At 44.8% G+C, this 576,716-nt stretch overlaps 2 protein-coding genes, 1 long non-coding RNA gene and 1 other non-coding gene across 14 annotated transcripts; 2 read left to right on the top strand and 2 right to left on the bottom strand.

Annotated features, from left to right (window-relative positions):
- The first annotated feature begins 30,199 nt into the window (after positions 1 to 30,199).
- Positions 30,200 to 31,097, top strand: TAS2R1 (taste 2 receptor member 1). The gene is given in 2 exon segments (XM_047728988.1): positions 30,200 to 30,643; positions 30,645 to 31,097. Coding segments are annotated over 2 exon segments (897 nt in total).
- A 70,032-nt stretch (positions 31,098 to 101,129) lies between these two features.
- Positions 101,130 to 104,267, bottom strand: LOC125101082 (uncharacterized). The gene is made up of 2 exons (XR_007127762.1): positions 103,892 to 104,267; positions 101,130 to 101,508 (listed from the first exon to the last, which is right to left on the bottom strand). It is a non-coding gene; the product is annotated as an uncharacterized LOC125101082 (long non-coding RNA).
- On the bottom strand, positions 101,607 to 101,676 carry LOC125101474 (small nucleolar RNA SNORD123). The gene has a single exon (XR_007127871.1). It is a non-coding gene; the product is annotated as a small nucleolar RNA SNORD123 (small nucleolar RNA).
- A 446-nt stretch (positions 104,268 to 104,713) lies between the features above and the next one.
- SEMA5A (semaphorin 5A) lies at positions 104,714 to 574,194 on the top strand. Of its 11 annotated transcripts, none has more exons than XR_007127428.1 (25): positions 104,714 to 104,885; positions 163,811 to 163,893; positions 207,851 to 207,919; positions 263,373 to 263,570; positions 307,885 to 307,984; positions 324,597 to 324,642; positions 395,494 to 395,556; positions 406,252 to 406,350; positions 407,954 to 408,167; positions 423,397 to 423,682; positions 426,959 to 427,094; positions 433,516 to 433,720; positions 463,847 to 464,054; positions 485,822 to 485,939; positions 495,338 to 495,519; positions 501,715 to 501,858; positions 511,429 to 511,576; positions 549,347 to 549,572; positions 552,836 to 553,054; positions 560,944 to 561,114; positions 563,002 to 563,157; positions 564,581 to 564,628; positions 569,085 to 569,296; positions 571,613 to 571,701; positions 572,536 to 572,564. XR_007127428.1 is itself a non-coding variant. In XM_047729869.1 (25 exons), the coding sequence occupies exons 4-25, from the start codon at positions 263,450 to 263,452 to the stop codon at positions 572,541 to 572,543; spliced, it is 3,144 nt and encodes a 1,047-aa protein (XP_047585825.1). In that variant the 5' UTR covers positions 104,714 to 104,885; positions 163,811 to 163,893; positions 207,851 to 207,919; positions 263,373 to 263,449; the 3' UTR covers positions 572,544 to 572,564. The 11 variants fall into 11 exon arrangements, 10 of the variants coding, with proteins under 10 accessions (XP_047585825.1, XP_047585816.1, XP_047585824.1 ...); XM_047729869.1 differs by having other exon boundaries at positions 571,668 to 571,701; XM_047729860.1 differs by lacking the exon at positions 571,613 to 571,701 and having other exon boundaries at positions 572,536 to 574,194.
- The last annotated feature ends 2,522 nt before the right edge of the window (positions 574,195 to 576,716 follow it).

Below are 576,716 nucleotides of genomic sequence, written 5' to 3'. Positions count from 1 at the left end.
GTATATTTAGAGAATATAATTTTCAGAAGTAGTGGCAAATATTTGAGGTGTCAGGGTCTCTCTACAGACCGATAGGGTGTGTGTGTGTGTGTATGTGTGTGTGTGTGTGAGTGTACATGTGTGGGGGGATACATATATGTTGTGCTATTTGTTATCAAATATATTTGCTCATATTTGAGGTCCCCTCTCCCTGGGCAAATAATAAGACTTCGCCTCCTACTGCCCCGAAGGCTGGTGTGGTCATCTAGCTTACTTTGGACAGTGAGCTAGTTGGAAGTAGCGTACGTCACTCTGGACAGAAGCATTTAATCATCTAGAAGACACTGCACTGATACCTTTCACTCAGTTATGGTAGCCAACAAGGCATGCTCTAGAGGGGGAATAAATCCATCAAAGGCCATCCTGCCTTTCCGAATGAAGAATGACATGCAGCTGAGACCTCGCAGACCATGATGGACATGCAGCCTGGGTCAAAATAAACCTTTGAGATTTGGGGTTTTGCTACATTATGAACATAGCATCCATCCCTCCATCACCTTCGCAATGCTTGCGGCTCTCCCCCAGCAAGGGGCCCATTTTTCTCTTCTGCCCTCCTGAAATGGGCTTAATGGGTGGTTTGCTTTGATCAGTCCCCTGAGGGGGGCAAACTGAGAATGAGGAAGGCCTCCTGCTCTCCCCTCACACCGCCCTCAGCCTGCCTTGGAAGCCAGCATCCGTGGGGAGGGACCACATGTGCAAAGACTGGCTGAGGGCCAGTGTCTATCTCCAGGCATGACCCACGGGCCCGCCTTGGACCCCTCGGCCCCAGATGATAGCACCCCACAAGTGACCCCAGGTGAAACCCAAGGAAGAACTGCTAACTCAGTCCCATCCAAAAACTGTTGGACTCTTAAGTGAAGAAATTTGCTGTTTGGGGCCACACGGTTTGTGTGGTTTGTACATAGCAATGGATAACAGATGAGCGTAAACTGTGTTTATCCTGATTAATGAGTATCTGTGTGTGTGCCCATGGGTGTGCACAGTTGTGTGTATGCGGGTGATAAGAGATCTGTGTATATATTACATACATCTACACACACACACGGATATGTCAGACTGATTTTGATCAGCGGGCGGGGGCAAGAATGTGACCCCGTTTTTCTTTTATAAACAGAGAAATTCATATGTTCCCTAGAATTTTCCTTATTTCTGTCAACCTGATTTCAGCAGATGGCTGGATTAAAGTGATCTTACAAAATGGACTTGAGGAAGTCATTCTCTAATAGCTGATTCTTCTGGAGACAAATGGTATTAAAACCAGATTGTGGGGTTAGAAGATCAGTATTTCTGTTTTTTCCTCTTTGTCCTGATACATTCCAGAATATTCTATGCGGTCCATTGCCAGACATGATTGAGGCCACCTTCGGGGTCAGGAAAGATAGCATTCATGCGCCTTTTAGAGGTTAGGATTACATCACTCCTAACTGACACTGTTGTGATTAGTCAAGCTGGAATCATCTGGGCTAAAATTGAGCATGGAAATCCACTGATGGTTTTAATAGAGAAAGTCTTGTATAAAAAGTTATAAAGACTTTTCTAAATTATTTCATCTGAGGAAGAGGGTTGCTTTACAAGAAGGGACCAGAATTCAGGCTGATTAAATCTGCAGCTAGAAAGAATAGGTTTGGCTGAAGAGGAAAATTTTTAATATTTGCTTGAAAACTAGATATTCTATTGCTGCCATACCAATGACCATTAGCTAAGGTGATAAAAACCACACAAATTCATTACCTTCCAGTTCTCCCCACTCTCCGTCCAGTTTGGTTTTTAGTGGACTGCAATGCGGGTGTCAAAGGATGAGTTCATTTCTGGAGGCCCAAGGACAACCTCATTCAGACACTGATGTAATTCAGGTCATCGTGGTTGTAGAACTGGGACCCCCATTGCCTTGCTGGCCATCCCCTGGGAGTCATTCTTTCCTCCCAGAATCCTCTCTCCAATGCTCGGATCTTGCCCTTACCTCTTGACACTTCTCTTCCTGCCATCTGATTCGTCACCCTATCGTCTTCTTCCAACTTCACGAACTCATGAAATTAGTTTGGATCCATTCAGATAATCCGGGTGATTTTCTCATCCTGGATGTGTTACTTTAATCACGGCTGGAAAGCCCTTTTACCATGGAAGGTGACATCTTCACGAGTTCTGGGGATTGGAATGTGGACATCTCAAAGAGCCGTCATTCTGTGCCCCCTCTCCCCCGCCACACACAACCTACAGAGAGGCAAAGGGTCATTAGAGGTACATGTTTTGAGTATCTCGAGACCACCGGGTCTCACTGTCCGGGTTGGGCGGTTTGGGGCTTGAGCTCAGGGAAGGAGCATGTTAGAGATTCTGTGTACCTTGGTGACCAGTGGGGTGTGCTCTGTGTGAGGACAAATGAGGTTCCTGTTCAGGCTTTATAGTTTGTCCATTTATTTAGAAACACTTCAGACTTTTCCATCATACCTTTTATTTATTCTTAAAAAGTATTTTTATCTACTTCTGACTATTTAGGGACTCCTTTATAGATGAAAACTGACTGTTCATGTCCCAGTCTTGAGAAACTCACTGGTGAATCCGGGGCTCAGGGAATATGTGCAGTTTGGGTGTCCCCCTGCAGAGTGGGACAACCCAAAGGATGTCACCACCCCTTTTTCTGACTCTGTGGGGAAATGGTCCCAAACCGGAGACATTGTCTTCTTTCATGGGGAATGTAGAGGATGAGAGGATGCTCCCAGGAAGGGAACTCATTTGGGGCAGTCATATGCATCTCAGTCAGAAGCAAGGTAATATCAAAGGGAACCCAGTGATAAAATGAAGATCTTCTATTGGGTCTACTGGGCCTGACCCATTATGTCCTAACAAAAATGTTCACATCATGTGTTTTCCCCTCTAATAGCTTTGAATGTGGCCCTTGCTAGGAATGTGCCCATCCCCCAATTTCTCATGCATCAGATAGACCTGGTGGGGAATCAGGTCATGTCCTGTGTGGCGTTCATACAGATGGAAGGAAACAACTCCTAAGCTACAGCTCCAAGCTGGTTGTTCCAAGTAGAGGAAGGTTCAGCCCGAGATCTATTATTAAATGTGGTACTGTCACCCTTCCCAGAGGGCAGCCAGTCTAGGTCTGGAGGGGAGTCACAATTAGGGATGTCAAAGTGGCCTTTCGGAAACCAACCTCTGTTGCTGCTGTCCCCATGTCTTCAGGGAGGGATACTCTCCATTTCTCGGGGCAGGAGTTCTGGGGTTCCCGTGCTCCCAGTGGTTGCCCCCAAGTCTGGTCTCAGCTATCCCCTTTGAGAGTCCAAGAACTGGTTTGATCAGTTTTCACAAAGGTTATCAAGCCTTGGGGGTCTGATCCATGCAGGAAAATTAATAACAGACAGATTTATTAACTCTGAATGCCGATTTGCTAATTTGCCACAGGGGATAGACTTTGCAGGCATAAGGATACTTGTATCCAAGGCAACCTCTCCTGGAAAAGCAGATGTAGAGTGAGAGCAAGGGGAGGGCGAGGTTTTGTGGGGTGCTATATTCATATCGTGTCTTTCGTTACTTCTGAAAACGAGTTTTAGTGATTAGAAACCCATGTTGTGTTGTTATGGTGGTTTTAGAGTAAATGATACTCCTCGGTTTTCCATTGCCCTGGACTCCCAGCAGGCTTGTCACGGGAACACGTTGCCTCATCCTTGCTGCAATATAGCTGAATAAGTAACAATTTTTAAATAGGATTATCAGCCAACTTTGCTACCAATTACTTCTATATCAATAGCAAGTCATTTGGGGTAAATTAATTTGATCCGCGAGTAACTCATGCATTATTGATTGTTTACTAGATTTAATTCCAGGAACTGGTGCATTTTATTGCAACACTTGGAGAGCGTCTGCCGCGCAACTCACCGTGGGGGCCCCAGCACAGAGCGCTCGGCGCCGCGGGGAGCTTGGCAGACATGCGCAGTAAAGATTACTGAATTAGACTCCCCGAGGACATGGTTTTGAGAAAGGTTTCAGGTGATTTTTCCGTCCGTAGCAATATGAGAGCCATGGCTGTAATAGTTAAGCATGGATTCTCAGACCAGATGGCCTGCATTTGGAGTTTGACTAGTCCACTGCAGGCTGGACACCCTCGGGAAAATCTCTTCACCTCTCTGAAACTCAGGCTTCCCATCTGCAAAATGGACCTAATTATGATGCTTGCTTCTCAGGGCTGTTGTGAGGGTTAGCTGACTCAGCACGTGTACAGTGTGTTCTGAGTGGCCCCTGGCCTTAGGAGGCACATTCTAAGTGGTCGCTGTTCCTTTGGCCGTCATTCGAGGGGTGGTAGAGAGTGAGGAAGGGTCTGCTCTCTGGGCTCTAATTTCCTGAGTGTTTGGCATCTGAATGGTGGTGGGATGACAGCCCCGGGGAAGAGGGGCCCCTTATCTGTTCCAAGATGAGTGAATTCATCTGACTCTGGCTTCTTCACTACCACAGGCCTGTCGGTTTTTAAGATCACTCTTGCCTTTGAAACTCTGTGCCTAAACATTAGCCCAGTCTCTTGTCCTACTAGGGCCCCATCAGGAGAAGTGTAAGTCAGTCGGGGCTGAGCCCCATCAGAGCAGGAATATTTGTAGTAGAAGCCAATGGACCCTTTTAAGAAAAGAGTGGGTTTCAGCAAACCGCCTTTGATTGCGATCCAGGATACACTGGAATGTGAAGGTGAGGCCCAGCCAGGGATTCCAAAGCACATAGTGAATGTTTTCTGTCTTTAAAATTACACAAATGTGTCATGTTAACTGACATAAAAACTAGGAAACACCAGATTAGCAAAAGAAAAAAAAAAACACCCATTATTCTGTTGCCCTGAGAAAATAGCAATTAATTTTTTAGATGCATGTTCCTCCGGCTTTTTCTATGTATATATTTTAAATTAAAATTGGATTGTACTATAATTCTCTCCTTTACTGGCTTTTAAAACCTAACATGTTGTGAATGAGTTTTTAATATCAATAATTGTAGGCTATTTAGATCACTGTTAATGATTGAATTATATTTCATTGTGACTTATGGTTTATTTAATAATTCTTTTAAGTATTTAAAAATACCTTTCCATCTTATACCCAGTATGCAATGAGAGCTCATGTACGAATATCCAATACTTATCTGCTCCTTTCCATAGAGCACATTCTCAAAGTCCGAATTACTAGATCAGGAGGGTAAGGCATGTTAACGGCTTCTATTAAATGTTGCCAATCACCTTCCAAAAAAGTTTAAACCTGTTTCTGCCTCCACCAGTAGTAGATAAAAATGCCACCATTTAAAACTTTGCCAATGCTGGGTATTTTTCTTCATTTTAATCTTGCCCAATTTCAAAATGCTGTCTCACCCTATCTAAAACATTCATGAAATATTTACTGAGCCCTTGCATGGGCCAGGCACCGTGCAAGGCCCTGGGGCTTGTCCTTACAGAACTCCCATGGCGGCCGTTGGAAGAAGAATGCCTCCTCATGACAGTAGGGGGAGCGCCCTGCTAGGAATCATGGGTGGCACAGCATGACCGAGGTGGGGCTTCCTAATCAGAACCCCCGTCAGGACTAACTCCCAAAGCGGGGGCATCATGGGGCTCCCCCAGACATCAGGGTGGAAAATGGAGCTGGAGAGAGAATGGAAACGCCAGGGCTAGGAGAACGCAGGGTGAGACCACGATGTGGCATGCAGCCATTTTCATTAGTCTCTCCTTGATTTCTAGACAGGTTGAACATTTTGAGTGCTTATTGGTCTTTTTTTTTTTTTTTTTTCTTGTGAAGCTCTTCTCGACGTCCTTTCTCTGTTTAGCTATCCAAGTATTCTATTGATTCTGCTTTTCTAGTTCTAAGAATCCTTCTATAGCAGAGGTATATTAACCCATGGCCAATCGTGAGACACATTTAAAGTAGTGTTTGGGGCATATCTACTTCTTTAATAAATTGCCTATTTTATAATCTTTGTTCATTTTCCTTTTGAGATGTGTAGTGGGGTTCGTTTTGTTTTGTTTTTTGGTCTTCGGTTTTGAGATTTGTTTCTAAAATAAAGACAGTAACTCAGTCTCTTACACATGATTTCTTTCTGGTCTTTACTCATCTTTTAATTATTGTTGGGGGATTTTTGATTCTGCAGAAATTTAAATTAAGTAGTTATATTTGTCAGCCTCTCCTTTAAATATTAAACCCTTCTCTACCTAATAATTTTATGAGGATATAATTGTCATTTAAAGTTTGTAGTTGGATGGACTTTGGCAAATCCATGCACCATGTAACCACCGCTACAATCTAGACATAAAATATTCCCCTCATCCCAGAAAGTGCCCTCATGTCCTGTTCCAGTCAACTCTCTCCACACCCCAGGCCCTGACCACAGACCACCGCTGTTCTGATTTCTGTCACCACAGACTCATTTTGCTTACTCTAGAGCTTCTTAAAAATGCAATCATGCATTAGGCACTCTGTGTCTAGCTCTTTTCACTCAATGCAATGTTTTTGATATTTATTCATGTTGGTGCATGTAGCAGTATTTGTTCCTCTTAATTCTGAATAATAATTCATTGCATGACCATATTTCCATGTAGTTATCCATTCATCCAAATGTCTTTTGGTGGACATTTGGTTTCTTTTATGTTTTTGGCTACTATGAACAGAACTGCTATGCATATTCTTTGTATAAGCCTTTTCGTGGACATATGCTTTATTTCTCTTGGGGAACTGGATAGGAATGAAATCATTGGATCATGGACTACGTATATGTTTAACTTTACAATAAGCTGACAAACTAGGTCATCAGAGCCATATCATTTTCATTCCCACCAGCCAAATATGAGGGTTCTAGTTGCTCTGCATTTTGACCAACCCTTGTTCCATCTTTAATTAATTTCTCTGTAAATTCTGAGCAAGGAGGAATCTAACTTCATCTCTCCCTGAGTGGTTAGCCATTTAACATTATTCATCAAAGGGTCCATAATCTCTCCACTTCTTTAAAGACCAGAATGATTTTATAAACTTTTTTTCTTTTTATGGACTATCCCTTTATTCTCCTGGTTTTTCTGAGACCAGCATCACTCGGTTTTAGTCATTATTGTTTCCTAATCTATTTCAATATCTGATAGTGAAAGTCATTCCTCTTTACTTTTTTTGTTGCTGTTGTTTTTCCAAAAGATATCTGGCTATTCTTTTTTTTTTTTTAAAGATTTTATTTATTTCTTTGACAGAGAGAGAGATCACAAGTAGGCAGAGAGGCAGGCAGAGAGAGAGGAGGAAGCAGGCTCCCTGCTGAGTAGAGAGCCCAGTGTGGGGCTCGATCCCAGGACCCTGGGATCATGACCTGAGCCAAAGGCAGAGGCTTTAACCCACTGAGCCACCCAGGCGGCCCTATCCAGCTATTCTTATACATTTAATTTGTGCTTGAAATTCAGGATTGTTTTCCTAAAAATGTGATTTTTATAAGTCAAGAAATAATGGAGAGATAGAGAATAAAATTGCGATTATTCCATTCGTCTATAGATTTTTGCCCAAGAAAATAACAACCCAAAGTCTTATTTTTAAAAAGGCATTAAGTATTATTCTTACACAACAAATGCAAGAGGGTTTGGGGGTTTTTTTGTTTGTTTGTTTGCTTTAAATTCCATACCTAGCTGAAGTTCAAGAGTCCTTTTAATTACAGCTTCAGGCATGGAAATTCTTACGGGAAATAATTTTAAATGTTCTCAACTTCCTATGATCTATTTTTGGAGGGGAATTTATATTTCTTGCTAATCTGCTCCAGATATGGTTACAATGCTCCCAAGGCTTGCCACTGAAGTGACCTAGCCGAACTGTCAGACTAGACCAAAGTCTGATGTCCTAAAGTTACCCACTAATGGCGCAAGTTTGCTACCAGAAGATCATTTACTAACCACAAAGCCAACTGCAACCTTACCTTCATGCTCAGAAATCACTATATAACCACGAGCTGGGTTTTAGGAGAGAAAAAGATTATGGTTCCCATCAAGGAAAGAACAGTGGACTTTGAGTAGTTGGGAATTATTCTGAGTTTGGGACTAATTTTCAGAGCTATTGATTAAAATTTAAGACATTAATTGATGCAATCCCATTTGGTTTCTCTTCTTGACTCGTGCTAGGGGTTAAGATCCTGGGAAGTTCAAAGAGGAAACAATGGAGCTGAGACTATAGAGAAATTGTAACACTCATGTTGTGTTGTAGAAATGTAAAATGGTACAGCTGTTAGGACTATTCCTCATGCAATTAAAAATGGAATGATCAAATGATCCAGCAGTTGCTTCTGGATATATACCTAAAAGAACTGAAACTAGACTCTCCAAGAGTGGTCTGTAAACCCATGTCCACAGCGGCATTATTCACAATAGCCAAAAGGTGGAAGCGACCCAAGTATCCATGGACAGATAACCATATAAACAAGATGTGCTCTCCACATACGATGAAATGCCATTCAGACTCAAAAAGGAGGAAAATTCTGACACATGCCATGGCATGGATGAACCTGGAAAACAGGCCAAGTGAAAAACTTGAGAGGCCTGACCCCCAAGGGAAGACATCTTAGGTCTCTTCCTAAGTCAACATGACTGTGTAGAAACTTTGTGTACACCAACAGCCTGCTTTGTGAATGACTAGCTTAAAAGGAATCCGTCTTGTCCTTGAGATATCCATCAGTGCTCCTACTGCCGGCATTCCTTTACAATAAAACTTGTGATTCCTGCCTATAAGCTAATCTATAATCTTTTGAGCTTTTACAAGAGGTGAAATGTATATAACCCTATAAAATCCATTCATTCTCCAGAGTACTTTCTTCCCTGGGAAGAGGGTGTTCCCCAGGCAGCTGTCCTAATTTGGGCTAGAATATAAGTCTCTTTCATATTTTTAGAGATTCTTAAAGTTTTGTTGCTTTTACCTGAACACCAGTCACAAAGACTAAATACTGTATAATTCTACTTGTCCATGGTACTTAGAATGAGCAAAACCACAGAGATGGAAACTACAATGATGGTTGCCAGAGACAAGGGTGTGGTGGGGATGGGGAGCTATTGTCTAATGGGGGCAGAATTTCAGTTTTGCAAGATGAAAAAAGTTCTGGAGGTGAATGATTGCACAACACCGTTAATGTACTTACTGCCACTGAACTGTACACTTAAAAGTGGCTAAAATGGTAACTTTTGTGTTACGTATATTTTAGTACAATTACAATTCATTCTTAAAAAGTAAATGGAACAAAAAAATCCTAGGAAATTCAGGTTCTGAAAAACTACATGAAGGGTCATTATGTTCGTCAAGGTACATTAACTGAAACAAGCAATCCCCAAATTTGGCTGTTAGTGTGATACAAGTTCATTTATCACTCATATTTCAGTCCGTTGTGAGTTTGGTGAGGGTAGGTGGGTGGTGGATTTGGCTCATAATTCATTCAAGGAACCACACCCTGCAGTCTTGTGGCCGCAGTCTCCTCTAGCTCTTTGGAGTCCCATTTATTGGAGAGAAGAGGAAGAGGATGAAGATAGCGCTTGGGTAGTTTTTATGGGTCAGGCCTCAGAGTGGCACACATCAGTCCCAGTTACATTCTCCCTGGGGGAACTATGTCTCAGTGACACCCATAATGCAAGGGACACTGGGAAATGTAGTTTAGCTGTGTGTCCATGAGGAAGGAGGGTCTTAGATATTTCTGAAAACTGCAGGGCTCTATTCCAGGTGAGTCCCACTGGAACGACATATTTAATAACTGTCTTGTGAGAATAAGATCTGCAATATTCTTAGGATCTGGTAGGAAAGATATTTCTTACAGGAAGCAAAGAGATACTATGTCTACACAATTGGTCCCAAGTGCTTATGATTATATGTAGTGATGTGAATATACATATAATTATTTCAGTTAATCCACATTTTGATCTGAAGATCTATGGCTTCAACAACAGACCTCCAAATTTTCTTCTGAAATTCAGGCAAAGAGTGATTCTCATGAAGACAGTCATTACTAAGATCAAGTTCAGAGATGGGATGGTAAGGAAAGCTGATTGGCACCACAGCTCAGATGGGAATATAGAAATCCCCAGCCACTAAGGGCTCATTGCAAGGTTCTAGACGACTCTTTTCTTCTAGATGCTCTGGTACTGAAGTGAGTGGGAGTGGATGGAGGGGCTCAGGCAGGCCACAGAGCCCAGCCATAACTTCAGTGAGTCATAAGTTGTCTTCTGGCCTCTGGAGTGCTCCATCCTCAAACCTTCCCCTGGGCTCCTTCAGAAAGACCTATAGAGGCATACCTCATTTTATTGCCCTTTATTGAACTTCACAGATATTCTGTTTGGTACAAATCGAAGTTTTGTGGTACTCTGCATTCAGCAAGAATACCCATGCCAATTTTCTAACATTTGCTCACTTCATGTCTGCGTGTAACATCTTGATATTTCTTACAATATTTTTGAGGTTTTCATCATTATTGTATTTGTTAAGATGATCTTTGATCAGGGATTAGGACTCACTGTTAGCGTGTTTTAGTAATAAAGTATTTTTAAATGAAGGTAGGCACATCGTCTTTTCTAGATATGATGTCTTTGTGAATCTAACACCTGTGTCCCATGGAGCTGGGACAGCACTCACTGATATGGAGTGAGCTACAAATATTGACATTATATGTGTGTTCATAAAACTTTGGGTTTGGTTATAATCTTTTTAAAATGAGGCCTTTAAGCACCTGCATAGCTCAGGCGGTTAAGCGTTGGACTCTTGATTTTGGCTCAGGTCAAGGTCTCCAGGATTATGAGATCAACCCCTGTTTTGAGGTCCTTGCTGGATGTGGAGCCTGATTAAGATTCTCTCTCCCTCTCCCTCTGCCCTTCCTCCTTCTCTCTCCACTGAAAAAAATACTAATAATTAAAAAAAAATAAAAACCAGGACCTTAGAATTTGTTACAGATTTCTCTATTAAATGTGCCTACATTAACTTGAAAAATCTTCATGATATGTGAATCACTTCCCAGTTTATCTTGTTTGCCAGATCAGAATGTAGCATATTTGGTGATTTTTAAGTAACATGCATGCTATTAAATTATTTCACATTTTCCTGCTAGAAGTCCTTTCCTTGCCAATTTCTGGTTGGGCTATCCTTCCCCAGCCCAAGCCTTCCACACCAGCACCTAGCTGAATAGTGACTGGCTCCACTGTTTACAAGAGAAGTCTCTGCCCGGATTCATCTTAATGCAATTCAATCACTACATTGAGGATCAATTCAATGATGCATTTAGGAAACTGCTAACGTTGTCCCTCCTCAGGCTGCCCAGCTGACCTTCCTGAGAACATCAGTCTGATGGGGTCTGGTGACAGAATATATTCAGTCTTTCTGTTTGGGATTTCTCCACACCACAGCCGGACACAGACTTTGACGCTTTTCATACTGTGAGTCTGTCAGAAGCACATAGAAGTCTTGATATTTCCTAAGTGTTCCAAACAATAGCCATTACAGGAATTGTTTCTGAGCCAATCTTCAAGCTGCACTCCCTACTGGACCTTTCCACAATGTCACTGATGAACAGATGAATTTTTATTTTAGTCACTTAATTATGCAGTCACTCAATAAAGATTATCGAGCCTCTACACGTACCAAGCACCATCTAGATCCTGGGGCTACATGGATGGACGAAAATTATCTCTGTTCTAATGGAATTTCAGATGCCAGGAAGAGGAACAGGTAATAAAATTAATATGTCCAGTAGTGATGAGGTGTTAGTGAAAAGAAAAAAGGAGAGAGAGAAAAAGAGAGAGAGAGAGAAAGAGACGATGTAGGGGAAGGAGGTAGATAGTGATGCTGGTGTGGGTGGAAGACTTAGATATGGTCATACTTGATTTGAATTAGGACAGAGCATGGATCTTGGGGCCATAGGAGAGTGCTCCAAGCAGGCAAGACCTTAGGCTCCACAGAAGGTAACCTGTGCACAACACAAGGTCCATTCTGGTACTTGCACTGGTCCCAGCGAAACCCAATGTGAAACCAGGGGCATAAAGTCACATACTCACCAGTGTAACAGATTGGGAGTTCCACGGAGGATCTAGACAATGCAGTAGAGATGCGAGAAATGCCAATGTGCGGGGCATCTGGGTGGCTCAGTCAGTTAAGCGCCTGCCTTCAGATCAGGTCAGGATCCCAGGGTCCTAGGACTGAGCCTCGAATCGGGCTCCTTGCTCAGTGAGGAGTTTCCTTCTCCCTCTGCCTGCTGCTTCCCGTGCTTGTGCTCTCTCTCTCTCTGACAAATAAATAAATAAAAATTTTAAAATAAAAAAAGAAAAAGAAATGCCAGTGTGGATTCATTCACCCTATATGGCCAGAAGTGCAAAGAAAAGACATCGCACATGTGCAATTTTTATTTTGCTTTCTTTCATACCATTTTCTGCTCAGTGTTTTCCAGGGTGAACATAGAGGCTGAATTAGCAAAAACCCAACTTCTTTAACTTGGGAAAAAAGTTTTATTTGGTGCAGGCAGTCACAAATTTGTTTAGCATGTATATAATAAGATTATAATTCTTAAACTATGTTGAACAGATTTTCTTTCTATTATCTAACTTAGAAAATGCAAATTTTCCTATAGCTATGTGCTTTTTTGGTGTATCTTGGGTAAGAATTGGCTGTCTCTAAAACTCATTCTTGAAAATCACTAAATGTCTTTTATTATTCCTCTATTACTAATTTTATTTTTCATATAAAAATTTCCAGGACCAATTGCAGACTGTATAACTATTTCCATTTAGGCTGTAAACTGCTTACAATTAAGTTTGCTTTTTAATTGCATATTTATGTGGAGGTCATTATACCTGGTCCAAAATGCACATTTGGTAAGTATTCTCAGTTTTAGATAAGAAATAGATACCTAGGGACGCCTGGGTGGCTCAGTTGGTTGAGCAGCTGCCTTCGGCTCAGGTCATGATCCCAGCGTCCTGGGATCGAGTCCCGCATCCGGCTCCTTGCTCAGCAGGAGCCTGCTTCTCCCTCTGCCTCTGCCTGCCATTCTGTCTGCCTGTGCTTGCTCTCTCTCCCTCTCTCTCTCTGACAAATAAATAAATAAAATCTTTAAAAAAAAAAATAGATGCCTACTACTTTAAAAATGCAGCCTTCCTCTCCTCCCCGCCCTCCCATAACGAGGGGTATTAGCTCTACTGGTCATGAATCTAACTTTAATAAAATTTTCTTTTGCTCGAAGGTATTGACAAAAGTGGATGCAGTTTGCATATTTTGACCTCTTAAATAACAAATGCAAAACAAATGTAAATGCGGCTCCACTTTTAATACACTTTTGCATCAGGCAGAAGGACTCGTGGGAACATGGGCGTGCATATCTGCATTTCATTAAAACTCATATTGGAGATAGAGCTCGCCCTAGGACATGTTACTGCTGACTTCTGACTGAATTATAGGAAACGGAGAAAATAGAAACTGATAAAGTTACATTCCAGAGAGGTGATAGAGAAGCCATTACCTTGGAGTATTTTGGAAAGATAAGACAGAGCTAGAGTCTGAGATTGAGGTCATAAAATTAAGAGTCAGCAAATTTCTGTCCAGGGTTCTTTGCAAATACTTCCGACTCCTGCTGTTATATTCTCCATATAATATTTGCCATATAATGGCAAAAAAACAAAAACAAAAACAAAAACAAAAAACAAAAAACCACAACCGTGGAAGATAACTTGTTTCAAGTGCACTTGTGAATGGCTCCTTGAGTAGACAGAGAACTGGCTGCTTCCGAACTTCGCTAACGACGCGCAGGAGTAAGCACGGGGCGTGGCGGGTGCCCGCTCGGTGTTTGTTCAGCGGACAAATAAACAAGGGCAATGCCGAAGATCCGGGGCTGCCAACATACTCGATACATCAGTGAAATGAAGCAGTAGAACTCGAAGACTGCTTTGCATTGTAAAAAATGCTCCTGCACGGCTGCCCCGGGCAGGTGCACTGGTGATGATGAGACTCAGGACGAAGGGAGTGGTCCTAGCTCTCTCGCATCAGCTGGAAGTTGAACCTCACCTCCGACACTACCAGGAATGCAAGGCGGAGGAGTTTTAAATCACTCAGGAGTGAGCTGGCCCGAAGGGGGCTTTCGGGAGGAGAAAAGCCGGAGAGATCCTTCAGGGACAACTGGGTTCAGGTTCTCATGCTGGCTCTGCATGAGCATGTGGGCCTTGCCGGGGCTATATTTGGCTTGAGATCCAAATGTGGGCCAGATGTCCTGGGGCATAGATTGTGAGTCTAGATTCTTCCTAAATGGTGCAGGAGTGCTCTAAGAAATTGAGGTTTTCATTTTGGCAGGACCCTGTCTTGCTAACAATGGGTCATTCCTCCCTGCTGAACCCTGCCCCCAGGTAGAGCGAGTATGGGGCCAATGGAAACTTGGCTGAGGTAAGTGCTCCAGCTTGAGGTAGCCCTCTCGGATCCCACAAGGCCCAGTGCACTGGGCACTTGATCTCACCTTCCAGAGGGCGTGATTCTGGCCTCTTCCTGTCCAACTTCCGTCCAACCCAAATCATGCAAGGGCAATGCAGATCCACCGTGTTGTTGATCCAACAGACTATTGGGGAGAAAAAAAGGCATGAACATTGTTTTCATAAACCAGTTTTTAAGGTGATTGGAAGCCAAAATGAGGCCTAAATGTCTGGACCCAGCAATCTGGGTCAACAGGAGAAACTTGAGTTGTACTAATTATCAGTCCATACAATTAAGATCATGTTTTTCTCCACCGGTTGGTGGGTGGGTTCCCTCTCCTTCCCCCACTTCACACCCACATGTTTCCATGGAAATATGGACTTTCTCTGTTTTAGATCAAAGCATGATGCACCGTGAATATGTCTGATAACTACTACTTTTGGAATACATTTGATCTCGTCTTGTTTTTGTAGCCAAAATTGCTTATTTCATGAGTATGTGAATTCTAAGGAGGAAGTACATTTTGTAAATCACTGTGTTAAGTCACCACCAGAAAAATGAGAGTCCACTGAGCCCAGGGAAGACCCTTTTCCTGATTGCTTAATTGTTAACATTATCCAAATCTGTGCTGTGATAGGGTCTGTGATTATCAAATTGTGTTTCGTAGCAGGCAGAAAGAATAGATTTTTAAAATTGGTATTACCTGCTTAATCATAGCAAGACCACACTCAGATTAGTGGATAATTGAGGAAGGATATTATTTCACAAAGCAAAACTTCTATATTATCATTTAATCTGTGCAGAGGGAGCCTTAAGTGTACAGAGATAAGTATTAATGACGACAGGAAATTGGAATTTAAGGTTTCCCTTATGTTTCCTTTTCTAAATTGATTTTGGTTGCAATTTAAAATATGTTGGAGGGCAAAAAAATATACATTGGACCAATTTCACTCTATAAGAATACCTGCAAAGCCTCAGGTTCCATTGCTAGATATTCTTTCCTTTTCTCACACTTTGAGGAAGGACTACAGATTCCTGTGTGTATCCTTTGTGATCAACAGCAGTGAGATACAGATACACGGATGTGGGGTTTGCCTAGCTTCTCCCCAAAGCGTCGTCATTAAACATGTCTTGGGAGGACCCATGGTCATCATTATCCCATCAATCAACTGTATTTAATCGTTCTCCCAAGGAGGCTGCACTAGTCACACCCAGGGCAGCAAATCCAGTCTTCCTTGTTCTAGAATTTTCTAGACTACCCAACGTTTGGATATTCCCTGCAACAAGGCACAGGGAATTATGCATCTTTTCTGAAATTCTATTCTTCTTTCATCCAATAAAGAGCCGCCATAAGTAATCCCTAATATCCTTTGCAGATCTGACATGATGTGGTTCAGTATTAAATTTACTGTATTGAATTTAAAAAGTCAAGTTCATGTTTTTTTCACACATTCTGAATTAGTGAGATTCCCTTTATTTCCTGGTCACAGACCTTATTCTTCATCTTATCCGTTTATCCCACAAATGTCCACAAAAAGATATTAGTTGATGGTGGGTAAATGGAATAATATTTTCTGCTGTAGGAAAGACATTATGAAGTTTATGTAATACTCAATTCTGAATAACAATATCTTTCTAAAGATGAGAAGCTTCATTCATTTTCCTCATTGCTATTCATGCAGCAATGCTTGTAGAATATCCCCATATATATCGACACACAAATATCCATTCCTGGGTGCAGGGAATGGGGCCAATGTCCCAAAACCACATGGAGTGAGAGACCATGAAGCCTGGTCCCAGCAGCTGGGGAAACAAGGCAAAGGAAAATAATCTGCGCCTTCTAGGAATTGATAAAATTATGTCTGCAGAAAGTCAGCTCAAGGAAGAGAAAGAGAAACCAGGCGCTGGCCAGCCTTGTTTCAGGAAAGCTTGGAATGCTCAGTCTTAGCCAAAGAGATCTGGCTCCTAGGATGAGAGAGAGAAGTATTCAAAATCGGACCAGGGCGGAAATGACGCTAAGGTCTTTGTTTTTGTTTTTTAATATTTCACTTATTCATTTGCAAGAGAGAGAAAGAGAGTGAGAGCAAGAGCCCACAAGCAGGAGGAGGGACAGAGCAACAGGGAGAAGCAGACTCCCCGCAGAGCAGGGAGCCCGACACGGGGCTCGAGGATCAGGACCTGAGCCAAAGGCAGACACTTCACTGACTGAGCCACCAGGCTCGCCTGACACTGTAGGTTTCAAGACCACATATTCACCTTCTTCATTCATGTCTCTAACCCAGCAGTTGCAACCAGCATATATGCAGACGCATAGATATGGCCCAGTAGACCCATAGATCCATAGATCTCCCAGACCACACGTCCTCTGGGCGGAGGATAGCCAGTCAGCCTACCCGGGGTATTCTGTGCAGTTTGGAACGAATGAAACTTCTCATGCCGGTATGGCAGCCTGATGCTATGTAAACTCTTCTTATAGCACAATAAAACTCTGAGCTGTCAGAGTGGGTATGTGAGGGGGAAGGAATAATTAAATGTATAAGGGAGAACCCAGAAAAGTAATCCGTGTTTTTTTCTAAAAAGTTCTTCTACGAGAATGTTTAAGAAAACTGTGAGTTCAGCGAATGCAGCAATCAGCTCTAGTTTAGAGATCCCTAGTTTGGGCCCTAGGTACATCGTTCCGTGCCTGGTTTTGAGCAAATCACTCCTCGGGCTCTAGTTCCTAGATGTGAAAAGTGGAAGCACATCCCTGCCTTTCTCTGTCACCTGCAGCTGTTATACTCTAATACACCTAAAGTGACAAAACCCCGCTTCAAGCTCGCTTTCACAAAAGCTGGAAATGTATGGGTTCATTTAAATGTCAAGGCCAATGGGAAGGGAAAGCTGGCTCTGAGCCCTGGTCTGGCTGTCTCTTCTCTGAGCCCTGCTGCTCTCAAGCAGGTTCAGGTCTTCTCTCGTGGTGGCAAAAAACGGCTGCCAGCCGCACCAGGCAAACATCCCATCTCGGGCAGAAAGGGACGTTTGCCCAGCCTGCTCCAGTGAAAGTTCTGGGGTTACTTCTGACTTGCCAAATTTGGGCGTCATGCTCATTTCTGAACGGATCACCCCTGGTCAGGTGAATGGAAATGTTAGTGGTCACACCCGGGTCTCGTGTTTATTTCTGCATTTATCGACGCGGAGTCCCAAAGAAGACCCCGAAACAAAGATGGAGAAGAGGAGGCGGTTCCTCCAAAGGAAGTCAGGGTAAAGGTGGGGAGTAATGAATGCTGAGCAGGCAAAAAACAGAAGTTGTACAAGCCTCATGTTAAACCATGGAAAGGAATCTGCACTCCCACTGAGTGTTAACACGGAAGGCTGTGGTCCTGAATGGTTAAGGACACACATAGGATTCGAAGTCAGACGGCGGCCCACATCTTGGAAATGCTACTTTTTACTCGCATGACAGAGGGTAGTTTCCAATCCTCTGTGTACCTCAACTTCATTATCTCTAAAGTGGAGATAATATTGATTTTGTAGACTTGTTAAGAAGGCAAAAGAGACTATGTCTGTCAACTGTTTAGCGTTTTAAGTGCTAGACACATGGCAAAGATTCTGCCCCTTCCCAAAAGCCGCTGGCCTCAGATTCTTTCACTGTGAACTCTTTCCATTCCCTAAGAAACAGATGATCCCCATGCTATTTAAATTGTTCCGGTGCATAGAAAATAAGAAAAGCTGACAATTTCTAGATAAATCCAGCATAACATGTATAATCAAATTTATCACATAGAGCACCAGAAAAATCTACAGACCAATCTGTCTTATAAATAAAGAAGTAAAATTTCTAAATGAAATAGCAAATAGAATCAGCCACGTATAAAGAGATTAGGGTACCATGACTAGTAGGGTTGACTTCAGGGAAGCAAGCGTTAGCTCACGTATTCTGCTTCATCAGGCTTCCTTCCACAAAGAGATGGCATCAGACGCGACAGGCAGGGTGACATGAATGCACAAAATATTCTGTTTCTTATTTATAGTGCTTGGACACTCCTTTCGACAACCTCTTTCCTACATAATCTTATCCAGTCTCATGACTTTAAATATCATCTGTATGCAAGTAAATTCCAAATGTGCATTTCCAGCTTTGGTGGCTTCCCAAATTCCAAATTTCTCATTCATGGCTTCATAACACCTCAGAAAATATCCACACCAGAGCTCTTGACGTGAAACTTCCACCAACCTCCTCCTGGAAACATGGCGCTGTCACTCCGCAGTGGTCAAGGCGATGACCCAAGAGTCATTCTTATTTCTCCCTTCTCTCATCAGAGCATCTGAAATTCCTGTTGGTTCTATCTTCAAAATACCTTACAAGTCCTGATACTTCTTTCCACCCTGTACCACCAATCTAATTTAGGCCAACAGTACCCTTTGCCTGGTCTACTGCAGTAGCCTTCAGACTGGTTTTCCTGCCTCCGCGCTTGCCCTTTCCTGACCCCCAAGTCTGTCATCCAGAGTAAATGTCGTTGCTTTTGGTTTAACAACAGCCAGAGTAAATGTTTTAGACATAGATCTGATTACACACACACGTACACAGACCTTACGAGGGTTTCCTGTCACACAAAGGATGCGGTCTCGTTCTTACTGTGACCCAAAGCTCTCGGTGATCTGGCCCTTTCTGCCCTCCATTCTCCTCTCCTTGGGTTCTTTGCCTTGCTCATGCTGCTCCAGCAACCGCAAAGTGTGACCCTCTGCTGTTCTGGAGCACTTCGAGCTCTTTTTTTTGACTCAAGAGGGCATTGCCATCTGCTGCCCTTTCCGCTTGGATGTTCATCCCCTGGATGGATATGAAGAGATGATTCCTTCTCGCCTAGTTCGCTTTTCAACTACCACCTCCTCTTGGGCGAAATCTGCCTTCCTGGGCTGTGCCCTCTAGGGTAACATCCCTCTCCATATTACCTGGAAGTATTTACTTCTCCGCTTGTTTAATTCTCATCTCCCCCACCAAACTGCCAAAATGTAATTTCCCAGATGACAGAGACTCTGTCTCATTCATTACTATGTCCTCGTGCTTGAATAGTGCTTAGTCCATAAGACATACAGTCCATATGTGATGACATGTGGGTAAAAGGAGGAAGGGAGAAGGAGAAAGAGAGAAAGGTAGGGAGACGACGGGGGAAGGAGGAGGGAGGGAGGGATTCGCAGTTCCGTAGCTGGAGACCAAATCACGAGGACTAGAGATTTTTCATGGGAAGCAGGTGCAGCCTCTCTGGCTGGCCTTTCCACACTGTCACTAACAAGGGATTCTTGTTTGTAAAGCATGCTGAATTCTTCACGTGTAGGACTTGAATTCAGTGTAGTATCCCATTACACCCTGATTCTATTTGCTGCCGTGCCCATAAATTCCAGCATATCGAGAAGAGTCAGGAAAAGCCCAGGAATACGTTACCGGGTTGCAAGGAGGGAGGGAAGGGACAAGTAAATGGGGGTCACCCAAACAGCAAAGACAAAACTCGTTGTCCGAAAGAGCTATTGCACATTCGAGTGGGGAGAAACAAATGAATGGATTAAAGAATGATCAGTGCAAAAGAGTCTGCAGCGTTTTAACCAAAAGAGTCTGGAGGCAATAAATTCCTCCTAGGCTTCCCCAGGGCTGAACTCTGTTTCAGGGAAGGTTTGGCAAGGGCGTCTCCACGGGTCTGCTCGGGTTTCTCTCTTATTCGGACGATCTTATTATATATACAGTAATGTGAATACACGCACATTCTCCTTACAGCAGGAATTGTTTCCTACATAACCAAGTGGGAAGAGCCACTTGGGGAAGGTATTAAAACTATCACTCAGTGGCATGATGGCTCTAAGCTCAAAGTAAATGTCCCGGTGCCCCGGGAAAGCAGAAAGCAGAAAGATGATCATTGCGGCCTTCTACCTGGGGAAAGGCTCGCCACTGTCAATCCAATGGCTCGGGAAAACCTCGCACTTTCTTTCGAGGAGCTGAATGATTTGAATATAAATAAGCATCTCTTTCCTGCCCGTCAGTTACCTCCAGAATATTTAGTGTTGTCTCCTTTAATGATCGCTCATTACAGAGGAGTGTGAGTGAGCGGATTTAATCAGGGTAATACGGGGTAATCATCATGTGAATTTCTCCACATCGGGACTAGTTCCATCTGTTCCAAGCCATTTGTCCATGTAAAACTGTCACCATTCCGTGCCGATGACTGACAGGTGAGGCCAGACGTGCACGTTTCTCAGCTCAGACCCAGAAACTCTCTGACGTGTCCTTCTCACCGAAACAAATGGCTAAAAAGATGCAAAGGGGTTCTGTTTTGGGGACCTTTTTCTCTTTCGTTGGTCTGATGGGTGGCTCATTACAAACACTTAGCTCACCCTGGCTTAGCACAAGAGCATGGCCGAAGCCGTGGTTATCCTGATTGATGCGGTGGGATGTGGGGGGAAGGCCAGGGAGCACCACCTCGTGGTGCTCCACATCACCACCGGCTCGCAGCACCCTCTCCCCGCCCCCGGGCATAGCGGCCACACAAACGCTGTGCTCCCAGGACAGACATTTTTATTCTGACTTCCTCCCGTGTCAGAAGGGCGGCGTGGTGGCCCTTGTCAGCAGCCTCTGTGTGCACTCACAGAAGAGACTGGAGATGGAAATTATTTGATGAAAAAAGAAATGTAACTTAAACCTCATGAATTTTTGTTTTCCTCCATGGATGTCCGCGTCAGAAGACCTCCGTGAACCAAAGTTCTCTGTGAAGGGTGGCCTCTACTCCCCAGGCTAGTTCTAACAAACATGATTACAGAATGTTTGAGAACCACCCAGCCCCACAAGTTGCTCTACTCTAGAAGACAAAAAGCCGTCAATAAACACGAGGAGACATACTTATGTCCTTTAAGGCTCTGCACTCCCACGCGTTACCTCTGCTCGTTTACTGTCCATGCTGCAAGACTGGACTGTGCTTTTAGACTCAGAAAGGAAATCTTTCCACATTGCCCCTTCCGTCACCATGACTTGTTTACAATAGCAAAGTGCCCAGACCACGCTGAAGGGCTCAGTCCGTGAGGGTCGTGACGGTGTTGGGCAACAGGGAGGAGCTAGATGGTGGGCCTGAGGCCTGATGTCTCCAGGAACAGCTGGAAAATAAAAATTCCCTTTCAAGGTGACTTTGTAACAGTTATTTCTCTTTGCCTCTGTGATGGAAAGCCTTATGTAACCGGCTTTGGTTCTGCTTCACAGAAGTACCATATGCCAAACACCAAAGGAGTGAATGGGGCCGGGGATGAGGAGAAATCCGGGATAGGCCCTTGAGGAACTGTACACCAGAGGCCCCAGGGGAGGGGCGCAGGCACGGGGCTTGGATGGAGAACCCTGGCGGTAGTAGAGGAATCCCGGCTTCATCATCCTGTAGGTTGGGGTCCTTCTGCGTTGCTTTTCCAGCCTGCGGAATGCAAAACCCGAAGCACTTTTAAGTACTTTTTTCCTTTGCACCTGAGGGAGAGGAACAAGACTGACCCTGAAATCTCATGCTCGAATCTGGATCTTTTTTGAGAGAAACCGCTCAGGAGTGGCCTCCCTCGGTGTCTCTTTCATGACGGTCCAGCTCGTCCCCTTCCTCTCACTGAAGCTGAGACAAGAACAAAGTAGAGTCCCACAAAGACAGACATGACCCGTTCAGGGAAGAATGAAAAAGTAACCTAGAGATTTACGCTCACCACTGGCGTTTTCGTATGGTTTCTTTTCCAGTTTTCTAAAAGGAAGATTCATTCTACGTATCCTTCATGACACCAGTGGACAAAATGAAATGTTTCCATAAGGACCCGTCTCATTAAGACGGTGGGGTGTCTGCTGGGAACATATGGTCAGGTGCTAACCTGGAAAAGCTTCAATCCGCCCCCCCAATATGAAATAGATTGTTCCCCACTTTGTGCCCTTGTCGTGAACTGTCCAAAACCTAATGAGGTTTTAGGTCACACTGTACCAGTGGCTGGCCCTTAAGTCTCTGAGCACCTTGAGAACAAAGACCATGTTCCACTCACCGTTATCCTCCCAGGATCTAGGACCATGGTGTTCAACTGGGGCGAATTTTGCCACTCAGGGAGTTTGGCAACGTCTGGGAGCACGGCGGGTTGGCACACCGGAAGAGTGGGCTGAGCTATCCCCATCTAGTGGGTAGAGGCCAGGGAAGATGGGCATCTCACGTCACACAGGACACCCCCCCCCACAAAGAATTACCCAACCCAAAATGTCAACAGTGTGGAGACTGAGAAAACCAGGTTTAGTTTAACACACGGCACAGTCTTAATAAATTCCAATGTGGGCGCCTGGGTGGCTCAGTGGGTTAAAGGCTTTGCCTTCAGCTCGGGACATGATCTCAGGGTCCTGGGAACGAGCCCCACATCGGGCTCTCTGCTCAGCAGGAAGTCTGCTTCTCCCTTTCTCTCTCTGTCTGCCTCTCTGCCTACTGTGATCTCCGTCTGTCAAATAAATAAATAAAATCTTTAAAGAAAATAAATTCCAATGTAATTTTCCCAAAAATAGTCTATTAGACAAGTATAACAACAAACGGAATCAGGTACTTGTTCTCTTACTACTTTTCCCCTGAAACAACCAGCTCATGCCATAAAAATCTCACGTATTGAGAAAAGAATAAGAAAAAGGTTTCAAAGCCAGCGTCATCCCACAGATGGTTGCAGGTGTGTATGGTGCTAAGTGAGTCTCTCACTGGCTTTTGCTTCCTTTAGACTGTGGACTGACTGTATCCACGTAAATGTCAACCTAATTAATTCCTTTGTCTCTGTATTTTGTGACCCTTTCTGTTCATTACATATATATATATTTTTTTACAGTTGACATTTAAATTTTATTTTTTATAAACATATATTTTTATCCCCAGGGGTACAGGTCTGTGAATCGCCAGGTTTACACACTTCACAGCACTCACCATAGCACATACCCTCCCCAATATCCATAACCCCACCCCCCCTCACAACCCCCCTCCCCCCATCAACCCTCAGTTTGTTTTGTGAGATTAAGAGTCACTTATGGTTTGTCTCCCTCCCAATCCCATCTTGTTTCATTTACTCTTCTCCTACCCCCTCAACCCCCCATGTTGCATATCCTCTCCCTCATATCAGGGAGATCATATATATGATAGTTGTCTTTCTCCGATTGACTGATTTCACTAAGCATGATACCCTCTAGTTCCATCCATGTCGTCACAAATGGCAAGATTTCATTTCTTTTGATGGCTGCATAGTATTCCATTGTGTATATATACCACATCTTCTTTATCCATTCGTCTGTTGATGGACATCTAGGTTCTTTCCATAGTTTGGCTATTGTAGACATTGCTGCTATAAACATTCGGGTGCACGTGCCCCTTCGGATCACTATGTTTGTATCTTTAGGGTAAATACCCAGCAGTGCAATTGCTGGGTCATAGGGTAGTTCTATTTTCAACATTTTGAGGAACCTCCATGCTGTTTTCCAGAGTGGTGGCACCAGCTTGCATTCCCACCAACAGTGTAGGAGGGTTCCCCTTTCTCCGCATCCTCGCCAGCATCTGTCATTTCCTGACTTGTTCATTTTAGCCATTCTGACTGGTGTGAGGTGATATCTCATGGTGGTTTTGATTTGTATTTCCCTGATGCCGAGTGATATGGAGCACTTTTTCATGTGTCTGTTGGCCATCTGGATGTCTTCTTTGCAGAAATGTCTGTTCATGTCCTCTGCCCATTTCTTGATTGGATTCTTTGTTCTTTGGGTGTTGAGTTTGCTAAGTTCTTTATAGATTTTGGACGCTAGCCCTTTATCTGATATGTCATTTGCAAATATCTTCTCCCATTCTGTCAGTTGTCTTTTGGTTTTGTTCACTGTTTCCTTTGCTGTGCAAAAGCTTTTGATCTTGATAAAATCCCAAAAGTTCATTTTTGCCCTTGCTTCCCTTGCCTTTGGTGATGTTCCTAGGAAGATGTTGCTGCGGCTGAGGTCGAAGAGGTTGCTGCCTGTGTTCTCCTCGAGGATTTGATGGATTCCTTTCTCACATTGAGATCCTTCATCCATTTTGAGTCTATTTTCATGTGTGGTGTAAGGAAATGATCCAGTTTCATTTTTCTGCATGTGGCTGTCCAATTTTCCCAACACCATTTATTGAAGAGGCTGTCTTTTTTCCACTGGACATTCTTTCCTGCTTTGTCGAAGATGAGTTGACCATAGAGTTGAGCGTCCATTTCTGGGCTCTCTATTCTGTTCCATTGATCTATGTGTCTGTTTTTGTGCCAGTACCATGCTGTCTTGATGATGGCAGCTTTGTAATAGAGCTTGAAGTCCGGAATTGTGATGCCACCAACTTTGGCTTTCTTTTTCAATATTCCTTTGGCTATTCGAGGTCTTTTCTGGTTCCATATAAATTTTAGGATTCTTTGTTCTATTTCTTTGAAAAAAATGGATGGTACTTTGATAGGAATTGCATTAAATGTGTAGATTGCTTTAGGTAGCATAGACATTTTCACAATATTTATTCTTCCAATCCAGGAGCATGGAACATTTTTCCATTTCTTTGTGTCTTCCTCAATTTCTTTCATGAGTACTTTATAGTTTTCTGTGTATAGATTCTTAGTCTCTTTGGTTAGGTTTATTCCTAGGTATCTTATAGTTTTGGGTGCAATTGTAAATGGGATGGACTCCTTAATTTCTCTTTCTTCTGTCTTGTTGTTGGTGTAGAGAAATGCAACTGATTTCTGTGCATTGATTTTATATCCTGACACTTTACTGAATTCCTGTACAAGTTCTAGCAGTTTTGGAGTGGAGTCTTTTGGGTTTTCCACATAGAGTATCATATCATCTGCAAAGAGTGATAGTTTGACTTCTTCTTTGCCGATTTGGATGCCTTTAATTTCCTTTGGTTGTCTGATTGCCGAGGCTAGGACTTCTAGTACTATGTTGAATAGCAGTGGTGATAACGGACATCCCCGTTGTGTTCCTGACCTTAGCGGAAAAGCTTTCAGTTTTTCCCCATTGAGAATGATATTTGCGGTGGGTTTTTCATAGATGGCTTTGATAATATTGAGGTATGTGCCGTCTATCCCTACACTTTGAAGAGTTTTGATCAGGAAGGGATGCTGTACTTTGTCAAATGCTTTTTCAGCATCTATGGAGAGTATCATATGGTTCTTGTTCTTTCTTTTATTAATGTGTTGTATCACATTGATTGATTTGCGGATGTTGAACCAGCCTTGCAGCCCTGGAATAAATCCCACTTGGTCGTGGTGAATAATCCTTTTAACGTACTGTTGAATCCTATTGGCTATATTTCGGCGAGAATTTTTGCATCTGTGTTCATCAAGGATATTGGTCTGTAGTTCTCTTTTTTGTTGGGATCCTTGTCTGGTTTTGGGATCAAGGTGATGCTGGCCTCATAAAATGAGTTTGGAAGTTTTCCTTCTATTGCTATTTTTTGGAACAGTTTCAGGAGAATAGGAATTAGTTCTTCTTTAAATGTTTGGTAGAATTCCCCCGGGAAGCCGTCTGGCCCTGGGCTTTTGTTTGTTTGGAGATTTTTGATGACTGTTTCAATCTCCTTACGGCTTATGGGTCTGTTCAGGCTTTCCATTTCTTCCTGGTTCAGTTGTGGTAGTTTATATGTCTCTAGGAATGCATCCATTTCTTCCAGATTGTCAAATTTGTTGGCATAGAGTTGCTCATAGTATGTTCTTATAATTGTCTGTATTTCTTTGGTGTTCGTTGTGATCTGTCCTCTTTCATTCATGATTTTATTTATTTGGGTCCTCTCTCTTTTCTTTTTGATAAGTCTGGCCAGGGGTTTATCAATCTTATTAATTCTTTCAAAGAACCAGCTCCTAGTTTTGTTGATTTGTTCTATTGATTTTTGGTTTCTATTTCATTGATTTCTGCTCTGATCTTTATGATTTCTCTTCTCCTGCTGGGTTTAGGGTTTCTTTCTTGTTCTTTCTCCAGCTCCTTTAGGTGTAGGGTTAGGTTGTGTACCTGAGACCTTTCTTGTTTCTTGAGAAAGGCTTGTACCGCTATATATTTTCCTCTCAGGACTGCCTTTGTTGTGCCCCACAGATTCTGAACCGTTGTGTTTTCATTATCATTTGTTTCCATAAATTTTTTCAATCCTTCTTTAATTTCCTGGTTGACCCATTCATTCTTTAGAAGGATGCTGTTTAGTCTCCATGTATTTGGGTTCTTTCCAAATTTCCTCTTGTTATTCAGTTCTAGCTTCAGAGCATTGTGGTCTGAAAATATGCAGGGAATGATCCCAATCTTTTGATACCAGTTGAGACCTGATTTAGGACCAAGAATGTGATCTATTCTGGAGAATGTTCCATGTGCACTAGAGAAGAATGTGTATTCTGTTGCTTTGGGATGAAATGTTCTGAATATATCTGTGATGTCCATCTGGTCCAGTGTGTCATTTAAGGCCTTGATTTCCTTGTTGATCTTTTGCTTGGATGATCTGTCCATTTCAGTGAGGGGAGTGTTAAAATCCCCTACTATTATTGTATTCTTGTCGATGTGTTTCTTTGATTTTGTTATTAATTGGTTTATATAGTTGGCTGCTCCCACGTTAGGGGCATAGATATTTAAAATTGTTAGATCTTCTTGTTGGACAGTTCCTTTGAGTATGATATAGTGTCCTTCCTCATCTCTTATTATAGTCTTTGGCTTAAAGTCTAATTGATCTGATATAAGGATTGCCACTCCTGCTTTCTTCTGATGTCCATTAGCATGGTAAATTCTTTTCCACCCCCTCACTTTAAACCTGGAGGTGTCTTCGGGTTTAAGATGAGTTTCTTGTAGGCAACATATAGATGGGTTTTGTTTTTTGATCCATTCTGATACCCTGTGTCTTTTGATTGGGGCATTTAGCCCATTAACATTCAGGGTAAGTATTGAGAGATATGAATTTAGTGCCATTGTATTGCCTGTAAGGTGACTGTTATTGTATATTGTCTCTGTTTCTTTCTGATCTACTACTTTTAGGGTCTCTCTTTGCTTAGAGGATCCCTTTCAATATTTCCTGTAGAGCTGGTTTGGTATTTGCAAATTCTTTCAGTTTTTGTTTGTCCTGGAAGCTTTTAATCTCTCCTTCTATTTTCAATGATAACCTAGCTGGATATAGTATTCCTGGCTGCATGTTTTTCTCATTTAGTGCTCTGAATATATCATGCCAGCTCTTTCTGGCCTGCCAGGTCTCTGTGGATAAGTCTGCTGCCAATCTAATATTTTTACCATTGTCCGTTACACACTTCTTTTCCCGGGCTGCTTTCAGGATCTTCTCTTTGTCACTAAGACTTGTAAATTTTATTATTAGGTGACGGGGTGTGGACCTATTCTTATTGATTTTGGGGGGGATTCTCTGAACCTCCTGGATTTTGATGCTTGTTCCCTTTGCCATATTGGGGAAATTCTCTCCAATAATTCTCTCCAACATACCTTCTGCTCCCCTCTGTGTTTCCTCTTCTTCTGGAATCCCAATTATTCTAATGTTGTTTCGTCTTATGGTGTCACTTATCTCTCGAATTCTCCCCTTGTGGTCCAGTAGGTGTTTGTCCCTCTTTTGCTCAGCTTCTTTATTCTCTGTCATTTGGTCTTCTATATTGCTAATTCTTTCTTCTGCCTCATTTATCCTAGCAGTGAGAACCTCCATTTTTTGATTGCACCTCATTAATAGCTTTTTTGATTTCAACTTGGTTAGATTTTAGTTCTTTTATTTCTCCAGAAAGGGCTTTTATATCTCCTGAGAGGGTTGCTTTAATATCTTCCATGCCTTTTTCAAGCCCGACTAGAACCTTGAGAATCGTCATTCTGAACTCTATATCTGACATATTAACAATGTCTGTATTGATTAGGTCCCTGGCCTTTGGTACTGCTTCTTGTTCTTTTTTTTTTTGTTGTGAATTTTTCCTCCTTGTCATTTTGTCCAGATAAGAGTATTTGAAGGAGCAAATAAAATACTAAAAGGGTGGCAACAACCCCAGGAAAATATGCTTTAGCCAAATCAGAAGAGATCCCAAATCGTGAGGGGGGAGAAAAGGGATAAAAAGGGGTTCAGAAAGAAAAAAAAAAGAAACTATTAAAAAAAGAAAGCCGATAAAAAATATAAAAAGGAAAAATATATATATATATTAGATAAACTATTTAAAAAACGTTAAAAAAGAAAAGGTAAAAGTTAAAAAAAATTTAGCAGAAGAAGAGAAAAAAAATTGAAAAAGAAAAAAAGATTAAATTAACTGCAAGGCTAAAGAATCATGGGGAGAAAGCCATGAGTTCTGTACTTTGCTTTCTTCTCCTCTGGAATTCCGCTGCTCTCCTTGGTATTGAAACTGCACTCCTTGGTAGGTGAACTTGGTCCTGGCTGGGTTTCTCGTTGATCTTCTGGGGGAGGGGCCTGTTGTAGTGATTCTCAAGCATCTTTGTCCCAGGCGGGGTTGCACCGCCCTTACCCGGGCCGGGCTGAGTAATCCGCTGGGTTTGCTTTCGGGAGCTTTTGTTCCCTGAGCGCTTTCCGTAGAGTTCTGGAAGATGGGAATGAAGATGGTGGCCTCCCGGTGTCCGGCCCGGAGGAGCCGAGAACCCGGGGCCCCACTCCTCAGTGCACCCTCAGAGAACAGCGCCCAATGACTCCTGTCACCCTGGCCTCTGGCCGCGCTCCGAGCTGACCGAACCTGCGACCGGTTCAAGGTAACCGGAGCTGAGAGTCACTCCTCGGCTCTGTCTCTGTAGCCGGCTTCCCTGTTCTAATACTGGTAAGCTCTGCGACACTCAGACACCCCGATCCTTCTGTAACCCTGTGGGACCTGAGGCCGCGCTGACCCCGCCTGGGCTTCACCCCAGTTAAGCCTCTGGAGCAATGTCCCTCAGCGGAACAGACTTTTAAAAGTCCCGATTTTGTGCTCCGTTGCTCCGCTGCTCGCCGGGAGCCGGCCCCTCCCCCCGTGGTCTATCTTCCCGTCGCTTTGGATTCACTTCTCTGCCAGTCCTACCTTTCAGATAGTGGTTGATTTTCTGTTTCTAGAATTGCTGTTCTTCTTCTCTTCAATCTCCCATTGGATTTGTAGGTGTTTGCAATCTTTAGATAAGCTATTTAGCTGATCTCCCGCTACCTGAAGTAGTCTCAGCTGCTACTTCTCTGCCATCTTGACTCCTCCCCCCTCATTACATATATTTTATCACATAACTGCTTTAAAATTTTCGGCGGCCCTGAATCACTGAATTATTGTGGGCTGGACAACTACAACTCAGCCGTCCTGTGTTGCCAACCATTCTATGCAGTTAGAGCACAAGGGATCATTTCGCAGACATGTCTTTTCTAAGGATGCCCCACTAACATGAAGCAGAATTACACCTGTGGGCAGGGAGCTCAGTCGTCGTGGGGGAGATGAGGGATTGAGAAGCGTCCACTGGTCATGCAGTGAAGGTGCCCTTCTCCCAGCCCTGAAAGTGTCTGGTTCCACCATTTGCTTATGATGACGTTGGACACTAAGTAGACCTGGAAAATGCAAAAGCTGTCACCAAGAAGCAAGTCATCGCTGGGGTATCTCTCTCTTATTTGACTGCCTTGGAACCAAATTGACAATTCGCTGATATAAACAAACAGACATCACCTTCCAGCTTGACCGCCTTTATCGTCAGGGTCCTGCTCCCCTCAGAACTTCTAGTCTAGTTGAAGAAAAATAGAAAGCTCGAATAATCCAAACTGCCCCCAAATCTATAAATACACCCATTTTTAAAGTAACTGATAATTTTTCTTCCCAAAATGCTAGAGTATTACCTTATTATCCCTTGCCTTTTTTCGACGATACAATTTCTCATCGAGGTTTTAGCAAACGGCCTCATCCTGGTTGTGAACGGCACCGAGTTGATCAAGCAGAGAAAGATGGTTCCGTTGGCTCTCCTTCTTTCCTGCCTGGCGATTGCCCGAATTTGTCTGCAATCGGTCATCTTCGACATCAACCTGGCTCTCCTCCTCTGGATCAAAGTCCCTCTACTTACTGAGAATTTTTTAATCTTAATGTTTGTAAACGAATTGGGACTGTGGTTTGCCTCATGGCTCGGAGTTTTCTATTGTGCCAAGATCGCCCCCATAGCTCACCTACTCTTCTTCTGGTTGAAGATGAGGATATTGAAGCTGGTGCCGTGGCTGATCCTAGGGTCCCTGCTCTACGCATCCGCCCCCTCTGTCTTCTACAACAAACATACATGGTTTTTTTCCCAACAAGTTTTTTGGGGTTTTTTTCTCCCCAAACACAACAACCCAAATCAAAGAGAAGTCTGCCTTACAGATCGCCTTTCTTGTGAGGTTATCATTGCCGCTATTCATCTTCCTCATGTCTGCCCTGCTCTTGATATTTTCCCTGGGGAGACACACCTGGCAGATGAGAAACACGGCCATGGGCACCAGGGTCCCTAGCACGGGTGTCCACGTGAGATCGCTGCTGTCCGTTCTGTCCTTCCTGGTCCTCTGCATCTCCCACTACGTGACAGCTGCTTTGCTCTCTTCTCAGATTTTTAAGCTCCGGAGTCTCATGTTTTTGTTCTGTGTCTGGGTGTTTGGGTCCTTTCCCTCTGGACACTCTATGATCTTAATTTTAGGAAGTCCTAAACTGAAACAAAATGCAAAGAAGCTCCTCCTCCACGGGAAATGCCATGAGTGAGACAGAACTTGGATCCATGTGAAGAAGACGCAGTTCCCCATGGTAACGCTGCCCGCCATCCCTCCGTCACTCAAACAAAGCCACCTGCGCGTGAACACACAAAACATCACCTAAACATCACGTTTGTCCAACGTGAGGCATTTTTATAGATTCACTCCTTTTTCAAAGGGTTAAATTGATTTCCAAAGTGCGACACACACGGGTGGGTTCCGTCAGTGTTGATAACCTGGTTGTGATATTATACTCTCGCTTGGAAGCTGTTTCCTCCCTGGGAAAGAGTGGGTGAGTGGTACTGGGGTCTATCTGTGTTATTTCTCACAACTGCCTGTGAATCAACAATAATCTCAAAATAAAAAGTTTAAAGTAAAAGGAAAGGGTGTTTGAACTCGTAATGGCCAAAGGATGCAGGAATCCCATGGGGTCCCTGGGCTTCTGACACCTCATCTTAGATGATCTAACCTGAAAGGACTGGCTGCCACTTTCTTGTCTACATGCAGATTATTTTTGCTCTGTTTGTTAGAGTCACGGACAATGGAACCATTCTTCCTCATCAGATCTGAGAGGAAGCTGAGGACAAGCCGGCTTTCTCTGTCCATGTGATTTTGCTCACCGACCACACACAGCTGAGATGCCAGATGCCAGGTTGTCATGTCCCAGCAACTGCTAAAAAATTTTTTTAAATTAAAAATTTTTTAAAAGCAGATGGAAGAGGAATCCAGGGCTGGATTTTCTATTTCTCCTAACTGGACACACGGACCAGAAAATAGCTTGCAAAGATGCTTCATTTTTGCATTTGTGTGCTGGGCTTTGGGACCTTTTCAACTGACAGTAACAAATTAGGACTCCTACCACACTGCCTGTCTTCCCAGTGAAGCAACGTCTGTAGGTGGGTGGGCTGGGGGTGTTTCCATCTGCTTCAAGTCACAGATGCATTTTCTGTTTGTGTGATGATTTTAGATGCTAAGATGTGGGGTGTGTGTGTGTGTGTGTGTGTGTGTGTGTGTGTATTTCTAAAACAGCTTCAGAACCCCTAGCTTCTGGTGAAGTGAAGATGTTCATCTGTTTGGCTAGAACTTGATGGTCACGTGTAATGATGGAAAGCCTCTTTGGGTTTGGGTTTGCCAATTGCTGGCAATGTAGCTTCCAATACTAGCCCAAGACGTGCTGGCTTGGTTGCACCAAACTAACAGAGGTCTTTGCTTCAGAAGACGCAGGAAAGCGTTTATCTTCTTGGGTGTGGGGACTGAGCTCTGAGGCTCCTCTTCCTCTGTCCATGCATCTCATCCTTCATTCCCTGGAGCAAATTACCAGCCTCCATCTTCCCCCTATTTCGTTTTCCTTTGTCCCAGCAGGTGGGAAGGTGCATAACCAGTCATACCCATAGACATTTGGCTCTGGGAACAGCCATTGTGTCCTGCAGGTGATGATTGTCCCTGCTTTGAGAAGGGACAGTGAAGAGTTACTTTTGCTTTCTGTGCATCTCCGGTTCAGATGCTGGATCTTTGAATCATAGTGTGTGTACCAGCAGGAGGATAGAGAGAGAGTGGGAGTGATTTCAAACATTTGGGAAGAAATTCGTAAATATACAACTCTTGTGTGATTTTTTCCCCCTCAGATACCAAATTCTGATTCCATTTCATGCAACTTCTGCTTTAATAATGCTAGTTAATGAGATGAATATTAAGGTACAACTGTTTGTATACCTAAAATTTACCAAGCAGTTCTAAAGAAGAGAAGGCAGGCTAAAGAAAACCATTCTAGAAACATTTTTACAGTCTGCTTTCCTTGAAATATTTCTTCCAGAAATGTTGTCTAGCTATCACTTTGGTGGATATTGTGTAGGATGGTAATTACTCCATTGGAGAAGCAAAACAGACTCAGCCTTTGGTCTGTCCCTAGCAGCTCTTGTCTGGACTCCTTAGCCTGGACAGATGCCTTTTGTCCTGCCCAACTAGCCTGGGGTAGAATGGGGTTAGCCTATGGAGAGACACAGATTCTTCCTCTACACTAGGCCTGCGTCTGTAGGGATAGACTGGCCATTGTGGCCCCTGGAAGACTTGACCGGGGTTCACATACCCATGGGTTGGGCCAGAGAGCTGCAAACCACAGAACACAGTGCTATGCATGCTTTATCCCCTGTGGTCTCCCATTTGGAGGAGATCGGGCATCCCTGCTCAGTCAAGGACAAAGGAGTATGGGTCACCAGGCAGGGTCTTACTGAGAAGGGAGCCAGCATAGCACCCCATTCCATTTCAGACAAGGGGTCCATAAGCAGCCCCAGACCAGAATGTCAGGCTTGCTGCATCACGTCCCATTGCCCTTTCTGACATGGACTCCTACGGAGCCCACGCTACAGGGATTCTCTGTGGCTTCCGATGACTAAACATGGTGGCCAACTGAGAAGGCTAAATCTGGCACTTCTATTAACACATCTTTTAAAGCATAAAAGCTATAGCAATTTGAATAATCAAAAAATAAACCCAACAGTTTGGAAAGTCTCACAAACTACAAACGCCTTTTAAATCCTCAGTCACTCACTCATTCAAATGTAATAACTGCTTAAAGATAGAATAATCTGGACCTGAAAGCGCTGGGAGCATGTTAGCATTTAAAGTCTGCCGGTATCCAGGCTGATGATGATCACCCATTCCAGAAAGATCTTACACCATGTCATATGCTGGAGGGTAGTGATACTTGTCAGATGATAAATATTCTCATCCTAGGCTTGGGGACTATGGTTGCCATAACTTTTGTCCACAGGGACCTACATCTCTATGGGTAACAAGAGGGATAGGTAGTCAAAAATATCCAGGAGAAAAGGAAACCAGGAAGATCATCCAAATAGACTTTGGCAATCAGTGGACTAACAGATGTTACAAACAGATGGCACCCATACTGGAGAGAGCTCCCAATGACAGGGGCACGGAGCCCCCACATGTTTGAGAAAGTATCTAGCTAAGGTATGAGCTCAGAAATCAGAGTAGAGATGGTGTTAACACAAACTTAGAATCAACGGTATGTTCTTATTTTAAAAATCATTATCTTGCCACCCAATAATTGCAGACTGTCTTCTGAAATCTTAATGCTGGGAAAAGGGTAGGTGCTGGGGAATCTGTCTCAATGAGCTGAAAATATTAAGCTTTCGGGGAGGGCCCACATAAATTCAGATGGCTGGTGGACCCTCCCTTCACCATCTTTCCCTATTGAGCCCGCATCTCCCTCTTTCCTTGATACACTAAAGTACTTGATCTATCACTCCATACCTTCACAGGATTAAATATGGATTGTTTTTAAGATGTGATGTGAACATTTGGTTTCATATCTGTGACATCTGGATCTACTTCATCATTTTGGCTGGGGGTCAGGAGTTGGTGATTTTAGCCTATAATTTAAAACATATTCAAATCAATGAAGTGTAGGTTTCCTTTCTTTCTCTCTCTCTCTCTCTTTTTTTTTTTTTTTGGTGTTTTATTAGTTTCTGTTCTAAACAGTTCTCCACAAGATCATCAACATAACATAATATTAAATAAAATATCCCCTTAGATGTCTGAAAATATGCCCATTTTTAAAACGATGACCGAGAATTCATTTTGCATCAACCTCAACATTCTTGAGAAAAGAAATACATTGCAACTCTATTTCTGAAGCTGGAATGCAGGTTCCTAAATGAAATCTTCACCTTCTCATAACTAAACTCTCTCTTCTCAGAGATTTTGTAAGTAATGCATGTAAGTACGGGCTGATGTGTAACTGGGTAGAATTTGAATTGGAGAGTATCTGAGGTCTTGTAACTAAACTGGGCTTAGCACTTGGTGGACATGCCTTGGATGACCTAAATTCTAGAACCACTGGGGAAACCAGATTCTTTTGAAAATAGGCAGGTGGAAGAGGATTTTGAAAATAAAGAAGTGCCTAACAGTGGGACAGGCTATCACATTACTGAATATACGGATTGTCCTCTGGCTGTAAACCCAGTCATTTAGAGAGCAGATGTTGTACTTGTGATTGCAAATTAATGTTTTACTCCACTTCAAACCTAGGCGATTGGCTTCCAGAGAACACTGACCAGATATGGCCAGGAACCTCAGCTTTATGATAAACATTCGCCAGCACATTCACCGCTGCTTGTCTGTTCTAATGCATGGAACTCTTGAAATAAGGACTTGTGCCTTTGATCATGGAGCCATGATGTTCTTAATGGCACTGGTTGAAGACCCGGAAGACAGGCTCTATGGAAGGAGAGAGGAAACCTTGAGCATAATATTTAGATTCAGAAACCTAAGTGGATTTGTATAATACCATATAAAGATAGGGAATGTGTCCAGACACAAGCCAGACCATTGCATTTTGAGGCTGATAACCTGGCTTTCCCTGTTCTCACTAAAACCGCACCTGCTATTTTGGTCATTTCAGCAACTTCTGTGCAATGCAGGAAACATAGAAATGAGCTGATCCTCTCTTCCTTGACCTGTGAGATGGGGATAAAAAGGATGGATACCACATACTTAACAAAGTTCTAGGTACTTAACTGTGAGCTCTAACGATGTGACTCCCAAGCCCTTGGGGACTGAGGTCTGTACTCACACGAGGAATACCCAAGAGCACTCTGGGAGCGGAAGAGAGCACCCTGGGAAGGAACATGTTGAACAACAGAGGGTCACAAGTGAAGCTTAATGTGGAATCTAGATCCACTGCCAATGAGCTGGGGGGGGGGGGGCTTAAAAAACCTATACAGCTTGTTTTCCCATCTGTGGAGTGGGGGTGTGAGTAATTCAAGCTTTATGAGAGGAGTTGGTGAGCAAGTGGAATCAATGCCTTGTTGCTACTAGTGTTTTCAGTTGTTAAACTGTATACACCTGCTGACACGTGACCATTTTGGACCCACAGTGAGGGCAGTTTCACGTATTTCCTGCTAACCATCCATCAAACAATCAATCAGAGGGCTTGGATGGGAGCTAATTGCAGCCAAAGGAAAGAGCATGCATAGAGCTACGTGGGCAAGAAAGGACATGCTTGTTCTTGAGGCAGAGGGCAAGGAACAAAGCCTGGGGAGCCACACTGTGTTTCTAAAGTTCTGCCATATCCATTCCCATGCCCAAGGGGCCCATCCCCATAGAAAGAGGGGAGAGAGAGGACATCCCCTTAGAAAGGGCAGCAACTATCTGGGAAAAAGACCAATTCTACCCAACTTCTGGATAATTGTGACTCTTCTGTGCCAAACTGCTTGGTGTGTCCTCAGAAAGTTAAACATAGAATAATCACATGACCCAGCAATTCCGCTCCAGGGTGTAAACCCAAAAGATGGAACACAGAGACTTGAGCAGACATCTGTATAGCGATATTCAGAGCGTTATTCACAATAGCTAAAGAGTGGAAATCACCCAAATGTCAAGCAATAGAGGAACAGGTGTATGAAATGTGATATGTCCGGAAATGGCCTGTTATTCACATATAAAAAGGAATAAAGTCCTGACACATGCTACATCATGGGTGAAGCCTGAAAATATCATAAGTGAAAGATGACATACACAAAAGGATCAATACTGTAGGAGTCTGATTACATGAGGCACCTGGAGAAGGCAAGTTTATAGAGACAGAAAATAGAACAGAGGATACCAGGGGCTGGGGGTTCATAGGGATGGAATTTCTGCAGTTCTGGAAACAGATAACAGTGATGGTTATACAACATTGTGAAGGTACTTAGTGTCACTTAATTTTACACTTAAAATGGTAAAAATGGTAATGTTATGTGTATTACCATAATGAAAAGGAAAGAGACAGAGGCACCTGGGTGGCTCAGTCAGTGAAGCGTCTGCCTTTGGCTCAGGTCATGATCTCACGGTCGGAGATCAAGCCTGCAGTAGGCTCCCTGCTCTGCCTGTCCCTCTGCCCCTCCTTCCCCACTCGTGCACTCTCTTTCTTGCTCTCTCTCTCTAATGATTAAAATCTTTCTTTTTTAAAAAAGAGAAGGCTATGTCCTTTTTTTTAAAAAGGAAAGGCTATGACCTCTATGTCCTGGTACCATTCATGGGCAAATGCAGGTGCCCATCTCCACTGGGAATTCACTCACTAGTGGATCCTCAGTCAGGTTTCCCGACTAGAATCAGCTCGCACTCAGGCTCACAGATACCTTTAGAATCTAAATAGATCTTTAGAATCTAGATAGATCACTACTGTTCAAGCATGGGCTCCTCCTCCCTTCAGAGTCCCCAAGCACGTTATAGGCCACCAGACCCAGGCACTTGCAGTGGTTGTTGGGATAGAGCCTGGAGAACCCAAGACCTTTGATGTCCTCCTTACAAAGAGGTTAGTCTGTGAAATTTAAGAAACAGAACCTAGGGGAAGGGAAGGAGAGATGAAATAAGATGAAATCAGAGAAGGAGACAAACCATAAGAAACTCTTTAACACTAGGAAACAAACTGGGTTGCTGGAGGGAGGTGGGGAGAGGGGAGAGGGGATAACTAGGGGATGGGCATTAAGGAGGGCACGTGATGTGAGGAGCCCTGGGGGTTCTATGCAACTGATGAAGCACTAAACTCTGAAACTCATACTACTCTATAGGGTAATTAATTGATTTTGAATAAGTAAAAGAAGAGGTTAGTTTGATATTCATCTCAAAGTTCAAACACAAATAAACCTAAAGGGTAGATTTCACTCAGTCTTCCTTTCTCTCTTTCTTTAATGGGTGCTGACCGGGTACTTGGGGATAATCATCAGGGAATAGAAATTCTAACCCCTAGGGGCATCAAAGTTGGGCTTGATTGCCTGGAGTCAAGAATTCTGAAGACCAATCAATCATTGGTAGCTAATTCAGAGGGAGCAAACTGATTCCGAGTGGTATGCTTCTAGAATGTTAAAAATATAAACACCTCTCTGGACGGGGCCAGGTCCTATAGAGGTGAAGGCCCTCAGGGAGCAGGCTGCAGGCGCAGCTTTGGGGGACAGCCGTCCCTCCCAGGTGTGAGTGTGACCCGAGCTGAGTTCAGTGGGCTCAGCTGGGCAATTGCACTGAAAACCAGCAACTCTTTGGTTTTGTCCATGCTCTGTGTTTCCGTACGCTCCCGGGTTCCAGCCCTGCCAATCCCAGCGACTTTGTCCTGCTGCATACCCAGATCTCCCAGACGTGGTCTGAGGGCTGCTTCTCGGCGGTAGGCTGAGCGTGACACCTCCCAAAGACTTCCCAGGGGGGTCCTATTTTTCCAGGAAGACAACGAATGAGCCTCTTGTGATGTAATTCCCCAACGAGTTCTCTTTGGGGTTTCAAATCATTGCTAAAGAGAGCAAAAATTTAAAAAAGCAGAACAGAGCAGCAAAGCCAACAGGGACCTCCCGCGGAAGGAACCTCCAGCCGACAGGGCTAAGCGCTCCGAAGGCCAAGGTCAAGGGAGACCCGGGCATTTTCGGCCCCCCCAAGTGCAGAGTATTCTGATGGGAGTGTGAGCTACTGAGAAGTCCAGTGATACTCTCGCTGGATTTTTCCATTTCTAATTGGATTTCGTACTTATTGCACATGACACAGAATTGAAAAACAAATGATGAAGAAGAAAATCATCCAAAATTCTTCATCTTAATAAATCAGCAATTCTGATTTGACCATGTTCCCACTCAAATGCTGTAAATAAAAATATTTAATTTTATAAGATTATAATCATGATAAAGCTATATTGTTATAAATTTCATTTCCCTTATTATATTAAGCATTTTCTCATTGATCATTGTAATAGCTACAGACTATTTTGTTGAGCTGGTATATAGCACAGTACCCAGAAACAGAGGCATTTAGTAAATATTTGTTGAAAAGATGAATTAATGCACTTTACTTACCTATTCCCTTATTTGGGGAGCATTGGATATGATTTCAATCTACTATTATGAATAATGTTTAATGATTATTGTTTTTCCTACCTTTTGGATAATTTTGTAGGGAAAGTTCTCAGAAATAGGATTCCCAGGCCGGTAGCTACAAGACGCATGGGCAAATTCCTTTTTAAAGAGATTGTGTGAATGAATTTGCTGCATGGCCAGTTAGCAAGGCATGAGTCTGCTGGTTTTTTCACATCTTGACCAGCACTGCTATTTAAGATTTTATTTTACATTTTCTAATTTAATAGGGGCAGAAAGGCTTCAATTTGAAAATCTCTCTCTAAAAAAGAACGATGGAGTAACTTTTGCTTTTCATCTTCATTTGATAAGACTTTTCCTGTGACCTGACACAGACCCTAATCAGCTTTCAGTGTTTCTCAATAAACCTCATTTCACTGAATTAGATACCTTCCAAGGGAGCCTGTGGGGCATCCAGCAGCTGTTCTGTTCTGAAGAGGACAAGTTTAAGTCACTGGACTCTCTTGAACCATCCTGTGCACGGAGCCTGTCATTACATGCCGGGTAGGGAAGGTGCAAGGTGACAGAAACGCTCTGAGAGAGGGAGCAGAGGACAAAGGCTTGGGGCAGCTTGGGCATGGCAGGGAAGGCTCTCATGTTGGGGGGGGGGTGCACTGAGGCCTTGAGGTTGTTACTCACGACCCCCACTGGAGACCTGGTAAGTGTGGCCGTGTAACCCATCCTTCCTCTGCACCGGGCTCTCTCCTCCACATGTCCCAAAGGTTAATTTATTAAATCACCCCAGAGTGTGAAAGGCAGCCGTATTTTCATCCTAAGTTTTGAGAGAGGGGAACGGGGTCCTGGGAAACAATTTGCCCACAGTGCCTCAGCTGTCAGGACCTGGGCTCAGGAGATAAGATTCCACAGTCCCTGCTCCCAGGGGCCCCCTCCATCAGTGCTGAGGTACAGGGAGCGCAGAGGCTAAGGTGTGAGTCCTTCTAAATCTTAACTCCAATAAGGTTTGCACAGATGGAAGGTAAACATGTATTCAGTAATTTCACCCTGTCTTCCTATTTGTTTTTTAAGAAATTAAGATTAAAATGCCCATAAGGGTGATGATGACATGCACTTGCCTGGCTTGATCCTAATATATTAAAAACAGACCTAAGGCCGGTATTATTGATCCCATCACCAACTCAGAGACTGAGAGACCCACCTAGTGGCAGAGCTTCTAAGTCACGGGTCCGAGGCCCTGGACAGCAGGGCTGACTCCTGGGGTGCTGAGGGCCAAGTGCAGGGCGAGGCCAGATTCTCCGAGATGATGGAGGAGAGGCAAGCAGAACCTGCCTGTGCAAGGCCAGGGAAATGGAGGTCAGGTCCTGGGAACGTTTGCTTCACAGAAGACCAGCGAGAGGATGGCGAGGAGGAGCGGTGGTCAGGAACGGGTTAGACGAACCCCACGAGTGGTGCTGGGCCCTTCTAGAATAAGAACACAAGGAACTGAGGGTCCAGGGCCGGCTGGAGTTCACCTTGGCCAGAGAAGGAGCTGAGGAAGGAGGTGGAGAGGCACCTGCGGGGCCCGCTGTTCCAGTGGGGCAGGGAGCCGAGGGCGGAGATGGAGCCGGGACACAAGGTGGGGGTCTACGCGACAGCAGCCTGGGAGCTGCTGGGGTCCCCGGCCCTCAGACAGGCTGGAATGTCCCCTGTGGCATCAGCGTGGACAATAGAGTCACATTATGTAGGTGACAAGACCCAGGACGAGGGGCCGGGTAGGTCCTCTAAATGGAGCTGATTCCCCAGGACCCCCCGCCCTGCCACAATCAGTTCATCGATGGCCCCGCCCCCCGCACACACAGTTTTCCTTCACCACTCGGGGCTTCTCGGTTTTGGGTCAACATTTTCCGTCTTGGATTAAACTGGGAGAAAATCTGGAAGAGGATGTGGAGAAGGCCTATTCCTTACTGTGCTGGACCGGGTATCTCCACTTCGACCCTATGCACATGTGCTGGGTGACCTTGAGGGCGGTGGGGGCTGTCCTGGGTGCTGTGGGACGGAAACGGGGTCTCAGGCCTCACCCACTAGAGGCCAGCAGCGCCTCCCCTCTCCGCGGTGACAAGCAGCTAAGTCTGCAGACACGACCCAGTGTCCTGGGGGGCTAATCCCCCCGGGTGACAACTGTCCCAGAAGGGGCCTGCTCATTGCCTCTCTAAAGGGAAACGGGCACATACACATGGAGACTAACAATTTCATCACTCAAGAGTCCTCGGTGACTCCTGTGCTGCTTCTATGATTAAATGACAGAGCACCGGCTGCGTTTCTGCGACTACCACCTTCCAGATAAAACTGTCAATTGTGTCATTCAAAACAGATACAAACTCAGTCCGTTTTGGTCTTTCTCCCCCCAGATTTCCCCAGGACGCCTCCTCTCTGGCTTCCTCCTCCAAATCATCATTTGTCGTCTCTAAGCAACAGCTCCTGGACCCCCCAAAGTGAGAGCATCTCAGTGGTTCCGGGGTACATCCCTGCATCTGGGGGTGTTGTAGGGTTTAATAAATCAGTGAGTAGAGGAAATAAATAAGTAAGTGGGTACGAAACTCAGTGCTGTTGGGATGAATGGCAAGAGAAGGACAACTTGGCGCGCGGCTTAAGAAGGCCACGCATGAACAGCCTCGGCCTTTCATCTGCAGCTCCGCTGGGGGAGGACGCTGTCCTCAGACCCCAGGCCGCGCTGTCGGACGATCCGCGTGGGCTTTAGGGGCCATGGTCCAAATGGGGCCGACTGCAGAGCGGAGGAGAAGATTCCTAGCTCCTCTTCTGTGCCTGCTTGCGGGTTCACTGAGGGTGCGGTGGAGCTCCCTCCACATGTTAAGGGCCACTCCCGCCCGGTCACCCATCGTTGCTTTAGACACGTGGAGGACAATGGCAAACCAGGCGGCCGGGGCTGTTCTCCATCTCCTCGCTGAGAAGCCAGCCGCGGCCACCCAGACCTGGGGACAGCCCTGTCTCCGGAGGAGGGCGCACAGCAAAGGAGCTCAGGGACGGAGCCTCAGCTGATGGGAGCCGGGGAGCCTCACGACGCATGTTCTGGAGACTTGGACCCCATGAGGCGGGTGAGTGTGCCAGGAATGATCCTGTGATGAGGACGGCGAGCGAGGAACGGGACTACGTTTCACATATTTTTTCACAGCAGAATAGCCCTGGCACTAAGACACCCAGCTGGGTAAAATGCAAATAGATGAAAAGAGAAGTCCTTCACTGACAGAAAGATATGGCTGGACTTCGGGGTGGGGGAGGTCTTTCCCAGCAGAGCACTGAAGTCAAAAGATCCGTAGAGCCGAGGACCTGAGCATTTACCATACCTCTGCAGAGAAAACAGCTCCGTGATGATCATCCGGATATTAGGAAACTACCCCAACGTATGTAACAGAATTAATATTAACAAGCTGAGAACTCCCAAAAGCAACAAGAAAAAGTCGCGCCTGCGCAACAGAGTAGGCAAAAGGTACGGAATGGGGGACTCCAACCGAGGCAGAAACTGCACAAAAACGTCATCACCAGCCTGCGAGCTGGAGCAGCAGTGAGGCGGCGCGTGGCTTAGCTGGCAGGTGAGCCGAAGCGCAGGAGCTGGGGCGGGAGGGGGGACAGGTGCTGGCGAGCCCCGCACGGAAGGGACGGACGGGACGAGGGACCGACGGCAGCCCAGGAGCTGCTGGCCACGGCGCCTAGAGAGTTCACCACGTGGCTTCTCGGCCCCTGCAGCCCCGCAGCTCAGCACTTAGTAGCAGGAAGTAAGGAGGTCAGCACCCCAGATGAAAATCGAGAAAGCCTCATTTCCTTGACGTTCGGAGCTGGGTGGCTCACCCTTCCGGGGCGCTGGAGGCTATCCCAGTACACGCTAACCGTGCGACAGGGTTTTTAGTGAAAGTGAAAATGTGGAAAATCCTAAATCACCGGGAGGGTGTGTACATAAACCACAGCTGAACCGAGCAATGCCGTACTCCCGCGTCAATTAAAAAGATTTATGTTGGCCGACGCGAGGATGTTTGTAAAACATTAAATGCAAAAAATAGGTAGTCCAGTAATAAATGTGATGTGATTTATTTATTTATGGCTCTCTTTCTGCCTTCTGACCTTCTGCCTTACATCAAAGCCGGGCTTGGTCTGAATTCCCCTGACTCTCACGGGGCTCTCTCTCTATTTTTCTGTCGCGCACAGCCTGTGTTCACTCCGCCCAGCTGTGCCCTGCGGGATCCTGCTCCCTCAGGCTTTTGGTACAGCCCCAAAACCAGTTCCCTGAAGCCAACTTGAAAGCAGAAGAGGCCTATCACGTACCAGCGGCTGTTCTAAAATATGTAAATCTGGTTTCTTCCTCTCCTGTTCAAATCCCTCCATTGTCTTGCTTTCATATTCAGATTGAAAACACTATTTTCTGTGTAGCTCATAAGATCCCATGAAATGTGAGCCCTCTCTGAATTCTTCCTGATCTCTTTCCCTCTGTCTCTTTTCCTAACTTGATCTACATTGAGTACATCAGCCTCCATGCTGTCCCTACTTAACATACCAAGGCTATGTCTGCCCCAGGGCCTTTGCACTCGCTTCCCTTTGCTCAGAAAATGCAGCCTGGCTCTCTCCCTCGCTTGTTCAGGTCTCTGATCAAATGTCATCTCCTTGGAGAAGCCATCTGGATCATCCCATATAAAACAGAACCTTCCCCTGTCCTCTGTGTCCTCAACTCAGCCTTATTTTCCTCCAAGCACCTGATAATTACTTATGCATTCAGTTATTCTTGTGTTTATTACCTTTTCCCAGCCAAAACAAAAGCTCCATGGGGGTGGGGGGAGGCTTTGGCTTGTTTTTTTGTTTTTGTTTTTTTTTTTTTTTTTTGCTGCGAACATGATTCCTAAAAGAACATTTGGTCCATATTTATTGTCACATGAATGTGCACGCTAAAAGCTGACAAATGTTACAAACCCCGTAAAATCCGGAAAAATAACATGAAATCGTTATTTGTAGTAGTAACGGTAGTGGACGGCATGACGCCCTCTGCTATGCTCATTGCTCGGGGTTTTTTCTCAGCACACTCTTTTATTGCCTCCTCCTATAAAAATAATTTTGTAATATCATTTTCTGGTAGAGAGAATAGAAAATTAATTCCCACCTTTCCTCTAGCAGGGTTGACAGAAATTTGCTTTTTATTGTTGATAGTTTAGAAAAGCTTCTTTCGGCGACGGCTCTGATAAGGGGTGAGGCTGCAAAGGGTGACTTTCCCTATGGTTTCCTGCTCTGTGGGTCCTCCCAGAGGGACCAGGGAGGTGTGCAGAGTCAAGGGAAGCTCTCAGGCGCCCTGGGTCTTTCTGGGGACTGGGGTGGGTGCAGGGTCAGGCCAAGCCCTTGGAGCTTTTGTCCCCCAACCTCTCTGGATAGGACCCCCCATGGCCACTCTCTAGCTTGCACGTCCAGCTCCCTACCCTCAGACCTAGTTCCTCCACCAGAAGGGGTCAAGGTCACTGCTGGGCTGCAGCTCCTGAATCCTCCCTGCATCGCTGGGGCAGGACACAGCCCCACGGGAGCGTCATTCTCCTCAGGGCCAAGTCCCGAGTGGAAGCAACCTTGGAGCCGGAAGGAGCAGCTCAGGGCCTCGTGTGAGGGGCAAATGGGGCTGCCCACCGGTGCGGGCTTTACTGCCACGGTCTGCTTCGAGATGTTCTTCCAGGCGTGCCCTTCCCCAATGCTTCCTCACTGCAGCTGGAGTCCCGGTGGTGGCCCTCCGTCGTCTGCGTCAATCCCTTCTCCTGCCTTGTACCAGGGAAACGAACGTTCACTTTGTTTTTACATCTGCCATTTTCCTGTCTTTTGTCATTCCTCTGTTCCTCCACGACAGCCTTCTTTCATGTTAAGGGTACATACTCGAGGAGCCCATTACCATTCTCCTTCCATTTTATCCACATGTGTGTGTTTTATTTACTTCCATTGTGGTTGTTCCAGGATTACAATTTACATCTTAACACATAACAAGCTAGCTTGGATTAATACCGATTTTATTTCCATAGTACAGAAAGACATTGTTCTTGTGCAGTGACTTTCTCTCCCTCTCCTTTGTGGCGTTATCGTCATAAATTACATCTGTGAACAGGCACACCTCCGAGAAATCGTGGGTTTGGTTCCAGACCACCGCAATAAAACACGAATTGCAATAAAGTGAGTCAAATGAATTTTTTTGGTTTCCCAGCGCATCTAAAATTTATGTTTACATTATACTTATAGTCTATTAAGTGTCCAGTGGCATTATGTCTTTTAAAAAAGTACAGACCTTAATTAAAAACTCCTTTATTGCTAAAAAAATACTAACCATCATCCGAGCTTTCAGTGAGTTGTAATCACTGACCACAGATCAGCACAACAAAGATGACAGTAATGAAGAACTTGGAAGTGTCATGAGGATTACCAGAATGGGACAGACATGAAATGAACAAATACAATTGGAAAAATGGCATGATAGGGGCACCTGGATGGCTCAGTGGGTTAAGCCTCTGCCTTTAGCTCAGGTCATGATCTCAGAGTCCTGGGATTGAGCCCTGAGTTGGTCTATCTGCTTAGCAGGGAGCCTCCTTCCCCCTCTCTCTGTGCCTGCCTCTCTGCCTACTTGTGATCTCTCTCTCTCTGTCAAGTAAATAAATAAGATCTTAAAAAAAAAAAAAAGAAAAAGAAAAAGGGCATGATAAAATTTGCTCACCTCAGGGTTGCTGCAAACTTTCAATTTATAAAAAACAATAAGAGCTGGGAAAAGTGCAATAGAACAATGTATGCCTGTATACCTCATGTCCATCAACACACATTTGTCATGTTTTTTTTTTAAAGATTTAATTTTATTTGACAGACAGAGATCACAAGTAGGCAGAGAGGTAGGTGGTGGTGTGGGGGGGGGTGGGAAGCAGGCTCCCTCCTGGGCAGAAAGCCCGATGTGGGGCTCGATCCCAGGACCCTGGGATCATGACCTGAGCCAAAGGCAGAGGTTTAACCGACTGAGCCACCCAAGCTCCCCTCATTATTTCTTTATGTGCTGTCGTTTAAATTAGATCAGAGAAAAATTTATAAGCAAAACATACACTTACACTGTCTTATATTTATGTATGTTTTTACTTTTATTGGTGCCTTTATTTCTTTCATAGATTCACCTTGCTGCCTAGTGGCCCTACATTTTGGTCTGAAGAACTCTGTTTAGTATTTTTGGTGGGTTAGGTCTGTTAGAGACAAATTATCTTTGATTTTTAAAATATGGGTGACAGTCAGTTAAGTGTCCGACTCTTGGTTTCAGCTCAAGTCATGATCTCGGGATTGTGAGATCGAGACCTGTGTTGGGCTCTGCCCTCAGCAGGTAATCTGTTCGAGATTCTCTGTCTCCCTCTGCCCTTCCTGTTCATGCTCTCTCTCTCTGTAAGATAAAAAATCTTACAGAACTAAAATAAAATATAAGAATATATTAGTTTCTCCTTCTTTTCTGAAGGATAGTTTTGCCAGATATAGAATTCATGATTGACAGTTTTTTTCCCCTCAGGTCTTTGAATATGTCATATCATTGGCTTCTGCCATTCGTGGTTTCTGGTGAGGAATCAGCCATCAATGTGAATGAGGATCACTTGTACAAAATCAGTCACTTCTCTCTGGTTCCTGTCAAAATTCTCTATTGGTCTGTGGTTTTCGACAGTTTGATGATGTGTATGTGTGGCTCCCTTGAATTTATCCTAGTTGGAACGCACTGAGCTACTTGGGTGTATAGATTTCAGGAGTTTTGGGCCATTACTACTTCAACTGTCTTTTCTGTCCCTTCCTCTCTGTCTACTCCCTTGGAGAGTCCCATTATTCATATGTTGAGAATCTTGACTGCATTCCACAGGTGTCAGAGACTCTGTTCTTTTGTCTTCATTTTTTCCTCCTCCTTCTGTCTCTCAGACTGGATAATCTCAATTAATTCTCTTCAAGTTCATTTATTCTTTCTTCTGTTTGCTCAGATCTACCATTGAGCTCTCTAGTGAATTTTTCAGATTGGTTATTATACTTTCGAATTGCAGCATTTCTATTTGATTTTTAAAAATTATTTCTACTTCTTTATTGATATTCTTTATTTGGTGAGACATCTTACTTTCTTTTGGTTCTTAATACACCATCTTCTCTAGCTCTTTGAACTTATTTAAATAACTTAAAGTCTTTGACCATTAAGTCTGATGTCTGATCGCCCTTAGAGACAATGTCTATAGATTGGTTTTTCTCCACTGTGTATGGACAACACTTTCTTGCTTCTTTGCAGGTCCCATAATCTTTTCTGTTGAAAATCAGACATTTAGCGGCACCTGGGTGGCTCAGTGGATTAAAACTTCCACCTTCGGCTCAGGTCATGATCTCAGGGTCCTGGGATCGAGCCCCACATTGGGCTCTTTGCTTGGTGGGGAGCCTGCTTCCCCCTCTCTCTCTGCCTGCCTCTTTGCCCACTTGTGATCTCTGTCTGTCAAATAAATAAATAAAATCTTTTTTTAAAAAAGTAAATCAGACATTTAAAATAATATCATGCTTCAATTCTGAAAATCAGATCTTTCTCTGCCTTCATCCTGTTGTTTTGTCATTGCTACTGGTTGCAGTAGTTATTGTTTGTTTAATGACTTTTCTGTGCTAATTCCACCCCCAAAAACTTGTGTTCTTTTTCCTGTGTGGCTACTGAAATCTCTACTTGGCTCAGTGGTTGGCTAAGAGTTGGATGGAGATTTCCTCAAATACCTGGAACTAATAAGCCCCCAGCTTTTGCCAGAGGCTCTGCACATGTTTGGGCCCAGTCCTTCAACATGCAGTCAGACAGCTGACAATATTGCCTTTGCCTTTTGCACAAGCCTTTGCTTGTGCAAAGCTTCAGGGTCAGCTCAGGACCTACTCAGGTTTTTCCCTAGCATGCACACAACCAGGACATGCACATAGCTCTATCACACATGTGGCCTTCTAAATTCCCAGGAACACTTAAGAGCTTTTCTAAGCCCCTGTTAAATCATTTCCTGGTTTTTCCTCTCAGCTTTGGTCAGCCTGTGGTTTAGGCCCACTGTACCCACCACCTCAGGCAATTAAAAGTTAAACATGTCCCACTAATGGTTTCCAACAAATATCCCTGTGGGAGAAGGCTCTTCACGCTGGGCAAGCTCTAAGTCAGGTCAGACATGGAGAGCTTTGCAAGTACGAGCTTTCACGGAACCACGGGAGGGGCAGGTAATGATAGTTCTTTGGAACTGGGGCTTTGCAAAAGCTTCAGCTGTGTTGTCACCTCCAGTGGCTGCCAGGTTCAGTAGAACACAGCTTCGGTTTCATGTGGTTATTTTTGATCTGTAGAGCAGAGGATGAGAGTGGGCAAGTCAAATCCACGGAGCTCACTGATCTGAGATTCAGCTGGTTATTGTCCAATACACCCCTCAGATCGCTCCCCACCTATGGTTAATTTTGAGAGTTCTGAAAAAGCCGATTCTGACCATTTTAGCCATTTTTCTCATTGATTTTCTGGAGAATAGAATTTCTGGCAAAGAGAATTTTCTGCCTTTCTCGTTGATATCATTTAACTTTCTCTTGATACGTGAACAATCTTAATCATGCCATCTTTATGTAGCCTCAGCCTGACCTGATGACTCTGTTTCTGCAGGGGGTTCGCCCTGAATCTTGGTACTTATCTACTTATCTCTAGATCTAAGTCTTCACTGCTCTATAACATGAGTATGCCCCTAAAATAAGTGGGAGTACAGTGTGTGCTTATGGAGGCACCCAACCCAGGATCTAGATTAGCATCATTTTTGTTCACATATGGAAGTTTCACAGTGAAGGATTGTTCTGAGGCTGCACTGACAACATCAGCATCACTTGGGAATTTGTTAGAGACGCACATTCTCGGGCTCTAACGCATGTAGTAAACCAGAAACTAGGGGGCCTGAGTAACTGTTTTAACAAGACCTTCAGGTAACTTTTATGCTCATTAAAATTTAACAACCACTGGAAAAAAGAAAAGCGTATAATTTACACCACTTAAAGCATTCTGGTCACCTGAGTAGCACTTTATTCTCTGCCTGCATGGAATTGAGTGAAATGGGATGAATTACTTATTCTCACTTATAAGCTTTACATCCAAATTTGTAAAGTGATGGGGTTAATGTATAATCAAAGAGACCATAGGGTTGTTTTCTTTTCTTTTCTGTATGGCATCGGAATTATCAACCTTATTTGGGAGTACCTTCCCCACTCAACGGTTAAAAAAAAAAAGCATCACTCCTATGTCTTATTATGTCATTAAATGGATTTTATCTTTCATCTAAATCTCTTTTTTAAAGATTTTATTTATTTATTTGACAGACAGAGATCACAAGTAGGTAGAGAGGCAGGCAGAGAGAGAGGAGGCTCCCCACGGAGCAGAGAGCCCGATGCGGGGCTCGATACCAGGACCCTGGGATCATGACCAGAGCGGAAGGCAGAGGCTTTAACCCACTGAGCCACCTAGGCGCCCTCATCTAAATCTTTAATCCATCTTCAAATCATTTAAAATTCTTCCTAAATGCAAATATATACTTTAAAAAATAGTTTAAAATTTTTTAAAAGATTTTATTTATTTATTTGACAGAGAGAGAACACAAGTAGGCAGAGAGGCAGGCAGAGAGACAGGAGGAAGCAGGCTCCCTGCTGAGCAGAGAGCCCGATGCGGGACTCGATCCCAGGACCCTGAGATCATGACCTGAGCCGAAGGCAGCGGCTTAACCCACTGAGCCACCCAGGCGCCCCAAAAATTGTTTAAATTTTTAAGCTCTGAGTCCAAATATCATTTATCATATATCAAAAACTCAAAAATTTTTTGTTTGGTTTCTGGATTCTATGTTCTGTTTTGCTCAGTTTGTCTAGTCTCATGCCATAACGTTTTGGTTAGAGTAGCTTTAACATACATTTAAGTATCTGGAAAATAAACTCCCTACAATGCTCTTTTCCAAAACACTCTCAGAAATGATCAAGTTTATTCTTCCATATAAAACATATAATCAATTTGTCTAACTCCAAAAGCAAGGTCAGAACCATAAACAACCATTAGAATTCTGATTGGAGCTGCACAAAATTTACAAACTGATATGAGAAGCATTTACAACATTCAGTCTTCCCATTCAGGGATATGACCTGTCTTCATTTACCAAAGCCTTCTTTTATGTCTTCTGTAAAAATATTAATATTTTTCTATATACATATTCTAGTATCCTATGTATTCTAGTCTTACATATTCTAGTATTATTCCAATCTTATGACATCCTTGATAAATTTATTTTTGGTCATCTTATAGTCCTAGTAACTGTCATGAAAGGAACCTTTTGCCATTTCATTGTGAATTGGTTGTTACTAATATCTAAGAAAGTTGTTAAGTTTTTCAAATATTTATCTCATATAGTGACATCTTCACATGGTTGGGGGTTTTTTTGTTTTGTTTTGTTTGTTTGTTTGTTTTTAATTTAAAGATGTTTTCTTTTTTTTTTTTTAAAGATTTTATTTATTTATTTGACAGAGAGAAATCACAAGTAAGCAGAGAGGCAGGCAGAGAGAGAGGAGGAAGCAGGCTCCCTGCTGAGCAGAAGGCCCGATGCGGGGCTCGAACCCAGGACCTGGGATCATGACCTGAGCCGAAGGCAGCGGCTTAACCCACTGAGCCACTCAGGCGCCCCAAAGATGTTTTCTTTTTAGTTAAGTCTCCTGAGTTTTCTAGGTATAAGATCATATTGTCTGCAGAAAGTGGTACTGTTTTCACCTCTTTTCTAAAATTTAGACAAGTCACTTGATTCTGTCTTATTGCATTAGCTAAAATCTCCCAAACAAGATTGAATTTTAGGGGGAGGTCCCCCGTGCCTTGTCCTGTTTTGCACTGCTGTAAGAAAGGATTTAGGATTTTGAAATTTCCTATCGTGTTTTATAATGATCTGTGGTATCATTTAAAAATCATTTTAGGGAGTTTTTATTTTATTAGAAGTACTTAATCAGTAATTTTATTTTACTTAAAGTCTTTAACCATACAATTTCCTTCTCAATTAGATTAAAATTTTTTCAGGATCTAATAATAATTCTTTACTAAATGCTTTACTAAATACTTTACTAAAATAATTCTTTAATAATTATTTATTAATATAATGAACAATGTTGCTGGATTCCCTAATGTTGAACCATTCCAGCAAGTGTGGATTAAAACTTTTGTGTAATGGATGTCATGGGAGATATTATAAATTACATTAAATGAGAAATGAGAGGCTCAGAGAAAATATTTACAATACAATGTATACAAATTGCATACTGTGTGGCATATATGTTATATATAGATATACACACTAAAGACTATCAGGTGATCTTTACTAATTAATAAAAAGGTAAAAAATAGACAAAGGGTGTGAATATTCAAAACACAGAGAAAAAACAATGAATTCTAGGACACTGAAAAGAAATTTAAAAAATAAATAAAATTTAAGAAAAAGAAATGACCAGTAAATATGTGAAAATAGATTCAATCTCACTAATAATTTTTAAAATATAAATTAAAATGAGATGCAGTTCAGCTTTTCAAAATGCCAACACCTAAAAAGACGATTCTCATTATCATTCTTCCTTGCCCTCTGCTGCTGCCCCCGCTCACATGCTCCCGCCCTCATGCATTTTCTCTTCCTCCTTCTCTCTCTCAAATAAATAAATAAATATTTTAAAAGACCATTCACATTAAGTGCTAGAGAGAATGGGAAAAACTGGTGTCTTCGTGCATATGTAGTGGGAGTACGAGTTAGTATAACCTTTTAAAATATAATTTCGTTTCCCATATTAAAATTTTAATATGTATGTATGATAATCCAGCAATTTTCCTGCTAGTAACCTACACAAAAACCGTGATGTGAGCTCGTAAAGATAAATGGTCTGGGTTTTCACTGCTACCTGATACAAGAGTTAGAATAGGAAAATCTCTTCATGTAAGTTGTCAGGGGGGCTTGGTCAGCAAATTATGGTGGAGGATACAAAGCCATGGAAGCTTACGGAGTGGTTAATGGGAAAGTGTGGCTCTAAGCTGTCTAGTCCATTCCTTCCATTTGTTTGAGTTCCATTCTTAAACATAAAAGTACATCATTGTTTTTATGTATATAGACCCTGGGGACATGTATCATTAAGGATAGGAGAGCCAGGATCAGACCAGGCGATTAGCTGCAAGTAACAGTAGTTGATGAGATAGATTTAGCAGAAAAGAGTAGACTGAGAGACATCTGGAGAACTAAGCTCACTGCTTCTAGAAACTGTGCTGTGCACCATGCACAACCATGGATGGCCAGGCAGTGGGACCTTTGCTGTCCTCCAGCTGGGAGCATTACCATTTGCACTGATGCCAGGCTTTACCATAGCTGTTGCTGCCCCGGGTTCCCTGTCCCTTCTGTTCCCGGGACTACCTGGGCAAGTACTGCAGCTCCAGGAGCTAGATACCTCAACCGAAAGTGGATTTCCCAGCAGCCTCCTTCTTTAGGCTGCTTCTTCCCAAAGCAGAGCCTGCGTGTGTGAAGGCCAGCTTGGGGGAGCCTGGAAACATTGGGGATTCTACTGCCAAGAGCTGGGAACTCCAGTCCTCTCTGTTCTGCCTTGGGGAAGTGGGACTCACAGAAAACTCTACCTCCATCCTCCCCCTACCAATTCTCTAGCCCCTCACCTGCTCTCCTACCAGAATGTTAGCTTTACAAGGAAAGGGACTACTATAGTCTGAATGTATGTGTCTACCCAGAATCCATATGTTGGCATCCTAGTTCCCCAGAATGGTAGTATTTAGAAGTGGGGCCTTTGGATGCACTTAGATCAATCATGCTGGTGGAGCCCTTATGAAAGGGGTTAGTGCCCTTGTAAAAAGTCTCCACAGAGATCCCTCATCCCTTCCATCCCGTGAGGACCCAGAAGAACTGTTTTCAGATATTGAGTGTGTATGAACTGGGAGAATGTTCATATGCAGCTTTCAATTGGTTTTAAAAAATGAATGAATTTAGGACATTTCTCTGTGGTTGATCTGAGGACTCTCCATCTGGGAGTGGATTACACTGAAAAAGGTAGAGTAAAGAGCCGAACCCATTTAGGCATCATGCAGAGCTATTGGAAGAATGCAGGTGAATGACGTGACCCCAAGTAGGCAGATAAAGAGTTTTGAGCCACCGACGATGTTGTGCAGAGATGCCCAGAGGCATCTATGATGGGTCTGTGTGTTGGTTGTCCTAAGCAGGTTCATTAGTGGGGTGAGGCCATGGAACACTGGGAGCTCAGTGCAAGAGACAAGTTTGGAGAAAAGGGCCACAGGACCAACAATGCAATCGGCTTCCTTGCATGTACGGGTGGTAGGAGTTCAACAGGAAGTGCATCCCACGGGAAAGGAGCACGCCAAGAAATGCAGGGGAAGCAAATCTATTCCTGATTGCAATCCAGCTGGTGGTATCACAACCTAATGCCAGGGATCAGCCCTTGAATTCCCGTTTACTGAAGAGCTGCCATGTGCAATGATGGGGTTGATGCTTCCAACTGTTCATGGAAGACATGGCAATGTCATACAGCGTTCTTGCAGAGAAATTGCTTATGAGTGTGCAGACCTCTTTGTGACCACATCAAGACTCTTTACTCAAAAAACACTCTGAACTTTTCCAGCTTTGATCGAAACAAAAACTCTCAAAGCTTGTATTTCTTTGTCAGGCGTCTTAACGCAGCTGAAAACATTAAACTGCTTTAAAAACATACCCTGAGTCACTGTTGGTTTCTACCACTGTGTCAATATTAGTTCAAAAGTTGGCATTCCGTCTTGTTCCAGCCACCTCTTTGATTACTAAATCGAATGTCTTATTGTCCCTTCACCTTTTGATGCGAATTGCTACAAGCCACTACAGTTCTATCAAGCATGAAAAATAAAGGTGAACATTGTTTCCATTATTCATTCTGTGTTTGACACGGGGTGGAACATCACAGGAGAAAGGAAAAATAAGAATCTTTGCTACAAAGAATGTGTGGTCAGGGAAATCGTGAGAATGGCTGGATGACATGGTTTGTACCAGAGCACTGAAGGGAAACACGTTCATGGGACGGATCTCTAAAGGAAGAGGACACTTTCTTTGTTACCCCTACCAGGGACAGGAGCACCAGGGTGGAAAATAGAAAACTCTAGATCATAATGCATCTGGCAGGGAGTGAGGAACAGGACAGTGACTGCCACCAGGATTTGAGAGGATTAAGGTACAAAGGAAATGTGATAGTTCATAACTAGACAGCTTCTGCTCTCACAAGGGTCTAGGTAGAGGGGGAAGGAAACATGACCTATTTCTCCCTGTTGTTTTAGGAATTCCATGACTTTTCCAGGCGACACATTGGGCGGATGAAAGAATGAAAACCCAGAGACCCCAGAGGAAAGCCCGTTGTCCACCATGACAAAGCCATGCGGATGTGGGGGTTTCTCTAAGGCAAAGATATTCTGCCTACAACGATGTTTCAAGGTCGAACCTCATAAGTTCCCTGTAGCACAGCAAGTCTGTGTCCTAGTTCAGGGCAGTGACAAGCTCTCACTCTATGTGACCGTCCAGCATCCGTACTCCCCTTCTAGAACCGGAACGTGCCTTCTGTGGTAGATGTTGTTTTGGTGGCTAGTCCAGATGCCTTCCTTGGACCAGAACTTTGGGCCATGGGCAGGGTGAGCTCTGGCTGCTAATGATTCATGGCTGCTCCCACTTTCCACATCTTCTAAAGCCTGGAGCTTGCATTGGCTCCTAGAGCCACAGATCAATGACTCAAATGATGGAAGTTTATTTCCTTACAGCTCTAGAGGCCAAGATCAAGGGGTCAGCAGAGTTGGTTTCCTGAAGCCTTGGTTTTCTCCTTTCTGGCTTGCAAATATCCATCTCCCCACTGTATCTTTAAACCGTCTTCCACTGTACCTGTCTGTGACCTAATCTCCCCATCTTGTAGGAACACCAGTCATACTGAATGAGGGCCCACCTACAAAACTTCCTTTGATTTTAATCACCTCTTTAAAGGCCCAACTTCAAATACAGTCACATTTCCCAGTCCTGGGGAGTTCAGATTTTAACATGTGAAAGGAGGGAACACAATTTAGCCTATAACACATCAGAAGTGGTTTTGTTTTTAAAGGAAACTTTCTTTCTTTCTTTTTTTAAAAGATTTTTATTTATTTATTTGACAGAAAGATAGGGAGAGAACCCAAGAAAGCAGAGCAGCAGCAGAGGGAGAGAGAGAAGCAGGTTCTCTGCTGAGCAGGGAGCCTGATGCAGGGCTCGATCCCAGGACCCCAGAATCATGACTTGAGCCAAAGGCACCCACTTAGTCAACTGAGCCACCCAGACGCCCCTAAAGGAAACTTTCTAGGGCTATTTGGAGTCTGGTTACTAATATCCTCTGAGTATCTGACGCCTCCCCAGGCAATTTCCGGTCCCTAAAAATGCAACCAAAAGAACTGTACTTCTTTTTTTTTTTAAGGTTTTATTTACTTATTTGAGAGCGAGAGTACTAGAGACACCAACCACAAGTGGGGGTCAACGGGAGAGAGAATAGCAGGCTCCTGCTGAGCACGGAGCCCCATCCGGGGCTTGATCCCAGGACCCTGAGATCATGACCTGAGCTGAAGGCCGACACTTGACTGAGCCACCCAGGTGTCCCAAGAGCTGCACTTCTAAAACTATACCCACTCCCCTTCCCCAGGAGGGTCACCAAAGACATGGCCAGGGAGGACAGGACATGGACAAGGAAACCCCTCCCTAGGACCAGAACGGGAGTCAGGGAGAGAGAGGTTGACAAGGCTGACCCTCCAAGGTTGCACAACAGACTTGTCCAAGAGCTCCCTTTGCCACCAGGGGGTGGTGCTCTGGCCCAGCAGGAGGCCGTGACAGGCGCCGCCAACCCATAACCACCTGTGCCGTCTCAATCCAACCCTTTCCTGATTCTGAGTTGAAGATGAATAAGGAGAGACTAGAGGGGCCAGAACAGTCCCATTTCCTGGAGCTCCCGTGGCTTTTCAGCAATTTCTTACAGAGTTGAAGGTGGTGTCAAAGCCTCGGGCTGCTGCATGGGGGTCGGGCTGATTATGGGGCCCAAAGAAGCCCATGTCCTGCTCTCGGATACCCGTGAGTGTGTTCCTTCACAGGGTGAGAGGGATTTTGCCAATGGGACTAAGTTAAAAAATTCGAAACGGGGACATTACTCCGGGATATCCTGGTGGGTGCTATGGAACCCTAGGATCCTGAGGCGGGGGACGCAAGGGGTGGTGGAGGTGGTCAGAGTTGATGATGCTGTGACAAGAGCATCATGAGTCGAGAAAATGTTGTCCTGTTGGCTGGGAAGACGAGAAAAGGAGCCCCAAGCCAAGAAGAGTCGGCGGACTCTTGGTGAGGCTCGGACTCTGCCTCCAGAGAAACGCAGCCCCACCAGCCCACTGACCTGCGCCCCATGAGATGGATCTGGGGGCCTCCGACTGGTGAGATGAACGTTGCCTGTTGTTTTAAGACCCTGACTTTGTGGTAATTAGTGACAGCCGCCGTGGGAAACTGAAGCTGCGTGTAGCATTTCTAAATCTGTGTTCTGCAGCTTTGGTCCAAGAACCATCACACTCTCTTCCAAAACATGCACCGTCTTAGAAATGCAATATGGCATCTGGTATTTAAATGTGGAGCTAACTGGGCAGGAACCAGCCTGATGGGGAAATGGGCGATGTTGTCATTACTGTCCCTCCCTCGTGCTGGGATCCAGTCAGTACGCCGGGGCCTGAGTGATCCAGAGAATTCACACAGGCTCTCCTCGCTTCAGGCACTGCTGGGAAAGGCGACACACCCGTTGTCCAAGCCTGCAGCTAGGGGGTCGGCTGGCTTTCTTCTGCTTAACAAACTGTAGGTACTTTTCCGTTTACGTGACTGCTCAGACACTATCAGCCGATCCTTCTGTGGCCTTAAAAAGTCACAAGTTACAGAACCTCACAGATGACCATGCAGATAAACATCTAACTTGCAAGTCATGTAATCGAAAGCAACAATCTGGGTTCTCGTGGCCGGAGCTGGGAGGCGACGTGACCAGCTTTCCTTCATAATGGCCCACTAATCAGGTGCACTCCTGTGGAATGCCCCACTCATGCCGTCCTTGACCTTTTCCTGCTCCTCCATGCTCCTCCGCAGGTCGTCTGTCTGGTTTTAGGAATCCGCACAGTCGTTGGTCTGGTGAGGACGACAGTTGTAGACGTGAACAGAGCTGGGCTGAATAGGCTTATTCTGAGGAGACAAAGGGTGAGCCTGGGTGTGAGCCACCTGCCTTTCCTTAGCATCAAAACAAAACAAAAATAAGCTCTTTGGGGCTTAGAAAAATACATCTATTCTTTGGCTTGCCAGTTCATGCTAAGCTGATAGCTAATTTTTAGCATTGGGACAAATGTTTCCAATCGCTGCATATGAGGTTTCATTATAATAAAGAAAATGTTTAATGGGTTCATCTTGAACAAAATGGCGCACTTAATGACAATTTTAAGAATATTTTTGTTCAACAAAGATTTTATTCGAAGGAAATAAACTTATACCTTCAAAAGAAAATTTTTAGCAAAGGTGGTAGAAATGGCAAAGTATGCTATTTTCTTCCCCTTTTGTTCTCTTGCTATTCAACCTTCCCTCATCCACCTACACTTACTGGAGAAGAGCCCTTGCCTAACGACACGCTAGCTTACCTTCCCTGGTAAGAGCTTAGGAACCAGCAGGAGGGAAACAAAGGCATCTGGAAATCACGTGTAGGCTTATCATCCAATCATACTTCTTGAGCATCCAGAAGGGGAAAAACAGTATGCCAACGAACGTGTGAGCTGACTGAGTGGGAAAACAGCAGAGACGCACAAAGGAGGCAAATTAATCTGTTGACCAAGAAAACAAACGAACACTTGCTGCTTCTACAAATTTTAAAAAGAAAACAGTACAAATGTCTGTGATATTAGCAGAAAACATTTTTTCTCATATCTTATCTAAGATTCTGCCTCAATTAGCTTATCTGGAGAACTTGAAAACTCAAATATTTGAAAGTAGGAATGTTGGGGGAAATCGGAGGGGGAGATGAACCATGAGAGACGGTGGACTCTGAGAAACAAACCGAGGGTTTTGCGGGGGAGATGGGTGAGCCTGGTGGTGGGTATTAAGGACGGCACGTATTGCATGGAGCACTGGGTGTGGTGCATAAACAATGAATTCTGGAACACCGAAAAGAAATTAAAAATAACAAAAATTTGGGGCACCTGGGTGGCTCAGTGGGTTAAAGCCTCTGCCTTCGGCTCCGGTCATGATCCCAGGGTCCTGGGATGAAGCCCCGCATCAGGCTCTCTGCTCAGTGGGGAGCCTGCCTCCCTTCCTCTCTCTCTGCCTGCCTCTCTGCCTACTTGTGATCTCTGTCTGTCAAATAAATAAATAAAACCTTTAAAAAAATAAAAATAGGGCACCTGGGTGGCTCAGTGGTTTAAGCCGCTGCCTTCGGCTCAGGTCATGATCTCAGGGTCCTGGGATCGAGTCCCGCATCGGGCTCTCTGCTCAGCAGGGAGCCTGCTTCCCTCTCTCTCTCTCTCTGCCTGCCTCTCCATCTACTTGTGATCTCTCTCTGTCAAATAAATAAATAAAATCTTTAAAAAAAAATAAATAAAAATAAAAATAAAGATAAATTTTTTTGAATTATTAAATAAATAAATAAGAAAGTAGGAATGATGGGCAGTCTATTCTTTTCCAGTTCTCTCTCATTATTCAGTTTTTCTTTAAATGAGCTCAGAACAGGACAGTATGACAGAGCCGTGCTGACTTTGTTGATTAACTTTTGTCAGTTACTCAAATTAAGGAGGAAGATAAACATTGCTTATCCCATAGAAACACCGGGAATAAGTCTCACACTAATTTTTGTTAATTTGGGAAATAAATCCTAAGATTTCTCCTCATCTAGTAATCTGGGAATTGCACTCTGCCCAACGCCTTGGTACCCTTAGTTTAACATACGTTGTATCAACAGTAACTGCACAGACAATCAGAATGGGAACAGCAGAGCCTGGGTAATAATATTCGTTCCTCACAAGGCACCTACCTGGTGTCCTACGGAAAGTCAGGCACCACCTGGGAATCCTTTTTTCTCTTCATGCAGTAGGAGCTGCGGGCGGCAGGGCAATTTACTTCCATTACTGCGAACTGGCCAACTTTGCTGTTGCTGCTCAGGTGGCGGAGAGAGACTGCCAGGCCACTGCGGGCTGCAGAAGCAGTGGGACATCCCCGAGAGCCTGCCAGGCACTCCTTGCCTTCTCAAGAGCCACTGGTCATCACTGAGAACTTTTATCCTTTTTTTGCCCCACACACAAGTAAAAAAGAGTCTGTTCTTTGGGGCAGTGCAAACGCCTGTGTGATTTCAACGCTCCGTGAGAAAAATTAAAGACTGGGGGATTGATACTTAATAAACCGTAATACCAGAGGAGAAGAGGCAAAATGTACAGTGAGAGGAAAAGGAAGAGAAAGCTCCAAGGGGACAAGGACGAGTTAAATAGAAGGAGGAGAAGAAAAGGCCTGTCTCGGTCGGTTCAGCTGGGCGAACTGGGCGGCTGTAACTATGACATCCACTTCTCATAGTTTGGAAGCTCAAAGCCCAAGGTCAGAGTGTTGGTAGATTCCGTGTCTGGTGAGCACCCAATTCCTGGTTCACAGATGGTCGTCTTCTCGCTGTGTCCCCACTATGGCAGATGGAACAAGGGAGCTATCTGGGGTCGCTTCCATAAGGGCATGGACCTCATTCCTGAGGGCCCCACCCTCATGACCTAAATCACATCCCGGGAGGCCCCACCTGCAGACACCATTGCATTGGGGGTTCGGTTTAACAAATGAGTTCTGGAGGGACACAATCATTCGGTCTGGAGAAAGGCTCAGAGGAAGGGTGAGAGGGTGGAAGAGAGTCTAAAGGTGGAGAAGCCAGCGGTAGTGAGGGGAGGAGGGTCAGGAATAGGGGAGAGTGAGTGTAAGACAAGACAGATGTGTTGGTGAGAATTACCCTTGAGGTCCCCCTGTTCCCAATCTTCGGAGTAAGGTATACCACGTTTTCATTAACAACTACCCCACTGACTTCCGCAGAGAAGTTCTGTGAGAACTGGCTTTGGCATCCTTGTTTATTAACTATCAGTATTATTCCTCCAGCAAATACTGATGTGGTCCTAGTCTTCCCTGGGCGGTCCTGGAGGGGCCAGAGCATACCATTAAGACTCATGGGTGGGTGCGCAGCTAGAAATGCTGCTTTCCTCACTGGGTAGCACAATGTGTTTTTACCAGAAAATTCTAGAGTTTGCATTTTATTATACTTATTTTATTTTTTTATTATGTTCAGTTAGCCACCATGTGGCCAGTCATCGCTTTTTGACGCAGTGTTTAACGAGTCATCAGTGGCACGGAACACCCAGTGCTCATCACAACACGTGTCCTCCTCAACACCCATCCCCCAATGAAGTTCATATTTTAAGTATTATTAAGGATTATTTTACCCACACAGGTTTCTTTAGCTTTCATATCCATAAGGATGATGAAGGGTTCAAGGTTGTCGTTGGGAACAGTACAGAAGTCTAGCGTTCTGGTAGAGATGAAAAACTCTTCCTTTCTGCTCGAAAGCAGCCGGATGGGTTTATGATTTGATTAGGGGTTTTCTGGGAGTGGAGGGATGGGAGACTAGGACCAAATCATTTCAGGACCTTAAAGGTTACGTTTGGAAAAACTGCTCCTTCCATTGTGTTGGCCTTTTTTCTCTGCAGTCAAACCCAGATGTCTTCTGAGCCCCATCGGGTGTCAGAAAGAAGAGCTCTTGGCACTATCTGGCAGGATTTTGGGAAAGGCTTCAGGTGAAATAAAGGAGAGAAACTCAGTTCTTACCTTTCCCAACTGCTCTCACCCAAATCTTAGGCCTCTGGGCAGTGCAGGAGAGGGGACACCAGGCCATACCACTGCATCCTTGTGACAGATGGGGTGGCAGGTGGTGTCCCTGGACAGGGACCCCCCCCACACATGGCCAGTTAATGTAGGTCTGTCTTTTAGGTCTAACTCTGTGCCCCCCCAGGGGGGAGACGCTCTGGGCTGTCCCTCTGGGGCTGGCTTAGGGCCAAGGTGGCTGTTCCGTGGGAAACAGGATGTAACTATCCCAGAGATGCTCTCAATGGAGTGTGCAGTGGGAACTTGGGTGGCCGGTGGGATTTCCAAAGGAAAACCCCTATGATTTCCTGTCCCGATGCTCTGGGAGTTATTTCGAGTTAGGGGGGAAAAATAGCATTTGATAAAATCATTTGGCAACCAACATTCATTTTCCCTAGAAAGTGAGATTTCTTTGAACCATCAGAAGCATCCAATTTTAGTCAGTAAGATTCTGGAACTAAACAGCAGTGCTGGTTGGTGCATCATGGTGAATGAATGCCCTTAACACTACTGTATTGTACACTTAAAAAGGGTTAAAATGGTCAATTTTATATTATCTTTAATTTACCCCAATAAAAAAGTCGAGTTGATCAATTTTATCAGGAAACAAGTTGCAGCAATAATTAAGCATCAATATAATAATATCTGGGTTTTAAATCAATGGGGGGAATGAAGTCAAATTTCCCCAAATCTGAAACCATCTGCTCCCAAGCATGTATTTAGTGTGATTTGCTAATAAAGACAATGAGTTCACAATGGAAACTAATTCCTTGGCAGAACCAGAGCTGCCGAGTTCTTCTGATGCTAGAGTATGAAAATTGGGATGAAAACAGAGACAAAAATTACCAGGAAAAGTCCCAGAGCGAATCACGATATCAGGAACGCAGAAGCAAGCAACTGGGCTCCCACAAGATAAATTGCACCATTTGGCATATAATCACTTTGTTTAGGAAACAGTACATTCAGGGCGAATGATATCTGCTCAGGGAAAACATCCTTCTAATCTTATCGGAAACAGCGCTGCACCTGGAGTTCGGAGCCAGCGTCCTGGCCCCTCATTAGGAGCTCAGCTTCACAGTGAGGAACTCCGCTGGAAGAGAAGCAAAGCTACTTACAACCTTTTTCTCTCCCTCTGCAGACTGAGGCTGTGTGAGTATGGAGAAGCAGCCCTAGCAGATTCCCCAGGCAAAATGAGGGTTTCTCGAAAATGCAAAAACTTACTTTTATGGGAAAACAATTCACCCGATAAAATTAACAGCTTATATTGAGCCACTGTCTGTGGAGAAAAAATTCATTTTTATTTTGTTTTCTTTTAAACTTTATAGATCTGCAGAGACCAAGCCAATGCTCAGTGGACTGCTCTGAAGAGGAGGTTGCTGTTACGTAAGGAGCAAAGCCGCACTGCGTGTTCCCGAGACTGGCAGTGGTGGGCTGGGGAGAATCCCGAGATTAATCCAAAGACACTCCGTTTACCAGGATCTTAACACCTACAGCCTCCTTAGGCAATGAAAGGCGACGTCAGCCCTTTCTAACGTTTACCCGAAGGTGGCTCTGCTACTAAAGAAATGATTTCTTTTTGTCTCCTCTCCAGGAAGAACGAGGAAGACTATTTACATATTATCAACTCACCTACTTCATGGCTGTTGATGCTTCTTATCTTTAAGCTAATAAATCCACAACCCCTCACATCTCCAGAAAGAGAAGGTCCCCCAACATCTGGATTAGGTAATTCTTCTGTAGGTGTTCCTGAAGGGACCCCACTGGACAGGCAGAACAGAACGGAACTAAGTTACTGCTGATCATGCAGAACCCCTTTGAACTTGCAGAGTTCATTCAAATACAATTGTCTGGGTGGACTATTATTAGCCAGTGTGACAACAGTCACCCATGGAGGACCGGAGTTGAGGCCACTGACCTGGCTGACTGGGTGGGCCTCCTGCCCCTCATTGCTGAAGCTGGTCCTCTTCTCAGAACGACACCTGCGGAAAACAGGTATGTGATGGCTGTCACCCTCTGACGCTCCTATTCCCCCTGGAAGCCGGGGTCCCTGAGTAATGGACGTGAGCAGAGCCTGTAATGGACAGTGTGAACAAGAAATAAACTTTGTCGCTTAGCCCCGAGATTTTTCTGGTTGTTTCTGTAGCAGTACCCAATCGAGCCTGTCTGCTACCTCCCCAGTCACCATGGGAAATATTGGTGAGTTTTTCTCTTCGGATTCCCATGGAAGAGTAATGATATCAGCAACTTTCAAGTTCAACTGGTATCTGTAACTATTTGTGACCTACTGATTCCATTGAATGAGGAGTTGCAGCATCTGGGATCGGCTCAGAGGGCAGCCTTCCACAGGTCAGCAGTTTGGTAGTCCTCTTGTGTGACCGGAGAGTAAAGAAATTGCAAGTGTAAAGTAGGGTAGGGACGAGGGCATCCAAAATGGGGTCTCGTGTGGGGTAACAGTCAGATGGCTGCAAGAAGTTCTAGGGCAGGATTGCTATTCTAGAACTCATGAAAATTTAATGTGAGAACATATTAGTCAGGGTTCTCCAGAGAAGCAGAGCCAATGGTTGACAAAAATGAAATAGATAAAAATATAGATTTATTATAAGGAATTAGCTCGTGTGATTTCAGAAGTCCTGCTGTCTGCAGGCTGGTGACTTGGGAAAGCCAGTCTGAGTCTGAAGGCTGATGATTTAAGTGCCAGTCTGAGAGCAGGAGAAGACTGTGTCCCAGCCCCAAACACCAGGTTCTAGAGAGTTCTCTCTTCATTTGCCTTGTTGTTGTTCTATGTAGGCCCTCGAAGGGTTGGTTGATGCCCACTCACATCTACCAAATGAAATGCTAATCTAATGCAGAAACGCCCTCTCAGAAACATCCAGAAATAATGTTTAACCAAATAGCTGGGCACCCTGTGACCAGCCAAGTTGACATCTAAAATTAACCATCATGGGACATTAAGACTATTTCCCAAGTCTGGTATTAATGAAATCAGGTGTGTACACATGCACATATGTTTCCAGACATACTGCTGTTGGGGGGCTAAACTTTTTAACGAGGCACACCACACACCCAGAAAGGCACACACATCCTAAGGATTCCAATCAGTGAATTTTTGCAAAGTGAACACACCAGGTAAACAATACTCTGAAGAAACAGTATCAGCACCAGAGGATCCTCTCTCGTCTCCTTCCTCTGCTCAAGAGTAGCTACTTTCCTGACTTTTAAAGCAGAAACCTTTTCCTGCCGTGACTTCTTATCCAAGTTGTGTTTGTGACGCTCACATGAGCGTCACTGTCCATCAGTAGGCTCCCTGGCCTGGCATCATGTACACATATACTGCAATTCATTTCTTCTTTCCATCGTTGAGGCACTTGAGTAGTTTCTAGTCAGGGCCGTTGCAGACAGCACAGCCAGGAACATGGTTGTACATGACTCCTGATGAGCGAGCAAGCCCAGTCCTCTGGGGGGTGTGGCCTCCCGGGGCAGTTGCTGGATCTCAGGGTATATGGTAGGTCCACTTCCAATATCATTGCCACGCCGCTTTCCAAAGGAGTTATGCTCCCACTGGTGGAATTTGCAAGGGTCTCACTTGTCCCATATCCTTTCTAACCCTTGCTATTTTTGTCCTCTTGAATTTGAGGTCTGAGATCCTGACTCAGGATTTGGGTGATACCTTATTTTGAGCTTAAAGCGCATTTCCCTGTTGCTCCTTGATCATCATTTCATATATTTATTTGCCCTTGGGACTATCCTTTTAAAGTGCCTACTTAAGTCTTTTGCCCATTTGCCCTTTGGGTTGTGTGCTTGTTTTCTTGATGATTTGTAGAAGTTCTTTATTTATGCTGGATACAAGTCCTCTTTCTGACACGTGTTTATAAAATGCTCTGTCATTTCAAGGGTTTCCCCTGCAATCCATTCGTGGTGTCTGGATAGACAAACATTGTCGATCTTAACATAGTTCCAATTTATCATTTCTTTAATGATTAACATATTGCGTGTCTTTAAAAATCTAAGCCTACACCACAGTCATGACTATGTTTTCCTATAGTGTCTTCTGAAAGATTTATTATTTTATTATTCACATTTCTATCTTACTCCATCTGTAATTGATTTTTGTGTTCAGTATGATGTAAGGCTGAAGAATCATTTTTTCCAGATAGATATCCAGTTGGCTCAGTGCCAGCAATCAAAAAGGTCATCTCTCCCTCCTGTCCAGCAGTGTCACTTTTGGTCACATGCCAGTTGACTGCACAAGTGTGGGTCTTGTGTCTAGACTTTATATTCTGATGCATTGATTTATTCATCTAACCATGCACTGTGTTAACTGTCATAATTTTATAATCAGGATACATACTGCATTTTTAGATTATTTTCTTCACACAAATTCACAGGAAAGGATGCACTGGTTCAAATGACATGGAACCTAGTTTGGAAGCTGTCAGCATGTAGAGTCAAATGCTCTCAAAGGGTTACGTATCCCCTAATAACATTGCTTTTATTATTATATTAGTATAATTACTGTTTTACTTGATTTGCCCTCAATTTTGTTCACTTTCAGTTCCCATATTTAAAAACAATTGCACCAAATGCACCCTCTACCAAGGACATTGACAACCACCATTTAGGTTGTCAAACGTACCTGTCATACCAGGTACTATGATAGTGGTTCTTCCAACAGGCCTGCGAGCTTGGTTTTTTATGTTCCCCATTTTCCATATGAAGAAACCAAGGTTCGGGGCACTTCGGTGGCTCAGTGGATTAAAGCCTCTGCCTTCGGGGGGCGCCTGGGTGGCTCAGTGGGTTAAGCCTCTGCCTTCGGCTCTGGTCATGATCCCAGGGTCCTGGAATCGAGCCCCGCATCAGGCTCTCTGCTCAGCAGGGAGCCTGCTTCCCCCTCTCTCTCTCTGCCTGCCTCTCTGCCTACTTGTGGTTTCTATCGAATAAATACATAAAATCTTAAAAAAAAAAAAAAGAAAAAGAAAAGAAACCAAGGTTCTAGATAGTTCCATGACTCATCCACAGCTGCCCAGGTAGAAAACATCACAGAGGCACTATCAGCTTCTCTCCAGAGCACTTTTCCCCACTGCATTATTGTATTAATTTGCAATTTGTTAATTTGAGGTAGATGGAGCTGCTTTCTCTTATGGGTGTAAATGCTCTATTCCTTCCTATTCTTCTGTCTTGGATCCTTATACCTTTCTTGGGAGGAATGACAATTCATAGTCTTACAGACGAGGGGAGCCTTGCATATTTTATCCCCCAGCCCACCTCCAACCGGGAAAGAATAATTGTAAAGATCCCTTTTGCACGGATATGCACTCCATGGGGTCTAGTGGCCTAAGAGAACTGTGTAAGCACAGATCAAGAAAATGCATTGGCCTTCCCACGTGTCGGAGAAGAGAAAGACATGTGGGTAGCCAGTTTGCAGGGGAAGTTGAGAACACGTAGAGAGACGGCTATTCAAATAACTGGGCATGGGAGTTGCAAAGGCTTCTAGGAGAAATGGGCTTGAGGTTGGCTGTTTGACCCCAGACGGAATTCTCAACAGACAACATTCAAATAGGGAGGGCCAGCAAGGCAGCCGGCAAGTTGAGGGTCGTTGCCCACCCTGGAAACAGGCTCCAAAGGAGCACAAGTTCTCGTTCTTCATCTCACATACATATTTTCTTCCTCTCACACACATGTACCCACAAATCTCTCCCCGTCACTCCCCTACACACTGACATTTGAGATCTTTGCCAGTATTCTAAAAGGAATTTTGGCAAAAGAAGGCTCCAGCTCCTTCCACAGCCTCTGACATATGTGCCTTGTTCTGAGCTGAGCTGTGTGCGAAGGCAGGAGGATGGACGTGGGTAGAAGATCAGCAGAGGCGTGTCCCCTCTTTCCAGCTGCCTCAAGATGTAATTGCCATGCATCTGTGTATTTTCCCAAGCGAAATTAATGTCATTTTTAGAAGAAGGGTGTGCTGTGTAGCTAAAAAAATATGAAAAGCATCGTTCCTGGATTTGGGAAGAATGATATCTGGAAATCAATCCCTATTCTTGGAGCAGATGTTAAGGGGCTCTCATGTTGAAACGGGGTCGTGGAGCTCTCAGAGCCATGTTTGTTAACCTAAATCCTGGAGCTCCTCCAGCATGTCAAGCAATGGGGAAAGAAAGCAGCTAAGGGGCTCTCTCACCGTCACCAGGAGAGCTCAGCTTCTAGCCTCCTTAGATCTGACGCTGGCATCGGGGAGTGAGCAAGCACGGAAGCTGCAGATTGTTTGGGGGACAGGACGTCCAGGAACCTTCTGGGTCCTGCATGGTGTCCTGAAGCTCCTAGACCAGAGGGATCATTTTCACGATTGTATCAAGATGGCAGAACTAACCCACCAGCGCATCTGGAATCTTCTCTCCTTCTCTCACAGAGTCCTGTGTCCTCAGCACCAGCCATGGTGGTCTTACATTTTCTTTAAATGTCCACGACATAAGGACGGTCCTCCAAAGAAGCAGAAAGAGAAAATGAAGGTTAAGACCGAGTCTGGGCTCAGCCTGGGTTTGACAAGGTTTGGTGCTGATTAGAGAACTGGGGCTTTTATTTCACTTTTTATGTGTTTTACAGAAATTGGGAGGAGGGAGTCAGAGTTGTTCAGGTAAGGGCATAAAATCGTGCCACCTGCCCAGAATGTGCCTCCTGCTTCCGCCAAATCAACTTCTGAACACAAAGGAAATAACCTTTTGGAGAATTTATAATGTTCAAGCCTGGGTGCTTTTTTATTCACGAAGTCCTTAACCCTCACAACCCTGGAAAGTTGACATTACTTCCATTTTGAAGATGAGGAAACAGGCTTAGAGAGGTTTTTCTTTCTTCCTTCCTTCTCTCCTTTCCCTTTCTTTCTTCCTTTTCTTTCTTCTTCTATCTTTCTTTCATTCTTTCTTCCTTTCTTTCCCTCTCCCTTCTTCCCCCCTTTTCCTTTCCTTTCCTTTCGCTGACAATCACACAAATAGTAATGGTGAGGGTAAGACTCATTCTAGGTCTTGCTTTAAAATCCATGTACAGTGATGTCAGTTCTGGTCGCAAGTGTCCTCAGGACTTAGATCCCCATTAACCCCGGGCACAGTGTTCCACACGCAGCTGTAGGCTCTCGGCAGGTTGGTTATCATGCTGGCCTTCCATAGAGTCCCATTTTTTACAGAACTTTTAAAATATTTTAAAGGATTGGTTTTCCAATCGTGGAAATATAGACAGTCTCAAAATTTCTGGGAGAGTGAAAATGTTCTTAGCGGGCTGGTTCATTTTGGCATGAGCAGTTTTATCTCTGAACTTCATGACAATAGAGCAAGTGACAGTCCCACAGAGTGTTTAAATGTGGCAGCAGGTCCATTCTGAATGAGAAGGAGAAACTCAGGGCGCACATCTGTGTGGTGGAGGAGGATGGCCACCTGGGGCCAGCCGTGGGTAATCCCAGGTGTTCCTCCTTCATATCTCCCCCCAGATCTGAGATTTGGAATTAAACTTCCCAGAGCTCTGGCTGAACTCCCTCAGTCTTGCCTAATTCCACGCAAAGCATCCCAAGAAATCTGCCTCCCTTGGCTTTGGCTGCAAAAGGGTCAAAACGGGTCTCTTAAAATTGGGGTATATCTGAATCCAAATAATTCCTTGAAGTTCTAAGCTGCCCTGTCTGCAGTTCCTCAGGTGCCTGGACCTAGGAAGGCGTGCCAGGAAAGAACATCCCAATGTACTCGCTACATGGACTCTACCTGCTTGAGTGACGTCCAGGAATCCCCCACAGAGGAAAATGGGGATGGTCGGCATTGAGAACGTGAGGACCTCAAGGGTTTTTCCTAATGAATTCTCTGATACCTACCATCTACGAGGAGCAGATAATCACATGGAAGTAGCTGAGCTTTGTAGGAAGCAGATATAAAACCAAAGACTTTAAGTAACCAGCCTGTAGCCACACAAATCAATGCCGGAAGCTGAGAATAGAAACCAGTCTTCTGACCCCTAGACTGAGACTCTATCCATCACCACTGTCTCCCTGGGGCTAAAATACACGCTTCCCTTTAAAACAAATGGAACCTGCATGACCCAATGAAATGGAGGCCTGTTGTGACCATTGTCATAGCGACCAGATTTAGGATTCAAAATATAGACTTTTATCTTGCGTGTGCTTGGGGTGGGTGTGGGGAGCACTGGACAAAGAGTCTAGAGACCGAAGATTTCATTCTTCTATGACATGATTCTTAAAGCAATCATAAAAATTATGCTTTTGTGATTTGAGTTTTAGAACTTCTAGATCGGTAAATATAATTTTCTCTTATAGATTTTTTGCTATTTTTCTAACAAAATAAATTTCAGTAATGAGAAGTATCTCCACATAGCTTAGTGAGAATCTTATTTTAATTCTATAGTTATCTTTATAGTAGTCAAGGTTCTTTATAAGTTTGATGATTCAATATATAATTAGTACATTTTATAGGATTTCAAATACTTTCTAGCCAAGATGTAATTCTATATATCATCATAATGAATAGGCCAGTGTTCTTCATTTATTTTGTTTCTAGGGTTATATGACATGATTGCTTTCAAAAAGAAAATTGTTCTCCAAAAGCAGTCCCTAATGCAAGTATTTTATGAGGGAAGAGAATAAAATTATATGCAGCAGAAATTCTCAGTGTCCACTCCCCCATTTTTCTAGTAAGAAGAACCCTAATTTTTTTTTTATTTTTTGGTTTTTTTTTTTTAAGATTTTTATTTATTTATTTATCTGACAGAGAGAGAGAGATCACAAGTAGGCAGAGAGGCAGGCAGAGAGAGAGGGGGAAGCAGGCTCCGTGCCAAGCAGAGCACCCAATACAGGGATCTACTTTGAGACCATGACCCAAGCCGAAGGCAGAAGCCCAACCCACTGAGCCACTCAGGTGCCCCCAAAACCCCAATTTTTTCTTCATCTCTTCACCACCAAGCCAAATGACTACTTGGCCACATCCAGCAAAACTAAATGTGGCTGTGCATTTTGATGAAAGAAATGTAAGTCAGAGTGTTTGTGCAATTTTCAGAAAGTTTCTCTAAATGGAGGAAGGTAACCTTCCTTCTTGGACTGTGGCTGTGATGGTTGGAGCTCTGGCATTCAGCCAGGATGCTGAGGTTATGGGACATATTCTCAGGATAGCAAAAGTGTTGGCCAGACAAATCCTGTGTCTTAGAGACTAAGGAGAGCAGGCCCAGTTGTGCCCTCACTGCCCATCTCAGGACTCCTTTATAGGTGAGACAAGTAACATTTCTATTTTGTGTAAACCACTGCCAGTTTGGGCGTTCTGCCACATGCAGTGGGACCTAATCCTACTGGATACAACATGTAAAATGATATTCTCATTACTGATTGGATTATTCTGTTAAAAATCTAAACTCCCAGGGTTAGAAATACTCCATCTCGTCTTTTTTCCACCACACTCCTCTCCATCCACATCACAAATGGCCCCTGGAATCCACCTGATGTTCACTCAAGGTTCTCTGGGGTCATCGACTCAGGGAACAGGTAAGAGGAGTTTGCAAACCCCTCTGCAGAAAGCCAATGGCCTCTGATGACAAAGACGTGTGCCTAATTAACTAGCTGTCCACGAAGTGTGAGAGCAGCTAGAGGCTTCATCAAGGGGCCGTCTCCAGCCTGTGACACCATCTTGTCTTTTGTCCCCTGGCAGCTCCATACAATTAATGTATGATCACTGCTGGGCTCAGTTCAGAACAACCACAGAGAGGGCCACCTAATGCCAGGGGGTGGGGGGGTGGGGGTCCCATCCTGTGAGCACAGGCCCAGCGCACTTCTCGTCCGCTCAGCATGGCCACTGAGGTCCGGCCTGCATCCCCAGTGCTGGAGGAGGGCCAGGGCTGGTGAACTAGTCATGTAGACTAGTTATGGTCCCTTTCCTTTAGGAGTTGACTATTTTCAAGAAATGCATTACTTATATTTGATGAGAAGTTACAAACAGACCTGAATTTTCTGAGCAACCTTATCAGGGAGATGGTCTCACGCTTCATGTAGGAAAGCAGGTGGGAGAAAGGGAGGCCCAGCTATGACCTGACTTCTGGGCAGAGGTGGAACTGACCATCCAGAAGTGAAAGTTATTATTCGCCTCTCCAGGTGCTCTCTGAATGCAGGCCTCATACGGGCCATTGGTGGCATGGACACAGGCATGCCACCATCCGCCAGGCACAGAAATGGTGAGCCACAACGAATCAGGGGATGATTTTACCATCAACACAATTCACCTTTAAGATGAGACCATTGAGAGACAGGTAACCCTTCAGGTGTTCTTTAGTATGATAAAATTCAGCAGCAAACTGGCATATATTTTTTTTTTAATGTGAAAACTTCCAGTCTTTTAAGGCCAAAATATCTTTTATCAACAGTACTACTTAAATATATGACCTAAATATGCATTATACCCCACGCCCCCAATGTTAACTGTTTAAGTAGCAGAATGTGCTCTCATGTTGAAGCTACATCACAAATACAAGTATTAGCCTCATTTCTTCCTATGAACTTTATTCACGTACAACCATACGCTGAAAATCTCAACCTTTAACAACTTCTCTCTCAATAAGAAGGGAATGTTGTTCCAATTCAATGCTCAAGCTGCCTGGCGTTTACATCTGAGTGATTATTACTAAATCATCCAAATGCGTCACAATCATGGTTTAAGGGTTTTAGGGGAAGAGAGTAATATAGTTTCCTTGAAATCCTCAAGTGATATTTTAATTGAGCCTTCTTTCCTCTTTCACCTTGTTTTACATGATTTAGCAAGTGGAATGCAGGCTCTGTTTGAAAGTGTTTGCTCCCAAAATAAGGAGCCTGCTTGATGTTGGTACAAAATCTACTGACTTTGGAAATGTTGCTGAATTGTGCATCCTTCCTATGTGATATAGGATATCCTTCCTATGTGATATGTCATAATATCAGTGCATTGCAAATTGATTATGCTTGTTCAGATGCAACTCCTGGAAGCCCACTGGCACATCATTTTAAATGTGTTTGGTTGTTTTTGCTGGTTTACAAATACCCAGAAGAGAAAGAACCTGGATTCTGTAGCAGACTGGGATCTAAAACGGAAAGCTTCTCACCAGGAGGGAAGATTTCTGAACCGGTGAGTTTTGCAGAAGAGGAAAAGGGATGAATTACCAGTTCAGGTTGAATAGTTGATGGTGCAAACACGTGACCAGCAGAAAGTATTAAGAGGAGCAGGAGAAACCTTAGAATGAACTTGGCCTTGAAAGGGGTTTAGAACTGGGAGCAAGAGGAGCATTGAGATGGTCTGTAGTGTCCTGGAAATGAGGAAACGTAATAGCCATGGATGAAAAAATGTACTTTGGGGGACGTCAGGGTGGCTCAGTCGGTTAAGCATCTCCTTCAGCTCGCGTCATGATCCCAGAGTCCTGGGATCGAGGCCAGAAGTGCGCTCCTTGCTCAGCAGGAAGGCTGCTTCTCCCTCTGCCTGCTGCTCCCTCTGTCTGTGCTCTCAATGTGTGACAAATCGATAAATAAAATCCTTAAAAAAAAATATATATATATATATGGAAAACATCTGATAAGCATCATTTGGGCATACTTTGATTGATATTAAAGTTTGTATTTCTTTTATCTTGTGCTTTCATTGGACTGTCCTGCTTTCACAAGAGCAGGTACTTTAATGAATATGTGTTTTATTTTCTTAATAAAGGGAATTGCGAGCTCCTTAAGAGACGAGCCAGGGAATTCGAACTGGTAGTTTGTTCATTCCATAATTCAACAAAATTAGTTGAGCAATATGTATTTTTACATCTGTGTGTTTGACTTCTGAGGGATTTTCACGAATACTCAATCGTCTTTGTATCACCTTGAGTGACGAATGCAGTATTTTGCTGCTTTATAAAGATTTGTGAAATGTATCGAATTTTGTAGAGAAAAAAACAAGTTCGTATATAATCGCTTCTCCCTTGAGAAATGACTACTGGTTAGGTTAGGCATCTCCGACGATGGTTATTCAACATGCTGGCCGGGGGGGACCTGGCTGGCTCAGTTGGAAGAGCATGCGGCCCTTGATCTCAGGGTCATGAGTTTGAGCCCCACACTGGGGGTAGAGTTTACCAAATAAGTAAATAAATAAATAAATTTAAAAACTTTAAAAATGCAAATCACATTTTTAGTCCTGCGAAGCTCACCCGTCTGGGTTTAAAGCCAGGCCGTGGGATCCGTTGGTTCTGCGACTTGAGGAAACTTACACAGTCTTTCTGGGCCTCCGTTTCTTCATCTACAAGCAGAGGATAATTGTAGATGTGCATAATGTGGCAAAGATGAGACCCTGGAATCATCGGGAATGACAAGTTTCTACCTGGTAGTTGTGTTTGGGTGCAAAGCCCAATATTTGGGATTTACTGAAGATAGAGAAGAATATCTCCTTGCCTTCAGGGAGCTTCTGACCTAGTGTGGCAACAGCGGAAAGTGCAGAGGGGCACCTGGATGGCTCAGTTCGTTAAGCATCCGATGTTTGGTTTCTGTTTTTTTTTTTTAAGATTTTATTTATTTATTTGACAGAGGTCACAAGCAGGCAGAGAGGCAGGCAGAGAGAGAGAGAGAGAGAGGAGGGAGCAGGCTCCCCATTGAGCAGAGAGCCCAATTCGGGGCTCAGTCCCAGGACCCTGAGATCATGACCTGAGCCAAAGGCAGAGGCTTCACCCACTGAGCCACCCAGGCGCCCCTCGACTTTTGGTTTTGGCTTGAGTCTCTCTCTCCCTCCCCCTCTGCCCTTATCCCACTCACAAGTGTTCTTGTGCTCTCTCTCTTTCTCTCTCCCTCTCTCTCCAATAAATAAATCTTTTTTTTTTTAAAGAAAAGCTACAAAAGTTATAAGAAATGTGCCTGCGTGTGCAAGAATGAGTATGAGGCTTCAGGGAAAGTGTGAGAGGTGGTTCAGCGACAGCTTTCTGGAGAACAGAGCATGTCAGCTGGGTCTTAAACTAAGATTCATATTTAAATTTAAATTCACCATGTGAGTTGTACATATCCATAATTCTAAAGTTCAAAATTCTCCAAAAACCATTCTATTCATAACTCATGTGGCTAACAAAAAGAAGACAAAGAGGAGGAGGGGGAAGAGGAGGAGAAAGAAAGAAAGAGAGAGAGAGAGGAAGGAAGGAAAAGAAAAGAAAAAGAAATTGCATTGAGAGGCGCCTGGGTGGCTCAGTCACTTAAGTGCCTGCCTTGGGCTCAGGTCATGATCCCAGGGCCTAGAACTGAGCCTCGCCTTGGGCTCCCTGCTCAGCGGGGAGTCAGCTTCTCCCTCTGCTTGCAGCTCCCCCTGCTCATGCTCTCGCTCTCTGTCAAATAAATAAATAAAATCTTTTTTAAAAAGTGACCCAATGCACTTTTTTTTTTAAGATTTTATTTATTTATTTGACAGAGAGAAATCACAAGTAAGCAGAGAGGCAGGCAGAGAGAGAGGAGGAAGCAGGCTCCCTGCTGAGCAGAAAGCCCGATGCGGGGCTCGAACCCAGGACCTGGGATCATGACCTGAGCCGAAGGCAGCGGCTTAACCCACTGAGCCACCCAGGCGCCCCCCAATGCACTTTTAAGGGAACAGTTGACATGAACTGATGTGAGGCTATTTACCATCTCTGTGATTCCACATTGTGACTATTTCTAGATTTTTCTGCAGAAATATTCGTGTATTTGGTTACAGGGTGCTGCCCTAGACCCCACTGGGAACACAGACCAGTTAGTTCTTGCTGTGCAATGAGCGAATCCTACAGGGGCTTAAAGCAACCACCACTGTTCACGGTCTCTGTCTCCTCAGGAGATCAAGGGTTGATGGGCACAGCTGGGTGATGGGCACAGCTGGGTCGTTCTTCTGTCCCACGTGGAATCCTCTAGGAGTTGTGGGCATCTGGAGGCTCACCTGAGCTGGGTCTCCTCAGATGGCTCGCTCACATGGCTGGTGGGCAAGTCTGAGCTGGGCCCCGACTGAGACGAATCAGGTCCCCACCAGAACTTTCTCCATGTGACTCGCTGGGGCTCCTTCCGCATGACAGTGGAGTTTTGAGAGGGTGGACTCCAAGAAGATTGAAGGAAAGCTGTAGCTCAAAGTTTACAGTGTCGTTTACATTGCCTTCCAGTGGCCCAAAAAAGTCACGCGCTAGTCCAGACTGAGGAACAAGGGAAACCTACTCCCTCCCAGCTAGAGAAGTAGCAAAGAGTTGAGATGTTATGAAACGACCCCAGGATATTATGTACTATGGAGAAGGTACCATCTGATCTTGTAACTTATGATACTTCTCCAGCCTCAGGAGCTTTGAGTAAGAGCTAGAACATCTGTATGTCCTCCCACTGTGTGCTGTTCGTCCAATCTGCTGCACGTGAACTTGGAAATACACCACCACCATGGCCGGCACCTTCAAATATGTTTCCTGAAAGAATGATGAAGGTATGAATGTTTCTCTTCGCATATGTTAAAGTTAATATCCAAATGTCTTATCACAAATTTAACTAATTGCAAGGCCATAGTTTCAAAGGTCCTGTACGTTTTGGAAGCTCAAAGTAAAGCCTTAATATTTTCTCCTTTAAATAGATCCAGTGGAATCTAAACTCCAAAGTGATTTGATATCCATTGACTATTTTTAAACTAGATGAACAAAGTCTTCTCTTACAGGAAAAGTTTTACATCATTTCTTTTGCTCATTAAATTTGCATTTCCATTATACTTCTCTACAATATAAATATGGGTATGTATTTAAATTTAATTTTCTAAAATACCATGTGATATTTTAAATACCCTGCTCTACCATTTGAATAATTATTTCTGGATTTAGTTATCATTACAATAATTACTATTGCATAATGGAACAAAAATGAAAATGTCTCACAAATTTTGATAATTATAAGAAAGAACATAACATTTTATTGAAAAATGCATCTTTAGTGGGATGGGCACTCTTTTCTTCTTTTTCTTTTTCTTCCTATTTTTTTTTTTTTTTAGTTTATATGTCTCTGGATAGAAATCACTTGTTGCTAAAACATAAAAAGAATTCAGTATCAATTCCATTCCTATTTTTCAGTTTTATAAGTTCAAGTGCTTCGAGAATTCATCCACATAAATAGATGGAAATGGAAGCAAATTGCGGTAACAATGTCACTCAATTCTTTGAACTCTTCAAAGCTACCCTCCAGAAATTGTACTATCATCTATCATCTAAAATTACTTTTAATGCTCTATCAGCTGACAATTTAATTAAGTTCTTCTGCAATCTGGCTGAAAACAAAAAAGATGGAAATCTATCTGACTTATTACGAAGTCATTAGTACGGATTTCTTTCTCCATTTCTCAAAGTGTGCTCTCTGAGCTGGACACTTGCGAAGTGGAAGGAATGGGCAGAGGAAGTCTTTTGTTCACTGACATGGCTTTTCCTCCCCTCGAGGGCTGAAGAACCGAATCTGCCGTGTGAGCGGAAGTCACAAGGAGTCAGAAGGAGGGAGGTGAGGAGTGTGGTCTCTGAGTCTGTGAGTCCCTGCCCCATACCTGGAAAATCAGCTTAATGTTTACACTTTATTAAATACAGCATTTCCAGGAGAACAGCTTCCTCGTTAACCAATAAGACCTGAGCATTTGGAGGTAAAACAAAACAAAAACAAAACCAAGGGCGCCTGGGTGGCTCAGTGGGTTAAAGCCTCTGCCTTCGGCTCGGGTCATGATCTCAGGGTCCTGGGATCGAGCCTCACATCGGGCTCTCTGCTCAGCAGGGAGCCTGCTTTCTCCTCTCTCTCTGCCTGCCTCTCTGCCTACTTGTGATTTCTGTCTGTCAAATAAATAAATAAAATAAAATAAAAAAAAAATAGTTTCAGTGTACTGGAGGGAGGGCTACAGACTCAGTTCATGCAATTGGTTTCCCTTTCCCTTTCTTAACAAATTTACATCAAAAGTTGAGAGTAATGAAATTAAATATTTTACACTAGCAGAAATGTGAAATGAGTCTTCATGCCTGGCATCTAGTAGGAGAATAATAAATGTGAGTGAATGAATGAATAGTATAATTAGAAATTATCTGGATTCTTTCTGGGCAAATATGTTTCTGCAGTCATTGGATTTAATATTTGTGTGATATCTGAAAGGAGTGTGTGATTTGCATGATACTGTTTGCCTTCAACCCCAAATCATAAGTATAGACTGAAACTCTCCAGGTGGGCCCAGTGATATTAGGAGAATTTTAATTACCAAGTGTTACACAACAATGCTTTGAGGACTGTAATACAAACTCTGTGTGTAGAAAGACCGAGTCAGATTGTTGATAATTCAATGCTTTGGTAGATGTTGACCCTTGAATTTTGAAATAGAACTGACATAATAACATTGATATAAAAAGACCAATGTGTTTAAATATATGAGAAAAAAACTTCTGAAACTTATTATCCAACAAGGTGATTATAGCAGTTAAAGCTAGCTATGAACTCAAAACGGTGCTCTGTCTTCCACAATTTGGACATATTCTTTGTAGATGGTTCCCCAACTTAGACCATTTTCCGTATCAACTGTATACCTAGGTCTGGCCATAAACCAGTTCTTTCCAATGAAGTATGAGTGGAAATGATCTGTGTGACTTCTTAGCTGGGATGTTTTGAGGCAGCCGAGCCCTCTCTACTGTCCTCTAACCCTTGTGCTGGTTAGAAAAAAGAATACTTTGAGGTATCATAGCACCAGGTATGGTGGCCCCACGTGATGCAAGGTGTTAAGGTCTTTGAATCACAAGTTAGGAAAAAACTTCCTTCTGACCAGGAATCCTGCATTGGACTGTTATATGAACAAGGAAAAAAAAATTCCATGATATTAAGCAACCAAAATGTTGGGTTTATTCGTTATAGCAGCTAGCATTGCCCAATAAAACAAATGTATAGATTGACTATATATATACTTAACTGTATATCCAGTTAAGTAAATTAATGCATGGTAGATGTATATTTTCTATTTAAGAGAATATAAAGTGTTTTTATTTAAGAAAACATAAGGTATCTGTGTGCTTAAATTTTTCCTATCGACTTTCAGGAATTCAATTATGCCCATTTACTCTCAGGACTCCAAACACGCTAACTTTCCAAACGCTTGCGATTAAAAATGTTGAAACTTGCAAAAGGAAGCTATGGATTCGATCACATTATGAAGAAGTATTTGGAAAATGTCATTCCAGCATGTCTCCCGGAAAAAGTGCCAAGCAGCGGCATGTCGCATTACTAGAATGATTAAGAGTTAGCCGCGAAGTCAGAGCGATGGTGTTGAATGAGATGAGGGCCGAGCTTCCGGCTGTGGCATCTGTTAATTGCCCTGTGTGGCGTTCCCGCAGGCGAACGCATCAGCATCTACGATTGGCAGTGGAAGAGCCTGACTGGCCAGAGCCCACCGCCCATCCGTCTTCATTCAGCCTCCCTTCCCAAAGGCCAAGGTTATTGATGCTCTAACAAGCACACTGACAGGCTTTATCAAACTTCTGTTTAGAGTCCACTGATCACAGGAGGGCAGCAGCTCTCCCTGCAATTTATACAAATGACTTTGAATATGGTAGTTTTATTGCTGATTTAAAAAAAAAAAAGAAGAAGAAGGGAAGAACCTGTTGAAGTCTTCATATTTTTATTTGGGGCAAAAAGAGAAGAACAGCACAAAGAAAATCAGTCTGTCCAATTCTTTCGAAAACTAACTTGTACTGAACAGGACAGAAATCAAATAGCACTTGAATCGGTTATGCGTAGACCCTCCCTTCTAACCCGACAGATACTCAGCTAACAAAACTGCTAAGGTCGCATCACCTTTGAAGACGTCAGTTTTGATCACTCCCCGAGAAAATCACACGCAGCATACATTCGAGTTACGTGGCGTGCAAGCGAGTTCTAATGACTCAGATACCCCTGAATTCAAAGCCATTAGGAATCCTTACAACGTCTGGTTCCAGTCACACATCAGGAGGGCCGGCAACATCATCAGTTCGGCCCAAATCTTGGTCTGTAATCCAGATGTTCTGTTTACATGCCGCCAACCTTTCATCTTTCTGGTTTTTTAAACTTTAATTGGTGTAAGTCTCTGACCATGTTGACCTGATGCTTCCCAGGCTTCGCCGTCCTTGTGTGAATCATCATCTATACAAAGAGTTGGATGATCACAGAATCTCACCATCAGTTTTCACTATATGTTGCTGCAAGTTTCTGGTTTATTTCTCGCTCGTTGTCAATGGCATTAGTGGGTCAGCTTCATGTATCCTCATTCCAGGACCAAAGCCCAAGGCGTGGCACCTCCCCTTGGGACAGAATGTGTTCCAGGCCGGAGGAAAATAAGGGAGTTGAAGCAAACATCCAGTGGCCCTTAAAAGCTTAAAGCTTCTGCTCGGATGTAGCCTGAGTCCCTCAACTCGCACAGTCAGGCGGGGGAGGACTCTTGGTGCGAAGGAGCCAGTAGCTGGTAGTATCTCAGCTCTCAACTCTCTCGGTCACCTGTGTTCATTACCCCCTTGGCACCAAACAGACGTCATCCTCTTGTAGAAGAAAATACTCCCCAGGTCCCCTTCACTCTGAGTCTGGGATTTCATGTGATCTCTCCATCAGCTCTGCATCTGACTCCCCTTGATCTGGCTACCTATGAACTACAACAACAACAACAACAACAACAACAACAACAAACAATGGAAGTTCTCTTTGGGAAGTGCCTGGGTGGCTCAGTGGGTTAAGCATCTGTCTTTGGCTCAGGTCATGATCCCAGGGTCCTGGGATCGAGCCCCGCATCGGGCTCCCTGCTTAGAGGAGAGCCTGCTTCAGCCCCTCTCCCTTGCTCGCTCTCTCTCTCTTTCTCTCTCTCTGTCTCAAATAAGTAATCTTAAAAAAAAAAAAAAAGAAAGAAAGAAAGAAAGGAAAAGGGCACAGTAATCAACCTCATCTATAAAGGTAAAGTACTACTGTTAAGTACCCCGGCAAAATTTGCTCTCTGCCCACCCTGGGGTGGGCTATTGTGTTTCCTTCACACTTGACAAGAGTCACTATATTTACACTATATTGGAATTTTATTATTTCTCTTTCCAGTGCTGTCAAAATTCAGATGAGTCCTTTAGCAAGTGTTACCCCTATGATTTACAGCTCTTTGGTCTGACTTTGGGACCTTTCCCCAGTCGCTGCTGGGTAAGGTTTGCTTCTCTTCTCTTCTCTTGCCCCTGTTCAGACAATATGGAAGCCTGGCCTATCCCACAAGGCACCCCGTCTCATTATGTAACAGTAAATGTCTAAGGGGAAGATTTGTGACCATTTCCAGGCAATGATTAATGATTTTTGGGTTTCATTTTACTATGTTTCAGTCTCAAAGGTAGAAACGGTAACTCCCAGCAGGGCCCCTCTTTCCACTTTATATCAAGAATGAAATACAGCTTTGCCCCTCATCCATAGGGAAAGGAAAGGGATCCAGAGTGGAAGATGAAAGATGGAGACATTTCTCGCAGTCGAGGGAATGTCAAGGCCCAGGATCAGGATGGTCAAGTCCATGACTGACTTGTATTTGGAGCTGGACAAGTGTAGAGTTGGATCAGATGAACTTACATTATTTTCTCTTTTCCGTTTCCCAGCTACTTACTCTTTTATCTTCTCCGGACTGGCGGAGGTGGGAAGACCCTTAAGTCAGACAAAAACTTGGTGAGATTTCAAAAAATGAGGAAACATGGTGTGTTCACTTCCATGAGAGTGTTGGTGGAACCTGCTCTGGGAGATCATAAAGGTCCCAGAGACCCCAGGAGCCAGGTATCCGGAAAGGCACTCTTCATGTGCCTTTTCTCCTATTTCTGAAGCTTGATAAACATAGGCACCAGAAGAAAGACGAATAACCAGAAGACAGATTTTATCCATAAACCCTGAAGCCAGATCCGAGGTCCGTGCTTCCTGATCAGACTCTGGTGATCGGGCCAGGTGCCCAGGAGCCTGGGGGACGTGAAGAGATCTGCTCAGAGGCCTCTCTTCTATCGGAGCCCGGGGCACAGCGGGGGCAAGAGGACCTGTCTCTGGGGTCCCAAACAGACCAGGTCTGGGCACCAGCTGCCCGCAAAATCCAAAGACAGAGAAACAAACAGTGGTAAAACAAGGGAGAAATTTATTTCAGAGAGGCCAACACCTGGACGATTGGACTAGCATCTCAAAGACTGTCTCCCACGTGCTGAACATCCCTGTGGGCTTATCTGGGGCAAAGACTGGGCGGGGGGGGGGGGGGGGGGGGGGGGCGGGTACGTGCATGTCAGCAGGGAAGGTCAATTCCATCATTATCTTGGAGTCAATCATGGGTGGAATCTTGCTGGCTTTGGGCAGTCCCTGTTGCTTGAGGGATAGTCTCCTTGCCAATCAGGGATGCTGTGCCCTCGGGGTCTTCTACCTGAGCTGAGGCATCAGCTGGAAAGCAGAGCCCAACTAGGAAGTCCAAGGTCAAAATGGAGGCAGCCGAAATCCTTTTGCCTCAGCTCCTCCATTCTGGTCCCACGCATTTTCCTCCTAATGCTAGTCTTCCTTCCACCACCACCCACCCTGCAGCACTGTGGTCCCTCCAGACGGTCCATGAATCTCAGGGTCCTGGAGCAGACCCTCTTGGAGACAATCGCTCTCCTTCAACAATCAGAATGAGAACTACCTGACTTAAGAGTTCAAACGGTGGGGTCTGATGGCTTCTTTTGTGAAGTCAGCTTTCAAACTTGCCTATTCCTCGGCTGTCACCCTCTAACATCAGCTGATATTTTCACCATTGGTTGCTTCGTGGGTCTTCCCACCATATCGGGCCCAAAGCAGGAAAATGCTAACATAACTTTAGTGTTAAATAATGTTCAGCGCTTGCAATGTTTGCATTTTAAAGGGGACCTCGGAGAGAGGAAGGAGCCACATTCCCCTGGTGGAATTGAAGGCTCACACTCAAGAAGAGATGAGATATTCTGCCGTTGGGGACTTTTTCCAGGAGACTTTATATCAAAGTGGATTCATGAGGTCCTACTTTATCTGTCCCCAAAACCAAATATTACTGAGCACTAAATATGGACTAGGCACTGTTTTCAGGACCAAACAGAAACAAAAACAAAAACAAAAACTCCTGTCCTTATGGCAGCTTACTTTCTAGTGAAAGTATTATTTACTAATAAAAGTAAATATATAGTTTGTTATATGGAGATAGGTGCCTTGGGGCTGAAGGGGGTCAGATAGAGCACAGGAAGGGGAGCTAGGCGTATGTGGAGAGACTGTGAAATTTACATGACCCATCAGGCTTGAAGGAGGTGAGAACGTGGAATAAAGATTCTGGGTCCATTTTTCATGTTTGCTCACAGCTTCCAAGCCCACCACCTCAGATCCCCCCATTTTACCCCACAAGTGGGTGGGATCGTGGGGCCAGGAGGAGGTGTAGTGAGACTGGACCCCTGCTCAAATGGGCTGGGTAACCTCCATTCACAGGGGCCACCCTCAGACTGTCTCCACACTTGAGTTAATGCCCTGCTGTCAACATCTTGAAATTCTTAATCATTTTTGAACACGGGGTCCCATATTTTCATTTGCCATGGGTCCTGCCATTTATATAGTTCGCCCTTTCTCCCAGATCTGAAGTAGAGGTTGGAGGAGTTCTAATATCAAATTCAAACCTGGCCTTCTGGGTTGTTAACAAATGTATTGCCTTTTTACTTTGGAGATAATTGTAATGATAACTTTTGAGATACATTCTGAGAAAATTGCTGGTTCACATGCCTGTAGGAAAATCTTCAGAGAGATTCCCTGATACGCTTTACTTTTGTTTTTTCCGATGGTAACATCTTGCATCAAAAATATGTGTTTGTTTTTTTCCAAGATAGGAGGATGGAACATCTTTTCCTTAACAGCTTGTTAGTTGCATTTATATTTTAAATATTTAGCCAAGTGGGCCTGTTTGTACCGTTCATTTCATCTGCAAATGTTAGGATTCCAGCCATGATCATGACCTTTTGCTGGAAAACGTCAAAAAATACTCGACACTCCTCCACTTCTCTCGCCTCCTCTCAGACTCTTGCCTTTCCACTCCCAACAGCCGCTCCCAGCTACACACAAGGTCAAACCCAGCGGCCTCTCTCCTTTAGCTAACTTCTTGGCAGCATCCGTGGAGGTGATTTCTGTCCCTTCCTGAACCTGCTTCCTTCTCCAGGCTTCCAGCGCACTAAGCGATCTCAGTGGTCCTTCCTCCTGTCTGTCTGGGCACCCCTTCCTCCATTGCTGGTCCCCCCACCTGTCATCCTCCACTCCTCTCCTCGCCCCCACCTCCCCAGAATTCTGAGCTCCAGGGCTCACTCTGCCCTCTGCTCTGCCCCAACCCTGTTCTCCTCCTGTCCCCAATCATCTTTGAACTGAAGCCTCCCAACTCCCCTTGTGAATTTCCCAGCTGCTGGCAGGAGGAATACTTTGTATCATCACTTTGTGCCAGCAGAATCTCATCTCTTAAACCAAGATTAAAGGCAGTAGGACATGATAAAAAGGAGGGAGATTATATTAGGTAGTCCTTTCTTGACCCATTTGCTAATCATTGCCCAGGAACTGCCAACATGTTTTTGCTTTTGTTTCTAGACCACATTTTACTTTACTTTTCCACTTTGCAAACTCCAGGAATGATTTGAGATGCGTATTTCTTCTATGCCAACATGAAATACGTATTTTAAAATTGGATTTTCTGTTTTTATGTTATTGCCAGTCATCAGCAGCTTTTAACATTTGAATTAAAATTTGTTTCAAAATACCTTGCAAATCTGGGGCGCCTGGGTGGCTCAGTGGGGTAAAGCCTCTGCCTTCCGGCTCAGGTCATGATCAGCCCTGGGCTCCCTGCTCAGCGGGGAGTCTGCTTCCCCTTCTCTCTCTCTGCCTGCCTCTCTGCCTAATTGTGATCTCTGTCTGTCAAATAAATAAATAAAATCTTTAAAAAAACAAAAAACAAAAAAACAAAATACCTTGCAAATCTAATCAATGTATAAAATATTGTGAAAGTTTTCTTTTTTTTCATTTTTAGGTTTATTGTTCTAAATGAAAGACCAGAGGAAACTGTTCCTTTTTATGTATATAAGCCTATTTCGATGTTAATTTCAACTCCAACAGGACCTTCTAAATTGATGGTCTAGTGAGTGGGAAAGTATTATTCTAAAATATGTAAGCGGTGGCCTGCCTGGCTGATTCAGTAGGTTAAGCTTCTGACTCTTGATTTCAGCTCAGGTCATGATCTCAGAGTTGTGAGATCAGCCCCACATCCAGCTCCCTGCTGGGCATAGAGCCTGCTTAAGATTCTTGCTCTCTCCCTGCCCCTCCTTCTCCTCCTTCTCTTAAAAAAAAAAAGAAAGAAAGAAATAAAGAAAAGAAAATGAAAAAGAAAGAGAGAGAGAGAGAGAGACAGAAACCAAAAAAAACATTTACAGGGTGCCTGGCTGGCTCAGTCAAAAGAGCGTGCACCTCTTGATCTTGAAGTCATGCGTTTGAGCCCCATGTTGGGTGTGGAGATTACTAAAAAAATAAATAAATAAACTTAAAAAAATTAAATAAAGTTCAACCAATCTGTGCTCATGTGAAAGCATTCTTCGGAGCCCGTGTAGCTCTGCCCAGCACCATTGCCCTCATGCGGCAGCCAGTTAACTAGAATTTCTAATCAGTCCAGAAAAAGATTTTTTCCACTAAATGAGGAACAGATGAAACTGAGGTGGGTGAGACCAGTTGAAATCGCTTTCTATGGATGTGAAAAACTTACATATTGGCACTTTCATCTGGTTTCACCTGGTATCTACAGGAAGCTCAGCATGAGGAGGGATGGAACTGCTAACTAGCAGAACGACTCGAGAGACTCTTCCGAGCAAAGGAAAAGAAAAGCAAAACCAACAAAACAAGAATGAGAAGGACTTGGGGGATGCCCCAACCAGGAGTGGGGTTCCTCCGCCAAACCCAGAGCCAGCAGGGTCTCCAAGGACCCTCTTGGGTGATGGCTGCCCTCCCCTGGAACAACTCTCCAGATGTTCGCCTCAGGAAATGGGGGTGAAACTCTAGAGCCGCAGACACCCAGCTGATCAAGACCATATAATCGAAATGACCGCTTTCGTTGTCCCGTACAATGAACATACAGACAACCTACGTGCACTGTGGCAAATTTAAAACAGAGAGATTCACCTTGGAGAAAGTGAAATCACTCACCTATGTACGGATTTTCAGTTGTTTTAATGCAGATTGGTACAAGTATACACAATTCAGACTGTGCTACTTTATATACTGTCTTCCGCAATCTGTGTTTTTCACCCGCACCATAATTGTGTCATAAACAATTTTTGCAAGAATGTTATAAACAGTTTTCTAGGCCTTGAAAGAGGCTTTGAGAAGAAAGTGAGATCCAGGTGACTTCATCCTAGCCTTGTAACAGATGGAATAAAACTCATTTGATTATTCTTCTATTGTGAAATACTCGTTTTTCGGATATCTTTATTGTGTCGAAGAGTGCCGCAGTGGCACTCTCTGTCCCCAAATTTTATAAGTCTCTCTTATTATTTCTTTAAGTTAATTTAGAGTGAAATGATATATCCACTTTAAAAGCTCTTTTCTAGGGGCGCCTGGGTGGCTTAGCGGGTTGAGCCGCTGCCTTCGGCTCGGGTCATGATCTCAGGGTCCTGGGATCGAGCCCCGCATTGGGCTCTCTGCTAAGTGGGGAGCCTGCTTCCTCCTCTCTCTCTGCCTGCCTCTCTGCTTACTTGTGATCTCTCTCTGTCAAATGAATAAATAAAATCTTTAAAAAAAAAAAAAAGCTCTTTTCTAAGTATTTGCCTTCATAAAATTTACACAAATGTGCATTCCCATCAGTCAGACAAATAAAAGGGCAAACTCTACATTTGATCGTCTTTGTTCATTTGGTAGGATGAAAACAACATCTCATGGTTACTTTATTTTTTAATTTTGTAGCAAAATTAATTTTTATGATTGATAACTGTTTTATTGTTTCTTTTATGAATTATTTATTCATCTGTTATTTGGGATTTTCTTTTTCTTAAGGACTCTGTATCTTTAGCATCCCCCAGATCACGCATGGCTTGAAAGTATAAAGCTGCCTTAGCTCTTGGGACCCAATCCATCAATGATGGGAACTCAGTCATCCCTAGCCTGATTGCCAGGAATCAGCTCACTACAAAGAATCTGGTCCCGGTTGCTTCTGGGAGACGCACAAGCCCTCCTAAGTAGTGAGCTGCCATCACTGTCTGCTCTCTGACTTCCTCTGTTCATCTTGCTCTGGCTCCCACTTGTCCATGTCTACCATCATCAGGAGATCATATTGGAAAGTCTACCATGTTTGGGACGTCATATCGGAAAGTCACAGTCCCGCCACCAGTAGTCAGGTATGAATACTCTCGGGGGGTCACAGAGAAACTGTTTCTCGAGGGTAGGAAAACAGTAGTGCCAATCCCGTAAACTCTGTGGACGCCCATCCTTAGGGTGCAAGGCCTGGCGAGGCCTCGGAGATGGGGCGGTTAACCGGGGCTGTGGGTGTGCATGAAGCCCCTGGCTTTACCTGGGGACCTGGGATCCAGCTAAAATAAGCAAATGTCCCTGGGCGTACAAACATACTAAGTCTTTGTCCATGACACATGTTGCAAGTATTTTCTTTTTAGTCTGTTCTTTCCATTACAACGTACTAGGTTAGAATATGTGGCTTAGTTTGCTTCTACATGAATGAAATAAGGACTTGACTTCTCTTTATGTAGACTAGAATGTAGTCTACAGCTCGTTCCACTACAGAATGCCTGAAAAGGCTGGATAAAAATAAGGCTCACTCGTATGTGGAATATAAGAAACAGCACAGAAGTCATATGGGAAGGGAGGGAAAACTGAATGGGAAGAAATCAGAAAGGGAGGAAAAAAACATGGGAGACTCTTCACTCTAGGAAACAAACTGAGGTTTGCTGGAGGGATGGTGGGGGCGGTGAGGGGGTTTGGGTAACTGGGTGACGGGCATTAAGGGGGGGCATGTGTTGGGGTGAGCACCTGGTGTCACCTTCCAGAGACGCAGCTGATGAATTCTGGAACTCTACCTCTGAAACTAATGATGTACCGTATGTTGGCTGGTTGAATTTAAATAAGATAAAGTAAGATAAAATAAAATAAAATACACAACTGAGGTCTCAAGAAAGTGCGGATACTCCCAAGCACTAAAAATAAAGAGAATAGACTCTCACTTGGTTGCATTGTATGAACTGGGGGCATGCTTATCTTGGTTACCACTGATCAAGGGGCTCAGATTTTAATGGTCGCAGAAAATAAGATGTTGGGTCATGTAAGATGATGAAACAAAATTGCCCCCCCACCCAACCCCGAGAGCCAGCCCTATCGACTGGCCGCATCCTCGGTGACAGGATACGTGAACATCCACTGACCAGCGAAGAGATAACAAAGCTGTCTCCTCCTGGGTTCATGGTGGGAGAAACTCTTCCCCTCCTTAACCGTTCCAACCATGAGATTTCTTTCATGAAGATTCTTCTTGATGTCACCCTATTTGGGATCCCAAAGGAAGAACTTGACAACAACAAAGGAGTGCCAGTCTGGTATCAATCCGAGGATGCCCATCGCCCTCTCCAAGGGACATAGTTTAATCCAGGACACTCGGGATTTTCACTGATAAAGCCCCACTGAGCACAAACTCACAATCTAAACGTAAGAATCGTAAGAAGAATGTGCCATGAGCCTGAGCCAGCAAAACACACAAACGGTAGATTTAGACCCTGGAATAATAGGGTACTGATAATAAAATTAACATAGTCCAGGGACTGAAGCTGCGGAAGAAAACAGAAAACAAGCTCGATATTTTGATAAAAGACCATGTGCATTCTAACAATGAGAACCACGTTCACTAAAAACAAAAATAAGGAGGTCAACCAGATGTATCCAGAAGATGAACTTTGAACACTTACCTAAAGATTTCATCACTCCATCTCCTTTCAGGCATACAAAGAGTAGATGCCCCTCGTTTGGGAGTGAAAGGAAACTCAAATGATACTAAAGGATTTAGGTCGCCCTGAAGTTTTGGATAAGGAATTTCCCATAATCTCCTTCTTGGCAATACCAGGAATACTTTAGAGAGGGGAGATTTAGAGGAAGACAATAGAGTCACCCTGCAATTACATCTATGAACTAATTATAGGTTATTTTCTAGATGTTTATGCTTCACCTTAAACAGATTCCACGGTGTGTGGCAAAGGCTGCTTGTTTTCCACAATATTGACTTCTCCTCCTTCCATAGCAATAAAAACCCAGAGTTCTGTCTGGGCACCAAGCCATACTGAAGAGTAAATTTATTCTCAAGATTAAATTCTGAATAATGGGATTGAGTGAAATCTCCCAGTTATGCTTAACAAGCAAGGATGTGTCGTTCCCTCCTTCTGCCACCTTACTGGTGGAGATGACTGGTGGAGATGGTCTTGCCTTGGGCCATGAAGGCAAGACAATCACCAGGGCATGGCAGAGCAAGGAGAAGAAGGAGCCTGAGTGGCTGGTGACCTCAGTGGAGCAGAGATCACAGTTCAGAGATCTTGTCAGAAAGAAAGAAACTTCTGTGCTTACACCAACAACACTCGGGGTGCTCTCTCCCACACCGAAATTCATAGAGCAGAATTCAATACCTGGAGGTACAACATTGCCTTGGTTAGAACCTAAAATGGATGTCCTTGGCTTAGAGGAAACATTTTGACAGTGGGTGGCCAAGACTCAGATCTTGGCTGCGGGGAGGCTGGTGGTCCTTGCTTCATGCCAACAAAGCATTCAGGGACATGATCACCTAGAATATGTTAGGAGGCAGAACACTGAACTATCACCAACATTTAGGGAAAGGGTCAGAAAACTCAGAATATTGGTGCGTCCTGGCTGCTCCTTGACACACAAGAGGTGAGTTAAAACCGACGCCAGCCAGACGTTGAGCGAAAATGGAAGGAACACAGCTCCACCAAGAGACACGCTTTCTTGAGGAACAGACTCACTTCCAGAGAGCTGCCTGAGTTGAGTAAGTGTTCTCTTGTGACTTCGTAAGACTGATAAAGCCAGACTGGACCCCAAACTGAAATGGTGACAGGAGGCAGCAGAATGAGACTGCAGGGGGAAGGACCAAAGAACCAGGAATTATTCTCATGTTCCTCTGAGGAGAATTCTCTTGTCAGACAATGGACATCAGAAGAAGGAAATTTCCTTCCCATCAAGACTATTGTTCCGGGCACGCTCAAGATAGTCCCCATTAACTTGAAAAGAATTTTGGCCGAGCACAGAGGTAGAGACAGAAAAATGCTGAGTTTTAAGGCTTTAATGGCAGTCACTGCTAAGTTTCTGAGGAAGCTGTGTTGCCAACGAAGCCACAGGCAAGCCTGCAGAAGGGTGTGATTGGTGAGCCACGGCCACCCTGCTGAAAGCTGTGCATCCCCCAGCTGGACCCAAAGGCTGAGGGACCAGCAAGACGCTCTCAGCAGACGAACCAGGGGGCCATGGAAGACATTGGATGAGGATGTCCTTCCAGGGAGGTCTACCAGGGCTGCTGGATAGAGCAACCAAGGAACAGACTCTGTCCTTGGCAGAGGCTCTTCTGAAGGATTTATAAGCCAATTAAGAACTGGTGACTGCCATTTGTCCTCCGCTGGGAGACATTTCTTCATTGAAGGCTTCTGCCCCTGCTCCGCCATTAAATATTGGGTGGGACTGGTGGGCAGAAAACTTACTTTTTAGTTTATAGCTAGTCTGAGGGGATCAAGCCTGTGGAGAACAGACCCATGGTGAACACTGCCTTGCGGGCTGCTATCATGAACTCACGATGTGAGGCTTAGGGATTGCCGGCCTTGGGTACCAGTAGATGGACATGTTCTTTACATCCGAAGATGGCCCATGGGGCCAACTAAGGTGTCTGACCACGAGACCCAGCTCCGACTGAGGAAATCTGTGTGCCAGGTCCGAGGCATGGCCACGTGGGAAAGAATGTGCACTGCCCTACTCCTTTCTCCCCTCCTTTCCCTCCTGGCTAGAATTTCTGGGGTGATCATCAACCATGCTGGACCGTGAAGACGCGGGAAGCCCTCCAAGAATGGCAGAGCCACGGAGAGAAGGAACCAGGCCCCCAAGGTGCGTGTGGGGTGTTGTGTTGGCTTTCCCTGTCACCTGGAAGACTTCGGCATTTCAGCCCCCATGGTTTTGGGCATTTGTCATACTCAGCCCAGTCCTCATTCCCACTCCACGTGGTGAGGCTGAGGGATTCTTGATTAATGCTGTTCGGGATTTTGTTTGATGTTTTGTTCCCAGATCGAAGTAAATTATGAGATATCTCAAAATAGTGGACTAAATGCAAACGATAGCCAGGCAGCATCGCAGACGTGTGCACGCTCTCCCTCCCCCCTTCTCCCCCGCATATGTGCACACTGGAAGGTGCAGCAGCAAAGGACAAGTTAAAGCCCCTTCTCCCCCCCCCCCCTTTTTTAAAAAGATTTTCTTTATTTGATGACAGAGAGACAGAGAGAGAGGGAACACGGCAGTGGGAGTGGAAGAGGGAGAAGCAGACTCCCCACTGAGCAGGGAGCCCGACGAAAGGCTTGATCCCAGGACCCCAGGATCATGACCTGAGCGGGAGGCAGACCCTTCACCGACGGAGCCACCCAGGTCCCCCTAGAGCCCCTTTCTTGTAAAGGAATTAACAGGGAGTGTGGAACCCAGGAGCGGCAGGACCGGCTTACGGGCCAAGAGGGGCATCACTGCAGCTCTGCCCCCCGCTGGCTTTGCACGTTGGGGAGGACAATCATCACTCCGGCCTCCCTGTCTTCATCTGTGTGATGAGGTTTAAGATCAATGATCTTGAAAATCCTTCCTGGCTCTCAAATCTTATCTTGACGTTAACAAAGTAATATTAATTTTGCAGTTTCATAATCTGCAATTATACATTCTTGTCTTCAACTCCATCTGCTTGCCGACCTCGGGAGTGTGAGCCATTAAATTTAGAATAAAAATGCTTAGAAGTTCAGTTTGCCTTTTCGTTATGAAATAAAATTAAAGTGCCGAGAGTGTTTTGTCAGTTCGAATGAACGTTTGGACACAGGATAGCCCTGATGCCTGTGTAGCACATACAACAAGCAATCTTTTCACACTGTGGCTTGCGGGGAGGTGATGGCGGGGTCGGGGAAGGAAAGTCATGCTTTGAAACTAAATGGGGTTCTCTTTTTTCACAATCAAATAGTTTGGAGGACATTTTAATTTCCCACCCATTTTTCTAAAAAAGGGGACTTCGCGGCTCTGATGCCTTTGTGGTTCAGCCGGAGCCCTGAGATTCCTAAGTCGCTCGGCCCTTGTCTGACACCTGGCTAGGGGGAAATCAATCTGGGCGGGCATCCTTTGCTCAAGTTATTTCTGGACATGTCCAGTCAGCCTGATCCCAATCTTTTAACTATAAGGTCCTTTATTGCCTACGTTGGCACTGCCTTTTGTGAGACCTAGAGCCTATGTCCCTTGGTCCCCAGTGTCTAAGGAACACTATCTCATCACGCCAGGGCTTCTTCTTATGGAGAATCGTAACTCAGGGCCGGCTACATTTGACATGACTTGGAGAAAACTCAGTACTGTCTACAAAATGTAGATTTTCCCTAAATGTGTGAACTGGAAAACATGAGCTGCTTGTTCAATACAAATGATTTTCCCACCCTAGGTAATGTCATTGTCTGAGTCAGAGCCATTTACCCAAATCCTTAGTATCACATTTTAAAATTGTTGGAAATTATCTAACGCAGAAGTACAGTCATTCGTTTTATTTTCATTCTGCAAGCAAACATTCTGAGCACCTGGGAACATAAGCCACTTTGCCAGGCACTGCAAATACCAAGAGAAAAACCCGGTCCCGGTCTGGGGAGCAAACTTTCCAAAAAACCACATTCCTGAATAAAGACTGCAAGGAGAAGAAAATGACAGCAACGGAGTCATAGCAATGGCAAGATTGTATATTAATTCTGATCTGTTTTCAGAAGGTAACGGGTGGGCTGTGTGTGTTAACACTCCTCTGCATAGCGGTTCTCAGAGTGTGGTCCCCCAGCCGGCGGGATCAGCATCACCTGGAGACAGTCTGAAGCTGTCAAATCTTGGGCCTTGCCCAAGACCTACTGAATCCAAAACTCGGGAGGTTCTTGGGCCCCAGCTTGATTTGAACAAGGCCTCCCGATGATTTTCAGGCATGCTCAAATTCAACTGACCACTGGACTGCAGCAGATCCCAGCAACCGCCCCCCGGGAGGTAGGGGGCAATGTTCCTCCACTCCTGCTTTTGTAACACGATGTTATTGAAACACCATTACCTTATGAATCTTAATTACAACAGAGACCGTATATTTACACAGAGCCTAAATATTTACTACCAGGCCTCGACCGGCAGAGTTCTCAGTTCCTGGTCTGGTAGTGGAGGTGGGGGGGATCTGGCCTCTGATGCCCCCAGCGGTGCCCCCTGCGTCCCATCTGTCATGACATGAATGACAGGTTTCAAGACACTTCACTGAGGTGGCCTGAGCCGCTGAGGTTTGTGACTTCACCGATGCAGTTCCCACATTTGGATGAATCATGGGCCATGTGCCGCACAAGGCTCTAGGGAGTGAAACAGGGGCCAGCCCAGCCCGCTCAGTGTACCATTACTTCACTTGGTGGAAGTTGGAAGGCGTGGCACCGTTTTTTAGAAACAAGGTATCTACATACCATTTCCTGACTTGCCCAAGAGCCCGACATGTTTTCCTGGGGTGAGTGGGCATGACATCATCTCCTGGGGGTAGGGAAAGGTGAAACAAATATTGTGGCTCTCATAGTGGTGTAATTAAATAATCGTGTCTGTGCTGGTTGAGCTGGGAAGTTAGGGTAGAAGGGAAGTAAACAGTGGTCAGAATGGTTTTGGTGCTGCACAGCAGGGAAAATCTTTTCTTAGTTTCTTTCTCTTCCATTTATGCACAAAGCTGGGAAATCTGATCTTTGCAGAAGAGAAAAGTTGTGTGTGTGTGTGTGTGTGTGTGTGTGTGTGTGTGTGTGTGTATGAAAGAGAGACAGACAGACAGAAGAGAGATCCCAGAAGACTAGCAGTCTCTAAAGTAACAAACTTGACAACATTGTACAGAAGATATTACAGATCAGGAAAACATTTTTTAGAAATCCATTGACGAAAGTTGATATTTTAGTGAATCTTAAGGAAGGCAAGCAAATATTAAGAATATTCTAAAAAAAAAAAGGAATGTTCTGTGAGAACATAAGATTCTGAACAAGAAAGCATACTTGTTTTTTGTTTTTGTTTTTGTTTAAGATTTTATTTATTTATTTGACAGACAGAGATCACAAGTAGGCAGCGAGGCAGGCAGAGAGAGAGGGGCACAGGCCCCCCACCAAGCAGAGAGCCCGATATGGGGCTCGATCCCAGGACCCTGGGATCATGACCTATGGTTTAGTTGGAATAAGTTGCAGTGTAGTATGCTCAGAGCAAGAACCATAGAGATGGACAGAAAAACACAACTGGGCACTTAAGTCTTTGTTTTCTTAGATCCTTTCTTTCTTGGGACTATCAGGACCGTTCATGCTTTGAAGACCGGTGAGTCTTTTGTAGGGACATTAAGCTGAGGCTAATGTTTGTTAAGTACCTGGGTATCGGCCTCATCTTGGGAGTTTTTCCAAAAAACCACAGGCCTGCACACATCCCCTAGAGACTGATCACTGGGTATAGGGTCAGCTTGGGCTTGTGTATCTTAAAAAAAAAAACAACACACCAAACCACAGATATTCCTGATTAAGTCACATTGGTTAAGGGTCACGATGACCAGCTCCGTCCAGAGGAGGTCCTGGAAGATTAGCATCAAATTCCATTGCTCAATTACTCAAGTTTACTGTGTTGAAACTTGTATGGAACGATCCGTACGGGCGAGAGTACGGAGTTTAGAGTCCCATACCTCTGGATTCTCAGCTTATTATTTTGTGAGTTGCTTCATAGAGGCCCATTTTTCCTGCACCATTTCCTACACATTTTCAAACTGTAAGATTAACAAAGCAGTGAATTTTTTTTTTTTTTTTTTTTTTTTTTTAATGGCTGCTGGCTCCTCACCTTCCTGTGTCACATGGCTTCATTCACTCAAGATTCCTCTTGGGGACGTCACCATCAACACTCATCACACATCGAAGAGTCTGGCTTTCTTCCATGACCCATCTGTCTTGCCTGCCGGCTACGGCCATTAACGTCTCCAGCTCAGGACCCATTGTCATGGGCACAGCTTGGACCACTGCACCTGCTTAACCTACCCTGCCCCGTGCCAACTTGTCCTGGTTCACCTTCCCCAGGCTCCCAGCACAACGACTCCTTGGCATCACCTTGCTCTCCATTGACGCCATCTTTGCTTTTGTCCCCAAGTCCCCTTAGATAACTTACGTCGTATGACCACGCTTGAAGTCAACTGCCTTGCTAACGTCCTTCGCTTTCCTGTTCTTTCCTTTTCTGTTGCCTGGGAACCATCTCCCGGTGGGACCCAGTATCATCAGCCTTCTCTGCCCCCGGGGCCTGAGCGGCTGAACTTGGCTGGAGAAAATCCCATGTCATGTGGTGGAGTTCATTTTAAGATGAGAACCACAAGCCTCAGCTGGGCATTCGATGCAGCATGGAGATTCCTGTAAATTCATTTTCTTGATTCCCAAAATGTTGATTTCACAGCTTCTCTTCTCTTCCGTAACGTTAATGCCCTCTCCCAACTCCTCATTTCGAACCCAGCCTCATATGTTGATCGGAAAACAAAAGATGCGAGGGGCCCGGCCTTCATCTGCACCAACACAACTTCTCTTCCCACCTGGTCCTCTCACCCATGACAATGCGAAGACAACCCCTGCTCTCTCCAAACCCCAATTCTACTGCCTTGTCTCTCTCCAACGCCTGTGTGCCTGCAATTATCTTGTTTCTCTAATACGTGGTCAATTTCTCCGACCATGAAGTTATTTCTGTCAATGTATAAATATGCTCAAATGACCCACTTTAAAAAATAGCCCTCTGTGCTCTTGTCCCTCCAGCTGCTCCCAGTTTCTTTGTTCCTCTTCAGGACAAAACTGCTCTAATGAGCTGCTTTCGCCCACCGTCTGTACTGCCTTACTTCCCATCAGCCTTCTTTACTGAATTATGAAATCTCTTGAGCATATAGAAAAGGCTGATAATCTGATGGACACTCACCAAACCAGCTCTATCCAGTCTTAACAGTTCTTCATATTTGCTTCATATTTTTTATTTTTTCCATTGCCAGTGGGGCTGTATGGAATGTAGATTTTCAACTTTACAAGGGTGCCCAGGATGCCTTCCCAAGGGATGGTACCAATTTGCACCTCTACACTTTCTCTTGCCAAATATGTGATAACAGTTGGCACTGCCAGACTTTTTCACTATTGCCAATCTGATCGATATGACATGGTGCCACTTTGTTTTAATTACGTTTCTCGCAATATCTGGGAGCTGCCTTCTATTCTTCTCTTTATCGGCCACCAGGTTTCCTGTTTCATTTGGCCAGTATTCTCGTTTCCTCCTTCTCTGGTGCATGGGTAGGACTTTGAAAACCTATTCTGTCTACCATCTTTTGTCATTTGTATGCCCTGAAGTTTCTCCCAGCTATGGCTTGCTTCTTAAGTTATATTTCATCATATGGAAGGTCTAAACTTTAATGTTGCTTACTGTATTGATTTTTTTCCTTTTTCTTTATGGCTGGTCTTTGTATCTTATTTTGAGAGCTGCTTCCCTACCCAGAGGTCATAAAGATAACTTCTTATATGTTTTCTTAAATATTTTAATGTTTTGTTTCTCACTTTGGCTTTAATCTATTTTAGAGTTATTTCTATAAATGGCTTGAGGGAGGTATTTAAGTTAGTGTTTTTACATCAAGGTTCTCGACTGTCTTATTTATTGAGTTGCACCTCTCCCCAGTGAGCCCCTTTGTCACACATCAAAGATGGCATATATGTGGGTCTGTTTATGGGCCCTCTGTTACATTGTTCATTTTGTCCCTGTGCCAATATCTCAGTGTCTTAATCTCTGTAGCTTTATGAACAATAAGGATTTCAACCTACCTTACTCATTTTCTGCAGAAATTCCTTAATCGCCCTTAGACATTTCCTCTTGCTCTGTTTATCACTTTTAGGCTCTACTTCAGTTCTATTTAGTCAGCTGAGATTTTGATGGGATCTCCATTGTATTTACAGATGAATTTGGGTAGTGTGGATATTTCTGAATGGATATTTCATATTCAAAGAATTATACGCTAAATCATTCCACACACAAATGTAGGATAGCATCAATTTATTTGGACATTCCTTAGGATCTCTTGATTTAGTTTTATAAATTTTCCACAGAGGTCCAACATACCTTTTGCCAAAATTACTTAGATAACATCGATTTTTTTGTTACCATGTTATTTTTTCTAAATTATATTATCTCATATTTCCTGAGGGTTTATGGGAACAGAACTGATTTATATACTGAGATTCTATGTAGCAAACTTCCAGAACTTTCTCTGTATTTTAATTATTTATCCATAGATTTTTTTTTTTTTTGAGGGATTTTTTTTTTTAATTTTAGAGAGAGAGAGCACGTGTGTTCATGGGGGGAAGTGGAGTGGAGAGAGGGAGAGGCAAAGTCTCTCAAGCAGACTCCTTGTTGAGCACAGGACCCCCCGATCCAGACCTGAGCCCAAGCCAAGAGTTGGACGCTTGCCCAATTGTACCATACGGACACCCCTATCTGGAAATGTTCTTAAGTGGCTTTACTGGAGGCAACGAACATTTCTTGGAGTTCAGTTTGTTTCTTCCTTTTCAACCATTGTTTCAGTGTCTAATGGAAGGGTAGTTGTGTGCTTACTTGTCTTGATCTCTTTCAACTGAATGTCTCCAACTTCTTAGGCTTAAATGTCAAGTTTTTTTTGTGGATTTTGTTTTTGGAAGATAGTCTAATTCGATAAACTCCCTTCTATTATGAGTCTAATAGCCAAGAATTTTTTTAAAATGATAAACTCATGTTGAATTTTATCAAAGTATATTAAGTAGCTATTGAAATGATCATATGGTTTTTCTTTCTAATTCTGTTGATGAGGTGATTTGTAGTAGTATATTTTCTAATGATAAAACATCCTTGAGGTGTGAGGGCTGTGCCCTATAATTTTTCTATTCACTGGAATAAATTATAAAATAGGGATTAATTGTGCCTTGAAAATTTGGTAAAGACTTCCAGGAAAATGATCACTTGGTATTTACTGATTCAATTTCTTTAACGGTTATAAATGTGTTTGGATTTTCATTTCTTTATTTTCCTAGGCTAATTTTTTTTTTTTTAAAGATTTCACTTATTTAACAGAGAGAGAGATCACAATTAGGCAGAGAGGTAGGCAGAGACAGAGGGGGAAGTAGGCTCCCGTTGGGCAGAGATCCTGATGCAGGGCTCCTTCCCAGGACCCTGGGGTTATGACCTAAGCTGAAGGCAGAGGCTTAAACTCCCTGAGCCATCTAGGCGCCCCTAAGCTAAATTTTTCTAGTGAATTACGTATCTCATAAGGCATTTGTCTACTTTATCCTTTATTGTTTTTTTCAGCAGTTGATTCTATTGCAACTTTATAGATAATTTCATAATATGTGATCCTTACTACATTATGACCCTTGCTTTGCTCCCGACTTTGGAGTTGGGCATTTCGCTTGTTGATTCCAGTCCTTCTTTCCTAAGTACTCAAGGCTAAATTTCTCTGTAAATACTACTTTAGCTACATCACTTAAGTTTTAAATATTGTATTTTCACACAACATATGAATTTTCCTGGTTTCCACTACAACTTCTTTGTTCCATCTGTTACTTGGTATGTGGCTTACGATGGACAACTGTGAAGTTTTCAAAATTATTTTTTAAATTATTAATTTATAACCTAATCCCATGATGCTGATTATTCAAAATTCACTGAGGCTTGCTTTGTGGCCCCAGACTTGCTTAATTTTTGTAAATCTTGCCTGGGCATTCAATATTTCCATTAGAATAACCTTGCTAATTGCTTTTCTTAGGATACCTAAATTCTATTTTTCCCCTTAGAGATTTATCAATTAGTGACAGGAATGTGCTTCATCAAAGGTTGTGGATTTGTTAACTTTTCTAATTATCCTGTAGATTTTTACCTTTTATATTCTGAAACTATTTTGTTAGTTGCATACATGTTTGTATTTCCTAATGAACTGAATCTTTTTCTGTGGTGAATATTTTTACCAAAAAAGATTTTCATCTTAGAATATGTTTTTCTGACATTAGTGTTTGTAAACTGCCTTTATTTTGACGGATATTTGCCTCATGTATTTTTTCCCATTGTTTTACTCTGCTTCCTGCTACAATGCAATTTTATATGGTTACTAATTTCTACTAGTTCTTCTCTGTGATTTTTTTTCTTTCTGTTTGTTTTCTTTCTCTTTCAAGCCTTTTACTGGCTTGATCAAATTGTCTTTATTTCATCTTTTTTCCTCTCTACTATTTAATAAGATTGTACCTAGTGCTATTCTTTTGTAATGACTATTACTATCCTTGGCACTTTAACAAGTGTGTTTGAGTTAAATTCTAAAGTTGATATTTCCACTCTTCCTTGGATCTCACTCCCTTTCCCTGAAGGACCTGCCTTCCCATTTTCTTGTTAGTATCTTTTAAATGCCGGCTCAAACGGCACCTTTTCAATGACTCCTCTCCTACAAGGGCAGGAATCTTCTCTGCTTCTCTCCATTCTATTCTTAACGTGTAGCTGGGTGCTAGGCACGGACTGTGCAGCCAACTCAGCAGAAGGAGGAGAAGCAGAGAATGAGGAAGGGTCGAAGGGAGGTTAGCAGGGGTGGTGACCTTGAGATTTAGCTGCAGGGATGCTGGATCTGGAATAGTCTTCTATCTTTTGTCAGCCAGGAATTGCATTCTCCTGATAGATTTTGAACAGAAACAAACATGGGTAAACGAAAGGAAAAGTTCTTTCTTTCTCATCTTGTAAAGTCTGGAGATAGGCAATCCCAGGCTGAGATGGGGGCTCCGTAGGGTCACCGGGGATTTAGGCTCTATTGTTTTAGCTCTACTTTGTCTCATGGCTTGAATTATCATGGTTACCTTACCAGATGGTGTCTGGAACTTCAACCATCACAGTTGAGTTCTAGGCAGGAACCGGAAGTGACAGGAAAGGTCCAGAAAGATCACACTGTTAGTTGTTGGGCTCTTCTATGAAGCCTTTCTTGGAACTGCACCGACTTACACCGTATTTGTCACAGTGAGGTTCCATGGTCTCACCCAGCTTAAAGAATTTTTTTTTTTTTTAATCTAGGCAGATTGCAATTCAAATAGAATCAGGAGGTCTGCGTTATCAAGGACAATGGGGATTGCTGTTTGGGGATGAACACCACAGTGTATGCTATAGACTGGGAGTGGCAGGGAAACCCATGTCGGGAGCTGGGATTTGGGGTGAGAGAAATTGACATTCTGAATTAGGAATGAAAGAAGAGTCTGAAATGAGATTTGACAGTTGGGGGACAGGACCCTTGATAGCCCGTCTTCCCTCTGATTTGCTTCAGGAGACGCTTTGCCTATTGGTTTAATTTCACTTAGTAGATACTCTTTTCATAGAACTCAAGGTCATTATGAGTTAATCTCCCTGGTAAATGACGGAATAAACAAAGGCAGATGAATTTGTATTTTATTTCTAAATCTATGTTGGACTAACACTATTTTTGAAACTATATTTCCAAAGGTACTTATTTTCCCCAAAAGCTCTATTTCCAAAGACAGAGGAATACAGAGGACATTGACAAAAGTACAGCTTCGCTTATAGACATTCAAGATATATACGAGGCCCAGTGTCAGAAAATGACACTTAGGAAACTATATGGATGTTTCTTTCCATGTCACAAGACATCTACATTTCCTCTAGGTATTCCTAAAGTCTTTTCAACCCAGCATTTTTCCTCTCTCCATACTATACTTATAAAAAGATGACTTGAGATCTTTTTATATACTTTTTTCCCCCAGAAATGGGGTTGCTAGAAATTTAACCAAAAAGAAAAGGCAAAATATTTCCAAATTTCAGACTACGTAGGTCTTCTGGATACATAGCTAAAGTAAAACACAATGTTTTTTGTTAATAGGCCCTTACTGGAAGTGAGATGAATTACTGAACCTAAGTCAAAAATAGGTGAGTGAGCCCTTCTTGCTGAAGGCATGCCCTGTTGTAGCCTTCAGCTTGGGGCTTCCCTGAATGGGGCTGTGAGATATTTTTCCTTTCTTTTAAAAAAATTTTTAAAAAGATTTTATTTATTTGAGAGAGAGTGAGTGAGTGAGTGAGAGACAATGAGCCAGAGAGACAGAGAAGCAACAGGGGGAGGGGGAGGGGCAAAGGGAGAAGCAGACACCCCCCCAAGAAGTGAGTCCAATGCAGCGGTGGTGGAGACTCCATCCCAGGACCTTGAGATCATGGCCTGAGCCCAAAGCAGATGCTTAACCGGCTGAGCCACCCAGGCACTCCCATGAGGTGTTTTCCACTTGTGGATTTCATTTAAGAGAGTTCAGGGGTGAGCAGAGCTCCCCTGTCTTGTGTGTGGGCTATGTGGCTCTGTGTCAGCTTCTGGTGTACAAGGGCCATTGGCAAAGCATGTCTGTTTGACCAGACATGGGGAGCTGGAAGCAGACTCTGGATGGACCTGGGTGGAAAGTCAGACTCCGAGAAGGGGAGAGGAGGAGCGTCTAGGGCACGGCCTGGCAGAGAGCTGGAGCGCAGGTGCTCATATAATTAACCTCATGCTTGCCTTGAAGGCACCTGCTCTTTGTGCCACGCCCATTTGTGTTCATCGTCAGGCGTGCTGGTGGTGTTTTCTAGCTCTTCTGTCTTGGTTTCCAGGCTGCTGTTTTTGAATAACACTGGCCTGCTTGGGGTGGAGGGTGTTGCGGTGGGGGGAGCTACGCTAAAGTGGGTGGTGAGCCTTTCTTGGGCAAAAGGACCCAAAAGAGCTTCTGGTAAAGCTCAAGGGACTTGAGTCTGGGCCGAAGGCTCCCCGAACTGTCCTCACGTAGTGATTCTTCATCGGTCAAACCTAGGTTTGCATCATCTGTAGCCCTCTTCACGGATCTGTCCATACTTCAAATACAGGAACAAAAAGCAGCCCAGGCAGATTTCATAAAATGGCTCATCATTTTACCCATGTTTGGCCATCTACAGACAAAAACGGATGGGGTTGTTGATCTAGCAGTTTTATTAATTCTTAAAGGCCATGGATCCAAACAAAGGAAAACCTGAGAAAAAGAACACCCGTGGTTGACGATTGTGGTGTGCCCGCCCCCCTTATCTATAGGAAAATCCTGTGAAGGATTTCTTGTATTCTGTAAACGCCCAGAGGCCATGATTTCCCGGACTGAGATTTTTCATGATGTTAATACAATCTTGTCCAGTCATTAAAGATCACAAACACCCAGGGTTCCCTGGGGCACTCCTGACCCACAGCGTTGTCAGCAGCTCTTCTGGGTGGTGGTTGTGGTGGTCTTTCCAGCCCCCTCCTGGTTTTGCTCCGCAGCGCAAGCAGTGTCGCAGGCAGTGTCACGAGTGATGTGGCTGGAATTCAATTGGAAGGGAGGAAGGGAAAGATGAGACAAACTGGTTACTTATCTTGGAGACATAAGAGATCCCTCCTATCCCCAAGTAGAAATTAAGGTGAATCAGGAAATGGATGGCGTTTTTCAAGTCACATGAATCAGCGCCCCAGGGTTCATCATTTTCACCAAGTGTTTGGCTGGGTTTCTCATTTTGTTTACATTATGTGCCTGGCTCATCAGAAACCGTTCAGGAGAGCTATAATTTTATCTTGAAAAGAAGAGAACTCAACAGTTTTGTTTGGAAATTATCACCTCTAGTTTCACAATGTGATGAGAAGCAGTCCCATGCAGGAGGAAGTCCTTCAGCGAGGGACGACTTTAGAGGGAGAAAATTTTTTTTTCTTTGGGAAAAAGAAATATCTGTGGATTCTTTAAAAACACTTTTATTTGGAAAGAGCCCTCTGTGCTGGGCCCTGGCAAGGGTCTCACCTTACCTCCTATCTCCTTCATGCTAAGTGAAGACACACTTGCCAGCAGGGTTGGTTGAGCTCCAAATGAAAAGATCAGCTCAGAAAAATAAAGGCAGTTTCCCCAGATCACAAGGTGAAATCACACCCTCAGTTTGGGTCCATTATACTCTAAACTAAGGAGGCACTCTCTGTTATTTGGTTCCCTCCCCCCATCTCATTCTTGTTATTAATTTGTAATTCATTACCAGGAAATAACACATATTTTAGCAATGCTTCCTTATAGCTTGTAAGTTGCCTATAAAACTAACCCCCCCAACATAAAGTTACATATTAAACATTATGTTATGATCCTTCCTGGGTTATGGTGTAGAAGTCTATTTTCTTCCCACTGCTTAAGTCTCAACGTGCCAAGAATTTTCTTTTTTTTTTTTTTTTTAAGTGTACATGCCTTTTAACTATAATGTTGAGAGGCAATGACAAGAATTAGCTAAACACATTAGGGCCCTAATTTCTGCCTCTTTTTCCTGGTGGCTGTAGGCTCCACAGGTCCACTCACTCAAGGGCTGCAAGGTCAATTGTAAGGCAGTGTCTGGCCCTCCCCACCCCTCCCCTCCCCCCAGCAACAGAGCAGTCAGGCTAGACCTTGGCCAGCCTCCTCCTCCCAAGGAGGGATCCTAGACTGCTGTGCCACGTAGGCAGAAGAATCAATGGGAAACTCAGGAAGGAGCTAGTGTCCTGTGCACTGGGCACAGAAGCAAGAAGTTAAGCTTTTCATTAAGGCTCTAGATCGTGGCAGCTGTCCTGCACCAGGCTGAGGGCCCCTGGCACAACCCAGGCGAGAATGCTTCTACAAAGAGGCCCCGGGACACTGACATTTCCTCTGGATGTCTTACAGGAAATCCGAGTGAGGGCTAGAGTACCCACAGCAGCTCTGCCACTCGTGGGAGGGAGAAACTGGAGGCTTGGGGCTGGGCTTCCTTCCATGCAAACCTTCAGGACTGCTTTTATTTAGTTCTTATAAGACTACTTCATTTGGAAATATTCTATAAGGGCTGTAAAGACAAATCAACATCCCTTTGTATTTCTATCGTCCTCCTCTTGGATCTGTGTGGCTGCTGTGTGAGCCATGCCACCTTCCAGGCAGGAACGCGCTTTTTGTTTCATAGATGGGCTCAATGGCACAGTTTAGGCACACTGGGCCCTTCCCCGTGTGACAAATCCCAAGAACCAGACACTGGAGCGGGTTTGTCAGTGAGGGCCATAGGGGTATCCTATGTCACTGCGGTAAGAGGGGACGGCGGCGGGGTGTTCATGCGTTTCGTTATTCAAGGGAAACTTGAAAGCCACCCTCTGAGGCCGAGATGAAAAAAAAAAAAAAAAAAGGGCCCGGGATAGCGTTCCCCACCCCCATCCAGAGGGAAAGGGTCATGCGCAGCCCTTCAGGGTTCCAAAGGGAAGCTTTGCAACAAAGTATGAAATTCTAGGCGTCTTGAAAGGTACTATGCTTTCCAATCTCGTGACTTTTCACTTTAATACTTGCTCCATAAGGCCGTCAGATCCGGCGAAAGTGCAACAAGTAAAATTTAGTCCAGAATTGGACAAGTTGACTTTGTCCGTCCAAGGGTCCTTTCTCAACGCTCAGCGTGGCTACGTGGGGACCCCCTGACTTGCCTCCCTGGCTTGGTCGGATTTGTTCATTTCTCTAACTTCTTTCCACTGAAATCCGGCCGAACTAGCCGGGAGGTGCACCCTAAAGTAGCTTCTCCAAGAACCCGAAGCAACTCTCCCGGTCTTATAGAGTTTCCAGCTCAGAACACTCATGTGGATGTCACACAAAACGAACAAAATCACAAACGCGGAGTCCGGGAGGCCCCGGCGGCCCCTGCCCACCCCCACCACAAGGCCGGGTTCCGCCTGGGGACGCGCACGTACCTGGAGATGAGGCCGGCAGGGTGGGCGCGCCACGTCTCGGGTCTCAGCCCGCGCAGCCTCAGGCCCTTTATACCGCGCCCTCCCCCCACCCGCCACCGCCTCCCCGCTCCCCCCACCCCGCCAGCAGCCACGTCTGAGCGGCCGGCTTGGGGGGCGGGGGAGCCACAAAGGTCTGTGCGAGGTGGGGTACAGGGAATCCCCGAAAGTCAACGCTCGGGCGCACTCGCACTAAAGAAGGAGTGGGGGTCCTGGGGTACCGGGGCCGCCGGGGCGAGGGAGGGGGGGCCCGTCCCAGGAAGGGCAGTGTCGGGGGCGGGGCCCAGGGAGGTCAGGCGCCGGGTGGGGCGCTCGGGTTTCACCCGGGCTGGGAGGGGAATAGGAGGCGCGGCGGAGGAGGCGGGGCAGGGGCGGGAGCAGGGGCGGGAGCAGGGGCGGGAGCAGGGGCGGAGCTAAGCGGCCCCGCGCTCCCTGCCCGGCGCTCCCCGCCCGCGCTCCCTGCTCAGCTCTACTCGCCGGGAAGGCGGCGCCGGCGGCGGCTGCTCTCGCTGCGCTCGCTCCCGCGCTCCGTCCTCGCACCGCGGGTGGGCTCCGCAGCCCCCTGCCGGCCGCGGCCCGTGCCGGGTGGCGGCTCTCACCCTCCGCCTGCCCTCGGCCGGGGGCGGCCTGGCCCGTGTGGCCCTTCCCGGGGGCTCCCCTCTCCTACCCGTGGCTCCCTTTTGGAGCTGGCTGGGGCACCCAACTTTGGCTTTCCTCGTCCGTCGCCCCCGCTGGGCGCGAACCTGCTCACCCCCGGCCCGGCTGCGCGCCCGGGAACCGTGCGGCTGGCGCTTACACCGACGTCCCCAGTCCGGAGCGCGGCGAGTGGTGGGTGGTTCTGGGGAAGTGGCAGGGGGCGACGGCGGCCGCTGCCCCGACTTCCCTCGCCGGTGCACTGAAGAGGACCCTCAGAGCTGCTCCGGGGCCCCAGGCGCATGAGGAGCGCGCCTCGCACCTGGTGAGAGACCCCCCGCCCGGTCCCCGCGTGGCCGTGTCCGCAGCCGCGACCGTGCCGCGTTGCTGGCCGCGACCCGGGGGGCGGCAGTGGTCGGCGGGTGGGTCGTGTCAATCTCAGGCAGGGTCGGTCCGCAGGCGCTGGGCGGGGGACAGCCGGTGGCTGCGTGTACAGGATTAGGACTACCGTCCGTGCGGGGTACCCACAGTTGAGCTAGTGCACGGGCTGGAAGTTTGTGACCCTGTCTTTGCCGGGGTCGCAGCGTGCCGAGGTAAGGAGCGGAAGCGACGCGGTGGGCGACCTGGTAGTGGACGAGACGGGACCCCCACCCAACACCTCGGGAAGGTGCGCAGTGGGGCTTTGTGCGCGCACCCGGCGCGCGCCCAGGAGCGCACTCGGGGGCGATGCACCCGGTCCGGAGGGCTTGGGCTTCGCAGCCCCGCCGGCTGGGCAGGTTTTCCTGTTCGAGTTACAGGGGTTTGGCGGGGCGCGTGAGAAACCGGGAGGCAGTGGGACTTGGGCTCAACTCCGCCAAACGCTTTGGTTAATGAGGGAGGATGAGGCTGGAGATGCTGGGGCTCGGCGCCGCCTGATGGGTTGCAACTCGGCGAGTCGCTTTCCGCGGGCGTGTGACGCGGCTGCACGGTTTCGCATCCCCTGGATCAGGGTTTCGGGGCCGGAGGTACATTTGGGCCCCGGAGGGAAACCGGTCTTGCTGCGATGTGCGGGGAAACTGCCCCCGAGAAGTGCAGTGGACTCGCTTCCCGCGGCGCCCAGTGCCCGAGCCTCTGCAGTCGGGTCCGGATTCCTAGGGCTTTGGCGGGAAGCGCGTTCACCTCCTCGCCCTTTTCTTGCTTTGTACCTGGATGCCGCGGCTCAGAGTTGGGATTTAACTTTCCTGCGCCAGCGGCGGCCCGGGGATTGCCGGCAGGGGGCGCTGGGAGCGAGCGCTAGGAGCAGGGGAGAGGATGCTGAGAGCAGTTACTCCGTCCTGGGTGAGTGGGTGGGGGTCCCAGTCAGCAAACAGCGGGACCGGGCAAATCTTGCAATGATTTCACAGGGGGTGGAGGGGAGGGGAACTGATCCGTTAACCACGGGGAGCTTTCAGCCTTGCTAAGAGAAGGGACTGGAAAGATGGTGGCCAAACACAGGTCATCTAGATAAAGGTTCCTAACGGAGACAAACGTGTCCCTGCAAACTCTTCCTGTCTATGCCTATGTCTTCCTCCTTGTATTTACTAGAAAATAAATAACAACAACAGCAATAATAATAATAATAATAATAAAAATAATGTGAGTTAGGATTAATACTGACAAGATTTTGTTCCTTAGGAGCACGTTAGTTAAAATGCGAGGAGTTACAAATGGTTTTTGCACCTTGTTTTTAAGAAGAACAATCGTAGGTCTCAGCTTATGCAGAAGAGATCCGTCATAATGGCCAAGTTTGGAAACAGCAGATATGTTATTTATTTTACTGTTAGTCTTTCCTAAGTAGACACAGAAAGACAAGAACAGTCTTTACTTAGAGAAGATTTTTAACACCTAATTAGGATTGCTAAGTTAATTGCTGATCGTGCCAGTTTTATTAATGAAGAACGGGTGATGCACTACTTGGAGTGACCAGTTCACAATTTTAGTTCAAGAAGATAACACCTTAAATTGTGTTATCACTTAAACAACTCTTCTTGTCTATGTCTGTATTTATACCAAAGGAAAGAAGGATTTTTTTTTCCTTATTCCAACCATTTTCTAGTTTTGTTTGGGAAAAAAAAAAAGCAGTCCAAGATGTAATGGTTTGGGCCAGTTGAAATACAGATTTTGTTTTCCCTTGAGTTTCTTTCTTGTAAAAACTTTGCCACAAAATCGCCCGCTCATCTATTGTGTTGCAAGGTCACCTAGTCATTTGCACACTCTTGGACCTGAGGGATGAGGGACTGGTACCTGTTTTTACATGCTTTTAGCTTATGCATACTTGCCTTAATAGGGAGAAGATGGATGATGCTAATCGTTTTATGCCTTTTGCGAATTGCACTAACTTATTTGGTTGTTTTAATGGCGAACAGCTGCAGGAGCCCTGCTGAGAGCGAAGACTTTGGTCTCCTGGGTGGTAAAGCTTTCTCTGTCCAAAAGTTTTTGAGATGTGCAGAATCCGGTAAAAATAAACCTGCATTCTTCGCTGCCGCTTCCTTTTACAATTATTTCTTCACCATGTCTGGATGGAATGAAACAGAAACAGTGCAGTGGCTGTTAAAAGTTGTTGGCTCTGGGGCCATAAGAAATATGTGCACATTGATGTAAGCTTTTGCTTAAGCTTTAGACGGTGCACAAATGTTCTGAAGGCCGATGCGTGGCTTTGCAGTGAGAAATTTTGCTTGAGAGGCACTTAACACTCTTAATTCAGGGACAAATGTTAAAACCACAAAACTTCTCTTTGTTGCACGCCAGCTCCCTGGGACTGTTGAATGCTGCTGATGTTAGAGAGAGCTGCTTAACTGAACCACTGCCCAGTCTTTATTAACTTGATCATTATTTTGAGTGATTCCAAATGTCTTTCTTTTTGGTTACAAAATCACTGAAATGGAGGCTTTGCTTCTAATAAAAAGACAGCAAAGTGGGGGAGGGGGGAAGAGAACTTTGCTAAATGGCCAAAGGTATAAAGGCATTCCATTTTATAAACAAGTAATCGTGAACTCTAGAAATAGCTAGGATAAGAAACTAATCCCAGCAAGAAGGATTGCCTTGCAAATCATGTAGTTTGTAAGATAGAACAATTAATTAGTATATAATATGTCTGAGTCAAGGCCTCCATTTCTTTAGCAGTATAGGTACAGTGTTTGAGAAAAGTAGTCCTACATCCCGCCGCAAATCCTCCATAATTCTTGATTCTAAAATTATACCAAAGTTGTATTTAAAAATGCTCCTGAAATTGTTGCTATAGTTACTCAGACAAATTGCTTACAGTATAATTATAAAACCAAGGTGACAAATTTTTATGTTTAGTGTTAAGTAATTTTTAAAATGTTAATTACAGTGTCTAACAAATTGAGTTACACCCAAGTGCAAAGTGTGTGGCGTGCAACCTTGTACGTTTCTGTCCACCTGCATCTGTTTGCAGATTTGCACAGAGAAAGCGAACTATTTTCTTAAGTACTAAGATGAATATATGTAAGTGCTTGGAGTTGTTTGTACTGTCTCTGTGTACGGTTATTGACAACACATTTTCACATATGTTTCCGGCAACCCTTTAAAATCGAGTTGCAGAAGTTTTGTTGAGAATTACCGGTTTTTATCCCTCTGCTTGCTGCCTTGTAGAAGTGATCTGCTGTAGATAGGGGGGAACCTGCTGTCTCTGATCCCTGCACAAATGGGTAGCATCATAATGATAAATTCAACACGTGACGCGAGTAGCTCATTCAGAAGCAATTTGAAGAGGCAGCTTTTGGTACGCTTGATAAATGTATCGCTTATTTCTTTGATGTATTTGTTAGCTGGATATATAAAATCAATTTCTAACAGCAAGACAGGAGGAAAAAAGTTAGAGTGGACTGGAATATACATAGATAAACTTTTCACTCTCTATGAGCCTACCAAAATGAAAACTTGATCCAAGAGAAGATAGTGTGTAAGCCAATTATTATAATGTACTAGTAACAATACAATCTATGCCATCTAAAGGTTGCAGAACTAAGATCTACCTCTGAATTTCAGAGTATTTGGAAGCCCAGCAACTTCAAAGGCAAGTTACATTTCACCTGGGTTATGACATTTACACTACGATTAACCCAACAGTGGGCTCAAGAAACAGAAATGTTTTCAAAGGAATTGCTGTTTTTTTTTTTCTTTTTCTTCTTCTTCTTCTTCTTCTTTTTCTCTTTCTTTTCCTTCTCCTCCTCCTCCTTCTTTTTTTTTTTTTCTTGTCCAAGATGAATGGTTTTCTGACAAGAGCAAAGATGGACATAGTTTAGTTCCCTTTCCTGAGTTTTGAAATATACTGGCATAGTACTGTTGTTTTGGAAGAAAACAAAATCATTCCATTCTTTGCTCTTTTTTTCCCTACATGTGTTTGAATTGGTTTCTGATGAATATTGAAAAACACTGTATTCTGAAGAGAATACGTTCTTCTGGGGCTGAATATCTTTTATTTCTGGAAGGCCACGAGCCCACTAATCCCTTATCTTCCCATCTTTCATTCCTTATTTGTCGCTGTATCTCTGGGATTGGCCATCCTGCGGCTCATGTAAGATGATGAGGAAGTGTATGTTGGAACAGTTTTATTTTATGTTGCATTTTTATGTACATTTGTGAGTAGGTCGTATTACTGCAATAGGTAATTCAATTACAGATACGTATGATAAATAGCCAGGAGAGTGATGGTATCAGAAGCCAGCTCTACTGGAGAAATAATGCTGTATTTGCTGAAATGTGAAATTAAATAAGTTCTAGGCAAGTGACAGAACTGAGCAAGGACAAATTGTTCACAGGAAATAGAGCCTCTTTCATCAGTTCAGATTTACCCAGCGTTTGACAACGATTTATGACGGGCCTGTGCAAAGAAAAGCCGAGTCGAAAAAAGTAGTCCGAATTCTGCTAAGCGGTTTCTGTTGAGTCGTTGGCACAATCATCGCTCGGCCAGCGCTTGGCTTAACCTTCGCGGAAGAAACGCCTTCCAGCCGGCTCCAGAAAACATTCCACGCGAAGAACGTCCCTTTCTGTCGCAGAACTGGAGATGTGGCTGGCGCGGGAGAGGGCACCCGGAAGCCGTTCGCAGCGGCCTTGGTGGCCCAGCGTGCGGCCAGGGGAGGCTCCGCGGCCGGGGACACCGCCGGTTGGCCGTCCTACGACCCAGTCGATTTTAGCATCACCACTGGGGTCTAGGATTTCTGTTCCAGGACCGAGATTTCCATCTGCTGGGCAACTCTCCGGAATTTAAAGCTGACAACGTTGTAACTGGTGGCCTAAAGCAACAACGGTTACTCTGGATATTAAACTTCCTTTATTCAGCAGACACTGGAGTTAGCCTTTGTTAATATCCACGGACCTGCAGTAAGGACTAAATAAGGGCGTGTTTCTAAGACGTCTGCGGTGGAAGTTCCTGGGGGCCGTAGCTATGGACTTGACTTTAAGAAAGTTGGAGGGCGGTGCGCCTGGGTGGCTCAGTGGGTTAAAGCCTCTGCCTTGGGCTCAGGGCATGATCCCAGGGTCCTGGGATCGAGCCCCACATCGGGCTCTCTGCTCTTCGGGGAGCCTGCTTCCTCCTCTCTCTGCCTGCCTCTCTGCCTACTTGTGATGTCTGTCTGCCAAATGAATAAATAAATAAGTAAATAAAAGTTGGAGGGCGATTTGGTTTGGAATGATGGCCAGAAGTCCGTGGTTTCATAGAGCTGCTCGCCTAATCAGGATGTTGGTAGAGGTTCTGTTGAGGTCCCTGTACAAAGTCTGCAGGTGCGACGTACTGGAGAACTTGGAGATGGCTGAGCCTCGGTGCTGGGTCTGGGTATGAATCCCACGTCTGCGTCGGGTCTTTGGGTCTTTACAGGAACAGATCCTCCAGAAGATAAAGAGGAGGAGGAGACAGGAAGTGTGGTGGGCGTTCTCTGCAAGAGGGTTAAGGTGTTAGAGCCTCAGCAATGATGACACAAAACACACCTCCAGAACTGAGTTAGGGCGCAGAGGACAGGTCAAGGGGACAAGTCCTTGAATCTGCACAGAGTGATAGAACTAAGCCAGCAGGGCTAGCTGCCTACTGTGTGTGGGGTCAGGGCTTGTCCCATTGTAGCTGCCTAAGTGCAGGATGGGTCCCCAGGCCTGGGAGCTGCCCTGGGCACTGGGCAGTCCCAGGCGGGGGCAGAAGTGCACTCCGGGCTGGGCAGCTTGACTTGGAAATTAGCATAAAAACACTTTATGTATGTCTTTTTTTTTTTTCCCTTAAGATTTATTTATTTATTAGAGAGAAAGTGAGCCTGTGCATAAGCAGTGGTGGAGGGAGAGGAAGAGAAGCGGACTCTGTGTCAAGATTGGAGCGCCACCTGGGGCTTGATCTCAGAATGCTGAGATCCATGACCTGAGCCAAAACCAAGAGTCAGATGCTTAACCGACTGAGCCACCCAGGCGCCCCAAACACTTTATGTGCTTTAAGACATATATTAAAATGTAAAACATGGGAATTCAAGGATGTTGTTTACTCACTTAAAATAGCACCACAGACAAAAAAATTCCAGGAAACGTGCCGTATCCTCATGACAGAGTTTCTCCCGTTTACCGAGATTTTAGAAATTCTAGAGTATTTTAGAGACTGTGGTAGCCTTTCTTATCTTATTTCTGAGATTAGGCCAGTCAGCCTGGTCACTTAGTGGAATTTATAGATTTAATAAGCTGAAACAGATGAGGGGATGAGCAGAATGTGAGACAGTCCCACAACGGACGAGTATTCAGCAAGAAAATGAATGAATTCTTGATCTGTGCTGCAGAATGTATGCTTAGTGAAAGAAGCCGGTCACAGAAGACTACCTATCAAATGGAAAGTCTAGAAAATGCAAGCCTGTAAATACAGAATGCAGGTTAGTGGTTGCCTGGGGCTGGGGATTTGGGAGGGACTGTCAGTGGACGGGGCAGGTCTCTCTGGGATGATGGGAATGTTCTCAAACAGGATTGTGGAGAGACTCCTGCAATTCTGTACCTTTACTAAAAATCACTGGATTGTATGCTTACAAGGAGTAAATTTTATGGTATATAACTTATACCTCAATAAAGTTGTTTTAAAAAGAAAAGGAATCTGGGACATAATCTCTGCAGCGAGAGCACCGTGCATGGCCAGCGGCCCAAACAGATCCCGCCGTGAAGTGGAAATTATATTCCGGGTTTCTGTGATATTCACAAAGGCGAGTGCTGGGGCCGTAGGGTGCTCAGGTTCGCTTCCTGGGGGCTGAACTCGGAACCGTGATCTTTTATGAAAATGAGCAAAGCCAGGTTGTTTTGCAAATAAGGGCACGGAACTGAATGAAATCACTTGATTAAACTGACCAGCCAGCCTAGCTGGTCACTGTTTGGTGCACCTGCGAGACTTCCCTTCTGCCAGTTTTGTTAGGTTGCAGGCTCTGGGCGGTCGGCGGGGTGGGTGGGGGGCATTTTTCAAAACATAGAATCTCTGGGTCTCATCAGAGCTGCAGGGTCTGAACTCCCAGCGTCTTGCTCTGCTGGTCAAACAGCGCTGCTTTTCTGTGACCGGGGAAAATCTCATGACGCCTGCTTCTGTGTCCTTGTACATTTTCTTCATAGGGCATTTACTTCCGCGGGTGAGGCGGGTGACATCCAACAGCCAGATCCAGTGGCAGAACACAGGTTTTTAAATGCACAGGGAGGGCCTGAGTACTTAAAGGAGAGTGTGGGGCACCTGGGTGGCTCAGTGGGTTAAAGCCTCTGCCTTCGGTTCAGGTCATGATCCCAGAATCCTGGGATCGAGCCCCACATTGGGCTCTCTGATCAGTGGAGAGCCTGCTTCCCCCCTCTCTCTGCCGACCTCTCTGCCTGCTTGTAATCTCTGTCTGTCAAATAAATAAGTAAAATCTTTAAAAAAAAATAAAGGAGAGTGTGGTGGTGGTTGTTTTCCCCCTCTTTTAGCAGAAGAGTCATAGAATCACTTCTAGCTCTTTCTGTGCAGCTCTGACGAGTCCTGCAGCTAAAGCAGGACCTGAAATTAGGTGATGCGTAGAGATCCATGTGAATTGCCTGTAATTTCCTTGCTCTTTGAGTGTTGTCTCTGGGTAGAAGTGTGTCTTCAGCTCTCCCTTGTTCATTCCGACTTCCATCTGCCGAGTGCATCGACATCCTCTCTGCCTCCCGCCGTGGGGTGTCCTCAGCTCTTTCTCGGGCACTTTGCTCTCCCCACACCAGTTGGTGTCCACATGGTGACTTTCTGCGGGAGTGTTTAGTTTGGCACCGACTGTCCGAGGTCCAGATAGACCCAGTATGGCTTTTGGGAGCTGGCTGGGACTCAGCAGCCTCCAGAGCTCGTATGCCTCTCTCTGTGTAGTAATAAAGTATCTTTATCCAGCCCTGTGATGTTTTTGGGCAAGCATTTTCCAACAACGTCTAATTTCTTCAGTTCTTGTAGTTGTATGCTGAAGCTGAAATTGATGGAAGGTTCGGATCCTAGTGCAAGAGCTTTCTTGACCTCGTACCAATGTAATTTCTGATTGGGGTATTCTGAATCTGCCTGCTCCCAAACTGGCAGCCTAACTTAGATGCAAATTAAGAGTAATATTTATAAAATGACCATGTTTTTCTATTACCAGCTCTAATTTGTGACTCACCCTTGGTGAGTGACAAGGGATAATTTTGCATTTGCTTTAGTATTTCCTAATGCTTGTTGGAGGGCAAAGGGGTGGGTGACATTTTTATTTTTATTTTTAGACATTTTTATTTTTGATGTCACTTTTGATGGTTTTCATTGGTCCATAACATACTGTTTAGATGGGTACTTTTTAGCAGTTGTTTTCTATCATTTTCAATGAGCTAATATTCTCCGGATTTCAAGGACAACTAGTTAAGCATTCTCTTCAACAGATTGACTGTGTACATGCTTAGAGCAATTTCCATGTTGCTAGGATATTTAGTTTTGAAACATGAGGGATAAGAAACGATGTGCTGTTCTCCTGTTTTAAGACCTCCTTTAGAATAACTGTTGATTTGTGTTGGATCTGATAGCTGGGGGAGGGGGAATCATAACGAGAGTAATATGGAGTGTTACATAGAGAATGGCGTGAAGACATTGCCCTCAATGGGGAAAGTGCTTTAGACCTGCACTTTGGATGCTTTTTTACTTTTTTTCCTAAACCATTTCTTTTTCTGGATAGCATCCAAATGGTAACATCAAATATTGATTTTGGACACTAAAATCTATAGGATCCTAACTTTACTCAGGCAGCAGGGAGCACAGGGAAGAACCTGGAATGTTCACTCTACAGCCTGGGGCTCTGCCGTCCCTTCTATCTGCTGACTCCTCCTTACCTTACATCCTGTCAGTGCTCTGAGGTTTCAAACTGGGGGATCTTCGCTAACCTGTCAGCGAAGGAGAATGCCTTTAAAGTCTGATCTAGGAGGCAAAGATAGGCAGTTCCATTATTTAAGTTTGAGATTTCTGGGCTGTATGTATAAAAGAAAGGTCATGTTTTCAGAGCGGGGGTCCAGTGCCCAGATGCTCAGGGTGGGAAGGAGAGTGTTGAACTCTGGTTTCCTCCCAGTTCCAACAGAGCTGCTCCTCAAATGTCCTTCTATGGCTTTTTCAATTCTCTGCTAATCCAGCAGGCTTTTAATTATTATATTTCTCCTTCCCCAGAAAGTTTAGAGCGAAGCTGAGCTCATAACGCCCTCTGATTGACCCTATTGTTTCTAACAGGACCCAGCTCACTCTCTTTCCCTTCCCTTCCTTTTCTGTGCCCTCCCCCCACATGAAAGCACTTTGCTGGGTTTTGCCCTGGGTCTGGTGCTGTCAGGCGTCTCCACTACCTGACTCTTAGCTGAGGGGTTTCAGAATTACTGTCGATGTCAGCTGACCACGACAGACATGTTCTCTCCCCCAGAATCTTGTTCCTGTAGGGATCCGAATTGGCTCTCAGAGATCGGATCTCATCTAGGTCAGTTACGAGTGTCCCAGGAAGGTTGTTAAGTTACGTTCCATCATTTGCTCCACATTTCATGGTGCTCTCGAGCTGGGGAAAACTTGCTTCTGCTTATCAGATAACTGTAGAGAGGGAGAAGCATTTGCTCCAAGACAGTAGGAACCCCTCTCTCCCTGGGTCACAGTCAGGATAGAAGGGACCTGAAGCCTTGGAGCTCTGTTCTCAGGCCCTCCCACTCTCCACCTTTGAATCCCTCCCGCTCCCTTGGCCACTGGTCAGACCACCAAGGTGGTGCTCAGCAGGTAACTCAAACCCAGGTACTTTGAGTTAAAGTACTTCCTACACTACCCACCCCCCCCTTTTTTTTTTTTCGATGCGCATCTTAAATTTGTGTTTTCCTCCAACTTGCTATAAGTAAAAAATACTCCCCTGGGATGTAAATTGTGCAGCGGTCAGGAGGCGGGGCTGGCAGTGGAGACAGGCGGTAGGGGGAGGGGAGCCCTGTGCAGAGAGCTCTGCAGGCCCAGGCAGTGATTCTCGGCTGTCTGCGCCTTCCAAGCAGACTCCAAAGTTAGGCCTGAAGCCAAATTTACTCTCCGTCTGCCAGCAGTGATGGAATTCCTAGGTCCTATCACCAGCTTGTGAAAAGAAATCATTCAGAAAACTGCAAGCCGGCAAGGAAGAATTGCAAAGAGTCATTCACTTGAAAGCTTACGCCCGCAAATGTTATTTAACTTTGAACAATTTCTCCAGGCCCACCTGCTGGCTTTCCATCTCCTTGAGGTTTATCTTGGTGCCTAGGAAAGCCTGTGAAGGATTCACAGTGGGGATCTGATGGGACATGCCCCAGGGGTGATAGCAGCCAAAGGGCCTTCCTCAAGTCCCCTACCTCGCTCAGTCCTGACTGGAGAGTCTGTGCACTAAGTTCACTTCTCTGGAAATGCCTGGAGTCAATGTAAGTGCTTGGACTTCAGTCACTAAGGATACAAACCACAGGACAGTAGAGGGGAAGCCCAGTCTTCATAGTAGTCAGATACCCTGTCAGTTAAAATACCTTGAAGATAATTTTTAAGAGTATCCACTGATGAATTAATTGTTTATTGAGGTAGGCACAAGGAAATCAATACTTGGAACTTGGACCATGGCTAAGGAGCGGACGGACTTGACAGGAATGGGGAAGGGGCTACACAGAGTCATGTGCCATGGATTTTTAATTGGGAAGAAGTCTGTTTCCCAGTAACTACATAGTATTTAAAGGGACTTTTTTTTTTTTCCTTAGTGCAAATTATAACAAAAAAAAAATCACACCCTGCAGACTCAAACACAATTTAGGATTGTATTTTATGTATTTCTTTTGGTTGCTAGAGGGGAGTAGTGCAGGCTTTGGGGTGAGTTTGGGATAGAGAAGTTCAGATAAACATTTTTCATTTGATCTTTGTGACCTTGAGTTTCTTGATAATCTTTCAGAAAATCCCAGGTGTTTCATTTATTTATTTATTTATTTGGGCGGTCAATGACTTTTCTCTTTTCTCTCTTAAGGGACTTAAGACTTCTTAAGCCTGGGATGGTAGATTAGAGAAGCTCAGGATGGCGCCAGCTGGCTTTCATGATGCTACATAGGGTCATCTTCCTGTTTCGGAGCGCCCAGCTCTATTGGTGGGTTGGTTTGGGGGTCAACATGAAGAAGGGGCAGAGAAAGGAAACTATCACCCTGAATAATGGAGACGTCCCCCTGAGCCCCAGAGAATGTTGGTTTCATTTGGTCTTTCTTCCATTTAATAAAGTCCACACTGGCATTTTCTGTCCTCCTCCTGTGTCCAAGACAGCAATCATTTGCAAAAGCCCTGACCCTTCTGGTTGTCAGTGCACTTGTGATTCACAGAATAGCCCTGGAGCACGGTGGTACAGTTTGCATGGGACTACAATGGCTCCCACGGGCTGGAACGCTGGCCAGGCCGCCCCTTGAGGGGGCACTGATGGAGCCCCTAAGTCATGGCTATGAGTTCTCCCCCCGATGGTGTGTGATCAAGAGTGTCTTTAGTGACTTGTGGTAGTGCATGGACCTGGATGCTGGTTTGGTTTGGCCACTTCGTAGTAAGTAAGTGCTTCTCAGTGGGGTTTTAAGTTTTTGTTTTTCAATGAAAAGTATACTTTCCCCCAAAGAACTGGCCATGGAGCTCAGATTTCCAGCCTTAGGGTTGTGGGAAGGAGTGATAAGCGGGAAGAATAGGACCATGATTAGAGGCTTGGCAACATGGTTATCAAGAGGGCTGGACAAAGAGTGCAGATAGTGGATGGCTCAGGCTGGGGACAGATAAGGGGGCCCTCAGGGCCAAGTGGTCTTTAGGGGTTCTTCTTTAATTGCACTTTTGACTGAGCACCTGGTTCAGTTAAGCCTGCAGGGGTAAATTTAGGAAAACAAACCAAAAGCACCTTTGGGAAGGCTGCTGGTTTCAAAGTGTATAGGAATGCTTCTGTTTACTTCGTTCCTCTTTAGGTAATAGGGCTACTGTGTCTTTTTTTAAACCTAGCTCTTGGTGCTGATGTTGGTTTCTGCCTATTAGCCATTTTGCCAGATAATGTTATAGTTCACGGGTAGATGGATGTCACCCATGTGTGACAGCTTGTGTCAGATATTTACAAAGCCCCCGGTGAAGGGGGCCATCCGTGCCAGCCAGGTCCAAGTCGTGTGTCCTTCCTACATGTGGGAAGAAAAGATTTTGTAGGTGTATTTCTATCAAAGAGTTCGGCATTAAACTTTTAAGGATTGGGAGAAAGCTAAAGGAATTCATATAAAGACATAATTAGAGTATGCAGGGATTGTGTGAAATGTAACATGTTTGAAATGCTTTGCTTTCTGAGCAATTGGGAAGTTGTTAACTGTTTCCTTTTCTCACATTGGCTTCCAGATGATTAATTGGATTTACTTAATTAAATGCTCCACATTCAAGTGGAGTGGAGGCCCAGGGAGTATTCTGAAAATAGTATCAATTATTTTCTATCGATCTACAATATACAACATTGTTTGCTTATACTTAGAGCAAAGACATTCAGTTCTATATTAATAATCTTTCTTTTTAAATTATTTAACTGTGAGTTCTAAAGTGAAAAATCTATTTAAAATATCTTATAGATGATCTCAAAAATCTCAAATCTTGAAATTCTATTCCTTTACTGCATTCCAGGGGAGTCAGCCAGCTTTGAAACTAGAAGCACGTTTCTGTTGCTGCCACAGTATGTTGAAATGTTTGGAGGGGTAGCTGGGCTATTTTTAGCAAGTTCAAATGTATCCTGTGGTGGCCGATTTCCAATGATCCAAAATTAGTCATGGGATCTTGGACAGCATAGTGTCAAGGGCTCAGACAACCAGCCTGCTCAACATCTTTGCATTGTCAACCTGAATCTGGCAGGAGGATTGATCGCTTTGGTCCAACAATGCATCATTCTTTGGAGAAAACAAAAGGATAACCCCTCACTGTGAACAAAGGGATCAGAAGCTGGGCAAAGTGGGTGCTGAATAAAATTGGCCATAGTTCAGGCTGTTGGAAAGATGACAGATTCTTGGTGATGAGGACAGTTAAAAACTTAATGGGGGTATTTTTATTTTATTGGTAGGGGCATAAAGGTCAACAGCTGAGATGCTGCCCCCCCCCTTTCTGTTTTGTTTACATGAAAAGAAGGTCAAAGGACAACCCCTAGGGCAGGAAAAGCTTACTTATTGCAATGGTCTTTCATCTATGGAAAAAAGGAAAGCGACAGTTACCCTCCTGAAAAGATCTCCCAACTCATGTTGCCCCCAATCATGTGAGAGCCCAATGCCCAATTTGTTTTGAAAGAATTATATTTCCATTTCCCATGTCTAGAGAAACACTTCATTATTAAATATATATGCAACGTACTGTTGTCCTTGGCAGTGATCGCTGATGACTGTTTTTCATTAAGGTTTTGTTGTTTTTATTGTTGTTTTCTTGTAATCTGTAGCTTACAAGAGGATGGGCCAATTTTTAATAGTTTTATTCTGACAAAACTTTTCTGTTGTCTTTTAAGAGGGAGAGTGTGGGTGTTTGTGGGGGAGAGTGGGAGGAAGGGTGGGGGAGAGGTAGAGAGAGGGATAGAGAATCTTAAGCAGGCTCCAAGCTTAAATCAAGAGCTCCTCTTTCCTATGACCTTAATTCAAATTGACATGGGAGACGGAGGTTGGTTTGATTCGAAGGAAGGTAGTACATTTGGTTGAATTACATCCTGTCTGTTGAAGGTTGAGGGCCTCCTGATTGATGGAACCATTCCATAGAATTCTAGAATTTGGAAGATAGTGAACCTGTCCAGTGTTTGCCTCCAGGCAGGGCCTTTTCTAAACCCTCATAGAGGGATGGTGACCTATTATCTTCTTAGAGAAGGGTGTAGGCAGGGGCCCCTAATTACAATGTGGGCTATTTATTTTTACTCTAGTGCAGAGGCGCCCAAGGATGAAAGGTAGCATTTGGTCAACTAAAAAGCATTGACCAGAAATTTCCTTTGTGTCAGAGCCCAGGCCCTGCCTTGGGAATACGGTGTGTACAGGACAGAATTTCTGCCCTCTTGGTGCGCGTTTTCAAGAACTGAACAGACACCGGGGATTGTCTAGAACCCCGCCCCAGGACGACCAGAAATGGCAGGTGCAGGAGTCCAGTGCGGGCTCGGCTGGAGCAGTGCTCTTGTCCCCGTGCCCCGCTCCGCTTCCTCACTTCCCGGGACTCCGGGAGCCTGGAGGTCTGGCAGCTGCATGCCCTGGCGGCCTGGTCCCACGTAGGTCCCCTCTGCCCAGGACGCCCAGCTGCCCTGTCGGAGCATCGGCAGCGGATGCGGGGTGGGCGGTGGGGTGGGGTCTTCTGATGTCCTTCTCTATTAGCAGAAAATCGGAAGCTGTGAGCTAAGTAAGGCTCCAGGTGTTCATGGACTTGTTTTCAGGATCTTTGAGAAGTTCATGGTCACCCCCTTGGGATCGTCGGGGAGCTGGATGCCGAGACTCCCGTTTGACCAGCTCAGCCTCTCGCAGGGCCGCAAACCTGCGGTGCGTTTCCCGATGGTTTCCGGGACAAAGTCTCACGATTCACCAGCACCGCAGGACTGCCTTTCCTGGTGTTTAATGCACTTTGCAGTCAGGCAGAGAAAATCAGCCTTTCCTGAAATGGAAGAGGCTTGGGATGTGGACGGGAGAGTTGGCGCTGGAACAAGGCTGCGGCCCAGCGGCTCCTGCGGAACATCCGCGCTCCAGCCGCTCCCCGATGCGCGTGGGCACTTCCTGTCACCAGAGCGCTTGAGCAGCGCTGCCCTCCGGGCCTGGCTGTGTCCCTGACTTGGGAGGAGCTACAGCTACTGTCTCTCTAGGGTTGCAAAGGCCGCTGGCCACGTCGACACTCTACTGAGTCTGTTTGAACTTGACACCCTTTGGGTCTCATGGTGCTTGAGTTCCAAAAAACTACTCTGAAGCCCCCAGTTCCAGATGACCCAAGGGAGACCAAGAGCAGCGAGAATCTGGGGACTGAAGGAGCAGAAGGAGGTCTTAGCAATACCTCCAGCAGCCTGAAAGAACTATTTCTCCATCTACACCTCCCCTTCTTGCTGAAGAGCTTTAAACCGAGTGAATGATAATTGGAGGCTAACTTCGTAGTTGTTTTCAAATACACCCATGCCATTTGATAAAGGTTGAAATAGGCGGCGGGCAGTGTTTGAAAGCATGCTACTAGTTTATAATTAAAAAAAAAAAAGTCTGGCTCCAGTTCAATAGATGGTTTAATGATGTTGGCAGAGGCCTGCGGGTCACTGTCTGAGATTTTCCTGGCATAAAGAGCTTGCATGTTTTATTTTGTTTTAATTGAAGTTTATTAGTGGTAATTTCGGTTCAGTAGCTTAGCATGAAAGGAAGGCCACAGCCCTATACCCTGAAGCTGGTGGGAGGAGCAGGCAGGGGAGGGGAGGGGGGAGCTCTCAGCTGCCAGGCAGAGGCAGGCTGCCCCACCGGCGCCAAGTGGTATCCTGACCTCTCAGAGAGGGGATGACAGGCCCGGCTGCCAGCGAGAAGGTTGTGGGCACTTGCGTTTGAGTAACGTGGGGTGGAAGCAGTGAGAGCAGGGCTGGCACCTGGAGGCAGGCGCTCTTCTCACCCAAGGCCTGGCTGCCGTCCTTAGGTGGTTCCTTAGCTGACAGCTGGTTTGTACTTTTAGAACTGGGGGAAGACTTGGATGAGCCAGAGCCTCCTGGAGACTGTGCTCCGACAGGCTCAAAATTCAGGCTGCCCTTCTGCTTCTTTCTCGGGATTTCCGGAAGAATGAAGACGTGTAGGTACAATCATCATATGGTGGGAACTGCCTGAGCACAGAGCCCTACCTAGATCTCTAGACCTTTCGATCTGGGTCGTCCTGAAATCTGTAGGTGCCTGGCTTCCAGGTTAAATTGTTTTAGTACCTGGGAATATAATACAAATATATATTTTAGTACCTGGGAATATAATACAAATAATGTAGTTCTTATTTCTAGGGCCCGCGTACCCTTACTCTCCTCTTAAAGGTAAATATAGTAAGCCTTTGAACAAGGCTTCAGGGGTAGTGATCCCACAGCTGAAATCTGCATATCATTTCTGAGTCTCCCAAACTTGACTGGTAAGGGCCTACTGTTGACCAGAAGCTTTGCCAATAACATGGACAGTTGTCTAACACATTTTGTGTGTTGTATGCATTATATGCCATATTCTTACAAGGAAGTAAGCTAGGGGGAAGAAAATGTTGCTAAGAAAGTCGTAAGGAAGAGAAAATATATTTCTAGTCCTGTACTGTAGTTATCAACAAAAAATCTGTTCAGACCCATGCATCTGTAAATTACATGGTTGCATTTGTTTGTTTCCCTGATCTATGGCTATGCGGCATGTTATCCCATACCTTCGTGGTCAAGGACATTCATCTGTTACTCTCCTCCTCAGTCTTCCGGGGGGCTGGGCTCAGCCAGGTGGTTCTCCTTGGGGGTCGCTCGTGCGGTGGCTGTCGCATTGCTGGGGCCCTCCTCCTCAGAGGCTTCCCAGGGCTGGATGTTCAAGATGGATTCCATCACACGTCTGGCACCAGAGGGTCCCTCCGTGTGGCCTCCCTCCCTTAGTTGAAGACATGGGCTTCAAGAGGCAGGAAACACAAGCTTCCAGGCCATCTAAGGCCGTGCCCAGCACTGGCACTGTATTCTGTTGGTCACAGTGGCCCTCGGGCTTTGCCCAGATTCCTGGGTAGGAGAAATCGAGTGTGTAGGGCTGGGCCAGTGCCAAGGCATGGTGCAGAAAAACGTGTGGGAGGGGATAGTGTGTGGAGGCCATCTGTGGAAAAGTACAATCTGCCACATCATTCCTCATGTTCAGAGTCTAGGAACCGACAAAATAAATGTGTAATCACTCGCTAAGGTCAATCAGACTTGACGTCACTTCTAGAACGACAGGATTTAGAAGACATCACATGGGTGCCGCAGACTTGCAAATTACAAAATGAATGCTCTTTTTTTTCATTAAAAATGGATTTTTTTAAACGCCATGATGAAGATTAGTTGCAGGATATCCTTAAATATCAAAGTCCTGTAGATCTTTTCAATATGGTTAGGAGGCAGCATGAATGTACTGGTTACCAGAGTAGATTTGGGATTGGAGAGGCCGGATTTGGAGCTCAGTTCTGCGAGAATTTGAGGACCGTCTCAGTCTCTGTGGGCCCCTCTCCTCAAGTCGGAAGGAGCAGTTCCTGACTGGTAGGTGTCCTGACACGATGCCAGCCTGAATGCATGTGAATTTCTTGCTCCACTGTGAGCATCCTGTAGTGTTGGCAAGTATCCGTGTTGAGAATAGAAATTCTCTTGACAAGCCCAGCTGTGGGTTAACGTCTTCCTCTACCCAAAAAGCACGTTGTAGGATGCACTTGGATCATCTCCCCTGGTAGGCCACCTGCACAGGAATGCCCACAGAGCCGTGGGAGGGAGGTGGGAAGAAAAAGGAATTTGCCAAAAATAAAAACAGGGATGGGAATTATTGCTTGACTTTGCAAAAAAGCAAATCTCTCTTGATGTTAGGAAAAAGTAAAACAAACAAACAAAGAAACCCATGGTTGGTTGATTTCTTGTCTGTTTGTGCTGGGTATCTTCTGCTTTCCCTTGTAGATCCTTTCTGGAGCTTCTTCCAGGCTTGGGAGGTTCAGGTGCGTGAACGGCATCCTGGGCTTGCCGGCCTTCTGCTTCTGGATGGCTTCCTCCTATGAGAGCCTTGAAGGGGTTGAAGGAGGGCTGGTGCCCTGAGGAGTGTGCATTGCTGGCCCCACGCGTCCTTCCACCATGGCCTCCATACCTGCCAGGGGGGCCCTCTACACCGCCTCCCGCAGCTCTCAGAACTGGAAAAATGCTCCCTCCTCAGGAGCTGGAGCTGGTAGCTGAGTGGACTCAGGGCCTCTGTTTCCCTCCCCGTTATCAATCCTCTCTTTGTTCTGATACCCACGTGGAGGGCGGCCTGAGTCCTCAGAGCCCTGCCCGCCCCATCCCTGGAATGATGGCCTTGACATCCTTTTTCGGTTGGTTCTGTGACAGCTGCTCCTGCTAGCAAGGGGACGAGTGTGAGCAGTTAAGAACTCCATTATATTTTCTAATGCCGGCAGAGAGTGTTCGAGATGGATGCCTTGTCTCGTTGAACTCACGGCCTTCTCTGATCAGTTGTTGTATGTTATTTGGGGGTCACCTAAGTCATATACAGCTCAGCAGGGGTGAAGCAGACCCTGTGGCTGGAAACTTGATCTTGTGCTGAAATTGGACCAGAATCCTGGCCACCGGATTGCTGTGCGTTGCCGACCACCAGCGAGGAGGGACCGGGTGGGACTGGGTGACAACTTGCAGCTTAAAGTCGGGCTGCCCCAGGGCTTCCAGACCTTCCATCACAGATGGCTCTCTGGGAACACATTGCCTCTGGAGCTTGACCAAAGGCTGACAGTGTTTCCATTAGAAAATCAGGAGTCTCTAGGCTAGACGTTCCTGGTGCACAAGCTTACGTCTTTACTGGGTAATGGACAGCTGGTTTGCATAATTAAAGACACCTGTATATGTTAGGAATTAGTTTTGAGAAAATCAGTGAACTCTATTATCCTGGGACAGCCCTCCTAAATGGGGTCTGAGATATACTTAATCTCAGATACATAAACACGCAAAAATATCTGTTTACCTCTTGGTTTATACACCCACATCCCACTTGGCCTTCTAGCTTCACCCTGAACGTAAATGTTTATTATCCTAGTGTTTCGTGTGCTTTTAGTTAATTGATATGCGTGGGGAAGAGGAGGACTCTCCCGGCTCAGGCAAGCATTTCCCCATCCTTTCAGTATTTACATGAGCTTGGGAAGCGTTTGGTGCCAAAAACTTTGCAACTCAGCGTACAATAAAAGTTTTATAGGAGGTTGTATTTTGGATGAAATGTGTGGCTTCTAATGAGAAAAGAAATGCTACTTCTGATTACTTTCCTAGTTATTAATAACCTCAAAGGGGTTCCCAATTCTCCGGAGCTCCCCATAATTTTTAAAATTATAATTATTGCAATCTTTAAAATGATTATTTTTCCACAATGTGGCCTTATAAAGGGCCACAAGGACAGATACTCCAAACAGTACAGTTTTTGCTCCAGATTCACTTATTTCAAATCTCTAGAACTTAATCTTTGAGAAACAGTGCCTCTGTCAACTGTTGTCCCATCCCGCTATGGATTCATGCTCATGGGAAAAAGATACCGTTTCTCAGTCTGCTGTGCAAGGAATTTCAGCCTCTCTGGAAACATTCCCAAACTTTTCTCATTCTTGTTCTACTTCCCTGAGGAGTCTCAGCAGAGACAGTGCCTAGAAGCAAGGCGGGGGGGACATTTTGGGTTGTGTCAGTGACTGGGGGTGCTCCTGGCATGTGGGAACCGAGGGCCGGCACAGCCATTATTATCTGTTTTCCTTGCTTGAAGAATCCTGGTACCTTCCGGCTCAGAATCCAGCTCCTTCTCGAGTCCCAGCTCCAGCCTGAACTCCCAGGGAATGCACGGCGCTGCTCTGGCCTGCTCCTGAAATCCTGGTCCTGTGCTGTCATTGCAGGTCGCTGGATGTAAACACTCGGTTACACGGAGGGCTGACAAGGTTTTCTTAAAAAGGGTTGAATGGCAAGTGTTTAGGTTTTGAGGGCTACCTGGTCTGACTACTTGGTTGTGGTGTTGCAGTACAAAAGCAGCGACTAGAGCATGCAAAGGAGTGGGTGTGGCTATGTGCCAATAAAACTTTATTTACACAAATAGACAGGGGGCCAGATTTGGCCCACAGGCCATAGTTCTTTTTTTTTTTTTTTTTTTAAAGATTTTATTTATTTATTTGACAGAGATCACAAGTAGGCAGAGAGGCAGGCAGAGAGAGAGGGGGAAGCAGGCTCCCTGCTGAGCAGAGAGCCCGATGCGGGGCTCGATCCCAGGACCCTGGGATCATGACCTGAGCCGAAGGCAGAGGCTTTAACCCACTGAGCCACCCAGGCGCCCCCAGGCCATTTTTCTTGACCCTTGGCTTAAAGCATATGACATAGCTATTTTTGTAGTTCAAAAATAGTCAACTATTGGAAATTTCATGGGATTCAGTATAATACATACCTTGTTATGACTCTCCTTATCATCTGAGTGTGTGCCTCATTTCTACTCCAAAGACATCCATATCTCTCTTCTTCCTCTCTGTGTGTTTGGTATTAACTTGTTTTTATCCTTCTGTGGTGCCCAAGTCAAACCCTGAAATATTTTGGTCATGCAGTAAACACATGTTTAGTAAGGATTTGGAATGCAGAACCCTAAACTCAAAATCCCTTCCCTGAAAGACAACTTGGGGTCTATTAACTAATCTCGCAGTTACCCTAGAACGTGTTTGTGTCCGTATCGACAATTGCATGGATAGCAGTTGAGATATGCTGGGTCCTTATCCTGTGACCAAGGGGATGTTCATTAAAATTGTGGTGGTTGTTGCCATCTGTACCTGTTTCCTAGGGCTGCCATAACACACACTTGGGGGCTTAGAGCAGGCAAGATCTGTCCTGTCACTGTCCTGGAGGCCAGGAGTCTGAAATCAAGGTGTAGGCAATGTTGCTTCCTTCTGGAGGCCGTGGGGCAGAATCTGTTCTCTACCTCTTCCCAGTTTCTGGTGGGGGCCCGCAGTCCCTGGGATCTTGTTTGTAGATATCTTTCTGGATTTCACTAACGTCGCCCTGTGGCATTATCCCTGGGTCCCTTCTTAGAAGGACACAGTCGCTGGATTAGGGCCCACTCTGTTCTGGAATGATCTCATCTTAATTTAGCCAATGACATCTGCAAAAAATCCTTATTTCCAAATACTAGAATGTTCTGAGGTTCCTGGTAGATGTGAGTTTTGGGGGGAGGCACCATGTCATTTTGCAGCCCAGGTGTAGCATCTGTAAAGGGGTGATGCAGAGTGCCCGGCACCGGGGATGGCTCTAGCTGGCATCCAGACAGAAGCTGGCAGTCCACAGAGCCCTTTTCTGCCCTGACAGGCAGTCCCGAGTTCCTTGCTTCAGACCTAGACTGGAGAGTTCCGTTTTTGAGTGCTCTGTAAACATGCAAACTGTAAACATGCGCTGATTTCAGTCTGCCTGCCAGCCACTTCTTCCAGACCCACGAGAAAGTGCCCCAGGAGGAGGTCTGGTGTGGCCTTGATGACTGATCAGTGACTGTCCCCTTGTCTTTGGTCCCTCCTTCTAGCTTTCTCTACATTAGTGTAATAATTTAGATGCTTCACATAGATTGTGTTTAACAGTTTTGACTTATGAGGTTTTGTAAACAGTTTTATGTGGTACGGAATGCTGGCAGTTACAGCTGAGATTTGAAAAATATACCATGAAGATTTCTCACTTTATAAATGCTTACCATTCCCGCATTTTTGTGGGATTCGTGAGCATAATTACTTTGCCATTTTAGAAACGGAAACCACTTTCTTCTTCTTCTTCTTTTTTTTTTTTAAAGATTTTATTTATTTGACAGAGAGAGAGATCACAAGTAGGCAGAGAGGCAGACAGAGAGAGAGAGGGGAGGAAGCAGGCTCCCTGAGGAGCAGAGAGCCTGATGCGGGGCTCGATCCCAGGACCCTGGGATCATGACCTGAGCCGAAGGCAGAGGCTTTAACCCACTGAGCCACCCAGGCACCCCGGAAACCACCTTCTTTTAAGAGAGGTGATAGTACGGGAGCTTACATCTCTAAGGGGACTTTGATAAGATAAGGCTCTGCAGAAAGAGGCGACATTTAGACATTTAAAATAGGAAGCCCACAGCTGGTGCGTCTCATTTACTTCTTCTACTCAAATCATAATTGTCCTTTGTGGGGACTCAGTGTGGCGATTACACGGCTCCCTTATGCATGTCTCCTTTATCAATTTCATTTTCCTCTTGAGTGGGAGAGTTAATTCCTGTTTTATCTAAATAAAGAACAGAGTTTTTTTCCAGCTTATAATAGATTTTAAACAGTCTCATATTAGCTATATAAATCAAATCACCTTTATTGCTTACTAATTGCTTTATCTTGTAAAATTGTTTATATCTTTATCTTACTTAAGCTCAAAGTATGCATGTACACAGTAGTTTGGAGGAAAGAAGATTGATTACCTTCAAGAAGCTGTTTCAATAGCGTTAGGAGCTGTGTCGTCCAAACTACGCAGAAGGCTGTGCAAATTCAATTTCAGCTGAAGACCAACTCTGCCAAGAACTGGGTAGAAATTCTACAATAGAAATGTAGCAGGAAGAAGCTGAATTATATTAAGACTTGTTGTTGGGGCCAAATTTAGATTTTAGTTTTGCTGAGTAGTATTAATTTCACAGTTATGATGAACCTCACAGGCAAGGATTAAGTTTCCAGGTTAAAGCTGTTCATTTGGGAAGTCCAGGAACGAAAACCCATTTGGGAGAATGAGGCATTGTTCGCGACACACCTCCCTTTATTTGCTCCCTGTTTGGGGTCTTTGCTCCATTTTCTCTCTTGTACATGTAACCCGGCTGCTCCAAAGGCTTGAGATCATTTCTCATGGTGGCCGCCATCTTGCCTTTTTCCCCGGAAGTTGTCATCATCATTTACAGGGTAGCCAAGCATGTCGATGCTGTGTTAGACCGGGAAGGGGTGCAGAAGGGAGGAAATGAGGTCTATTGGGAAGATTCCCTCCCCCTCCCTGCAGATGGGGTCACTTAGGATGGGAGGCTGCCCGAGCCTGTGTTCTGGAGCCCCAGACAGTCTTGGCCCTCAGGGAACAAGTGGATCGCTCAGCGTGCTCTGGACCCCTAGGGAAGGCGAAGGAAGTCCTGGGACAGGTGTGGTAACAGGGACCTGAGCATCTGCTCAGATACCTGTGACCCTGCAGGGACACAAGCAGGCACTCTAACCTGTCACCTCCTCCCTGAAGGATGCCAGGTGCCCTCCTTGGAGAGGGTGATCATCATGGACCACCAGGGACACACAGACACACGCTGTGGGTGGAGGCAAGTTCAGAGCTCAGCAAAGGCAAGGAAGTACTTGAGTTGAAGATCTTTCTCACCAAAGAGTGGATGGACTGTTGACAAGGGAAGGAGGTTTTTTCTTTGTCACTTGTGGCCCCCAGGGCAGGAAACAAGGATCAGCGAGGGAAAAAAACCTTAATCAGGTAGAGTCACAAAGAAATGCAATGGGCTGGGCTTGAGGCCTCAAATGGGATTGATAAACCACTTGGCAGGAATATTCAGAAACGCATTAAATCCTGAATAACGAGCCTCCAGCATTGCTGTATGTTTACCATTATTTTTGTTTTAGTTTGTATTCCCGAGTCATTATTTCTAGACAGAGGACCTTTGTGTATTTCAAACAAAGTAAATTAAAAAAAAAAAATTTAGGGTTGTTTTTGATTTACAGAAAAGTTGCCGAGCTACTGAGGAGAGTTCCTGTATGCTGCGCTCGCAGATCCTTCCCTGGTCTTAGGTCAGCGTGGTCCGTGGGCCACAGTGAGAAGCCAGCATGGGTCTGTTGTTATGAACCCAAGTAGGGACTTCCTATGTACTTCCTCGGGGTCCCCTTCTCCGCATCCTCTCTTGGTTCCAGGATCTCCTCAGGATCCCACATGATGCCTAGTTGTCTTGCCTAGGTTCCCCGTGCTGCTGTTCACTCTGTCAGGCTCGTCCTTGTCCGGGACGACCTTGACAGTTCTGAGGAGTGCTGACCAGAGATCGTGCAGAACGTCCCTCAGCGTGGGTGTGTCTGATGTTTTCCTCACGACTCGGCTGTAGGTGGTGGGTTTGAGGAGGCCACCGGGGACGTGCCATTCCCACTGCACCTTCCTGGGTGGGTGGCGTCAGTGTCCCACTGTGGATGCTGACCCTCATTCGCCTGGCTGAGGTCCTATACATGTGGTGTGACAAGTCCTCCAAAGACAGGAGGTGCTATTGGTCCTACGTGAGCCCTGCTCTGTACCGGCCCCTCCCTGCCAGCTCCACCCTCCCCATCCCTCCCCCTCTGGCTCCCCTTCCCCCATGCTGGCTCCAGAAGCCCTTCCTTCCAGAGATCATCCCCGCTGCCTGCTTACCTCCTCCTCACCCCACTCTGGTTGCCCTTTGTCCTGCTCTGTGTTCCCCTTGGGCTCATCAACATGGGCATCCTGGGTAGGTTTGTCTGTGTGCTCGCTGTCCCCTTCCCACGAGGGCGGGGAGTGTTCTCTCTCCACTGAATGCTCAGCCCTGAGCATTCTGAACGAAAAGCAAACAAATGAGTGATTTGCAGGAAGAAGGGTCATGGCATTTAGACCATGACCCTCTACATCGGAGGTTATGGTTTTGGGGTGAAGGAATGTCAGTACCAGGCCATCGTGACGGGCCTTTCCTAGATGCCCTTCAGGGGCACCCATGGCACTTGGCTATTTTCTGCCCTCTTTTCTCACAGGATTCTGCTTGGAGAGCTGTGGGGTTTGATGATGCCCCCTTTCCCCTAGCACTTTTCTTCACAAAGGACTGTGCTTGTGTTTTCTGCATATGTTACTGTATTTGCAGTGGCACATTGTGATTAAATAATCACATTGTGATTAAATAAAAATTTATTTATTTGGTAGAGAGAGACACTGTGAGAGAGGGAACACAAGGGGGGAGTGGGAGAGGGAGAAGCAGGCTTCCCACTGAGCAGGGAGCCCGATGTGGGTCTTGATCCCAGGACACTGATGACAACCGAAGGCAGACACTGGACGACTGAGCCACTCAGGCACCCCTCAAATGGGTTTCAAGCAGGGAAATGCATCTGAGTGCATCAGAAAGGAAGGGAGACTCGCAATTAAGGTAATAAACGACGTCTTAGAATGCAACAGTGATCTGACAGAATGCTCTGAAATTCCGTTGGATTTACAGTTGGATTTATAGGCCTGAAAAACCAGCCCGTGCTTGGCCCAGCTTGGTCTGAGTGTGATCTTAGCACGGTCTCAGCTGTCCCAGCTGTCTTGGCTTGGCCTTAGTGTTAGGAGTGGGTCAGGTAGTCGGGGGCCGGGGCCTCCAACAAGAAGATAAGGAGTCAGGACGGTGAAAATAAAACAGCACGACGCCCTGCTTTGTAGCTTAGACAGAACGGCACTGATATTCTGGTTTGCAGCCTTTGCAGAAATGCAAAACGTCCTAAACTAAGAGAGTGAACCACAAAAGCATTTGTCAATGTCATGGGCAAGGGCCAGTGAAGACCGAAGGCCCCAGGCGTCAGTCACAAAGGACCATCAGCATTGGACATGAACTTAATGGGTCGACAGATAGGCGACCAAAGCCCTGATTGGCATGACTCAGCACACCCTGACTGCTTCAGAAAGTTCTGCAAAAGAGCTCATAAAAACCCCTAAACTTAGAAACTCCGGGAGCAGCCCTCTCGGGGCCCTGTCCCTCTCTAGGAGCATTATACTCTGCTCAATCAACTTTGCTTTGCTGCCCACCACTCTCCGTCTGGTCTCCTTCTTCATTCTTCCAAGAGGCGTGACCAAGAACCCCGGGCATGAAGGGGACACAAAATCCTGCAACATTAGCACGGTCTTAGCATGATCTCAGCAATCTTAGCGTGGTCTTAGTGTGGTCTTAGCTCTCTCACTATGGCCTTCGGATGGTTTCAGTACGGTCTTAGTGTGGGTCTTAACCCCTGTTTACTTCAGCACTTGATGATGCGGATTTCGTGCTGGTTCCTAGTTCGGGATTGCTAGTCCTTGGCTTTGGTACATGCCTGGCTATTGGAAACATATCTAAAGACTTTTTCCTTCTTTGACATGGAGTGCTGAGGGGTAAACCCCAAAAAGGCCTCTTTCAGCATTAATTTTGTGGCTAGAGAAGATAAAAGCAAATGAGAGAATTAGCACCAAATGCAAAAGACCCTAGTTCAGGTTGTTCCTGCAGTTCAGTGCTGGGAAGCGTTTTCTCACTTTGCAAACAGAGTCGAACAATGGAAAGTTCAGGGGCATTGTCCTTTTCCAACGCGGTGCAAAACAGGATCAAACTTAACTTTCTCTGTGGCTAACCCGTCAACAATGTGCTATGCGCAAAGTAGAACGCAAACGTTTAATTTGGAAATGTTTTGGAATTCTTTTTACACTCGAGTTGAAAGTAGGACAGTTACTTAAAAAAAAAAAAAAAGAAAAAAAAGCCATGACCAGGAAGGGCTGTGCAAACAATGTGGGCAAACAGAGCACACTCTGTCAGTGCCTAATAACACGGTGATAATTAGCAGTGACATGTTTTACAGAGACAGGAGGGAAACCCAACACAGCCGCACAAAATGAGGCAAAAACGCCCATAAATATGCTGGCAGAACGGAACTCAACTTTATATTTATGTGTTTATAATATGCCATAGTTATTAATTTAACCCTGAGAGGAGTAATTCAAGTAGCAGCTGCCCCCAAATGAGTCTCATTTATCAAGCTCAAAAAATATTTTCTACTCTCGTGTGGAATGAAAAAAAAAATAGGTGAAAGATAAACATGTCATTCTGGGCTATAAAAATATCATTGAGACTCATATTTAAAAAAACTTTTTTTACCTCCTCTGGTGATTCAGTATCTCTCTGTCTCTCTGTTGTTAGTAGACGGGTCATTTTCTCCTTTTGGGCATCCATTAAGCATTAGGCAGTGTACAAGCTGCTCTGAAAAAAGATTAAGTAATACCTGATCAGAAAGCGTCAGACAGACAGACAGCGTCCAACAGATACACAGATAAATCGACAGAAATCCACGGGGCGGGGGGAGCTGTTCACGGCCGCGAAGCTGGACGGACATCGCTAGGCAGTGGGTGGGTTCACGCTTTCCTGCCTTATTTTCTCTCTGTAAATACTGTAGAAATGTATTTTGATCGTTACATAGGAAATCTACAGAGGACCGGCTTGGTAAACATGTAATAGGCGGGGTCGTTGAGATCATTTGTCTTCCTAAGGTGTAAATTGGATATTTTAGGAGTTTACGTGAATTTCTTACGTCTTAAAAATTGGTGAGAAGCCACTCCACTGACCTTCAGGAGTTGAGGGGGAATGTGTTGTGCTCACCTAGGAATTAGCTGACTCAAGGAGGGGCCATTGTATCTTCAGAGTGCATGAAACTCTCGATTGAGTCACACGTAAATAACCCAGCTGTTTTAACGTGTAATTTAACAGTTCCACAGCAAACCACACGGTAGGTGATAGTGCTTGAATGAAACGTTTGTGCTACTGTCTTCTGCAAATTCAGCTATTTCTGGGAATTTGCCTACAGTTAATTTTTTTTGTGACTGAAATAGAGTTGCTTTGCCTGTTGTAAATTGCAAGTCATTTTTGAAGTTTTTGTCTGGTTTCCATAGTAACTGCTTATGTTTCCTTTTTATGTGATGATGCAAATCATTGCTTTTCATGACCTTTCTCACCTGTTGCTACCATAAACCACGACCAGAAGGGAAAAAACTCCTTTGTGTTAGTTTGCTTGCTTTTTCGGTGTGTGTTCTTGGTCTGCAAATTTGAGTAGCTATGGTTACAGGAAACTCGATTGGAGGGAGTCAGCTTGTTGGTAAGGTGCAGCCCCTAGATTCTTCTGTGACATTACTGTCTTCGTAATGAGCTGGGAAAGTAGACGTTGTAAACTTTATAGGTTTACCGATGCACTAAAAATGACCATTTCACAGATTCATTGTATGAAACCCCTTCCGTTAGCCGAAGGATTCCCAGTCATTGGTGGGCTGGCTTCATTAATTATAGAAATTAATTATAGTCACTAGTTTGAAAAAAGTGGAGTACAAGTGACTCTTTTACTCATGGTTGAGCTCCTGGTGTTTATTCTACTTCTCCTACCTGAAGGTGTGGACATGAAGGCCATCTGAGGATTCTGTAAAGATGCAGACCGTGATCCATGGTACCAGGGCAAGGCCCGAGAGTCTGCATTTTGGACGAGCTCCCAGATGATGCTGATGTCAGGGGTCTGGGAGCCCTGCTTGGGGTAGCCAAGTTATGCTTCCCAGAACTCCAGAGTTGTTAAAAACCTTGGAGAAGATCCTTTTTCCCTCCTGCATAGATTTGAGTAAGCAGGCTAGGCAAAATTTCACCTGAATCTCACTGTTGTTGATTTAGGGAAACACATGGCAGTCATCAACAGGTTTCACAGAATTTGTGTTTCTGTTGGTGCTTGGTTACACTGTGCGTGTATGTCCTAAGTGAATAGTGTGTATGAGTGGTTGTGTGTGTGTGTGTGTGTGGTGTATGTGTGTGTCGTGTGAGTGGTGTGTGTGGTGTGAGGGTGATGTATGTGTATGTGATGTGTATGAGTTGTGTGTGTGGTGTGAGCATGATACATGTCTGTGGTGTGTTTGTGTGATGTGTATGAGTGGTGTATATGAGGGGTGTGTGTGTAGGTGTGTGATGTGAGTGGTGTGCCTGTACTGTGTGAGTGTGGTGTGTGTATGTCAGAGGACTGTGTGTGGTGCGAGTGTGGTATGTGTAGGTGTGTATGAGGGGTGTGTGTAGTGTGAGTGTAGTATGCATGTGTTGGACAGGTGTATGGTGTGAGTGTGCTGTGAGTGTGGTATGTGTATGTTGGAGGTGAGTGTGTTGTGAGTGTGGTACATGTATATTCGAGGTGCATGTGTGGTGTGAGTGTGGTGTGCGTGTGGTATGTGTATATTGCACGGGTGTGTGGTGTGAATGTGGTATGTGTATGTTGGATAGGTGTGTGGTGTGTGTGGTATGTGTATGTTGGAAGTGTGTGTTTGGTGTGAGTATGTGATGTGAGTGTGGTATGTGTATGTTGGACGGGTGTGTGGTGTGAGTGTGGTATGTGTATATTGGATAGGTGTGTGGTGCGAGTGTGGTACATGTCTGTTGGAGGTGAGTGGTGCGAGTGTGTGATGTGAGTGTGGTATGTGTTGGAGGTGAGTGTGGTGTGAATGTGGTACATGCATATTGGACGGGTGTGTGGTGTGAGTGTGGTATGTGTATGCTGGAGGTGAGTGTGGTACTGTACGTTGGACGGTCATGTGGTCTGGGTGTGGCACACGTGTGCTGGGCGGGCGTGTGGTGTGGGTGTGGCACGCGTGCGTCGGGCGGGCGTGTGTGGGGTGAGCGGCGAGCGCGCCTGCGCACTCTGGAGGCGGGGCGAGGGCGCTCCCCCCCCCCCCCACCCCCGCGCCTGCTGTGCGGTGCCCTGCACGGCGTTTCGCCCGGGGGACACGCTGAACGGATCTGTTGGGTTAAAGCCGTGGGATGTACGAGCGTCGCGTTGACGGGACAGAAGGAGATTGTTCTGTAGCGAATTCACGGATCTCAAATAACTGTCGCTTGGAAAGGGGCAAGTGGCTGGACAAGAGAAGAGAATTCCCGTCGCAGTTCCTGCGCGGGGCCCCGGGGACCTCATCGGCGGGAGCAGGGAGCGACCCTGGCTCTCTGCACGCTCTGGACTCCTGGGTCCTTTCTGGGGCAGGGGAAGAAATGGGATTCCTGTGCCCATCTTATTTCCAGATTTTATACTGCCGGTCACGCCTGTCCTTTCCCTTCCGTCTGATCAGCTGCTGCGCAGGAAGCGGACCCGGGAAGCCGCAGCGGGTGCAACGGGACTCCTGGGCTGCTGTCTGCTTAGCGGTGCGCGCCCCGGACGGAGCAGGGCTGCGGGCGTCCGATCCGTCGGGTTTCGTGGGCGCCTAGAAGCTCGTCTGAGATGGAGGGCTAAGCGGGGACACGGCGTGCTCTCCCGACTTCTCCGCTGAGCCCCTGTTGCTGTAACCGTGGCAGGCACGCACTTTCACACTTAGGTCAGGCACCTCAAGGAAACTTGCACGCACTCATACTATCATGAAAGCTGCTCTATCAGCCTTTTCCCCCTTTTGTGTAATATTCTTCAAAATTTATTTGAGGGGCGCCTGGGTGGCTCAGTGGGTTGAAGCCTCTGCCTTCGGCTCAGGTCATGATCTCAGGGTCCTGGGATCGAGCCCCACATCAGGCTCTCTACTCAGCAGGGAGCCTGCTTCCTCCTCTCTCTCTGCCTGCCTCTCTGCCTACTTGTGATCTCTCTCTCTGTCAAATAAATAAATAAAATCTTAAAAAAATTTAAGTATTTGAGTGAGAGAGAGCGAGCCCTCTTGAGCAGGGGGAGGGGCAGGAGAGGGAGAAGAAGGAATGACCTGGGGGCTGCGGAGGGGGTCACACCAAAGTCAGTTGTTTTGTTTGATCTTTGAGGAAATAACTTAAAATCAAAATGGGAAAATTTTATTTTTGCTGACCTATTAATTAAAAATGTGTTAATCAGCCCAGCAGTACCCTGAAGATAGCCAAGGGTCTGAGCTCAAATGTCCAATTCCTTATTTTGTACCTCAAATAACCCATGATCACATTCAGATGGTTATTTTCCCTCTTATTTCCCATGACTGTAATGTCTTTGGGCAGTGGGTTAATCAGTTTGACCGCACAGGCTGATGTTAATTTAACAAACTTATAATTTTTTAAACTTGAGATACAGGACCAATTTTGAGTTAGAGTTTGGCTACTGTTAGAAAAATAGGCTTTGAGTGCGGGAGGAAGACATTTTGAGGAACCTGATTTAAAACTTTTCAACATCTTCTTTATAAGAATGAAGGGATCATGGGATCCCATCCTATCATTTTTCTCCAAGAGTTTCATAATGCACAGGGCTAATGTTTAAGTTTGAGTGGAATTTAAACTAGCCAGGGGCGCCTGGGTGGCTCAGTAGGTTAAGCAGCTGCCTTCAACTCCTGTTGTGATCTCTGGGTCCTGGGATGGAGCCCTGTGTCGGGCTCCCTGCTTAGTGGGGAGCTGGCTTCTCCCTCTCCCCCTATTCCTTCCCTATGCTTGTGCTCTTTCTCTCTCTCAAATAAAGAAATAAACCTCTTTAAAAAAAGGAAAAAAAAAAGAAAAGAAAAACTAGCCAAAGATTTCAAGACGCTGATCATTATGAGGGATTCTTAGAAAGCACATATCTGTTTGCCAAGGTGATCTGGGAATAGTTTGGAGTGATCACACGGTAAACATCCACTGCTCTGTAGGCAGAATGGTCGCCCAGATAATGGGAGGTTATCCTGGATGGTCCACGTGGGTTCTGGATGCTACCAGCAAGAGACTTTAGGAGAGGGAGATGGCAGAAGTTGCTACAGTCAGAGAGGAGAAGGAGAAGTGAAGGAGGTGCGGAGAGATGTGAAGATGCTGATCTCCTGGCCTGGAAGCAGATCCCAGCCGAGGGTTGCAAGAACACAGCTCTGGAAGCTGGAAAGGCAAGGAAAAGGATTCTCTTCTAGAACCTTCAGAGGGAGCATGGCCCTAGGGAGGTGTTGGAGTCATGGCAGAGAAACCGTTTTCAAATTTCTGACCTCCGGAAGTGCAAGGGGAGGAAATTTGAGTTGTTTTAAGCCACCGAGTTTATGGTAATTGGTTTCAGCAGTAATTGGTTTCATAGGAAACTGACATGCCACTCCACCACATTACTAAGCTTTGGGCCTAAGTGCCTTGTGTTTTTCAAAGTAAAATTAATATCCCAAGTATAAGAGACCTGTAGGAAACTGTAGTGGCTTTAGTGATTCAAAGAAAGGAAAAATTAAAATGCAAACAAAATTTAGACTTCGACTCTGGGGTATCGATTGTTTGGAAAAGCTGTGGGAATTGATGGAACTGGTGATTCTTCACTTTCTTGGCATTTTATGACACAGCTGTGGGCTGTACCGTCTGTTTCGTGTGAGGACCTGCTCCTGCCACGATGTTGTACAAAGATTGTAGATTTTGCTGAGGACATGAAGTCCTTCCCGACCTTTCCCTCCTCTGCTCCCTCTCCTCCCAGATGCAGATAGGTGTTCTCTGTGACTGAGGTTTTCTGGAAGACAACTCTGTAGGGTGTGCATATTTTTTTTATTTGATTTGATTAAGATATTCTAGAAAGAAAAGGAATTCATTTTTAAAGAAATTTGATGGAATATCAAGGATTTGACACCATCTTGGATGAAAAAGTGTTAGAATTCTCTCTGGCTTATTATTATTATTATTATTTTTTTAACAGTAAAGATAGTGTGGTTCTCCAGCTTAATAATGTTCTAAGAGTGAATCGTTCAAGTCCTTAAATTTCCTAAAACACACCTTTAACCCAGGAGACTGTGATTTTTTTTCCCCTTCCTTCCTTTTCTCCCTCCTCTTCCTTCCTTCTTTCCATCCATCCTTCCTTTCTTCCTTCCTTCCTTCCTTCCTTCCTTTTTTCTCAAGATGGGAGATTTATTTTCCTAAAAAATTTGAGTGGGAGAAGTCACATTGTCACCTTGATAACCTGGACTTACGTTAAGCCTCACTTGCGTATTTTTCTTTTGCATCTCATTTCAATGAAATAAGGCAGACCGCTTTTACTACTTGAACTTGGCTTCATTTTATTCTTTGTTTCCATTAATGCTTTTCTTGCTTTGGCACAGAACACTATTTGATTCACAACACTCTAGGAAAAAATGCTTAATTACCGAAAAACTTTGACTGAGATTCAGGAAGCACATGTAGGGGAACATATTTGTTCAGGTTTCGTTTATATGACTTTCAAAAATAGATTAAAATAATCTGCGACAAAACCAAATTGGTGCTTTCATTGAAAGGACTTGATTGTGAGTGGAACAGAAAGAGATAGTGTCTAAGGCTTCCTTTCATTTAAAATGCCTTAAATGGAGAAGCAGGATGGATCACAGTGCTCCTGCGGGCGAGGGACCAGGGTCTTCTTGAGGTTTTTCCAGGACCCTCTGCACAGTTCGACAGAACCGAACGTGAACATCGCCTTTCAAATCCATTCCATGTGCATTGACACTGCTCAGTTATTATGGACACCCATTAAAAAAAAAAAGATAAGAAAGAAAGAGAGAAGAAAGAAAGAAAAGCAACGGGATTAGGAATTGCAAGACCAGGATTTCTACCTTGTGGCTTCATCAGGATTCATCACTTCCTGCTCATGTGAGTCTAGACAAGTCCCTTCAGTGCCCTAAGTTTCCAGATCTTTATTGACACAGTAGGACTCTTTGCCTTGCTTCCACTCAGGATTCTTTGGAGGACTGAAAGATTGGGGATGTGGAAACAGTTCCTAAAGTATAATTTTATATACAAAGAAATGCTTAATTATGGAGGTGTTTTGATTCTGCTAAAGTAAACTTTTTGCATACTTGTTTATTTTTTGGGTAGCATGGAGAAGAATCAGTTCTGCTCTTAAGCTGTTAACAAGGGAGATGGAGGGAGGGGAGGCGATGTCAGGTCCTGTTTGTTCCAGGAACCATGGCTCTGACTTCCTCTAACTCTGATGCCTGGAACCTAAGATTGATGCAAACCCCTTAGTCTTCATCCATCTCTATACGATGAAGAAAGTTTCCAGATTCTTCCAGCTTAAATTCCCGTGTAAGAGAGAATATGGTGTCTGTGCAAAGAAGAACAAATGGGAAGAGAAACCATTTTTTGAAAAAATTATTTATTTATTTATTTAATTATTTAAGAGAGAGCAACAGCACGAGCAGGAGGCAGGGCCGTGGGAGAGGGAGAAGAGGGAGAATATCAAGCAGATCAGTGCTGAGCGTGGAGCTTTGCAGGTCTTGATCCCAGGACCCTGAGACCGTGAGCTGAAGCCAAGAGTTGGACACCCAACTTACTGAACCACCCAGGTGCCCTGAGAAACCACACTTTGATGGAAGATAGTATTGTTTGCATTTGTGCTGGGTACTGTGATTTGTCAGAATTGCCCCTCAAACCGTTGGATTCCTGGTTGTTAGCGGGATAATTTAGCTTTGTTTTTAGGTTATCCCTGGGGCACAGGTACTGGACGAGAATATTTTCAGGTCACAGGGTTGGGTGTTCTCATGCTCTCTCAACAGGCTCTTTGTCTCCAGTACATCAGAGAGATTTCTCCTTTGGATTCCGAATAGTGAACAATGATATTGCATAGGTCATTGAAATGTCAGAGAGTTTTCACCCTTGACATTGGCTCCTGAATCAGCCAGACAAAAAAGTTAGTTCTGTTGTCAAAAAAACGTGTCTCCTCGATTTAGTGTAAACTGAGAAAAGATCTGTTCCAATTTTGTATCATAATGAGTAACGGAAATGAGCGTAATTAATCATGGTTGCCCCATCAGAAGTGTCTTGAATGTGATACGCTTCTGTCTGCAGGAGTACGTTTCACCGTAGGAAACCCAACTGTAATGTGCATCATCAACCCAAGAGTTAAGGACTGTATTACAATGATTTACTGTACGTGAATTTTGTAAGGGTTTAGATGAGTTCATGAATGAAAGAGCCATCAATGGCAACTGAGAGAACTCAGAGTATTTCCAGCTTCTAATATTGATATGAGGAAGGACAGTATTTGATACTCATGGCCATGGAATGTGGAGTGACGTTTGAATGGGTTAAGACAACAGCAGCTTCTGACAGTGGGTCTGTTGGAATTGGCATAGTAGACTGAATGGATTATGATTCAGTTTATTTGGCAGTTTTGTGTGTTTGCGTCTGATGGTTGTCATCAAAAATATGTTTCAAAGTTGTTTAGCTGGGTTTCTTGTATTGGTACCTGAAATTATATTTTATACCATTTATCTCCTGAGGGATTGGAAAGATAGATCTAGGTTGAAATTCTAGTTGGGAACTAGGTGGAAGGGATTCTAATGTATACCAGTACACAGAAAATACTGTAAACTTTGCATTAAGTTGGAAGAAGGGTCTGAAGTATAAATTTAAGAACATGCACTTTTGTTTATTTTAATCATTAGCTATAAATGGAATAAGGCTAACAAAGATTCCTTCAGAATACCCCATAACTCAGAGATGAGACTCCTTTGCAACTGAAACTATGAGAATCTTGTAAGGCTGTGTAAATGAGCAGTTACAAAAGACTTGAAAAAGCGAGTTTCTAAAACATGTTCTTTACCTCCCAGTAGTTTGGGCTTACGAATCCACAGTGAAAACATCACGTATGAATCATATGAAATTGCCATTATGTTGGTCAAAATCTGTCCAGTGTTGGAGAATTTATGTGTTCAGATTCACATAACTCTTCCAAATCAAGCAACAACCAGTAGTTACTTTAATATCATCTGCCACAGCATGTGGCGTCCTGTAAATCCTTAGTAGCCCTTTGTTGAAGGAATCAGTGAGACAATAAGTGAAAGGAAGATTGAATGAGTGAATGAGCTGAGCTGGGCATTGTGCTGGAGGTGATGGGGATTAAAATGGTACAGCTTCTTTTTTTTAAAAATTTTATTTTATTATTTATTTATTTATTTTTAATTTTTTAATTTTTATTTTTAAATTTGTTTTAAATTTTTTTAATTTATTTTCAGCATAACAGTATTCATTGTTTTTGCACCACACCCAGTGCTCCATGCAGTCCGTGCCCTCTCCAATACCCACCACCTGGTTCTCCCAACCTCCCATCTCCCGCCCCTTCAAAGCCCTCAGGTTGTTTTTCAGAGTCCATAGTCTCTCATGGTTCACCTCCCCGTCCAATTTTTAATTCTTATTTTTTAAATTTTATTTTTAAGTAATCCCCACAATGAACGTGGGGCTTGAACTCACAACCCCAAGACCAAATGTTGCAAGCTCCACCGAATGATCCAGCCAGCTGCCCCTCTTCAGGCTCCTTCTAAATTCCTTTTAAAGTTCTTTCCAGAGTCCATGGAATTAATTTTCTTTTTAATCATCCTGGTCCCTTGGATGTTGCCTCCTCAGAGGGTCCGTTCCCGGATGTCGTATCGGAAAGACCCCATTGCTATGCCAATGAGAAATCTGCTGCTTCTCCCTCTGCCCTTAGTTTCCTCCTCCCTCTTATCATATTCGAAATAACACGCTTTCTAGTATATTTTTTGTTTGTTTCTGTCTACTCCGGTGAGGTCCGTGATGGAAGCACTTTGTCTTACTCAACAGCGTATTCATTTCTTCAGTGGATGAGTAAATGGATTGTTTGAAAAGAAGCCATCTAGTGAGATCTGCTGATTTGCCTAGAGGTGTGCCCAGAAACTATGTGTTAAGGTGAAGTTCTGACTTTTTACAAAATTGAGGGTATTAGAATGTTAGGGCCTTGGCCCCATGTAGAGTAGACTGTCCCCATAGTGCTGCAGGGATCCTGGGGCTCTAGAACCAATATTCATTCATTCGACAATCGTCTGTTGAATGCCTACTAAGTGCTAAGCCCTGGATAGTAGTGGACCACGGAAGAAATCTGAAGGTGGACTTCTCAGGTCCCATCCAATTTCTCCTGTCGCCAGTTGCCAAGGTCCCTGCTTTTGCAGCTCTGGGGAGTGGTTGTGGGGTTCTGCTTACACCTACCTGATACCCTCTGCTTGGCCAGGTTTGGTACATGGTTGCAAGATTACTTGGCTCCTCTCTTCTCGTCGAGGCATTGGTTTCATTGCCACTCCTAAACCTTGGTTCTTCATTGTAATTCACTTTCCATTTGTTACGTATCATTAAGCTCTTACTCTGTAATATGTACCAAGAACATGGTGCTGGACAGGACGGATGGGGCTGTGGAATCTCACTGCACATCCATCATGTCAACGAAGATAGGAGGTCATAAAAGTAACTGCAGTGAAGTAGGAGGAGGCTCTGGCAAGTCCAGAAGGTTGTAGAGCATATAGCTCGTGGAGGTGGTAGTTGGGGGAGTTCAGGAAAGTCTTACCAAGGAAGCTATTATGGGGACACCAGGGAAGGCGTGGTGGGCCAGCGGGAGAGGTTGGGCAGGCAGAGGGAGCTATGTGTTGGAAGGCCAGGGTGCAAGACAGGTTGGAGCAGTGAAGACCAGATGCTCTCTGTCCAGCCAGGATTGACCCCTCTGCCAGTGGTGTGCCTCCATAGGCATTTTACAAACCACCGTTTTCACAGCTCAGAGAATGGGTTGCGGGAGGGCGATATTGGAGGCAGAGAGACCAGTTTGGGAGCCTTTTAAGTAGCCCAAGCTTGATATGATGGCAGCTGTTATTAGAGGCAACAGGGAAAGGGGTCCGGTTAACGGGAATTTAGGAGGTTCGGTGTACAGGACACAGCGAGGGCTGGATGTGGTAAGTGGAGGGAGTTTCATGGTGAAGAGGGTGGAGACACTGGTTTCTTGCTTTGTCTTTAGAGGAAGCCATGCCCCAGTCTGAGGTGAGGCACTGGAGAAGGTGTGTTCCTTATTGCTGGTGTTGGGGTGGGGGCATGAATTCAAATCTTTGGATTTTAAGAGGACCCACTCATAGTGACTCCTCTTTCCCTGTTTGTTACCATGGCCTCCTAATCCTATTCCAGAAGTGCATCCCCACACTGCCTTTCTCACATTTCCCTTTGTGCTAGAAGAACAGCTTTCCATGGTGGACACTTCTGGGATGGAACCTGAGTCCTGCCTGGGTCACCCTGTGGCAGTTACAGGGCCTGTTTCCTTCCTTTGTAGGCTGACAGAGAACTTAGGACAGAGGCTTTACAGGTGTTGCATTAAATATGGAAACCAAGGAATGAGGAAAGAGCTCAGGAGTGTATCCTGGGAGAAGTGATAAGCATCTGTAACCATATTGTGTAGAAGGTGTGGAAATCATGTCTGACAGAGGATGTGTTCCTGAAGAAGGTGATGGAGGCACATTGTAGGCATGAGAACGAGATGTCATACTGCGCCAGATGGCATTGCTTTCTAAGACTGTGGATGTCTCCTCTCTTTGAGGAATTGGTTAAATCTTCACCAAGTATTCTGGGATGGTTCTGCTGTGACAGTGACTTGAAGATAATGGAGACTCTAGGGCAGTGGTGAACGCGCTGTTGCTCGCTAGTCAAACACGTGCTCTCCTACTGTAGTGTTAAAGCATACTTCGACCCAGTTGGGATGGAATGCACCCACCTAACTTGTTAAAACTATTTTATTTCTCATAAAATAACACCTATGCTACCTTACTCCTTTCAGCCCATCTCTACCAGGCGTAGACATTGATCATTCTACGGAAATTGACACCCATTTCATTATCAGTTGTAGCGAACTTAAACAATAAGATCAGCTCTTAATAAACACTCAGAAATTACTTAATTTTAAAGGTTATCTAGGCACAAGCCCATGCTTCAGAGGAGTTACGGAGAAGGGCTTTCTGTAGGAACCATGGCGATCCTGGGAGGGCACGCAGAGTTGGGGGCGTGATGTCCTCATGGCGGGACACTCATGGAGATGGAGGCTGATTGTGTTCCAGGACCTCAGAGCTGGGATGTGCTGTTTTGGAAGCTCGCCTGTAGCTTCGGCTGGAAAGACTTGGTTTTGATGGAATTTATCATCTCGACATGGCTGCTTGCCATATTTGCCCACACTTAGTAAGGCCACAACAAACACATGCAGAGATTTCCTGCCCCGGTAGCCTCCGATCCCTTATTTTGAAGCCGCAAGAGATGAAGGGCCTTTGCTTTCAACCCTGCCCGATGGGGCGCACTTTGTTGTCCGTTAGACCCGGCCTCCTGCTTAAGTGGGATGCCTGACAGTTGTTGCTCTAAAAACTGAGCTACGTAATATTGTCTGATGACAGTTGTTTGTAAGCCCAAAACAAAGTTTTCAAAAAGAGACCCTTTCTATTACTGTTTTATTAAAAAAAAAAATTTGCTAGAATTTTAAGTATGTATTAATACATTTTATAGCAGTTAAATGTAGATATGGATAAACTAGGAGTCAGGTAATTTTGGTACCTTCTAATCAGTGGTTTGAAGTTAAAACAATAGGTGTTGTCTTCTAAAAGAGTGTCCTCATTACAGCTAATATAAAATTAAACTTTCACAATGAATTAACCTTCAGCTAATGCTAATCCCATCTTCAAATGATTCTAAAAGCCTGAATTATCTGGTCCCTTCTATTTTTTCCTCTGTCTGTCGCCATCATGTAAATTATTCTGGTTAGATGGGTTAATTTAATTATACTAGAAATTTTCGCACGAGGTCGAGAACCCCTTCCCTCATCTGCGGTGCCATGTCTTTTGATAGCTACTTACACTTTTTGGTTTTATTTTTGGCATGCTTTATCTGGCTCTGTCCTTGATGAATGTGGAGACGAGCTGCTAGTGTGGCAGTTAATCTGCTGGGAGAAATTTCCAGTTGCTCATTTTGAGGACTTTCTTATTATCGATCACTGAAATCATGAACTGGGAAGTCAAAGACAATGAAGAAAACCACGCCACCCAGCCAGGAGCACCTTCTTGCAGCGATTAGAGAAGAGACCATTATCCTAGCTTAAGATCTGGTTTTCCTGTTGGGAAGATCTGCCGTCAGAGGCATTTTGGCCCATCTGCTTCCTCTCTGGGGTCCTCTGGGCTCAAGGGTTGGGGCTCTGTGTGTGTGTGGGCACTGACCCTCCTACTGCTCTGTTTTCCTGAGGAGGGCAATCAAGTAACTCTTCTCCAAGGGCTTCAGGGAAGTCGGGGGACTAGAGGAGGTTTAACAGCCTCCATGGTGTCCTCAGAAAGGGTTCTGGTCTGTGTGCTTCCCCCCAGTACGAGGCTGTGATCGACCTGGCGGACTATTTCCTCTTCCCCCAAACAGTAAGGCTGGCTTCAAGTCCTCCCGGTGGTTAGTGAAACAGATGGCGGAGTGAGGTTGTAATTTGAAAGTTTGTGTCACAGATACTTGAAAGGTAATTAAAAAAAAGTTGCGCTAAATGGATTTCTTCATTGGGTGAACCACACTCGGGGAGCTCTCTGTCGAAGGCGAGATCCTTTGGTCTTTTGGGAACTAATAAAATGAGTGTAAGATCCTGGAGAGGAGGAGGAAAGTGGGCATCACATCATTCATCCCTGCGGTGTGAAACTGCTTAATGGTTGTGGTGATATTAGATGTTTCCAGAAGATGTTTCCTCCTACAAGTTGTTGCATTTTTCTGCCTACATAGAAGATGAACAGCGAAGCCAACTCAGACTTTTAATTCTTTAGCTATGAACTTTGTTGTAGTTTTTGTTCAGGAAAATTTCGAGGTGATGAATTTTGATTGCTGTCAAAAATGCAGTTACAGGAGTGCTGAAGATGGTTGGACATCATCAGGCCGTTAAACCAAGTAGAGGGGGTTAGGAAAACAGAAAATCTAAGCCATGGGATGAGGTCATAGGTTGAAAAATGAAGATGGGATAAAAAGGAAACCCAACAAAACACCTCTCACTATTCACTGGGCACCATGACTTATTCCACTGGTGGCCTCAGTAGCAATATGGCGTCTCCACTCAGGACCCACGAATGACCAAGCTTCACATGGCCTCGCCCTCGGGCGCATTGGTCTCCATTCACCACTTTCTCCTCCAGACAGGCTCACCAACGTGCTCTTCCTTCAGCTGCTGAGCGACGCCCATGGGTTTTCCTTCCCTTCAGGAAGGAGTCTGCTCCTGCATCACCAGCTCAGGAGTGTCATTGCTCTGTCTGATGTCACTCTGTCTCCTCGCTGTCCTCTGTTCTTCTTCACGCTTATGTTCACCTGCTGTAATATTCCGTATCTGCATTCATGGGTTTATTCCTGTTCCCTCCGCTGCATCCACCCCCATGAGCACGAGGACTGTGTCCTGCTCCCACTGAGTCCCTGGGGCTGGCGGAAGTTTCTGGGAAACGACAGAGGCTCCAGCGCGTCTAAAATGAGTGCTGCGTTTGTAGAACGAACATCTTTTGTGGAAACTGAATTTGTAAGAAATAAACATTGGTGTTTCTTCGGTTTAGTCACATTAACACGGGGAAGATCGTGATTCATAATCCATGACCCCTTCATATCCCGTAAGAGTCCGCATCGGCTGCCTTTTTTTGACCATGTTCTCTGTACCCGGCAGAACTCTGGACCCTTACTGGCTTCAGTGATACCAGGTGTTGGGTTTCGAAGAAATCTGTGGCTTGAAGTTCATCTTTTTCCCACAACAGCAAGCAGTTTTATGCTAACCCCAGGTGCCTGGGCTTCCGAGTTCGCTATCCTTAGTCCAGAATGACGTCATTTTAGGAGTGGGACCGCTGTGCTGACTTTCCTCCATGACAAGACATCCAGTGTCGCAAGTGTTAGTTTATAAACGTGGAACGTACACAACTTTAGGATGTTATTTAACATCCGTGGGGCTGATGTCAAACCACTCAAGTTTAGCCCCAGGATGTGGGCGGTGAGTCTGCTCCGTGACGTTTGGTAATGGGACCAAGCATTGTGATGCCTGGCCCCCGAGTTGGCCCTGCAGTCCACTGGCGGGGGCTTTGCATGGGAGTCCCCGAGGACACCAGCTCTCCTGGGCAGCCCGGGCTTCACCCATCAGCCGGCTGTGTGTCCAAGAAATAACCTGTGTCTGGGCCCCAGGGCTGCTTTTCTGTTCCCTCCTCTGCCAGAGCCCTCCCTTCTGCCTTCTATCTCTCCCCGTGTTCCCACGGAGGAGGGTGGCTCTCCCACAGGTGGCACCAGGTGCTGTGCTGGGGAAGCCTCTTGTGGGACGGGGATGCCAGGAGTGCCCCGCTTGTGGCCACCGAGTGCCACAGATGGGCGAGAGCATTCAAAGCGCTTTGAATACTCTCACTCTTGCTCCCCTTCTTTGTTTAAATCCTGGAGAGGCCAGAGGTGCTGGTCCCTTTCATGGCCCGTGCTGCCCCAGCGACTCCCGGATCTCCCATAGTCTCCCCATCGGGGCACGTACCGTATGCAAAGCGTAGTGCGAAATGATCCAGGAAATGACTTCTCTGGAGGAAAACTCTGTATCCCTGGTTTTAGTCGGAGTTTAGTGTTCTGGTGTCCCTTTGGGAAAACATTCCAGGAATCCAAGACCCGAAGGAGATCTGCTCGTCCCTGACACTCCCCTTTCCTTCCCCCTCCCATCTCTCCTTCCTGCTCTCTGCCCCTGATGGAACCCTCCGGGAAGGTTATTCAGGACCGAATGGCCTCTGTGTCCTCAGGCAGTGTGTCTCTGGTGGATTTCCCAGACGTGCCGCGTGCCTTTCCTTGGAATTGGGGACCGCAGGCAGGGGCCTCCCACTGGGACTGTGCTGGCTGGTTTCGCTGGGACGGTGCCAAGGGACCAGCGCCGTGCCCAGGAACAAGTGTGGTGCCCATCCCCTTATCTTGGGCCACGCGGTGCCTCTGCGGGCGCCTGTTCCAAGGGGGATGATGTCTCACACGCAGGGACAGCCAGGTCTGTGTTACGGAGAGGTGACTGCTTCTGCTTCTGTGTAAATTTCCGCGTGTGCCTGGACATGGTTCCTCTCCCGCGTCTTTACTGCCACGGATCAATAAACTCTGCCCCCAGGAAATAGTATCCATGTTGGATGCAGGGAGCTGTTACTTCTCTTTTTCCCTCAGCGCAGACCCTGCACATGCTTCTACAGTATTGTCATTTGAGGTTAAAAATTAAAAAAAAAAATGGTATTTGGGGGCCGAGAGTGAGCGTTTACTCAGAATGCTCCTGATGAGATATTTGTCTCCTTTGGTTCTCTGGTGGCTTTGATCATTTTAAATCCTGTCCCTATGCCTGGAAAAAAAATGTAGGTACCTGAATTCCATGACATGTTTAAGTAGTTCCAGTGGAATGATCCAGAAATTGAACAAGTTCCATTTCCTGTAGGCAGATAAACAGGAAGTTTTAAGTCTTCCTTTTGTAAAACCGTCAGGAAAATGTTCAGTTGCCTCTACCTGAAGACTCAATTTATGGCTGAGCAGCCAAGTAAGACCTGTGTCATTGTTGTGTAGCAATCTGTGTGCTCAGGGCTGGTGGGGCACCCTGGGGACACTTGTTGGCTCCCGGGCTTCTTCTGTCCTTCCTCTGCCATCTCTGATGTGTGGCTTTTTTCTCTACGTCCTGCTTGGCACATACAGAGTACAAGAAGGCTGCCCCTCTCCCCTGCGGCTGACAGCCTGTGTCCCAGCAGGAAGAGGGAGGGGAGGGTGGTGGTGTGAGGGGTGGGCCCTCCAGTTCCTCCTCTGGAAGAAACTCCCCAACTTCCTCTGTGCCTGCTGTTTACCTCCCACTGGCCAGAAACCATCGTGGGTGACCTGAAGCAAGGGACGGGGAGATGGCCACCAGCTGCCCTAGTGCACGAGGATAGGGTGATGATTGCGTAGGGGAGGTGGGAAGGGGTCTTAGGGTCAGCCTTGGTGTTTGCTCCTGTTTACAAACTTCCAGTTCCTCATGAGGCTTCTAGATGCTTTCTTTTGCCTGCTTACTATTCCCTTTTTTAAAATTAAATTAATTTTTATTTTTCAGTGTTCCAAAATTCATTGTTTATGCAACTATTCCCGTTTTTATTCTGCACATAGAGAAGCACCCAGAGGAGCGTGTGGTTGTGTCTATATAATTTATAATAGAATTTTTTTTAAGATTTTATTTATTTATTTGACAGAGATCACAAGTAAGCAGAGAGGAAGGCAGGGAGAGGAGGAAGCAGGCTCCCTGCTGAGCAGAGCGCCCCATGCGGGACTCGATTCCAGGACCCTGAGATCATGACCTGAGCCAAAGGCAGAGGCTTAACCCACTGAGCCACCCAGGTGCCCCTATAATAGAATATTTTATACACACACTTTCTCTCTTAGACACACATACGTATGTTTTGATATCTGTCTTTAGAGTAAAAGGTAATTTATTAACAATTTAAGTTGTCTTATCTCAGCCTCCTACATTTGAAAATGTAAATAAGCATGGATTTTATTTTTCTATGGTATATTAAAATTTTAATGACAGGTTAGAGCTTAAGTTGTGTTTGTAAACCTTTCAGCACAGTTCTGTGAAACCGCTGACGTATTTTGTGAATCAAATGGATTTTAGTTGGAGAAAACCAGTTTTACTTAGAAGGTTGCTAATTAATTTTCCTCCTAGTCTTTGTATTATATCATCAGAAATATCAAGAAAATCAGTGTAAGAAATTGTAGCCACACAGTGGCCGTTACATCAGTGTCTGGGTTTTTGCATGAAGACAAAGATGGCTAACTCTTTTGCTTAGGGATTTGGTTTGATGTTTGATGAGCAGTTTAGCTTCTGAAGATATTGATGAAAGATTCTCACGGAGTAAGGATCCAGCTTAGAAGGGATGCGTGGGCTGGAGCCAAAAAGGCAGAGAGACCCATGAGGGAGCAAGTGTGCTTGATCCTCGGCTGCAAAGGTGTTTCTCTCCTGAAATGAGTAACGGCGGGGAGGGGCCAGGCACCGACCACAGCCTGAAGCAGCTCTGTGGATAGGGTTGCCGGAGAGAGTAAACACTGTAGGGTAAGTATGGCCCAGACATTGCAGGGGATACAGTTAGACTATGACATTGTTCATTGGTTATCCGATAAGCAAATTTAACTGGGGATCTTGGATTGTATGTGGCACAGGCTACCCAGGGCACCTCTGTGTGGGCCATTGTCCCTGGTCAGCCTGGACTGGCTTCGCATGGTCCCTGCTGGTGAAATGATGATGTCTGGATCAGTTGAGAGAAAAATGAACCTTCTTGGTTGTATAACAAGGCGCACACTGGTGAGAAATGTACACATCGAGACCTACCAGGCTGAAACCTTTGGCATGTTTGGTGTTCGGCCAGAGAGCTCTTCCAATGTGTCTTCTCTGCCTTATCATTTGGAAGGAATGTGGCTTCAGAGGCCTCATGGGGCCGGTCTCCGCCCCCTTGTCATGATCAGTACGCGGCAAATCTGTAAATGATGGAGATGAGCCATGTGTTGTGTTTAGTAATGTATTATAATAACACAAACGGAATTGACTATTAATCAAAACTTTATAAACCAGAGCTGAGTTGACTTCGTGATTTGCAACGGGCTCTGTGGTCGGCCTGTTGAAAGTAACTTATTACAAAACTTGTAATTTCTTCTTAATTGCCTATGGCGTGCTGTAGGGTGATACAGAAGATATTAAAATGTGAGTAACAGATGGGTGCTTGCTAAGGGAGGTTCCCATCCCATCTCTTTTCTCATTTGTGTTTTTCATTCATTTATATTCCTATCTCTGTAAAACACCACTTTCCTTCTTCCAGACACCACTAGCTTTGGGCTTTTTATGCACTTTGCTTACACTTTCTTATCTCCGTTTCTTCATGTTCCCTTACTGTGTGATGGAAGAGTTTTGCGCTCTGGAGTCCGTTTGGAGTTTGGTTTTTGTCCTGAATGGGTGGAAATTGATGGTACACAACTAGGTTGACTTTTAAGTCAAACCCTTTTAAGATAATGACAGTATTTGTTAGTGATGATTTTTTTTGTTTCTTGTTTTATGTTTTTTGTTATTGATCTGCTATGGCTACAGTTTCAAGTGTCTGTTCTGGACCAGGAGATGAGAGATCAGTTGTCAAACTTCATGTTCTGACGTGAGCTTATTTGTAGAGCCTACTGTGCACAAGGCATTGACTGATATTTAGAGATACAAGAGGTATTTCTCTGATTTCAAATAGCTTGCAGCTTAATGGGGGGGGGAGAGAACGTATCTAGACAACTAGATCAGTGAGGCATTTGTCACATTCTGTACAGAGCAATGCTGCTTCGTGCCACTATTAATAGGGCGATTTCTGTGATTTTGTAATGCATTCAATACCAGATCCATTGGTCATTTCTATCTGTTTCTTGCTTTTTCTTTTAATTTCACATTTGATGACTTTTTTTAGTAAGGGGTTGAACTCAGATGGGGACAGAAAGGATATAGAACCGACACTAAAATATTGGATGTTCTCCCTGAAAATAATTGTTCTTCCACTGCCTCATAAAGGTTGGACATTTTAAGAATAGTAACACGTTGGATTCTTGCGAAGTCTCCTGGTGGTGGTGTTGGGGGGGCGGTCCTCTATGTTTGGGGCCAGCTGGCGTCCCGTCTCCCTTGCTCCCCACCAGGTGGCACCAGCAAAACGCAAGCATCCTTCCCTCCCCAGGGAAGGGCTGGGACCTTTCTGTGCTTCTGTTCACGCCCACGGCTTTGCGTTTACTCATTTGATTGTGCCATTATCATCATGGCAGCCGGCATACATTTTCACTCCGTTCCTTTTAGCTTGCAGTCACTAATATATCTGTTGATAGAGTGAGTCTGTAATTGTTAATCATATACACGAAGCAGATACACAAAATTCAGAGCAAAACCACATGCTGATGCTGTGAACCCAACCCAGCCCAAGGCACAGTCAAAACATTGCCTTTGATGTTCACAGTTCAAGTCCAACTCCAACATCCGGTCTTGGGTCTTCATGGGCCCAGGCCTGACCTGTTTATTGGGTCAGAGTTTTTACTATGGTACTTGTAGGACACACCCAGGGGAAATGAGCTGACAGTTTTGTGATATGAGGCTCATCTACTGTTCCACGCTATTTTGCTCCCCGGTGCCATATTGTGGGCCGAGCAGTAGACCTTGTGAACCCCATATCTGCACAGTGACTGTGCCTCCGTGAGGACCCCAACCGGAGTCTGAGAGAGCTGAAGCCCAACAACTCTGTCTTTAAAAAAAAAAAAAAGCCTTAACTTTTAGAAATTTGTACAAAGGTTTCAAACATTTATTTCTGAGCTGAAATAAAATATGGCAAGGTTTGTTGTTATTTTCTTAAAAGCGATGGGTGGGTTGTGAGTGATGAAAGTCCTGTTCCTTTAGGGCGGCTTTGCAGTATTTTTGTCTTCATGTTTGTTTATGATAATGATGCTCTGAGATGTATGTGACTGTGTTGTTATTCTAGAAACTCTTCGGTGTATAGGTAACAAATACATCTTTCGAGCGTGGGCCCAGAATTTGTGCTCTGCAGGCAATAATCGCATCCAGTTTCAGGAAATGGTTTCTCGATTCTGGATGAATGGATGAGGTATTTCTTCAGGGTTAATTTTGTATTAAGCATCGTAGGCGGTGTTGGTCGAGAGCAGGAAGCTTAGGAACACTTGACTCCTGTTTCTGAGCATTTACCGTCTGCCAGGATCTGGAAGGAAATAATACAGAGGCCAAGGCCAAGGCCAGGTACAGGAACACTTTACTGGGCCTTTGCCCCATCCCAACTTAGCCTCTCTCCGCCAGGCCCCATTCCCCTCCGCTTCCCTTCCTTTCTCCCCTCCCCTTCTTCTGAAGCAAACATAGATGTGTGTTGCTGGGTCAGGGACTAGATCCCGAAGCAGGCCCAGCTTGCTGTTTTCTCCATTTCCCTGCAAACCTCTGTCTGAATCTTGTCCTGACCCCTTCGCTGTGGAGGAAAGGCCAACCCAAGGAAAAAGATCCTCCCCAGCCTACACAAAAGGAGCAAAAGGGACGTTGAGGAGGACAGGCCAGCAGCTCCCCAGGGCCCAGGACTTGCCTGGCGTAAGGGCTGACACTTGGCTTCTTGTGCTGTGTGAATCCAGGCAGGCTGCCTGGAGCTTCTCTGGGTTCCAGAGAGGGGGTGAGCGGGCCTGTGAGCCTGCCCCTTACCCAGTGGACTCTTGCCCCTGTTCCTTCTTCACCATCCTTTACTCTGACTTAATGGAAAAGACACACTTTCCTAGGGCACAGTGGGGCATCTGTTCCTGGAACATATCTCTTAGGAACACCTTTGAACTTGAGCACTCCCTGACAGATTAGGAAGGAGGGCTGGGCGGAGCTGGGATCGTCCTGAGCTACTGAGCCAGCCTCCCTCAACTTCATCCACTCTCTGCCCCTTCCTGAGAGAGGAGGTGGGCCTGAGGGACCCCTGACAGCCAGTGCATGTGTAGGGCCATCGTGAACCTCCGGGGACAGGAGAATGGTGGGAAGTGGTTCTCTCTAGCTATGCACCTTACATATTAGGTTTTTCATAATATCATTAGAAAAATGTTTGTAGGCAATAGAAACATCAAAGGCACAGGATTATTCAGTAATTTAATATTCAGCTGTTAGCTTTCCTTCAAAGTGACTAAAGGGACAGTTCTGTGAACATTCCTGATGCCTCCCATTGGAGTTGAAGGAACTTAAGTACTTCCAAGGTCAACGGGACCGTCCTAGGCATGTTGTCCCTCGGCTTCTGTGCACTTAACTTCGGATGGCCTCTTCTGTGTTCGGTCCTGTTTCCAGCTTTGCCTGCCCTAGTTATCCCCAATAATTAACATCCAGTTTATCAAGTTAGAATACAAGAGAGTGCATCTGCCTTTGAGCACTAGCCAAGAGTCAAACAAGCCATTACACGTTGAGGAAAGAGGGACAGCGTCTAACACAGACAGTTTTAGGGAGAAACTAAGGAAGGCCAAGCAGCCAGGGGTGACGAGCAGCAGCAGCTTCCAGGAGAGAAGCTCATGGCCCAGACACTGCTCATCACTGATTTGCTGTGTGATGCCGGACAAGATACTGACTTCTCTGGCTCATGCCTGTCTTCTGTAAAATAAGGACAAGAGCGGCACCTCCTTTTGGCTCTTCTGAGGATGGGTCGTCCTCACCGGTAACATGCATAGATGCCTGTATCCCAAAGCGGCTGGCTGAATGTTCGCGAACACAGCCTTTACCGGGACCCTCCTTCAGCTCTAGCAGAGTACGCCGTGGCACTCAACCCTATGTCATAGATACCGTGAGGTGTACCCAGTGACTGAGACATTTGAGCTCTGGCTTCTTCCTCCATCATTGCTGCTCCAGCCGACTCCGTCCTGGAGGGAAGTGTGTCCCAGCAGGGTGGGACCTGTCTTGGAAAATATCAGGGGAGGCAGCAAGCCTCAAGGTATGCAAGGCTTTATTTATTTATTATTATTATTATTTTATTTTAAATAAAAAGGTACTTGAGCATAATGGTTTTTGAGGCATTGCGAACAATGGTGATGATTTTCTTGAGAAACCACTGCTGTTAACTGTCTCCAGGCCGGTTACCATTAGGACCTCATCATTCTCCGTCGGGCGTGGAGGCTGATCGCGTCTCTGTATCATTTTGGCTTCACTGGCTCCAAGTGTTTCGGAGAGAAATATCGTGTCCCTGTAAGTCTCTGATACACTGAGCTAAAGGGGGAAAGAAAAATGGCTCCCTGTGATACTCTCTTTAATAAGCCAGTGCGTTTAGAAGACCACACCAGATTAACTGGTCATTTAAAAGACAAATATTGGATTCACATGCAAGGCTATTTTAAGGCCTTTTTATTCATGCATATTAAAACACAAATGAGCAGTGATTATCTCAAATAGGCTGCCCGGAATATTGTCCTTCCTGGTAGCCAGTTACAGGGTGTGTGTGGTTTTATGGGCTTGGAAAACACCCTCGTGGACTAACCTGTAAATCAGGGAAATGTATGCCCATCGATAACAAGCGAAGAATGAAAGTTCTGCAGACCCGGCCTGTCTTGGGTCACTTACCGAATAGAATACTCAGGGCAGACGATGGTTTCGGCCCGATTACCAACAGGCAGGCTGGCGTGTCGAGCGGACGGACCGTAGGCTTCAGATTCTAACGACTCTGCATTTCAAATTTGACCCTGTCACTTACTAGCTGGGCTAAATTGGACCTTTTTCCGATGTGAAAAAGGCATATAATAATATTTCTCTTGGCTGTATTCACTGCAGCTTCTCTGTTGGAGGGAGCTGCTTCGAAACAGCCATGGCCTTTTGTGGACAGTCTAGGTGGAAGTTTCTAGAGCTTCCTGATGGGATAGACCGCCATAGTTACAGCATCTTTAAGCTTCCTCCAAAATGCGTTTTATCAAAACATGCAGTTGTACATTCTTCATTAATGGACTTTACTTTTGGCTCAAAAGTTCATTGAAGAAATATTTAGTGCCCCCTATGTAAGGGCATGCTGGGGATATAACCCCTGACCTTCCTCCTGAGGCTTCCATTCCAGTGTGAGTGTGTGTGTGTGTGTGAGAGAGAGAGAGAGAGAGCCCGTCATCAATGAGTAAACAAATAAATATTCAGCATATCAAGAGGAAAGATTCTGTGAAGAACAGTTAAGGAGGAGGTAAGCCTTCTTAGTTCTCTCCTCTCCCTTTGCCCCCACCGAAGCTATCTGGGAAAATCCTCTTCCTAACTGTCCTCTCACTGAGAGGGAAAAGGCACGGATGCCTTAATTGAAGGAACTGGTGATATTTTTGGTGGAAGAAAGTATTGGCGTTGTGTAGTTCAGAGTAACCACATTCGATGTATAACCTCTGGGGGTCTTATCAGGGCAAGCATTGGGGACTGCTAAGCTAGTCTGGGGGCAAAAGTCTCTCTTTTGCCTTTAAAATTGTTGAAGGACACGACAGTGGAGCTGGTGTGATCTCCCCACATTGTTTTCTTCTAACACATGATCGATTTGTTCTCATTAGGCAAAGCTATCTTGGGAATAATCTTAGAAGTCTTATTTACATTTTTCTCCCCCAGATTTCCCTCTTCCAAATTTGGGACGGTTTATGGTTTGGGAAAATTTCAATTTTGACCAGATGTGGGTAAGAAGACACGAGCCATGGTGCCCTGAGTGGTCTGAGGGGAGCCTGTGCGGGGGCATGAACAGAGCACCTACTCTTCCCTCATCTTGCTTGTGAAGACACTCCTATAGGCGTGACTTAGAGAAACCACATGGATCAGCATGATTTTCGCTAGGAAAGGAAAGACGACTGACAAAATCCAAGGACGCCCCCTTGCAGTGCTCTCCGCTAAAACCACTTAGCCACTAGAATCTCTTAAAGACCCAGCATGGGACGCCTGGGTGGCTCAGTGGATTAAAGCCTTTGGCTCAGGTCACGATCTCAGGGCCCTGGGATCGAGTCCCGCATCCGGCTCTCTGCTCAGCGGGGGAGCCTGCTTCCCCCTCTCTCTGCCTGCCTCTCTGCCTACTTGTGATCTCTGTCTGTCAAATAAATAAATAAAATCGTAAAAAAAACAAAAGGAAGAAAGAAAGCAAGAAAGCCCCAGCTGCTCATGAAGACGTTCATAAGAAGCAAGTCTGTTAAACTGCCTTTTGGATTTTTACACGAGCTGACTTCCTCCAAACTGGACAGCTTCTTTGGGTATTAAAAAAATGATGCTTTTATAGAAAGACTATATGGCACTTGTGTAGAAAATACATTTAGGGGCGCTTGGTTGGCTCAGGCGGTAGAGCACACAACCCTTGGTCTTGGGACTGTGAGATCGATCCCGTTGTTGGCTGTGAAGATTATTTTAAAACAAAAATCTTAAAAAAAAAAAAAGAAAGAAAGAGAATACATTTAAAACTAGATTGGCAGCTCTGGCATTTTGGTGTGAAAACCAGGAATGTTTTGTGACATCCACATCGTTTCATTTTTAAGTATCAATGGGAATGTGTTGAGTTCCAAGTGAGCACTGTCCAGAGTGAAACCAGCATTTTTGCTGCCCAGCACTGTCCCATTTGGTCGGCCTTATTTTCCTCTGTAAGGTATTGCTGTGCCCAGAAGAAAGTGCTATTATTTTCATCCTCAGTTCCTTCTCTCTTTTAAATAATCTTACATCCCTTATGCCACGGTCTGAATGTTCATGGTCCCCCAGAATTCCCTGTCCCCTTAGTGTGATGACAGTAGGTGAGGGCTGTCGGGCTATGATCAGGCCATGAGGATGGAGCCCACCGCCACCCCCCCACCCCGCAATGGGATTAGTTCTTTTATAAAAGGGATCCCACAAGGCTCCCTGGCCTCTTCCACGGTGTAAGGATCCAAGGAGATGTCGGCGACCTAGAAGACGGTTCTCATCCTACTGCACCGCACCCCGATTTTGGGTTTCCAGCTTCCAGAACAGTCAGAAAAATACTCCTGTTGCTCCTAAGCCACCTGGTCTATGGCATTTTGTTACAGGAACCCCAGCAGGCAGAGACGGCATAGCGAACGCTGCGTGTCTCAAATCCATCAGAGAGTCTGGTGGGTGAACTGATTTGGGTTAGAAGCTGAAACTCTCACCAGTTGGGCCTCCCATGGGGGTATGAGCCACAGTGCTAGTCCCTGGCCTAGTTTCTGAGAACAGAAAGGTGGGTGTGGAACGCAGTTGCTGGCTTCCTGTCAAAAACCGTGAAGGGGTTTGAGCCCACTTGTAAGCTAATGGTTATCCTGCCGCATTTCCGTGGAGGCTGGCTGGAGCCAGGAGACTCGGGGTTCAGAGACAGAGGACTTCAGCCCTAGTGGCACAGCAAACAGCGTGAACCTCGTGTTGGCAGTGACTTCTGTGGCTGCCCCAGACCCCATTTTTTGTGCCCTTGTAACTGATTATTCCTAACTTTAAGGATTAACTTTTTTAATGATTTTTAAAATTTATTTATTCATTTGAGAGAGAGAGAGAGAGAGAGAGATAGCATGAGTTGGGGGGAGGGGCAGACGGAGAGGGGGAAGCAGACTGTCCACTGAGTGGGAAGCTGGATGCAGGGTCCTGCCTCCCAGGACCCTGAGATCATGGCCTGAGCTGAGGGCAGACTGCACTCTACACTTGATGTGCATTTCTTACTTTTACTCTGGGAATAAATTCTCAGCAAAAACCATAAGTAAATGGTCAGAAGGATCTTTGCAATTTGTATTTATACTGTAGCTTTTGAATTGGCCTGGTGGAAATTTGTAGTAGGAAGTTACTTTATATATATATGTACAAATATATATATATACATACACACACACACACACACACACATATATATACATACACACACACACACACACACACACACATATATATATATATATAAAAATTATTATTTGAGAGAGAGAGCACGTGAGAGAGAGCGAGAGTGAGTGAGAGAGAGAGAGAGACAAATCACGGGCAGGGGGAGGGGGAGAGGGAGAAGCAGACTCCCCGAGGAGCAGCAGGCCCGACAAGGAACTGGATCCCAGGATCCCAGGATCATGACCTGAGCCAAAGGCAGACGCTCAACCGACTGAGCCACCCAGGCATCCCAAGAAGTGTTTATTATATTTTAATGATCAAATAATATGTCACGTATCTTCTACACATTAGCCGAAGAGCAGAGATTCAGAAATACCAACTAAGAAAATTACATTCAGAGTTTATTTCCTAGTTCTTGTAAGTAGATTTTGGATAAGAAGTGCAGATTGCTAATCAATCAAATAGACTGATTTATTACTTACCTATTACTGACCATTTTTGAATGTAAAAAATATTAGTTTGCTTTGTCAACTTTACAAATGTATGACTATCCTTTGACTCTCCTGGCTTGTACTGGCCCCACTGGTTCTCTCCTCACCCTCTTGAGGACACATTCTCTTTAGTGTAGATCGTCTTGTGGAAGGAACGTGGATCACTAGTTACTCAACCATGTTAACACCCGCACTGTGAGCTCAGTCTTATTCCCAGCCTTTGCTAAAGGCCCAGACACGTAGGGAGGCAACAAATTCATATTTAATGGTGGAACACATCGATTCTGTATCTAGGCATGGTCCTTACTGCAAACGAAAGCCTGAGTCTTCTTGCTTCGGGAGAGCACTATGTTACGGGCGATTAGAGCCTCCCGTAAGAGCCAGCTTCTCTGACCCAGAACATTCCCAGTTTCGGCTCATTTATTTGCTGTCCTGCGAGAAGGCTTCCCCTGTAGCTCTTGGATTTGCTCTTTTGTGCTGTTGTTGTTAGAGATCCCTGTCCTTGACTGTGCCTACCTACTGATGCCTGGAGATGGCCATTTAATCCCCAACTCTGGGTAATTAATCATCTAGGAGGGACTCTGGTGTATTTCAGGTATAACGAAAGGTATGACAGCCCCATGGAGGAGAAGGAACACAGATCTCTGCTTTACCTAAAATACTGGCAGCCGCAAAGGGAATAAAAAGTTGAAGCACTTTGATACAACCTGCAGCTATGTTGGTTTTGAGGTGGGTCCCTGCACACATAAGAACAAATACCTTCTTTTTCTGCAGTTCCTAGTTTTGAACCAGGATGAGGATTTTCTTATATATAGTCAGTTCACCAGAATTTCCAAAGTAAAAAACGCCCAAGGGTGCATCTGTTACTTCTTATGAACGTAAACATTCTAACCAGATACTTTGAAAGGAAAACTTGTAGTATTTGCCTCGATGCCCCAATATGTGCTGATCTAAAGACAAAACCTTGGAAACGTATCTTTGCATAATGTCCAAAGTTAATAATGATATCTAGTATTTACTGGCTGCAAACAGGAACATATCCTATAACCTGCATTTTCTTATCTAAAAAGATGGCAATAATGATCACACACAAGATGAAAAGTTAGAAAGATCAAGGAAATTTTGCAGACTCAGAAGTTCTATGCAAGTATGAGGTTAGTGGGGGCATGGGAGAAGCAGGAACTGGTGGAAACAGACTCCTTGAAGACCTAATAAATGGAGTCAGGCACAGGAGACCGGGAGCCGAGTGGATCAGAGAGCCTCTCAGGGGAATCCCCGTGGCTCATCAGCCCCGGTGAGCCTCCGAGTTGGGGAACCGCCGGCTTAGCCTGTCTGAATGTCTCCTGCATAGAGTCTGTTCTCATCGAGTGTCCAGTCTTTGGAAACTCACTTGGAAAGCATAAAGATTATATTTAGAAGGAGTGGATTTTACTACTTTCATTTCCTACTGGGTCAGTTTTAGAATGAATATTGTATTGCTTTTAAGTTCTATTTCTGATCGTCTCGAGTTTGAGAATTAAAAGATGAACTTCTATGTATGCTTTTGTCTTTTCCTCTGCCCCCCGTAAGAATGCACCTTGAGATCAGGGTCTGTATCTTGAATTTCTTTTATTTATTATTATTACTATAACACCTGGCTAATTATGCAAAGGAAAGAGCTCTGTGGGTAGTTGCTCATTTAATTTGGTTCTATTAAAAGGGGATAATTAAGCTCAGTCTTCATGGGGAACATTTGGACATACAGATCCGGATGATAACATGGTCCACTCATTTTTCAAAAATGTATTTTTAAAAAAAATTTAGCTTCAATAGGCACAATATTCATCACATGCTGGCAGTAGATCGTACTCGTAAAAGGTATAATAACCCTACATCTGTGGTGTCGAACCCCGGGCACACTGAGAGAGAAAATCAAAGGGATGCTTTGTTGGCTCACTGCTAGAAAACATTCTCTCAAACATTTTCATTTCTGTAAAGCTCCATTCTGAGCTGCTCCTGGCAAGTGTGTCCCCTCACGAGGTGCTGGTGTCATGCCAACGTTGTGTCAAAGCTCCCATCCCGTTAGCACGTTGTGTACTTGCGTTTTGGGAGTCAGGGACAGCGTAGCATGGGGAAAGTTCCTCTCAAAGACTCGGCACACATTTCTAAGAGGAGAAAACACAACAATACAGACTTTGCTTATTTGTAGTGGGGAGAAATAGAACTTTAATCCCATTATCAAGAGCTGTCAGACCCTAATGAGAGTTTTCTCTCCTTGTTCCCTTGTCCCATGGCTTTGAGTTAGCTCTGTTTTATAAATAGAAAGTCTGTACTGACATTCTCCCCATAGAAATAAGGAAGTTAATAATTAATTATTAATGCTACCAGGGTCGTCATTCTTCAGGAATCGCAGCAGTCAAACGAGGCACATTTGGCTAGGAAGCCGTTTTGGAGGAAAAAAAAAAAAGATGTGTAAGATTCTATAACTTTCTGAATAGACATTCACAGTGGCCATGACGGTATGCTTTTTAATGTTTGTTTGTATATATTTCTTAGATGATAGACTTTTATTTTTTAAAAATTATTTATTTATTTGACAGAGAGTGAGAGCACAAGCAGGGGGAGTGGTGGAGGGAGAGGGAGAAGGAAGCTTCCCCCTGAGCAGGGAGCCCACTCTGGGGCTCCATCCTAGGACCCTGGGATCATGACCTGAGCCGAAGGCAGACGCTTAACCGACGGAGCCACCCACGCGCCCCCTTTTATTTTTTAGGTTCACAGCCAAATTGTGCACAAAGTATAGAGTTTTGATATGCCCTTTGGCCCCCTACTCTGTACACACAGACTCCCCTGCCATCAACATCCCACACCAGAGGGATACATTCGGTACAACCGATGAACCTCCTTTGACGTATCATTAACACCGAAAGTCCGAAAAAGTCCATGCTGTACATTACGGCTCACTGTCGGTATTGTACATTGTCTAGGTTTTGATGTGTCTTGTCATTGTAGCATCATACAGAATTGTTTCCCTGCCCGACAAAATCCTATTTGTTCTTCCCTACACCCTTATCCACAGCAAGCACTAATCTTCTTATCATCTCCATAGTTTTGTCATTTCCATTTGTCACCTACTGCAGCTAGAACCATCCAGTATGCAGCCTTTGAAGATTGGGTTCTTGCACTTAGTAACATGCGTTTAGGTTTCCTTTGAGTCTCTTTGGCTTGACAGCTTGTCTTCTCTCTGCCTGGTTGGATCACAGTTTATTTACCCATTCACCTGCTGGAGGACATCCTTGTGACCCCGATGTTTTGGATATGATGAGTGACAGTATGCCTTTAGAGGATGTCTCTCTTATGCTGTTCTCTATTCTAAATAAAGATTCCTGTAAAAACGGAAACCGAGTGGGATTAGGTTGTTGCCGACCCAAGGAGACGGTGAGAAGAGCTTGAACGCTGGGGAGGTTATGGGCGTTGGGTGATCCGGTGTCGTTTCCATAGGTTAACTTCTTCCCAGGCGTGCAGCGCGCGGAAAGCCCAGTTTCCCCATGCACGTGGTTAATGAGGTCTCCTTCAGGATCGCCCGAGAGTCCAGCAGAGTCATGATTAGACAGACACTCTCTGATGTTATGCATGTTATGATGTGCTTTTGAATCCCTATGTCAGCGTTTACTATTTGCGTGAAGTCAAGCATGTTTCTCAACCGTCCAACCAATTTTCTCTTCTAGAAAAGGTGTCCATATTGCTTTACTGGTAATGTGTACGCAAAGCTTTGCATAGAAAAAGTGGTCAGCAGGCGGTTACTTTTCTCCGTTGGACTTGTTACTTTCCAATTTATTATGGCACTTACTTATTATCTTGTTCATTTTTTTTCCTTACAAATATATGGGCTCCATGTGAGAAGATATATTTATCTGACTTGTTACTGATGGGTCTTCAGTGTCTTAAAAAGTGTGTGATACACTTAATAAAAAGCTGTTGAATGAATGGATGAACTTTCCAAATGATCTGTTCGATTTCCCAGAAGCTGTGTGTACCCTCTGTCTGTATTCCAAGAACACTGGCCACAGATTTGCTAATGAAAAGCATGAATATTAGCCAGTGATGCTTTTCCATGAGTTGAGGACCACTACTAGCAAATCAATTAATTTTACTGGGGTTCCTTCTCTCAATAAATGTATGGAATTAGGATCTCTACTCATGATTGCGGTGCTGTCAAATTTACCCATAAGAAATCAGGGCATGGTGCCCTTCTCTGATGAGTGAAATGGTGGTGGGAATAAACTTTTTTTCTCATTTTTTATTATTTTTGTGCTTATCTTTTTAGTATTTTAACATTATTTTTGTAGTGGCAATTTAAAGGTGATCTGATTAAAATAAAACATTAAAGTCGATGGTAGAAATCTGAACCTGGGGGTGCCTGGATGGCTCAGTCCTCAAGCGTCCGAATCTTGGTTTCAGCTTAGATCGTGATCTCAGGCTCATGAGCTGGAGCCCTCCACTGGGCTCCTCGCTCCGTGGGGAGTCTGCTGGAGATTCTCTCTGTCCCTCTCTTTTTGCCTCTGCCCTCCTTCCTTCCTTCTCCCTCAAAAAAAAAAAAGAAGAAAGAAACCCGAACCTGACTTCAATCAGAGAATTTGACAATGCTTATTGTCTGTTCATAAACTTTTTTTTTTTTAAATAATTACCTGCATTTGCATCTGTTCACGACTTTGAATTATATGTACAATCTAGGTAGGTAAATATAAAAGAACTAAAGAGGCCCTGTTGGAGGTAAAGTGACTGCTCATTTTGGAGCGCTGTGATGGGCTTCTCAGGAGGGGGAAACTGAGGCAAAGGGGTGCGTGATACAGGCACAGCCCCTTCTGGCCGAAGCTGAACGCGAGTGTGTTTTCGAGCCAAGTGCTGTTCACCCCTAAGGAGGACAGCCTGTCACTCATCGCTAGTTTGAGACAGAAGAGTCCCAAGTTTCTCCCTTGTTGATCTGCCCCTGGGTTTTGACAGTTCTGTGTCCAAGCTGCTCCACGGGCCTTAAAGGAGGGAATGGAGCTTCTGCTGTACTCTCTGTATTTATCTGGAAGGGGATAGAGGGATAGACAGGCAGAAAGGGCAGCGGGAGCTTCGGGGACAGACTGATGGTCGCTTCTCACCGGTTCTGAGAGAGAAGCTGGAAAACGTCCCAGTGAAGGCTTGGGTGACATGGGAGGTGATCGTCTGGCCCCCGCAGACCTGTGCAGTGTGTGCAGGTCCTCTCCGGGGAGCAGCAGGCCCTGGGGGGGGCAGTGGTGGGGTTGGGTGTCAGCATCGGTCCCCGTGGGTGGGTTATTTTGGGAGCCCCGCGTTAGGCTCTAGGCCAGCCCATGTGAGCACAGGCTGAATCAGGAATGCAGTTTCTGACGCATTAGACATCTGTCTGAGTGCATGCTTTCGAGATAAGCTACTGAGACGCAAGGCCCGATTTTATTGTAAAATTATTTTAGCGCGGTATTCCCCCCCCAATTCAGAAATTAATGATGGATTCCATGGAAGAAGAAAACGGTCTACTTTCCTATCTGACTCGTTTCTAAAAATCTGACGTATAGTGTCCAAGAGCCGCACTGTTAAGGATGGTCTCATGCCAGACAAATCCTGTTTAAGTAAGTGTCAGTTTAAGTAAGCTGTGTTCTGCTTGTCTTGTTTCTCTTCTCTGCTGTGGGGGACCTTGAAGGAATTCAAATTGGGCCTTTCTTGATGTCCTCTTTTTTAGCAAATGTACAGAAGACAGTTGACAATCCTATCTGTTAAGGGCCTTTGTTTTGAAGACATGTGCGTGGACGTTTTACATATGTTGGATTATTCTACGGACCCAGTCTCACCAAGGTGTTCAATTTATTTGGAGAGAAAATGAGAACCGTTCCCTTCTTTAATTATAAATTCCTCGTCTATCTGTTTCAGAGAGACTGTGCTGAATGGCTCCCTTGTGTAGCTCGTCCACGATCACGGAGCGAGAAGGAGAGTGCCATTGACACCCCGGGAAGGTAAGGGGGTGTCAGCTGAAGTTCAACATGACCGAGCTAAAAATTGGATGTCTGGAGTGGTGCTTGAAGGCACTGGATTTAAAGCAAATAATCACTCGGGTAGCCTATTAGATAGACATTTGTGCTTTGAATCGTAATGGGTGATAATGTTAGAAATGACGTCTCCATGCATCCGAGGGACAGGATTGGAACAGCCCTTCCCATCGGGAGCTGCTCCTGTCCTCCTCCAGGCTTTTCCTTCAAGGGCCCTTTCTGTTCTTAAGTGTTAAATACCTACTTCAGTTTTCTGTTCTGTTTGAATTACTTTCAACATGTTATCTGAAGAGTGGTTTTCCACAAAATTTCTGATACTCCCAACTGGGTGATGGAGCAGACACATTCGCAGTGTAATCTCCAGTATCCAGCACGTTCCATCCAATGCTGGCAAAATGAGTTCACCACAGCACCTGCAGCCCCTCGGTGCTCTTCCCCGTGGCGGCTTCTCTACTACGTACCATCTCACCTGACATTGGGCCTGTCTTGAGACCTACGAGGGCCAGCGCAGGCATACGTTTTGTGAAAGGCTGGGAGTTGTGTTCCTTTTTGCACAGTTTTAATTACAATTAAAGAAACTCTTGTATCCTGGGCTGAGCCTAGCACCTGCCATTTTGTAAGATCTCTGGGCAAGTTTTATGGAAAAAACTAACATTTTGGGTTTTTTCCCAGCCATATTCCTTTGAGCTACAGGAAGCCTGTTTTGTGCAGGTCCCAGCCTTTTGATGGTCATGCTGCAATGCTATCAGCTAGAAATGCCTGGGGCACCCACCTGGGCCCCCTGAACTTCCTACAGACATCTCCCCTTTCCAAACCAAGACCGGACTGGCCCTTCTGGCTCTGATCGTGGTTGCAAACTGCCTTTAGCAACAACCACCAGGAAACTTTTAGAGGTTGATTTCTCACAAGGGGAAATTACACAGCACCCCGGGACCATGTGGCAAGGTCATGGGTAGACAAGAGCATGTGGGCCTGGGGGTCCCGCTTTTACTGGGGTTGAGGGTGGATGCCTAAGGTCACAGGGGCTCCCTTTTTATTGGTGGATTTGAAGTTTAAGAGCAGGAATTAAAAATGGGGTAAGAGAAATGAGGAGTGGCCCAAATTGTGATCGAAATCCACCCAGATCTCTGAAACAAAGGACCCTCTGTGGGGGGAGGTGGCTCAAGTCTTGATTCACTAGTGTGGCCGGTAGTGTCTTTATTCGAGATCGTTCTCCTGGAGGTGGATAGCTGGGTGCTCAGATCTCACTGTCAGGGCTTACACTGCAAACCCATTGTTGTTCGCTTAATTGCGCATGCAAATCTAGTGTTTTCTAGTTGGGGCAAAGCTGCTGATGGACAGACAAGTCTTTGGATGTCATGTCTGTGTGCATCGCCTGCTCGTCTGAGCCTCAGGAAAGCCCGTAGGAAGATGGCGTGTGAGCCCTGGAGGAGATTTTAGGTTGTTCAAAGTGGGCTGATCACCATGAAAGTGTTAAGTGGTTTCTCACTGGAGCTAAATGAAAAATAAATAACAACCAGAAACACAAACCAGTGAGTATTTCTAAAGATGCTTTTTGCAAACAAGTCTGTGTTGAGTTAAAATGCAAAAGAACACAAGAGGATAGTTCATACTAAAATTTGTCTAATTGGGAAGGAATGTCACAGATTTCTAACATTATCTTTTGCACAATTTTTTAAAAAAGATTTTATTTATTCATTTGATAGACAGAGATCACAAGTAGGCAGAGAGGCAGGCAGAGAGAGAGGAGGAAGCAGGCTCCCCGCTGAGCAGAGAGCCGGATGCGGGGCTCGATCCCAGGACCCTGGGACCATGACCTGATCCAAAGGCAGAGGCTTTAACCTTCTGAGCTACCCAGGCGCCCATTCTTTTGCACATTTTTAAAAACAGATGGTGGATTTCAGATAGACCTAAATGTCTCTTTTTTTGCAGAAAAGTCCCCCAAGTGGGCAAATTTTACTCCAGGACATAACAAGTAAATATTGTACATAAACACTTGTGATCAGGAGACAACAAGCACCACGGTAGAGAGCATAAACCGGGACACTTTAGGAACTGATCTAACTTGGCATCAAACGCAGGTGTGTGCATCTGCCCTACATGGATGATGGCATTCGACAGACGCACGGTTGAGATGAGTCACTGATTTTCCTGACCTGAGGGCGGTGATGAATAATGTTGCAGACAAGGAGCAGAATACAGTCATAGTACAATACGATGGGCCAAAATGGGCTTTCACAACAAAGTCACCTGTGAAAGGCAGTGCATTTTGCATCTGAGTCACTGTATAAATGTCCTTTACATACCATGCAAGATACAAAATTACCGCCATCTGCGAGTGTGGTTGTTCCAATTTCATCTCAGTCCATGTGCAGAAGGAGACACACATTGTTACAGGACTCGTCTAAGGGAGCACGGGGGAGCAGGTGATTCAAGCCACGGTGGGGGTTAACCAGCCTCCCAGGAGAGCGTTTGGTGGAGCCTTTCCGAATTACTGCGTGAGCGAAATGTGGTAGGTAGCCCATTTCCCTGCCCTGAAGGTGGGAAAAAGACAAGGAGGCTGTCTGACCCAGTGATGTCCCAGTGATATCTGTCCCAATGATGGACTGGACGTGTTATGCCATGCAGTTGGATGAGAAAGAAGATAAAATATGAAAATACAAAATCAGGGGCACCTGGGTGGCTCAGTGGGTTAAGCCACTGCCTTCGACTTGGGTCATGATATCGGGGTCCTGGGATCGAGCCCCACGTCGGGCTCTCTGCTCAGCGGGGAGCCTGCTTCCTCCCTCTCTCTCTCTGCCTGCCTCTCTGCTTACTTGTGATCTCTCTCTCTGTCAAATAAATAAATAAAATATTAAAAAAAAAGAAAATACAAAATCTATCCATGTGTTTGGCTCCTAAACACAAGTTAATCAGTTCCAAGTATCAGAAGAAATAAGAATTTCGTCAGGTTGTCACGTTACACAATCAATATTCAAGAGTCAACAGTTCTCTGTTTACCAGCAAAAACTGGTTGATATATGCAATGTAACGATTCTATTCCTGATGGCAGCAAGAATACAAAACATCGAAGGCTTAATGTAGGCGCCATGTCGCTCTGTGGTGCCTCCTTATCTTGATGTTGGTTTACCTGAGGTTCTTGGTCCTGAGATTGCCTTAGAGAGGTTGCCCTCTCTCTCTCTCTTTTTTAAAGGTTTTATTTATGTATTTGGCAGAGAGAGAGAGAGAGAGCACAAGTAGGCAGAGAAGCAGGCAGAGGGAGAGGGAGAAGCAGACTTCCTGACAAGCAGGGAGTCCCATGAGGGAGTCGGTCCCAGGACCTTGGGATCATGACCTGAGCAGAAGGCGGACACTTAACTCACAGAGCCACCCAGGCGTCCAGGTGCCCCAGAGCTGTAGTTGCTTACCTGTGGCTGTACTCTGGCTTTTTCGTGGCTGGAGTTCAGTGACTGAAATGGGTTGGAGTGGGCACACGGCGGGTCCTCTTCTGGTGCCTCCTGGGTGTTAGCAGTCATTTAGGGCCCCCCTGGCTTTTTCTGCCCCCGTGCTTACGCTGGTGGTGCCCTCTGGGGAGAAGGTGCTCCGGCTGCTTGACCCAGGATGGGGGCAGCAGGCACCCTTGATTAGTGGTTCTGGACAGGGCTCCCCAGGTAATCCCCATGGATTTTACTTTTCTTTCTCATTGCATTGTTGCTTCTGAACTTGGAGAAGCTCTGAAGGCACCGCAGTGTTTCCCAGCAATCTTTTCGGTTTGTATTTGAAGCTGTGGTTTCTTTCCTCTGTGTAGATGAGCGGATTTCCTTCCTGTCTTTCAAGGATTTCTCAGGATTTCTGGTCCACGTGGAAGTTTCTCCATGTCTTCCAGGACTTCCCTGAACACTTTCTTTTATTTTTTTTAAGGATGTTATTTATTTATAAGCAAATAACAATAAGAGAGAGTTAGCTCAAGTGCACGTGCAGAGGGAGGGGCAGAGGGAGAGGGAGAAGCAGGGTCCCTGCCCAGTAAGGAGCCCTAGCAGGGCAGATCCCGGGGCTCCGGGATCATGACTTGAGCCCCCGAGGCAGATGCTTCACCAGCTGAGCTGTTCAGATGCCCCATCCCTTTCTTCTAAATACAACCATCCTTTGTCATGTCAGCGTCCACAGATGGGAAGAGGAGCCGGGTTCATGTGCCCAGACGGCATCTCGGCCCCACCCTGGATCAGGACCCTGGATTACACAAGGGTTCACACAGCTTCCTCAGGCTAGGGTTGCCAGATAAAATACATGGGGCCCATTTGAATTTAAACTTCAGATAAACAGTGCATAATTGTGTCAGTTTGAATCTGTCCTGTACTTACCCCGTTGCCCAGAAGTATCCACTGTTTATCTGAAATTTACATTTAACCTTAAAAGCTCTGTGCTGTTTATCTGCAATTCAAATTCAGTTGCACATCCTGTGTTTTTCTTTGCTAAATCTGGCAACCCTACCCCTGGTGTCTGGTGAGCAGAAACCACACTGCCTCTGGAGATGCATGCGTGGTGGAGGGTGAGGGGCGGAGGAGATGACCCACACTCTAGGGACCCAGCAGCATGGGCTCCCCAGAGCCCTAATACTGCCGATGCATTAGGTAATCAGCCATCTCGGGAGCTGGGTCAAATGAAATGGTAGTTGAACTGAAATCGATATTGCATGGTATCCATCAGGTGCTTTCTTCATGCCAACTTCCTAATTGTCCTCGTTCTTTCGGGCTGCTGTAACAAAACACCATACCATGCTCACTGGCTTATAAACAACAAAAATTGCTCACAGTTCTAGAGCCTGGGAAGTCCAGGATTAAGGTGCTGGCAGATTTGGTGTCCCGGAAAAGCCTAGTTATGGAACCAGACAGAACTGTGCAGTTCCCGCAAATGGCAGACAGAGGCTGAGCGATCACACAAGAACCTTTTCTATATGGGCTAATCCCACTCCTGAGGACTCCCATCCAAAGGCCCTACCTCTCAACACCATCACCCTGGAGGTTAGGCTCTAACAAATGAATTTGATGAGGAGAGGACGCAAACACTTAGACCAGAGCAATAATTAACTATATGAATGATCCAAAGAACACGTAACTGTGAGTAAATGAACTTCTAGCAAGAAGTATACCAATATATAAAAATCAGTGTGATCATTTCAAATGTGATACCATAAAGTCTACTGATGTGTTTCTAGTCCTTTGCTTGAGATAGAAAATAATTCTCCCGCAGTGTTATTAAAGCACGCCCTTTAATGACAGTTCTTCCAATGTTTTTGTTTAGTATCATTAACTTCAAAGACAGTGGATGTTGACTGTGTCAGCCAACCATTTGCTTACAACCTCCTGATGATAGGCTTAGAAGCAGAGTGTTACTAACACCGAGATCACGTAAAGAATTTTTTATATTTTCCTGACTGTGGGAGGCCAGTGAAGTGATATTAAGGGATAATTATTGTTGACATATTTGCCAAATAATTATAAAAACCACAAACATGGCTTTCTGTTTTATTGAGCAGAGGAGCACGGAGCACATGCTTTGCCTTAATCTTTGGGAGAAAGTTTCTTATAAAATTGCCTGCATTTGATGGTTTCAAGTTGCAAATCTGTTTCTTTTTCCTTCCATAAAACTGTGAATAACCACCGTTTCCCATTTTCAGTTGTTCAGTGGAACCGGTTCTTTCTCTCCTTTCCTTATGATTCTCAGGTGCCAGAATTTGGGTTCCGTCCTTCGGGGCCCCCCGACTTGCAGAGAATGATTTTGTGAATAAATGAATCGGCTCCCAGGGGCTGTCACGTGTCGAGTCCTGTTACTTCCTCTCTGTTCCTGCTCACGCTGGCAGTGCAGTCTGTGTCAACAGAAAGCCATAATTGCCCTTGACATTATCTGCATCTTGAATAGGTTCTTATTTTCTGATTCCTCCACAGCTGCTTTTTTCCTTCCCTCAAGTCTTTGAATATTTATTTTTTTTAACTGCACTCATTTTGTAACTGAAGCTTTGTAGTCATTGGGTCTGCTTTGCTTTTCTCTTCTGAACCTTTTGATACCAAAGAATGTAATTTAAGGGCTTGGTTAGTGCACACCAGGGGAAGGGGACACCAGGACGTAAAGAGAAATGACACTGCAATTCTTACTGCAGCAATTCTGGCTACCTTTATGTGAGTGGTTACTGATTTACTCACCTGTGTAAATTATCATACCCTTTTTGTCCTGGGGGACTTGTTTTTGATACATACTATTACGTCTGTAAGGATACTCTATACTTTGGCACTCAGAGCTTTGTTCAGTCTTTTGTTATGGATGGTATTTGGTGGTGATTTCATTCATTTACTTCTTCCTGTTGGCTCTGTCATCTGGCAAGTCACTCCTTTAAACATGTCTGGAAACCAGGGCCTGGGTTTCCAGGTAGTTATGAAGATAAGAGTCGGGAACTTTGCCTTCCTGAGAAGTTGAGAGAAGAGTGTGAGAGAGATGGAGTGGGGTGGTCAAGAAGCGGGGAGCCAGGAGGGAGACCAGAATTGGGGAGGAGGACAGGAGAGAGAAGGGGAGGATGGAGGGAGAGGTGGAGGGAGGCCGAGGAGTCTCGAAGGAGAAGGTGTACTGCCTTTGTCAATAAAGGCCATTATCTGAAATGCTTCTGACTCCCAATTAGTGGCATAATAATTTCATGCAATATTTAACCACAGTAGGGTCACAACAGGAAAAATGACAAATGGTCCTTTGAAGTTGCGATTTAAGTTAATATGTGCTCTTCATGAATTTTTCAATTCCTAAGAATTTTATAAAGGCAGATGGAGACAGATAAAGGAAAGAGGCTCCCTTGAATTTCCTAGAATAAATGATTATTAGAGACCACCGTGCTGAAGCCCAGATGAAGCCCCTTGCAGAGCAAAACCCCAAACAAGGGAAATGGGTCTCAGGGTCCCGCCAGTGCTGTGCACCTCTTCCCACCTCCGTTCAGGGGCATCTTCTGGTAGCACGGAATTAGGCTCTCTGGAAATCCGGTTATGAGACATTGACCAACACACACTGGACACCCCATGTGCTTCCAGTGACCCATATCCATGTCACTTGTTAATGGGTGCCCACGACGGGCCGTTTTTCCTCTCACCTCCCTCTCATCCAGAATGCCCCCCTCTGGGGATGCCCACTTCAGGTTGTGTCTTGTGCTCTTGACTGCCCTTCCTTTCCTCAATCACAGTTTACTTGCTCTGAGTTCTGTTCTTGTAAGCCGCTTGTCCGCCTTACTAGGATATTAGAAGGATATTCTTCCCAGGTGCCACATGTGAGAAGATGGCAAGATGGTCTGGACCTTCTGGAGTTTGGGGTCTGTCCATGACTGTGGTGGGGGGAATGTGAAGCCATGTTCAATCTCAGGTCACAGCCCTTGACTTCTCTACCTGCCTGTGTGTGCCGCTGGCCTTGGCGATCACAGCCATAGCACATTCAAGGACCAGAGAAAAATATGTTTGGGTTGACAAAGGTAATTTTGGGGGTCAGTGAAATTTCATGAGGAGCAGAGACTGTTTTGTTTACAGAACCATCAGTTCAATTTCGGTGAAATAGAATGGTTTGGAGATGTGATTTCTATTTTGTGCCTTCACCAGGGCCATTTGATTGACCCTCGTCGTCCCCAGGGAGGCTGAAAAATAGATGTTGTCTATGCATTAGGATCCCGATGGGGGTGTGGGGCGGTGGGGGCTGTGCAGGGCTGTGCTCTTTGTTTAGATGGGAGGATGAGTCAGTGGAAAAAGTCACCTCCTCATTGGAGCCTTGTCTGTGGCCTTTCGGTGAGCCAGCCCCTGATCTCTGTGGACATCTGGCCTTCTGGAAACTCAGAGCCTGCAGGCACCTCTGTTGTGATTCAATCTGGTCTCTAAACAAATGAGTGGAACCAAAAGAAAGGTCAGGGAGAGAGAGAAAGGGAAGAAGAAGTGAAATAGGCAGTACAAATGGAAACACTCTGGTTGTAACTGACTTTAAAAAAAAAAAAGAAAAAGTCTCTAACAGTTTAAGCAGAAATCTGTGTGCAGAGTGTATACAGGAATCATCTGGCATGTATTATACCAGATGTATATCTCATATGGCATTTTTCAGCCTCTTAGTGGTTAGAATGGTTCACCTCTACACAGTAATGAACTGTGCCTGCGCCTGGGTCGGCGGGTCTAAATTTTACCCGGTGCGATTCGTTCTGTTTTGCCTTGGATTGAGGATGGAAGGCTAGGAAGGAGCAGAGGGCTGACGCACCTGACACCCTTGCCACTGGACTCTCTGTTTCATGGGAGGGGGTCGCTACGTCATCAGTGTGCCCTGCTTGTGAGCTGGTTTGCCCTCCTCCGAAGGCTGGAGGACCACTTGAGCCTCACATCTTGCAACTCAAAGCAATAGGAATAGATTTGCGATGTACAATTTTCCTGATTAATTGAAGAATACACACGGCTTATTCATACTCACAGAAGCAGGGTTGCCACCAAAACCAAATCTAATTGGCTTAATAAATAACCCTAAGGTTTTATTGCCTGCAGCCTTTCCTTTATTGAATTATTAATGCTGGGTCCCCCTCCAGATCAGCAGCAGCTAATGACGGATTTGCCCCAGGCAGTTAATATTCTCCAATCCCTTGTAAATAGCTCTGATGACTTATTTTGCGAACTTATAGCTTATATCATTGGCTCAGCTTTCAAAAAGAGCTTTAGAATAGGGAACATAGTAAAAATTAAGCAATATTCAGCATTATATATATATTTTTTTTAAATAAGCAAATATATCTGGTTGTTTTCCCATAGTCCACACCCGGCGTTCTGAATGTGGGGGGGGGGTGACTCCTTTTGTAATGTCTGATACAGTTGTAGTTGTCACAGCTTGCTGGGACGGCGTGTGCTCGTGGTGTTCAGTGGTTAGAGGACAAAGATGCTGCCGAACTGCACGTAATGCACGGGACGGCCGCCCTGCCACAGAGAATTCTCAAACTCCAAATGTCTGTAGCGCTATGGTGGGGAACCCTTGGTTGAGACAGATTCTAAAAGACAGAAGAAAAAAAGAGCAAGTCTTGAGAGCTTCCTGGTGGCCAATTCCGTCAGGCATTCCTTTACTCAAGAGGTATTTGGGGAGACCAGCAATCCGGCGCCAAGTTAGCCCTCGGGCGGGGGGCGGGGCGGGAGTGAGGCGCATGCGCGTTGCGTTGCGAGGCAGCGGCATCTTCCCCGCCGTGGCGGTCCCCGGGGTGACGCCCCAGTGGTGCCCCTCGAGATGAATAGATTATAGTCGTGCTTCCCAGTGGGGTCAGAGAGCAGTTACTCCTTTCGTTCCGTGTTCTGGTGTGAAGTGAGAAATAAGGCTTGAAGAGGGATTTTATGGCTTCCCGTGTTATGGCTTCCTATTGCCGGTAATATGCACTCGCACCTGCGCCGCGTGGGCGCGAAGGTGCGGAGCCTCGTGCTTCGGTTCCCCCGATCCGTGCCGCATCGCTGCGGGGCTGCGCCATTACAGGTGATGCCGCTTGAGGCTCAGGAATGGGGGGCCCCCGTGTCCTGCTCTCACCGCGCCCCAGCAGCAGAGGCGTTCACTACCCCTTGAGCCTGTCCCGCTACCTCTGCTCTGTGCTCCCCCGCACGCCGCCCCCAGCACCTTGCACCGCTGGGAGGAGAAGCTGTGTTTTCTAATGATGCCGAGCATTTTTATTTGGTCTTATTAAAGGTTATGGTGAAGAACAGCGGAGGGCGATGGCCGCTGAAATGGTAAACACGCATTACAGAATAATAAAGCATATTGTGCAGCAGCCTGGGTCAAGGGTTGGGGATGAGCTGGGCTGATTCAGCCGAAGAGGCGGAGCTCTGGGTAGTTTGGGCTGTGTGTGGCCTGGACACGCACTCCACGGCGTCCTGCTCGCGGCGCCCGGCCCCTCCCAGCATCCCGCTCAGGTCCTCAGCGTCGTGCTTGGCTCGGGTGCATTCGAAAGTCTTCCTGAGAAAAACAGAAGGCAGCTAACGATATGAAAAGCCATTTAGCCTCTCTCATGATGAAGGTAATTTTTTTGAAGATTTATTGATTTATTTCAGAGAGAGAGAGAGAGCATGAGCAGGAGGGGCAGAGGGAGAGAGAATCGCAGGCAGACTCCACCCTGAGTGCAGAGCCCCACGCGGGGCTCAGTCTCACGACCCCCAGGATCAGGATCTGAGCCAAATCTATGAGTCAGACACTTAAGGACTATGGCGCCCAGGTACCCCCACCGTTAATGCAATTTAAACTGTCAACTGATTTTTACCTGTCACATTGGCAATATTTTTTTAAAAAATAGATATCCCCAGTGTGTGCAAGGGTTTATGTGAATATAACAGCCATTGGGTGGCTTAAGTTAACCTGGTGACTCTACTTCTAGGAATCGATCCTGTGTTTATGCTTACCTAATTGGGCAATGGTAGATGATGTTCATTGCTTTCTTTTTTTTTAATGGTGGAAAAAACCTAAGTGTCCACAGGAAGGAACGTGGTTAAATAAAATGTGGAGTAGCACATGGCCTTTAGAAATAAGGGAGCAGGGGTGCCTGGGTAGCTCAGTGGGTTAAGCCTCTGGTTTCAGCTCAGGTCATGATCTCAGGATCCTGGGATCGAGCCCCACATTGGGCTCTCCTCAGCCGGGAGCCTGCTTCCCCCTCTCTCTGCCTGCCTTTGTGCCTATTTGTGATCTCTCTCTGTCAAATAAATAAAATTTTCAAAAATCTTAAAAAAAAATAAGGGAGTATATCTACGTTTGCAAACATGTAAACATATCTAAAATATATTGGGTGCATAGAGTGAGTTATGAAGCAGTAGCTGTAGTCCCTTGGTGTGTGTGTTTTTGGTAAAAAATGCATAGAAAAAAATCAAAGAATATATATCAACTTGTCCTTATTGGCTACCTCTGTAAAATAAATCATATTAGGGGATGGAAGAAAAGTTTTTTTCACTTCCTATAAGCCTATACTTTTAATCATAGCTCTCATGTATTAGTTTAAAATAAAAAAAAAAAAACTTCTAATTGAAAACACTTTAAGTGAGGTCCTGTTAATTGCCAGGTGCTTTGCAGGACACCAATGACATAAATATCAATGAGACCTTTTTCTTGCTATGGAGTAGCTTCCAGACAAACAAAAAACAAAATAAAACAATCCAGTAATCGTCAGATTAACCCCATTTTCTATTTTTGGGTTCTTAGTTACTTTGTTGCTCAGGACAGGTTAGAATCTGAATAAAATCATTTGATACTGTGCAGGTGAATTATTTCTTGCATCCTTCTAAAACAATTTCTGAGTATCATGAAATAGAAAAGAAATGTGGTTTATTTTTTTCAAAGAAATGTTATTTTGAAACCTGCATTTTTCATCAAAATGCATTGTGTGTGTGTGTCATGGTCTGAGATGTTTTCCTGGAGGACGGGTTCACAGGGAGTCTGCTATGAGACAGACACCGGGGATATCTTGATGAGCGAGATGTGTGTGTCCCTTTCTTTTTTAAAGCCTAGCTGGGGAAACGGGAAACAAATAAGGAAATGAAGCTTGAATATATCATTAATCTTGAGATAAGGGCTGTGGAGCCCATGTGTGCGGGGAAGATGGTGACGGGGCTGTCCACAAGGTCCCCTCTGAGGAGGTGATGTTTCAAGTAACCATGAAGAATGAGAAAGCACGAACCACACAAGAAGGAGGGAACGTTCCAGTATGTGAGAGCCCTGAGCAGGTTAAGCCTGACCATGATTCCGAATCCAGTGGCCCGGGGAGAGCCTGCCAGAATGGAGCAGGACGGGAAGGCAGGCCCTTCCACCCTGAGGATGCAAACAGCTCTGACTTAGAAGGCTGATCCCGGTGAACTTGGAGGTAGCAGATGAGTCATTCCAAAGCGTCTTGCACATGGTGGATGTTCCTTTCCTGATTACTTAGTAAGTGGAGAATTCCTTCTTTTTTTTTTTTTTTAAAGATTTTATTTTATTTTATTTTTTGACAGACAGAGATCACAAGTAGGCAGAGTGGCAGGCAGAGAGAGAGGAGGAAGCAGGCTCCCCGCTGAGCAGAGAGCCCGATATGGGGCTCAATCCCCGGACCCTGGGACCATGACCCCAGCCGAAGGCAGAGGCTTTAACCCACTGAGCCACCCAGGCGCCCCGTGGAGAATTCTTTTAAACACAGACGCTTTCAGATGAAATACTAAAATGTCCTTAAAAAAACAAAAAAAAGTTAATGTGCTTCTCGGACTTGGCTAATACTCCCTCATCTGACTCCTGTTTCCTGGTGGGCAGGTCTGTCCTTGCCTTTGATTCGAGTCTGCCACAGCCGGTGACCCCATGGGTTTGGCTCTCGCCCCTGAACTTCTTTATGGGCGGACATTTTGGTTTAACCTTGCCCATGGGCTCAGCCCTGCTGTTGCATCACCTTCTAGCTTGGCCTCATCCTGATGGGCCGGAGTGGCCTAAATCCAGAATCTCCGACTTAGTGCAAAGTCACCTCTGTTCACAGCGCCTGATCTTCTGGGAGTCAACCTCGAGGAGCCGGAATTCTCACTGGATGGCGCTTCCTTCTCTCAACAGTCACAGCTTTTTATTCATACCTGCTTTATCTCTCATGATTTTTCCAGTATTTAAATGCTTTGGCATATTATCATTATTTCTTGGAGGGCCGTTGTCAATGGCGTATGTCGTGCGTGCTGCATACTTAACAGTCGCCGTGTCACGTGGAAGGAGGGTGATGAGTGTGCTTTCACCAGTTCCTTTGGACTCTCTGGTGTCACTGATGGACTTGTCACTGTCTTTTGATCACGGATCCCTGACTCTGCTGTTCTAGCTTCCAGCATCTGGACTCCTGCCCTCTACGTCCGACCTCCTGACCTCAGGCCATGAGAACATATTGCTTCTCTACTTCCTGGCTGTTGAGTCCCTGGGACCGGTGGGCAGATGTTCATGACCTCACCCCATGCCGCTGGCCAGGCTGGGCTTTCAGTGGGCGCCCTGAGCTGGCCTGTATGTGCCATGCACACCATCTCCCTGGCGGGCTTTGTCCGCTCTCTCATGCTTTCCCCACACCTCTCCCGCCTTCTTCTTCTCCCATCTTCTGTCTTCTTCTATGTTCTCTCTTCTCCCTAATTCATGTACTGCACCGTGGGTTTGGCCAAAATTTCAGGGTCAAATTTTGATGCCCCGCCTGCTCCCTTTCTTGGTCAATTACTTGATCTTGGGCAGTCTGGTCCACTAGAGTCTGTCCTTGGAGAGTCTGAACCCAGGACATGGCCCTCTCATGTTTTAACTGGTTCTCACTGGGTCTCCTGGTCCTTTAGTAGTCTTCATTCCGATTTCCATATTCAGCCAATAGGTTGTATTAATGAAAGCTGTGTAATTCACTGGCAAAACTGTTACATACAAATAGATTTTTTTTTTTAGGTTCTGTTTATTGTTACTTTAAATCGTTCACAACTAGGTGACCTGGTAGTTCTTTCCCTGTTGACTTTTATCTATTTGTTAATTATGGAACTAGAAACATAAAGAAGTGAACAGCAGCTCAGCAGAAAGGACACAAATGAATGATGCTGCCTAAATAACATGAGTATTATGCAGTTGTCAAAAATCTTGTGTTTCCCAGATTTCACTGTGTGTGTGGACATGTGTCTTATCCAGTAAAAATCAGTTGCATAGAAATTTGTGTATTTTATATAATATATAATATATATAAACCAGATGAAAGTGATAATGGTGATATCTCTTGGTGATCAGATTATGAATTTTTTTTTTTTATTTTTACACGTTTTCTGCAATGAGTATGTGCAGATTACCCAGTGAAGGTAAAAAGACCTGTGAACCATTAAGCACATTCCTGTAAGTGACCAGGAATTCTTGTGCATTATTGTGTGTATCATTATCTTTGTTCATTTGTTTGCTTGTGTTGCTGCTTCCCCGTCCCACCTCCAAGCCTCTCCTCCTCCCTCGGGGATCTGCTGTTTTAGTCGATTCCTTTGGCTGTTGCCCAGACGGTGCTAGGCCTGATTTCTGGGCCTCTCCAGCAATACAGGGAAAAGTGCCGTACGGCTGTGATAGAGCTCACCTTCCTCCCTGAACGCAGGGCAGAAACTTTTCATTTCATACGTTCTTTGCACAGCGCCGCATTGATTTCCAAAGCCACATAGTGCTGTCCGGGTGTGCCGTAGGAGAACAAGAATGAAAACAAGCCTCTTCTGGAGCACTAGAGGTTACCTTTTCTGTGCTCAAAAGTGTCAAGAGGCAGATAGAAGGAAAACAAAAAGCAAAAAACACAACCACATGCTGTCAAGCTTGTAGAGAAAAAGTGGGAGGACGATTTCCCAAGGGACGGAAGCCTTTAGAAAGCAGATGACGGGTCGTGTGTGCTTGGACAGAAAAAAGCAATGAGTCGGTAGCTTTTTAATTTTTTTAATTAAACATGTACAGCTCTGTTTTTAATTAATTTCATCATAGGTCTTATATGATCAAGAGCTTCTCATCATTTTATTAAGAGTAGCACATTGTTACTTTTTTCCTACTTTTCTGCCTTCTTCCTTCAAGCAAAATTGGATGTAAAAATGTATCACAGAGCATTTAATTTTGAGTGACTGAGCTGCTTGTAACTATATCCCTCAGGTAAGTATTTAATGACTCTTTTCAAGGCAATAGATCAGACTAACTGAGAAAATGGTTAATAGCAACAGTTATTGAATATTACACAATGACTAATAAAATTGAGTTATGGTGCGTGTTCTAGATATTTACAAAAATCTCTCTCTTGCTTATTATTCTCATTGACCCAAAGACCTGTTACTTTGTCAACCATCTTTTGGAATTTCGCAAAGTCATGGCTAGTTCTCAAGCCTTCCTGTTCTTACTTTGGGACTGAAGCATTGCCAGGCTTTCTGGTGGTTATGGACTTGGGTAGGGGGCGCATTGTTCTCCCCCTCCCTCCCTCATTCACTCGGTGATGCAGAGACTTGGGAGGTAGCTGTCCCACGAGGCGCAGGGGAAATTTGTCCCGTCTCTGTGCGGCTTCCCCTTGGCCAGCTCTCCCCGCCCCAGGCACCCAGCTGGGCAGTGCCTTGGGAAGACCCACACATGCGGTCTTGTAGGAATCAAGAAATCAGCCTAGTTGCTTTCAGACCCCATCATCGGTTCGTCCGCAAGCACCCACGTCAACCTTTCCTATGGATTTAGGGGTGTGAACTGTGGATTTGGTGTAATTGGGTAAAACTAGGTAGAGTGACCCCATATTGACACAATAGAAACGTATTTGGTGCATAAAAATTCACAGGTCAAACATACTTCCAGATGCTCCCAGAAAGCACTCCTGTCCACCACGGAGAGATCACTCTTGTCATCTTCTTCGTACCTTTTTGTATTTCCCAAAATGTGTTACAGTAAATAGATCTTCTGAAAAATACTGTAATTTATTTAAAGGGAGATTTGAGGAATCCAAAGGAATGTTTGGTACCCATCGCTGAACTTTCTAGGTTGCCATGGAAATCAGTAGAACCGGAGATAGGAGGCCTGGGGAAGTTGCCCTAACTCTGGATGAGTTTCTTCCAAATCATAGTCTTGGTTCCGAGAGTGGAAAGGTCAGCCAGCATCTCAAGTAAGACGGTTCTAATTTGACAGAATTACTGTCATTTACTGTTATTAAAGCAACAGCAGAAAACAATGTCCACTCCTTTATTTTAAATAAAATCTAATCACAAGTTTCATTCTGAGTAATGAAAGACTCCTTAGCGGACCCTCCCTACGGTTTTAGTAACAGCGTGAGTCAGCAGGGCGAGGGGCAGCCTGCTGCTCCCAATCTGGGCTCGGTGGTTCCAGAGACGTGAGTAACCCTGAGCTTCCCATAGCCCCGAGCAAAGCGTCTTACCTCGCTGCTGTCCACCAAACGGGGCTCACGATGCTTCTTTGCTTACCAGGGTGTTGTTAGGATTAGTTGGACTTTGTTAGCAAAAAGGCTTTGAAGTTTGAGTGTCCTGAATGGTGTTATTACTAATAAACGTGTAAAACCTTCCTCGGCACTGGTCTCCTATTTGTAGCATTTAGTAATTCCGCACGAGGAACCAGCCCCCCGTGGGCGTGAAGCCAGACCCACGCCGGGCCGATCGGGCTCAGGCCTGCCTGGACTGCACCGCCCACCTCGGCTGCCGCCTCCAGGCACGGAGCCGCCGCTTACCTGCCGTGGCTTGACGCTGGCTGAAAGGCTTCTGGCACTTGTTTACCAAATTCTGTCAAGGGGGAAAGCCACCCGTGCTCCCAGGCCTCCGCTCTGCACCAGGAAACAAACGTTTCCCCCACGTGCCCACTTTGCTAGCTGTGACTTGTGCAGAAATTTCATGGCCACGCAAGGAGCTGGGGGCATCGCTCAGGCGGGGCGCTAAAGCTCCCACCCGTGGAAGCGGAAAGGACCCCGAGTCAGCATCTGGGAACAGGTAAATGCCCACGGGGTCTCAGAATTGCTCTTGCCATTCACTTCCCTGTTCTGGCCTCTGGGGCGTCTTGGATATGCGCCTCAGGAGACGCAAGGTCTGGATCTTTGCATCTGCAGACTGAGAGGGATAGGGACTGTGGCCGATGAGGATGCCTTTGCCTGCTTTCTTGTCTTTGGTGCTCCCTAAGGATAATGAAACACTCACCGGCACTGTGTCTGCCAAACCTTCTCCTTGCCCCTCACATCTGCCCACTCGTGTGATAAATCCAAGACACACTGATCTGAAAACACAGTCTCCCTCTTGGCAGTGACTTTGAGGAGTATTTTAGAAATGCTTGTTGGGGGTGGATGCCAATTATTTAATGCTGAGTGGGAAGAGGAGGAATGAGAAGAATCAGCCAACTATCCAGGTGAGACCAATCCCAGATCGTTAACTCTGAAATATTTATGATAAACATTGAAAATAAGCACTTTGTCAAAGTAACATAAGAGCAGATTGTATTCATTTAATGACTCTTTGGTAATTGGATTTCCTTATCTTTCTCTATAAATACGTTTATCTACTTTCTCCAGCTAGAAGGCTCAGAATCGTTCTAAATGCTACCCTTTCTTTCACGCCCCATCTCTGATAGTTGGCTGCCAAATTCTCTCGTAAGTGCCCCCAGTCCCCAAATATTCTAGCCTTCTTTTCCATGCTCTTTAACCACATTGATAAGCCTGAGGCAAAGTTCCTTCACTGGCCTCGAGGCTGCTCTCACTCCACTGAGTTAATCTCTGTCTCCAAATGATCTCTTCGTAACCAGGTTAAATTTACTCTGTACCCAGCCACTCAGATCCCGAGCTCTCAGACCTCACTGGTTTCCCATCGCCCTCGAGATAAAGTAAGAAACAGACTTTCCTTATATGCAAGTGCTTTCGAGAATGTCAAGGGAAAACAGCCCTGGGGAAGGTGAAGAGTTAAGACTGTAGGGGTCAGGACTGTTGCAGTGGGGGTCAGAAGGGAGACTGAACTCCATTCCACCCGGACAAAAAGTGGAAGTGCTTTGACGCTCTGGGGTGAGCTAGTGGGAAGGTAGCGAAGGATGTTGGGGGGAGGTTGGTCAGTGGGGTTGGGCCAGCTGTGTTTGGGAATTAGCGCTTATCAAAGGTAGGCTGCTCCCTTCCACAGAGACTGGGAGACAGCTGCCCCCTCTTCCTTGATGAAAACCAGTCCTGGGTTTTAAAACTGGCAAGAGGCTGGGAAAAGATTTCATCTTGAAGGGGCAGAGAAGGAATTTACAATGGTAAGGTTTTCTAAAGTAAATGCTCTAAGTAAAGGGCCTAGATCTGGAAGAAGTGGGCCTACAGTTTAGCCAAGAACTGGAGAGAGGTAGGGGCTTCTTGATAAATAGTCTGGTGTCCCTTTCTCCTGTCACTTCCTCCCTGAATTCCCCTTAAAGGCCCTCTGCATTGAAGCCATACCAAGCTTCTCTCTGAAGCTGTCTTCTGCTTGCCTTCCCATTCCACTGTCTTGCACACCCTTCTTCTTTCTTGAAATTTTTATTTTATTTTATTTTTGAATTTATAATGTGTTGTTTGTTTCAGGGTACAGGTCTGTGATTCATCAGTCTTACACATTTCATAGCACTCACCATAGCACATACCCTCCCCAGTGTCCATCACCCAGGCACCCCATCCCTCTCCCCCCACCCCCCAGCAACCCTCAGTTGTTTCCTGAGATTAAGAGTCTCTTATGGTTTGTCTCCCTCTCTGGTTTCATCTTATTTCATTTTCCCCTCCTTTCCCTTATGATCCTCTGTCTTGTTTCTCAAATGCCTCATATCAGGGAGATCATATGATAATTGTCTTTCTTTGATTGACTTATTTTGCTAAGCATGATACCCTCTAGTTCCAGCCACATCGTTGCAAATGGCAAGATTTCGGTTTTTTTTAATGGCTGCGTAGTATCCCATTGTATATATGAACCACATCTTCTTTATCCGTTCATCTGTCAATGGACATCTGGGTTCTTTCCATAGTTTGGCTATTGTGGACATTGCTGCTATGAACACTGGGGTGCACGTGCCCCTTCAGATCAGTACATTTGTATCTTTGGGGTAAATACTCAGTAGTCGAACACTCTTCTTGATGCTTCTGGAACCTGTTCACCTTGGCACTCTAGGCCATGGTGAGTGCTTCTGCCAAAGACCCCACGTGGTGTAACGTAATTAAATATGTACACGGCAGCAGCCCCGGTCTGTGATGCTGTATATGAAGTGTATCTTGGCACATAGTGGGTGACTGAAACACCCCTTTTGTGACAAGTAAATGTGTCCCAACTGTTTTGAGATCGAACCATGGGTTGGTTTGGGAAAATCCTTTCCCAGAAAATCCTTCTGGGAAAATCCTTAGATTTTAGCTCTTGGGAAAGTCATTGTATTTTATATAAAATTCTGACCCCCAAATCAAATTCACAAATAAGCAGAGGTTTCATAGGAAACTGGTAACTTGTGAAAACTGAGACTCTGAGGCCCCCACCTAGGGATTCTGATTCAGCAATTCAGGGCCGAGCCTGGGACCCCGCATTTTGACGCTTCCTTAGAGATTCTGATGGGGAGCCAGAACCCAGAACCCAATGACCTCATGTCACGAAGCTTCAGAGTGTGGCCAGGTGATGGGTCTGGCGATCCTGAGACTAACAGTGTAATGATAGGTTTCTGGAGACTGTGTGAGACACGTGCAGTGTGGCTCCTGCCCCCCCCCCCCCGACTCGATCCAGCAAACTCTGGTTACGCATGAGCGCGGACCCACCGTTGGCACTTGCTGGCCGGCGTCCGTTCTGAACTAGGCCGGAGTCCGTTGTGCTAACGCTCTTGTTTCAGGGCTAAGATGACCCCATGGCAGGCAGTCATTCCTGGGCACTAACGGCACCCCCCACCCCCACACTTTCTTCCAAGTTCCACCCAACGTAGGCAGGACCAGGCTTCATGCCAGGCCTGACCGAGGTTGCTGTCAGCCCGACAGCCCGAGTCCTTGTGTCCAGTGCCCCTACCTGAGGCTTTGCGTTGCCGTGGGTTGGAGAGTCCCATTGGAACTCCAAAGTGACCATAGAATAAAACAAAGAAAAGAACCCTTGTTTTCTTCTTCTTCTTCTTCTTTTGGAAACCCATCGAATGCTAGCCTTCTAAAAATACGAGAAGTTATTAAAATCATTTTAGAAAACGGTTGACAAGGAGTCCACGAGTGCGGCAAGCAAGGCAAAACAGTAAAATATAAATAATACCGCTCTTTGGAGGCCAGCACGATCCAGTGTCTTGGGTTTCCTTCCAGAGCTTTCTCTAGGTGGTTGGGGATGTGCACGGGTCCACAGACTATAAGAAATGGGGCTTAGGTGTTCTGGCCCCTGCTGCTTTTCCTGAACTCTTCATCTCAGAGAGCTCTAGGGGCCTCATGTAGACCTGCCCTGTCCTTTTCAACACCTGCATTTTGAACGTGACCCCGTTGTACGGATCTAGGACAGGGACTCTCAACCAGGGGCACTTTTGCTCCCCAGGGGACATCTGGCAATCTCTAAATTTACTTTTGTTTTCACAAGTTGGGGGGCTGTGCTGGCTGTTCCTGGCTTGCAGACGAGGGACGGGGCTGCTGATCTGCGACAGGAGCAGAAGCAGCTCCCCCAACAGAGGATTAGCTGGCCCCGGCTGTCGGTGCTGCCAGTGTTGATAAAACCTGCTGTAGCATCCCTAATTTGAAAATGCCCAGATGGATTTTCCCTTCAGTGTACAGCTTATCCACTAGTTATAACCACATAAAACAAAGTCACAGAATAAATGCAGGGAGAACTCCCACGGGGATGAGGAGCCCTGCTTTTCCCAAAGAGAGCTGTGCGGGGAGTGCACTCTGTGTGGCTTTGGCTGTTACACCCGTGGGTCTGGAGCAGCCTTGGTGGGCTCAGCATCCACTACCTGAATATTAAACATGCCTCGCCATTTCCTAAGGCCCAGCTCGGGAGGAGGAGAGCGAGTTTGGGACAGGGGAAGGCCGCGCTGGCAGCTGAGGCCTTGGCAGCTCCGGGCACCTGCCGAACATATAATTTTGCAGGCAAAAATGAGAGTATCCGTTTTTAGCCCCAGGGTTTTTATTTATTTATTTTTTTAATTTAATTTTTTTTTATGGTCTGCATTCTGGATGCTTTATTTCGGTAGCGGCTCAGGTTCTTTCTAGAACAATCGCAATGGACTAAATTTAGAAAAAGCAAACAGACTGACTTGCTAGGAAAATCATGCTTTGTTGCTGAAAATATAGCTGAGCCCAGCCCTTCTTCCAGAGGGCAGTTGACAACCTTTACTTTGAGATCCTTTCTCTTGTTTATTTTTTTCCAGGCCATGTCTTTCCCAAATAAGACTGTGTTGTTTAGAATAAATTAAGAGAGTTGCCCACAGTCTGAGCCTTTGTGGGAGCTCAGAGGTAAGGGGAATCCTTATTTCTCGGACCGTTGACCATCCCTTAGTGGTGCGACCTGGGATACAGATGCTTCCAGCACTGGAGCAGGAGAAGGGAGGGAGGAGGAGGAAGGTGAAGTTGGTCTCCGCAGCCCCTACTCTGTAAGCCTGGATTGTCTGTAGCAGCGCGATCATCCTAACAATAGAATGTGTAAAGGAAGGATAAAAACATTTGTGTGTGTGTGTTTAACTTTTATGGTGTCACAGTCCCAGTATGTTTTTGGTCTTTGGTTTCCTGGTTGGAAAGTCTAATTTGGAGATTATAGGCTGGAGGGGAAGTTATTTTCTAGCCACACAGAGTGGCAAATGGCAAACATTTGGGTACTACATGTGTGTGTGTGTGTGTGTGTGTGTAAACACACCAGATTATTTAGACTACACTTATTTTTTTTGTAGATTATAAAAAAGCCATCGGGTTGCCTGCCTTCTGCCTGGTAGCCTGTGGGGTCCACACTACGCAGTGTGCCCCGCGGATAGTCGTGCGCTGAGGGGTCTGTAACTATCCCGCTTCCTGAAGGTGTATTTTTCAGGGAAGGGAGGCAGCCTGGCATGATAGGATGATGTTGTCGTGCCATTTCGGGACATTTCTGCAAAAGGCAGATGACTACGGAGGTTTGCTGGGCAAACTGGCCTTCTCCATGCCTTTGCACCATGGGGTCCACCATTACCTGGCAGCAAAGAAGCACTTTAAAAAATTTTTTAAAGATTATTTATTTATTTATTTATTTGAGAGAGAGAAAAAGCAGAGAGAGAACACGTGAGTCGGGGAGGGGGGAGGCATGGGGAGAGAGAGAAGATGACTCCCTGTTGAGCAGGGTGCCCGATGTGGGGCTCGATCCCACGACCCCGAGATTGTGACCTGAGCTGAAGGCAGATGCTTAACTGACTGAGCCACCCAGGCGCCCCAAGAATTACATTTTCAGTTTCCAATTAAGGATCTTGCTTTCCCTGGGCCATTAGTAGCACCAGGGCTAAGCTGAGGTTTCCACGTGGCTACTGTTCTAGATGTTCCCAGTGGCAGCTAAGCCAGGGCTTGGTCCTTATATTTGCTTTGCCCTCAGTGATACCTTTGTTTCTCCCACGCCTCTGGGACACTCCGGAAGATCTAGTGAGCATTCTCTATGTGATCCTGAAGGACAATGATAGTTTGAAACGGCTTCTAGGTTCAACCTTCCCATCAGTAGTTGAGATCTTCCCGCTTTGTCCAAGTAGTTCCATAATCCTTAAATAACATTTCTGTACTAGGATATTTCTATGCTAAATGCATGATATAGATGAGAGAAACCCATGATGAAAGAAATAAGCATTTTCGTGAATGGTGTAAATTACAGTGAGACCACCTATTCAGGTTTCTTAGCCATCTTGGGGTTAGGTCCAAGGAGAAGACACGTGCTGCTTGTTAAGCGGGGTTCCGAGGAATCTAAAACAGCCAATAGAAGGAATCATAGGTAGCTACTCTTTATGAGAATGGCAAAATAGACGGTAAAAAACAACCATATTTAAGTCTTAAAGCAATAAATAAGCTAAAATGTTTCTAAACACAATTACAAAGCCTTGTCAGTGTCTTATCAGTAGGGGAATAGAAGGCTTGAGTGTAGTGCAGTTGGCCCTTGAACAGTATGGGTTTGAGCTATGAGGGCTGACTTACATGAAGATTTTTTTTTTTTTTAACAGAAGAGTACTGTAAATGTATTTTCTCTTCCTTGTGGTTTTCCCAGGGACGTTTTCTTTTCTCTAGCTTACTTTATTTATTCATTTATTTTTAAAAAAGATTTTATTTCTTTATTTGACAGACAGAGATCACAAGTAGGCAGAGAGGCAGGCAGAGAGAGAGAGAGAAGAGGAAGCAGGCTCCCTGCAGAGCAGACAGCCCAATGTGTAGGTCGATCCCAGGACCCTGGGATCATGACCTGAGCCGAAGGCAGAGGCTTTAACCCACTGAGCCACCCAGGTGCCCCGTCTAGCTTACTTTATGTTAAGACTACAGTGTGTAATGTGTACACCATACCAAATGTATTGACTGTTCATGTTATTGATCAGGCTTTCTGTCAGTAGTAGGGTATTAGTAGTTAAGTGTTTGGGCATCAAAAATTATACATGGATTTTCAGGGGTGCTTTTGGGATTGGAGTGGGATCAGCACCCCAAACCCTGTGTTGTTCAAGGCTTAGCTGTATTTATTTTCATTTGCTTATATTCAGTGACAAGAGAAGAATGAATTTTAGGAAACAAAGAATTCTATAATTTCTAGGAGCTAGAAAATATAAACTGGGAACATTTGGTTCTGTTTCAAATTGATAAACATGTCAAGATGAGGAAAACATTTTCCTCCCCTTCCCCCCAAAATGAAGACCTGATTGAAAACATTCTGCTCTGTATACGTAGCAAAATTTTCCTCCTTGGGTGTTTAACATAGTGTGTTTTATTACACACATTTTTAACTGAAGACGGTCATTTATTTAAACATACCAATCATGTTTAAATTAACTCACAGTTATGCCTTTAAGAAGTAGTTTGATATGTATTGCTATGGATAGTGTCTTCCCAAAATTTATATGTTGAAGTCCTACCTCGGGATGTGATGATGTTTGGAGATGGGGCCTCTGGGTGTTTAGAGTTAGATCCTCTCCTGATGGGCTAGTGGCTTTATCAGAAGAGACCCCAGAGAGCTTGGTTTTCTCCTGCCAACATGTGGGGGCACAGCAAGAAGGTGGCCCTCTATAAGTCAGGAAGAGCACTCTCACCAGGGGCTTAATCAGCTGACCCTTTGATCTTGGATTTCCAACCTCCAGAACTGTAAGAAAACAAATTCCTGTTGTTTAAGCTCCCCAGTCCTTGGTGCTTTGTTATGCGAGTGCTAATTGAATAGTACATTTACCTACTCTCTCATGGTCTGGAATATGCTGGTATAGTGAGATGTTTGCTTACATGTAAACGGCTTTGTTCTATGTAAAAGACAAACTTCTGCATTCATGGTTTATTAACCTGCATGCGCTTGAGTTTGTGGACAGTTATTCTCATCCATGAGCTGCTGACATAATATAATTTAGCAATATGTTGCTCATGCCTTTTCCAAAATCCGCATGCTTGGGGTGGTTGGGTGGCTCAGTTGGTTAAGCATCTGACTCTTGATTTTGATTTTGGCCCTGGTCACGATCTCAGGGTGGTGAGATTGAGCCCAGAGTTGAGCCTGCTTGGGATTCCCTCTCTCCCTCTCCGTCTGCCTCTCCCTGCTCTCTTTCTCTCTCTCTCAAAACAACAGCAACCACAAACTCCCAGGTGTTTCATTTATTCTGTTGCTGGTGTCAAAATCAGAATGTTCTTGGGATGATTTATATAATCTATCAGAATTTTGAAAATAAGATTAGACAGTATTTAATAGGACACTTCATAATAATTATAGGTCACTTAAAGGCTGAACTATCTGTGGTTCATAACTAATGATCAAATGAAGTTTTGATCCTGTGTGACCTTCTTTCTCTTACCTGATTAGAGCCTCGCTATCTGGAGAACCCCAGAGTAGTGAACGGAAAATGCAAATGAGCTCTCTGCAATGCTTGATTTGTGTTGTAGTTAAACACAGTCTTATTAAAATCGGGTATTTAAAATATATAATTATAGTTTATGATAGACAAGTTCAATTGAATAAATGATTATATAAACTTATCTTAAATTATTTGAGTCACTCTATATAAACAGCTTGAGTGTTAATGATCTGTATGATTTATCTATTTTTTTTTCAAGATTTTATTTATTTATTTGAGACAGAGAGACATAGAGAGAGAGAGAGAGAGCTAGCGCATAAGCAGTGGGGAGGGTCAGAGGGAGAGTGAGAAGCAGGCTTCCTGTTCAGCAGAGACCCTAATGCCGGGGCTCGATCCCAGGACCCCGAGATCATGACCTGAGCTGAAGGCCGATACTTAGCTGACTGAGTCACCCAAGCGCCCTATGACTTATCTATTAATGTATTAACCAACTTAGTGACTTAAAAGAACACAACATTTATGATGTCACTGTTGTTGTGGGTCTGGAGTCTGGACATGACTTAGCTGGATTCTCCAAAACGCTGCAGTCAAGGGCAATTGACTGGGGTTGGGGTTTCATCTGAAGGCTTGACTGGGGAAGTGCTTGGCTCTAGATTCCTTTGGCAGAATTCATTTTTTTTGTGGATGCAGGACTGAGGGCTTCATTTTCCTGCTGGAGGCTTCCCACAGCTCCTTCTCATGCAGACTCCTCCAGCGTGGCTGTTGGCTTTCTCAAAGCCAGCCAGGGAGAAAGAATTCCAGAAGTCGGGTATTGAAATCTTGTATAATATAATCATGCAGTCACTCATATCTTGTCACTTTTGCTGTGTTCTATTAGTAGAAGCAAGTCACATGTCCCACTTACTCTCAGGGATCTTGCAGGGACATGAACATGTGGAGGCAGGTTTCCTGGGAATGACCTTAAATTCTTTCTGAAACAGGGTCCATTAGTTGCTTTCTGGGAGGTTTCTAAATTTTTTTTTTGAAAGATGTAATTTTAGGGGCACCTGGGTGGCTCAGTGGGTTAAAGCCTCTGCCTTCGGCTCAGGTCATGATCCCAGGGTCCTGGGATTGTGCCCCGCATGGGGCTGTCTGCTCAGCAGGGAGTCTGCTTCCTCCACTCTCTCTCTGCCTGCCTCTCCGCCTACTTGTGATCTCTCTCTGTCAAATAAATAAATAAAATCTTAAAAAAAAAGATGTAATTTTAATGATGTAATTATGGGCAAATTAAAAAATAAGATTGAATTTTAGATACTAATCTTATGCTCTGTCTTTAGAATATAATAAGCACTATTTATTGCCACTCGCATTGATAAAAAGCTTCCTGGTCCACATTTTGTGAAATGTGAAAATAGATCAGAGCAAGGGCTGAGCCTTCAAAGGCTGCCTGAACTAGTTTTCTTCCAACATAGCTTATCTTCTCCTAAATGAAGGGGAAAGGAGGCCGTGAGGCTTTAAAGGATGTCACTAGTCATACACCTTTGACGGTAAAACGTATACGTCTCTGGGACTCCCTGCCCCAGCTTCTCAGCCTCTTCTACCTGCCCATGAGCTGTCATTGGGTCCCCCAGACACTGGTGCTTGTGGGTTACGTGTACTTGGCCCTGCCCTCCGTGCGATTCACGGCTTCCTGTGATGTGGTTCACAACAAACTTGGCTTTCAATGTGGGGCCCCAGGCTGTGTTCCGAGACTTTCCCTCACCCGTCCGGAGCTTCAGCTTATGGACTTGTAACACAGGCCCAGACCCGTGGTTTGATGGGCAGCCCGAGCGCAAGCCGCCAGAATTTGCATGGTGACCACACGGGGACGTGCCTGGCCTCCGCATCTTGTTAACAGGTTTATGCCTGATGTCTTTCCAGCTTAAAAGTTGAGGAACGTGCACCAGCGGCAATTGCTCGTTTAGTTTGAGGCAGTTACTTCAGGCTCATACTTTCTCTGTTATTCTGAGATTTTGAGAAAAACCGCCATCGTGGTCAAGTCAATTTTTTTTTTTTAAAGATTTTATTTATTTATTTGAGAGAGAGACAGTGAGAGAGAGCATGAGCGAGGAGAAGGTCAGAGGGAGAAGCAGACTCCCCATGGAGCTGGGAGCCTGATGCGGGACTCGATCCCGGGACTCCGGGATCATGACCTGAGCCAAAGGCAGTCGTCCAACCAACTGAGCCACCCGGGCGTCCCATCAAGTCAATTTTTAAGATGTAGCCGACTTGAAGATTTAGAACAAAACTACCATCTCTAGGTAAAATAAAAATGGGACCCATCTGTCAACAGCTCTTTGGAGCTTCACGCTGAACAAAACATTCTCAAATAAAAGGAGACATGCTGATTTTTAAAGAGTACGTTTTCATTTCCTTTTGTGCTTTCTATCAAAAACTTGTCCTGTTGCTCTTTAAAAACATGTTACGGGGGCATCACATTGATGATTTTTAGTGTTTTGTTGTTGTTGTTTGTTTATTTGTTTTTCTGGTAAAGTTTCTAGGAGGAAAAAAGACGTCAGGAGAGGCATAGAATGAACCTTTGCAGTTGTGAGGTATAGAAGAAACCAAATTCCCAGATAATTTGATTTTCTTTTCTTTTCTTTTCTTTTATTAAAGATGTAATTTATTTATTTTAGAGAGAGGGAGCATGAGCAGGGGGGCCAGAGGGAGAGGGAGAGAGACTCTGAAGCAGACTCCATGCTGAGGACAGAGCCCAATGTGGGGCTTGATTTCACAACCCTGAGATCAGGACCTGAGCCAAAACCCAAGAGTTGGACGCTTAACCAACTGAGCCACCCAGGGGCCCTGAGATTTTCTACAGCTGAAATGAGCATTAAAGGAAATACTTGACATGCTAACTTTATTTTATAAATTAAGCCACAAGGCCCAGAAGGAAGTTGTCATGGCAGGCTCATAGGATAGATAACCTCCAACACCCTCGGCCATTGGGACCCCTTTGGCGGAGGACCCAGTTCCATTTGTCACAGCGATAATCAGATTGAGGCCCGGCTGGCGGCCGGGAACTTGACACACATAGTTTTGAAAACTCAGCTTTCTTGTAACCTGGTTGCTGTTATTATCTTGCTTTTCCAGCAGAAGAAAACTCGGGAGAGTTAAAGAAATAAAAAACAGTCCAGGCTATACAGAGAAAGCAGTGACAGGTTTTGAACTTGGGTCATAGGGCCATTTCTCCTCCTGGGGAGCCTTTCTTAGAAGTTGTCATGAAAAAGAGAGTGTGAGTTGTCAATTTACTCACGCCTAGCTGTCCCACGTAGATGACAAGTTCTGGGTCTTTTTAGTGACTTGGGAAATCTGGGCCAGAGTTTGTTCTGGTGGGAATTACACTCTGTAGCTGCAGGTTTTAGCACAAAAGGGAGACCGTTTATTTTCCGAAAGCTCTAGAATAGGTACCCAGCCAGGTAATTTGCTGGGATTGATTTAGAAAATTTAGGGGGAGCGGGAGGAAGACTCTTGAAGCTGTCAGTGGCCTGTGGGCTTAGAGGCCGGCTGGGGACTGAGGAGGTCTTCCTGGGGAGATAAAAGTCCAGCCGAGTCTCTGTTCAAGGAGCCGGGTCCTTCTGAGGGTTTCCCTGTTTGATCCTATTCTTTTACAGCGAGTTGGGCCTCTGTTGTCATTGAAACACCACATCGAAAGGCGGTTTCCAGATGGCTTTGAAAATGATGTCTGGTGAGGTCCTGTGCTTCTTGAAGTCCTCCCTGCAACCCCAGCCCTGGCGCTGGGTTTTCCCTTGCTTTGAATCAACGTTTGTTTTTTGAAGCGTTCGTGGTTGGGCCCTTCTGGATTTGTTATTGCAGCTGGATCGGTTTAGACCTTCCTTCTCTCCCTGGTCCTTCTGTGGTTTGGGGTAGCGTCCAGCCCCTTTAGGATCGGGCTGTAGGGACGGGGGCCAGGATCTCGGACACACACGCTTTTTGTGAGCTCCCAAAGTCGCAGGTGTCCCCGGCCTGCTCGCCAGCAATGTTCCTCTCTCCCTGTTTGTCCGCTCACTGCTCGCTGTTCTCCCTGAATTCCCTTGAAAGTTAGGGTTTTTCATTTTCTCCCTTCGTTATGTTTTGTTGTCTGCTTCCAATTACTCCTCCCTCTTGCCCAGCCAAATCTTGCTTCTCACCTGCACCCGGAGCCTGATGCTTGCCTCAACAGAAGCAATTATTTGCAGCCAGTTGCAGAAGAGAGATTAACCTTCCAGAAAGGCAGGAGGGCAGCCGGGAACACATACTTCCCTCCCCGGCTGGGCTGGGGACAGACCAGCCCTTTGTCAAGCTGGGGAGCCAGGCACTCAAGCCCTGCTGAAGGATGAAGTTGGTGAGTGGGAATTCTGCAGGGAATCCAGAAAGATGTACGTTAATTAGAATTTATGCCCCAATGTAAGTCCTGTAACTGTTGGCTTCTGGGAAACAAAGAGCCAGCTCCCGCCGTAATTGGCAGACTGAGGCTCCTTCTCTGTGAGCACCTTCTCCGCCTTCACTGGGCGCCTTTGATCTTGTCCTTCCTTAAGTGCTTTACGTATTTCAGGCTCTCCAGATAAGGTGTCCCCTGCTGACCTGTCTCCCTTCCCAGAAGGGGCAGCTGTAAGTTTAGTCAAATACCAACCATTTCTCTGCTTTTCGGTTCAAGATTTTAGTGGCGCTAAGCCCCGTTTTCATGTTGCCACCGGATCTCTTTAAAGCTCCCAGTTAACTTAGAGATGCACGCGTCCTTATTTTAGCATCTCGTATTCTGAGAGATCAGGGAATTTTTAGAGCCAGATTTGGCGGAAAACCCAGATGGAATAGTCATTTCTTTACAAAATTCTCACAATTTCTTATTACAGGATTGCTTGATCCCAGTTTGAAACCCCTTTTCCTGTTCTGGCCTGTTCCTGTTGGCACGCGGCCACCCCATCTTGGAGTTTTCTCTAGACATCAGCCAACAGTACGAAAACCAACCAGGAAACTGCTGGAGACGTGTGGTTACGTTGCCGCATTCCCAGCCTCGGGGCATACGCAAGAGAAAGCCCTGACTGATGCTGGCGGGATAGAAATTTTGGTGCCTGACTCATATCTCTAACTTGTGGGTTTGGTTTATCGCTCTTCCAGACTCTTGTGTTTTTCTTGATGAATGTATTTGTGGAGCCTGCCAACTTATCTTTTTGGATCATAGGAGAAACTCCTCTTCTTAAACTTAGAAAACGGTCTGTTTTATCAGTATCTTTGCTTAGTCTGAAGACACATGCGAACCTTATCTCTTAATTTTACTCACTTTCTTGTGGTGACTGACCATGTCCAGGCCGAAGTGAAGAGAGGTGCTCCGTTTTTATTTTTGTTTTTTGTTTCCCATTATAAAAAAAAAGGTGAGCAATTTAAAAGGAAACCAATTCCATTTCAGAAGGTGGTAGTTACAGTTCCTAAGATTATAATGAAAGGGGAGAAGTCACTAGCGAAGAACTACGAGGCCATCACGAAGCCAGAAAGAAAGGGCTTTGGACCTTTTTATTTTCTGGCATTTATGGATTGAATCGCCTGTTTTATTTTTAACATTAAAGATTTCAGTGTACTCAAAATGACTCCGTTCAATGAAGCCTTGCACTGTTCTGAACCGGTTCTGCTTTTCCTCCTTTTTGTGCTGTGTAGTGAGGACACACTTCCCTACTGGACACATGACAGATGGGAATATGTCAGAGGGGCCACATGTGACGTGTGTTGGCATTTGGAAGTTCAAGTTAATAGCCTCAGTTGTTATATATTATTGCAAGTGTAATGAGACACAATTCTGTAGACTGTAATCATCCCTTAAATCTCTGGGGCCAAGGGTCATTATCTGATGTGGAAGATGGGGATCTGGTTCACATTATAGAGTGGGAGCCCTAACGAGTCCTGGGAGCCAAGGCCAGAGCCTTCATTTGGTAGGTGACTTGGGCCACCGGCTTGTCATCCCCGATGGCCGATAATTATCCAGATTTCTGTTTCTGAGAGGGCTCATTTTCCCTCTACAATGACTTCAGCGAGCTCTCTGCCCATGGTAGGTAATGGCACACATTCAGGCACCAGCGCTCCCACAGCTTACAGCTCATGCGATGAGCTCTGTGCTCCGCTGGGGCCGGAGGGCCAACATTATGCTTTTTGGGAATGATTGGATAGCTTTCAAGTTTCCGTTTCCTGGTCCTAATCTCCATCCACCAAGTGATACGCTGCACACTGTGCGCACACAGATCCCACAGGCCACCTGCGTGCCTGCGTGCCAGTCAGCTGCTGACATTCCTGGGTAGAGCTGGGGACTCTGTTAGGGTGTTTTTGTTAACGTCCTGCATTTACAGTCCGTGCTCCTTACCTGTGGTGCCCTGCTCTAGACGTTCATCATGAACGAGGTTCCGTTCATACTGAACCACCTCTCCTAGGGGCCATCCGCAGTTAGGTTCCTATAAGCTTCTGGTCACAAGGGCCTCATCAACCCATCAATAAAGAACCTGGTTTCACGTGTTTCTGTTGAAAGACAGCGTATGTAATATATAGTTCGTTCATTAGCTTTGAACTCACGGATGATGAACACATTTTGGGCTACAAAAATCAATTTTAGCAGATGGGTAAATTCACAAAAATGGAATCTAAATCACGAGGATTGACTCTCTTTTTTTTTTCTTTCCTTTTGTGAATATCAGAATACCCTAAGAGGGAAGTAATGTCTAGAGTTGTCAGACTTCTTTTGTCCTCTGAGTCTCACGGGTTTAGAGGAGATGTTTAGGCTTCTGGTAATGAAGCAGGATTTTCTGCTGCCGTGTTCGATGGTGGCAGCGAAACTGCTAGAAGACATCATGGGCTCTGAGGTGGCTCTTAGGACATTCCTTCTGCCTGGGGATGAATTAAGCCCCTTCGGAAGCTCTCCTGCCTGTCCTGCTCTTGGCATCCTCATATCTGGACCCAGTGCTTCTGCATTAAACTGGAAGAGAAGAGGGATTTTGAGGCTTTTGTAATAAATCTCACCTTAAATAACCAGCTGGGTGAGGCGCCAAGATGGTTAGCTTCTGGGTTATCTCGTTACTTCCAATTCTCTTTTTAAGTTTGGTTTAGGAGAGTGTGCTGGAACCAGCCGAAGGAAAGTTCCGTTTGGTCTGCATTTAAGGAATGTGGTCTGATTCGACTTCTCCTTTGACATGGTCATGAGACCTCCTTCTGAGTCGCAGTGCCAGTCCCCGTGCCCTGGGCTCTCTGGGGCGCGGGGGTGGACTGGTGGGGGGTGCGGTGTGTTCTCCTTGTGAAGCGTTGTATCACCGAGGGCCGGCCCCGCTGGCTGGGGTTCTACAGCTGTTTCTCCCCAAGCTGCGGACTTCTGTCGACAAGCCAGGGCGGGCTCAGGAATTCCCACAGAGCATCTTGCTCAGGGAAGCCCGTGGCTTCTTGACAGATAGCGGTGGTTCTGTCAAAGCAAATTGGCATTGAGGAGAAGGGGGCTCCCTCCAGTGATTTCAGCCACAATGAAGATATCTTCTGAGCCGTTTCCAGAGTGACTGTCCTTCAGGGAGGAAAGCTCACGTCCTTGACACTTCTTCGCCCTTCCTCTGTCCACGGGTTTGTCATAGTGGAAGGAACCCGTGCCCGCTTGTCGGGCTGACACATGGAAAGGAGCTCAGGGGAGAGGTGCAGAGAGGAGGTGAGAGGAAGATTTCTGTTGACGGGTTATCTTTTGAAGGCGGAGGGATTAGGCACAGTGCTAACACCAGTCAATTATTCAGATTTCTATCATGCTTATTCTTTTCTTCCCTTTTACGGAACGGGTCAGTAGAACCACGGTCGTTCCTTGCTGCTCAGGTGCAATAACCTTGTCTGTGAAGGTGAATTCCTGTCTGCCATCCTTGGCCAAGCCAAGAAAAATATCTGGGAAGTTGGCATCTCCCAAGGTTCACAACAGAGGGAAGTCCGTCAGCCTGGGAACTTCCTGACCCTCCCCGCCTCGTCCTAGGATGGTTATAACGGACCTGTGTCTTCCTAGCTTCTGTTGAGAGATCCCTGTGCACCCCTGAGTAGTAGAATAGAAGAGACCTAATTTGAAGGAGGTGAGGAGTGGGTCTCTATCGAGAACAATGGGAACACCAGGCCCTCGCATCGAGTTGTGGTTTGCTGTTCTATCATAGGAGTCTCTGAGAAAAGAAGCTGTCACCGAAATCTCATGCCATTTTTCTGATTCATAGCTCTTTTGCAATCTTTGGAAATGGGGCACGGCCTGTCAATAATGACTCGTTGTGCCCTTTCTCCCAGCGCAAGCTGAAGCATGTGAAGAGTAAATGGCCAACCGGGCAAGACGTTTCGTTCCTTGTACAGTAACAAGTCTTAGCGCCTTCCTCCTCCCCCATAATGCCATCAGCTTTCCATTCGAATGAGGGGTTTTGTTCGTGGTTTCATTTCCCTGGTGTTGACAATGACTGGGTACCGCCAGGCAGTGGGTGTAAACGTCTCTGGTGGGAGAGATGAGGAGCTTGGCTGAGATGCCGGAGGTCTGCCGGTCCAAGAGAGTGGATGTGGATGAGAAGCCTAACCTGACAAGAGTGTCTAACCTGCGGTCCAACACTTGAGTCTCTATAGTTTGAAAAAAAAAAAAAAAAAAAAGAGCCAGGGCAGGTCCTTGTGCAGCGATCCTTGCATTTTATTCAGCATCATTGTCTCGTCCTCCAGGCTAGAGTTCTACAGTCTTTACTTAAAGCTCTGGATTCGTTGTTAGACTTACTACCCTCACAGAGTAGCATCGCTTCCAGAGGCCTGAAAAGGGGTCATTGGAATCATAAACTAATAGAGTCAAAAACCCTAATGTTGAGATTAAGATGCACATTTTGAGGTCAAGCATAAAATGCTCCCAAGAACTAGTGGTTTCCCGGTGCTTCATTACTTACAATGCTTTTAAGTTTTTGATTTGGTCAGTTACATTGTCATTGCATGTTCCTGTTGGCCAGAGCACTGCAGTGTTTTTTTGGGCCACGTGTGAAGTTGGAAGCTGGACAGTGAAGGGGGGAGCTCATTGAAGCTCGTCTTTTCTCTGCCGCTGTCCGGGGGAGCAGGGACCCAGGAATGAGCGGGCAGGGGCCAGGTGGACAGGCCGCTGGCCGAGGCCCAGGTGTTTTCAGGACCCCACCTGTGCGAAGGTGCCCAAAAGCCCGGGTGGGAGAGCGAGAACGGAAGTCCAGGAGACAGAACTGCCAATCTCTTTTCGATCCGCACCTGCAGAACTGGGGCTTTTCCAACCGAACATCATGAATTCACAAACACTTTTCCTTAGTAATTCTCCTGATATCTATGGAAGATGGGCTTACTAAGAGAATTATCAGTAGAAGCCTGAGATTTGCAGAGATGATGATCATATTACAGAGGAATCTCCTGTCTTGACTGTTCACGGGTGCTGCCTTCTGTCTGTGGGGACATCTCTGAGGGCGCAGAGAGGTCCGGGGGTCGGGCCAGTAGAAGGATCCCTGGGCCCTTGCTGGGTGCCCCACGTGCTCTAGACCTGGATGAGGAGCAGGCGGTGTCTGGGTTCCAGCCGGTGTAGCTGCTTGGGTGGTGTTGATGGAGGGGTGATGTCACATAAAAAGGATGTCTCTAGAAGCTGACTTGTGGTCCTTTGCCTGGTCTGTTAGCGTTTACACATGCCCTTGAAGTAAAAAGGAGATCTCCTCAGATGTCTTTCTGAAACATGCTCATTTATGGAGGCCTCGCCATAGGGATTCAAAGGGGCATGGGGCATGATGACTGCCCTTGACCTGGGGAGGCTCACAGATGACAGTAGAGGGTGATATGAGGTAGCCCGAGGAGGGCTGAGTGTCCTGTTCACAGAGAAGAGGAAGCCCCATCACATGGGGACACCGAGGACACATGCAGGTTTCTGAGAGCAAGCAGGAAGGCACGGACCACTCTGGCTAGGCCGATGGCAGCTGACCAATCAAATATAAAGGGCGGGAAACACTGAGTTCTGGATTCAGATCAATTTCATGTGAATCACAAGGAGGGCAGTTAACCATCCCAGCAGCTTGTAGGAGCCAACAAAACAAATCAACACCAGGCGTCCGTTTCGTGCTTTTTACCCAACAGGGGAGGGATTCATTTTCCTGATGCTTTATGAAGAGGAGACACACCCAACCCCGCTGCTGGGGCAGGGCAAACACTCCTAGGCATAGTCCTCCCAGCATCACCTGTGGGGACACACTTGCTGGCGGGGCTTGTCAGTGGAAAATGAAATACCATTTTGTATAATGTGGTCTGCCGTTTTCAGTTGGTTCTGTTTACACTCCAGTTGCTTCAGGGCAGTGGGCTTTTATTGAACGAGGTGGTCAGGGATTACCTGGGGCTCCTTTTATAATCAGTAAGCTCAGAAACGTCCCTAGATGACTCAGCCCAGCCCTTTCCCAGGTTCGATCCCTGAGCATGTCGCTCAACAAGGACAGGGGCAGTGATGCAGGCAAGTGGGGGACTGTTAAGTCAGCCTCCTGGCTTGACAGTTGAAGGGCATATTAGCACAGAAAAATGAAGGAAGCGTCCAGACTCCTACAAAGAAGCAGCCGGCTTGCGACCGGACACTCCTGGCTGCTGGTGGCATTTACTGAGTCCACTTTGATCAGATTACGTCCGTCATGGAGCCGCGGGATGGGGAAGAGGGCTTCATGACTAATCTAAGGCAGCTGACACTTGGTTTTTAAACATTAGGGAAGCTGTGCTGGTTTTTCATGGGGAGGAAGTTTCAGTACTGTCGGTCCTGAAATGGACAACGTGACTCATTGCCAAATGTAAGAAAAGAAAATCTTTTTTCCTCCCCCGCACGCGTAAACACTCCAAACACAGCCGTGTTTATAGGAAGGTAAGACACCATCTGGTTCCCTGCGTAGTAGCCTAGTTCTTATTTTTATCCCTGATTTATATTGAGAGGATGACAAATAGAACAGAATTAGATTTTTGGTTATACAACACACCCAAGGATTCTTCCAGGGTGAAGCCTTCTGTTTGTCTTAAAAACATGAAAGAGGCCCTTAAGAGGGATGAATCCTATCTTTCAGCATCGTGACTGACGTTAAGATGAGCTGCTGCTTTCTTGGGCAGCCCTGGGTGCCCACCTTTGACCTGGAAGACCCAACAGGTAGTTGGGACCTATTTCAGTTGGTCTTTGGGGAGATGGAAGTTTTGAAATGACTTGGGAGTCCTCGCTGGGTTTAAACCAGAAAACAACACCAGAGTTGGCTTTCCAAGTCAAAACACAATTTGCTGGGCCCAGGGCACCCTATCGCATGTAAAACAGCAGTCTTGGGCTTGCGTAAACTAGATAAGTCACAGAAGACCCAGAACTGACATTGACCAGTGTGCATGTTGGGTTGGCTAGCCTGGGTCTGTACTGATCTGTCACTCTGACTGAACTGAAGGACAGTATCTTTTCATTTCTTTCTCCTGAGTTGGAGAGAGAGCCTCCTTTGTGACTAGCAAGTTCTAAAACCTGTTGTCTGTTCTTTTCTTTCTTTTTTTTTGTTTTTTAGAAAGTATTTTTGTGAGTGATTGACTCCACTTCCGTTTTGCTAACAGTTCTTTGTGAATCCTGTGGTCAGCCCTCTTGGCCGGGATAAAGAACCCTCTTTCTCTAAGCTTGCGCACGCACCTTTGTCTGCTCAGTTCAGCTTTGCTCTGGGAAGGCTCTGGTGCCACTAGTGCATTTGATCTGCGGCAGACCTTTCCCTCTTCCTAGGAAATGACTGAAGGACTGATCTAAGAATCCAAGCCCTTCCTGTCTACCTTCTTGGCGTTAAGTAACACGAGTAATTCAGTAATTTCTTTTAAAAGTTATATTTTGTAATTCAGTAATTCTTTTAAAGTTAAATTTTGATCTAAGAATTACATCTTGAACTGAGATTTAGAATTGAATCTTGGCCGTCTGTTGTGTGGGCAAACCTCTGCTTCCAAGGTAGGTCTTACTGGATGCGTTGTTCTGAGTGAATAGGCATGGGGAGGCCCCATTTTTCCACAAGCCTCAGATGCGCTTCTCTTTCCAAGTGGTGAGATTTTTAGTCTACAGAGGACGGATGAATGTAGCCGTCAGAATGAAAGCTGAGAGGCCAAGTGCTCATGCAAATCGACCAATTGTGCAAGCCCTTCGGAATCGCCTAGTGGAAAGAAGGCTGTTCTTTGAAAATTTGGCCCATCGTGGCAGAGATAAAGTAGTCACTCTTCAGAGATGGTGACGTCCTTAGAGAGCTGATTTCAGAAATGGCTCGTGTTTTAAGCAGCTGCGCAGTTGCCTTTTGCCCGTCTCTTTTTCCTCCCTCTGTTCGTGTGTCTCGGCGGCTCAGACCGCATCTCACCGTCCGGTCTGGGAGTTAGGAGGTGGGAGGTGTTTCACTCCAGCTCTGTTCCCGTCGCTCAGACCATGTCGCCTTCCGGGGTCAGCAGCTCCTACCAGCTTTCAGCGTTCTGCACGGGGTGACTCTGCATGGAGACTAAATGGGGAACAGCTGGGTTGCTTTCTTCCCACATGTCGTTAGGACCAGTCGGTGCTTGGAGAAATGAAATCCCAGTTTCCACCTTACTTTTCCCGTGGGCTTCCGCAGTGTTTCATACTGCCAAACCAGCAGGTTACACAGTGACCGCCACCTGTCCAAAGGAGGGGGCGGTCATGGCGGATCTGGGTGTGAAAGCTCCAAGTCCAAGGGCGTTTCTCTTTGTCTTCGAATTCAAATTTTGGAAGCGCCTGTTAATTCTGTTCAGGGAGGTAGGATTTGCCTCTGCTGGTCTCAGAGCCAGCTGACTACATCATTAAGTGACCCAGAGGTGAGCCCTGTGTCCCCATGAGAGGACACGCTGTCCACAGAGCCCCAGCCGTCCCTGGGGCTGGTCTCTAGGTGTTCCTGCTTTGGCCCCAAGACAGCCAGAGATTTAAGGAAGGGAAATTGTGACATCCCACACTTGGCTTTTGAACGTGCACCTGAGACGACTCTCGGATTCTTTATTAACCGGTATCGGACCTGTACGTGGCATTATTTGTACAGAAAACAATTAGCTGGTGACTAAAGAGATCGTGTCTGATTTGGGGAAAGCTCTTCCCAAGGGTGAATTCCTGGAGCCCAGAGCCCTTCTGTGCCACACTGGCTTTGTGCTTGTCATTCTTCCACACATCCTGAGCTCAAGTGTGAGCAGGAAAATGTCTGATTGGCCAAGTGTACTGATGAGGAAAAGAAGGCAAACCATTTGCTTTTTGGGTGCAGTGTTACTGTATGTTAAGTGGTTTCTTTTCCTCGCTGTGCATGTGTCCTGTCACGCATGTCCGTGTGAGATTTCTAGCTTTCGAAAGCCCCAGCTGTTTGCCCTGATGCCGCTTAAGGAAGCACTACTGACGTCGGGCTGTTTGCCACTGCGGAACTCGGCCGGGGAGCAGCACAGGTATCTACGGGCGATGGAACCTCTTTCAAAAAAGAAAAAAAAGTCCGGAGTTGGGACACTTTCTCATGCTGTTCTCAACATTTTCAAATAGCCACATCTGACAACGTTCAAAGTCGAGGAGGCCATACGGAACCGACCAGCAGACCTACCTTTCAAAAAAAAAAAAAGGAGAAAAACCCCCAGAACTTTCAACGTTTGAGTCCTGAGTCTCTCTTGAATGAAAGCAGTCAGCAGTCTTGTATTTGGGGAGATCAGGATGAGGCTGCTCCCCGAGCCAGCCCCTGGTGCCAGCCCGCATAGCCTGGAGCCAACGAGCCAGGGCTGCTCTGCAGACACACCTGGGACGGTGCTGGACCGGCCACCGCTGTCACCATAGACCTTCGTCATCTTATGCTTTCTGTGCATTTGCTTTCAAGTTTCACGTGTTTTTCCTGAATGCTGGAATTTTTGCTTAGGCATGTGGGCGTGGCTGGGAGCAGAGGTCCTGCCCTCCTCCCTTTTGCCAGGGCCCCAGGCTGCGGGCCACCATTTCTGTCCTTAAAAGCCTGCACCTTGTCAGAGTGCCCAGGTCTCTGCCTGCTGCTTCTTGGGTGCTTGTCCCTCCCTTCCTTCTTTTCCCAGGTGCCCCCTTCCCCCTCTCGCTGCCCCTGCCCAACTCTCCTCTCTGCCATGTTAGCCTCCTCAGTTCTTCTCTCTCTGTTCTTGCTACGGGCACCTCCTTTAAAAATATATTTTGTTTATTTTTGTTATTAAACATTAATAATTATTTAAAATGATTATAATTATTTATAATAAATATTAATAAGTATTTATTAATAAATATTTTATTTATTCATTTGAGAGAGAGAGAGAGTGAGTGCAAGTGGGGGGAGAGGCAGAGGGAGAGGGAGAAGCAGACTCCCCCGCTGAGCAGGGAGCCGGACGAGGGACTTAATCCCAGGACTCTGGGATCATGACCTGAGCCAAGGCAGACAGATGCTTCACTGACTGAGACACCCAGGGCCCCCCCTCCTTTCCTTCTCTGAATGTCTGGGGTTTTCTGGCGCCGTGCATACCCCACCTTCCAGCGCACAGGAGCCTCCCTGCCCTTCCGGCAGCATCTTTCTTTACCCTAAATGTCCACTGTTGATTTCTCCGAGCACAGTCCAGGGGGGCACGTGTATGTGAAGTGATGGACGGAGATCGTGCAAGGTGACCTCATGCAGGAAGAGCAGAGCTAGAGACGGTTTCGGAAAGGCGCCGCATGTGCGGAGTCGGCTGGTCCTTCAGCCCTGTCCGCCTCTGCCTGTGGACTCTCCAGATGGTTCTTCCTGGCCAGAGCAGTGGCCTTCGGATCCCGCCCTGAATCTGTACGTCAGTTTGCAGCGAGAAAGTTCGCATTCTCCTTAGTTGCACTGTTGTCTTATATCTGGGGACATTTGCTCGTCGAGGCCATGCCCAGTTTCTAGACTCTTTCTGTACACGTAATAGTTTGTAAAAATGGGCTGTGATTTATAGTTGTGTGGGGCTTTGTTTTTTGTTTGTGGGCTTTTTTTTTTTTTTTTGGTGTGTTTTTGCTTTTTCTTTAGTATTTTCAAATCTCGAGTTCTTAGTGGCCGCTGCTTCTGGCCTCTGGTTTCTCCCCGTCTTGTCTGTCCCCCTGCAGAGCTGCCGTGTTGTACTGATCGTCCTCAATCCCACTCTCGTTCTGGGGCTTCACGAGCCTTCAGTGACCCCCTCCCTTGGATGAAATCTCGTCTTTTTCTCAGGATACCGTTCCCTCATCGGCTGCTTTTCTGGTCCGGGAGGTCCGTGGAGTGGCTCCTTTGAGCCTTGCCCCTGCGTGGCCACGCTCAGCAGCAGCCTGTCCCCGATGCCGCCCCTGCCTGCTCCCCAGCCCGGGGCTCCCACCTGGAGTCCGTCCTCCCGATTGCTTTCTTGTCTTGCCCCCCAAGTCCGAGCAGAGGCCGGCTCTCCGGCTCTCCGTGTTGGCCCTCACAGCCCCTCCAGTCCCGTTTTTCCACCTCAGACGACTTTCTTTGTTCCCCTTAGATGACCCTTCAGTCTCCTGTCTGCTGGCCCCACACCTGGGCTTCCTCAGTTCACCCTGCCCCAGGGAGTACCGGACACTCATGCTCCAACCCAGCACGGCTCTGGCCAAGTGGTTCTTTGTTGCATCTTGGATTCTTGGCTGTTCCTGCCTCGTCTGCCGCTTGCTTCCCCTGTGATACACCCCACTCACACACTTGACCATCTTCTCGAACATCCTACCTCTCCCCGAAACCCCGGATCGCGTTTCACTTCTTCCGGGAAGCTCTCCTTGACTCTTCCGCCTGGAAGCAACCTCCCTCTCCCCCACAGTTTTACAGAATTGCATCGACCAGTGTAGACTGTCTTGGAGGAGCTCCGGAGTGGTTCTTGCTTTGTCGTCTGACCGCCTCCCGAGCATGGCCATGGGGCTGTGTGACAGGTGACCGACTGACTGACTGAGTACAAGGTGTCCCTTAGTTGAGCCCCGTGACCACGGTACAACTCTTGCAAGTTGGGAAACCTGGTCTAACAGTTTATAGGTTCTCCGAGCCGGTACCTGGGGGGTGGGGTTCTTTCCATGACTCCATTAAACATCTTTATGATGCCAGGTGGTCTCATCTATTTTCATTGTATTCCTTGTGATTTTACTGTGGTACAGTTTCTAAATTCAGCTTTTAAGACTGACCTGAAATTTTAATTTCTCTCCTGTATCTGTAGGAGAAAGGCCACCGCTCAGCCGACCTTTGGTTTCTAGAAGAATGTTTAAATCTCCATTTTTTCCTCATTCTGAGTAGGTCGGGCTGGGGAGGTTGCATATTTTAACAGAAACCCTCGTGCTGATGGGCACTTCGTAACTTATAATTGATGTTTAAACTTTATTTATGCATTTCAATGAAGAGATAGTTTTAAGAGCCCGTGAAGGTGGCTACGGGGTTCAGCTTCTAGGGAAGGTTTATTGCTTGTGAATTACCAGGGGCTGCTGCAGGGACAGCTGGGCACACGCGTGTGCAAGGGCAGTGTTTTCTGGAGTGTGGCTCTCCCTGAGAATTCTGATGCAGAGGACTTCGGATGTTGTTCCTCCTAAAGTGGCTCCTGAGCTAAAAAAGAAGAAAAAGGATAATATGGAATTGAGTCAAATGGGGACATTTTTGTTTTAATAAAACCTAAACTGTTTCTTATTCAATGGGTAGTTAAATATCCATTTTAAAATAGTCCGACCCGGGCGCCTGGGTGGCTCAGTTGGTTGGGCGGCTGCCTTCGGCTCAGGTCATGATCCCGGACTTCCAGGATCGAGTCCCGCATCAGGCTCCCAGCTCTTTGGGGAGTCTGCTTCTCCCTTTGACCTTCTCCTAAAATAGTCCGACCCCCAGCCCGAGGCAACCCTCTGGGGCTTTGTAGTTTCTTTACCTTTTGACTTTCTTCTCCGTTTTCTAGAATATGTCAGTGATTTATGGTTTCTGCACCAGGTAATCTGTGACCTCACTGCGGGGGGAGGGAAACGTTCAGCCTGCAGACCCGGAGGAGGCTTTGTCCCTGACTTTCACTGAGCTCTTATATAGGGTCACTGCCTTGTTGCTGTGGCTTCTTCTCCCGAGCCTGTGCTGCTTGGCACGTGTGGGTGTCGTGTGGAGGGTGGCGTATTCAGTTAGAGGGTGGAATGCCATCTTTTCAGATGGTTGACCTTGCGGAGTAGAAGGTCCCAATGCTGTTGCTTGGCCATCAGGCCCCAAGATGTAAAATGTCTTTTTCACCATTGATGTAAACACAGAGTAAGACCCTTTCAGGGTGTCTTCCCCACAATCCTGCTTTGGGAAGTGGTTTCCAGTTTAAGCTTTGGATTCTGAAGGGAGACATGGTGTCCTCCAAGTCACGTGAACTCTGTGTTGGACATTCTGCCATTGGAGTGTTGCCTTCCCACAAGGAAGGGGCTCGATTTTGAAGTCAGAAAGTTGGATCTGGAGTAGCCCCTCAGTGCTGTGGGCTGGACCACGCTGGGATGTCCTCTTCCTAGACTAGTTATCTGGTTGAGTCAATGATTCTGAATTCTGAACAACAGTGTCCTTTTTGGCCTCTGGGTCTTTTGGTGGTTTAAGAAGGTGGCCATCCTCTGCTGACTCTTGGATGTCCTAGTGGGGAGACCATATCCGCTAACTTAGGACTGCCCTGAGGGAGGATGGGAGGGCTCAGTCTCCAGGCCTAATTATCAACCCTGTTTTAAATTTAATTCTGACACATGTAAGGCTGTGGAAATTGCCAGGTTATCCTGGCAGCAACAATGCCGCTTTGTCACTTGAATTTTAACTACGAAATAAACCAATACAAAGAAATTTAAGTGCTGATTTTAAAACAGGGCTCAAGAGAGGATGCTGGTGTATTCAAACATGCTGTTTTATAAAGAAGTTCCAACTAGCATGTTTGTTGCCACACCCAGAGGAGATATTACTGGTGGTGTGAGAAAGGATTTGGCTGCTCCTAGGAATTTTTCTTGAGCTGAGTATGCCTTCTTACCTTGGGGAGAGCTCCCTTACTCCTCTTTTGGCCTCAAGGATTTGCATCTGTACCTCCTCCTGTCCAAAGGATGATGTCATGGGCTTTCAAAGACTCAGCTGGGACCACACTGGGCTTGGCGATGCTTTATTGTGTGTGCGCACCTGGGCTGTGTGAGCCTTGCTGGGCAATTCTGAATGTGTTGCTTTGGATTGCCCCCTTGCTTCCCATGAACTAACAAAAAGCACCTTGTGGAAGCAGGGATCGTGATGGAGAGACAGCATCGCTTAGCCACTTGCTGGCCTCTGGCCTCTGAACCTCAGGACTTCCAACTGGCTGATTTCGGCAGATCTGAAATTTTACAAATTTCCAGATGCTGTAATTCAGCTTATTTTCTGCAGGCAGATGGCCTTTAGATAATGACTGAAGTGGACAGTGTGGGAATCATTGCAGAGAGGAATAGCCAGAACGTTCCAGAATGTTCTGGGAAGTTCTTCTTTTCTCATCATCATTCTAGCTGCTACCCAAGTGTATATGTCGGGATAGGCAATGTCAGTGTGTTCCAGGCTCATTGGGAGCCAGAAGCGGCAGAGCATGGGAGTAGAAAGAAGCGTGTGAACTAGGACAGCAGAAAGCACATGAGCCCTACAAGGCGGGATTTGAAATAATACCCATCCCTCACTACTAATGGACATGTTTCTTTATGAATCAGAAAGGAAAAGTGACCCATTTCTTCAGTTTCTGGTAAACATGGTGTCTCGCAGTAGTCTTTCTGTCACATAGAGTATCAGGTTTTCAGGATTTTTATCTTAAATTGAAGAGATTGCGGGGCAGTTAGCTGGTGGAATGAGATGACCTGATTTTAGTGAAGTGACTGCTTTTATGGTTTATGGTTCTTTTCCTAATGAAGTCTCAACATTGTGCACCAAATAAATTAATGTGTAAATAAAAATACAAAGAAATTTTTTGGTATAGTTTATTTTATTTTATTTTTTTTAAAGATTTTATTTTATTTATTTGACAGACAGAGATCACAAGTAGGCAGAGAGGCAGACAGATAGAGAGAGAGGGGGAAGCAGGCTCCCTGCAGAGCACAGAGCCCTATGTAGGGCTCGATCCCAGGACACTGGGACCATGACCTGAGCCGAAGGCAGAGGCTTTAACCCACTGAGCCACCCAGGTGCCCCGGTATAGTTTATTCTATACCTTCTGCCTTTACTTCTTATTTTTCCAATGCATTACTTAAAGTACAATATACCCCCCAAAAGAGGATGAAAGGGCCATCATAAAATGGGTAAATTCACCCAACCAACCTGAATTTGATGTTCAAAATACTTAAAGTGATTCAAATGGCTTCGAGATGACGGTCCTTTTGGTTGGTTGTTTCATGGGATTTGTTTGCATACATTAGCAGCATTTAAATTTTTCTTTTTCTGAAGAAGAAAACCCTTCAGCATGTGGGCTGTGTTGTTGTCGTTTCCAAGCTGTCCTGGGTCCCTTTGCTCCGGGACTCACATGGCTAAAACAGCTCGCTGGTTGTGCTGGGCCTTAATGGGAGTTTCTAGAATCGATAAGCAATGACCACAGCTTTTTTTTCTGTTTTTTTTTTTTTTCTTTTTTTTTTTTCAAGGGTGCCCGGGTGCTGTGGATCCTTAGTGTGATACATGATCCAGGAAGCGCTCCCCCCTTTCCCTCCTTGGTAAGTCAGATACCTCAATGGGAAACGAAGAAACCGACAGATTTGTAGCTAGTGACACTGATAGCTTATGAGTAACATTATCTCTGCTGTTAAAAATGGCAGTGAATGAACAAGCTTTCAGAAAGGAATGGAGCCATAGGGAGGTAGGGTAATCTCACGGCTTCCCAACAGTCAGAGGCAGAGCTGGGATTTGAACCGTGTTCTTAACCCTAACATAATACTGCCTCCTAGCATAAGGAATGCTGGCTGAGGATAAGGCAGAGACACTTTTTACTTTCTTCCCTATCTGGAAAAGATCCCCTTAAAAAGAAGCTTACAACGAATATTAAGAAATTAGTTTTTCATACAGCAATCTAAATCAGGAGACAGCACATATTTTCTGGAAAGGGAGAGGTAGTAGGTATTTTAGGATTTGCTGGCCTTGTAATCTCTGTTGCAACAACTCAACTCTGTGCTGTAGCACTAAAGCAGCCACAGACAGTAGGTAAATGAGCAAATGGGGCTGTGTTCCAGGGATACTTTATTTACCAAGACCAGTGGGAACTGAGCTGGATTTGGCCCACAGGCTCTATAGTTGACTGAGCCCTGATCTACATACTTAGAGCGCTCAAAGATCTCGTAGAATGAGATCTCACAGAACGAGCATGTTTTAGTGGCCAGTAGGTATGAGTTCTTCCACCACATTTGGCTTGGATGCTCAGAATTTAATCGTAAGTGACTTATAACATTATAACGAAGTCTACCAGAATTGTGAAAACCTACTCTTTCCGGTTAAGTGTGTCTTGGATCCAATGCTTGACAGAAGTCTCTAGGCCCCCAGTGTATTAGCGTGAGGCAGGCACCCAGATAGCAGCTTTGCTCAACGTAGACTTGATACGCATTGTTCCCTTAGTGTCTTTTGTTAGTCTAGAAAGTATAGCTCTTTTATGAAGTAAGATCAGATGGGCATTTCCTCTTTTGGTCTCTGTACAGTTTCTTTTCTTTTTTTTTTTTTTTTTTAAGATTTTATTTATTTATTTCACAGAGAGAGATCACAAGTAGGCAGAGAGGCAGGCAGAGAGAGAGATAGAGGAAGAAGCAGGTTCTCCGCTGAGCAGAGAGCCCGATGCGGGACTCGATTCCAGGACCCTGAGATCATGACCTGAGCAGAAGGCAGAGGCTTAACCCACTGAGCCACCCAGGTGCCCTAGAAAGTATAGCTCTTTTATGAAGTAAGATCAGATGGGCATTTCCTCTTTTGGTCTCTGTACAGTTTCTAAATGTGACGTTTTTATTTTACACCCTTAAACATAGCTTAAACATACTATTGCTTATAGTTTTTGGGGCAAACATGCAATTATTTTGGGCTGTCTGATAATCGTGTTGCTCAAAAATGTTCTGGTATCAAATCTTCCTCTTTCGTTATGAGCAAAACCAGAAGTTTTAAGAGTCCAGTTTGGATAAGGTTGATGTACGTAAATCATGGGATAACATGGTGATTTCCTTTGCCACATAGGTCAAATGAGGTGGTTCTGTGTTTTTTGTACTTAACTTTTTCTTATGAAAAGATACTTCTGGCACTTGAAGGCCTATCTGACTATGGTACTGATTGTCATCTAAAAAAATGGGTGAAGGGGGACCTTCTGGTTGGCTCAGTCAGTTAAGCGTCTCTTGGTTTTGGCTCAGGTCATGTTCTTGCTTGTAGTCATGAGTTTAAGCCCAGTGTGAAGCCTGCTTGGGATTCTCTCTCTCTCTCTCTGTCCCTTCCTCCGCTCTCTTGCCAAGGGATGCGCCGCTTACACTCATATACCTGGATTTCAGTCCTGCTCTCCAGCTTCTTGTAGCTCACACTACGGCCTATATTGTGAAGAGGAGATATTTCGTGCATAAAGTGTATGTTTCTTGAACAATAACAACCACTATGATCAAGCTTTCTTTTAATTGGAGGTTCATTCATTACATCAGAATAACTTCGGTTGACTTACTATTTCAAAACCAAGCATTTTCAGTAAGATTGCCAGTTGCCTTTGCAAAAGTGTTGTAGATATTTATGCTTCACTAATAATATGTTAGAGGGTCTCTTTTAGTAAAACCTCAGTATCATGGAGCATCATTAAATTTTTTGTCTATTCCTTCATTTTGATATGTTCCATTATTTATTCATTATGTTATTTGGTTAATTTTTTTTAACTGTGTGATTTTTCTTTTTTAAGATTTTTTTTCTTTATTTGACAGAGAGAGATCACAAGTAGGCAGAGAGGCAGGCAGAGAGAGAGGGAGGAGGAAGCAGGCTCCCCGTGGAGCAGAGAGCCCGATGTGGGGCTCGAGCCCATGCAGGACTCGATCCCGGCACTCCAGGATCATGACCTGAGCCGAAAGCAGTCGTCCAACCAACTGAGCCACCCAGGCGTCTCTGAGGGAGAGAATCTTAAGCAGGCTCCATGTTTAGCAGGGAGTCCAACTTGGGGCCCCAACTCACAACCCCAAGATCATGACCTGAGCTAAAATCAAGAGGCAGGTGCTCAACTGACTGAGCCACCCAGGTGCCCCTTAATTATGTGATAATTAACCATTACTTTGAGAAAGGAGAGACATTACATACATATGTAAGAAAATTGTTTGTCTTTATTTTATGCTTATTTAATCACTGAGATTCAGCACTTCCTTTATAGATTTTAACAGAATTTGTTTTTAACATTAACTCTTTGTTAATATTTTCCCATTTCATGTGCTTGTTGACTTTATCCTTTTAAATCTGAAGAAATTTATTACAATATTGCCAGATATTTTTTCTTTTTATAATGAAATCGGTACTTAGGAATTTAATAAAGATTTTTCTCTACTCTCTTTTGATATTATTACAAATTCTCATTTCTAATTCAGAAAACACTTCAGTTATTTATATTTTTATTTTTTATTTATTTTTATTTTTTAAGATTTTATTTATTTATTTGACAGAGAGAGATCACAAGTAGGCAGAGAGGCAGGCAGAGAGAGAGGAGAAAGCAGGCTCCCCGCTGAGCAGAGAGCCCGACGTGGGGCTCGATCCCAGGACCCCGAGATCACAACGTGAGCTGAAGGCAGAGGTTTAACCCACTGAGCCACCCAGGCACCCCCCACTTCAGTTATTTAAAAATAGATCCTGTTCTTTGTAACTTGTTTCATAGTCTGCCTTTCTTTTTCCTCACTGACAAAAATCTACCCCCACTTTTACTCTCATGAGGATGTTCAGACAATTAGAATATTTGTAGGAATGAGGGATCTCAGCTGCACATTGCTTCTTCCTACAAATAGAAATCTAGTTTACGGCCAGACGCCTGAAATTGTTTCATTCTTTCATTAATCCCCTTGGTTAGGGAAAGGTTAGGTTTTGCATTTTGAGATGTCCTACAGCTTTTGCCTATATTCTAACAACTGTTTCAGTTCTTTTTATATAATAGAACTTAACCCATTGTGCTGGATATGATTCAGTGCTCTTCCTCGTATCTCATGCTTGTACCTAACTTCTGGTGTTCGCAGTAAATGTTACGTGGCGTGACCACTAGATCGAGACCGAGCTGGTGGAACCCGCGTGCATCGGTTGACGTCCTCCCTGCTGAGTTTAGAGCACTCTCCTAAAATACTAACTTAATTATGAATTATCATGTGTCTGCAACAATGGTTCCTAGCTTACACATTCCAGAAGAGAGACAACTGACTGGATTTCTCTTTTTTGAGATGGAGATCAGCCCAGGTTTGGACAGATCCAACCACAGCTCTGGTCTCTAGCTTTACTTTACTTGGTTTTCTAGAGGTCTTGGCTGTAAAATCAGGAAAGTGAAGAGCATCAGCTGAGAGTGGAAAGAGGCAGTGAGAGGTTTGATTGGGTTTGCTGAGACAGAGACTAAGTAGGAAAACAAACGTGCTCGCCGAATTGCGCCCAACTCGGTGCGCTCAAGTGTTTCAGTGGGTGTCGCTGTGCTGATGGCATTTTATTCCGTGATATTTTTGGTGCATTTCTATGTATATTACTGACACAGGAGCATCACTTGCTCAAACATGCTGAGTGTTTGTATTTTGGATTGAAGATTCAGCCCGTCATTCTTAATAATGTCAGAAACACTAAAGCTGGGGACTCCACTTCTTATTATTCCTATCCTGTTTCTTCGTCAGCCTGATGGAAAATCTCCAGGAGAAGATCTGGGGAGGCTTGTGCGAGTCTGATTTGCCTGGTCACATGCACTTTACTCCTCATTTCCCAAGTCCCTGACAGGACAATTGTCTGCCTCCGCTAGCCGCATTAGAATGCACGGGAATTCCCATTATGGAGCTGGGGAATTCTTGCTGTCTCTTCTATCGGGATTTTGGCCCTTTTCCTCATTTGTTTAGGTGAGTGTCTGCCAAGTATGTTTTGTTCTGGCTTTATGACCGCTTTAAATATTTGTGAATCACAGATGTGTGGTCAAGTTCAGAATCCATTTCTTTCCTTTGCTTCATGTTTGAGTCAGGCTGGGGATGGCGTCTGTGTGCTGTTCATTCTCACGCGCCCATTCCGGGGTGGACGTGTGTGTGAGGTTAATGGCTGGGTTTGAAGGTCACATGTGCTTGTAAAGATTTTGCCCCCTTGATCAAACTGTGCGTAAGATCTTTTTTGGCTGAACTTTTCTAAGGGCATAAAAAATGACCCCGTGTTTGGATTTTGGAATTTCATGGGACTTGGGGGCTTTCCTGTGTTGTGGCCTCTAGAAGCCTTGGAGAGGATCCTAGAGCTTCAGGGCTGCAAACCTAATCAGCTCATGTTTTATCCACTGGAGCTTTTCATGTGGTTTTCATGTGCGTTTGTATCTCTTTTAGCCTTCCAGGCCACAAAGGGATCAGAGTCATCTTGCTTCATTTGCTTTTGCTTACGGCTTTGGACAGTAACCATTATTGGTTAAACCGAAGCAGAAAAAGCAAAGGTTGGAAAGATGGTCAGGAGATTCTGGGAAGTAAATACCACTATATTTTCATATAAGGGGATCTAAGAATAGTGAACAGATTTTAGGTTTCCAGCATTCAGAAATATGGCGGGTATGTCTAAGTTTTTACCAAGCTCAGATTATTTTTTGGGTGGGTGGGGGGTGACGGCGTTGCTCAGAGCTCAGAGGCCATGTGCCTTTTTTTTTTTTTTAAGATTTTATTTATTTATTTGACAGAGATCACAAGTAGGCAGAGAGAGAGGAAAGGAAGCAGGCTCCCTGCTGAGCAGAGAGCCCGATGCGGCACTCGATCCCAGGACCCAGGGATCATAACCTGAGCCGAAGGCAGAGGCTTAACCCACTGAGCCACCTAGGTGCACCCCCCAAATGCCTTTTGAGAACTATGCCTCCTGCTCCCACAGCAAGCCACCTCCCTGCCACAAGGATGGTTGAAAGGTAAGCACTTTCTCACTGGCCAATCATGAATCCCACCTAGTGGCCACCCAGACTAAGGCTAATTGAGGCCATGCTTCCAGCTTGGGTACAGAGACCCCGTTCCTTCTCTCCTAGTCAAAAATAGTACTTAAATTATTCTTCCCTCTTTCCAGCATCAGTTTTCATTTTCTGGATCTTTTCTGGATCTTTCCAATAGAAATGCAAATATCTACCATCTTAAAAAAATGACCTGTTGATTTTCATCTCCCCTCCGGCTACAACCCACATCTCTCCTTTTTTCCCCCTTTTTTTTAAATGGAAAAACTCCTTAAGAGCACTTGCTTGTATTTCTTGTCCCCAGTTGCTGTGTTTGCATTTCCTCTTGAACTCATTTGACCGCCAGTCTTCCATCAGTACTGCCTCTTCCGGTCACGGGGTTAACGTCATGTTGCTGACCTGAGGGGTCAAGGCTGTGTCAGCATCGCATTTGGCAGTCTGTCTATCAGTCAGTCGTCAGCGTTCCTACGCTCATCCCTTCCTCTTTCTTTGAAGCAGTTTCTTCATCTGGTTTCAGGGCACTTTGCCGGGGTGCGATTCCTAAACGTTCTTGGCTACTTCCTCTTAAGCTCAGTTGCTCATTCCCTCGCCCACTGGAGTCCCTGGGCGTTCAACGTCTTGACCTTGCCTCTTTGCCCACCATCCCCACCATTTGCATTATCTCTGCCCTCCCCCCACCCAGTGTTAACTCCATGAGGGCAGAGATTTTTGCCTATTTTGATCACCAGTCCATCTCCAGACATGGAGAAGAGCCCAAGAAATAAAAAAAACTGTCAATAATTATTTGTTGAATGGATGGATTTATAGAGGTGTGGATGGTTGGGCAGATGGATGGAAGGATGGATAAATCTTTTGGGATTTTCCCAACTAGGCGAGAAAACCCCTATTTCTAATTTGGGCACAGGCCTGGAGGTCTGTGAGCTTGCTGCATGAGGAAGGAATGGGATTATTCTCCTTTTACTTCCAACTACACTTGGCGTGTTTGGTTTAATTTTCCCCATGATGTCTGGCGGGTGGGTGTTTGCTAGTTCACCTTTTCTCAGCTCACATGTCCCCTCTCTGGACCTCGCTCTTCCCTCTCCATGACCAGATGAATGAGGTCGCCCTTCCTCTGTGTCCCCGCACTTCTGTGCGTGTCCCCACAGTGGCAATTTAAAGTTGGATCCAAGCACTCTTCTCTGTTCAAACTGTGAAGCCCTTGGCTTGATTGCATTTCTCTTCCCAGTACTTAACATTCTGGCACACAATAAGCACTCATTACATTTGTGTTATTTAATGAAGTGATTTAGACTGAAATTTTATAAAACATAACTTACTCTAACGGTCCTTAAGAGTGCAATAAAAATGTGCCTCTCTAGCCTTCTGATTGTGCTGCATTTAAGATGTTTATTTTATGATTTTACAATAATTAAATAATTAGATTTGCTGAAGCCATTATAGCCGGTCACCAGATTGTCCATCTGGGGCCTGAATAATCCAGTCTCCTGCCTTCTGAGTAGTCTTTGCCATCTCCCAGTATAAGGGAACATTCTTCATAGTGTATCCTAGAGAGGAAAGAGTGTGCGGTCCCTCCGAAGTCTCTTCTTCCCTGATCTGTGAGATGGGAAGATGGCTGAAAAAGAAGGTGACAGTAGTTAATAGCATGGGGACAGAGACCAGTGGTCCCTTCTCTGCACGGTAGGATCAGATGTCAGTTCCTTCCTGGCATTTCCATTTCTTAAATTCAGCATTTGGACCTCTTGTCGGTGTCACAGAGAATTTCATCAGCATCATCTTCAAGGAGTCGATATTCTCGAACATAAAAATAGCACAATACAGGTGGCTGTCAGGTCATGGAGCTCAGGCAGGCTCAGCACCCTGAAGGCCGATGTCCTGTCAATTTGTTATTGTAATGGACATGTTACTGAAATGAAATGTCAATGTGTAATGAAATGTACATGAAATGTACATATTGAAATATACAAAACCACAGTGAGGTGTCCTTATGGAGTCCCTGCCTGTGCTGGGGGCACAAATCCGTGTCAGTTGAATGTGTGCATACATTTATAGTTGGGTTAATGTAGATAAAGCCATAAATATAGGTAGATGTGGGTAGATAGACATAGAAGTATAGATACAGATGGGCATAGAGAAAGATACAGACCTGGATATATAGATGCAGAAACTTACATGGAGATACACATGTAGATATGTAGGTATATAGAGTCGTAGATGCAAATGTAGACAGAGATCATGTTATTAAGACTCATGAAGGCCACTAGGTCAGGATTGCAATCAGTGAAATAAATGTCTAAAAACAGTGTGCTGAAGCCCAGGGTTCAGGGTTGTGTCTTTGCTTTGAATTTTTGGTAAAGTGATTGTGGGCTGCTACAGTATCTGCCCAATAGAGGAAAACCACAGCTATTTTAAATAAATGATCTTTTCACGAGCCTGATGCTGTGAACACAGGAGACTGTGTGGATGTGTACACACATGCGTGTGCGTGCACACACACACACACACACACACACACACACACGTTTTTCATCAGACAGTACGGACGGTCGCCCCCCCTTTTTATCAGCTATCCCAGTGCTGGGAACTGCCGTGTTGCCACTGTGTGCCCAGGTGGGAGCATCAGGTAGGAGGCATCCATGGGCATGCCCACAGTAGGCGCCAAACAAGAAGGGACAGCAGCAGTGGAGCACAAGACTGACCACACCCTTCTTTTTATTACTGCTTATTGTAAAGTGTCACCATTGAACCAAACATCTTTGTTGACAGGTCTAGCTCTTTTTTCCCAGGTAACTATGACTTTTCTCTATTTTCTTGGAATGCTCTCCTTCTTAATTTGATGCACACATAGTTATATGCTAGCTTTCTCATTCTGTGGCTGTATTTTCTAGGAGCTGATTACATGTCTTTTTATAACTTTCTATTTTATGTACAATGTTATGCTCATCTAAGATTATTTCATAATCTAGGTGTAAAAAAGGTCTGTGCAAAGGTCTTAGAAGTTGCTTCTGGGACGTCACAGTAATTATGAATTATGAGGTAGCTTTGTTTTGTGATTGTAATGTTCAGTGTCTTGTATACCAGCTTTGGCTCTTATTTTCTTTCTTTTTCTTTCCTTTTTTTGAGAGAATGTGTGCGTGCGCATGATTGGGAGAGTGGGGCACAGGGAGAGAGAGAATCCCAAGCAGGCTCCACTCCCAGCATGGGAGCCCAAGATGGGGTTTAACCTCAGAACCTTGAGATCATGACTTTAGCTGAAATCGAGAGTAGGACCCTTTAACTGACTGAGCCCCCCAGGTGCCCCCACTGACTCTTGTTTTCCTATTCTCAGTCTGTCTCTATGGCAAACCATTTACAAAGTAATTTTTTTTTTTTTTTTTTTTTGAGGAAATCCTAAATGGTCAGATATGCCTACAACGAAACTTTCTACCCACAGATGCCTGGTTTGTGGAGATTTGATTCGTTTGGAGTAGCTTTTTCTCCTTTGCCTGAGCCCAGGCCAGTTCCTGAGGACAAATACTCGTAGTTCGCCTCTAGCTACCTGCAGAGCTCACCCTGTTTGGGTCTGAAGGAGGTCTTGGCCCAGTTCACCAGTGGATGTCATTCAATAGTCCTCCCTAGTGTCGTGATGACAGTACACATTTAATAAAGATTCTCCAGTATTTCATTGTATGAAACTGTGTAGAAGCCACTGGTAATGACCTGACAGTAATTCCGATCATGGCTCACGTTGCGTGGGTGCTTGCCGCGTTCCTGACACTGTTACAACTGCTTTACTTAGTTCTTTTATCTTCTCGACAAACATGTAGAGCTGGTGCTAGTATTATCCCCAGTTGAGAGGTGAGAAAACTGAGGCTTGGAGAAGTTGAGAAACTCACCAAGGTCATGCAAAGGTGGTCTGGATGGCTGAGCCCAGTGGATAACCTTCTTAATCCAGTGTATGTGTCACCCCCTCTATTTTGTAAAGGTCGCGGGGAGAGCTCCCGCGGCAGAATATTATGGACAAACACTGTAAAGCAGCAGAACCTGCCTATTTTAAACGTGGCACACCGAAGAGCTCTAGGTTCCTGCAGATAGTGTCTCAGTTTTATTTCCTGGAGCTGGCAGACATTTTGAGGGTTAGAAGCCACACTCACGTGTAATTTTCTTGCAGGAAACACAAGACTGTGGTGAATCTCAAACAAAGATCCCTTGTGGGTAAATCTGTATAAACAAATGGTGACTCTCCTGTATCCCTTCCTGTGTATGGGGGTCATCGAGGACTAGCTGTCATTGCAATTAATGTCTGATTGGAAATTATGTTTCTATTATTATTATTTTTTAAGATTTTATTTACTTATTTGACACAGAGAGAGAGATCACAAGTAGGCAGAGAGGCAGGCAGCGAGAGACTCCCCGCTGAGCAGAGAATCCTACGCAGGACTCGATCCCAGGACCCTGAGACCATGACCCGAGCCGAAGACAGGCTTAACCCACTGAGCCACCCAGGCGTCCCTATGTTTCTCTTATTGATGGAAAACACTAACCCCTTTCCTTGAAAGTTGTAAGGAAGCTGGCAAGGAGAAGGAATCTCTGTTGGAGTCTTCCCACCTCCAAGCAGACATTAGTGAGCACATGCAGCGGATAGGACCGTTTCAGGGGTTGGAAACACACTGGTACACAAGAGAGGCTCTGAGCTATCACGGAGCATATGTTTTAGGTGGGGGAGTTCGACCATAACCAATAATTATAGAGTATATATATTATATGATATAATGTATATATGGTATCTACATGTTACATATGTAAATATTTAATTATATCACAACAAATAAGAAGAGTATGGTGTAGCGATCAGTGCAGTGTGGAGAACCCGGACTGGTCGTGTGGTAGAGAGTGCTGAGGTGGCCACTTTGGAATGGCCTGTATGTAATGAGGGAGGGGAGAGTGGTGGGAATTGACCACCAAGATGGGCGAGGATTAGAGCGTGTAGGGCTTCACAGGGCGGGACACCAAATATGGACTGTTCGTTATGGACGTTGAGAAGCCTCAGTAGAAACTGTAGAGGGACTGGATTTATTGCATTTTTCAGTTGTTGTTCAAAATTGTCAGAGTCAGCATTGGGAAAGTGGGTGGTGGATTAGCCAGAGGGGAAGCCGGAAGACTGGTTCGAAGCCCATCGCAGGTGACTGGGTAGGGCGTGATGGTGGTCAAGGGCCACTGCATAGGGCATGGTTGGTCAAGATGGAGAAAACTGGGTGGGTTTGGTGTGTTCTTAGAAGGAGAGTCAATGGTGCTCCGGCGTGGGCATTGGTGAAGAGAGGAAGAAAAATTAAGAAGGAATTGTAGGTATTGGACTTGAGAATGTCAGTGGGTGATGGACCATTTATGGAGACAGAAGTCCTGGGTTCAGGGGAGGCACAGGATTTGGAGGGGAAAATCAGAATTTTTCGAGGGCCCCATTAATTTTAGGTTGACAGCTTTCATTTCTGATCCAGTGGAGAGAATAGGCAGGTGAATATGTGAACCTGGACGATCTGGGAATGATCGGGGCAAGAGGTAGATTGGGGAGCTGTGAACATAGCCACGGTAATTACAGTCCAGGGCTCTCCGCTCTGATACACTGGAGGGAGGAAAACGGTGCCGTAGACAGAACCATGGGCGCTGCAGCGTTTGGGGAGGGTCCTAGCATCTGCTGGAGAGCTCTTCATAATAATTCCCTTGGCACTGTAGTGCTTTGATACTTCGGAAGTGATCTTAAAAATGACAAGAAGTCCCAAGGGTAATTCTCCCCTCGAGAGAGATTTCATTCAGCATTTTAGCCAAAAAATTCTCCACGGCTGTAACATTAAATGCCATCCTGGTTCTAGGAAATAAGGTCAGAGTCTCACTGTGAAGTCTGCAGTGGAAGTCCCTGTCTGCATTTATTTTGCTTTTTTTTTCTTTCAAGTAGCAGTTCAGGCTGTTTTCCGTAAATGTAGGCTCTCCCCAGTTGAGGCTTGGGAGGCGTGGGGCAAGGCGGGACACGGGTTGTAACGATCCCTCCCATTCTCCTTGTTCCCAAAATGCTGCTGTCTGACATACAGATTTGCCCTATTGTTTTTGCATTCTGCTTTTTAAATTATTGTACTTTTTTTCTAGGGACCTTGAGCTGGCGGCAGGCAGAGTACTTGTTCACTAAACCAGTCTCCATGAGTATTTTCGATGTGCTGGGCAGGAGACCGTGACACGGTGTTGAGAATAATGCAGTGGATAGCGATGCTGGCCAGAGAGCCACTCCGTGGTTGATTTCTTGCAATGACTTGAGTTAACCCCACTAGCATTGTTAACACCTTTTATTAGAGGATAAGAATGATGAAACTCAGGGTGTCTCCAGAGGTTTGTCAGTGGCTTAGAACTTTGATTTTCCATCAGAGAGATGGAATTTGGCTTTTGGCTTATTTGTGCGAAGGTGAAAGCTCACCTTTCTCATAGTTAGTGGAAATAAGATTTGACGTTGGCCATTAAGATTCCCCAGGGCAGCTGTGTTCTCTAGCAAACTAGGATGTAGGCCTGTATGTTGAGAATGAATGGGTTTGGGCATCCAGCATCTGCACAGAGACCTTTGTGAAAAGGACATGGGTAACTTGTAAGGCATGGGGATCCAGCCGTGGTTAAACAGATAAACTGAACTGAAGAGTAAGTTACTTTTTTCTGGGGGATCGTTCCATGGGAAAAATGCCATTATATATAAATAGTCTAAAAGATCTTGTTTTTTTAAAAAGCCACTTTGTTGAGATAAATGACTGACTTATAAAAGCCAATAAAAAGGGGTGCTTGGGTGGCTCAGGGGGTTAAAGCCTCTGCCTTCGGCTCAGGTCATGATCCCAGGGTCCTGGGATGGAGCCCCACATTGGGCTCTCTGCTCAGCGGGGAGTCTGCTTCCCTTCTTCTCTCTCTGCCCGCCTCTCTGCTTACTTGTGATCTCTGTCTGCCAAATAAGTCAATAAAATCTTAAAAAAAAAAACAATAAAAAGAGTCTCTTTAAATGTGTATTTACATATATTGATGAGTTCGTGAGCCATTGCAAGTGTCAGGATCTTAAACATACCCATGACCTACTCAAATTATTGCTTTTTTTTTAAATTTAATTTTTATTTTTAAAAAAGATTTTATTTATTTATTTGTTAGGAGGAGAGAGAGAGAGAGAGAGAGAGAGAGAGAGAGAGAGAGAGAACAAGGAAAGGGAGAGGCAGTCAGAGGGAGAAGCATGCTCCCTACTGAGCAGGGAGCCCGCCAGGGACTCAGTCATGACCTGAGCCAAAAGCAGACGCTTAACCACTTAACCAACTAGGCCACTCAGGCGTCCCAAACTATTGTTTTTTTTAAAGAGTATTTAAGAGTATTTTAAGAGTATTTAACCTAAGATCTATCTTCTCAGCAAACATAAGTATACAACACCGTATTATTATTTTAGCTATAGGCACTATTGTGTATAATAGATCCGTTTTAAAAATCTGTGTTATTTTTTAGAGATTGAGAATCACTTCCCAAGGATGCCCTTTGGAACAGCTCAGTTGGGGGTTGGAAGGAAGCTTGCAGCCCCTGAACTCATGGTCAGCCTGAATTTTAATGTGATCCGATTTCTGTTCTCTGCCGCACTGTGGTGCTCAGACCACGGGGGTGCAGCTGGCACTGGTGTCTGTTCTCAGATGTAATGCGAAGCTCACTGAGGGCTGGGAAATGTAAAGGTGGGATTTGCCTCAACGGATCAGGCCTTTAATGCTTGCCGTGCCGCTGTCTGTGAGGCAGAGAGCGTGTCACCTGCGGCTATAATGAGATTTTACGGTTGACCCAGGCTTTCAGATGGGGTTGGTGAGGTGAAAGGGGTTCTGTTTTCCTTTTTTTTTTAATAAAGATTTTATTTATTTATTTAAATGGCAGAGAATGAGAGAGAGGAAGAGAGAGATGGAACACAAGCAGGGGGAGCGGGAGAGGGAGAAGCAGGCTTCCCGCGGAGCGCAGAGCCAGAGGCTCCATCCCAGGACGTCAGGATTATGACCTGGGCCTAAGGCAGACGTTTCATGACGGGGCCACCCAGGCGCCCCTCTGTTGTCCCTTTTTTTTTTTTTTTAAAGATTTTATTTATTTATTTGACAGACAGAGATTACAAGTAGGCAGAGAGGCAGGCAGAGAGGCAGGCAGAGAGAGGAGGAAGCAGGTTCCCTGCTGAGCAGAGAGCCCGATGTGGGGCTCGATCCCAGGACCCTGGGACCATGACCCGAGCCGAAAGCAGAGGCTTTAACCCATTGAGCCACCCAGGCGCCCCTCTGTTGTCCTTTTTAAGACTAATGTTATTCCACCATTTTGGGGATTAGAAACACCATCAAGCATCTTCCTTATTGTTGACAGCAATGACGATCTGACAAAAATCCAACAGAATGTAAAAAGCCAGCAGTACTGAAAAATGCCTGGGAGGGTCAGGTGAACGAGCAATAAATTTCTTTCCCTCTTTGTCACCTAACAGGAAAGCCTATGACATTATTACTGGCAAAATTCTGGAAGGTGACAACTGGGAAACAAAAACTCGTAATGACAGTGAGAGAAACCGATTCTCTGGTGGACGCATCCTGTTGTTAGCGCTCTTGTTTATCTCTAAAGTGGAGAAAAAGATGTACCATTTTTAACGAAACAGAGAGTCAGCCTTTCCTCCAGATTCACCCTTCTCACACTGTCCTCCTCAGGGTGCTCGATTCTCCCCCTTCCGGAGATGGTTGTTGGCAAAGCTTATAGGGTCCCTGTGGGTTCTGCTCAGGTTGGCACAGACTAGGATTTGTAGCTGGAAGTTCCCCAGACCAATGCCTTGCCTAGATTTCAGAATGGTTGAGTGGCCCATTAGTGGCATCCACCACAAGGCGTTGGACTGGCCACGTTACGACGGACTTTCTGTGCTATTAAGTTCTTGTCAGCCCAGGAAGCGTAGAGACAACCTTCATGCCAAATGGCAAGGAATGCATTTTTGGACATGTAGTTTTATTTATACTGGATTCTGTTCAAGTTTATATTTCAGAGGATTTTTAGTCTTCATTTTAGCAGTTGTAAATCAGGAATTTTCTGCTTATTTCCTCTTCTTCCTTTTGACAACGTAAGAGCTCGAATGTGATTTGGTTGTCATTACGAAAAATGTATGCTAAGAGATGATGGAAGCAATCTAACAAGTCAGATATTGCATAGAGACAGTTTTTACGACGCACATGATGGACATAAGGTTCACATCTCTAATCTACAAAGAGGAATCAATTGGTAAGAAAGATCCAAATAACCCACAAGGGAATAGGCAAAGACATGAATCGGCAATTCACATATGAGGGAATTCTGATGTTCAGTAAGTAGATGCGATGATGGTCCCTCTGTAGCTGAAATTCCTTCCTTCTGACTGCCAGAGCAAAAGAGAACCCTGCTGGTAAATATGCAGATGAAGGGGACTCACCCCCTGTCCTGATGGAAATGGGAATTATTTACATTTTTGGAAAAGCACTCTGGCAGTTCCTACTAAAGATATACAAACTCTTGGACCCAGTAGTACCCCTTCTGGGAATGCAGATTACAAAACTAAAAACGCAAATGCACACAGAGAAGAAAGAGTATGTGTGTCAGGTGTTTTTGCTAGTGTTGTTCTCGGTGCCCGCCCCCACCCGCAAGCCTCCCGGAAACTACCTTGCATGTTGAGGATGTGTCAAGATTGTAGGTTATGTACAGTCAGATCATAAGGATGCCTCAGAGAGCGCGCATCCATTTTAAGGTGAGTTTAAATCACACCTGGCTAACTTAGATTTTTGTAATATTAAGTGAGTAAAGCAGACCTTATTTTTCAGCAGGAAGACCCTTATCTTCCAAGTCTGTATCCATGTGTTTGTACATGATTACGTGAACATGAACAAGATCTTGGAAGGGTGTCTGATAGACTGTTAACAGTGGTTCTGTCAGTGGGGGCAGGGGCAGGGGTAGGGAGAAGCAGCCTCTAAGCAAAGGCCCAGCAGTTGGCATTGAACTTGCAAAAGTAGGAAGGTGTGGGAATTTGGGGACCAGGAATTCCAACCCTATTGTTCTGGACTTAGCTGAGGTCTGGATAGAAGTAAGATCTTCACAGAGCCTTTGCATTTCTTTCGAGGGCTTAAAGTAACTCCTGCAAATGGTGTAGACTCTTCCCCACCCCAACCATTGCTTCCTGATGTGCAGAATCCTTTCTGACTGTCGTCTGATAACATTCTTCCTCCTTTTCAGCTTCCTCGTTTTAGATCAACACGGCACCAGCAGCGGATTAGACACCCTCTAAGCCTGCCCTTAGCTATTTGATAGAAGATACTTAGTATTTCCCCTTCTCTCCAGCACACCTAACCTTGGACAAGTAAAAAAAAAAAAAATGCTTCTTGGGTCTCCTTTTCCTGTGTTTCTCTGTGTGCAAATCCCCTAACTGCCTTCTGTGTTACGGGTAATGGCGAGAATTATTGGTAAATGATAATGGTGAACGCCTATCTTTTTTTTCCCCGCGAGGTGTCCTATAAACAGAGGGACTGAATAGCTTGTGGCCTCCCAGCACTCCTCTGGGGGGCGCGCTCCGCTCTTCCTTAGCAGGAGGAAGGCCCGTGCGGGCCGGAGGGAGCAGAAGTCACTTGCCCGTAGACATGTGCACGAGCCGCTGGCGCGCATGAGGTGTCGGTGAGTTTCAGCGGCCGGTCTGGTCCCGTTGGAAGCGCTCCTCTGCTTTGCACATGGTCCGTGATGGAATGCGCGTGTGCACGCGTACCAGCCAGTGGCACCAAGGCAACAGGCTGTGGTGTTGGCCTTGGAACGAGCCCCCTTCCTTTATTTGACCCGCATCTGGAATCCAGGTGGCCGCGGGGGCCGGTGGACGCATCCCGAAGCCAGCCGTTTGGCTGCATGTGGACTCCCGCGGCTTTTGGGATGCACATCAAAAAGGGTCTGCGCTCGTCGTCACTTTTCCTGCCGTGCCGCTTCAGACGAGCAAAAGTTGTTCCTAATTTTCTCTTCCGAGAGCTTGATGTGCTTTTGCTGGTGCGGTGTAGATCTAGTTGTGCTTTTCCGTATCTTGTCAGACTCTGATTCTTGAGGAAATGAAATGCTCCCTAGATGAATAAACAGAAGTCATTTGGGTGTCATTTCGAGACTTGTAAATCTCCCGTGCACTAGCGCGCACGTGCCTGCCGGCCCCGGGAGGAGGATGGTGCCTCCCGTTTTGTCCCCGCTGTCATTGCACTAGCAGGCTTGTCTGTGGGCGGCGGGTGACCCCTGGGGTTTGCGCGGTGACACATGAGGCCGCACCGTCGTGCTTGGGAAGATGCGGCAGCTAGGTGGCCGGCATCTGAATGCCATCACTTCCTCAGCCCCTCTGATCCGCACTCAGAGGTGCATTGTCTCCTGCCTTTGTGGGAATGTGGGGAGGATTTGGTACCATCCTTTCTCTGCCTCTGTCCCAACTTCCCAAGTGAGGCACAGAGTCTGGCCAGACATCTTTGTCCTGAATGGGGAAGATGCTTGTTACCCGTCTGAATCCCTCTTAGTAGCCCTCGTTTCTGGGACTTTCTACTCCGTTACTCGTTCTCATCAGCATCAGGAGTTCTGTTTGCTACTCGTTTGTTGTTCTCTGTCTTGTACCCCAAAACCAAGTACTGTTGCTTTGGAGGCAAAGAACATGGCAGGGGAAGGCGTGCCCCTGTTTTAGCTCCATCTGGCATAGAAGAGGCCTTATGGACTGAGTGTTTGTGTCCCTCTAAAGTTCCTACATTGAATTTCTAACCCCCAATGGGATGGTGTTGGGAGGAGAGCCCTTTGGGAGGTGATGAGAGAGGCCTGATGAGTGGGATTCATGCCCTTAAAGAAAAGACATGAGTTTTGAGCCCATCCGGGACGCTGAAAACAAACAAACAAAAAAACCCTAAAAAACAACAAAAAAAGAAAAGACATGAGAGGGATGTCTTCCTCCTTTGCTACCTCTCTCCCCATTCTGCCGTGTGACGACACAGAGGGAAGACAGCAGGGTCTTACCAGACACAGATGTGCTCACACCTTGGTCTCGGACTTGCACGCCAGCCTCCAGAACTAGGACAATAAATGGTTGTCGTTTAAGCCCCCCACCCCCCAGTCTGTGGTGATTTATTACCAAAGCCTGAGCTAAGACAGGAGAAATGTAATACATTTTAAAATGAAATTATCAATCAGAATGGCCAGTAGGCAGGGGGTGTGCAGATCCCAGGATCAGTGGTGATTAAGAGATGGTCTAGAAGTGAATGAAGATGTCTCAAGACAGGAAGCAGTTATGGAATCAGGAGAATTCAACCTTCATGATCATTCCCACTCCCCTTATGTTTGAAAACGACAAGAGGTGGGAGCCAGTTTCTACTTTGCAAATTACAGGCCGTGCTGGGGAGTCGCTGGCATCGGTGGAGAGATGCACGAGCTGGATCCCCCCGAAGGCTTAAACAAACACAGACGCATGTGAGAAAGTTAAAAAAGTGCTTCAGGAAAGCAGATGCTGTACGTCGGTGGAAATGGGAACTATGGTCTGCCTATACAATCCATAGGATAGCATATTTAATTAGAAGTCACAGCTTATGATGTTAAGAATGTGCTCTTTGAAAAACTTGTCTGTGAACTGTGTCCAACTGTTTTTATTTATTCTAGTGCGGCTTCTTATGGATAAAATGTAAAAGCAGCAGCATCTTAAAATAATACAGCAGAGAGTCGAAACGCTTGCTATAAATTGCCTCTCTTATTTTGCACACGGCGGAACAGAGAGCGAATCTGTATGGTATATAAAAGGTAATTAGAAAGCTGTCCAATGACTCTGCCAGGCTTCCTGTTTGGGGAGCTGAGACACATTTCAGTGGTACGGAGCTTCCCGCTCAGTGTGCCCTCGGTATTTGTGGTCTCTGGAGAGCAGATGTCACATGTGGACGATAAAGGACATTTCCTATTGCCTGGCAGGAATTTCTAGTACGTGGCTGGACTTGGATTGGAATCACGAGCGGGGGCCGATGATTACATCTGTTAATGGGTCTTATGGATTCCTTTCCTCCTTACAGTGCTTTCATGCTACTTAATTCCATCTTTTTTTTTTTTTTTATAAATTTCACTCTAAAGCAGAGTTTTTCAGCCTCAGCACTATTGACCTTTCGGGTCGGAAACTTTCTTTTGGGGGCGGGGGGCTTCCCTGTGCTTTACGGGGTATTTATCAGCACTCCCAACCTCTGTTCACAAGATGTCAGTAGCAGGCCCCAGTTGTGACAGCCATTCGGAATTGCAGGCAGAGGGAGTAAATTCGCCCTTGGTTTTGAACTATTGGTCTCGATGCACTCAATGCACTCAATTAGAAATAGGACAATGTGAGTCTCGAAGACATTGTGCGTACTCGTGTAATGATGTATCTGTGAAGGCCGGGCCTAGAACTTGATGCATTGCTATTTGCATGGTGTCTTTTCGGTATTCCTGACCTCAGGCTAGTAGCTTCCATCCAGGAGATAGCCCTGGCTGGCCGCTGGCTTGTGGGACCAGCAGTCTCAATGTTTGCTCTCTCTTTCTTGGAGGCTCTGCCTAGTTCTAATTGCTGCAAAGCATGGGGCCTGCCTTGGATGACGGAGGGCTTTATCCCCTAGTTACCAGTAATCAGAAGTAGGTTCCAGTGGACAGACGCTCCTCCCGGGTAGCCTCCATCTTTCCTGACCTCCCGCATTTCCAATCAAGTTTTTCCCCCTTGTTTATGTGCTCAAGTGAAACGTGGGAACAGATCCAATCCAATCCCCTCGACCGAAGGCAAGAGAAGAACTTTGAGAATTAATTTATGGTATGATGACCCTCGACCATCGTTGCATTTGTCTTCCTTATTTTTCCTGACAACTCTCCAAACAACACAAGGATTAGAGAAAAAGATATACTCGGAATGACAGTGAACATCTTTTTGCTGTTATCCCTGAAACCCACATTGTTTATTGAGCTGAGCGAGTGCAGGTTAGAGTTGCCCTTGAAAGGATGCAATTAAAAATGTATTATTGTTTTGCTACTCCCCTTTCTCAGCTGTGATCCAAAGAAGAAAGTGTTCAAACAATGGAAGATTTCACAGACAGTATCTCTGAGCTCAATCGGAGATCTGGAGCCATCTCTAGCTCTGTAGAACATTATATGAATTTGAGAAACTCCTTGAAATGGGGTGAGACCATAAGCCAATGAGTGAATTCTCACGATGCAGAGAGTAGTCATTTTGATTTGATAGGTGTTCTGCATGGCCTCGATTGTATATTTTCCCCCTTTTATTGAAAGGAATATTCCACCCAATTTGCTTAGGCCAACCATCTGGAAGTACTTTCTGTTGTCTTTTGACACCTTGCCAACTGGAAAGAAAAAAGATAGAGGACAAAAATACTATAAAAATTCTGAATTTAATGTAGTTCATGTTAAAGAAAATGCTTATTTTTCATCTTCCAACACATGCATTATGTTAAATTAAGTTCCTCTAGGTTTTCTCTGGTGACTGTCCTCTGGGAGTTGTCACAAAGTGCGTGGATTCCTTTCCTTCCATCATTTCACATCTCTGAGGCCCGGTGATTCTTCTGCATGTCTGTGTTCAATGACCGTTATCACTTGAGTATGTTGAACTCTCGTCTTAAAATGGAGGAGCCCTCGACACTTAGCAGTCAAGTTCTAATGGCTGGGACAGCTTACTCTGTCATGATTGAAGGTTTTGTTTTGTTTTGTTTTTCATTCTGTGATGAAGTTCTGTTCAAATAAAGCAGTTTTCTAAAAGCATCTTTAAAGTAATCTCTTATAGGAAGGCCTCATTGTATAAATCAAGTGTTGGTTTATTTGTCATCTGAAAAATACAAGTCAGGAGTCATTGGGTCCTATATCTATCTGCTGAAAGATCCATTCTGTCTCAGGGTGACCACATCTCCTGTTCGTATCGAGTGGACTGAGCTTTGTGTGGTAAGGAATCACGCAACATTGAGGCCCACCTATGAAATGGTGTACTGTTTGTCAAACCGCCATCTATGAGATAGTGTTCTATTTATAGCAGTCTTGCTTTGTGTCAGGCACTGTACTTGGTTGTTTTCAAATGTGAGGTCAGTCATGATGGAAACCTGCAAGGTTTTAGTCCCATTTAATACAGAAAACTGAGACCTGGAAGTCATGTAACTTTCCCAAAGTAAAATCGTGAGGCTGGGATGCATTCCAGGATCTGCTAATTCAAAACCCCACACCCAGACTCTGGGAAAAATTCTTCTCTTGGTTTTCAGTGATACCTGTGGTTGATATGTTTTCCTAATGAGTAGATCATTGGTTTTGCTGAGGTTTTTGGATGAGTTTCTCGTTGCATCTGTGTGAAGATTTCTAGTAAAGAATGCTACCAATGTTTCTACGTTACAGTTAGTAGACACTAAAAGTATTTATCAAGCCAATGACTTACAAACATTGGAAAATGGACAGATTTTTGTCTTAGCATTAGGCAGGATCCTGATACTTTGAGCACTGAATGAAATCTGTTTTATGTAATCTACTCAGAGGGACATTTTTAAATTGTGTGCCCTTTAGAGAGAGTATATTGAATGGGCGTCAGCAAAAGAAAGAAAAACTATCATCTTAGATGAAAGTAGTTTTTTTTTTTAACTCGCTGTGAGTTGCTAGATCTTGATTACCGCTGACTATAATGTTTTCCATATCTTAGGCTTCATTTATTGTAAATACAATTAATTTTATTTGATGGCATCCTTTAAAGTCTCAAATATTATTAGAGCGAAATATGATGATTATAATTATGTCTATTTATACATGTAATATGTGTTTTCCAAAAATAATTACATAATACATTTTCATTTCACTGTGATAGGAGAGTTGGGTATCTTTTCACCTCTCATCTAGTTAAAAAAGAAAGATAATAGATGATAATTTTGAATCAGATCTTACTAGCTAGGAAAAAAATGGTCAGCAAATATTCTATCCTAAGTTTTTCAGATGGGTTCTGCTTCCTTTAGAGATTTTTACCTACCTACTTTGGTGTGTACCATGTTTGCCTGGAAGGAAATTCATTTATGTAGTATATGTGCTGCTGAAGTGAGCACAAGGAAATTCACTTAAAGGAGGATTCATAAACTTTGCAAATCCTAGGCTGTTGGGGAAACTCAGAGAGTGCAGGAATGTTTTGGGAACATCTGAGCTGTTGTGACTGTGTAATTTGATTTTTATTCAGTTTGTGGAGCTTTTGTGGTCCATGTGTAACAAAGATGCGAAGGAGTAAACAACTGCTATCATTTGCCTTCCCAGGTCACTGTGTGAACCTATCGGGGCGATAATATGTAGCGATTTAGTTTCTCCAATTTCTGTAGTCATTTAAAGCATTCATTCTTTTCTTTTTTTAAACATTTATTTTTTTTTTATTTGAGAGAGAACAAGCAAGAGAAGGGAGAGGGGTAGAGGGAGAGGGGAAGAGAGAATCTCTAGCTGTCTCCAAGCCGAGTGCAGAGCCTGAGGCAGGGCGCAATCCCAGGACCCTGAGATCATGACCTGAGCCATAATCAGGAGTTGGATGCTTAACTGACTGTGCTACCCAGGCGCCCCTTCTGGTCTAACTTCCCTTTTTCTGTCTCCTTTAGCCACACAGGTCAACATGCCTTATCATTCTTTTCAATTCATACTACCTGGAGGAGTATGCTTCCTTTATTATGAAATCCCAATGAATGTACTGGAAAGTTTTACCCCAGTATATCAACAAATACCAGGCCATTTATATGAGCCCTAGTTCCACTCGGCTCAGTACTACGGGCTTGCCATTTAAATCTTGGATATTCTTTGCTTAAACTTCCCAGATCCTGTCCAAGCCTTCAGAAGCTGGTTGAGCTCCTCCTTTCCCTTCTCATAACTTCCTTATATCTAGTTCCATCTGTGTCTAGCATACACTTTTACACTAGTGTATAGATGATGTGTATTTGAGTAATATCCTTTCTCTTTCTCCAGAGTACTCCCCCTGATGGTTTGGGAAACGTTTTGTGCACTCTTCTGTCTCTGGATAATTGTTTTCTCCGTTATCATGGGGACATGCTTATCACTCCTTCGCACTGACTCCTAGGAGTCCAATACCTGACTGCCTGACCTTGTGACAGCTGGCTGGAGATGAAGATTCTGTTTTACCTCCTGCCAGCAATCTTTCTACGTACATTTTACATGGTGGGCTGTATGGGACGGTGGACATGGTTGATGGAACACCAGAGATTGCTGATGGGTGGATATATATACATGCTGTGATTTGGTCATGAAGTTTTTTAATACAAGTAAATACTAACAATGGGAACTTTTCAGCTTTTCAGTGTAGAAAACAGTAGCAACATGGTAGAGGAATTATAGTAAAAGCGGTTCACAGTTCTTTGTTTTATATGACATTCTTGATCTGAAAGTCTAAAGCATATTATTAGTCCATTAAGATAGCTCTGCCAAAGAGAAGTCATTTGAGTATAGACCAATCTAGGGAATGGTAGACTCTACTTTCTTTCCAAAGAAATAATTGTCTAGGGCTTACTTAGAACCAGCAGAAGAAGGGATGAGCGAAGGGAGGAGCCTCTGGGATCTATGACAGTACTGATTTTCTGCCCATCGTTTACTGGGAAAAGACACTGCCTTCTTGAAGGGGGCAGAGTCTTTCATTTCCGACAACACCTTGCATGAGTTTAGCTAAGATCCTCTATCTCTTTCTCAAAGAAAGCTCTAATACTGGATGTCACAGCAGTATTTGACCTTCCTGAGCCTCTGTTGGTCCTCCTAGAAGTTGTAACTTGTGATATTTCCTGACCATGACCACGTATTTAGTGTCAAGGTTTCCTATGGGGTGGGCACAAGATTAATTTTATTTCTTTTATTAGTTTTATTAATTTTATTTCTTCGTCCCCTCCTTATGGGTCATTCGTCAGCACAGTTTAATTCTTTGGGCTGGGGATGAACTGTCCTTCTAGCAGTGGGTTGGATGTGGTCATGAGGTGACTTGACTCTTAGCCCATGGGTGACATAAGGGACATGCTCCAGGCTTATTCTATTTGGAGATGGTATGCATGGGACTCAGGTGTGCCTTTAACCGTGTGGCAGCTGGGGATGCCATGTTGCTTGGATATGGGCTAGAGATGCAGGACCCTGATGTGGCTGAATTTGGAGGACACTCACGGAATAGATCAGGCACAGAGTCCACATCCAGCACAGAGACCTGGCTTCTGTTTGCTCTAGCCCAAGGCTAAGCTAAGTGTCCAATTAAGAAGATTTATGAAACTCCGGAGCCCCACAAGATAATCAGCAGCATAACAGAGAACATGCCGGAGACAAGTTCTGTTATTTCTTCCTTTGCGCTCTACAGCTGTCCAACCCGATTCCTCCGGCCTGGGCTAGAACAAGAAGCTTAGCATGTACGAAGGTTGAGAATAATTTCTGGGGTGGTGCTGTAAGCTCTTTTATTTATGGTTACACAGTGTACAGTCTTTCAGATTATCACAGGATGAAATGAGAAATGCCTTTATGAAAAAAAGATGTCCAGATGGAAGTTGTCATTTGCTCTGACTCAAGAATAAATATACGGAGTAGGTACAGGACACTCCGTTGTGGAAATGTAGGCAGCTTGTATGTCTTTCTTCTCTCCTCGTAGACCGTTTTATTTACTTATTTATAATCTTTGAAAAGAATAGTCTGGATGCTTTGCAAAATTAAAGACCAATGAAATGGAAATCCCAATCCTGGGGAGATGGAGGGCTGACATTTCAGGGCAATCAGACATGAAAACAAGCCTAGGAGAATGGAACGAATGCTCTGGAAACGTGAATGAAGAAAAATCCTGGGTTGCTGGGGTGGCTCAGTTGTTAAGTGTCTGCCTTTGGCTCAGGTCATGACCTCAAGGTCCTGGGATCAAGCCCCCCATCAGGCTCCCTGGTCTTCAGGAAGCCTGCTTCTCCCTCTCCCACTCCCCCTGCTTGTGTTCCCTCTCTCGCTGTCTCTCTCTGTCTAATAAATAAAATAAATAAAATAAAAAAAACAAAGAAAAAAGTCCTGCCTCTTTGGAGTGTATGTAATTTCAAAGAAAGTTTATTAGTTGTACATAACAATATTTTAAATAAGATACTACTATCTCCCTGGAGTTTCCTTATGATTATTATTAAATTTTACTTTCTTAATTGGTAGACCTACAACATCATATGATTTCTTTTTGTCCTCTTATAGATAGGCGCTTATCCATTATTTGCACCCTTTCAGTTTAATAAAGCAAATGAGAGATACTGGTAGATAAAACTGCCAGCCTTAACTTTTATTAATTAATGGTGCTAAAAAATTCTCATGATGAAGTGAAAGGTGGAAGAGTTTTTTCCTATCAAATTATTATTTTCATAGGAAGATACATAAAAGTTTTATATTAGGTTACATGATGCCTGGGTGTAGGAAAGGGAAAATAAAGGCTATAGAATCATACTTAATCTCAAGATGAAACCAGGGAGTGGTTGGGAGTCTTACTTGTTTGTTAAAAACAGTTTTCCTTGGGTTTTTTCCCTCCGTGGGGACTTTGGTTCAAGAAGCCACATGAGTGGCCAGCAGAAGCTGTCTTGGTAATGACCCAGCCCCGTAATGACCCTCTCTCTCGGCTCCCCTGTGAGACACTTTTGCCACACGGCGAGCCCAGGTGCATTTAATAAGTTCTCAACACCTCTACGGGGAGGGAAGTGCGCTTTTCCACAGGGAGAAACTTAGTCATGGAAAGGTTTAAGATGCGAAGGTCTGAAGGTCAACCCTTAAACCGCTTTTGGAGCTGCTGCGTCTCTACGTGCAGGTAACGGCACGGGCTGGGGCGGGGGGCAGCGCCCAGGGCTGGGTGCCTGCACTGGCCACAGATGGACAGATGGATGGAGGACTGTGGGTTTTCGTTCATGCCTGGCCATGAACTCAGATCACCAGTAACTTGCCTGCCCAGCTTTGCTGGAAAAAGGCTTGTGAGTGCCACAGAGGAGAGATGCAGTCCCAAGCCCAAATTCTGCACTGAGGACGTGGGTGTAGAGAAAGGAACGTTACAGTGAGTGATTCTCGCTTGGCTTTCCTGGGGAATTATTTTCATGTGTTTTCAGCCATGTTTCTAAGCTGATAGATATTCAACCATACTTTTATCTAGAACACTGGTGTGGGGATTCGTTGGGGTGCTGGGGTCTAACTGAAGAGTGGCGGGCTGGGTATCAAGACCCCTGGGTCCTGCGTGCAGCTCTGCTCTTAGTGGTTCTGGGGCAGACGACTTTTCCTCCTGGGGCCTTTGCTTTTAAATCTGTGACAGGAGGAGGTGGAAGTAAAACTGGTGGTTTTTAAACCATGATTAAAATGGCTCCAGATTTTCCCTGAAGTGGTCTGAGAGGAAAGGGGGGCTCGAGTCAGGGCTTTTGAAAATCATGGTCTGTTATTAGAGAAAGGTTGAAAATCTGCAACCAGATGTTCCTGGAGCTCTCTTTGACGCTGACATTTATTATTTTTTTAAAAGTCACTTAAACATAAAGTTTGCCTTGGAACTGTTTCCAGTTTAGAGTGGCTGCAGAGTGAGAGGGTCAGAGACCCTGGAGAGACTGCCATCTGGGTTCGAACCTCAGGTCTGCCACTTATGCCAGACTATGTATTTGGGCAGTTTTCTTAACCTCCCTGTGCCTCAGTTTCTGCATCTGTGAAAAGAGGATAATAACGTGGATAATAATGGTGTGTCAGTATAGGTCCATTGACTGTGGCAAATACACCACTCTGGGAGGGAAGTTGATAATGACTGGGCTACATTTGTGTGGGGGCAGATGGTGTTGTAGGAAATCTTTGTCTTTCCTCAATTTTGCTGTAAGCATGGAGCTGCTCTGAAAAATAAAATCTATCAATAAAAAAAAGGACAATAATAATAACTTTCACTGGGTTATTATAAGGGCAAGACAGTTAACAATTATAAAATATTTAGAACACATCCTTGGTGCCTATTGTCATGTGAGAGTTAAATATTAAATGGATGCTTATCCATTGGAAAACCTGTTTGTGCAGCATGAAGCGATTTCTGTAGTGTGTGAGCAGTTTCAGTGTTTTCTTCATGTCCAGTGTGTTTCCAGCTTGACTTCATGAGATGCTTAACCCATCTCTTGTGTATATGGTGGATATTTCAGGCCAAGAGAACAACTGAGCAAGTTTTGGAAATGTATAAGTTCCGGAAGTAGAAAAGTCTAGTGTAAGTAAGAATCATGTGCCAAGAAAGTTGTCCAAGGACTGGTTAGATTATGCTGGAGCCCAACGCAGGGTTGGGGAATTCCTTGCTATAATGGTGAGACTTCTAGCTAATGGTGGTGATGATGATGGTGGAAGTGGTGGTGGTGATGGTGGAGGTGGTGTTAGAGTTGGGGGTCTGCTGGTGGAGATAATGATGTTGAGGTGATGATGATGGAGGTGATGGTGGAAGTGGTGATGATGAATGTGGTGGTGATGGTGGATGTGATGGTGGTGATGGTGGATGTGGGGTGGTGGTGGTGGTAGAGTTGAGGTGATGATGGTGGAGATGGCGATGGTGGAGGTAATGGTGAAGGTGGAGGTGATGATGGTGATGGAGATAATGATGGTTGAGGTGATGAGGGTGGAGGTGATGGTGGAAGTGGAGGTGATTATTGTGATGGTTAAGATAATGTTGGTCGAGGTAATGATGGTGGAGGTAATGATGGAGGTGGAGGTGATGGTGGTGATGGTGGAGATAATGATGGTTGAGGTGATGAGGGTGGAGGTGATGGTGGAGTTGGAGATGATGGTGCTGATGGAGATAATGATGGTGGGGGTGATGATGGTGGAGGTGATGATGGGTGTGGAGGTGATGGTGGAGGTAATGATGTTGAGGTGATGAGGATGGAGGTGATGGTGGTGATGGTGATGGTGATGGTGGAAGTGATGGTCGGGGGGGTGGTGGTGGTGATGGTGGATGTGGGGTGGTGATGGTGGTGGTAGAGTTGGAGGTGATGATGGAGGTGATGGTGGAGGTGGCATTGATGTTGGATGTGGCAATGATGGTGGTGAGGCAGGACAGGAGACTCTTCCCTTTATCCTAGTTGAGTTTTGTGCTGGAGATTCCCTACCCAGGGCTTAAAGGTGTCTGACAGACTGCTTGCTAGTTAAGGAGTGGCTCAGTTAACTCTTGGAATTGAAGAGAAGGAAGCTACTTAGTAGCAAGGTGAGAAGAGATACTGAGGAATCCTTCTTTTGCTCGTTCTCCATGACAGTCTCCTGTGAAGATCAGATAGCCTCTTCCACAGGTGCACCCTTGGTTTGTCATTCCATTACTGTCTCAGAGCGAAACAAGAGCAGCCGGGTAGTTGAGGGATCAAAGCACACTCCACTGGGGCATTTGGGGTTCCTGTTCAGGTTTTTGACGGTTTTGCTTACAAATGTTGTCAGCATTCATTCATTTCGTTTTCCAGACTGCGCTGTCCTCATTACTGTGGTAACTGAAACATACTTAATCTGGTTTCCATTATAGAAGTGATTTGTAAAACTCAAGTTTCCTTGTGGTGAAATTGTGTGTTGTAGCAATTTGGGATACAGTTTTGATTCGTACATGTAGCGCTTTAGCTACAGGATCATCCTGACAACGTAAGCAAACGAGAGACTCGAAGTATGGAGAATGATCGGATGTTCCCTTTTTACACGCAGTCCTTCTCTTATGCCATAGCTCAACGTTTCTTTGAGATTTAACTGTATCGAGTCGTGATTCTCAAGGTGAGGGAGGGTGATTCGCATCCCACGGCCCCCGCCCTACCGGACATTTGTCAATATCTGGAGACATTTTGATTGTCTAGCATGTTCTTTTGGGTTCCTGGCCTCTTGAAGGTAGACGCCAACAGTGTTGCTCAGCCTTGTCAGATGCTAGTGCCACCCCCACAACAGCAAATTAGCCCATGCAAATGCCCGGATTGCTCAGAGTAAGGAACTCTGGGGCACGGCGTTCATTCCATGAGAAGTTGTGTAGAATATATTCCTCATTCTGGAATCTCTTCCTTTCCAGTTCTCACATCCCATGGCAAAGCCATCTCACATTTACTTAAACACTTGTTTGAAATCCACAAACTAGGAGAAACTTACTTGGCCGATTTCTTTTTGTGTCTTTTCTGTACATTCTCTTGATGCAAACACGTGTAGTTTATCCCTGCAGAAATCCGGGGTTTCGCAACATGGCTTTTTATCACTTCTTTTTTTTTTTTTTTAAGATTTTATTTATTGATTTGACAGAGAGAAATCACAAGTAGGCAGAGAGGCAGGCAGAGAGAGAGGGGGGAAGCAGGCTCCCCGCTGAGCAGAGAGCCCGATGTGGGGCTTGAACCCAGGACCTGGGATCATGACCTGAGCCGAAGGCAGCGGCTTAACCCACTGAGCCACCCAGGCGCCCCCTTTTTATCACTTCTTACAAGGCAACTTCTGTGTATGTTTCTTCTGCCTAAATGTAGTTTTAAGCTCCTTCATACCGTGTGAAATTTCTTTGAGTTATGTGGGGAAATGTAGCTTCGTGCTACCCATGCTTTGCATATCTAGTAAATACTTCATGTTTCAATTTGATATTTGATGCGTCTGTGTAAACCAAAATATTATTTTCTTGATAACCATAATTCCTTTCACTGAAGAGAAAAAAAGAAAACCATGTTTCTTCTTGTATTTTCCCAAAGCAGACCCATATATAGATCTTATTGGACTTGAATACAGACGTCAGAGCAGTTTGTTTCACATCTGAGAAAGTATTTCTAGCTTTCTCCTTGTCTCAGCTTCATTTATTGTATTTATTTGTTAACAAATCTGGGGTAGAATCTTTATGATGCTGTTCTCACTGGCCAGTGTTTTTAAAGCCGGTGTTATGCTCTTTTTTTATGATATTATACATAGATATTTATGACTTTGTGAAACTTAATGGTGAGTAAGCCACTGCCATTAGGGAAATGTTTCCACTTGGACAAACCCTGCCATGGGGCATGTGGGGGCCTTTGAGACAGCTAATTTGGTGGTGTCATTTTCACCGTGTTCTATCTGCTTGATTTCTATCGGGTTCTTCCATGTTCATTTCTTTGGCTAGATAAGGCAAGAGACGTGTATTAGCATCATTATGGGGAATTAGAATCCCAGAGATCTTCTCTTCCTGGGAGGTGAAGGCGAGGCACAGCCGTTCCTCATTTTCGGTCATCTGGCTGGCTCACCTCCCGTGGGGGTGCACGAGGTGCAGGCGCTGTGCTTATGTGGCTGAGTAGGGGTCCTCTCTTGCTTTTTAAAATTTTTAAAAAAATATTTATTTATTTGAGAGCGAGAGAGTGAGTACGATTGGGGAGAGGAGCAGACGGAGAAGCAGACTCCCTGCTGAGTAGGGAGCCCAACAAGCAGCCCCGAGATCATGATCTGAGCCGAAGCCAGATGCTTAACCAAGTGAGCACCCCCTCCGCCCCCGCCACCAGACACCACACACAGGGAGAATTTTTATGAGATCATGTAGGATAGCCCCCGTCGTGGGGTTCCTGGGGAATTTTGGATCTCCAAGGGGGTTGGGTGGATTGGGTCCGGTTTTCCGTGAAGTGGTTTCTTTTGTGTTACTCAGATTCTCAGAAGGGACAGAAGTACTCTAAGAAGCAGTGCATTTTGAACACCCTGTTTTGCTTCCTGACATGTACAAACAGAGTCTCGGAGGACCTTCCCGGAGTTGGCTGTTTGGGCCTGTTGTTTCATGGTGGGGTAGAATAATGAATATCTTGCTTAACATTCGGTAACTCTGGAAGTTGCTTCCAAACCGCATCGTTTTTCCTTAAACTGGGTGAGAGAACACACTCAGAGAGCCGGTTACCTCAGAGTCAGCCTCTCTTTGGGCAGAGGGATAATCCGTTTTGGAATCTAGTATCTGTTCAAGAAGAAAGAGACAGCAAAGCAGCTCAGTGCTTGGTGGCTTGTGGTCGAGATTCTAGCGGCCACCTTGTGTGACTTGACCTTTGGAGGTCATCTGAGACAGTCCACCTGGAAGGTCTTTGTGTTTGTTCATTCGTTTGTGGCTGCTTCCTTCCTCTGACCTCAAGGACTAGCTGTCGGAGGTTGGTCCAATGACGATTTCTCTCCTGACAGGGGACATTTTTTTGTCATGAGATCATGTGCCAGTGGGACACTGGAATGATCCTTTGTAAGAGGAGACTTCTAATCACCCCTCATTGCAAATACATTTCAAAATAATTTGATTAAATAAGGAATGTAGTGAAATAGCGTTAGAGACTTTGAGCTTATTATCAAGACTTCTAAATGGCTTAGCCTTGGCTTAAAGATTTATTGCTGATAGATAGTTATGGCACACAAGTAGCAATTTGAGTTTTGTTTTTCTCCTACACACACACACACACACACACACACACCCCCCATAGTGGAGAGTGTATGTTGAAATGACTCAAGTCTATGACTTTGATTAGAAACGCATCATTCATGTGTTCTTCTCATGGCAGGCAGCTAATAAAAAGTGTGGGTCGCCATCGTTTGGGGAGATACGAGTCCCGGATTTCACAGGCTGCGAAGTTAACATAGGAATCCACGTATGTCTTCTAAAAATGATTCCCAGTAGCCTGCGGAGCCTGGCTTGGAACTGGGATATCAACACCATGTAATTTTATGGCCATGCCTTTGTTGTGTTTCTGACCAGCTCCCGTGGCAGGGGAGCTATGTGTATGCAGTTTATGTTTCTCTTTTCTTTCATTGCCTTTTTAAAATTTTATGAAGTTGTTTGTTTCTAAGGCTGAAGCCTTTGAGCACGGACAAGGAATACACAGCAAAGCAGATTGGCCCAGTTTTCAACAGAGTGTGAGATGGCTTAAAATGGGGCGTTCCAAGTTCCATCACAGTGTGACAGCAGGTACGTGTTAGTCATTGTGCACCAGGCAGAGAGGTGATGCACGCAAAGAATTCAATATTATAAAATTCACACTTCATAATGGTGACGATCTAAGCTCTCTGTTGTAAAGGAAAGGTATAGTAGCGAGAGTGTCTCTGTCCATGGGTTTGTGTTGTATCGAGGGAATTCAGTTCATTAATAAGTATATTCCTTTGTAAGTAGAATGGTAGAGGGGATATACAACAGGTTTTGAGTACAGGGTTGAAGGAAGTGTTCATTCTCATGATGAGAATGGGTAAATAGCAAAGCGTTGGCAGGTGCATTGAGGTGGCCTTTCACAGGACAGGAGGGATAGATAGGAAGTTGTAGTTTGCAGAAGGCATGGTGAGGATAAAGATCTAAAGAGTGCGTTGACACCAAAATGGTGATGTCTCAAGAATTGCTGAATCGTGCCTGGTGCGCATCGGAAGATGAGGCAGGGGTTTGCGATGAGATTGGACGGCAGCTTTTGGGCCATGCTCTGGGACTGTCCACAGGATCCCAGCCAGAGGGTCCAGGCGGAGGCATTTAAGCCATGTTGAAGGTAGATGGAAGAAAAAAGAAGACAGCCAGGGATGTCCATCTAGGACACTGGTCTGGGCAGGAGAGAAGGCCATTCAACGGGTGCCATTTTGTAGCCACTTAATACATGCCTGTGTTGGGGGCAGTAGAAGGACAGGTAGATGGTATTGGTATTTTAGGTGAGGAGAAAGAGTGGGCAAAGGTTAGTATACTTTTCCAGAGTCACCAAGCTAGGAAGGAGGGCAGAATTCGAACCCACATCTGCGTGATTCTGGAAATCTCTCCAAGAACCTAGGGAAGAAACCCTTTTGCATGGTGGAATTGGAGATGAAGCCATAACATCTCTTCTGAAGTTGTGGATGAGAAAAGCCTGGAGAGGAGACTTGACAGTGGAGACCAGCTGTCAGCATCCTTTTTAGCTCTGTGGTTCTAGATCTACAGTGGGATTAACGAGTCCTTGACCATGAGCAAAATCACCTTATTCATGAATTGTATGAATCTGTGGATATTTTGCTGATCCTTCTTTATGGGTTAGGTTAAGAGAAAAGAGTGGACTAAGACAGTAGTGTTTAGACATTCGAGCCCAGTGTGTGTGCGTGGATGCATGTGTAATTGTTTTAAGCACGTGACACAGGCTTATAACAAATAAGGACACAGTTCTCCATGCTGTAGACTGGTACACGCCACAGTCTAAAGATTCATATGCGGGGTCCGCTTGGACCACAACAGGCTGATGTTTGATTAATCAGAGGCTGCTGGAGACGGGGCGCTGGCCTGCTCGAGGACACTGGTGCGGAGGGAACGGTGACAGTCGGGAGGAGAGGCAGCTGTTTGTCGTGACTCTATACTGCCCGTAGCTAGTGCCCCTGGGCCAGTTCTCATCCTTGATATTTTTTAGTACAACTCCCGTGGGATGAGAATCTTGCCCAGAGATTCTCCAAAAGGTGAGAATCTTGCTCTGTGGTCAAGGAATTAAGTTCTGAAGTTATGCTTGCTAAAGATTTATAGGACTGTGATCCGGGGAAAACATAACTATTTCATGATGGGAAATGCTAATGTGACAGCTCATACATAGCACACTTTGTTCGACCTCTCGCTGTGGGAACTGTGCAGGGAGAGGCGATTCTGAGACTTCAGGAGCTGAGAAGAGGACCATGGGGGACTGCTGACTCGGGGTCATTACACAGGTGTCGTGCAACAGAGGCTTCCTGAAGAGGGGGACCCTGTGATCCCTGGGATAGTTCTGAGGTTCCAGAAAAGCGTGTTTAATAATGGAGGGTGGATATGGTGGGAAACATTCTCTTTGCCTGACAAATGGCGCTAGGTCCCGAGTCTTCAATGGAACTTACTGCTTTGAGCCAAAAAGTATCAGAGCATTTGTGGTTTATATACATAGTTGATGTCACATGTCCAAGAGCTTGGGTAGAGGCAGCTGCTATGGTTACTGCCCTTCCACCTTCATGCCCACTGGTTCTTCCATTTTGCTCTTCTTTTGGAGGATGACCAATGCTGGGAAAACTTTCCTTTGGCTATCTGATTTAGTTGCTTTAACACTGGAAAAACACGGGGAGGAATGGAAATTTCTATCAGATGTGTTTAGCTGAAGAAGTGTGTGCAGAGTCTGTAGGGGTTGTTGAAGGGTGTGCATGGACTGCATGTTGGAGGTGGCAGTGAACTTGGGGGCTTGGAGAGACCTCCACCCCCACAATTCTTAGGTAAGTGTGAGCTATAAAATTATTTAAAGTGGGGACGCCTGGGTGGCTCAGTTGGTTGAACGGCTGCCTTCGGCTTGGGTCATGATCCCAGCATCCTGGGATCGAGTCCCGCATCGGGCTCCTTGCTTGGCAGGGAGCCTGCTTCTTCCTCTGCCTCGGCCTGCCACTCTGTCTGCGTGTGCTCACTGTCGCTCCTCTCTCTCTCTCTGACAAATAAATAAATAAAATCTTTAAAAAAATTATTTTAAAGTGTTAAGTAAAATATGTAAGCACTTTAAATAATGAGGTAATTGATGCTGATAAATCATATAAATTGTATAATAATTAATAATTATAAATAGGGTAAGATATCTGAAGTTACTTTGGAGTCAGAGGCTTCATGGGTATGTGTGTGGCAGCAAGCTCTCTGGGTAATGGGTCCATTTCAGCCTAAAACTGCCTTGGGCTCATTTCTGGGTTTTCCATTCTATCCTGTTGATCCATGGGTGTAATTTTGTGTCCAAACCATACTGTTTGGACCACTACAACTTTATAATAGAACTTGAAGTCTGGAACTCTGATGCCTCCAACTTGGCTTTTTGTTTTCACGGTTGCTCAGCCTATTCAGGGTCTTTCTTGGTTCCAACCACATTTTAGGATGGTTTGTTCTAGTTCTGTGAAAAATGCTGTTGGTATTTCGATAGGGATGGCACTCAATGTGTAGATGGCTTTGGGTAGGACAGACATTTAAAGAATGTTTGTTCTTCCAGTCCCTGAGCATGGAATGTCTTTCCAATTCTTTGTCTTCTCTTCACTTTCTTTCATCAGTGTTTTCCTGTTTTCAGAGTACAGATCTTTCAACTTTTTGGTTAAGTTTATTCCTAGGTACTTAATTATTTTCATGTAATTGTTTAATGGGATTTTTTTCTTAATTACTCTTTCTACTGCTGCATAATTAGTGTATAGAAATGCAACAGATGTCTGTACGTTGATTTCGTATCCAGAGACTTTACTGATTTTTTTTTTTTTTATCAGTTCTAGTAGTCTTTTCATGGAGTCTTTTGGGTTCTCTGTATATATTATCACGTCATACGTAAAATAATGAAAGTTTTGCTTCTTTTTTACCAACTTGGATGCCTTTTTTTTTTCTTTTTGTTGTCCAAGTGCTATAGCTAGGACTATGTTGAATAAAAATGGTGAGAGTGGACATCCTTGTCTTGTTCCTGACCTTAGGTGTAAGCTCTCGGTTTTTCCCCATTGAGGATGATGTTTGGGGTGAGTTTTTCACATAACGTCTGTATTATGTTCAGGTATGTTCTCTCTAAACCTATTTTGTTGAGGGATTTTTTTTTTTTTTAAGATTTTATTTATTCTTTGACAGAGAGAGAGACAGAGAGAGAGGGAACACAAGCAGGGAAGACAAGCTGTCTTCCCCTGAGCAGAGAGCCTGATGTGGGGCTCGATCCCAGGTCCCTAGGATCATGACCTGAACCAAAGGCAGACGCTTCATCGACTGAACCACCCAGGCGCCCTTTGTTGAGGGATTTTGTCATGATGGATGTTGTACTTTGACAAATGGTTTTTCTGCATCTATTGACATGATTATATAGTTTTTTCCTTTCCCTTGTTGATGTGATGTATCACATCGATCGATTGGCAAATACTGAAATCCCCTTACAGTGCAGGAAGAAATCTCACTTGATCATGGTGAATGGATAAAGAAGATGCAGTGTACCTATACATGCAGTGGAATATTATTCAGCCATAAAAACAATGAAATTTTGCTGTTTGCAACCACATGGCTGGAGCTGGAGGATGTAATGCTGGGCAAAATCCGTGAGTCAGGGAAAGACAAATACCACATGATTTCACTCCTATGTGGAATTTAAGAAACAAAACAAATGAGCAATGGAAAAAAGAGAGACAAACCAAAAGACAGACTCTTTCTATTTAAAGATTTTTTTATTTGAGAGGGAGAGAGAGAGAGAGAGAGACAGAGAGTGCGCGAGAGCACACAAGTTGGGGGAAGGGGCAGAGGGAGAAAAGAGAATCCTCAAGCAGACTCCCGGCTGAGCACAGAGCCTCGTGGATCCCAGGATCCCGAGATGACTTTAGCCGAAACCAAGAGTTGGACAATTAACCGACTGAGCTCCCCAGGCACCTCTAGACTCTTAACTGAAGAGAACAAACTGACAATTACCAGGGGAAGGGGGTGGGGGGACAGATGACACGGGTGGCAGGGATGAAGGAGTGCGCTTGCTGTCGGAGCAGCGGGTGATGCAAATGTTGAATCAATTGTGTTATACACCTGAAACTAGCATCAGTCTCTTAACTACACTGGAATTAAAATAAAGACTTAATAACAAATTTGCTTTGGGCTCCAAAGCCCGTGTCAATCTCATGCTGGTTTTTCTGTAGCTCTTCTACTTTTTCCATAGACCAGTAGCTCACCCACCCCGGTTCCCGTCTATGTCAGGCTAATGGGGACTTGGCCAGTGAAAAGCTGGGTATATGAAGAGCCCTCTCCTTATTGGCTCCCCAGCCACCACTGTCACCTGATGCCACCCCCGAGGCCACTGTTCCCCAAATTGGAAAGATCCATCAAAGTCCCCCCCTCGGAATGAGACATACTCCTACTGTCTTTCTTACCTTCTGTTGCTGGAGCTATCATCCCGAAAACTTGCTAGCCTGAGTTGGAGTTTGGAAGTGACTTCTTTTAACAGCTTGATATATAATTCACATACAATAAATTTCACCCTTTTAAGGTTTACTGCACATTTTATATGTTCTTAGTCACTGTTTAATTTTGGAATATTTTCATCACCCCAGAAAGAAAACCTGTAGCTGTCAGTGAAAAGTCCCCCTACCCACCTCCCCTAACCCCTGGCAGTCGCTCGTCTCTATTCCGTCTCTGTGGATTCACCTCTGTCTGACATTTCATACAAATGGCATCCAACTGTATGTGGCCTTTTGTGACTGGTTTCTTCCCCCTCGCACAGTGTTTTCAGGGGTCATCTGTGGTGAGGCGTATGTCCGCACTTTGTTCCTTTTTCGAGCTGAGTGATGTTACGCTGTAGAAAGATCACATTTCTCTGTCCATTCACCGTTCTTTAGTTGATGGGCATTTGGATGATTTCTACTTTGTCGGACCATTCATTTACAAGTTTTTGGGTGGACATGAATTTTTTTTTTCCTAGGTATATACCTAGGGGTGAAATTGCTACATCGTTGGAATTTTTACAGAGACAAATACTTTAGTGGCAGCTCACATTTGAGGTGTAACATTCACTTTACAGAGCTTAAAAAATGTGGTGCTTTCTCCGTTGGTGTTGGCAAACTGTGGTTGCAAAATTGTCAGCAACCTAAAGTATTGGGGACACAAGATTGCATGGTGGTTTTTGAGTCAGACCCAAGTGAATTCAAGTTCTGACATTGCTTTCTAGACTGACGGTAACCTTGGACTAGAAGGTTGAGTTCTTTGAATCATAGTTTCTTGTCTGGATTAAACCCAGGTCTGTGATTCTCAAGCTGTCATGGTTTTTTTCAAAAGGTTTTCATGTCATTGCATGCAGAAAATGATAAACATTTTTGTGGATAAAATTGGCAAATGGGGGAGACTTTTCACTTAGAGGTTAAGGGGTTGGTTCATGGCACACCTGAGTCGGAGTTCTTCAGTATTCCTGCCATGCTGAATTCTTCTCAACTGTGACTCTCATCTGTTAGGAAATTGTTTTTTCAATATGTCTGTATTCACCTTTTAAAAAAAAAAGTTATTTAAAATTTTTTTTATTGAGAAAGAATGAGAGAGAGAGAATGAGGGAGAGCACAAGCAGGAGGATGGGCAGAGGGAGAGGGAGAAGCAGACTCCCTGCTGAGCAGGGAGCCCAATTTAGGCCTTGGTCCCAGGACCCTGGGATCATGACCTGAGCCAAAGGCAGATGCTTAACTGCCTGAGGCACCAAGGGCCCCGATGTCTCTGGGCTCTTGCCTCTTCCTGAAACATCTCCAGTTCTAATCTGTGAGAATCACCATTAACCACTAGAGAAAGATGGTGAGCTATAAACTAAACTTTTGAAGGGTTACGAGCTCATTGTGTTCTGTCTCTATGATGGTGTGCGGAGGAAACGTACAAAATTAATGAAGACTCTGGCGAGGGTGCTTTTGAACACTTTAGCTCTGAGTTCCACTTAGAAAGTCGAGATTGACCCCCTACCAGCACCTGTCATTTGATCTGGCATTTGATGCCACACCGTTGTCATTTTTTTTTTTTTTTCCCTAGGTTTCAGAACATCATAATGTTTTTCTGGATTTTTATTCTGTGCTTGCTTGAGTGAGTAGGTCTTCGGTCAGTGTGGAGTTTAGGTAAAACGTCGAATTTAAATTCTGGATTTCTGCCATGCGTAAAATCCTTGGCCGTGTGGGAGTCCTCTAGAGAAGCTGGGCATAGTAACTTGTTCTGTTTGATTTTTCTCTGGGGATTATAGCTCTGATCAGCTGTCCCCTTAGAACAGGGCCACCTATAACGCTGTAGTGTACCTGAGCATGATGGCCCTCTAGCCCTGATCAGATAAAAGAATTCTGGTCCTTTTAAAAAGAATTGAAGGTTGTCTTTGACACCATCTCCCTGATCATTGCTGGTGCTTTCAGGCATGACCACGTGGACCAAATGTGTCCAGGCTGGACTCAGAAGCTAGAGCTTCTTCTGTCCTGGGGGGATGGAAATGAATCAGCGAGGGGACTTAAATCCGTTCATCTTGATTCTTCTCTGTAGCATTTTCTTAGCAAATCATACATGTAATTTTTTTTTCTCATGATAATAACCACAGATTCCCATTTATAGGAAACTTGCAAAAACTATCCCACCCCGAAGTATGGAACAGTGACGCACGCCCCCACACCCCAGAACATGCTAACGATTGGTTGTGTTTTCCTTCAGATGTTAATTGGAACAGTGAAGATCCACGTTGTCCTGTGTAACAATTATTGCACACTTAGAGTGGGCCTGGCGTTGTTCTGGCGTTGTTCTAGGTGTTCCGTGTTGGTGAGAAGAGTAAATCTTCACAAACCATGTGAGAAACACACGGACGTTGTCCCAACTCGAAGACGGAAATAGAGGGCCCACAACCACCCAGAGGCAGAGTGGGGATTTGCCTCTAATTTACCGTCAGACGTGGAGACCAGGCTTCTGGTGTTCACTGTGAGAATGTGTGTGTGGCAAGCACATGGGCGTGCATTGCGGTGGGTGTGTCCTTCCTCCGTGTGTGTGTGTGTGTGTGTGTGTGTGTGTGTGTGTTTATATGTGCCACACACAGTTTATTTTCTGCCAGGACACTTACTACTATTACTTCTCATGGCCTTACCATTTCTTTTAAAAATAATCTCCTGTCTTCTGATGTAGTTAAAAATAAACTCCTAAAAATAAAAAATAAAATAAACTCCTGATGGAGTTAATTGTAAAAAACCATTTTCTTCTCTCCAGCTAGAAGCTTCCAAATCATGTTTGTAATGCGCAACGCTTAGACTAGGAGGACCATTTTTCCCTGTAAGTCTTTGCTCGTGTAAAAGATGAATGCCTTTGGAGAATGTTCAGCAAAGTTTATGACTACATTTAAGGCCCTTCGGGTATTTCAGGGTCTATGTGGGTGTGGATCAGTGTGTCTGATCAGGAAAGCACGTTTAGTTAAACAGCGATAACCACCATCTGCCTTATGGTGGTGTTTTAAAAATGGCCATCAGAGCAGTCCTGGATTTGAGCAGGTAGAGACAAACTCTTCTTCAGACTTTTCAGGCAAAGCAGCTTTGTTCCGCGACTTGCCAATTCACTGTGATCTGGGATGAGTTACTGAACGGGGTAGATCTGTCTGTGCTCCTCTGTGAGGAGGTGTCCGCAGCCAGCGAGTTCTGTGCCTAGAACCTCTGATTTTTCCAGAATGAGTGTTTGTGCATTAAAGCCCAGCCCCATTCCCTCCAGGCTCATCTCCGTGGTTGTGGTTGTAACCAGAGAGAACTGTAGGAATTTTCCAGAACAGTGAGCTTAAGCATAGCCTGAACTGAATCTAGTACTTGTATCAGGGCTCCTATCTCATGAGTTAATCCGTAAAGCTAAGCTCACCTCACTCATTTATTTTAAACCTGAATATTTTTGCTCACTTTGAATTATCTATGAAAAAATAAGTGCCTGTTGAAAATTCGAGTTCCTGGAAGCAAGTGAAATACCTCTACTTCTGGGAGTAGTGCAGGGTTCTTTGAATCTGCAAACATATCAACATAAATAATTTGGTTTATTTTAGTCAAAAGTTCGTTCATTCTCTCTTATTTATCTTTATATAAAGAAATACATGTGTTTACTTAATTATGTTTTTCAGCCAACATCATTATTTTTTAAAAAATTGAAGTATGGTGAGCAGAGGACATGTTATTAGTTGGAGGTGTACATTGTAGCGATTCTGGATTTTTATACATTATGAAACAATCCCCATGATAAGGCTGGTCACCCTCTGTCTCCATACAAAGTTATTTTTTAAAAATTTTATTTTATTTAAATTCATTTAATTAACATGGAGTGTATTATTAGTTTCAGAGGTAGAATTTAGTGATTCATCAGTTGCATAGAACACCCAGGGCTCATTACATCACGTGCCCTCCTGAATGCCCATCACCCTGTTACCCCATCCCTGCCCCCCCTGCCCCCGCTCCAGCAACCCGCATTTTGTTTCCTATGATTAAGAGTCTCTAATGGTCGGTTTCCCTCTGTGATTTCATCTTGCTTAATTTTTCCCCATCTCTTCCCCCTATGATCTTCTATTTTGTTTCTTCTTTTTTTAGTATTTTATTTATTTATTTGACAGACAGAAATCACAAGTAGGCAGAGAGGCAGGCAGAGAGAGGGGGGAAACAGGCTCCCTGCTGAGCAGAGATCCTGATGCGGGACTTGATCCCAGGACCCTGGGATCATGACCTGAGCCGAAGGCAGAGGCTTTAACCCACTGAGCCACCCAGGTGCCCCATCTCTGTTTTGTTTCTTAAATTACACATAGCAGAGAGATCATATGAAAATTGTCTTTCTCTGATTGACTTATTTCGCTTAGCATAATACCCTCTCGTTCCACCCATGTCGTTGCAAATGGCAAATTTCATTTTTTTGGTGGCTGCGTAATATTCCTGTGTGTGTGTGTGTGTGTGTGTGTGTGTGTGTGTGTGTGTGTACGTACACACCACGTCTTCTTTCTCCATTCATCTGTCAGTGGACATCTGGGCTCTTCCGTAGTTTGGCTATTGTAGACATTGCTGCTCTAATCATTGGGGTGCATGTGCCCCTTCAGATCGGTATGTTTATGTCCTTTGGGTAAACACCTCGTAGTGCAGCTGCTGGGTTGTGGTACGGTAGCTCTATTTTTGACTTTTTGAGGAACCTCCAAAGTTTTGTTTTTTTAAATTTTATTTTTTTTTTAAGATTTTATTTATTTGAGAGAGAGTACGAGTGAGGGAAGGGGCAGAGAGAGAGGGACAAGCAGACTCCCCACTGAGCACGGAGCCTGATGCAGGGCTCGATCTCAGGACACTGAGATCATGACCCGAGCAGAAGTCAGACGCTTAACTGACTGAGCCGCCCGTGTCCCCCTCACCATACAAAGTCATTACAGTGCTACTGACTGCATTCCCTGTGCTGTACATGCCAGCCCCATGACTTATTTATCTTATAACTGGAAATTTGTATCTCTTAACCTTCTTTACCTGTTTTAGCCTCCCCCAACCCCTTCCCGTTCTGGTAACCACTAGTCAGTGTGCTGTATCCATGAGTCTGTTTCTGTTTTGCTTTGTTTATTCATTTGTTTTGCTTTTAAGATTCCACATACAAGTGAAATCATATGTTATTTGTCTTTCTCCATCTGACCTATTTCACTGGCATAACACCCTCTAGGTCCATCTGTGTTGTGGCAAACGGCAAGCTCTCGTTCTCGCTGGACGGTATTCTCTCTCTGCGCCAGATCTTCTTTCTCCACTCATCCACTCGTCTACGACACTTTGGTTGCTCCCATAGCTCGGTTGTTATAAATCAGATTGCGATGGATGTAGGGGTGCACATTTTTATGCCAGAGTGTAGAGTTTCAGTACATCAGGTTTACAAGTTACAAGTAACATAGTTACAAGTTACAAGTAACATAGTAACTGTGTTACTATTAACATAGTTAATAGTATGGATGGACTGTAATTTAGCTGATCTCATTACAAATAACTCTGATCTTTGCATTTCAAACAGGTAAATGCATTTGCTATCTTACCCCCTTTCTCAGTAAATTCTACCCTGAGACATGGTTCCATTTCTCTGTGAAAAGTGTGATCTTTTTATTTCCAGGACATTCATATGATTCCTGTGCTTCCAGAACTCATCTGATGCCCAACCTCCTTCTGTATCAGCCTGCCACCTCTTCCTAGGGTTTGTTGATGGTTGGTTGGTGCGTTCGCTCAACGAATGTTTGATACTCTCTATGTGCAGAGAACTGTGATGTCTTTGAAGGGCCATAGTGATTGGGGCGGGGGCGCACAGGCTCTGTCCTTGCATACAGGAATGCCATGTCACAAGGCAGAGAGAAGCCAGACTCTGGCTGAGTGACCTGAGGGCTGTGGATATTGTATCCTAAGGAGGCCTGGATGAGCTGCCCTTGCTTTCTCAATGGGGAAATGGTCATATGGGGACGCCTGGGTGGTTCAGTGGGTTAAAGCCTCTGCCTTCAGCTCAGGTCATGATCCCAGGGTCCTGGGATCGAGCCCTGCATCGGCTTCTCTGCTCAGCGGGGAGCCTGCTTCCCCCTCCCTCTCTCTGCCTGCCTCTTTGCCTGCTTGATCTCTGTCTGTCAGATAAATAAATAAATGAAATCTTAAAAAAAAAAAAAAAAAAAGAAATGGTCATACGAATAGGAGCACTGGGGTTTGATCCGGAACTTGGAAGGACTTGAGGTTCTCATACTAGACCAGGAGGGACGCGTTCGAGGCAGAAGGGTGGATGTGGGAGGCGTGGGGTGTAAGCAGAGTTAGTAAGCGTCCGACTTTGATCTGGGTGGCTTGATAGGAGAGGTCAACAAGGAGCAGACCCACCAGCCTTTTCAGCATCCATCCATTTTCACAGTAGCGCCGCTGTGAGGTTTCTGTGGGCATTTCCTGGCTTTCGCATATAGCTTCAACAAATTCCAAATATTAATTTGCTTTTTTAAAATTTGCAGTAAATATGGATTTACTCTATTCTATATTATCTTTGACTTTTTTTTTTTTTCTCCTGGCATTTTGTATATTCATTTATGCTGTTTGTGGCTGGTGTCTGTTCGTGTTCCTTGTGATCTAGTATACCACACAAATTTGCATTCTCTCGGTGGACACCTGTGTTGCTTTCAGGGTTTTGCTAGTGTGAACAGCGCTGACGTGTCTCCCAGGCAGGTGTGGAATTTTTCTGCGGCTGGGGCAGCCCACTGTTACGGTGCTTCTGAAATACTGTCGTGTTTTGTCATCCCATGCTCGAGAGGAAGGCTTTCATTTGATTTTTAGAGATTTTTATTTCTATAAGAATTCAAGCACATTTTTCTTTTTGTAAATCGTTCTTGTTCCTATTTATTAAAACTGTTTTGGTGCTTCGTAATTGCTAGGGACAACTCCACATCATATCAAATGAGCTCTTCTAATTTTGAGCCGTGATTTCGAACTCCCTGTTACAGATGATGGAACCTGAGACACGAGGCTCGTGTTGGAGCTGGTGGGGCCCCAGGCGCTCTGGGTCCCAAGTCTGTGCTGGTTGCTCACTCTGCCCTCCATGCTCCCCCGACCCACCACAGTGCTCCTCTCCTGCACCTGTTGGGGGGCGGGGCAGGTCCCTGGGATATTCTAGACAGCTCTTCACCTTTTTCAAGACAGAAGCAGGAGTCAGACCTCCTGCAGCTGTGTTAAACCCTTCACTGCTGGGGACGACTTGCCAAATTGACGCAACCTCACAGTCATTTGTCTGGACTTACACTTAGGAATTGTTCCTTTTGTGCTTACACGAATGTACCCACCATCTCCTGGCTTTTCATATTTTGAAATACGGGATTTAGAACACTTAGGGAGCATGTTCCAACCATGGAGGCCTTTCTCTGATGTCCTGCAGGAACTTTCCACACCTCCGGCTAATGAACTAAAGAATAAAATCTCCCATGTTCACAGCATCGCACTATGTGCTAATCATTTGATGCTTTTATGGTAGCGAATCCAAGGTCTTTATTGACTTTTGTCTTGGGAAATCTCACCTAATAGGCTGATTTCCTGCCAGTGAACTTGTCGTTTTCTATCAAAATTCTCCTGAAATTTGCCATAAGCTGTTCTCAGTGGCACTGGCAGAAAGTGTGTGGGTTGGCACAAGGATGTTTTCTATCACTTGGACAAAGACTATCTTGGTTTCCAGCCCCTCTAAGACCTAGTTCTCAGTCAATAGTATTTATTATATGTCCTACTTTCTTCTGGGCCTGGGGGAATAGCAAATGAACAGAACTAAGGCTCAGTTCAAGGCTTCCGTCTGAGTAGGTTAAACAGGCCATAAACAAATCTTGTCAGTAGAGTGATTTCAAGTAGTTTTAAGTGACATGAAGAAAAAAAATCACAGAATCTAGTGGAGAGTAAGACACGGTGCTCTAGCTGGCCTGGCTGGGGATGCCTTTGAGTAGGTGACATCTGAGTGAAAAGGGAAAGGAGGCAGTTTGAAAGGACCATGAGAAAAGACTTTGGGACCCACATGCCCACAGGTGCTGTCTGAAAGGTGAAGACTTTGGTGAGTAAAAGGACCAGAGACAAGGTCCCAGTATGTGTGCACGTGTGTGTGTGTGTGTGCGTGCCCATTTTGTGGTCTGGGTGTGGGATCCGGGGGTGCTGGTGAAGGTGCAGAAGTGGGTGGGGCCGACCCCAAAGCAGTTCTTAGTTGGGGTCAAGGGTTTGCATTTGTGAGAGGTTGTGAAGGGAGGTTATTTCAAAGGGTTTAAACAGGGAAAACACCTAATCTGATTAACTCTCCTCTCCTCCCCCCTTTTAATATAGTCTTATTGCGCCTACCAACATTCCTTTAAAAATACACAGATATTTTATTACTACTGTTTTTTCCAGCTTTATTGAGGTGTAATGACAAACATTGTATATTTTTACGATGTACAGTGTGGTGTTTTGATATATGTATACATTGTGAAGTGATTGTCACAGTCAAGCCAAGTAACACATCCATCACCATACATAGTTATGTGTGTGTGTGTGGTGAAGTCGTTAAAATCTACTCTTACAGCAAATTCTAATTTACAATACAGCATCATTAACCCTAGTTACCATGCTCTACATGCGACCTGCAGAGCTGACTCATCCTTCCCAGCTGAAACTTTGTACCCCCTTGACCAACATCTCCCTATTTCTCCCACCACCCCGGCCCCTGGCAGCTACCATTTTACTCTCTGCTTCTCTGGGGTAGACTTTTTCGGACTCTGCACAAAGATTAACCCGGTTACAACATAAAGAATGGACTGGACTGTTGAGGGGCACCTGGGTGGCTCAGTGGGTTAAAGCCTCTGCCTTCAGCTCAGGTCATGATCTCAGGGTCCTGGGATCGAGCCCCGCATCGGGCTCTCTGCTCAGCGGGGAGCCTGCTTCCCCCTCTCTCTCTCTATGACTGCCTCTCTGCCTACTTGTGATCTCTGTCTGTCAAATAAATAAATAAAATCTTAAAAAAAAAATTAAAGAATGGACTGTTGCGGGGGCGAGAGTGAACAGCCCCAAGACTGACTAGTGGGGCTCCCACTGAGTCCGGGTCAGAGATGAAGTGGCTTAATCTGGGACAGCAGCTGTGGAGACAAGAGGAGAGGACAGGGGTGTGATGCCATTGGCACAATTCACTGATGGCTTTCCAGTGTCCTGTGGGGAAATCAGGGAGAACAAAGTGCTTCTAGCTGTGACAGGGAATTGAGGCAGGAAGCAGATTTGGGGAAGGGGAGAATCAGCGGTTAGTTTAGTCAGGGACAATATCTGCAGAACCGTGGGGTGAACGTGGGCTTTTGGGACACAGAAAAAATAAAATAAAATTCAAAAAAAAAGAAAAGAAAAAAAAAATGAAGCCAGGGACTTACGTGGGAAAAGTTTTACTTCTTTTGTCTACTTAGGAGGCCTCCTTGAGTCCCCCTATCTGTGGAATAGGCAAGAATGCTAATGCGTGTTTTATAGGTTTATCTCAGCAAAAAAAGAGATACAGTCATATCCTGTGCAGAAGCATAGAGTCTTCTCTGCAGTTTCTTACATTTTATTATTCTCTGGTGGAATCTTTGATTTTGGTATGATAGGTCTTAGTGTTTTTTAATTTTAGTGATGATTTCTTATTCTTGTTTTTATTTTATTTTTTCAAAAGAGGGAGAGAAAGAGAGCAAGCGAGCGAGAATGAGCAGGGGTGGAGGGGCAGAGAGAGAGGGAGAGAGAGAATCGTAAGCAGGCTCTACACCCAGCACGGAGCCTGATGTGGGGCTCAGTCTCATGACGCAGAGATCATGACCTGAACCGAAATCAAGAGTGGGATGCTTAACTGACTGAGCCACCCAGGTGCCCCATTTATTCTTGTTTTTAATAAACGGACCCCGAAATTACAAATACAGTAGGCCCCCCTATCTCCCCCTATTTCCTGGGGATATGTTCAAAGACCCTCAGCAGATGTCTGAAATCACAAATAGTACCAAACTCTCTATAGCCTATGTTTTTTAGTAATGCATATCGATGACAAATTCAGTTTTTCAATCAGGCATAGTAAGAGATTGACAATGACAGCTAATCATAAGATAACAATTATAAGAACATACTGTAATCAAAGTTAGGTACCTTATCATCCTGTATTCATCCTTCTTCCGTGCCGGTGTGAGGTAATGAAATGACTGTGTGACGAAGGGAAATACAGGGAGTGACGCAGGCTCTGTGACATCCTGTGACGCTATGACTGACCTTGAGGCCCCACGTCAGAAGTAAGCTCAACTGCCTCTGGGCTGTGGTTGCCTAAGGGTGGCTGGGACTGTGGAGAGCAGAGCCACGGATGGATAAGGGGGATGATGGTAGTTCTCTTGAGGCCTCCTGTTTTATTTTTTATTTTTTTAAGGCTGAAGATTGTGACAGATTTGAATAAAGTCAGATGTATCAACTGTGAGATATTTGATCCATTGTGAATAGATATTATTGGATATCGGGCACAAAGGTCGTTCCCAACTGAAATCTGAAAACAATAAACCAGGAACCTTTTCATTCAATAATGCTCTTTTTTTCCCCAAGTGTACCAGCAGTCCATTTTCCACAAATAGATCATACAATATTTCAAGGTATTTGTGTTTTCACCCTCGGATAATGAACTTGATAAATGTATTTCTCCTATAAATTATAATATCCTCATTTTTCTGTCCTCTGACTTTTCATGTGGTTCCAAGGAGTTATGGTGTCCCAGAATAGCTTAGGTGAGCCCCTCAGGGTTCACACACTTCGGTTATGTCTTCCATGTGCTTTCGTGTTTCGAGGCCCAGGAGACTTCCTCTTCTCAGCCGCTCTGCCTATAATAATCCCTTCATCCCTTTGACCATTAATTGGAAAATTATGACATTTAGAAAGGACATTTTTCAAAACCATGGGAATCTTTGTATTTGGACCAGATGTTAAGAGAATTTTAATGGAGGAATAAAACATCTGTGACAACGAAGAGCAGAGTCACACACGACAAGAGGATGTGGACGGCATATCGATGGGAGCATAAGCTTTGTGAGGAAGGTAGAGAGGTGTGTGTGGGTTTGCATTATTTTCTCCGCAGGGATTCGTTTCCCTGGTGGTGGTTGTTCATCTGTCCTATGCCCCGTGATGTCCGGAGGCTGAGATTTCCCACAGCCTGCTTTAGAGCAAGGCAGAAACTCCCATAATGGCAGTTTCTGGTGATTAAGGCTGTAGCAGAGATGGGTGTTGCTGTTCCGTGGGGCCAGGTAAGCAACGTGAACTCCGATGAAGCTTAACGATTTGGGTGAGAGGCAGGGAGGCCCATCAAGAAACATCTGACCTTGTGCAGGCCAGAAAGAGAGGCCTGGTGGTTGGGTTGGGGCGGAGGGTACAGCTGTGGATTTGGGTGGGGAGAGTTGTTGGGGTATAACGACAATATGCCAGGGGCGGGTGGGTTGGGAAGATGAAGGAGGGAGAAGAGGAAGGCGAGTCCTCAGACCATGGGCCTGTATCTGAGTAAACGGTGTGGCCAACTGTGAGAGGAAATAGGCGCAAAGGAGACAGTCGGTGAAGGCAGGTAATGGGGTCACCTGTAGAGGATGAACCTCTGCCTTTTTGTGTGAAGATGTATATTTTGATTTATGTATCTGGATTGTGGGCGGAAGTCTCGAAGAGAGTTCTAGATTTGGAAGGCACCGGGTTTTAGAAAGTATGTAAAGTCACGTGAGTTTGAAGACACAGGCCACGGAGCGTGTGCACAGTGAGAAGAAATGAATATTCAAGAGTGCTTGGGGTGCACCTTCCTATGAAGGGAAGACTGAGAAGTGAGAGTTCTGGATGTACAAGCACATAGGAAAGTTGGGGTGTTAGGACCCCAGGGAAAGGGGGGTTGGGAGATACTCAAGGGGATAGTCAGCGAGCACAAATGCCGTGGAGATAGCCAGCTGTGTGAGCTCTCTAGTTGGCAGTGACGAGGTGACGGGTGATGCTGGTTGGTCACGGAAACACAAGGGTGCATCCTTCTCTCCTGCTGCCATTGTGTGCTGGTGCGTGTTGGTCTAGACGATGCATCTTCTGGTTGACAAGGAAACTAGTGGCACTCCAGGTCCTGCTCGGCTGAACTAAACACCAATGGGAGGGGTGCCTGAGGGGCTCAGTTGTTAAGTGTCTCCCTTCGGCTCAGGTCATGATGCCGGGGTCCTGGGATAGAGTCCTGCCTTGGGCTCCCTGCTCAGCAGGGAGTCTGCTTCTCCCTCTCACTCTGTGTCTACCGTACCCCTGTTGGTGCTTCCTCTCTCTGTCAAATAAATAAAACCTTAAAAAAAACCCAAAGCAAACCAATGGGAGCGATGAATAGTAATTTATCCACCATGAGTCACTTATCATTTGGATTTCTGATTGTGTCCATATGAATTTTCCTGCCGTGGGGGAATGTCTCTGGATAAATCTTCTAGAAGTTGTTGTTATAGTTGTGTTGCCTTGAAGGGCCCATTATTTTTCTTTTCTTTTCCTTTCCTTTTCCTCCCTCCCTACCTCCCTCCCTCTTTCTTTCTTCCTTCCTTCCCTTTCTTCCCTTCCCTACCTTCCTTTCCTTCCTTGACTTCCTCACTCCCCTCTTCCTCCCTCTTTTCTCCCTTCCCTTCCTCCTCTCCTCCTCTCCTCTCCTCTCCACCCTACCCCTCCCCTCCCCTCCTCTCCCCTCTCCTCCCCTCCCCTCTCCCTCCCCTTTCTCTCTCTCTCTCTCTTCCTTCCTTCCTTCCTGCCGTCCATCCGTCCGTCCATCCTTCCTTCCTTCCTTCCTTCCGTCCGTCCGTCCATCCTTCCTTCCTTCCTTTCGGGCCTCTGGTTGCTTCACCTAGCACAGAAATGGATTGAGTGAACTTTCACTTAGTTTTAAAACCTGCTGACAGATAATATTAATATTGCCTTTGTGTAAATAATAATTTTATCTAATGGACTTCATTTACTTTTATGGTTCCTCCAGGCGATCTGGAGCTAAACAAGGGGAAAAAGGCAAAACGGTAATAACAGTTCCCTTTGTAGAGAGATATAAACCAAGGTCACTGGAGCCAAACCATTATTGGAAATGTACAAAATCATTTAATGTTTGGTTTTTCCCAATTTATATCATGAGGTCATTTTATATAGTCATAAAATTCCATCTTATCTCAGTTCAGATGGGATAACAATCTGTGAGTAACAGAGCGAACTCCTTACCCAGTTACCCGAAGGTGGCAGCCAGTGATGCCCGTCTGTCATGTCAGTCCGTGTTTCCAGGAACACGTTCCTAAAATTCTCTAATTCATTGATGTTAAATCTTTTTTGGCTGAAACTTGGAAATCAAGGCACATGGGTTAAAATAATATAAAAAGGACTGAGTTTTTACCAAAAAAACATATGTTAACGATCAAAGATGCAATATGTTTGGGGAACACTCTGACTTTCCTCATAGACTCCGTGCCATAACAACAAAGCTTTAATTTCACTTTATTTCCCAAAGAATAAGATGTGCAGTTATCGGTTTTGAAAAAGGTTAGAAGAATCCATTTCCTCGAGCACTGTGTATTAACGTGAGCTTAGTGTTTTATTGATTCTTCATTTAATCCCATTTCCTGTCGAGCGCCTAGAATATCTGATACTGTTGTGAAGAAAGACCCTAGATTCATTCAAGATACGTGCCCTCCAGCCCTGAAGGCAGCCCGTGCTGTGGTCCTCCTGGATCAGCCGCTCGTTCCTCTTTTCTGAGCACTGACTGTAACGGGAACCTGCTCAGAAGGAACGGCTTCTGTCTCCTTTCTCCCGTGTTTCCTGAGACTTTGCTCTGACTTCTGGCTGACAGTTATCAAAAGATAGACGTTTGCTCGCTTGACCGATCTTGGCTGGACCGTGGCCTCTGTATCTCTGCCCTGCCGTGCTGGAGGGCTCCTCCTTGGGCACAGGTGCCCCCTTCAGTGCAGCTGGCCAGAGGCCCCCACGCCCTCACCTGGTCCTACCTTCATTCACCCGCAGGATCCTTGACCTCGCCTGAGCCTCCGACTTCGCCGCTGCAGGATCCTTGACCTTGCCTGAGCCTCCGACTTCGCCGCTACAAAGTGATCTCACCGCCCTTTCACCTCACATTCCATGGGCTGGTGACTCATTTCCTGTCCTGTGTGCCAGGGGACAGCATAACCACCTCCCAGCGTTGTTTGCCCAGGGCAAGGGATGGGTGAATTGCAAATGCTCAGTCGAGTGGTGGCCGCGCGAGTCCAGATTCATGCAGACGGCGGCGAGCGTGTTGGAACGTGTCGACTTGCCACCGTAACGGGGTGTTCAGTCCGTGATGAAATGAGTCCAGCTGGGAAACAGGGCATCGCCTGAGTGTCCGTGCTGCCCGTGATGGGGAGGCAGGTACCGTAACTGGTAGCCCGTGGTCCCCGCAAAGAAGCCACCACGTGGGCTGGAGGGGGACCCGGCCTGAGCCTCGGGGGCGCAGAAAGACTCAGGGTCGTCCGTGGCCCGAGCAGACATACCGATGTGGGTGCAAAACGACTTGCTCTGCGGACCCCGGTGAGGCTGGAGAGGCTGATGAGAAGCCTTTGCTGTGGGAGGAGTGGATGCAGACTTAGCGGATGGGGGTTGGTGAAAGGGCACTGCTGCCTTCTTTGGAAAAGCCTGGAAGGAATCCTGAGGGTTTTGAATAGGGTGGGGCTGTTTACCTGGGAGCAACTGATGATTGCGCAATGGGCCGGTATTTGGCTGTGCCAGGGGATGGGGGGTGGGGGGGGGGTGCAGTGCGGGGGGGGGGGGGGTGCGCTGGGGGCACAGGGGTGCCCGATAGAGGAATGTTGCTTTCAGTTTGGGCTGGGACTTTAGCCTCTGGGTGAGCCGTTCATCTGATGCCTTGGAACAGAGCCAAGAGGTGGAAAGATCGTGACACGTCCACCTAGCAGGAGGAGCCGTCTGTCTATCCCTTCCTGCTTGTCCTGCCTTTTGTGTTTCTGATGTTTCCATGGACTGACTTGTCACAGTGAAGAGGCCCCGTGTGCCTCAGCCCTTTGATACAAGGACGGCTGCTCCGAAGGCAGGCGGGCAGGCAGGTGGGCAGGCAGGCGTGGGGCCGGGCTACCTGAGTCCTCTCGGCCAGCTCAGAGGCTCCGTTCCCTGCCCGATCTGGCATCTTCTCTCCCATGACAGCCCGTCAAGCCAGCAGGTAGGAGCCGGGCTGGAGGGTTTCTGTGGATTCTGAACTGCACCAGCGCGTCTGGCCGTTTCCAATCACATAGTAGGTCTGGAGTTCAGAAGAAACAGCCTCACCTGCCCCGCAGTATGTTAAGCTCATTGTAGGTCTCTTTTTTATTAATGACTGGTTAGACTTTGTTCCCGAAGCAAAACTTTTTGTGTAAGCTTTCATTCTTTGGATTTCTTTTTTTATCTGACGACATTTTTTTTTTTTTAACTAAAAGGAACAGTCATTTTTTTTGTTTGCCCAAGCCTATTCATTTGCAGTGTGGGTGTGAATGTGAAATGTTATTTATTGCACAAACACTCACATACAGAGTTTTGCTTATGGAGATGGTGCTTATAGAGGGTGCCTCCCACATCAGGAAATGGAAAGGAAGGCTTCAGGGATTTTGAATAAGATGCAGAAAAAATGTTTTATTTGTACCCAAACCAGCCTGTTGTGCTACATCTGCCTATTGGCAAAATCTCTTGTTTAGCATTAAATCACCTAATATATTTTGAAAAATTCCAGAGGTACTAGGATGAACCCAGAGTGACTTTTATTGAAATCGATCCTTTGGAAGTTCGTTCCTAATGCATCTCCCCAGCATAGCAAGTAGTTGTAATTAACAAGACTTCCATTTTTATCGGAATTTTGCTGAAATGGGTCTATACAAAGTCAGTTGGGTGATTTATGTATTGTAAAAGAAACGTTCAAGTGATCATAGCTTGTCTGATTTCTAAAGAGGGGAGGGAAGATGATCCTTCGGAATCAGAAGTTCTCTGGGAACCGGGAGCGATTTGGCAATCGAGGCGATTTTTGTTGGCACGTGTAGGGCGGGGGCCGGTGCTGGTGTTGAGTGGGCGGAGACCAGGGATGCCGCAGGTTCACGGAGTAGCTGCCAGAGAAAATAATTACCTGGCTCTAATTGTCAGTAGTGCTGAGATGGGCGCTAAAATCCCTCATATAAATATGCACCCGCAAGAGACGAGGGCTTTGTTGTATTCAGGGGAAGCTGGAGTTGCGGAGTCCCAGATGGAGGGACCTTAGAGCCCGAGATCTAAGCTGTGCGGACGGAAAGATGATTCAAGGAATCAGCGCGCTGGGTGGCTTCTGAGAAAAGCCCCCTCTCAGCGAAGACTGAATGCCCTTCCCGGGCACCCGACCAGGATGGCTATTTAGAGGGTCTTTATTTTGAGAAAAGAGGTAACCTATTACAGCCTGAAAATTACAAACCTCTAGAAACCACCTGTTCTCATGAAATGCACTTTCCTTAGGTTAACGTGGGCGGTGTGTAATTTTGTCTCCTCACCATCGAACTCCATGTCCCGTTTTAGCTGCCTTTCCACTGGACTGACAGCGCGTGTCCTGCTTCCGTAATCGTCACTTTCTGAAAGTGACAGGGAAGGCACGTTCCAGGCACTTGTGTGATTTTTCTCTCTGTTTCCTTCTGGAGGCAGCGGTGTCAGGCTGGAGATGGGAGTGAGGGCTGCTGTCAGCGTGGGGCAGGTCCATGGGCAGTGGGTCTGTCTGACTTGGTTCACAGTTAACGGAAGGGATTGTGTTTGGCTTGGGTCTGACACATGGAAAAAGTGTGTGCAAGGGAAGAATTTGCTCTCAGCTCCTGGTTGACCTGAGTTGGGTCTTGGGGTCGGATTGGTGCCCGTGGTCCCAGTCTCCTTACTGTGATGAAGATTCTCGCCTCCTGCCCCCTCCCACCTCACCCCCCACTCACATGTGCTCTCTTGCTCCCTCTCTAAAATAAATACATCAGTCCTTAAAAAATTAAAATAAAATGTGTAATATTTGTGCTCCAATCTCCCTGGATTTCTGGGTTGCCCTGTGTCTTTGGTGCTCCATTTCTGTTTTCCTTCTCTTTGTAGGGTCACTTGTGAAATTACAGTTTCCCAGTGGGGGGTTCTCTTTAACCCTTTCTTTTGCTTCCATGCTTTCCCCTGCTGAAGCTAAACCTCACTCAGAATGTCCGTCTTCCAGACCTCAAGTGCTGTCTCCGAATTCCTGTTTTTCTGAGTACCCAACCTGGATTTTGAGCAGCCTGCTGCCTTCCTTTAAATATTCCCTCAGTGTCTTCAACTGCACACGTGTGAAACCGAAGGCTCACGCTCTCATCTAAACAAAGTTCTTCTATGGATTCTGACATTGAAATGAGGAACACTGCTGCTCTTGTGGTTACTGATACTCTCTGTCTTGAGTATGTCTGTGGCTCTTTGCTTTCTTTCCCCCCAAATGTAGCAGATGAGAACAACCCCTGTTTTGTTGTATTTCATACTTTGGAGGATAGGATTTGGGGCAGAGCTTAACTGGGTGATTCTTTTGCTTTTGTGATATTGAGGTTTCTTGGTGGCTTTTGGCTTTACTCACATATCAGTCAGGTGCTTTGGTGGGGAAGGCTGGGAAGCTGGACTCAGCGGGAAAGGTCCCCGGGAGTCCCTCCATTTGGTCTCTGTAACATGACTGTCTCGGGGTAGTTGGACTTCTGATCTGGTTTCTTAGCACCCCAGGGAATGTGTTCTAAGAGACAGGAGGTGGAAATTGCCAGGCTCTTAGGATCTGGGCTTGGAAACTAGCGTGCCATCACTTCAGTGAAACTCGAGTGAATAAAACAGTTACTGAGCCAATCCAGATTCAAGAGAACGGGCATGAACCCGGGTCAAACCTGCGTCGAAGAAGCTGTGGCCAAATTTAATTTGCTAGATTCCCTTTACCCATCACACTGAGCGTTTGCTGTCTTGCCTGAATATCTATTCACAGGGGTAATGCCTCAAGTCCCAGCTTCATTTATTTCTTTTCTGAATAGTTGCTGTAGGTTCAAATTAACTTCTCTATCTTTATGTTCTTCTCTGTCCCATTTCCCGCATTCGGTATTCTGAGACCAACCCTTTACGTTTCTTCTGCAGTTACTATACCATGGTACTTGCTGAATAGAAATGGAGACCTCAGACCTTGGTGTAGAGCCCCTTCTGGATCGTAACCCAGCCCCCGTCTAAGCTGCTTCTCACTAACTCTCCTTTACATCTGTTGGGGTCTGTCTCAAGTACAGTAAACCATTCCCCAAACTGTTATTACTGCCTCCTTCCTCAGGAGCTTGTTTTCATCCTCTTCCCTTGGCTTGAAATGCACTTCTAGAACCTTCCATCAGTTGAAATCCTCTTTATCCTTCAGTATGGATCCCAAATGTGAGCTCCTCACGGGACCTACCATGGGTTCCTCTAAATGGCAGTGGCGCTCTCCTAAGTCTTAAAACACTCCAGCCCCTATGCACACTTTTTTAATGGCTTAGCTTATAGTTATTTTTACAAGCCCACCTTATTTTAAAGCTTATTAATCTTCTCAATTATTCATAATCTTTAAAGCCTTCCAGCTCCCAGCCTAGGAATTTCATGTCACCCAGTAGGTGCTCACTATGATTTTTTTTTTTTTTTTTTTTTGGACTGATGTCTGATTTCTAGCCAGGAACTTTGCAGGCAGGTCATCTATAAATTTTAAAGGACAAATTCACCAAATATGGGCAGTTTTAATTTAAGAGTTGGGTAGCATAATATCAGGTTATCGAGAGAAGACGGTGGTCATGGCATTGTTAAACAGGGGCTTTGGATGTCAAAAAGGGAAAGACAGGGATTCTCAGGATTTCTACGCTAGCATGAAGGGGGCGAGGAAGATATTTCAAGGGAAAAGTCATCAGCAGTTACAAGTCTTAAGCTGCTTTCTTCATGAGCGATGACTGGGTATGGCTTAAACTCGAACATTTCTCCTTCTTTTATAATAAATGGGTTATTTCCTAAAATTACGGGCAGGAAGAGAGGTCTATACCAAGATACACATATTTGAAATGCCACCTAGAAAAAGGTAGGTTTGTCCAAGCACCCGAAAGCTCTCATTTTTTGAGATAGTGATGAGGCCTAACTAAAAGACCACCCACCAGAAGACCTGAACTCACCGTCATCTCATTGTTCTCTTTTGTGTGTTTTAGGCACTTGCCCCACATGACAGGAAGGCGAGCTTCTGGTTAGAAGACACGTGCCCAGAGTCCAAGGCCTTCTGCCCACCATGAAGGGGACCTGCGTCCTTGCATGGCTGCTCTCCATCGTGGGGTGGTGGAGACTCGCCCAGCCGGAATCAGACGCATCTCAGTGCCAGAGAGCGGATCACCCAGTCATTTCCTATAAAGGTGAGGGGCAGGCACCCCCGGACACAAGGGTGCCACTTACATGCACTTTCCATGTTATTAGGGATAGAGAATAGTGCTGGTTATTACCCTGTCATTCTGGGACTCTCGCTTTAGACATTGTTTAAAATACGAGCAAAAATACAAAATCTTGCACTGCAGGAATTTCCTGTCTGGAAACTGATTACTATGATCTTGAGAAGAATTCAAAATCGGAGTCATCGTGGGTAGAAAATCCCATTGTTGAGGCCGCCTTTATTTAAAGGTGCTGCGAGCCTCCTCAGTATTCGAACCAGGGCCTGAAAATGTGATCCACAGAAATAATAACAACCCCAAGTAAAAAAAAATTCCTTTCGGCGTTTCCCAGCAAAGCCTTAGTCTTACTGCCAAACTTGACGCCTTGGTCCCTATCTGACACGGCACGGCAGATGGAACTGATTTACTGTCTTAAGAATGTCTTGGATCTGTGGGATTAATTACTTAGTATGTGTATCTGGTCATTTTTTTCTTTTATTTATCAGAATTCATTTAGGGCTCTCTATACCGTGGGTACTCTAAGCTTTCAGGATAAAAAATAAATTAGTCTTGGTCCCTGCCCTCAAGGTACTTTAAGTTATATTATCAAGCTAGCTATATAACTGATCAGATACTGTATTTTAATAATGTATCCGATAAATAGCTTTTTGTTTTGTTACGTTTTAAACTTCATATCATGAAAAATTTCAAATATCTGCAAAAAGAAAGAATTGTGTACGGAAGGCCCAACCCAACACTCATTCATTCATGGTCTGGCTTTTTCTTTTAAATCCCACCCATGCTTCACCCCACCCCCACCAGATTACTTTAAAGCACATTCAGGGGCGCCTGGGTGGCTCAGTGGGTTATGCCTCTGCTTTCGGCTCAGGTCATGATCTCAGGGTCCTGGGATGGAGCCCCGCATCGGGCTCTCTGCTCAGTGGGGAGCCTGCTTCCTCCTCTCTCTGCCTGCCTCTCTGCCTACTTGTGATCTCTCTCTCTCTGTCAAATAAAAAAGAAAAAAAAAAAGCAAATTCAAAAAATCATATAACTGTATCTGTATTATTTCAGTGCATGACTATGAAAGAAAGGGAATTCCCAGCACCATTATTGCATCAGACCAAAAATGCAAAACAAAACAAAACAAAACAAAAAAACCCCTAAAATCTACCCAAGAAGCCCAACCTAATTCCATAAAATCATTTGACATCCAGTGAGTATTGTGAGATCCCTGATGGTCTCACGGATGCGGATGCGTATTTTGGTACCGTCGGGTTGACACAGGATGTAAATGTAGCTCACGCTCTGCAACCGCTGGTCTTCTGCTGTTTTGTTGTGGTGGTTTTGCTCCCTGTGCAAATTAATTACAGAAGTAATCCAAGCTTTTTGTCCTTTAGAGTTTCCCACAGTCTGGATTTTGCCAAGTGCGTTCCCTTGGCGTTCAAATGTTCTTCTGTCCTGAGTATTTGTATAAACTCATAGTGGTATCAGGAGGCGGCTTTGATTCGGGTTCACATCTTTCTGTCTTCCCTGTGGCACGGATGCTGCTGTGTCCTCCGTGGGGAGGCGGGTTCTGTCTAGGTGTGAAATTAGCAGTCAGTGATGGTCACGGCCGAAACCTACTGATTCATCCAATGCTGTAAAGCTGGGATTTCCTAATTTTATTATTCTTTCTTCATTGAATAGCAAGAATATTTCTGTATAAAGTAAGTTTCCCTTATCAACTATTTGAATATTCTGAGGCTTAGAAAAGTAAGAATTAATGCTTTTTTCCTTTCCTAGTTTGTTTTTTTTTTTTTTTTTTTTTTTTTTTTTTTTTTAAGACTAGTTGGTTTTCTAACATTATGTGAAGGGAGCAAGTAAGGTGTTATGTTTACTTTTTGTTTTGTCTTGTTTTCTTATTTTGGTTATTAGAATCGTTGTTACTGTATGGATGTTAACATTTGAAATATTTCAAGCGATTGCAGTTTTGATGCTTACAGGGGTGAAATCATCTCATTTGAAGCCCAAGGAAGCCTCTTCAAGTGGGCTCCTGAGCTCTTCTGACATAACCCAGGTGCCTCTGCCAGCTGCTCACTCTCTGGGACAGCAAGATGTTCCCGACTCCTTCCCTCACATCACTTCCTCCCGTTGACCCGAGCATCAGCCATTTTGGGCTGATTTAAGCACAGATGTCCCCAGTGTTAGGTCTTTTCAGTGCACAGAGCTCAGGAAAAAGTTTTAAAATTGTACTGTGTTCCTCTGGATGCTTCCAGCTCCCGTCCAGGATGCTCGGGCTTCTCTCAGCCTCTTCTCTCTACCTTCTGTCTGTGTCTTGTTGTCCTGGGCACAGAATCCTGGGTCTCTGCAGCCACCAGAACATTCCTTTGCCTTTCTCTGCAGCAGACCCTGCGTCGTTTCAGAGCGAGAGTCCAGCAACTCTAGTCGTTTTTGACGACTGAAAGCCCTGTGAGGTGGTCTGCTTCTCTTCTCTCAGTCCTCCGGCTACCCAGGGCCTTGGGAAACGAAAGCAATTACTGCACTTGAAGTTGTTTCCTTCTGTGTGGTTATGCTACCAACTCGAACCTGGGTGCATTTCATTTGTTTAATTTTCCTTTTGATTTTTAGAAATTAAAAAAAGAATTTACCTTATTTTGTCGTGTTGCAAAGTTTCATTAAGGAAAACAAGGAATGTTCAGATAATCTGCCCTCACTCGTGCTTTCTCCATCCCATTCCCTCGCTCTGCACTCAGCTGTTTTACTTCTGTTTTATGGTCCCTGCTTCTCTTCGCTGTCTAGCATTTTCTTGACATGGTGGTATATCATGGAGTTCACACCCCAGCGGCGGGCTCTCTGCCACTCCTTTCCAGAGCACAGAGCTCTTCACCGTGTGGTGAACCGAAGTGTACCAGCAGCTCCCAACGGGGAGACATTGAGAGTGTGTTCTGCCCTTTGTGGCCATGGGTAGTGTTACGATGAGTGATGCCTACTTGAGACATTGCTTAATCCTTTGCGAGGGTACCGCGGCAGAGATTCCTGGCACTGGGACTGTTAGGTCAAGGGGGTAAATGCATGTGTGGTGTTGCCAGATATCGCCCAGTTCCCTTTCATGAAGGTGGTGCCATTTTCGGTTCTCCTTCGCCCTGGGTATGAGGATCTCTTTCCCACTAGCCTTTCTGGTGGAGTGTACTATCACTCTTTGGGATTTGGACTAATCCCATAGCTCATCGAGGACCTCCCAGCATAATTTTAACTTGCTTATGTTTAAGTTGGAGCAAATGTTTAGCAAACATTTAATAGGCTTCTGTTCTGTACCATGGTTTGTACTAAATACTGAGGAGGTAAAGCAAAAAAACAGTCCCCATGTAGAGGGTTAGAATATCTCTGGGACTGTAAACCACAGGAACATTGCATTACATCCTGTTAAGGATCCTTGGCTGGGTGCTGCGGGAGCCCAGGAGAGGGGGCATCTGGACCCGAGAGCCCGGGTTTTAGAGGAGTCGTTACAGGCTTCTGGGATGAGGCGAAAACAGCAGAGATGAGCCCTGAATGGTTCTCGAACGTGTTTAGGAGTGTGATGAGTGGAAAGGAGCCTCGGGGAGAGGAGAGAACAAGGGCAAAAGCCCTGACCTGAGGGAGGGCACGTCACAGGTCCCAGCACGTTTCCTGTAAGATGAGCCACGAAACCTTCCTTCAGGTTATGGAGAGGAGGTGGGGGGAGACGAGGCTAACGTGGCTGTAGGGGTTCAGTATTGTCCCGCATTGGAAGGCCTGTTAAGAAGCGCTCCCCACCTGGACAGTCCCTGTGCTCAGAGTGGCCAACGCAGCAGGGAGAGCCCATCCTGAGGTCGCCTCCGTGATCGGAGCGAGCAGGCACGAGGCACTAAGCTCAAGGGGCGGGAGCGGGACTGTTCTTGCTGTCGATTCCGTATGGAATAGAGAAGGGAGCGGACATGATGATTTTTAGATTGAGAAAGCGGAGTTCCTGCCCGCCCTCCGGTGCGCTGTGCAGCCGAGGATAGGGAAGGGAGAGGCCGCCCTCCGCGCGTCAGATGATGCTGAGTTCGAGGCTGACGTGGCTGGCCCAGAGGGCAGAGCGACCGAGTCCTCGCGGTTTGTCCAGGACTTTCGTAGGGGAGGCCCTGGGAGTCCTACGATCTGCGTATTACCTTCCTAGCGCTCCGGTAACAGGGTGGTTTGTAACAGCAGAAATAGCCTCTGTCACGGTTCTGGAGGCCAGAAGTAGAAAAACAAGACAACAAGAACAACAACAGACACCCCAGGTGTCAGAAGGGCCCCGCTTTCTGTGACCGCTCTAGGGAAGATTCCTTCTTTGCCTCTTAACTTCTGGGAGTCGTCCGCAGGCCTTGGCCTTCCCAGGCTCCCTGACTCATCCCTCCAGACTGAGTCCGGACCCACAGGGCATTCTCTTGGCGTAGCTGTGTCTTTTCCTGGCTCCTCTTTTTACAAAGACGCTGGTCACTCGGGAGTACAGCTCATCCTCACCCAACATGATCTCAGTGTAACGAATGACGTCGGAAAAGACCCTCATTCCAAGTAAGGTCTCATTCACAGACACCAAGGTTTGGCTTTCAATGTGTCTTTTTCAGGGGGTGGAGGGAGGGGACACAATACAATCTAACTGGTGGCATATGTCAGAGCAGTTTCAGGACAGCGCTGGGGGAAGAAACTAGATGGTAACAAGCAGAGAAACAAATGTGAGGTGAAGCGGGGGATAGAAAAGGAGACGGTGATCGACTCGGCCAGCAGGGATGGGAGAGCCGCGGACAGCTTTTGAGAGAGCATCACTTAATCATCCTTAAGCGGTGATGGGGAAAGGCCAGGTGACAGAAGAGGCTGCGGAGAGGAGGAGGTCATTGATTAGGCAGAGTCCCCGGGCCCGTAGGACGGGATCAGATACTGGGCACAGTGGGAGATTAGCCTACAGGAAGTGGACCCCACCTCCACTGAGTCTGGAGGGAGGGATGGAGGGGGGCCGGGGGACCCAGGATGCAGGAGAGTTAGCGGTGGGGGTGGCTGCAAGGGGAGGGGTTCCCCAAGGACCTCCATCTCTCCCTCTCAGCAGGGAAGGAGTAGGCAGGCCATGGGCCGAGAGCATGGCGGCTTAGGAAGGAATGGCTTCTCTGAGGACGGGGTGATGCTCTTCATCACAATATACACCAGAGACTCCCTGGGGGATGTTAGGACCAAAGTTCATCCTTGAAAAAGCCCAGGTTACCCCCAAGCGGGAAGTCCCTGGTGTCCTGAGTTCTGAATGCTTCTGAGGAGAGCGCGACTGTACGAGAACGTTGGAGAAGGCCGGAGGGAACGTGGAGAAATAAAGGCAGGACTGCATAGTCTTGTAAAATCTTGATTTCCGTGTACACGTAAACCTTCATGATTTACTTCTGCCTCAGAGGCGCTCTGCCCGGTGTGGACCAGCCGCTGCAGTCACGTCTGCATACGGTGAAGCTCGCTCCGTTGAAGTCTTGCTTCGATGTCCTGGGGGAGAGGGGGTGTGTGTGGAAGAGGCTGGCAGGATTCCCCCCCATCATAGATAAAATATTTGCCCCTGTGGGCTTCTCGTGTGTAGCAGACTTCCTTGCTGGACACGCTCTAAGAGCTTGCTGTGTTTGCAGGGTCAGTCCCTTGACTGCGTGTTCTGGAACATTTGTCCTTGACTGTGGAGCGGCTGCTGAAATAGCCCGACCTGTCACAGACACGCCGTTTACACGTCTGTCCTTGTCATTTGCTGAAATGTGTGTTCCAGTAAAGCGGGAAAAAATAGTGACCCTTCAAGACAGCCTGTTTCTCAGCATGCTTACTGAGTCTCATAACCATCTCTGAAATGAGTTTTAAATGTTTAATGTCCACTTAAGGCGATGTGCCATATTCCGCCTTTGTTTGCTTATTGATTAAAGTTTACCCAGCATGCTTGTTATTAGAGTGCTCTCGGCTTCGAGGAGTTGGTTTACAGGGGACAATTTCACAGCAGGCACGGAGGAGGACCACCAGTGGGGTAAGTCAAGCCACACTTAGGCTTTCTTTGCCTCAGAGCCTGAATACCATGATGAATCTGGAAGCCTTTCTTCGGTGCCTTCTCTGGCAGTGCTTAATATCAATGATTACTGAGATTACTCCTGCCTGCGGAATCGCCAGGGAGCTATTCATTCCACACCAGGGTCCCTGAGATCTTCACCTCTGACTCCTTGGTGTTCCCGTGGACAGCCTCTCTGCTTGGGGACTCCCCAATGGGTCAGGGACGTGTTTTGGATCTCTGGACAGCGTTGTATGAATGCTGCATGCAGGATTAGTGGCATTTGGTCCACATCTCGGGAGGGACATCTAAGGGGATCAAAACAGGTGTTCTAGCCCAAGCTGGAACCACGGGGACAGGACTGGGAGTGGCATGGCTCTTGTGTTTCAACAGCTGTCTTTAATCTCCTCGGGTAGTCTTAGGTCATTGAAGGAACCATGGTGTAAAGCGTGCAACGTAGGGTTTTGAACTTGGGCTCTATTCTCATACCAGAGTATGGATATTTTTTGCAAATCCTGCTCTTTCTTTTGAATCCTATAATTATATTCCATTGTATTTGCGTGTGTGTGTTCTGGAAGCATTGGTTTGTTAAATGTTGGCAGCGGTCATCTCTGACATACTTTGTAACTGTCTTCTTCAGGGTCACTTACTGGGACCCACAGCCTCTTCCCACCTCTGAGACAGAGGGCGGTCTTCCTTCCAGTCTGTAAGGTGGCTGTGTACACGTCCTGTGTACACAATACCGCCCCACTGGCCACCATTCCTGCCACTGTCCCAACAGTTGTGCTCCTTCCGTGGCTGCCTCACCGTCCCTGGGACCACAGCCTTCCTCACTGTGCCACATGCTCCCCGCGGGGCTGATGAAGGCATAGCCTGGGCGGCCTCAATTACCTCCTAATGCCCAAGGATGGGGATGGCAGAAGGGGGCCAAAGGCCTCATTTCTGTGCCACAGCTTCACATGTCCCCTGGGTCCACGTGTCCCCCGGCCCCACGCGTGTCCCACAGTTCCGTGGTCTCCCATGGTGCTCCATGGCTCCTCTGAGTTGGGACGTGCTGGGGTCCGGTGCCCCAGTCAGTCTTATGATGTCGGCCCTGGCTGGGTTGCCCCCTTTCTCTAAGGATGAGGACCTGGGCCCTCATTCCTACAGGAAGGGCTGCCGGAATGTTTTCTGTTTCCCAGAAGATTTTAGAAACTTCACGGCCTTTGGGTGACTGAGCCTGAACTGAAGTGGCTTGGCTTGATTCTCCCCATTCATCTAGCCTCAGATCGGCCGTGTGACCTTCATAGTCCATCCATGCGTGTGACTGTGTGACAGTGGCCTCCTTTCTCCAAGGGAGGATTAGGAAAAATTATTTTAATTCAAAATAGATGGTGGGAAATTCATTTTATTACTTAGTTCGAATGTTTTCATATGACTCCGATTAGCGTGTAGGTATAGCGAGACTTTGCTGACTGTGGAGAACTCTCTTGAAGGCAAGGTTCTTCTCTGTAGAATGTAAAAACTGCATAAACCAAGTGTGATCTGTTTTGGTTTCATAAAAGGATATGAGTTGCCCTCCTGGGAGTTTATCTGGGGAGGAAGAGTGTTGTTATGGAGCCTTACAAGTTCTTGGTTCCATAAATAATTTGACTTTTGTTATCATGCACATGACTGAATGGTTTGTATAATGTGCTGTCAAGATCACACAGGCAAAATATTCCAACCTATTTGCAGGCGAAGCCACGAAGGCATAGGAATGCTGCCTGTTTTGTACATTAAAAACTGCATTTGGGAATACATTTTTTATTGTCATGTCTGTTGCTAGTGTGCTCTCTGAAAAATGGAATATTTAAAAAATATACCACTTTTCGGGGTGCCTGGGTGGCTCAGTGGGTTAAACCTCTGCTTTCGGCTCAGGTCATGATCCTCAGGGTCCTGGGATTGAGCTCTGCGTTGGGATCTCTGCTCAGCAGAGAACCTGCTTCTCCCTCTCTCTCTGCCTGCCCCTCTGCCTACTTGTGATCTCTTTCTGGCAAATAAATAAATAAAATCTTTCAAAAGTGAAATAAAAAACACACCACTTTTCAACTCTGTAATGTAGGCATATCATGATCATTCATGAGTACACGTAAGTGTTAGAAGAAATGCAGAGTAAAACCATCATGTGTTACACACTGGGTGATTTGGTTCCAATACCTGCATTGAACCGTTTTTGTTTGTTTGTTTGTTTGTTTGTTTTTTAAGATTTTACTTATTTATTTGAGAGAGAGAGAGAGAGCATGAACAGGGAAGAGGCAGAGGGAGAAGCAGAGTCCCCACTGAGGAGTGAGTCTGATGCTCGATCCTAGGACCCTGGGATCATGACCCTAGCTGAAGGCAGACACTTAACCCACTGAGCCACCCACGAGACCTGCAACATTGAACTTTACTGTCATTATTCGTCTTTGACTGTTGAGAGCTGAGACAGTCCTTATTGTCTGTTTTTTTTTTCTTTTTTTTTTTAACAAATAACAATTGGGTTCTGATGAAAATGGTGTATTGGGTTTTGAGAATTATTAATGATTTCAGTATTATTTTTTGTGTTTTAAGGCCACTAATGAAATTATGTATAAGATTGAACATCTATATTGTATCTCGAGATAAAAATTTCAACTTATTTGATTGATTTGTCTAGGTGGGGAGATAGTTTCTATCACTTTAAGGCTACAAATGGAATACCATCTAAGTGACGTATGTGATGGGATTGCATTAAGACTGGGGAATAAGATTTTGTTACGTTATTGTCAGGATTCCAATTTAAAGCAGTCATTTCACTTGTCCTCAGATGGTATGTCACTATACTTTATCTGTACGCATATTCTAGTCTCTCTAAGCATTACGTGGGCCCTTCATCCGTTCTCATGCTGAGGGCAGAAAAAAAATCTTATCCTTATTTTATATATGAAGTAAGAGATGAAGAGTAAATTTAGAGTGAATGAAGTTTTTTTTTTTTTTTTTTTTTTTTAAGATTTTATTTATGTGACAGATTGAGAGAGAGCCAGAGAAGGAACACAAGCAGGGGGAGTGGGAGAGGGAGAAACAGGCTTCCGGCCAAGCAGGGAGCCCGTTGCAGGGCTAGAACCCAGGACCCTGGGATCATGACTTGAGCCGAAGGCAGATGCTTAACCGACTGAGCCACCTAAGCCCCCCTAGAGTGAGGAAGTTTTATTCAGGCGGTATTCTTCTCGGCTTTTGCTTCTCTTGTCTTACTCTAATATCAGGCAGGACAAGCAGCCATGGTTACACCGGAGAGATGAAGCGTGACGCCAGCTCCAGCAGACAGCAGGGCTGATGTTTCTCTGTTACTGATGATCTAGAACATTGATGACGCAGAAAGGAGTCCATCGAGGTTTCTAAATTTAATTTGTTTCGTAGTTTAATGATCACACTAACCCTTTATTTCCTGAAGCTTCCTTTGTGTGGAGTGAGGAAGGTCCAGAAGGTGACTTTAGCCTTATAGGAAGGGCTGTTCCTTAATTTCCCCTTTGCTTTCACATTTCCCTTAGGGGACTCGGGGTTGACCTCAGAGAGCCTCATCACGTGTTGCGCAATGTCACGTGCTGTGTCGGGTCAGGTACATTCCTCCAGCCCGCCCTGCGACAAGGTTGTGGTAAAGCTGTTGGATCATTCCCACCTTGAGAGCAGCTCTGGGCTGCCTGTTAGAGAGCCCACAAACCCTGTTAAATAAAATCAATAACGCGGGACCCTGATGCCAGGCTAGCAGGATGCTCGTCGTAGCTCCCATCTGGGTAACGATTGTCGTTCTCCTGTGTATTTTGATTTTTTGTGCCTCTCGATTCCTTGGCTTCAGGCCACAGACTGTTTGAGCTTCTGCTCTGTTTGAGGATAAAAGTAGGGTCCAGCTCGCTAATAACTTAATTGGTATTTATGGAGCACCTAGGTGGGGCTGGTTCCAGTCACTGAGTTTACCCCAAAAAACAAAACAGGTGGCGATCTTGGTGTGCGCTGAGTTTACATCCCGTGAGGGGGAATAGGCAAGAGTAAGATGGTGGGAGACAGAGTGGGTTACATAAAGGCTGAGGAGAAGTGGAAAAGCAGGGAGTGAGTTTATTGGGTATGGGAGCGGTCTGGCACTCAGGCACACCCTCGCCCCTTTTGGGGGTTCTGTGTGGCCGGCCAGGGAGTCTGAAAGATTTCCCAGGCTCCCCTGCCAGGGGCATTCCTGTTGGGACGTGTGAATGGGAAGCGGCAGCAGGAGCTGGAGTGGAATGCGCAAGGTCATGTTTATGCCTCTCGTAGCTGAGCGCAGCTGAGGAGTGAGGTGGTGCTTTCTGGCAATTTCCACCTGGGTCCGAGCTGCTGGACAAGAGCTCAGCAGCCCATAGAGGCTTACGGGCTCCGGCCCAGCTTGTTAGAGCTACTCGTCTCTGTGGGTCATGCATTCTTCCTTTTGGTTTTCTCAGGCGCAATCCTTCATCCTTTTGCTTTTTGAGTTTTCACATTATCTTTGCAATGAATTGTATATGTTGAGTTTTCTCTGCTCAGCCTATGTAGGGTGGTTTCTGTTTTCCTGAATGATTATGATGCATACAGCGGGAGGCATTGAGTCTAGACTTAAAGTTGGTGAGGAGCAAGCCGTGGAGATAACTGAGGAAACAGTGTTTCAGGTAGAGGGAAGGGCAGGGGCAAAGGCCCTGGGGTGGGATCATGCTTGGTAGGTTTGAGTAACAGCAGAGAGGCTAGAATGACTGGAGTGAAACTTGGGGGAGAGTAATGGAGATGAGGTGAGAAGGATAACAGGGACCAGATTCTGTAGGGCCTTCAAGTATTTTGGTTTTTATCTTGAGTGAGATGGGAAGTTTGTGGTAGAGGATTGTTGTGATCTGATGTGACTTAGAAGGATCATGCTGGCTGCTGTGCTGAGGATGGAGCGAGTTGCAGGTGACTGGGTGGGAAGCAGGATTGGGAGACCAGTTTGGGGGCTGGTGAGTAATCGAGACTCGAGGTGGTAGTGGCTTGGATGACGGTGTTAGCAGCAGACACAGGGAACAGTGGTTGTGTTCTGGTATAGCTTATTTTGGAAGTCAAGCCCAGAGTATTTCCTTTCAGATTGTGTACATGCAGAGAGAGAGAGAGAAGGGCAGGAGGGACTCTGCAGGTTTTCCAGCTGCTTAGAAGCAGCTGGAAGAGCGGAAGATGAGGAAGGGTGTGGGACGGTCGCATTTGGAAAGAGTATTGGAGCTCAGTTTTGGGAATGAGAAGCTGGAGATGCTTCTTTGGCATCTGGATGGAAATGTCAAATGGCTGCATATGCAAGTCTGGAGGTCTGGGGAGCAGTCTTGGCCTGAGATAGACATTTGGGAGTTATTGACATACGGATAGCATTTTAATCTGTAGTCTGGCTGAGCTCTCTAGGGGAAAGAGTGTACATAAAAAGGAGAAGAAGCGTAATGAGTGAGCCCTGGAGTAATTCAGTACATAGAGTTTAGAGAGATGAGACAGCAGATAAGATGGAGAAGGGATATTCAGAGATGTCCTAGGAGCCAAGTCAAGGAAAAGTTCTGTCCATGGTGGTCTAACTGGCCAAAACCTAGAAACTTGGCCCCGAACATCAGAAAAACAGGAGGCCAACTTTAGTATTAGCAGGAGAGGAACATGCATGTGCCAAAGGGGCTCAGAATCTCTAAGCCTAGAGGTTAAGCCTAGTCCATAAACCAATGAGCAGTGAATTACTCCATAGATGGATAGTCAGGTACGTCAGAGGACTCTGGAACAGGCCGCGTAATTTGAATATGAATATCCCTTGAACAATGGCCCAAGGAAGAATTGCCCCAGTGGCTTGTAAGGAGCCGGACTGTGTGAGGCTTCTCTGTATAAAAGGAGAAATCTCAGAAGCTGGTCTTACCCCCGCTCTCCCTTAATTGAGATCATTACTAGCAGCTGTTGAGTATAAGAGAGCAGTATGGGGGCGCCTGGGTGGCTCAGTGGGTTGAGCCTCTGTCGGCTCGGGTCATGATCTCAAGGTCCTGGGATGGAGCCCTGCATCGGGCTCTCTGCTCAGCAGGGACTCTGCTTCCCCCCTCTCTCTGCCTGCCTCTCTGCCTACTTGTGATCTTTGTCTGTTGAATAAATAAATAAATAATCTTAAAAAAATAAATAAATAAAAGAGCAGTATGGCCAGGAGACAAGATTCTGGGTTTGTGTCCTGTAACTTAGTCAATGTGTGAACTTGGGCAAGTTAATAATTCTGTGCCTCTGTTAACACTTAAAAATATGGGGATGATAGTACCACCTTTTCAAGACTGAGCAGGGGAAGTGAGAGTTTGTGTGTGTTTGTGTGTATAGAGAAGTACAGAGACCTACAGTGCCAGCTGTCATTATAGCTAACGTTAAAGGTAGCTGCCTTTACGCTTAAGTGTAGTACCCCTAACTATTAGCAAGTTTTTAAAATTCCAAAGCACAGTAATTTGAGGAACTAGAAGTGATGAACTGAACATGAAATCTGAATATTTGGTCTCGATGACTTTTGTCTGGTTTTTAATGTTAATCACTGGATAATGCCAAGGTATGTTGAGAACTTCTCATCTGGGAGTTAAAGGGAAAATTTCAAATCATTACACGAATGGTTCAGGTCAGATTTAAACATTTTCTGAATTTAGTAAGCGCAATTTAGTAAAATTTAAAACTCATTTGCATGCTTCTATTTCTTAGTTCCAAAGGGTCAAGCTTACTTTTAAGAAGCAGATCTGTAAAAATAAAGCCCCAGCCGGGAAATCATAAATCCTCCATTTCACAGTGGGGAAATAAAAGCTCACGTGATAGATTCATGGATCAAGGTATAAATCTGAGATCCAAATTAATTAGTTTGGGGACTAAAAATGCAAATCAGGGCAAAATGTAGGAATGTGTGGCTCCTTCTTTCATGTTATAGAGTCTTTAACCATCATGTCTAATACTAATTTTAGAAATTATATACAGACTCTCAGAGAGCTTCTGTCATATATATCTATTGTTTGACCACGATTTGGTAAACAGATTACTTTTATTTTTAAGATGGAAAATGATATATTGGACTTTACCAACTAGGCATGATGGAATTATGGGATTTGATTTACCCTCTTGCTCCAAACAAGAAAACCAGACAAAATATTAGGAACTACATTTTCTGGCAGTGGATCAGAGGTGGAGAGTTGAGCAGGATTGTAATTAGTTAGACAAAGGAAATAAATGAGTCCTGTGATAGCCTTAGGTCCCTGGAAGTAGTTTCCAAGGCAGACTACGGTAATGGGGAATCCAAAGAGAGATCGGCATAAATCAAGTCTCAGTCCCTGTAAAAGTGTTGAAGTCATGCCCATGTGATCTATGAGCACATAAGAATCAAACTAAAAATCAATAACAGAATGATATATGGAAAATTATGTTGGACTTTAAACAATATAATTCTAAGTAACTCATAGGTCAAAGAACAAATCAGGAGGGAATTTTTAAAATATTTTGATCTGAGTGACAATAAAAGCACAAATTATCTAAATTTGTGGGATGCAATTAGAGCAGAACTTAGGGAGGAATTTGTATGTTATTTATTTGTATCAGAGATAGAAGAATATCTATTATCAATGATTTTGGAATCTTAGGGAAGTATTAAAAAAGCAAATTAAATCCGTGGTAAACAGGAAGGAGAAGAAAATAAAGATAAGAGCGTAAGTCATTTAAGGAGAAATTATAATGAAGATCAATTAAACTAAAAGCTAACATTTTAACAAGATCAACAAAATCAATAAGTCTCTAACCAGATTGGTTAGGAACAAGAGAGAAGACATATTTGTCAATATTAGGAACACATGAGGAGACATCTCTACAGAGCCTATAGAAATAGAGAGGCTAATAATAGAAGACAGTGAGCAAGTTTATGCCAATAAATTCGACAATTTAGATAAAATGGGCAAATTCTTTGAACATTCAGTGTATCGAAGTTCACTTAAGAGACATATAATCTGGATAATTTAATATCCATTAAAGGAATTCAATTTATAGTTAAAAATCTGACAACAAAGAGAACTTCAGACCCAGATGGCTTCAGGAGTTAATTTCATAAATATTTAAGAAAGGACTAAAAAAAAGACACACATTCTACTTGCGGTTGGAACTCTTCCAGAGTAGAACATGCTGGAACACTTTTCAGCTTTTGAAAGAAGTCATCATTACTCTCTTACCAAAACCAGAGAAGATATTCCAAAATACAAAAGTACAGACCATGATCTCTCATGGACATAGACACAAAAATCCTTAATAACATCTTAGAAGTTGAATCTGGTAATTTCTAAGAAGGATAATGGATCATGTCCAACTGGGTTTTATCCTATAAATGCAAGATTGTAAGGGATTTCTAAGGTTTAACACTTGAAAATCAATCAGTGTAAATCAATGTATTAACTGACAAATCTTTTAAAAAATATTTCATCTCAGGGAGCCTGGGTGGTTCAGTCAGTTAAGTATCTGTTGGTTTTGGCTCAGGTCATGATCTCAGGGTCATGACGTTGAACCCCATGTGGGGGTCTATGCTCAGGGCATCGTCTACCTGGTATTTTTACCCTCTTCCTCTCCCTTCCCCTCTGCCCCTCCCTCCACTCACGTGTGCACTCTCTCTCAATAAATAAGTAAATGAAATCCTTTAAAGAATTACCTCCATAGATATAGAGGAAATCATTTGATAAAGTTCATGATAAAAACAAAAAACTAGGAGTAAAATTTATCTATAACCTGACTAAAGGCAGCTTAAAAAAATTGAAATCTAACATGATACTTAAGGTTGAAACACTGAATGCTTTCCCCACAAGGATGTTCACTCTTTCCTCTTCTAGTCTAACATTTAGTTAACCACTGCACTAACCACTGTGAAGGGTACTAACACATAAATTTTATAATGGAAGTAATACAATAAACAAATGACATACAGATTAGAAAAGAAGAGTTAAAGTTGACTTCTTTTTCTCTTTCTCTTTTTTGCAAAGAAGATTATAAGGAACATACTAATTAATGCTTTAAAAAGAACTATTAGAACAAATAAGTGAACTCCTGATTTTAAGATACAAAGTGATTATAAAAATATTCAATTGCGGGGCGCCTGGGTGGCTCAGTGGGTTAAAGCCTCTGCCTTCGGCTCAGGTCATGATCCTAGGGTCCTGCATGATCGAGTCCTGCATGGGGCTCTCTGCTCAGCAGGGAGCCTGCTTCCTCCTCTCTCTCTCTCTGCCTCCCTCTCTGCCTACTTGTACTCTCTGTCTGTCAAATAAATAAATAAAATCTTTAAAAAAATATTCAATTGCATTGTGATATATTAACTAAATTAGAAATTGAAATTAAATTTTATCATTTATAGTGGCATATTAAATATGAAATAAGGATACATTTAGCTAAATGTGTGCAGGATCCAAACACTGAAAGCTACAAAAACATTACCGAGAAAATTAAAAAGACCTAAACAAATGGAGATAAATATTCATAAATCAGAAATTCAGTGTTAAGATATCAATTCAGCCGTAGCATATGTATTGCAGTCTATAGGGCCATGCAAATCGAATCAGAATCTTATTGTGCTTTTATTGTGTAAATCAAAAACCTGGTTTTAAAATTTCTATGGAAAGGCAAAGGATTTAGAAAGTCTGAAATAGTTTTGAGACAAGATAACGATGTTGGAAAGCTGACAATACCGAAATTCGAGGATGAACATGTGTACATCAATGTAACAGAAAGCAGAGACCAGAAACAGATGCACACGTACATTGTTAGTTAATTTTCAACAAAGTAGCCATGGTAATTTAATGAGGAAAGGATAGTCCTTTAACAAATGGTGCTGGATAAAAATTGGATATCTCATATGCGAAGATGGACTGAAATGGATCATCGGCCTGTAGTTCAGAGTTAAATTATAAAACTCCTAGAAGGAAACCTGTGAAAAAAAATTTGAGACCTTGGATTAGGCAAGGATTTATTAGTATTTTAAAAATCCCAAAAAGCACATACATATTTTTGTATAAATTAGAGCACATCAAATATAAAAATATTTGCTCTTCAAAGATATCATCGAGAATAAGGAAGAGCAAGCCAGAAATAATTACCAAACGTGTATCTATCTACCAAAGGTTTGTGTCCACCATATATAAGGAAATTCCTCCAATGTAATAAGAAAATCATCCAGATTTTAAGAAATGGCCTAGGGTTTTCGGCAATATGGAAAAATACTGATGGCAGCCACAGTGTCGCACCTCTGCACATGCAACAGAGCGACTACAAGGACTGATAGTACTAAACATTGGCAAGGATGTGGTGGGACTAGACCTTTTCCGGTGTGCTGCTGATAACGCAAGATGGGGCAACCACTTTGGAAGACACACGGTTGCTTCAAAAGTTAAACATACCCTTACCATACATCCCAGCAAAGCTGCTCATAGGTGTTTGCCAAAGGTAATGAAATGTTGAATAATGTCTACAGAACGATTTACATGCAAAGGTTCATAATAGCTTCATTCTTCCTAGCCAAGACCTGGAAACAAATCGGAAGTCCATCGTTGGGATGGACAAATTGGTTACGTGAACTAGATACTCCCGGGCAGTAAAAAGAAACACAATACCAAGAGAGACAACCGGTGAGTTTCAGGAGTGTTATCCTAAGTGAAGGATTCCAGATACCAAAGACTATATATTCTGTGTTATCTCAGTATGTGACATTCTATAGAAGATAAAACTAAAGTCACAGTGTATTTAAGAATGGTTGCCTGGGCACAGGCAAGGCGACGAATTCACCGCGGAGGTTCATGAGAGATCTGGTGGGTTGGTGCAAGTTGTTTCATAGCACAGTTAAGGTGGTGGTGACAGTGTTTATGCATTTGTTGAAAGTTGTTGAATTTAAATGAGTAAATTTATTGTGTCTCAGTTCTACCTTAGTGACGCTTATTTTAAAAAATATACAAGTTCCAACTCTGAAGGAAAAGCATGGACTTGTCGAGAATGTGCGATCTAGGAATCAAATTGCTTAAGAAGCAGCCCGAGTTTTTCAAAACACTGCTACATTCTTTGGCGCTAAAGCTAAGCATTATGTGAGAACTTTACCATGAGAAAGATAATTATGAATAATGTGTCATGTGTCATAATAACTTAATAAAGTGTGTGTGTGTGCACGTGTGTGTATGCATCAGCAGGGCTACTTAAAATCTAAGATATTCAGGTCTTTAATGAAAAACCTGATACATAAACTGTTTAATCAGTAAAGTTTCTAGTCCAAAGTTAAGAGATCAGAACCCCATAGTTCAGGTTAACTTAGATGTAAGAGAATTAACTTATATAGCAAGCTTCTCTTTCGAAGACTGTTCCAGTCCATGGTAATCTTTGGAGGGATATATGTATATATATATTCCCCCCCCCAAAGATAGATAGATTTATTTATTTATTTATTTATTTATTTATTTATTTAACAGACAGAGATCATAAGTAGGCAGAGAGAGAGGAAGGGAAGCAGGCCTCTGGCTGAGCAGAGAGCCCAATGTGGGGCTCCATCCCAGGACCCTGGGATCGTGACCTGAGCCAAAGCCACTGAGCCACCCAGGCGCCCCTGGAGGAATATATTTTTGACTCATGTGTACTTTGAAAAGATGTACCCACATCTGAAAATTGCTGATTTGTAGGTAACTTTTTAACTTAAGAGATAAAACCCTTCTTGGAATGAGCAGCCATTAAAACCATGGAGAAGAAACCAGAGAAGCATACAGTTAGCACTTGTGGTTGAAATACAGGTGTACAACTCTTCTTTTTCCTTTTCAGGGTGGATTTCCTATACGTGGTTGTTTACTTTTTCCCACCTACAATAAAAAAACGGGGCCATATGAGGACCCATGAGTATAAGGGAGCTCTGTGAATAGAACTTTCTGTGATGAGGAAGATACTTCTGTTCCATGCTGGCAAATATGGCGGCCATTAGCCAGGTATAACTTTTGAGGACTAAAATGTTACTAGTGTAACTGAAGTAATGAATATTTAATTTTGCTTAATTTTAGTTGGCTAAAGTTAAAATACAAACAGCCACCTGTTGGTGGTGAATACCATATTGGGCCGTGCATGGATGGACCTTTGGCCTTCACAGTGGACAATGTCTACCGATGCAGGCGGTTGTTCCCATGTCTAATCAGAGGTCTTCTGTCCTGGCATCCCCTCTGAGTCAATTTTTTTGGGAAGCCTCATGGTTCGTAATTTAAGAAGATGGGGCTGAGAAGAGGAGAACTGTGTAATTGTTATTCTTCTGCTGTTAACTACTTCTGATGTAAAAGGAACCTCTTACTGTCTTTTGGTCTCCATTTCTTTAAGTGGAAAATGAGTGTGTTGGGCCTTTTGTCAAAGACTTTACCGCACCGGTGATCTTGTTACCCTTTAAACTAGGATAATAGGAGAGGCCAGGGGACATTTGGGACATTCTTTCTCTCTTCAAGAGAACTCCCTCTCTTAATCCTGAAACCAGAACCCAGTAACGTTCTGTATTGCAAGAGCTAAACAGAAATTGAGATTTCTGTTGACGCTGTTGATGTTGATAACATTTTTATCACAAACGTGTAGCAGGAAATGTTAATATATTTTATGTGACAAATGGTTTGACCTTTCATTTTCACAATTAATTACCATCTAAAAAGGTTAGATTCATGTTCCTCTGCATTTAGCATGTTTTCTTGATACCTAGAAGCAAACAATTCAGAGATGAAAGGTTAATACACATTTTAGTCATCAGTGCAGGGAAGTTTAGAAACTCTTACTCTGAAAGCTCACTGTTAAATTCATGGCATCCATTAGAAATATCTTGGCTTGCGAGGAATAGATAACCAACCTAATGGTGCCTTACATTTTAACGCTGTTCATTGGTCCCCAACTAGAAGTACAGAGCTAGGCTGTCGAGGCCGGTTCAGGGGCTGGGCAGTGTCAGCAAGGACCCAGGCTCTATCATTTTGCTTAGTCAACCTGCTGCAATTGGCTTTCACTTTTGTTTATATTTTGTGTTCGGATGGCAGCTGACAGCATTCAAAGTCAGGGAACGAGGGGCAAAGGCAGGATAACCAACTCCTTTACTTATGTGTTTCGTATCAGGAATCAGCATTGAAAACAAGATCGCTCATGGAAACCAGTGTTCAGAATTGTTTCTGTGTAAGTGGCCAGAGCTGGGTCATAGGCCTGCCTCTAGGTATAAGGGGAAAGGAAGTGTCTGTCAAATGACAGTGGGGAAAAAATCATGGTTTAACCCCTGAGTCCTCTAGGTCTGGTAACAGGGGGAGGTGAGGAAGTCACCTTGGATGCAAATTTAAGAGGTAAAAAACCCTCAGTAGTCAAGATAAATACCGTGTGTGTGTGGTGTGTGTGTGTGTGTGTGTGTGTACATTTATATAATGCATTATTTTAAAAGATCAATATTAATGTCAAAAGAAACCATGACAAACACACTATCCAGATTTTAAATGAAGACAGGATTACTGTGGTCTCCTCTGAGCCCTACTGGAGCTTCTTTGCCTTCATTAAGAATGTTGCTAGTTTGTTCCTCATGGGGTTTCTTTTGGCATTAATGTAGAATATGAAGAATATTGCCTTAAAATAGTAAATCACTGAGGATTTTTTTGGGGTACTTTTATTTATTTATTTATTTTTAAAAAAAGTTTTTAAATTTTATTTTTTCAGTGTTCCAAGATTCATTGTTTATGCTGAGATTTTTGGCTACCCTCTTAAATTTTGCACCATATAGGAGACCTCACTTCCCTTACTCTTGTCCCCAACCCCTGCTGTTCAACCCAGTTTGGGTTCTGTGAGCAAGCAAGGACTGGTGGGCGACTTTCCCTCGTCTACACAGCAGTGTCGTTGGTTCTGGTGTGTCTGTCCCATGAATATTCAAAAATGTATGTTCTTCTATATGCTTCATAGACTATGTCTCTTTTTATATTTTAAAGCCCTTTTTGATAAATAGTGGATTCTCTATCTCATGCTTCACACAAGGACTCTTTGTGAATAACGAGGACTCAATACCTTTTTGACTGAATAACCAACCAGACACTCTGTTGATAAGAAACAGAAAATTGATCCCAAGCAGACTGTCCCCGAACATATCTGAGATACCGTGAGGAACAGCAAGAATTTCTCATCTTGGTGTTTTCTCATATTTGAAAAGAAATATTGCTGGATAACTGGAAATTTTAAAACGATTCACGGAAGGCTGAGAAGATAGAAAGGCCTCGTGGTGCTTTTTGTGTGTCCTGAAATGACAGTGGGATTTGGACTCTGAGGATGACGAAGTATGTTTTCAAGGAACTCATGTCATACAATTGTGGAAATCATCATCCTGTCATATGAAAGCTCGTACAAAAGCAGTCATCCTTCCTGTAATTTTAATCTTTCTCTATTTTGGTCCGATTAACCCGAGTTGATGTCGATCAGCCATTTTCTTGAAGCGTCTTGCACCCTTTTTCCCAAGGGCCGTTATAAAAATGAGGCATCCCTCACTGGGAAAGCTTTAAAATTCTATCAGGCCGTTGGTTGAGAATATAAGTAGTCCTCCTACAGTGAAAATCTCTACTGAAAAAAATTCATCTAGACCTGTGAAGCCTGACTGATATCGATATGTAGTAGGAATTTCATGCAAGGCTATAAAATAAGTCTGTATTAAGGGCCAAATGTATCATTCACACCATGTATAAGATATAAATTCTTCAATCTCAAAAGTATCTATGCAGAATTGTTCAATGTCTTGTCTGATTTAATTCAGCTTTTGAAAGCTCTTGAGAGCAATGTTTAGAATTTAGGGGATAAAAAGGGAAGAACATATGGAAATAATAAATTTACATAGTTGGTTGTTAAAGATGCCTGCTAAGAGAAAGGTTTAACGTGCACAGCCGTGATAGAAAAAGTGGGAAGGTTATAGTGAACTTCGCATGTGTTTATCATTACTGTTCTTATTTAAGACTTCCCCTTTCCCCTTGAGCCAAACCGAAGCACCCCAGTTTTTTTAAGCAACTTTTTTTTTTTTAAAGCAACCAGTGAAATACTGTTTCTCCTACTCATGTCCTGCCTCGTGTCCTGACTACTTCCATATTCCATGTTTTCCAACCACTTGAGATGCCTTTTGAGTCTGTGTTATTTTTTGATTCACCCCTCCCATTGCATGAATGAAAAACTGTTTCTTTTGCAACTGAGCAATGACCCTTTGCCAGTCTGCATATCTTGGCCAGAACCATGGAACCCCTGCTTGGCATGCGCGTGGGAAGTGGGGGTCGGATGGTTGGGTAAGATTCCATCCACTGCATGTTTTCTACTTCTCGAATGCTCTGGGTTTCCTCGGCCTCCCTACCTATGTGAAGCTTCAGTTGCTGTTGCCAAGAATTTCACACTCCGAGTAAGAGAAGGATGTCTCCCAGAGGATGTGTAATTCTATTATGCAGCAATGGCTCTTTCTGTGACTTCAAGCCAAGCAAAAATATTAGCTAGTGCTAAAGTTACTTCCCAGCCAATCCAACCACATGACCTTCTAGAACTTCTCTCATCCCAGCCATTTGCTTTTGACCTTTCCTGCCCGACCATGTAATTGTGACCTCCCTCGTCTGCGGTAGGTGAGGGTAACAGGCCTGTTTTTAAGTGTAGAGGCAGCACCCGACCGCAGCTGCCTGACTTCTCGGTTTGCTTTTATCATCTGTAGTGCATTAACAGACCCGTGTGTGTGGACGGGACGGCAACCGCCTTCCGTCGGGGTGAAACAGAAAAGATTATATCAGCACATTGCGATGATTTCCTGTGTGCTCTATTTGCTCATGTGTAGATTAGAAGGATTTAGGCCTTTTATAGTCTGAGAGCAAACGCCTTTGGCCGCATAACCACACAAACACAATGACGTCGGAAGAACCTCATGCGATTATAAGATCTCATGAAAACATCCTGCTCTCATGAAATGTACTGGCGAGTCCTGGAATCTTTAACTGGTGGGGTTTTCTAGCCATGGTAAAATAAATAGAAGTGCAAAATAAAAACCGAGCCGTGTTCCCAAATACCATGCCTGGATGACCGGGCAGTCACTGAGGAAGCCTGCTGAGCTCGCCCCAGGGGCCAGGTGAGGTGAGGAACGGTTTCTGGATGGCTCATCATTTCTCCTCTAAGCATTCACAGATGCTTGCACATAAAAATGAAGATCTGAGCTGAAGAGTTTCTGCTTTAACCTCAGCCCTGAACCACGGAGATGGCCTCACTTTTGGGATTCCACTAGCTTGAGGCTTAGGGGAAGAGATTAGGTTGCGTGTGGGCCGGATCCCCAAACTATGGGGCACGTAGGCTAACCTTGTGTTCACTTGGGTTTTTATGTTCTTTCTTTTTGGAGAGATTAAATGTGATTTACCTTAGTCATTTAAATTCTGTTGTAAAATGTCAGAGGTTAAACAGAAAGTAGGACTTAAAATTACATACCTCTTTCCTGAAGATATAAAATCTTACTACTTATGAACATGAATATGTTAGGATGGCATTCAAAATAATTGTCTCACTGGGCTCATTGGGGGTAGTAGTCCTAGCTCCCGAGAAAGTGATGTGAAAACGTAAAGAAGACAATTCTTTCTCCTTTTTTTAAAGAATTTATTTTATTTTTTTCAGTGTTCCAAGATTCATTGTTTATGCACCACACCCAGTGCTCCATGCAATCCGTGCCCTCCTGAATACCCACCACAGGCTCACCAAACCCCCCACCCCTGCCCCTCCAAACCCTCAGTTTGTTTCTCAGAGTCCACAGTCTCTCATGGTTTTTCTCCCCCTCCAATTCCCCCCAATTCACTTTTCCTTTCCTTCTCCTAATGTGTTAATCCTTTGCTCCACAAGTAAGTGAAACCATATGATAATTGACTCTCTCTGCTTGACTGATTTCACTCAGCATCATCTCTTCCAGTCCCGTCCATGTTGCTACAAAAGTTGGGGATTCATCCTTTCTGATGGAGGCATCATACTCCATAGTGTATATGGACCACGTCTTCCTCATCCATTCGTCCGTTGAAGGGCATCTTGGTTCTTTCCACAGTTTGGCGATTGTGGCCGTTGCTGCTATGCTGCTACACTGGAGTACAGATGGCCCTTCTTTTCACTACATCTGTATCTTTGGGGTAAATACCCGGTAGTGCAAATGCAGAGTCCTAGGGTAGCTCTATTTTTAATTTCTTAAGGTAAAGGATCTGTACTCGAGGAACTACAGAATATTCATGAAAGAAATTGAAGAAGACACAAAAAGATGGAAAAGCATTCCATGCTCATGGATCAGAAGAATAAACATTGATAAAATGTCTATACTGCCCAGAGCAATCTATACTTTCAATGCCATCCCGATCAAAATTCCACTGGCATTTTTTCAAAGTGCTGGAACAAACAATACTAAAATTTGTACGGAACCAGAAGAGACCCCAAATTCCTAAGGAAATGTTGAAAAAGAAAAAACTGGGGGCATCACATCTCGTTGCCTGATTTCAAGCTTTACTACAAAGCTGCGATCACCAAGACAGCATGGTACTGGCACAAAAACAGATAGGTAGACCAGTGGAACAGAGTAGAGAGCCCAGATATGGACCTGGAACTCTAGGGTCAAATAGTCTTTGACAAAGAAGGAATTTTTACCAAAGATTTTCAGCAAAACACTGAGTGGGTGGGAGAAATCTCTCGCCATCATATAGTGGTATTGAAAACTACAGAGCTGCCCTAAAAGAAAGAGAGGGAAAGTCCCAAGGGACAGGTATCAAAAAGAGGAGTCCGGTCTGGAATCCAGGTTGAAATGCCATAGGAACTGTGTTTTCAAGAAACGCTGGAGGCTGGGAAGAGTGGGTTCAGGGTACTGATCAGCAAGGAAAGCAGAAGCTCAGTGACCTTTTTAATGCTGCAGGGGACACTGAGCTGTCCTACTTGTGACATCGGAGTCCAAAAGAAGTACCCATCAGCCCCCTAGGAAGAGGGAAGAAGGCTGGCCATAGGGGGTGGGGGGTCAGACTCTTGAAAGAGAAACACCACGCCTGCTCTGCGGGCTCCCTCAGGGGATCTAAACAGTTACCATTCTTGGAAGGGAGAAGCTCCAAGCAAAGAAATCGACAATCGACTTGTAAACAGCAAACCACAGACTCGTAGAGGGGCCCTCTCTGTTCTCCTGTCTTGTGCTGCTGCCACAGTCCCTGGGTCATGGGTTCTTGTGGGAGCTACTCTTGCTGGAGATGAGCTCAGATTCAAAATACACACCAGCGAGATGACGGGTGGCTCTACGAGTCCGCAGACCCGATCAACGCAAAATTGAAGCCCCAGCTCATATAACGGACTGACCCCAACAGATTTTAAAGTGTGTAAGAGATACAGGTGGAATCCATATGGCCAGAGCACGAGGGCATGGAATGGATGAGACGGAAAGTAGACAGAGTGAAGAAGAGTAGTCAGAGTTGGAAAAAAAAATCCTGAGAATCCGTGTGAATGTAGTGCAAAGAGAGAAAGAGATTAATCCATATTTGGATTCAGAGTAAGAAATTCATTTAAGTATTTTTCTAGAACTTATAATAAGTAAGAAAGAGATGGCTCATCCTGTATCACAGGAAAAACAGAGGTTATAGTGGTCTGATGTTGATCATTTTCCCTCCTTTCTCTCTTAAAAGAGCCACGTGTTTTTCCTTTATTTTTGAAGGATTAAAGTATATAATCCTGCATGGGCTTGTGTGTTTAGAGGGTGGGCTTTCTGGTTTTTTTTCATTGTTGTACCCCAAACCTGAGCTTTATAGATGTTGGTGGAGACAATGTCTTCATATTTAATTCCCAACTTTCAAAGAGCTTACTCTCTTCAATAGGAATGACAAACACAGAAAATGAAGCATTCAAATGATAAATTATAGATTAATAGAGAAAATTTAAAATAAAGGGTATTCATCATATGTGGTTTTTTTCTCTTCATTGCCTTTTGGCTCTTAGAGTTCTAGTTTTCCTGGGTGAGTCGAGTTCTAGTTTTCCTGGGTGAGTCATGTGGATAAAAATATCTCCCTTTCGGGGCTTTTTTAAGGATTCAGGAGCATATGTGTAGAATAACCACCATGGTGCCCAGTTCAGTACTTAGATTACTGTGTCCCATCAGTACGTAGCATCATTGGAGTTATCCTTTTCACTGCTGTTTTATTAGATGCTCCATTGCCTGAAATAAAATTCCTCAAAAGTGTGTGCTAAAGCTTCATTTCTTTGGAAACTCTGGTCTTATTATAGTAAGCATAGTATGGGACATAATATACATTTGTTTGTTTGGGGGAATACTATTGAGGGCTCTTTTTTGGGTCTCCTAATCTAACCTCTCTTTACAGTTGCCTTTATCTTAGTAATAGATGTATTTGGAAAAACATCTTTAGTGATTTTTAGACTATTAAAATGTTGTGTCTCTTGAAATATATCCAATCTGGCAAGTTGCTTTAAGATCTGGCTTGCTGGACTCTATGGGGGGGGGTTGGGACCAGAATCAAAATCCCACCCAGCAGATAGTGCCCGATACGTTATCTCCAAGCATGTGTGCCCAGATGGGATGCTAACTTCCGATTAATGTCCAAACTACAGATGGGATATGATGACCCACGACAAAGGTGAATGGTGGTTCATTTGGTGACTAGTTTCTTGACCTGCCCAAAGAGCTCAGAGGCCTTTGTGAGAAGATGATGTCACCGTTGAAATTCTTGTTTATCTCGAATTTAAAAGCCAAACAAAACTGATCTCCTTCATTATCCTTCTATACAGTGAAGGCCACAAAAACCTAAAATCTTATATCATGACCTCAGGAGACTCACCCAGGAAATGTAGTCAATGGAGTCATTTTTAGATCATTACAGTCTTGGATTCTGGATCATTCTGCCTCCCCTGCCCCAGTGGTTCTTATGAAACTGCGTGGGCATTTCGCCCTCACTGGTAACTTTTTCCATGGTTTTCTTGTTTGCTTTTCTTCCCTTGCCCTCAAGAAAATGGTTGAGTCTTGCTAACGCGGGTACTCCATTGCTGGATAAGCCGACGTGATGGAGTGACAGATACAAAGAGAGAAGCCGGGATGGATGAAGTTTTGAATTTTTCAAAGGAAGGGATGAAACTGGGTATAGAGAATAATTCTCGTTGGCATAAAAGCTACAGCAAGTCCTCCACAAGAGGGAGGAATCATTTTAGATTCTGTGGATGTCAACTTGTCATCAATTCAACTTCCATCTGAACCTTTTGGCAAGTCCCTGCTCTGGCCACTGTGTTTCCAAGGGAATCTACTGGAGGAAAATGATGCTGATCACCATGATAGGGTACGAGAAAAGCAAAATTTAAAAGCAGTCTTGAATTCCAGCCATGCTTCCCAAGCACCATGTTTTTTCATCCTTAGAAAAGCTCTATAAAGTTGCTATGTCTCTACCCTTTTCTGTAGCCCAGGAAATAGATGAAGAGGAGGGAAGTAACTTGTCCATGAGGCCATGATGCTTGTGTTGCAGAACAGGGAGTAGAATTCTGCCAGGTCAGGCTGCAAAGGCCAGGCTGTAAGGTTTTACAACCCTTAGTGGTGATGGGAGGAGCTTACACCTTGCCCCTCTTACCTCACGGGCATGTCTTAGTGTGTGTATGTGTGTGTGCATGCCCGAGTAGATTGGGCTGAGGATCTGGGGCCTGAATGAGAAGGGAGGCATGCTCTATCCTAGTCAACACATTTATACTACCTCCCCACCTTAGGTTAACATAAGCTTCCCAGAGCTCTGCTGACATATTGATAAGATGGCTCTGAGCCATTGCTTTGCCCCTTGAATCCCAAAGTTGTAAGGCACTGATGTCTTATGGTGTACATCAGTGCCCAAAATAGGAGGTTCCTTTTCTAGGCTCCAGGTGTGTTTATTTTACAACAGAGGAGCAGAGCACCCCAGATTTCGTTGAGAGAACTCTAACATCCATAGCTTTGTCTTACATTCTAGTTTTGTTGTGTTCATTATAGAACTGGTGCCTGAGACCAATGGTCATTCGTCCGTTTTTGTGTTCAGTATTTACTCCTTTAGTGATCCACATGACTAGGGTCCATTCATTCCTTAAATACATTTTTGTCAAGGCTGTACCTGCTTTGTGTTACGCACTGGGGATATGGGAAACAGTGATGTGCAAATAGGCAAATTGGACATGGCGCCATAGGTTCTGATCTTGGGCGGTAGATGCTCATGGCTGGGGTCTTTCATCTTGTCTGTGGAGACTCAAGGAGGCTTTCTGGAGGAGCTGTCACAGCTGGCCAGTGAAGGGTGGGCAACCAAGCCCCCAGTGGGGAAAGGGAGGAGGTATAGGGAGTTCTGGGTAATTCCTGGCTCAAAGTCCCTGATAAAGTCAGAGCCCAAAGTGCGTGTACGTTGGATGGCAGAGAGAGTGATGGGGTTGGAGATTAGGATTGGCGATACCTGATTTGTATGGTTTGGCTCTGGGTCTTCTAAGGATACTTACGTGGAGTCGTACTCAGGGAACACTGGCCAGCTGAGGCACTGAGGGAGAGAGTGTTGGCTCAGCCAGGTGACCAGTGATGCAGAGGAGAGATCGTGGTGGCCCAAACCAAGGTCATGGCACAGGGGACAGAAGGAAGCACATTAGAGAAGTAGTGCCCAGAGGATTCTGTGAGTGGGTGTGTGCGTGCATGTGGGGTTATCACTGCTTTCTGTTCTGTGATGGTCCGCTGTCTTCAATCCAGTGTGATTAAACCTGATCATCCCTTCTTTTGTGGTTGAATTTCACTGCGGGAAAAGGCATTCTCACAATTCCTGTCCAAATAATGTTAGTTACACAATCTCAGTAAAAGAAGTGAGGTTAGAGATTTATCCTTAAATATCCATCCATGTTATCCTATATGATGTGGAGATAAATAATTTTTGCTTTATATATTTTAAGACATGGAAGTTCCAAATGGTCTCCTTATCTTTACACGGGATCAGATTATTCCTCTGCATGTGTCCCTTCAGTATCAGCTACAGATGGTCAAAAGAGATGTTTCTTCCAAAGCTTTTTCTCTTGACTTCACCAACTAGACATGGGCTTCTTGGGTCCTGGTTCCTTCTACCCTCCCTTGTCCTCCTCCCAGTCCTGTGAACAGACTCTATCTTTGAAAAGAGTTTTATATTTGTTCTAAGCGTTTATAAAGATACTGTCAGGCTCTCCTCTTCCTCTCCTGGGGTGTCTAATATAGTAGTGTTTATGTTTTTGGAAGAACAAAAATAGAAATGTTTATAACTGGTGGGGCAGAAAAAGAATGAACTCAAGCTGGAGTCATCAGCTTGGTTGTCCTGTTTGTGAAAACAGTTCTCGCTAATTGTAGCCCTTCCAGAAGGACACATTATTATACTGACCATATGCAATTAACTTGGCTTTTCTTTTTCTATGTATGAAAATAGAGCACACTGCCATTTTCCCTTCTGTATTCCCGAGCAAGGACTGTACATCCTTTCCTGGACGCAGTCCAGCATCAGTCTTTTCCTGAGGAGTTCTAAAATCTGTCTGGCATTAAATTTAATAGGTCTAGTATATCAAAAATAGAATTATAATTATGAAAAGTCAGTTAAAAGGAGGGTGAATGGTAAAATGAAATGAGATTTTTAATGGCTTGCCAACAGTTATAATTAATGAGATGGGGATCTGGCCACGCGTGTGACCTTCAGGTAGGAAACCGACAGAGCCCCTTGTCCATGGGCCCGGGAAGGAAGATGATTTTTCAGAAGAACAGGTTCTTGCCAGTGACCACTACCTCCTCTTGAGGGCTTCTTGAAGTCAAGCTCATTGGTGTGTTCAAGGAGGCAGCTTGGGCATATCAGGTGCAGGAGAGCTTCGTCGGAAGAGACAAAGAGAGCCACAACATGGAACCGTGGAAGGTGTTTTGATGGTTGCTGTACCGTGATTCCTGTGTTTGATAGGACACTTGTTTCCTTGCTTGTCCCGGGAAGTTGCTTTTCACGACGGGGTTAATTCATGGGTCTCATCCCCTTCACTCTCTGTTTTGCATGGCTCGTTTCTTTGGACACTACAGCTGGAAAGAGAGAAGAGTACGCATGAATGCTGGCCTCAGAGCCCAGTACCACCAACTGTACAACTTCCTCGTGCATCAGATGGCTTCCTAAGGCTGCAAAAATTGTTTTTGTCTGATTAAACACAGGTCCCTTTGAACTCCGTGGGGGTTCTTTTTTGTGTGCGTTTCCTTGTAACTTTCTGCAAAGTCCTTTTTTTTTTTTTTTTTCTTTTGGGTCTGATTTGGAATCCAAAAAGTCAGCCCACTCCGCCTCCTTCATCCTTTCCTCAAGCATACATTTGTAGTTCGTATCGTGTCAGTTACATTCCCTCGCTGGAGGCAGAGACAAGGCAAAGCTGAACTTTCTGCACGCACACACATTCACCTCTTCTCCTCCTTCTGTCCCTGAAGTGGGTTGACTGGGAGGCAGAGGCAGATCAGGATGGTGCCTTGGAACCAGTTAGCACAGGGTGTGAGTTGCCCATTTAATGACCACCAACAGAGCCTCGGACTTCCCTGGGAGCCCGCCGAGAGGAAGTGCATCGTCCGTGAGGCTGGGACTTAACTAGGGCCAGAAGCCGTCTCTTCCAGAGAAAGGATTGGGGCAAAGAGGCAGCTTAGAATTTATATTTATGGGACTGGAGATAGTATCTACTTGGGAGACTCTTAAAAGCACATATGCAGATAAATGGCTTCTCGGTCTGGGGATGGGGCTAAGTTGTCATTGTACCGAGATGAGTACCGTCCTGACTGTCATCTCGGACTCCTGCAGTGAGCTGTGGGAGGTGCACGGGAATGCAGAAAATGGGATTTGCTTCTTTATTGTTGCATGTGTTTATTTGTTCCTTTGCTCAACCTTCTCCAGTCTTTTTGCTGACTTCCGTGTGAGGACCATTTTCTTCTTGTTCTAACCTGCTGCCTTTAATCTCCCAGTTAGACTTGTTAGATATACAATCAATGTATTGATGTCCATTAAATTTTCATCTTGAGTTCAACCCCAGAACTGCCGCTACCAACTCCTAACTCCCCTGGGATTTCCGTTGGGGATCTCCGCTTAGGCGTTCATCAAAGAACTATTGGAATGTTCTCCACATGCCAAGCCTACTTCTCCTCTAGTCTCTCCTCTCTCAGAAATGGCCCCGTGGAGTGAGTAGCTCTCGTGGAAAAACTGGGTGTCTTTCTTAATTCCTCACATCTCCTCAGGGCCCCACATAGTTGCAAACACTTAACTACACTTGCCGCTCGGTGTTTTTGGACTGCTGAGGCGTATTCACTTCCTGCATTTTACATCCTCTGGTCCATCCTCTACCCAGTAGCCCTAGAAGCTTTGAAACATGCAAAGTAGCTTATGTTCCTCCTACTCTCCTTCCCCACACCCACCGTGGCTTCTTAGTGCCAGAGAGCGGCGGCTGGTGGCAATGACAGCCCGCCCCCCAGTCTGGCCCACCGCCAGGTACTGGAACCCAGCCACACCCACAAGTTTATATTTGTCCTATAGCAACAGCGCCCTAGCTGAGCAGTTGTGACAGGGACCATATGGCCTGCAAAGCCTAAAATACTATCTGGCCCTTCGCAGCAATAGCTTTCCACTTGATTTCGTGGAATAGAATCTGTGTTTTTTCACCTGCACTAGCAACACTGGAGCTGAAACGCTCCTGCCTCCCTCTTGGCTCTTCCCTCCCCTCATCTGTCACCACGCACCTGCCTCGTTTCTGTTGCTCAGATACCCTGCTTCATCCCCCCAATCAGGGCTCTCCCCTAGAATGTGCTTCTCCCGCATCTCTGGGTGGCTTTTTGTTGTCACTCAGGTCTCCGTGTAAGTGTCACCTCAGCAGAGCGGTCTTCCCCGGAAACTAGAACGTTGCTGCAAGCCACACTCTCTAAAGTTGTCCTGTTTTATTTACCTCGTGACGATCACTTGCTACTTTGATTACTTATTTTATTGAACTGGTCCTCCTCAAGAGAATGTACCTCGAGGAGGGAGGAAACTTTTCTGTGTATTTTCCTGCTGTGTCTTTAGTTCGGAGAACAGGGTTGACACAGAGTCGATAAGTGTCTGCGTGGTGAAGGCTGTCACGTGCCTGGTGGCGGATGGCCCAGGGAGAACACGCCATGAGGTCAAGCAGGGGCTTGGCGTTGGCTGTGAAAATTGAGCTCAGATCGGGAAGGGTCTCTGAGGTTGCATGGGATACGTCAGGAAATGAGGGTATGAACTTGTCTAGAAAAATCGAAAACAAGGTTAGGAACATGCTGTGACCCTGAATTCACTTCTCCAAGGTATTTATAAATGCGGCTCTTCGCTTGTCCACACAAGGGCTTTGCTGCGGGCTGGGAACCAGCATGGCTGTTAGCCTGGTCACCGTTGGGGTCAGGTGAGTCCCTGGAAGCAAGGATGACCTCGGTTTCCCCACAGTACACCCACATGGGCAAAACAAAAGGAAAGCTGGCCACGATTGCCCTGTCTCCTCTTTCTGCCCCTTGTGAACCCGTCCTTGTCAAGGTCGGTGACTCAGAGGTGCGGAGGGCAGAGCTCTCTTGCGAAGGCTGGGCTGAGGCGGGAATCCACTTTGCCTAGAAATAGAAACCTTCGGCCATAAATGTCAGCTTTGATTTCATATTTAACACAAGCTTTTTTTTTTCTTTCAGTCTAACAACTTGAGTGACTTGGGGCTGTTGGGACCGAAGTCAGCCTGCGAGTGAGGGCTGCCTGTTTTCTGGAACTGTCAGTAACACCAGCTCATAGGGGATAGGCCCTGCTAGGATTTCCAGAAGGTTTGCTTTTTCTCTGGGAGGAGATGGAAGTAGAGTAATTAGCTGGGGTTTCAAAATGATTTTGTGTGACTGTGCGTGGAACATGCAATTTTTTTCTATGAATCAGCTAATGATTTTCTGTATGCCTTTTTCCTTCCCATTGAAAGGCATTAAAGGCTGTATGAAACTAATGGAATAAAATGTCTCGGAAATGCTAGTACTTGTTGATGCTGTGGGATACAGGGTGAATCCTGTGGGGTGAGTGGCCAGGGCGCCTTTCTAGATTAATCTGTACTGATGTGAGGTGGAGTGAATTTCAGCAGGTCCCTTCACTCGTCCGGACTCCTGACTTCTCTTTGTTGAAATGAGGCATCTGAGTACGGGGGTCCTGAGGTTTTTGCTCACTTTGAGATTCTGTACTGGTGTTTTGTTTTGTTTTGTTTTGTTTTTCTGTTACTGAAGAATTACACGTAGTATGTTTAATTATCTGTAATACTTATTGAGCTCCCACTCTATCCTCTAGAGCAGGGGTGGGGAAGATAGTAATATTTTAGGTGTTGGAGGTCAGATGGTCTGTATTCAGCTCTGCCAGTGTCGTGCAAAGCAGCCCCAGATTATAGGTAAGCACCTCGGCGAGGCTGTGCTCCATAAAAATTTTTTTACAGACAAAAATGTCATGGACCTAATTTGGCCCAGAGGCCACCATTGACCAATCCCTGTTCCAGAGCCTAGACTCTGACAGTTATCCTGTATAAATATTCAAGTTATCCTTCTTTAATAGAGTCACCACATTCTTTGGGTGTAAACTCGTTCACCTGTAAAACAGCGAGAGGAACGGTGGAATATCGGTCATGACTGTGACTTAAGTATAATCAGCAAGCGGGCTATATCATCCAGGCAGTGTCTGGTGGGCCAGAGGGCTGGGGAGCAGCTACAGTAATGAAGGGAGGTTCAGGTAGCTTCTGGGACCGTGTTATGCCCTGGAATGTTCAACGTTACGGCCAGCCCGAGTTCATTGGAGTATCCATTGTAGAACGCAGGTACGTGTGAACTTGTGCCCCTCTCTTGAGTGGCTCCCAGCCTATTGTAGTTGTAAAAGAGCAGGCGGGGTCATTTTGAAGGGGTGGAGTCATGTTAGCAAAGGGGGGAGTGAGAATGAGTTTGGCAAAGAGCTGGTTGGGCGCAGTTGAGGCGTCTGTGTTGGGGACAAGCAGAAGAGAAGAGCAGGGAGGTCTGAGAGGGCCGGACGGCCAGGCAAGGCAGTTTGCTGTGGCCATGGAAACTGGCAGACAGAGGAAACCTTTGTGCAGGTGTGTCACCTGACTGCAGCGGGTCAAAGGTCCCCCCATCAATCACAGTGCTCCCACAGACTCTGCGGGGTGGCCCCAGGCCCACGGGCAGACACAGGCACTCTTATCTTATCAGCCGGGATATTCCAAGGTCTTAGAGATTATCTCTGCGAGTCAGTCTAGGGTCAAACTTTTCTTTGGAATGGGTGGGGTTTGAACCCCCCAGATCTGCTGAGTCTAGGGTTATGGAATAGTCTCTCGCTTGATGAATGGATTTCTGCTAGTGCTGCCTGGTCAGTTGGTTTGAACAGATAGTTGGTCGTTCCTAAATGTTCCAGAGCCTTCCCGCTGTCACGGATAGTCTGTGATGTACATGAAATTGCACGTCCTTCTATTGGAGGCTAGAATTCATGGCAGATAGTCTGCCTGCTACTCAGGATATTGTCACAAGAGGCAGCAGGGCCGTCCTCCCGGTGAACTTGGGGGGCAGGCGAAAACCACGCGTTACTGCCTGCAGTGGTGAGGTTGGGACCCCTGGTTCTGGAGACCCTCCCGTGTCTTAGGGTCTCTGCCAGGTGCTTCGTAGGAATTGGTCTATACATTCTTCTCCTCGCAAACTCTTGCGTTCACATGCTCCCTGTGTTAGTATAGTTTGTGAAGAAATGATGAGGCACCTGCTTTCGGCCCCACAGTGCCACCGATGAAAGCTCGGAGTTTGAGACGCGAAATGCAAGTCGGCCTCACTCTGAAGCCCGAGTCACTTGCATCAGCAGTTGGGTGACCCGAGGGCGGTTTTGTTGGAATCCGCCCAATCCGCCCCTGACTCAGTTGCAGACTTAATGACCTTCGGGTCTAAGAAGATCCTGCGTTAATTTGTTTTTCAATAATGTAATGGAACAGGCCTCTGTATCAGCACGGAAGCCCTGTTCTTAATTCCTTAGCCGCACGCTGTCCAGGAGAGGAGCCACCAGCCGTGTCTGGCTGCTGGGCACTCAGATGTGGCTAGTTCAGATGGAAAAGTGCATCAGTGTAAAAATGGACACTGGAGTTCAAAGGCATAGAACGTACACATGAAATCAAAATATCTCAACAGTTTTTATTTTGCTAACATGGAAATAATATCCTGGATATACTTTATTAAATAAACTATATTGTTGAAAATTAATTTTTCTTGCTTCTTGGCATTTTGCATTTTTTTCAATATTTCATTTATTTATTTGCGAGAGTGAGAGAGAGTGAGCATGCGCACGAATGGGGGGAGGGACAGAGGGAGAAGGAGAAGCAGACTCCCCGCTGAGCAGGGAGCCCGATGCAGGACTTGATCCCAAGACTCCGATATCATGACCTAAGCCAAAGGCATATGCTGACTGAGTCCCCGGATGCCCTGCTTCTTAGCATTTTTTAATGTAGCTACTGGAAAATTCCACATTGTGCGTGTGGGCCACGTTCTGTTCATTGGCTAGCCCTGCCGAGACCACTGACCATCACACTGTTCTGGTACCAGCTAGGTTTCTCGTCCTCAGTTTCACTCTGTTGTGTTATGTCTCACCTTTTCTGCTAAACTATGAATGTCTTCAAGGCAGAGATTGGTCTTCCATACCTCGGTATCCTCGCCAATCCTCAAGTGGGTCCTTCCAATAGCAGGGACTCAAGAATTAGTCACAGACTATGTACATGAATAATTGTGTCCATTCTAGATGCATATCACCCGAATGCTTAAACCTGGAGTTTCTGAAAGAGTCTGAGTCCATCTTGGAACACGTTCCAGCTCTGGTGATGGGCAGAATCAGTAGTCTGGCGAAGAGACTGTCTGGGGACGTAGAGAATGTCTTCGAGCCAGGAGACTTCCTTGCACAAATGGCTGTATTTGTGCCCTTTCGGACTTCTGGTCATCCCTGCTTACATAGCAAGCCCATGGCCACTCCTGGAGTAATCTCAGTGCCCGTTGACTAGAAACAGTTCATTTTTATATTTTTAGTCACATTAACATCATTTGTAATTTTCAAGTTATAAATCTGAAGGAAATTACTTTTTAATGTCCTCTGGCACAATATTAAGATTTTGCAATTAGATTTTATAGCCTCTAGTCATATGCTGTAGGTCACAAGGCAAAATTAAGACCCTTCTGTACCAGCAAAGTTTCCTGTCGGAAAGCCGCACAGAGTTGAGGGGCAGGGCAGCTCTGGGACACACTTCGCAGCCTGGAGGACAAAGCTGGTCACAGTCCAGGGGCTGGAAGGTCTGGCCTAGTTTACATTTGCATTTGCATAATCTTTTAAATTAAAAAAATTCTGTCTTGATGGATGGATGAATAGAAATTGCTTCTTGTGTGAGTTATCCAGCAATAAAAACCTGCTTCTTATCGGCTTGGTTCTGATCCGCAGCCCGCCAGGAATAATTGCTCCAGATGGTTTAATGAACTAGGAGGTTTCTGCGATCTTAGAAGTTATAAACAAAAGGGAATGCAACGCCAGCCTGCCAGGCAGATTTTTAAACCAGTTTATTGACAACATTCCAGGAACTTCTCTTTACATCTTGCCCCGTGTGTCTCCGGTAACCCTCGGACAAATCAGAATTTCTTGGGGTTCCCCACTGACAGTTGGATCCTGAGATCGAATGGCTTTTCCTGGTATGGCTGGAAAATCATGCAAACAAATGAAGATTGGGGGAAACAGTAGAAATCACGAATCCCACCCTTGATTCAGAAAGGGCGTCCATTTCAGTTGGTTATGAAGATGGTGGTTGGTTGTGATGAAATTTTGGCTCCTAAGATTTCTCTTAAAATACATACTCAGGGGGAAAATATATATATGAATGACATGTATCAGTTCTATGTTAACCTCCTGTAATCTAACTTGTAGAAACAATATATCTGAAAATCACAACAGGAATCTCTTGGAGGGGTGAAACATGCCTTTAGCCTGTTTCAGTCTGTCTGCTCCTGCCCTTACTGGAACAGTGTGTGCATTGTTGCTGCCTGTAATTTTAACAGATTCACGGCTATTACTTAATGCTTGCTTACATCGTAAGCCGATACTATACTGGGGATTCTGAGCTTACATTTGTGGCTTTCCAGTCGTGTTTGCGTGAAGCAGACCCAAATCAGGGAAAGTTGTGAGTAGAAAGTACATGATCACAGATTGCCTGATTCTTAAGAAAATCTACCAGCCACGCTGTCTGGGGCGGAGGAGTGAACTTTACAAGAACTCAGTTCCAGAGCATAGATATTTTGTGAAACTTACTTAGTGGAGTTTTCTGATGGTGAACCTGTGAAAAAAGGATTAAGGGTTAAAAGTGTCACTGCGATGGAAACATGAGCGCCCGCCCCCCGTTGAGTGGGTGCATGACTGGACATAGGATGAGAAGGAGCACTGTTAGCATTTTAAAATACTGTGTTTTATGGGTCATGTTTACAAATAAAACTGTAAATGAAAGATGCTTTATGCCTTCTTGGTGTACTGGATCCTTTCTACTTTTAATGGTATAAAAATGTTTTACCAAGAAAAAGAGTTTTACTTTCCCTAATTGATTATTATTGGATATTTTTGCTTTATTTTTAAAAAGTCACATCAGTTGAATATTTTGATCATTTCTTATAGCAAGCTTTTGTGATTTTTTTCCACCTAATTTAGTGTCATATATATATTTATATCTCTTACGTACATTTATGCAAATACATCTATATACCTGTGTATATAGATAAGTACATACACACAGATGTAGATACATCAATGAACATATTGATGCCTTTAGATATGAATATGTGTAACTGTGTGGATACATATCTGTATCCAGGGATAATCTACATAAATATACTTAATATACATATTTATAAACCTGTGTATGTATATATGTGCGAGTACACATACATGCATATACATATATACATACCATATATGTGGATGAATATATTGAGATCTAAATCAAGATCTGGGCATTTTGGTCCCTTAAAATACCATAATTTAGAAAGTTTTGTGTGCTCAGAGACCACACGATGGTATTCCCACTTGGATGGCTATTCTACTAGTGCCGTGATGGAGAAGATAGATTGGCGAGGAAATTATAGGGTTTGGGGTCTTCCACTGGACCTCATCGACATGTAACTTTGGGAAGTCATGCAACTTCTTTGCCCTTAGTTTTATAAACTATAAAGTCAGGGGGAAGGATTGCAGGATAGCCAATGTCGTGACCTACTGTACCTTCTTTGGTTCTGTGAAGTCCCAGATAGCAGGTACAGTGAAAGTAACTGAGGTCCTTGCATTTGGAGAAAGAAAATTAGCCTGGTATTTTTCAGTCTTTCTAGAAAGCTAAAGTGAGGCAATAGAGTATTGGCATATTTCTGCATTAGCTGATATAAGCAGGACCTGTCAGGGAAAGAAATGATGGAGATAAATTTTCCACTGTTGGGACCTTCTTCCTCTGGGTGCCTTATTGCCTTTGGGGCACCTGGTTTCTTTCTGCTTTTTTTCTGGGACCTTCCTTCTTCCAGCTTTGCCCTGCCTAATGGGCGGCTTGGGCTGGAACATTCCTGTCCCTGATCTGAAATTTACCACCTCTTCCGTTCTATCTAATTTTGCTCTCCTTTGGTGGGTGGCAACTACCGTTTCCGATAGGTTTAATCCATGCTGATATATTACTAGGTGCTAGGGATTAATGTACTTTATACATTCCTGGGAAAATTGATTTTTAATTTGGACCTTATGGAAATACTGCCTTAGTCTTATCCTGGATTTAAATTCCAGCTTAGCCACTTACCACTTACGTTGTGTTTGGCAAGATGTATAACTTGTCAGAAACTCAGGGTTTTTAATTTTGAAAATTTTTATTTCTTTAAGAAAGATTATAGCTGTAGCTTCACAGGATTATAAACATTAAATGAAATTAGACATTGCTAACATGTAAAAGTATTTCACATAGTTCCTGAAACTAAGTAACCACTGATAATACAGACAGTAACAAAAAAAAGGTGTTAATAAGAGTCAGTGGTTGTTCTGATAATATGTTTTTTTCACAAGCGTAAATGTTTGCAGACTGGCATGTTGCCTCCCTGGTGAAGTGTTTGCCTCGGTCTGCCACCGGACGAGCACGTGAAGTTTTAGAACTGAAATCTATTATAACACCTTAAAGAATTTCAGGCAGCACTCCTATAGCTGAAAACCTGGATATATGTTTTTTTTTTAAAGTTTTTAAAGATTTTTATTTATTTACTTGAGAGAGGGAGAGTGAGAGAGAGCTTGAGTGGGGTAGGTCAGCGGGAGAAGCAGACTCCCTGTGGAGCTGGGCACAGGGAAGGCAGTTGCTTAACCAACTGAGCCACCCCGGTGCCCAGGCCTGGAAATATCTTATTTTGGGGGTGAACCGTGGCATGGGGTGCTGGGATTGCTGTCTGAAGTGCGCTTGCCTGGCTCTGAGTGATTGGGGCTGGAGGGACATGCCTGGAAAAGCAGATGGGAAGGGAAAAAGGAAGGAAAGTACTAGCGGTCCAGTGGCAGTGCAGGAAACAGGCATTGGCTGGCGTGCTAGTCTTCTTTGTATGGCTTCTTAAAAACTCCACCCGTCTGTTTTCCAGTCATGTTTTAGCTCAGATTGCCTTGCTAGAATGGTTATGTAATGCACTGAAGCTGAAAATGATGCCTGTGGAAGGGAGATGCATGCCGCCTTTAAAGACGATCAGGTATCTTTGACAGAGGATGGTTTCTCTCACAATTCCGGGAGAGGTCAGGTGAGGAGAGCTTCTGGGATGTTCTGCGGAGAGTGCACTCTGTACCTCTCCTCCTGGCCCGAGCTGCCTCGCTGGCTGGAGTGGCCTTCTGGGGAAGGTGAGGACCCAGCCCTTGTGCTTTCAGGACAATGTCTTGTCCTCACACATCAGAGCTGAGTGGCCTAGACTGGTGAGACATCGGGCCATTCCACTCTGCTTATATCATCTCTTCCTTCTCCTTCTAGAATGTTCTTTGCTCTGATAAAGCAGATCAGTACGTGGTTATTGACATTTTCTCCTTCCTTCATTACACCAAGACCCTTGGAGCATAAAATCTAACTAGTAACAATGGGAATGCTCTTTCCTGTAGGTCTTCACTGACACATAGATCATTGTTATTCATAATCACAACACCGGAAACAATCAATGCATTATTTATTAAACGGAGTAGGTGGCTGTTTTTATTTAACAGTATACATCAGTGGGAATCGATTCACTTTCAAAATGAAGTGGATGTTGGTTTATCTTTCTTGTTACCTTCTGAATGCGTTGTATGATGTATTACTTGGGAAGCTACCTGTTAGGTTGTTCCGTATGGGTTTCAAGTCCCCCAAAGAAATTCCTCAGTCCTGCTTGCTGGACTCCTTCATTGGCTGACGTTTGGAGAGAAGAATGGAACAGGCTCCCCAGAGCCACTCCTGTTTGAGCTGGGAGGTTTCGCTGCTTCTTGGCCCCCCAGTCAGCATGGTCTCTGCCCCCCCAGTTCTTGGCCCCCCAGTCAGCATGGTCTCTGCACTCCGCAGAGCCGTCAGTCTGGTTTTCTGAGTGACTGCCAGGTTTGGGGACCGGTGCTGGTCTTCCCCTGTGATTCTTACTTATCAGGCTCTAAAAAGTTTTCTTGGCTTGCAACCATGACTACCTTCAATACCTTTACAGTGTTTGATTCTTTATTCAATAGTCATGCATATTCTTTAAAAAAAAAAAAAAATCTGTCTTCTGGGTTGGGGTGGGTGGGGGGTGACTGACCTGAATCTGTAAACTCAAGTCCTAGTTTGTATATACCATCATTTTGACCAAATTTATTAATACCAACATATGTTGCTAAAAGTTATTTCTTGAAATGGTAACTCTGGGTTCTTTTAAAAATCAGATCAGTATACTTTTCATTACAATATTTACAAGACAATCACAGGGGTGCTTATGTAGTGGTAGGAGAGGCACACGTGTTATCTTTGCAGCTAATTTTGCAATAAAAAGTCATTGCCAGAGGCCATGTTCAAAAAGCCGTATTTGTGTAATGAATGGATGAGCTAGAATGATTACTCTCAAATATTACAAATTATCTACAAAGTATTCAATTTGAAGCTACCAATTTTATATGACTACCTAACTTCCAAACAAGGTTGTATCGGCTGCCATATTTAAGTTCCATTTCATCAAATGGGTTTTTTTTTTTTTCTATACAGATCAGAAGAGAGAGATGAAGGAAAAACATAAACCCATTATTTGGGAGGAGTGAGCATGTATTAAGAAAGTTAATGTTACTGGAAATCGTCTCTCTCAATCTGCCACATGCTGTGTGCCGTCTCCCCTGCTCTCTTCTCTCCCCCTGACCTTTCTTTGGCGTCTCCTGAGCCTGTTTGTACCATCTGCCCTGTGTTCAGACTCTTTCCTCACTGGCCTTACTTGACACTGTATTCTTCTAGTTTTCTGTATTCATAATGGTTCATTTTTGCAATGCTTTCCAAAGCAGTGCTGGTAATTTCTTCATGCTACTATGGAAATCTGTTATTGTGGTGGCAAATTCTACAGATAGAACTTCTGACATTAAGCTTCTTGATCCCTTCTTGTGTTTCTGGAATAAACCCTATTCCATATGAAATGGTGTGTGTGTGTGTGTGTGTGTGTGTGATCTGCCAATACACGTCCTTCCTTAGCAATGTTTTCAGCTGTGTTCTTAAATGAGGTTAGCCAATGGTTCTCCTTTCTCATGATGTCTCTGTGCAGCCTTTCTAGCAAGATCATCAGGAACACAATCACCTCAGAACTGCGTTAGGAAGCTTTACCTCTTTGTGTATTCTCTGTAGTAAGCTGGATGAAGTTGGGATTACGTGTTCCTTGAGGGGTTGTTGAAACGTCCATATGAAGGTGAGCCTATGGCCTTCTTTGACAAAGTGTACCTGGGAGTTTACCACACATTTTGTCTTGGGCATTTAACACTGTCATAACAAGAGTGTAAGGAACATGTATTTTAAAAGGTGTTTTTTTGTTTTGTTTTGTTTTTAAATGAGGGAATATGTATATACTTCCAGACAGAGGGAAAGGGCCCAATAACACGGGAGATACTAAAGGAGAAAAGAGGTGATTTAGAGAAGGGACCAAAGAGGAGGGAAGAGGTGGGCTGAGCAGAGGGGGACGGCTGGTCTTGGCACAGAGGAGAGAACACCAGCCCCCGATCTTGCAAGGAAAGTAGGGGGGAGTGGTGTCAGGACAGTCACCTTCTCGGTGAGAAGTGGGTTGTGCAGCACCCTTCTCCCCAAGCCCTCATGGTGTTCAGTCCGACAGAGGGCGTGAGATACGCAGTTGAGATAATCAGACCTGGAGGGATGCACAGGAAAATCAAAAAAAGAAGAGAATGGGCAGATTATCCAACTCTGATGGAGTGTTAACCGTACAAATATACTGTTTTCATGGGGCAGGTTTTTGGAAACTTAAATAAGGCAAAGAGAACAATAGTGATCGAACGATAGGCTATTTGTTCATTTTTCCCTGTCTACGTGCCTCCTGTTATGATTCGAGGGCGTCTTGGGAAACAGTATGGAAGTTCTCATTGCTCAGTACAAGAACCAAAACTGGAAGGACGTCTCCTCCTCCTCGTCACCGTTGGCCACTCTCTTCCCATTTGTCTAATGGAAAGGAGAGATTGACGCACGAGAGGCAAGTTCACTGATGTCTTTCGCAGCCTTCTCTCCCCTGACGTGGCTCACTTGTCCCCTCCTCCAACACAGAGTCCAGTCTGTGACTGTCTGTTCACGCCTTCCGCAACCTCCTTGTTCCAACCACCTTAAGTCCAACATGCGTGTCTGGCTGTGGGAGTTGTGGGTTTGGGTGAACAGGAGCCGGGGACTCCAGGCCTGGCAGGGCTCCCTGGTCCTGCGTGTCCTGTCTGTGTGACGAAGGTCCTGTATTAAAACAGCTCTCCAGGTACCTGCAGGTTTTAGCCATGCTCCGCAAAGGCTCTGGGGCCATTCTGCCCACGTGACCTTCTCCGCTGTTGCACCTGACCTGTCTTCTCTCTCTCGGACCACCCTTCACCCCCTGATGCCCGTGACTCGTCATCATTATTTTCCTCTTCATTTAGTCTCGGGCAGTTTTTGTTCTCCTCCAGCTTTTCCATCAGCCTCCCCCATCCCCTGCCCCCCTCCGTTGTTGGTTATCAGGCCCATGGGGCCCCCCACCGCCTCCTCCTTCTGCATTCGTGAAGCCTCCACCTACGTCTCATGTGGGGTGACGCTTTCTAGCATCTAACCTTCCTTCCCCCATCCTTCCCTCCATCTGCCCATGCCCATTCCTAAGATTGCTGCTTTCGTGGGTTCAAGTCCTTGCCTGGGAACTTTCTAAGCCCCTTTGTCACGGTTGAAGCCGAATCGCAACGTGTGAGCCTGGGAGCGAGTGTGCTCCCGGTTCTGTTTCCACACGCCCGGCAGTGATCCGTCCCGGGGCTTTCTCGAGTTGCCGTTGCTCTTTTCCTTTCTCGCTTCTCTGGTTTCCCTCTCGCCCTCATTGTGCATCTGCCCCCGTCACCCGCCTGCCGGTTCTTGTGCTCCCGTGACCGCGTCTTCTGTGCTTGCTTCCCGCACGCGGGCCATGGTGCTGCGGGCTGTGGCACCCCAGTGAGCTTTCTGGGCATTGGAGCTTCGGTTCCAGCTTCAGAAGCAGAGAACTGGTGGCACCCAATGGGCAAGAAGGGGAGAAACACCGATTACGGGTGGCCCCTGGGCACCGTGCCACCCCTCGTTGCTCTGGGCTTCTGGAACGCATCTGCACTGTAAATATATGGGTAGATCCTTCCTTTCTTCTTATCTTCCCATCTGTGTGACAGTGCTTCCTCTAGCATTACAGATGCCTGTAGAGATCTTACATTCACGGACCCTGTGCTTAAAGAAGGTACTTGCACTCATTTGCTAACTGAATTATGATCTTCTGGAACACGCCATTGAGTAACAACTTTCCATAGCTCCAGGGCCTTGTTACGCACTTTACTATAATTAAGTGTTTTCTTTTAAATGATTTGGCTCTGAAATGAATAAATTTATATAAACTTCTAAAAAGAATCAAGACGCACATTAAAATTTCAAAGCCCAAGTACAGGTCTCCATAGAATTCAACCCTGGTTTCCTTTACGTGGAGTAGAACTTTCCGTTCATGACCTTTTTAACCGGTGGTAGAGAAATGCTCTACTTCTTATACAGAACCATTCCTGGAAAATAACCTGTCTCGATCATATCAGCAAAGGTGTTTGTGTGGAACATGTTATGGGACGTGGGCCTGTTTCCATTTAAAATCTGGTTTTGGCATCTGTTTCCATGGAAAGACATGATTTCTTTGCTCTACCAGTGGTTTTGTTGATGTGACATCTTTCGTGTGCCTCTTTAGTCAGTGTAATATCACTCAAAATAGTAAATCCAAGAAAAAAATGACAGTCAGGTAACACAGCTAATTGTCAGAAATAATGATAAGGCGAGCCACTACTGGCAGGTGACTTCCAGAGTATTTCTGTGGTGTCAGACATGTGCTAACACAAATTGCAGAAGCAGCTCATGAGGTCGCCTCCCGTCCCTCTCCAATGCTGTCATGTTACCATGAATGGACTGGGGGCTGGAGGCCGTGTCATAGGAGGTCACAGGCTTGTGAACAGCCTGCTCTGACAAGTGGCTATTTCCTGGTTCCCCTTAAGAGAAAAAAATGCCAAGAAGGTCTAGAAGGAACTGGATTTCTCATCTAGAAAGCACTATGTGTGTTCAACACGCCTCATAGAATAGAATCGAAACCCAAAGGACAGACAGAGGGTATCCACTCTGAAGGAGGGCGATGGGTGCTCCTGTGCTTATCCCGGCCCCCGAGGCTTTGTCCTTCTCCAGCCTTCAGCTCTTGCCAATAAGCACACGCAGGAAAAGGTCCTGTTTGCTCTCCGTAGTCCCTCGGTGAAGCCTGTGAATGCTGTGTGGTTCTCTGTCCGGCCCAGAGCCCAGAGGGAAATGCAATCTGCCTTGGAAATCTGACCTGAGCACGGATGCCTCCCTCGCTCATCCTTGGGTGTCCGCCCTGTAGGTTTCAACACGTCCTTGGTGTGGGTCCTGCGACGTTCTGCTGGAAACCTCCCGTGGCCCCCAAACGTCAGGGGACCTCCGGGTCCTCTCTGAAATGTCATGTTTGCTACCTGTTGTGCACTTTGTGTGGTCCCTCAAAGGAAAAAAAAAAATCATTCATTTTTATCTTTTCGTTTATTTATTTTTCCTATTTAGAAATTGGCCCCTGGTTACGGGAGTTCAGAGCGAAGAATGCTGTGGATTTCTCGCAGTTAACATTTGACCCAGGACAGAAAGAACTTGTTGTAGGAGCAAGGTGAGAGATCTTATGTTTCGCCCCTGCAGATAATTCTGGATTTTACTTGATGTCGCTGTCACTACATGTGAGCTTCTCTGCCATAGTTGACGAGTGCTAAGTCATACTTCTGAACATGGAATATGGTATAAGGTGGCCCGAAACATCGTTTCCTAATAACCGGTGATGCTTGCTCTTTTTAGCAAGTGTTCATGGGGGGTCCCAGGCACCAGAACCCGTTCTCATGAGAACGAATTCATTTTTTTCCATGAAAGCTGAGAGGTGGGTATTGTCAGCATCCCTGCTGTAGAGATGAGGACACGGAGGCAGGACATAGTCTGATGTCCAGCAGAAGCTGGGCTCAGGCTTCAGACCCAGGCATTTTGACTCCAGAAACCGTGTTCTCAACTTCTCAGTACATTCTTCAGTGAAATTCTGGAGTCAAGAGGTTTTGACGTCTGTTCCAGTACCCGCTATTATGTTCTCCATGACCTTGATTACGTCATTTACCAGTCAACTGAGAATTCAAGGAAATTGTTAGTGTTTACCCCTCTCAAGGTGCCCATGCTCTGGTGTCCAGGTCAGCACTTGACCTTCCATTTGTTGGTGAGGCTACTACACACAGAATTGATCTTGAGTTGTTTCCCTCCTATTTATCATCCCTTCTTTGGGGGAAAACAGGCATAACCCTTGCATTTAGATCACCTCTCCTGCCAGTGCATTTTGAGGATGATGTGTAAAAAAATACTTCATACCTGTCTCTAAGGAAAAATACTAATTTTAAAGAAGGAGGCCACTTGGCCTCTTCCGGCGTTCAGGGAGAACACGTCGGGCGCCGAGTGCTTATATCTCTTTTGGTCACATTTACGAGATCATAAAACATACGTTTCTTAGCAAGAGAGGATATGCAGTTTCCATATACAGCTGGGTGAAGCTAAGCATGGCTTATCCACTGGGCACTCTAGATAAACACTGAATGGTTTCTAGAGTCATCGCTTTGGCTCTCAGACCTCAAGGAGCCCTTGGGTATGCACCCAACCCTTGAAGGCATTGAGGTACCTGGACCAACGTTAAGTGAATGGACAGAAGTTGACTTAGTTCCTAGCACTGATCACGTCCTCTGAATCTCCTTTGGTATTTTTAAGTGAACAGGGAGTATAGATGGGTTGAGCTGAATTTGCATAATTTTATTTACTACAGCCCATGGGGAGTACACAGCGGGTGTCAGATGCTGACTTCCATCACATTTCATCACGGGGAGGCTGGACCCGATGTTTCAGGGCTTTTAGTTGGTCCTTTGGCCTCCAGATTTTGTCCTCCTGTGTGCTGGGGCCAACACCTTCTTTATAAAATGCCATGTACCTCCTCCCACCTTTGGTAGTTCCCTTTGGATAAATGCTGGCATTTCCCTGTTGCCCACCACACCCCCATGGTGCCATGTGGTGCCACACCCCTTACAAACTCAGCTCATTCCTCCAACGTCCAGGCCTGTGGACTTGCTTCTCTAGACCACCATTGTCACATGTTCTCTTTCTTGCCTCTGGGACTTTGTAACAAACTTCTTTGCTTCTCTGGAGCATTAGCTACTCTCTCCCCGAAGTTCTTTACTTGGTGATCTCGCTCAGAGTAAAGAGATCCGGCTCAGGAGTCCTCCACTGGGCCTGAGCTCCTCCTTCTGCTGCTCTGCTTGGTCCTGTTAACATGCCTGTCGTGTACCTTCCTTACCGCATTACTGCGTGATTTTTTGGCAGGTGTCACTCACAACGCCCCTCCCCCCATTATCAGATAGTGACTTGCTAGATGGTAGATGATGTGCCTGTCTTTTCTCCGCTTCTCTAGAAGGTAGCACAGTTTCCTCCTCACAGAAGCTCAGAGATATCTGTTGATTCAGCAAATGTACTTCAAGGATTTGATTTGTACAGGTGCCTGTCCCTTTGGGGGAAGATGCGCTTGGATTTTGTAACGGATATATTGCAAATTCCCACGTTTGGGCAAGGACACCAGGGAAGTGGAAGTCTCTACCCCAAAGCTAACCCCTAGGGAAAATGAGCTCTCACCCTTAGCCAATGGGGAAGGAGCCACCTGCCGAGGTAGAAGGTACAGATACGACCTGGGTTGGTAGAGCTGTGTCTTCTACGCTTCATTCAGCCCTGAAGGACATTGGAAAAGGTTTGCCTGTGAGCTTGAGTTGAAAGACTCCCCATGGGGCACCCGGGTGGCTCAGTGGGTTAAACCTCTGCCTTCGGCTCAGGTCATGGTCTCAGGGTCCTGGGATGGAGCCCCTGCATCGGGCTCTCTGCTCAGCGGGGAGCCTGCTTCTCCCTCTCTCTCTGCCTGCCTCTCTGCCTACTTGTGATCTCTGTCTGTCAAATAAATAAATAAAATATTAAAAAAAAAAAAAGAAAGACAGACTCCCCACTGTTGCTGAAAGACCGTGGTGCCCCACGTGTAGGACAGCGCCACGCATGTGCAAACACGCCACAGGTGTTTGGCTTTTGGCGAATGACATCGATTCTCTTAATGGATGTGGAAATCCACTGAGCAAATTGGCATTTGGAAGAGAGATCTCACGGTCCTGTCCTGGGGAGAAACAAGGGAGAGGAAGAGAGAGGTCGACTGAACCAGCTCAGCTGCGTGCCCTTGAGCCTGTTTCGAGTCTCATTTTCTCTGTATTTATTTCTACCCCTGTCAGCTGTTGGGAGGATCTAATAAAATAATCCATGAAAAGTGATTGTTGCCGTAGCGGGCACGCGGCAAGCCGGCGGCGGGAGGCAGCTCTGCGCAGAGTTCTGGGTTTTGGCGTCCATGTGCAGCAGTGGTCACTAGTGAGTGAGGAGAATGGGAATCTCACTCGGAAACTTGGTGGGATTAGGCTCAGAGGGTTTGAGAGGGAGTGTGAACCAGTTATAAAACTTTAAAAATAACCCAGCCCTCAGCTTCCTGTTGGGGAGGGCGTGACCTAGCAAAGAAGTTCACGCAGCAGGTGCATCTGAAGACATCTGGGAGGGTTTCAGTGTGAGCGGTGGGAAAGTGCGGTGATAGGCTTTCTGTTTGCTTATAGGTAGCACTCGGCATCGTAAAGCCATGTGTTGGCTGGTTTTACTTAATGCCGGTGGTATTTTATGTTCTTGGAATTGAATTCAGTTGAAGATTCTGTGCACTCTTCACAAAAAGAAGTTCATGGTGCTGCGAAGGGTGTTTTGTGCTGCTGTCTTTAAGCATTTGTGGTTAGACAGTGCCAGAAGGCATGTGCCTTTTGAATTCGTGGAACTTCTGGAAAGATCCCTAAGTTTACTACTTCCAAGGTGCACATTATCTTTTATATTATTTTAAAGGCATTGACATTCATATTTTGTTTCACCGAAGGGTTCTTTAAAAATTAAAATGACGTTTGTGTTTTCAATGGCGAGACAAAGGCATTTGCATTTTAGAAAATGTGGAAAATACAGTTAAAGCATTAGAAAAAAAACACAATTTCAATCACAGTTAACCTTTTCAATTATTTCCCTGTATTATTTGATTTCTTTTTGTTACATGATTTTGGGATGATATTTTATGAATGACTTATATATGTCTTTGTCAAAAAACCTACTAAAAACAGTTTCTATTTCATTTTATTTTACTTTTTTCATGATATTCATATATAGGAAGAAAAATTCCAAAGTGAAGAAATATGTTATGGTGTAGAGGTTTGATAGGGATACTATCAAAATATTGATACTAATACTGGTTCAGGACGTTGACATAAGTGCAAGTTTTGCTGCATATAGGACTGTAAAGCTGGATGTAAGAAGGTGATTCTAGTTTTGTTCTCCAATGAATCTGTCTGTCTTTAGTGTTCAGGTTCACTATAAGGATGACAAGTGATTCTGTGCTAAATTCAAATGTTATCCCAAGTGGCAACTAACTTAGTTTCACATAGAGCAGTGTTTTTTATTATAATCAAATAATAATCAGGGCATTTACAGATGAGCCATATTTTTATAAAGCATAAAGCCATATAGTAATAATGAAAAGAGCCTCTCATCAAAGAGAATTTGAGTTTCTTTCCATTCTTTTTATTGTTTGTTTCTTGGTCTTTTGGTTGATTTCTTTCTTTGTTTTTAAGATTTATTTATCTATTTAATTTATTTTTTTCCAAAGATTTTATTTATTTATTGTCAGAGAGAGAGAGAGACAGAGAGAGAGAGTACAAGCAGGAGGAGAGGTAGGCTCCCTGCTGAACAGGGAGCCTGATGGTGGGACTCGATCCCAGGACTCTGGGATCATTACCTGATCTGAACACAGACACCTAACCAACTGAGCCACCCAGGTGTCCCTGTTTATTTGTTTTAGAGAATGAGAGAGAGAGAGAGAGAGTGCGCATGCACATGCGAGTGAGCACGCACAGGGGGAGGGACAGAGAGGAAGGGAGAGAGAGAATCTCAAGTAGAGTCTGAGTTGAGCACAGAAACCAACTCGGGGCTCAATCTCACAACCCTGAGATCACACCTGAGCCAAAACCAAGAGGCAGGCACTTAACTGACTGTGTCACCTAGGCACCTGTCAGTTGATTTGTGATTATCTTACTTTGCTCTGACTTGCTTCGGGCAACACAGGTGTAAAAATTGTAGGACATCGTCTCACAACCTACGATATTTTAATAAGAACACTCACTCACCCATGAGCTTTCACACAAGGACCTGAGTCCAGGAGGCACAACGATCTGCAGGAGATTAAGGTGGTGGGATTGAAGCCCGCAGACTCAGTACTTGGGTCAGGTACCAATCATAATTGGTGATAAATAGAACAATTTATGACCTTAGAAATTTCAAATTTTAATTCTATTAAAATTTCATTCTATTAAAGGGGAACATTATGGAGCTATCAAGAGAAAGAACAAAGGGGGATGCGTGAGTCCCTGTGCACAGCTGACCTGACATGAGGACCAGCCCCGAGCTTTGTCCCTTGCCCAGGCCCTTCACTTGCCCAGACAGCCAATGAAATATGCCTAGGGGCAGGAAGATATTTTTGTTCATAGGTCTGTACAACAAATAGTATCAGCTTTGAGTCAGCATGTTATGACAAAAATCAGAAACGAAAACCTCAGTGCTTTCAAAACAGGGCTCCATCGTCCTTATAATCACAACAACCAGACTTGAAAAACTGTAGTGTTTTATTTTCAAGCATTGTTCTGCCCTTGGTTTGAATCTGCAAAGATGAAACTGAAAAAGAAAAGATTAACTTGTTTTTGCTATGCTGGTGTTGAATTTGATTTAAGTATTCAAAGCAACCCTTCCCATAAGATCCCATGGAATGAATGGGCGAGCATCTATTTAATTAGCCTAAGTTCCTCCTTTCAGAATGATTTTGCCACTGGATCAAAACAAGGAACTGGATTTTAGAAGGATTGGTCATTTTTTTTTAATTGACCAATGTAACTCAGTCTTTTAATTTTTTTTTTTTGGTGATGCTTATTTTTAATTGCTGTTTTTGTTTTAAAGTCAAACCTTAGAATTAATCTGTTGCAAGCAGTGTATGATTAAAAGGAAGGATATAGATTTTTTAAAATAAGATCAGCAATTCTGCTTCCAGTAGCCATGAGGTCTTTCTGTTTTCTAGAGGAGACATTTCAGTCAAGTTCACACAATTAAAGGTGACTCCTGTGGCGTGGAATGAAGTCAGCGTTTAGGAGTGAATCCAGAAAGCTGTGGACCCCCATAGTGCACAGAAATGCAGGGTGGTGATGATGTTTACCTTATATTTATATTAATTATGATTTAGGAAAAAACACCTGGTGATGAAAAAAAAAAAAGGATGGCCTTTTCATTCCTGCTCTTCACCTGGAATTCCCCCTTTCTTTAAAAAAAGGATTTATTGGGGCGCCTGGGTGGCTCAGTGGGTTAAGCCGCTGCCTTCGGCTCAGGTCATGATCTCAGGGTCCTGGGATCGAGTCCCGCATCGGGCTCTCTGCTCGGCGGAGAACCTGCTTCCTCCCCTCTCTCTCTCTCTCTCTCTGCCTGCCTCTCTGCCTACTTGTGATCTCTCTCTCTGTGAAATAAATAAATAAAAATCTTTAAAAAAAAAAAAAAGGATTTATTTATTTATTTATTTATTTATTTATTTATTTTTATTTGAGAGAGACAGAGAAGGGGGGTGGACAGCAGGAGGGGGAGAGAGAGACTCTAAAGCAGACTCTGTGCTGAGCAGGGAGCCTGATGTGGGGCTCAGTCCCAGGATCCTGAGATCATGACCTGAACAGAAATCAAGAGTCTGATGCTTAACCGACTGAGCCACCTCGGTGCCCCCTGGAAATTTGTTTTTTTCCCCCTTTAGTTTATTTCTTGAATATTTTCTCTTCTCCATCATTTTCCTTCTCAGTGTTGGCACTGGAGTGGTAGATTTGTGCTTCTCTTCGGATTCTCTTTTCTTGTTTTCCTCCTCCTTATACCTGTTAGTCTCATTTCTTCCTGGAAGCCTACTTGATGAATTAACCTGATCTGGCTTAAAAAGTCCCACTCCTTGTCTGCTGGTTTCGTTACGTTTTGTCGGATATTTGCCAGACATCAGGGTACCTAAGCATCAGCACTGTTCATTCAAGGTGAAGCTTCCTTGGTCCCTCGCTCCCAGCTTTGCTGACTCGGGATGGACGGGGTCCAGGAGTGCGAGCTTCTGAGAAACAGGTGGTCGGCAGACCCTCTTATGGGAAAGATTTCTGCACATTGTGTTCCTTTTGCTGTTGTAAAAAAAGGAGAGAGAGAGAGAGAGTAATCTCTGCACTTTCTTCCCTCCTGGAACTGGGGCGCAGATGAGTCTGGCAGCAAATTATTTATTTCGTTATAAAGTCCTTTTTTTTCCAGAATGCATGAATGAGCCAACAAAGCCGTGTCATGAAAGTTCATCTGCCGCTTTCCTTTGAGCATGTGTGTCTGCTAGTGTTTGGGTGTTGAGGGCTTTGCTCCCAGCCAGTCCCACAGAAGGTCCGTCAGAGTATATCAGTTCACTTAGTTACTTTTCCATGACTGTTCATTTATCAAATATTCATGGAACCTCCTTCATGCCAGGAAGGTTCTAAGGCTTGGGGAAACAAAGATGAAGGGTAGTCTCTACCTTTGAAGACTTCATAGCCTAGTGCAAACCTAGTGCAAGGTTGGCAAGCTGAGGCTCCAGAGTCGGCCTTCTGTCTTTGTAAAGTTTTATTGGCACGCCGTCACACCCATTCACTTGGGTATTTCCTGTGGCTGGTTTCGAGTTTTGTCTGCAGAGATGAGTAGTTGCAACTGAGGCCATCCATAAAGGCAAAGCATTTGCTGTCTGGCCCTTAAAGAAAACCTTTGTTGACTCTTGGCTGTTGGCTATGGCGGGAACACAGGCAATGAGAGTTTCTCAGGAAGGCCTGGGTCAAGGGCCCTGGAAACCCCAAGAACAAAGAAACATGATGGTCTTTTGGGTTGAAAAGGGTGCATCAAGAAGGTGCTCTTTCAGGTGGGCCTTGGAAATGCAGTAGGAGTCTGGCAGATGGAAGGGCCTTCTTGCCAGAAGGACTGTACCTTGGGGAACATCAGAGATCCTGATGAGGTTGAGAAGAACTCAGCTTGACTGGACCAGTTGGTGACAGAGTGGACGTTGTTCCCGGGGAGGCAAGAGCTCTAGGAGGTGTCAGATTACGGAGGAGCTTGGACTTAAACCTCCAGACCAGTGATTCTAATTTTGGCAGTCATGAGAGGCCTTATAAGAATGCAGATACCCAAGCCCCTCTTCAGACCATTGCGGTTAGACGTTCTGGAAGTGATGTTGGAATCTTTGGCTTAATTAAGTTTCTGAGGATCTCCTGGCCTGGCAGATTTGAGAACCTCTGGTAAAGGCATTAGGAGTTAAGGAGATTTCTAAGCCTATGTATTTACATGCTCAGACTTGCATTAGGAAGATACTTCTACCATATTGTGTGCAGAGTGTTCTAGAGTTTGAGGTTGGGGCTGTGGATGAGATGACAGAAAGAACTTATACTCAGGCAGTGATGGTGGAAATGAGAGAGAGTCAGATTTGAGACCTACTTCAGAGCTGGGTTTGATAGTGATTGATGGCGACTGGAACGGGATGGCAGAAGGCAAGTTTGGAAGATGAGATTTGGAGCGAGGTTTGGGAGTGTGGCTTATTGTGATAGCATTAGCTAGCCCTGTGCATGTGGGGAATTAACTGCAATTCTTTGATTATTTGAAAATACATGAAAAAACATTTCCAGCTTTTGCTAACTCTGAAGATAACCCAGGAAAAGAATTATATAAGGAAATCTCTTGAGGAGTGAACATTCCTAAAAAGTAGAGGTTAAGGGAATCGTCAGATGGTTCAGTTGGTATTTTTTCCAATGAAATATGATCTCTATTAACTGAAAAATGGGGAGGAATGAATCAGATACCCAGTGGACCCACAAAAGCAGAAGTTGTAAGTTCAGTTTGGGGCAATAAGTCATCATCTGTAATCCTTAAAGCACGGAGGGATTTACAAGTCATATTTAGAGCATAATAAAATTTAAATTATCAGTGTGATTATTAACAATATTGATTCATAACTTTGACCCTAAGTATGCTTATGGGAAAAGGTTTTTCTGATTTTATGTCTCTGCAGTTTGCTAACAGTATTGGTCGCAATTGTTGCTCATCTCTCGGAATCCGTCTTTGTTCCTTCATTTTGCTTGCTAGTAACGAGAAGCTCTCCATCTACTTCTGTGCCTTTTAATCTTGGTGTTTAAATACACAAGAGTGCCGTTAAAATGATTTGTTCTTGGTTTTGATGTATTCTTTGTAACATCCTAATAACCAAGACTTTTAAAGGGTTTGAAATAACCTTTGGGGCATAAAGAATGAAAACATCCAATACAATTTTGGGGGCATGTCATGACAATGTGTCATGACAACAGTAATAAAATCAGAATTATTTAAAAATTTTCATAGCCTACTGTTTTTGAGGAGGGTAGGAACAATTTTGACCGAGGAGGTAGCTCATGCCAGGAACTTGTTATTCCTTAACTGGGATCTAAATGTGATCCAGCTCAATAGTTAAAGAAATGAATTAAGTCCCCCCCCAAATCTATGGGAAAAGCCCATATATATATATATATTTGTTGTTGTTGTTGTTAAAGATTTTATTTATTTATTTGACAGAGACCACAAGTAGTCAGAGAGGCAAGCAGAGAGCGGGGAAGCAGGCTCCCCGCTGAGCAGAGATTCCCAATGCGGGGCTCGATCCCAGGACCCTGAGACCATGACCTGAGCCAAAGGCAGAGGTTTAACCCTCTGAGCCACCCAGGCGCCCTGAAAGAGATATTTTTGGAATGGTTATAATGCCAGGGAAAATAAAGGCTCCTGGAACTGGTCTGGCGTCATCCAGCGTAATGAACTCTCTGGAACAACGTTATAGGTAGGGTGGTGAGCCGCCTGAGTTGGTTACAGGATGAGATGAAATCTTCAGCTTCTTCAAGGTTATTGAGATGATTGCTGTATTATTTAGGTAATAAAATAATTTTTATAAAAGACATTTGGTTTTGCTTAAAAGGAGATAGTTATTTTCCTGAGCTTATAAATCATGAACTTACATTTTAATATTCAAGCCTATCAGTGCAGTTGAAAGTTTGGGTGTCTTGGACAACGTCATGATTTCAAGCTCTGTGCAGTCATGTGCTGACGGCAGGGCTTATGGAATCCCGCCATGAAGAGGAGTCAGGGAGGACGAGGCTGGTGGGGGTGTACGAGAGGCCGGCCTCCCAGCTGACGTCTGCTCTCAGATTTCCCCAAATGGTGATGATTTCTCTGCGGTATGTGTATGACTTCAGATGGTTTCACGATCGACCATGGTCTAAGCATCTATTGAGTGGAAAGAAAAGTGAAAAGTCGTTGTCATCACTGTTTAAAACATATTTGATAGGTTTACCTGCTGTTTTGTCTCTGTCTTCTCTTCATACAAAGTGCATATCCGTCTTAATTACTCAGTCTCCTGCTCCTTGGGTATGAGCAATCCTTGAACTTACATGTTCAATAAGAACCTGGAGTTTTCTTCTTTGATTTTATAGCTATATTCATCAGAGACCAATTGAGTTATTCTAAGAGAATGTCATTTTAAAACACCCGTGTCTTTCATAATTAATGGAGGTCAGAGTTAAGTTTTATAGTGTCTCTAGATAAAATCAGTCATTTAGTTAATATGCTCATGATGGCTCAACCTTTTCTTTAATGCTGGCTGAATTTTATTACGTTACATGAAGACGCAAATGAACTTCGTCTATTAAGGCCGCACTGCTCCCTCCGAGAATTTATTGTTGTGCTTAGTGATTTGTCGCTAATAGGCCACTGGGGGACAGGATGGGACGCAGGAATGAGTTATGCAATCCTGCAATCGATAAGAAATAAACTCCAGTGGGGGGGGGAAGCGCACTCAGATGTCTAGTGGGGAAACTGTCAGTTTGTGTCTGCCAAATTTAATGGCTTTGTGATTTGAATTATTCAGTCTGTTGGATCTTTGTATCCCTCATATATTATGACTCCAAAATGTAATACAGTTATTGTATTTGAATGCACAATGTCAAATTTTATTCCAAGACATGTGAAAAAAAGGAGATCCATACCAAGGGAAGAAACACTCCTACTTTTATTTACTGTTGTCGTAAAACTGAACCCTTACCGTGTGGTTAACTCTTGCTTTGTACTGTAATGAAGAGGGGCGAATGGAAAGGCAGAATAGTTCCCCTTAAACTGTACAACTAATACTTCTAAAACCTCTAATCTCTTAACTTCTTGCACCACTGCCTTTGTCCCTCAAGAACAGCAATATTCCTTATTACTACCTATTTACATCTCAGGGTGTTAGGAAGATGAATGAGACCACTTAAATGCTTTGGGTTGCTCAAAGCATTGCCCTACAAGAGAAACTGATCCTATAGGAAACATTTGGTTAGTATTCCCTGTTGGCGAAGAGCCAGAACCATTACTCCATCCCGTTGGAAAGGTTGGTAGCCTTTCTTGTAAACCTCACATACATTGTTTTCCCTCCCCCGTGAGCTCACAATTACAAGATAAAGTAGTTGGCCCTTCTCTAATGCCCTGGAGAACAGCCACTTCCAGGGACCATAGATCTCACTTTAGTGTGTGAGTGGCCCAACATCTGGGAATAGCCATTTTTTATTCCCTTTAGAAGATTTTCTTTCTTTTTGTAATCTTCAACTTCGTAGGTCATTGACCTCAGCTGTGATGGATCAAGCCGCCTTGGGGGATTTCGGGTCCCTCACATTGCTCGCTGGGTTGGAATGTTTCCAATGGCAAAAATGGACTCGGAGTTGTTCTAGGAACCAAGTAGTTTGAGGAAAGGCGTTTGTTTGTGCGTCGTGGGATCTGCGCTGTGTTTTGTCAGGTTCTTAAGTTCCAGGGAGGTGATGAGGGAATTCCACAAATGTTTTGTTTCTATTTCATTTTTTTTAAAATATCTTTTAAGTCACTGGAAATCATGATAGATAAAGTGAATAGTGAAAGACTCCATATTATTTATTTCTACTATTGAGAGGTCCAAGGGGCATTGCCAGCTTGGATTTTGTGTAGACTATAGTCATAAATTAAACGAATTTTTGAAAGCTCTTACCAACTCTTGGTGTCCCAAATCAAACAAGAAATAGCAGCAAAAATGTAACCAAGTGACACAAAGATCAACCTTCAATAGATGTTGAGGCAGTGTAAAGTTAGAGGTAACCTGTTTTGAGTAATTTTAGTCTCAAAAATTTTGTTAGCTTAATCCATTGACTATAATTAATAAATATTATGTGTAAATACTTGCTGAATGAGTTTTTGTTAATAAATAATTATCCTTCCAGAGCACCTGGGTGGCTCAGTCGGTTAAACCGCCAACTATTCCGGCTCAGGTCACAATCTAAGGGTAGTGAGATCTAGCCCTGTTTGGGGCTCTGTGCTGAGTGTGGAGCCTGCTTAAGATGCTCTCTGTCCCCCTCCCTCTGCCCCCCTACCCACCTCTCCCTCTCTGAAAAAAGAAGAAAGCAAGAAAAAAAAAATTATCCTTCCTCTCTTACATGCTGAAATTTCATTTAAAATTATTTTGAAATTTGGTACTGAGCTCCAGAAAACAAAAACACTCAATGTATTCCTCAGAATTTATTGAAATATGTCAGGATAACTGTCTTTCATCCGTTGGTCACATATTCATGCGACTCTCTTGCCCATTTGCTATCTAAGAAGGGTCATGGTCTTGTAGGAATTTGTGTGACTTGAAGACACTGAGAAATGGTATAGCATAGCTCTCTCAGGCCATAAATGAAGAAACGTGGGCATTCTTAAAGTACGGGCAGGCGGTTTCAGGAAGAATTTGTGGAAAATAAGGAGAGAGAAAGGAGGCCCCATTTAATCAGCCAGACCAGTAGGATTAACATGTTCGCTTAATGGGGAGACATATGTCACAGTCAGATCTCAGTCCCAGGGGTGAGAATCAATTACCTAGAATCAAAACCTTGCCGTTAAGCAGTGTTGAGACTTGGATCATCTGAAAACGGTATGCAAATGCACCTGTGAATTGAAACGAAGACAAATGATTGTGCGGTAACGACTGTTACTGTGTGGTTGTGTGTGGCTGTGGCTACGAGGGTGGGTGCTGGTGAAATTAGAAAGAGGTCATGGGAGGACTGGCTTTTGACGCTGAGTGGCATGATGGGCCGAGGGACAGTAGAGCGTGAGAGGTCTTCATACTCATGCTGAGATTTTATCTGATCCTAATAATCTTCAATAAATCCCATAGTACCTCTTAATTTGCAGACTTTTCCTCATTGGCAGATTGACGGTATATACCTTCTAATGACGACTCGGCTTTGGAGTTCTTGAATTCTCTGCCTTTTTTTGTTTTGTTTTTAGATTAAAAGAAAAACAACAACAAAAAGCTGAGGATAGTTTAAAAATAATGACCGGTTTGCGTCCTGTAGCCCAGAAAATACCAAAGGGGACGTCCCAGTCTTTGTTTGTGCTTCTCTCCATGGGGGCACTGGGCACGGAGGCGGCGGTGGCATCTCCTAGTTATTGTGGCTCCTCCTCTGTCCCCTTCCCTTCTATTCACCTCTTGCGTGTCTCTGCCATATTGATGTATTGCTGGCCCGGTGGCAGGGAGGGGACCACAGCTCTGAGGTGTTCAAGGGGGTACGAGTAAATGAGCGGAATTCCCCAGTGATGGTGGGGACAGGGAGGGCTCCTTACAGACTGTCACCTGACGGTCAGCAGAGTGAGTTTTGCTTGGGGACATGTGGACCGAGAATGTGGCATGTTATCATAAATCAGCGTCTTCCTGTCTTGGTCTCTTGGGGCTGCTAGAACAAAACTTGACAGACTTGGGTGGCTTATAAACAATGGAAATTTATTCCTCATAGTTCTGGAGGCCAGGAGTCCAAGATCAGAGAGCACGGCTGGGCTCTGGGGAGGGCCCTCTTCGGGTTCCAGATGGCAGACACCTCGCCGTGTCCTCACATGTAGAAAGGTGAAAAGTGTCTGGAGCCTAATCAGGCCGTTAATCCCACTGATGAAGGCTCCGCCATCATGAACTAATCACCTCCCAGAAGTCCCGCCTCCTATCACCATCACCTTTGGGGGTCAGGATTTCAACCTACGAACTTTTGGGAGACACAGACATTCACACCATAGTCCTTCCCCCATACACGGTACCTGAAAACTGGATCCAGGGTTTTCAGAGAGTGATTTCTATACCTCCTCTCACCCACTCCCCAAGTAGAAAGAGGTCTTGGAACTTTTCCCTCAGTTGTCCTGCCCAGAGCCCTACAGAGCACGGGGGACACTACCGTCCTCTTTCCTCAGTGGTGTGAGGGAAACACAAGCTCTTAGTTTATGTATGAGAAGTGCCTTTCTAGAAAGTTCCCAGATACAGATATGTGTGTGTGCACGCATGTGCATGTACGTGTACATGGCAGTGGGGGAGTGTATGACAGGAAGAGAGAGAAAAGGAAGAAGAGAGAGAGGAAGAGAGAGAGAAAAGTAGAGAGAAGAAAAGAGAGAGGAAAGGAGAGAGAGACGGGTTGGGGGTGGTTTTATAACCTTGTCAGAGCCCTTAGGTCATCAATTGACTAAAAATATGAATAATTTCTTTTACTGAAAGTATTTACAGAAAAAGTCTTTCTTAAAAGAGCTAGTGAGTTAAGAGTGTGAAGACTGTGTTCCAGAATCGTGACAAGATAAACAGTGCTATCTTCTGTTCTAGAAAGCCCATGGTGTCGTACCACCTCTTCCGATAGCAGTGCTTCTCCCGAACACGGAGAGTCACGCTGCCTTATGCCTAAAACCTGAAATGCCCGGAGAGCAGACGTTCTCTCTCCTTCTCTGGATGATGGAGAACATCCCGAGAATTTCAATGTCTGGGAATTTCAGTATTTTCCATAACCTTCTGGAAGGAGCTACAATTGATGGAGTGCTTGCTATGGACAGGCACCACTGTCCACGTTGTCCTTGGATGTAACCCTCCCAACGGCTGCAGGGCGTAGGTAGGACTCTTAGCCCCATTTTACAGATGAGAAGACTGAGGCATGGAGGGCTCGCACTTTGTTCCTGAGGTTGTGTACGTGGCACGGCTTTGGTTTTGCGCAGACATTTTTCACCACGAGGTGAGCCCGCCTCCCGGAGTCACGGCCCAGGTGACCACTGGTGGCGTCCTACAGGCAGGAAGCCAGTTACGGGACCCCCGTGAGAGTGGGGAGCCGTGGTGCTCATAATGGCACTCTGGCCCGTCATTGCGCCGGTGCCACTTGTAAGCCCGGGAAAGTTGATCTGTGCGGGTGTCCCGATGCCCAGTCTCTCTTGGAGGACTCCTGGGCCTCTGTTTCACAGCAGGTGAAGGCTTGGCACATCCCCAGATGCTCGCCGGCCTCCCCTGGTGCCTTCAGCTCAACAATGCTCTTCCACGCCCGCGCCAAGTTCACGTTCCTTCCCCCGCAGGAGGGGGTTTCTGTTGGAATCCTTTCCTCTGCGTGGTGCTGGACATAATAAAAACAGACTGTGCGGTCCCGTTCCCTCGTTGGAGGCATCCTTGATCTGGGTCTGCAGAGAGGGCTGCGGGCTGCCTGTCCTAAGAGACCGTGGAAGTTTTCCCCCACTTGACTTTGTGGCGGAGGTGGCGAGTGCCAAGCCATGCTTCTGGGAGCTTCCCCCGCGTTATTTCAGAGCTAAAATTGAAAGTTCAGAAAGAGTGTGGTGAAGAGGCTGTTGGAAGGCTTCAGGGGAGGCTGGGCTCACTGAGTGCTGGAAGGCAGTGTCCCCATGCTCGGGGAGAAACCTGGAGAAAGCAGAGTGCCCCGGGGGCGGGTCCCTCTGAAAGTGAGCTTGTCCCTTTCTTCCTCCAAGCAGTGCACACACACATGCTGCTGGACACTGGCTTCCCTCTTGGCTTTGAGTTCCCATTGCTGCCCACTTGATAAGGCTGTTTCTCAGTCTCCCCAAGGTCATGCCCTTGGCCTGCCTTGGCTGTCACTTGTCATGCCCCCCCCCAGGACACCGTGGCTACTTCTGACATCTACCCGCCTCCCCAAATAATGAAAATAATCTGAGTTCATATTTAGCTGCTGTTGGGACGCTTTCCTCTCTCTGCTAGTGCCGTGGACATTGTCCTGGGCAGCCCATCACGTGGAACAGAGCTTCTTGGAGACCCTTCCCACACTCATGCATTCGTTGCAGCTGGTTTCCATTCTGTGCTGCTTCTCTGGCACTGACTGTTTGCGCCTGGGCTAACTTTCTCTTCCATGGTCCCCAGAATGTGGCTTCAGCCACATCAGCTCCTCTTCAGCATGAGGTGAAGGGGGCAGGCAGGATTTGAGTCAGAGGCCAGAGGATCTCCCACGAGGGAGGCCAATTTGTTTCTAGAAGCTACAGCAATAAAGCCCAACGCCTAATGGGAGCTGATACTTGCGTTTTCCCATCTGCGATGCTGATTCTATGAATCTGCTCTCGACTGTATACGTCATTGTTCTTCTGCTTCATTGTTGAAAACAGTTTCCTTTTCTCTGCTTTCTTGCTTCACACCTGGGCAGCCTCGGAGAACCTTTCAAAGCCTTGCTGGCAGACCGACGAGTTTAAGCTTCTAAATGTACACACACCGCATTCAAGCAAGAGAGGACACTGTATTGCTCAGGCTATGGTTGAATTCGAAAGCTGGACGTGTTGTACTTGTATATCATGGTGAATGTCCATGATCTTTAAGAATGAAGACTTGTGAAGAGTGGTTTTGTGATTGTCTTACTTAACTTAAACTCAGTTTCAGAATCCGTTGCCCATTTCCTTTGGTCCATTCCATAGATCAAGAGAGTCAGTTAATAATTGAGGTTTACCTTTGTCTCTCTCTGTCTCTTTCACACACACACAGACACATAGACACACAGACACACACACACACCTTATTCCTTAACTTTCTAGCCAGTCCCAAATGGGCACCTGTTGACATATAGAATGTCCCTGTGAACTCCGTGGTGTGAGGAGAACTGTGCTAAACACATTCTTAGCAGGAGAAGGCTTAGGAAGCCAAAAATCATTACTTTGTTATCCCTTGTTCTCATGATTTTTATGACCTGTAATAGTTTATATCCATTAAAATAAAACTGCTCTCTTTTTGTATTTTGTAGAAACTACCTCTTCAGGTTACAGCTCGAAGATTTGTCTCTGATCCAGGTAGGTGCGATTTACCTTTCTCAAACTCCCAGTTTCCACCCCATTAGCTCACTGCTGGAGAGGAGGGAGACAGTGTCTGTAAAGGGACTGATCTGGGCAGAGCGGGGGCACGTTTCTACAGCGGGCCAGGCTGCAGGACTCCTGGCTGCCCTCTTTGACGTGACCCATCCCCTGCTTTCGCTCCCCATTGGCCCTTTTCTCCTACCGTGCGGCCTGCCTTCCTCTCACGGCATCATCCCGACTTATCCTTTGTCAAATGGTAGACAATTCGAAGGACACCTCTGCAGCCCCTGGGAGCGCCCTTCCCCCCAGTGAGTCGCTGGTTATGTAGTTTGCTGCCTTTAGCCATCAGATTGTTGTAGAAGTCAGTTTTCCTGGAAAAACATCTTTGTTTCCTCTTTATCACCTGGAATGAGATCAATATGAACAGAGGGATTGAAAACCACATAGAGCAAAGAGTAAGTGTTGATAGATAGAGATGCCATTTGCCTACTTCCGGTGTTACAGTGTGAGGAAGGAGCCTGAGGTCCTTCTGTCCGAATAGAGGATGTATTTTAGTGCCAGATGTGAATCACCAGGGCCCACTTTTGCCTTCCTGGCTTCTTGAAGTGTCTGGTACCCAGGGTCTCCTTGGACAAGGGGAGAGTTAGGACATGAATACCTCTCCGGCCGAGCATCTGGAACTCCCCACCGAATGTGCCAGAACTCCTGGGCTTGGTGCAACTTGGGGAAAAGTTCTTCAGCCAATTTTAGTATCAGCCTCGTGTACTAGAGTCTAAGAACCAGTGGAGAGAAGTTGAGACTAGAGTCTTCTCTTTGTCACGCTGGAATGTGTGAGCATCCAGGAAACTCCAGATCGAGCAAGGATTTAGTACTAGACCCATCTTTGATGCACCAGGGCCTCAAAATAAGTCAAAGCTAATTTTAGTAAAAAGCAAAGGCTCCGAACGTCTGTAGACGGTTTGGGATATAGCTTCACGTGTCCCTGCGACTGTGTGTTTCCTCATCTGTGAAGTGGCCACAAAGGACTATCATCCTCACACTGTCACTGCTCAAATTAAGTAAGAGAAGGTGTGCAAAAGGGAGAAGGCTCAGGAATTTCTCAATAAGTCTTAACTGCTTTTGTTTTTAAAAGTGATGGTGATAAATAATGACTTACTGTTGTGATCATTTCATCCCACCAGGCAGTGAATTAATTGTCTTGCCACTGTAATTTAGTATGTAAGTCTTTAAATGAGTCAGTTTGTTGGTAAAATCATGAAGGTATTAATAAGAAATCCAAATGATCTGCCGTTTAACCAAAATGCTGTTTTAAAACTCTGATTTTCAGTAATCTTTTATAAAGGGTATAGAGCTTTCAATAGATGGGAACTATATATTATGCTCATTTTGGTGCTTGCAGTATACTGGATTTTCTGTGGCAGTGTGTGTGGGAGAAAGTGGAGTGTGTAGACATGTGTAGAAACATTTATTTAAGCATGGAGGACAAGGGGAGTTGGAGAGGAGAAGGGAGTTGAGGGAAATTGGAAGGGGAGGTGAACCATGAGAGACTATGGACTCTGAAAAACGATCTGAGAATTTTGAAGGGGTGGGGGGTGGGAGGTTGGGGGCACCAGGTGGTGGGTATTGTAGAGGGCACGGATTGCATGGAGCACTGGGTGTGGTGCAAAAATAATGAATACTGTTATGCTGAAAAAAAAAAAATAAAAAAAAAAAAAAAAAAAAAAGAAACATTTATTTATGTGTATTTACTTATTTCCTTGTCTCCTGGTTGTCCTGGCTGAGAGGGTCTGGAAGCTTTGACATCCTAGTAACAATGCATTTATTATACAGTTTTTGGTTTCTTTTTTTTTTTTTCCTTAAGATTTTATTTATTTGGGAGAGAGAGAGAGTGAGCACAAATGGGGAGAGGGGCAACAGGAGAGGGAGAAGCAGACCCCCCACTGAGCAGGGAGCCCTACATGGGCTCTATCCCAGGACCCTGGGATCATGAACCAAGAGGAAGGTACACGCTTAACTGACTGAGCCACCCAGATGCCCCTACAGTTCTTCGTTTCTAAATTTAATTCCTCACTAAAAGGAACCAACGTTTCTTGGAGAAGTAGCTGGTTCCAGGGCCAGGGTAGTGAAAGTCCCAGGGAAACCTGGGATATCGTTCTGTTTCGGGAATTAAGGACATGATGATGATCAAAGCATGATGAGGGCAGGTCAGGAGGTCTTAGGCATAGCTGGAAGTGGGTTCAGTAAAGAAATCTGGGATAATTTGATTGTTAAATCATCATGGTCTCAGATTATAACATGTTGAATAAACTTGGAATCAGTGAGGATATACTAACATCAGAATAACTGAATAAGCACACAGATGAGGCAGAAGGGACCGTTCTTCCTTCTGTGAAATGCCACATGACAAATACTCAAGGGATGATTTAATTACAAAATTGTTATTTGGTAACCTTGATACTAAAAATTGATTCAGGCACAAATGATCAATGGCTGTGAAAGTGTAGGGGTGAGGCTTTGACGATGACTGAGATATTTATGTGGTCTCAATTTACCTATAACATATTTACTCTTTATAAAAGGAAAACTGTCTTTTGATGGTAAAGAAACCAGCCAGAATCACCGTAACCAAGGAATCAAAGGTCCCTTCACCTGTGATGAGAAAACGAGCCAGCAGACATGCCCTGATTGAATGTACAGGGAAGGGCACAGCAGGATTTCCTTGATATTTGGACTATAGATTATAACCACTTTCATCAGGAGGAACCATCATACAGACCAAAACTGAGGGGTATTCTATAAAACATTGGCCTCTACTCTACACAAATCACCAGGCCATGAAAGGCGTGAAAACAAAGAAGGGCGAGTCTCCCTCATCAAGGAGACAAAATGGCACGGCAACCAAATGAAACACTTGGTCCAACTCAGATCTTGGAACAGAAAAAAAAAAAAAAAAGTTTCTCAGCTCTCAGGGACACTATTTTGACAAGTGGGAAAATTTTAATATCTGGGGGCTCTTGGGTACCTCAGTCAGTTGAGCATCAACCTTTGACTCAGGTCATGATCCCAGGGTCCTGGTATCGAGTCCCGCATCGGGCTCCTTGCTCAGCAGGGAGTCTGCTTCTCCCTCTGCCTGCTGATTCCCCGTCTTGTGCTCTTTCTCTCTTGCTCTCTCTCTGGCAAATGAATAAATAAAATCTTAAAAAAAATAATGTCTGTAGATGAAGTAGTAGAAATGTATTTATTTTCTGATTTTGATAGCTATGATTTGATTATGTAGGAAACTCATCTTGTTCTTTGGACAAACCTACTGAGATAAGTATGGGTAAAGGGTATGGTTTTTCCAATATATTCTGAAATCATTTAAAAAATACATGCACCCAGAGAGAAAGAATGGTACAGCAAATGTGATTAAATAATAAAGGGGGAAGTTGGAGAATTTAGGTGAAGGGCTTATGAGAGTCCATTGTGTTTTTCTTTCAACTTTTCCTTGCAAAATAAAGAGATGCAAAGAATCGGGCCATGCCTTTGCCATGGACATGTGCAGGCTATTGCTGTGGCCACAGGGAAACCAAGTCGTTCTTCCCATCATTGCTTCCCACTGTTGTGATTGCCTTTTGGTGGAAATCAAGGTTAGGTCATTGATGGAGCTGATGACATTGATGGAACCCACCGGCACCACCACCTGGTAAGAGAGAGAGCACGGCCTGCTGACTGAGGACTCAGCAAGAGGACCGTGACTTTCTGAACGGGGGCTTTGACGACAGTGCCTTGGGATAGCTGTCAGACATCGCCACGCCCTTGGTCCAAAACAGTACAATTCTTCTTCTGCACATTTTGTGGTGTGTGTGCTGCTCGGAAGCCTACTGTTTACTCAGTGTGGAGAGATTAAACTGTCAGTTCTTCCCAGCACACTGTTCTTTCCTGCATGTCTTTGGTAAAGTGGTCTGATTGATTTCTAGGAATATATCATTTTAGTTTAAATGACGATTTCCAAGGGTGACCAAAAAGAGAGGTGCACTGATAAGGAGAGGGTTGTGCTGGTGTCGTGAGTGGCGCTATCTGCTAGAAACATCACTTGAGTCTCATGGCTAGTTGACTGAAACCTGTGGTCACATTGAACTAAGTGCAGAGAAATGGGAATTATTTTAAAAAATATATTGGTCTTCACTCATTATATTGAAAAGGTCATTTCAATATGAAATCATTATAAGAAACTAATGAGATGTTATGTTTCTTCTCCTTTTCTTTCTTAAAAATTTTATTTATTCATTTGACAGACAGAGATCACAAGCAGGCAGAGAGGCAGGCAGAGGAGGGGGGGAAGCAGGCTCCCTGCTGAGCAGAGAGCCCGATGCGGGGCTCCATTCCAGAACCCTGGGATCATGACCTGAGCCAGAGGCAGATGCTTTAACCCACCGATCCCTACTCAGCCCCTCTTTGTAACTCGTCCCGAGTCCGCGTGGCCCCGGTGACCCTCTGGTGCGTTTCGCTGCCTCAGCCTCTACTTCGGACGAGCCCTCGCTGGCTCACACGGAGATCCACCCCGTTCCCGAGGAACCTTCTCTTGTTAGCTGGTGTCTGGTTGGAGCAGATCATTGGGTTATCTGGCGAGTGGTGGACTCAAGAAGAATGTCTGTTGATTTCGAGTAATATGCTCGTTCTTTAAATTTCTAGGCTTCACATTGGTGGGGTGTAGGTAAGCTTCATATTCTGTCCCTAAATTTGAGGCAAGGAACACAGCCGAGAGACTAGTGCAATGAGCGGCGCTTGCCGGGAGAGGCGTTCAGGAACAGGTGCACGCGCCCTTCCGGGACGAAAGGGCCAGCTGCTGGCTCTGATTCATTCCTTTCTGACGCGCCAGTCATCTGCTTTGCCCTGTTCTACACTTCCTCTGCCCCAAGTTCATCTCTTGCCTTGACAGTATTTAGGATCAGAAATGAGAAAAAAGTTGCTGATTAATATTCCTTTTTGTCCTCCTACTGACTAGTAATCATAGAATTATAGAATTATAGAGACTGTCCCCCCTCGGTGTTCCCCAAATTCAGCGTGCCGCTTTACCTAGGGTAGCGAGCACAGCTCTTGGCCGGACCAGGAGCACAATGAATGCCTCTGAGTGGATCCTGTCCCTCTGCCCTTCCTCAGGTCCCCATACTGATGACCCCAGTTTATGTTGTTTTGTGAGGGGAGAAGGGGAGGGACCAGGTGTTAGTCCCCCCAGGGCAGAGAAGGAGGACAGAACATAAGGTGTGGGCATTACACGTGGGAGTCAGAGCCATTGTCCATCCAAAGATGGTCCTGCTGTGGGGCTCAGCCCATGGAACTGTACCAGAACCCACAGGTGAGAAAAATGAACTTTGGTGAGGTGGCATCAGTACGGGGACACTCAGATGGCCTGACAAGCCTGATGCCAGAAGCACTCAGGGACCAGAGTCAACAGAGCCCTGAATCAGAGTTCTTTTTCCCTTGGCCTGTCTCATAAGGGCGAGCCACCATTGGCGGGTCTCTAACGCAGTAATGATTTGAGTCGGCGTTGGGTTGCGGCAGAATTCCTCTGTTAAACCCTGAGTGAACACGACCCATTGGAGGAAAATCTCGTGGCATCACCCCAAAAATCTGCACATCTAAATACACCACGAGGTAAAATGACTGTACACAGAATATTTGTTAAACAGGCGTGCCCTTCGTATTAGAGTGAGATCGGGAGTTAGTTGCCTTAATTTAAGGAAATAAAACCTGTTTTTCATCAGTGTCTGGAGAATCAGAGTATCCGTGTGATATCCTTTCTAAGGCATCTTTCCACTCAGGCTGTGATGTGTTTCTCGTGGCCCCCGAGTGCTGAACTGTAGCCGTGGCATCTTGAAAACCCATCAGCGCAGCGATGAAAAACGAGGCGCTCGCCGTTACGCGTCTCCTGACTTCTTGTCCTGGAAGCAGAGTCGGCTCTTCAACTTCACTTTTCTTCTTGCCTTGATCGTGGCAGTTATTTTGCAAGAACAAAGAAGCTTTTTGAAAAATAGAAAAATGCAGCTGGCCTCAAGACTAATGGACAACATTCATCCATCTGGGATCGTGCCTCGGATGGCCTGAGGTAGACGCTCCTTGAATGGGGTCCTGAGAACACAGAGGGGCTGAGGCCCATTTCCCCTCCCTGTCTTGCTAATATTCTTTTGGGAAATTGCTCAAATCCACTTTTGTATTGTTTCGTTACTGTGGGAAAGGAATTCACAGCCCATTTCTCACTTATAACTGCTTGGAATAAGCAGATAAAAGTTGAAATCTGTTTTCCAATTTGCCACATGCCTCTCCACGATTTCTGAGTTAAAAACTGTTAAGTCTCTAACAACCTGGTCCATACTGGTAGAGGTTTCTCTTGGATGTTAGGGTAGATGTTGACTCTGTTTCCCGAATCTTTAGGTCTGGGGAATTGAGTTTGAACTTGAGACAGTTTCTAAACCAGTTTTCCTCAACTAGGGGCTGTTTAACCTGGTGGGAATCTCTCTTCACCACTGGTGGGGGCCGCAGCACATCCTACCGTGCACAGGGCAGCCTCTCCCCTTCCACAAAGACTATCCTGGCTCACGGTGGAAATAGCCCCAAGGTTGAAACCCCACATTAGATCATTGTTGCCCGACTCCCTCGTGCTTTGAAGAAGCTGCTTCTCTAGTCTGTGATGTTAAGATTACTTGACTAAATCTGTGAGATCTGTGATGTGCTGAAGGAACTTTTCTCTTTTGATTTCTTCATGTATTTAACCAAACACATATCTGAAACCTTAGTGACCATTTCTAAAGAAGCTGCCAGAATTCTTGAGTTTGGACAGCTTACTTTTGTCAATATGCAGTTAAATTTAAAAATAAATTCAGTCAATTTATAATGTCAGGACCTCTCTGATGGCCCATAGCAGTATGGCGTAACTACCCTCTGATGGAGTTCATTTGTATAATTGAAAGAATGATCTGTTACTTAATCATTTAGAATAACTACTCAAATGGGTATTTCATATGGACTAATTTTTTAAATCAAGTTTTATATTTTTATTGAATGAGGAGAGACCAGTCTCTTACTGTCGTCCTCAGAAATCATAATCCTAAACTTTATTTTTGCCTTTCTTTATCAAACATGTTCCTAAAATCATGATATTGTAGAAGTGGAAGGTATCATAGAGATCATTGTTATTAAAACCTTTCGGGTGGGGGCGTCTGGGTGGCTCAGTGGGTTAAGCCTCTGCCTTCGGCCCAGGTTATGAACTCAGGGTCCTGGGATCGAGCCCCATATTGGGCTATCTGCTCAGCAGGGAGCCTGCTTCCCCCTCTCTCTCTGCCTGCTGCTTGCCTACTTGTGATCTCTTTCTCTGTGTCAAATAAATAAATAAAATCTTAAAAACAAACAAACAAACAAACAAACAAAAACCTTTTAGGGGTCTGCAAACTAGGGCTTGTGGCTCGTAGTTAAAGTTTGTTTGGAATATGGCTGTGCCCATTCGTTTGCATACCACCCGCCTGGGATTAGAGTTCGGGATGTTTCTTAGAGCACAGATACACCCGTGTGTCTCATAGAATGTCTACTTTTGCGGCAGAGCAGGGTTGACCAGTTGTCATAGAGACTGCCTGTCTACAAAGTCTAAACTATTTACTAAGTGACCCTTTAAGAAAAGGTTTGTTATGTATCTGGTACATAGCAATTCTCTGTGAGGGCTTCCTGAGTGAATGAGTGAACACAGTATGAGGCAGTATAATTTGTTTTGTTTTGCTCTGTTTGTTTTAGCTTTTCAGACACTGTTGGGTTGCTGTGTTTATTTTGAGTCCATGCACAATGCCTTTGTGGTCCCACTGAACTTTCATCCCCACGTTCTGGACCCTTGGTGGACATTCCCCGTCAAGTACTGTTTAGCTACCGTGTATTCAAACGTCTTTCTTTTCCTTTCGTCGTAACTTGCTGAAGGATTTACGGTTGTTTATGTGTATTTTATAATGACGACTAGGAGTTTCCCAGTGTCAGAGTCTCGGTGAAGGTGAGCTAACTATGTCAGCAGACCGTCCTCTTCTCTCCGTGGCTGAACGCACACACACACACACACACAAAGCCCATTACTCATTTGCATGACAGTCCAGCACAGAGGCTGCAGGGACCCCGTGCTACGCTGCCATCCAAGAGCCCAGCATGTTCTGCATTATGGGCCCCCATCTTCAACCCACCTTGGTAGGGGAAGCGTGGAAGGCAGAATGGAAAACCACGCAGGTGAGATGATATGGGCCATGCCCGGATGTGGCACATCTCCCTTCTGCCCAAATTCCAGTGGCCAACACTCAGTCTCATGGCCTACATCAACTGCAAGGAGGGCGGGAAGTATAGTCTTCAAAACCAGGAGGAAGGAGAAAACTGGGGCATTAGGATGGGGGAAGGCACTAGATTCTTCTCCCAGACAGTGTTAGGAAAAACAAGACTAGCCCCGAGGGATGCCCTTACTGCTCCCTGCTCTCCATGCCCCGCTTCCACCACTGCCATTCTCATTTTCTATGACACGCAAATGGACTTATTCATGCTCCCAACATGTCTATAAGCCACAAAGTGGAGATATTTTGAATAAACCACTTAACCTCTTTGGACCTCAGTTTTCTCCATGGTGCACTTTGGAGAGAAGAGACAGGGCGAGGAGTGGAGTGTCCCTGCCATCCCTTTGAGCATTAACATCGCAGTGTCCACCATCCTTCTGCTTTCTCTTTCTTCTCTCATTGCTCAGATGACTGGTTTCCTCTTCTTCAAGAAAAAGGTTTCCTGCAATTGGAAACGTGGCATTATGCATATTTGAGGCAACTGCAATGACCCAGTTGCCACAGAGTCGTGATGACAACGAGAGTAGCAGTAGAGGTGGCACTCACTCTACCCTCACTCCGTGCTTGGCTCTTCACATGCATCGTCTTTCTTGACTTCTACCCTCTCAACATCACTAAGGTTGAAGTTATATTATTTTTAATATTTGATAGTGGAGGACTTGATGTTTGGAGAATTTATGTGACTTAACTAACACCCCCCAGCTGGCATGTGACCGAGCTAAGATTTGGATCTGGGTTTGTTGGGCTACAGAGGACAGTCTCTTCGTCACTAACCAATATACTACTTTCCTGTACTCATTGATACGGACTGCCGTGCCATCTGTTGACGACAGCTGGCTTACAGCAGATGTGGTGGTTAATTGATAATGATGAGTTATATCTTGATTTTAGGTGAGGTTTCCTAGAAGCCAGAGACAGGGATTCCGTATGCTTGGGCTTCACTGAGGGCATGTTCTTAGCAGGTGGGGATGAGCAATATAGCAGAGAGTGGAAGTAGGCAAGGATTTCCTCTGAGCTGGAGTCTAGCATTAGCTTGATCCCAAGGGGATGCTGGAACCTGGATAGAATCTCAGTTGGTCTCCTTTGAGGCCAGGGGGATGATGATTTATACTCAACTCCCACTTGTCTTTCAATCATTAGCTACTGATTTTCATGTTTGGGGGAGGTGTGGTGACATAGTTTCCTAATGAGGTGGTTCTCATCGGCCAAGAGCAATTTTCAGAGAGGGGGGACAACTGTGAGCCAGTGCAGGGCAGCGCTCCCAGCAGCCAGTGGAAGGGCCACTGTTCTATAAGGAGAGATGGAGAAGGAACCAAGAACACCCACTGTGGCGTGTACTTCTCAGTAGGTTTGCATATTTTCCTTAGGCTTGTCCTGATCCTCTAGACCTTGTTTGCATAGGCAGCAGCCCCTGCCACCAAAGAGGTGAAATATTTGTATGTTTTTGAGAAAAGAAAGTAATACATGCATTCTCCTGTGTCATGCGTGCCTTCGTCTTTAATGATTTTCCCTATCCATTCCTGATTTTATGCCCCAGAAACTGAACTGAAGATGCATGAATATTTTTCTTAGTTGTGTGTCTCCTTTGGTTTCCTGAAGTAAAGTCGGAAGTTTCTGTGAGCCAGCAGCAAATACTGTCTGACAATCGCAGGCTGGTAGATAAACGGAGGGGTCCATTTCATTTATCTAAAATGCGTTTCTACTGCTATATTGCGGAAGCAGCCCTAGCCCCTGACAGAGCTGCTGAATGATGGTCCTGCTTCGATTCTCTGCTTTTCTTTCCGTTTCCATATTTCCATGCCTCTCCCCAGATGCAGACACAAATAGATAAGCCAACACACCAGAAGCACCCTTTGTTTCCGAGATAAGTAAAGGATTTCTCATTTGGGTAAGAAATTAGGTATCCAGTGACCTAGGGGCATAGTGAAAATGAATGGCAAGAGAGAAATTAAATGAAAAACACGAGAGTCACATGGGTCTACCCTTCTCGACAGTGACAAGACTGAACCTTGTGATGTGGTGGTTCTTTGGCATAGGGGCTGTTTGTCGTCCTGAATTTATTCAGTGACTGTGATGGACTTGGGTAGAGTAAGTATGCGTAGAGCTGTGATGGGCCCTGCTTTTGTTTAACATATGTGTATCAGACACTCCTTTGGCTGTTCTCTAACAGCTAACCTTTTAGAGTTGACATGTTACTTTCTCATTAGGTCACAATGTTTAATCTGTGTGCATCGATTCTTATGGGCCTAGGGGCTTGCCTATTTCAAATGATAGGATACAATCTCTGCTGTGACCTTATATAGGTTGATTGTACAGTTTGATTCTTGAAGGTCAACCCTGTTTTCAATTTTGGGGGATACTCAATTATTGTTTACATGTTTTCTGGAAGGCACAGAGGCAAGGTGCCCACCCAGATATTCACTATTAAGCGTCTATTTAAAAACAAAAGAGGTTCAAGTGTGTATGAGTTGAAGTCCAAAGACCTCATAAAGTTCTTTGCTGGAAATTTTTAATCATCATTTGGGTAAAGGAGCATTGAAATCAAAAGTAATCTTCAAAGTATAGACATCAGATTCTGGTTCAGGAATGTAGAGTCACCAACATACTGCTCTTTCATCCAGAAAAACATGGAAGTTAAATGACAATAAAGATATGTAAAAGGAAAAACTCTGTGAACTCTAGGAATGGAATCTTATATGGATCCCCCAAGTGATTTGAGGATATTTTTTGAAGGCACCCTTTATTTGGAAATTTAGATATATCCAAGAACAGAGAATAACACAACCCAGAACGTGGTAGTAAAAGCCAGATGACAACTACAGTTAGTTACTTCACATTAAACAGTCGTAGTCCAAGGGACATAATATGACATTAAAAAAATCCAAATATAATATTTAGTGAGATTCAAGAAAATAATATAGATATTTTAAAATAATATAGTATAATATTATTTAAATTAATATAGTAATTATGGAAGATTGAATACTCATGATTACCTCAGCTCTTTCCTGAGACACCATTTTGAAACAGAGATCATTTTTAAATGTTACAAGTTCATAAGAACAAGTAATATGGGAAAGAAGTTTAATCTATTGCTGCTCAGAATGAGAGAAACCAGTAGACATTTGGCTCTCGCACAGATTTGTTGCCACAAATTAAAAACCCAATGGGCCTCAAATGCATGGCCAGTCTTCCCCCCTGAAGGCCATTGCCAAAATGTGATGGTCCTATGGCCAAAGATCTAAGTTAAAACAGAGTACAAGGAATTTCCCCTTATGTTAAAGGACCAAGGAGTTAAGTACCCAGCAGGTTCCTGACTGAAAACTCAGGAAACAACACTCTAGAAACAAAGAAGAAGCAGAAGTCCATTGAATCTCCCCCAACCGCACCTCAGCCCTGACTCAGCTCAGTGTCTGCCTGTACCTCCCCATACCCCTCATCTGCTTAACAGAAAAACAAAGCAATTCTCCCTGAAGGAAGATTCTTTGGTGAAAGTAGCATAATTCAGAGTCTCTGCAGTTGCCTTGCAGTAAAATAGTCTAGATGTGTGAAAAAGGCAAGAGTTTATGACAGATAAATTAGGTAAAAATAAGCAGTAGAATTAAACCCACAGATGCTTCATTTAGCACAATACAGTGGGAGATAAATTGCTAGAAAATACCTAGCCTGAGGAGCAGAGAGGAATTAGGGGAGAAATGTTAAAGGTAAGACACATATCATACATTCAAAATTTCATCTCACATATAATTTGAGCTTAAAAAGGAGAAGAGAGAAAACAGAGCAGTAGTTATATTCTCAGCAATTATTGCTGGGACTTTTCACAAATGATTGAAGACATCACTCACCAGGTTTAGACGTTCCGCAAACACCAAGAATGATAAAAAATGTAAGATCGCATCTGGAGACATTATGGTCAAACTCCAAAAAACATTGGCAAGGAGAAACATCTTAAAAAGAACCAGAGTGGGGAGAAAAAGACTCACAACCCTCAGTGGAGGAGAAATAAGATCGACAGCTGATTCTTCAACAGAAACCAGAGAAAGCAGGAGACAATGGATGGAGCAATTAATTATCCAGACCTTCCCTCTATACAGTAGCATAGGACCTCTTATGTTGCCCTGGAAGAAGATGGAGGCTTGGGTTTAGAACATGACCAACCTGGAGGTACGTTGTACTTGGGGTACCCAGAAATAGCTTAGCTCTACCATTTAAAAAATGGAAATTAAATATAAGTCTGTGCCATCCCAGCTCCTCTCCCCTGTGTGTGGTGTTCATGCTGACATACACTTTACATGGATGTTTAGAATACACATTTGTCAGTATTTAATAGGCTACAAGTTGAACCATAGGGATATTGATATTAGTAGTCATTCCAACCCAGAAAAGTCACCGCGAGCATAATCAGCACTGGTAACTCCTGGCCTACAAAACAATTCATGTACCCAGCTCTATTTTTTTTTTAAGTTCCTGTTATGAAAAATGGGTGGTAAAACCAACTGAATGAGAAACTCAGAGTAAATAGAGACAGTAAGTTACCATTAGTGTTTCCTGAAATCAGAGAAGGTACTGCATCCACGAAACAAGGTAAATAAAATATGTAGTCTATTAAAAAGGCCTTCATGGATTGTGTTTAAAATATGATTGGTAAAATTATGTCAGCGGTCAGTTTGAAAACAAATTTGGTCAAGTCTCCCAGAAAGCTGGACAGAGGAATACGTGTGATCCATGTGTGAGTACTACACTGGGCCTATGATACAGGCTCCCACAGGAGAGAGAGGGAGACAGATGTGATGAGGGCAAAGAGAGGTAGTTTATGGGATGGTTGTGCTGTGGGCTGAGGGAGCAGGTTGGAGTAGGTGGAACAGTGTCAGAAGGTATCCTTCCAGGAACCATATTGGAATCCCTGAGCTGTTAGAATGTATTTGGAGAAGGGGCGCCTGGGTGTCTCAGCTGGTAGAGTGAACAATTCTTGATCTCAGGGTTTTGAGTTCAAGCTCCAAATTGGGCATGGAGCCTACTTAAAAAAGGAGAAGAAGAAGAAGATTGTATTTGGGGAAAATGCAAACTTAAAGTTGGGCATTGGGGCATAAATCAGTTATAAGTACATAGAAAAAGAAACCAGAGTCCTGGTATAGACTGAATGTTTGTGTCCCCCCACCCTCCAAATTCATATATTAGAACTTAACCCTAGTGGGATAGGGTTTGAACATGAGGTCTTTGGGAGGTGAGTAGGTCATGACGGGAGAGCCCTCATGAATGAGATTAGTACCCTTTTAAAACAGACCCCAGAGACCTTTCTTCCACTGTATGAGGTTACAGAGAAAAGCACTACCAAGGAGCCAGGAAGTAGACCCCCGACCCAGACACCACATTTGCCAGCACCTTGATCTTGAACTTTCAGCCTCCAGAAGAGTGAGAAATAAGTTTCTGTGTTATCAGCTACCCAGTTTATGGTATTTTGTTATAGCAGCCTGAACAATCTAAGACAAGACCATTATTAACTCCAAGAAAAACAAAACAGTTTGAAGAAACATTTCTTACTTTATGGCACATCTGTGAACAGTATTGACAAGTCATAAATATGTAAATGCTGAATATCCAAGCGGAATTACAATAAAACAGTGTTGAGAAAATAGGGACAGGAAGAGGTATATGTATTAAGGGGGGCATTGATAAGATAGGTTGATAAAGGAGCCAAATAGTGATATTTTCAGCTGAAAAAAAAATTAGGAAACCACAGTAAAATTTTATTATTTAGAGATGTGGAGATAAATGTCAAAACGGACCATAAAACAGTTGGACTTTCTTACTTTGAGCAGTGTATGGGACCCAACATAGAGGGCTTATTTGAGTCTTTTATTTTTGTTCTTGTAGATTTCTTTATAAATTAAGTGCATGTTTGTTCAGTTAAAAAATTATGTCTGTATGATATTATATTCATAAGGCATGAGAAGGCTTCCGTGGAAAAGAAAACAACAGAGGTCAAGAAATAATTCACAGAAATAAAAGTATGAGGTCTCACATATATGACTCATCAGAAATTATGCAAAATGAGGGGCGCCTGGGTGGCTCAGTGAGTTAAGCCGCTGCCTTCGGCTCAGGTCATGATCTCAGGGTCCTGGGATCGAGTCCCACATCCGGCTCTCTGCTCAGCGGGGGAGCCTGCTTCCCCCTCTCTCTGCCTGCCTCTCTGCCTACTTGTGATCTCTCTCTGTCAAATAAATAAATAAAATCTTTAAAAAAAAAAGAAATTATGCAAAATGAAATTAGAAGTTTCCATAAAAATGCCTTTAAGAAGAAAGTAGATAGTTTTAATTCAGATCAGAAGGTTAACAACTGCAAAGTGGTTAATTATATGAAGATTATTTTTATCAAAAGGAAAACTAGAAATGCAATTGGAAATTCTATGGGGAAACCAAGACAAATAATAAGTGTACAAGTAAATGGTGCTCCAAATAGAAAACAAACTTGGGATGATTTTGTGTATAAAAATGCAAAAGCAATCAATGTGGGTGGAACGTAAGGGCCAGAGTTTTTATTTGTGTGTGATTTATGAGGATTTATTTATAGTTCACAATATAATCAATTTTCAGTGGTAATCATTTTATTTTTCCCTAAAAAGTTATTTGTCTCATGAATGGGATATTTTGCTGGATTAATGTTCATCTTCTCCCTTCTAGTTTTTTTTGAGTATCACGGTAAAAACAAGCTTAGATTTCAAAATTTTTTCCTTTTCAAAATATTTTATATAAGCCTTGTTAAACTTTGTAATTGTCAAGGATTTTTTTTATAAGTTTTTATCTAAGCTCCCATTAGTTAACATACCATGTAATATTGGTTTCAGGTGTACAATATAGTGATTGGACACTTCCATACATCCTCCAGTGCTCATCATGACACGTGCCCTCCTTCCTCCTTCATCCCCATCACCTATTTCCTCCATCCCCCAACTCACTTCTCCTGTGAGACCTGAAACCATCCAAATCCTAGAAGAGAACACAGGCAGTTACCTCTTTGACATGGGCTGTAGCAATTTTTTTCTAGATCGATCTCCTAAGGCAAAAGAAACAGAAGCAAAAATAAACTGTTGGGACCTCATCAAGATAACAAACTTCTGCACAGTAAAGGAAACAGTCTGCAAAACTAAAAGGCAGCCTACAGAATGGGAGAAGATATTTGTAAATGACATATCTGATGAAGGGTTCGTATCCACCATCTATAAAGAACTTCCCAAACTCAACACTCAGAAAGTGAATAATCCAATTAAAAAATGAGAAGACACGAATAGATATTTTTTTCAAAGAGAATGTACAGATGGCCAATAAGACACATTGAAAGGATTGTTTTTTGTTTGTTTCTTCTGATTCTTTTTAAATAGTTGAACTAAGTTTTACTACATGGATGCATGAATGTGCTCTTTATTTTCATTTAAAAAATTTAATTTAAGTTCAGCTTAATTAACATATAACATATTATTAGTTTCAGAGGTAGAATTTAGTGATATATCAGTTGCGTGTAACACCCAGTGCTCATCCCATCACATGCCCTCCTTGATGCCCATCCCCCAGCTACCTCATCCCCCCACCCACTCCCTCCAGAAACCCTCAGTTTGTTTTCCACAGTTAAGAGTCTCTTATGGTTTCCCTCTTTCTGTTTTCATCTTATTTTATTTTTCCTTCCCTGCCCTTATGTTTATGTTTTGTTTCTTAAATTCCATAGGAGTGAAATCCTCTGCTATTTGTCCTTCTCTGACTGACTTATTTTGCTTACCTTAGTACCCTCTAGTCCATCCACATTTTTGCAAACGGTGAGATTTCATTCTTTTGAAGGCTGAGTAGTATTCCATTGTGTATATAGACCTCCTCTTTATTTTTTTAAAAGATATTATGTATTTATTGACAGAGATCACAAGTAGGCAGAGAGGCAGGCAGAGAGAGAGGAAGGGAAGCAGGCTCCCTGCTGAACAGAGAGCCCAATGCGGGGCTCGATCCCAGGAGCCTAGGCTCATGACCTGAGCCAAAGGCAGAGGCTTTAACCCACTGAGCCACCCAGGCATTCCCAGATCGCCTCTTTAATCTATATTGCTGACCTCATCCTCTACATGTTTACAACTTTTTTTTTAATAGTACATTTTAGGAATGTTTTGGGGTTTGTAAGTTTGTTAAAATAAAATAGGAAATTTGGGCATTCCTTCAGTTTGATCTCAATTTCTTATTCTCCTTAATATAGAAATTAAATTTATTTTTTGAGATAAGTAAATTGGCAGTGGTGATCTTCATGTGGTAGGTGGTTTGGATTTTCCTTTTTATACTTTATCATAATTTTCCAGATTGTCTGTTGGATGTATGCATTTTCCCTTACTGTGGCCAAAAGCTAATCAATTTAAATAGAGTCATGAAGAAAGCAAAAAATAAAAAACCAGACCAGTGGAACAGAGTAGAGAGCCCAGATATGGACCCTCAACTCTATGGTCAATTAATCTTTGACAAAACAGGAAAAAATATACAGTGGAAAAAAGATAGTCTCTTCAATAAATGGTGCTGGGAAAACTGGACAGCTATATGCAGAAGAATGAAACTCGACCATTCTCTTACACTGTACACAAAGATAAACGCAAAATGGATAAAAGACCTCAACGTGAGACAGGAATTCATCAGAATCCTAGAGGAGAACATAGGCAGTAACCTCTTCGATATCAGCCACAGCAACTTCTTTCAAGATATGTCTCCAAAGGCAAAGGAAACAAAAGCGAAGATGAACTTTTGGGACTTCATCAAGATCAAAAGCTTCTGCACAGCAAAGGAAACAGTCAAGAAAACAAAGAGGCAACCCACAGAATGGGAGAAGGTATTTGCAAATGACAGTAAAGACAGAAGGTTGATATCCAGGATCTATAAAGAACTCCTGAAACTCAACACACACAAAACAGACAATCATATCAAAAAATGGGCAGAAGATATGAACAGACAGTTCTCCAATGAAGACATACAAATGGCTATCAGACACATGAAAAAGTGTTCACCATCACTAGCCATCAGGGAGATTCAAATTAAAACCACATTGAGATACCACCTTACACCAGTTAGAATGGCCAAAATTAGCAAGACAGGAAACAACATGTGTTGGAGAGGATGTGGAGAAAGGGGAACCCTCTTACACTGTTTGTGGGAATGCAAGTTGGTGCAGCCACTTTGGAGAACAGTGTGGAGATTCCTCAAGAAATTAAAAATAGAGCTTCCCTATGACCCTGCCATTGCACTACTGGGTATTTCCCCCAAAGATACAGATGTAGTGAAAAGAAGGGCCATCTGTTCCCCAATGTTTATAGCAGCAATGGCCACGGTTGCCAAACTCTGGAAAGAACCAAGATACCCTTCACGGACGAATGGATAAGGAAGATGTGGTCCATATACACTATGGAGTATGATGCCTCCATCAGAAAGGATGAATCCCCAACTTTTGCAGCAACATGGACGGGACTGGAAGAGATGATGCTGAGTGAAATAAGTCAAGCAGAGAGAGTCAATTATCATATGGTTTCACTGATTTGTGGAGCATAACAAATAGCATGGAGGACAAGGGGAGATGGAGAGGAGAAGGGAGTTGGGGGAAATTGGAAGGGGAGGTGAACCATGAGAGACTATGGACTCTGAAAAACAATCTGAGGGTTTTGAAGGGGCAGTGGGTGGGAGGTTGGGGGAACCAGGCGGTGGGTATTGGAGAGGGCACGGATTGCATGGAGCACTGGGTGTGGTGCAAAATTAATGAATACTGCTATGCTGAAAAAATAAAAAATTAAAAAAAAATAAAGAAAACAAAACCCTCATAAACAACAACAACAACAAAAAAACTAATTTAAACCTGGTTTCAAAAGTTCTTTCCATATTGTAATGAGCATTTGTTAAGGGTTCCCATTCTGTTCTCTTGGCTTGGGCCCTGTGTGAGTCTGGGAAGATATCTGGAAGGAGTGGGGGTGCCCCTTCTTTTTCACCTCCACAGTTCCCTGCTATCCTAGCAGGTGCACGTCAGATTTCTGCACTTGACAGCAGCTGGTGCTGTCTCAGTTTTTAAAGCACTGGGTTTCTCTATATTGGCTCACATTCGTGTCATGGAACCTTTAACACCTTTTCGGTGCCTGGGATCATGCCTTTGCGATTGTTTCACGTCTCCTGAGAACTGCCGTAAATGATTCAAGTTCATGAGCATGAAATGAAGCATACTGTTTTCATCACTGTCTGCCCTGTAGCCTCACTGAGGCAGTACAGCATGGATGAGGTTCAGTCTGGCTTCTGTGGTGGTTCGAATGTGTGATGACGTCACTCTACCTGGAGGCCTCCCCAGCAGGGTTCATGGAGCGAACCCATGCTTTAGCCTGCAAGGGACATCTGTCGCTGCTCACATCTGCCTTTTCCTTCTAGGACTGTGATTCTGGTGGTATTGCTGGTGGCACAGTGTGGTGGGTTAAAAATTGGCTCCCCAAGGGGTGTGCATGTTCTAATCCCTGAAACCTGTGAATGTTACCATAGATGGTAAAACTGTAGTTAAGAATCTCGGGATGGGGAAGTCATCTTGGATGACATGAGCACATCCTGACAGTAGTAGCAAATGTTACTTTAGGAGGGGGCGGAGGGATATGTTTCACCTACCTACAGAGAAGAAATCCCAGTGAACATGGAGCAGAGAGAGACTCGAAGACGGGAGTGATGTGGCCAGTAGCCAAGGCATGCAGCAGCCACCAGAAGCTGGAAAAGACAGGGAAGGTTCTCCCCCTGGAGCCTCTGCAGGGAGTGTGGGTCTGCTGATACCTCGATTTTGGTTCAGTGGTACAGATTTCTGACTTCTGACTCCTAGAATTGTGAGAGACTAAAGTTCTGTTGACTGAAGCTACCAGGTTTATAGTCATTCATTAAAGCAGCCTTGGGAGCCTAGTGCACACGGCTTCTCATTCCTGTGTCTCCTGCATGGGCTGCTGACCAGGGAAGCCTAGGAACTGTATCCCATGTCCATGCTCCAGGGTTCCGACAATGACCCAAGTGCAGTAATTAGTGGCCTTTCAGGACTTTGGTATATGCCCTGAAAGAAAAGAGGATTATCCTGGAAGGATGATGTCAGCTGGAGGCTACTTCTGACCATCTTGTCGCTGTGGGGTGGCCACTCAAGATTAAGACCCAGCAGACCCCTTCCCAACTAGGAATTGACCCCCTTGAATTCTTACAGCCTGCTCTGAATCTTTGGGCTAGTCTGAATCTGGTTTTCATATCTTATACTTTCCAGTTACAAAATATTTGAAAATTTTAGCTCTAATCTTATTGGAGTTGAGCTTTTATCCCTTGTTACAAAGACATTCCTAAGAGCTTGGTTAAAATGATTTTACTTCTGTCTGCTGCTCGGATTAAACCTTCTCAAGATGGATTTGCATGCCCAGGTACACTTATACTGAGACTCCTGATGCTTATGAACTCACTGCCTGAAATTTGTCTGCCCTTTGGAAGAAGAGGCTGGCTTTAGAGTGTTGGGTCTGATGTATATGTCAAGTGTGATTTTCTTCTGTTTAAAGTAAACGTTATCATTGGTTGAGAGAGTCCCTTAACTCATAAAACGCATGCTTAGCTTATAAATAGAGATCTCCCAAAATTCACTGGAAAGTCACATTTAAACCAGGTATTTCTGTCCATTAGAAAGAATACAAGTTAAGTCTGGTGTAATATTCTCTTAGTAGCATCTTCGTTTCCTAGGGCTGCTATGACAATTCTTATAAATTTAGTGTCTCAAAAAATAAAACTTCATTCTCTTATAGTTCTGGTGGCCAATGGCCTGAAATTGAAGGGCTAGCAGGACCTCACTCTTGCCAATGATTCTAGGGGAGAGTCCTTCTTTGTCTCTTCCAGCTTCTGGTGGTTCCAAGAGTTGCTGGCTCGTTAGTCCAGTCTCTGCTCCATCTTCCTGTGGCCTTCTCTGTGTCAAAGTGTCCCTTGCCTTTTTCTTATAAGGACACGTGTCGTTGGCTGGAGGACCCACTGGATCATCTAGGAGAATCTTGAGATCTTGAGATACTTGATTAAATTTGCAAAGATCCTTTCTCCAAAGGTCACGTTCCCAGGTCCCAGGTGGCTATGTCTTTTGGAAGGATCCCGTTCAGCCCAGCGCAGGTGGATGTGCGGACTCTTCAGAGGAACATCTCTTCTAGTGTATGCATCATGGTTTTGAAGAGGTTCTCCCTATTCGTGGTGTCACGAGGCTTCTCCTTGTGTTAAGACTGTAGCATTTTAAAAAACGACTGTTCCTCTTTTCCACTACCATTGGGTTTCTTAACTGTAACACTATGGACATATGGGTCAGATAATTCTTTTTCTAGGGGGCTGTCCTGTGCATTTTAGGATGTGGGACAGAGACAGCAGTCCTGACCTCTGTTCACCAGGTGCCAACAGTATCTTGCCCCCTAATTACGACCCTGCAAATGTCTACAGATGTTGCCCAATGCCCTTTGGGCAGCAAAATCACCCCCAGTGGAGAAGCATGGCTCCATCCCCACATCACACAATGATGGTGATGGATGCTTTCTGACAAAAAGGCAAAGAGATACATGAACTGGGTCAGAGAAAACAGAGACAAACATCAACACTGCCTTTCCCAAGTCAGAAGTGGGAGGAATGGGTTTTCTTTAGCAAAGCAAATGGATGCCGGTGTGTGGAAGGACCTGCCATCTGCCCACGGGCCCCTTTCTTGAGTGCATGTGACCTTATGAGGGGGCCGATGCTGTTGGAGGGCGCCTTTGTCCTAATGCCATCTCCGTGCTCTCCTGGAGCGCCCCTTCCCAGGGACCACACAAGGTCCTTGCAGCTCGGTTTGCCCTATTTTGCCACTAGGTGCTACATGGTGTCCTCAAATGCCTAAGGCTGGTGAGCACATGATCCTTTGTCAGGGGAAGCGAGCAGGTGGGGTTGCAGTTTTCTTTCTGTTCACTTTATGGATGTCATTTCGGGGTCGTAGCAACGTCCTGAGGTGAGCTCGGCCCCCGGAGAAGGGCTTCCGGAGCTCCCGCCTGTTGTAATTCCACACTGTGAGCATATCCCAGTCCTGCCCCATATGGGGAAAAAGGAAATGGGAAGTGTAGCTCTTGCCTGTTCATAATTGTCATTGCCAGGTTTTTCATGCAAATATTCTTTGGCTTTTTATAGTTTCTGATAGGAAAACAGAGAATGGTGTTACCTGTTTATGGCCTCCTTCCTCAAAACGGTTCAATAGATGTTTACAGATGGTGGAGTTCTGCCGAAGCCTGTATCTAAAGGGGTGGTTAAACTTGGCCTCTGAGCCCCCCCCGCCAAGGTGATGGGGGTCACCACTGGCACTCCCCTGCCCAGCCTCCCTGCCTCCTGTCCTCCATCCTCCGCCTCCATGCCCAACCAGGGACAGGAAGGTGACACAGACACAAGGCCAGCTCCGAGAGAGTCCCCAGGATATGACGGCCGTTAATTTGTCATTCCCCTATGTGCTTGTGCTCCCGCGGTCCAACCCAAACCCACCTGTGTCCCCCTGGCTCTTCCTCCTGCTCTCATCCCTCCCTGCCCGTCTCTGCTCTCCCGCACATCAGATGCTGGCACTTGTATTTGAACTGGCCCCCGTCGTGCCACACTGTTTCTTCGACACTCTCCTGCCGCTCTTCGTACCTTGCTGGATGGACAGATGATCTCCAAGGACCCTCGAGAGCTGGACAAGGCTGAGGTTCACGAGGCCAGTGGCTAGGGAGTCCCTTCTTCTCAACAGTTGGGCTCGTTCTTGGGTATTTAATTAATATAGAGAGGGCAGCGAATCTCGCTCACTCCAGGGCTTCAGGGCCCTGGTGACTGTGAGCTTGGCTTGTCGGGCCTGTCCGGATCCCTGACTGGTTGATCCTACACTCCTGACAGCTCTGTAAGAGAAGTACTTACTTAGGCTAACGGCTTCCACTCCGCAGTGGGCAGTGCTGGAGGCTGGCAGAGCGCATTTACTACGGGGTTCTGGTAGTCGTTTGGAAATCAGACAACAATGGGGCCATTTTAGCGTGTTTGAGTGTCACCATCCTTCTTTATGAAAGACATCACTCCAAATATTTGAAACTTCCAAAATGTCAGCTCCTCTCCCGGTCTTGAAAAATAACCTCAATGACGGGTATTTTCCTTTAAATCCCTTGTTTAACATTCTGTTCCAAACAGAGAACAGATCTCCTATTTAATATGTTTAAAAAAAAAATGGAATCAGGGCAGCACTAGAAAATTAAACTATGGAAACACTTTTATTATTTATACATTCATGTTTATTTAGGAAGGACTGTTCGACAACTCTTCAAGAAAAAGCTTGGGGTGTGATATTTTTCTTCTAACCAGTCTGCTCTGACAGAGTAACCACAATGGAGTGGTTTTCTGGCAACATAAATTTATTATCTCCCAGGTCTGGAGGCCAGAAATCTTAAATTAGGGTATCTCAGCGCCGCACTGTCACGGAAGGTGCTAAGAGGGTCCGTTGCCTCTCTTCCAGGTTCAGGTGTTCCAAGCAGTCCTTGATGTTCCCTCGGTGATGATGTCACTCTTGTCACCTGGCTCTCTTCTCTCTGTGTGTCCTCAACACCAGCTTCCCTCTGTGCTCATCTGTCTCAGTTTCCAAAATTTCCTTTTGTATAGGGACACCTGTCCTCCGGGGCTGAGGGCCCATCCTAAAGACTTCATTTTAACCCAATGCTGGAGTCTAGGGGGTGTCAACAGAGCTTTTTTGAGCTTCTAACACCATCAATATTATTTTTCATCATAGGTGACATTTTGGTCACCTAAGTTCGCAGATATATATTCATCATGTAAGAATATGTAATTCCTCTCTTTGAAGAACAATTAGAACAAAGTATGTGTTGTGTGCTTTTTTGGTTGAATTTGTCACTTTTCAATATTCAGCTTTTGTTAGATTTTCTTTTTCATTTTTAAGACTTATTTATTGACGAGAGAGAGGGTGCAGAGGGGCAGAAATTGAAGGAGAGAGAGAATCCTCAACAGGTGCTCAGAGCCCAACACAGGGCTCAAACTCTTGACTCTGAGATCATGACCAGAGCCAAAATCAAGAGTAGGGTGCTTCACCAACTGAGTCCCCCCAAGTGCCCCTGTTGTTAGATTTTCTCACGTGACCACCATACCACACCGTATTCTTCCTCCTTTTCTTCTGTGCTCTCCTTTTCCCAACACAGAGCTTCAGTAATGCTGGTTGTCTTCTCTGGGCTTTAACCGCACCTTGTTCTTTCCCGTCATGTGTCACTTGGAGCGTCTTGTCTTCCAGAGGGAGATCCCAAAGCTTCTGCCATAACTCAATTAATGTTCCCCCAGGAAAGAGGAGAGTGTTTTTACATATTTTTTGAGCCCATGCAGTTTGGAGCATGTCTTACACATAGAAAATACTGTCTTTCCCTCCCCATAACTCTCTTCCTGCCCATATTGTTGTTCTTACGGTCCATGTTGTTGTTACTGTTGTCACTGTCCATAACAATCCTGAAATTTGAACATTATCAAGTATTACAGAGAATATTATTTCATGAGCTAATCCTTGAGTTGAAAAATCAAAATCCCAAGGTTACTCTCTGTGTCAGGTTTTGCATTTGTTTGTTGCCCAGGACTTTCTGAAATGCAGATTTCCTTTTGTAATTAGAGAAAAACAAGTAGCTAAATTAACCTTGAGCATAAAGTTTGTAAAATATAAAGTAAAAAGATAGGCATTATGAAGATCTGACCAAGCATGTAATACGATGCCTTTTGGCTGCCAAGTATAACGTGGAAGGTACACGTAACTGTAAATGTGAATGTGTTCCCTGAGTCAAAAAGGAATTGACAATTATTTACCTGGGTAAATAGAGATTTTACATTGATGGCTTTTTAAAAAAATTAGATTTCCACATACAGATAAAAGTATAGTTCTAATAATAGGTGATTCCGCCCCGCCAAGGAAGTTATAATTAAAATAGGCTTATCATTTTGAGGCATGATTAAAGCAAATACATATATAATCTCAAACTCATTGCTCATGGTCGGGGACACAGGAAAGGTCCATATGAAAAGATGAGTGAACTGGAACAGTAAACTTTAAGAGATAGTACGTTCTTGAAGCTAGTTGGAAAGCGGGGAGGTGATTCAGTGTGAACAAAACCTCTAGCATCTAGGGCACGTAGGCAGTAAGTGAATCCTGGGTGAAATTATTTAATATTTTACTGTCACGTTGTTATCTTCCCATAAAGTTTAGTTAAATTGTTTTTACTCTTTTTTATTAGGTCCAAAGTCAAATTCCAGACCCACGTTTTTAGCTTGTTTCCATAATATTCAAAGTAGGAGTGCATTTTGGCAGGAAAGGCACATTAATTTTTAAGAAGTACATTTGTGGAAAGTACGGTTTGACAAATAGAACACAGAGAATTTTCTGTTTTTATGCAAAATGTGTATTTTGTAGTTATGGGGTGTGTCACATTATATACGTGCCTCCTGGTGCTGGGAGAGCTCTGTGTAAGTGTACCACGATTAGGTTTTTAAAAAAGGAAATGATTCTACCAGTTTTTGACAAATTTCACTTTGTCACTGCTCTTTAAATAGAGCTAATATATGTGGAGATTCATAGATCAATCTCGAAGGCATAAAAAGCCTATAAATGGATGTACAGATAGTATATTAACTCTACGTGTTCTACATTAATAACCTTCTTTTTCCTGACCTTCTCAAATAACTATTGTTTTCCAACTCTATTCCTTTCTGCACGTGGGGGTCAGATCTCTCTTTTCTTGCCCCAATTACATACCCCTTTTTATTTTTTTTTTTTTTATTTTTTTTTTCTCCCAACCCCCTCCCCCCATCAACCCTCAGTTTGTTTTGTGAGATTAAGAGTCACTTATGGTTTGTCTCCCTCCCAATCCCATCTTGTTTCATTTACTCTTCTCCTACCCCCTCGACCCCCCATGTTGCATCTCCTCTCCCTCATATCAGGGAGATCATATGATAGTTGTCTTTCTCCGATTGACTTATTTCGCACATACCCCTTTTTAAATGAACATGGTAGCATTTGAGGTTTAAAGTCCTTAATTATCCTTCCTCACATTAAAATACCTTCTAGTTGATAAGTAGTCAGTCATCTCTTTGCTGCACTGGTTGATCAGAGTTGGTATTTGGCAAACAGAAATTATATTTTCTGCTCATTCTACCTAGAATCAAAGGAAGCTTTGAGTGATATTTGAATGAGTACATTGCTTTCCAGCCAGATGTTTTAGATACATGCAGTGTCATTCTCTGAAGATACTTAACCATTGAAAGAGGTTAAGTTTTCCTGAATCTTAGATGTAACGGTGATCTTAGTCAATATTGCGACATTGTATCCATCTGTATCCATCTGTATGCCTACAGCATACAGGGCATGGGTTGGCTCTTATCAGAGCTCCTAGCTGATAGGCACTGTCTTTATTCTGACTTTGCACATGAGGAGAGCTTGTCGGGGTCACACGGCTTTAACTGTACTGTGACAGACTCCAGAATGGACCTCAGCCATCTTAGCTGCAGCACCCCTGCTGATGACCTTCTACCATAAATACTGAAGAGAGGCTGGGGGGACAGCAAGTCTTTCTTCTTCCCTATCGCTCACCTCTCTCCCTTGGAACTTCTACCTACCTTCTGAATGATTATAAAACTCATTATTATGTCCAAATATTCACCATGAATTATCTGGTCTCTTATTTCTATGTTCACTTAATTCTAAGAACCAGATATCCTTGGAGCATCTGGGTGGCTCAGTTGGTTAAGCATCTGCCTTTGGCTCAGGTCATGATCCCAGGGTCTTGGGATTGAGTCTTGCATCAGGCTCCCTGCTCAGCAGGGAGTCTGCTTCTCCCTCTCCCTCTACCCCTGTCCCTGCTCATGCTCTCTCTCTCTCTCTCAAATAAATAAATAGAATCTTTAAAAAAAAAATAAGAAGAAAAACATTATTTAAAAAAAAAACAGCTATCCTTAACTAACAAAGGAAAAGTTATTTCTCTGTACTGCCTTTTCTAGTAGAAAGAATATTACCAATGTGAATCAGGACAAGAGACTTACTCACTTTTTAACACAGTGGTTCTAGAATCTGATAGATCATCAGGTTTGCTTGAATAGACTTTTATAAATGGAAATCCCCAAATCCCTTCCATCTCTACTGAATAAGGGGATCTCTGCTCCGAACACCAGCCCTGGGAAATGAGAGCACACCTCCTGCTCTTTGGGGACAGATCTGGACATGGACTGTGAAAACAGTGTGTCTAATCACAGACCCTCCAAGGGCCACGGGGAGAAGGAAGTTTTGAGTTTAGGTGGGTGGAGGGGATGGAAGACAGGAAGTTCTTCTCTGACTCTGGTGACCTCAAGTGATGGTGAGGTATGCAGTTTGCTGTCCAGCGGGTATTTGAAAAGGCAGTTTAACACCTTGGTGGGGTTAGAAGAGGAGGAGAGATGGGAAGGAGGCAAACAGAGGAAGCAATAGTGATAGGGTGATGGAGAGAATGAATGAATGACTGGATGGAGACACGAGTGAATGTGGGAATGGGGCTGGACTGTTGGTTCATTAGGAAACCACTCCTACATTTTGACCTCTCAATGTCGAGAGCGGGTTGTCTGCTCTGCGGGGAAGTGTTTAGAGTCCAAGGTCCTCGGATGAAGCAGATGTCGGGTATGGGGCTCGGGGTTCGGAGAGGTGAAGCAGGTGGGCTGGCCGGGGATCCGGAGAGCACTTTTTGTCAAGGTGTGTGGAGAGCACTGTGTGTTCAGATAGTCCCAGCAGGGAGTTCCGCCCGATACAGGTACCATGTGACGGAGGCGTGCTCTCAACTCCTGGGCCAGGAATCCAGGAGGAGTCCAGGAGGGAATGGAAGGAACCGAGTTTGCATCCACTTGTTGGGTCTAGTGGAACTGCGACTTTTGAGCCCAAGGTGAGGGCCCGCTGCCCCAGTGTTGGGCAGATGTGCCAATGTCCAGGGAAAGTGACTCCTGGGCTCTTGCAGCTTTCCGGAGGGAGGCAGCTGTAGCCTTCCACAGGGAGGCAGGAAGCATCGCTCTGCGTCCCCAGGCCATTACCCTCTGAAGAGCTGTGATGCTTGTCACTCTTCAGCCCCCGGCTGCTGCTGCTGCGAGACGAGCTGGGTGGAGATGCTGTGCCAGAGGGCGCCTGCATTGCCGGCGTGTGGCGGGAAGCCCAGGTGCTGTCTGGCCACATTTCAAAGATAAATAGACAAGATTTGGGGATTATCCACTGTTGTCCATGATCTGAGCTTCTGTTGCGCATTTCATTTGCTTGTCTCTCCTCTCCCTTCAGTTATATGATTAATTAAAAGCCAACGTGTCTTCCAACCGTGGATACTTCTGCTGGCCGGGGTACTGCCATGATAAGACAGGAGGTGGGAATATGTAGACCTTAGTTGTGATATTGCAAATAAAGGAACAAATGGCTCTTCATTTCTTTTCTCTGCAGAGAACAGGATAGAGCTAACAGAGTCAATATAGAGCTAACATAAGATGCCAGCGGCATTAATCTTTGTATTTACTAATTTAATGATTTTTGCAGAAAAATACTAGTATCCCCTCCACCTGCATCTGAATATCAGTTATTAATTTGGGTGAACAGTTTCTCAACTCCAAATGCTGGGTGTAACAGGGCTAACCTAGGCATATGGCATTGCTAATTGAGCTTAATAAACTTAAGTTTTAGAGGAGGAGGAGGAGAAAGAAAAGTGAAAAATTAGATGAGCAAATAGTACAGGGGAGGCAGACATGAGAGAAAAATTCTATAAATGTGTACTGTGACAGGGTGCCTGGCTGGCTCAGTGGGTTAAGCTTCTGCCTTTGGCTCAGGTCATGATTTCAGGGTCCTGGGATCGAGCTGCACATCAGGCTCCTGGCTCAGCGGGGAGCCTGCTTCTCCCTCTACCTCTGCCGCTCCCCCTCCTTGTGCTCATTCTCTCTCTCTCTGACAAATTAATAAATAAAATCTTTAAAAAATGCATACTGTGACAAACTAAGATCAAGAACAGTGTAGAATTTAATGACATGCTTTAGATTTGCTATTATTACCCAAAACAAAGTTGCAATTACCCATGGTCCACGCAATGAGTATAAAGCATCTGGGTATTGGCACTGAGTGTTCAACAATTGGAGTTTGTGTTTCTCTTGCGATAACATTCTCTTGTGATAACTTTCTCTTGCATTTAAAATAAGAGGAAGTTTGTTTTTCTTACGCCTCTGGAAGGGAAGGAGCAAGGACAGCACTGTAAACCCTTAAGAAGTAAAAAAAAGACACTGAAAGAAGACGTTGTATCAGAAGGAAGCAATTTCCTGGATTGCTCTGAGTCTTTCACTTCATATTTTCAAGGAATAGCCAATTGTATGGTAAATCATATCGACAAATAGATATCAGGTACCTTTGGCATTTGCATTCTGCCAGGAAAGAAAGGGACTGAGAACTCACCAGAAGCTTACGTGCTAGTTGACAAGATAAGATTTATGCTCCTGAAAAATTAATCGTGATAGTGGAGTGCTGTCCCAGGCACTCTGTGATTAATGGCTGGTGTGTGACCTACACCAGCACTGAGGGAGCTCAGAGCCGGGAGGGAAGATGCTCGTGTCCATAGTTTGGGACAGATAATGGGGTTTTTGTTTGTTTGTTTATTTTTGTTTTTGCTTTTGATGGCTGCTATCTGTGTGTTGTAAGACTTTTAGTATCGTCCTTGGCTTCTTCCCACTAGATGCCAATGTTCTCGCCCCACAGTTAGGACAACAAAGATGTCCCTGCATATTTCCACGTTCTCCTTGGAAGGAGGCAGCTGGATGGCCCCTGGCTGACAGCCACTGGTCTACACCAGCAGCAGCTGCTGAGCATTTTGAATTACTCATATGCTACACACGGTTGAGTACCCGTTGTATTATTTAAGGATTTCAAAGCAATATTGTATGCCATGCTCATTTTTGTTTAATAAAGCACCGGGAATACTGATTGTTTTAAACTTGCTGGGAATTCTAGAATAGTTCCTTTTCCTGTAAACGCAGCAAAGCCAAGTTGTCCGGCGTCCTGTCCACAGCTTCCATATTAATGACTGGAGGTGGGGAAGAGGAGTTTTGGAAGATGCTCTCCAGTTCCCACTGCCTCAGTTTTCCATGTGTGTGGCCTTGGGCAAGTTACTCAAACTCACTGTGCCACACTTTTCTCCTGGGAATAATCATAATGTTTCCCTTCAGGTTTTTGTGATGAGTAAATGAGTTCACGTGCGTCATACTGGGTGGATATAGCCTGATGTATTGTTAAGCACTGGATGAATGTTATTATTATTTTATGGCTATCGTTGTGAACTTTACAGATCTCTTTCTCTCTCTCTTTCTCCTCTTCCGATATAACTCCTTGGCATTCCACTTGGTATTTTATCCTCCAGGGCCTCTCCTGCTCGTCGGGATAGTTGTACTTCAAGAGGCAAGAGGCTGAGCTGATAGGCCAGTTAGGGCTGAGCCCAGACCTAGCAGGGACAGGGTCTCTTCCATCATATTCCATTGATCACAATGGTCACAAGCCTGCAGGGGTACGGAGTGGTGAACTAGACTCCGTCCTGGACTGGGGACAGGCACGTCACCATACCGGAGGAGGGGAGATGCATTGGGGACCCTCCGAGCAACAGAGCAGGCCATGTCCCTGACCTTGCTGAAGCCCTATGTTCTGTGATCCCACCTCCCAATGATTCTGACCTCTTTGACCAAGAATCTTCGTTTTTAACAAGCTCCTGGGTGTGAGTCTGATGCAGGAAATCTGGAGTCAGAAGCAGTGGTTTCAAAAATGGATGGGGAGAAAATACTAGAATTTCTGTTTCCATTATTTTTATATCAAAGTTGGTATACAATTTGCTAATATTAATATGCAGATGATGCTGGTGCCCTTGGCTCCTCCATATGTCATGCTCCTGCCACACGGCTATGTTCTGGGAGTCATGGACAGATGGGGACGAGTTTTGGTTTATAAGTGCCACTACAGTGGAATTTTGCATTATGTTATTTGTGTTTTTAAAGACGTTATTTATTTGTCAGAGAGAGAGAGAGAGAGTGCACAAGCAGGGGGAGGGGCAGAGGGAGAAGGAGAAGCAGACTCTTCATGGAGCAGAGAGCCTCATGCGAGGCTCAATCCCCAGTGTCTGGGATCATGACCTGAGCTGAAGGCAGATGCTCAGCCAAATGTGCCACTCACACATCCCGGCATTACGTCATTACATTATTTAATCCGGCAGGATCTTCATAGTGTTTTGTAATGAAGTGGGAAGGGACTGTTACTTTGTGTTCCATAGAGAAGTGCTCTAGGTACCTAGTGGCAACATAGTTTAAAAATCATCATATTCATTTAACATTAAAGAGTCTCTTCTTTTGGGATGCCTGGGTTACTAGTGGGTTAAGCCTCTGCCTTCAGCTCAGGTCATGATCTCAGGGTCCTGGGATGAAGCCCTGCATCCAGCTCTCTGCTCAGCACGGAGCCTGCTTCCAGCCCCCCCCACCCCCGCCTGCCTCTGCCTACTTGTGATCTGTCTATCAAATAAATAAATAAAATATTTTTTTAAAAAGAGTCTCTTCTTTTAAGAGAGGTGATCCAGAGGCGCCTGGCAGCTCAGTCATTAAGCGTCTGCCTTCGGCTCAGGTCATGATCCTGGAGTCCTGGGATGGAGCCCCACATCAGGCTCTCTGCTCAGCAGGAAGCCTGCTTCTCCCTTTCCTACTCCCCCTGTTTATGTTCCCCCTCTCCCTGTGTCTCTCTCTGTCAAATAAATAAATAAACAAAATCTTTTTAAAAAAAAAGAGAGGAGAGAGAGAGAGGTGATCCAAATTTGCTGAACTTTCTCTAGTTTTTAGTAGTATGATAAATAGTAGGTACTTTTGGAAAAAAAAATAACCTTTTCATTTCAAGAATGAGTAAAACAGAAGCTGTGTTTCAAAAAAACGTTATGTAATGGAAGTTATTCTTTAATCAGACACTTCAAAATATTTCTATCCTTACACGAATTTGCTGCTAGAAATGATACAAGTGTCACTAGAATGATGCCTGACTTATACTCTAGGTTTGAGAACTTAGAAAATTTCTTTTTCTTTTTTTAAAATTTTTTTCAGTGTTCCAAGATTCATTGTTTATGCACCACACCAAGTGCTTCGTGCAATCTGTGCCCTCCATGATACCCACCACAGGCTCACCCAACCTCCCACCCCCTGCCCCTCCAAACCCCTCAGTGTATTTCTCAGAGTCCACAGTCTCTCATGGTTCATCTACCCCTCTGATTCCCCCCAATTCATTTCTCCTCTCCTTTTAACATCCTTCCTGTTATTCCTTATGCTCCACAAGTTCTAAAAAATATTTTAACATACACTTCTAACTTGGTGATAAAATTTCCAACTGGAGGGTTTCCGTGTATTTTGTGTTCATTTAAAAACTTTTATGAGTTTTCAAGCATGAGATTTTGACACTAGTCAGGATGGAAATGTACTAGGCAAATTTCAACAACAACAACAAAAACCATCTAATTGGAAGATAGGTTTGAAAACACATAGCAGATCAAAATTTAGTAAGAACAGTCAGAGAGGCAGTTGGACTTATGTCTCTGTTTTCGACATCTACTTTAGCTGTAACGCTTCTAAACCAAAAATCAAAATAAACTGAGTGTCAAAACAGACTCCCTAAACAGTTTAAATCACTTTATCATTATATTATAAATTAGTCAACCAGAATTTAAAAAAAAACACCCTTTTTTCAATTAGAATATAAAACAACATTTATTCTGCAGTATCCTTCATTTTGTCTTTATGCCATTCTTTTAAAATGTAATTAAAATATACATACCTACATGCACAGCTATGTGTGTAGATAACACATAAATGAGGAAGTACACATTGATAGGGAGTAAATGCTGAGTCTTACTGATAAGTAAACGCAAGCAAAGCATTCTGAGAAATTCTAGAAGAGTCGTATTAAAGATGTCTTGTGAATACCACAGTCCTGGTTTCCAGTCATCTTGAACAATTGAGTGAAGTATTACCGAGCTAAGATTTTCTTTCTAGCAAAAAAAGGTATTTGATTTAAAAATATTTTTTGGAGAACAAAGCCTTTGTTTAGAGAACATGATTAAATGTTTTACTGCTTTTCGCTCATTTTATTTGTCCTCTCTACTCTTCTCAATATTGCATGATAAGAATTAGGTGTAGCTTATGGGGCTCCTGGGTGGCTCGGTCGTTAAGCGTCTGCCTTCAGCTCAGGTCATGATCCCAGGGTCCTGGGATCGAGCCCTGAATTGGATCCCTGCTCGGCGGGAGGCCTGCTTCTCCCTCTTCTACTCCCCCTGCTTGTGTTCCCTCTCTTGCTTTCTCTCTCTCTCTCTCAGTCAAATAAATAAATAAAGAATCTTAAAAAAAAATAAAGGAGTTAGATGTAGTTTAAAAACTTGCACATTTAGCTACTGACTTTGGGACTGTTTTCTGATTGAGACGGCTTTTTGATTCTTTTTTTTTTTTTAAGATTTTATTTATTTGACGGAGAGAGATCACAAGTAGGCAGAGAGGCAGGCAGAGAGAGAGGAGGAAATAGGCTTCCCGCTGAGCAGAGAGCCCAATGTGGGGCTCGATCCCAGGACCCTGAGATCATGACCTGAGCCGAAGGCGGAGGCTTTAACCCACTGAGCCACCCAGATGCCCGGCTACAACTTCATCTTGTAGCCAGTTTTTAGTAAAGTCATTTATTTACTTTAATGTTGGAAAAAAAACCAGTCTTAACCTTGATTTCTAGAAAATGAATTTCATTCATGAGACTGCACTTGCTGGAAATATAAACGCTATTGAGAATGGTTTTCACATTTTTGTGCTCCTGTTCCATCCCCCTTGAGAGCACGTGGTCCTAAGCCAGGCACCCGCGCTGTCGTCTCCTAGTGGGCTTTCCCCTTCTCCAGTGGGCACAGCTGCAGATGCTGTGTCCGTCCTCCTGTACCTTTAGGAACGCATTTGGCTGGTGCCAATGGAGAAGGCACATTGAAGGGCAAGAGGAGAGAGAATCTTAACCTGAGCCATTCTTGACCTGAGCCAAAATCAAGAGTCAGACGCTTAACCAACCGAGCCACCTAGGTGCCCTGCATTTTAATTTCTTAAGTTGGAGTTAGAGGAAAGGGATTTTCAAACTGCTTTGCTGTATTTGACTAGAGCAAGTGTCAGCAAATTTGTTTTCTGTAAAGGACTGGATAGTAACTTTTGCAGCTTGGCAGACGTGTGAGTTTTGGTGCCAAGGATCAGCTCTGCCATTTGGGATTCAAAACCGGCCACAGACAATATAGGAATGAATAGACGTGGCTGTGTTTCAATAAAATTGTATTTATCATAAAAGGTGGTGGGTCAGATTGGCCTGCTGGTTGTGTAGAAGACTAACACAGTGTAAGAAAATTGATATAATTTCTTTTAAACGTGAGGCATTTTTAGAGGTAGATTATAAATCTTTACAATGGATGAAATTATACATTTTTGACATTTAAATCATTATTTACATTCTCTTTATTTTTTATTTTTTTACTATGTTCAGTTAGCCAGCACATAGTACCTCATTAGTCTTTGATGAGTGTTCAGTGATTCATTGAACATAGAACACCCAGTGAGAAAATGTCTACTTATACTCCTCTAAAAATAGTTACAGTGTACAATGAAATACTTGGCTTTAAGAATTACCTATGTATGAGAGAACTAAGCATGTCCTCTTTTTGAATTGACTATAGTTAGTATATTGTGTGACATTTAGTATGTTTGATACTTTTTCTGATATTGAAACCATGTAACAGATATTTGATTGACCCTAGCGACTGTTCAAAGAGGTGGTAGTTTCCAGATCATGCTGATGGCTAAGTTAAAATAAGAATGAACACCTTTGTGTGTTTTATACATGTGTGCATGCATGTTTGAGCGTGTGTGCATGTTTGCTCGTCTTTGTGTGAAGTGGAGATGGGCAAGGAAACAGGATAACGTGTCAGTCCCACCACAAGTTCCAGGTCATCTTACAGCCAGCTGGACCCGGGTGTGTGCTGTCCCCTCCTTGCACGGGGCTTGTGGAGAGCACAAGCAGAAGGCTGAAACCAGCCGTGACTGTTTTGAATGCAACTGAAAAAGGAGAATGTGTCCAAAGAGGGGGGTGTCCAGTGTCAGTGGGTTCCAGGAGGCAGGAGAGAGAGAGAGAGAGACAAACCTGAGACAGACCTGAGGAGATGCCTATAGAGCAGAGGAAGAGATGAAACATGAATATTAAGTAAGTGGTTATATGGGGGCGCCTGGCTGGCTCCATCGGTGGAGTGCGTGACTCTTGATCTCAGGGTAGTGAGTTCGCATCCCCAGCTGGGGGCAGAGTTTACCTAAAAAAAAATCTTAAACGGTAAGAATGAAGGATCCTTTATTTAAAAAAAAAAAAAAAAGGTATGAAAATAAGGTGTAAGGAATATCTTATTTGGATTGGAATGGGTTAGGTTTCCATCCCGGTCCACCTGGCCATGACCAGGAGGCAGACCTCTATAAGACTGTCTTCTGGGGCCGCTCCTTGAGAGGGTGCTTCTCAGGAAGTGGACGTGGTGAGTGAGGAGAGGTTCACACAGGTCTGCTGTGTTGCCCAAGGCAGGAGCTGAGAACTCAGAGTCAGGCAGCAGAGAAAGATCATTGAGCCTTCTTCGTATATAGGACTGGGAGACAGAAAGGTATGTTTCTATGAGAAATATAGCTATCAAAAAATGATAGGATGACCCAGTTTGTATAATGCGTGTACTTTTAAATCTGTGCCTTAAGCATTGCAACAATGTGAAAATTTGAGTTTTTGTTGTTGTAGTCGGGGGACGGTGACCCACCTACATGTAACACACAGGTACATCTTCAAACACAGCCGCAGAAGAAATCTCTTTGTCATTTCTTTTTATTGTAATATTACAGATGGAATCGTAACACCTTAATTTTTCATCTGTATTTGGTCAAGGTGGTAGAACAAAACCCTAGTGTTCCTAGAAGCTTTGTACAAAGGGATCCTTGTTTCTAGTGCAGCTCTGTAGAGGATTTGCCTCAGAGCTGGTGCTTCTCACTCAATTTTTCTGGAAGCATCCATACTTTTTAATTAATTAATTTATTTTCATTTTTTAAAAGATTTTATTTATTTGTCAGAAAGAGACACAGCGAGAGAAGGAATACAAGCAGGGAGAGTGGGAGAGGGAGAAGCAGGCTCCCCTCAGAGCAGGGAGCCCGATGTGGGGCTCGATCCCAGGACCCCGGGATCATGACCTGAGCTGAAGGCAGATGCTTAACAACTGAGCCACCTGGACACCCCAGACATTCATACATTTTTAAAAAAAATTTATTTATTTGAGAGAGGGAGTGTGAGCAAGCATGGGGGAGGGAGGAGAAGCAGAGGGAGAGAGAGAAGCAGACTCCTGCTGAGCAAGAAGCCCGATGCGGGGCTCTATCCTGGGTCCAGAATCATGACCTGAGCGGAAGACAGATGCTTAACCAGCTGAGGCACCCTGGAAACATCCACTTTTGGGCAGTATTTTTCGATTCGCCATGAAGCAGCCACCAGCAGAGCACTGGGGTCCAGATTCATGTGACGTCCCCGGGAGTGTGCCCTTCTCCTGCGCGCTCGGGAAAGACTGTGTGGCCGAGACTCTGGTCGGGCGTCCGGATACAGCTCTTGTGGAAACTCGCGAGCTCATGTCGAAGTTTCGCTTAGAGAAGAAGGAGGACCACGTCTGGCTGCTTTTGGGTCTCATGACTCATAGCTTGACCTGGGCAACTACAGTTTGAATCCAAGGATGTATTTAATTTGAATGTTACTATTTTGAGAGACTAAGTCAAGAGTTCCTTGTTAATCCTGTGCCATTCTGGGGGAGGAAGCGCTCTCGGCATTTCTGGCCATTCTGGCTGACTCACAGAGGCACGGTCTTGGCTGCCTCCCACAGCAGAGACTGATGCTCAGAATTCCTTGCAGGCCGGTTTGCAGAATGACACACTGCACCGTCGAGTTAGGTCAGTTTCCGGAAATGCAAGCATTTCGTGGGCAGGAGCGCTTTCTAGCAAGAAATGTGCCAAATGCTTACGAGGCTAGAAGGTATCCTGGACAGTGGATGGATGGAGAAAGCCCCCGCAGTGATGTACAGATGCTTCTGGTCGGAGGGAGGGGACCTGAACAGCATTGGAAGCATGAGGAATTTTGTACACACCCCCGATGCTTCTGCCTCACTTCCTCTCCTTTGGTGTTATTATTAGAATAGAAGCTTTCATGAGTTGTCCTCCTGGGCCCGCTGCCCCAGACTGGCAGGGTTTCTCCGGCTGACCAAGGGGGTCCCCTCCTCCCTGTGCTATCATCACTTTTCCCCGGGGTTGGGACCTCGCTGTGAGGACAGCCCCTTCCCTCCCCCAGGGCTGGGGGGTAGAACCATAATTGAAGCAATGTGTGGCAAGTGGTCACAAGGAGAGCTATTAAAGTGCATCCGTTTTTGTCCTGGTGGGTTTCTCCCAGTGCAGTCCCGTAAGAGCAAATAAGAGGGCTGTTCCTCCCTTTATGCAAAAGCACCCGAGGTGCACACTAGCTCATGATTTCCATTTGTGATTTTCTCAAAATTCTTACCTTGTGGAAGAGTTCCTGAGTTGGGATTTTGAAAAAAATTTCCATCACTGGTGATTGTTAAAAATAATTGATAAATAGTGTTGAATTTGAATCAGCCCAATCTGTCATAAAAACGGAATGGAAGTAATTATATTCTCGTCTTTCCTTATTTGCTGGCTCATTGTTAACTCCCCCGTGGCCGATTTCCCTTCATAATTCATTCAGGATGTGTCTATATTGATACTTCTCAGGCAAGCAAATCTAGGTTTGAGTTTACATTATGAAAATGAAGGTCTTTTGCTTTCCCCTTGTCACTATTCGTTCCTTTCCGAATGCTATATTAGCTACTGTGTTATAGTCCTCTGAAAATTATTGCATTCCTGGATATTCATTACAATGTGCTTTCATTTGGAATTGGAACATTCAATCAGGAGAACATGGTTGATACAGACAAATTCATTATATACGGATTTTTAGTAAAACCATGGATCATGCGCATTGAGATGCATAGTAATTAATTCCATGCACCCCGTGTTCTGTGTTAGGTACTATGATTGTGAAAATGAAGTGACATTTGGGCATTCTTTGAGACAAAGAAGATGGAGCTGGGAGAACCACTTGAGGGCTATCAGGGACAGAGAGGAACATGTCTGAAGTGACACGTGTTCTACGTAACTTGAGATGCCTATTGATGGTTATTGAGATGCCTATTGATTACATAGATGCCTACATAATGAGCCTATTCATGGCAGTGCTAACTGGCCTTTGCTGGGGATTTGGTTCGAGATAGGTTGGCCGGGGCAGGCTGACAAAGTACTCAGTTTTCCCAACCAAGGAGTGCGGGAGACAGAATTCTACCGTGGTCCCCAGGATTCTGCTTCCTGGTGGACTTGTCCTAGCTCATCCTCTTTTGTTGAGTGTGGGCAGAGCTGGCGATAAGATGGGATTCCCTTCCATAATAGGGTGGCCTTGCATGGGAAAAGCAAAGGGGTTTGCAGATGTAATGAAGAACATTAGTGAACTGAAAATAAGCAATCAAAAAGGAGGTTATCCTAGTGGACTTGACCTAATCATGTGGGTCCTTGAAAGAGACTCAAAAAGAGCAGAAACAGATGCTTTTCTGTTGACTTTGAAGAGGCAAATTCCCAAGCTGTGAAGAGAGGGCCCGGAGGCAAGGATTGATAAGCAACCCTTAGGAGCAGAGGACCTCCACCCTAAAACCACCAGGAACTGAATTTTGACACAACCAATGAGCTTGGAAGAGGATTCTGAGCCTTAGAAGAGATCTCTATCTTGGCCAACACCTTGACTTCAGGCCGTGAGATACTAAATAGAGGACCCAGCTAAGACATGCCTGGGCTCGTGACCCAAGAGAAGTGTGAGCTCATGATAGGTATTGCTATGAGCCTCTACATTTATGCGACTTGTTAGAATGCGATAAAAAACTGAAATGGGAACGCATTAGTTTCCTACTGCTGCTGTAACAAATTACTGTGTTTACTGGCTTAAAACAACGTAAATTTATTTACCTTAATCTTCTGGATATCAGACGTTCAAAATGGGTCTCACAAGGATAAAATGAAAGTATTGGCAGGGCTGTGTCCCTTTTGGAGGCTCTAGGGGACAAGGTATCTCCTTGTCATTTTTGCTTCCAGAGGCCAATTACTTCGCATGGCTCCTGACCCCCTTCCATCTTCAAAGATAACAATGTCATCACTCATCACTCTGACCTCTGTGCTCCTTATTACTCTCCTAATTTCCTCTTTCACTTATGAGGACCCTTATGATGACATTGGACTCACTGGGTATCCCAGGATAATCTCCCCGTGTGAAGTTCAACTGATGAGCGACCTTAATTCTATCTGTAGTTTAGATTCCCTCTGGCGTGAGATAATGCGGTTATCTGGTCCATGGGTTAGGAGAGGGACACCTCTATTCTGTCTACCACTAGGAACTCAGGCCTTAGGTTTTGGAGTGGGGAGGTGCATGTGTGACATGATGGAACGTGTGTTTCAGAAAGACCATTCTGATGGCATGGCCGTGGGCCCGGGTGGAAATCCCCTTCTCCCTCTGGTCAGATACAGTCTTCCAGGAAGCAGGTAATGCCTCAGCCGACCCAGGCACTTGAGATTCTGCTGTTCCTTTTCTTATATTCTAGAACTGAAATTAAATGGATTAAGTGGATTTCACTGTAAATGGTGTTGTATCTTGTTCATTTCCCCTAGTGTGCACTTCACAGGGAGAGGGAGTGTGTCATTTTGTGTATGTGTATTACCGTGATTGAGAGTTGTGGGAACATTGCAGTTCCTGCTTGTCCGGCTCCTGTCTTTGGGGGGTCGCGGGTCCTCTCCCTCTGCATTACTGAAAACATCCAAGACAAGTTTTAGGTTGATGGTAGGCTCGCTCACAATTCCCACTGCTTGTATAAGTTCTGGCCCCTTGTTTTTCCAGCATTTACTTCCTCTTTGCTTTGTTTTCCCCTTCCTTTTCTTTCCCTTTCCCTTTCCTTTCACTTTCCCTTTCCCTTTCCTTTCTCTTTCTTCTATTTGTCCAGTCTTCATAGTTTTATTTATAGTCATTATTTTGCTTAAAGATATGTCCGACATTACTCTGCTCCAGAGAGTGGACCTTGTTTGATCTGAATTCTGATGATGCTCTTGTGTTAGAGTGGGAAGATAATGGGATCTGAGCAAACCATCCCTCCCTTTGCCCAAGAGACCCCGTGTTCCCGAGATGTGTGGTGGCCCGATACTGTTTCTTGCCTGTCGGGGACAGTAGTATTTCTTGTCCTCTTTCAGGCCAGTTTCAGTGGTTCTCTTTACTCTACCTGTTTGGTGATTTGGAAGTTTGCAAGATACTTCTCAGTATCCCTCTGTAACTCTGTCAGTTAGTATGTCAATAGGAGAAATCAATAAAACAATATGGTATGGGGCTTACTTTTCATATAAGGTAGGATTTTTCAAGTTCGGTATGATAGACATTTGGGCTGGATAATTCTTCACAGACGGACTGGTCTCTGCATTTGTTCTAGGATGCTGGGTGGCGTCGCTGGCCTCCAAGCACCAGATGCCAGCAGCAGCCCCCTCACCCCTTTGCAGTGTGAAAACAAACAATCGTCTGTGGGCATTGCCAAATGTCCGCTGGAGGGGGACATTCATCCCCAGTTGGAGCCACTACTGTAAACATATCTGAGAATAGTAGGGAAATATTTTTTAAACAGGGGCCAGGGCTGAATTGAATCTGGTATTTGAATGAGGTGAAGGCTATTTTAATTCTGGTAGAGAAAAATTCTGTGCTGGAGAGAAGATGGAAATTTTATTCTTACGGGAGTACTTGTGCCGTGGGGCCCCTGGCTTTCTCAGTTGGAGGTGTTCGTGACTCTTCATCCTGGGGTCATGAGTTTGAACCCCATGTTGAGTGTAGAGATGACTTAAAATACAAATCTTTTGAAAAAAAGTAAATGTGTACTATCGAAGTATAGTAATTACTGATTTCTCTGAGTTTCGTTAATCTTACCGGTTATTAGAAGTTAAATTTTTGAGAATCTGGCGTACTTCGGTAGCATTACCGTATTGAGTTTCCTCATCTATAAAATGGTGATGATGATGCACCTGACTCACAGCGTTGTTAGGAGGATCATACAAGACCTACAAAGCAGCTTTGGCGGTGCTTAGACACTCTCGGTTCAAGCTCACTAGTAATATCAACAAAGAACTGACTTGGTTGATGAAGGGATTATTTAAATGAGATAAACAGAGAAACGCATGCTTATTTCTTTATCTGTTTAATAACAACTTTGCATTTCCTAGTATCTTCTTTCTAACCAGAAGTTGTGGATAAAACAATGTTGCCTCACCATGGTTTGGAGAAATCTCTTTTCTATCAGATTAGAAGGAGTGCACCCAGATGTTCTCCAGATGTTCACTGAGAACCCAACTAGACAGCCCTGAGGCCAACCTGAGCAGGTGGACCTGAAGGACGGACTGTGCATCTGACCAGCCACTGTGTCCTCCTTGCCATCACTTCCTGTCACCCTCTCTTTCCCGGCCAGAATGTCGAGACATGTGATGGCTTCAGGCTAACTTGTGAAACCTGACACAGGTTTTTGGCCATTGATTTCTGAAAACTTCCACTTCCATATACATTTGTAAAATGACCGTGTCGGAATTGGGGTGGGGAGGTAGTCTCACAACCCCCGGGGTTCATAGTTCTCCAGAAGGATTCATAACCCTCACAAATGGTTGTGCTCATGGCTGTGGTTTCTTTTCTCTTTGATTTTTAAGATTTATTTATTTATTTTGACAGAAAGACAGAACGTGCTTGTGAGCACAAGCAGGGAGAGAGGCAGAGGGGGAGGGAGAGAGAATCCTCAAGCAGACTCCCCGCTGAGCGCTGAGCCAGAGGCTGGGCTCGATCCCAGGACCCTGAGATTGTGACCTGAGCTGAAATCAAGAATAAGACACTTAACGGACTGAGTCACCCAGGCGCCCTTCATGGCTGTGGTTTCTTTGGATGAAGCATGTGAAGCCAAACCCCCAGGAGGAGAAGGCACATGGAGGGAGATCCAGAGGCAACAGGCACAGATTTCCAAGTCACAGAGGATGAGCTTAATTCCTCCAGCACATTGTGATGCCACATCGGCTGTGTCATGTCGGGAACCTCACTGGGCTCGGTGCCCATAGATTTTACTGAGGGTTGGTCACATAGGTACCCCCTGCCTGGAACACGCTGAAATTCCAGAGTCCGTGAAGCAAAGCAAGTTTCAGCATAGAACACCTTGTTCCGTACGGGCTTAGGTCCCGCAAGCTGTCCTTAACGGAGCAGGGTGGAAACCAGCGTGAGATCCGGGCTCCCAGCTGTCAGCTAAAGGCCGGCTCTCTAAGTATGACCTTCTAGGGGTCAGTCTCAGGACTGTGCTGTGCGGACTGTCTTCTGTGCAGTCGTTCAAGGAGGCTCGTTGTTAGATGGGGTTCAGTGGCACTGGTTTTCTGGGTCAGAAGAGACCCCTAGAAAGAATCCTTATCTTTTAACCCATTATATTTTAGTACTGTATAAGTAGAAGTCAGGGGTGTAATTGGAGATAACTAGACATTTGCAGAAACCTTAAGATCACCCTTTGTCATACAACATCTTGCATTTTATATTTTATGCCCCTTTGTTTTTGCTCCATTCCACAAATAATTATAATGGAAACATTTCTATTCTATTTTAGTGTTAACAAGAGCATTTTCATGGATGTTATCTCTTTGGAACTCTGTATCATCATTTTTTTTGGTAATTAGGGCATTTATTATTTTTTTCTATATTGCCAGACGAGCAAACCAACTCAGGTGATTGGCTCAGGTTGCATAGGTAATAAAAAGAAAGCCAGAACCCAAATAGTGTGCTTGTTTTCCTTCATGAATTTCGTAGCCATCTCTAGGGTCTTGTTACTGGGATGGTAAGACTCACAGCTCCAGTAACAGGAGGCGGTGACTAGACTTGGTACCTACTTTTATTGTTTCCATGCCCCGAACAGAGCATATAAACTCTCCCTCATGCGTTGTCTACCTGACGACCCCCTCTCCTCCATCTGCCACCATGCCATCTCTGAGTGAGGGTGGGGATTCTAGTCTAGGGAACTTGTAGCACGCGGGGACTTCGGGGGATTCCGTGTGGGGACAAATTAGAGGTACAAGGCTTTCAGCTTTCCAACCAACACTTACTCCTTCAGTGTTGTCTTCTCCCATTATGGCTTTCTATGATGATTCCAAGGGATGCTCTTCTGGTAGTCCCTTTAGTCTGAAGATCTGATCTTATAACCTAAAGGGGAAAAAAAAATGTATTTCTGTTTAGTCTCAGAAGATAACTGTCTGATGCAAATGGTGTGCTCCTTATAGCCTATTTTTCACAAAATTGTCATTATCTCTAAAACTCATGGAAATATACTGATTTCAAAAATAAATTAGTATGTTTAAAACAGAGATAAATATAATTTATCCCCAAATTATTAAGCAATTACAAATCAAACAGTTGGTGCTGATTAATTATCTATATGCATGGTAGCATTTTAAAAAATTCATGATAAATTGCGGCAATCTGTTGAAGTGTTGAAGGTGATTATTTATAAAGTGTGATGTAAATGAGATTTGTCATGGTGGAAGGAAAATAAATTCTTTATTAACATCCAATTATCTCTTTCTCTCACTTCTGGATTCAACATGTCCTACCTCTACATCAACTCTTACTGCTTGGGGACGATGATATTTATTAATATGGCATTTTTAATGCCATCATCACTCATGGTTTTCACGTTCAGATCAATGTCATCCCATTACCAACAGATTCCAAACTTGATTACAAAAAATTGAGCAAAAATAAGCTTTGCATTTCCTTCCTTGAGAGCTCCACACCTCGTTTTTTTTTTTTTTTTTCTCTCAATGAACGGATGGTCTTATCACTGTTTGTCTGGTCATCCTTCCGGATGGAAATGCTAAACGTGAACATCCTCCACTCACAGGAAATGCTTTGCAAGTTCATTCTCTAGACTTTGAACCTCAGCCTGTCTCAGTAGTTTTTTCGTCAATGATTCAGATTAGGATTTAATGTCTGTGCTAAAAGTATTTGTGCATAGTCCCAAGTGAATAAGTTGATTGGCAGTTTTAGTATCTGTTGCTTCTCTTTTTTTTTTTAAGTTTTTATTTATTTATTTATTTGTCAGAGAGAGAGAGAGAGAGAGAGAGAGCGAACACAGGTAGGCAGAGAGGCAGGCAGAGAGAGAAGCAGGCTCCCCACTGAGAAGGAGCCCTATGCGGGACTCAATCCTAGGACCCTAGGATCAGGACCTGAGCCAAAGGCAGTGGCTTAACCAAATGAACCACCCAGGCGTCCCATATCTGTTGCTTCTTTGGAAATGAATTCTACCAATATAATATTTTCAAAGGCAAAATAACAAGCTCTCCATTTGGAGCTAAATCCACCACCAATATAACTAGCAAGAGCCAACTATGTTAAGAATAAGAGATAGCTGAGTCATTTCAGAAAACAAAAAAAAAAAAACAGATTTCAGAGGCTCTAAAAAAAAGTGATCATTTTTCATTAATCACTGTACAGTATTACGATTCAGAATGTGATGCCTTAGCTTTTTCTAACCCATCTTGTCATGTCTGAAGTATTAGGCATGGTTTTAGAAACTATGCTTCTAAAAAATTTTTATTATGTAAAATTTCAGATCTAGACAAGGGTAAAGAAAATTCTATGAAACTCTGTATTCAGCAGTCAGTTAAAAAAATGTATCAGTATTTTTGCAAATCTTGTTTCAATTCCCTTACCCACTTCCCCTATGGCCACCCCAGCTCCAGATGATCCTGAAGCAAATCCCAGAAAACAGGTCATATATCGTAGTCTTTCAGGATGTAAGTTGAATTCTGTATTTTTGAGTTATCGGCAATCATAAAGAAGAGAGAGGAGAAGGGCTGGCATCGTCAGAGGAATCAGATGCCATATTATCTGAGAAACGAGAAAAGGGACTTGAGTGTACTGGTCTACAGAAGAGAAGACCCAGGAGGACAATTTAGGGGTTTGTAAACAAGAAAGGAGAAATAATGTGGAAGAGGGCAAAGAATTTATCTCGAAGTCTCTGAGGTTTAGAACCAGAACTAATGGGTAAAAGCTGCAGAGTGATAGATACCAGCTCAGTTTAATAAAGAGCTTCCTAAAGTCAAGCGGGTCACAGACTCAATGGATGGTAACAAGAAGCTGGAGTTTTCAGCCAGTTGGGTTTATCAAGCAGATGGAGCTATAGCTCTGGCACCGAGAGGGGGTTAGGGGAGATTTGATATCTCGTGGTTCTCTCCAAAGAGCCCCAGGAGGTGTTCTTGGATTCTCAGCTCACCCTTCCCTTGGTTTATAGGAAATAACAATCTGATCTTTTCTGAGTATGAAAGCCAGACACGAGCTTCACTCATCTGTAGTGTAGACATGTAGGGCCATGGACAGAGCCTAGTGTTCTGAGCCAACAACCTGGGATCCACGTGGATTCTGCCACTTTCTAGCTGGGCAGAACTCAGTGAGGTATTTACCTCCAGCGTGGAGCTGAGGCTCCTCCGCTGTGAAATGGGATTTTAAGGAGTTTTTTTGAGAATTACATAAGGGCCCATGATTTAATTCTGTTTCCTTTAATCTGTACTGAGGTGCTTGATGTTAAGTGTTTGACTTTACTGTTCAAATGTCCAGAGCCTCCCAAACTTCCACCTTAAGAACGTATTGATGGGGCGCCTGGGTGGCTCAGTTGGTTAAGCTACTGCCTTCAGCTCAGGTCATGATCCCAGAGTCCTGGGATCGAGTCCCGCATCAGGCTTCCTGCTCCATGGGGAGTCTGCTTCTCCCTCTGACCTTCTCCCCTCTCATGCTCTCTCTCACCATCTCTCTATCAAATAAATAAGTAAAAACTAAAAAAAAAAAAAGAAAGAAAGAAAAGAATGTATTGATGGAGTTGTATTTATATGAGTTTGTTCAGCAGTCTAGCTGGGAGTACAATGACAAGATGCCCCTGATCTTTCCAGAAGGAGGTTAGAATCTGGTGGTCATTCTGGGCAAGTTCAAGTTCTTTTCATGACTCTGGAGAAATAAGAGTATTATTAATTTAACCATGCTTGCATCCTCCCTTCAAAGGGAATGGTTGCAATCATTCCATTTCTATAATCTTCCCGCATTCTTCCTTACAGGGGTGGAAAGGAGTTGGTTTGAAGATAACCTGTTTTTTCCTAGTACTGTCTTAAGGGACCTGAAAAAAGTTTTCATTGTACCCCAAATTACATGAAACAATGACGGCTTATTTAACCAAGAACCATATTGTTATATTGGTAGAGACTTTGTAAATCTGCAGTAGTTCTTTATGAGACCATAATCTTCTAGAGGTTGCCACAGATAACAGGATGCCCCCCAAATCATGTTTCTGTTCCTCCTCTTTATTAATAGTATCTATAAGGGGAGGTTTGCCCATGGATTTCATGTAGGGGCTACCTAGAAAGTACAGAAACATTCTCATGTTTTGAAATGTGCCCTTGCTAACTGACACGTCATGGTATCTAGAACATCAAAACAAACCACAGAACCATGGACAAAACTGTTCTCTCCTCAGAAATATCAACCTATATTCAGAGACTTGGGCCATCCCTGTGATCCTAAAATGCCCCGAGGGCAGACACAGACCCAGCAGCCTTAGGAGGGCGTGCAGTGTGGATCTGAGCACTGACGCTCTTTGTTCACGAATAGGTCATTGGGAAATGTGAGATAAATGGATTTTTTTGTGGTGGTGGGTGAAAACGTGGGAGAGGCTTGGAAGGAGAGGGTGCCGTGGGGCAAGGAATGTTAAAACTTAGCAATGCCTCTTTGGTCTTCCTCTGCAAAACACTGCCTTTCTCCTGACAGCATTTTTCAGATGCCAGGCCCTCACCCTGAAAACACGGAGGGCCAGCCAAGTGCCTGACATTCCCCACGAGCGTGGGGTATGGAGCCATCCAGCGCTTGGTGTTCCTGAGTCTGGAGCCCAGACCCTCCGTGTGGGTAGAAAGCAGTCCTGGGGTGGCCTGAAAGGAAGCCAAGGGAGTGGCTGCCTTGAACTTGGTTTAACATCACCTGGAAGGTGATGACTGTTTTAATTGTCTTTTGTTCACCTACATGGTGAGAGAGGGAGTCCTCTGCCTCAGGGCTATGGGACACAGGAAACCCAGCCCTAAGCAGATAGGATGACAGATAGGATGACAACAGATAGGATGACACAAAGCTAGAACCACATGAGGAGCCAAGTGAAGGATCCGGGCTGTGGGTAAAAGTTCTATGGTGTCAGGAGGTTGGGGTGCCCCTGGTTCCCACAGCAGGAGGAACTGGGCTTGCTTGAAGAATTGCAGGAGGTGACTTGGGGTGAGCAGGAACAATGCCTGGTCCCATGACAAGGAGGGTCTCTTGGCTTAGGGGACCATATCCATGGTGACACAGCAGGGAGGGGAAGTGGCCATTTGAGACCCTCCCAGTTCCCCCAGGTATGGAAGCAAACAAAGTACTAGGCTTTAATTTTAATTAAATCTTACCCCGTCATGACTGGGAAAGAAAAGGAGAAGAAAAAATGCACTCATTTGTAACCCCAGTGGGCTACTTGCTCATTATTTCAGTCACTCAGGTCACATTAATACTTTCCTTTCCTTTCTTTTCTTTTCTTTTCCTTTCTTTTCTTTCTTTTCTTTTCTTCTCTCTTTTCTTCTCCTCTCCTCTCCTTTCTTTTCTTCTCAGAGAGAGCATATACAAGGGTAACGGGTTGTCAGAGGCAGAGGGAAAGAGAAAATCTTAAGCAAGCTCCACACTCAGCAGAGAGCCCAATGTGGGGCTCGATCTCACAATCCTGAGGTCATGGCCTTAGCCAAAATCGAGAGTCGGACACTTAACCAACTGAGCCACCCAGGCACCCCTTACCCCAACCTTTCTAGTCCTAAATATTAACATGCATTACACGACAGCAACAAATCCCAACTGTAAGATAGAAAGAATTTCAGACCAAAGACAACACTTATTTACCTGTTAGGGGGCTCAAGATGAGGGATAAGTTACTGAGTAGGTAAATATACTTGGTTCTTGGCCACAGGGGACCTTTCCTTCCTCCACCTCCGGGCACCTAACAGGTCACACATCACATCCCCATGTGAAAGTTCTTTGCTGTCATTGTCATTCAAAAGCTAGCCTCATTATTTCTTTGTCCTCTGGTAGGGTATACAAAATGATAAAACTAAAGATGCATTTCCTTGAATTCAGGTTCTTAAAACCTTGGTCTCCTGGGTCCACTGAGGAAACAATTGGACATTGCTACCCCTATTACTATAGGTGAACTCAGAGGGAGTATGATTCTGAGGGTGTCTCCCTCCTGACCAGCCTATATTCTCAAAGCTGAGAATCAGAGGCTAGGCTCTACTCCACCGATTCATTTGATATCCAGTTAAATTCATTTTCTTATAGAATGGTTCCCTGAAGGTGTGGCCATGTTTTAATTTCCAGTGCACTGCTCTGGGATTTGCTTGGAATGTTATTGGAATATAGCACATCCTTTCCTTGGACGCTGGGTGGTAGAAGCTTTCCAAATTTCTTTGCATCCCTGCCCACCTCCTTCTTTCAATATACCCATCTCCCCTCTCCTTCCCAGCCTTTGTTCTCCCCTCTTCCTTCCCTGCTTCACCACTCCTGTTTGTCTGGCCTTTGTCTTCCCCTTGCACAATCCCATCCCTCTGGGCTTATAGACATGTGTTGGGCAGTAACAAGTGCTCTTCAAGAGGAAATAATAGACATAAACTAAAACTAAAGTGATCTATTTTAATGGTATGGCTTTTTTTCGTTGTTGTTTCTGTCCATTCTTACAACATAATTCCCCCAAATAGACTTGAATTTGAGGTTGTTTACATCTTTCACGAGGAGTCCAAGGAGTCCGTTTTTTTTTTTTTTTTAAGAAACTAGGCACAAAGCCACCATTTGAGTTTCTAATCCTCCAATTAGTTTAAAGACAACAACAAAAGTAGATTTACAAGCTAAATTCTTCTTATCAATCTCTGCAGGGGAGATAGTGGGAGGTGAGGCCAGCACGTGTTTGAGGAAAGATAAATCATCATAGCCCTTTTGGTTGGTTTCTGCAAGGAGGCATATTGAGAAACATCCAAGTGAAAGAGGGGAAATAGGGGTCTGGACAGATGTCTTTAAGAGCAGCTCGTGCAGTTAACCATCCAGGTATAATCCGTGAGAATAACTGGATTTTTACCAGGTAGTCACATGATGAAGAAGGAGTATAGGTCACAGGATGAGGAAGGGGTACACGTCACACCATGAGGAACTAGTACAGGTCATAAGCATTAATGACCGTGTTTTCTTTTGTTTTGCAAGAACCTTAATTCAAGTCATAGAAAAAGGTTAATGGGAGTATGTAGGTGTCGTTGAATGAGGTTCTTGTCACAGGGACTTAAAGAATGAATCACAAGGACAAACGTGAGTGAGTAAAGCCATATAGTTTTATTAAACAAGAATACAGAAAGAAAAAACTTTCAAGGGTCCCAACAGGGCTTTTAGGGTTGGTCTTTTTTTGAAGACTAACCAGGGAACTTAAATCCTTTTAACTGTCTCTACTGATAGCACCTTGAGGAAGGACTAGTAATAACACCTTTTGTGGCTTACTTCCTTTTTAGGGTCTGTAATTCTTTGTTGGTCACAAGTGACTGTTAAAATAAGATCCCACTTCTGACACCTAGGGCAGGGTGGTCTGGTTTATTCCCTTATCTCTGGTTTCCTTAAACCTTCCCGTTTTGGAGATTTGTATGAACCTGATCCCATAACCCCCTACCTATCTCTCCCTACCTAGCCCTTCCAGTCCCTTACTCAGTAAGAACCTTGAGATGTATATTGGTGGTCATATACTTGGGATGATTGCCTACATGTATTCTGGAGTGGGAATGGGGGGGATAGTGGAAGTTTCCAAAGGGATTTTTTTTTAAACACTTTATTTATTTATTTGACAGAGAGATAGAAAGCACAAGTAGGCAGAGTGGCAGGAAGAGGGAGAGGGAGAAGTAGGTTCTCTGTTGAGCAGGGAGCCCAATATGGGACTCGATCCCAGCACCCTGGGATCATGACCTGAGCTAAAGGCAGACACTGAACCGACTGAGCCACCCAGGTGCCCTCCAAAGGGATTTTTGTATGTTAAAGTAGGCTTACAGGATCCTGGGGGTCAGGCTAAGATGGCTTTCTGCCCTTAGCAAAGTGTCAACATCCAGGCACTTGCGTCCCTAGGGGAATGTCACTCTGCCTATTTCAAGGGACTTGTCAATGGGCTGTAAGTAATAAGGAAATTTGATAATTTTTTTTCTGCCTTTATTTCTCACATCATCCTGATGGCTTTGTTGGCTCTGCTGGACAGAGTGGAAGAGTAAGAGGTGGCTTTATTCCTTTCATCATTGGATCTGCTTCTACTTACAACATTTCTGACATCAGTGGGTATTTTCCCCCATACCAACCAATTCAACAACTCCTTGGACAAAAACTGGTGTCCTAAAATTCAATTTAATTCTGACACTAGCTTCCTGAAATTCCTCAGAATTCCTCAGACCCCATAGAGTAAAGACTCAGTCCCAGAAGAGTAGTCCCTCTGTCAGATGCCAGTCACAAGTCCTAATGGTCACCTAGACTTCTGACCAGCTTACTCTAAATCGGGCTTCTTTCTACCCCCTCCTCATGTTCAATAATTTGCTAGAAATGGCTCATATAACTCAGGAAAACACTTTACTTACGTTTACCAGTTTATTATAAAACATACAGTTCAGGGACAGCCAAATGGAAGACTTGCATGAACAAAGTAATGGGGATGGTGTTACATGGTGGGCCCACAACCCTCACCTTTTCTACACCTTAGTGTGTTCACCCACCAAGAAGCTATTTGAAACTCATCATGTTCTATAATTATGGAGGTTTCATTACATCAGCATGATTAATTAAATCATGGTTACTGATGAGTGAACTCAATTTTCAGCCCTTTCCTCCTTCTGGAAGCCTATGGGAGGGACTGTAAATTCCAACTCTCTCCTGGAGTGGTTGCTTCTCTTGAGAGCCAGCCACCATCTTGAAGCCCGCCATGGCCCACCAAGAGTCAGGTCATTAGCATAAACTCAGGAGTTGTTGAAAGGACATTATTATGAATAAGAACAAATGCTCTTCTGAGGAGTGTGTTCTTAGGACTCCTAAATTCCAAGAGTTTTCAAAGCTCTGTGTTGGGAACTAGGAGGGTAAGGGGACAAAGACCAAGGATATGTTCCTCCTGGTGTCATATATTGATAATAAATTTTCAATAATTCCTTAACACACAGAACTGTTTGTTCCAGCTTTCTCCAAATATTGCAATAATCTATTAACATTCTGAACAGATTTTGTTGGTTTTTTTTTTTTTTTTTTGCTTTTTTGGCAGATATTGTCTCTCTTTTTTTTTCCCCTGACTGATGATGAAGCTTTTCTGAACATTTGGAATTCCTTAGACATTTACATGAATTTTAATTTTCAAATCTCCGCCTGAGCCAAAAGAAAAAAAAAATCTCTTCAACACACGTGGAAATATTTGTTACTCTGAACCTTTTAAGAATATTAAAAGCACACTTGCGCCCAGTAGCTGTGTGTGTTTCTCCCTTCCATTTTAGCTGTGTTTCCAAGCTACATGCAGATACCTGGAGGATTAGGATGGGATGAGGAAGGATTTTTAAGAAATAATTGAAATCATTAAACAGTTAACAGTTTGCAGGCTTACTGTGTGCAGGATGTATATTCAAGGCCATTTCAAAATTCTCCTTCGTATTCGCCACAGCCCTTCGAGGCTCTTGGTATTTATTATATCCATTAAGCAATGAGGAATGATGAGAATGAGAGAAAGACAAAGATTCTTCTAAATCACATCGTAGCCAGGATTCAGCCCAGCTCTCCCTGCCCCTAGATAAACCCAAGGGTGGCTGGAGAACAGGATCTTCATGGTTTCACAAAGGAGGAGAGAGGGACCTGTGACTTTGCCTTTAAGTCTCCAAGTGGAGAAGACAGATAGCCAGACCTACACTGTCCCCTTCTGGATCAGCAGCCTGCCAGCCCGACTGTCCATCTTCATTAGTTCACCGAACAGCGTGCCCGAGACTGAGCAGGTTTGATTGATACATTTTTGACCCAATAGTCAGGGTTTTTGTTGCACAGGAGAATTTTGCTTCACTGAGGCTTCTAATTGAAGAACTCAAAGGAATCTGTAGAATTATGTCTCAGACTAGCATTTGAGAAGGCAGTTGAGGGGAAGAGGGTTAGACTTGGAACTTCTCTGGAGATTCTTTCCAAATCAGCATGAATATTTCTATTTTGTTTTGATCTGACAGCTGATCTCCCCAGGGCTCCTCCAGCCATTTTCCAGTATTCAGTCTAAATGAGTATCCAGTAGATGCAAACCTCTGGGTTTTGCTCTGGGTGCCCAGGCCGCTGGTCTTCGGGCTCAGTGATATCACCACGATCACCCTGACCTTTGGCCTTTGGCTGCACTTCTTCCTGCTTCCTGTGGGCCTCAGCCTCTGTGTGCAGAGCTGTCCAGAGGCCAGCCCCTCTCTGCTCACTGTTGTATGTAACCCATGCATGGACCTTGCTGACCCATCCCATTTGTGCCCCTTGACCTTGCCCCTGGGAAACATCTGGAAGTCATGACCAGCACCGGGATGCCAGGCTGACCTGGCTTGGGTTTGGAATCATGAGAGATGCCTTAGGAGTCAAGTGGTGGGAAGGAGAGGCTAGGGGGCTTCATTTATTCTGAACAGTGTTCGCTGGCCTCATCTGCTGCAGGGAGAGATGATAATTAATTTTTTAGGGCCCTACAGTCTCCATCCATAATATCAACCACATGTTTTGTGATAGAGTGGGGCGTTTTGATGGCTGTTTCCAGGTATAATACAGAAGCTGTGATTTCATTTGACTGACTTGCAGTGAAATTTAATTTGGTATGAAGAAAGATTGTATGTGTATGAAATTACACATATATATATGAAACATGCATATGAAATATGTAGTTTGTTTGCCAGGTGTGCTAAGCTTTACTTTTCCCCCTTCGAGTAGTTTTGTGGCCTTCTCTCCAGCGTGATAGTACATGAGCCATGTGTCCTATGGAAGTAAAGGGTGACCTGATTTTCACCCATGGGGCAGTCTGAAGGTCTTCAGTGTAGGCTCCTGTGCCTAGATGGTGATGAAGGAATTTTCTTTGTGTTTCTTACCTGGTGGAGGAGTCATTCTCTGGATTGCTGCCAGATGCAAAACTCGTTGGGGCCAGGTGTTGACTCCTACCACCCAGCTTATTCCTCATACACCCATTGGGTCAGCAAATCCATTAATGGTAAGAAATGAGCTTTCTGGTTCCTGAGGAAGACCGAAGTCTCCAAGCGCAACTCTTCCTACTGAGTTACTTTGCCCTAGAACTTATAGAGAGTTTCCACATCTATCTCTTTGTATCTCACAACAGTCTTAGGAAACAGGAAGCACAAGGATTATTGTTCCCATTGTATGGATGTGAAGATTGAGTTTCAGAAATGCAAAATGATTCACTTAAGCATCACTCTTCTTGGACCTCATGGTCTTAAAACCTGTGGTGAAGTTTTGCCTTGAAACTGTTGCCCTCAGCTCAGAAAATTCCTAAAACAAAGTCATTGTGCCTTTCTGAACTTCTAGATTCATGACTTCTTTCAACACATATTTAATTAAGATGTCCTTTGTGGTGGTCAGACTTCCAAGGGCAGGAAGTAAAATGGTGACCAAAGGAAAGGACTTTCTTCTCTTAGAAGTTTGATTATAGTTGGAAATGAACATTTAATCAATTAATAGTTAAGGAAAGGGCTAGAATATGATCAGTCTGTTGCCAAGAATACAAATGCAACAATCCAGTGGACAGTATCATTAGAGCGCCTGCATGTTAGGTGGGCAGCACCAGCCCACCTTTAGGGTAAAAAGGGTGAATTAACATCTGAGCAATGAGACATGGGGTAGAGGTGAGAGGAAGAGACTTCTGGAGAGGGAGACCGGGAAATCCAAAGGTCCAGAAGACGGAACGACCTTGGCAGCCTAAAAGAATATAAAGAAGTTTAGAGTTGCTGGATCACAGTGGTCAAGGGGCAGAGGGATGAGATTACACATGGTCTGAGAATTGGGGACAAGATCTCATGACATTTATGAGCAAGGTGAGGACCCTAGATTTTAAGCGCAATGCCAAGCCTGTGGAAGACGCGATCTAATATTCATGTTGGAAAGGTATGTTGGTTGAGGTGTAGAGAAATGGTTGTGATGGAGCAAGACTGCAAGAACACCGATTTGGAGATGGTTGCAGTAGTTCAGTCAGGAGAGGCCGGTAGAGAAATGGATGGATTTGGGATTTTTTTGGTTTGTTACCATCAAGAGGGTTTGCTGGTGGATTGCATGTGGGCAGTGAGTAAATGAGGGGAATCGGGGATAGCTTGCCTATTTCTTACCTGAGTGAGTGGTGACAGGAACAGAACCTGGGGGAAAGGCAAGCTGGAGTACGCTGAGAAGCATCGTCTGTGGTGATCTGGGTACCATGAGATGCCTTTTTGCCTCTCCTGAGGGATGTGTCCTGAAAACAGAAAGACGAATTGTTGGCAACGGACAGGGATATATGGATGGTTTTTATCCTGACAGGACCACGTGATACTCCCCAAGGAGGAAGGGTTGAGAAGAATCACGGGAGTCTCAGGCAGATGACAGAGGGATGCCACGTTTGGGGATGCAGAGGGGGACTGGTAAGGAGACTGAGAAGGAGCAGCTAGTGAGTGAAGAAGAAAACCTGGCCATTGTAGGCTTCAGACATTGGGAAGAAAGTGGTTCTAGAGGGAAGAAGAAGTCAACTCTCTAATATTTTTGAGGACAAAATGCTTAGATAAATCTAGTGGTGCGATGGACATTGAACTCTGTTGTCCCAGAGAAACAGCTACGGAGTGTTCTTGACCTCAGTGTCATGGTGCTCAAGCCATGTGTCTGTGTGTTAGAGCAAATCATCCCTCTACATGGTAGCATTTCACGTAAGGGTCTTGGGGCGCCCTTCGTCATACCCATCACACAGCCAGCCCCTGGGCTCAAACCCTGAAGCTTAGCCAGCTCTGGGGAAGGCAGGCTGAGGACTGAGCTATTGTGACCTCGTGTTCCATTCCCTTCCCCAAAAAGAGCACCACAAAGCCAAGCTAATCCCTGTGAGCCCCACTCATGTCACCACATGCCCTTTGTTTCCAGACAGATGATTCTAAGGGTCGAGGGAAACCAGGCTTGGTGTTTTCCTCCAAGGCAGCTTCTCTGCCGGATGAGAGAACACTTTCTCACACCACCAGTACCGTGGGCGTGGAGCGTCTCCAACGGACCTCAGAAAATGAGCTGGAGACCTTCTGCCCAGCGTGCGCGCAGCCTTCGGGAGAGTGTGTCCCCGCAGCCTTCGGGAGAGTGTGTCCCCGCCTGTCCCTGCGCCTGTGCCGCCTGCTTCTTTCTAGCACTGATTCTGCCTTCCCCGGGCCGCTGGACTTTGGTGTCCCGCTTCCTCCTCACCGGGCTTCAGCCAGGTCTCCTTCTCTCACGAACTGTTTATTTTCTCACTCGTTTAATCCTTTTCCCTCAGGCATTTTTTCCCTCTTTTTTAAGCTGCATATCTGTTCGTGGTTCAATCTTAGATCCTTCATGTGCTTTCTGACCTTGAGCAGTTGTTCAGCATGCCGGTGCCTCAGTTTCCCCCGCCATTAACTATGGTTAATGTCTTCCCGTAGGTAAACTACCGTGTTATCTCAAGGCTTAAAATGCTTAAATGTAAAAAGTCCCACTTTCAAACCCCATCACCTAAGAGGCTTCATGGTCTGTCCTCCTCTCCCTTTCCAGCTCCAAGGTCCGCTAATCCCCGCCCTTCCTCGTGGGCTTCAGCTGACACGTCTCCTGCAGGGCCCTGCACGTGGGATGCCTTTTCCCTCCTCACAGACCTTACACATGTGGCTACTGTGTCCAGCAGGCACGAGCCCCTTGCGACTGCCCGGAGCAGCTCTGGTTTCTCCTCCATCCCTGCTCACATGGAAGCCTGGCTGAGTGTCTGCTTGGCTCTCCGTCTTTGCTACCCAGAGTGTTCGCTTCTCAATGTTCTCACACTACATGCTTTTACGTCCTGAATGGTATTACAATTACTCCCTTCCTTGTCTCTCACCTCTGTTATGCTGAGAATTTCTAAAGTGCGGGAAGCTTTAGGAAGAATCGTGTAACCCACATTCTTTCACGTAATAGGTGCTCAGTAAATATTAGTTGAATATGTTCACAAGTTAAGACGGATGACATAGAAATTTACTGGATCATTAGCATCCTTTGTTTTGGATTGTCTCCTTGGCATAGAACCAATTAAAATGATGACAGGGGCGCCCGGATGGCTCAGTCAGTTAAGCCAAGACTTCTGGTCTTGGCTCAGGTCATGTGGGGAGTCTGCCTGAAAATTCCCTCTGCCCCTCTCCACTGTTTGCTTGCATGCTCTCTCTCTCTCTCGCTCATATATATAAATCTTTAGGGGCACCTGGGTGGCTCAGTCGGTTAAGCGCCTGCCTTCAGCTCAGGTCATGGTCAAGACCCGCGTTGAGCTCCCTGCTCAGCGGAGGAGTCTGCTTCTCCCTCTCCCTCTGCCCCTGCTCGTGAGGTGTCTCTCACTCCCTCTCTCAAATAAATAAGTAAAAACTTTAAAAAAAATAAATAGACCTTTAAAAAGAGATTACATAAGTATGGCATAGAGTTTCTGTCCATATGTCACATATGGTGAGTTTGCTAATATTACACTCAGACAAACCTCGATGACTGTCCTTTGTGTTTTTACACATTGGAGGAAAAACTTTACTCTGTCGCCTTAGGATTATTATGCAGCTGTATTATTGTCATTGATGTAAAGGGAATATAGAAGCTATTCCCTAAGTTATGAGTTTCTTTTTCCTGGGACTCCTCATTATTCAAAGGAAAAGCAAATATTAGCAGAGAAGGCTTAGGGATGAAATCTTTTGGAAATGCTGAGTCTGATGCCTACAAAAGGTGAGATTCTGAGATTCTGTAGGTCACTTGTGGACTTGCTGTATCCATTTCTTTAAAAATAGATTCAATTAAAATTGGGTAATTAAACATTATGTGTCAGCCGAATCACCCAGATTATGTGTTAGTATGAACACAAATCTAACTAATTACAAATGACATTTGTCAAAAACACCATAGAAGGTAAACCAATCAAAATAGTTATAAATAGACTGATAAGGTCTTTGAATATGCAACAGAAATGATGAACACCCTGGGACAGAGATCGTTCTCAAAACGAGGAATCATTTCTCAATTAAAAAGCAATTAAATATTTTATATTTGTTATTTGGATGTATGTATATGTGGTTTGATTTTCACCACTGCAATAATCCTGAGAAAATAATTAAGAGACCTAATTATCCATCACCGTAATCCATTAAACCAGTTGCCCTTGGGAGCACATATATAGATGTGTAGGGGGAAACGTTATCTTATTTGGAGAAACAAAGAAGAAAAATCTACTTCTCTTGATATCAGCCTAATCAGAACTATAGGCATTAGGGAGTGAGGAGAACTCAGCATGAGTTGTTTCAGAGGTATAAGCGCTCTTAGGGTGTGGCTGTTCTAGAAAATACTGCATGGAAAGCACAGTGCTTCTCCACAACCTGTGTGATGGCTTTGGCTTCCCTCTTTAATAACGGTTCTATTGCCAGCCTTGGGACCATTTAGGGAGACTCCAAAAGCCTGTGTCCTCCAGTAAGAGGATAGCAGTGGGAACTGTGAGACTGTTTGGGGTCACGGAATAGAGACTGAGGGGAAAGGTAGGCTAGCTCTGACCGAGGCTAAGAAGCCAGGAGTACACCAGGTCCCACCACTCCTTGTTCTCGTCTTTCTGGGGCCTGGTGGTGTCAGTGGTCCCACTTTGCCAGAGGTCCCCTGCCCTGTGCTATGAGAGAAAGGGGTTGATCTCCATGTTACATGTGCGGGGCTAAGGACCCTCCTTTCACTGGGATGGGAGGGACAAGGAACCTTTGACTCTCTGACTGGAAGTTCAAGTGTGTTCCCTTGGCCACGTCTTCATGATGTGTGGGTCCTTCATGCCGTATCCAGGACACTGGGCTCTGTTGACCATGGTGCTCATCAACTCAACTCGCATGGTTTCTCTCTGGGATAGTGTTACTTTATTCTCCCAAATCCAGTACATAAACTGACTTTGGGAATATAACCCAGTTTGAATTATCTGTATGTAGTTCAGTATCTTTACCCCAGTGTGATGTGCTAGAAGATGGGATTGTTACACCCGATGGTGCATCTGTGCTCTTTGTCTTGCCTTTGATAGAATTCCCTGTGGGTTTGGATAATTCCACAGAATTGTAGAGTGATAGGCTACTCTCCATTAAATTTGTTTTTGTGTTTTGAGGGCCCTTTCAGAACGCAGGGTGGGAGGGCTTGCCAGCTGAAATGAGATCATATGGAATCAACACTGAAGCTGTTAATGGTTTTGTCAGAAATCTCTGTAATGACAAGGTGAAGAGGCATCATCTGTTCAAACAAACCATTTTATTTCTCTTTTCCCACCAAGGTCTTTTCCCATTAGCAACATATTTTTATTTCCTCTGACAAGTTCAAAGCAAGCCAAGTCAGTCTTTCAATAGGACCCTGGTGAGGCAGGAAGGAATTAGGAGTCTGGGAGGTCCTGGCGCTCTGCTCACTGAAAGATGGGGCCAAAGCACATGGCTAAGATAATGGATGCTGAAGCCAGATGACCTGAGTTCAAATCCTGCCCCATCACTTAATAGCTTGGGGACATTGGGTCAGCCTCTCCCCTGCCACCTGCCGTGTAGGTGAATCTGATTGTAGTGCCTGTTTCTCATGGCTTTTGGGAGGAGAATGTGTGTAGTGCTGGGCAGAAGTTAGTAGACATCATCCCTATCAGGAGCTCTGGGATATTTTCCCAGACATAACTTGCTGGTGCTCTTGTAGACATTTTACTGTCCTGCATTGTCTGATTTCTGGTTTCTGCGGTTGCCATGCTCTTCTGTGTACCTGTTATGCTGGAAACATCGTGTCAGCTCCAGATTGGGCCAGAACTGTCTGCAGCATAGGCTTACCTGTTGGGTCTCCTGGAACTCAGTCAGCACTTGAAAAATCATGGACCCAAAGTGTTCCTGAAAAATAGCATGAAATTTCCTCTGTTGATATTGAGAATTATGAGACCCAAGTCTACCTGAAACTTTAGCATTAAGTCTGAATTTGGCTGGTCTGAAAGCAGAATAAATATTAGCTTTTTAATAGCATACTTCTTTCTGAAATTTCCACATGTGTGAAAAATCGAAGAGAAATGTAAGCCTAACAGATGCAAAAAAACTTAATTTTTCTTCTTTTCTATTTTTCTTGTTTTCTTCCACTTGTAAATTTCGACTCTTTAGCTTTGCTAAATGTCCTGTATGCCAAAGGTTATGTTTTCCCTAATTTTGCATTTCTGTTCTTTACTTAATCACAGGGGCTTGACTCAGGACAGGGAATTCAAGCCAATAAGTCATGATCATTTGACTTTAAAGGTGAAGTTCCTGAGCTAAACTAGCATGAATTTCCCTAATGTTAGCCATACCTTTCATGTGATTGATATGGTTTGCTTCCTTGTTTTTTTTTTTTTTTTTGCAGTTAGTTTTGAAAAACCAGAATTTATTACCAATGAACTGAAAGTGTATTTGATCAAAAGTGTAGTGATCCAAATAGCCTGTGAATCTGTGTGGGTTGTTTTTTTGTTTCTTTTTTTCCTTTTTGGTCAACTACTTTGCTATTTGGGAAGTAGATTTATTATCCTGTTATGTTTTTCTTCAGCCAGCATGGTAAAGGTAGTTTTATTTTTCTAGGACTAAAGTTACTTACCGGGCTGGAAAGAAGGCACTCTGGAATCGTGCGTGGGGCCTGGTCCAACCAAAGGAGTGGATGGGAATGAGTTTCCTCTTACAGATGAGACAGACTTGGGCTACTGATGTCCACCCAGTGGTCAGGTTGGGCGTGTGGCATCCCCCTCACCTCAACATCTACTTTTTCAGCACCGGGTGCTCTTTCCACTGAAGAGTGGGGTCCCCCTTCCCTCCGCGGTCATCCTGTTGTCCCTGCTTCTCTTAGTCTCTCACATCTGCATGCTGGTGGCCTGCCACTCCGCCTCACATCAGTCTCTTGTTGGTCCGCTGCCCTCCACCCCGGGCCCTAGCACAACCCAGAAGTAAGTCTTTCTAACCTACTCACCTCCCTGTGCTGGCCTCTTACTTACCATCTGCTCCATAGCTTTTCTTGGCTCACGAGAAGCTCTGGACTCAGGGGCCCGGTTCGTCCTGTCCTGAGCTGCGTGCCAGCCCGTCAAGACCCTTCCGTCTCTAGGCCCTGCCTTCTTTCCCATGCAAGGGAATATTCCCAGGTTCCAGGAAATGGGATGCGGCTAACTTTGGGGGGACCCTTATTCCGTTGACCACAGTGTCTCACTCTGACACGCACAGATGTGTATCTCTGGGCCCCACCAGAGCCATACGGCTCAGCTCCTTCATAGAAAATTGGGGGAAATTACAGCATTTAGCAATGAATTGCCAACTCCCACTGGTCAGATAGCAAAGATGCTACTGAGAATGGATGAAACGGGGAGGGGGAAGATGAGGGATGTTCACCGGAATTTGTTGTAAAATTACACCAAAAATTTTCCATCTTCAAACAAAATATCTTAGACCTCACATATATCAAAAAAACCACCTGCTTTCGACACCTGGGTGGCTTAGGCAGTTAAGCACCAGATTCTTGATTTCAGCGCTGGTCATGATCTTAGGATCGTGAGGTCAAGCCCAGCATTAGGCTCTGTGCTTGGTGTAGAATCTGCTTGAAGTTCTCTCTCTTCCTCTGCCTCTTGCACTGCACATACACACACTCTCTCGGTCTCAAATAAATAAATAAAATCTTAAAAAAAACCCAAACATGTCTTATTCTCATACTTGAAACACTTCTGGACTTCTTTCCTGGATAGAACTTTCTCATCTAAGGTTTTAGTAATAGTTGTGATAATATTTTAGGACTTTCCTCTCATAAGTGAACTGATTATACTACAGAAGAGAGACAAATGTTTGAGAAAATAAATGGCAAACTCACAAAGTACTGCTTAATGCTAAATTATTCGATTTAATAAGTTCTAGCAGATATTCATAAAATTATGAGAATGTTAAAATATTAACTAGGAAATGAATATATCAATAATGTTCATTAAGTTCTCATTTAACATTGTGATCATATTATAAATAATGTTTCTTGAACAGAAGTATATCATCCTATTTCACAGTTTATTTAAAAGAAGAAGGAAGTGTAACTTCCCAGATGTACACCAGAAAACAAATTTTAATGTTCATTTCTCTCAGCTCCAAACGAAAATTTATGGAAATACTGCTGAATAAGGCTCATAAAAAGGGTTTTCAATATATCCTGAGATTTGGCAAATAGATCGATATGTTCGGAAACTGGGAGTAAAGACATTCTTGGTAGTGGTAGCATGCATCTCAGGAAAGAAGCATTTATAATGTGAATAATAAATAAATTCTGAGTGGTTGGCTCAGCGGATATTAAATAATTCCTCAATAAGCATCTATAATCTGGCCTTTCTATGCACCCCAGTGAATCAGTACATACATCTTAACTCCAAACTGCAGAAAAAAGTAATCAGATATGAGGTGTTGTTTGTTTTCATGAAGCCAGTTTCAGAAAAAAAAAAAAAAAACAATATTGCTGGAAAAAACTAAAAACAAATACTCATCTAGTTAAAGCTGTATTGCCTCTTAAGCTGACAGTTTATGTAGAATGTCTTCATTAGGATTCAGCCAGAATATACAAAAATGAGACCCAAACTGATGACCGCAACGTAGGTGAACTTAGAGTTCTAGCAAGTGAACAGACACACAAAATGTCACAAGTGAGGGGCACCTGGGTGGCTCAGTGGGTTAAGCCTCTGCCTTCAGCTCAGGTCATGATCTCAGGATCCTGAGATCGAGCCCCACATCGGGCTCTCTGCTCAGCAGGAAGCCTGCTTCCTCCTCTCTCTCTGCCTGCCTCTCTGCCTACTTGTGATCTCTCTCTCTCTGTCAAACAAATAAATAAAATTAAAAAAAAAAAGTCACAAGTGGTAGGGGAGGGGTATAAAAATAATCATGTCTCTGCATCTTCATTTACATTCATGCTACGGTTGCTGGAATCTTCTTCTCCATCTGTTTCATGTTCTCTCAAAATAGAGACCTTGGTCCTTCTTTTTTTTTTTTTTTAAAGATTTTATTTATTTATTTGACAGAGAGAAATCACAAGTAGGCAGAGAGGCAGGCAGAGAGAGAGAGGAGGAAGCAGGCTCCCTGCTGAGCAGAAAGCCCGATGTGGGGCTCGAACCCAGGACCTGGGATCATGACCTGAGCCGAAGGCAGCGGCTTAACCCACTGAGCCACCCAGGCGCCCCACCTTGGTCCTTCTTATTGCTTGTGTGATACGTTCCCTTTGAACCTTGACTCTATTTCCAAGCGATATCTCATTCTAGAGCTGGGGCGCTCATTCTTATATTTAGGCCACAATTGTCTCTTCACTTTTCCCAACGGCTCGAGAATGATTGCCAGTTGTCAAGTGCTCTATGTAGGAATGCGTTGGTCCAAGCCATGCTACAAAGTTATCCTTGCAAAGACATTTCCAGGATACCCTTCATTATACCAAGTTGTCCCTAGAGTTGGTCTGTGTCTTACAAATCATCCCATATCAATGTCTTGCTCATTCTTTTTTTTTTTTTTTTTAATTTATATTTTGCAAGGCCTCACGTCATTGTCAAGTAAGTCTTCAAATAGTGTTATGAAGTTCAGGAGGGTCTGATGGTTTTCATGACTTTCTATAATCAGCTTGTTCCCTTTGGGGCACCTCTCTCCATGTGTGGAATAAATGTCTAATTTTAATTTGATTGTGCTGTATCTATTTAATTTCTAGCAAGCATTACAATTTCTGTTGAGCACTACAGGTATTTTTGGTATTTCAATGGCATCATCTCTATGATGTATGTTTTCGAAAAACATACAGAGAGAAAATATGTTAGAAGCGACAGTTTTCCCACCAAAACTGGAAACTTAAAATAAGGCAAGTCCTTGAGAAGTCAGTTCACTCTAATAGCAACCCTGGCCCCATGCTTGATTGATTGACTTTGAATTGAGTTTTTTATGTACTAATACTTCAGGAAATTTAGGTATAAAAATAGTCCTTCCTCTAGTAATTGGATTTTTTTTTCCACTATGGTTATGCTGACAAATTGTACAGGATGCCATTTTTTAAATCAGTCCCACTTGGATCTACCAAAATAATTTTTTTGAAACCCAAAGCAGCTTTCGGTACTAGGCGTACCTTCCAGGCTCATTTTAGTTAATAGCACCATTTTTTTTTTCATTTTATTTTATTTCTTCTCAGTGTTCCAGAATTCATTGTTTATGTACCACACCCATTAATAACACCATTTTTGAAGTTAACAATTGTTTGCTGCCTCAGGGTCTATCATAATTTAAAATATTATACCATATTTTATAGCATCTTTGGATATTAGGCTCATTCCTAAGGTACTTTTTTCCCCAATTCATCCCAGTGGGGCTTATCTGTGTTCAGGAGTAGGCTTATTAGAACTTGTCCTCCATGACTTTGTTTTTCTGCCTCCTCAGGGCCATTCTAAGCATTTAAATTGGGTATCAGAGGTGCCTGGGACCTTTAAACCAAATACATTAAATATGCTTCCTGGAACCCCAGGGTTCCAGGGGTGCTCAGGGGTTTTCTACATTATGTATGTTTTCAGTCTATTGTTTAAAAATCATTCCACTAATATACATAATATGCAAAATGTTTAGGCACTGGAAACCCTCAGTGAATTAACTTCTATTATAATGTCACCTGGATTACTTGGTTTATTGTAGAACATAGAATAAAGTGACTGCTTTTATTTTAGAATATACTCCACATTAACTGGGCTTCCAAGGTGGCCTTATTTTTTACTGCTTAATTCGTATAAATCACTATTATTTCAAAAGTAGACAACCAAAACAAAATATAGAAATAATTAGATACTGAGTGCTTTGACTCAGTGGTCATTTGTTCTTACATTTTACTAATGATTTACTGCTATAATCTTGCATTTATAAAGCATGACTTTGGTAAAGGCCACTTTTACTTTCTTTTCTATAAGGTTGTGCGTAGGAATTAGAGACATGAGCTCGATCTTAGCAACTCTTACTAGACACCTCGCCACAGGCAAGGGAAATAAAAAACAAAAATGAACTGTTGGAACTCCATCAAGATCAAAAGCTTCTACATGGTGAGGAAAGCAGTCAGCAAAACCAAAAGGCAGCCTATGGAATGGGAGAGGGTATTTGCAAAGATCACATCTGATAAAGGGTTAGTGTCTAAAATCTATAAAGAACTTACCCCCCCCCCAAAAAAAAAAAAACCCAGGTAAGAAATGGGCAGAAGACATGAGCAGACACTTTTCCAAGGAAGACCTCCAGCTGGCCGACAGACCCATGAAAAGGTGCTCAGCATCACTCATCATCAGGGAAATGTGACTCAAACCCACCGTGAGATTCCACCTTACACTGGTCCGAATGGCTAAAATTAACAACACAAGGGACAGCAGATGCTGGTGAGGATGTGGAGAAAGGGGAACCATCTTGAATTGCTGCTGGTGTAAACTGTGCAGCTGCTCCAGAAAAGAGCATGGAAATTCCTCACAACGCTAAAAACAAAACTACCCTACAGCCAGGCAGTCGAACTACTAGGTATTTACCCAAACAGAACAAACACACAGATTCAAAGTTGGTAGTGGCATTTTCAACAATGGCCAAAGTGTGGAGATTGCACAAATATTCACTGACTGATGAATGGGTAAAGAATATTTATCTCTATCTCTATATATAATTACGCAGCCATCAAAAGGAATGAAATCTTGCCATTTGCAATGATGTGGATGGAACTAGAATGTATTATGCGAAGAGAAATACGCCAGAGAAAGACGAATACCATATGATTTCTGTGGGTCAGAAGACAGTGGTTTAGAGCAAAGGCTTCAATCCAAATTCAGATACTGTTGTCCCACTTACTCTTTTTGGGGCTTTATGGTACGTTATTTAGCCGATGTTCTCTTCCAGAATATTATGGTGATTTATCTCCCATGTAAAATTATAGAGAGACTGAACTTAGAAAATGTATACAAAGCACCCAGCTCTGTGGTCCACACAATGAGAGTTTCGTAAATTTTTTCAGTATTTTGCCTAAGATTTGGCAGCTGATTTCTAGCAAAGCAAGGACCCTCATTTATGTACTAGCAGTTGTCAATCTCAGACTCTTTATTTTATGTCACACTGTCTTGTACTGGGGTGAATGGTGTCCTCCCAAAATTCATGTCCCCCCAGATCCTCAGAAGGTGACCTTATCTAGAGGTAGGGGATTTGCATATGTAATGAGCTGCAGGAGATTTTCTTAGAGTGGGGTGGACCTTAATCAAAGACCAGTGTCCTTGTAAGAAGACGACATTTGGACAAAGAGGCAGAGGCTGGAGTGATGCTTCCAGAAATCCTGCAACCAACAGCAGGGCTGCTTGCCTCCACCAGAGGCCGGAAGATGGGCAGGGAGCAGCCTCTCTCCTGGGACTCCAGAAGAACCAACCCTGCTGGCACTTTGATTGGAGACTTCTAACCTTGGACACTGCAAGGGAATAAAGCCTGTAGTCTATGCTACTTTGTCATGACAGCCCTAGGAAGCTAATATACTGTCTACTCAACTAAAGAACAACCCTCAGTTTAACAAGATCCAACGAGAGCTCCTGGGTGGCTCAGTCAGGTAAATGTTCGACTCTTGGTGTCATGATCTCAGGGTTGTGGGATTGGGCCCCATGTCGGGCTCTGTGCTCAGTGCTGAGTCTGCTTGTCCCTCTCCCTCTGCTCATCCTCCCTGCTCATGCTCTCTCTCCGAAATAAATAAAATCTTAAAAAGACCCACTGAAAAACAACAGGCCCAATAAGCATTTAACAGGTTGGGAACTCCACTGTACAGCTATTGAAAATAAATCTGATTTGGAACAAGATCTCGGGCTTTCACATAAGGATTTTAAAAATGTCAGTAACACATTTTTTATGGTGTTTCCAAAGTAAGCTGTATCTGTAATTTTGGATGATGTCAGTGTCATGAGAATCAAAAACTAGTCGTTGAGTAATAGGACTGCTGCCCCCTTACAGTTCTCTGATTCGGAGGCTACCCGTAAGAGCAGAGAGGACTTACGTATTTGCTGTGGACACAAAGACAGATGTGCCACAAATTGATGTTGAAAGCAAATATCCAGTAGACGCTAGGAAGTAAAGGCAGAGGAATGTGGAATGAATCCTTCCCAAGTGACTAAACTCTCCATCCCTTTGTGTCTTTCAATGTCTTTCATTCTGTCTCAAATTTGCTGTGTTGTGAACCTGTCATGTGAGGCCACCAACGGTAATTCTCAGACATGTCTCTGCATAAGGGTAACTGGATTAACACCTATTGAAGTTGCATAAAGATCAGGTTATTTCAAGTTCCAACTTATTTGTGTTTTGCCTCTGTTTTGAACAAGGATATGGTCTCACATTGCCTGGCAATGTGTTTATAGTTGCTCTCACAATTTAACATTCTCTGGCATTTCACAGAAATACATGACATGAGAGTATGAATGCAATGTATATATATAAAAAAAAAAAGCCCTCAGGTGGTTGTTAATTTTTGGCACTGTGTAATTAAACTAGTTTTTTTAAATGTTATCTTTTGCCAGTATCTAATTAGCAAAGCCATCTGCTGAAAGAGTAGTGGCCCATCTGCCTAGAATGTTGTTCTCTTCATTTTTATGAAAAGTATCTGCCTTTGCTGGTCCCTGTCTAATTAACTTCTCTCACTGTGGAATGTGATAATACACAGCTTTGTTTATATACTTCGGAGAACTGTGGATTTATATGTATGTAACGCGTACATAGAAAGAGCCAGTCTTTTTTCTTTCCCACTTTTGATTTACTCCCGAGATCGGAGCTCCGTTTATCATAACTTGAGCATATGTGTGTGCGTGATGGGGAGGGGTGGACTGTGTCATGTTTCCTTCCATCCCAGGGCTCCTGCGGGAATCAAATGATATTCGGTAGACGTACTCCATTTCCTTTTCCGTCTGTCTATAGCACTGTGGCTTCTGCAAAGTTGATAATGTCGTAAGTTCCAGGTTATCTCTGGATCTGAAATGAGCATGGCTGTTGGAACAGTGGAAATGACCATGGTGAAGTTCTCAGAGTTAGCAAGATGTCGTCCAGACTGATGGAAGACACTTACTAATGTCTGACGTATGCAAATATCACCCATGTCTATTTCTCCTCCATCAGAATTACCTAACACACAGTGCCTTGCACTTGGTAGGTGGGTGCTTTTTGACATGAGAGAGAGAATGAATGCAAATGCATAAAGCAAAGCTTCTGTAGGTCATTGAAGAGCACAGATGTTATTGGCATATATTTACAGACCAAACAAACAAACAAAAAAGATTCTGCAAGTGGAAATCTTCCTGTCTTTTAAGATGTGGATGCTCCATACTCTTCACCTACTGTGTATAGCCTAGATATCCAGATAACCGCGTTATCACTGCTGTGTGTTTGCTGCCAAAAAACACAATGAAGATTAAATGCAGAACGGAATAGGGAATTCAGTTTTGTTTTTTTTTTTTCTTCTCTGAGGGGCTATTGTGCAATAGAAAAAGACAAGAGATGATAAAAATTAGATTAAAAAAAAAACCCACAGAGACTCAGGTAACAAGATCACGCGTGTTGTACTGAGATCTGGGTTGTTGCACGTGTTGCAACTGTTGTAAAGACAGGTTTGTGTAGACGGAAAAGTGTCTTGAAACAAAGTCAACTGGAAAGATGGCTTCACAAATCAGTAGTGGGATTTGTTCCAGAATCATGCATGAAAGAGTAACAAGACTCTCCTGTGAGAAAATAGTGAGAAGACTGGGTTAAGAGAAATTTAATTTATTAGAACAATTCTTGTGGAATAAAGAAAGTTATGACCAGGTTAGAACATAATATAATCTCAAACGGGATGAGTAACTTTGAGAAATGAACTCTGGTGCATGAGGACTCTACTGATACTCCCAGTTCTCTCTAATAGAAGTATGTTGTTCCCCCATCGTCGTGAAATGGTCAAATGGGACGAGTTCAGTTGATTGAGAGAACAGAATGACACTGTGGGATCGACACCCTATGTTAGCCCAATCTGCAGAAGACATGTCTTCCCACTGCACTTTTTGATAAATTCTGTGACATCCAGTAATATTTATGCAGCCCTACAATAGGCAGGAATGGAATGCCATTCCCAATATGAGTCTTGTCTCTCTTGTCCTCTTCTATTCAAGTAAGAAGTGAATCAGCAGAAAAGCTGAACACTCGTGGTCTTCAATTAATTCTGGATTTGAATATTATTGGAAAGCCGGTTATACTGTAATAAAAATGCCTCAGAAGTAAGTTTGTTTCTTTTTAATAACTGTCTTCTGAAAAATATGTAAGATTTGTCCTATTTTCTGTTGGTCTAATAAACTTGTGTGTGCAGGTGCTTTTTCTTGCTAAACTGGATGAAGTAATGAAATATTCTTGAAAACTCTCCTTCTTTTTTCTATTACTTTCCCATCCAATCCTAGGCCTTCAATTATCTTGAAAACACACAGGCTACTTGGGCATTAGGCAGACTGGGGAAGCTATTTGTTTGTGATTTCGGTAGAAGGATTTGAACAATTCTGATGATGTCTGATAAGTTTTCTTGCAACCCTGGAACTAACCATGCTCCTCACAGGTCTTATGTTTACTGATGAGAGAATTAATAATTAACTTTTAACAAAATTACTGGATTACCAAGGGCTCCTATGAATGCCTCTTTATCTAAAGCTTTTTACTTTGTAGTTGTCCTAGTAATTATATATCAAATCCTCCTGGGGCCAGCAAGTCAAAGTTGCAATAGCCTTGACTTTGTAAAAGAATGTATTGTAGTGTGTCGTTTCTGTTTTGAGTTTAAGTAAAGGCAAAAATAGGGATATCTCTGTTTAAATACAAACAGCACAGTCCATTTTATAAACAGATCTAAGAAAGGAAAGGTCCATCTGGAACAATAGTAATGCACTTATTTAATGTGAATCCCATGGGGACACACAGATCTGCCACGACACGTGAAGCCCTTATGTCTTCCTGGGAAGTGTCATCCCTTGTCGTGTAAGTATTTGTCATCATAGCACAGAATTCAAGTCATTTGTTTACATCACATGTTGACTAGCTGGAATTTTATTGTTGCCATTAAACATTATGAACAGGAAGGCATCACAGAAAGAATTAACAAATTCTTTCATCAAATGTTGACACTGACAAAAATCGCTAAGTCGACGCAAGGGAAAGCCGTTAGGATATTGTTTCTGTTTGAAAAACACTGAAGTGACTCTCTTTAGAACACTTTCTTTTGTGCTCATATTTGGCAAGGAAGATACAGATGCAGAGTTTTGTGTTTTAGTCTCTATTATGTAATGTTTCTTGGAGGACAGTCGATACGAGATTCTGGTGCATGATTACTTTGTTACTCTCCTAGGTTTAGGAGAATTAAAAAATAGCTTCTTCCTAGAAGTGAGAGTGAAGCCCTTATTTTCCTTAATAATATTTGACAGTAGCTTATCTTTGGCTTAGTTTAGTTTATTATTTAACATTTGTTCAAATTAGCAAAGACTTGTCCCTTGCTTAAATTGTTTTTTCTGATAATGGGGCACCTGTGTGGCTCGGTGGGTTAAGTGTCCAACTCCTTTTTTTTTTTTTTTTTTGGCTCGGTGGGTTAAGTGTCCAACTCTTTTTATTTTTTTTTTTTAAGATTTATTTATTTATTTGACAGAGAGAGCACACACATGCACAAGCAGGGGGAGTGGGAGAGGGAAAAGCAGACCCATTGCTGAGCTGGGAGCCCAATGTGGGGCTCGATCCCAGGACTCTGGGATCATGACCTGAGCCGAAGGCAGGTGCTTAACCGACTGAGTGACCCGGCGTCCCCAGTGCACCCCAGTGTCCGTCTCTTGACTTTGGCTCTGGTCAGAATCTTAGGGTTGCGAGATCATGTCCGTATTGGGCCCTGCACTGAACTTGGAACCTGCTTAAGATTCTCTCTCTGCCCCTCCCATCCCTCACCCTGCTCATGCTCTCTCTCTCTCCCCCTGTCTCTCTCAAAAAAATACAAATTAAAAACAATTTTTTTTCTGATAATGATTTAACTGGTCCTTCGGAAATCCTTAAGTCTTTGGAATTCCAGCTCTGATAGGAAGCTAAAACACAAATCCACATTCCATACAATAATACAAAAGATAAACAGCTCAGATTCTTACATTTGTTCCAAGAAGGGACTCACAATCTCGGTGTAGAGATTGTTAGTATTTGTAGGCACCGTTCCTTCCCGTGAAGTCAGCACTTTGTAGTGTGTTGCCAATCACAGATGCCCTATGTGAGACAGTAGCAGATGTGAGGGGATGCGCGGGAACTTGATCACCATGAGTCAGGTTCGGAACATTTGGGAAACCATATTCGTGAGCTGTGGTCTAACTCTTGAGTCAGAGGTCCTGTGAGTGTGAAAATTACGCTCTTGTGTACAGTAGTAGATGCGCTCTTTGCATGAGCTCTTTCTTCCCCATTTGCATATAGATATTGGGGGTAAGGTGGTGCAAAATTATGATAAAGATAAACGACATACGATATAGATAGATAAACGACATACGATATAGATAGATAAACGACATACGATATAGATAGATAAATGACATATGATAAGCAGAAGATGCACATGTCTCATTGAGTGCTGACATCGTTTTTGGTCCAGGGCTTGTCTTTTCAGCGCACTGTGGATCTATCCTGTGGTTTCACCGAAGGGATGCTTTCAATAATTAGGACAATAGCCATCAACTGCCTGCATGGGCCTTTCTTACAGGTGTCTAAATATCACACTGCTTCTGCTTAAATACAGATACTTGGGGGCAAGTCCTTTAAAATGCTTCGATTTCAAAGAAAATTAGAAGCCCCTATGAGTGAATTTCATAAATTTAGTGTAAATTCTATGTTTGTATGAGAACATCGGTTCCATGGGGTCGCCACAATTCCTAATCTGATTACCAGAGCCTTATTATTTGTCCCCTTTGATTCAGTCAGAACTGTAACAGTCGCTGTCATTTTGGTGTTTCCTACAGGCTGTGGAGTGGGAGTGTGATGAAGCCACCAAGAAGGCCTGTTACAGCAAGGGCAAATCCAAGGTAAGGAGCACGTGGAAATGCATGGTCACCACCGTTTAGAAGGACTATACGTGAAGCATTTTAATATGGGTGTGGTGCATAAACAATGAATTCTGGAACACTAAAAAGAAGTTAAAAAAATAAAAGTCATATGTGGCATTGAAAAAAAAATATGAAGGCTGCTCCTGGTGGTACCTTGTAATTCAGGAAAAAAAAAAAAAAAAAAGCAAGATACAAAATATATGTCAGGTGCCTGGGTGGCTCAGTTGCTTAAGTATCTATCTTTGGCTCAGGTCCTGATCCCAGGGCTCTGGGGTCGAGTCCCACATTAGACTCCCTGCTCAGTGGGGAGTCTGCTTCTCCCTCTCTTCTTGCTGCCTGCTAGTAGTCTCTCTCCCCCTCGCTCTCTCATGCTCTCTAACGGTCTCTCAAATAAATAAAATCTTTAAAGAAATGGACAAAAATATATGTATAGTAAATTCTCAAGGTTTTAACATTAAATTAAGATTAACCACAGTTTTCAAAAAGGATTCATAATAGAAGAGCAGATCTGATTTGTACCATTAATCACTAGGCTAAGATATGGAATCATTCGGCTGTGATATCATTTGGAAAAATATGAGCCTGAATTTTAAAAATAACATTTTAATTTCCCCCAATTATATCTTAGAGCTAGTTCCACAACATGACTATATATGATAAATAAAATCGTTATATCAAAAATGATATTTCTTTCTAATTCATCAGCGTATCTATAAACTCTCCCTTTCCTGCACCCACCCCCACTCTTTCCATGTGAAAATCCTCATCCCCAAGTTCCTAAGGGAAGCACAGTTTCTAATTAAGGTTGGAAATGCGTTTCCTGAGCGACTGTGCCCATGTCGACTTGCTTCCAGAGGGTGGAGGGCTGAAGAAGAGCAGAGTTCCTCCATCCAGGGAAATTTGGCTCTGAGAAAGTTATACTGGACCATCTTGAGGACATTTGTTTGCAGCTGGGGCAGAGGTCCATTCTGTCTTGTTCTGAGAGTGATGGCCTTACTCTGTAAGCATGCGCCTTTCCAGTGTGAATCCCACTTTGGGTCACAGAAGAAAGCAGATGCACAAAGGACCCCAAGTAGGGCTCCCTGTGCAAATGTGAGTCCAGAGCCAAGGGCTTGGGGAAGATCGACTAAATGCAGGAAGTGGACACTGGTCAAAGACCATCACACCTGTGTGGGTAAAAGATGTTATGTGCTTTATTTTACCCAAGTTCACTGCCCGTTTCCCAGTTAACTAAACTGTTTTGAGAGTCAGACATGGAGGCTGGTCTCGGCAAACTCAGCCACTGGGTTTTCCAAAACCGAATAAAGAACTGGGAAGAAGGAGATGTGAAAGAAGAAAACGCAGAAAATGCAGTACCCAGGGAAACACTTGGAGACCGAGCAAGAAAGAAGAAGGCAGAAACTGATGAAGACAATCTACCGAGAGATCTTTGACCTCAGAAACTGCTTCTGAGATAAATCGTCAGAGACATAGGAAGATAGAAAGACAGCACCAGGTTACAAAAAATTGGAATATTGTCTCTGAAAATGCCCCACAAAATAAAGGATCGGTAACTAATGAATTCTCCTTACAGAGTTGGGATAAATTGTATGTAAAACCCTGAGACGGGCTTTCTCTGTGGTTTGTCTTCTCCTTCCTGGAACGTTTGCATGTTGTCAGGTACCAGAGGCCTTGTTCCCTGCTCAGCAGAGCCCGGGGAGTTCTTCAGACAAGACCACCTTGTTGCAGTGTGGAGAGGCAGAATCACCTGGGGCAGTGAGGGGGAAAGACAAAATGTCTTTCCTTCTGCCGGCAGAAAGCATTGACCTTTCTGTCTGTGCTTCTAATGCCCTGGTCGTCCCCTTTGCCTGATGACTTGGTGCCTTCCAGCGTGCCTGTGCCAGTGGGGGTGCCTCCTTTTCCCCCTTGGCTTTTCCTCTCCTTTTTATTTTTGTCTTTATCTTTTGTTTTATTTCTGGTATTTTGGCTCTTCCCTCTCCTCTTTCTTCTGGATCTGTGCACATGCCAATAAGCACAATTTGGTTTTGGGCAACCCAGCAACAAACTTTCTGGATGCCAACCTCAGTGCCCATCTCTGAACACGGGTATAACCCGGCCCTGTGGGGTGGCCATGCCTTCCTACCTTCCTACCCTACTTTCAAGGGCCCCTTCTCAAGTGTCCCCCCACTTCCACCTTGCCCACATTCCCCCCGCCTCCCCCAGTTATCACCCGGAACTTGTGTCTTTCCCTGCGGGGGTTCCTGGCCCTGCTGCACACCCACATTGCACCAGTTACCACTAGCCTTCTGTATTTTCCCTGTCCTGCTGCATTTTCATTACACAACCCGTGCCCCTGTGCTGGGAGCTGGGCCTGATGGTTTCCTGTTGAGCCCAGGACACAGCCCAAGCTGGAAGGATAACCCTACTCTCCTGATGAGTGACCGGGCACGTGAGCCCCACACTAGGATGGTGAACATCACTAATTCAGGGTTTCTCAGCCTCCTCACTCTTGACGTTTGGGATCCGATCTCTCTTAGTTGTGGGGTCTTTGTCCTGTTCACTGGGGATGTGTAGCCGAGTACCCAGGTCCCCAAGAGATGCTGGCAATACCTCTCTCCCAGTCACGACAGCCAAAAATAACCAAAAATGTTTCCAGACATGGCCAGACACCGACGTGGTGAACACCCTACTGTACTTCTCCAGACGCAACTCTTACATGGTCCATGTCACGTGGTTCTCGTTTCCTGTAGATCACATTCACTCGTTGCACAAACTTTTTCCAAAAATATCTATTTCCCTCCCCTCTCCGGACATCAGGCTCCTGTGTTCCTTATATCTTTTAGGAAAGCATCTGGTTATTTATGTAATCATAGTACACGTCTCCTGCTGAGGGTCTCCGAGTCAGTAACTTCATAGAATCAGAGTGGTAGCGTTTTGCTCGGAAGTCATTACTGCCCGGAGTGAGGAATTGTTTCTGCTGAATCGAAGCTGACCCATGTTTTGCCTGAAGCGGTGACCATTTGTGACAGTGAACATCAGGAACAAATAGCGAAGAGCATCTTTCATTCCACTGGGTGACGGACACTTGATCGACAGAAACTGCCGTCCGCTGAGTGTTCTGAGACACAGCAGGAAAAGGAGCAAAACAAACAGGAGCAAATAAAATGACCTTCATGTTCCACGAGTTTCTGGTTTTAATGGGTTAAAAATGATGGCAAGTCTCAGTCGTTATAGATTGATTGAAACTGCATTTGTAGAGGGAATTTTTTCGGAAGAGTAGAGTGACGCAGATGGAGACGGATTCGCGCAGCAGCGCTGTAAGGAGAGAGGAACGTTCCCCCGAGTGGCATCTGACACAGTAGCCATCAGGTGAGAGGCCTGAGCCAGCCTCTGGCACACAGAAGAGAAGGAGACAAGGCCACTCCTGTGAAAAGGAGCAGCCAGGCCAAACACCGCCTGCCCCAGGGCCAGTCCCAATTCAGACAACCCAAATTTCTCCGTTCTGACGGTTCAAGGGCCCAAATCGGAAAACATTTGCATAGAGTCAGCCTAACTAGAGCAGTCCCCTTATCCATGGTCTTGCTTCTGGAAGTTTCCACTACACGCGGTTGGCCACAGTCCCAAGGGAGGTTAGAATTGTTCTATTTAATTGTTGTTGTTGTAATCTCTCACTGTGCCTCCTTTACAAACTAAACGTTATCATAGGTCTGGTATGAATAGGAAAAATCATAGCGTATGTAGGGCTTGGTACTATCCGAGGTGTAGTTCAGGCATCCCCTGGGGGTCTTGGAAGGTCCTCACAGGTAGAAGGGGGCGGCTCCAACCTCTGTTTGGGGAGTGCAATTCAGGCTTTTCTTACCAGCCACAAGTTTAGAAATGAGAATTCAGCGATTTCCCATTTTTTGTTTGTGCAGTAGTCTTAGGACAGCTGACACAGAATTACAAAGTTTCCCTTCTCCCTGAAATCAAAAGAATAATGCAAAATGTGACATCTCAAACATGAGAAAAATGCCAGCCATCTTGGCAGAGCTCGTGTTTTTCCCTCTGCGCCGCACACAGCGGTCTGGGCTGCCGCACACAGCGCAGGGCCTGCCGAGCCCGGAATGCGGGGCATGGCGAGGGGGCTGAGCCTGCGGGCTGGGGCGCCCCGGGCCCACTCGCCACCCTGCGGGGAACATTCCTCGGCCGGCCGGCTGCAGCGCAGGGGAGGAGAGGATGACACATTTGCTCTTGTTTCCCTGGTGTGCTGGGACCCACACAGGCACCATTTCACGTGCAGTCCATTAAACGGATAGTTCAGGGACTCAGGTCAAGAAAATGTCACCAGATCTTTGATTTGGGCCCATTCAGAGGAGAAAGGAGGTGCGGAGACTGCCAGTTCTCTGTGAGCTTGGAGTTCAGTTTTATTTATAATATTTTCAGTTCATTTCGGGGAAAGAGGGTGACTCTGCCTACGAAGTCCTCAAACATTTCCTGCGTGAAAGGGGGCAGAACTGCCTGTTTATAGGTGTTCAAAAATCTCTTATAGTAAAATCTGTCGTATTGAGTTCTTTTCAAAATACCATTACAGAAACCCACTTCAAGAATTATTTAAATGTCTTGTAAACAAATATTATTTTAAACATAAATGGTCGATTCTCCTGCATGCAAACAACAGTCCCTTGTCTGTCTGGGGTCATTGTGTCTGAGCCTCCGCCCTGCCCGCGGTGCCCTTTGGGAAAGACACCAGCTCTGGGGGTGGGAGGGTTGGGGGGTGGTGAGGAGCTGCTTTGTGTGCCTGTTGGAGCTTTTGCTTCTTTCTTGGACCTTTCTTGATCATCTCATTTCAGTACTTTTGACACCAAGTTCCTAGAATTATTTTGCTTTCTCGTGGGACAGTTTTGATCGGAATCCAGGGCTCTGTGTATTGTTCTGCCTGTGGTTCTCCTGGGTTCTGCTTGCCATGTTGTCCAGCTCTGCAAGGAGGGTGGCGAGCTCCAGACGTCGGGGGGAAGCCACCATGACTCGGTCCTGCCTGGGAACCTAGTGGCCTGCGGGGGGTCGGGGGGGCACACAGCTGGACATAGTCACCAGAAGTGCCAGTGTTTGGAATTCTTGAGTCAATGCATGCGGCACCCTGCAGACCTGAATTTATTTTATGTAATTACTGCAAACATGGAGGATTCTTCAGATGGGACACTAACAACCCGTGGAGATTCTGTGCAAGAAGGTTCTTTTTTTTTTTTTTTTAAATTGAGGTGTCCCCAACAAGTTTCCCATGGAGTTCAGTTGAAAATAGTGACATTAGGTAAATAGATGCATCATAAATATGCGTTATCCATACCCTGTGCACTATATAGCGTACGGTCAATATGATATACATATTGTGTACTTACAGCTATGTATTTCTACATATGTACATTGATATATTTAGATATATATCTAAATATATCTAAGACATAAATATATATCCAGATATATCCAGATATATAAATACATATTTAGATATAAATAGGACTATAACAACATGCCTATATATTTATTTAAACTTGGGTAGTCTGGGGCACCTGGGTGGCTCAGTCAGTTGAGCATCTGACTCTCGATTTCGGCTCAGGTCATGATCTTGGGATGTGGGAGTGAGTCCCAAGCGTGGCTTCAAGCTGGGCATGGAGTCTGCTTGAGATTCTCTCTTTCCCTCTGCCTCTGTTTCTCCCCCTGCACATGCTCGTGCACTCTCTCTCTCTCAAATAAACTCTTAAAAAAATAAACTTCTGTAATCTGTGCACATATATATACATATGTAATACATGTGTCTCTTACATAGAAGGCTCGTATGTACATATGTCTCACATACATACATTTACATCTGATGGGGCGATGCCGTTTCCCGAGACTCACCTGGTTACCGCAACTTCCGTGAGTCACACTCAGCACGAGAGGCACGTGCAGTTGCCCTGCATTGCTCTTCGGTGCTCTGGGTGCTCGCCAAGGTGATGCATGACTAAGGGAGACACTGCTTTCAGTGGGAGCACTGTGCTGGGTGCAGGCGCCGTCTGGCTGCCAGCCCTCCTCCCCCACCTCTAACAAAGACGGAATGACGTTGCTGAGACATCGACCCTGATTCCAGATCATCTTTCTGCACAGTTACAGCCTTTCTTCAAGCAGAACATACCTGTCTGGGGGGAAAAAAGGATGAAACGCTGTAAGGGAAAAACCAGTGAATTCATTAAGAGAAAGGTCCTTACAGCATGTGTTTTCCATCTGGACTCAGGGCCAAGTGTCCTTGAGACCAACTGAGCCTTGGCCTGCCTCTGTCTCAAAGCTCTTGTAGTGAGTCAGAAACTCCTCATCCCAGCTCTCAATCCAAATAAGAAATACTTCCAGGTCAAGGAGAGGTTGACCCGCCTGTGGGCTCACAGGCACACATGGGTCGTTTTAATATTCAAGCGGTATTATCAAAATGTGGATAGACCACTCTCATTATCAACAACTGAAGCCGTGTGGTGGCCGGCTGCTGGTGGCCTCGGAAATGAGCACGGTGACTTCTTGGAAAACCAGAATTCATTAAATTCCCTTAAGCCGTTTTCAAGATGCAGAAATGTGATAAAAGAAAATTCTTACATGAGAAAAGGAAACTCGAAGACACTTAGCTAAGTTGATTTATAGGACAAACCTATACCAGGATCTGCTAAAGGGACGTGGGCATCATGCCTGTACTTTCAAACAAGCCGTCCCAGCCAGTCCTTCTGCACGTTTAAATAACCCAGGAACCGTCACGTTTATAGCGATGATCGACAACACGATCCACCAGATTTTCCGCAGAAGAATTTGGGTCTAGGCTCGTCACCAGCAGGAGACACGATTACAGAGCCTGACCGTTAGGCCACATCCTTTCATTCTCTCTCTCTCTCTCTTTTTCTTTTTCTTTCTTTCTTTTTTTTTAAGATTTGTTTATTTATTTGACAGTCCTAGATCACAAGTAGGCAGAGAAGCAGGCAGAGAGAGAGAGAGAGAGGAGGAAGAAGGCTCTCCGCTGAGCAGAGAGTCCGATGCAGGGCTCGATCCCAGGATTCTGAGATCATGACCGAGCTGAAAGCAGAGGCTTCAACCCACTGAGCAACCCAGACGCCCCAACACATCCTTTCATTCTTAATTTAGACTCTGATTCCTTGATTTATCTGCTGTTCGAAAGCTAAGTATCTCTACTTTCTTCCATTCCAATATGGTCTACATTCTGTTTTGTGTGAACTTACCTCAGTTTCTCTTAAAAAACATTATTTTAGATGCATTTGTTTGTTTAGGACTTGCTCCCAGACTGCTTCTAGAATCCGTTGGAGCAGTCTGTGAATTAAACACGAGGGGACTTTGAAGGGAATGAGAACGGGAAAGCTCTGAGCTGATCCGAGCCAGACTCTGGGCAAAGGAGTTCACCTCTTGTGAAGAAGAAACACACAAGTATACCTACCTCCAAAGGTTCCTCTTGCAGGACACGAGGAGCGACCATGCCTTGTCCTAGCCTCGTTGGTGATAATGCCAACCTCTTTCTCTCCTCCTCCTCTCCTCCCCCAGTGCATCTCAGCCTGCATACTGGATTCATCTAAAGCACGACTCTGGTCAGGTCCCATGTCACAAGCAACTCGGGTCCACAGGGCTGGGTCTGCCCTCTGTCCTTGAGAAAAAGATGGCATAGGCCTCCTTGTCCAATCATCCTGGTCCCTCCTCTTCCCCCACCCTGCCCTGCAGACTCACTGAGCTGGGGAAGCCCATGGGTGGTCCATGGGCACATGACCCTTCTCAGACAATAGGGCTGCTGGTGTGTTCTCTCCTGGTCCTGAGTACTGGAACAGGCTTGTTCTAGTTCTCCGTTCCAATTGAAATAACATTGTGCCCTCCCTTATTTACTTTTTTCAAAGATTAAAAAAATATATTCAAGTTGGATTTGTCCTGCCTGTCCGGTACAATTCTGCTTCTAGGTGCCCACTGTCCCTAACCACCCTTCCGGTTCTTCATCAACTTTGTGATGGGTCTTCATTGAATGTTAACGACCTCCGGTCCTATTTTCCCTTTGTCTTCTTTTGGGAAATAAAGATAAACATCATTTTGTTATCTCAATTGTTTCCCTTCGCAGAACTGATGAGAGGCACTTGTTTTCTCTCCCCAGGTCTATAGGCACCATCTTTCGGTCGGGATCTTGAACTACCTTAACCCTCGACTATGTTCATGGATATAGGCTTGCTTCCAGCACATTGTGTAAATATTTTGCTTTAAACAACAACAAAAAGTTCTTTTACGTCTTAGACTCCTTCTTGAAAGAGTTTTAAAAGCACAACAGAAAATAAACGAAATCCCCTGTCCACAAAATCCCGTCTCTCCCCAACTGTTAATGAGTTTAGCATCATTTCTGCATCTGTTTTACGTTTAGGCACCAAGACCTCTCAGCTCCCTCTGTGCTCCAAGATCTCTCCTTGGGGTCTCCCTCAGACATGCTGAGGCTTTAGGCCTTTATCCTGTGTTTGCAGATCCCTGTGCCCCCGTGTTCCCAACATGGCCGGGCCATCTTGCCCTTCGTCTGTGTCCTCCTCAAGCAGGGAAAGGGCAATAACCATGTGTCTCTTTGAAGTCTTGTTTTGTTCCTTCTTCTTCGAGCTCTCTGCCCTTTCCCAAGTCATAAAAACAAAATGGAAGAGAACAAAACAGGCCTCCTCCCCCTGGTGTACCTTTCTCAGCTACCCAGGCACTGCCTCTGTTGACCTTCGTTTCTCCATTCTCCTGATGCCACGCTTAGAGCTTTTGTTCCTTTTCTTGTTCTGCTCCTTGTGTGTTCAGATTAGCAGCCAGGGGTAATTTGTTACTATCCTTGCTGGCTATGGTATTGGGAGAATTACCATCCTTGACATCTGACTTCCTGTTTAAAAAGCAAATCCCCAAACTTAGCTCTTTTCGTCATCCTCATGGCCAGGCCACCAAGCAGACTGAATTACGGCAAATCAGCATGGCATGGAGGTCGGGGCTCCATTGATGGAAGAGAGCGTTGTCATGCGTCACAGGCAGAGCTCCTTACACAGGGCAGTGAGCAACGGGGACCATTGGGGGTCGTGTGACATCGGCTCTGTCCACTTGGTTGGCTCCTCACCACGTTCTGTTGGTTCTCGCTATGCTCTACCGCACCCCCTGCCCAGTCTGGGCACTAAAGGACGATGGACCCAGTGAAGGAAGTGGCTCCCTTGTCTGTCTCCTGGACTGAAATCTCCCGATCTCAAGTTTAGCTTCTACACGAGCGGCCCTTCAACACGGGGTCAGGTCAGACCTCATGCAGTGAAACAAATCGCGAGTCCCTTCACAAACAAATAGCGAGTCCCTTCACATTTCAGAGTAAAGTTTAAATTCACTGGGCACGGCGGGCCCCTGTCTACGCAGGGTATGTGTGACCTCCTCTGTACATGACGAAAGCACCTCATTCTCGAGTCAGGCGCCTCGGCACAGCCCACTCCCTCCACCTGGGATGTGTTTTTCCTTTTTAGGTCATTAAATCCTGTAAGTGTCACAGGGCACTTCCTCCGGGAGACTCACTAAATTCTATCTTTCCTTTATTTTTTTTTTCTAAAATTTTATTTATTTATTTGACAGAGAGAGAGGGAGCAGCACAGGGAGAGGGAGAAGCAGACTTCCTGCAGAGCAGGGATGTGGGGCTCGATCCCAGGACACTGAGACCATAACCTGAGCCGAGGGCAGAGGCTTAACCAACTGAGCCAACCAGGCGTCCTCTATCCTTCCCTTAAAACCTACATTAGATGTCACCTCCTGGGAAGCCTTCCTCCATCTCTTCCCTTCCCCTTCCCTCTGGAGGTAGTAATATTCTCTTCTCTGCACAACTCCATAGTAGTTGTTATGGCCCTGTATTTTGATTTTCTGCTGGGTGCCTAGATTGTGACTTGTAGCACAATGTCGACCAAAGAATAGTTAATCAGTAAATGCTTGCTGAATGAATGAGGAGCTTTCTGGCTCAGAAGTCCACACACAATGATGACAGTGCCCAAATTTTCTATGCATGCTTTGCAAGCACAAAACACATTCAACTCTGGGTTTTCACCCAGCCTGGGGTTTCTCCCACATGTTCTGGACATCCTTTCCTTAGTAGGAAACACTTTTGTTTCTCCATCAAAAAATAAAAAAAATGTTTATAGATTCTCACTATGTATAGGAAAGCAGTTTGTCTCAAGCTTGTTCCAAATTGTATACAGAATTTCACATGTGACCCTTGCATTTGGAGAAGCATTTATAACATTTTTTTTTTCAAAGTCCTGGAAAGTTTTCTAAGACAGATTTTCATGAGGGGCATCCCATAGTTTCCTTTTATTCATTCTCCTAACACATATCGAAGGTGATTTCAGGTTTGCACCGTTAAAAGGTACAGTTAAAAATGAAACCACACTCATCAAAAAAAGATACATGCTTCGAGGTTTTAATTGAATGTGTATGTTTATCTCCATAAATATCTTCTACTGAACAAGTGTGCAGATAGAGAAGGTCAGATTATTTAACAGTTTTATTGTTTTGGGGGGATCAATACCTAAGGCTTTTTGTTTTTGTTTCTAGTGGTCAATTACCATGTAATTTATCAGCCAGTCAAAATTGATTCACATTCCCCATTCATTCCTCTTGTGTTCATGTTAACATGTTAACATGTTTCGTGTGGTATTCCCCCCCCCCCCCCAGGAGGAATGTCAGAACTACATCCGGGTGCTTTTGGTGGGTGGCGACCGGTTATTTACCTGCGGGACCAACGCCTTCACGCCTGTCTGCACCAACCGCTCGGTAGGTCTTCATCTCCAACCTGACAGAAGTTAATACCAGGAGAATCCAAACATTCTGTTAAAGCTGTAGTTTTACATGCATATCCGTTCTCAAAGGAGTTGTTTTTTCAATCAAAGGAAACGTCTTTTTTTTCAAATGGAATAAATATTTGAGGTACTGATTTATTACTAATCACCCTGACTAGGCTACAAAGAGCTGGAAGGAACTCTGGCTTGTTTCAAGTTCAGTGTGTTTCTAAAATGTTTCTGCCAGCGTCTCCCCACCAGTGATCCTGAACAGTAATCCCCAACATACTCTTCCTTTAGCCAGGTTTACTGTAGAAATGCCGACAAGTATTAAATGGCCTTAAAATCATAGTCCAAATTACTAAAATGCACTTGACCTGTTGGGTAAGAGCAATGTCAGAAAAATGAAAGGAAGCCAACACATGAAGCCCGAACCCCGGGCAGAGCTAAGTTCCACCCTGTCCTCTTCCCTTTTCTTTTCACCTGCGGTTTTTGGCGGGGACTTTCTGGCATCTGCATCTTACACCCGTAGATTGTGGAGTCCTCAGAGCACTCGTGACATCTTCCCGACTCGAGATAGGGATTAGATGTTCCGCGGGGAGCATGATGAAGAAATAGTGTTATGTCGATTTCCGGTGGCATCACTTTTCTCAAAGCTTGACTCGATCACCTGCAATATTTTCCAATAACCAAATTGGCAGTTGTTGGAAATACAGGGAGGACGAGGAGGAGGATGGGAAGTGTTGTCCACAGAGAGCCCTCGGTGTCAAGCCATGTTCTTAATGCTTCACACCGACTTGGCTGGTGGCTCTCTACCCCATGTGGTACTTACCCTTTGGGTCTCTGTTGTTTTCAACAAGAGTTTGAGGTATAAAGAATTGAAGTGGCTGCCTGGAGCTGACTGAGGGCAGAGCGAGAAGTGGGCAGGGGTGCCTGTGTGGCCTTTGTGCTCTGCTACCACCCAGGTCAGAACGAAGAAGCCCGTGGAACTCTTCTCGTTCAAGGATCAGTTGAGAATCCAGCATCTGAGAAGCTGGGTTCACACCAGATGCCTACAGGACCCTGCATGGGCTGTCTGATAACTGACAAAATAACGTCTTGGAAATTTGGGCTATGCAGTCCGAAGTAGCACACATCCTTATCTGGGAGCACAGTTTGGAGCTCTTTATAGCATTTTAATTCCCTTACAGTGATAAAATTGCATGTAATCTAATTGTGGTTTCTGTTTCTCTCAATATTGAAGTTTTCTTTATTGATGTGGAAAGTCTGCAGTGCCCGTGCATTACCAGTGGGACCCACGTACAATCATCTTATTTCAGTTTCTGAGGGGGTGTAATGGTGTGAGGTCTAGCAGCTCGAAGGGAGGGTGGGGGGGGGTGATTGATTGGTGGCTCCTCCTACCACCAATTATTAACCTGAAATTATTATCCTGAATTATTGCAGGGTGTTTCCATCAAAGTCAGAGTGCACACCTCTGTCATGGCTTGTCCTGAGCCCCAGAGAGGTCATCGCACGTGTGTCATTTGCAGGTTGGGCCGAGCTGATCTAGGGCTTTCATGGGGGATAATCAGTTTCATCTCTCCTTTCCTCCCCTGCAGCTGAATAACCTGACCGAGATCCATGATCAGATCAGTGGCATGGCCCGCTGCCCCTACAGTCCCCAGCACAATTCCACGGCTCTTCTGACGGCCGGCGGGGAGCTGTATGCCGCTACAGCCATGGACTTTCCGGGACGGGATCCCGCCATTTACCGGAGCCTGGGGATCTTGCCTCCACTCCGCACGGCGCAGTATAACTCCAAATGGCTCAACGGTGAGTCTGCCGGTCATGGCCAGTCCCCACCTCATTTGTCTGTAGCTCCTGGTGACTTGTACTCAAAAGCAAGCTGTCGCCACTTCCAAAGAGAAACAATTTCTTCATTTCTCAACAAATCAGAATGTCATTTGTTTTGTACATCGGTGTGGACGGGCATCTGTGGGGAGCTCTTTCGGAGTAGAAGGGAAGAGACGCTGTCAACGCTGGGGACAGCAACAACAGGGCTAACGTTGACATGACCATGCGTCAAACTTAAGCTGGTTTTTATGCTGTTGTCTGAAGTTCAGGAAACGTGATGTCTTATCACAGCTATCTGTAGATTGGTGTGCATTCTTCCTTAACTTCTCATTATATATCTAAAAGCAGGAAATGACTAGCATTTCATGAAATTGTCAGACACTGGGTAGCAGACTGTGTTGGGCCACGAGTGGCTCCAAAGAGCTTGATCAGTTTTAAAAATGTCTCAAGTCACATACCCAGGGCATTGGGGTGCACGTTACTTGGAGTTACTTCCTTCGATGGCGTGAGCATCCCTGGTCGCTCTGCCATCCACATTCTGGCAGTGTGGTCCTTGGACTGACCCCGCTGGGGTGCAGAATCTCTGATGTGGTTTCAGGCACCGCACCCCGGTGTGATGATATCCAGCAGCAGAAGCCGGATTCCGTGTGTCTTTTTTTTTTTTTTTTTAAGAAACCCAAAACCCCCAGAAGATGTCCTTTCAGTCTTGGACTGGAAATTGGTCATGTGCTCACTAAGCAATCAGAATAGAGGCTGGCTTTGTACAATGTCCTGAGGGAGGTGTGCCGGCTAGAATCGAGCCCTCCGTGTGTGTGTATGTGCCTATGTGAATGTGCCTGCACACACGCCCACGTGCGCGCACACGTGCATATATGCCCACACGCACACACCACATGCACAATGTCATAGGTAGATACGTGTGTCACATGTCATCCCTTTGATAGCTTGCACAGAGATGAAATCTTGCCGTTGCCCTATCCTATTTATTATTTTGAGCTTTCAAGTTCTATAAAGATTTACTGACCTTCTGTCAAGTACAAGCTAATAATGTAGATGAGAATTTCTCAACCTCAGTACTATTGACGTTTTGGAAAAGGTAATTCTTCGATGTGTGGGTGGCGCACGATGGTTGGTTATCACAGGATGGTTAGCAGCGTCTCTAGGCAGTCTGTACTCACCAGATGCAATAGCGTCCCCCTCTACCCAGTTGGGACAATAAAAAAATTTCCAGAAATTTCCACATGTCTCCTGGGGGAGAAGATGCCTCTGGTTGAGAACGACTTGCTTAGGCGCAGTATTTATGTACGTTTATTCGTGTATGTATATATAAAAGCATTTTTCCAAATAATATAGTCAAACCAGCCCCAGGTTACCTTTAAAAGACTCCCTTGTGGAGAAAACAAGATCCTCATCAACTTTCTCCAGTAATTTAAATGACTCTGCACCCTTCCAAAGGGCACCATGAATTGTTTTCCTAAACTGAAGCTGTAACTAGCTTTTCCTCTTGAACATTATTTCCGTTGAACTGGTTTCAGACCCCTTTGGGCCCTGAATCTTTCCTCTGTTTAGCTTAAAGTTCTTCTTTCTGTTCATTTGTTGATTTTTACTGACCATGCAAAGTTTCCACTTAAAAATCAAAATTACCTACCCCCCAGCCAAAGGCATTGTAATTAGAGTTTGTCCAAAGCAAAGTAATAACTAATTAGGAATACCATCTCTCTCTCTCCCCCCCCCCAGAAGTGGCCCCCTGATAATTCAGGTTATACCATGAGTTAAAAACACTGACTGTTTCTTTGCATGTGACTCTGATTCCCACTGGCTGATCAGATGGTCTGATTCCATTAACCTCTGGGTGGACCCCTTTCTGTCTGAGAGTCAGGGGATGGGGGAAGGGCAGTGGGAGAGCTAACCCTGCTCACCACAGTCTCCATAAGCATGTTGTCATTATTCGTTCAACATAATGAATCACGTTTTAGCTTCCTAAAATGTGCTGCTGTTTCTATATGTAGAATCCAACAAGTGCAGACACTGCACATGAGTCCACAGTCACCATGGTAAAGCCAGCACTCAACCACCTTGTCATCGTCGTTTCCGTGACAATGACTCGCCCTGTTGCCCTCAGCCCTGCCCACCCCCACCGGCTCACGAAGGAAGGCCCTCACTCCCAGGGCAGAGAGCAGAGAGTTCTCGATGTTGAGCGTTTCTTCCCTCTCCTGTGCCTTGTTGGGGCAGTACTTTCTACTGAACTGGTTGGCCCTGGTTTTGTCTCTGATGGACCATCCAGGACAGATTCTGGCCTCTGACCCCACTTAGTTCTGCTTCTCGCCCCCCTGCTGAGCTGGGAAGCAGGGGCCTGTGTTCTTCGTGACCTCACTGGAATCCCTACTTTGCATCCCATCTGCTTCGTGACCAGATGCCCTGGTCTCCGTTCCTCACTGTGCTCTGGAGTTGTTTTCTTTCTTTACTTGAAATTATTGCTGTATTTGTTATTCCTTCCCTTTTTTTTTCCCTCTAGCCTCAGATTTCTTCCTCTCTAGCGACGACTGCCACTTTTTTAATAAAAATGCACAGATGTCTTTCCTCTTCAATGAGACAAAAACAATAAAGAAACCCAAACAAGCTGAGAAGGAAGTTAGTTCTGCAGTATCCAAAAAAGGGTCCTACTTCCTGTTGAGATTTTAGGGACCCATCACAGAGGCGCTTAGAATCTTCTCCATAGAGTGTTCAGCTGGTTGAGAATCAGGGCATGGAGTGAGCAAGTGGAGAGCCGAGGTTCGGATTTACTCTTGATAGAAAGCTGAGCGGGTGCTGAAAACCCGGAGTTGGGGTGTCCAGTTAAGAATGTGCAGGCTCTGACCTGCCGAATGAGGAGACACGGGCCACCCCCATGGGGTCAGCAGGCGGCTCCCTCCTGGGCATGTGAGCTCCCACTCTGGGGAGGTGGAAAGCCCAGGGCCTGCTGATCGAAGAAGGTGTGGTTTCATGACAACTTGGTCACAGATGTGAACGCACAGGGTTCATCACTTACTCATCTCAGGCTATCAGTGATCGTAACCTGCTCACCTGTGATCATGACCAGAACTCATTGCTTTGCTTTGGCCATTTTTCGGGTTTTGCCAACAATTTTGTTTGCTGAAAGAGAGTTGCCTCCTCGGGAGAGAGGTCTGGAGGATAGGGCCTTCCGACTGTGGTTGGCACGTTTTTGTCTTCAGTGTGGTGCTTGTGGTGAGTTGTATGTATGGTGATTTGTCTATACACACAGGGGGCCTTTTCCATAGTTCAATTAGTTATCTCATACAGGAAAAACGCAGTAGTCTTTGAAGCTTGTACAAGAGGCCCCTTCCTCGCCTCTTGAAGCTCTGGTAGCCCCAGATATTCCTGGCTTGTGGCAAATCCCTACAGTCTTTGCCTCCTCATGCACGTGGCCTCGTCTCTGTTTGTCTGCGTTCTCACGTGGCCATCTTCGTGTAAGGACACTGGTCATCCTGCATTAGGGGCCTGCCATACTCCTCCTCTTCAGTCTGCCATGACCCTATTTCCAATAAGGTCTCATTTGCAGGGGTTAAGTCTTCAACATGTGTTGGGGGGATGGCGGGATCCATGATGCGGGGCTGATCACGAAATGCTCAAATGTCGCCACCTCCCACCGCAGCCCCTTATTTCCGGTGACGAGCCCACTCTTCTTTCTGGGCTGTGTGTGGGTCAGTCCTCGCCCACTGCTCAGCCTGCTTGCTCGCTCTGCCCCGACTCCTGTGACGTTCCCCGTGTGCGCCATGGGGAAGCCGCAGCGCCACGCCTTCCTCACCACGCTTCTGTGCACGTGGGCTTCATGCTGTCCTCGCCTCCCTCCGTTTTTTTCTTCCTCCCAAATCCCGCCTCCGCCTCCCTTAGCTCCAATTAGAGTTTCAGCTTCCGAGACTCGGCTGGATCGCTCATCCCTTCTCGGCATTACACAGGAGTGTGCTCGTCACATCACACTGGAGCTCTCGGCTATGATCGTGCCGGGAACCCACAGAGTCCACGTTCCACCTGCAGAGAGAGCCCAGGCCCTACCCACGGCCTCCCGTTACCCCGGTGTCCTGACTCCTTCTTCCCACCCCACGCTCCCTCTGCTTTGACCTCTTAAATGTTGCACAGGGCCGCTGGCTCTTGGCTGTCTCCCAGGGACCAGCGAAGGCCAGAGAGTCAGTCGCTTAAGCTTTGTGGTCCATGGTGTCCCTGTCGAAGCTGTTCAGTTCCTCCCTCACTGCGGCCTCACTCCCGGTGGCTGGTGTTCCCGAAGCCTCATTTACAGCCAGTGGGCAGGATTGGCTGCAGGCTGTTGTTTGCTGGCCCTGTTCTAGCTGAAGAGCTCCCCCCACCTGAAACCCACTTGGCTGACTGGTTTAGCTCCTTCCGGTCTTTGCTCAGACGGCCTCCGCAATGAGACGTCCTCCGACCACCTTATGTGAACGGACGCCCTCTCCCATCCAACCCTCCTGGTCCCTCTTCCCGTGCTCAGCTTTTATCCTTAACTCCTATGCCCTTCAGTGCTTGTCTCCTTCCTTCCTTCCTTAGAATGGAGGTTCCCCGATGGCGAGCTAATGTGTTTTGTTCACTGATGTGTCCTGCATCAGTGCCGGGCACGTAGTAAGCTCTCATCAGTATTTTTGGAATAAATGAGTTACTAGATGAGGAATTGCTCTTTGCTTGCCCCATAAGTGTATGAATTCCCTGAGGGCAGGGATTATATGTGAGCCATCTTCGTGTGTCTCATTCATTGTCTGAAACGCACAGTCGAAGCTCTGTCCACCTTTATTGAATGAGTAGGAGATAAGTCCATGTTGTAAATCGTAGAAATACGAATGGTGTTGTTAAACGAAGGGAACATGTCATAGGAAGCGTAAGCCAGAATTAAAAAAATTTAAAAGAAAGAAAGAAAGAAAAAGATTTGTGTGTTTGAAATTGATTCAGGTCCAAACATCTGAAAAAAACTTCCTTCGTCATCTCACTTAGACAAGTCACTCCTGTGACTCCTTCTCAACCATTATTTATTCAGTTATCAAATGCAATGCAATCAATTAGATAATGTTCTGGAGGAATTTGGAACATTGAGTTATGTGCTCCACAATGAATGTAAGTTTCAACATCAGATTTATCCCCCTGTGCCAAAATCTCTCTGAAAACAAATTTATGTGTTTAGAGAAATACCTTAGCAGCTTTAATGCATTAAATACTCATCGTTAATAACCTTTATTAAATGATTACTGTAAGGCAGGATAATAAATGTTTAATGGCCAGTGCTTAAAATAGAGAAGCTGTAAAACTCGCCTTCAAGAAATTGGCAATCAAATTGGGGAAACAATAAACCCATGAAAAAGGGAAAAATGACATTTCCAAATTAATAGTATGCAAATTCAGTTTGTAGGTTATGAGGGAAGTACATACTTTCACAGAGGGGGAAAAAAAATCCTCTGTAGGAACTTGGAAAAACTAATTCATCAATGAGTCTTAAGAAGTCAGCATGGCAGTCTACATGGACATCCTCTTGTTAACCCTTGTTAAACTGCTGGTTTTCCTTCTCTGCGGGGAAGGGTTTGCCTGTCCACAGAGTTGTCCTTATGAGGTCCCCAGCTCCTTCTGTTTCTGCAGTTTTCAACCATGACCTCATGTAGAAGCAGACAGACCTGACATCAAAGGCTTTTTCTTTTAAACAATATCATTTCATATGAGCTATTATGGTTCTAGCCAGGAGAACTCTTTTCGTAACAATCTCAACTTCTCCTGGTTCGAAATACTTCAATGATGTTCCCAGTGCCTTAAATAGACTCTTTGAGGTCTTTAAAATACAACGAGTAACCTCCTAATGATTAAAGATAATTTACTTGGAGGGAGAAAATCCCCTCTGTGCTTAACTCAAGAAGAAATTGTTTCTCCTCTTCGTGAAGACAGGTGCCTGGTGGAGAGCTCAGCGCTTCTCCCTGAGAGCAGATGTCACCTCCCAGAGCTGCAGGCATGGCCAGAGTCACTCTTTCGGGCTTGTCCTGGGGACAGTGAGTGAGTTCACTTTTGGCAGAGTCTACACAGCACATTCCCTCCTGGGCTCCTCTGCTCTAGGGGCTCCATGGAGGGACATTTGCTAGATCAGGAAATTCACAGATGAGAGGCAGCCCTCACAAAACGAGCCAAGTACAGACAAGTGGTGCCTAGGAATTGAAGTGTGTTTTTGTAGGAAAAGTCAAGTCTTTATCAAGGAAAAGCTCAGGAAACTGGAATTTTAAAAAAATCACAATTACCTAGTTAGCAGCTAGTTTTTTTTTTTTTTTTTTTTTAGATTTTATTTATTTATTTGACACAGAGAGACTGAAGAGAGAGAGATCACAAATAGGCAGAGAGGTGGGGAGAGAGGGGAAGCAGGCTCCCCGCTGAGCAGACAGCCCAATGTGGGGCTTGATCCCAGGACCCTGAGATCATGACCTGAGCTGAAGGCAGAGGCTTTAACCCACTGAGCCACCCAGCTGCCCCTAGTTTTATATTTTATTAAATGGGCATCTGGGGAGATGCTTAAGAGGGGTGTCACTGTGAACTGTGGGCTCTCTTGGGGACCGCAGCTGCGAGGCTAAGTCTGACCTCTAATGCGTGAGGTTTCCACTCACTAGGGTGGTGAGTTGTGGGCTTAGAGCCTGCGAGCAGTAGGGGGACATGGGACCGAGCACGGAGAACAACCTTTTCTAACTGGTGGGACATCAGGCACATTGGCCATCTTGTGTGGGATGCAGGTCTGTTGGAAATTGTGCTGTAAACCCAATCTGAGCATCTTCATGGGGTCGCAGTGGCTCTTTGGAACTTGTCAGGTCGATGGGAGACTCCATACACGTGCCATCTGTAATCCTCCACAAAATCTGCCAAGGGAGATGGCACCGTCCTTATTTTACAGGTGTGCAAGCTGCTGTCAGAGGAACTAGCCCCCTGAACCAGAGCCACGAGGCTGATGGGCACGTGAGCCGGCATTTGCAAACACACCCACTCCAGAGCTAGTGGTCCACGCCCCCACGTGCTCCCTCCTCCCCTTCATTTCATCCACATCTTAGGAAATAGCAGCATTGTAATCTCCCTCCTTCTTCCCTAGCTCCACGTTTTTATGCACGAGCTACCACAGAACAGGGGCAGCGGGGACTCTGGAGAAGGCAAGGAGGGTTTCCTTATTGGTCAAAACTTACAAAAAGCAATGACATGGATGGGGATTACTGGAGTCAAAGTAGAAGAGCCTGTGGCATAATTGAAAACCGTCCTTCACGGGCACAGAAGTTTGTTAAGTGACAGGACGGAATCGGTTCTTGTTGTGGTCTTTGCAAGCAGTGTCGTGCACTGGTGGGTCTCTGTGCTGAATGCCTGAACGTGGCGGAGTGCAGAGTCCCTTCCGTCTTGTGGTGACAGCTCCGTGCTCGCCAGTCGGTCGTTTGGACTTTGAATTTGCACATTTCCGAAGAGAATGGACGAATGAGCCGTTTTTTCCCCGACCGAGGTATTATGTGGCCGAAGGCACCAACTCGATACACTAAGTCATAGAGAGACTTGCGTCCAACAAACAGAAATCCACATGGAGGAATTACATCCCATTAGAGAGAATATAACAGATCGTATAGAAATTTTCTAGTACTTTCATCACCAGGAAGGAAAATGGGTCAGGGTATTGTCTAGAGATCATGAGCCATTGCCTTGTGATAGCCCGAGGTCCCTCCTGCCACCCTGGCAGGATTATAACATTGCTCCCTGTCCCTCCCAAAAGTGCTCCCGTTTGGCCCATAAATCATACTGTCATCCTGTTTATAAGATCCCCAGGTGTATGTGTTTCAGTAAATTTGTCTCCATATTGTTCTGTTAAAGTCTTTCTGTCACCTCAGTGGCCTCTCACGTTTGGTCATGCGCTGCTACTTATTGGATCGCTGGCTCTCTTCTTTGGGCTTCTGTCTTTCCCTGGCCCAGGTCAGCTCAGGCGACAGAGACCACGCCGTCATTCAGGTTGATGTGTTCTAAGTGTGTAGTCTTACAGCCCGATGCCTTTTCCAGCGAGCTCTCACATCTTGTCCTCTTCCTCCTCAGAACTATTTTATCAACATTAAAATATTTAAATTCAAGTTAATATGCCAGTTTAAAAAAAAAAAAAAAAGAAGAAGAACGCCTGGCTTTTGATTCACGATTCTAGAGGCTCAATGATTCATCCTTAGAAGAAGTGAACCACTGCGCTGAAAATAAAATCAGGGAAATAATGAACATGGTAAATGGAAACTTTCTGTTTGGAAAATGTTCAAAAATACATTTTTGTGAAATTAGTTTGAACAAATTGAGCCGAGGAGTGCGTGATATGGTAGATGCTCCCCGGGGAAGGGAAAGGTTGGGGAAGCTTTGTGCTTGGAACAGAGCGAGGGAGAACAGACGAGGGTGTGTTTGACACTTTGAGTGAGAGCATGTAGACGACATCCAGTTAGCGAAGCTCCCCGAGACCTAGGGGGAGAGTTCCGAGGAGAGCCTTGGGCTTGCAGGGTGAGTCCTCACATAGGGGATGGCCGATGTCATTCAGGGAGAGATGGCACGGGTCCCCTTGGTACTGGCTGCTCCGGCTAGAATCAGCAAGTTTATGCAAACACCACATTTTCTTTCTTTTTCTCTTTAAGATTTTATTTATTTGACAGAGAGAGGCACAGCAAGAGAGGGAACACAAGCAGGGGAAGTGGGAGAGGGAGAAGCAGGCTTCCCGTCCAGCACGGAGGCTGATGCGGGGCTCTATCCCAGGACCCTGGGATCATGACCTGAGCCAAAGGCAGATGCTTAATGACTGAGCCACCCAGGCGCCCCATAAACACTACATTTTCATGAGGTCACATTCCTGTGGAAGCAAGAAGGAATCAAGTTGGCTGGTACCACTTTTCTGGTTTGACGCAATGGCTTTCTTTCTGCTGGAGGCTCAGTGAGTGAAGGACTTGGGGATCTGAGTGTCAGCAGTGACCACCCAGGACACACTTGATACCCCAGCCCCCTTTTCCCTAGCCACTGCCATCACCACACCCACAGGAACGTGGGTCATCAACTTGTCTTTCAGACTCTTCAGTGACCCTCCCGGGACAGCCGACATCCCAGCTCCTGTCTGGGTCGCTGTCCGGCCTTCTCCTTCATTCCGACATGAGCTTCGTTCCATTCCTGGTCACTCTTGGGGTCTCCTCGTAGCGGTGGTCTCTCCTGCTCTTGACCTGGTGGTCCCTCCCCAACCCTCCAGCTGCCTTTTCTCTGATCCTTTCCTTCTCCAGTTCTTAAATTCACCTCACCGCTGGTGGTCTTCAGTGTTCTTGTCCTCATTGTGATGGCTTGTTGGTCTGTCTGGTCTGTCGGGTTTGTTTTCCTCTCTCTGTCTCAAGGGCATGCGCTCTGTCGGTTGCCACCACACACCCCGGCCGTGGGTGGTGGGCGAGAGGAGGGCTCCGGGGCTTTTGGGGCTCTGTCTACGGCACCGCCCCCATATTTGGTGCCACATCTGCCGAGAGCAACAAAGACCCTAATTTAGTATACAGAATGCAACGTTTTTGATTTAGCTTGTTAAAGAAATACTGATAGGTTTACCGATATGCGTGTTTTTATTAATCTACATATTTTCGTATATGTGTATATGCTTATTATTTATATCTTAATTCACATATGTAAATAAATGGTGATCTGTATTTTGATGATTAGCAATCAAGTGCTGAGCACTTGTCGCTCTTTGCCTTTGATTCCCCCCATGATACATGTTGGGTGGTGTTACTACCACCGCTCAACAGGACACAGAATGTGGGCTGGGAAATAACTTAACGGAGTTCACACAGCCAGTAGGTGGCAGTATTGAGCCATATATACATACACACGTCTCCCGTACGGTGTGTACGTATGTGACACGCACAGACATGCATATACACATACACACATACAAACATGTGTTCTCTACCCACCTGTCTGTCTTTTACTGGAAATCTCGGGGAAAGCTTTACTACATCAATGGCTTTAAAACCACATTGTACTTAATCTAATTTAATTTTAGTTAATTATCCATGCTTACTAAATACCTAGATGAAATTAGTTTACTTTGGAACACTCTGCAGCAGATTTTCATGTAGGGGTAATGAGGGAAAGAATGTGCACAGAGAGAGAGGCTATGAAATCTAGATATATATACGGAGATGGTTTTGGTAGTGACTGACATCAACAAATTAAGGAATTTGGCTCACTGTGTCCTGTCTAAAGACGGTTTCCATTCACTTCTTTCCTGTTTGTGGAGTAGCTTGAGCTCAGCAAGTATTGTCCTAAAATTTTGGTCACCTTTAAGCTTAACATTTGCATGTTTGATTATTCACTGTCAATATGTGGAGTCCTACTATATATAAATTAATTAAGAGGAAAATCAAGAAGGGCACCTGGGTGGCTCGGTTGGTTAAGCAAATGTCTTCGGCTCAGGTCATGATCCTGGAGTCCTGAGATCGAGTCCTACATCGGGCTCCCTGCTCAGCAGGGAGTCTGCTTCTCCCTCTGACCTCTCCCCTCTCATGCTCCCTCTCTCTCTCATATAAATAAATAAAATATTTAAAAAATAGGAGGGAAATCAAGAGTAAGTCACAAAGTAATAATTATAGGCACCATTTATTAGAATCATACTGCGTACCGGGCTCTTTAATCCTTATGGCAAAGTAAGTCTTTTGTGCCCTAGAATGTCATACAGGATAAAGGCATGTTCAGATGTCCATGCTCCAGCCCAGGGTTTCAAGCTGGGATGGGCAGAGCCACAGCCCACATGGGCTCCATGCCCAGACATCTAGTCGGACTTTGGCCAGTGTATTCCAAGGTGGCTTTTAACTGAAAAAAGGATTTATGATAGATTCTGATTCTAGTAAGACTTCTGTAGAGTTGGCAAATTGGGATTCCTTTCTGTCTTCAATACCCATTGGCATTAATTTGGACAAATATTTCTGTATCAGGAAATTATCGATGATGGGTCAGTCATCAGACTGAACCACCAAACACAAGGTACCTCCAAACGGATGCAGGAGATGTTATATTAGAAAGAAGGCAGAACGGAAGTTTCCATCTGGAGGCTCGCCATCTGGTTTTACCTGGTCAGAATCTTCTCCAAAATGTTGAAGCTTTTCTTCTCATTACTCATGTTTATTATCTCATGGATCTCTTCTCTTACTCCTGTCTGCATGGTTGCTAATGAGTCAATGTATAAAATAAAAGTTCCTTTATCGTGAAGTATTATTTCCTCTAAGGCAGGACCTATCTTGTAGGATGCTGTGTAATGCATGACTTTCCGTGTTTTCCAAACATGAGAAAAAACAGCTTCTCCGTGCATATATTTATAACGAGCTGACAGATACGCATGTCTTTTGTTGTGTTTTGTTTTCCTGAATTGGCGCACACCTTCTCTTCGTGTGTAGCTCTAATGACAATGAAGAAGAAAGGACCACTCAGATCTCTCTTCCACGCACTCACATTCATCGCAGACAAGAAGGCAGGGCCTGATTTATGACTTGTTCAGTTCACTCAGGAGTGACAGATTAGTAGTTTGTGGTGAATTGCATTTTAACAAGAGATAGAGCTTCAATAATGGAAGGGAAACAGTATGAGTCTTGTTACACTGCCTGGCAGGATTCAAACGTCCCCCACCTCCAGATTTATATCTATAAATGCGGGAGATATTTGGCTGTCTGTCTAACAAATATTCCGGCTTTTTTATTGTCTTTGGAGAGGGAACAGGAAGCTGGCTGAGTTACAGAAGGCTCTGCTTTCCAGGAAACGGAGCTTCCTGGTTTTACGGCAGGTCCCGCCGTCGGGGACCCGTCCTCATCCTGAAGGGCCATCACGGGACAGCACGATGGGTTTTCAAGGGTCCGTTAGCTCCCTGACTAAGTGACCTTCGCTGTGTGGTGCATTTGAGACAGCATCTACTACACGCCAAGCACAAATTCTCCCCCATGTTCTCAGTTGGAGAAAATGTGTTTGAGCATTTCTGTCTAAAGTGTGCCTTGTCGCCCTATCATAGAATTGTGTGTGTGTGGGGGGGGAGCCATTAGAGGTTCTCAGTGGAGAGAGGAAGCTGTGGGCTGCTCCGCACGGTATTAGCCAGTACCCCCCTTCTAGGAGGCATCTGGGTGAGACCGGTCGATGGAACAGACAGTAAACGTGCTAACAGTCGCTCGCTGGCTCTCTGGGGAGTGGTGGCGCCATCCGCAACATCATCTCTCGAGCTGGGCAGATGCTTGCCAGCAGTACTCTCGCCTAATAAGCCCTTGGACTGCAGGCTCCTTCCTGCTGCTTTTTCTTCTCGGTGTCGTTCCTGATGGCCCTCATGGCTGCAGGGTAAATTTCGTCTGGGTATTTGTCTTCCTGTCGTCCTGCTCCCCACTTTGGTTTCTAAAGCGTTGTCCACAATACGAAGTGTGATTCTTGGATGTTATTAATATAGTCAATTATTCTCTTGCAGCCACTGTTTTTTGGGTTTTGTTTTTTTCCATCATAGTGTAATGGTCAGAGCCTAGGCTCTGTGGTCGCACTGTCTGGATTCAGGATCTAACCCCCCACCCCCACATCCCCCGTGGCTAGTTGTACAAACGCGGACAGTTGACTAATAACTAATAACACAGCACCTACCTCTATGATTTGTGGGGGTTTAATGAACCTGTGAAAGCGAAGCTCTGAGTATAGGGCCTGGCACAGTAGCATTAATCCTCTGCAGATATTTTTTGTAAATTATAGACTAAACTTTGACCAGAAGAAACCATGACAGACCCGTTTATCTTCGCAGCTTCTCGTTTTCTTGCTCTAGACTTGCTAGAGACACACACTCTGGTCTCCAGCGGTGTGTCCTCAAAGTAGTAGCAGGAATCGGTCTTTGTGAAGGTGTTTGATAAACTGTGGACTCGGCCTGTGTCTCACCCATGTGTGCTGGTGACCGTGACCCCAGGCTGGTCACATCCAGTCCTGTACCTGCTTTCTTTGTTTTCTCCATCTTAGGTCGGCTCTGTGGTTGCTGTTGTCATGATGGTCGTGATAATTTTTGTTGCTTGTGTTTAGTGTAATGATCAAACTGCAGTCTGGTTGTGGAGCCTGGATACAGGCCGTATTCTGAAATGATTTAATCTTCTCCTTAGAATTAGACATAGAAGCGAGTATTTTCTTTAGAAACCAAATATAGTTTTGTAATTGTTCCCTACCTTTGCTTTGAAGATCTTCTTCAATGAGTCATTCTTTTTTGGACGCTCACTGAACACAGATTCAAAAATTTCCCCATCATTTTGCTGTATGTTCCCTAAAAACACAAGTCACCTCCTGTGTCTGTGAGCATCTCTCTCGGATATGAAAGCATACTGTACAGAAAATACGTCCAACTTCCATCTCATATTTTAATTTTAATGCAATCGACTTTCCTTTATACCTACTCCGGGCTAACGCAACAGTGATCTAATAGGATGTTTGACAGCTTATAAACAAAAACAGTCCTTATTGAAGTCTCTGTTACTTGATGTAATTAAATGACTTAAGAACAATATCATGGACTGAGAAGAAGACGTTGCATGTACAACATACACGAACGACCTAGAGTCGTTCTTACACCTTTGCGATGTAAAGTTGAATTAAAATGAGACATTTTGTGATGATAACAAATATATCTGTTAATTGAAAATTGGCAATGGATTTTTGGATAGAAGAGTAGTAGTTGGGGCTCCTGGGTGGCTCAGTGGGTTAAGCCTCTCCCTTTGGCTCAGGTCATGATCTCAGGGTCCTGGGATCGAGTCCCACATCAGGCTCTCTGCTCAGCGGGGAGCCTGCTTTCCCTCTCTCTCTGCCTGCCTCTCTGCCTACTTGTGATCTCTGTCTGCCAAATAAGTAAATAAATAATCTTAAAGAAAAAAGGAAGAATAGTTGTCAATGCCACCTCTGTGTCTACATTCAGATTTGAGGCGAGCCTGTTGTGTGTCTTACTTTTCACATTAAAGCATTGATTTGTAGCCAGACTTTTATTTGTCCTGCCAGTAGCATGTCTGTTGGTATACACTGATCAGATCCGGCCAAGTACGAGGCCAATTGAATTGCCCCCAAAAGCTAATTGTCCCTGAAATGCGTCCTTGTGGATATAGTGGTTGTGTGTATCTTTCCATTAATTTTGAACACGAAAGGTTATTGCCATATTATCGTAATGGCGCCATAAAATTCAGACACTTGCTAATTGAATAGAAGGCCCCTAGCAGTAGAGGAAAGAGTGAGAATCAAACCAGGTGATTAGAATTTTTAAAGATAAATGATCAGGCATCTCCATGTCTGAAGAGCTATCATTTCGATCATCAGTGGGCTCAAGTAAGAAGCTATGAAGATAACACTTGGAAGGGTATATGTGAAATTCAGTTGACAAACTCTAAATTTCCAAACACCTGAGGAGCTTGGTGATTAAGTACATATTTTCCCATCGTTTTGTCATTTTGGAATCCCTATTTTTAAGCTAATTCTGAGACGAGGAAGCTGGAGGGTAATGACCTCATCCCCATACCCTCCCCTCTTTCTGTGTGGGTTTCCCAGCCACCCCAAAATAAGAAAATAAGAGCTGGTCCTCACAGTTCCATGGTCACCATAGTAACTGGAATTGCTAAAGCGAATTCAGGGCACTAACCTGATAGTTTCAATGTTTATTTCAGTTTTCACAGATGAAAACCATCTTCAAGCTCTCACTGAAAGCCCATAAATTCTGTCAGTCATATTCCTGCATACAAGTATGATGTAAGAATTCTGCCGTCTTCTACACATACAAACATGATACCAGAGCCCTATATTCTGAATCGCATCGTGTGTTTAATCTCGTTTTCTCCCACGCTTTCTGAGGGGCATGTGAGAATGTGTAAATGACTAGTGTATGTTGCTTTCAAGCGTGTTGCAGACTTTCGACGGCGTTAATGTTTTCCGACTTGAGTGCTACGTTCACTCGGGATGCTTACGTGTGGAATCGTGCAGGCAGTTTCTCGTCACTTGGAACTTGTGTCCTAACTTCTGCCCTTGGCATAGATCACTAAGCTGCTCACGGGGCCCCCATTCTTCCCTCAGAACCTGGTGTTGTCTGCACAAACCCACGTCACCTTGGACAAAATACCAAGGAGGCGAGACTTAAAGAAAACACTGGATGAACGTTTACACTTTCCTTCTTTTCTCTGGCTTCCAGAACCAAACTTCGTGTCGTCTTACGACATCGGAAATTTCACCTACTTCTTTTTCCGAGAAAATGCTGTGGAGCACGACTGTGGGAAAACCGTGTTCTCCAGGGCTGCCCGCGTCTGTAAGAATGACATTGGGGGCCGGTTCTTGCTGGAGGACACCTGGACCACGTTCATGAAGGCTCGCCTGAACTGCTCCCGGCCCGGGGAGGTCCCCTTTTACTACAACGAGCTACAGAGCACGTTCTTCCTTCCTGAGCTGGATTTGATCTACGGCATCTTTACCACCAACGTGTAAGTGACTGGGAAGAAATTTCTGTCCCTGCTCCTCTGTTCATGGTGAATGAGTCTACTGTGCTTTGACCTTTGAGGTTGGAAAGTTGCTTTAAAAGAAATCTTTCTTGTTTTACTGGGCTAATGGCCAAACAAATGTTTGAATGTGAATTAAATATTATGCAACAATACTGTGATTTCTGAGATTGGTATTAGGAAAATAAGGTGAAGCAAAAAAGTTTCAATCTCTCCTTAGGTAATTGTCACATCAAATTAATTTAACTCTTAATTTCTCATTCCTGATTTGCCAGTATGTTCGGGACACTTTCTGAAATGCTGCTAAATGATCAGAGGCATTTTCTTTTCTACACACAAGTCATGCATTTCTGCATAATGAAGGTGGTGTTGTCAAAAGAGTCTGATCTCTGAGATAATGTTACTCAGGCCTGACTTTCTGCTCATATGTGAAATGCACATTCTGTCTTTCCTGGGGCTACGTTTTAAACCATTGTTCCCAGAGATGGCTAACTTGGGCAGGTATTTCTAAAATGATGATGATACTTTTAAAATATACTTGAAAAACTTATAACGTCTTTTTTTTCTTTCTTTTTTTTTTTTTTTAAGATTTTATTTATTTATTTGACAGAGAGAAATCACAAGTAGGCAGAGAGGCAGGCAGAGAGAGAGGAGGAAGCAGGCTCCCTGCTGAGCAGAAAGCCCGTTGCGGGGCTTGAACCCAGGACCTGGGATCATGACCTGAGCCGAAGGCAGCGGCTTAACCCACTGAGCCACCCAGGCGCCCCAACGTCTTTTTTTTTCTTGAGGGGAGATAGGCTTAGCTCCAGAATTGGCAAAATTTGGATGAGGGAAAGAAAGCATGGAAAGTCTCCTGGTCTTTCTTTCACTCCTCGTCTAGAAGAGTGTGGTGTGACCCACACTTACTTCCTTTCCTTAGTAGCTGTGCCCTGATAGGATCACAGCCCACGCCCAGGGGTGACAGATTGCCTTTTCATACGCAGACTCTGGGTTCCCGTTTGCCGGTGGTAACGGTGGTCCGTAGTATAAGCTCTGCTTTGGACCATCTTTGAAATCTTTAATCTGGCGACCTAACAGTGTGTAGAACACCTGAATCAGGGTGGGTTGTGAGTGCTAATAAGGGGGCCGGGGTGAGTGGCCATCCTGGAGAGTCTGGGATTGTCCTGGTTTCAGCACGGAGGGCGGCTCCACGTCCTGGGAGACCTTCCAGTCCTGGGAGTGTCTGGGGAGCCTGCAGAAATTGCTGGAACCTCACTTCATTGATCTTCCTTCCCTGTTACTCTTTCCCTTGCTCCCCCGCTGAGTTTAAATGCTAACAGCCGCTTGAGAGTAACAATCGCTGCACGAAGAATCTTCTTTCTGGCGAGAGGTTAGAAGACTAAGACAGAAATAGATGGCTTCCCACCCACCCATACCCCACTGTGACCATCGTATTGTAAGCCCAGTTTTCAGCTCTGGAGGTTATTTTCCTTCCTTGATAAGTTTCTTTTAAAAAAATCAATTTACAGTTTCTGAAGTAGATTTGCTTTCCAAAACCTGGTTTAAAGAATAGTGTTGGCTGCCCAAGATGGATGACCAGTTGCTGAGCTGACATCAGTTTTACGCACAATGGGAACCTGGCTTACTTAGCTGTTCATTTCCCTGGCTCTGGGCAAAAACGAACAATTTAAAAACTCATAGAAGTACCACGTCTCGGCCATTCCAATGGTGAATGGCCAATTCAGATACTCACAAAACTAAGTTTTAGACTATTCTAGATGATTGTGTCATGTCAGAGATGCCCATCGTGATGGAAATCCCCCAGTACATAACGTCTACACTAGCAGAGAGAGAATGACTAGATCTTCCCTTCCTCGCTGGAATACTTCTTATCCCCAGGTCTTGGGAACAGCTTTCTGCTACCTCTATTTCTAGTCCCACAGTGGATGCTGCCTCTCCTCCTTCTTGTGTCTCAGCCTTGAGCTTATCCTCTGGACAGATGACCGCGTTCCTAACAAGATTTGCTCCGAACTGAGAGAAAGTGATGATCAGGGGCAGTTATGGCCCGGCTCTGTGTCCTGGCTCTGTGTCGGTGGCTGTCAAACTGTGGCTAAGCACTCGAGTGCTTCAGCTCATGGTTCTGGTTTGCCTCTCTGTGCCCGTCATGGTCTCTTAGCCCTGGGGAGTGGGGACAAAGCTCACTGTTGTAGCTCCTTCTGCCCCACGACTGTGTGGTTGTCTCAGCCCCTTGGCCGTGTGTCAGGCGGGAGAAGGGCAGTCCTCCTGCACTGTGGGCTCTCAGAAGGTTCTACTGTCTTGTTCCTGGCTGTCTAAAAATGGCGGCTCCCAGAGCGCAGAAATCAGAGCTGTGCTCGAAATACAGACTTACTTAGCCAGACAATATTTTGCTGTTGCCACACTTCATAAGAGGGCACTGCGCTCCTGAGAATCTCCCCTTACAGCCCCCTCTGCGGAGCCTGAACTCAGATTTGAGTTTTCAAGATTTCCTATGTCACATTTTTCTCTCTGACCCTTTAAATTGAAAATTCTTTTTAAATTAAAAAAAAAAAAAAAAGGTAGGATAGGGTCTCTGACAGGTACTTTTTGCAAAATGCTTTTAGTTGGTTATTTTTTGAAGGCTTAGAAACACAACTATCTGAGGTTTTATTTTTTTATTTTATTTTTAAAGATCGAATGTATTTACTTGACAGAGAGAGACGGAGACAGCGAGAGAGGGAACACAAGCAGGGGGAATGGGAGAGGGAGAAGTAGCTTCCCCCTGAGCAGGGAGCCCAATGTGGGGCTCAATCCCAGGACCCTGGGATCATGACCTGAGCTGAAGGCAGAGGCTTAAGGACTGAGCCCCCCAGGCTCCCCACTATCTGGGGATTAAAAACCAAGCAGCAGCAGCAACAGCAGCGTGCCCCAGTGCCGTCTAGAGGAACTGGAGGAATGGTTGGGTCGAGAGCCACCCTGGACTGGGGACAGGCTCTGGCCCCTGAAAAGGCCTCCCGTGCCCGTCTTCACAGTCCTCTGTCCCTCTAGCTGTGGCTGAGTGGATGCGTCCGTCCGGCAGGATTAGAAGTGTCCTAATTGCTAAACAGTCTTGCTTCCACCTCGAAATGTGGGCTTCCACAAAGGAACGGCAGAGGCACACCTGTCTCTGTCTCAACTTCATCCTTGGGGTGTTGGGAAATGGTGATCTTGAGGTCATCAGAAGGTGCGCAGTGCCCTCACAGGGCTGTCTGACCTGCCTCCCTTCTCTCTTCCCCGGCCCCCCAGGAACAGCATCGCCGCCTCGGCCGTGTGCATCTTCAACCTGAGCGCCATCTCCCAGGCCTTCAACGGGCCCTTCAAGTACCAGGAGAACTCACGCTCCGCCTGGCTGCCGTATCCCAACCCCAACCCCAACTTCCAGGTAATTTTAAGGGAGGCAGTGGGGCAGTCACTCCCCTAGAAAGCAGCACCCCGTGTAGACAGGCCTGGCACAGCTGAAAGCTGGGTGCCTGTCCTGCGTGGCTGGGGAATCCCCCCAGCCCTCACTGACAGGCCCCCCTCGGCTCGGCTTGCGGAAGGGGCGAGGCTTTGTCAGCAGACATGCCCAGGCTGAAAAGGGCCTTTTGCCGGCTGGGATGCCCGAGGCTGAACTGTGAAAGGCCAGCGTGAAGCGGCAGGCTGGGCATCCAGCTTCAGTGGTTGGTAATGACAGTGGGCTTTGTGTCCCCCAAGATGCGCTCCCTAAGGATCGCCACCATGGATGGGGCCCAGGGCACAGAGCTGGGAAGAGGCACAAAGAGAGTGAGCGCGCTCCCTGGGGACTGTGGCGAGGTTCCCTGTGGCGGTGAGCGGAGGCCATCGTGCAGCTGGGGTGGGGGCCGCACAGCTGATGGAGGCCATTAGTTTATGAGTCACAGAATCACGGGGTGTGTGAGCTCGGAGCGCCTCTGTACGTCGTTTACTCTCATGCCCCGATTTCAGAAGCAGCCAAGGCCCAAAGACGTTACGTGATTTTCTCAGGTTTGCTCGTCCGCCGGTGTACGGGTCTGTATAGGTGCCCCAGCAAAATACCACCCACGGGGCTGTGTGAGTGACAGACCTGTGTTTTGTCACAGTCCTGGGGGCTGTGAGTCCGAGGTCAAGGTTCTGGCCGGTTCAGTGTCTGGTGAGCGCTCTGTTTCCAGCATGAACACGGCCACCTTCTCACTGTGTCCTCATGTGGACGTTCCTCTGTGAGGGGGAGAGATGCTAATCCTGGGGGGTCAGGGCCCCGCCCTGGTGACCCCGTTTAACCTTCATTACTTCCTTAGAGGCTGCATCTCCACTAAGACAGGCACACCGGGGTTGGGCCTTCAACCTGTGCACTGGGGGGAGACACGAACTTTCAGTAACCTGTGCACTGCGGGGAGACACGAACTTTCAGTATACGCAGCCTCCCTTCTGACGAGAAGGCTCCTAGCATCACCGTCCTCCCGCTCGGGGTGTACATTTTAGTGGCACCAAGTTCTGACTCTGCGGTGGTCATGTAAGGTAGCAACGGTACAGGGATCGGTAACCAGCTCTCCCACAGACAGAGAGGGGCGCTGAGCACAGTGCGGATAATTAGGCCGAGGACGCTGTCTGGCTGGCAGTTGAGCCTGGATTGCAAACTCGGTCCTCAGATGTGAAACCCCAGCCTCTTCTGTCTAAAGGAGCCTTGGTTACCCCAACGCGTGAGTCCTAGAACCGCCCTCTGGACCCCGGCCTCCAAGTTCAGGTTGGTTGATCAGCTCAACACACTGGCTTTTGAGAAAACTGAGAACGTGGAAAGGCTCCATGATTTTACACTTTCCTTGGGCCTTGGCAGGAACCATTCAGCTCTAATTGTTTTGCAAAAGGGTTTTTTTTTAAATTCAATTTTTCTTTAAGAGCATGAGGTTTGAGGTGGATGGGTGGTTTTTACCCGCTCTTTCCTGTTTCCTGATTTCCTTGAGCGTTGCCTTGACATCTTCCTTCTCTCATTCTCACCGATCAGACGAGAAAGGTGGGACACCGAGGCACAGGAATATTTTAGGGACAGACTTTGATAATCCTGATAAGGTGCCTTGCTGACTGTAGAAGGTATTAGGAGAGGATGACTCTTAGGGCCCCTTTACTGGGTGCCTTCTGGGTGGCACACATTGTGTTAGATGTTGGTCATAAGCTTCTTGCCGTCTCTGCTCTGCAACCCTGCGAGGTGGGCAGTGTCATCCGTACGTTAGAAGTCGGGAAACTGAGGCGTGTGCGTATTTTCCCAGTCCTGCTACTGAGAAAGTCCGGTACTAGACAAATTCCTACTACGGGTCAGGGGAGCTAACGGTTCAGCAGGAACCGAAGCCCAAGTAGCCCCAGCCCTTAGTAATGTCAGTATGAACTCAAGGCGGACCCTTTGCCCCTCTGCTGAGTGTCTGCACCCGGATTCCACCCTGTCCCCCAGATGTTGCTGGGGGGCAACGTAACTGCTCATGAAATCCCTTTGTAAAACCCTGAAGGTGAAATCGATCATTCCATTTAAGAAAGTTCTTGGTAAAATCCCGATGGTTAAAAAAATTAACAAAGATGCTCACTCTATTTATAAGGTTCTTTTAATGCCTTGATGTTTCTGTTGCAAAAGTCTTCACAACGAATAGTGACTTAATAAGCCCGTGATGCCTTTCCACCTCCAGGCAGTGGATAACTTTTAGGCCCTTTGTCTGGATGTATTTGTAGCCCACAGCAAAATCCCTCCTTTCCAAAGGCCACGGGCGTCTGGTTTTATAATGCCAGTGTCGCACGGAGGGCTCACTCACGTTTATGAGATGGGAGTAGGTGCCTTCAACCAAATGAAGCTTGTAGAGTTGTGGCCCGCATTCCAGGCAGGAAGCTTGCTTAGCTGGGCTGAACTCCGTTGGTTGGGGTAGAATTTAAGATTTCCAGGGAACGAAAGTTACAGATGATGATGATTCCTTACATAATTTCTGGTACAAGTAAGTCCCAAGGATTTTCTTTCTGTTTACCATATTTGATAACCGTGTTAGCGCAGGCAGCCTGACTGACACTCATGAGACCATCTAGCAGGCACAGGGTGGGAATACACTTCGAGCCAAGGATCCCTCCCCTAGTCATGTGTAAACAGCCTTCTGTTTGTGGTAACCAGCAGTGAGAAGTGGTTTGATTTTTTTGATTCTTGTTTGCCTCCTGACATTTGGAATTTTATGCCACACTTGTAACTAGAACCAGCAAATTAGTTAGAGGAGCAGAAGTAGGCTTCAGGTTCAGGAGGAAGACTGGGTTAGGAGGGACAGTGTATCATTTTCCTAGATTTAATACAGAAATCTCACTGTTGAAAACAATAAAACAGTGAAAAATATTTAATATTTGTATCAGTTGCCATCTAGAAACCACCGTAGGCAGTGCCAGTCCTCGAAGTCCTCCTGGCCCTGAGTTTCCCAAGGAAGAGCAGTGGTCAGTAACAGGAAACACCATCCAGACCCAGTAGACAGACTCCAGAATTTTCTCTGCAGTTTTGATAACCACCAATCAGAAAGGATGGAGCCAAAATGGAAAACAGACTTTAAGAGTGGCCGGGCAGATAAGGAGGCCATTGCTAGAGCAAATGAAGGGGTTGGCTGTGTCCTCAGGACCTTCTGATACACGGACCAGGTTTGCAGCAAGGACGGGAAGAAGAGTACCGTTCAGATCCGGCACCTAAGCGTGAAGCTGGGTCACCGTGGACTTTCTGCATATGCCGGGTCTATTGTCTTGGAGACAAACAAAAATGCAAATATTATGGAATTAAAGAAATTAGGAGAGTGATGACCCGTATTCCTTTTGGAAGCATTTACAAGACAACCATTGTGGTTTGTAACACACTTGAGGACGATGATTCTTGTATCGTTTCCCTCTTGCACCGAGTCCCCAAGGTGTCACGCCGATACCGCGGGAACCCAGTGCCTAAGGCACGGCTAGAGAATTTGCAGCCCATGAGAGAGCTAGTGGTTACTTACGAGCCAATAAATATATACTATAAATCTAAATAGCTTTCAAAATAGTTGAAAAAGAATCCTTGGGTGAGCTATTTATTATAGGCTGGCAAAGTAAACCAAGACGTTATACGATTCAGCTCAGTTCTGACACTGTTTACCAGGACGTCGCATCAGATCTCACAGGGGCAGGGATCAGCCCCACGGGGCTCCCACCTACCGCCTCACCACTTCAGGTGCTGATCTTAATTAAGTCCAGGTCGTCACCCGGGCTTCTGACCTATGGCTTATCAATGGAGAGTTCCAATGACCTCCCGTCTGGGTTCAATTAATTTACCAGTGGGGCTCGCAGAACTCAGAGAAACATTTTACGTACTCGATGACCGGTTTATTATAAAAGGACCTGACTCTGGAATCACCGGCTAGAAGAGATGCACTGGGCCAGGTCTGGGGAAAGGCACCCAGGGTGTAGCACTACTCCTTCCGGATCTGCACGTGTTTTCCAGCCTAGAAACCACCTGAACCCTGTCCTTTCAGGGGTCTTACGGAGGCTTCATTACATAGGTGTGGTTGATTAAATCATTGGCCATTGGTGATTGAACTGAACCTCTAGCTGCTCTCCCCTGCCTGGAGATCAGGGGTGGACTGAAAGTTCCCACCCTCTAATCACAGGACTGGGTCTCCTGTCAACAGGCTTCCATCCTTAGGTTGGGGCTTACCTGGGGGCGTGGCCTGAGCATCACCTCATTAACATGACAAAAGGCACCTTGACCAATCTCTGCACTTAGAAAATTTCCATGGTTTAGTTTAAGGAGTTCCGTGTCAGAAAGAGGACGGAGACTAAATCCTTATTTTGTACAGATCACAATATTACAGTGGCAGTTCTGGTTGATGACTTCAGATAAGGGGACCAAGGTACAAAAGACAAAGGCAGATCCCTGCTCCTCCTACTACCCAGCTCTGGCTCACCAAGGCCTCCCAGGTCTCGCAGACCTCCGGATTCCTCAAGAGCAGCACAAGGTCTTCCGTTTTGTGCTAGGACTCCCAGTTTTTTAAAAAATACTGTGCGTACGACACAAAGCCTGGGTGTTAAACTTCTCCCAGCAAGTAGACAGCTAAGGGCCACCTGGGTTTCAACGTTGCAGTTGATTTCAGGGAGAGAAAACTGCCAAACCCGGAGTCCCTCTCGGCACGAGAGCTCACCGGGGTAGGCCTCAGACCAAGTCTGGGAGAGAACTTTCATCTGTCACAGTTCTGCTGGCAGGCAATGTCCCTGTTCCGTAAGTGCTACCGTTAAATAGGACAGATGGGGATCTCCCAGCTCAGCCCCTGCCCCACTAGCAGCTGCTTGTGTATTTACCTGCTGGTTCCGTCCTTTACTTACTCATGCGTTTCCCCTGGCCACTGCAGCTCAGTGGACCAGAGAATTGCTGTCCTGCGACAAGGCGGGTTTGCCACTAGCTGAATCGCTTCTCTGTGCCAGGCACACTCCTTTTTTCCCTGGCATTTCCAAGTGCTTTCATTTAATTTACAAATGCCTTCTGGTGATGATCTCCCTCGCCCTCACCACTGCCCTGTGGAGGGAGCGGAGCAAGTGTTTTGTAGATGGAGACAGGCTGAGTGGTAGCCTTGCCTGTGGCCGCGTGGCTCCCGGGGGCTCAGAGCTGACCGCTCACCCGACTGCATGGGTCCTGTCATTGGGCAGACAGGCTGCCCCTGCAGAGGTGTGACACGAGTGATGCTCTGGACCAGCTTTGGGATCTGTGTCACTCTGCTCGCCTCTAATTGTACAACCGGCTTATCACTTTACAGCAGGTAGAGAACTTTGTTTCAGGTGCTCCCAAAAGATCATTCTTTTAAAAAGGCCATTTCCATCCTACAGTTTTGCATCTCTCGCTTGTTAGGAAACCAAGCACTAGAGAGGACGTGGGATGAACGGTAGTCTTGGCTGGTTCCGACAGAGAGGGCCATTTCCATCGACCTTGCTTACGGGAAGTTCTGCCTACAATCAGCCTTTGTGGGCACTAGGATTTAAGCTTAGAAAAGAAAGTAGAAAGTTTGGGGAGGATTTTCTGATGGTGTGCTCTGCCCCACGCCCTTGCCAAAATCCATCCTACGCAGGGGCTGCTCGCCTCTGCACACCACAGCTCTGAATTCACTTCTCAGCAATCACCAGGCCTGCTCTCCATCCTCCACTCCTACTCCCCAACCCTCACCCCCCACACACCCCATCTCCCAGACTCCTCTTCACGACAGTGCCTCCATTTGAAAGTCTCTCTCCTTCCCTCCTTCTTTTACCCTCCCCTTTCGCCATCTCCCATCTTCCCTCACCCTGTTTGGATCAGGAGCACAAAACAACAAGGGCCAGGTGAAAAAGACTGGAATCAGATTACAGCATTTATGCATAAAAATGGCCCAGTTCTATCTCCGTGGAATCCGCATCTTGCTTATAGACTCACCATTCCAGTAGGGAAGGTACTAGATCTGTTGGATATTCCTGACAGCTGGGTCTTCCATTTGAGGACCTAGTTTATCAGACAGACAGGATCGTGGGCACATGGCCAGACAGCTCCCACGTGACTCAGCAGGTGATGGGGAGTGCACCTGTGTTCAAGTTAAAGCCAGTACTGACTTCTGCTTTATTTTTAACATCCGATCATTCATTTCGGATAGAGTTTATGAAGACTCCCCAAATGCGATGAGTTCAAAGGTAGAAGGGGAGGGACCCCAAGGACGGGGAGTTCGAGGGAAATGGAGAAACGCCTGTGTTTGCATAAGGCAGTGACTCAGCCTCCGTGTCCCCTCCAGCCAGGTGGCAGGACCAGCCACGGGTGTCCCATAATGACCTGATTTCCCTTGCAGTGTGGCACGGTGGACCAAGGCCTGTACGTGAACCTGACAGAGAGGAACCTGCAGGACGCTCAGAAGTTCATTCTGATGCACGAGGTGGTGCAGCCGGTGACCTCGGTGCCTGCGTTCATGGAAGACAACAGCCGCTTTTCTCACATGGTCGTGGACGTGGTACAGGGCAGGGACATGCTGGTCCACATCATCTATCTGGCCACAGGTAGGAGTGGGCGCCTCTCCTGAGTTTTCGACCCTCTCTTGCTTCCGTGTTTTACGTCCTTAACGTGCACGTTCAGTGTCAAGCCATGAGTCTGTCCTCCCCTAGCAAGACCCACAGAACAGCCTTGTCCTCGTCACCCTCTGTGCTTCTCATGGGAGGAAACTTCATCTTACTCTCTTTTTTGCATTACCTCGGTCCTAGTTTTACTCGCAATGACTATGCCTGATGTCTTCGCTATTATTTCTTTACTACTCACAGGATAAGGCTTTTCTTGCAAGACCATTTTTCATTGGGATAATTTAAGACAATGGAATTTGTTAGAGGACGTTTGTCTGTTGTGATATTATTCTGGGATTGTCACTGGGATTTTCGTTTGGTTCAAAGCGGTGCTCACAAGACATTCCTGTTGCGAGATGTAGATACAAGCATTGGGGGAACATGTTCGGGGGCACAGACAACACATTGTTTTAAAAAAGACGCAGGCTACACTGTTGATCAACTTACCGAGCACATCTGAACGTGTCTGGTTTCCAGTGTCACCAGCTGGAGGCAGGTCCTGTCTTGGAGAGCTCAGGGGGCCCGAGGTCAGCCCCAGGGAACATATCTCGGTTCCCACACCTGTCCAGCTAGTCCCTGTCTTCAGATTCTCCTGCACAAAGCCCCCCCACATGGAGCCCGCCCCCACGCCTGCATCCTCTGTCCTCACAATTCCCCTTGGGTATAGTATTTTATACCCCATCAGTGGGTTGGTTCTATTCATAAAGGCACCAAGATTTATTGAATGTTTACTATTTCGTGGTTCATGGGATCCGTGATGGGTCAGAAGGGAGCAGACTGGAACCTCCTTCTCGGCTGAGGACAACACGTGATCAACCAGTGGGAAATGACAGGGCGGTGTGACAGGCCTATACCGTGCATGTGAATAGAGCTGTGGGCCAGTGGGAGCCAGGGTGGCTCCTGTCCTTGGCTGGTGAGGGGGGGCGGGGGAGCTCTCCTAAGAGGTGATGTGGAAGCTGAGAGCTCACTAAGGAGGAAGACTTGGGGAACATCGAACGTATGGGAGTGGTCAGCTTTGGGCAGGGACACCATGTTGTCAGGTAAGATAAGGACAAAGACGTGACCTTGAGATCGCCAAAGGGGGGCATTGGTGCCCCCAAGGGTCCGTGTGATGAAGGGCTGGGGAGGCAGTGAGGCGGCGCATCCACGACGAGCAAAGCTTCGAAGAGGACGGGGAGGTGAAGTTTGCTGGCGTTGCAGGAGAAGCAGAGAATTACTGATGTGGCGGGTGCTTTGCTCACTACTGTGTAGGAATGCATCGCGGCTCATTTTCTGCCGTTTTTATGCTCAGTGCCCGCAGGGTGCTTGGCATGTGGTAGATTGAAGAATGAGCGAACTGGATCTTTCCAGAAGTTTCCCTAGTTTTTCTTCATAAATGTTCTGAAGGTTGGAGCCACAGAGAACAGAGTCTCCTTGGGATTCCAGGAGGCTTTGAGTCTCTCTTATCGGTACCCGGAGGGGGACGGTGAAGGGGAGATGAGGTGGTTCCAAGCAGGCCTTGGAGGGTCTGGGCGGGGCAGCCTGAGGCTTCAGCTTGAGAATTCTGACCTCTTCCTTGGCCAAGGCTGTAAGAAGGCGAAGTTTGCTTCCTTGGTTTATAAGATTCGTAGTGAGCTTCCGAGCATCTCTAACGGCAACGGCACTGTCCCATACTTCACCTTTGACCATGTCTCAGTCAGTTCAGGCTGCTGTAACAAAACACCACATAGCAGGGGCGAGGGGTGGGGGGAATTATAAATCTGTTACTCACCATTGTGAATGCTGCACGTTCACGGTCAGGGAGCCGCCAGCCAGTTTCCCTGTGAGAGTCCTTCTTCGTTTACAGAGGCTGTCTCTTCTCTGTGTCCTCACGTGCTGGAAACAGATCATCTCTGTCTCTTTAATTTTTTTTTTAAGATTTATTTATTCATTTTAGAGTGAGAACATGAATTGGGGAGGGGCAGAGGGAGAGGAAGAGAGAGAGTCCTCAAGCAGACTCCTTGCTACGCAGGGAGCCTGACTCAGGACTTGATCCCAGGACCCCAAGACCATGACTTGAGCCGAAGGCAGACAACTGAGCCCAACTGACTGAGCCACCCAGGAGCCCCTTCATGTATCTCTTACATCACTGATTAATTAACATTTTGAAGGAAATACCTTTTTTCCTAAGTTTTTATTTAGAATAAAATTCATTTTTAAAGGGTATTATTTTAATGGTCCAGCCTAGGGGTTTCCTCTTTATTTCCCAGGAATTGAAATGTGGAATGGAATAATGAAAGCATACTCTGAAACACCAGTCTCTTTTCACTAACCCTGCAAGGAGCTGAGCAACTTCCCGACAAGCAGGGATGACAAGGGTTAGAGATTCTGACTTAAAACTCTGAAGGCTTATGCCGATGCAGTCTTTTATTTACATCTTCCCAGCAGACTTCCATCCAGGCAAGCCAGGAACAGCCCTCCCCTTTGACGGTAAAGCTGATACCAAGCACACATGGCTGGGGTCCTTCCAGTCCCACCACAGCTCCTGCCAGACCCCGTCCAGGAGTTTGTGAACGCTCGGCTGCTGGAGCGTGAGTGTAGCATTCCGTGTGAGCACACGTGAAGCAGAGTGCTTCCTCACTTGCTAATAAAATCAATTTGCTATCTTGGGCTTGGGAATTCAGGTCTGGTGATAAGTTTATTCACTCCCCCCTTGATTTTACTTGAATTAACAGGACCTGGAGAAAACCTGCCAATGGCCATTTGAAAGTTGGTTTATTTTATTTGTCAGTATTATCTAAAGATCGAAGTGAAATAGACCTTGTTAATAGTGCAGTTCCTGGTGTTTCTTGCAGCTCGAATGGCTTTTCCCTGTTGGCCACCACCCCACCGAGTCAATGGGCTTTTCCCAGACATGTCCCTGGTCTGTTAGGGGCTGTTCCCTTTTCTCTCTTATTGGAAATCCAGCCAGGGCTAGGCTCATTATCTGGGCCATGACTATGCTGCTGTTTGATGAGCTATTTTTCTGAAGGTCTTCTCGGAGCAAGAGGCAAAATGGCAAATGGTAATACCTTTAGAGTACTTATGCCTGGGGACGCCTGGGTGGCTCAGTTGGTTCAGTGCCTGACTCTTGATTTCCACTCAGGTCATGATCTCAGGGTCCTGGCATCCAGCCCTGTATCAGGCTCTGTGCTCAGCATGGAGCTGGCTTGTCCCTCTCCCTCTGTTCACCACCCCCACCCCCGCTCGTGAATGCGCTCTCTCTCACTCTAAAATAAAATTAATAATAATAATAAATAAAAGACATATATATGCACACTTAGACTTTGTAAGTGACTGAGTCTCACATCTGTACAGCTGCTCAGCTCCTCCTGCAAAGACAAAATTAGAATCGTGTGGACCGCTCATGTGTTCTCTAATTCTCCTCCTTGCCTGATTAGTGAACAGCCGCTCCCTGGCACTCTGCGTCTGTGCTGCTCCTTGGCTGGCTCCATCCTTCCTGCCTGCCTCCTACAGGTGGCCGTGACTCGGGCTCGGCCCATAGTCTTGGTGGTTCTGTTTCATGCCGCCTCCCTGGAAATACCATTTAGTTTTAGGGTTTCCGCGATCCCTTCCAGGATGAAGTGTACTACTATCTTTTTCCTTCGTCTCCGTTCCGGTGCGTCTCTAACTGAATGTGTGTCTTTACCGCCTAAGTCTGCTTCTGCTCCCTTATTCTCCCTTGTTCTTGTTGAGGCAGCAGGTCCTGGAGATTCGAACCCTCTGACACCGCTACTAACCACCCATTTTATTTTTCCGTAACTATTTATTCCCCCATTCCCAACTCTGACTATTCTACGGGACTGTTTTTTTTTTTTTAAATTTTTTTTTATTTTTTCAGCATAACAGTATTCATTATTTTTGCACCACACCCAGTGCTCCATGCAATCTGTGCCCTCTACAATACCCACCACCTGGTGCCCCCAACCTCCCACCCCCCACCCCTTCAAAATTCTCAGATCGTTTTTCAGAGTCCATAGTCTCTCATGGTTCACCTCCCCTTCCAATTTCCCTCAACTCCCTTCTCCTCTCCATCTCCCCTTGTCCTCCATGCTATTTGTTATGCTCCACAAATAAGTGAAACCATATGATAATTGACTCTCTCTGCTTGACTTATTTCACTCAGCATAATCTCTTCCATCTACGGGACTGTTTTAAGCCAGTGTTTGTTCAGCTCGAGAATGGGTAAAACCTGGATTCTGATATAGTACAGAGAGCTGGGATTTTATACACACACACACACACACACACACACACACGTACACGCACGCACACACACACACACACACACAGGAATATGTATTTAGAAGAGATGAACTAATAACTAGTGACAAATTTTATTTTAGTTTTTAAATTCTATTTTATTATTTTTTATGGAAGCATGGTTGATATAGAATGTTACATTAGTTTCAGGTGTACAACATAGTGATTTGACAGGTTTCTCCATTATGCAGAACACTGGGATTTCTAACTTGTCTGCAGGTGAACTTGATGCTGGGCATTTCTGGACCATATTCACGTCGTGCTGTTCTGGATGAAATAATAGTTTTCTTGACCTAGACTCTCTCTATGGCAGACATACCTTACCTTTCCTCCGTGGTGCAACACCAACAGCGTCGTGATTGGTTCCTAACTGTTTGTGATGCTGATATGAAATCTGTTATCCAGCCTGAGCCTAATGGATATGTTTACTGTTTGTTTCAGTAGCTGCTGGTATGATTTGCTAACTAGTTCACAAAACATCTGGGACTTGATTTGGAAGAAAATGTTTAAGATGCAGCAAACTAGTGCAAAATGATTAAAATAGATCACATAATGGGGCGCCTGGGTGGCTCAGTCAGTCGGGTGTCTGACTCTTGACTTTGAACTCAGGTCATGATCTCAGGGTCATGAGATCGAGCCTTGCACTGGGCTCCGTGCTGGGCATGGAGCCTGTTTGGGATTCTCTCTCTTCCTCCCTTTCTGCCCCCGCTCGAGTGTGTGCACTGTCTCTCTCTCTAAACACACACACGCACACACATGCAATATGGCAAAAAAAAAAAAAATCAGAAATGATCTGTAATAGGACTTGGAGGTCTTGATGGGGCAGGCAAAGTTACCAGGAATGATTTCTCCAAAATAAAGGAAGATAGAATCTGAAAATTTCAAGACCCACTATGTTTGAGCAATATTGATTCAGAATAAATGAACATGGCATGTAGCCAGGTTAAGTTTTAAATTCCAAGGATCAATAAAGCATTGGCATTCAGGAGAAGGAAAAAAGTTAGGAGGCCCCAGAATACGATCCAGCTGCATAAATCTCTGAAACATGGTCTAAAATTTTCTGAGAAAAAGAAATGTGAGTCATGAAAATTATGCTCAACCAGGATTAAAGGGGACAGGCCGACACTCCCCAAAATGAGAAGATCTCAGGCTCAGAACACCAGGGGTGTCTTTTAGAAGACAAATTCCTGCCTCGATTCAGCCAAACAAAGGACGGAGAAGCTTTGAGAAAGAAAGGAAAACAAAACAAAACAAAATACAGCAGTGGACATCTCAATACCAGATTTCTAGCAAAATGACGTATATAATAATAGGAGGAAAATGAAGTATCACTCAAGGGTTTTATTCTAGGCTAATCCTCCCTTCAGAAAGAAAGTGCGGGGAGAATTCAGGGATACAACATCTCTGATTCTTACCTTAAGAACAGAAAACCTTGGGGTGCCTGGGTGGCTCAGTTGTTAAGCATCTGCCTTTGGCTCATGTCATGATGTCCTGGGATCGAGCCCCACATCAGGCTCTCTGCTCGGCGGGAAGCCTGCTTCTCCCTCTCCCACTCCTCCTGCTTGTGTTCCCTCTCTTGCTCGTTCTCTCTCTTTCAAATAAATAAAATCTTTAAAAAGAAAACACACAAACAAACAAAAACAAAAGAACAGAACGCCTTGATTTCTAGTCAAAGGAAAGAAAATTGGAACAAAAGCCTTGGGAAGGAAGTCATGGAAAGAAGATGGGTGTCGGGAGGAGAATCCATTTAATTTTCAATGAAGTGAAAGGAAGGCATCCTGTAGGACATGACAGGTAACAAGGGCTCTGAGAGTTGGGGAAGCGTAGTGTGTTTGGAGAACTCAGAGAAGGCCTGTGCATCTAACAGATCTCCAAGTACGTCCTCCGCTTCTCTCGTCCCAGGCCCTCAGCCATTTGCTGTGTCTCAGGCCCCAGTTGGCTGATGGATTCCTGGCAGGACTCAGGATTCTTCCAACCGATGCCTCCCAGCTGGTGGCCAAGGGCCTCCTGCCACCTCCAGACTGGGATGAGACGTGGCACCATCAGCGTGGGATCTGGCTTCTTGTGCAGGTGCAAAAGGGATGGGGAGATGCACCCCAGAAATGCAGGGGGCCTAAATCCCTGGGAGGTGAGCTTCAACCAGGGAAAGGCAGGGCATGGGAGGAAACAAGCCAATCCGTGTCCTTTCTCTTTTTCCCTCCAATGGGCTGTTCAAGACAAACAGCCAAGCAGCCGTCTCTCTGGGGTTCTGTATAAAGGAGCATGGCGGCACCTTGCATGGCATAACCTCCCATTCTTTCCTGCTTCCTTTTTTTTTTTTTTTTTAAATACATTAGTTTCTAGTGTGCAGCATACCCTGCTTCCTTTCTTCCCTCACTCACGCAGCCCTGGGGTTGTACCCCTAATAATGTATTAGCTCTTAATCCTGCTTCATGCTCTGTGTGCTTAGTAATCACAGTAAGAGAGAATTTACTCAACCCAGTAGGGCTGCGTGGCTGTAAACACAGGCGGAGGAAGAAGATGTACGCTCATGTTGAGATAGTCAGATTCCAATCTATAATCAGTTTTTATAGTAGTAGTAATAACAATAACAACAACAACAACAATAATAATAATAAATTGGTGCCTGGTTGGCTCAGTCAGTTAAATGTTGGACTCTTGATTTGGGTTTAGGTCATGATCTCACGGTCGTGAGATTGAGCCCCACATTGAGGTCTGCTCTAGGCAAGGAGCCTGCTTAAGACGGGCTTTCCCCCTTTGCCCCCTCTGCCCCTTCCCTGCTCACGTAGGCATGGTCTCTTTCTCTAAAAAACAAAACAAACAAACAAAAAAATTAAAAATTAGTACTAAAACTAGAAATTCTAGAACGAAAGACAGCGACATGAACAATAAATATTTTCGAAGATGACTGCCCATGATTCCTAGAGAATGGATTGGCGGGTAGCCCCAAGGATGGAAATGGTAAAATCTGGGTCTACAGCGTTATTGTGATTTTGCCGTGAGTCTCACTGACTCTGAGAAAGTGGTCATTATAGGGACACGCCATTTCACTGCAATGATTGATGAAGACTAGTCCGCTCGGGGCCATTCCATTCTCAACAAGGTCCCCGACGCAGGCCGTGGTGCAGTGGACGGGGCTAGCCGGTCCGCGGTGATGGTGTTGGACTAAGGCGCATCCTCTTGACTGGGGCGATGTTGCCCCCGAAGAGGCAAAAGCTGATTCCTGAGGGACAGATCTTACGTGTAGGTATAAAGCACAGCGACGCATGCACTGCGGGAGCATAGATGTAGTCCTCGGTGTTAAAACTTCAGGTACGGGAGGACAAATACAGGGAAAAAAATATGAAAAGTTTCCTTGCCGAAGAGATAAAGAAAAAAAAAATTGAGAAACAACTCTTCGGTGTTTTCACGGAGAGATGTTAAGGTTTACCCTGTGCTGTAGGTACGCAGGGCTGAGGAAATGGGTAGGGTCACGGAAGCTTGTGGCTGGTTTGGTTTGGGCCATTGCTTTATTGCTGACGACCTTCTCTGAGAAGGGGGAAGTGGAAATTTGGGGGTCAGATTCCCTGAAGAGGTTTCATCCATGAACACCACAGGCTCCCTGCCCTTAAGAAGCTTCTATTTTAGAGAGAGATAAAAACAACAAAATAAGCAGTTATAGGAAACCTCGCTTGGGGAAAAAAAATAAAGCATGAAGAAGGAAAGCAGGAGGCTGGGGTTTCCACGCTAAGAAGCCATTTCTAAGGGTCACGAGTGGGATCCATTGTGTTCAGTGATTATCAGGAGCTCCGAAGTAGAGCTTGCACTTGCACCGTCAAGGACGTCTGTGTTTTGGAGGACGCGCTCCTGACTGTTTCAACAGAGATCAGACCTCGTGAATCTGACTTTGATAAAGTTTCCGGTGACTGAGGGAATCATCTCACTGAGAAGGACCACTGAGCAGGAGAAGGGGTCATTGAATGCTTGACGTTCTGAAGCCTACCAGAAGTTGGGGTCCCCTAACCCCAGGGAGCAGAAAGGAGACACCTCCGTGCAGATGGGACACCAGCACTCATGCCTTCCTGTGGCTTTTCCGGGAATACCGTGGAGAAAATAGAGCCAGTGGCCTTATCCTACCGTCCCTTTCTTTTCTTCCAAATACATATATATTTTAAAGATTTTATTTATTTATTTTTAGGGAGAGAGAGAGAAAGGGCTTGTGAGTGGGGGGGAGAGACTGAGGGGGAAGAGAGAGAGAATCTCTGATAGATTCTGGACTCAGCGTGGAGCCCAATGTGGGGCTCAACCTCCTGACCCTGAGATCGCGACCTGAGTCAGAATCAAGAGTCAGACGCTTAACTGAGTCACCCAAGTATCCCCCAAATACAGTTTTAATATAGAACATGGCTATTTGTTGTTACTTGCTACCAACCATTATTAAAATTCAGAAATCAGTAATGCTTCCCAAATGAGCTAGTAGAAAAACCCAGAAAGAAACAATATTCTTTACACTCTAGAATTTCTCCTTTAAGAGTAACGGTGGGGGCGCCTGGGTGGCTCAGTGGGTTAAAGCCTCTGCCTTCAGCTCAGGTCTTGGTCCCAGGGTCCTGGGATTGAGCCCCACATCTGCCTGCTTCCCCCCTTCTCTCTCTGCCTGCTTCTCTGTCTACTTGCGATCTCTCTCTCTCTCTCTCTCTGTTAAATAAATAAATAAAATCTTTTAAAAAAAAAAGAGTAATAGTTGGCAGCTGGCTGAGGGCATGCTGAAGTCCCACTCCCGACTTTCTCCCTCTGTGTGTAGTTCCTTCCAGTTCCTTCTCTAGCCCCGCAGAGAGGATTTGCAGAGAGGAAGATGAGGCCCTTGACTGCAGGGCAGGCCCCAACAGTCCCTTGGATTGAAATACACAAAACTTAGACTCTGGGGAGAGCCCGGTGGCCACCAAACACTGATACACTTGGGTTACCATTGTTAATAGCTGTCTCCCTTAATATTTATAATCGATTTGCAACCACTTAGGCGGAATGAGCAAGCATAATATTGTGCAGATCCTATGTTGGAAAGGTTTTCAGCAGTCACTCCTAATTCCGTCCATCTCACTGGACACTGAAAATCCAAACCTAACCAGAATTCGCTTGGTGTGTAAAGGGTTCCTCCTGGAGGCTAGAGGGAAGCATGGTGTAGTTCATTAGATACAATGTAATAAATGTTGTGCCTAATGATAAAATCATCGTAGAGAATAATAGCAGTGTGGGAAATCCCAGTGACGTGGCCTTATGGATTAGATTATGTCCCCCCCCAAAGACATGTTAAAGTTCCAAACCACCGGTAGCCCAGAATGTGAGCTTATTTGGAACTAGGGTCTTTGCAGCTGTGAGTAGTTAAGGTTAAGTCACAGTGGATTAGGGTAGACCCTTAATCCAATAGGCCTGGTGTCCCTTTAAGAGGAGGGCAAGTGCGCGCGTACGCGCGCACACACACACACACACACACACACACACACACACACAGAAGGACATGTGACAACCTGGGTAGAGGCCAGAATGTGCCGCCGCAAGCCTGGGAAGACCAGTGGTGGACAGCCACTACCAGAAGCTGGGAAGAGGCAAGGAAGGGTTCTGCCCAGAATCTCAAGAGAGCACAGCCCTGCTGATGATACCTTGATTTCCAACCTCCACCCACCAGCACTGCAAGACAAATCCTTTCTGCTGCTTTAAGCCATCCAGAACGTGGTCTTCTGATACTGTGGCCCCAGGACGCTAATCCCCCCGAGGGTACTTCGCCACTTTGCATGTGGTCTCGCCACCAAATTCCAAGCGTAGCCTGGCTTTCTCCTGTTCCCCTGACATTTCTCAGTGACTAGAACTCAATGGACAAAATTGGTATTTTCCTATTAGTTTATGTCAGGCCCAATTAAAATGAAAAGTGCACTGTTGAAAACGGTTTAATATACGCCAAGCCGCTTCTAATGGCATGAGAACAACCGACCGGTTGATTTTACTAAACACAGGAACATTCATGCTTGTGTTGTAATGTGTTTTGCTTTTAAACACGTTTTCGGAATAATTTTAGGAGCTCACGCCTAGCTCCCCAACCATGAAGTAAGAGTGAGTTTTGTGCTACAAATGAGTGGATGTCCCGGTTTCCTCTGAATGTGGGGCAGGACGCCCCCGTGACTCTGGGGTAGCCCGTTGCCTGCTGTCTAATTCTCGGCCTTCTCATGTCTGAGACCGGGCCTGCCTTCCTCCTGCTCGTTCACACGGTCGACACTGACCGAAAGTTGCCCCAGGTAGTAAAGCAATGTGGCCTGTGGACAGAAGAAACACAAACCATGTCTCTCTACCACGTCTTTTCATCTAAATCCCGGCTGATGCCCATGGCTGACGTATCTCGTGAAGATTTCATCGCGATTATTAGAGTTTAAGTACAATAGTCTCCTGTTCCCAGACCTGCTTCCTCCTGTTTCTACAGCCTTCGTTTCTGTGGGCAGTGATGTCCTGACTCCAGAGAGATTTTAGTCCCGTCCACCCAGTGCTCAGATCTCCACTTCTGCTGAGGAAGCCTTTCTCTGTGGAAACTGCAAAGTGGTGATGTCAACAGTGTACCACCCCGTCTCTCTGTCTCCTCTGTCCTTTCTTGGTACTGTGACCACAAGGCATGTTCTTTTCCTGACTTGAGGTCCGGAACGCACACCCGGGCAGAAGAACACTCCTGTCACCCTGCAGGTGGTGAGGTGGGCGTGTCCCTCCCCCAGGGGGCACCACTTCTCCCACATTCGATGGTCCCAGGACCACTGGGGAGCATTCAGGAGGCCCTCAGGAAGGGACTGTCCACAGCTCTGGGGTTGAACCCGGGTGAACCCAGAGGACCGGGATGAGGCTTTGTGATTCTTTTGAGGATGCAGGGAACAGAATTCTAGATCTCGGCCACACATGCGCCTTGCAGGCGGGCCTTCGAGTAATTGGTGGACTTGCCCTCAACGGGCCCAACTTGGTCATTGCCTGCACTGTGACATCAGAAAAGTACATAGTTCTTAGCACCATAAAATCGGGAATAATTTGATTCTTTTATGCTAGCAAATGGAATCTACGTGCTAGGAAAACTCAGGTTCCACTCAGTTGGCCACAGTGCTGTGGTCTCCAGACCCTGGAAAGGAATGTTGCCTTCAGAGTAAATCTTTCTGTGATGATTTCCTCTACCATGATGTTGGCCACAGTAACGGGGGCTTGGAGCGGGGGCTGGTTGCTTGGGCCACAGCGGAGCCCCATATGATCAGGTAGCCAGATCACTCCTCGGAGTGTTTACACCCCGGTTTTGGACGTCGGCCTTCTTCATTCTTGACCTCAGCACCTCCTTGCTAACTTGGAGATGCGACACTGGCCTGGCAGTGGTGACCGGCCACTGCTGAGCAGAATTAAGCCTTGGCCTCTGGGTAATCCTATTCTAAAGCAGACAGCAGGCATTCAGAAGGAGTAGGAAGGAATAAGTACAATTTCCACGACTAGATAGAAGGTCATTAACAGTGACATCATATATTGGCTTTCATCCAGAAGCGGTTACACTGTAGAGTCACAGGAAGAAAACACACCCCATTGTTTCTTTGCTAATAAGCCTTCTGGAGAGGAAATGTGGATAGCAAAATCCTTAGTGTAAAAGGGATTTGACAGACCTGGGGGAAAGAGAGTGCCAGGCTTAGGGAGTGGGGCGTACCTACTGATACTGTAGTTCCCACCTGGAATGCATTAGAGGAAGTGGGCTCGCCCCAAACCGCTGTGGCAAATTAGCCCCCCACACTTCCTTCCTTCAGGACGCCTGCAGCACACTGTGATTTGGGTAAACAGCTCAGTGAGGTGATGCGAGTACTGACAGCGTGCCTGTCTCCAAACAGACCTGTTCTGGGCGGAGGGAAACAGTGCTTGTCTTGTGCAGAGATGTCAATGAAAGAATTTCTTTTCATTTTTGTCTTTTAAAAAATAACCTGGTTTCACAGCCAGATTAAAAGACTGTTGAATCAGGGTGCCTGGGTGGCTCAGTGAGTTAAAGCCTCTGCCTTCAGCTCAGGTCATGATCCCAGGGTCATGGGATCAAGCCCTGCATCAGGCTCTCTGCTCACTGGGGAGCCTGCTTCCCCCTCTCTCACTCTCTGCCTGCCTTTCTGCCTACTTGTGATCTCCATCTGTCAAATAAATAAATAAAATCTTAAAAAAAAAAAAAAGAATGTTGAATTACTGGTTGGCTTATAAAATTTCCACCCCTCTTTCCTTTTGAAACAGAGATAACCACATTGATGTTCCTTAAATAGGGTGTTTTATGGTCTTTCCATAGAATTGCCCGTACAAAAAGATGTGGCAAGGGTTCTTATTCAGGAAGTATACAATTCTCATGGTGTTAAGAATGGCATGAGTTTCCAAGCTAATGTCCTCTGTGGCAAATGCCACCCTGACCTGATTGAAATCTGACTTAAATTACGTATCTGCTTGGAGAAGTGGGGGATATGACTTTTACTGATGAAACCTTCTGTGAAGGATTGAGACAGCCTGCACCTGACCAACCCTGAAATCAAGAATACCTGAAATTAAAATTCTGTAGGTGCTTACACATGCAGACCAAAGAAAAATCAATGTGAAGTTAAAGTTCCTTCCCTTGTTTTGCATTGGCTGACCTTATGGTATGCTAAGTGATTGCTGAATTTGCAGGCAGATGGAAAGTAGGAAACCTTCTTTCCCTCTGTCCGTCCAGCTGTCCTTCTCATCAGCCAAGCCCCACTGTCATTATTTTAACCCCAAATATGACAGAAAAAAACTCTGAGCTTTAGGTTCTATTTCACCCTTTAGGAGCCTTCAACGCAAATTAGTAATTTTTCTGGCCAAGGGGATAATTATCGTCACGTTTTGGATTTCTGAAGACTGTAGAAACTTAACTCAGTTTGAAATTTTTAAAGCATTTTGAGATTAAAACACGGTCCAGGAGAGTGGCTCTTGTAATCTGATTTGGTCTAACTCTTGTGTTCCAGCTGGGTATAAAGATACTGGTGGCATATGTGACTTGTTTTTTGAGGGATTAGACATGAGTTGAAAGAAAGGAAGGGAGAATTTGCTCCAGGAAAATGTGTTTCTTTAGCTAGAAAACATGTGTGTAGCTTTGTGACCAGGTGATGCTGAAATACCGAGAGTTGTCAGCGGTCAGTGGAAGTCCCTTCAAATGAATGGAGGCACCTGGTGGCGCGGACTATTAAGCGATCGACTTGGTTTCCGCTCGGGTCACGATCTCAAGGTCGTGAGATCGAGCCCCGAGTTGGGCTCCATGCTCAGCACAGAGTCTGCTTGAGTTTCTCTCCCTCTCCCGCTGCTCCTCTTGCTGGACCGCTCTCTTGCTCTCTGTACCTCAAATAAAAAAGTAAATCTTTAAAAAAATAAAAGAATAACCCTGAGTAGAAGATGGTTTTCACATTCTTAGAACAGAGAAAAGGTTTTAGAGGACTCCATTTTCATAAATGTGTGCCAATAATAAAAAAAAAAAATCAATAATTAATTGTCTAAATACTCAAATACATTTATGGGATTTTGAAATAATAAAAAAAAATCTACCCTTAGTATTGAAAGTGATCTCTAAGATTAATTATCAGGGTAGAAGCTTCATTTTGGTCCTCATTGTTATGATCACTTAATTAATTTTTAAAATCTGACCTTGTCCTTAGCAAAAAAAAAAGTATACTGGTTCAATGTGAAAAATAGTGGCCTTGACTTGTCTTTGATAAATTGGGTCTTTAAAGGCAATCTTCATAATGAGTTGCTGCTTTTTGAGTTAAACAATTTTTTTCTTTCATTTAAAAATTTTATTGATTATACAATGGTGGCATTTTTTAAAAATACTGTGGGCAGCATTAATTATTTCTGAATGGCCTGGAAAAGAGCCAGTTGTCTTGGTCTTTATTGAATTGCTGACCTGTGGTCATTCTCCGGGCAGCTTATCTTCAAGAATCTCTAACTTTCTTTTTTTTTTTTTTTTTTTAAAGATTTTTTATTTATTTATTTGACAGAGAGAGAGATCACAAGTAGACGGAGAGGCAGGCAGAGAGAGAGAGAGAGGGAAGCAGGCTTCTTGCTGAGCAGAGAGCCCGATGCGGGACTCGATCCCAAGACCCTGAGATCATGACCTGAGCCGAAGGCAGCGGCTTAACCCACTGAGCCACCCAGGCGCCCCCAGGAATCTCTAACTTTCAAAGGCAGGTTCTTAACTTGTACCTGTGGCTTCCTCTGATTCCATCCTGGCCTTGGGCACAGAGCATGCTGGGAGCAGGCTCCTTGCTAGCTCATCACACCCTGGCTGGGCTCTGTCCTCTCGCCTAGTTTTAGTGACAGAGCCTTTGACATCTTCTCTCCTGAGTGCAGTTCCAGTCTTTTCTCCAGTGTCTGAGTTTTGTCCTGCCTCCTCTGATGCATTCCCCTCCCAGGAATCAGGGGACTGCTCGCGTGCCCTGTGGTTGGTCCTGCTCTGTCTCCAGACACTGACCTGTTGCTCCCCACTCCTGGTTCTCTGTCTTGTGCTGTGTGATCAGGACCCTCACCATGACCTTCGTGGTTGGACGATGTATCACTGGCGTCAGGTTTGGGCTGTCCCTCAGATGTTCAGATCCTAGTTATGAAAGAACAGTGAATTTTGTTAAGACTCATAATTTGCCTTCTGCATGAGTAAGAAGTGGCTGGGATGCCACAATGATCACAAACGAAAACCCATGGACCTTTTGGGGAGCCACATTGGAAAGTCAGCATGGAAGCCAGCGTGCTGCAGGGCTCAGGAAGCTGCCTGTTGGTGTGGGGCCCATCGTCTCAGAAGTGTTCCAGTGGGAACCTGTTTCCCTGCACAGGAACATTGCCCAGTGGGTCCAGCTGGAGCTGTCCTGCCCCTGAGACCTTTGGTTCCTTATTTCAGAGCCCACTGTCATGTCTTTGGACGTCCACAGTTTTCTCCGTAACTTCTGTGAAGAAGTGCCTGGTCTTGGGCTCAGAGTCCTGTCTGTGCTCAATGTGTTACTCATGTGCTATCAGCATATCTTGGAAGATGGGGAGATGGTAGCCTGGTGGGAAAGGATGGATGGATCTTCCTAAAAGAAGGTACAGAATATGGAAGACTTAGAAAGAGAGAGTGAGAAATTTAAATTCGTTGGAGTTGTGGGCAGAGAGACAGGAAAGACAAAGCCAAAAGATACGATGTATCAAGCTGAAAATTTTATCCTAACAAATGAATTCAGGATTTCCTATGCATGGACAGATTTGAGCCAAAGTGGAGCAGACATAGCCCAATTTCGAATATGCTGTATTCCTGTTGTGTGTGGACTCTCTGGTAGTTGGAAATCATTTTTTGAAGCTGAAGAGAAAGGTTTGGGTCAGTAGTAGAGATCTCGGCTCAGCTTTGAAGCCATAGGAATGGATAACGTCCTGCCTGGGGGAAGCACGTGAATACTGCAGCTATCAAATAGCTTGGAGCACGAGCCACTTATCCATAATTAAAATGTAGCAGTTCAGAAGAACGACAAAATCATTTTCTTATTCCATTGAGGAGAGAGCTCTTTTTTTTTTCTTTTAAATTAATGTTGCAAAAGTATAAAAGTGCTTAGCATGGATTTTTCTCAACCATCCCAGCTCACACTAATGGGACCAGACGCGGTGTAAATTTCACCACTGGGGTGTGAGCCTGATTTAGACTCTGTTCCCGCCCGGTGAGTGTCAGGGAAGGGCTGCACACTCTGCCAAGTGGATGGCTGTTGTGTAATTTAGATACAATAAATCCAAGGCAAGTAATCTCCTTCTAGAAACTTGAATTGCCTCCTTAGCAGAACGATGAGAGTAAGATGCAAGTGGCATGGTCAGATGAGAGCTTCAAGAGGACACCCAGAGGACTCGATTGATTGCTCTCATTTTAATTGTAATACTGTTTTTATCACAGGAAACTCCAGTGATAAACTTCCTAGAAGCATCAGCTTCTGACTTTGTGTGCTTAAAGGAGTGTTTGCTTTGGTATGGTTTTTTGTAAGGCAGTAGAGGGTGTTGGGGACAAAGGTAGCGTCTCCCGCCCAGCTTCAGGTGGGCGAGAGCTGACAGAGGCAGCAGGCTGCTCATTTTAGGCAGAACTGGAATAGGGCTTATAGTCCATAAGCTAGAAGTAGCAAGAAAATAATAATAATGGGTCCTTATGAAGTGCTCTCTGTGCCAGGCACTGGCCAAGCCCTCTGCATAGAGGAGCTCATTGTGTGTCCACTAACCTGGGAGCTAGACCCCTGGGTGATGGAGACAGAGGTGTGACCAGCCTGCTCTTGGCCACGTAGCCTATAAGTGTGGGAATTGGGAGTCTAAGCTGGGCCATTGGGCCCCAGAGTCCACACTCTGAACCCTGTGCTCAACTTGAGCACCTGCTGTATACCAGACACCATCCAGGTGCCAGTGAGATCACGGTGAACAAGCCATGTTACCTCCCCCAAGACCTGCCTCCCTGGAGCTTCTATATCAAGGGCGAGGATGGGATAATATGGTTTAAAATAATACTTTTAAAATAATAATAATCAAATGATGTTGCATGTAATTTATGACTAAGACACTTAAACAGACTAACATATTCTTTTTTTTTTTTTTTTTTTTTTGGGGGGGGGAGCCATTAGTTGAATCTGATAAACTGAGTTGATTAAAATCTCCATTTTGAGCATATAGTAACCATGAAGACCTGTTTTCCCCTCTTAATTCCCTCTTATTTGTATAAGTGCAATGCTGAGCTCCCAGTGCCAAAGCCAGCATAATTCATTTACCCAATTAGGAGTTAAAAGAAAGAACTTTCATAACATATTAGCTGTCTGCTACTTTGGGATAATGACCAGCTGAATTGATGAACTTTATATAATGATCTGTTGCCATGGCAACATGCTGCCCAGGGAGTGGAAGAGGGCATTTCATCATTACCTCACTGTTAATGCCTGGAACAGTAACAAATGCAAATACAAAACATTTCCTTTTACTCTGCAGTAACTCTGGGTCGATGAGACAAAACACTAAAAATGCTTCTTGGATACAGTGGCAGAGAATCAAAGAGTCAAATGCACAACTGGAAAGAAAATCATTTAGTCTTCCCGGTTAGTGGTCTTGGTGTCCACAGTGGGTCTCCAGCCCGGTCACAGGATACCATTGTCAGAATGGCCATGGGTCTATTTCAGGTGTCTAATTTCTGTACTGGATTCAACACAGAGTAAACTCAATAATAAATACTCCTAAAATAAAATGAAACATCGAGACATAACAAGAGGAGAAGGAAGTCAAGATTATGTTTAAACATCCAATGCTTTGCAATAATCTCTGCATCTTTGTCCCACATTTTCCTGAACCAGCCTTTTCTTTGCTTCTTATGACTGTTTTTTTCACAAGACACAAAATTGTGTGTGTGTGTGTGTGTGTGTGTGTGATATGTGGTCAGTTACAGCTCTACCCTCTTAAGTTTTTTATTGCACCTTAGAGGAAATACATATTTATTGTGTGCTTTGGAAGTGCTTATAGCTCCTGTTCTTTTTTATAAGAGACAGACTGCCTTCTTTTTTTTTTTTTTTTTTTACGATTTTATTTATTTATTTGACAGAGGTCACAAGTAGGCAGAGAGGCAGGCAGACAGAGAGAGGAAAGCAGATTCCCTGCTGAGCAGAGAGCCCTCTGCGGGGCTAGATCCCAGGACCCTGGGATCATGACCTGAGCCAAAGGCAAAGGCTTTAACCCACTGAGCCACCCAGGCGCCCCTACAGCTCCTGTTCTTAAGAAGAATCCATTTCTCTGGGTCTTTTTTCATTGTTCAGGGTTCTCAAGTTCATCGAATTAAAGCCACTTCACATATAGAGCATAAGGAATTTTACTTTAAGTATTGTTTAAGCTTAATTGTTTCATTGTCCAGGCTTTAGTGAATGGCAGAAGGCTGTCTGATCATATACAAGTATGAAAATTCAAAAAGTATAATTTTTAATCACAGCAATAGTAACTGTTACATTGAGCTGACTATGTTTCTTTTTTCCTTCCCTCTCTCCCTCCCTTCTTCCTTCCTGCCTTCTTTCCAAAAGAGAGAGAGAGAGATAGAGAGAGAGATCTGTTTTCATAAATTTCTGAAATTTCGGTGAGACTAAAATTCCAGAATCCCTCCAAAAAGAAATTCATTCTAATCAGTGACCTTTTCCTCAGATCCCTGAAAGTTCAATCTTGAGTGCTCATTCGGTTTTCTCTGATGTTCCCCCAAAGAGCAGCAGAGCCATTAGCATAAAGGTCGTGAGCAACAGCCCCATCTGTATGAATTATTTTATAATGCTTATCAAAATGCATCCATTTTTCACAATGTTACATGTCGTGTATCATCTCCAGCTGCTTTACTAGCTCAGGAGCATAGATATAGGGGATTAAGTGAAATAAATGACAGTATTTGAAAATACTAGGCTGTTACTAATATGAATCTTACACTGTGATCATACAAGGTAAAAAAAATGAGTCAAATCTATAATTTATAGTGTCTTTGCATTTGAATTTGAGTCTTGATATCTTAAGGAAACACGGGACAATAATTCATGGTCTCATTTTGAAATTGCTTTAAGCAAATTATCTGGCTGACAAAATCGTTTTTTTTTTATATTTCTGGTTCTTTACATGGAGTCCCTGTACCCGCCTGCTAGAGCTACATGACAAAGATCACAAGTCCCACAGATTGGCAGGGTTAAACAACAGAAACTTATTTCCCACTTATTTCTGGAGGTTGAAGTCCAAGTTCAAAGTGTTAGCGAAGTTCTTTTTTGCTGGGGCCCCTCCCTTTGGTATGCAGATGGCCATCTTCCTGATGTGTCCGCACATGGGGATGCACCTGTCTGTGTCCTAATTTCCTCTTCTTGGTGCCCGTAGGACACCAGTCATATGGATAAGGGACCACCCATAGGACCTTATTTTGTGTCAATTACTTAAGGACCCGCTCTCCAAATATACTCACATTCTGAGTTGTTAGGTATTAAGACTTCAACATGAATTCTGAGGGGACACATTTTAACCCGTAATACTCCCTATCTTATTAGAAGGCTTATTTTCATAACAAATGGGAGATTGTTGTACTTGACCATCTCTATCAAGATTCAAAATTGAATCTCCTTAAAACGATTCAGTCCATATTAGTAAGCAAAGTGAAAACTGAAAATCAGAAAAATATTAGCTATTCATCCCCAAAGTTAAAAATATGGCTAATTTTCAGAGTCCATATGGACTCTGAAAAACAATCTGAGGGGTTTGAAGTGGCGGGGGGTGGGAGGTTGGGGGAACCAGGTGGTGGGTATCAGAGAGGGCACGGACTGCATGGAGCACTGGGTGTGGTACAAAAACAAGGAATACTGTTACGCTGAAAATTTAAAAAAAAAGACAAAAGAAAAAAAATATGGCTAATTTTCAGCCAGTAATAACTGAATGATGAACAATAGAGTTCACATTACATAGAGCTAACATTACATACAGCCAATAGTGGTTTAAGGGTCTTATTTTTGCTTGTAAGCTTTATTGCTTAAATATCTTTTTGGGGTACCTGGGTAACTCAGTGGGTTGAGCATCCAACTCTTGATCTCAGCTTCTCAGCTCAGGTCTTGATCTCAGGGTTATGAGTTCAGGCCCTGTGTTGGGCTCCACATTGGGCTTGGAGCCTACCAAAACATTAATTAATTAATTAATTAATTAATCAAAAGATAAGTTTAAGTCCTCTTGTTTTGAATATAGCACTGAAATAGGCATTTTTGTCATCAGATTACTCTCTTGTTTGCTTCCTGAGCTTTTGGAATTGAGAGTCCCAAGCCTAATAGAGAAGTCAAATCAATTCTGGGCCTGACACCACTTACACATTAGTTATCTGTCTAGTGAATTCTGTGGTAAGCACATGTCCATAAATCATAGCTTCATCTTTGTCCTGATTAACAACTGTTGCTTCATACACCCCTTTTTAGTCCCCCTGACCTTTGAGGAACTCATGAGCTGTAGTGATACTGATGCACTCTTACAGGGATTGCATCTTACCCCTTCCATACTTCTTTTTTTTTAAGATTTTATTAATTTATTAGACAGAGATCTCAAGTAGGCAGAGACGCAGGCAGAGAGAGAGAGGAGGAAGCAGGCTCCCTGCTGAGCAGAGAGCCTGATGGGGGGCTCGATCCCAGGACCCTGAGATCATGACCTGAGCCGAAGGCAGAGGCCTAACCCACTAAGCCACTCAGGCGCCCCGCCCCTTCCATACTTTTAAAACAGAAATAACCAGCACTTGATTGGTAAGAAGAGGATCTAAATTCTGGCCCAAGAACTTGAACTTTGGCACTTATTAACCTTTCTGGGCTTTGCTTTCCTCGCTGAAAAATTCAAAATAATGTTGTAATGTTGTAATATTCTCTAATGTCCTGGGACCGTTTAGAATTTTAATTCAGAGAACATGATAATACAGGTGCCTAGGTGGCTCAGCTGATTAAGCGACTGCCTTCAGCTCAGGTCATGATCCCAGAGTCTCAAGATTGGCTCCCTGCTAGGTGAGGAACCTGCTTCTCCTTCTGACCCTCTCCCGCATCATGCTCTCTCTCTCTCTCTCTCAAATAAATAAAATCTTAAAAAAAAAAAAAAGAAAAGAAAACATAATGATGATAGACCATTTGCAGTTACAGGTGGCCCTTCCAAATGGATCTCTCATATTTTCCCTATGGACTTGTCTTGTTAGTTTCAGAAAATGAACTGAATTAGGAAAGTAAAGGTGGTCTGTATTTTCCTATTTGTACATCAAGCTGCACACCTGTACTTCTCTTTCCTTGTTAGCTTAATTGTGGTTACTTTTTTGTTGTTGTTGTTCGTGTTAGCTGTGACATGTTGATTGGATGGTAAAATATCAGTCATGTCATTCACACCTTTTCTGTCTGGGAGGTCCCCAGGATCATATGTTTTCTCAGAAAAGTGATACTTTTCTCAGAAACTACACTCCATCCAAGAGTAGGGACTAGCTTGAGCCCTAGTTAGAATGAAAACTCTACAGAGCAGACAAAGAACAGGAAAGAACCTTCTCTAATGGTTATGATTGCTTTGTGGCAACCCATAAGTTTCTGCAGTGATCTGACAATGATTGAATTCTCTCTCACAGGACATCTGTCACTTGCTCGTGGACAGACTGTCAGCAGGTGAAGCCAGGTGATGAGATGAGGAATGTGGGGCCAGGTTTAGTCCCAGGGCTTTTTTCCCTAGCTAGCTAATCGTGAGCTTTTAACCTTTAGAGACCTGGGTTATCTTACCTGCAACAGGAAGCAGTTAGACTAGTACACGGGTGTGGTGTGGAGGGGAATCCTTTCTTCAAGGGAAATCATATGGCAGGTTTCAAATGTGTAAGGCCGTCCGGTGAAGCTTGTCATGCTATGGGTGAAGTGGACAGTTCACGAAGTTCATGAGGATGAACTTAATGCCTGTTTGGGGGAACAGGTGTCCACCTGGCTGCCTCGGGCAGCACCAAGGACAGCTCTGTGCATCTCCAGCCTGTCCAGTACCACAGCTGTAGCCTCGGGGGCCTCCTGGATGCCTCAAATGTGGCTGGTCTGAAATGAAACTGGATTTTCAAGACTTAGCCTAAAATGAAGCAAAACATCTCCGTATTATATTAGTTACATATGATAATTTTACACCTTATAATATTTTGGATACATTGGGTGAAATAAAAATTGATAATAAAAATTAATTCAGCCGTTTCCCTGTTTGTTTTTCCTTTTTAAATGTAGACACTAGAAAAATTTAAAATTTACGTGGATTGTAATATATTTCTCTTGGATGGTGTTGGTCCAGACAAACTCTCTCAGTTCCCACCTGTAGGCATATGTGCTCTCGAAGGTTTTGTGGATTTTAATCATTGTTGCTGCTTCCCCAGGGGCCATGAGCAAGTCATCTTGGTCCCAGGAACCATGGTAGGAATTTGTCCTGGAACCTCTTGTTACCACCACACTGTATTCTAAGAATTTTTTTTTTTTCACTGAAGCCAAAATACTTGCTTTTTTACTACTAAAAAACACATTTATCTTTGTTCATTTTTGTTCTCATTTCATTTACTCTTCCCATGGAGTGCTCAATACCTCACCTGCCCTAGAACATTTTCCTGTAGGGTAGAGGTTTGTGGGCGGGGGGCAAGATTTGGGGTTTCATGGATTATTTCTTGTGCCTGTCATTCTCTGGGGGAATTTCCTTATGTCCTTTTCAAGTAACACTTCAGTCTTCTGATAAGTTTTTCATAAATATTTCCCCCCAGGAGTCCCTCATTCATTTCAAAATTGAATTGATGACTCCTTCATGTGAAGATGTTCCAAATTTGAAACCATTTTCTTTACAACCTTCTCTTTTTCCTTTGGTCATTTTCCTAAGGCTCAGAGTATTGAGGTTGAAATGAGTATCTCCGTGATTATAATCATCCAGTTTTATGTCTTGTGTTTTCTACCTGCCATCAGAGTCACTTCTGGTCTTCAGTGATATCATCAGTCACCCACAGAAATCAATATCCAGAACTGTTTGAATGTGCATTCTGATGACTTATGCCCTAGAGGGTTTTCTTACCACTGGCAAGTGTGTTAGTAAAGCCCTATACTTGTGTGGAGTCAGGTCTGGTGGCAGTGCTTGCATTGTCCTCGTTTCATGTAGTAGTTGTCGCTTTGATTCCCAGAAATACCACCTTCTGAGTGTCTGTGGCACTTCTGCTCATCTTCAGGCACATATATGAATTTGGTCCTTGTGCCTCACTAGACAGATGGCATACAGGCTCAGGGACATCAGTCATTGTGTTTGCCCTACTGTGCCTGCATCTGCGTGGTCCGTAAGAGATGTTAGTGTGGTCCCAGTGACCAGGGGGACGCGTGGCTCCTGAAGCAAGTGTCCCCCAAAGCAGGAGCCCCCTGTGCATGTCCTTCCTGTGGGCATCTGATGGCAACTCCCATTGGATCAGAATGTTATCCCCAACTGGTTAAGTTTTACGACTTATAGCTGAGTTCATGGAATAAAAAGAGAATGCCACAGTTTCCTTAAAGCTTACCTCTTCCTACACAAGACACTGCTTTCTCAACAATAGCTTTGAATTAACATTTACTTTGGAATTCCTGGTTACAATCTTTGATCCCCGTTCATTAGATGTCTGGATCCCTTACAAGAAAGTGGGCACCTTATCAGAAAGACTTATCAGTTCTCAGGGCTCCTGGATGGCTCAGTGTTTAAAGCCTCTGCCTTCGGCTCAGGTCATGATCCCAGGGTCCTGGGAGCGAGCCCCACATCGGGCTCTCTGCTCAGTGGGGATCCTGCTTCCCCCTCTCTCTCTGCCTGCCTCTCTGCCTACTTGTGATCTCTGTCTGTCAAATAAATAAATAAAATCTTAAAAAAAATCCTTATCAGTTCTACTCTCTGAAACTCAAATTTCTCATCTATGAAGAAAGAATAATCATGCACAGACACTTGACCCTTGGGTAACAGGGAGCTAAGGGCACCCACACCCTGTGCATTTGACAACCTGCATATGACTCTTGACTTCCCACAAACCACACTACTTAGAGCCTACCTTGGACTGGAAGTCTTGCCAATGACGACAGTCATTAACACATACTCTATGTTAGATGTAAGATATATTGTATTCTTACAATAAAGTGGGACAGAGGAAAGAAAACATTATTAAGAAAATCATAAGGCACCTCTGTGGCTCAGTTGGTTAAGCGTCTGCCTTTGGCTTAGGTCATGATCTCAGGGTCCTGGGATCAAGCCCAGCATCAGGCTCCCTGCTTAGCAGGGAGCCTGCCTCTCCCTCCCCCTCTGCTGCTCCCCCTGCTTGTGCTCTCCCTCCCTCCTTCTGTCAACTAAATAAAATCTTTAAAAAATGGAAGTCATAAGGAAGAGAAAATACATTTACAGTATCGTACTGTGGTTATTAAAAAAAATCCACATGTAAGTGAACCTGCTCAGATCAAACCTGTGCTCATTAAGGGTGAGCTGTGTTCACTACATCTTAACTAGCTTGCTGAGATGATCAGATGAAATGTGGGTGTAATAGGGTTGCCAGATTTAACAAAACACAGGATATCCAATTAAATTTCCATTTCAGATAAATATAAATACTACTGAGTAGGACATACGACTACCAAAATAATTATTCATGGTTTATCTAAAATTTAAATTTAAGTGGGCAGCCTTTATTTAATCTGGTAACCTCTTTGATATAAACATACTATTCATCCTGCTGAAATGAGGCCAGTGTAAGTTACTCAGTACAATAAAGAATGGAATTTCCATGTGATTATGGCTATTCATGTCTTTTAAATAACAACCATACCATCAGCTTGGATTGGTCTTAAAGATCTCACAGTAGCTCTGTCTCTCCCACGATGCACCTGGTTTTCAATCGGGGAGATAAGCTACCAAAATGACTCTCAAATTTGTGTCCACGACAGACTTCGTAGTTGGCACTTTTTTAAAAAAGCAACTGTTATGAGAGTGTGCACCAAAACAGGGCCATTCCTGTGTCTGTGTTAGCTCCTCGGGCACCTGAGCCACAGTTGACAGAAAGTGCCAAGTTCTTTTCTTGTGAATCATCAGAATTTTAAAGAACAATTGAGAAAGTTCTAAGTACTTCTTGTGTTAAAAACAAATAAAAAAAACAAAACAAGCAAAAAATCCCCCCAAAACAAATGGAAACTAATTTTGAAAAGTCCCTGAGAAGGCAAAGCTAGGTTCGTCATACAAACAAAACGTAATCTGCTTCTTCTGCGAGGCTAACTTGACCTGGGTCGTTTCTTGCTTATGCCTCTGAAAATCATAAGGAAATCTTGAGCTGTGTGCCAAGGTTGATATGAGGCAACCCTTAACCAATTGCCTATTATTTAAGAAAATTCTAGTATTATAGCCGGTTACCGTGAAGAATAAAGTCTCTGGCTTTGTAAAACAGTACACTGCGAGCCGCCTTCCACGTAACGGTCCAAGTGCTCTGGTCTCATGCTGCCCTTCGCTGTGTGCACAGTAAACATTTACAGATCGCTACCTCGATGAGTCATTGGTTTTACTTCTATTATTTCTGAACTTTTGATACTGGCATATGTTTTTTTTTTATCCCCCCCGCCCCGCAAGTCACTTTGAGTAGAGTATTGAATTTTTGGTTTTTGGGAAGTACATATGCTTTTATTTTTAATGGCGAATTTTCAGAGTTAATATTTTATCAGATGAAACCAATTAAAATGATTTTCTCTGTTCCTGGTTCGCTTATGACACTTCCGCTGACATCTCTGCATCGTGGGGAAATAATGTTTCTTGTTTTGCCTTCACGCAGACAGAATATTAACCGGGACTTTTTCTAGCAAACGTGCAGATAATAATGACGTTCCCATTCCTTCTTTCCACACTTTTGTCCTCACTTGTCGGTGAGTTTCTCACCCAGAGTGTTTATTATTCTCCACAGGCCATAGCAGCGGCCAGTCTGCCTACATCAGAGCACAGGAGTGACATAGTGTCTGCCCCCCATGGTGCTTTGGTCAAGCACAGAAGCCACAAAACAAGTAAATGAGTAATTAAACTCTGATAAATGTTATAGGGCAGAAACAACAACAAAAAATTAACTGCTCTCTGGGACCGACCAGGGTGCCACTGTTTTTTGAACAAAATCGATATTTGCCCACTCATCTCTTTTACGGGCCAGCCTCTGCCTTTCTGCCACAGAAAGAGACAAATGTCTGTTCCAGATCCTTGTTCCAGAGTAAGTGTTCCCACCATATGTTGAGTAACGAGGAGAGAATATTCCACTGGAACTTGAGGGAGCATGAAAGGTCAGTTGGCTACCTACCAGGCCAGTGGCAGCTGGTGGGGGTTCTAGAGTCTCTGCTTAAAATGCTTAAAATGGTGGTGTCACGTTAGTGTCGTGGGATTCAGGAATGTTGCTCCTTCAACCCGTCCCTCCTCTTTTCTGAAATGCAGGATGACCTAAGCTTTCTTTTTCTTTGTTTTGATGTACTCCAAGGAGAAATAGATCCCTCAGAATTCCAGGAGTAGTTTGCAGTTCAAAATGTATCTGTTTGTAGCAAAATGATGTGACAGGTAGAAGTGTCAGCCGTCAGTCCGTCAGTATGCTACAGGGTAATCATATCACAGTGGATAAATGTGGCAGATCAGTATGCGGCGGGCCTTAAGCTTACACAGTATTCCATGCCTCAATTAAAAAACATTTTTTTTTGGACTACAACTGTGATACTCAGTCACTCATTTAAAAACTGAAAAGAACCCTGGGTGGCTCAGTCAGCCAAACCTCTGCCTATGGCTCAGGTCATGATCTCGGGAGTCACACTGGGCTCCCTGATAGGCGGGGAGTCTGCTTCTCCCTCTCCCTTTGCCCCTCCCCACTCCCTGCTTATGCTCTCACATGCTTTCTCTCTCTCTCTCTCTCTCTCAAATAAATAAAATCTTAAAAAAAATTTTTTTTTAATATAAAGTAAGTGGCCCTGGAGAGGAAAAGAACAAGACCTCACTGTGCCCCCAAGAGAGGGCAGAGAGCAGGAGTGAGAGACAAACAGTGAGAGAACGCCCTGACCTGGGCATCACAGACACCCTGGGAGGAAGCATCTACCTGTGGGGGTACAGATGGGCACAGGGAAGCCCCCCCATAGCTGTCAGAGCAAGGACACAAGGACAGCAGTCTGATGAAGGTGGCCGGGTGGCCCCTCTGGGCAGAGAGCCTGTATGTGCAAGGCTGGGGCCTCTTGGGCTCGTGGAGCTGTGGGTGCCCTTGTGCCCAGCATGCGGAGAGATGGTGGTGTGAGGGAGCCCTCGGGAGACTTGGGACCACGGTGGCATCTCATGTACAAGGTCTGTGGCGTGGTCACATGCGGGTCCTGACGCTCACTTCAGACACAGGGGAGTAGAGCGAGTCTTCTGGAAACATCCAGCTGAGGAAGGTATGCTCCACCAAGGCAGCAGGGTGTAAGCTCAGAATGAGAACAAAGCAGGGGCCAGGGAAAGAAAAGCTTCACTGAAACAGAGGTTCCTACAAGGTTACCTCAGGTCCACGTGGGCTCGTCCTGGCACCAAAGGCAGGGGGAGCTTCAAGAAGCTCCTTGCTTAACTAGACTCTGGAGAGAGTGGGGGAGTCCCAGCAGAGGCACAGATGATGGACAAGCACATGAACCCACACTAAGTTCTGTTGTCTGACGTGCTCAGCCCCACGGTTGGGTTCGATCCCATCTGCTAGAAAGCGATACACGACGTGCAGAAGTATGCATTGAAATGTTTTGACCAGGGACGCCTGGATGGCTCAGTTGGTTAAACCTCTACCTTCAGGTCAGGTCATGATCCCAGAGTTCTGAGATCAAGCCCCGAGTCAGGTTCCCTGCCCACCAGGGAGTCTGTTTCTCCCTCTTCCTCTGCCTGCCACTCTCCCTGCTTCTGCTCTCTCCCTCTGTCAAATAAATAAATGAAATATTAAAAAAAAAAAAAAAAGAAATGTTTTGACTAGTGATGGCTATTCCTTTAAATCAAGTCCTTAAACATCTCTTAAAATTTGTTTTTCTCTGCGGTTGTCTAATAATTTGACGTGCTTGTAAGCATGTCGACAGCTGAACTATTATTCATTTGGGTGGGCTTCTCAGACTAGCAGTCCATCAGCAGTATAAATAACAAACATCGATAAACAATATAAATAATAAACTTCAAGGTCTTTATTCAACTGTTGAAGAGCACTTTGTTCTGTAATCCACATTTACCATGACTCTTGTGTGTCAGTAGTCCAAAGATGACGACTTTCCTGCTGGACTCCATCTGCCCCGTCCCCACCCTGTCCCCACACTCATCCTGGCATCGCTTTAAAATGTCCTTGTTTCATTGCCAAGGGTCTCTCACTTAAGGGCTCCTATGAGCCTCGCTGCCCACAGGGTGGTGGCAGTCCCTGGTTCCCCGTCCTGGCCCCTGGCTCCGACGATGTCTTCTGTTGTCACAGAGACATCTGTGAAGGGCCTCCCAAAGGGTGGCCGGGGCCTCTGTGCTGGTGCTTCCGTCCGCTGGGGCAGACCTCCTCTCAGGGTGTTGCAGTTGTGACATCCGCCCTGAAGTCACCTTCCCTGAAGCTCCCATCTTGTCCCTGTCATGGCTTGGTGCTATGCCCATTTGTGGATGCTTGGATCTCTGAGCAGAGGGGGACCCCGAAACACTGAAGTTGAATTTCCCACCAGCTGGGAGCTGTGGTCACCAAGTCCAAATTCAGTTGGCTTTTGTAGTGAAGACATACACATTATCTTGCACACTTCAGTCTGTGAAATGTTCATTTGTTAGAATGTCTGCTGCCTGCTGTATAGGCTGCCTCTCTGTCTGTCTGTCTGTCTGTCTCTCTCTCTCTCTCTCTCACACACACACACACACACACACACACTTTCCTCCAAGACAGCCCCTACATTTCTTGTCTTCCCAGTATATAGCGTCATTCTGTTTATGCCTGAACTATCTCAAAACTAAGACAGTTACCCAGGCAGCTGGAGAGAAAATTAAGCAATGCTTTACTAATACTGCATACATTATGATGAAGTCGATTCATAATCAATAAGGATTCCCTGGAGATGTGCTTCCGGTATACTTTGTGAAATAAATTCAGGATAATATATGTCTCCACATGTATTTTTCTCTTGAAATGAAGCATTCTAAGTCTCTGAGGACTTCCATTGGGCATGGAAAACTGAAATATGTTCCTGTCCAAAGTCTTCTTGAGCTGTATGGATTGATAGGAAGCCTTGAAGACAAAGGTTCTTGATTTAATTCTGGTTTTGGAATAACTCCCTGGCCTCGTTCTCTGTATGTGCGGGATGAGAATTGTAATGGTTTGAAAAATCAGGATTCTGCTGGGTTGATTAGAGGAGCCTGATGATGGCTGTAGGAGGTGCTCCTAGTGGGTTGGTGTCTTGCCCTGGGCTTATAGGCTGACAGCAAGGGCCTCACCCTAGTGCACCGACAACATTAGTGTGTGCTTTGGGTCTGTGTCTCTGACACATGGCATTGGCCATGCTGTGCCTCTCCCTGGCTGAAAGGACACTTCTCTGTGCTCTTCACAGCCAGTCCGGGGAGATGCCTGGTTCAGAGGCCATAGTCAGAGCCATGCTTTTATGAGTAGGTGAGCACGAACACACAGTGAGCGGAAAACCTGGGGCAGGGAAGAGACCAGGCTGGGAACAGATGTTCCCTTGTACAGGAGAGAAGAATTTGGGACTTTGAGACAGAGAAGGGCATCCCAAAGAACATGCATTCGAGAGAAAGAGGAAAGGGGCTTTCTAGACAGAGGAGGAAGAGAGACAGCAAAGGATGAACTTGCGAGGCAGGAAGGAAAAGGTGTGTTCCTTGCTGTCCTGCATATCTGTGATTGCCCATCCCATCATGTGGTGTCTGTCCTGGCTGGGTGGCAAGGTCGGCACCTCTCTCTGATGCTAGAAATCCAGGATAATCTCCTGCAGAGTCCTCTAATGGGATGGAGCTGAGCTGACTACTTGGAGCCTCAGGAAGCTTTCCTGAGCTCCAGGTGTCTGCACTTGGAACTGGGTGAGGCACATGGTGGCTGAGAGGTTCTCGTCACCAGCTGCATGCTATCCCTGTACCAGCTGCTGGCACCTGCACCTCCAGCACTGACCACTGAACAGGCCTGGGCTGGGATATGGGTGTCGGCATTTGTAAAAGCCCCTCAGATGATCCTGTGTGCAGCCAGGCTGGAGAAGCACAGCTGCTTAGGGGCGGAGAGACTGGTGAGACCTGCTCACCTTGTTTTGCTTTTCTCCTTCCCCGTTGCCCTCCCAGATTACGGCACCATTAAAAAAGTGAGGGCGCCCCTGGCCCCGGCTGCTGGCAGCTGTTTGCTGGAAGAGATCGAGCTCTTTCCCGAGCGGCGGGGACAGCCCATCCGGAGCCTGCAGATCCTCCACAGCCAGAGCATCCTGTTCGTGGGCCTGCAGGAGCACGTGGCCAAGGTCCCGCTGAAGAGATGCCCGTTCTACCTCACACGCAGGTAGGGCAGCCCCCGCGGTTTATGGCCTCAGGACCTGAACATTCCTGTGAGCCCTGCATCCCAGGGTGCAGAAAGGTTGATGCAAACTCATTTACTGGGCTGGGAATAACCCGCCAGTATCTGCAAGGAAGGGGCCACGTTAGGACATCTGTAAACGGCTGTCAGGGTTAAAATAAGCTCTTCTGTGCATGATAACACTCAGCAGTAATGCTCATACTTGGTGTTCCTGCATTAATCTGTACGAGTTTATTTTTATAGGAATTTATGTAATCTACGCAGCATCCCCTCCCTGGGGCAGTTCTCATGGTACTGTCCTCAGCACCAGCTCTCTTAGGACACTGCCTCTCTCCTGAGGCACCTTCCCTCACCCCTACTCAATTCTCATTGGCCATGGGGTGTCCACTGTGGACCACAGTGGCCTTCGAAGGTCAGTTTGGGTAAGTGCAGGCCCAGGTGGTCCGGAAATGACAAGTACTACGTACACTATACACCTGACCAGCACTTGAATGTTGGAATATTGCATGAGGGATCTGACCCCCAACAAAAGATTGCCCTTGGGGAAATAATCATCTCATATGGTCTCAGAGGTCAGTGATCTCAGTAACTCCACCCCCTAGCGCAGTCTGTAAGGGCATAATAGGTATGGAAATGGACTGTTCGGGTATATCACTCACAGATACCACTCACACAGGTCATACTTTCTCAAACAAGGTTCCTCATGGCCTGGGCTTTGGGACTCACAGACTGGCAGTCACATGACAGACTGCCCATGCTATTTCTTGACCTGGTTGGTAAAATATTTTAGATCTCACTTTTTCACGTAATGTGAAAATTGCTATAGAATCAAATGAGATAATGCATATGGTCTAAAATTTAAAGGACTCTGCAAAGTGGGCGTTCTCTTGTAGAAGGGAGGTTTTTGTGTATAATAAAAACCATTACAATATTCCTTTCTAGATGGTTCTAGACAATGAAATATATGGTGCCTCCTTCGGTATCAGGGTGTTGAGGGATATTGTAAGGGACTATCTCCCTAACGATGATGGTTAGTGATAATTCTGGTGAACGATAATAACAGAGTGATAAGTATCAGGAACTATCTTTTATATATATAAACACCTTTTTCCTAAAGTTAACCGATGGGTGCTTGAAATTCTTTCTGGTTTGGGTTCCCTACTGACCTGGTGCAGGAATAATTCTGCCCAGTTGCTGATGGTCAGTGGGTGACAAGGAGACTTGGGATCTTGGCAGCAAGCTTGTCGAAAGTTGGAATGCCCCTGGAAGGGCCCCAGTCTTCCAACCACAGCCCAGGGAGCTCTGACTTGTCATGGACTTTGGGTGGGGGGGGGGGCTGCGTGACACCAGATAACACGCAGGAAGACATAAGCCTGTGCTGTATGTGCGGTGGGTCTGGGGCCAGAATGAAAGTTCATGGTTTGCACGATAAGGCAGCTTATCCTTTCCATGGTACTTTGCCTCATTGAGTCAGGATTACAATAGCCCAGGTCCTTGTGACTGTGACCTGAGAAGCTAACTCCTGCGTCAGGTCTGGGAACCAAGCTGTCACGGTGCCCACCTCATATCCTGCACCGCCACATGTGGAGCCCAGTCAGGAAACCACAGGAGCCGGCCGCCACCAGGCACAGCAGCCCGGGAGCCGTTCAAATTCCCCTTTCTCCTGCAAGGAGAATAAGGCCACTTGTCTGTCTTCGTCATGTTTTGGGGAGGAGAAGATTAACAGTTATATCCAGAGCTGAATCTCCCTGCTGTTTTCTTGTCTACCCACTTGGAGAAGAGCCTCGGGAAATTAGAACTTTATTGTAAATGGAGAGACTGCAGAGTTCTGTGTCCCCATACTCAGAAAGGGCTAGATTGTGTTTGACCCTCAAATATTCCATTTGAAAAAAGAAAAATGTGAAGACTCAAACCCAAGCATTTCTGTGGATTCTTTCCATTATGTTTCTTTGCCATGCTTTTCCAATAGAAAGACAAGAGAACCTCCCCCATTAACACTAGCTGGAGAAAAGTATCCATTTTTCAGAAACTAATATCTATATGACCAGAATTTTTTTGATGCGTTATGGGGAAAGGTTTTTTTTTTTTTTTTACAAAAGCAATTTTAATTTTCTAAAAATGTGAGTAAAGAAGTACACTGAATAGGAACAGGATAGCAATTAACAACTGAGCAATAATTTCTTTGTTAAATATATATTCCATAGTAGAATATAAGTAATTTCATTCCTTATTAGAAAAATCGATTTTATAAATGAGTTTTGTAATGCTTAACAAGAAAAACTGAACTTAACTAAAGTACCTGTCTCCTTCCAAATCATATTCACATTTTAGAAAAAAAAAATTTTTTAGTATTCATTTTTGAAAGGCCATGCACAATTTGATGTCTCTTAAGATGTTTATAAATGATAATCATTGATAGAGTCCTGTGAGTTTCTTTTACATATCTGGCTCTGTGCTAGCTCTTACCATCGTTTCCTGTCACCACTATACCCTGAGGGTCAAGTCGCCTGTCATCTCCATTTTTAGATGAGGAGATGGGGGCTAAGGTGTTTGGATCCTGCCAAACATACCAAAAAGGTCACATACCTCGTTCAATACGAAACCAAGGTTCAGGGCTGGAGCTCTGACCTCAGGGTCCAGGCTTTGTCTTATAGTTCACTGTGCTGCCCCTGGGACAATGAGGACATCAGTCCAGTGGTCAGGTGTCAGCAGAGACTAGCTGCTAGACAGGCCTAGAACAGAAACTAGAATTCTGAGCTCTGCATACCAGGCCACATTTCATTCAGCCCATCAGACCATGAACCAAAATTGGGGCTTTGTCTTTCCCAGGCTGTGCAACCTCCAGCATGGTGCCCAGCTCAAGACAGGGTCAGTAAACATTTATCAGATTTACAAATGGGTAGTACCTTTCCCCTCTCTGCTATTTTACTTCATAATCTATAAAGTAAACCTAAATTCTCACGAAACAGTTAAACTCCCTTTGCAGAAAAGTGTAGTGATATAAAGCATTAGCTAAAGGATCAAATGCCCCTGGGATTTAGGTGTTTGTTGTTTCATTTTTGCTTAATTTTAAGAACTAATTGAGGAGAGAAGAAAGCTGGAATCCAGGAGCATCCTAGTCCACATATAAAATAGAAGAGAAGTTTTGCTTTATAAAACTGGAGGGAAAGATGGAACCATTAAGAAAGAAATTAGCTCCATTTGTGAATGGATGTCTAGCCATTCTTAATTCATTTAGCTTGTAATAATGTCATTTAGTTTAAGAAATTAACACTCATTAAGAAGATTAGTATGGCAGTTAGGTTACTGCAGAACATGTCCTGATTGAACGAGCAAAGTTTGAAAACGTGGAGTTATATGTCAGTACCTTTATTAATTAAATATCATCTACAGGCAGCGTCTGTCTTGCAGGAGAAATGCGATGTATAGAGAGAAATTGCAGGATTCCCTAAGGTCTTCCAGCTTCCAGCAAGACAACTTTAGACATTCAGTAACGAATCACATAAACATTCGGAAGGAATTTTGACATATACTCAATTTACAAAGAAAATATTCTCCCTTCGAAATGAATTTGATATTTTCCAAATCTCAATGTCTTGAGTTTTTGTTTGCATCGACTTTGGATTAGCTTCTAAAGACTGTGATTTTCCTTTGTTAATTCATTCATAATATATTTATTGATCTTAATATGTGCCAAGCACCAAGTGAGCCCCTGAGTGTAGGATGATGAATGAGGCACTCCTGACCCTGTCTCCATGGGGCTCAGAGTCTAATGAGTAATTCTGGCATAAATAAAATCTCCTGAATATCTACTGTGGATTTGAGCCAAAGGACCTTAGAATTACCTTAGATGTTATCCCAAAATCAATTTTATCATTAAAATCTGATCCTATACTGTACCAGGACCTAATCTTCAGGCCTGACATCCTGTCCAATTATTTTTTAAGCTATATTTGAATCATAGCCAGTGTTCCAATCTTAAGTTTCTAATAGTAAGAGAATTAATCACCAGTTATCATATATTTATTGAATGGAGTATTCACTCTGTGGATTTTTCTGAAGCCAAAAAATGATGACTATGAAGACATACGCATTATGTGATAATAACTGAAAAAAAGCAAAAAGCAAAACAGTAGTACGTATATGCCATCATTATAACTTTAAAAAAAATAGGAGGGAAAGACAAAGTATATTCACCAACATCTAGTTAACACACTGTAAGAGGGGCTTGGCTGAAATGCTTTTTTTTTTAGTGGAATCACAAGTTAATACCTCCAGGTCCTGGGTAGGTCAGAAAATGAACAGTTAAAATGTGGTAGATAGAGATGAGCATACATAAACTTAACTAGTGATTTATGAAGCATAAGTCATATTACTGTTTTTTCTGTAATAGGGAGAAACACAGATTTTGTGGGGTCTGAAGCTTACACAGTTTGGGGGGGGTCTTGCTAAGGAAAAGAATATCACAATTATGGACACAAAATGTCAAAGACCAGTCTTAGCTCCTTAACGAATCTTGTGAAGTAAAGAAGGTTAAGCTTCCTTAGCTTCATGGCAGATCCATCTTTGGCAATGATATAAACACATATTTTGAGTCAGGTTCACAATAAAAGCAAAGAACGTTTGTGAACACCATCTTGTAGAGATGTCATGAGCTGCTTCTACAACAATGGGATTATGAGTATATATTTTTTTTTCTTTTTCTTGATCAAATCTTTTTTAAAGATGTATTTATTTGAGAGAGAGAGAGCAAGAGAGAAAGAAGGAGGAGGGACAGTGGGAGACAATCTTCAGGCAGACTCCCTGCCCAGCGTGGAGCCTGAGGCAGGGCTTGATCCCACCACCCTGAGATCCTGACCTGAGTTGAAACCAAGAGTCAGACGCTTAACCGACTGAGTCACTCAGGTGCCCCTCTTGGTCACACACTTTAATGTAATCATATCATTGTTGCCATGGAGAACACAGTTTCTAAGAACAAGCAAGAGCACTAAAAATATTCCATAGGCCAAATCTACTAGGATAGGCTCTCTGCTTTCCTTGGTGATGCATTAGCCAACCAACAGTTTTGGATTCAGCTTTCTGTTCAGTTTCCTCACAGAGCATGTTTCTGTTTCCTAAATGGCAATGTGTGTTCTAGTCACTTGTATAAAGTCAGATAATTGTTGTCATTACCAACCTTTTGTACCTCAGCTGAGTTTGAGAAACACGGCCAGAGAGTTCACAATGAGTAGATGTCCACTCCCCAGCTTCCTGCTTTTGCATTCCCCGGTTTAAAGCTGGGTAGAGAACTCCGTGGGTGAACTGGGCTGCAGCGGTGTTCTCAACTCCAGATCCTTGCAGCTGAGTTATCCTGGCCAGCAGCACCTTGGCTTTTATACACCAAGCTTCCCTTAAGCTTTTTATTTGCAGCATAATCCAACGAATTAATGATTCTTAAGGAAATAACCAACCCCATGTGTCTGCTAAAGTGCTTGTGTATGGAAAGATTATGAGCTTCAGATTCAGGTGGATCCTAGATAAGCTTTTACATGGTGTGTGATTATAAGCAAACCACTCAGTATGGTACTGGGAGCACAAAGACAAAGAGCACATCATGGGTCTGGGAGACGGAAAGAATTCAGTAGACGATGGTTCCTGTCCCTTCCTGCTTCCCTAGTCTAGTCTGCTCATGGAGGTCCTGCTGAGTTGGCATTGCTAGTGAATGCTATTTCTTCATGCCTTTTATACTCTGTTGAAGGGTTAGTTTAAACTTTTCTCTCTGTCCCAAGTAGAATTAAAAATCAAACCTAAGAAAAGAAGGGAGGGAGGGAGGAAGGAAAGAAGGAAGGAAGGAAGGAAGGAAGGGAAGAGAAGAAAAGGAAGGAAAAGAAGTGATGGAAGGGAAGGGAGGAAGGAAGGAAAGAGAGAGAGGAATGAAGGAAGGAAGGGAGGGAGGGAAGGAAAGAAAAGGAAGAAAGGGAGAAGGGGAGACAGAGAGAGAAGGGGCAAGAGAGGAGAGAAAAGGAGAAAAAAAGTAAAATAGCTCTTGTATATGTGCTTTGCCTTCTTTGTTGAGGTGTACTACTCATTGCCTCTGGCCGATCCACCTGGACCTGTCAAGAATTTGCTTTTTTGCCTTTAAACCACTTCACTTTGAGAGGTACAAGGCTAGTCAGGCCAGACTCTGCTCCTGGTACTACATTATGTCCTTGGCTTTGGTCTGTCTGGCAAATACATTTTCTGGCAGTTTGTGAGGTTCTACCCTGTCTTACCTTCTGTCAGCATGGCTCCATTCAGTTGGTAGGAGCCTCTGTCAGGGGATATTCAGTAATTCCTTGTCCCAAGTCCCTCATTGTGTCATATATCTATCTACGCAGAGAGGCTAAGATTCAGGCAACTGATGGAGGGAGATTGGACAGGGCCAGGTGTAAGGAGAGCCAAGTGCTTACCCTCCTTGCTGCTGTCACCAGGTTGGGGAGTGCACCAGGGAACCCAGAGTAGATGCCACCCTTGCCAGAAGTGCTCTGCTGACACAGAGAGAAGTTCTTCCCTTGGGCTTGGCTGTGTTCTCACAGGGGGATTCTCTGGCATTGGCTTTTAAGCCTCATGACTCATTCATGGGCAAACTGTTAAGTTGGGTGAATTATAAGGGGTCAGCGTAATATAAATGTTTTCTCTGGACTTACTGTCCTCTAAAGCTTTGTGTAAGAGTTCAGGTGTATTCCTTGACCCCTTGGGCATCCTTCAAGTGTAAATGACAACTTTTCCTAGTCTCCAGTGTCTTCTTATTCTGCCCATGAAACCCTCATCTACTCAACCACAGCAGGGCTTCTCTCAAAGAAACATGAGATGGGCAAAGAGTAATCATGTCTTCATTTTTCTCTGATTGGTGGGGGAGGCGAGGACACTGTGGCCCTTTCATTACCTCTGTTCTGTAGAGTTGAGAACATAGAATACCAAAAGTGCAGGCTTTTCCCTGAATGAAGTGACCACAGATACTCTTCTTTCCTTCTTGGGCAGTTGGACACAGTGTTTTCTGGTCCTTGTTCCCCCCAGTGACTTCAACATCCCTGAGCTGCGAAGGGCTCACGTTGGGTCATCAATACTCTGTGTGTCCTCTTTGTCCTGGTTTTGGTCCTTGAGCACAGAACTGACCACAGCTGAGCCTGCCTTCCCTGAATAGCTTCATCCTGGGGGCACACTTGGCCTCTGCAGAAAGACATTATGTTTGTTAAAAGACAAATTTCATGACAATTGAGATCCACTGGAAGGGTAAGAGAAACAACTCAGGTGCCATGTGTGACAAGTGGGGGAAGTGGGATTGACTGTGTCGTGTCAGAAACTGAAGCTGATGGCCCAAGTTGATGACAGTTGCTAGACTCCCAGGAGCACTCCTGTTTTGCTTATTTCAAATACTCTTTACTCTTTAACTATTTCTTTTTTAGTCTTGATTTTCCCAAAATGCTTCATAATATGTGTATCAGTCTTGTTCAGTTTTAAAACAGATTTTTCAGGAAAATTTGAGTGTTATATCCACCTACCAAGATTTTAATGAAAACCACTCACTTAGCCTTACTGGCAATACCTATCAAATATTCTAATTGCATATTAAAAGCAAATTTAAATGTAAAAAATCATTGTATTTAATCAATATCATGTAATGATAAGCCAATAGTGAATAGTTTTTTTTTTTTTACTTTTTTTTTTTTAATTTTTTTTTTTTCAGCATAACAGTATTCATTATTTTTGCACCACACCCAGTGCTCCATGCAATCCATGCCCTCTACAATGCCCACCACCTGGTGCCCCCAACCTCCCATTATTTTTTTTTTTTTTACTTTTTTTTTTACTTTTTTTTTTTTTAATAGTTTTTAATATATTAAAGTTAGTGACTAATTGAAATTCTAGATCATTAATTTCATCTGCAAATCATAATATATAACATGAATTACTATTAAATGTCTTTAGCAAGTGATGCATAATGAGTATAAACAGGTATTTTTACCAGTAATTATATCTTTGTTTACTTGGCATGTGTCCGAAATTTTAAAATGCCATTACATTGTAGCTGTATCTCAGTTCTTCTTAGGAATTACAAATTAATCTTCTCCGAGATTTCACAACCTGATACATGCTATCCACCCCCACCAAATTGTTCTTGCCTAAGCAAAACACCAACATTTTATTCACATTAGTATGCTTCCAAGGAATCTTAAGGAAATCTCAGCCCAGCCATGCTGCTCTGCTCATGATCCTGATCATGCCACAGACACATGACTCTCTCATTTCCTGGGGCCGCCATGACCAGGGATTCTCCTTGCACTCAGCTGAACTCCATCCAACTCCATTTAGAAGCCAGCCTGCACACACCATCTTCCTGGAATCCTTCTGGTCTACCTGTCAGTCCTCTGAGTCCTGTCACACCATTGTCTGAGCTTCTCACTTAGTAGTTAGCCCTCCCCATGCTCTCAGGCAACATTCATGGACGTACTCTGCCTTCCTTACAAGACTGAAAGTTCACTCCTGGTCTGGGTGTCTTCAACACATGGCATCCTGCCAGGTAGTCAAGAATATCATTGTGAATCTGTCCAAATGTGCAGTTAAAATATTTTGTACCACTTAATAGAAAACAGTGTGGCATGTCACATTGCCTACTCAAATAAAGAGCTCATGGCATTTTCAGATTTAGTATTTTTGGTCTAGAATGTTTTCAAACACCCCAGAACTCAGTATCATATTGTAATACACAATTATGTTTAGAGATTAGTTAGAATAGCTATATGTATCCCATCCCCCAAAATGACTTTTTCTGATTTACTATATGATATAACTTAATCCTCAAAACAGTCCTATGAGGTGATTATTATCATTCCAGTTTCGTGGGAGCAGAAACCAAAGAAAGTATATGATTCAGGTCGGTTCACCAACTGAAAGACGTGTGGCTCTCTTCCAATGCATTCCTCAAACAGTGTCCTGTCTCTTTAGAATTTTTTCAGTCTTATTTCTAGTAAGACAGTGTTTTTAATGCAAATCTTAAAAGCAGATTCAGAAGTATAAAGTGACTTTGGTCATTAGGAATAAGATAACTCAGATTGTGTTAGGAATTAGGGCAAAGATCATTCATTAACAGAAATCCGTCTATCCCACTACTATCACGAGGATAGTAGAGATATGTTAAGTAAATAGATATGCAGTTTTTGCACAGTATTTTAAAGTTTACAGCACTTACTAGGAAACCCTAAATCTTGACCGGACCTCCCGGGCTTTCTGCCCATTCCTCTCCTCAAGGTTCAACCGAAGTCTGGCCTCCATTTATCTCACCCTTTAAACTCCCCAAGTTCCCTCCCACCTCAGTGCCTTCCCCATCCCATATCTGTCTCACTGCCAACTGTTCTGTTTTTCCTCAGCCATGTCAAATGCTCCCTCCTCTTCATCTCACTGATGCCAGCTTAAATGCCACTCCCTGGGTGTTTCCTGACCCCAGACCCATCCATCCAAACAGGGTTTCCCTCTTTGGGTTATTCCTTTGGAAATGGTTGTTGCCACTTTTCAGTGTTTACTTCCTTTTCCAAAGGATAAATTCTTTGTCTGCTTTGCTGTCCATGGTACCCCCACTGTTTTCAGGTTGGTTCATGGCAGGTGCTCGTAAGTGTGCCCCAAATGAATGAATATTGGAAACACTTAAAATCTCATGTTTAATGAATGCATTTTCTTAATATGGCAAAAATTCTTAAGATCAAAAATAAGCAGATTTAATGGAAATTAGTGTAACAGAAACAAGTCAGATAAAGACATTGACACTTAGATAATCTAAGTGCGAGAAGATTGTATTCAGGAATTATCTCCAGCTGCCTAGAAATACAGTAGAAGATTTTAATGAATACACCTCTTTTCCCTATTACCCAAATTAGCAAATAGCATAACTGTAAACTTTAAAATTTGAAGGAAGTGTTTAGTTAAACACTTAATATCACTGTCCCAGAAAAGGGAAAGTGGTTTATCCTTCTTCTAGAATTAAGGCCTGTGTCTAAATAGAGCTTTAGCTCTAGAACATATTCTCAATAAATATGTTTTTAAGTTAAACTTTCAGATTCTGACCCACATATTTTCTGAATTCAGACACTTTCAAATGCCAAAGCAATATATCAAGTGAGAATAATCTAAGGTTATTAACAAAATGTGGAAAGTTTTTTATTAAAAAAATTCATCATACAAAGAAGAACATTTTCAAAGGGAGATGAAGAAAGCTTTCACCATGGCCATATTAGTAAGACATCGGTGATTTTCCACGCCATCTCTTTAAAAGACCCGCCTTCCCAGAGCAATGAGTTATGATCATAGGTTTTTCTTAAAGTACACTTTGGAGTAAAGGTAGGGCTTATTTGAATTTTGCTATGGCCTGAAATATTTTGACTGAGGAAAACATACTTATCTATAAATGGAATTTTTAATGAATGGGTATTTATGCCTGGAGAAGAGTTTTAGTAGTTTAAGGGATAAGTGGAATGTTAAGAATGTGCAAAGCCCTCAACATTATGGGAAGGAAGAGATGTTTTTACAAGCAGCTTTTCATTGAAAACAGCTTAAATATCCTGTGTAACCCTGCGGCACTGTTTCGGTCCTGCAGGCAGATTTGCAAAGAGAAGCCAGGGGCAAAGTGAGGGGGTTGGTGGAATTTTCCTGTTTTGGGAATTTTAATTTTTGTCTAATCTTCATATTGCTTTAATAAGAAACATTAAAAGGAATTCAGGCCTTTTGAATCATTCTGTAAGTGTAGCTTTGTCCCATTTGCTCACCAGTGTGAAGATGGGATCATGTGCAGAGAGGGTTCCCATGTGTGATACCTGCTGTGGAGTCAATATGGCGGGTGGGCTCAGTAAGACATGGACACTGTGGGTCAGATCTCACTGATGCCAGGAGTCACAGCAGGATGCAGAAGGGTTCTTAGTTCTCACTGTGCCCGGATCTGTCTCATAGTGGAGGGGTCTTCAGATTTCTAGAAACTTCCCACAGAATAATATCTGCACAGGGACAATTTGCTGACCCAGAGCTTAGTAACAATATGTGAAATATCTTATTTTGTAGATATGAAAACACACACTTCCCTGTCTTATACATCCACTGGTTTATTTTCATCTCTCTTATTTCTTTAAAAAAAAATAAATCAACTGTATGTCTTAAAAATGATGAGTTCTTTAAACTGAGAAATGTGAGATATGCTTTACATACTATAAATACAGGAATACAGGTCAAATTCTTCTCTAGGGAACTGATCATTGCAGTGAATTTTTATTTAAAAATAAGTTATTAAAAATCATATTCCCAAACCTCAAGAACTAGAGAGTTTCAGAAGCTGATGTTCACACTCTGTGTTATAAAGTTGTGTTTAAAAAAGATGTTGTCTGGGGTAGGAGTCAAGATGGCGGAGAAGTAGCAGGCTGAGACTACTTCAGGTAGCGGGAGATCAGCTAAATAGCTTATCTAAAGATTGCAAACACCTACAAATCCAACGGGAGATCGAAGAGAAGAAGAACAGCAACTCTAGAAACAGAAAATCAACCACTATCTGAAAGGTAGGACTGGCGGAGAAGTGAATCCAAAGCGACGGGAAGATAGACCGCGGGGGGAGGGGCCGGCTCCCGGCGAGCGGCGGAGCAACGGAGCACAAAATCGGGACTTTTAAAAGTCTGTTCTGCTGAGGGATATCGCTCCAGAGGCTTAACCGGGGTGAAGCCCAGGCGGGGTCAGTGCGGCCTCGGGTCCCGCAGGGTCACAGAAGGATCGGGGGTGTCTGAGTGTCGCAGAGCTTACAGGTATTAGAACAGGGAAGCCGGCTACAGAGACAGAGCCGAGGAGTGAGCTCTAAACTCGGGGTTACCTTGAACCGGTTGCAGGCTCGGTCAGCTCGGAGCGCGGCCGGAGGCCAGGGTGGCGGGAGTCATTGGGCGCTGTTCTCTGAGGGTGCACTGAGGAGTGGGGCCCCGGGCTCTCGGCTCCTCCGGGCCGGACACCGGGAGGCCGCCATCTTCATTCCCGTCTTCCGGAACTCTACGGAAAGCGCTCAGGGAACAAAAGCTCCAGAAAGCAAACCCAGCAAACCCCAGCGGATTACTCAGCCCGGCCCCGGGTAAGGGCGGTGCATCTCCGCCTGGGGCAAAGACGCTTAAGAATCACTACAACAGGCCCCTCCCCCAGAAGATCAACGAGAAACCCAGCCAGGACCAAGTTCACCTACCAAGGAGTACAGTTTCAATACCAAGGAGAGCGGCGGAATTCCAGAGGAGAAGAAAGCAAAGCATGGAACTCATGGCTTTCTCCCCATGATTCTTTAGCCTTGCAGTTAATTTAATTTTTTTTTCTTTCTCAATTTTTTTTTCCTCTTCTTCTGCTAAATTTTTTTAACTTTTACTGTTTTCTTTTTTAACGTTTTTTAAATAGTTTATCTAATATATATATATATATATATATATATATATATTTCCTTTTTATATTTTTTATCAGCTTTGTTTTTTTAATAGTTTCTTTTTTTTTTTTCTTTCTGAACCCCTTTTTATCCTCTTTCTCCCCCCTCATGATTTGGGATCACTTCTGATTTGGCTAAAGCATATTTTCCTGGGGTTGTTGCCACCCTTTTAGTATTTTATTTGCTCCTTCATATACTCTTATCTGGACAAAATGACAAGGAGGAAAAATTCACAACAAAAAAAAAGAACAAGAAGCAGTACCAAAAGCCAGGGACCTAATCAATACAGACATTGGTAATATGTCAGATATAGAGTTCAGAATGACGATTCTCAAGGTTCTAGTCGGGCTTGAAAAAGGCATGGAAGATATTAAAGCAACCCTCTCGGGAGATATAAAAGCCCTTTCTGGAGAAATAAAAGAACTAAAATCTAACCAAGTTGAAATCAAAAAAGCTATTAATGAGGTGCAGTCAAAAATGGAGGCTCTCACTGCTAGGATAAATGAGGCAGAAGAAAGAATTAGCGATATAGAAGACCAAATGACAGAGAATAAAGAAGCTGAGCAAAAGAGGGACAAACAGCTACTGGACCACGAGGGGAGAATTTGAGAGATAAGTGACACCATAAGATGAAACAACATTAGAATAATTGGGATTCCAGAAGAAGAGGAAACAGAGAGGGGAGCAGAAGGTATATTGGAGAGAATTATTGGAGAGAATTTCCCCAATATGGCAAAGGGAACAAGCATCAAAATCCAGGAGGTTCAGAGAACCCCCCTCAAAATCAATAAGAATAGGTCCACACCCCGTCATCTAATAATAAAATTTACAAGTCTTAGTGACAAAGAAAAGATCCTGAAAGCAGCCCGGGAAAAGAAGTCTGTAACGTACAATGGTAAAAATATTAGATTGGCAGCAGACTTATCCACAGAGACCTGGCAGGCCAGAAAGAGCTGGCATGATATATTCAGAGTACTAAACGAGAAAAACATGCAGCCAAGAATACTATATCCAGCTAGGCTATCATTGAAAATAGTAGGAGAGATTAAAAGCTTCCAGGACAAACAAAAACTGAAAGAATTTGCAAATACCAAACCAGCTCTACAGGAAATATTGAAAGGGGTCCTCTAAGCAAAGAGAGACCCTCAAAGTAGTAGATCAGAAAGAAACAGAGACAATATACAATAACAGTCACCTTACCGGCAATACAATGGCACTAAATTCATATCTCTCAATACTTACCCTGAATGTTAATGGGCTAAATGCCCCAATCAAAAGACACAGGGTATCAGAATGGATAAAAAAACAAAACCCATCTATATGTTGCCTACAAGAAACTCATCTTAAACCCGAAGACACCTCCAGGTTTAAAGCGAGGGGTGGAAAATAATTTACCATGCTAATGGACATCAGAAGAAAGCAGGAGTGGCAATCCTTATATCAGATCAATTAGACTTTAAGCCAAAGACTATAATAAGAGATGAGGAAGGACACTATATCATACTCAAAGGAACTGTCCAACAAGAAGATCTAACAATTTTAAATATCTATGCCCCTAACGTGGGAGAAGCCAACTATATAAACCAATTAATAACAAAATCAAAGAAACACATCGACAAGAATACAATAATAGTAGGGGATTTTAACACTCCCCTCACTGAAATGGACAGATCATCTAAGCAAAAGATCAACAAGGAAATCAAGGCCTTAAATGACACACTGGACCAGATGGACATCACAGATATATTCAGAACATTTCATCCCAAAGCAACAGAATACACATTCTTCTCTAGTGCACATGGAACATTCTCCAGAATAGATCACATTCTTGGTCCTACATCACATCTCAACCAGTATCAAAAGATTGGGATCATTCCCTGCATATTTTCAGACCACAATGCTCTAAAGCTAGAACTCAATCACAAGAGGAAGTTTGGAAAGAACCCAAATACATGGAGACTAAACAGCATCCTTCTAAAGAATGAATGGGTCAACCAGGAAATTAAAGAATTGAAAAAACTTATGGAAACAAATGATAATGAAAACACAACGGTTCAGAATCTGTGGGACACAACAAAGGCAGTCCTGAGAGGAAAATATATAGCAGTACAAGCCTTTCTCAAAATAAGAAAGGTCTCAGGTACACAACCTAACCCTACACCTAAAAGAGCTGGAGGAAGAACAAGAAAGAAACCCTAAACCCAGCAGGAGAAGAGAAATCATAAAGATCAGAGCAGAAATCAATGAAATAGAAACCAAAAAAACAATAGAACAAATCAACAAAACTAGGAGCTGGTTCTTTGAAAGAATTAATAAGATTGATAAACCCCTGGCCAGACTTATCAAAAAGAAAAGAGAAAGGACCCAAATAAATAAAATCATGAATGAAAGAGGAGAGATCACAACGAACACCAAAGAAATACAGACAATTATAAGAACATACTATGAGCAACTCTATGCCAACAAATTTGACAATCTGGAAGAAATGGATGCATTCCTAGAGACATATAAACTACCACAACTGAACCAGGAAGAAATGGAAAGCCTGAACAGACCCATAACCAGTAAGGAGATTGAAACAGTCATCAAAAATCTCCAAACAAACAAAAGCCCAGGGCCAGATGGCTTCCCGGGGGAATTCTACCAAACATTTAAAGAAGAACCTATTCTCCTGAAACTGTTCCAAAAAATAGAAATGGAAGGAAAACTTCCAAACTCATTTTATGAGGCCAGCATCACCTTGATCCCAAAACCAGACAAGCATCCCATCAAAAAAGAGAACTACAGACCAATATCCTTGATGAACACAGATGCAAAAATTCTCGCCAAAATACTAGCCAATAGGATTCAACAGTACATTAAGAGGATTATTCACCACAACCAAGTGGGATTTTTTCCAGGGCTGCAAGCTTGGTTCAACATCCGCAAATCAATCAATGTGATACAACACATTAATAAAAGAAAGAACAAGAATCATATGATACTCTCCATAGATGCTGAAAAAGCATGACAAAGTACAGCATCCCTTCCTGATCAAAACTCTTCAAAGTGTAGGGATAGACGGCACATAACCTCAATATTATCAAAGCCATCTATGAAAAACCCACCGCAAATATCATTCTCAATGGAGAAAAACTGAAAGCTTTTCCGCTAAGGTCAGGAACACGGCAGGGATGTCCGTTATCACCACTGCTATTCAACATAGTACTAGAAGTCCTAGCCTCAGCAATCAGACAACAAAAGGAAATTAAAGGCATCCAAATCGGCAAAGAAGAAGTCAAACTATCACTCTTCGCAGATGATATGATACTCTATGTGGAAAACCCAAAAGACTCCACTCCAAAACTGCTAGAACTTGTACAGGAATTCAGTAAAGTGTCAGGATATAAAATCAATGCACAGAAATCAGTTGCATTTCTCTACACCAACAACAAGACAGAAGAAAGAGAAATTAAGGAGTCCATCCCATTTACAATTGCACCCAAAACTATAAGATACCTAGGAATAAACCTAACCAAAGAGACTAAGAATCTATACTCAGAAAACTATAAAGTACTCATGAAAGAAATTGAGGAAGACACAAAGAAATGGAAAAATGTTCCATGCTCCTGGATTGGAAGAATAAATATTGTGAAAATGTCTATGCTACCTAAAGCAATCTACACATTTAATGCAATTCCTATCAAAGTACCATCCATTTTTTTCAAAGAAATGGAACAAATAATCCTAAAATTTATATGGAACCAGAAAAGACCTCGAATAGCCAAAGGAATATTGAAAAAGAAAGCCAAAGTTGGTGGCATCACAATTCCGGACTTTAAGCTCTATTACAAAGCTGTCATCATCAAGACAGCATGGTACTGGCACAAAAACAGACACATAGATCAGTGGAACAGAATAGAGAGCCCAGAAATAGACCTTCAACTCTATGGTCAACTCATCTTCGACAAAGCAGGAAAGAATGTCCAATGGAACAAAGACAGCCTCTTCAATAAATGGTGTTGGGAAAATTGGACAGCCACATGCAGAAAAATGAAATTGGATCATTTCCTTACAGCACACACGAAAATAGACTCAAAATGGATGAAGGATCTCAATGTGAGAAAGGAATCCATCAAAATCCTTGAGGAGAACATAGGCAGCAACCTCTTCGACCTCAGCCGCAGCAACGTCTTCCTAGGAACATCACCAAAGGCAAGGGAAGCAAGGGCAAAAATGAACTATTGGGATTTTATCCAGATCAAAAGCTTTTGCACAGCAAAGGAAACAGTGAACAAAACCAAAAGACAACTGACAGAATGGGAGAAGATATTTGCAAATGACATATCAGATAAAGGGCTAGCATCCAAAATCTATAAAGAACTTAGCAAACTCAACACCCAAAGAACAAATAATCCAATCAAGAAATGGGCAGAGGACATGAACAGACATTTCTGCAAAGAAGACATCCAGATGGCCAACAGACACATGAAAAAGTGCTCCATATCACTCGGCATCAGGGAAATACAAATCAAAACCACAATGAGATATCACCTCCCACCAGTCAGAATGGCTAAAATTAACAAGTCAGGAAATGACAGATGCTGGCGAGGATGCGGAGAAAGGGGAACCCTCCTACACTGTTGGTAGGAATGCAAGCTGGTGCAACCACTCTGGAAAACAGCATGGAGGTTCCTCAAAATGTTGAAAATAGAACTACCCTATGACCCAGCAATTGCACTGCTGGGTATTTACCCTAAAGATACAAACGTAGTGATCCGAAGGGGCACGTGCACCCGAATGTTTATAGCAGCAATGTCTACAATAGCCAAACTATGGAAAGAACCTAGATGTCCATCTACAGACGAATGGATAAAGAAGATGTGGTATATATACACAATGGAATACTATGCAGCCATCAAAAGAAATGAAATCTTGCCATTTGCGACGACGTGGATGGAACTAGAGGGTATCATGCTTAGCGAAATAAGTCAATTGGAGAAAGACAACTATCATATGATCTCCCTGATATGAGGGAGAGGAGATGCAACATGGGGTGTTAAGGGGGTAGGAGAAGAATAAATGAAATAAGATGGGATTGGGAGGGAGACAAACCATAAGTGACTCTTAATCTCAGAAAACAAACTGAGGGTTGATGGGGGGAGGGGGGTTGGGAAAGGAGGGGTGGGGTTATGGATATTGGGGAGGGTATGTGCTATGGTGAGTGCTGTGAAGTGTGTAAACCTGGCGATTCGCAGACCTGTACCCCTGGGGATAAAAATATATGTTTATAAATATTAAAATTTAAAATTCCTAAGAAAAAGGAAAAAAAAAAGAAAGCAAAGGGCTGGCTTATGTAGTAAGTACAACTGACAAAACAAATCAGATCATAGTTTTATTTAAATCCATACCATTTTACTCTTCAGCAAAGCCAGTCCAATCTGGTCGGTGTGAACTTTCCTTCCCATCCCAAATCTCTGCGGCCCTTTGTAATTTACAAATCCTTTATTCTACAAATACAAGAAAACCAATTAATTAGAAGAATATTGTGGGGCACCTGGGTGACTCAGTCAGTTAAGTGTCTGCCTTTGGCTCAGGTCATGATCCTGGGGCCTTGGGATCAAGTCCCACAGCCTTCTCCCTGCTCAGTGGGGAGTCTGCTTCTCCCTCTCCCCCTACTTGCACTCTCCTGCATGCTTACTATCTCAAATAAACAAATAAATAAAATCTTAAAAAAAAAAAAAAAGATGTTGTCTGAATTTGGTAGAAAAAGGAAAAAGAAACCGTACACAGCTTCCTTGTTACGTAGGTACCAGGTCTGCTTGTGTGGGTATGAGGATTGGGAAGTTTAGGTTAAAAAAAATATATTGTTTTTTGTTTGTTTGTTTATTTGTTTGCTTGTTTGTTTTAATTCAACAAACGGAGGAAGGAAAGGAGAGTTGCTAGAAATGCATTTCACATGGATCACAGACAAGGAGGCTAATGAAATGATACTATAAAAGGATCAGAAGGAATCCTGCATAAATGTTTTTATGATTTTTTTAAGTGTGGAAGCTCTTTCAAAATATGGCACAAATTTCAGATGCTGTGAAAAGATTCATAAACTTCACACCATAAAATTTTGAAACATTTGTAGCTCAAGAAAAAATATTTAATAATAAGTAGGGAAAGTATTTGAAACATTACTGATAGAGTTAATTTTCTAATATGGAAATTTTCACTTGCAATGACTACATAAAAAGAGTGAAGCCAGTTACTCAATCAAAAAGGAACAAAAAGCAGGAATTGGTTACAAATAGGAAATTTACAAGAAAGGAAATATGGGTAATCCATCAAAGCGCACACACACACTAAATTTTAATCTCACAACTGAACAAATAGATCAGAGAGCTAGAAGAGTGTTTTTTATCTATCAGAAAGGGCTAAGTTAAAAAAAAAAAAAAAGGCAACATCTAGCATGGAATAAGGAGAGGAGAAAGAGTTCCCCTCCGAACTGTTGATTGGTACAAAATCATTAATACCTATAACTTCTACCTCTTCAATGCCATGTATAGAAATTTATCATGTAGAAAATACATACAAAAGTATACATTACAACCTTGCTTTTAAAGGATTTAAATAAATGTTGGTTCTTCTAGATAATAGAATACTGTACAGCCATATAAGGAATCCGGTAGAGCTGTATATACTGGCAAGAAAAAATGTGACAATATATTTTTATGTGTAAAAAGCAAAACCGAAGGCTATGGGAACAGTCCCTTTGTGTGTGTTATATCTAACTCTACTCATTAAAAAAATAAAAATATATATGTATATTGAGACGCATCCATGCATGAATACTATTTGTGCAGAGAAAATATCCCCCAAATGAATAAAAGTGTGAGTAGTGCCTAGAAAGCATGTACTTTGTAGTAATTGTTTTGTCTGATTTTTTCATTTGCATCTACTGTGTGACTGGTAAGGTAATTCAACAAGAGGCCTTTAGACTGGGGTGGCCCCAAAGCCTTGGTAGCTGACCTGAGCAGACTGAAACCAATGTCAGAGTCCCCACACTCGAATCTGGGAAACTGAAACTTTGGAATGACCAATCCCAGTCAACCTGGCATTCCCAAATAAGGCCACCATTTAAGTTATAGTCAATCAAATAATTTCCTCGGGTTGCTTCCAAATCTTCTCCATAAAATTCTCTCCCCTACCTCCTGTTAGGGGAGCCTCCTAAGCACTTTTGATTCGAGGGCTACCAAATTCAAAATTTTAATGTGCCTCAGTTTACCTTTTAACATGTGCGCGGTAAACACACCATCAAGTTCTAAGAGGCTGTGGTGACAGGCAACTGTCCCACGCCCCTCTCCACCCATCCTAGTCCTGCTGGGAGAAGAGCCAGTAGTAACCATATCTGTTTGAACTTCTTCAGGTGGTAAATTAATAATTCCATAGTAACAATAAATAATAGTTTTTACCATTATTGCTTGATTTATTATCTTTTGCGTGATCTTCCCCTGCTGCGGGACTTCAACTTCATCTTTCTCTACTTGGGTTTCCACATTTTAAAGACTACATTTATTTCACTTAAAATAAATGCAGGAGCTAATTGAGGGATTATATTTGTAAGGTTCTGTGAGGGTGGGATGAGCTAACGAGACCAGGTTCTTAGAATGGTGCTTGATATGTGGTGATCATATTTGATATGTTAATTGATTATTTTGTATCATTATATTAACAATTTAATATTACTTATACTACCTCCTTGGCCCATGTTTGATAGTTAGACTGTGATTTCTAGACCTACTCTTGGTTCACTGGTAATCCGCTAACAGACTCTCCCAGCCTGAAGGGCCCCTTCCCTCTAAGAGGACATTAGCACTTTGCGCTGCACTAGCCTGCCTTTCCTCTCTCTCATTTCCTGCACATCTGACCTCTTGGCCCCTTCAGAGAGTGAATTCTCAGGTCTTCAATGCCCTGCTTGCCTGTGGGGTCATCATTTGTATAATTCTGGCTCAGTCACTTTCACGCTGTCTGCTCCCCTCCACCCTTGAACACCTCTTGTCTTGACAACATAGGGCCAAATTCTTCATCTAATGATGCCCATGTGCTGCGTGAACTCTTTCACAGAGACAAAGCCAAAATAAAGTATCCACCATCTGCAATACTTCTGAAATAACATATTGAATATATTGCAGTTGGAGCTATAGTAAGTTACCTTTAAATTTATTTTTAATAAATTTAATAGAAATAATAAAATAAATATCAATAATTAATATTTATATTAATATTAATAATTGATAATTAATAATAAAATAAATTAATTTATTTTTAAGCTATGGTACCCAAAAGAAAGAGTTTCCTGTTTTATTAAATTTAGACCATGTTCAAGGATTTGGGGTATATTTGTTTGTCCTTGGGCCAATTTCTTAAATCTTCTGTGCCTCAGTTCTCTTATCAATGAAGTAAAAATACTACCTCCCTCATTAGAGTTAAGTGTCTAAATGATATAATAAATTGATATATTATAGTAGGTGTTCAACAAATAACATCTATTATTAAGGTAATGATGATGATAGTGGTGGTGGAAGAAGTGATGGTGGTGATGATGGTGATGGTGATGATGGTGATGGTGGAGGTGATGATGATGGTGATGATGGTGGTAGTGGTGATGGTGATGATGGTGTTGATGGTGCAGGTGATGGTGGTGATGGCAGTGATGATGGTTATGGTGGAGTTGATGGTGATGATGCTGATGATAGTGACGGTGGTAGATGTGATGGTGGTGATGATGGAGGTGGTGGTGGTGGTGATGCTGGTGATGGTGGAGATGATGGTGGTGATAGTTATGATGGTGATGGGGCGATGGTGATAATGGTGATAATGATAAAGTGAAAATAATGCATCTTATAAAAGTTGTATCTGAAAGATATAACAGGTTTTCAGAAAATACTGCCTGTTGCTAAGGGGATGCAGTTGATGATGATGGTGGTGGTGGTGATGACAGTGATGATGATGGTGGTGGTGATGACAACATCTAGCATTTTTAAGCTTTGAAAAATTTTGACTAGCTTTATTCATGACACCGAAAGGCTCATGTTGGTACACACAGTCCCTTAGTCGTCTGCCCTATATCTTAGGAAAAATAGGGGTATTTCAACCAAAATTAATTGATTTAATTATATACTTATGGGCATATACATACATTGTTCTCTAGTGTGCAGGCTGAAACTTGGTTTCTCCTAACTAGTTCCCAAGTCAATTCATCAAGGCAAGACTCACCTAAGCTCGCGTCTGTTACTGCGTGGGTAAGGCTGCTCTCTGTTGACCTTTGGGTGTGTGTTTGCAGCGCCTGCATTGGGGCCCAGGACCCTTACTGTGGCTGGGACATGGTGATGAAGAAATGCACGAGCCTGGAGGAAAGCCTAAGCATGACGCAGTGGGAGCAGAGCACCTCCACCTGTCCTGTAAGTGTGCGTTTTCTCCAGCCTCAGAAAGCACCGTCCATGGGAACCCATCCATGGGAATCCTAATCCATGTCCTGTCCGCGCGTCTGGAGCCTTCCTTGCAAACCCAGTCTGTGCTCTCTCAACTGGTTCCCCTCTGAGCTTTCGTTAGAGCCACACAAGATGTTGCCATATGCTTTTTGTCTGCTTTGAAGAGACATATCTTAAGAGAAAACTCTGCTGCTTTGCTAGTGGGGTGTAATATCTCTGTTTCATTCTTGGGTTTTCTCTCAAGATTGGTGTGGACTCTTGCCCTTTTTAGCATTAATAAAATAGTGACTCCACACCCACCAATTTCCCATGGAAGCTATAATTCTAGAAACTGAGATAAGTAGAGCTTTTAAAATAATAAAATAAAGGCTATAACTATTGGACCCCATGTGGGACAGTCTCAGGGTCACAGGAAGGTCTGGGAGAAAGAGCGTGACAGCCATTCCTACTGTGAGCCCCCAGAATGAAGAGCCTCACTTCCATTTGGAGCCAGTTTTCGAAATCTGGAAAAACAGTTTCCTTTGCCAGTTTTTTTGCTTGAGGCCCCACATGTAGGAGCCAGCTTGTTTGTTTTCCTTTGTCTCTAGAACTCTTCGTGCAATAATCTCAAACTCTTTTTCTGGCCTCAGACCATATGACCAATAGCTATTAATCTCCACGCGTTTGAAAACCGATTGAGTCACTGTGCTGTCACAGAGCTGCTGGTCCCTGTGACTGTCAGAGCTGGCTCACTTCTGCAGGGGAGAGCGGGAAAAAGAAGCAGCATATTCCTTTCCTTGAGATCTGCCCTGTTGCTCCCAGAAGAGCTGCCTATGGCATCTGGGTGGTCACCTGCTCTTTTCCTCACCTAAACCTAAAAAGGCTTTCCTTCAATTTGTGAGGGGAACATCAGGCAACGTGATATGAGGAAGGCCAGGGTTAGTAAAAACAGCATCCTCTCCCAAGGGTGGGCACGAGATCTAAGGCTTTTACTGCAAAGGTGTGAGATCACCACTTCTGGGCTCTGAGCTGAACTTTGCAATGGGGTTTGCTGCTGGTCTGCTGGGTTATGTAGCTTTTTTTCAATGATTCTTGAAATTGGTTAGAAATATGCCAGTGTTTGTGCCAAGTTCTTTCTCATTTCTGAAAATTCTTTAAAAGCACAAAGACATTCACCTTAAATCTCTGCAGCTAGAGAAAACATAAACACGGCTCTACATTATGGGCCCCTACTTTTGAAGAATCAGAGCCATTTTCTCATAGATGTTTGACCTTGCATTTTTAATGGCAAAAAGGGTAGCAGAATATAATAACAGTTCTTCTTAAGCAGTAAAGCCATCTGTGTATGACCTGGGGCTTTGTGGATATCTGAGACATCTACTTATAAAGATAGTCTGTAAGATATCTACTTATAAAAAGATAAACTGAGGCATATTAAAAATTTTAAGAGTTTACCTTAGGAGAAGGGAAAAATGAAGGGGGAGAAATCAGAGTGGGAGAAGAGCCATGAGAGACTGTGGACTCCAGGAAATAAACTGAGGGTTTTAGAAGGGAAGGGGTTGGGGGGATGGGTGAGCCTAGTGATGGATATTAAGGAGATCACAGATTGCAGGGAGCACTGGGTGTTATACACAAACAATGAATCTTGGAACACTACATCAAAAACTAATGATGTTACTGTATGGTGACTAACGTGACACAATAAAAAAAAAAAAATAAGGGTTTATTTGGACGAAATCTATTCCAATCAGGCAGCATCCAGTCTAGCAGATGGAAAGGAGCTCTGACGAGCTGTACAAAATCAAAGACTTTCATAGGAAGGAGTAAGGAAGTTATTATACTAGGCAAAATGTCAGGTTGGTTATTGCAAAGTTACTTTCCTTAGTGGATGACGGGTCTACCAGGCAGATAACCTAACTAGTGTTAATCAGACATTTCCTGATTGGTTTAAGATTCTTTTTCTAAAAGAACCAAAACTGTAATTAAGTCTCAGTTTGGTGTCATGGGGCCGAGCATAAGAAACTCCATTTTGGGTCTGTAGGGTTTTTTTGTTTGTTTCTTTAAGACTTATTTGTTTGAGAGAGAGAGAGAGAGAGAGAGAGAGAGAGAGAGAGAGAAGGAGAGATGGAGAGCACATGCATGATTGGGGAAAGGGTCAGAAGAGAATCATCAAGCTGGCTCCCCATGGAGCTCTGCGCCTGATGATACCCCTTGATCTCACATCTCATAAGATCATGATGTGGACCAAAACCAAGAGTCAGACACTTACCAGCTGAGCCACCCAGGTGCCCTTGTAGGGTTGGGTGGTTTTTTTTTTTTTTTGGCTTTTTTAAAAGTAACTATATTAATTGTATATCTCTTTCTAAAAATCTCTCTTAGAAAAAAAATGAGTTAGATGAAAATTAGTAACATTATTACAGATCAGTCTTATTTAGGTATTTTTGAAAGCTATTAAATATAATTTTGCTTCTGTGTTACTTTTTTATTTTGACTAAAATAGAAGAAAGGTTTGATTTTATTGGCCAAATCTACTGTACTTCATCATTTCTGATATGCCACTGTTGTTTTATAAGGAAAAAATAGGCTGGGATGGATGGCATGATGGAAACTCACTTCAGAGATGTTTACTATATATAAATATAAATACACATACACACGTATGTTAAAAAATCTTATAATTGGCTAAATAATTTTCCTTACCTACATATCTTTGTCCAAAGGAAATTAAGCCCTATAAGCTGGGGATGTTTCTCCCCAGGCAAAGAACTTAACCTTATTTCAAACTTTATTCCTAGACTTCTTCAACTTAATTAGCTGCAAAGAATGAATTGTGTATAAGCAAAAACTGAAAAGAGCCACAGTGTCTAAGGGGCTTGGCCTTAAAAATATTAGCGATCTGGATTTTATGAGATCCATGAACAAAATTTTATTTTTATTTTTTATTATGTTTTTCACCACACAGTACATCATTAGTTTTTGATGTAGTGTTCCATGATTCACTGTTTTCGTGTAACAAAATTTTAAAAAGCAGTCATAGTATAAAATAGCAGCTCCCAGTAATGGTGACAGTGTTCGCTCCCAGGGATGCCTAAACTTTGGGGTTGTTAAAGTGGATCACTGTTCCTTGGTTTGTGAATATATTCACTTTTTCAATACTAGAGATATTGCTTACCCCTAACTTCTTTAAGGAGAACTGAAGTGTCTTGTCATCGGCGGTAGAAGTTCCAAGAACCCCCTTCTTTGGGCGAGAAGTTCCTTGCCCTCCTGTGCTCACTTGTGCTTGCCCTTTGGCGAGTTTCTCCCGGTTCATGATAGTTTCTTTCATCTTGTTGGAGTAGAAATGGGACCGTGTGGGGGCAAAGGGTTGGCGCTCAGGGGGTCTCGGTGGACCAGCGGAGATCAGGCGCACATACGCGGGGACACAAGGCTACAGCTAGAGGGGGCCGGAAGTCAAGTGGAGGGATTTTTGAATGAGACCAGAGCATCTCACATCCAGTGTAAAAGCACAAGTTGAATAGGAGCCTCCACCGAGGAAGCGGGGATTCTGCCATGTGGACCGAGCTCAGTGGGAGTTAGGCAGACATGGAGTACGAGGAGGGTCGAGCGGAGTCTGGGGGGAACCTACCAAGTAAACGTTCATGAACTTCAGACCAGGGACTTTGCACAACGGAATCCCCCAATGTTAGTGCTGCGCTCAGACCTCAGGCAATCCTCCCGTGTCTGGAGAGTTCCACTTGGTGACGGCCCCCAGAAACCCTCCCGGGGACTTGGTGCTGGAGAACACCTACTTTCCACAACAAGATCCCCATTTTAAAATGTTTATGGATTTCTATTGTCCAGGAGACAGGACCATAGTTGGCTTTCATAATTGTAATCGAAAACATTCTCAGGTGAAGAGATTTGAAGTGCCCCAGCAGGATCTGAATTTACAGATCTAGAGTGACTTGGGTATTTACGTCCTGCGTAACTAGCAGTGCTGCTTAGCAAGGAGAGCGTTGTCTTAAGAATCTCCCCGGGCTTTAGTGATGCCCGAATGCCACCCACATCCTTTGTGCGGACATGGTCACCGGCGTACTGTCCCATGCATTGGAACTCTCCCTGTTCCAGAATGCACTGTGCCGTATACTAATCGGGCACCTCGATGTCTACAGTGACTGGCTCATCCCCAGGACAGTGTGTAACCAGCACCCTTGCAGTGAAAAGATATTTAGCAAGGACTGAGCCCAGAGCCTCCACTGAGAAAGCAACACCGTGGAGCACATCTAAGGGGTTTATAGAAGGTTCTAAAATTGCACTGGGAAAGAAACCAGGACATGAATCCAGTGCTTCTGACATTCTGCCCACACTACGAGACAGTGATGTTTCCAGCTGCCAGCATCTCCCCAGAGCAGGGACGGACGTGTACACCCACCCACAGGTGACCCCGTGGTCACCTTGCACATTATGCTCAGTAATTCCAAACTTTGTACTTAAATCTATGGTAAAGGAAGGAAGAGGGAGCTGAGGTTAACTGTGTGCCTACACCATGTGCTGAGTGCTGTGTTAGGCCATTTCAATGGATTATCTCATTTAATGTCAGGATCACCCTGAGGCTAGGCATCAGTGCTTCCATTCTCAAGACTGCCCCTATCCATCCAACCTGTCATAGCCGGAGCACTACTGCTCACTCTTCTTCAAAGGTGCTCACTCTCCCTCATGTAGTTCGCTCATGGAGAGACATTTAGGAATGACATTGACATTACAACAGGAGCCCGTCCTTTCCACGGAGCACATCCAATATCCTGTTGTGTTACAATCACTGACCAAAACGACATGAAACTTTGAAAATAAATGAAGATCTTTTGATGCCTGAGAAAACATACTAGTGGAAGATAGAAGACTTTGATTAAGTATGAGGATAATATGTGGAGTGCAGAAAACCTTCACGATACACTCCAGGAACCTCGGCACCCAACGAATGCATCTACGCCCTTGATTACTTGGGAATTAATGAGCATGAGTGACTCAAATGCAGGATTGTGGATTACGCTTGTTAATAGGAACTGAACCTTCCTTGGCTAGCACTTGGGAATCCATTACTTCCCAGGGAACTTTGCTATTATACAGTTAGGGATAAAAATGTACAGTGCTCGTTTCCATGACACTCTCACCAGGGAAGGATCAATGAATCACATTACAGAAGGAAGTGGTGGAGATCACAGTCTCTGGATTATTTTGTTTAGCCTGATTGTTGGGTCTTTCACAACCAGTGAGACTGAATAAACTGAGCCTCAGCTGAACCTCAGTGTGCCTCTCTGTGAAATGGATGTAGGTACCAGGAACATTGTGAACACTGCAGAGTTAAGACGTGGAAATCACTCACCACAGTGCCTAGCATACACTACCACCTATATACATCTTACTATATAATATTTAGTAAGACGAAGCACATACCTCAAATACAAAGTCACTTGACAGAAATCTGGAGATAGCACAACCAAAGATAAAATATTCTAGATAGCTTTATTTCTGATTTCTAAGGAAAACTAACAAAATATAAAAATACTTACTCATTGGGCGCCTGGGTGGCTCAGTGGGTTAAAGCCTCTGCCTTCGGCTCAGGTCGTGATCCCAGGGTCCTGGGATCGAGCCCCGCATCGGGCTCTCTGTTCAGCGGGGAGCCTGCTTCCTCCTCTCTCTCTGCCTGCCTCTCTGCATACTTGTGATCTCTGTCTGTCAAATAAATAAATAAAATCTTAAAAAAAAAAAAAACTTACTCATGCGAGAAAGAGGAGTAGCAGAACCTACCCCATTATTCACAGATCTGTTCCCTAGGAAGATTCTCAAACTAAGATACTCAGCATCAAAAAGGGGGCAGTGGGGTTAAGAGCGATGAGAGTCTGACCACCCATGTGCTACCCCACCTCTGGCCAAAACAGAAAGCACCCCCTTACCTTGCAAATTACAATCATGATATACTCTTACTGACAAGTCCCCAGCACATTCTTTCTCTTTCCAGTGTTTTTATTATAGTAACTGTTCTACCCTTTTCTTTTTCTTTTTTCTTTTTTTAAGGTTTTACTTATTTATTTTCAAGAGAAGAGAGCAGAGGGTCAGAGGGAGAAGCAGACTCCCCACTGAGCAGGGAGCCTGATTCAGGGTCGATCCTGGGACTCCGGGATCATGACCTGAGCTGAAGGCAGAGGCTTCACTGACTGAGCCACCCACGTGCCCCTTTTCTATGTTTTTCTACCTCATTCCACAAATTCTTTCATTTATCACCACTTATTTCAGGTTCTTTCTCTTTTTCTCTGTCTTTATTGGCCCATCTTTTGCTCATCCAGACAGTCGGACAGAGAACATGCATAACATCTCTTGGCCTAGAGACTATTATCTCCTGCCAGCGCCCAGAAGTTGGGGGGAAGGATGTCTAGTGCATAGGGTTCTTTCCTTCCCTGGGCATTTTCCTGAGATGTCACTGACAGCACGGCGCGAGATGAAGACATACAGCATAGTGACGTCACTTACCTGAACTGTGAAATGATCACCCCAGTAAGTTCTGGTAACACCCATCATCTCATACAGATACCCCCCACCCAGAGGTTTTTCCCCAGAGGAGCTCCCCTCTTAGCAACTTTCCATGTCCCATTCAGTAGTGTGAGTGAACTCTAGCCATCGTGTTGGCCTGACCTCCCCAGGACTTACCGATCTGCAGACTGATCCCCGTCCTCCTGTTCCTCCCAACCCCCGTGTCTATCTGTCCACTTGCCTGCTTCTCTCTCTCTCTCTCTCGGTGTTTCTACTTGTATCTGTCCTACACTGACGTCTTCTTTGTTAACCACCTTTCTGATAAACTTAGCTTGCACGAAGTTTAGCCGACTGTGAGTTTGGCTTCACGACCGTGCAGTCTGAATGTGTTTCTGTTGTGAACCGTCCTCTTGCAACAATCTGGATGATTCTGTTTCCTCTTCATTCATGTGTCATCATCTTGGTGTATGTCTCCCGGCCTCAAAAATCTTCAGTTTCCCCACATTCTGTGCTGCCTGGGGTTTCAGATTTCTTCAGAAACTCCCATAGCTAAAGAGATCCTAACAGTCTCCATGCCTATTTCCTTGCTGTGTTAGAGGGAAGAACAGATGCCAAGGGGGTTTGAGAGAGTCTTTCTTGCCCCAGTCCTCTAATCTGTCTCCCGTCTGCCCTTTCTAAAGCTTCTGGTGGGGATTTGTAAGCCTTCAAAGATCACAGTAGCGCCCCCTCCCTCCCTTACCGTGCTGGGTTGTCTTCACCCCTCCCGGTCCACTCTCTGCCCCCTGGCCTGACCTGCCCTACTTCTGGCCTGTCCCCCACCCCAGCCAGGCTTCCCTGCTGTCTTGGGGTTAGACAACAGGGGACATAGGCGGGAGCAGAGAATCTGGGGACTTTCTTCCTTGCCCTCCTCCAGCTTAGGCTGTAGCTCTGGTTGGGGTTTCTGTCCCTGTGATAGCCCTGTCAAGCCACCCTTCCCCAGGCGCTGCCCCTCACTCAGCCGCCATTACCTGGTCTCTGTCTCTGAGAGGCCTACGGTGGTTCCACATGGGGCTTTGTTGGCGTGAGTTCTATTCCGTCATAGCGAAGGCGGTGGCTGATTGTCCCTGCACAGGAGCCGTTGGGACCAGAGACGAGAGTGAGTGCAGGATGGATGTGGGAAGCCCCAAGAGTCAAGACTTTGAAGCTTGAAGGACACTTTTGTGTGAGGAATTAGTGGCCTGACTCTGTCCTGAGCAGCTCTGCTCTCCAAGAAAACCCTGAAGGCTCCAGGGCAACGTGCGGTCCGAGTAGGAACAGCGTTTTTATTCTGACTGCACGGGGCTATAGGGACCTTGGAAACGGGGATATTTTCCTCTTGGGAAAAATCTGCCTTTGTGTTTTCGCTCCCATTCTGGGTTGGGCCCGGTGAGTCCCCTCGAATCCAGCTCCAAACCCTCCTCTTCGCTTCTTTCGGAGAGAGCCAGGCATGGCGCGGGTTCTGGATTTTCATGCACCTCGGTGGATGTGAACGGTTATAGTACCGACAGGAAGGGAGGAGGGGAGGGGGTTATACTGCAGCGGCGGGAGATGACCCACCAGCCACATCACAGCAAAGGAAGGTGGTTCGTGGAGACTTTTTTTTTTTTTTTTAGATTTTATTTATTTATTTGACAGACAGAGATCACAAGTAGGCAGAGAGGCAGGCAGAGAGAGAGGAAGCAGGCTCCCCGCTGAGCAGAGAGTCCAATGCGGGGCTCGATCCCAGGACCCTGAGATCATGACCTGAGCTGAAGGCAGAGGCTTAACCCACTGAGCCACCCAGGCGCCTCTGGAGACTTTTTTCTGCTGTGTTTGGAGAAATGATGGGACGAAAGTAAAGCTCACCATGTTTTCACTGGGTCTTGGCACTTCTCTGAAATGGGAAAGGACAGGTACAGTTTGTAGCCTCCAAAGAATGAATCACTTTGTCCATGGAGCCTCTTTTGTGAGGATGGTGGGGCTGTAAAAGTGCCCTCCCAGGGACGCCTGGGTGGCTCAGTCCCTTAAGCATCTGCCTTCGGCTCAGCTCATGATCTCAGGGTCCTGGGATCCAGCCGGCAACAGGCTTCTGCTTCTCCCCTTCCCACTCCCGCTGCTTGTATTCCCTCTCTCACTGTCTCTCCCTCTCTGTCAAATAAATAAGTAAAATCTTCAAAAAGAAAGAAAGAAAGAAAATAAGAAATTAAAAAAAAAAAAAGTGCTTTCCTCGATCCCCATCCCAGACCTGAGCTTGCTGGGCAGCCAGCCCCTCCTCACCACCTTGCCCCGCTCAGAACTCAGCCCCTGGGGCTTACACCAGCGCGGGATCCGCTCCACGCCCAGCCCTTCCTCGCCCGCTGGCAAGCCCTTGCGGGGGCAGAGGTGTTACAGACCCATCCGCCTGGGATGCGCCTACCGACTCCTACAGTACTGGTTGCTTAAATCAGCTATAAATTGAATGTTGACCATTTGCAGTGACATTTGAGCTAGGCCGATCTGAAATGGAACTGTTTGAACTTTCTTTCTTTCTTTTTTTTTTTTTTTAAGGGACGTAAAAATGCAGCAGAATCGCACATCTGTGATTTTTCACTTTAGTTCTGCTTGTTCTTTGGGTTTCTCACGTTAGTGGAAAAATCTGGGGTGAACCTCATTGCCCAGCCATTAGCAGTCCCCCTTTCCCTCCCCCACCCCTCCCGACCCCCTTCTCCCTCCCCCCGTCCTCCAGCACTGTCTCCACCAGTGACCTCTGCTGTGTCATAAATTATGAGATACCTCTTTAATGGCAACATTAAAATATTCCGCATGTGTTCTGACATATAATCTTGAAGTTTGCCTGTTTATAGCCTTGACCCTGGCTGACCTCCTCATTTGTCTCCTCTTCCTAGACGAGGAATCTCACGGTGGACGGGCACTTCGGCGCATGGTCTCCGTGGACGCCCTGCACGCACACGGACGGCAGCGCCGTGGGGTCCTGCCTGTGCCGCACCCGCTCCTGCGACAGCCCGGCCCCCCAGTGCGGCGGCTGGCAGTGCGAGGGCCCCCGCATGGAGATCGCCAACTGCTCCAGGTGAGTCCCCAACACCACTGTACCCCCACGTGTGCGCACAGGAGGGAAGTCCTTCTTGGTGACCTTCCCTTTTCAAGAGAGAGGTGGCGAAGGACAGCCGCTCACCACGTAAAATTACGTGATCTACGGAAGGAGAGTGTAAATTATAAATTACATTACAAATCTAAACCTGGGTAATATGTTCATCGCTGGATCAGGAAACATTTTTAATGCACACGATGTTTTTGGCTCGTTGGAGGGAAATGTCCATTTCAATCAAAATCCTCTTCTGGAACATTCAGGCTACTTTAGGTCCCTCCTGGGAGGACACATACGTTTGTGGTGAACTGGCCACGTGGATCAGACGGGGCTTCTCCCACGGGCCTTTCCCTTTGCCAGCATCAGTGTCTAGAAGCACGTGAGTTCCATTGACTCTCCATCGTGACCGCGCCATGAGGTGGTTCCTGAGAATGAAAGCAAGTCTGAAATCAGATTTGGCGACACCTAGTCTATGACACAGCCAGCTCTTGCAAGTGATGGAGTCCCAGCTCCCCATCCCTGAGGCGTGCTGACATGGACGCACGTGGAGGTTTATGGAAAGCAGATGTGACACTTCTGGTGGCACATTAGCCAACCTTCTAGTCAGACCTGGGAAAGGGAGCCTCTGCTATTCAGGCAGACACTCCATGAGCGAAAGCGCCCAGCCTTGTACCCAATCCCTCCACAAAGATGCATGCATGTGTATCAGCTCATCCAAGCCTAGTGTCACTTAAAGCATCAAAGGAAAATTATTCCGGCAGCCCATGGACTCGTTAGCAGCCCCTCCTGCAGATTCGGGAGGCAGGATGCACTTTGCCTCTGGAGTGTGAGTAGCAAAGTCATGTGGTTTTGGTAGTCTCAGAAGCTACCCATGGAGTCAGTATTCCCAGAGCTGTAAAGGACAGATCTGGGGTAGCAGCTAGAGCTCACGTGTCCACGCATGCATGTAGTTCATTCACCATGTTTGTATGTAGACGGTACAAGTGTCCTGGGGCCGGCCCCTCACAGCAACGTGCTCTTCTCCCCCCAAAAGAATATTGCCGAACTAGATACCCCTCAAATACTTGCACATTGGCATATATTTTTTTTTGTCAAAAGTTTTAATAGTTGCAAAGATATAATTTGTTACATCACTATTTAAATGTATAATGGAATCTCGGTGTCTTTGTGATTTCATAGTTACCTGCCCATTTAAAAAAATCAATGAGCAGGCTCTCCTTTAATATTTAGAAAATTTATTTTTTTCCTTCTTTAATTCCCTATTTCTATTCTCTTTCCTTCATAGAATGTTATCCTCATATATTACATTTATAGGTGGAAGTCTTATATTGGTCGCTATATCCTACCACACTGCAACTACCACAAAAACAAATTATATGAATGGAATTTGAAAACAAAATTTTTATTTCTGATAACCGCATGCTTTACATTTTATTTTTTTTATTTTTATTTTTTTAAGATTTTATTTATTTATTTGACAGAGAGAGCACAAGCAGGGGGAATGGCAGGTTGAGGGGGAAGCAGACTCCCTGCTGAGCAGGGAGTTCAACACAGGGCTGGATCCCAGGACCCTGGAATTATGACCTGAGCCGAAGGCAGATTCTTAACTGACTGAGCCACCCAGGCATCCCTAGGCTTTACATTTTAAGTATATGTTTTGAAAATTAGCATACAAGAAATCTAAAAATCATGAATATTACATGTTTTGACAATCTTTTAACACTAGAAAGTGAGGTTTTATTGGAAATCCATTCCTTTGGGCAATTGTTTTTAATTCCCAGCTACGTTTCCTATTCAGGCATGAATGTAACCTCTTGCCTGACTCAGGGAGGGCTTAGCATCAATTCCATTCTGAGGTTTTTATTCTTCTGGTTACAAGTACTGACAGGTATGACTTCCATACGTTGATGGAAATGTAAGATTACAGCATTTTCCCTCACTTCACTGAATTCTTTCGAAGTCATCTGCCAAAGGCCTGGTAATCTAACACCAGAGATTGTCTTTATTGCCCCGTATCATTTGATAACCTGTTTATGTTGGTGTTCAATTTTGTTGGAAGCAAAAAATCGCAACCCACCTAACCTGCAAGCCAACTTTTTCGCTCATTTGGTACTGACAGGTGCTCCCTCAGTGCGAGTGGAGTGGCACATCAGAGAGCCTTTCAGAAGGCTGATCAGAGGATTCCAAATTAAACCTGTTACTCTTTGTGTATAGACACCTTGTCTAACCCAATATACTCAGAAAGTGTTGAGAAATTCCAAATACTGCTAACTCAATACATTTTGTAAATATGTCTTTGAATTTTTTTTAGGATTATTTATTTATTTGCATGCAGGGAGAGATAGAGGGAGAGGGTGGAAAACAGACTTCCCACTGAGCACAGAACACTTTAGATCCTGAGATCATGACCTGAGCCAAAATCAAGAGTCAGATGCCCCACCAACTGAGACACTCAGGCACCCCCACAAATATATTTTTGATTAAATGCTTTTATCACATCACATCATTTAAATATTTTTTCCTCAATATCCTGGAGCAGCAGATTGAAGTCATTCAATGTATGAAATGAAATCCACAATATAAAGTAATTAGCTTAGCCAGATTTTCCAAACAGGGCCAAGTCAGACTTACTATCGATCAGAAAAATCTGGCTTTATTTTATAATTAAAATGACTATTTGAAATTGCATCCGCATGACATCATGTCACTTTTGAATTCTAATTTTTAGGGAAGGAGGGAGGGAGACATGGGGAGAGGGAGGAGAGAGAGAAATATAGCTAGCCACATAGGAAGGGAGGAGGTCAAGGGAAGGGAGGACTGAGCAGTGCAGTCAACCTGAAAAGGACTCAGCTGATTGCACAGGGAACCCTGTACCTGGGGCAGCCCTTGATGGTGGTTCCATCCTCTCAGCCACAGGTCCTAGCCCAGGGCCCTGGAGAAATGAGGGTCTCTGTCCCGCCCACCCCGCCGGGGGTGGGGGTGGGGGGTGGGGGGCGGAATCCCGTTGGGGGGCGTGGCATCCAGCACTCAGTGCTTCCACAGCTGGGGCGAGAAGCAGCCCAGTCCCTAACAAAGCTCTGCTCTGTAGCGTATCTGAGCCCAGAACACCCCAGCTGTCCTGGAACTGAGGAACCAGGAGAACGGTTCCGACAGGGATGCACTGGGTTGATTTCCTGTTCCTGCTGCTTGTCCTGTGGTTGCTTCATTGTTTAACTGTGCTCAGGGTGCACCTCCCCTGCCCCCATGTGCCATGACAGCGCAGCATCTTCTAGCTTGAATCAAGCACCAGGAGAGCTGCTCGAACTAGTCTTCAGGCATTCTCCTCACTTGCTTGTTAATTTACCGTATTTTTTTAAAGCATTATTTTGTTTCCATGAGCCTGTTTAGAATGCAGAAGCTTCTGGGCAGTCCCTCACGCCGCAGATCAGACCGGGCGATCACATGTAAGGAGCCCAGAGAGCCAGGGCGCTTCCTACCCAGGAGGAGAGGCGGGTGGGATGCAAACCTTGGGGTGCGAGGACCCGCTGTGCCCGCTGCTCTCCTTCTCCTCAGGCCAGCCCAGGTCACTTCACCAGGTTGAACGAGCTTCACATTAGATTTTTATGTGATTACGGGAAACAGCCGTATCAACATCGCAATATGCGTAGCATTCCTTCTGTAAGACTGAGACGGCTGCCATCCAGGCATGGGAGAAACTTTACAGAAGTTAGAGAACTATTGTGTTTGTAGGCCGTGGTCAGCGAGGAATGTTCCCTGTGATACTGTTTGAGGAAAAAAGGACCGTCAGATGCACGAGTGCAGCTTGTTTATTGATACGTCATTGGCTTCGGTTCTAGTTGAAATGTCATCCTCTGAGCAGACCTGCAGTATCATTAGTGGTTATTTTAACATTAGTAATTGAATAAGTGAACCCCTTTTAGTGATGCTTTAAAGGCAGAAGTGGGTTGTTGTGGACTGATTGAATCCTTGAAATGCTCTGTCCGCCTCTTGGTGCTACTTCATGGCTACTATGATGTCTGCTGCTGCTGCTTCTTTTTTTAAGATTTTATTTATTTATTTGACAGACAAAGATCACAAGTAGGCAGAGAGCCAGGCAGAGAGAGAGAGGGAAGCAGGCTTCCTGCTGAGCAGAGAGCCCGATGTGGGGCTCGATCCCAGGACCCTGAGATCATGACCTGAGCCGAAGGCAGACGCTTAACCCACTGAGCCACCCAGGCACTCCTGATAACTGCTTCTAAACAGCATTTGCAAGACCGCAAACCCAGGGCCATACAACAGACACACACACAGACAACTGCACTCATGGAATTCTTCGCTTACTGTTTTTTCTCTTATTTATAAATACCTCCATTGGTCCACTTCTCTGTCTGCAACAGGTTCCCTCTCTTATAAATAGAATATATTACAAGGTGTCATGTTGTTAAAAGATTTAAGAAATTAAGAATTAAACAAATGTAAAAATTACACAATTTTGGAAGGAGAGTTTCCTGCACTATCGAGCTGTTTTGCCAACATATATAGAACTTTGAAAGTAAAAGGGCCATTTCATTTATGTTGAAATGACTATTTTTTAGAAAATGAAGTGAATTACTTGGGTAATTTTTTGAATTGCATAGGTAACAGGGTATAAGATACTAGCTAATTATCTTCACGAGAAACTTGGATTTGTCTTACTTTGTGATTACTTGGTTAAATGATCATAAAGCAGCTTTATGATAATATAATACATCAAAGCATCACTATATATTTTATTCATATCATGAAGAAGTTTCAGAAAATAGAGAACTATGAAATATACTAAGAATTTTCTCAGAGGAATGTTCATTTGAAATTATTATAGAAATAATATGTTCACAATATTGCTTACACCTCGAGCTTCAATGGCACAGTTGCAGACCTGCATATTTTTAAAGGAATGTATAAAATAAAAATAAGAATTAATGTCGGTTGATATTTTTCCAGTGGAAAAGAAAATCCTCTGAGGGTAACATAGTATAGAAATGCGTATGTGATCAGTAAAGTGTAAACGGATTCCAGCTGCAGTGGGCTGCTCACATGGGAGTTTGGATTCCAGATTTAACAGATATTTTGACAGTTAAAATCTTTAAAAATGCTAATGATTTGTTTTTTAATGGCAGGGACTAACTACTAAGGGAAATATTTAAATTATAAACATTCTAAATACAGGCATTTCACGGGAAAAGTACAATATTAAAAAAAAAAATCCTCCTCTAGCTGTCTGTGGTGGTTCTTGTTATAAACCACTTTTATACAGGCTGTTTATTTTATTTTAATTTTATGTTTTGTATGCCTATCATATTATATTTATAATAACATTAATATAGTTATGTGCAATTTGCACTTCTATATCTTTGTCAAACTGTGAGAAAATAGCCAAGAATCTGAATTTAATAATTCTTCATTTTTAATAAAATTTGTTTTAAAGCTTTGGCCATTACAACGCTCGTTGGACATTACGAATGCTATCAAGAGAATTACTGATTTTCTTTGATATTAATAGATTTTAAAAGTGAGCATTATAGGTAGTTTTAGATGCTATTTTGTTCAGATGTGCACTTTTTACAGATTCTAAATGATATGTTACAAGTCAAAGCATAAACTCTACAGGTTCAGGGATTTATCTCTAATTGCTTTTCAAGGAAATACACTTATTTTTCATTAGTTAAACTTTTTCATAACTAAAAATTTTTGATAGTTTCTAATATAGAATTTTCTCAGAAAAATTTTCTGAAATTATTATAAAAATTATGTATTCCAATTATTGAAGTTATAATAGGAATTGTATATTCAAATTATTGTGGATAACTTGAACAAACTAATTAATAATGATAAAAAAATAATAATAGATAATAAAATAATAAAAATAAATTAATTTATAGAATAAATTATTATGATACCTTATTTTTAGTGCACTGTAAGCGTTACTGCCCAAGGTCCAACCTAAACTCTAAAATCAGACAGCCAGGAGCAGGATCTCCCCGGAGCCCAGAGTCCCATGACAGCACGTCCAGTCCTGTCCTGTGGCTCCGGTTCCCCTTCCCTTCCCAGCCCACAGCCCCGCAGTCCGCGCGCGGGACACGGGAAGGTCATTGGAGGCGGGTGCACGCAGGGATCTGGTGAGCCTGACTTTGTGACCCCGCTGCTTCCTCTCTCCAGGAACGGAGGCTGGACCCCCTGGACCTCCTGGTCTCCCTGCAGCACCACCTGTGGGATCGGCTTCCAGGTGCGCCAGCGGTCCTGCAGCAACCCCACTCCCCGGCACGGGGGCCGGGTGTGCGTGGGGCAGAATCGTGAGGAAAGGTAGGCGCCGCTCTGGCCCCGACACCGCTGTCCTCTCGCTTCCTGCCATTCCAGTGCGGCCCGGGTTCCCTGCGGGCTTAGTCTGGGACGTCGCTTAGCTTCTCTGTAGCGTCCCTTTCTGTTGAGCCACATTGCCCTGTTCTTTTCCTGACATCCTTTAATTTTGATCGAAGCCTCGTGTTAACCGCATCCGAGCTCCAGCCGCAGCAGTGCCCACGAGGCTGGCTAGCTGAGCCCTTCGCGAGGGAGCAGAGATGCAGGGACAGTGGGCACCGCTGGGCTGGCCTCCCTGGGGACTCATTAGAATTCAACTAGACCCGGTCTCAAAAGCTGCAGTTACCAAGTAGGACCTAAGGCAGCCCTGGATCCCCATGGTAGCAGTCAGACGAAGTAGAGTTTTCCATCAGATCTAAATCAAGCAGCTGGAACAAGGTGAGAACATAGTCAGGGTCTGACTGTATGATAACCACACACTGCTCTATTAACTCCCACCCGGGAGCGCAGGAGAACCCAGGAGAACCCAGATCCCATGCCACCTGTTACTGTAAGCGGGGGAAGGTTCTGTCTAGTCTGGAGTCGTACAGTTTGTTGCTTTCCATCGAATCAGACATTAGGCCTGGCATCATCAAATCTACAGTTGTGATGGTTGGCTCTTTCTTGCATATGCAAAGTACATTCTAGTTTATGATTGTTGGGAGAAAATCCAAGCAGGTGAATCTCACATCGCTCTGGATTTGTATTCCGCCATACTAATAGAAACGTACTGTATTGATCCGTGTGAAACAAAATGGCTTCCGGGACCTTTTTTTTTTTTTTTTTTTTAAAGATTTTATTTATTTATTTGTCACAGAGAGAGAGGGAGAGAGAGCGAGCACAGGCAGACAGAGTGGCAGGCAGAGGGAGAGGGAGAAGCAGGCTCCCTGCCGAGCAAGGAGCCCGATGTGGGACTCGATCCCAGGACGCTGGGATCATGACCTGAGCCGAAGGCAGCTGCTTAACCAACTGAGCCACCCAGGCGTCCCTCGGGACCTTTTAATTAAAATGTAGTAAGGATTATATCTGATCATATGGGTTCAGTGAGAGGCTTTTATTTTAAAAATACCGTATGCAGTTATTTGCTATGTAATCAATATTTATAGAGAGACAAAACCAGTAGGTTTACAGTACAGATAGTTCCCTGCTGGGTATTTATTGTGACCTCAGAACAACCTGGGAGAATCATTCCTTTCTTTCTTCACTGTTTCTAAATTGCCAATTAAGATTTCATTCCTTTTGTCTCAGAGGAAAATGAAAGATGATTTTTACAAAGCAAGGTTGGTCGTTTTTGAAGCAGTCCCCTGAGACAGTCTTGTGCAAGTCTGTCTTTTCCGATCGAACAACAGTTGATAAGTGGGAAAGTCGTTTATGGGTGAATTGTCTCCCTGCTATTTCTTAACTTTGCAAGATTTAAAACTGGTTGGAAGTTTTAACATTTTCTACATCGTCACATAATACAGCCCATTCGGGCAAAGTGACCTTCATCAGTGTGAGCCTGCCCTGGAGACCCAGCACCTCTGCAGATCTGACGCCTGTTAGCGGCTTTCCTAGGCTGAACCCACAGGAACATGCTTTTTCAGTCTGTAGCTAACAGATATGTACATTCTGTGTGCATGTGTGGTTCTTTGTAAGGCTGCATGTATGGGGAAAAATCAGGATGGTTAGCATGCTTGGGGGACTTACACTTAAAATGTTCCCTTTTTACAGAAAAAAAAGGAACATGCTCGTTTGGACAAGATAAACATTTTGTATGTGGAGGAGTATTTGAATGCCCATAAAACACGGGTGGATGGTAAGGATAGGAATTTTGTAAGATTTTATAAAACTGAAGCTTCCCCATTGAACAGCTTTTCTAGGGGGTTAGCAGGCTATCAAGAAGTTCATGAAATCTAGAAAAACCAGAACGTGATATCTGTTTCTCAGTCTTCATAAGCAAACCGTTCTGAGATTTCTTTGTTGTGTTATGTGGGAGGTGTCTCCACCCACGTAATGTAAGGGAACACTGTCCCTTAGAAATATTTGAGAACTAAACTCAAGATTCGAGGAGACTCTGGCCTCCCTGTCCTTCGTTTTCTCTTCCTGTATAAACATAGTTCTGAAAACTTAGTGGCGTAAAACAACACCCATTTATTATTTCACAGTCTTCATGGATAAGGAGTGTCAGTATGACATCCCAGTGTTCTCTGCTCAGCCAGAGCTGTGGTCTCATCTGGGCTTCGACTGGGGAAAGGGCAGCTTATGAGATCACGTGGTTGTTGTCAGCATTTAGTCCCTTGTGGACCATCAAATTGAGAACCTCCATTTCTTGCCAAACGAGCTTTCCCAATATGGTCACTTTCTTCCTCAAATCTAGCAAGGAGAAAAGTGTCCTCCCAAGATGGGCAGTATGGTTTTATATGGCACAGTAGCAATGGGACATGCCATCACCTTGCCATATTCTGTTGGTTAGAAGTCTCAGACCCTGCCTACACTCAAGAGGGGGACATTATGCAGGGTATAAATACCGGGGGACAAGGATCGTTGGGGTCACCTTGGAGTATCTGCCACAGTCGATGGTATGTCCCTCGGTCATTCATGTCCCTTCCATATGCAGAACGTATTTCACCTCTTCCCAAGGTCCCCAGAAGTTTCATAGCATTAAATCATTTCCCCAGGTTCCAGAACCTTACTGTTTAAATCAGGCTCAGATATGAGTGAGGCTTTCTGGGGGTCGACCCTCTCAGTCTGTCAGCCTCTAAAATCAGAGTCGAGGTATCTGCCACCAATACACCCAACGTATGGTGGTGGGAGAGGCAAGGATAAAGCTACAGACATTTCTGTTCTGGGGCGAGGAGAGGATGGAAAGTATAGAGAAATCACTGATCTATAGAAATTCTGAAATCTAGCCAGACACGTGTTGGGAGTTGCCAGATTAAGTTTTAAGGTCTGTGTGTAATTCTGCACGGTTCTTGGCTCTGCCTTCTGGGCTCTCATTTCTACTTCCTGAATCATTTTTTCTTCTTCGCAAAAGTTAGCATGTGCTTGTGACTGGGTAGTTGTATCAACCTTTTCCTGCCAGGAGAAATCTGGATTCTAGAAGCCTCATTCCATTTGTATTTTCTCCGTATGTTTCAGCGCAAGCTGGTATTTTGGCTGAAATTAACTTTATGGGTCGGCTGTGGATTCCCTGGAGGTTTACGCTAGTAAGCAAATCCACACCCACAGATCTTTTTTGAGATAGCCCTGCTCCGAGGGGGAGCCTCCTGCCGGCTGAGAGACCGTACCCCGTGGCTGGCTTGTGATGGAGGCCATCTGTGAGGCACACCCTCGCTCCTGACCTCCTGGGAGCACCCTTTGTGGAACTGAAATTACTCTTGGTCCTTTGGTCTTCCTGAGGTTTTAACACAAGGTTGTGTCCTCCTATCCGGCTTTTTTTCTCTCTGCCACACAGTCCTCACAGTGCTCGGGAGCTGTTTATTAATTGTAGGGTATTTGCCATCAGGAGAGACTCAGAACTTCCAAAATTAGTCCATCCTGGTCCCTCCTGTTTGTTACTCCTTCCTGCAATTTTTCTTTTCTTTCCCTCACACATTTTACCAGAAGCACCAAGAAGACAGTGGGCAGCAGCTCCAGCCCTTTGCTGGAAATGTCCTCGGTGTTGGCACTTAACATTGACGTGTCCCGCTTCCCACAGACCCGCAGTCACAGCCTCAAAGCTTTCTGCCTCGTGTCACAAGGCTCTCCCCCCACCCCCACCCCCCAGTTTCCAATCCTGGGCTCCTCTTTTCTTTTGGATTTTGCTGTTCCATTTCGCTGTGAATTTTTCTCTTTGAATTTAGGTGTTTGGCTCAGTGGCAGTAATTACACTTACTGTGTCATATAACTATGACACTATGTATTTCCAACACGTCATCACTCCCATCCTGTAAACAGTAAGCAGTGACTCCCCATTTCCCCTCCTCCCAGACCCTGGTAACCTCTAACCTATGTTCTTTCTGTATGAATTTGCCTAGTTGAGATATTCCATATAAATAGAACCATAGGCTGTTTGCACCTTTGTGTCTGGCTGATTTCACACAGCATAATGTTTTCAAGGGTCTTCCATGCCGGGCCATGTGTCAGAGCTCCATTCCTCCTTTCCAGCTGAATAATACACAACTATATGGTTATCTCATATTGTGTTTACCTCTTTACCCACCAGTCGGCAGGTGGGTCATTTCCACCTTGGAGCTATTGTGAAAAATGCTGCAGTAAACATTAGCATATGAGTGTCAGTTTAAGTCCCCGTTTCACTTCTTCTGTGTATAAACCTAGAAGTGGACCTGCTGGGTCTTATGGTAATTCTGTGTTTCATTTTTTGAGGAGATGCCAAAGCATTCTGTACAGTGGCTTCACGGTTGTATGTTCTCGCAGCAGTGTGTGAGCCTTCCATGTCGCCAAACCCTTGCCAACCCATCCACCCTTCCTTCCTTCCTTCCCTCCTTTCTTCCTTCTTTCCTTCTTTCCTTCCTCCTTTCCTCCCTCCATTCCTCCCTTCCTCCCTCCCTTTATCCCTCCCTCCCTCTCTCCCTTCTTTCCCAGAGGTATAAAGCAGTTATCTCATTGTGGCTCTGATCGGCATCTCCCGAAGGGCTGTTGATGTTGAATATCTTCTCCTGTGCTTATTGGCCGTTTGTCTACTTTTTTGAAAATGTCTCCTTGCGTCCTTTGCCTGTTTGCTAATTGGGTTGGTTTTGTTGCTGAGTTTTAGTTCTTATCCTGTTTCCCTCTAAAACCTCACAGGCAGCATCCTCAAAGTCTCTCTGCCTGATCCACAAAATTCTCCTTGCATCTACCCATTCCCCGGTCCCAAAGCCATGTTCACATTTCTAGGTATTTTTTCCAGGAGCACTGCACGTCAGGGCACCAAAATCTGTTTCAGGAGTCATTACGTAACAATGTTACCACTGACTCAGGGCTGGAAGCATCTCGTGTGTATTGGCTCAAAGGGCCTGTGGGTTTGTAGCCTGGACATGGTAGCCCTGCGTCCTTTGCCCCAGGATTTTACAAGGCTGCGGCAGGCTGTGGACCATGGTTGTGGTCTCATCTGAGGCTTGACCGGAGAGGGTGTGCTTCCCAAATGCTATGGTTGTCAGCAGCATTCCGCGGACGCCGTCAGACTGTCTGTGGGCCGAGCTCCCTCCGCCCCTCGCCGCCTACACCATTCAGGTCTGACTGCTTCATTCCTCATAGTGGTGGAACTGGAGATAGGGGAGAGCCTTCTTGAAAAAAAGGGGTATTGCAGTCTTATGTAGGTTCAATCACGGAAGTGATATCCTGTCATTTTTACTATACTCTGTTGGTTAGGAGGAAGTCACAGGTCCTCCCCACCCCCACCCCCAGCCACACACACTGAATGGGAGGGGATCACGCAAGGTGTGACTTCAGGAGGGGGGAGCACGGGGACCACATCAGAGTCTGCCCCCATTGTATTATTAAAGTTAAGAGTCCCAGGAACCAATGGGGGCTTATTATATGATTTTTATTATTTGATTATTTTTTATCATTTTTTTAATTATATTCGCCTCTGTCTCCATAGGGTGTGTTTGCTTAGCAAGGCAACATACTGCTCCCTTATAAGTCATTCCTCTTCCTTAATGGGTTCTCTTAGCTCTCTCCTGGGGTAAAAGTTAATAGTAGGGGGAACTCGGTGTATATATAGTTTCTCCAGTACAATAGAGACTTGATTATTCCAGTATGTTCCAGGAAAGGGACGGCCACTTGAGCTGAGCCAGGAGAAGATGGCTCTGATGGGATCCTGACTGGTTCAGGATTGGCAGGGGCTGCAGTGGGAAACTAGCACGGACCAAACCAGAGCAGAACGCAGCTGGTAGCATGAAGAGATAAGACCAGAAACGATGCAGTGGCGAGAAACTAGTCCGTATGGGGTTATGAAAGACAGTTCTTTTCACAGAGACGAGCTTTATGGAAAAATTGATAATTTATAGAGAAATATTGCTGGGTTATTAATTCAGTTTTAAATGCAAAATGAGAATGAGCAGTCACGGGCAAAATTGAAATCTTAGTTTTTAATGCATCATGAAATATATCTGACTTGCAGTGCTTTAAGGTACTAGAGAGCCAGCAGAGCCAATAAAGTGTCAGCAGTGTCCAGCTGTTACATGGCAAATCTGGCTGTGTGTGGAGGCCTGTGTGGGAAGAACCACTGGCTAGTCCATTATATAGATATTTGATTCATAAATTAGTAAAAATCCTTGAACACGCAGAGTCATCAAGGTAACTAACTTCTGATCCCCCTTGTTGTCTATAACCAGGAAAGATGCTGAAGAGTCAATGGTAGTTTAGCAAGAGACCTGCTGTTGGGAGCATGTGTTGGTCAGGGGGGCAGAGCAAGGGGGTTGGAGGGACCCTGCTTCCATGAAACTGTGGGAAACCCAGGGTTGGGCGGTTTTGAGGGCTTTGCCTCTGACCAGACTCTCCTGCGGTGGGGTGGGGGGGGCTTGTGAGTGAAAACCCAGATGTGAAGGGGCAGAGCTGGCTAGCCTACAGTTGCTACTGCCCTCCCAACCCTCCTTGCAGAGGGTGACACAGTCACATATCTTGGTGTCACTGTTTTCCCAGGACCACTGTAAAAAGAGAAGAGAGAAAAATGGAAGGCAAGTGGTGGATAACTTTAAAATGCAGCCAACTATATCATTTATTGACACTGCTTGCAAGTTCTAGGCTACACGCAGTTTTCAGGCTCTCCTGCTGCAGATTCAGTTGTTCTAACGTGCTGGGTGATTTCAGACCTGGCCCGCCATAGGCAAATCCGAGAAAGTATTTGTGCACCGTGATGTACTTTACTATGGGAAAATGGTAGCTCCCTTGCTGTGTTTTTTATTAAAAGCCAAGTGTCTTTAAGCATATTTAGCAAGATTTTCCTTTGCTCTCCGTATTCTTTTATGGCTTGTTTTTGTTTCCTTAAAGTACAATGAGGGTAAGGAGTCCTGGTCGTCTATACCGTTTAAATGTTGGTGTATCGGTGTGGAAACGGGAGGTGGCCTTCTATGTCTCAGTCTATCCACATGCGACAAGGCACCCGTGGGTATTTTGAATCAAATGCTGTGAGCTCTGATGGTCTGAGTTTTCTTTTCTCCCAGACATGTCCTTGAATGGCACCTTCCTCTTGGGATGCTCCGATCCTCGGCACATGTGTTCATAGTCCCTGGGCAGTCAAGGACATTTTCCTTCTTGCAGTTCTGCGTGTTTGCCCATGCTTCCTGACCTCCAGTTCTTTTCATCTGTTGTCCCCTCAATTTCGTTTGGGCTCTCCTACCTAGAGGTCCCCCTGTCTTAATTAGAAAACACCTTCCCTTTCTCCTCTACACATAAGTGTGTCCATGGCCCTGAACTCTGAGAGTCAGAGCCCTGGGAGGCTGTGTACTTATGACTGTCCGGAAGAGGGAAACCAAATGCTTCTCTTTCTTAAAAATTGAGAAGATGAAAGAGAAAGGATTGTTCAGTCCCATTGACTAGTCTTCTGTGTGACTGTTTAGAGAAACTAAACCAGGTGCCTTAGTGGTTCTCGCCTTTGGAGGCTTCTCAGCCATGGCCTATCAGCTCTCTCTTCCCAGAAGGATGCGTGTCTCCCACGTTCCCATAAATGGGAGGCTGATGTGTGGCTCTATTGTTCGCCTCTTGGTCTTTCTCTGCACTCACAGTTGCCACATCTTTGCTCCACTCTACCAAACCCAAGGGTGTTCCTTTCCCTCCTCTTTCCACCACCGTCATGTCCATCCAGCTTGGAACACGTCTCCCTTGCATTGTTGCGATCCATTCTCCCCTGGTTGGCATTTGCTCCCTCCAGTCTTCCTGCTGTGGGCTCTTTGAAGACCAGACACCACACTTAATGCATGGAGAGCTCCAGAGATCTCAGGGAGCTCCAGGCCACCGGTCGGATGAGGCAGAAACCCGGGGAGCGCAGTCTCCACTCTCGAACTCGGCCGGTGCTGCTTTATCTCTCGAGCCCTGTGGGCCTTTGAATTTCAAGTGTTTCCTCCCTTGTTGTAAAGGTCAGTGATGCTACTTCCCATCACCCTCTTCTGTTCTCTTCTCCAGGTCACCTTTCTCCCTTCACTCTTCCCATTTCTATGTTCTGTTCTTTTCCACAGTGGCGGCCTTTGCTCACTTTGCCTCATCCTGTGGACTCCCCTCGGCTTGGCCTGGCTCTGAAGCCTTCACATTCTCTCCAGAGTTTTCCTGGTTTGGTGGAAAAACACTTGAATCTTATCAGTATTTACCATTTGGAAACTGCACTCTCCAAATGACTTCTCCTGGTTTCTGGAAACCAGCTACCATTTGCCCTTACTTTCTACTCATTAAGACAGTATTTTCTGTTCTGGGCTTATGTCCATTTCCCGATATTCATCTTGGGTTGTAAACACCTGTCGTATGGAAATGTGCTTTGTAATGCCCTTTGCGTAATGCCCTACAGGATTTAGCATTTATTAAGAACCATGACATTGCAGGTGATGGACTTTGCCTCGCAGATGAGAGTCTCTCTGCCTTATGTCTGAATCCAGATGGGGAGAGACACGTCAGGAAGAGTCTTGCATGCTGCTGTCCTCTAGAAGCTAAATTTCTGCGTGGAAGGTGTATAACTAGATTTAAATAGTCCTTCAGATGGCCAGATATGTCTTGCTAAGTTTGCTTATGGGTAGAGCAATCTCCTTCTCCCAAGAGGCTAGAACCTAAGGAACGCCAGGTTGTTTCCTTCTTGGTTTTTTTGCTTGTTTGTTTGTTCATTTGTTTCTCTCATTTGGCTTCATTTCACTTGTAGTGTTAAAGGCCGAGGAGAAATGTGACTCATCTAAGGCTAACAAGGGCCCTGTGTAGTTGGCTAGCAATTGACAATGAATGTACACTTAGAAGTACAGAGTATAGAGCTAGGACCATTGTTTGTAAATAGTTATTCCACTTTTCTGGAATAACTGGTGGTCTTTTAAATTAAGGTTGTTTGATGTCATTTTGAGAGTCTGCAGATAAATTTAAAAATCCAATAACCTAAGAAGTATATGGCATGAGGCTTCCTGCTAAAGTCAGACTTTAATTTGTATTAATAGGATTGTGCACCTTATTTGATTCAAGAATGAGAAATGAGTTCTAAATACAGTTTTGCTGACTTTATGTCCGTAACCTACTTTATCTTCCAGTGTCTGTTTAGAAGATAAACGCCCTGCCTAGATGTTCTCTGTGTGTCCCATTTTGGGCGCCTATTTGAAGGGTTTTGTCTTCTTTGTTTCTCCTCTAATTGGCTGCACAGGAAGCTCCATCCTGCATTGTGAGTTGAGCATTTTCCTCGCTGTGTCCCGTGCATTCCGTTGTCTGTGCCCTCACAGCATGGCCAGCACCACATCTGCCCCCTTTACCGTGCCACCACTCCGCACACGCAGAGCCCCTCCATGCGGAGCATGCCCATGGGTTCAACATCGGTGCAGGGACAGACTGTGGAAAGGTCTGTGGCTTCATACTGCCCTGAACGGCTTCCTTTTCCTCTTGGTTTCCCCATCACAGATACTGCAACGAACACTTGCTGTGTCCCCCGCACATGTTCTGGACAGGCTGGGGTCCCTGGGAACGGTGCACAGCCCAGTGTGGGGGCGGCATTCAAGCTCGCCGCAGGACCTGCGAGAACGGACCTGACTGCGCAGGCTGTAATGTGGTGAGTACGGACCTTTGTTGTTTCCAGCCCATGTCCCGAGCCAGTACACACTGGGTGCTCTGCATACACTTGATATATGGCAAGAATTAGGTGTTCTGCAAACACAAGGTACTCTGGACACACTTGATATACTGCATTAGGTGTTCTGCAAACACTACATGCTTTATAAACTGGACGCTCTGCACACAGTAGATGCTCTACAGATACTACATGCTCTCACGCACCAGATATTCTGAGAACATTGGGTTTTCCACAGGCACTAGGATGCTCTGCAAACATGAAATGCTCTGTAAACATGACATCTCCAGGCGCAAGGTACTCTGCATGCACTATGTGCTGTAAATCATGTAAGTTTCTCTGGTTAAAGAGAATATTTGGAGGAAATAGTGGAAGTTCATGGTAGCTTGGAGGCTTTTTGAATAAAATATTTACTTCTGGGATAAACGCCCCCTGGAGTTCTTCAATTCCGATTTCTGAGCTATGACATAGCTTCAGTCTGCTTACCTCTGCTCACGATACTCAGTTTGGGAAAATGGTATATAAGGTCTCCACACTGAACCACACTAAGGTATAGAACCGAGACACTCTGAGACTTGAGAAACTTCGTGGAGCTATTGTCAGAGCACATTGGGGCCAATTCGGAGGGAATCGAAGACAACTTAGAGTTTTGTTTGTCTTCTGCCTTAGCAGGTCATATTTCTTTTAACACTCTAAACCCTTAAATAAAATTCCACTCATGCGAGCACTTTTCCAAAGGCCCATTGTCCCTCTTCCTGCACCACCTTCAAGAATGACTGAGTGCTGAAGGCCCCTGGGCTCCCACCTTGCGCAGCTTCCCGTGCGCTGGCCCCTAGAGCCCGCGGTGCGTGGGCGTGTGCTGGGGGAGATGTTCCGCACCAGCGGGTCTGGCTTGGCCTCCTTCCTCGCTGATCTTTCCAGTTGTCCTTTGCATTGCCTTCATAACCTTGGTTCCGGAGGCTGAGCGATGTTTCCGTGCTGCGGTAAAGCACGGTTACACATTCCAGAGTTCCCTGGAGAACTCAGACAGAGGGAGAGGGTAGAGGCATTTTTGTCATATGCCCAACCCGAGGAGATTTCTGTTATCGGGATTCGCAGCTGGATTCCTTCCCCTTCTGTTGCCGTAGCTTTAATAGAAGCTCTTATTGGTTCTAGAAACACTTCTTTCTGGGTTGGCTTGGCCTTAATTTTGGCCATGAAGAGTGGTCAGTGTGGAATGATAAATGAAGACTCTCAGTGCAGTTTGGGATGCTAAAGGTATTGTTTTTTCAGATGCTGAAACTTAAAATTATTTATTAAGATGTGCAGAGTAAATCTGTGAACACTCAGTTGCTCTAGGAAAACAGTTCAAATGGAGTAGCTTTATTCTTTACTGAAATACATCATTTCCTGCTTCTGGTGGCTCAGCGTCAGAGACGGGGATCCCCACTCATATGTCAAGGTTCGTCTCCTCAGCTGGGATTCCGCGGGGCTGGACGACCTGAGTCGATCTTGCACTTTAGTTTCTAAAACTTTCCAGTACAGAGAACTCAGAGAAAACATTTCAGGTCATTCGTTTTCTTATTATAAATTGACTTCAATAATTACATTTATTAACAGTTTAATGAAAGAAATGTATGAAGGAAAGTAAGCAGATCTATGTAGTCACTGGAAAGAGAGAGAGAGAGTGCGTGTTTCTGATTATAAATGTAAAAACTGAATGTCTTCCTGACGTGTTAATGTGTTTATTGCTTTGTGTCCAAATTTGTGGAACTATAGTTTTTGCAACAAATGTAACATCAATTTTCAAATCCAGACAAATGTCATGCGTGTCTCCAGTGAGCCTAATGTCAGTTCTTGGGTGTGTTAGTTTGGGGTGGGGGAAGTTGTTTGTTTTTTCTTCTTGGTCATGTATGTCCAAAAAGGTATCACTGTGGCACGATGGAGCAGTCTGCTTTTTTTTTTTTTTTTTAAGACTTTATCTATTTATTTGAAAGAGAGAGAGAGAGAAAAAACAGAGGGAGAGGGAAAAGCAGATTCCCCATGGAACGAAGAGCCGGACGTGGGACTCAATTTCAGGACTCTGGTATCATGACCTGAGCCAAAGACAGATGCTTAACCAATAGCCGCCCAGGTGCTCAAGCATTCTGCTCTTTTATGATAGAAACACAACATTTATTTTTCTTCCCCTGTGGCTTTTCCCACTTACTCCAGTTCCTGTCTCTTTGAAGGCACTAATGCCAAGTGAACGACGGAAGCAGGAGGAAGGAGAGGCTTGGCTTTGTTGGATGGCTGAGAAAAATGGATCCCATCAGTTCAATCCCTAAGTTTATTTTAAAATGATAGTTACTTAAAATTATATGCTGATTGTCAAATTCTTGCTATAGTTTATAAATCTTGAGCCCCAAAGTAGGTTCCTTTTTTATGGAGGTCTTCTAGAAGGTAATAGCTGGTAAGTGTACGTAACATTTTGATTTGTGAGTCATGAAGTTGATTACCCACTTGCCAATGTCTATATGGCTGATGACTCATGTGGCATTTCTAAATCTGTCTTATCCTCCAAGAAGGGGACAACAGTCCCTTCCCCCACAGGACAACTATGAGTATCAAAGGTGGTGATGCTTGAGAGACTCTGGCCTTTCCTTCTTACCCTTATTTCTGTTTGTTACTCCTGGACTCCAGCTGCTTCACCAAGTTAAGCTTACCGAAAATGACAGTATGCCAATGCCATGTTTTTTACACAGTAAAAGACACATCTGTGGAAACGATAAGAACTCGAATTCCTGAGGACTATAGCAGTTTATAGAAAAAGAGTTGATTTCAAGTTCAAGTATGAATAAGATATAAAAGACAAGAATCTTTTCTTGCTCCACCATGTTAAAATGGAAATACTATGAAAAGATTTTCCAAGTGTCATCTGTGAAATTCATATGTTCTTGTCTTCAAAGAACTCTCCAAGCCTTCAAATAAATCTCAATAAGAAGTTGAGTTCAGACAAGTGAAGGGCCCCCTTTAAAGCTATTATCTTTTTCCTCGAAACCCTACTCTTAAAATTCCAAATGTTGACATTTCTTCAAGATGTTGATTTCAGTATAAGGTAGTTCCATTTTTAACTTTTTGAGGACTGCAGTACTGTTTTCCCAAGCAGCTGCACTGTTTTGCATCCCCCCAATAAGGTACCAGGGTTCCAATCCCTCCACATCCAGAAGAACCAAAATCATGATCTTAAGAGGGATATCTGCTCTCCTGTGTTCAGTGCAGCACTATTCATAAGAGCCAAGTGTGGCAAGTCTAAATGTCCATTGACAGATGAGTGGATAAAGAAAATGTGTGTACAAATGATCAAATACTATTCAGCATTTATAAGGAGGAGGTTGCATGGTGTGTAAAACACAGATGAACCTTGAGGACATCTTGCTACAGGAACTTGGCAGACACAGAGAGGCAAATACTGCATGGTGACACTTACATGAGGTATCTACAATAATCACATTCATAGACTCAAAAAGGGGAAGGGTGGTGGAATCAAGGAGCCCCACAGGGGCATGGGGAGAGGGAAAGAGGGAGTTTCTGATCAATGAGCACAGAGTTTCAGGGAAGCAAGAGGAGCAAGTTCTAGAGGTCCACTTATACGACATTGTACCTTCAGTGTCATACACAGTTTTGGGGGTAGACTTAATGTTAAATGTTCTTACTGCAGCAAAATAAGATAGAATGAAATAATAAAAAAATAAAGTTGAGGGTTAACAGTTCTGAAAGTTGAAGGGTTGGTGGCTTGAAGAGGCTGAGGCTGTTTGGAGAGCTGATTGACACAGAGTAGAGGCCTGGATCTTGTGTAGCCAGAAGTGGTATGAACCTGGGGCCCACCATGGTCCTAATGTCTGTCTTCCTCAGTGCAAGTCTGAGGCAAAGCCAGCTAGTATCCATGCTCCCAGGGCCCTGATGTTGCTGATTCTCTGATCCTGCTATCTCTTCTCTGGACCTTGGGGCACATGTATCCAGGTGACTCAGTGACCGCTTCCAGCACCTGTCCCTCCCTAGAGGCTGAGTCCTCAGCCAAGTTTATAATGAGACTCTTGATGACACACAAGGACATTTAAGGGACAGACATTTCCTCTCCACTTCCAAGTAAGCATCTCTAGAACCAAACGGCTGTCTGGTCTTCTCTGGACCTCACTGCTCCTCCATGACATGCCTACATGCATGTGACCTCACAGAGCAGAGAGGGAGCATGGCGAGGTAGGAAGAGGTGGAGCCTCTGAGTTACCCGGCACTGCAGATGCTGTTCCACCTTTCCCATCCACGTCCCTAACTGAAATATGAGGCACGAACCCCTGCGGTCGTCTTCATTTCTAACCTGTTTTGTTACGATCTAGTAACCGTCATGCTCATGTCTTACAGATCCTGACTTACTGGGTAATGTCAGATGAATGATTGAAATGAAGTAATAATTAAACATACTGGAGTTACTCTTTAGTCATGCTATGATAGACTAAAGTCCAATGTTACCTGATAAAACGCTTCCAGTAACCCTGGATGGTAGAGGAGAGAAATCAGAAATGAAGATATTGAACGGATAGCCACCAAGAGCGGGGTACATTCTGTTTGTCTTTGGTTCAGTGACAACAGCTCTGGGAATGTGACTTTACCAATGTTTTTGGAGGAGGAAAATGAGACAGCCCAGGTAGGTAACCTGTCAGAGGGCACGGAGCCTGTCTGTAGAGAAGCAGTGCCTCTTGGAGAAGTTGTTGCCATTAGGGTCTCTTCTCCAAGCCCCCATTCCCCTCCCTGCTGTGAGGAATTAGGTGAGAGGTGACAGAATCTGTGGGAGTTTTGCCACCTGGCTTTGAGCCTACGTCCCGTCAGTGCCCTGACAAGTCAACGGGATAATTATTTGATTTAAAATAGCTAGATCACTTCAGAATAGCCATTTTGGGGTTAATGATCTTTGGCCTATTTTTGTTTCATTTTTAGCCTTTTCTGGATAATACCTAGCAACCATCGTGATAATTGTTAAACCAAGTCCCTATAAATCCTAGCTGAGCACATAGCGTCTGATGAAATACTGAAATGAAATTATAACAGAGCACACTGGAGTTGTTATTTAGGCATGTTATGAGAGGTCAGCATTCTGTATTAGGTAATAGAATATGGAACTTTTATTGAGTACCTACTGTATACTGTAAACTATGCTAAGCAATTAAAAGTTGTTATGTTTATTCTCCCTGTATTCCAGCGAGGCAGATTTCATTAGTGCCTCACTTAGAGATGGGAAACTCAACCTGAGAAAGATTAATGAACCTGTCCAGTAGCAAATGGCTGGTGGGCGACTGGGCCAGCATTTTGAGAACTGGCTCACAGGCACACATTGAACTAAATGACGTAACTCCGTTTGCCTAATTCCTTTGCTGGATGCTCGGTAATAAATGAGAGGACTTTATTTTTCTTTTCCTTTTATTGAGTACAAAGTGTATCTTAGAGGAAAGAGGAGCTTTCTCTGTCCATTAGCGCCCTTGACAAAAGACTGTAGAGATTCTCATGACCATGGAAAGTAACTGAAGATGAATACAGAACACAAGTCTTCTATGTTTTGGCTGAAAATTACAACCCATGAAAGGAAGAAGGACATCATAATGTTATGGTCTATAAATGGAATTGCTTCCCAAATTATTGTAACTCAAAGTTCCTCGGAGGTTTCAGCAGATGGGTGAAAGAGTAGAGCTAAAGCAGGGTCAGATACAACAAGGATAATTCAAAGACGGGAACAGACATCGCACCACTAGCACACTAGCACTGTATTTATTACAGAAATGTCACACGAAGTGTAACACAGTTGACCAAACGCTGATTTATGCTCTCAACAGGAAGCATATGAGAGGCTCTGTTTCTTAGAAACAAAAGAGGCAGCCTACAGAAGACCCTGAAAGGTCAAGAAGAAAGACGTTAAGATCGATACACCCTGTCAGAGGGATTCTGTGAAGGTGAATCAGAGTTGACAGCACATAGTGAAAATTGTTTGGGTTAAATAATGGCACTATAGATAGATTTAGGAGCAAGCAAAACCTGGCAATTGGAAGTTTGTTTATTTTTTTAAAGATTTTATCTACTTATATTGAGAGAGAGAGAGAGAAATCATGAGCAGAGGGTAGAAGTAGAGGGGGAAGCAGGCTCCCCGTTGAACAAGGAGCCCGATGTGGGACTCGATCCCAGGACCCTGGGATCGTGACCTGAGTTGAAGGCAGATGCTTAACCGACTGAGCCACCCAGGCCCCCAGGAAGTTTAAATAGGTTGTTACAGATGAAAATAATAGCACTGTCACAAAATACTCCAGGCTCGTGGAATACATTGGAGTTTGCAAAATTTTGAAAAATGTCATCTCATGCATTCCTGATTTTCCAAATGGGAAAACCAGTGTCCCAAGAGGATGGTTTTGGCAGCCAGAGCCCTGCTGCTGGCAGAGCAAGAACCGGCTCCGGGGCTGCTCAGCACTGAGATGCTCGAAAGGTCCAGATGCTGTGGCCTCCTCAGAAATTACTGAGGCAAGCGCTGTGAGATTAACCGGCCGAAGCTAACCTCCTCCCACCCACAAAACGGGGTAGATTCAAAGCCACTTAGCAGAAAGGCTCGTTTCCTTCCCTCCTGGATCAGTACAGGATCGCTGGCACCCTGTTTATTTCTCAGTGCCATGCCGTCCACGGGAGCAGCTCAGCCTCCTCGCAAGGGCACCTGCTTCCCTCCGGCTGGGCAGCGGGCATCTCCTGTACTTGTGGCAGAAGAAACGTGAAGTCAGGGCCACGAAAGTGAGCATACACGAGTAGTTTCGGGGTTCTTCTTGTTCTTTGTGGTTGTTCGTTTGTTTTGTGCTCACAGGTGGCTTGAACACTGGTTACCCCAAGATGCGCAGTTCTGCTGTGGGGGACAGGGACCCTTTTATGAGCAGGTGCACTGGAGGTTTTCCCTTTGTTCTGTTATTTTTCTTTCCTTTGTTCCGTGCGTGCCGTGTATGCCTCGGCTAGGCTGCAGGTAAAAGGGTTGCTTCCCTTTGGGCCAAGATCCATTTCCGCGAGTTTAGTTGCTGATGCCAGCTGTGTCCCTCCTTGAGGGCCCATCACAGATGCTGACTCCTCACCTGGGTTCCTGGAGCAGCCTGTTCTGGGCGAGTCTGGAAGCTTTACTTACTTTCATGAGCCAGTTGGCCTTCTACAAGGTACAACTAGTTTAGATACAACTAGTTCTGTGCATTGTTTATGAAAATACCATGTCATACTTCTAAAATGCCCCGATTTTCTTAAACAAAATGTAATAGGTGAAATTAGATAAAATCAAGTACTGGATTCTAACTCAGCTAAAAGCATGTGGAACTTCTATAGGAAGAATAGTATTTTTCAGCATCAGCATTATAATTTCTGCAGGCCAGGAATTGTTTGAGGAACTTCTTAGGGATTTTATTATGTATCCCTGCCAGTGAACCACAGATGAGGCATTATTATTAAGATAACCATTTTTCAGGCGTGGAAACATGACACAAAGAGACGTGAAGGCGCAGCTCATGCGAGGGGCAGCCAGACTCAAGCCCAGGCATCCGTACTGACGGCCTGTGTATGTCCAGCTAAATTCAGTAGCCATGTCTGATATTTGAAAAATAATTTGGAATGGTAAAGTTTAAAAGGCTGCTCTTTTCCTGATGTTACCATAAACACAAATGTGCTTATGGAAATCTGTTTTGCCCAACTATGGTCCACAACAGGTTCGATAAAGTGAATCATTCAAGCTAAAGGCTGAAAAGAAGCAATCAGTTATCACTTACTTACTGAGAACAACATTTGACCCTTGGTGGCTTCTGAGAGTGCATGTAATTGAAGAGTCAGAGAGACTAGAGGATACCTGGGGGAGGCCTAGATATCCAGATGCTTCTGGGAGGGGCACCCACCAGTAACTATCCTCCAAAGCCACTATATACAGTTGTGCACGTTGTGTACTGCATAAATCTAAGGGGTGTTGGAGATCATTTAAATGTGAGTAGGACCCCTGCAGAAGGACAGTGCACAGCCTGCGTGCAATATGCGTGACTGCGGGGTCACCTTAGCCCTGACCGCAACACATGAAAACAGTAGTTCTTCAAAGCCTCAGAAACATATGGGGCAATGTCCCCCTGTCATTTTGAACTGCATTCGGCTTCTTGGAGGTGTGGAAGCTGAGACAGGCAAGCCTCGCATCTTAGCTTGAGCGCTATTTAAAACAGAGCTTGATCACATATTTTATCCTGGAGCTGAATCTACAGCAGCAGATGAGACAGATGAGGGGACCAAAGCAGGGAGGAAGAAAAAGCCCATATTAGGGTTTGTTTCCAGGGCTACTGCTGTGAACAGCAGGGCAGATAGCCTCCAGGATGGCTGACAAGCCTGTGGAACGGCTGTCATAAGCGCCGGGCCTCATGGACTCCCCTTCACTGAGGGAAGCTCCTGGCTGCCTACTCCCTGGGGGGCTCAGAGGAGACCCTAATGGGAATGAGACCTGTGCCCCTGGGAGACGTGGTTGGCACACAATAGCCTACACCATGCCCGCAGCTGGGATCATGGGGTAGGGGCTGCAGTGTGGGAGGCCCCAAAAGCCCTTGCTACTACTGGGCTCTGAATCCCAAACCTGAGCGCGCTCCAATGGGCTAGTGAGCCCAGGAATTCTGAAGCTGCCGTTCCGTAATTGGAGCTCAGCCCTGCTTCCTAGAATCCCATGGACTCTTGAACTCGCCACCCATCATCAGGTGGCTGGCGATGCTTATTACTGGGCAGATCGCACTTTGTTTTCCATCCGACATTTTTATCTAGCTCAGTGGTTCTCCTCCAGTGGACTAGTCCTTCCCTTGGGAAGAGCCGTTAGGGGGTCCTGGGAAAGGTCTCTGTTTTCCGTCAATGAGAGATGCGGGAAGGGATGTCTCCTTTCCTCCTCCGGCTGCTGGTGTGTCAGCAGGTGAAGCTGGAAGGCTGCTCCCCAGTTGCTGGCAGCCTGTGGGGGTGAGTGTCAGGTTGGGGCTGAGGGAAGGAACTAGCACAGCAGAGAGGCAGAGCTGGGGCTCCCCCTTGCTAGGGACTGCCTACCACGTGAGGCCCACGTTCCCCATCATTTTAGCTGGTTTGAGTCAAACCATCCTAACTGCTGTACCTGCTCCTGCCTGCCCCCCCCCACCCGAAGCCCATGGAATCCCAGATCGTCAAGGATGGAAGGGGGGTGGGCACCGCGCCCCCCCATGACCCCCAAGCTTTCTCATTCCTGTCCAGTCTCTGGAAGCTGCCTCTTAAAATCACTTCACAATGGATATTAAAAGGCGTGCTCTTTCTTGATTGCTGTATTTGTGGCAGGCGGTCTAGAATTTTCCTGTGGTTCCCATGAGCTCCGCAAAAGATCCACAAATGATTTAAAAAAAAAAAAAGATTTTATTTATTTATTTGACACATTGAGAGAGATCACAAGCAGGCGGAGAGGCAGGCAGTGAGAGAGAGAGAGAGAAGAGGAAGCAGACTCCCCACTGAGCAGAGAGCCCGACGGGGGGCTCTATCCCGGGACCCTGGGATCATGACCTGAGCCAAAGGCAGAGGCCTTAACCCACTGAGCCACCCAGGCACCCCTCCATGAAGAAGGTCACAGCGTGAACCCTTCTATTGCACCATACTTGTAAAGCGCATTCACTCCTATGTCCAGATAGTCTTCCACAGAGAAGTGGTGGATCTCCTGGGCTGAAACTTGATATTACACCTTCACTAGCATGGGAATGCCAGGAAATTGCTTTCATTTGTTAGGAGCTATCTCCGGGAAGGGCTTGCAAATCTGAAAGAGGGTCAGAGTAAAAATGCTGTATTTTGTTTAAAGAGGCGTGAGCATTTTGAAGGTGGTATCAGTACACAAAACCAACCGGCGTGCCAGGCTGGGCGCCAAAGTAAAAGTTTGCTGAAATGTAGCCTTGAGAGTTCAGGGATGGAGTTTAAGAATGGGGCATGACACCGATGGGGAGAAAAGAAAAATGATGGATGATAGGAATTAATCCATCACAAGTCTGCCTCTAGGATGTATGAATTATCATCTACCATCTCTAGAAATGGCAGTTGGTCTGGAGATCCGGACGATTTCACAAAAAATGTTTTATTTATAGTGTTAGACGAGTCGGTTGCACAGATTTCTTCGACTTTATAAAAAAATCAGGCTTGTTCCTGCCTGTAAGAATTCAAATGCAGTGATTGCAAAGTTAATTGAAAGGAGAAGCTTCCTGAAGAGCGGTTTTCTGCTGTAGAAGTGATTTAGGTGAGATGCATGCAGATTTTTTTTTCCTTTGCAGTTTATAAACCAATAAATTCCATGATAAAGACTTTCTAATACCTGACGCGAGAACATCTACAATTTACTTATGGAAACACGGTCACTGAGTAAAGTGTTCACAGTCATAAGAATTTCTACGAAATGGCCATGAGTCTGAAAATCTGTCTAGGCCTGCGTGAATTCGCACAGAAGAAACTTGACTTCGGAAAGCACAACAGATTCTCAGCTGTAGGAAAACTCAGGTCTCTTGCAAGTGATGCCAGATCTTTAACTGCAGCAAAACGTGTAATTAAATGTGACTTTCTAAATGTTTGCCTTAGTACAAGTTCCTCGAAAACAATCAGCGAGTGTTCTTTTCCAAACACAGCTTCAGTCTCTGACTGCAGCCGTGCTGACACTTTTGGGCTAATCGTGGATTATCCGGAGAGAAGGCTTCTGGAGTCCCGTAGGGTGGTGTCCTTACGTGCGGTCAGTTTCCGTAGCTCGCCTCGTCTGTTTCCGGGCGCATCAGGCACTTGCCCTGCAGCGAAAGAGAATATTCTCTTGCAGTTAAAAAGCAAGTGCATCGGATTGCATGGAGCACTGGGTGTGGTGCAAAAATAATGAATACTGTTATGCTGAAAAAATAAAAAACTAAAACTAAAAAAAAAAAATAAATAAATAAATAAAGCAAGTGCATTGTCCACTCAGACTGGCCTTCAGATGCTGTGCTGTGAAGCCGTCTCATTTGGAGACGAGGACCTCCCGGCCTGATGCGCTGTTAGCGTCAGGGACGGGCTCTCGCATTCCCTGGCTTCTTCAGGTCCTTCCGGCTCCCCTCCTCTTCTGACAATGTGTATTTCAGGGAAGACCTCCCTGCGCAGGCTGGGGCCGGGAGAGGAATGCGTGCGAAGAACATTCCTCACACCCCACCCTCCCGCTGGGAGGCCCGGGGGTGTACCCAACCTACTGACCGAAGAGCTGGGGAAGGGTGGGGTCGTCATGACAATGGAGGGCATAGTGCCTCAGCGGACTCCTTTCTGAAACACTCCAGAATCCAGTAAATAAACAAGCAAACGAAAACTGGGAGAGAAATGGCTTCGATCAAAGACTTTTGTCGTTTCCTGAATTGATCGAACTTCTTGTTGTGTGATCCTCGTCTGGTTGACTCAGTTTGGCAGAGCCCTGCGTACGTCACGGTCTTAAGGGGGATTTGCCTGAATACACGCTGATATGACGAGACTCTGAGCATCTCGATTTTTTTTTACCCATCCCTCCACACACACCGTTTTCTTTCCACCATGACTGAATGACTGTTAAGCTCCTACCTGTGATGGGCTGTGGGGACGGCAGGGGGCATTAGGGACCCACGATCCCTGCTCAAGACTTCAGAACCAGGCTTCCGTTGTGAAGCTTACCCCCCAGGTGGTTTCTACACTAGTTTGTTCATTGTTTCCTTGGTGGGTTCTGTTCATGCCCCTGTTCACTCACAAGGATGGGACCTGCTGTATAAATAGTTCACACGTGTACAGATGCAGGCGGAGGATTTTCCAATGAGGTCTGATCCCGCTATTGTCATTTGGTTTGGCTCACAGCGGGCAGATCTTCCTCTTAGAGAAGTAACATACATGTTTAATTATATCAACAATATGGTTTAATTTGTGTTTTGCTTAAGATTTGCATTTCCCACTTTTTTATTATTTCATCCAAGTGCTCTCTGTGGAATTATTAAACGTGTATAATTTTGGTGGTTAAAACAATTCACATACATGATAATTTTCAAAGCAACTTGTAATTAAGTAAGGAAGGGAAGCAACAGATGTTGGAACCGGAGAAAATGGTTTTCCAACGTTGACTGTTTTTCCCAGATGCCGTGGTTTCTTCTTCCCCAAGGGCTCCCCAGTCCTAAAGTGTGTAAGAACTACAGCCCTGTGAAGAACCCTTTTATGTGAGTACAAGGAAAACCCTAAGAGGCTCCTGCTACATTTAGATTTTTTCCCTTTAATAGTTCTAAGCAGAAATAATACAAGGTGATGTGTGGAAGCCTTTGAAAGTTGTCAGGAAAAAAAAAAAGCATAATTGTTTTGCTCTGTGGTCTCATGATATGCCGCAAGCACGTACTTCGAACAGTAGTGTCCCCGTTTCTCTCCATGGCATAGTTTCTCAAGATCCGTTTGACTTACAGTATCTCAGGAGACTCTGGATTGGAGGGAAAGTTGCAGTAAAGACTCTTAAAGATAGAATTGGCTCATACCAGGCCACATTCTTGCATGATTTTATAAAGCCATGCTGCGTGAGAAAGTCACATCCCACACACGACCATTTGGCATCTTGCTTCTGTCATGATGTGAAACATTTCCCACATCTGTTCCAGTCTATGAAATGGCCCCAGTGTGAGAGCAGTCCTCGAAGGAACTCGAGGGTCATCACGTGGGAAGAAGGAATGGTGCCAGCGGAGAGAAGGAAGCCGAGGGACCCACCTGATGAAATTCTCCCGGCTCTGCGTCTGTGGAACCAGGAGCACGTGAACTGTAGCCTCTCGAAAGAGGGCAAGACAAAAATAGTAGGGCCAACAGATGGAATCCAGACATCAAGAGGAGCCTCTGATGTTCACCAGGCAAATTTTGTTCGGAAGCTTATTTAATTGATTCCTTTCCCTTATCTTCACAACTCCTAATAGCTTTTAGTGATAAGACCTCGCCATCTGTGCGGGTTACATGCGTCGTCCTTCATAATTAATTTCTCTAATGGTGTAATCTCCTACAGTATTGTTAATTTCTGAATAGTTTTACACATGGAAAGAAAACAAACCCTCAGTGGCTTTAGTCCCTGACTCATGTCGGTCATCCCATCCTGTGTAGAATTTTCAGAGCTTTTCATCTGTAGACCCGATTGGCCAAAACTGTTGGGAATCTACTGTGTGTAAAGAAGTGTATTAGGTGCTAGGGAAGGTGTGCAGATACGTACAATAAAATTCCTAACCTCAAAGAGCTGAGTCCCCAGCCTAGGAAGAAAAGTACAGATCACATGGCTAGAATGTAAGGAACAAGTGAGGAATACCAGTGGGACAGGGAAGAGGAAACAGAGTGCAGAGGACAGGGAGGTTACTTCTGGCTGGATGGGCCAACAGCCCCGCAAGCTGTGGCCACGACCTGGCCCAGGTGAGATGGAGTGGGAGCTTCTCTGGGAATGAAGTGTGCATGAGGGTTGTGGATTGGAGGACGTAGGGAATTCACCAGGACCTGAAAGGAAGACGCTGATTTGGAAAGCGAGTTGATTCGTTCCAACAGGGTTGTCAATACCAGGCTGAAGGTGCTTATTACTTGGCTCTCGTTGACTTGCTGTTGCAGTTCCAAAATCGTAGAGAGGCTTGACTTTGTGGGGTTAATGTTGACCCAGTACAACTCTACTACTGACTTCAGACATTTAAGCTACGTCACGTTTTCATTGTTTTTCCTTGGCAGTGAAAAAAAGAAGTGTTGTTTTTACTAAAAAGATAGACACTATCTAATCTGAAATATATGTGTGTTGTGGATGCAGATACATGAGGGTTCGTATGTGTGTGGTCCTTATTCTGAAATATGCTACTTTCCCACAAGTATTGGTTCAACCTTAGCAGGCACTTGCTCCCCAACCTAAAAAGCTTAAATTTAAGGTCAGCGTCCAAAAATATGTCATATAAACTTGGGTTTAGTCCTATTTTGGAGAGGAAATTCTCATCACCAGCGATGGGATGAACTAATTTGTTTTTAAACTGACTAAGTAATAACAACAAAAATGTATTTTAAGATTTTAAAGTCAGGGACAATATCTATTTTATTCATGATTGTGTCCTCAATATCCAGCAGAATGTAGGATAAAGGGGTAAATAAACCTAGTTATTAAATTCATGTGTTAATTTTTTTTTTTTTAAAGATTTTATTTAGTTATTTGACAGAGATCACAAGTAGGCAGAGAGGCAGGCAGAGAGAGAGAGGAAGGGAAGCAGGCTCTCCGCTGAGCAGAGAGCCTGACGTGGGGCTCGATCCCAGGACCCTGAGACCGTGACCCGAGCCGAAGGCAGAGGCTTAACCCACTGAGCCACCCAGGCGCCCCTCATGTGTTAATTTTTTAAAGATGGTGGCAGCTTGGGGAAATATTGTCAGCATCTTCTCCAATGAAGTGATTATTCTCATGGATTCTGTGGCCCTTGTCGGCTCTGTGGTTTCTCCTTGGTCTTGTACCATGAACGTACTTTGTGGCAGGTCTTCTCTTCCGTAGAGATTCCCCACACCCCAGTGCAGTTGCCTTTACTTCACATTTAATTTTTCTTCCCATGATGTTTGCTTATGAACATTTTATTTCTTGTTCATATTCTTAAGTTATTTCAAATACTTTCTAATTAGCCTTACAAGGCTGTACCAGACGAGGCGAGCTTAGCACTGAAAACCAGTTCGCCTGCAGTAATTTTGTATGAAGCTCATTAAAATTGGTCTTGATATTAGATTATACTTGGCAGTGACCTTCCAAGACCTTATCAGATCCCCACAGGCAAGACATGGATACATATAACTAATGCAGAGCACCTCGTTAGAAAAGAAAATCTGAATTTACTATTTTAAAGTGGTTTTAAAATTTACTATTTTAAAATCTAAATTTACTATTTGAGCTCCTTCTGTAAATAAGAATTCCATGTACTGGTGATCCCGAGCTCTTTTTAGACCATCAACCTGCCTGCTAATCAAACGTTGTCTTATTTCCCACATCTTGTCCAGATCTGTCCCCGTAACAAACAAGTGTGGGGAACTGTGATTTCAAACCAGCACTTGGGATGTGGGCCGGGTGGAGTAAGACTCTGAGTAGGTTGCTGTCCTCAAGAGCTCTCAGCCTGGGACGAGAAAAATACTAAGCTGAACAACAGTGGCTTCAGGTTAGAAAGTCCCACAGTTGAATCCAGGCTATAGGTACCTGTCCGGGGAATGGAAGGAGCCAGTAAGCCTCCTGTACATGGGATGGCTTTCTCTGGAAAAACTGCCATGTCACCATTTTAAGAGGTTATTAGGGTGTTTGTGAGATGTGATTCCACGTGTGTGCCGTCATGAAGGAGTTTGACAGGCTTTTACTTGGGTGCCCATATTTTATATTATCTCAGGGCTTCTCGTGCTCTCGCATCATCTTGTCATCCTTGGCACTCATGGGTCATATTGTTCTTAGATGGGCACCACAAATCACAGCATGATGAGAGGAGTCTGGCCAAGGGAAACCCTATTTCATCCTTATATGAACCGTTGATTTAAAAATTCTGCCATCTTATTTGTACCTTTTACCTGAATCTTTGAAAAAAAAATATAACTAATGGATAACTTTTTTCCCCCAGCTGATAATTACTTTTTGTTCCTTAGCAGAATTTGTAACCCCTTTTGTTGCTTTTAGGCTATTATTTGCATAGGGAGGCCCCTGAACAAGTGCAGCCATGAGTTTACTACAAACTTACTGGGTTTGCCTCCTCTGTTTGAAAGGAATCTGAATTAATCTTCAGCATAAGTATTCACATTAAAAAAGACAGCCTTCGGGGCACCTGGGTGGCCCAGTGGGTTAAGCCTCTGCCTTCAGCTCAGGTCATGATCTCAGGGTCCTGGGATCGAGCCCCATGTCGGGCCCTCAGCTCAGCGGGGAGCCTGCTTCCCCCTCTCCCTCTGCCTGCCTCTCTGCCTACTTGTGATCTCTGTCTGTCAAATAAAAAAATAAAATCTTTAAAAAAAAAAAAAAAAGACAGCCTTCCCACAGGAATATTTACAGCAGGAATGGTATTATAAGAAAAAAAGTTTTACAGTTTTGGCACTTCGCAGGCATTTTATTTACATCTCAGCAGAAGATAGATATTTGCCTGGCCTGGTTTTTCCTTGTGAATCATGTCTAGGAAGCATTTCAGGATGAAATCATTGGTGAGGCTGAGGGTAGAGAAAGCAGAGTGAGGCTTGTTTGCCTCAGTCTCCCTGCCACATGACATGGGGCTCCCTTGTGGAGAATACTGCGAGATTCCAAGCTCCCAGTTGCAGACGCCCTGTCTCCGTGGCTCTCCACTGCACCCTTAGCCTTCTCAGTGCCCAGCACAAAGTAGCTGCTCAATGAATTCTGTGAAATGCACTGGCAGCCTTCAGATCAAGGGAGAACTCTTCCGTTTTTGGACCAGTTAGTAGAGATGAAATGATGTCTCAGGAAGGCCCTTGTATTTGATGGAGGGCACAGAGAAGAGCCTGTTCTTCAACAATTTGAGTTTGATTTGTGCCTCTCACCCTCGGTTCAACATCCGGGTGCCATTTCTCATGGCCACGTGTCTGAATAGAGGAAAGGCCTTCAAAGCTACAGAGTTATAGCTCATGGACAGTAGGGCTTCTGGACACAGACAGAGAGGCATGGCTGTTTCAAAGCAAGGGCCTATAGAATGAGTTCTCTCAGGATAACATGTCTAGTGGTTGAGTCGCTTGGCAAATGGTGTTGGCTGTGAGGATTAGAAATAATTCACAGACCTGTACCCCTGGGGTAAATAATACATTATATATTAATTTAAAAAAAAAGAAAAGAAGTGTTTGAGAGCAGAGAGCCCTATTCACCTGTAAGGTGCCCTTTTGTGAATTTGTTATGTGTGTGTGTCTGCATGTGTGTGCGCGCACTTTAAGATTTTTGTATCTATTTGTCAGAGAGAGAGGGAGAGTGGGAAAGAGAGCACAGGCTGGGGGAGCAGCAGACAGAGGGAGAGGGAGAAGCAGACTCCCCGCTGAGCAGAGAGCCTGATGTGGGACTCGATCCCAGGACCCTGAGATCATGACCTGAGCTGAAGGCAGACGCTTAACCAACTGGGCCACCCAGGCGCCCCCAACCCCTTTGTGCAAATTTGAACAAGTTTCCCCTCCCAGGGGTCTCGGCACCACAGGCTTGGGTTTGAGCCAGCAGACTGCATGTTTCTATAGAAAGAATGGTGCCTCTTCCTCGAAGTGAAGACAGCCCCGCACCAAGGCTCATGGCTCAGGAGAAGATGCAGGCTGAATTTCAGCCCTCCGACACCCACTCCACCCCCCGCCCCCCCGGCCAGAATCTTCCTTTGTGCCGTCGGCATATTGTGCCGTCTTGTACAATGTCAACTCATCAGCTTTAAGTATAAGTATAAATTATACTCGTATAAATATTTACGTTTCACTTGTATTCATAGGTTCATACTCATGATTTGACAGGACAGTGATCAAGTGGAGAAGGTAGTGAATGAGACATTTTATGTTAATGAGATTAACAGAGAAAGAATGTTAAAGCCATTTCTATGGATGCAGGATAAGTGTTTGATAAAATGCAGCATGCATTCATAACAGTTAAAATAAAAGTCACCACGGCGTGGATGAGAGCTTCTTTAACCTTCAAGGAGAGCTGTAACTTGAAGGATACCTCTTGAAACACTATAGCAAACATCATCATGCCACATGGTGAGAGATTAGAAGCTATTCCATTAAAGTCAAGAAAAAGTTAAGGATTCCTGCCAGCCCTGTTAAGGTTCAGTATTGTGCTGGAGATCACAGCCAATTCAATACACCAAGGCAAAAAACATGAAGAGTCTTGAGGTCAGGGGTAGAAAGAATGAAGCCCGAAGAGTCCTGCCAGCTTTTTAACCTGCGTTTCTGACTTATTAGTTAATAGCTGGTCATTACATGGAGGGTGACATTCACTCTTTGCTGGGTTTGGCCAACAGCATCATGCTGAGTCCTTGCAGATGGCGGGGTGGGGGGGGGGGTGCTTGCTGGAGGGGCTCCTGGTCCCTTCCCCACTCAAACCATAGCCACTTGAGTGTTCCCTGTTTGTATATTATTTGTTGATCGAGAAGTTACCGAGTATTTCTAAAGATTTTGGATACCAGCGAGCTAAAGTTACTGAAAATAATCCTGGTATGGTCCCGTGTGGAGATGTGTGGAGCCCCTTTGTGCCATGTTTGCCTGAGGAAGTGCTAGCAGGTTGGACCCCGGCTGAACACCTGCTGGGTGACGAATGGCAGGTGAGTCTGTCCAGTCTGGGCGAGGAATGGGAAAACGAGAATCGGTAGCGGCCCTCTGCACCAGTCTCACTGTCCCATGCAGACAGATGGGTCCTTGTGGTTCTCTGCCCTTGGTCCTTTACTTCGCAGGATCGGGTAGAGGGGTAGCACCAAGGAGGGAGCAGGATTTTGGGGTAAATTGAGGAAAACAAGCATCTTAGAAGAAAGGCATAGAGGCCTGCAACCATGGCGTTACGTTTGTGGGTCTTCAAGATGGTACCACGGGGCTGGGATACAGGGCATGGGGCAGGGGTTTGGGACAACACAATTGGCCTGAGTTTCTGTATCTGGAAAACCGAGGACTCTGGCTTTACCCCTGACTAACATGGAGCCACGGAAATGCAATCAACACTGATCAGCTCCGTGTCGTTCAGCCTGGCCCCTCGGCCCGCCCTCCAGATCTCTTACTCTAGAGCCCCCTTGCATACTAATTTGATTGCCGTTTTGTGGAATTATATATATTTTATATGTAAGTATATATTAGAGATAATACAGCGATATTTAGGTTCCAGCTGCCGATGTCTCTCTTGCCTGCCCACGTGGGTGAACCAACCTGACATCTCCCCCCCTGCCAGAAATGTTGTGTCTGGACACGGATTGGGACATTTTGTGGCGCAAGAAAGCCAAAAAACCTTTAACATTCTAAAAGAAGAAAACTAAAATTATTCCTGTCACAGTGTAAGAGAAAACGTAGATGTCTACATTCACCCCAACATATCACTTATTTTTTTTTTATTCTGTATGCTTATATTTGTAAGAAAATCCAACAGTTTAGAGATGTGTTAGTCACATTGTGGAAGGGCAGACATTTTTATCCTGCCAAGCTGTAGAATTTTCTTGCCTAAATGAATAGAAATTGAAGCAGAAAGCAGGCAATACTCTTGCTTAAATTTTGCGATATTTCCTAGAATAGAAAAATGAATTTTAAAATCATCCACGGTACAGAATTCTAACTATTTTAACTGGGGCATTCTCCCTGGGCCTGGATGATGGCTTTGAATAAGAAACACCCCTTCCTTATTAAGGAAGCAACCCTCTAGAATGACAGCATTGCAACTGCGTTTGGTGGCTCAGATAACTTTCAAGTAACTTCTACGTAAGTGATCTCCATCATGAGTTTTTATATTTTCCTATATAAATGTGTGTCTCTAGCACCAATAAGGGGGAAGGGTTTGAGTGGCTAAAAGCTAAGGAATGGTATGCAACATGATTCAGGAGAAATGCATACCTGCAGTTTAAAATATGGATTTGGAAGAAATCTACCTACTTCCTGACTTAATCACCATTTTATATTTTAGGAATTTCCAGCAGAATGATTTCCTAATCATATTTAAGCAGATGAAAACCCACAGTGTTGTCTAGTCTTTAAACATTGATTTGGACGATTATTTTTTATAGGACACTTCCAGATTAATCAGCTGTTCCATGTTATCACCATATGTTAAGTATATTCGAGTCTAGAATTGTTGAACTTGTAAGTTTGGTTTCAACATCGTGAATATTTAATGCCTCTGCAGTCCTCCTTTGTGGCCTAGCGGCCACGTGGCTAAGAGCCAGGCCCAGTTTAGGAAGCAGGTGAGTTAGAGGGACTTCGCTGTCCAACCTTGTGGCAAAGACTCCATTGTCTTCACAAAGTCTTACAGTTCTCTTGATACGTGCTCAGATAAGCCAGGTCATCTGGTCTCCACACTGTCAGAAAGATAGAAGTAGAGAGAGGCCCATGAGAAGTGGGGCATAGAACGTAGCAGAATTGTGGCCTAAAACTTGGTCACAGGTAAGAAAAATAAACAAAATATAAGCAGATGTGAGAAATGTTTCCAGGCTATGGTAAAATATATGTATATATTCTACTACATCAAAAGTATGTCAGTAATAAGTCAATCTAATTATAACCCCAAGAAATCACGAAGCCGTTAAATTAAGATCTGAGAGACAAAGTTATAAATCTTAGAAATAAATCTGTCAATAGTGGTCTTAGACAAATTATTGTTTTGTGATGTTGTCACTTCATTTAGACGGAATATAACCTTTTGTGACAATTTAGTTGGGAAGGATCCTATTAAAGCCACTGTATGTTTGTGTTACTGTGCTAGGATGGTGATTCTATCAGGAAAGGACAAAGCCTTTATCCTCAGATGGGAAAGGCATCTCTTTTACTGGGAGACTGGGGGGTTTCTTGTGACAATTGCTCCCAGTTTGGGGAGGAAAGGCGTAGAATGATGACAGAGGACAGGAAGCCCACCCAGGCCTTGGATCTTGGAATGAAAGTGACCATAACCTGTGACCGCATGTCCTTGGCACACCCTCCTTGTACTTTACTCTTTTCATTAGAATTATTGCAGGGACCTGTGCATATATTTTAAACATTTATAAAACTGAGGCACAAGAACTTTTAATTGCATTAAGAGAAAAATAAGGATTAAAAACCCAGTGTTTGGACAACTTATATTTTAACTAGTGAGTCTTTTTATTTTCTGTGATCGGGACTTTAAACTTTTCTTAAGGCAGCCAAGATTGTATTTGGTTTTTCATTTTGTTCTGTATTAGCAGTGACATTGTACTATTAGGGCATGGATAATTTAGCCAGAATTGGTTACTCAAGGCATCTGAAGCGTTGACGGTGTCCCTCCTCTGGTACCGTGATCGTGAGGCCAGCACCCCTTGCTATGGAACGGGTCAGTCACACACAGAATCCCAGGCTGAGTGGCCCGTGGGATTGGCTGTCATGCAGTCGGTTACTAGACGCTCTTGTTATTATTTCCCTCTGCATCTTAATTCCCATAACACGTAGTTGGTGTGGGCTTCACTTCTTAGGCGTGTCCCTGGGACGTCCTCTGTTTCACCAGCAACATCTAAAATCTCAAAGCTGTGACTTAGCATCTTTGTACGCGGCATAACTACCCCAGCAGTGATAATGGGAAGATGGATGGATGGATGAGCGAGAGGGTGCGGGGATGGGTAACGTGATACTTCTGTTTTCATAACTACCCTGTTAATTGAAAATGTCATTTGGACAGTATTACTGTGACTCTTAATGTAAAAAATATAAATGTTGTAATTCAGATATGTAGGTCATTAACCATAAGTTTTCACAGGAAATATTCAGAAGATAATAGGACTCTAATTGAACAATCTGAATTATAAACAGAAAGTCATTTAAGGATCTTTATTTGAGGAACTAATTACTTTCCCACAGTAAATTGGCCAAAAGAAGAGCAAAACAATAATAATGATGATAATAATACAGTCCCTTGTGATTTAAATTATTAGCCAAAGATGCTGATAAGACATCTTTTCCATTTCCCAGACCCATTAATAATGGGATCCCAGCTTGGAGAGCCCCAACCACACCCAAGTGTTTTATTTCCATACTGGTGAGATGAAATGACAGAAGGACTTTGGCCCTAGAAGTGAATGTTTCAAATGTATCATTCATGATGTAATGATTTTAGATTAGATGAATGTTCTTACCACTATTTTTTAGGGGATGACATCTTAGCTGATTATTTAAGGAACATGAACTGATAAAAAGCCGACTTTATGTAGACTCAGAAAAGAACAAATTTCAAAGACAATTTTCCACTAGATGATCACATTACAGAGGGAGTGAAATGATGTATATACATGGAAACTTGGGTGGAAGTTAAACCTAAACTTGTTTTACCAGTTAGATAAATCCGTTCCCCTGCGTATGACCTGCTAGGATAATTATGAGTTATTGTGACCATCCACGCTGAGAGAGCATGACTTCTTAATTGCTAATGACCAACTTTGGAGAGCCTCTAATATCTTCATGTTCCATATCCTGACCAGCCTTGAAGAACTCATACTATTTTCATGTTCTGCAACCCATTTTCAGTGCCAGGCCTCTGTACCAAAGATGCCTCACAATCCAGGCTCCCTGCTAACCTCTGTAAATGTATTATCTCATTAACATTCCCCAATCATCACGATGTGTCTTTATATGCCCACTTTACAGATGAGAGTGCTTAGGTGCTAGATTCAAGGATTGAAAGAGTAGACCCCCTGGATGGACCTGGTGGTCCCCCTGATTATCACACCAAGCCGTGAACTTGGAAGTGAAGAGAGTTTCACAGTAAAACCTGACCAGCCCACGTATAAATGAACTCAGAGAAGAAGTTGCTTGAGGAGTGTAACTAATGACAGGCCAGCTCCCTCTACGATGACACACTCACTGGAGAGCCACCCGCCAACAGTCTTGAGGGAAGGGGATATTTTAGATGACTTTCCCATTAGAGCATGGAGGCAAATGGGCTTAAGATTTTATGAACACAAGACTGCATCCCTGGTCTTTCCAATCCTAATTAAGTTTGGCCGGGGGGTGACTTCCCTATTTCCAGTTTTGAATCAATGAAGTCAATTACAGAATCAATGATGAAATTGCTCTTAACTTTGAGAACTTCTTTGATTCCAGATAGTTTCTCCCCCAACCGTGTTTGGTAATGTGTGCTCCCCTTAGTTCTGCTTCCCCAAAATGAGCTCTCATCACTCCTGCCTTGAAGAAACTCATTTAGCTTTGTTGAACCCATGGCCTCTGTCTTGCTGGACGGCACACGCTTTTCTCGGTGGCACCCATCTGCGTCCTACAGAGACACACTTGGGGAAAAGCTCATTTGCAGAATGCGTAGAACACCATTTTAAATTCTGTTTATGCCCTTAACGCAAAAGGCATATATTTCTCTCAAGCATAGTGGATTTTCACTGACTCTACAGCTTTAATGGAATTGGTGAAATGGAAGTCCAATCTGATTGTCAACACAGGTATATTCTGTCACTATTCCGTAAAGCAGACTTAAAATTAACTCTGCATGGTATCAGGCATCTTTAATAAAACATGAGTTGTAACAACCAACCTCAACTCAGTACATAGCCTGCAGGTCCCTGATTCACACCTTGACTTTCCTAGGTATTATTAATAAGAAACAGTGGTCACTTTAAAAAAAAAACTTTGAGCCAAAACTTTCTATAGGAAAAAAAATTGGAAGAATATCATAGCAGGAAGATAATGAGTTTTCCATGAAGGAATCTAATCCTTCCAATTTCTTGCCCTGGAGAGACCAGATTAAGAAAACTCAACTTCATTTGAATCCTGTATTAAACTGAATCCTTGGAGTATTAGGGGGGAAAAGCAGGGTCGTGGAATAGATTCCTTCTCATGTACAGATACCAAATAAATGTATGCTTACATAGGTGTGTATGGGTTTTCTGTTGCTGTGTAACAAATGAACGCAAATTTAGTGGCTTAATATAACACAATTAATGATTTCACAGTTCCATGGCCTGGAAGTCCAGGCCCGGTTTAACTGACTCCTCCTCTCAGAGTTTTAGGCTGAAATCAAGGTGTTGGCTGGAACTGCCAACCTTTCCAAGGTGGGGTCCTCCTTCAAGCTCTCCAGTTGTTGTAGAACGGCAGGTGAATCTCTCTTTTGTCCACTACAAGGATATCTTGGTTAAGAGAGAACTCATTGGGGTGCCTGGGTGGCTCAGTGAGTTAAAGGCTCTGCCTTCAGCTCAGGTCATGATCCCAGGGTCCTGGGATCCAGCCCCGCATCGGGTTCTCTGCTCAGCGGGGAGCCTGCTTCCCTCTCTCTCTGCCTGCTGCTCTGCCTACTTGTGATCTCTGTCTGTCAAATAAATAAAATCTTTTTTAAAAAAGAGAGAAAGATCTCATCAGGAGAGCCGCTATCCCATCAGCTTCATGAAGCCTGTCCACACTCACGAGGAGGGGATTACACAGGGCATGGCATCAGGTGATGGGAATGTTGGGTCCCTACTGTCACAGTGCTCTTCAGATCATAGCTGTGCCGTGATTGACGTAAGTGCAGATGACTCATGGAAGATGGACCAGGCATTCCCAAGGCTTCAAGTAGGACGACCCTGCTCTTGGGACCTGAACACCCAATCCCATATGCCTGATGAAATGCACAGAGAGCTGTGTACTCTGGGTCTTCGTGAGGTAGCTTTACAAATTTTGCCACTTGAATAAGCATTTAGAGCAGGTGTTACAACAACAATGGATGAATGCAGGGGAAGGATGGGCGCCTTTGCTCCGGGTCACCCATTTCAGTTCTTGATTTGGGAAGGAAACCTCTTCCCCGATGATAGGTTTTCACTTCTAGCTAAAAGTGGTTTTTCCTCTCATTGCACTGTATTTGCCAAAAGAAAGCTGTCTGAATTCTTGATGTTCGCTCTCAGAGACGACGAATTTAAAGGCATTACAGTGAGAGAATAAAATAAGTAAATGGATCTTCTCATTTGAGTTGTAAGTTTATAGCCAGCCCACAAATCACAGCCTCTGTAATAATGATTCCCAACGACACCACTGATTTTCTTATTCTCTTGGGCTTTCTACAGTGTTACAAAAAAGAATGCCTAAAATAATGTGTAAGGAGGAAAGCCAGCTCCATTTATACACACACACGCACACACACACACACACACACACACACACACACAATATCTGGTACATGCAAAAACACATCTTTTTTAGTAAGACAGCGCAGGAATATTTGCTTGCTTTTCTGCACTTAAAACAAAACAAACACCCAAAAACAAGCAGGATGAAGGCTTGTTGAAAGTGAGTGCATGCATTTGAAAGCCCAACTTGTTCAGCCCAGCCCTCTTCCTCCTCAGAGCCAGAGATAATGAGGGTCACCCAGTGCGGAAGAAAGTTGCATCAACCCCAGACTCTACCCTGGAGAAACCCGCAGGCTGGGGAGACCCCAGGCGAAGAACTGGGACACTGAGGGTTTCTAAGAGAGCTGTAGCTGAATCCGAGGAAACTCACTAAAATGCAAGCAGGTTCTGCCTGGAACGGTGCAATTTCCTACTTTAAAATACACTTCATGGGACGCCTGGGTGGCTCAGTGGGCTAAGCCTCTGCCTTCGGCTCAGGTCATGGTCCCAGCGTCCTGGGATCGAGTCCCGCATCGGGCTCCTTGCTCAGCAGGAGCCTGCTTCTCCCTCTGCCTCTGCCTGCCATTCTGTCTGCCTGTGCTTGCTCTCTCTCCCTCTCTCTCTGACAAATAAATAAAATCTTTAAAAAAAAAATACACTTCATGTCCCAGTGCTTCTTTCACATTTTAAAACATTCCATTTTTATTTCACTGAATTTTTGATAACTGGGAATAGTAATCGAAGAAATGAGGAATATTCATAAAAACCCCTAAATCATCAGCCTCTCTGAACGGTAGCTAGTGTAGACTGTCAGGTGGCACTGGGTTATCAGATCTTTTTACCTTCTCTGAAACCGATTCAAGTGTATACACTATTATTGGGGGCCATCAGACTAACCCAAAACCAGACTGCGGAGTCCAAAATGTGTGCCGTGTCTTGTGATCACCTTGTATAACCCCTGATTTGGCATTTGTTGGCATACGTTCTATAGGCTCAATGTTGGTGTCCCCTCCCAGAATTCATGTGTTGAAAACCTAATGCCTAAGGGGATGGTGTTAGAAGGTGAGGCCTTTGGGAGGTGATTGGGTCACGAAGATGGCACCCTCATGGATGGGATTAGTGTCCTTCTAAAAGAGGTCCCAGAGACATAGCTCACCCCTTCTGTCATGCAAGGACGCAAGAGAAGTTGGTAACCCAGAAGGAGGCCCTCACCCAACCATGCTAATAAACCCCTGATGTTGGGCTCTTAGGCTCCAGAGCTGAGGGGAGTACATCCCTGTTGTCCCCGTCTGTGATGTTTCCCAGGTGGCTACAGATTGGCTATCAGTAAGATATGCCTACCATATGACCTTGGTTAGAGAGTAAGAAGTTGGCCTTGGGACGGGCTCTTTCACCAGACCATCCGGTGACTCCACAACTTACCCAAATGCCGTGGAAGATGATTTTAACTCCTGCACATTGAAAATGCACCGCAGCTAAAGAAACTCGTGGTAAGAGAAATAAGATTATAAAAGCTTGTGGTTGATACACATGTGCATATGGGTGCTGTGAGAGGCAGTTGCTACACTGGCTGTGGACAGAAAGTAGCATTTTGCAGGTGTGTATGGTGGCAAGTGCAGTTGGGCTCCATGATGCCCATTTTGCATTTATGAGGCATTCTCTACAAATACTCGGTGGGCAGGTCCGTGTAGTTGCCAGTACTCCAACGTGAATGCTATGAAAAACAGAACTGTTGTTTTAATGTGTGCAAGTAGGTGCACACACAGTCGATTTGAAGATTGCTTCTAATCAGCAAGGTAACCACCGCTTCTGAGAAAGACTGGTTTTCCTGTGGGCATATCACTTTTAATAGTTTTAATGAGATATGATCCGCATACAGTAAACTGTACATTTAAATATAAAATTTGACACATTTTGACAACTGTGTACATCCATGAAACCATGTCGCCATCAAGATAGTGAACATGTCTATCAACCCTGGAGTTTCCTTGTACCTTTTGTAACCGCTCCCTCTGCCACCTCCCCAAGCCCAGGCAACTACTGATCTTTCTGGCTCTACGTTAGCTTCCATTTCCATCATTTTATGTGAATGGAGTCATTCATTCAGCCGGCTTCTTTCACTGGGCATTATTTTCAGATTCTTCTATGCTGTATACATCAGCAGTTCATTTCTTTTTACTGCTGACTGGGATTCCCTTCTGTGGACATAAGATGACTCGTTTAGCTAATCACCTGCTGATAGATAGACATGGGTGGTTCTATTTTTGGCTATTACCAGGAAAACTTTTAAGAATGTCTGTGTACCAATATTTGGGTGGACCTTTACTTTCTCTATTTTTTGGGCAAATATCTAGGAAGGAGATGGCAAGGTCATGTGGTAAGTGTGTGTTTCATTTATTAAGAACGTGTCAAATAGTTTCAAAGGGATTGTGCCTTGCTCCAAATCTGCCAGAGTAGGAGAGGGGTTCCTGGTCCCCGCAAGGTCACCAACATTTGGTGGTGTCAGGTTTGGGTTTTGTGTTTAATTTAGCCATTCTGTTAGGTGTGTGGTATTTTCCCTATGGTTTTTATTTTCTTTTTTCTAACAAATGATGTTGAGAATCTTTATATACGCCTTTTTTGCCATCTGTCTTTTCTTGTGACATGTCTATTGCTATCCTTGACAATTTATGTATTAAGTTTTTTATTGTTTAATTTTAATTTTTTAAACATATGGACATGAGTCTTTTATCTGATTTGCAAATATTCTTTCTCTGGGTGTGGCGTGACTCTCTCTGCAGGGTGCCTCTCAAAGAACAGAAGTTCCCCATTTTGAATAATTCCAATTGTCTTTGTTTCTCCTAATCTGAGTAATGTTTTTGGCATTGTAGCTAGGAAATCTTTGCTTGACTGAAGTTCACGGAGAGATTCTTCTAGGTTTTCCTCTAGAGGTTTTATGGTTTTAGGTAGTTGATCTATGATCCATTGGAGTCTGCTATGAAGCAGGGAGTAAGTTATCATTCAGAGGTCTTCTTTGCACAGATGGTTATCCAATGGCGATGGCTCCATTTGCAGAGAAGTCGCTACTTTCTCTGCTCAATTGCCTTTGCTCCCTCATCAAAACTGAATAAACCATATGTGTGCAGGTCGATTTCTGGACTTTCCAGTCCAGAATTCTGTTGCTCAGTCTTTCTATCTTGATGGTGACAGCAAAGAATGCTATTGTAGTTCTAGAATGAGTCTTGAAGTCAGGTTGTGGACGTCCTCCAGCTCTGTTCTTCCTTTCCAAAATGTTTTGGATATTCTAGATATTTTTTTTAATTTCTGCATAACTCTTAGAACCAGCTTGTCAATATTTACTCCCAAAAAAGCCTTCTCGAATTGTGATTCAGATTGCATTGATTCTATAGATCATTGAAGGGATTTGGTGTTCTTTTAGTATAAAGTCAAGAGTACATTTTGTGAGATGTATTGCTAAGTGTTTCATATTTTTGATGCTACTGTAAATGCCATTCTTTTAATATCTGATTTCTCTTTGCTAGCATGTAGAAATGAAATTAATGTTTTCTATTGATCTTGTATTCTGAAGCCTTGATAAATTAACATTACTTCTAGCATCTTTCTGATAGATCCTATAGTATTTTCTACATATACAATCACAATGTTTGTGAATAAAAAGATAATTAGTTTTTACTTGTCATTATAAATGACTTTTAATTCTGTTTCTTTCCTAGCTGTGTGAGATAGAACTGTCAGTAGAGTATTGACTATAAGTAGAAGGGGCACATATGCTTGCCTTGTTTCTGATCTTAGGATGAAATCATGCAGGCTTTAACCATTAAGTAAGATGTTGCTTATATATTTTTAATGCATGTCCATCAGATCTGGGGAATTTTTTTTATTTTCATACTTGATGAAAAGTTTCTATAAGGAATTAATTTTGAATCTTACCAAATGACATTTTTCATCTATTGAACTTATCATATAGGTTTACTTTCTAGACTGTTAATAAATGGTGAATTGCACTGATCAAATTTCAAAGGTTAAGGCAAAGAGCATCCCCAACAGAATCCCCACTTAATCCTTTTCTACAGTTATTAAACTTTTTCTACAGTTTGGAGTTTTACTTATCAAAATATTGTCAAGAATTTTTGTGTCTCTGTCCATGGGATATATTCACATGCAGTTTTCTTTTCTTGTAATGTCTCTGTCCGGCTCTGATTCTGGATTAGAGTGGGCCTCATAGAATGACCTAGATGTGGTCTCTCCTTTCGCTTCTCTGGAAATGTTGTGTGCAGTCAATTTTACTTCCTCCGTATGTCCTCCCTGCCTCTATTTCCATGTTCAGTCTTCTAGCTACTCGAACACATGGAATGCAGTTACCATAACCACTATAATGTTCTTGACTACAGATTCTGTCATCTGTGTCATTTCTGGGCCAATGTCAGTTGAACTGATTTTTCGCTTCATAAAACCTCGTGTTTTTCATCAGCTTCTTTGCATATCTGGTCATTCTAAATTACATGCAAGACATTGTGATTTTTTTCCCTTGGGGTGTCTTGGACACACTTTTGTGTTCCTGAAATTAAGTGAGAGCTTTCCTTCAGAACATGATCAAGTTGTATGAAACTGGAATGAACATTCCGGCTTTTGCTTTAGGCATTGTTAGTTGAGACTGGAACAGAGTTTGGGGTGATTTTTCCCACTGCAGAAGCAAGACCCTTCTTGGTCCTTAACAAATGCCAGTGAATTGTGAGGTCGTTCCCTCTTGCTCTTAGGAGCAAACACTGTGCCTGGCCCTGTGTGAGCGATGTGCACTGTTCCCTTTGATCTTTGCAGGTGGGTCTTTCCCTACTCTTGTGGCTTTCCTGCATTTCACTGATTTGTTCCCAACTGAACAGTTGAGGCGGGATGTCTGCCTAACACTGGCGTTCCCTCTGTGCATCTCCCTCCTTCTGAGAACTTCAACTCCTTTGGCTTCCTCCCCTCCTCAGCTCTGTCTCCTCAGTCGCTAGTCTGTAAGTCTGGTTCCTCCTTCCCCCACCAGGGCCTGGAACCCTCATCAAGGTTGTAGGCTCGGTCACTTGTGGGACTTGCTTCATGTTTCCCCTCACTTGGCGGTCATTGCCCAGTGTCCGATGTTTTAAGAACTGTTGTTCCATACATTTTTAAAAGTTGTTTCGGAGGAGAGGGCTAATGCTGTTTCTGTTACTCCATCTTGGACGGAAGCAGAAGTCATTCTGTGACCTTAGCGATCTGAACCCCCACGTCTCTTTCACTTCTCTTCCTTCCTGGGTACCATGAAGCTTGTTTCCAGGACTTCCTATCAATTTTTGCTGTTTGCCTCAGGTGTCAGGGACCACAGGCCTGCTTCTGTGCCCTTGCTGGAGCACTTTGGCCCATTGCAAACACAACAGCGTTTCTTCCTTGTTCATCTTGGGAGGAACAGCTTTCTGTCTCAGCAGGACAGCTTTTGATGCTGAAAGAGAACCTGATAAATGCATGCAAAACCCATGAGTATCCCCTGTGAGAGGACACCACGTTCCTGTATTCGGCTATTGACGATGTGACTGTAAAGGTCATTTTCTTAGTTTGTGCTGAGCACACGCTATCAAAATTTCGCTTGAATTGTCACCATCTCTTTTATTTTCAACCTGTGGAATATAGATATTTCAGTATTTTTCAAAGGAAAAATAAATAGCAAAACACAGAGCCCATCTTTACCACCTGAATTTGTTCCCCAAGTTTATTATTATTATTATTATTATTATTATTCCCTCGGAATGCACTTATTTGTGAATTGATCAATATGATGTATACATTCACCAAAAAAAAAAAAAAAATACCGTACTTAAGATTGGTAATGTAAATTAAATGTGACAAAATTCTTGCCCTTGACAAACTTGCAGTCTGTGGGTGAAAGCAGGCTTACAGATAGACAAATTTCAGTGAAATTCGTGCTTTGATTCTGTGAACCAGGCCTGAGATGACAGTGGCCTGAATTAGGAAAGGGCCAATATAGACGGGAGGAGGGAATGGACCCCAGAGTCTACTTCTACAGGTACGTCCCAGCTTCAGGGTTAAACGTTATTTTTTTTTTTTTTTAAGATTTATTTCTTTTTTTATTTCGGGGGGAAGGTGGGCAGAGGGAGAGAGAATCTCAAACAGACTCCATGCTCAGCACAGAACCCGATGCGGGGTTCAGTCTCACGACCCTGAGATCATGACCCGAGCTGAAAGCAAAAGACAGACACTCAATGCACTGAGCCAGCCAAGCGCCCCTGGGTTAAACTTGAAATGGATGGTTCTCTTACTGTTGATTGGGACAGAGAATACATGGAGAATGTATCTGGAGAATTGTGCAAAATTGCTTTAATAAATTTTGGGGTGTTTTGTTGTTTTTTTTTTTTAAAGATTTTTTATTTATTTATTTGACAGAGAGAGAGATCACAAGTAGACGGAGAGGAAGGCAGAGAGAGAGAGAGAGGGAAGCAGGCTTCTTGCTGAGCAGAGAGCCCGATGTGGGACTCGATCCCAGGACCCTGAGATCATGACCTGAGCCGAAGGCAGCGGCTGAACCCACTGAGCCACCCAGGCACCCTGTTTTGTTGTTCTTGACCTTCTGTTTATATTTTCTCCTTGCACCAATGGTTCCCTCTATTTATTTTTATACATTTTAATTTATTAAAAATTTAAATTTTTCTATTATTTATATCTTATATTTTCCAGCTTCATTTTTTTCCAGAAACAATTGATACATAGCTTTCTGTGAGTTTAAAATGTATCTCATATTGGTTTGATCCATTTATATATTGCAAAATGATCACCACTAGAGTATTAACTATCAGCTCTGTCCTATCACATAGTTACCATTTCTGTTTTGAGGTGAAAACATCTAAGATCTTCTTTCTTAGACATCTTCAGTTACATGCTACAATATTATTAGCTATAATCGCTATGTCATCCATTAGATCCCCAAACTTGTTACCCTCATGACTGGACGTTTGTACCCTTTGGCCATTACCTCACCACTGTTCCTAACCCCACCCCAACCCCTGGTAACAACCACACTCTTTATGTTTCTCTGAGTCTCCTTTTCAGATTCAAAGTAGAAGTGATAGCAGCAGAATTTGTCTTTCTTGGCTAGATTCCTTTCACTTAGCCTAATGTCCTCAAGGTCCAGCCAAGTTGTTGCAAATGGTAGATTTTTTTTTAATATAATTTAAAGATTTTATTTATTTATTTGACAGAGTGAGAGACAAGCAGAGAGAGCGTCAGGCAGAGGGAGAGAGAGAAGCAGGCTCCCTGCCGATCAGGGAACCCTATGAGGGGCTCGATGGGGGGCTGGATCCCAAGACCCTGGGGTCATGAGCTGAGCTGAAGGCAGATGTTAACGGACTGAGCCACACAGGTGCCCCCTGGTGATTTTTTTTTTTTTTTTAAAGAAGGTCATTCTCATACGTGAGTTTTGACTCCAAACAAGGCTTTTATGCTCTCTTTCCTTACCCACGAGGCTTCAGAATACCCTTGATTCCTTCACATCCAACCAGCATTTGGGGTCCATTTGCTGTCTTTCATGAACCGTCTCCATTTTGGCAATGGCAGCCCCAGGACAATGGTGTTCCTGCCCCACGTTCCATGTTCTGGGGTCCAGCTTGCTCTCTCTGGCTTCTCCTCCCAGAGGCGCCGATCTCCAGCTGCTGGGTAGAGCGGCCTTCTCTCCGAGCATACCTGACTCTTCTTAGATGAGGGTTTGCTGCCCCAACTGCCTTTCACATTTACGATGTCACTGGAACACGAGCTGATGGTGGGTAGAATTGAAGTGGGTATTTCAACAGGTATTTTCCGAGGGCCTAAGCTAAGCGGTGGTGAGAGAGCCCCTCTGGACTTTCCACCTGCTCTTTCTTTTTCTTTTTTATAAAATTTTATTTATTTATTTATTTATTTATTTATTTATTTATTTATTTAACAGAGAGAGAGAGAGATCACAAGTAGGCAGAGAGGCAGGCAGAGGGATGGGGAGGCAGGCTCCCCGCTGAGCAGAGAGTCTGATGCGGGACTTGATCCCAGGACCCTGAGATCATGACCTGAGCCGAAGGCAGAGGCTTAACCCACTGAGCCACCCAGGTGCCCCTCTTTCTTTTCTTTGTACAGAAAATATCATTCACTCTTTCTACTTTTTGCAGGGATTTTTCAGGGACCAAATAAGAGATTTTCATTCTAACTGGTAATGTTGGACCAATCTGCCGAAATAAATTGAAAATAGTACTTGGGTTTTGGGATCAGTTCTTTGCTTCAGGATTTTCTCAGTGACTTGGAGTCAAGAAGTGAAATGGAACAGAATATCCCTTTAGACTTTGGCCTCCTCATAGAGTAATAACAATGACTTACATTTCTAGAGCTTCTCATGGTTTACAGAGTGTTTGTCTATTAATAATTTCATTTGACCTTTATAACCACCCTGTGATGAACACAGGAAATATTTTTCCTAGGAAGAAATGGGGACGACCTCCAAGCTTCGGTGCTGTGTTCCTTCGCAGGTTTCATGGAGTATCATGACACGGCCCGTGTGTGCCTATAGGAAAATTGGATTTAAATACAGGATGACTGACAACCTAGTAACTGCGCTCCTCCTTTGTTCTTCAGGAAAGCCAGAGAATGTTCTAGAATGAAAAGTATCCAGAGGAAAATAACTTTTATCCCTGGCAGTTAGCCTAGAGGTCCTCATAAGACCCAAATAATGTAACCTGAGCATAAAAGCCTGCATCTATGGGAAGATTTTCTTCCTTTTTATGGTTGAGTGGTATATATTGTAGTATATATTGTATATTATTATTATCCATTGTATGTATATTATATATTATGTTCACACACATACCGCATCTTGCTTATCCATTCATCTGTTGATGGACACCCACTTTGATGCCATTTGTTGGCTACTGTGAGTAATGCTGCAGTGAACACGGGAGTGTAGATATCACTCTAAGATCCTGATTTCAGATTCCTCAGCTATATACCCAGAAGTGGAACTGGTATTAGTAACCATTGTCACCTAATATTTTCCACCTGAATATTAGGAATCCTATGTGACAAGTAATAGTTATTAGCTCCCTGAAATTTCTTTGAAAATAATTTCTATCTTTGGCATTAAATATAATGATCCAAAGTTGGGTAGTTACTCCGGTGGGTCATCAGGATATTGTCGCATCCAGATTCGGTTGAGCCATAGAATGACTTATCATTGAATCAAATCACTTCATAATTTGGGTCACTGATAGAAAACTGATTGGTCATACCATTTCTCAGCATTTCATTATTTGATATTTTATTTATTTATTTTAGATTTTATTTACTTATTTGACACAGACACAGCAAGAGAGGGAACACAAGCAGGGGGGAGTGGAAGAGGGAGAAGCAGACTCCCAGCTGAGCAGGGAACCTGATGCGAGGCTCGATCCCAGGACCTTGGGATCACAACCCAAGCCTGAGGCAGATGCTTAACCCACTGAGCCTACCCAGGTGCCCCTCTAATTTGATATTTTAAATGAATCCATCACAATAAACCTCAAAAAGCAGATGAAAGGAGAGTTCTGAGTCTCAAGGTAGGCTTCATAATGATGAAAAGACAATAAATGGAAGAACAAACTTTGTTACCAGAGGCTAGGGCTAATAAGCCCGAATTGATCTTTATCCTTGAGCTGTGCCCATCTCCGCCACATGGGACATGTCACCAACCCACAGAGACCAACTCAGCCCCTTGAGCCAGCTTTAAAATATATTTGCTATTCATGTATTTCAAAAATGAAATTTCTCCTCCATAGAAAAGGTGACATTTCTTGTGTACGGAAGTGGAGAGTTACTGGGAGCATCTTCTACGTTTGTTTCTTAAGATGGGGGATCTCACTGACGAACTTGTCAATGCTCAAAGACCCGCCATTTTTAAGCAGGGGTCTATAAACCACATATGTTCCAAGTCAGTTTCAGCCAGGAGCCCTGACCACCTGTCCCTCCAGGCTGAGGTGATGATGGTGGCATCTGGCATTTTCAGTCTGGGGATGGCGGTGCCACCACGGTATAATCCTGGAAGACCCCAGACATAGGTTTATTTCATTCCTATTGTGTGGCCTCCATTTCAAGAGAAGATGAGAGGGCTCATGTGTGTTCTGCCTGGTTTTTCACACGATTGGGTTTATGGCATTCATTGGGGCTATTTTATTTTTCATTTGGGAGGCAGCATCCGAATAATATCATAATAAAAGATGCTGTAAACAAAGGGAAATTGAGTCATCAATCTTCCTGGTATGTGTTGGGGTAGAGAGAAGGCAGACCAGTGTGGATGGGGAAGGAATGGTGAGAAGATATGAAATCAGAGAAGCAGTTGTGACCACTTTCCATAATATCTGCCAAAAGCTTGTGATATCACCAACAGGAGGAACTCTCCTAGGCTTTGTTACTTAGGAATTTCTTTTTAATTGGACTACTAGTAGAGAAAAATTGCTATAGTAACTAGATTACTGACAAAATACATATTTTAATAGGCTTCCAGGTAGGGCTGGCGGTGTGGACACATGGCCACTCTCTCTCCTACTGGAAACACATGACTGTCATATTAAAGGAGTGTTCCTTCAAAGCATAAACCCACAAGGACAGTTTTTACTGTGCCTAAATCCCTGATGGGAGGGGAGATGAATTGGTGATGGATTCACAGAATCTGAACGACCAACCCCAGGAACCCTGGTGTGCGAGGGACCTGGGTAAGACTAGTGAGCCCATCGTTATCACATCCCTCAGCTGTGGATGCTGTGCCCCTAGTTATGAGTGCAAACACCAGATTTTGATGTAACCCAAGGGACAAATGTAACTGCATTAAGATGACGGGAGATCAGAAGTCCTCATCAATGTTGCAGACACAGGGATGGGGGAGGGAGTAAAGGGCCAAACCGTCTCCTTCCATAGGCACAGTTAATGGATAATGCCTGATCCTGGAAAATTCTGGTAGTTAGAACTAGGGCTAAATATGCAAATATTTAACTACGAGAAATGGAGAAAGAATTTTTCTCTTTTTCATAAAAAAGCTTAGAGGGCTATTTAACACTTACTTGGTATATATATTTAACATCAATAAAAATCATTTCTTAAGTATGGTCATAATGGGTGCGTCATATGTTGTGGGTTTCCCTTTAACGAAACCTTTATTGTCCAATGGAAGAATGAACAGTGCTGTGTCCAAGGCCAAGCCTTGTACCCTTCATACGTGGTGCTTTTTTTTTTTTATTTTATTTTTTATAAACATATATTTTTATCCCCAGGGGTACAGGTCTGCGAATCGCCAGGTTTACACACTTCACAGCACTCGCCATAGCATATACCCTCCCCAATGTCCATAACCCCACCCCCGTCTCCCAACCCCCTCCCCCCATCAACCCTCAGTTTGTTTTCTGAGATTAAGAGTCACTTATGGTTTGTCTCCCTCCCAATCCCATCTTGTTTCATTTACTCTTCTCCTACCCCCTCAACCCCCCATGTTGCATATCCTCTCCCTCATATCAGGGAGATCATATGATAGTTGTCTTTCTCCGATTGACTTATTTCGCTAAGCATGATACCCTCTAGTTCCATCCACGTCGTCGCAAATGGCAAGATTTCATTTCTTTTGATGGCTGCATAGTATTCCATTGTGTATATATACCACATCTTCTTTATCCATTCGTCTGTAGATGGACATCTAGGTTCTTTCCATAATTTGGCTATTGTAGACATTGCTGCTATAAACATTCGGGTGCACGTGCCCCTTCGGATCACTACATTTGTATCTTTAGGGTAAATACCCAGCAGTGCAATTGCTGGGTCATAGGGTAGTTCTATTTTCAACATTTTGAGGAACCTCCATGCTGTTTTCCAGAGTGGTTGCACCAGCTTGCATTCCCACCAACAGTGTAGGAGGGTTCCCCTTTCTCCGCATCCTCGCCAGCATCTGTCATTTCCTGACTTGTTCATTTTAGCCATTCTGACTGGTGTGAGGTGATATCTCATTGTGGTTTTGATTTGTATTTCCCTGATGCCGAGTGATGTGGAGCACTTTTTCATGTGTCTGTTGGCCATCTGGATGTCTTCTTTGCAGAAATGTCTGTTCATGTCCTCTGCCTATTTCTTGATTGGATTATTTGTTCTTTGGGTGTTGAGTTTGCTAAGTTCTTTATAGATTTTGGACACTAGCCCTTTATCTGATATGTCATTTGCAAATATCTTCTCCCATTCTGTCAGTTGTCTTTTGGTTTTGTTAACTGTGGTGCTTTTTTATGGAGATGCCGTGTTTAGAATTCTTGACAAATAAATCTTTAAGAATCTTAATCAGTCCCCCCCCACACACATCACACCATACCCCATTTGCCAGACCTTCAAACATACTCTGCTCAGTAATCGGGACGCTCCCACCTGTGCTTTCGAGGGAGGAATCTGGTGGCGAGGGAAAGGACGAGAAACTGAGAAATGCTTTCCAGGGACTAACCAGGGAATGTGAAAAGTTACACACTAGAAGTTACTCCGTACTCTCTGTGTTATTTGGAGACTCTTCTACTCTTAACACTTGCAGTCCGTCATCGCAGAGCTTAAAATACTCATTGAATTTAAACTGTGTATTATGTTGTCCAAAATAAAATGTTTGGTTCCGTAACTTTTAGCCTTTTTTTAAAAAACACTTAAGCTTCGCATCGAGCAGTTAGCAGTTTGAGTTATTCACCAAGGCAGAGGAAGGGGATGTTTATGGGCTCACCATTTTTCTTTGCATCTGGGTACATGTATTGTTTCATTCTCCTCGATGACGCAGGAGAAATTGCAGATTCCTCCTGCAGTTGACCTGAACGCTGAACAGGCTCTTAAAGCCCCAGCTGAACAACACTGTGTTTTTCACTTGGTAGAGTAACAGATGGGTGTCAGGACGTGAGGTTCAGAGAGCCCCATCTTCTAGGAAAGGGAGGAAGTGCGGGTCTCCGTTGATGTTTGCACCATAAGCACGTGCCATCTTCTCGCCCAGGAGTACCAGCCTTGCAACACCAACCCGTGCCCCGAGCTGAAGAAGACCACACCCTGGACGCCCTGGACACCCGTCAACATCTCAGACAACGGGGGCCACTACGAGCAACGGTTCCGCTATACCTGCAAAGCCCGCCTGCCTGACCCAAACCTGCTGGAAGTGGGAAGGCAGAGAATCGAGATGCGGTACTGTTCCAGCGACGGAACCAGTGGCTGCTCCACGGACGGTGAGCGGCCCCCCAGGACCCACCCCCTTCCCGCAGAGGGGTGTTTGATCCCGTCTCTAAGGTCCGAGGACAGTGAGGGGAGGGGATGTTCTCCTTTTGACTGTTTCCGGTGTCACCATCTTTCTGACAATGACCCCCACTCGTGCAGAACCGGCTTGATAGCCAGTTGATGAGAAAGTCTTCTGTACCAAGGTGGTCCTGTGAATTCAGCCCTCACAGTAACACTCTATCCATTAGTGATCCAGAATAGTTGGTGGGAGATTTGTTTAAGACCAGGAAATATCTTGAGGAAGGCTCAGTGGTCTTCCATAAATCTTCTGGCCCCCAAAATGTAAGCTGCAAATAAACTTTTGCTTTAATTCTCCCCGAGCTGGACCGAGACAAAGTGCGTCTGTCTGTAGAAGGTTCTTTCTGCTAAAAAGTTCACCATGTGAGAATCCTTTCATAGTCTTTGAAATTCCTCTGTCCTTTTCATCCCTGCAGTACCATGTGAATAAGGTAGGGACAACTCTAAGGTAGACTAGAAGATGCACCCTCCGCCTGGTCCTGCGGCTTAGTGGGCATCTCTCCTCCATAACTCACTTGCTCCCCCTGGAGCTCAGCTTCTGTACTGCAGGAAAGGGGGGTGAGCCTCCTCCTCGCCCAAAATCTTCGCTTCTGCTTTCTTCTTCATCTCTTCTGTCTCTCTCACCTACTTTAACAAGTCCAGTTCTAAGAAAGAAGATAGGTGTTCACAGATGGTTCTCGGAGCATGATGTGTTGAGAACAGTGATAGTGCCATCGTGCACTAGACCACCAGGAACATTTCTCAGCACCTTTGCGTTTATGATTCCATCTTATTCTCCCAATGTGAACATAGGAAGTACAGTCACCGTCAGTGCCACTTTTAGAGACAGCTCCTTGGACCCAGAGTGGGTGGCCTTATTGAACCACAGAGGTAGCGAGCTACCATGTAGGGCTGCCATGGGTAGGATAAATTCATGGGGGTGTGATCAGTGTCCTCCTGCCTTGCCAGAGAGGAGCTCTTGTGTGGAGCAGTTGCACTCGTGTCACCGATCTGCCTGCCTCCTCTGGGGAGCTGCTGGACAGCAGGGGCAGCGGGATCTGCCAGCCTGCGTGCTTGGAGGCCTGGCCATTGCCATCAAGAGCCACTCCTAGTTGTAGGTCCTGACAATGACCATCTCCAGACCTCAGACCATTCTGATCACTGTAGTTCAACAACTATACACAAGCTTGTTCATCACTTTTTGGAAAAAAAAAAAAAAAAGAAAGAAATTCTGCTTAGGGAAAAGTTTTGTGTGACTACGTCTATAATTCCAATAAAGCAAACACCTATACATGCAGAAAATCAAGCAAAATGATCTTCATTTCTACTAATTTTGTAAAATACTGTTTCAGTAAGAAGAAAAGACATATGCTGGAATACCAAGAGGGAACTGGGGGCCCATTGTAAAGATCTACATTCTGCAAGGGATAGTCTTTTCATCTTACATTGGGATTGTGACATAAGATACAAAATTCACAGTTAAAGATGAATTTTAGATATTTCTCAGATTCTTTTTTTTTTTTTTTTTTTTTTTTTTAGTATAAGTATGCCCCATGAATCTGTTTTAGGATAAGTATGCCCCATGCAATATTTGGGACGTACTTACCCTGAAACATTCCTTGTTGTTCATCTGAAATTCAGATTTAACCGGGATCCCTCTATTTTATTTCCAAATCCTGGTAACCCTGTTTCCAATTCATGCACTTAACTTTCTCATTTCAGAGCAGGTCGTGAACTGTCTTATTTCTTAAAACAGCAAAGTGAAAAAGAGACAATGAGTGTGTTTCCCTACAGAAGACTGTCATTGTCTTTTCTGAACATACATTTTTTACCCTTTTATTCTCAGAGACATACAAAACCAAAGCTGATGTTTGTTTTCAATGATGGTCACTTCCCCAGAACTTTGTGGCATACTTTGAGAGTTGTTTTTTTTTTTTTTTAAATAAATGAAGCTATTTATTTATTTGAGAGGAGGAGAGAGAGAGAGAGTGCACAAACAGAGGGAGCTGTAGACTCCCTGCCAAGGCAACGAGGCAGATACAGGACTCGATTCCACAACCCTGGGATCATGACCTGAGCCAAAGGCAGACGCTTGAACGACTGAGCCCCCCCAGCCTTCTCGAAAGTTTCCTGTTAAAACCCGAGTCACATTGCCACTGTTGAGAGCATTAGAACGTTTGCTAATATTGCAAGTGAGTAGCCATTTTCATCAAAGCCAACAGGCGTTTTGGCTGTGGCTGATTAATTAAACGACTTAGTGAGCGTAGAGTGCTCAGAGCAGATCAGACACACGGGAAGGACCAGAGCCGGTTCCTTCCAGGACAGCTCCCGCCTGCTGCTGCTGCTTCTGCTGCTGCTGCTACAGCCACACGGGTACCTGGGGCAACCCAGCTGCGAGTAACCAGGCCCCACACTTCACAGGGGCCCAAGCCCCTTGGCACCGTCATGCAGGGATGTCTTCACTTCCGGGTCATGGGCTCTGCCCCCTGCGGGGTTCCTGATGGACCCCGTCTCTGAGGTCTGATCGGGAAGGGGTGAGCTCTGCGTCTTTTACCAGCCTGAATTCCCTGCGGAAAGGCTCACAGGGACAGGGACGGGTTGAGGAAACTGTTCGAGCCACGCTTTCCTCTCTACAGCTGGATGTCCCCCACGGTGAGCCTCACCTCCTGTCCTGTTCTAGAATGCTCTAGAATTCCCGAGGGAAGTGAGGAAGTTGTGTTTCGTTTGTAAGAAGTTTCTCGTTAAAACGAGTGACCTACAGGGCGCCTGGGTGGCTCAGTGGGTTAAGCCGCTGCCTTCGGCTCAGGTCATGATCTCAGAGTCCTGGGATCGAGTCCCGCATCGGGCTCTCTGCTCAGCAGGGAGCCTGCTTCCTCCTGTCTCTCTGCCTGCCTCTCTGCCTGCTTGTGATCTCTCTCTGTCAAATAAATAAATAAAATCTTTAAAAAAAAAAAAAAAAACGAGTGACCTACAAACCCAAGACCTATTGCTTGCGTGAGGATGTGACCACATTCACCAGTCAAGCTCTCGGTTGCATCCCGCTATGTAAAAGCAGTTCACCTGCAGTTCTTTTCTTCCGAAGCAGGAAAAATATGCAACCGATGTGGGGGGCGTAGGTGCAGAACGAAGCAGGCAGCTGAGCGAGAAGGAAGGTCGGGGGGCCTCCGGTTACTCTCAGAACTTCTAACAGAGCTGCGCTCGGCCGTCTTGTTGGCAGGTCTTTCTGGGGATTTCCTGCGCGCTGGGAGGTACTCCGCCCACACTGTCAACGGGGCCTGGTCAGCCTGGACGTCGTGGTCACAGTGTAGCCGTGACTGCAGCAGGGGCATTCGGAACCGGAAGCGAGTTTGCAACAACCCCGAGCCCAAGCATGGGGGAATGCCGTGCCTGGGCCCGTCCCTAGAATACCAGGAGTGCAACATTTTGCCCTGCCCAGGTGAGTGGATTGAGCAATCTGGGAAACATCTGGAAATTCAAGGGCCCTAGACGACCTTCTAATTTGGGGAGGCTTGCTCACTTCCCTGGCTTTGTGCTTGAGCTTAAACATGTGTAAAGTCACAGATTATATTTTCTACCTGCCTTGGTAAAGAGACAGCTATAACCTAGGCTGGGTTATATTTATTTATTTTTGCTGATTTTAAAGAAACTAAAACATTCTCATGAGCCCCCGGGAGGCTCCGGGGCCCTTGGCATCCTGCCTGATGGAGCAGTGGGCCCAGCGGTGCAGGCCCAGAGAGATGGGTTGTGTCCTCGAAGCTGGTGGCTGGCCTTCTCCCAAACTGATGGGCCCAGCCCTCCAGGGACTGCCCTCCCTTCACACCACTGTGTCCTCCTCCACGGTGACAGGTATCAAGAGTGACCCACTGGTGGCCCTCATGTGCTCAGTCAGCAGGGCTCCATTTTGTCCTGAGTTCCGCTCTCTAAACACACACTCTTTTCTCTTGGAGACGGACAGAGGCTGCGTTGTCTAGGTCTTCCTCCGGAGACCTTTCATTCCACGGAGTTCTGAAATGAGCACAGGGCTAGGAAATCAGCTTAAAGAGCGTCCGTCTTCCTGGACAGGACGCTGCGTGCACACGCAGTCCTGAGGCTGGCTGCTGTCATCAGCACGCTAGCCCTCTCTGTGCTCCTCCTGCTGAGCCCTGGGAGCAGCCCCCGCACCTGACTCACCTCCACCCGACCTTCCCATAACTCACCTCCACCCGACCTTCCCAAAATCATGAGGATTCTTCATCGATGCCTCACGGCCACCGGAGCGCTGTCTAGGACTCTGCACATTGCCTCTGACTCTGCCCTGTGAAGATTCCAGAACAGCAGGGACCTCCATGATGGTCCCACTCTCTGTAGTGCCCCCAGCTCCCTGCACAGGCTGGCACACACGGGACAGCCATCAGCAATCGTTCACTGAGGGACAAGAGAAAGAGAACAAGCATTGGGTTACTCGGTCTTCCTTCCTTCGTTCAACTTTGTCAGGAAACATTTTTGGCTCGCCCACCAGGCACCATTCACAGACTGTGTGTGGACGCGGAGATATGGTCCAGGTCAAAAAGGAACCTAGAGTTCGTGAGGAGACATCCTGTGAATAATGTCGACCCCGGATGGTCACTGGCTGTTTGGCTGCTGACCAGACATAGTGGCTATACCAGCCAAGGACCCACTGAGCTGGAGCCATGGCAGCTACTCCGATCAGGCTGACCCTGAGCAGGGTTCTGAGGGCCAGATAGGAGTTGGCCAAATAGAGAAGGGGGGATAAGAATCTGGGGAGGGGGGTCATTCCAAACACCAGGTACAGTGTTTTTAAAGGTACAGAAACCTGTGAGCATAGCATCTTTTTCAGTAGGTACAAATAAGTTTTGGAGCTCCTTAAGCAAGGAACTGGCTTGCAGCAGTGCCCAGTGAGTATTTGTTGGATGAGTGAATGGATGAGTAGATGGATGGATGGGTGATGGATGGATGGGTGGTTGGGGGGGGTGGGTGATGTACGGGTGGATGGGTGGTGAGTGAATTGGTGAATAAATAGGTAGAAGTATGGATAGATGAAGGATGGATGGATGGGCAGGTAGATGAGTGGTGATGGTTGGATTGATGGATGTATAGACGGGTGCATGGATGATGGATGGATGGATGGGCAGGTAGATGAGTGGTGATGGTTGGATTGATGGATGGATAGATGGGTGCATGGATGATGGATGGATGGATGGATGGGCAGGTAGATGAGTGGTGATGGTTGGATTGGATGATGGATGGATGGGTGGTGGATGACTTAGTGGCTGAATAGATAGGTGGATGGACAGACAGATGAAAGATGAATGGGTGATGGATGAATGGGTGGGAGGATGACTAGAAGACGGGTGGATGAATGGATGATGGATGGGTGGATGGATGATGGATGGGTGGGTGGTGGGTGAATTGGTGGGTGGATAGATAGTTGGATGGAAGGATGAATAAATGTAAATTAAACTGAAAATACTTAGTTCTCAGCTTTGCGGCAGGGAACCTAATAATACCCCTGCTCCCATGGCTGCTACGCTCCCCCTAGGCCGACTCTGCCTGAATTTCTCCAGCCTCAGGAGACTCTTGCCTCCGACTGCTTGGCTCTTCTGGCCAAGTGATGCGGAGGGGCTGGGAAAGGTCACAGAACCAGCTCTTTCCCACAGTCCCAGCATGGAGAGTAGCATTCCTCCCTGGCACTGGGAGAGAGTTTGGTGGTGACATCATTAGATCAGGATCCGTCTTATAAACCAAACGGGGAGGGCGACAAGGGAATGTCAGGATCCCTCCGTCCACCCCCACGTCCCCAGGCTCCAGACATGCGACCTCATCATCATCAGCCGAACATGCAGACTCCTCCATGCTTGGAGGCCGCTTCGGGTCTTGAGTGCAAGACTCAGACCCATCTCAGAGACCCCCCTTAACATGACCTGGTGGCTGTTTCTATTTGAGTTGATTTCATGGTCAAGCCAATATTGTGTATACATAACCTTCATGTCTTAAAATAGCTCCATCCTCATTTTCTTTCTGAAAGCCAAGATTCCATAGAGGGTTGTGGAAATATTTAGAGTGGCCCTGTCACTTTCCTCTCAGGAATGGGCCAGTTCGGGGAACTGAGTTGGATGAATTCTATCTTCTCTCCCACCTTCTAGAAAATTCCTAAATGCATGATAGGATGTAACTTGGCAAGGAGGGGTTGGAACTGTTCAGGGATATGGGTGCTGAGCTGCTCTGCCAGTAATAGGGCTATTTTTACCTCATTTAGGACCTTCTCCTCCCTGTGAATTGACTCATTCTTAGTTCTATTGGGTCCATAAAGAACAGTTACAAATGGGCACTGTATCTTATTTAAAAACCAGTTTTCTCCTTATGACTGGATTTGAAAATAAATCTGAAGCTAGGTGAACATAAAATCAATCAATGAAAAATTTTATCTCTAATCCCAATTTATATAGTAAACTGCCATAAGGGTTTGAAGTTGAGATCCTGTTGAAAGGATTCTTTTTCCCCTTCTGTGGGTTGATCTGGTCGTAACTTCACCTACATAATTTTCCTCCAACATTGAGAAATAGCTTGGTCTTTCTTCTTTCTTGGTCTTTCTTTCTTCACTCTTTTTTTTTTTTTCAATCCATGTTTGTCTCATAACTAAGGATTCCAGAAACTTGGCCTACAAAGGTGGAGACAAAGGTAGTTCTTTGTTCCTGAGCAATATTCAAGTTCAAGTAAGATTATATATGTATATATGAGAGTTGTAAGTATGAGGGAGGAGGCAGACTGAGTGACAGTCTAATGGAGGGGCAGACTCCGAATGAAAACGATGAGTCAGGACAGCTGTGCATTCTGTAGAGAACGTATTAGACAACCATGATGAGTCGAGAGGGCTCCGTGCCTTTCTCTTCATGAGGTCCTTGAGTTTATGCTCTGTTTTGTAGACCGTATGTGCCATAAAAGATTCCTAAGACTTAGGTTCTGTCCAAAAGAAGCTCCGAGGCTGCTTGGTTGGGGGGAGGGCAGCTGGTGCAGGAAACTTCTGAGCCCAGAGCACGGCTGTCCTACAGTGGAGACCTATTTGGTGAGGCCTTGGGACTTTGGGGAAACAGTGTCACATACACCCATGTCCCAGAAGACTGGAAAAACATGACTTTATGTCTCTGACAGCCCCCAGGATGCCTGACATTCAGACATTAATCATTTCATTCTGCTCTACTCTTCAGGTTTCTAGTAATCGTACTTCCTGGGGCCGTCATTCTTGTTTTACTGTGGTGGGTGGAGCAGTCAGCCAGAGCAAGAGTTCTCATCCTCCTCTATCAAGTGTACCTAATCTATGAATTTCATTTGATCAGTAATAATCCCCCTTAATTAATTGCCTTGATCCTTGCAGGAAACATGGATTTGAGTTTGGTATGTGTGTCTGATCTTTCTCTGAACTGGTCTTTCTGGGCCAGGAGGAGATTCCCACTGGACTTGTAACAACGGGGTGATCAGATTTAGGCAAAATCCTAAACGGTGCCGGGTCCCGCCCCCCACGCATTGCCTCTGCGTCCTCACGTCTCTGTGCTTCTGTCCCGCATTTCTGGACCAGCCCCCCCCGTGGTAGTGGGGAGACACGTGAGCTGTTACTTCCACCAGTGCGGTTATCGTGTTAGTCCCGCATCGTTCACGCGGCGGGCTAGGAGGCTTCCGTGCCTCGCGTGGGGGCTGCGCTCGTTTTCTTTCCTCGGCTTCCAAGTTCCCGTTTCCCTCCCGCGCTCTGCAGTCTCCCTGGCAGTGCAGGCAATGTCGTGAGGCCTCTCATACTCTGCACTTGCTATTTGGGAAAGACTTCAGCCTTCCTCCTTCAGTGTTCAGGATCATTTTTCATCCCGTACAAAGCGCCGTCCCCCTTGCATCCAGAGTCCGTCTGTGCTCTGGAAGAGGCGGTGGTCTGTGATGGGAGCCCAGCGTTCGGGGCCCAGGAGGTGAGGAGTGGGGTCGAGCTGGTCTGGGGATGTCGGGGATTGCAGAACAGGGCCACTACCTGACAGAATAACGTGGCCAGAATTCTCCTCTGATTTCCTTTGTACTGGAAGCATCTCTTTCCCCAGTTCTGAAAATATCCCTTAGGACAATGAAGTCGCAGTTGAAATTGATACAGGTGGATACTGTATCTTAATGGTTTAAACTGGCAAGTGGGAGTGTTCTAGCAACTGGGTTCTGTTACACATGCGCCCTCAAACTGTTCGCACTTCGCACAAGGACTGCACTCTGATAACTAACTAACAGGACTGTGCCAGGGGAATTTTTCATGATACCAAGACAACAGTGGTGTGTATGGTGTGGATAGCATTGATCAGACTAGATGAGGTAATATTTGGAATATTAGTTGAAATGTGGATAGGAGTGAATACTATTAGAAATACTACAAGGTAGGTTCTAGATACCAGCTTACTGGCTTCCTAGTATGTGACTATTGGTGCTGCTTGTTTATAAAATGATTATGAATGAGGGGCACCTGTGCGGCTCAGCTGTTAAGCATCGGCCTTTGGCCCAGATCATGATCCCAGGGTCCTAGGATCAAGCCCCATATCGGGCTCCCTGCTCGGCAGGAAGTCTGCTTCTCTCTGTCGTACTTCCCCTCCCTCTTCCTGTGTCTCTGTCAAATAAATAAATAAAATCTTTAAAAAGTAATAATGAAAAATTAAAAAATGATCATGAATGAAAAAATTCAATCTCTGGTTTGTTTTTAAGTTTTTTATTGTAAGAATATTGAACATGGGCGCCACCCTGTTAAAAATATATATTTTTTAAATTTATTTACTTGAGAGAGAGAGAGCAGGGGAAGGGGCAGAGGGAGAGGGAGAGAAAGAATCCCAAGCAGATTCCACGCTGAGCGCAGAGCCCAGCAAGGAGCTGGATCTCATGACCCCGAGATCATAACCTGAGAAAAACCAAGAATCGGGTGCTCGACAGACTGAGCCACCCAAGGGCCCCTGTACACAAATCTTTAAGTGCACAAAACGGGACTGTTCTCTATGGACTGTTCTCTATCGAACAGCACAGATGTGGACTTTTGTGAACAACACTGCAACAGACATGGGAGTGCAGATCTTTTTTACGGTCTTGATTTCAATTCTTTTGGATATTTACACCCAGAAGTGGCATTGCTGGATCGTACAGTAATTCTGTTTTTAATTTTTTGTGGGACCACAGTCGTGCTGTCCCTCACGGCCGCGCCGGTGTGCATTTGCACCAGCAGTGGGCAAGGGATCCGATTTCTCCAAATGCTCACCCACATTATGATCTGTTGTTTCTCTTTTTGTAATCTCCGTCCTGGCAGGTGTGAGGTGATGTCTTCCTGTGGTTCTGAACTGCACTGCGTGGATAGTTAGTGATACTGAGCATCGTTAAACATACCTGTTGGACACTGGTCAGCACGTCTATCATGAGATGCAAAAGTGAAGAACCCTCAGATCCCGTGGTTGGTTCCAAGTCTGGTTCTAGATGAGGCTCTAGAGCCTTCTGAGCTCCACACGGTCTTGTACACATTCAGACACTCACGCTTTTTGACACCTGTTCCTCTAAGGCACTGTGATGTACAGGCGCCCCTTGGGGTGTACAAGCATGTGCGCCAGAGGCCAAGCTTCAGCCCAAGTTACTAGCAGAGAAGCCGGCAGCAGGTGTTCCCCCAGTGAGAATAGATGTAGAAGAGGATTTTTGAAATTTTTACAATTCTGCCTCCTTTTACTGGTACCACAGCGGGTGGCCGATAACTGACTGGTTCCCTCTTAACTTCCCGATTCACCTTATCGCCTGCTAGGGAAAACGTAGAAAATTCTGAATCACAAAGTTCCCAGCTAGGTCAAAACTCACTTTAAAATTGGGTTCAAATGTTTCATTTCTGTTTTGTTTTTTACTTTTTTGGCAGATAAAAATATCATAAAAATGAAATTCCTGCTCATGTTTTTACCCATGCCTGTATCTAAAGGAAAATATTACTCCACAGAGATGTGTTAAATCATGCTGCATGTATTAAAATACCAATGATGTGATTCTAGTCAAAACAACCTTGAATGACTTTGGCATTGCTTCTCGTGATGGCTTCTGGTTTTTTGTTTGTTTAAGATTTTATTTATTTATTTGCAAGAAGGAGAGTCAGAGAGCACAAATAGGGGGAGGGGCGGAGGGAGAGGCAGACCCCCCCACACTGGGAGCGGGGCTCATCCCAGGGATCATGACTTGAGTGGAAGGCAGGGCCTTAACCACGTGAGTCACCCAGGTACCCCATTCATCTCATAGGATACGGAGAAAACAAACTATGAAATTATGTACTTACGGTAACAGTGAGCCTCTCATTGGGTTTCGTTGTTGTTCGCTGTGGTGATGATTCTTTTTGCCTACGGATGAGTTGACCTCACCAAGTCCTACAGCTATCTCCTGGGACTCTGGAAAAAAGTGGGGGTGGCTAGAAGAGGGCACATCGTTCAGGACTTCGATAAATAGTGGGTGGGATATGACAGCACTGGAGACCGTGGGCAGCGCAGGGGCCAGGTCAGCAGCATCAGCTAATGCAGGATGAGCATCAAGGTCCCACGTGCAGAAGGGCCTCGGGTGCCTGTGCTCAGGAAGCCTGTGCACAGGTGTCAGGGGCCCAGGCTGAGGAAAACGGGACACCTGCTCCGGGTTACTAGCAGTCATAGAACCAGTCATGCCTCGTGTCCACATTGTAAAACTTGCCTCCCTAATCATCCCCACGTCTGGCTGTGGATGTCGGGATTCGTGGCTTTGGTCCCTCCCAGAAATGCACTGCCGAGTCACCGCGGTTCGAGATCCGTTTGGTGGTTTGGCGCCTGCGTCTCCGGAGCGTCCATCCCAGTTCCTCCCAGAACCCGTTAGATGTTCTCGACCCCCGGTTGCGGAGCCCATTGTAATCCAAGTAGGAAGGAAGCCCGTGACAGCAGCTGCTTATCCTTGGCTCTGGGTGGACGGTGCTGCGATTAGCAAAGGTGAGAGCAAGCTAGCTGGCCTTCCCATGAATGACCACGGAACGTGGCTCGTGGTCCTTCCCCGGAAACTGGGACTTTATATTACATCCCTAGCTCTCCTCGGCTGTCTTCATGCTTGCGTGTTACATGTTTAGATCTATTGCTCAGAAGAACAAGTAGGAGGAACTGAGGACGCAGAGCTCAGGGAGAAATCAGCCAAGCTGGTTTCCTCACCAGGAGAGCCCAGACACCAGGGCTCACCCCCATGCGCGGTGCGCCCCGTGCCGTCCTGCAAGGCACGTTCCATGCGCGGCCGCATCCGATGTGTCAGCTCAAGATGTCACAAGTGCTGTGACTTTGTGTCCCTTCCCAGTGGACGGCGTCTGGTCTTGCTGGTCTCCCTGGTCAAAGTGCTCGGCGACGTGTGGTGGTGGGCACTACATGAGGACGCGCTCGTGCACAAACCCAGCCCCAGCCTACGGAGGGGACATCTGCCTGGGGCTGCACACGGAGGAGGCACTGTGCAACACACAGCCCTGCCCAGGTAAGCGCCGACGCGGCTTAGCCCACGCCTTCCCTCCCTTGATTTACAGGTGATGAAACTGATGAGACCCCACAAGAGCACAAACTGAAAGAAGGGAACCCCGAATCCTGCACTATTATCCTTGAAGTGACGCCATACCACCTTGTTCTCGCCACGGTGTCACAGCTAGGAACAGACGCAGGTCACCCCAATGCATTTTTTTAATTAATTATTTTTATTGACATATAATGTATTACTTGCCCTAGGGGTACAGGTCTGTGAATCGTCAGGCTTACACATTTCACAGCACTCACCATAGCACATACCCTCCCCAATGTCCATCACCCAACCACCCTCTCCCTTCCCCACCCACCCCCAGAAATTCTTAGGGTTTTTTGGTGAGATTAAGAGGCTCTTATGGTTTGCCTCCCTCCCAATCCCATCATGTTTCATTTTTTCCTTCCCAATGCACTTTTAAAAGGTTTAACCTGGTAATGGGATCTGAAAATCAGGTTGAAGAGCAAGGAGAGCCCTTGTGAAGGTCTTGGCCTCAGGTCCAGGGGCTCCAGGGAGGGAGGTGGGGAACCCAAGTTCAGAAGCTGGCTCACACAGGTGCCCAGGGGGGACCCTGCAGCAGTGTCCTCGTCCAGTAATCTGCTTTGTCCTGACACATGGGGACTGCTTAGAATGGAAATGAGGCACACTCTTCTGAGTCTAACTTTGACGTTGAAACAACCACACTTTTAATTTTTTTTTAATCATTTTTTTAAATTTATTTTCAGCATAACAGTATTCATTGTTTTTGTATCACACCCAGTGCTCCATGCCATCGGTGCCCTCTCCTGGTTCACACTTTTAATTTTTTAACTTGCTCCTGCAGATCTTTCTGGAAGGTTCCATTTATATTGAAAAGTGCCTAGAAACCAGATTCTCACAGTCATCCCCAAACCTGGTACTTTACACATTTTTAAGGAAAAATGTCACTGCTTTCAGTGGATCCAGGAACATGTTGGATTTCCAGATTTCCCCTGTAACACAAAGATGGTACAGAAATTTGAGAAGAACGAAAAAGCAAACTGCATAAAAAAAACCCTTTTAATTTGATCAGTATTTCCAAATAATATTGAGAGCACATTTTTTTTTGACATCCTTACTTAAAATCTGAGTGTTGTTTTCTTTTCAACCATCTGTAAGCCTGGGTGAATTTCACGAATCAGAGCGAATTTTCCACTTGAGGGTGAAGTGACCTTAGATCACTTAGCTTTGGGCCTTGACCTCCGACTCATGCGCTGATCTTGGGCCCAGAGGCAACAATACACCTGGGATAAAAGAACTTCTACCTCCTGTACAGCCTGACATTGTTGTATCGACTGCAGAATTGTTTTTTGCGACAGAAGGAAAGGTTCTTGTAGGAGCTGGAAACCCCTCTCAGCAACCAGGGCTCTCGCATTCATGGAGCACCGTTTCTCTTGCCTGAGCTTGGCGGCCTGTAGGAATTTTGGCAGGAGAGCGTTTGAGGGCCGCCCTTCACAGAGGAGCATTGCCCTGTGGGAACCAGGGTCCACACTGAATATTTCTCTCCTGTGACCACTGACCCTCTCTGCACAGCTGGACCTCATGAATTAGCGTGTCGGGTGTCCAATTACAATGGCTTTAAAACATTAAAATAACATGGATTTTAGAAAAGCACATTATTTTTGATCGAAGGTCTCCAAGTTCTTTTATTCATGCCCATGTGTAATTGATTTACTGGGGTGCTCAGAGGGTACATGTCCTTCCTACTTATACACAGACCCATTACAAATGTAATGTGAAAATTTAAAGTCATGTGTGTAACCTATGGTGCTTTCAGGTGGGTTGATCTCAGGGGGCATTGTTGTCACATGTCCCCTCTTCCGGTCATTGCAGAGAGCTGGTCGGAGTGGTCAGACTGGTCTGAGTGTGACACGTCTGGAGTCCAGGTCCGTGCCCGCCAGTGCATCCTTCTGTTTCCTGTCGGCAGCCAGTGTTCTGGAAACACCACCGAGAGCCGGCCGTGTGGCTTTGAATCCAACTACATCCCAGGTATGGGCAGAGAGGCTTGTCAGTGTGGACCAAATCATTTCCATCATTTAGAGAGGAAATGAGTCCTCGGTGAAAGTTTTATCTGTCCTTGGAGGTCTTGTTTGGTGAAACGGAGATGATTCTCTCAACTCTTGTTGACCATAGACTGTAGATTTACAGATAACGGTGGGTTTGGGCTTGCATTTGGGCCATGAGTGTTAACAACTTTTTTCTAACACCATATCTTCTACAATTTACTGACTATAACACAGTGAGACGATTTTGCTCAAAAAATCAAAATAGATTATCTTGTTATTTTGACATTAGGTTAAATGCCTTTGCAGTGCTGTGTACGTGTGTTTGTACAGAATAAAAAGGCCAATTCTTTATGCAACTTTGGTTTACTTGGAGTTATTCAGGTCCAGGGGTAACTGACCTGAGTAGCTCCAGGGAGTCTCGTCTTGGAGAAGAGACTGGCTGGCCCTTGGGCTGTGGACTTTTCCATGTGAAATCAGTGTTCACTTACTGATGATCACCAGTCATCTGTCATGTGCAGGCCTGGTGTTAGACACCTCCAAGGCATTTCGTGTATGTCCACTGTGGACGTTAGGGCAGTGATGTAGACCGAAGCAGAGACCAACGTCCTAAAAGGTAATAATAAGTAACCACCTTGTTTTCTTCCACTTACAGAAAAAGTAACCATATTTTAGAGAGAATTATTAGATTTAGTCTTATAAACCACCTCCATCATGTATGGTATAGAACTACAAGTATTTACTGTGTTGTTTTCCTTTTTGACCAAAGACATATCGCTACTTCTTGTTACCCACCGAAGAAATCAGTACAGGAGAGAATAACATCTCAGGTTCCCTGAAATGGTGTTTGATCCTTATGGGCTAAACTGGTTCCAGGATCTGTCTCTTGTTGGCATTTTACTTGGGTATTTAATGTGTGTCATGGCAAAAAACATGAGTGGGTGCTGAATGGGAGATTTATTTATTCTGGAGATTTCCTTGGAGCTCTGGTGGGTTGGTCCCCTCTGCAGGGGATCTGACGACACCGGCTTTGCTCAGAGGCAGGAACACCCAGGCCAACACTGGGATCTACAACTGGCAAAATATATTGGTAACAGAAAATCTGCACATACTCTGGCCTTTATTTTGAAACTAGTGCCCTGGTTTCAACCCAAAGGACCATAACCTTTTCTTTCCGTGATAATGAATCTCGCTCCTTCCCAATCCAGATGACCTTGACCAAATACAGCTCAGGTTGCTTAAAACAAAGAAACATAGACTTTTTTTTTTTAAACAAGCAATCAGGCTTTTGGAACTTTGACTCACATAAAACATGAAATCATTAGACAATCTGTAAATGAACCAGTGATGTGCTCTTTCTTCCCAACACCCTTTACACATTATGTTTCTTTTTTTATTTTTTTTCCCAGAAGTTTCTGTGGCGAGATCCAGTAGTGTAGAAGAGAAACGATGTGGGGGTAAGATCCTGTTTTTAATTAATTTTTAATTGATTTCTGATATTTTCCCATCATTTCTCTTCCCATGTGTTTCATATGATGTTTGGCCCAAGAAGAACAGATGGGAGAAACCATTGATCCAGACTCGTTATGCTTTGTAGTATGATTTCGAGTGGTCAGTGTTTGACATCTGGATCGGTGGTTCCCAGGTGTGGCATCCACCAGCATCAGCAGCAGCACCGTGGGGGGGGGGGCAGAATGCACATTCTCGGGCCCTGCCTCCACCTACAGGATCAGAACCTCTCTGCGTGGGGCCCAGGTCTCTGTGGCTTCCTAAGCTTTTCAGGTGATTTTGGTGGAAGCTAATAAGCTTTACGAACCAATGATCTTGATATTAGCTGTAGTTAAATTTTTCATGAGTAAAACTCAATTCAAGCATTTTCTGCATATTTTTAGTTCTCATACGTGGCATCCAGCCTTGATAAAGCCTTCAGACTGCTGGAGTGACAACACGGTGACGAGACATACGGTTAAGAACTACATTTCTAGAGGCGGTTTTTAAACTTGCTGCAAACTTGAATGACAAAATTCTCTGGTTCCAGCTCATTCTAAATTTGGACTTGACTGTGTTTACTTGCCTGGGTGGGAGGGGCTGACTGTCCACCGGTCAATGCCTATCCTCTGTCTGCCTTTGGTAGTCAGAGCCAATATCCACACCAAGACCACAGTGTGGCTGCTCACATGTGAGTACCATTCCTACAATCATCCAGTCCATGGGGGGAGTCGCAGAAGCTCTGGTCTGCATGTTCAAATGGAATCCGGAGCTCTGTGAGTGTGTTTTAGGAATGTACTTACTGCTGTTAACTACGTGAATTAAGAGCTCACTATCTGTTGCATTCTGTCTATTTAGTTAGCTGTTAATCTAACTAACTAATCTTTGTGGCGCCCCCACTCCGTGAGCTCTGCGAGGGGCACTGAGATGACCATGGGGACACGAATAGCCCTAGCCCTTCTGGAACCAGCATTCATGTCATAAAAGACCCCAGTGCCTGAGACGTGCTGTGTCTGGTGTCTGACCTACATCGGTTCCATGAGCTCACAGACTGGCAGTCACTGACTTGGGATCCAGCTAGAAGATGAATAGACGTTAGTTCCCATAAAAAATAATCATGGCCATAAGGGTCCCTTAATATTTTTAGATCAGTCACTCCACACCACTGTATCGAATGGCAAGAAGTATCCCATCTGATCCAGCAAAGGATGCTCATGGAGGTTCCACGGCCCACAGTTCTTTAACATAAAACCTTTGGAAATACAGAAGGGTTTTAGAATTCAGCGGTTTTCTGATTTCAGATGGGTCCTAGGGGGCGTGTGATGTCTGTTAGGTAACACTCCGCAGTGCCCAGGTCCACATTCTGTAACTAGTCTCTTTGATGATGCCTTGTGACGTGTGGGCCAAGTGAAGATGCTAACGCTTCTCCTGCAGTTCTAGTTAGTTCTGCAACAAGAGGGTCCGGTCAGGTCATGCTTTGCTGCCAGGTGAGTAATGAAAAGTCCGTTCCAGAGATTTTGGTTTTGGAAATTGCAGCCCTGTACTGGCATCTGCATTAAGGTCAAGAAGAGTGAGATGAAGCCATTGGCCGAAGTCGGCACAGGTTGTCAGCAGTGGAGCCAGAGTTGGGATCCAGGCAGTGGGATCTGAGTGGAAGCTTTAAGGCCAGAGCACCACAGGAGAAGGACCCTGGTAGTGGGTATCTGGAAGGATTGTGTCTGGAGGGCTGGTGCCACAGCAGCCCTGGTCAGGAGACAGTTTTGGACATCACCCAGGGACTAGGAGTGCCTGCTGCCCTCTAAAGCAGTGTATGTCCAAAGTGAAGCAGAGCTTTTAAGGGGTGCCCCTGTCCTACGTGAGGTCAAGACAGAACTTGGTCTGCTGATATCCCGGCAGAGTTGACTGGTCCCTCATGGCCACCAGAGACTCAAAAACCACTTTCCCCATTCAACCCCCTCTGGGTTAGGATACAGGAGACTTTCAAGGGCCTTGAGCACCTGGGAGAACATGGTGCAAAGTCCATTCCCATCCTAAAATGCTGCTTCTGTGTGTCTGAGTCAGATGGGCTGATTGGCTACCCAACCCCAAGTCATGCCTTGACATGATTAAATCACAGGGACGTTCCTCATTCTGTAGTATTCACAACTGATGTTCTTAGATCTCCAGCTGCTAACATCGACATGTCAAGTTAAGCAAGATCTGACTGTAGGGCTGATGGGTAAGAAGAATCACCTGGCAAAATGTTCTGGGATGTTTAGGAAGACAACACAGAAGTTTTTTTTTGTTTCCATTTGAAGAGAAATTAACCAGATTTTGTAAAGGAAATCATCCAGTGGAGCAAAGTGGGTAGCTGGTTTCTAGTCCAGCTTTCCTGACCAAAACAATAGGGAAAAAAAGCTTGTTCAAAGCAAAGAGCCACACTAAGCAAATTCAAAAGAGATTTAATAGACACTGTTTTTCCCTATGCAGAAAAATGTAGGCCTATTGAAATTTTTCAATTTAGCTATTTTTAGTTTCATGAGACACCGAGTCTATATAATCCTCATAAAGATGTCGGTTGGCCCCAGCCTCCCCGGGCACCTGCACCCATGATTCATCAGCTGATGACAAAGTATCCGCATATGGCGAGCACCATACGTCTCCGCACGTTATAATCAAATGCCATCAGTGCCGCAGAAAGCACTCTTCTCGGTAGGTGGCATTGACCCTGGGGACTCAAAGTGGATGCAGTATAAAATGATGACAGCACGTGTCACATCCACTCTCGCATGCCTTGAGCACAGTTTCAGTGTTCTAGTGGACACCTCTGGAGGTGGCTGGTGGACTGCCCCCTGGTGCTTGGTCCAACCCGTCCAGGTCCAGCTCTGGAGGCTTCAGACAAAATCCGGAAAGGTCAGAGATTCGTGAATTGCTTCCATTTTGTTAGACCAGGGACCAGAGAATCAAGAAGTGAGAAACAGGTGGAGGTGGGGGAGGTGATGCTTGTGGAATATTCTAGTAACGTCTGGCTGGATGATCCAGGGCCTGGAGCTGCCGGCTTGGACACCCACATCAGGAATGGGGGAGGGGTGGGGGCTGCAGCTTCCAGTGCGCCCCGCCTCCGTGCATGCTGGCCGCTCACCTGGGGAGGCAGCTCTGTCTCTCAGGGGTCCCAGGAACGCGGCATCCGGGGGTAGTAAAGGGACACGGTGTAGAGGTGTCAAGGTGTGGGGACAGTGAGGGTACCCTGCCTCTGCTGCAGATTCAGACAGGAGCCAGGGTAGTTGTGGTGCAAACACCCTAAGGCCTAGATCAAGGGACAAACTTGCAGGCCTTCTTCCCCTGAGGGCCTGGGGACCTCTGTGTGACTCTGTGATTTGCCTGGTGTCCGCAGTGTGCCTCGCAGGCATTTCCAATGGCTCTGTTTGAGTGCAGGATGGACAGACAGGTCAGGGAAGAGCATGGGTGACACTGCGCCCCCTGGTGGTGTGTGGAGGGAACAGCATGGGGGGGAAGCCCGTCCCCTGGATGTGTCCTGTGCAGGGACAAGGCCAGTAACCCACAGGCGACAGGTTAGCCACCTGGTGCCAACAGAGTAGACAAAGTAAGGTCATGTTCTGCTTCACCTGATTTTCACTAGTCCCAGCTTCATGAGCATTGACCAGATGTTGTCTTTATTCCCTGAAAGAAAGGCTTAAAACCTTCCTTGTATGGCATTCTATCACGCATGATGAACATTTATTTTTCTATGTGGTTGCTTCGCAGACATTGCAAGGTCTTTGTCATGGGACCTTAGCGTCCCTCAAGCCAGTCCCATATTAGAGACATAAATCCATGTCTGCTCATTTTTTCCAACATCTTGTATTCATAACTCAAGGAAAATAACCCAAAGATCCTATTGAATAGAAAAAAATATGTAAAAGAGGATTGTTTCATAACCATTAAAATATCATATTTTATTCCTTTGGCACAAATCATTTATTTCTTTGGCATAAACCATTTTTTTTTTTTTTTATAAAGTCTCCAAAACGCAGTAATTGTGAACAGGACTTGGAAGCCGTAAATGCGTTCTCACCTTGTTCCCATAGGCTGTAGGCCGGGATGTTCCGCCTGTTAAAGAGCATAGAAAAAATGTTCTCTAGGAACCCCCTAGACTAGAGATCATACTGCACTTAAAACAGATAAGCAGGATTGTACAATCCTTTAAAGAAAAGAGATGCTTCTGCCAGTGTACGAAGGTGATCTCCAAGAGACTGGTTGTAGTTCATAAGAGACTTCACTTAAAATACGCTGTGCTCCCTGTGTGGGAGTGTGTGGGTGGCCATGACATTTCAAAGGAAGGTTGTGGGCCTTTTATTTTGTCTCACTCTTTTCATCCAAGTGCATTGCACCGTCAGGTGGCACGTTCTTTTCCAAAGTGCATCCGTTTTGGTGCTGTCTTCCCAGAGTTCAACATGTTCCACATGATTGCCGTGGGGCTGAGCAGCTCCATCCTGGGCTGCCTCCTTACACTGCTCGTCTACACCTACTGCCAGCGCTACCAGCAGCAGTCCCATGACGCCACCGTCATCCACCCTGTTGCTCCCGCCCCTCTCAACACCAGCATAACCAACCACATCAACAAACTGGACAAGTACGACTCGGTGGAAGCCATCAAGGTAAGGGAGTGGCAGACAGAGGCACAAGGAAGCGGCCTGGGGGGTTGGCCAAGCTCAGGGGTGGTGGCTTAGGTGAAAGCCTGGGGAGCAAGGGAACCGGTGTCCCTCATGATGAGCTGCCATCTTAGCTGTGCTTCACCTGCAAAGAAGATGGCGCCTTCTGTGGGGAAGTGGATTAAAAATAGGACTTGCAAATGACAGCAGATGAAATTCTGGAAGATATTGGGTCATTAGCCAATGTCCACCTCTGCCTCCACCGTGCTTTCCATGTCCAAAGAGGGCTCTTGCCGAAGGGAAGAGCTCCAGGCCTAGGACCTATACACACGCGACAGTGGTAACGAGAACCAGGGTGGGGTAATCCAATATCCAGGTTCATGGCAGGAATCACCAGGGTGGCATCCTGAGAAAAATTGTTACATTATTAGAAAAACTATCTTCAAATGAGTTTTACACATAATGAAGCTTCTTCAGCTTTGCACGCTGTGTGACTGGTGTGAGACGAAGTTTTCTGTTAAATTTTCTCAGTGGGTGATGAATTCAGTGTTCGCCCAGAAACAGAGTCGATGGCCAGTCTTCTCATTCTGAGGAAGAAGGAGCAGAAAGGGCATCAGCTCTAGACCGGGCAGACCTGAGTCGAGGAGCCACCAGCTGGGTAAACACGAAGCTACTTACTGACACTCACTGAGCCTCTGTTTTCCCCTCATAAATTAGAGATCATGAGAAGCAGATGAAATAGTTACACTAAGTGCCTTGAATAGTGCCTGGCAAAGTCAGTGTGGCTTTTGTCTGAGGCATTGTGCGTCAGGGTGTAGAATACAGGTTAGTTAATTCTTTGAACCTCAGTCTCTTCATCTTTTAAAATGGGTATAGCAATATGACTATCAGATCTCTGTTGTGAGGCTTGAAGGGGATAAGATGCAGGAGTCAGAGGTGTAGCGGGAAGGACATCTGGGCTCTTGTAGACTTCGCCCACCCACATGAATGAAGGAAGTTCCCATTTTGATATTCCTCTTAAATTGGTGGGACCCCTAAACCTTCTCAGGGCGCATTTTTCTGCTCTCTCTACTATGATGTTTTCCTTTGAAATTCGATTTCCTTCCCACGTGGGAATATGGAACGTCTTCAGCCCTTACGACTTCACGTGCTTGGAAAGTCTTACGTGCTGTGGTCCACAGCATCCTCTTATTTCCCTCCTACATGAAGTCCCTTCTCAGACACTGGGACAGCGACAGGGCCAACCCTGGGCCTTGCTTATACCAGGATCCAGAGCCCATCAGCACCTGATGCTAATCCTGTGCTCGGGCCAGGGAGTGAAGGAGGACACCAGTAACATGCCCCCACACCCTCTCAGCACTGAGCTCCCAGAGTATGAGGAGGAACACAAGCTCCTTTTATGAGCAAGAACCTTTCAAACAAGCCTTCAGAATCCAAGAGTGGGGCTCCTCGAGATGTGATGCCAACCTATGAACTTGTGTGTTACTTTAAGTGTCTCAAGATAATTGAGCTGGTCTTCGATCTCACTTGAGATCCAGGAGCCACCCAGATATTAAGAAATTTCACTGCTCTGAGGGCAGAGGGCTCTGAGGGCACTGATGGCTGCCTAGTCTCTAATGATCCTTCTGGAACTTTCTTCCGATACTTTGCCCAGACCAGTCCTGGAGAGTTGGCCTCTGCCAACTAACCTACATCTCTCTGTCAGTCCTTTATTTCATAGTCACCCTCAACCTGGCAGAGTTTGCATTTTGAAAGTATAGGTTGCTTTAATGACTTCATAAGGAAGGGCATCCGTGTCGAAAGTGGCTACAGTAGCCTGTGTTGGGGGCCAGAGCTGGGCCCCCCGATAACATGCATATTATGGCCTGATGAATGGGAGCACCCCAGCTCCCCCTTTGGGGAAGGGGAAACCCCAGGCTTGTTTTTGGCTGGAGGCACAGTCTCCCTGCACTCAATCAAAGGAAGTCAGGTCCCAGGGAGGTCCCAGGGATTATGACTTACCTTCCCAGCGAGCCCAGGGAAGTAGTCCTCCATCCCTGGTCAGCAGTGAGTGGGAGACAGGTACCTGTTGCTTATAAGGTGGCTATAAGGCCTCAACTCCTAAGTGGTTATTTTATTTTTTTATTTTCTTAATTAATTAATTGATTAATGGGTGCATGAGCTGGGGGGAGGGGACAGGTGGAGGGAGAGGGCGAGAATCTCAGGCAGACTCGCCACTAGTCCAGCTCACAACCCTGAGATCGTGACCTGAGCCAAAATCAGAAGTCAGTCACTAAAGTGACCGAGCCACCCAAGTGGCCCTCTAAGTGTTTGTGTTAAAAGGGGTCCCAGGACAGCTATTCTTAACATCCTGAGGAACCTCCGTCCTGTTTTCCAGGGTGGCTGCACGAGCCGGCATTCCCACCGATCGTGTAAGAGGGTTCCCCTTCCTCCGCCACCTCGCCAGCACGTCTTGTCTCCGGTCTTGTTGATTTTGGCTGTGCTGACTGCTGGCGGGAGGGGAGGTGGGTGGGGCATGGGCGACTGGGGGGATGGGCAGTGAGGGGAGCATGTGATGTGATGAGCCCTGGGCCTTACAGGCATCAGATAAATCACTGAGCACTACATCTGAAACTAATAATGTACTGTATGTTGGCTAACTGAATTTAAATTAAAAAAAAAAAGTGCCCCAGGAAAAGCAAAACAGGCACGTACAGTGAAACCACTAAGCAGGGTCTTTAGGTAAAAGTGCAGACGCTGCTAGGTCTGAGCCCCCTGTCAGGCTGCAGAGTCTTCAGGTGGCCGCTTGGAGGGGGGCTCCTTTCTCATCACATGCTCACCTACTGACATCTGTAGAAAATGGAGAGAAATCAGGGCATTTGAAATTTCATGCATTTACTTAAATAAGCTCCTTTGAAATCTCTTATTAATGTACCTGCTGTGATCATCAGAAAGCTGCTTAAATTGTACTGTCCCATAACCTTCAGAGTGTCTGTTGATTCGAAATCACGGGAGCTTTAGGTTTGTGGAAGGTTTCTCAAGATGGCCAACCTCATTCTGGTCATGAGGCGGGTCCTCGGGAAGTCAAATGAGGTGAGGAAGCAAATTAAGTGGGAAATCACGTCTCAAACAACGGAGCCTGAGAAGGGCGTTCCACTTCAGTAATCATCCCCTTGTTACGTTCTCTTTCTGAAATACTGCTTGTAGAATGTTCTTAAATTTCTCTCTCTCTCTCTCTCTCTCTTTTATTATTTTACTTTTTACAGGCATTTAACAAAAACAACTTGATCCTAGAGGAAAGAAACAAGTACTTCAACCCGCATCTTACCGGGAAGACCTATTCTAATGCCTACTTTACAGATCTCAATAACTACGATGAGTACTGATAGCTGTTCTATTTTTGGCTTCTCGTAATCCCCCATTCCTCAAGGCCTATGCTCCATGACTGCCCATGTCTCCAAGACTTCATAGATGAAGTTTGGATACATTTCAAGTGCATTTCAAGCCACGAGTGTCCCATTGCTGCCAAAAGCAGACATCCCGAAAAGCAACAAAAATCTAGATATGATGTCGTGAAAGTCTGGTCTAAACGCTTGATCATGGTCAATTGAGCCATGGCGTGAAGTTTTGTTTATAGTTTTTTTTTTTTTTTTAATTGCCGTTTGGTCCATTTTTCTAACAACTCTGTTGTTTTCTTGTGCTTTTTAATAAATGTACCACCCACATAGGAAGGAGGAGTCTTTAGAAATAGGAATGTCTTCCTGTTCTTGAGCATAAATCTTCATGATGTTTTTATTCAAGAAAATAGACACTTCCGACGAGAGTCCCCCTCCCGCCACAAAGAGTGTTGGGTCCGTAGTATTTGGTAAAATGAGGGCTAGGAATGTGGCTGTATAGTTACTCACCACGGATCTCCCATCTTCCCAACCTGGATAATTCTGTGGAAACCTCGGAAGCAACTTGTGTGTTTGGACTTGGAATGGTTCTCACCTGGGCAAGGGCAGGGATTCACCCGAGCTTGTGTCTGTGGAGGTGATGATGGCATGAGGTGTGACACCCTCATCCCTCCCTTAGTCTTGATGCAGTGCCGGTGTCACCCCCGGTGGAGCTGAGCGTAAAGACCAGAGGCTCAGACATGACGAAGGGTCCAGCCTTCTGTGTGATGCTGCAGGGCTAGTCGCCATATTCTCGCTTCTGGATTTCCTGGCATTCCCGGGAGCTGCCTGTCACGCACTTGGCCCAGAAGCCCACCGGTCTGGTCCTGGAGAGCCATGTGTAAAACCACCACTCGCTCACCATTTGGATAACCTCCTCCTCCTCTCCATCCCTGCAAGGAAAGATCGTGAGCATTCATGACACCAATGAGGGAAGGTATTAGACAATACTTTGAAATATAATTGAAACCAGCTTTTTTTTTTTTAATTTTCCATGTTATAGAAAGGATCAAAAGAACTGACCTTTAAGGAGAAGCAACTTTGTATTTTCTGTGTGCTGATAGAACTAGTGTGTGGCCATCAGCCCCTTCCCAGCGCATTACTCATGAGTGAAGCTGGCTTTCTGCAGCCTGTCGATGTACATATTGGCGTAAGCCCCAAGTACCCAGCTGTCATTTGCTGCCTCCGGGTCAGGTGAGGAGGACACATTTCGTTCTGGTGCCTTGTGTTTCTATCTCTCTCAGTGCTGCCCTCTCCTCCACCCCCTCCCACTTCTCCCTGCACCGAGGCAATTGCATTTCAAGATGTACCTTGAGAAAGCAGGAAAGTAAGGTTTTCAGTGATCCCTGCGGTTCTGAGCATTGATCACCCTAAGCATTTCAGAGTGTTATAATACTACTCATAGAAGTCCCTGGAAAGGCAGGGAAAAAAAAAAAAAAAGCAGGAGAAATTATTCATAAACAACTGATACAGTTGGTTGAATAATTTCCGGAAGACTGGAACTGTTCATCTGACACCCCCACACCCGCAGACGTGGTGATGACGGCCGACATGGACAGTCAATCAGGTTCTTACTGCACAATGAACCTTCAGATCCATGGACACCACAGCATGGGCAGTGAGGTGCACAGGCCTCTTAGTACCCGTGCTTTTATCCTATCTAGTTTAAAGACACAATTTTGGAGGGTGTTGGGGAAAATCCCACATTTAGTCATGAGTGTTGTTGTATTGAAAATATTCTCCTACAGCCAGATTTTCACAAGCTCTTCTACTAAAATTCCAATTTAAACGATGGGGGTCTCCGGGAGGAGGGAGAGAGGACACTGCAGTGGTGTTCTGGATCTTTCCAACAGGCGTCCATGTTGTCTGTCCTGTGCGGCTTCTCCACTGTGTGGGACCTCTCTGCTTGGACACGGAGAGCCCAAGTCCATACTGAGGAGGTGAAATTCCGCCAGATGGTTTCCCCGTTGTTCCTCAGCTGGATTTGCTCCCGATGCTCCAACTTGGGCGTCACTTTCCTTTAAGAAACATGTCCTCACTGCGAAGCACATGGTAGCTGGTTTTGGAATCCCTCCCTCCAGTGTTTTCTAAGCTTAAAAGTTCATTTTCTCTCCCCTGGGAAAGGGAATACTAATATTTTGAGAAAACATCGCTGGACCTGACTGGAAATGCTTTCTAAGTCCACGCTGGGTTCCAGTCCGGCTCCTGCAGTGACGGGGGCGGCGCCCTCTCTCCATGCAGAGTTTTCGTGTTGCGGATTATACATCCTGGGACTTGTCACCGCAAAAAAAAAACTGCTCTCGTTTTCGTCCACTGAAACTCCACTCAAAGGAAGATGACTCTGGCTTTGTGCTCTCTTTCTCCCTCTCATTCTCATTTCACAGAATTTCAATTGGTTAAAAATAATTTTGACTATATTCTATTTTAAGCAGCTTTGGAGTAACTTCGGCTTTTCCATCCTTCCGTGGCTGTTGCTCACAGCTGTGCGCCTCCCCGCCGTCTCCCCTCCCCGGTTGGTGCCTGAGCCCCAGGCCGGCTTTCACAGGGGAGCCCCCCACGTGCACCCGGGTGTCCTCCCTGAAGTCGCTCTCCTGGAGGTTGCCACCTTTGCCTTCCCCGTGGGTCACATTGTAAGTTTCTGAATGACTGTTTTTTTTCTGTCTTTATCTTTCTTTTCCTTCCTTCCTTCCCCTTCTGTTTTCCTTATTCTTTCCTTCCTCCCTCCCTTGCTCGCTTCCTCTTTCTTTCCTTCCTTTCTACCTTTCCTTTCCCTCCCCTTCCTCCTTCCTTCCTAGTACAAGCAGCACAGATAGGGATTACTATTTTTAAGCCACACCCCGCTTTGAACCCAACATCCAATGACACTGATCACAGTTTAATCTCTAGGATTATTTCTGGGTAGAGCTGAAGTTTGCCTGTTTTCATTAGGAAAGTGGCTTTCATCTCACATTAAAGTCTTTGGAAGTGATTCCCAGGGTCGGGGCTGCTCAGGGTCCTTTCCTCCAGCCGGAGGAGTCCCCGCCCTGAATGCGCAGACTGTGGAGGCCCCGTCCTACGGAGGGAGACCACAGCACAGCTTTCCCCAGGAGCACTGTGGGCCAGCGGCTGGCATGAACGTGGGTTCATCACCCCTGAGCGATGGGACTGCGACTTGGGAGCAGCTCTGCCCCACGGAAGCCCCTTCGCCAGCAGACCCCGTGCTTCTGCGCTCGGTTGCCAGGCTCGCTGGAGGCCCATGTCCGTGATGCTTCGGGGAGGTCTCTGCGCCCCACTCCCGCGGGGACGTCCAGCAAGCCCACTCAGGTGTGTCCTGACCGCCAGTGGCGCTTCCCTATGTGCGCGCCAGGGCGGGCGGGAGTACCTCAGGGCCTACAGAGGAATGGACGGTGGGGGACATGTGTCCCTGCCCCGGAGTTGCCCCTGGCCCTGGGAAGGGTTCGCCCCCATGCTCGGGGTGGACCAGGGTCTGGTCCCACGGACTCACGGAGTGATGCCACAAGGAAGAGAAGCAAAAGTGGGAAAAGGTGAAAATGGGGACGCAGTGGCTCCCGAACTGAGTGTGAGGGCCGGTCCCAGGTGGGGAGCCGGGATGTGCGTACAGTTCTGTGGGTCTGACGCTGGGACTCCTCCAGAACCGACTGTCCTGAGAGCGGGAGTTTCAGCCGAGGATGGCCTTATTTCCTTATTTATCTGCATAGGGGTGAGAGTCGTGGGACTCAAAGCCCAGAAAGGTGAGTGTTTCCACTGGAGGCTTTGGTAGAATCCATGGGTCAGACCACCTTCCCAGTTAGGGACAAAGTCTTAGTGGGGGAATCCCGTGTCGCCAGGATACACCAGGGTCTACTGGAAGATCAGAGGAGATTTTATGTTAAACATATATCAAGTCTGCACTCAGCTAATCATTTTGCATAAACACTGCCGTAATGCACACTGAAGATATAGTCTTGGTAGCGTCTGAGTTCACAAATATCCTGATGCTTCTTTATGACATTTTCCTTGTTTTCAGAATAAAT

This window comes from Lutra lutra, chromosome 5 (genome assembly GCF_902655055.1).
Source record: "Lutra lutra chromosome 5, mLutLut1.2, whole genome shotgun sequence".
Lineage (NCBI taxonomy): Eukaryota > Metazoa > Chordata > Mammalia > Carnivora > Mustelidae > Lutra > Lutra lutra.
The sequence above is the reverse complement of the archived record's forward strand: the minus strand, read 5'-3'. Positions and strand labels throughout refer to the sequence as shown.

Coding starts and splice junctions, on each gene's coding strand:
- SEMA5A (XM_047729868.1), top strand. CDS start 263,450: ATGAAGGGGACCTGCGTCCTTGCATGGCTGCTCTCCATCGTGGGGTGG. Junction 464,055..485,821: donor CCGTTCTACCTCACACGCAG/GTAGGGCAGCCC, acceptor GTGTGTTTGCAG/CGCCTGCATTGGGGCCCAGG. Junction 495,520..501,714: donor GAGATCGCCAACTGCTCCAG/GTGAGTCCCCAA, acceptor TCCTCTCTCCAG/GAACGGAGGCTGGACCCCCT.